We start from the raw sequence: 442902 nt of genomic DNA on the forward strand, positions 1-442902 counted from the left end.
ATATATATACCTACTGAAGATGAATCACAAATTTGTAGTCAAAACCTGAACCACAATGAGGTGCTACTTCATACTTATTAGGATGGCTATTTCAAAACAAAACAAAAACCCAGAAAATAACAAGTGTTAGTAAGGATATAGAAAAATTGGAAACTTGTGCTGGGAATGTAAAATGGTGCAGCGATTATGTAAAAGTTTTGGCAGTTCCTAAAAATACCTAAACAGAATTACCATCTGATCCAGCAATTCCACTTCTAGATATATACTCAAGAGAAAGCGGGGACTCAAACAGGTATTTGTACACCAATATTCATAACAGAATTACTATAGCCAAAAGGTGGAAACAGTACATGGTCATCCACAGATGAATGATCTATATTGATGAAACCTGGACAAATCACAGAACCTAATGGCCTCCTTGCTGCTCCTTGTTCACCAGCCTCCCACCCAGGGCCTCGCCCTTCCTGGAATGGCCTTCCGCCACATTCCCACAAGATTAGCTCCCTTCCTCCTCCTGGTCTCTGCTCAACTATCTCCTGCACAGGAGGCCTTTTCTGACCCTTCCTTTTAAAAAAGGGTATAGCCACTATTGAAAACAGTATGGCAGTTCCTCTAAAAATCAAAAATAGAACTACCTTGTGACCCAGCAATTCTATTTGTGGGTATTTATCCGAAGAAATCCAAAACACTAATTCGAGAAGATACATGCACACCTATACTCCAACTGTCAATTAAGTGTGAGGCTAAAATATGAGTTAAAAGCTGCAAGGAATTAAAACAAAAAAGCCCTCTTTTGGGTCAGTCACAAGAACTGAAATCAGATAAAATCTTTTCACAGTTTATCTCCCATGAATGTTGTTGTTTTTTGTTTGTTTGTTTTCAAAAAAAGTAGGTGATATGTTCCACCAAACTGAAGTACGGCATTATTTACAACAGCCAAGATATGCAAGCAACATAAGTGCTTATCAAGAGACGACTGGATAAAGATGTGGTACATATATACAATTTAATGTTACTCGGCCATAAAAAAGAATGATATCATTTGGGACAACATGGATGGACTTAGAGAGTATTATGCTAAGTGAAATAAGTAAGAAAGACAACTGCCATATGATTTCACGTATATGTGGGATCTAAGCAAAAATAAACAAACAAACAGAATAGGAACAGACTCATAGATGCAGAGAACAAGCTGATGGTTGCCAGATGGGAGAGGGGTTGAGGGGCTGGGTGAAAATGGTAAAGGGATTAAGAAGCACAAATTGGTAGTTACAAAATAGGAAGATGTAAAGTACAGCATAGGGAATGTAGTCAATACATTGTAGTAACTGTATGGTGTCAGGTGGGTACTAGATTTATTGGGGTCACCCCTGTGCTGTACACTTGAAACTAATATAACATTGGAGGTCACTATGATTGAAACAAATAAAATAAAAAGCCCCTTCCCAGCTTTATTATTCTGTACAGCATCCACGACTGACATCCTATGCATTTTACATCTTCGTTTGTTTTTGTTTGTCTACCCACACCAGAATGTCAGCTTTACTTTTGTCTCTATCCCCAGTATTCAGAACAGTGCCTCCGCTCACAATAAATATTTGTTGCATGAGTGAATGAATAGTTAAATAAGTCACTGTAGCTCAGTTTGTTCACTATTAAAATGGGATAAACAACACCTGTGAAATACAAATGTCAGTGGAAAACCCAGGCTCTCAATGCAGCCAGTCTAGCTCCAGAGTCCTCTGCTGCCTGAATACTGTTTTAGCACCAGGCATCAACCACACACCGCTGAGGCGGCAACAATGAACCAGACCAACTCCTGTCCTCACACATGGAACAAGAGATACAAGAGTACAGATACACAAATCCCACAGGAATTCACAGAGTAGTCCAGCTTGGGGGAATGTACCCTTCCCCTCTCCCTGCCCATCCTAAAGCTTCACCCTGCACCAGGGCAGGGCCCATGCCCCCTGTCACAACTGTTCTGAATGCTCCATGGTCTCCTATCCAATGACCTGCTCTTACATAATGCTAATGCTCCTGATTGGTGTGTATGGTGACATCTCTCCCTCCCTCTAGATTTTATCAAAGATGTCTAGAAATGAAGCCCCTTAAAACCAGTGTGTACGTTTTCAAGCCCAGAGAACCTTCTTCTTATGTCCTCCTGAACTGACCCCTAGAAGGTAGCTGCCATTGTGTCCACAGCCAGATGGGCAGCTGTTGTGTCCTCACGTCCTTGTCACCCAGGACGGGCCACCTTATCAGAGACTTGGAAAGGGTCTTCTCTGTGGCTGCGCTCAGCGACAGGCCCGGTGGGAAAAAACGAGTTGACTTTAAAGTGTTGTTTCTCTGATTGTTTTTGAAAAAAGGAAATGCATACTGTACACATGAGAGACTCCAAGGCTGAGAGACGCTCTGGCAGTTGAGGTGCACCTGGGAGCTCCTAACTGTTCCTGGCCTCTGCCTCAGGGGGCGGGCCTGGCAGCCACTGCACACAGCCCTTCACAGCCGACCAGAGCCAGCCGAGCATCGCCAGTCAGGTCCCTATGCCTCCAACCTCGTCCCCTCCCGACCACAGACTCCTCTTCCTCTCCAGGCAGAGGTTTTTCCTGCTCTCTGCTGTCACCTCTGGCCTTCCCACCCCAGGACTGGACTAGGCGTCCCTCCTTGGTGTTTGCTGTACTTCTACCTGAACGGCACACTTGTGTGTGGACCAGCCTCACAGCACCGAGCTGCCTCTTCCCCGCGGGTAAAAGAGACGACCTTTATTCCCCATTGTCCTGCATTGTCTCCTCTGTTTTACGTGTCTCAGGGTCCAGCCTCTGTCCTTGGGACCTTCACTGGAGCTCAGGACAGGGCCCACCGTGCTCCATTTACAAGAAGTTGTAAAACCTTTGGTGCATGAATAAATGTTCATCTCTGTAGCCTCGTGACTACCAGATAAGCGTCTGGTCAGGCTTAGGAGGCTCAGCCTGAAAGTCTCTGAGCCACATCCCTCTCCCCACCCTCCTGAGCCAGCCCAAGTCACTACCAGAACTGCAAAAGCAAACTGCCAGGTGAGAAAGTGGAAAACCAAACAACGGGGACTTGTGGTGTGAAGCATACATTTATAAATATACAAGAAAATGTCATGCATTTCCCCCACTTAAGTCAATTCAAAGACTAAGGCCAGGTCCAGCTCTGCCCCTTTCTGGCAAACTGCCTTGCGTTTGTGCTCTTTGGAGGGAGGTTCCTGGCAGGCAGCTCCCCTAGCCAGTGCTGGGATTTGAGTAATCACAGGCCCAAGTGGGGTGTGTGGGAAGGTGTGTTGTTTGGTCTGGCTCACAGCCCTTGACACACTGTAGCTATTTTAAATGTATCCCACAGCCTTTCATTTGCTTCACTAATTTCTCTAAAATAGAATTGTTTATTTGTGGGTCAAAACTGGAGAGGCTTCGTGTCCATTACCAAATCGCTCTTTGGCGAGACTGGAGACAATGCATGTACCAGAACCCAAAAGGGTTTGGCACGTAGCGAGTGCTCCATCAGTGTCAGCTAAGAGAGGGATCATGCACTGCATCTCTGACTCCCTGGAAGCAGTACAAGCCCCTCAGTAAACACTTACTGATTTGAATGTTCCTTCTGCCTTGACTTCTCATCTGCACTCTAATTCCTTATTTCCACTGTCTACATGGCATTTCCACAGAAATGGATTGTTTGCTGTGACGGCGCAACAGAATCTATTTCCTAATTTCTGCCAGTGGTAGCAATTATACTAGTTGTTGTTATTATCACGTAGTCTAAAATCTCAGTGGCCTATTACATCATTTCTCACTCACTCTACATGTCCATCAAAAGCTGGCTGCCGCTCTGCTCTACATTGTTTTTACTCTAGGAACCAGGCTGCTGAGCATAGCTGACTGTTACAGCAGATGGAAAAGGGATCTGCTGAACGACATGCTGTCTCCCAAAGCTGTTGCGAGGAACTAATATACATTACTTCCAGGCACATTTCATTGGCTAAGGGATGTCATATGACTAAGATTCCCCCAGGAAGAGGCAGCAAATACTTGGAAACATCGTACTCTGTGCCAATAACTATACTAAGGACATTTTTTAAATAACAGCTTTATTGTGGCATAATTCACACACCATAAAACTCAGCCTTTTAAAGTATACAATTACATCATTTTTAGTATATGTACAGAATTGTGCAACCATCACCACTAGTGGTAATGGTTCACACCAATTTCAGAATACATCAATATCAGAATATTTTCATCACCCCAGAAAAGAAATCCTATATCTATTAGTGGCCACTCTCCATTCTCTCCTCCCCTCAGTCCTGACTATTAGTAGGCAACTACTAATCTACTTTGTTTCTATGGATTTGCCCACTCAGGATGTCTTGTATAAATAGAATTATATAATATGTTACCCTTTGTGTGTGTTTCATTTAATATAATGTTTTTGAGATGCATTCATGTTGTGGCATGTTTTAGGACTCCATTCCTTTTTTTCTTTTCTGAATAATACCCCAGTGTATGGGTATACCACATTTTGTTTATTCATCAATTGCTAAACATTTGAGTTACTAGTTCTTTGCTATCATGAATGATACTGTTATGAACATATGTGTACACATTTCTGTGTGGACAAAGGTTTTCATTTCTCTTGGGTACATACCCTGTTTCCCCGAAAATAAGACCTAGCCCGACAGTCAGCTGTAATGTGTCTTTTGGAGCAAAAATTAATATAAGACCCAGTATTACATTATATATGATATTATATTTATTATACATATTATACTATATTATATTATATTACATTGTATTATATTGTATTGTATTAATTATATTATATTATACCCAGTCCTATATTATAGTAAAATAAGACCAGGTCTTATATTAGTTTTTGCTCCAAAAGATGCATTAGAGCTGACTGTCCGGCTAGGTCTTATTTTCAGGGTAACACGGTATATAGAAGCAGAACTTCTGGATCATACGGTAATTCTGTGCACCATTTTGAGGAGCTACAAAATTGTTTAAAGTGTCTACAGTAATTTACCATCCCACCAACAACGTATGAGGGTTCGGATTTTGCCACAGCCTCATCAACACTTACTGTTTTCTGTCCTGTTAATTGTAGGCCTCCTAGTGGGTGTGAAATGGCACCTCACTGTGGTTTTGAATCGCATTTCCATAATGGCTAAGGATACTGAGCATCTCTTAATATTCCTACTGACCCTTTGTATTCTTCTTTGGAAATGTCTATTTAAAATCCTTGTCCATTTTCCAATTGGGCTGTTTTTTATTGCTGAGTTATAAAAATTCTTCATACATTCTTTATACTTATAAGTCCTTTATCAGATATATAATTTGCAAATATTTTTTCTTATTCCATGAGTTATCTTTTCACTTAATGGTGTCCTTTGAAGCACGAAAGTGTTTAATTTTGATGAAGTCCACTTCATCTATTTTTTTCTTTGGTTCAACCTTGTGCATTTGATATTACATCTAAGAAATCATTGCCTAAGTCAAGGTCACTATGTTTCCTTCTAGGAGTTTTATAGTTTTAACTCTTACATTTAGGTTAATGATCCATTTTGCATATGGTAAGAGATAGAGACTAAGTACTTCCTAAATAAATCTTTTATTTTGGAATAATTTTAGATTTACAGAAAAGTTGCAAAAATGGTACAGAGAGTTTCCATATACCCTTTACCTAGCTTTCCTAATGTCTAACATAACTGTGGTACCCTTGTCAAAATAAGAAATTATTAATGGTACTATAGTTTTAACTAAACTACAGACTTTATTCAGATCCCACCAGTTTTTCCACTAATGTCCAAGATCTAATCCAGGATACCACATTGCATTTAGCTAAGTACTTTTTATATATTAAATCATTTAATCCTTACAATAATATAAATATCTTTACAGATGAGGAAATTAAGGCACTGGAGGTCTTAAGTAACTTGCCCAAAGTCATATAACTATTGAGTGATAGAATTTTTCTCATCTTCATCATCAGTCTCAAATTCTAGGTAAATTACACTATATCCTCTAGTTGCCTCCTAAGGAAAATACATGGGAGTTAAATGTGAGTTGTTGCGAGTCTGAAAATAGATGTTGCTACTCTATTTTATTGATAATTTGGACAGTATGGCAGAGACTGCCTGTTGTCCCCCAATATCTTTGGGTTCTGAGATTTCACAATAATATTCCTTGATATGGGGGCTTTTTTCACTCATTGTTTTGAACCCTTACTGGATCCTTTCAACAAGGAGACTTATGTCCTTTAGATTTAGAAATATTTTTTGTATATCTACAATAATTTCCTTTCTCATTTTATTATTCCTTAAATTGCTACTCTAATTTTTTGTCTTTTTCTCCTGTTTTTATTATTTGTTTATTTGTCTAGTTTATCAAAATTGGGAATATATGTACATGTTGTTATGTGACCTGACTTTTTTTAAACTTACCTTTTTCTGCATATTTTAATGGCTGTCATGTGAACATTCCTTAATATATTCAACCAGTATTCTACTGTGTTCCTTATTGTTGCCATGAACAACTTAAAGTAGGTTGTGACACACCATTTTATTTCCTTATGGCATATTATTGAAAGTAGAATTCCTAGATCACAGTATATGTATATTTTGAATACTTTTTTCTGATATATATTGCCAATTTACCCTCCACAAATCAACATTCCCATTAGTAATATAAATGAATTTTCATTTTCCTATAGAATATTCTTTTGGAAACAGATAAGCTAATTTAAACTGAGGACATATATTCATTATAAATGGTAACTTGTATTAAATACATTTGGGGGAAATTTTCCTCTCTAATCTGAGAGATAGTCTCAAATATTATCATATGCTTATACAGTATTCATATAATATTGCTGTTATGCTTCTAACCATCCTTAGAATGAACACTCTGGATAACATGTAGAGTTATCTTTTCTCTGGCTTAACTAAGAGCATCTGTCCTAGAGCCATACACGTAATACCTAGGAATTAGAGTAGGGTGGTCAGGGCACTGTGAAGACTTAAGGTGCTGAAAGCTTTCAAACACCTGGAGGTTTATCATTAGCTGAATCTAAAATAAACTGCTTTGGATGTAGAAAACTCATAACTAGTTTTCACTGAAAATGAAGATATCGCCTTCCTATACATGATTTGTCAAGGACTGCTGGGTAGCCAAGAAAATCTTAGTAGGATTAATCATGAAATACCAAAATTTGGAATGACCACCTAACCCTTATAAAATAAAAATCTTCTATCCATTTTCTTTGCCTAAAAGCTGTTGCTAAAAAGAGTCCTTAATCTTTATAGGGACATCCTAAAATATTTACAAAAGAAAGGATATTTGGGATTTACTTCAAAATAGTCAGGTGGAGGAGGAGAGCAATGAGTAGAGAGGTAAATGAAACAAGTTTACCCATTCATTTACTGTTGAAACTGGCCTTCGGTACAAGGGGTACAGTTTAGTATTTTATCTACATGGTTTGACATTTTCCAGGAAAACAAAATAAAAATAGTAAAACTTCTTTTGCTGTAAACTTGTCTGAGAAATTGAATCAGATCATTAGACCTGACAATTTAAATAGTCTCCAAGGCAAGATGATGGGATGGCATCCCAGGTACAAGTTGGCTCATGGGAGGCTCACTTTTCTTAACTCTACAAATCATGGTCTATGGCCTAGATTTTTGTGGCTCCCAAGCCAGTTTCTAACCGGAGCTCAGTAATTTCTCCCATGGTAAGCATTGAGTAAAAAATACAAATTCAATCAAGTGCCTGGGGTTTTGGAAAAAATATTCTAGATCTTGATTTGGGTGTGTATCTATGGAAAAAAAATAATCAAGCTATACTCTTAAGATTTATGCATTTTTACTATGTGTATATAAATTATACATAAACAAAAGTTTATAAAAGAGAAAAAAGCACCCAACACTATTTCTGGAGCTGTTTAAGAATTGCTGTGAATTACAAGCTCTGATTCTTATAAACAAGAGGCATTGCTGACATGTTCTCTCTGCAGGCCCAATCATGTCCAGCAGAAGAACAGCATTTATCTCATCTTTTAAAAAGCCAGCCTGAATAAAGGACCTTCTAGTTTGTTTTCTTATTACAGGGGGGCAGCATAACCAAGGAACTAAGAGTCTGGGCTTTAATGTCAAATTCACTTAGGTTTGAATCCCATTAAAAAACTGTGCCTTTGGGCAAAGTTACCTCTCTAAGCCTCAGTTTTCTCATCCATAAAATACTAATACTACTACTAATAAGAATAATACTGCGTATCTCATCGGATTATTGTACTCAATGAGATAATATGGGAAAAGAACATGGCAAATCTCATTGTCAGCAACCAATAACAATTAGTTATTAGCTTGATTGACAAATTTTAAGCCTGAGTTTTTCAGCTCATATTGTACATAGGAGATAGGCAGACTTAAGACATGACTTGTCTATTATATGCCAACGTTATGCTTTTTATTGCTTTGAACTTCCTCAACCTTTAAGGTCTGTCGGCAGGAACTGGTTACGGCCCAACCACACAAGTTCAACACAAATATTTGTGTTGCTACCCTGCTGCCTCATATTAATGCTTATATTAAATCTTAAAGAACCTGAGAGATAAAACAGTTTTCGTAGATGTGAGATAACTCCTTCATGTTGTAAGAACCAGAAAGGCAAGCACTGTCCTATATGCATATAACATGATTCTTATTATTTCAAGCTGAGATAATTTATTTTGCAAATATCCAACCTCTTGGCTAATAACTGCCAGAAAGGTTGGTATTTGCAAAACAAATTTACATTTGGTAAGTATTTTGTAGGTATTTCTCACCTTTCAATGGGTTTGTACTGTTATAACAATGTTATACAAGTAACTGTTTAATTACCTCTGTTTATCATGTAGATTATGACAGGAAGTAGCACTACTCAAAGTTATGACTTCTGGGGGTGCTTCATTAAGATTTTATTTTGGTCTTAATATTAAAATTTTTATGTTAAGTTTAGGTTGATGCTGAATCTAGTTGAAATTATTTAAATGTTAATTGTACTATCCTTTAAACTTTTCTGTATTAAAAATATAAAGTTGGAAAAACTAGTCTGGCGATGTTCTGTGGGTGTGACCTTTTAGGGTCCCATGTGTATGCTACGCAGACTCAAAAAATTTTCTCAAGTAAAGCTTACTTTGGTTTTCCATTGGAAAACTTTGGTTTTCCATTGGAAAACTTTGGTTTTCCATTGGAGGGACAAAAGCCTTTTATGTAGCCAGCTGTCCTTAGGTACCTCTGCTTTCATAAGAGGTTCAAACTCTACCATTGAATTGTCTATTAAGGCATATGGGTCTGAATTCAGACAATGCATTCCAGGATTTAGCTGGGAGTATAATGTCATCCTGACATCCAATATTTATTTAAAAACAAACAAACAAACAACAACAACAAAAACTCAGTAAGGAGAAGCAATTTTCAGGGAGGATTATTTGAAGCATACATCAGCTTATGCACTTTTTCAGTCTACTCTACAACATATCTGTGGATTAAACCAGATCAATAGATGGCTGGTACCTTGCTAGGTAGTGCCAGAGTTTCCCAAAGTGTAGTTTTTACCAAATTATACTTTTGTGTGATGTCAACAATATATATTGAGTGTTGTGAGAAACAGCAATTTTTGTTGCATCTATTTTAAGGATGTATGAGAACATTGTTCATTTCTATATCACAATAACCATTTTTTAGGATCCCAGAGAGAAATATATCTGATTTTAGAACCAAGAATAGTTAATAGTAATAGTTAATCTCAACTATGTGATAAGAAAGAAAGGGAGAAAGGGAAAGAGAAAGAAAGAGAGGAGGGAGGAAGGGAAGGAGGGAAAGAAGGAAAGGAAAGGAAGAAAGAAAACATTTCCACTTACCCTTTCTGACTCCTTCCTCAGAAAATCCTAAGCAAAAACAGAGAGGTTTTGGGCCGGCCTGGTGGCTCAGACTGTTAGAGCTCCGTGCTCCTAACTCCAAAGGCTGATCGTTCGATTCCCACATGGGCCAGTGGGCTCTCAACCACAAGGTTGCCAGTTCAATTCCTCCAGTGCCGCAAGGGATGATGGGCACTGCTCCCTGCAACTAAGATTGAACATGGCACCTTGAGCTGAGCTGCCTCCCAGATGGCTCGGTTGGAGCGCGTCCTCTCAACCACAAGGTTGCGGGTTCATCTCCCACAAGGGATGGTGGGCTGTGCCCCCTGCAACTAGAAAACGGCAGCTGGACCTCCACAACTAAGACTGAAAGGACAACAACTTGAAGCTGAACAGCACCCTCCACAACTAAGATTGAAGGACAACAACTTAACTTGGAAAAAAGTCCTGGAAGTACACACTGTTCCCCAATAAAGTCCTGTTCCCCTTCCCCAAAAAGAATCTTTAAAAAATAAATAAATAAAATAATCCTTCTCTTTAAAAGAAAAAAAAGACAGAGGGAGAGAGAGAGGTTTTCATTAGAGAAGCATAATGGAATATCCCCAAATCAAATGTCTTTCTTCAATCCAGACTGCAAAATGATTCCCAAAGAAGCAAAAGTGTCTTGGTGCAAAAAGTAGATCACATTCTTCTGGTACAATATCTCGATACTCCAAAAACCTAACCCCAGCCTCATATCACATGAGTTTCAGATCTGTAGCAGAAACTGTAATGTGCTGACTGGTTGTATTAGTCACGGTTCTCCAGAGAAACAGAACCAATAGGGTATAGATTTATGTAAAGGGGGCATTTATTATAGGAATTGGCTTATGCTATTATGGAGGCCACGATGCTATTATTAAAGTGCCACGATCTGCAACCTGGAGAACTAGGAAACCGGTGGTATAATTCAGTCTGTGGCAGACAAGGGCTGGGAGCCAAGGGTCCAAAGGCCCGAGAACCAGGAGTTCTGATGTCCAAGGGCAGGAGAGGTTGGACAGCTCAGATGAAGATATGGTGGAGGGGGAGTGTATTAATTCACCTCCCTCTACCTTTTATTCTATTACGGCCCTCAGTAGATTGAATGATGCTGGCCCACATTGGTGAGGGGGGATATGTTTTACTCATTCTACTGATTCAAATGTAAATCTCTTCTGGAAATACCCTCACACCACACCCAGAAGTGTTTTACCAGCTAGCTGGGCATCCCTTAGCCCAGTCAAGTTGACAGATAAAATTAACCATCACACTGGTCAAAAGAAAAGTCCCTGTATACCAGGCCAGATGGCATCTCAGTGACCTAGGGAAGGAGAAAAAAATATTCTTCATTCATTAATTTTCTCCTTTGTTTATCTTCCCTGGTATATTCACTTCTTGGTTGGTTGAAGGAGAGCAGAGACCCCCATATCCACCTCTATGCCCCACATATGGCCTGATGCAAGACATTCAACCAATGTTCAGTAAATATTTGTTGAATGAAATTGAACTGTACCATTGAGCCCACACGCTTCATCCTCCTGTGGGACCACTGTGCCAACACTGGGCTTTTCCATCCTTCATGCCTCCATGCTGCTTTGCCACTCAGCCACCAGGCTGGTCACCAGGTTACCATCTGAGGCAGAGTTCATTCCGGTGCTTGCTGTCCCTTGTTATCACCAGGACATTCTCTCTTCCAATACGGAACAAAGAGATAGTGAGGTACATGAGCAAATCCCTGGTTTGCACAGAAGCCCTGCTCATTCTTTAATCGGATAAGGAACGAGGGTTATGTGTAGGTGTGTGTGTGTGTGTGTGTGTGTGTGTGTGTGTGTGTGTGTGTGGTGTGTTTTAATTGAAGTGCAACTGAAAGCTCACTGTGGCCCCTACCACTGAATTGGCCCGTCCCTGACAACATGGACAGTTAAGAATATTTTAGGAAGAAGCAATGATCCCTTAGCACTCGTCTACCAGCCTCAGCCCCAATGAACTGCTTAATCTGATGGGGACACAGACTGTGAGAGTTGAAAATGATCTTGGAAAGCCCAGAACCCCAGGCTCCCTGTGGGAGATGAGGCCTGTGAGCCAGGGAAGAGAGCCTTAGTCTCTCAGGTCGTCAGGCTGATTGGGGATGTCAGAAATTTATATTAAAATCCTTCCTGGCAAGTCCTGGGCGTGGCTTGGAGTAGACGAGCAGTAGCTCCCACATCCCACATCACGGGGCCCTACCTCCTGTGGCCTGCCTAGGGTCTGCAGCCAGGCTGGTCTGGATTTGAATCTGCAGCCAGGCTGGCTTGGATTTGAATCTTCTCTGGCTGTGATTTGGGGAAAGCAAACTTCTCCAAGTCTATTTCCACAGCCTGTTTATTGGGATGGTTAGAGATAATGTGTGAAAGGGCTTTGAAGAGTGCCTGGTGTATCGTGATAATAACAGTAGAAGCCTACTCTATGCTTCATATCTATTGTTGAATCTGTGCAGTGCAACAACCTATAACGTAGGTGCTATTCTTGTAACCCAGTTTACAGAAAAAGAAACTGACATACACAGAGGTTAAGGAACTTGTCTAAGGATAATAAATGAAAGAGCCAGAATTTTCAAAAAAAATACATACATAAAAACCCAAATACACTTTTAAAAAAAAAATCATTTATAGTAGGGAAAAAGAGAAACAATCCAACTGTCCAATAAAAGGTGAATAAAAAAATCATAACACATCATCTAAATAGACAGTTATATAATATGATTATAGTAGGTAAAATATATATCTGGACTCTTTTTTTTTTAAATTGGAAAAAAACACTCCAAAATAATACTAGTGGTTAAGCTAAGGCGGTGGGATATGGAAGTGTGTTTTTATTTTTTCTTTCATCTACTTGCCAAATGTTCTATCATGTAACCATGCTGTGTTCAGCCATTTATTCATTGAATGCTGTTTTCTGGACTTGTGATGAGCCACCAGCCAGATAACACCACACTGCTGGGGTGATGGGTTAGAAGCTCGCAGCAGGAGGTGAGGGAATGTGCTCACCTGTCCGCCCAGGGACTGGCCTCTCAGGGACAGCCTGGGGGAGTTCATGTGGGCCTATTCTCAGAGCCTTGCAGCGGCCTGAGGTTTCTAGGAGCTTCAACGTCCACCTTAAATCTAGGTATGGGTGGGACATTCCCTCTAGGGGAGCTGTGTTTTGTAATTTTTAAAAGATACAATATACAGGCTTTACTTTTGTTAAAGTGAAGTGTTTCATCGGGGGTAGATTAAAATGATCGCCAAACATCCTGGAGGAAATGATGAAAAACTTAAAAGAAAAATAATTTCACATTTTCTCTGTCGTTACATTTTCCATTCACCAAGTAAAATCTACTCCTTTTTTTTTTTCCATAAAAGTTCATGGTGGGTATGTTTCTATGAAGAGTCATCTCATGCAGCCCACACATAAGATGACACTTTATTCAATCAATCTGTTCTTAGGAACTGTGTAAAAATAATATATGTGGTGAGGTTAACAATTTTCTTATTTGAACTCTGAACACCAAAGCTAACAGCTCCCTCCCTCGTCAGATGTTTGAAATCCTTTATGTAAAGTTTAAGTGAAATTTTTTATAGTAATAGAGTATATTTTATGTGTCAAGATTTAAATATATCGGTCCCAAATGTTTATTAAAAGAAAATAGGGTTTTTCTTCATGTTCGAAAAGGTTCAAAATATTAATACAAGATTGGGTCTTACTCATAGTGTAAGCCTTATGTTATCTACAAATTTCTCCTTTACCCCATTTCCCAATTTTTGCATGTGTTGGTAAAAAAAAAAGCATTACCCGCTTTCCATTAATGATGATACCATCAAATCTTATTCTGACTTACAGAGTCATTTGAATTTTATTTTGATAGCCTGTTACTTGTAAGAGCAGAAGGGAAACAATTATGTTACCTAACATTTGAATTAAGTCATACACAATTATCACTCTGCGTTTATGTAGAAAAAAATATATACCTCTTATTCCTGTCTGACTATACTCACAACGACAACTAATTCAAAGACAAAAATTAAATACTTTTTTAATACTATGAGGACAAAACCATGACAACATGACAGGGTGTGGTTACTGTTTAACAAATACTTCGTGTGCATAAAATGAAAAGCTGTTCCATGTCTGCTCTTGAATCAAAACCTAACTTTTCCATAATTGATTTTTATAATCTTTTAACTGTTTCTTAAGTGATATGAATTCTCTTGGCTTATGCATTACATAAACATGCTATCCAAAACACTTCTTCTGGTATGTATCAAAGGCCTTAACAATATTCATTGTTAGATCCAGAAATTTCACCCCTAAAAACAATCCTAAAGAAGCAATTTAAAATGTAGGCAAAGCTATCTCCGGAAAACTTTTCACTGAATTATTTAAAAATAGTAAAAATGAAAACAAGCTAAATACTAAAATAGGGGTGATTGAGGAAATTACAGTAATCTAGTTGATAGACTTCTTTTTAAAGCACTTGAGAATGATGAAAGGTAATATTAGAGGAAGATGATTTTCATGATTTTTATTTAAGTAATTTTTTTACTATAAAAGTTTTTTTGTTCAATTAAAGAAAATTTGAAAAATAAAGAGAATAGAAAGAAGAAATATTATAACATTCAGTGGAAAAAGTAGAATACACATTTATACCTACGATGTGGTTACAGTTATGTTTTTGTATTTTTAAAGAAGCAGAGCAAAAGCACCGTAAAGTTATTTTACTGGGGTGTCTTCTTTTCTGTTTTTAACAAATTATACCTAATTTATAATGAAAAAACATTTAAAAAATAAAGCACCATTTTCCTATAGACAAAATCTCTTGTCTGGCTTACAGAGTAGCCTGATGCCCAGTCCCATCCTGTGATTTGTTTTTTCTTTTTACTGTGTCTATTAAACACTGATTTCACTGTAAATGTGTCTCCCACAGCTACTCTTCAGCCAATAGCTCATGGTATTTGACCCATCGAAGGCATTTCTTGTTTTCAAAATGGGTAAACTAAGTCCTAAAACAAATCGGTTATTTAATTTCCCTGAAATAAATCCATAGAATACCTAAAAATGAAAATAGATCCTTGTTCATTTTCTGACTTCTGATTTTTTAAAAAAAGTCTAAGTTCCTGCAAGTTGCTGTAACAAAGTTTACGTATGCCAAGTTGAAGAAATTGAAGCAGGACATGGAACAAAGAGGTTAAACCTAGGACATCCTTACTGGAGCATTTTTCCATTCTTGGCACCCAGAGGAACCTGTGAAGAGTGGAAATCAAAGGACTGCTTCTCCGTGTTGCAAGGTAGGTAGGTATTCTGACTTTACAAGTGAGAAACTGAGGCTGGGAGAGTTGAGCTAACTTGCTCAAGGTCACAGGGGTAGTAACTGACAGAACCGAGATTGATACCCAAAATGACTGTCTACAAAACGCATGGACTCTTTCCCCTCCTGGCAGCATTGCTGTGAGGATCAAATGAGGCAAACAATACAGAAATGTATGCTGGAAATTGGGGCATCAGCCTTCTCTGGGGTTCCTGGATCACCCCCTCTTTCTATGCCTCCTTCAAGTATAACAGAGATAGTAATTGTAAAGCTTTGTGAAAAAAATAAACAAGAGACTGGTAATATCCTGTTACAATTGTCTTTTTTAAAATGTCTCAGATCTTTTACTGTAGGGAAATTCTGATCTATGAGAATTTGCTTGAAATAAATAGGCCACTGGCCAGAGCTTGGAAATGTTTGCCATATGGAGAAGGTCATTTGTTATTTGGCATCTACAGATACATTATGATTGCTATTTAATAACAATTAGTAAATTCAACATCTTTTGGGGGAGGCGGGGGGGGGGGGGGGGGGGAGGGTAAACCGGTATTTATAGACAATTATGTCCAGAGCCTACATTCTGTTTGCTATTAGATTTATTTCAATTCCAAAGGAACATACCAGAATAGGGATTCTTTCTAGCTTTTAAAAATTTGCACTTTGCTGGTGGGGGCTGTCATCCTCTTTACTCTCATGTTCCTAGTAAATGAGAGGTAGTTTGGAGGAATGGGAAGTCAGATTCATTCTAGCATTTCCAGTCCTGGCTTTTGGCTGCTCTTTGACAAGTTTCTTACCCTCTCCTAGTGCCCCTCTTCTTACTTTTCTCCTCTGCTCTCCCTAACTGTGGAAATCCCATTTCAACACTATACACCTGGGAAATGACCTGCTCTCCCTAGTTAACTATTATTAATGTGAATTTATTTGAATTGGTAATACAGCCACATGGTTCAAAACATAAAAGGGGGGATTTAGTGCCATCTTCCTCCCACACACTTCTCTCTGATGTTCCTGTCCCAGTCCCTAGTTTTATTTTGCAAACTCAGAGACTGTGAAGGGCAAACAAAGCAAGCTGACTAGATTTAATCTAAATGAAATGGTCTTATTCTAAGGTGATATGCAAGGTGATTATTTGTCCCCTTCAGACCCTTCCCATGTTTTCTTCAAACAGCAACACTCAACTAAACTACTAAAAATAGTCACATCGCCTTTTCAAGAAATTTTGACTTTGAACTTGCTAATGTGCAAAGGAAATGGTTTAGCCATATCTCTAGAACTTGACTGATAAGAAATTTTCTTTTGTCCCATTTATCATTTTCTTTTAAATTTTTGCCTTTTTTCTGCTTTGCATAGAATATAAGGGATAAGGAAAAGATTTGTTTTGGACTGCTTTAAGATTTTTGTATCTTGGGCCAGGCAAAGCACACAAGAAATAAAAAATTAACAAAATGTCCTTAATTTCCCTTCGGCTAATTCAATATTTGTAACCCTTCTGATTAAGATTGGTTACCTCTGCATTTATTTATAAAGGGTGTGTTGAGCAAACAAATAGTAGTGTACAGAGGACAGCCAGGCACATATTTAAGGTGTGTGTCTAGTCCTGCGCCTGGCACACAGTAGGTGTGCAGCAATTGCTGTATAAAACATAACTTATTAAAGCATGCTTGAAGCACTGCCATAGTAACCAAATATTTCCTGCAAATCTTGAGATTTACAGTGCAAATTAAAAATCACGTTAAAAAAACATTCTCTAGGAAAAGGGCTCTAAGGGACTTTTTAAATTCCATGACAGCTTTGGATTATCCTAATACGTGGTAGCTATTTTGCAAGAACTGAGGAGCACCACTGCCTTCTCCGGTTATCTGACACTGAAGACTCACTGTGCACGAAGTAGTAATCAAAATCTTAACTCAATGCATTTAGCAAAGAAATGTAATTACAACGATATCCACCCTCGTCAGAAAAGGGTTTAGGCTTAACGACTACACAACAGGCCACACTATGGGTCATGACACACAGGCTAGCGTCTATGGAGGTTGCTGCATTGTTTACCTTGGGTGAGATTTTAATTTTTTCCTGTCCTATTAATAGAAGTAATTAATTAATGCAATTCATTCACTTCCTCAGCCCACACACATTTGTTAAGAGACTACCAGGCACATAACGGTGTAGATCCAGTTGCCCACCCTCATGGAACTCACAATCCCCGCGAAGATTTACTTTTCAATAATCATAACACTTTTCAATAATCATCAATAATTGTGCTTTTATGGCGCTTTACTGCTCCCCTCCGGACCAGGTGCCTGGGCATGACCTCAGGCGGTGGCGGTGGCGGTGGCGGTGGCGGAGCCCGCGCCCGAGATACGGCGCCCCACGGCTGCCCCGGGCAGGGCGGGCTCAGCCGAGCAGCCGCCGTCGCCGCCCCCGCGCGCTCCCTCCCGCGCGGACTTTAATTTCTTAGCTCCGACCACCGGAAATTAGCCGCCGGCTGAGCGGACCGGCACCGTGCGGGGGAGCGCGGGGGAGCGCGGGGTGGGCCGGGCGCCCGCGGGACGCGCCGCCAGCGCCTTCTCCGCCGGGGGCTCGGCGCTCGCCCACCTCTTCCAAATTTAACCATTACCTAAATCCGAAGGGAAATGAGCAAACCTCTCGGATTGGGTGTCAAGGTATTTTCAGCCTCTTTGGGCGTATTTATCCCGAAGTGTTTCCACAACAAGCTATTTCGGGGACGCGAGGCAGGTTTCGCTGTGCGGACGCCGCGGCCACTCGCCGGGCTCCAGGCCGGCGGCACCGCGGGCGGGTGATTCACGGCCCCGACCCCGGGGCGGCGCAGCCCGAGCAGGCGTTGGGCTTGCGGGGTGGGTGTCCCGAGCCCGACGGGCGGGGAAGCCGCCGGGCGCTGTGCGCTCCCGCTCCCGAGGCTCCAGGCAATCTGTGTCCCGAATCTGACTTCTCCCTACGGAAGTCTCCCGGGAGCCCAGAATAGTTCGTTTTCTTTCGAGTCATTTCTAGTGTCTGGGACCTCTGGGTCTCCCCACCCCGCGCCGTCCCACGGAGAAAAAATTGGGAGGGCCGCCGCGGAGGGCGGCTTTGCCCGCTGTCAGCCTCCCACCCTTGGCGCGAGGGAGCGCGCGCCCCGCCGCCCCATTAGGGGGTGGGGAGCAGGTCTGAGCGGGCTAAGCGAGCGGCTCCTCAACGCTCAGGAAGTGAAGCTTGTGGTTTCGGGGGCTGAGCTCGGAAGGAGATTAAAAAAAAAAAACACACACACACAAGAGACAGAGCGGTCTGTCCTGAAAGCAACTCTGTTGAAAACTCTCGGAGCGCGGTGCCCGCGCCCTGACCCCGCAGGTAGGTCCGCCGCGCCTGTTCTGCGCCTTTCTCCCTGGCGGGGGCGACTGCGGAAACCGGCGGGCACAGGCACCGCGGGGGCGACCAGAGGACGCGGCCGGGTTCCCACTCGCTGCCCGCCGCCGTGCGGGAGCTTGGAGAGCTCTGTCCGCTGGGCCCCAGCGCGACTCGCCCGGCGGGGCTGGGGATCGGACGCAGGGGACGCGCGCCAGGACGTCTGATGGTTCTGCAGGGCAGCGGGATCCACTCTGGAAGGAAACATCTGGTGGAAAGGTGGCGGCGGCTGGGTTCGGGCGGCTGCCCCCTCCGCGCCTCCAGCCCCCGCTCTCCCAGGCCCTGACGGTGAATAGAGGCCCTGCGGGCCCGCGTGCTCGGAGCGGGCCGCCCCGCCCCCCGAGGCCGCCAGCTGCAGCGCGAGGTCGCCTTCCCACGCGCTCCGCGCTGGGCTCCGCCGCCCCCTCCCACTACATTCCCAGAAACCCGCAGAGCCAGCCAGGATGCAGGAGAGGCGCGGGGCTGTGGCCCGGGTGGGGAGGAGGCCACCATGCCCGCCCGATCCCGCGCGGTCCCAGCTGGCGCGGACAACTCCTCCCTTCCCGCGCCGACACGTACTCAAGGTGCAGCAGGGCCCTTGGGACCTTTTCACCCGTTTTCCTTTCCCGAGTTTCAGGGTCGTTTAAGGAATTTGGGGTTTGCGTTCGGAGTGTCTAATTTTACGGCCGAAGGGGCGGCTCAAGCGGGGGCGCCGGGAAAACTAGCGGCAGGACTAAGCCCTGGGGCAGCCCAGCGCTCCGAAGCCTGCTGAAGCCCCGACCCTAGGCACACACAGGCCCTTTGGAGCTTAGCACGCCAGCTTAGCGTTGCGAGGGGCTCCATTACATTTCCCAGCTTTTCTCCCAAGCCTGTCCCCACTCCTGTTCCGGGGAAAGGGACACAGTGGGGCGTGGAATGCTACCCAGGGAACGAGTCCCCTAGAGCTCGTTTTGAGCCCGGATCACCAAAGGGCAGCCTTAGCCGGAGTCCTGCATCCAGCCCTGGGAGCCGCGCGGCGCCTCGTCTGGCAGCCTACGCCGTGCGAAGCCCAAGGACGAGGCGTCCTGCCCTGCCCCAGGGTCCCCGGCGCCCTTGTGTCTTAACTAGCCAACGGCACCGAGAGCTGCGGTGCCCCAAGTGCCTGCAGTTCGCAAGTGAACCTGGCCCTCAGCGCCTTCCAAGCGGGGTGAAAGCAGATTCATTCTCCCTGGACCTCCTAGTCCTTGTGGTCCCGCCCCCCGCAGAGAGCCCCGAGCAGAGCGGGAGGCGCTGCCCCGCCTCCCCGCCAGGCTCAGGTTTCGACCCTGGGATTAGGTAAACTGATTGGGGGTTAATGAGAGCGGCACAGCAGGCAGCCAGCTTTCTCCCAGGCCGGCGCCGGAACCCCGGCTCTTGTCAACTGACAGAGCAGCCTGCGCTCTCCCGCGTCCGCTGCGCTGTTAGTGGTCGGTGACACCGCGCATTTCCCAGCCGGCGCGCGCGGATCCGGCTCAACTTCCCCAGGACAAGTGTTTTGGTGAGCAGAGCGGGAAGCGCTTTTTCCCGGGACTAGGTTTCCGAAGTTTGATTTTGGGTGTCTCGTCCCGGACCCTGTCTGCTCCCACCGCACCCCCGTCTCCTGGCTAACTTTTTTCCCCGCGTGGGGCACGAGGATGGGCCGAGCAAGATCACCGAGATGCGAGTTCCTCCTCGGGCCGTGGTCGGTCCTCTGCCACCACCCCCGCCTCACCTTCTCGTCCCTCTGCTCTCCCGACTTCTTTCTCCGGCTGTTTCGGCCCCAGTCCCCCGGCTGCTGTCCTCGTATCCCGCCCCGCCGCCTGCCTGGTGTTTTCCGCCCCTGCCCCCCTTTGTCCCCAGTCTGCAGCCGGCTCTTGGAGGGCTTGGCTCCTTGCCTCTTCCGGGTCGCGGACCACCGACACATCCCCCGGCCCTAAATGTATCCTCGCGTTCCCGATATCTTCCCCAGCCTGAAAGCAGAGCCAGGAAGGCAGTGAGGGGGCGAGTTGAAGTAACTGGCCCGTTGGGGCTCTGGCTCTTAGAGTTTGATTGCCGGAGCGAGTTTTTGCCAGGGAAGGGGAGGGGCCGAGGGGCGTGGGCAGGGCAGAAGGAAGAGGCCTGAGCCCAGGCCCTGGTACGGGTGTTACCGCTGAGCGGTGGCGGCGGCGGCGGGAGCGGCGGGCTCGTGCCACCTGTCCGAGTGCCACCTGGTGAGCGTGGCGCGGCGGGGCCAAGCCCCTCCTCCCGCGGGCCTGCCTTGCTCCTCCCCGGCCCGAACTCTCCTCCGCCCCGCGGCCCAGTCCCGGGCTCGGAGCGTGCTGACCCGCGTTTCCAACCCGGCTCTCCTCTCGCAGACCTCCACCTGGCTGAGGCTGAGCCAGAACTCAGGGAAACGGTGGGGTGACGACGGCTCCAGGGACCCTCGGAGCGGAGTGCGGAGCGCGCCCGACCATCATGCCGCGTTCGTTCCTTGTCAAGAGCAAGAAGGCTCACAGTTACCACCAGCCGCGCTCCCCGGGACCCGACTATTCCCTCCGCCTGGAGAATGTACTGGCGCCAGGCGGAGCAGGTGCGGGGCGCGCGCGGGCCGGGATAAGCTACTCCCGGGAACGTAGACTCTGTCCCCCCGCCCCCGCCACACCATCCCCCAGGAACCGGGAAAAGAGGCTCGACGCCCCCTTTGATGCCTGTTTTGTTTCCTACCGTCTGGGTTCCTTCTGGGTTTGTCGCCTAGGTGCCACAGCCTATCTGCTCTCGCCCTCGGATCATGGAGGGTTGACGGCCAGGTCTGGGAGAGGAGAAAGCCCGGGTGCCACGATTTGGGGGTCGCCACTTCAGAACCATCGGGCCCAAGTAGGCCCAGCCTGAGCCCCTATCCTACCTCCTCTCCGCAGACAGCACCTCGAGCGCAGGCGGGGCGAAGGCGGAGCCCCGGGGCCGTTTGTCCCCCGAGATGCAGCTCACCGAGGCTCCCGACAGAGCCTCTGCGTCCCCCGGCAGCTGTGAGGGCAGCGTCTGCGATCGGAGCTCGGAATTTGCGGACTTCTGGAGGCCTCCGTCGCCCTCTGTGTCTCCAGGTAGGGACCGTTTGAGAGTTCTGGGGCCCTGGCGGCAGGGATCCCTCCGTAAGCAATGAACCCGCGGCTTTGGGCGCAGAAATGCTAAATGGATGGCGGAAAGTCTTTCCGAGACGAGGTAGAGTTTTCATGGGGTAATGGGCCGGGTGGGGAGACATCCGGCTTCTCTGCGACTGTGACAGCCTGCTTTTCGGGTCTGCTGCCTGTATCCGAAGCGGCGGGATCCGGGCTGTTTATCCCTAATTAATTCGTTTGCGCAGAGCAGGTGGGTGAGAGTAAATAAATGAAACTCCTCGACCATCCGCAACGTCGACATTTCGTTTTCTGGCCAGAGCTGATTGTTAAGAAACAGCTGGGATCTCAGAATCCAGACCCCCGAGTTTCAAACGGAGACCTGGACAGTCAGAGAAACGTGCGGTTGCCTTTTAAAATCACGCGGCGTGGGGCCTGACAGAGCTGGGCGCCCAGCTGGAGGGATCTGTGCGGGACGAAAATCTCGGCCTCCCGCTGGGTCTTCGCAAACGCGAATTGAGGGCCTATTTCATTTTTCGTTCTGCCTAGTTGGCCCAGTTTTGGGGACCAGCCGTCTGGTTTCATTTCCAGTCTGTAGTCGAGTTTCGCGAAAATTGAGTGATTGCACTTTGGGGGGGGGCGATCTTGGGTTCGGGAGGGGGGGAGGAGAGCGCAGACCAGCCAGATCTGCCAAGAGTCAATTATTTCCAGATTGTATTTACTAGTTTTAAAAGACACTCCCAACCCCATCCCGCACTAAGTGCGCTGACTTGGCTAAAGCCACAGCTCCAGCCAGTGTGGCTATGCAGGCACCATCCCGCAAGGACTGGGCGCCACCCGCATCTCTCCAAGAGAAACTGGGGAGCAGACTCTCTCTGAAGCGGCTAGTCTGAACTGGAGGCTACCGTGTAGGTGAACAGATTTGTAAATAGGCATGCACTTAGAGAAAGTATGTGTTGAGCAAACTGGTTTTAGCAAAATTCCCATGGGTTGGGGGGTGCAGAAGGCTCGAATTCGGAAAGCTATTCCCCTTACAGTTGGTGGCTAAACCAAACCTTAATTGTAAATAATTCTCTAAGAAATTCGGGTGTTTTGTGTATTTTTTTTTCTCGTCAAACTATCATGGAATGAGGAGTGTTTGGCAGTCAGTTCAATCCCCAAACCCCCTTCCCGCTGCCCCTTTGCTCCCAGCACTGGGTGGGTACTTAAAGAACGCCTTCCTGTTTTGGTTTTTGGCTTTTTTCTTTTTTTTCAGGCAGATACGTCTCGAGGGGGCCGGGCCGCATTTTGGTGGTCCTCTCCCTCCCTCCTTATCGATCCGAGAAAAGAAAAGGGGTGGAGTGGGAACACCGGCCCGGAGAGCGCCGGCGCTGGGCGCTGGGCCCTCTGCCCATGAGCGCTGTCCAGGTCCGGAACAGTGGTTGCCTTCCACTCCCTCAAGCTCAGCTCAGAGCATTTATTAAAGCACAGTGTGGCGCGCCTTTCTCTGTGGGACCGCCACGTGCCCTGGTCCAGCCAGAAAAGACCCTGTTAACGTCGTGCGCTTCAGCCGCCCAGTCACAGAATTTACCCGTCTCGGCACCCGATGTCATTTTAATTATGTTTCCTGCCTTGCCGCTTCCAGTGGCCCTCGAGGCCCCAGGGATCGGGTATGCATTTTTACCCTGGGGGCGTCCCAGGCATCTCGCGCGGCGCCTGGCGCACGGAGAGCTCCACACGTGCTGGGCGCCTGGCAGTCCCCATCACGCGACTGGCAGGCGCAGCCGGGCGGCGTCCGCCCCTCGGTTTTCTGCCTGACCGGACTCCTTCTTGTGTCTCCGCAGCCTCAGAGAAGTCGGTGTGCCCGTCGCTGGACGAAGCTCAGCCCTTCCCCCTGCCCTTCAAGCCCTACTCGTGGAGCGGCTTGGCGGGGTCTGAGCTGCGGCACCTGATGCAGAGCTACCGGCCGTGCGCGGCCCTGGAGCGCGGCGCTGGCCTGGGCCTCTTCTGCGAGCGCACCCCGGAGCCAGGCCACCCCGCGGCGCTGTACGGCCCGGAGCGCGCGGCGGGCGGCGCAGGGGCCGGGGCGCCCGGGGCAGGCGGCGCAGGAGGCGGCGCTGCTAGCGGCGCGGGCCTGGGTCTCTACGGCGACTTTGGGCCCGCGGTGGCAGGGTTGTACGAGAGGCCGACGGCTGCGGCGGGCGGGCTGTACCCGGAGCGCAGCCACGGGCTGCACGCGGACAAGGGCGCCGGCGTCAAGGTGGAGTCCGAGCTGCTGTGCACCCGCCTGCTGCTGGGCGGCGGCTCCTACAAGTGCATCAAGTGCAGCAAGGTGAGGCTTCCGCGCTCCCAGCTTGGCCGGCCCAGCGCCCGCGCCCCCGGACCGCGCGGAGCCAGAGTCCGCGCCCGTTGGCTCCTCTCAGCCTCCTTCTTCCCGGTCCCATCCGCCTTAGGTGTTCTCCACGCCACACGGGCTCGAGGTGCACGTGCGCAGGTCCCACAGCGGCACGAGACCCTTTGCTTGCGAGATATGCGGCAAGACCTTCGGGCACGCGGTGAGCCTGGAGCAGCACAAAGCCGTGCACTCGCAGGTAGGAGCGGGGCGCACGGCCTCGCGCGGCCCTGCAGGGTTACGCATCCAGGGATGTTCTGTGTGCAGCACCCGCAGCTCTCCGCCTGGCAGCTTTCTCCTTGGTCTTCCTCCGACTGCCCCCAGTCTCCTCCACCATATCCCCTTGCCCAGATGTAGGCGCGCAGGGAAAGCCGGCTCAGGTCTCCAGGCCGCCCTAGAGTTTGGTGTCACATAGTTGTGAGACTCCAGTGTGATCCTGATCATTACTTTGGGTTTGAGAAGGGTTTGTATGCACTCTTGCTGCTGATATATCAGATTTATTAGCTCTGTTTCTTTTCCTCAGCTTCTTTTCACTAAATGGCTGTCGCTTCATCAGCAATGACCCCTCAAGACTGAAAAAGAGGGATCTCAGCTCACTTAAAGCACCGAGTGGCATATATACCCTGCTCTTCTTTCATTCATTCGCTTAAAATATTGCCCCACTTCCAGTTGCTAGGCCCATAAGAATCTTACAACACATCAGGTCCCTGACAGGATGCCCCCGAGATTAGTTTAGCTGAGAGACAGGGTAGATAAGCAAATGAGTGTCCAAATAACTATGACAGGAGAATGCTTACTCAGAGACATAGTTACTAAAAAGAATATTCTCCCATCTCCCTCAACACCGGCCCTGGCTGGAGGGAGGGGGCATCTCAAGTGACTGAGGTCTAAGCCTCCTGTTGAGGAGGGTGGAGAAGTGTTTGTAAATGGGTGTCAAAAAAGCAGGGTGGGGATACGTTTCAGACACGGGGTGTGGAGGGTTGTGGGTGAAAAGTGATTGGGTAGAAAAAGTGTTAAAGGGGAAGAAGATAAGGGTGGGGAGAGTGGAGGTTGGAAATAATAGGGAGAGAGAGAATAATGGGGCAGGCTATTTGGAAGGGGAGACTGAAGGAAGGGAGAGCCCTGGCTTTGGGGATTTTAGACTTAGGTTAACGGTGAGGAGAATGGAAGCCTAGATGATTGCAAGAGGATTGCCACATCTTTCCACAGGAACGGAGCTTCGACTGTAAGATCTGTGGCAAGAGCTTTAAGAGGTCATCAACATTGTCCACACACCTGCTCATCCATTCAGACACCCGGCCTTACCCCTGTCAATACTGCGGCAAGAGGTTCCATCAGAAGTCAGACATGAAGAAACACACCTTTATCCACACTGGTGAGCTGAGGGCCCTTGGCTTGTAGGAAACACCCAGTGAGGGGTAGGGGGCAGAAGGCATTGCTCTTCCCCCTGAGGCCAATATAATTCACCTTCTCTGTGATATTCTGGCCCCAGAATGAGTGATGAGTGAGGCCTTCCAGATGGAGTTAATCACTGCAGTGTGTTAAAGAAAACAAGGAGGCAGATTCTCTTAGGTTCATTTATATGCAGGGTTCTCCCCAGAGGGGCCTTGATTTGGGATTGTATCTGAAGAACCACTCAGCATGTCAGCTGCAGGTTCCCTATCCTTGCAAAGGATATTTTCCTCTAGTTTAGCAGCTGCTCCAACTGCTACCTGCTCTGGGTGAAATATGAAGCTCCAGGGTCCTCTCAGAGCGTTGTTCTAAATGTTTACCTAGAGATTGAGGACTTCTCTGGGGCTCCCACCCAGCCGTTTTGGGGAGGGACTTATGTGTGGCATCTTGCTGCATTTTTAGGAGTCTGAGAGCTTATTCAGATTGAGAAGAGGGAAAAAAAGCAATGCTAAATATTACTAAGCTCTCTGCTAAGCACTTTTTAAATGCTTTAGGGTCCCACAACAACTCTTGGAGGTAAAGACAATTCCTTATTACCATTTTAGATGATGAGAAAAGTGAGGCATGAAGTGTTAGGTAACCCGCCCCTGGGTCACATTGCTAGCAAGTGGCAGGGCCAGGACTTAAATTCAAGTCTGTCTGACCTCATGTGTCTATGCCCTTGACCACTGTTTATTATGTTCTGTTTTTAGAGTCATGGGGGTTGGTAGATATACAGAGCTTCTATTCACTTATTGCCCTTTTCAAAACATGAGCAAATTCATGCCATAATAATTATAATTCTTTACCTGTTATAGTGTTTTGTAATTTATAAAGTGCTTTCGAGTGTATCACTTCTTTTGATCCTTACTGCCATCCCATAAAGTAAAAGAAGCTGCAAGTACCATCCTAAAATTTCAAGAGATGGAATGATTTACCAAAGGTCAGACTGAGAGCAAATCATGGGAGCATGGAAAGCTCTGGCTTCCAATCCTGGATTCTTTCCCTAACATTTTGATTATATGTAGGTGGCAGTTTTAATGCCAGGAGCACTCTCTTTAATAGTCAACAAGACAGTTTATACGAGATGAGACCCAGAATTCTGTTTTATTTCAGAATATGAATACTGATTGAAAACAAGTTGCAGTATATACCAAACACTTACCGTTGATGTTTATAAATATGTTTGGGCAGTGTAGATGCCCCATCAGAAAACCCAGAAAAATATCCTACTTTAATCATGCTCTCTTGCCTGAAATTTCCATGTAACTCACTCCTTTTGAGTAAAGGTATTCCAGACGCTTATCAAAATGCAACTAGGATCTTGACTGAATGAAACATTAAGCCCTTATCAAACATTTACATTATAGCTAGAATTCGTTTCTCAGATTTGTTTAACCCTAAAGGGATAGGATAAGTTTTGATGGGTGGTTCCTTATCAAGGAAATCTGAAGACAGACAGAGGTGCAGCAAGAGGAACAGAAGGTTCCTCAAAAACAAACCATCGTTTTGCATTTTTTCCAAGGCCAAGCCCTGACTGTAATGCCATACTGAGGCTATTTTGAAGTCCATGCTATTCACCCAAATGTTAAACAGCTCATGAATTTCTATCTGTTATTTATTAATCTGTGGTGAAGAGTTGCTGGTATATAAAGAATCCCGTGATGAACCTCGTAAAGAGAAAGTAAAATCATGATAGAAAAGGATCAGCTACCTTAAGAAATACTTTGTGGCCCAAATGTGGATTTTTTAAAATAAGACTGAGAAATGTCCATGCTTCAGAGGCATTCTGTTGTCCTTCAAGAGCAAAAAAGACAACAGGCTCACTGGTCCATGCAAACCAACACCCACTTAGAAACTCAGATTTGAAAACTTCCTCTGAAGTAGAACAGAGTCACATGGTTTGAAGAACAGCCGGCACCCCCACCCCAACCCTCTCTGAACATCTGCTTCTGAAGTCAGTGGAGTCCTCCCAGGGTGGATTCAGCTGCCAGCCTGGGGAGGGCACGTGGCCTTTGCTCTGTTTCCGTTTAGCAGGAAACGGTTTGAGGCCCTATGGCTGGGAACCCCCACTCAGAAAGTCTCCCTTTCACCTGGGGCACCCATGGCTTCCCGGGACTTGTGTTAGAACACGTCACCCTCCCAATTGCTTGCAGGCCTTAGACTGTGGTGTAGCCAGCTGCCGCCAAGAGCATGTGGGTCACAGTGGGTCACAGTGAGTCCCCTCTAGTTTCATCACAGACTCACACTTCTTCCCCTCCCCCCTTCCATCCCTGCAGGTGAGAAGCCCCACAAGTGCCAGGTGTGCGGCAAGGCGTTCAGCCAGAGCTCCAACCTCATCACCCACAGCCGCAAGCACACAGGCTTCAAGCCCTTTGGCTGCGACCTGTGTGGGAAGGGATTCCAGAGGAAGGTGGACCTCAGGCGGCACCGGGAGACGCAGCATGGGCTCAAGTGAGCGCCCTGCCAGGCCGCAAGCAGCAGTTACACAACACAGGGAGGGCTGCCTCCCCACTTGCCACCAGCTACTTTGACTCCTCAGGCTCCCCAGTCCAGTCTGCAGATCCCAGGAGGGTGGTTCCCCCTTCACCTTACTTCCTGGAGCTGCCGGAGAGGATAACTTAACTTTTCAAAGTTCATCCTGGAGTGGGAACCAAATGACTCACTGGGCTTTGGACACACCGACTGGGCTCTACTCCTGAAGACTCAAAGTCAAGAGAGCATCGGACAGTGGGCCCCACGGTCTTCCCTCTCCCAGCCCGGCTCCAGGGACAGGAAGGTCCTGCAGGTTTCTTCCTCCTCCTCCTGACCCACCCCTGACACTTGTGTGGAACAGGAGGAATCACCACTTACAAGGTAGACACATGCTAATGTTTTTATCTAGAATGAAGAATGAGTGTTTTTATTGTTTTCCTTCTGGGGAATCTGTTGACCCCTTTCTGTTGGGTACTGCCTGTAAATCTTGGAGGAATCATTTCTCCCACTTGAAGAGTGGATCAGAAACTGATTTGGGGAAGTCCTTTCATGCTTTTGAAATTACAAGATACACTGTAGAGCCTGCCCCAAGAAGGAGCCGCAGAAAAGTGGACTTGGTGATGAGAGGAGATGAGAGGCATCTGGAGGCCTGCAACGGCATCATCAGAGGAGGCAAGCACAGAGCAAGCCTTGGGACAAAATATCCATTCACTCCGCAAATGTTTATTGACCGCCGGTTACCATGGCACCAGCCCAATGCTAGGTACCAGAGAGCCAGAGATTAAGGTCAGGGCCTCTGCCTTTCCCTTCAGGGGCTAATGGTCACACCTCCAAATGGCTGGGTCTGTTCTTTCCCTCCAAAGGAATTCCAAGAAGACAAAACAGTCTTGAACCTTCCCTTCTGACCTGTTTGGATTTTATCAAGCGTAAACAAAAAATAGCTGACCAGATACTTCAAAGATTTGTGTGTATATTCAGTTTTTTATTGTTAAGCTGAGTTTTAAAGACGTGTAAGCTAGCAGGTAGTGGGAGTGAAGGCTTCAACTCTTGGGCCCTTCATGCGTACCACAGAGAAAAACAACGTGGTACTTTCCTCTGATGAGGTTTGTAAATGTTTTTAGATCTTCTGGAGTGCGTTATGTTTGTTAATACATATTTATTAGAGTGATGTTTTAAGTTAATAAAGTGTTAAGACTCTTACATATTGGTTTTTCATTTAGGCAGGGAATTTGTGAAAGACCTTTATTTTAGTCTGTAGGGGGAGTTGGCACTGAAGGAAATTACAGAAGTAAAGCAGATGAGCCAACATCCAGGAGAGAATGAAATTCAAGTCCTCTGGTTTTCATGTGTTTTTTTCTTCTCTTCTGCTCCTCAGAGAGTCTTATTTCTTAACAGAAAATTTAGGTGTATAAAACTAAACTCCTACGTTGTAGAGTCCCTGGTGGTCCCACATGTCCATAGGCTCCTTCTTCTGAGAGTTTCAGGTCTTTTTTACAGGTCCAAAGGCTCCCAGATGTATAAAGAAATCACAAGCCTGAGGTCTAGAGATTGAGTCTTAGTCACAGCTCTATCACCAACACATCATGTGACTTGGGTAAATCCTTTGACGTGCCTAATACCGGATTTCTTGGCTATAAAATGTAGCTATGGTTCTATCATCCCAATATAACCCTGACTGCTTTGATTCTGTGGAGACTAGAGAGGAAAGAAAATACCTGAGATTGGTTTGCTGCCTCACCTAATGCAAGTTACAAATCTAAAGATGTATGAGTGGAAGTTAAATTGGGATCTGAGTTATTTCTGGCTCTATTCCACCTGTGGGAATTTCTTGCATAAATCAACCCCTTCAGAGAACGAAACCAGAATAAGGTCCTAACCAAAATCCTGACTATCTGTGCTGTTTCTCACATTTCCCAGCCAGGGTATTCAGGGCCCGTGGTGACCACCAGCAGATTGTCCATTTCTATTCAAATCCACTTCACACGTATTGACTGAACACCTATGATGTGCCTGGCATTGTGCTAAGGGCTGGGATACAGCAGTGAGCACAATATCTAGTGGAGCTTTGTTATTTGGTCACTGCTAAATCTTCAGCTCCCAGAACAGTGTCTGGCACACAGTAGAAGATCAATAAATACTTGCTAAGGTGCTAAGTTAATAAGCAGACAATCTCTTGCTTCATCCTGGCTTCGTGCTCTCTACAGCACGAAGGGAAGAGAACTTGCTTGAGGGCCTAGGAAAGAAACAACACATAGGACTCTCTCTGAGTTGGTGGGAAAGAGGGGCTTTGACATTGCTTTTCGCCAGTTTCTCCAAATCTCAGTCCTCACTTGGCTGTATTCACTTGGTTTTCAACACTATGTGTTTCCATGTCAGTCTACTCTCATTCAAAATTTAAATTTGTTTGCTCTATAATGCAAATTCAAGATAATTTTCCAGAACTGATGAGTAAAGAGTGGCAGCGTCCAGGAACCTCTTTTGAGTGTCCTGGGAAACAAAGTTCCCAGTAAATAAACATCACAGAACTTCCCACAGAATTCACCGTGCATACTGGTTGATAATTTCCAACCTGGTTTGAAAAGGAAAGAAATTGCATCAAGGGGTAAGTAGAAGTGATTGAAATCTAGTTGTCTGCCCCGTCCTGTTCTCCCCTTACGACATTTAGAACTTTTGTCCATTCTCATCATCCCTATTTATGCTATAAATGAGGAGTTTTCATTTTTATGTTAACAGTATGCCTTTTTTGTAAAAAAATACCTTAATGTCCCTGCTGCAGAATCAAAACAAATTACTGCGCCTGTTACCGTGTGAAATTTGAAGATTGCAAATATCTCTCTTAATGTTATTACTTGACTCCATTAAAAATAGATTGTGAATATTCCATGTCACATTATTCATGAGGCAGGGCCTATGCCTTTTGTCTGCCGGAGTAACAGTAGAAAGGGTAACGAGACACCAGAGCACACCTTTGTTTCTTTCACTAAATTTTTAATAACACCTCCAGCTAGCCAGTTGGTGAAGCTCAGCTCTTGCATAAAAGTGGAAAAGCACAGCTATCTCAGAGAAGACCAACTCTTTCAGTAGCTAATTTGAGTTTGCGTTCATCTACACCAGAGATGATTAAATTACCTATCGAGTGTGCCGAGCTATCAGGATTCAGGCCACGTAAAAGGTGAATTTCATCTGATTGATTTGAGACACGAATGGAACAATTGAGTTTTAAAAGCCCCACCTTAATTAAAGGCATAGCAAAGTATCACTCCCGGGCGAGTTCTTGACTGCCATTGCCTTTGAAAACTGGGTGGCGATAGTGATTTGACCCAAGTCATTTTGTTGTGTACCTGTTTGTTTAAACTGATTGTTTCACAGAAAGACACAAATTCAACGGAAGGCCTAAAAGGACTTGTCTGCTTTTTACTGTGTTTTTCTAGAGTTCTATTTGTTTAAATCTCTGCTGCTATATTATTTCTACAGTAAAAACTTTTCAGGAAGTACATAATGCGTTTATTTGAACAATATTTCATTCATTGAGTCAAATTTTAAAAATAAAAAGAAATAAGAAATTTTACCCCAAATCCTTCTAGCTTAAAAGTTTGTATTCTTTTTTTTTTTAAGTGTTCTTTTCCAATTTTTACATTTTATATTTTTTACCCTGTAATCAGGGTATTTACAATTTATGTCTAGATGGCTCTCTGTTTATAATATGGACACATACTTAAAACTGAAATATTTATATTTCACAAAGAGAATTTCAACATTTTTTATGGTTAAATTTTATTGAAATCTGAGTATTAGGAATTTTATCAGTCATTAAGATAAAGTCTTTTCAGAAGTTTTACTTTAAAGTTATTTTTTAAATAAAACATTTCAAGCATATCGGTAATTACAGAGACCAATATAATAAACATCAGTGTACCCATCATTCTACCATATTTACTTCTGATTTTGTTTTTGGAATAAAGCATTAAAAATATCTTCTGTAATATTCTGTTGGATATATTTTGGAAAATGTGCTTCCTTAACCCCATTCCTTTTCCTCTCTCCTCAGGGGCATCCACTTATACCAAAATTGATGTATATCATTGGCATGAATATTTTTATATCTTTACTTATACATATATCCCCATAAACAATATATAATACCACATTTTAACTTAATGGAAATGTTATCATAGTGTATATACCCTTTAGCACCTTGCACTTTTTATTTTTTTGCTCAACACTTTGTTTCTGAGATTTATCCATGATGGTATATACAGTTTTGTTCATTTATTTTAACTGCTGCATATAGAATTCTGTTTTATGAATACTTGGTGATTATTTATGTATTCTGTTGGGAGAGTTTTTGTTATTTCCAATTTTCCCTATTACAGACAATTCTGACGTGAGCAGCCTTTTGCATATTTGTTTGTGACAGAGATTCTTTAGGGTATATTCCTGGAAATAGAAATGCTGGATATTACCAAAGCTTTCCTTAAAGTGATTGTACCAATTTATATTCCCACTAATAGTATAGGAGAATTCCTGTTGCTCTACATCTTGCCAACCTTGGTATTATCAGACTTTTAAAATGTTTGTCAATCATATAGATATGAAATGTTACTTAATTTGCATTTTCTGATTCCTAGTGAGGTTGAATATCTTTTCATAAGTTTATAGGCCTGAAAGGTTTCGTTTCCTGTGAAATGCCTGTTCATGTACTTGGTCTATTTTTCCATCGGGTGCTTGCTTTTTTTTTTTTTTAATTAAAGTTTATTGGGGTGACAATTGTTAGTAAAGTTACGTAGGTCTCAGGTGTACAATTCTGTATTACATCATCTATATATATCACATTGTGTGTTCCCCACCCAGAGTCAGTTCTCTTTCCATCACCATATATTTGGGGTTGCTTGCTTTTTATCAATTTGTTTTTAAAAATATATTCTAAATGCTGGCTGTTTTGTTAGTTAAATGTACTGCAAACATCTTGCAGTCTATAGCTTATCTTTTCACTTTGGTTGAAGAGAGAATTTGTTTGTTTTGTTTTGTTTTGTTTTATTGTAGTCAAATGTATCAGTCTTTTCCTATGGGTTATGCTTTTTATAGCTTAGTTAAGAAACCTTCTCTAATTGGTTGTCATAAGCTCATCCCTTATATTTTCTTCTAAAAATGTTAAAATGCTTGCTTATAATATTAGCTTTTTGATGCACTTCTATGTGTATGGCATGAAATAGGATCTGATTTAAAATTTTTTCCCACATGGATAACAAACTAACATACTTATTGCAGATTATACCCCTTTCCCTCTGTGATGCTACCTCTGTCATGTCAAGTTTCTGTGTCTGTATGCTTTTGTCTCTGGCCTTCCTAAGCTATTCCACTGGTCATTTTGTCTACCTCTATAGCAAAAGCCGTAGTGTCTTAATTAAACTTATAAAAAAAACACTTAGTAGCTGGTACAGAAAACTTCCCTTTGACCTGTTTCAACCTCTTCAGCAATATTTTGGGTGCACTTGGCCCTTTGCTCTTGCTTGTGAAAAACTCCATTGGAATTTTTATTTGTACTACATTTATTATTTAATTCAGGAGAATTTAAATCATTTTGGTATTGATTCTTACCATCCATAAATGTAGTATATTATTCATTTATTTAGGCCTTCTTTTATGTCTTTCAATAACATCTTTAATTTTTAGCATAGTGTTTTTTACCTTTTCTTCATTGCTCTCATAGTTCTTTTTTAAAACTACCTTTTCTAACTGCCTGCTGCAATTATGGTGTATGAGAACAGTTGTTTTTTGTATGTTGATTTTCTATCCTGCAACTTTGCTGAACTTTTTTTTCAGTTTGTTGCAGATTATTTTAGATTTTCTATGTAAGATAATCATGAAATATGTAAATGATTACAACTTTGTTTTGCTCTTTCCAAAGTATTCTTCTTGGCACTAGCCACAACTCTATTGAAGAGGGACAGAATAGTAGACATTTTTGTCTTATTCATAACTTCCGGAGAAATGCTTTCAATTTTTCACAGTTTAATGTGATTTGGGAAGTAGGTTTGGATAGATAACCTTTAAAAAATAAGATTAAGAATTTATGTTTGTTTGGTAAAAATTTCTGTTTGTGTGCATGGGTATTTAATTTTATTGTGTAATTTTTGAGCATCAGTTGAGAAAAGAGTGTTGTTTAGTTTCTAAATCTTATGACCTTTATTTAATTTGTGAATGTCATGAATGACATTTATAGATTTCATAATGTTAAATTTATCCTTGTATTGCTGTGGGGAACAAACCCCAACTTGGTCATTTTGAAAAACTACATTGCTGATTTGTTTTGCTGAACTTTACTTGGGGTTTTTGTGTTTATGCTTATTCGTGAAATGGTTTATAATCTTTCTTATACTGTCCATATGTGGTTTTGATGTCAAGGTTTAACTCATCTCAAAATGAATAGGGCAGCATTTTCTTTTTTTCTGTTTCCTGGAACAGTTTGTGAATGATTGGGATTTTATGTTCTTGGAGTGTTGGATAGAACTCGTCTGGTCCTCTCTTTGGATGAGAAAAGGCAAAAGGGAGAGGGTATATTTTAAGCTTTAGTGACTATAGGTCTACTTAGGTTTTCACTTTCTCCACAAACCAAGTATAATAGATTATATATTTCAGGAAATGTTCTGTTTCTTCTAAGTTTTCAATTTAATTGCCACCATATTTAAAAATCAGTATGAAAAGAGAATGAAAAATTATATTCTCTGATTTAAAAAAAACTCTATGGTATCTATAATTATGTTCAATATTTTATTGTAATATTGTTTGTTTGTGCCTTTATCTTTTTCCTTGATTAATTTTGCTAACAGTTTGTTTTATGAGTTTTTGCAGCATTTTTACATTGTCATTTATTTCTATATCTTATTTAATAAGACTTCTTGCTTTACAGATGTATTATTTACAAGTGCATTTAAAATTTCTAATCATGTTTTCCACTAATTTCTTATTAATGAATTATACTTGAATTATATTTTGATTGGAGAACATGACCTGCATGATATTAGTTCTCTGATATTTGTTGAGATTTATTTTGAAGGCTTAAACATGGTCAATTTTCTTAGAGAATGTGTGCTTGAAAAGAATGTGTTTTCTAATTGCTGATAATAATATTGTTATACCAACTTTCCTTTGGTTGGTTTTTACATAGTATTTTTCCTATCCTTCCATTTTAAATCTTTCTATGTCCTTAGGCTCTAGGTGTGTATCTTTCTAAACAGCATCAACTGAATATTGTTTACCTTTTTAAAGTCTTCCAGACATAATTAAAATATAATTTCTAATCAAAACTTTTATTTCAAATCAAAACTACATGATTTGATTGTGTATGGGTGTGTGTGTGTGTTAAAGCACCTGACGTTTTGATCACACACACCAATTTCTCTGGCCAAAAGAATAGATACTGCTGTACTCAGCCAGTTCATTTTCTGGTATTCGAGGAAGGATCTTAATTTGCAAGGTTTTTTAAACCTACATTTGTTGTAATCGTACAGGAGAAACAAAAGCAGGAAGTTAGTTTTGCTTCTTGTTGCTAGTTTTACAAACTTCATTGAGATTTTTTTATATTTGGTAAATTAGGAAGTGTAGTTTCCATTCTGTCTTTTAACATGAAATAGACAATTTCCTAGGTTTTCCTTTCTGAGAAGTAGAACTGATTAGCACACTTCTATAAGATTTTTCTGCAGTAGCAATTTCCTAGTTGTTCTTAGGTAAGGAAGGCTGACTGGATATTTCCTATGACTTTTTGGATGAGTCAGGAACCATCCTTTCATTACCTTGTGATAGACTTGTCTGTATTTCACCTCTTGGACATACCTTCCCAGAGATTTCACACAAACTGCACTTCCTCTTTCCTTGTACTGAAACTACTTACTGTTCAAGTGACTCTAATTACAAGAGTAACAAGTTCTTAACTCAGCTGATCCCAGGGCACCCACAAACTTATGCTTTGTGCATCACTAAGGGTCCTCTGCCATCCACATGGAGATTTCTTATCCACTGATCACTGTTGGTCCAAGTTCCAGGTATGGGAAGTGGGTATGAAGTTTCCTAAGGAGTCTTCTTTTAGCTTGGAGAAACACAAGTACTTTCGTGAAAAAGAGCATTGAATCAGGAGTCAGGAGCTCTAACACAATCTCTGTATTCATCAGGTTCTCCAGAGAAACAGAACCAATATGATATATATATATATATATATATATATATATATATATATATATATATATATATATGTATGTATGTAAATATATAATGAATCTCTTTATGTATAAAGAGATTTATTATAAGGAATTGGCTTGTGTGATTATGGAGGCTGAGAAGTCCTAAGGTCAATCGTCAGCAAGCTGGAGACCGAGGAATGAGAGCCTGTTGTGTAGTTCCAGTCTAATTCTAAAGGCCTGAGAACCAAGAGAGCTGATGGTGTAAGTTCCAGTCTAAGAGCAGCGGAAGACCAATGTCCCATCTTATTAGGCAGACAAAGTTCCCTCTTAGCCTTTTGGTTCTATTCAGTGATTTGGTCTTTAATTGATTGGGTTGAAGCTCACGTATATTACGAAGGAAAATCTGCTTTACTCAGTCTACTGATTCAAATGTGTTAATCTCATCCATAAACACCCTCACAGACAATCCAGAATTATGTTTGACCAAATGTCTGGGCACCACATGGCCCTGTTAAGTTGACACATAAAATTAACCATCACAATCTCCAAAGTGCCAGTATATTTGTCAGGGTAAAAAACATTAGTTGTAACAAATAACTCCAAAATCTCAGTGGCTTACACAATAGAGTTTCTTTCTCTTACATGTCACAATTATCTTGCGTGTGTTCAGATTGCTGCCTTCACAGGTGATTGGGAGATAGCAGCTCCTTCTATCTTGTGGTTGTCTTATGGTGCTGCTATCTTCTACGGATTTCTTGGAGTCTTCTGCTGGATTATCTGCATTTAGCTGGCTGATGGATGAAAATAGAGTACATAGAGCATCATATAGGACCTTTAAAAAGACAGATTGGTTAATGGACAGATCACTTCTATTCACATTCCATTGGCCAGTACACCAACATGATCCCAATCTAACTGCGAAGGAGGCTGGGAAAGGCAATCTTTCGTTGTGCTAAGTAAGAGGAAATGGGACTGCTGAGCACATAGCCAGTCTTGCCAGAACCCTAACTAACTTTTAAACTTGGGCTTATCCCCTCTCTGAGCCTGTTTCCTTCTTTGGAAAGAGAAGAGGATGGACTAAATGCTCTCTAAGGGACTTTCCTCCTCTGACCATCTAAGTTCTATAATTCTGTCAAAACCCTGGCTAGGTCCTGGAAATACCCAGCTTGGACATGATCTCTCCCAGTCCAAGAGGGAAGAACAATGATCAGGGTTTCCCAGGATTTTCTAGGCTACACCTTCAGCCTTCGGGAAGTTTATTCATTTCCTGAAGTTCCTAGGAATCAGGAAGACTCACTCTCTCAAGGAGCAGTTTTACCCTATGTCAGGGTACCAGCCTCCTCACCCCTTACTTAATGTTGGCCATGAAACTTCCTCATCTCTTCTTCTCATGCTGTGAAAAGTGATGTGACCCCTTGGGCTCCTTCCCTAAGATTCTAGAGTACCAACAGAGGGGCCAAGGCTATATATACTCCAGGCCCAGGTAGCTTAGAAGAGGCCCTCACAAAAGGCTGGGCTGTGTCAGAGTGATTGTGTCTCAAGTTACCTTCTTTTCTGTAGTTGATGATTTGTAGTTTGTTTTCTTATTTGTTATCTGACTCCCCATTGGATTTTAGACCCTACAAAGTCAGAGATTATGTCTGCTTTAGTTATTACTGCATCCTCAAAGCCTATAACAGTACCTGGCATAAAGGAAATACTTTTTAATGAATAATTGTATAATTTAGTCTAAGTTCAAGGCAACAAGATTTCTTGGAGGGAAGTATGTTAGTAAATATATATGTGTATATATATGTGTACATATATATTTATGTATATATATATATTTTCTTGATTATGTTTTAATCTTATCTAAGTCTGTTGTTGACACTAGGAATTTCAGAATAACAAGCTAGAGGCCAATAACAGACTACCCCTCATGATTTAACCTAAGCTTGGGGACCCAGAAAAGTTAAAACTGAGAGTAAAAGTTTTACTGTTTGTCCAGGCCAGGAAGCATCTGCTGTCAGCATTCAGCTGAGCTGCACTTTCTCCACATTATCGTAATAGAGTATGTACCAAATTGTACTTTCATGGGACTGTGGCAGTTTAAGAGTATGAGCAGGCATTTCTAAACTAGAGAGTACAGTTGTCTTTGTAGTCCCATGGAGTATAGGAATTGGCTTTTCTCCTTATTTGTGTATCAAATAAAATCTGTGTGTCCTGAAGCTCTTCTTGTCCCTGAAAAAAAAAAAGGTGTGATTGATCTCTTCTTAGCTCATGCTTTCAGTTTCACTGTGATCACTGTTTCTTTGAAAAGTCTGATTTCCTTTACTTACCACTCCACCTTACAAATTAAACACAATTTGTAAGGTAAATATGCAGCAAAAAAAAGATAATACCATATCATATCACATATGTCAAGAGCCTGGTGCAGAGTAGGCACTCAATAAATAGCCCTACCATTGTTAATATTTTTATCATTATTGATGTCTTCTTATAGTAGTAACTGCCACTTACTAAGACTTTACTCTGTGCTAAGAACTGTGCTAAGGACTCTGCATACATTTTCTCATTTAATCCTGACAATATTCCTATGATGCATTGGTCAGGGCTTTCCAGAGAAACAGAACCAGACAGTCTGTCTCTCAAGGCTGATCTCAGCTTATCTGCAATGCTTCTTTGGGGCTAACTCATGTTGTTGGTTGGTTTTGTTTCTCAATTAGATCATGACAAATTTTTATTCTGGAAACTGGATAACCTTACTTTTAAATCACATATAGTCAATTAAGAGAAGTATATTTCTTTCACACAATTCACAAATATTTAAGAAATTAGCCATTCGTTGATGAGGGCTGCAATTTAAAGTCCACCTCTCCCAAGCCTGAGACCACACCACGCACTGCCTGGAGCTCTTTGATGCCTTCACCCAAGTTGTTTCCACCTGCCTGGTGGAGACCAGGCTTCACTGTGTCCCTGGATAAGTACAATTGTATGAGACACCTGATATAGCAATTCACTGATGTCCAGCGGTAAAGCTATACTCTTTTTGTTCCCTGCCTTACTGATTTGAAAATCAGAAATGCAAATATGTTTTCTGGCAGCCTTTGGGAAGTGGGATTACATATGCCATCTTTGACTGTATACATAATCTCCTCACAGATATTGATTATTTTATTTTTTTAATTGCTGTGGAACTCACTAAGCAATTTCTAATTCAATTAAAATGTTTATTATGTAACATTTGGTATATAAAGAAGAATATATGTAGTGAAGTTGTAAGTTGTGAGTATAATAAAACTGAGCAACCATGATTCTAGCCCAAGCTTAAAATCTACAATTTTATCAATACCATTGACATTTCCATATACTGCCCTAGCTCATTCCCCTCTGCATCACTCTTTATTACTTCTTTTATTTGTATACTTTTTTTTGATAAGACTAGAAAAACCTGAAATATTTTATGACTTAAAAAAAAATCAGTTCTAGTTCTCTCCACAAACTTTGAAATAATAAGCATGATCTCCATCGCAGGTACATCCCTCCCCAAACCCTCGCTTCCCGTACACTTAAATATAGGCTACAATTATTACTTCTCTATTTAGAGAATATTGTGGTTTCAGTTTTCATTGTGTCCTTGTGGGTTTTTTTCTGTTTTGGTTGCCATTATAAATGTCTCTTTATTCCCCCATGTGGTCACTTTCTTAAATACCTTCTTTACTAGGTCTTCAATGGAGTGTGGTTTGACTACGTATCTCCCAGCCTCCAGGATATTCAGATACTTTTTTTCCATTCCCAGTATAGAAAACATGTAATGATAATTTGGGCTGTGTTAACTGTGGGGGAAGGGAAGAGACCATACATCTCTTAAATGCCTATAATGTGTCAAGATTTTTACCTGTATTTACCCAGTTCAAAATTCCTATTAGGTAATTGTCATTATGTCTGGATTACAAGTGAGAAAACTGAAACTCAGAGAGGTAATTAAATGCCCTGCGTCCTACAGGTACTAAGTGGAGGAGCCAAGATTTGAACCCAGGTCTTGTGTGGGTGTGCTGGGTGGGGAGACAGTTCAGCCTAATGAGTCAGGCAGTTTCATTCTTACCCTGTTTCCCTGAAAATAAGACCTAGTCAGACAATCAGCTCTAATGCGTCTTTTGGAGCAAAAATTAATATTATATTATGTTATGTTATGTTATGTTATGTTATGTTATGTTATGTTATGTTATGTTATGTTATGTTAAAGACCTGGTCTTATAGTAAAATAAGACTGGGTGTATATTAATTTTTGCTCCAAAAGACGCAGTAGAGCTGATTATCTGACTAGGTCTTATTTTCGGGGAAACACAGTAGATAATTGACCCAACCCCTTTCTTATGGAAATGATAATACTAATCCTATTCACTTCACAGGGACTTTGCGGGGCTTAGTGAGGTAATACTGTTAGGGGACAGATACTGTAGCCATCAAAAGCACTGTGTTCTTTTCTGATGGTTAGGCAGTGAGTGGACATTTCGTTCTGGATCGTCATTATTTGTGGAGACCAACAAAATTGAACACCTCTAATTCAGACGTGATCCCAAACCTCAGTTCAGCCCTATGCTCACCCATTTACATTTCCCAAACTGCTCACACAGACTCTGGCTTGTGTATTCGCCCCTCTCCTACCCTCCAAGTCCTCTTACCAAAATGATACAAAAATAGGACCCGGGAAAGAAGGCCAGAATCAAGACTCCTAGCACACAAACTCAATAATAAGCTCATAAAATGGTGGGTTTTTTTTAAACTGAAATAAACTTGACATCTTGAGTACAATTAAGGAGTACAACATGTTAATTTGATACATTTATATATTGTAATGATTGCCATTGTCGTGATAATCAGCACCTCTATCAAGTTACATAATTATCCTTTCTTTATAGCAGTTGCAATAACTTTAATAGGATTTAAAAGTAGAATAAATTTTATATCAATGAATATAAAAATAGGTTAATTCATCACAGAGTCCTGAAGTGTAGCCAGCAAGGAAACAACTTTTAAACACAGAATGATGGTCACAGCTTTGGGAGTAATTTACAAATGAAAAAGCTTGTGTATGTAAGTAGTACCCATCAATGCCATTCCTAACTCTACTTCCGCCCCCAGCCCGTCAAAAGATCTGCATATCTAAAACTGATGATTCTTCTCCAACTTTTCTCTGCCTCTGGCATTAGGTTGGTTTTCTTCAACAACCTGCTGATTGGTCATGACAACAAGAAAGTGTGTGCATGTTAGTATTCTGAAGGTGGTTTGAAGACTTACTCCCAATGGTTGATAAACTTCCTCCTTCTTAACGGTTTTCTAGACTCCAATCCTAATCATCGCCTTCTTTCCAAATTCTCCATGTAGGTTGCTCAGGACTTACAAGTAATTGTAAACCACAGAGGTTCGTTCTCACCAACTGCTGGATTCAACCTGTAGAAAACTGGACAAAGCACAGCCAACCCTTTCAGGAGCCCAGAGCAACTCCAAAGTGAAGAAAGTGAACTCAATTTGTATTGTGTAAATTGTACCCCCGAACAGTCTCAGGAAGTATCACAGCTTCCTGATTACAAACCCAGATAGAGTCAAAGGCCACAGCTGCTAAGGACAAAAGCAACCAACCCAAAAAATGAAGAAAACCACATTGAAAGGCTGCAGTTGTGCAAAGTCCCATTAGGTACGTCAGGGTGTAAAAGAGAATTCAGATCAAGGAATTGGTTATGTGTCTCTCGCAAATAAAGATCACCTGGAGCTTTGGAAATAGGAATATCTGAGAGTTTTGACTGCTAATGTTATGAAGTCAGTTTCTGCGTGATCGCTTCCCTGCACAGCGTTTTAAATCTGATGAAGAATCATATCAGGGGTATGGGGTGAAATGATGGGAGCCTGGATGTTGGGACATTAAAGTGGAAAATCTTATCCCTTAAAATCTCTTCCCTGCTATTAAATATAAAAGCTACTGTGTATTCTCAAATTTAAAAAACAAGGTTGCACCTTGTAAGGGAGATCAGGATTGATTGCAAAGAGCAGAGTTCAAATTCCTTTGCTGACTAGTTGTGTGACGTTGGACAATTTAATCCTAGTTGCTTTATCTGTTAAATGGAAAGAATAATACCTATTTGTAGGGTTATTGTGAGGATCAGAGATTATATACATGTAAAATGCCTGAACCAGAGCATGCGTTCAATAATAGGTATTATGTTATTATTATTAACCAAATGGCTCTGATATTTATCATCTAGCATCCAATTTGAAACATAATAGGAATGAAAACTTCTATTCCTGGTAGTATTGTGGATTAGGTACCCTGAATAACACCCTAGGATGAAGCAAATAAAATTCTGGGTAAAATATTTTTAGATACTTGTAAACACATCTAAAGTAAGGAATTTGTTGATTTCAAAACCAGTAGTGAAAGTAGGAAATCTGGTCAGGAAACAAGTGCCAAGCCAGCTATCACCCTGAGGCTTTTTTCAAACTTCAGAGATTCCTTTCTCCTTGCCGACTTTATGAAGAAGTGCGTGGAGTCAGCAGTTAAAGCCTAGGCTGAGTAAGGTGAAGAATCTAATAGGAAACCCACCTTATTACACCCTCCGGGCAAGGGTGAGTAAAATCACACTGTGCAGAGAGAAATAAGGAAGCACCTTGGTGCTGGTGGAGGAGGCAGAAATCTCCCTTGAGAATTCATAAATGAGGTTGGTCCTCACTTGTGTTTTCTGTCAGAATTCATTTTAATTTACATGGGGAATTTGAAGCTAAAATTTTAATCTAACTATAGTCCCAGATTGGTAGCACCCCAGGCAAGTGAGATAGAGAGAGGGACATGTTATAAAGAAACTATAAAGTGAGATAGAAAGAGGGACATGTTATAAAGAAACTAAGGCTAGAGTGTGACGGTCCAACAGTTCCAGAAGGATATATAAGGAGAATATAAAAAAGCCAGTATTTCTTAGATCCAGGAAACCCAGTGAATCTCAAGCAGTATATATAAAACAGAAATTTTCCCTAGATAGATTAGACTGAAACAGGTTACAAATATATGAGAGAGAGAGAGAGAGAGAGAGAGAGAGAGAGAGAGAGAGAGATCTTAAATTAGTCAGAGAAAAGAAAAGTCACCTATAAAAAATGGGCAATTCGAGTGACAGTTCACTTCATAAGAGCAACTAAGGAAGAGAATACAGTGTAAGACTTTCTTAAGCATGCCGAGAGAAAATAGCTATCAATCTAGAATTCCACATCAAATGAAGCTATATTTCAATGAAGCATATATTTCAAAAGGGATTATATAAAGAATATTTTCAGGCAAACAAAACAGAGAAAAACAATAAAAACCCCTCCCCATCAATACCCAGAAAATGCATCACCCAAAGATACTCACTAAAGGAAAATCCTAAAGGATATACTTTAGCAGAATAAAAAATGAAAAGCCTGTGATGCAAAAAGGAATGCTGAACATTAATAAATATGACAGCATATCTCAGCAAACACTGACTATAAAACAACATACTATAACAATGCCTCATTTTTGGAAGGAAAATAGACTAGAATTAATACTGGGCTTATACTGGAATTAAAATTGTCCAAGATCCTTGATTATTTAAGAGCAAGGTAAAGATATTAACTTCAGACTTTATGTTAAGTCAGTGTGCTAAACTAGTTTGTTTAATTCCTGAAATAATAAACACAGTGCGTATACTTTCTACACAATTAGAGGGACACGAAATTAGAAAAAGGAAAAAAATCAGTTGAAGAGAAGGCAAAGCAAGAAAGAAAAATAAGTAACAGACAGTAGTAACAGGATTTAGAGCATTTAAAACAGTGCCTGGCATATTATCATTATATACTTATTAGATAATACAATTATTATAATTATTTTATTATTTATAATAATAATTATTATTATTTCTATTTTGATAAATCTCTGTAGTATTCACGACAGAGAAGGACCCTTTATCAAGGCAAGTTCTACTAGTTCTGATAGTTCCTTGATGCTGACAAGTTGATAATACTAATTAAAAGACAGGCAGTAATCTAGAGGAATTGAAGTTCTATTACTCACAACGTGTATAACCTTAGGCAAGTCACTTTATAATCTGGCCTTAGTTTCCTCATCTGTAAAATGAGGGAGTTGAAGGAGGATGGAGAAGTTCAGATTCAATGGTTCTGTATTTTAAATCCTCCTTAGCCAAAAGAAAGAGGAAATCTGCTGACTCAGGCCAAAAAAAAAAAGGTTCAGAAGTGGTTTGTTTGTGCGAGTGACCATCTCACCACAGGCAGTCACAACAAGTTCTGTCCCCACCAAGTAGGAAACAATGGCTCTTTTAACTCATACCAGAGCCTGGCAAGCTTGGAGGCCACTGAGCAGGGACAAAGCAAAGCCCCCCCTCAGAAGAGACTTGTCAAAGGCACACTTCCTAGCCAGGATGGAATTTAAATTACCCCAAACTTTGGCCCCTTAAAACAACCAGTTTATTCAATTCAGAGATTTCATGGATCACAAATTCAAACAGGTAAGAACAGAAATGGCCTGATTCTGCACCACGATGTGTGGGGCCTCAGCTAAGAACACTAAGCAGCTGGGAGAGACTCCATGGAGGCGGCTGGTATCATCTACAGGCATCTTTACTCCCATGGCTGGTGGTTGATGCTGGCTATTGGCTCAGACCTCAGGTGAAGACACTAACTCAAATCTAAACATGGCCTCTCCGTGTGGCCTGAGCTTCCTCACAGCATGGCGCTTCAAGATAGTTGAACTTCTTACATGGTGACTCAGGCTTCCAAATAAGAGTATCTTAGTAAACAAAGTTGAAGCTATGATGCCTTTCATGCCTTTCGGGGAATTCAGAGGCTCACATAAGGAGCAAGCAGGCTCAGAGCTCTGCATCAAAGCACTGGAGCTGGGCTGCCAGTGTGACACTATCAGACAAACCCACTCCCCTTTCCTCTAATTACATGAAGACTTTTTTTACATGTACCCCTTTCTGCTGAAAGTTTTATTTTGAATTTCTTGAATCCCTACCTGTCATCCCATTGTGATATGGTAATGCCTTCCAGATCTGGGTGTTGCAGCAGGCAACTAGCTCAGTTTCCAAAACATGGTCTGTGTTATGGCTGCTGAGGGAGGAAGGCAGAGAGCCTCTTGGGAAGTTCCCTTGAATTTGGGTCTGTGTGATTCCGTCTGTTCCCAAAGGTGGTTTTATCTAATCCGCCTTGAAACTGCTCTGCTGACCAACTGCTTTATCCCTACAAAATCTGTTGAACTAAAGTACCTCGTTTGCAGCTTTTGAAGATAGGGTCTGCCCTGTCTGAAAGCAGTGTCCTAAGCAAAAGGATATGTGTACAAGGACATTCACCAGAGCATTGTTTAAAACTGTGGATATCAGTAAAAATCCTTCGGCAGAATCATGGGCACATACCTTATATCATAATGCTAGGAATTTGACATGTCACAAAGCCGCTCACTGAGTGGTTTATAAAGTATGATCCCATTCTGGTAAAAATCAATGGTAACAATGATAATGTTAGGATATGCAGGGAGAAAAATTGGAGGAAAATGCACCAAAATGTTAACAATGATTACTTGGGGATGGGGTGAAGTGGGATGGTATTTGGAGAGAGTTCACTGTACCGTGTTTCCAAAATAAGACCTAGCATGATTTTTCAGGATGCTCGTAATATAAAATAAGCCCTACCATATTTCTCTGAAAATAAGACCGGGTCTTATATTAATTTTTGCTCCAGAAGACCCATTAGGGCTTATTTTATATTACGAGCATCCTGAAAAATCATGCTAGGGCTTATTTTCCAGTTAGGTCTTATTTTCGAGGAAACACAGTATGTATTGCTCCTGCAACGTTTCAATTTTATGTATCTTTGTATTGCTTTTGGATCAGAAGTAAGGGAAGAAGGGAGGAAGGAAGGAACAAAAGAAAGAAAAGCAGCATTAGAAACATTTCTCTATTCCTTGGCCCCTAATCTTGATGTTGTACCAACTCTTTAGCCAAGGTGAGGATTTGGTGGTGAGTTGGTTCATGGTCAAATGCTTTTTTCTCAAAACAGAGATACTTTCTTTCTATAGCTGCAGATTTTATCCCACAGCATACAACAGCAGTTTACTGCCTTCATTCATTTGTAATTGTTCTGTTTCTCATCAGGACATGTTGTACCTGTAGGCATTTATATATTATAATACTTGAGGTAACTCATTGCAGTATTTCACCACTGAATTTGACATTTATATATCATTTTCAGTTAAATTGGTAAAAAAAAATCATATTCTTCTATTTTAGTGTGTAATTTTTTTTTAAGTACTCAATATATGAGGGTATTTATTGCAACAGAAAGAATGGAGAATTTAAGTTGCTGAGATTAAAATCTGTCATAGGCTACTCATTCAAAACTGTAGGTTCCTATGGCTCTTTAAATTTTAAAAATGTCTGCACAAATACATCTGGAAATTTTCACACCTAATATTGCTTCAGTTTCCAGGAAGTGTATGTCTTTTTATGTTTAAAGACCCAGACTTAACAAAATTTGGCATATTTTAATAGGGTTTTTTTTTGTGTGTGTTTTTTTTTGTTTTGCAATTTATGTCATGAATTCACTCATTTAACAAACATCTACTATTATCATTAGTATTAAAAATAGTAACCCACATTTAGCAGGTATTTACTACTTACTGGTGGTTAACACCAGCTAACATTTAATTCCCATTTATGACCTGCTGCTCTTTAATTAAATGCCCCCTTTTTTTTGGCTTGGCATTGGGAACGATACAAAATGCACTGGACCCTGACAGTATATAAATAATCCAAATATGGCTCTGTGCTCAAAAGGAAGGTGAGACCGTAGGTTATGCAGTTCCTAGACTGAATAAATGACTTCCCTTCAAGGAAATCAAGGAAGCTTCATGAGAGATTTGCCATTACATTTGAGTCTTTTTTTAAAAAATTTGAGTCTTTAAGCAAAGGATTTGGTCATTTGGAGAAGAGGAGGGACATTCTAGATAAAGGCAGAGCTAGGCATGTGCAGGTCAAGTGCAGGGGCCTGGGTGGAGAATGTGGTACAGGAAGGGGAGACACAGGAAAGATGGCTACAGGGGCAGCTGGCAAGAATGTTCTAGTTATAATGGCCAGTGAATCATTTATCCCAATGCCCTCATTTTACAGAGGAAGGCATTAAGGCCCAAAGGGAAGTCCCCTTAGTTTTCAGTGGTGGGGATGTAATCAGACCTCAAGCTCCCCTGGCTCCCACATTTGAGCTTCCAATTAGGCTGGACAGATCAAGGAGGGCCTAGAATGCCAGGCTAGCACTGGGTGGTCATCTCAATACAGAGGGGAGCCCCTGAAAGTTCTGAGCAGGATGAGAGTAGTAAAGGTGAGGCAGGGGCTAAAATAATTTGAAGGTTTCTAGGCTAAGTGACTTGGAAGTTGGAAATTATGTTTTGGCAACTAATTCCAAATCTCACGGCTTCTGTTAACAGAATGGTATCTACAAAACAATAATGATTAGCGCAGTTCAAAACAATCAGTTCTTCTCAAAGTAATTATTTGACTGAATGTAACTTCTTTTAAAAAGTCATGCCTTTAAAAAAAAAAAAGTCATGCCTTTAGATACAGATTCTGGTTTAAGAGTGCATTAAGGAGGGTGGGAGAAAGTAGGCACTTTTTTTTCTTTTTTACTTTCTCATCCTTTCTTTTTTTAAAATTTATTGGGGTGACAATTGTTAGTGAAATTACATAGATTTCAGGTGTACAATTCTGTAATACATCATCTATAGATCACATTGTGTGTTCACCACCCAGAGTCAGTTCTCCTTTCATCACCATATATTTGGTCCCCCTTACCCTCATCTCCCTCCCCCCACCCCCCTTACCCTCTGGTAACCACTAAACTATTGTCTGTGTCTATGAGTTTTTGTTGGCACTTTCTGTAATGGGAATCAAGTGCTCGATTTGCCTATACTTTTGAGTCTTTGTTTCTGCCTTTAGGGATAGTCTGTCACTTGATTACACACCCCCATATACCTTGTATTTTCCTTACATTTGACAAAGATCAACTATTGACTCTTTTTTTCTTTTTCAGTTCTTTACTAGAGGCTTTAGTTACATTTATATTTAGTTTTAACTTTCCCCAAAAGTAGCATCTCCCAGTACCTCATATGATCGGAACAGTGATCAAGAAAGCAGTTGCCTTTGGCCAGCGACACACAGAGCCTCCCAATGGGGGAGCCTCAGCAGTATGAATCTCATTCCCCTCACCTCTAGAATTGCAGGCCAGAGTCACACCTTACAATCACCTGAGTTCTCAAGGGGAGGCAAAGTGCAGTCAAACTGTCTTGGGTTCCAATCCCAGCTGTGCCACTCATGAGTTGTTCAGGTCTTGGGCAAGTCATTTTACGTTTCTGAAGCTGATTCTCATCTGTAAAACTGAGCTAGCTAATAACTCATCTTGGGTTTGCGCTGGTTGCTAGACAATGGGCCAAGAGAGTTGACCAGGTGCCAGGTAAGCATCATTTTCTACATTAGGCTTTATGAATTGGCTCGCCCACAAACCTCAGGACTGACAAGCTGCTCACAGAACAGCAGCGTTTCTGAGAGGAGTTGTGGATTCCTAAGAAACTAGTGCCCTTATTTTAGATGAGTTCTGCAACTAAAGAAGTAACAAAGCCACTTCACAGTTTACTTCACCAGGGTCAATTAAAAAAAAATAGTTTTAGGTGTACAAAACAATGTAGTAGTTAGACACTTACACCCCTCACAAAGTGATAACTCCCTCCCCCAATCTACTAAGGGGTCAATTGTTTTGAGAGCATTACTAAGCCTTTAAGGAAGACATGTATTTCCATATCTCTGATTTATGTAAAATTATCCACCCTAAAGCAAAAGTCTCTCTCTCCCTCCCTTCCCTGCCACCTCCCCTGGCCTGCTTCCCAGCTGTTCACATTCCCTCCGGGATTGTTAGAAGCTCCACTTGCTCTGCAGGAGCCAGAGGAAAGTAAACAGCTCGGCCTGCCAGGCACCCCACCCACCATTTTATTTTCCTAAATCACTCCTTTAGCTAATATTTCAGGGACAGACACGCGACGCATCTGGCTCCAACCAAATATTTTCAGTCACCGGGATTCCAAGGTAAATATTTGCCAGTTTGATTGCAGTAACATGGGTAGCATGAAACAGGGAGCCATTTACTAACTTTCAATCAGAGCGGGCACGCTGGCTGGGGTGTCGTGGCCCCGCCCCCTTCCCCATGAGCCCCCGCGCAGTCCCGCCCCGCCCCCCCCCGCGGTCCCGCCCCCGCGCTTCCGGCCTCTGTGTTTTGTGTCGTGTGCTTGGGGTCTGAGCCTTTCTGAGGCTGATCCAGGTGAAGCCCAGGAAGGAGAAGACACGGGGCATGACTGAGTTGTTCCCTTCCCAGAAATCATTTCTTTTTCAACAGGTGTTGCCTTTCCTTACGTCCTGTGACTTGCCATAAGCGTTGGCTGTGGCCATTTGGAGGTGTGGAGACATACCAGACAAGGGTTAGCAAGTCTCCCAGGAGGACTCCTGGTGCCAGGCGTGTTTTGAAGTGGAAGAGCCAGGGAGATGCCTCCTAAGACCTGTTTCTATTACTTAAATTGCTACCTAAGAGATTCATAACGTTGGCCCAAGATTTTGAACTGCATGCAGTGAAGAAACGGCTCTGGGCTTTGTGTCTTAAGTCACTTGCACTTCAGTTAGAATGAATATATTAAGCCTTTCTCTTAGAGGCACATTTCATGTAGGAAGAATATTAAAGGGGGATGAGGATATAGGAAATGGAGGGGGGAGGTAGGGTGGGTGTGTGTTAGAAGCAAACTTCCTACTTCATTCTATGGCAGGGTTTCTTAACCTTTGGGGTTCCTTTTGAGACTCTACAGAAACAAAGGACTCTTTATTTCTCCAGGGAAAGATTTGTGGACACAGTATTCTGTCTATAATCTGAGGAGATTCATGGATTCCCCAGAACCCATCTACAGACTCCCCATGAGGGATCCATGGACCCCTGAATGGAAGAGGTTGGGTTTTAGGTGCAGCATGCCCTGTTGCAGGACCAGGACATTCCTCGTCTTACTCGGGCAGGACTAGGGTGAGGAGAGTGGGGCACTCACCTTGGGCACAAACTGTAAGGGGTCATCACAAAGTTTAGGAATCAAGATAAATAATGGTTTAATGCAATATTTTAAACAATCAAATCTGCAAACTATGGCTGTGGCTTGTTACCTCTTTTTGTAAACAAAACTTTATTCAAACCAGGCCTAGGATTAGGATGAGATGGATGAAGCAGGGTTGCACAAGTGCAGGATCCCATTCTGTCTTGATTTAAAATTTAGGTATTTTGTTCATCATGAATTTTTTATTTTTAAAATAGTGCATGAAGATATTGTTTTGATTACTGAGTCTTTTGAACTCCCCCCTTTAATTTTGCGGTGGACATTAGTACCTCGTTTGCCTTACCCTATCCCCAGCCCTGCTTGTGTCCTGGATGCTGTTCAACTGAAAAAACAAATGTAAGTGATCATTTGCTGTGTGTGAGGCCCTGAGCTCCCACATTTCCAGACAGCAAAGGTAGTGGGAAAAACTGATCTGTCAGGAGCATGGCAGTCTAGTCTTGGCTGTGCCGTGTCCTGCTGGATGACCTTGGCCTGGCCATTTAACTTTTCTGAGCCTCTTTTTACCTGCAGAATGAGAGTGTGAGAGTATGTACTTTTCCAGTTCTGACAATCTATGGTTCTGTGACTTTGAAAGAGGCAACTAAGCTATATTGTTCCCTGGTGCATACCCAAGCCCTCAGTGCATACCCAATTCTACATCCCAGCCTTCTAAGGATTTCCTTGATTTGCCTCCTTGGTGGAAGGGCTTTGCATATGACAGCCTACCATCTGTCTTACGGTGAAGGCCCTAACCCTCAAATATCTCCTGAGCTGGAATACTTATTGCTAGAATCAAAGATTTTGAGAACTGATAAGAGTAAAATGCATAGAGATGATTTTGTTTTAAGGAAAATGAGGCTCAAACAGGTGAAGTCAGTTGACCAAGGTGGCACAGTGCCAGATTTAGAATGAAAACCCCAGTCTCTGACTGCCATCCAGTTTTTTTCTGTCACACCATGATGAGATATGATGCTTGCCTTCCTATTTCCCAGTAGAGAATTTCTTAGAAGTACTTTGAATTCTCTCTTATAATGGTCTATCAAACTCCTGTTTTGCTAGCATTCTCATTATGATGCTGGTCCCCAAATAACTCTGGAATTCACTTAGTTTTGAGGGGTTGCGGTCCAAAATTCTTGGTCAGCATCTTACCCTCAAGGCTTTCTCTCTCCCAACCTCATCTTGGATGATTTAATTTCTCTGGAGATATTTTTTTAAACTGTGTGGACCTTGAGAAGGAATATATCTGCCAAGAAGGACTCCTCATAGTTAATAGGTCACAAATTCATAACTAAACTCTAGCAGCCATTGCCAACAGCGGCCTCTCACTTTGTACTTCAGGGATAAGACACACACTGAGCTGCCAGCCTCCTGCACTGTGCTCCTGTCTGAGTCAACTCTTATGAAGGAGTTCCTGGTATCATCCTTTGACAAGTGGGCTGAGACCTGCCGCATCCAATCTATGCAGTCATCCTCTCATTTGCATCTATATTGACCAATCAATGGCTCCATTACAACCAATTAGAATCATGAAGGCAATCAAATCAGTGATATTTGGACCAATGAGACTGCAAATTTGGATCCCTCATTTGCATAAAAATGGACCAATCAGGAACCAGGGCAGAAACTTTGTCTATAAAAAGTAGCCTTCCCTTTTAGGGGATGGAGGGTAGCATACTTTTGGTTTCAACCGGAGGCTAAGTTTCCCCGGTTTGCAAACTGTTCTCTTGAAGAAAGTTTCACCTCTTTCCGCACCCCTGATTTGGGGCTTTTGTTAGTATTATATTGGTGGCAAGGAACTCTCCTTGACAACTGCTACAAGGTACATAATCTTAGAAAGCTCATTTCCTCCTTGTTTCTTTTGAAAGGTATTTTTAAACGTGAAGAGAATAAATGATGCATAACTATTCTATGAGGTAGGTACTGTTATTTTTCCTATTTTACTGATGAAGAAACTGAGGAACAAAAAGTCTAACTTGCCCATGGTCTCTCAGCTAGTATCAGAACCAGGATTCAAATCCAAGCATCTGGACGGTGACTCCAGGGTCTGTGCTTTTAACCAGCACACTGGCCTCATTTGTAGGTCATTTCTCCTTAGCTTGAATAATTCCAGTAATGGGGAGCTGTCTCAGGAGATCCCTGTTCTATTGGTGGGCAACTTCATCAATTAGAATGTTTGCCTTTTATTTGTTGATATAGGCCATAGACAGTTGTCCAAAAATGGTTTTTTATTATCTAAATAAGAAGTAAGGTTTAAAAAAAAAGCAGAGTGAAGAACACAAAGAATAAATCTCTCAATCTGCCCTGTCTCCATCAAACATTCCTGACCCACTTCCAGTTCTGTGGGTTTCCTGAAAAGACACAAAGTTCCCTCTTTCAGTTTTGTCTTTTGAAAGTAAAATCACCACCTATGTGTTTATGCCTTGTTCCAGGAAAAATTTAAGGTGGCCCACATGTATTATAAAATGTGATTAAGAAGCATAAATTAAAAGTATATGAACATGATCCGGCAATTTTACCTTTAGGTATTTGTCTTTCAGAAATAATTACAGTAGTTTACAAGGATAAATATTCAAGGGTTTTTATTGTATCATTTTTGTAATTGTACAAAAAAGTGTAGGCAATTTGTACATCAATATGGAAATGGCTAAATAAATAATGGTGTAACTTTATTTTGAAATGCTCTATAACTGTTAAAAGGTAACTTTATGTACTAACATGGAAAGAAAACAACACAGTATGGAATTTAAAAAATAATTTTTAAAAATAATTTTACCTGGTGTGCATTGAAAAAGGTTTGGAAGCATATACTCCAAATTACTAACAACGGTTACCCCTGTGGGTGGAAGTGATGATAGGAAAGGGTGAGAGAACTTTCAGTAAGTAAGGATCACCCTATTACATTTTAAGCTCAAAAGGCATGGGTTTTATGAGCACGATGGCTCAGATCCAACACTTTCTTAATGTTCAACTGATGTTTGTTGAATTGATTAGGAAGCTGGATCATATCTTCACTATGTATTGGTAATTTAAAGTTTATTGCTGGTCAAGTAGATAATCATCTTTAAAAAAAGCTATTCCAAATCAGCCTCCGTCTAAAAAGGAGCAAAGTTGATTCTCTGCTCTTCAGACTACTTTTAACTGTTTTGAATGCATGCGTATTAAGATAAAGTCCTTATTTGCTCTGGAGAAAATCATTATTGACATTTTAAAAGTTGGTGCTCAATGACATTATATCACCTCTATTGTCATCCCAGTGGAGGTACAACAGTTTTTTTTAAAAAATAAGCACATTTTTTTTCTTATTTCAAAAGTTCATTGAAGAAATGTGGAAAAGAAGAGCGCAAAGAAGAAAAGAACCTGTAATCCCACACTAAAGAACCTTTAAATGTACTTTTTTCATCTGTTTCCTATGTACGGCACGGTATTTAGATTTTTGGGGGGGGTACATTGGGAAACAGTGTGTTTTTCCAGGACCCATCAGCTGCATGTCAAGTCGTTTTTTCAATCTAGTTGTGGGGGTGCAGCTCACTGACTCACGTGGTACTCAAACCAGCGACCTTGGTGTTATGAGCACCGCGCTCTAGTCACTGAGACAACTGGCCGCCCTTTTTAGTAGATTTTAAACTTTTGACAAATATACATAACATGACAAAATTGATCATTTTAACCATTTTCTCCTTTTAAATTGAGGTAAAATTGGTATATAACATTATATTAGTTTCAGGTGTACCACATAATTCAATCTTTATATATACTGTGCAGTGATCACCACAATATGTCTAGTTATCATCTGTCATCATACAATTGACCCCCTTCACCCATTTCTCCCACCCCTTCACCCCATTACCATCTAATAACCAACAATCTGTTCTCTGTCTCTGTGAATTTTTTTTGTTTGTTCTTTTGTTTTTCAGATTCTACATGTAAGTGAAATCATATGCTATTTGTCTTTCTCTGACTTATTTCACTTAGCATAATACTCTCAAAGTCCATCCATGTTGTTGCAAATGGCAAAATTTCCTTTTTTAGGGTTGAGTTATTCCCTTCTGTGTGTGTGTGTGTGTGTGTGTGTGTGTGTGTGTGTGAGCGTGTGTACGTACCACATCTTCTTTATCCATTCATCCATCGATGGACATTTAGGTTGTTTCCATATCTTGGCTATTGTAAATAGTGCTGGAATGAGCATAGAGGTGCATACATCTTTTTACTTAGTATTTTCATTTTCTTTGGATAAATACCCAGAAGTGGAATTGTTGGGTCACAAGGTAGTTCTATCTTTAATTTTTTGAGGAACCTCCGTACTGTTTTCCATAGTGGCTGCACCAACAGTGTACAAGGGTTCCCTTTTCTCCACATCCTCTCCAACACTTATTTATTGACTTTTTAATAATAGCCATTCTAACAGTTGTAGGGTGATATCTCATTGTGGTTTTGATTTGCATTTCCCTGATAATTAGTGATGTTGAACATCATTTTAAGTGCCTGTTAGCCATCTGTATGTCTTTTTTGGGAAAATGTCTATTTAGATCTTCTGCCCAATTTTAATCAGATTTATTTTCTATTGAGTTGTTTGAATTCTTCATATATTTTGGATATTAACTTCTTATCAAATACATGATTTGCAAATGCTTTCTCCCATTTGGTATGCTGCTTTTTCATTTTGTTGATGTTTCCTTTGCTGTGCAGAAGCTTTGTCGTTTGATGTAGTCCCACTTGTTTATTTCTGTTTTTGTTGCCTTTGCTTTTGGAGTCAGTTTTAAAAAATTCAATACCAAGACCGATGTTAGGGAGCTTACTGTCTATGTTTTCTTCTAGGAATTTTATGGTTTCAGATTTTACATTCAAGTCTTAAATCCTTTTTGCATTAATTTTTGTGTATGTGTATGATGTAAGACAGTGGTCTAGTTTCATTCTTTTTCATGTGGCTGTGCATTTTTCCCCAGCATCATTTATTGAAGAGACTTTTCCCCCCATTGTATATTCTTGGCTCTTTAGTCATAAATTGCTTGACCGTATATGTGTGAATTTATTTCTGGGCTCTCTATTCTGTTCCATTAATCTATGTGTCTTTTTATGCCAATACCATACCATTTTGATTACTATTGCTTCAATATAGTGTGAAATCAGGGAGCATGATAGCTTCAGCTTTGTTCTTTTTTCTCAAGATTGCTTTGGCTATTTGGGTTCTTTTGTGGTTCCATACACATTTTAGAATCATTTGTTCTATTTCTGTAAAAAATGCCATTAAAATTGGTTAGGGATTGCATTGAATCTGTAGATTACTTTGGACAGTATGGATATTTTAATTTTAATTTTTTTTTAAATTAGTGAATTTATTTTTCAACTATAGTTGACATACAATATTATATTAGTTTCAGGTGTATAATGTAGTGATTAGATATTTATATAACTTATAAAGTGACTGCCTCAGTCAATGTTAATTCTTTTTAATTAATATTGTTAACATTTTAACAATGTTAATTCACCATTTGTTGAAAAGGCTTTCCTTTCTCCATGCGTAGCGCTTTTTTGAAGCTAGATTTACTCGGGCTAGAACCCAGGCTCCTTCTCTGGGCTATCCTTACCCTCACTGGCATGTGCTCAAGGGATTGTAAAGTTATTTGACTGGGAACAAAGGGAATACACAACGAACTGGAACCTAGTGCAGGAGCATGGTGGCCCAGCAGAACCTAGTGAAAATGATTGTTGAATATTGACTATAAAATGCTTGCTGGAACCTCGGCTAAACTAGTTTCATTTGTCATGAAATGCAGATGATGAAAAGAAGACCTACTTCCTTTGTTTGCCAAACAATAGTATAAATGCTGGAATATTATTGTGGCTGGTGGACTTTATTGTGGTTAATGTTTATGGGGAGAGTACTGTGTGCTGCTGTGTTAAGTACTTCACATGTATCATCTCATTTAATACAGCCATGCCTCGTTTTATTGTGCTTCACTTTATTGCACTTCATAGATGTTGTGTTTCTTACAAATCGAAGGCAAGGCCCTCCATCAGCAAAAAGATTACGTACAACTTGCTGTATTGCAATACTCACCTTATTGCGGTGATCTGGAACTAAGCCCTCAATATTTCCAAAATACACCTGTACTCAAAACAGTCTTATGAAGTGGGTACTATCATTTTCACCATTTTACTGTGTCTAGGCTTCTTCTGTTGTCTGTATATCTATCTTGCAGAACTGTTGTGAGGATTAAATGAGACTAGGGAACATATGGGGCCTAGCCACGGACATGCACATGATAGAAGCTTAACAGTAATTCCTTTTCTTCAGTCCAGGAAGTGATTTCAATAAGCACAAACCACTTTATATGAGGATTCTGCTTGGTTTCTAACAGTCTTGAATTTCCTGATACTTCCCCTTCAAGGTGAATTATAATGATTATACCTGTCACATAGGAAAGTCTGATACTATTTATTTATGAGACTGGAATACCTTGTAACCAGCTACTTGCAAGGCCAAAGCCAAGAGACTGTTTATTATCAGACACTGGAAGACTTCTACGGTCACTCATTTAGGAAGTGAACAAGTACCAGCAACCCTGGAAACAGCAGTCTGTGTATTTTGGTCTAATATGTTTGCGATGTTTTAATACTCCATTGTTTGGGTTGATAAAAATGCCATTTCCCTTAACCCATTTTCATTATACTATATTTGCGCACCACCTTTATTGACATTTTTTAAAAAAAATAACGATTACAGTGAAGATGTACAACCAACTGCCTGAATCCAAACTAGAAGAGGCAAGCAGGGCTTAACTTAGTTAATACATTAGTATAGTCTTTGGTGGTTGCTCTTATTCTGGGTCACATTTTCTGCATATTATTTATACGCTCATTGAATGGATTCAGGCCACACATTTCCTCTTTGGCTGCAGCTAATAAATTAACTGGCAGTGGGATCAAGTCCTGGTCCTCAGTGGCAGCTGGGCCCTTCCTCTCTTGGAGCCTTTCTACAATCCCTTCATTTATTGCTAATTGACTTCCTAATTCCCCACAGCAGCTGTTGTAACCCTTTCCCACTTTCTTCCATCCCTTTAATTTTCTCCCTGCTTTCCACACTCCGAGCAGCAGGTGATCAGGCATCTGTGATCAGTTCTCTTTCCCATCTCTTCTGGGACGGCAATTTCTGTCAAATGAAAACATTACGGTGTGTCTTCATCCACCTTATTCAGGGGATCTGACACTGTGAGATTTCTGGATCTTCCCCAAAGTCGAAACGACCATGAAAGATAAACATTTTGAATAGATTCAGGACATCAAGGCAACCACAACAGCGCAACTGAAGACACTCATGAAAGAGGACATCCAGAACTGCTTCAGAAAGTGGCAAGAATGGTGGGATGTGTTCGAAGCGAGGGGGTGTATTTTGAGGGGGATTAACACAATGTGTCTTTTACTGAGATTTTTTAAAAAATTTAAACAGTCATCGTAGTTTTTGATCACACCTTGTATTTCTGATTATTTCTTTAGTAAAAATTTCTGAATGGAAGTTTCTCAATGCATATTTTAAGTATTTAGGTACCTTTTTGTTTTTTGCAAAATATAAACATTTTGGGAGAGTAGCCTCCTATTATCACTTCAATTTTAATCCCCATTCACTAAATTCCAAGCAGTCCTGCCCCTTCCAACCATCACTGAATTGACTCGGTAAAGGTTAAGGTCAACATCAGTCACTATCCACAAGCCTTCTCAGGCCTTATTCTGCCTAATCTCTTCGCAGCAACTACCACTTTCTTTCTCTTTTAAAAATGTTTTTTCCTTCTGTTTACCTGAGTCATTCTGCTTCTCTGGTAACACATTTTCAGGCCCTTGCTTGGTTCCTTGTCTTCTGCCTGATCTTTCCCTTATTTTCTACTCTACTCTACTCCCTTAATTTCTACTCCAGATTTTCAACTATTGAATTAATGGCAATGCCACACAGATCTCAGCATAAATCTGACCTGATTTGGGGTCTGCTGGCCTCTGCAGCTTCACATCTCACCATTCTTCTCTGACTGTTTCTCCCTCTCCCTACTCTTTATGCGTTAGTCGTTCTGAACTACTTGTGTTTTCTGTGCCTTTGGTCATGCAATGCTCTGTACTTGGAATTCCCTCCTGCCCTTCTTCACTTGATAAGCTTTACTTACCCTTCAAGATTCACCTCTTCTGGGAAGTTCCATGACAACCCTCTACTCCCACTCTTCTGCCTCTTTGTCCCTCAGCCTGGCTGGGTAGGGTGACCCTCCTCTATGCTCTCATGTTCATGCTTCTCTCCTTGTGCTGTGTGGTAGTGGTTTGTCTCCTCCTCTAGGCTGTGAGCTCCTGGAGGGCAGGAATTGTGACTTTGAAGATTATATCCCCAGAGTGTAGCATGGTGCTTGTCGTCTCATGGAGACTTGCCATGTACATTTTCCATCCCTCGGTCAAATCATACTCTGATCTTTCTCTGGGAACCTGTTCACTGCCTTCCTCTTGAGCCATAGGTTTGGGTGGAACTGACCAATCCCACCCTAATCCTGCAAGGGTAGGTCCTTACTAGCCATATTACTCGATTACAGGAAATGATATGAAGGAAGAAGAGGAGGAGGAGGAAGAGGAGGAGGAAGAGGAGGAGAAAGAGGAGGAGGAGGAGGAGGAGGAGAAAAATGTGCTAGCTATTAGAAGAGATGTGTTTCTCTTCAATTTAGGTTAGAATTGTTTATCCATTTTGCCAGCACGCAGGGGTGCCTGGAATTGCCTGAGAGCTGTGTGGGGAAGATGAAGTTGGTATCCTAGAAAACACAGAGTGAATCAGCCTCTGCATGTGCGTATGTATTATTATTTGATTTAATAATCACGTGTGTTATGTTTCTCATGTCCCAGGTGCTGCTCTACATGCTTTATAAATATTAACTGATTTAATCATCATATCAATTTTATGGAGTAGGTACTATTATTATCCCTATTGTATGGCAGACAAAAGCAGTGCAGAGAATGGCTAAATAATTTGCCCGAGGTCACACAGCTCAGATGCGAGGATTTGAAGCTGGGCTTAGTCACCAATCTTATGCTGTCATTGTACAGTGGCACCAAAGAAGAGCAGGGCTTTCTCTCAAGTCAAACATCTATTCAATGCGATATCCTTTCTTCATTGTGTTTGAAATCCAGCTGACTGTGTATGTCCTGCACCTGGATGCAGAATGAGGAGTCACTCAGGCAGGCCTTATGCTTTCTTGCCCCCGGCTAATTAACACACAGCCTATGATCTCTGAGCAAGCTTTTTACATCAGAAAGCCAGATTTTTAAATGCTCCCTGCTCAGAAGCTACCATGTTTCCCTGAAAATAAGACCTAGCCGGACAATCAGCTCTAATGCATCTTTTGGAGCAAAAATTAATATAAGACCCAGTATGTATTATATATTACATATTATGTTATGTTATATTGTATTATATTATATTATATTAATTATATTATATAATTACACTACACTACACTATATTATATTATAGACCCGGTCTTATATTATAGTAAAATAAGACCGGGTCTTACATTAATTTTTGCCCCAAAAGACGCATTAGAGCTGATTGTCCAGCTAGGTCTTATTTTCGGGGAAACATGGTAGGCAGAAGTCTGTCTCTTCCTGTGGTTTATTGGATCATGGAATATATAGGGTTGAAAGGGGTCCTTAAAGATGATCCCATCTGATCTTCTAAGTTACTGATGCGAAAACTGAGGCCCATGAGAAACTGTGTCTTGTTCAAGGTCAAAGAGAGAATATGGGATGCACTAGGACTGGTCCTTTTCCCAGTATGCCAAGGTATGTTGGTATGTTTTCTGTACCGGCCGTTTATAGCCCTTTCCATTTGAGACTTTCTAGAACTCAGAATGTACCAGGCCAGGCTGAGAGAGTGTGGTGACGACGTTTGGGTCCCGCACCACCAGGACTAGAAAGCAAAGGGCAAAGGTCAGCTCAGACACAGGTATAAGCAGGACAGGGGCTCCAGTGCCTGACCCTCCCACCTCCCAGGAACCCCGGAGACTTTGTTGGGCATGTCAAGGTCACTTTTGACTCTTTATCTTTCGTGACGTTTCAGAGGTGTTTGACACTGTTGCCCATTCTGTCTTCCAAACTGTTTTTCCTCCATGACACCACGACCTCTTGGCTTTCTCCCTCTTCCTCTGGCTGTTCCTTCTCTGACCCCTCTTATGAGTTCTTCTTTCTCCACCTGATGGCTGCTGTTCATCATGTACTCTCTCTTTTTCTCCCTTGCTGAGGGAGAAAAAGAGAGATAGATGTCATCTATCCCCATGGTTTTAATGATTTACACGCTGCTATTTTCTCAAATTCATACCTCCTGTCTCTCTCCAAATGTCAGTCCCATAACTTCATGTTACCTGCTGGGCAGCTCCACCTGGGTAACCTATGGGCATCTCAGTACCCACATAGACAAAACTGCTCTTGTTGTCTTTCCACCTCTCCTGCTCTCCTAACGCAGGTCTGTTTTTCCTTGTGGTCTCTGTCTCAGTAAAGATCCTCCCCAGCCCCCCAGCTCTGCAGTCTTGACACATGTGACGTTTCCTTCTCATCCCCACAGCCACCTGCCTGGTTTACGACTTCATCACATGGAGCAGCCTTGTAACTATCCTCCCTGCTTCAGACTAGTCCCACTTCAACCTGTTCTACACATTGTAGCCCAAATTAACTTTTTTTACATTTTCAAAAAGTGCATTTTAAAATTGTAAAATTGATACATATGTATAACAATTTCAAACAGTATTGTAGAACATAAAGTAAAACTGAAAGTCTCCCTTATCCCATATTTCCAACCGTAATGTAGGTAAACAGTTTGGTGTATTTCCTATCAGACTCTTCTCTATGCTTGCCAAACAAATATTAACTGGGCATCTACTATTGACTATGCCACTTTGTTTTCTAGCCATCAGAACTGTCATTTCTTTGCACATGCCAGCTCTAGATTCCCTCCTTGATTTTGCCCATGCTTTTTCCTCCACTCTTTCCTCACTATCCTTCTTGCAGCCAAAACCTACTTTTTTTTTTTTTTTTTTTTAAGACTCATGTCATGTGTCATCTCCTCTCTGAAACTCCCAGACGCAGTGAGTGGTAGGTCCCCCTGTACCACTTTCACTGCATTATCATGCTGCAGTATTATGAGTTCTTTTGTGCTGCTTTCTCCCACTAAGTTTGAGCTTCTTGAAGAGACTGTGCCTGATTCTCCATAGTATCCCCCACACTTAGTATAGACCTGGCACAGTGTTCAGTTCCCATGACTGAGTGCTATGGCTCTTATTACTGCCTGAGTAATAAGATAGTGCAAGTGCCTTAGGTCGGGGAGGGAGATGTTCCAAGTGGACAGGACCGTGAAGCTTCCAGACAGTTCACTGGAGACAAGATAGGGGCCGAAGGATGAGAGGAATCCTCCAAGAGTGGGGAAGGGAGCCTGGTGGCATCAAAGGAAGGAATTAATATTTACAAAGGCTTTATAAAGGATTTTCCCACTTAGTACCTTGCATGCATTATCTGATTGAATCCTCTCAACAGTACCACCCCCATTTTGTAGGTGAGAAAACAGAACATCAGGATGTGAAGTACCTTTCCCAGGATCACACGGAGTAGCAGAGCCAAGGTTCAAACCCAGCTCTGTATGAGTTCAGAGTCCAAGCTCTTATGCACTGTCCGGTTGGTGATCAGGTAGGTATGATGTAGTCAGCACCTACCATTTCCCATAACCCTTCAGGGGTATCTGGAAAAGGCTTGTGTCCAGCAGCTGCTGAACAGAGACACCTAAAGTCCTTCAGCCTCTGGGGAGATAGGGGGACAGACCCAACATCCTGATCAGACGCCATGAGCCTTTTCCCTTTCATATTTCCTGAAAGGGGTGCTAAGGCTCTAGTTTATGCTGAAGGGTGTTAGTCTCCCAGGCTTTGGGGGAGGCCATCAAAGGCGTTGGGAAATCTCATCCAGCCCAGCTTTCCAGGCCTGAGAGAGGCACTGATAGTAATAACAACAGCTACCTTTTATCCAGCTCATCTATGTGTCAGAGGCCATCCATATACCGTCATTTAGTCCTCCAGCAACTCTGTGAGAGAGTCATTAACAGTTGCATTTTATAGACAGTAAAAAACTACCCTGAATCTCAGAGAGGTTGCCCATAACCACTGAAGAAGTTGTGATTTGAACTCAGTCAATCCCAATTTGCCTCACACCTGCTAAGCGGCCTAGGAAATACAAATTCCATTCCCGCCGTCAGGGAGCTCACAATCCTTGTCATTGCCCGTCTCACTCTGTGCTCCAGGTGTCCTGAATACTAGCAGGTCCAGCATGCATGATCTTCTCTCCAGAGCTTCATACATGCTGTTTGCTCTGCCTGGAATGACTTCCACCCCTCCTTTCCTCTGCTTTCCTCTCCTTTCCTCTTCTTTTCATTCCGTCTGGTCTCAGCTTGCATGTCACCTGGCTCTCCAAGGCTGGGGACCTCACACTTCTGTTGGGGAGGGGGCATTTGCTGGTTAGCTCGGTACTTCCATTTCCCTTCTCTTGCAGGAAGTTCTTGCACTCCCCAGTTGGGGAAATTTCACTCCCCCATAGATAGCCTCAAGACTGACAGCCCTCCCCCCAGTTCCAGGCATGGGTCTGATTGTTTAAGCCAATCAGCATGCCTGTCACTGTGATCCGTTTAGGGATGGGGATATACTCAGAAACAATGAACCAAGGAGAAACTAAAGACTTTAAGAGTTACCATAAGAGTCACTTTTTCTATAAGACTGAATGAGGAAGGATGTGGGTATACAGCCTGGCTATGAGCAACCTAGAATTTAATAGAGGAGAGGCTTCTAGGGTGACGGTCTGGTGTGAATACAGGCTAGGGGACCTATCCTCCATCTTTAAAAATAGGATCTTTGGTCCTACATATTTACTCTTTGTTTACTTTCAACTTTTTCAGAACCTTGGGCAAGAAAGAGGGGTGCTATTCATGGAGGCTCCTTATAGCCCCAATATAATCTTTACGCGCAGCGCGCGCGCGCACACACACACACACAGAGTCACACAGTCTTGGTTCATTTAGTATAATAATACTCTTTGGATCATATTCACATACTTTTAATAAAAATTAACTAAAAATCTGCATTACAAAATATTTTCTTAGATATTTTATTTCTCTATGGCCTTTGTTTGTGGTAAAAAAGTTATACACATTTATGTAGTCAAATACACCTGTCATCTTTTTAGAGTCTCCAAGTTTCCAGTCTTTGTTTGGAAGGTCTTCCCTATTCTAAGCTTATAGTATAGTCTCCACAGGTTTCTTGCAATATTTTTGCACTGTTTTACTCTTTACTTGTATTATTTTTTTGTCCATTTGGAATTTTATTCATTTGCAGTTGTGTTCAGGGCACTGTGTTAGTAGGAGTCAGTGCCACTGTGAGCAGCTGTAACAGACCTAAAAACCAGTGGATTAAACAGAATAACATGTATTTCTCTTGTACATAAAAGAAGTCTATTGCAGGCACTGCAGTTGCGATAGTCCTCAGGAACCTACACTGCATTTAGCTCTACATTCTGCCATCCTTCAGAGGTGGCCCTCATCATTATGGTCCAAGATGAACTCCAGGCATCACATCCGCTTTCCAGGCAGGAGGAGGGAGGAAGGGGTAGAGGAAACAAAGGGCACATCCAGGTATATCTGAAAGAAATTTCCCAGAAGCTGCCACACACTAACTCTACTCATCTTATGGTCTGTAACTGAGTTATATGGTTATGACTAGCCCCAAGGGATGCTGGGAAATATTTTTATTTAAGACGAAAATTCTAAAGATTATAAAGATTTTTATTCCACGTCAAGATTCTAAGATGGTGATAGTAGACACGTTGGGATTAGCAACCAGCAGTCTCTGGGGCAGGCACATTTGTGGGGCAATGGCGACGTATGATGTTCTTCTGTGGCTCTCTGCTGTCAGGGCAAAGAGAATAAAGGAGAAGGTGAATGGCACAGCTGCAGAGGGTCGAGGGGCAGCAGAAGTATAGGGGTGCCAGGCATGGAGGGTATGGTAAGTGAGTAGTTTTTTGTTTCTTTTTTTCTTTCTTCCCCTCTGCCTCCATCCCCCAACCCCCTAACTCCGAGCTGTGTTCTCTGTCTAGTTGTGGAGTATGCAGCTCACTGGCCCATGTTGATGTTATGGGTATTGTGCTTTACCCGACTGAGGCATTCGGTAGCTGGCCTGGCCTTCAGCCGGCCACTCACACCAGCCCATGACCACTCACGCCAGCACACAGCAGCATATGGCCGCTCATGCCAGCCACAGCAGCACAGCTCTATGTCTAGCCATTCTTCACAATCTTAGCTATATAGGGCGCAGCTCACTGGCTCATGTGGGAATCGAATTGGCCACCTTGGTGTTAGGAGCACAGCTCTCCAACCACCTGAGCCACCCAGCAGCGCCTATGTGAGCCGTTTGATCTTGATTAGAAAGGAGAGAAGTCTGTTTGGGGGATGATGGACCGGGACAAAGAAAGAGGGGGGATCAAGGAATTAGGGATCTCAGAGAGATTGGAAAACAGCTAGAAGGCTGGGAGGCAGTGTGAAATAATGGCATATTTGACGGTGACAAGATGAATAGTGTGGCTGTGGAAGTGGGTGATGGACGTGGAGAGAGGTCAGGGTGACACATGTAAGTAAGGTAAGGCATGGCATGGAAGGGTTCTACCCCTGCACTCTGAGCTGTCCAGGAGGACGGCAGGAGTAGGGAGACAGGAGAATACAGGGAAGCTGGTAAGCTGGACAGTGTAAGCTCCAAAGGAGTTATGTGGGAGGAAAGTTCCTCCGTCTTGAGGAACACGGGGGTTTGAGAACACTGACCCCCGCTTCTGGCTTCATCTGCTGACTCAGGTAGATACACAGGTGTGAGAGAACAAAAAGTCATCTTGAGGACGGCTGTAGCAGATGCCTGTGACGGGATGACCAGGTCTCAGAGAGATCCAAGAAGAGGAGAGAACCTTCTGTGAGGAAGTGAAGGATGAAGGGGATTGATTTGCTGTGGAAAGGGGGGTCCTGTGGGCGTAGAGGAAAGCTTTGCAGGAAAGTGGAGCTACTGGCATTTAGGAGAAGAGACACAGAACAGTCTCTGTGGGGTTGAGAAAGAGTGAGAGAACAAATGAAAAGGCTTACATTTGGACAGTGACTTATGCCTACAAGATGTAACATATGGGGGCATAGAGGGTCCACACAGATCCCTGGGGTCAGGTTGTCTTGAGGGACCCAAGCTGTGGCTCCAAATCAGTTGGGCTGGTGCAGGGCTGCTGGCTATGGGCCAGGGCCAACCCAGAAATGGGCTCAGGGTGGCCAGGGCCCACACCAGGAATTTCCAAAGACCTAACTGTGGAGCAGTTACAAGCCAAAAAGTCTTTCCTTCCTTGGAAACCTCCCTTGCTTAGCTCCTCAGGCCTCCAGGATAAAGTCTGAGCCTAGAAACAACCATCACTCATCCTGTCAGCTGCTAAAGACAATCCTGGCTGCCCAGCAATGCCAGGTATCATGCCCTCTAACAGCCATTTTGATTTGAAATCTTTTATGTTTGAGATGGACTTTTCTCTGTTGACAATGGGCTGGGTTTCGCCTATTCATTAGGTGTGGAACTCCTGGCTTGTGGTAAATCCTGATTGGAAAACAATAGAAACACATTTCCTGGTAAATGTATATGGATATTGCTTGTTCCCCTCCCCAGCACCAGCACACACAGTAGAAGCAATTCGAAGCAATTTAGACATGCTCGGCATCTGGCCCTCGTAAAAGATCTTGAGTGAGTCATGATTTTGCACCAACAGAGAGGGCTTGTCTTGCTTGTGGAGAGAATTATATTTACCTCTCATTCTGCCTGTGACCCTCTCTATTGCTTTATGATGATCAGTCTGATTTGTATGCAAAGAGACTGGTGAGATAAGAATTTGGGGAAGGAGAGTAAGAAATGGAGGAGGACCCAGAAAACTATATATTCAAGGCCAAACCACCAGTTTTGGAGAGAAATATCTGTTTTTGCTTTTAAGGAGCTGGGGGTCGGGGGGAAGGCAATAGAAAGAGCCTCATCTTGTGAGTTAGGAGACGGTCTCTACTACTAGCTGCAGGCCACTCAGTCTCTTGGCTCCTCAGTTTGCTCGTTGGAGAAGTGGGACCAGTAATGGCTGCCCTATCAGGTGGAGAGAGGAAAGGAGAGCTCTTGCTTGGAGCACTGTTGGGTGTCAGTTGTGAAGTGAGCTTGTTAATGCCATCTCATTTAATGCCCAAAACAATCCATGGGGAACTGGCATCAAACCATTCTCAGCTGAAATAACTGAGATATGGATAGCCCAAGTGGCTTATCCAAGGTCACAAAGCTTATCAGGACTCAAATCCATATCTGTCTGGCTCCAAATCCTGTGTTCGTCCTATTACTGCATGCTGACATGAGATCAGACACCTTCCAGTCTTCCCCTGGGGAAGGGAAAAGCCCAGGTGTCTTCCCTGCCCCAAGGCCAAGGTGTCCCTGTGCCCTTGGACCCCACAGAAAGCCCAGCCAAGCCCACTTCTGTTTCCTCAGAGCCCTGCTCTCCGCTGTGAGAGCAGGTGGGTTGTTAATCTGATAAACGGCTTCCTGCTAAGGTGGGAGGGTGAACTAAAGAGCTGCTGAATTGCCCTCCAGAGTGGCAGGTGGGAGACTCCTGTGCTGTCACCCACGGAATCACTCTGGGACTATGATGTGAACAGGTGAGGGCTTTGGGGTCAGTCAGCCCTGGGTGGGAGTCCTGCCTCTGCCTTTTGCTCCATGTGATCTTAACTTGTCCAACGTTCAGGTTCCTTACCAGTAAAATGTGGAGAAAAATGCTCCTCTTAGTTGTTATGCATATTAAATGAGATAATGTGGGAAATGAGCCTAGCATCTTGTGTCATATGTACATTAAGCACAACCAAGAAAAAGCAGCTGTGGTTTCCTTGGGGCGGGGGTGGGGGGTGGACAGGAGAAGAACCTCCAGGGTAGCTAGTTAGGCACAGAGTAGTTTTTGTGTCCCATCCCCTAAATCCACATCCCAGTTGATCATTTATTCATTTTTTCAGAAAATGTGTTCTGAACATTCAATGTGTCAGCTTCCGGGGAAAAGCATGTATGAGACAGGCAGCGTCCTTGCCCTTGTGGAGCTCAGTTGGGCTGGAACCACGTGGTGCGGACGTGTCTGGTACAGTCACAGAGGGAGCAGGGGCTGGGAATCTAGGCCTGACTGCCCCAGGGGGTCTGTTAGAGAGTCTGGCATTTTAAAATCTAGGTCTTCTTTCCAGGTGTAACAGGGGTCAAATTGTGGAGCTGTGGGGCCCCCGTTCCTTAGTGGAGACACGAAAGGCTGGGCTGCCAGACTGCTGAGGAAAGAAGGCAGCGCTCTGGGATGCGTGGTCTCCAAGGCAGTCCTGGAGGTGCTTCCCACCTGGCGCTGACAATAAAACCACCACCTTTGATGGAGACAGACTGATGCCTCGAGCTCAGAGGTCATGGGGTGACTTACTTGTTGACTGAGGCATTTACAGTGTTAGGTGTTGTCATATCTGCCAGGGACGGTAAGTGTAGCCCCCGGCCCACTGACTCACGGGTCACCTTGATGCTGGACAGATCAGTGAGCTCTCCTGAGAGGCAGTAAGATGGGTGCCTGGGTCCAGGCATGGAACTTGGAGAAAGGGCTCATTGCCGGTCTGCTTGGTAGGAAGCCCAAGGTGTAGCTGAGCTGGGGATTGGGTCGGGTGAGGCACAGAGTTCACCCTTCTGGGTTTTTCCAAATCTTCCATGATCCAGCCCCTTCCCATTCCACTTTACCCTACTATCCTGCTTGTTCCCCTGCTTGTTCCTCAACAGCCAACACCTTCACCAAGGTAGCAGGCAGTTCCTATGAGCCCCCAAACACGTGGGAGCTCACTCAGACATCACTGATTTTGTTTGCAAATGGATCCCTACTGTTTTACTTTTTTAGCCATAATAGCTCATCTCTCAAGCCCAGCTCCCATTCTGCCACCTCCAGAAAGCTTTTCCTAACTTCTGTCAGCACCTTTCTCCTCTCGCATCTCCCCATGAATGTTTTCATTCATTCATTCATTCATTCATTCATTCATTCATTCAATGCATTGGCAAGTCTTACCTGTTCTATATGAAAACTACTTTGCAAATCCATCCATCTCTCTCCACCTCTACTGCTTCTGCCCTAGTCACCTTTTGCTTAGATTATTAAGTACTCTTGAAATGGGTCTTCTTGCTCTCATCCTACCTCTCTCCAGCCCCTCCATACTCTGTGGAGCATTCAGGGACCTTTTATAAAGATAAATGTTCTCCTGTCACTCCCCTGCTTACCAGCTTCCAGTAACTTCCCAAACTCCTCACTACAGCCCACGAGACTCTGTTATGTGGCACAGGGGGGCTTTCTGAGCCTCTTCTCATCCCATCATTCCTCTTGCTCATTTTGCTTCCGGCACCTCAGGCTTCTTTCTGTTCAGCCGAAAGGCCAAATTATTACCCTGCTCAAGGCCTTGGCCCTTACTGGGCCTTCTGCCTGGAATGGTCTCTGTTCCTTGGTGACTCCATCCTTTTTATCATCAGCATTCTGTTCAGCTGTAACCTCCTCAGTGAGCTCTTTCCTGACCACCTTAGCTAAAGAAGCTCCTGCCTTCCTCAAGTCACGTTTTATCTCATTACACCATTTCCTTTCTATCATTAACATTTTCTGAATGTTTTCTTTGTATAGTCTGCTTCTTTCCACTCGAGAGGAAGTGCCTCCAGAATAGAAATAGTATCTGCCTTGTTCACTGCTGTATCTTCAGAGTTTAGAAGAGTGGTTATCATGTATGAAACCAAAAAATATCACTTAATAGCTTATTACATGTGTATTAAATGTCTTCTATGTATGAAGCACCAAAAATCAGTAATTACTATCATTGATTAGAGACAGAAATGCCTATTGAAACAAGGGTTCTCAAAGGTGGTCCATGAGACTCTGGTTGTCTGTCAAGGGGTTTGCAAGTGGTTTGACGGTTTGAAAGGCAAAACGGATGAAACAGTTTTGTTCACATGTACGTAACTAATTTAAAATGTAAGATTAATTAAGATTTCCACAGAACTTCTATTACCATCTTAATAATTGTTTTATGAAATTCATTGCAAGGACTGTATTGGTAGGTTCATTATAGCTAATTTCAGTTATCAATTATAGATAATTTTGGATAATGTGTTCCACATCATGATAGTGTTAAAATTCTTAATTGTAAAAATCTACGTTTTTATTGTTACTCTTGAGTTACATTAAATCTCTCATGATTCCAAAGTAGTTCATTGAAAAGTAAAATTAATGATGAAGATAATATTATCAATAGTGTAATACAGAATAGTTCCATAAGTATAATACTGAATAGGGTTACGGTATGAATATACACCATAATCCGTATGAGGTAGGACAAAATAATCTAGAAAAGTGTTGATTTGGCACAGTAGCTGTAAAAAGAGAAGCTGCCGTTTAAATAGGAAATACGGTGCTGAATGTTTGAAAATTGGGCTTTGTTGAGTTTTAATGGTCTTTAAGGGCCTTGTTTCTGGTGACACTTTGTTCAATAGTGGTACAAAGCCATCAAAGTTTGACACAATTTTCAAAAAAAGTATGGTTACCTCTCTGGTAAATCAAGTGATATTTTCCAGAGTAAGTGTAGGAAACTGATTGATTTTGTCAGTAAAGGTAGAAAAGTGACCAAAACTACAAAGGTATTTATTGTTCAGTATTGTACTTCTTAGAGCAAAATCACATACAAGTCACATTGTGAAGACACTTGAATTATCAGCTGAAGCAACATTAATGATAAGTGTTGGGCTTGGAGAGAAAGCAGAACGAAAGCTTTTGGTACCATTTTTTAATTTTTAATCAAAATATCCTGCTGAAAGTAAGTAAAGAAAATAGATGTGGAACCTGAGTTACGGCTCAAGCCAATCCTCACTGGGCTGACTATAGTGTGACCTTGGGCAAGTCACTCAACCTCTCTGTGCCTCAGTTACATCATTTGTTGGAAATTGGTGTAATGATTTACTTACCTCAGAAGGTTGTTGTTAGGATGAACTAATTTAACCTACGGAGATACTTGGAATAGTGCCTGGTAAAAGGAAGCGCTATGCAAGTGTTACTGTTATATACAAGCTTACCTGTAAATAAAATAAATATTGTGCTGAATCTTAAAAAAATGTTTTAACCTCTTATTGGTGGTCTCTATATCTTTATGTCCCATGAAATAAATAACCCTGTAAGCAATATATCTTACTATTCTCCGTTTTCAATTAAAGAAGCTGAGGCTCAGAGAAGTTAACCACCTGCCCAGGATCAAGCAGCTAGGTTTGCCAATTACCACAATGTTAGCATTTCATTGGACCCATCTGACCACAACTCCCAGCCATTTATTATTTTGCCTCTCGCTCACAGTTTACCAAATGTTTTATAAGCCCAAGCTGGACCATAAGCTCCTGTGGGGAATGAGGAGGAGAGCGGGGTATGTGTCCCTCTCTCCATGCCTCCTAGAGAAACTGCACAGAGCACCGTGGAAGGCAGGCAGTGAGCGGTTGGGATGGGAAGGCCTGGCCCATGGTAAGTGCTCAGTAAATATGTGTTGAATGAATGAATAAGTGTGCACTTGTTCTGAAGCCCTGGGCAGATGTCACCATGCTCCCTAGGAATGTAGGATGTGTGTGCGGGAGGAGCAGTTTCAGGGAGATGCCAAGCGCTCCATGCTGCCTACACTCCATGTTGCCTAGACTCTTCAAAACTCAGGCTGCCCTGTCAGGCCTGCCCATCCCCATCTTTCCCCCAGCCCAGCCCTCCTTCCAGGACAAGGGTGAAAACTGAGTGTGACTGCGTTTATTTATCCAGTAAATTCCATATATATTCTTGAAAAGTAATCCAGAAACCTTCACAGACCCTCCTACTCCCACCCCCAAAATGGCTCAGAAGCCTACTTCTGTACATACATTTACTTCTCTCTCCAAAACGAGCAAGCTGGCTTTCTTGGTGTGTGGCACTTTCTACAAAAGACTCAAGGCTAATCACAGAGAGGACAAAGTTGTGATGGGTGTGCTTGCTGGTTTTATTGAATAGAACCTCACAGAAGTGGTTTAGAAAGGTCTTCAGTAATAGCTTCCTCTCCCACTTAGTAAATATTCCTTCTCTGTCCGGGAGGCTTTCCTGAGAAACTCCTAAAGAGATTGAGTTGTTTTCTAAAATGAAAAGCCCAGGGCTGCTCAGTGGCCTCATTGTTTTTCAAACTCTAACCAAGCCTGGAGGCTCCAGACAAAAATTTTCTGGGCCTTAAAACCAAGCTGTTCTCTGACTGAAACCAGAACCTCGTCCACAAGTTCAGCTCTCCCTGAGGCAGTGACCCTGGTTCTGCAACAGAAGTTGGGTGGAGGTGGGGGAATCTCAGTTTCGCTCACCCAGACAGGGTGGCTGCCCTAACTCCAGGTGGGTTTTGATTGAAACAGTTGTGTTTTGAGCTCCCTCTCTGTCTTCATAGCTCATTGGGCTTTTTTGTTGCCAGAGACCAGGAGTTTGAGACTTGGTTTCCAGCAGTTGCTCTGCTAAGTGACTGAACTTGTGTTGGGTAAACCTGTCTGGGTCTTAGCTTGTGGTGGTTTAAAGTGAGGGATTTAGACTAGCTCAGTGATTACTGAATGTGGCTCTAAAATTCTGTTCTAATTTTTTTCTCCAAAGATAGAGAATATGTGAATAGGACAATGGGAAAAGGACAAGAAAAAGGTAAGGATGTGAGAGGGAGCGAGTTAACAGATCATAGGCTATGCATGCTTCTCCGTATTGAAAATGAAGGTAAAATGTATTACATATTAGTAGTACAGAAAAGTCTTATAAACTATGACATGAAATTGTATTAAGTTGCCAACTTCAAAAGAATAACATTTTAGTACCTTACAGGGACACTGACCCTAGCAGGTAACGGGTCAGATGGGCATCCACTGATCTGGCTTTTCCTGCTCATCTAACTAATAAAAGCTTTCACTGCTGCAACTTCATTTTATTGCTATCTGATTTCTGTCACAGGCCCTGTGAGCTTGGTTGGGTCAAGGGTCACCCAGAAAATAACCAGCTTCCACTTTCTTTAATTATGCAAACTAGAGCTAGGTGATTGAGATCTTGCCTTTAGTCTACAAGACACAGGGAGTTTTGCAAGCCCTAGGGGAGTGCGGAATTTCCTGAAGAAGTTGCGAGGTGGCTGGCTGGCTTTGTTCTGGTCATACAATATTCTCCTTTGGTTTGGTTATGACTGAAGAGGTGCTAGAAAGCAAACTGAAAACTAGCACCTCGGAGTGGGCTTCTCTATTAGCCCCGGGGGTGAGGCCAGCTTATTGAGAGGGAAAGGCCTGGTGCTATTGCTTGTTCATCTAAAGCAGGAGTGTCCAAACTGTGGCCCGCGGGCCAACTGCGGCCCCCGATCCATTTTTTATTGGCCCGCAGCAAATTCCAAAAATATAGTTTACTTAAATAAACCAGGTGAGGCAATACGTACTTCACCTCGCGTGAGTGGCCCAGCTGTTTGTGTATTTTATCGCATATGGCCCTTGGTGAAAACCGTTGAAAAAAGTTTGGACACTCCTGATCTAAAGGTATTTTGATCCAATTCCACCTCTCAATTCCTTCACTGGTAACCGGCTTTTGCTGAGGGAAGGACACGCAAAGGCTTGAAAATTGAGAGAGCAGATAGCTGGATGAGCGAGATTTTATACAAGTTCCCATTTTGGTAGTTTGATTTGGAAAAGGACACATGAATTCCCCCCAAAAACGAGATTTATCGAGGAAGAAAAAATTTCATCCGTGGATTTTGTCAGCTGTCACACAGGCTATCCCTACGCGGTCACCGCCCCATACCTCTTAGCCGCCAGGTTGTGCTTCCAGAGGAGAGGCCCCAGTGGCCAGTCCCAAACTCACTCAGGCCCCTTGGCACATTTCAGGTGGAAGTCACTCCTGACCCCCCATCTCACCCTCAGCCTGGCAGAGGTGGGCTTCTAGACATCGTTCCCCTTTTTCTACCAGCGCTTGTAATGAGAGGCTATTAAAACATTTTCAGACCTCAGGATGGCATCACTTTCCTCGGGTCTAGGTAAATCTTTAGAGAATTGATCCTGTTCTCTAAGGAGTAGGAAAATCACTTTGGTTTTCGGACATGACTATAAGCACAAGGTGCTAAGTAATACTGTACAGACTCCACTAATATTAAGTCTAGCTGGGTTTTTAAGTGCTTGAGAATCTCATGGGAATGGAATTATTCAAAGGGCAATATTTAAAAGTCATTCTCTGAAAAAAAACAGTATATGAATTAGTTGTTCCTGAAGTATTTAAATGGAAAGTAAATTACAATGTTTACTTTTCATAGTAAAAGCTATTCAGAATTCAAGTCTTCTTCCCTGAAAGAGCAATATTTTCGTTAAATATATCTTCCCATTCTTTGAAATGTGGAGTTCACAAGAAAACCTGGGTGTTATGCTTTCCTGCAGGCGACCTTTACTTCAGTACTGAAGAATGCCACCTGGGGGTCAGGAGGTGGTGGTCTGGGGAGCAGACAGTGTAGGCTCTGAGTCAGCAGAGCACTTGACTGAACTCCATTGAGCAGATACCCAAGACCTAGGGAAGCAAGGATCTTTCTCAAGAAAACTGAATTCATAGTTTTCATTTGTTAGGGGAGTGTAGTCCCTTTCCCTCCTATTTGCTTGAAAATACATTATTGCTCCAGTAGTTCTAGTCCTTTTAGTCTATTCCAAATCCTAATTGACCCCATCTTAATTATGTTCACTGTTTTTCTCACTTTTCTCTAACTTCAGGCTTGTGTCTTAAAAAGAATATACCCTGGATCTTACCTGCTTCTGGGCCTTTCCTCTTGAGGCCGCCCCTGCCTGGGCCCTTCCTATCTCCCTATCTCCACTTCATAACCCCCCACCCATCCTTCCATGCCATCACTAATGTCCCCTCCCATCTCATCTGACCACCACAGCATATCTATCCTATGCCTCCTAGGTGAGGTGAGCATATAATTTAATGTCCAAATCAGAATACTTTTGAAAGTAAAAGCTGGTAATTAATGATGCTGAGCTAACTGGTATAAACTAGGGACTGTCCCAAGCAAAACAGGATGGATGTTTTTTTCAGGGCATTTACCCAGGTGTGCCTTCTTCCCATAGGCAGGCTGAGGTTCATGACTGTCTTGCCTTTGCGCCCCTTCTCATGTCCAGCCAGTATATTAAAACAAGCTTTTAATTTGGGGAAAAAAAAACACCTTTAGATTTACAAAGTTGCAAAGATAGTTGAGTTCCTGTACACCCCTCACCCAATTTCCTCCTCTGTTTACATTTTATATTTCCATGGAACATTTGTTAAAACTAAGAAACTGCACTGGTTTGTTACTATTAAACTCCAGATTTTATTTGGATTTCCCCCGTTTTCCCATTAATGTCCTCTTTTCTGATGCGGACCAGGACACCACACTGCATTTGGTTGCATGTCTCCCTTGGTCTGTGACAATTTTTCAGTCTGTTTTACATGACCTTGACAGTCTGGAGAGATCTCGGCCAAGTTACCTGTAGAAATGTCCCCCAAACTGGATTTCTGTTTTCTCATGATTTGACTGAGGTTATGGTTTGGGGGAGTGTCACACGGGTGACATGCCCATCTCATCACACATATCAAGGGGCACGATATACATGACATGACTGGGGATGTGAACCTTTGTCCCTTGGTGAAGATGTTTTCCCCTTCCCCATTCTTTGGGAGCCAGTCACTAAGTTTAACCCACTCTGAAAGGGTGGACTGAGCTCCACCTCCTAGAAGGGATAGTACATCTATTTACAGTATTATTCATTTATTTCAAAGCTGATATTTATTTTCTGACAACTTATTTCCATTTTCTCTTTAAGAGCCTATGGAAGAACAGCTTAAGACGATTCAGTGGTTTTTCCTACCCCTTCAGTGGCCTGAGCAGTGGGAGTGTCTTCAGCAGTAAGCACTTCCTTACCTTCTGATACTAACAGATGCTCCAGGCTTATCTTGTATTTTTGCTGCCCCAGCCTTAGAACCAGCCATTTCCGCAAGGAACCTTGGTCCCTTTTATTGGAAAACGAATTTCAGAAACCAAGATCTAGCACAGTTCTTTGACTTGAATTCTGCACCAGTCCTCCCAAGCTAACATAAACTTGGCAGGAGTGTGTGGGGGGCAGAAGCAGCCCCCAGAAAAGCTGCTGGTTCTGCAGTGAGCTGGTGGCAGAGGTGGTAGTGGTCCTTGTTTCTATAATAATAAGCCACTAGCTCCTTACCTGGGGACCCCAGACCTGTAGGGTGTGGGAAATAACTAAAGAGGTATTTCTGGGTACAGGGTAGGGGGGGATTCACGTGGGGGAGACTGTGATACAGCAGCTTCTTCCCTTTTTTACCCCAGAGAATTGTTACTAGTAAATCAGAAGGAGTCCTGTCATCATTTATGATATTTAAAAAATTTGTTTTTATTTTTTGAGGTATAATTTACATACAACATTGTATTCATTTCAAGTGTACAACACAATGGTTCAGTATTTATATACGTTGTGAAAAAATCACAGTAAGTCTAGTTAACTCGTCACCATACACAGCTACAAAATGTTTTGTGATGAGAACTTGAAAGATCTGCTCTTAGCAACTTTCAAATATGCAATACAGTATTATTAACTATACTCCCTATGCTGTACATTACATCCCTATGACTTATTTTATAAGAGAACGTTTGTACCTTTTGAGCACTTTCACCCATTTTTGCCTACTCCCTACCAATCTGTTCTGTAACCACCAATCTGTTCTGTTATCTATGAACTTGGGTTTTTTCATTAATATTTTTAGATTCCACATATAAGTGAGAGCATATGGTACTTGTCCTTCTCTGCCTGGCTTATGTCACTTAGCATATGCTCTCAAGGTCCATCCATGTTGTCACAAATGACAAGATTTCATTCCTTTTAATATTCTAATTATTTTTAAGGTTTACAAAGTTGTGTAAAAATCATAATTTAGTTTTAGAACATTTCATCACCCCAAAGACATCCCTTGTGTCCATTTGCAAACAATCCCTGTTCCCATCCCTGGCCCATGCAACCAGCAATCTAGTATCTGCTTTAGAGATTTTCTGACATTTTATAAGATGGAATACCTTATAAGGTTTATTGTGTCAGACTTATTTCACTTAGCATAATGTTTCTGAGGTTCATCTGTGTTATAGCATGTATCAGTACTCCACTATGGCTTATTTTTTCAATTACAGTTAACATTCAGTATTATTTTATATTAGTTTCAGGTGTACAGCACAGTGGTTAGACATTTATATAATTTATATATATTTATATATATATTGACAATTTATATATATATTGACTACTCTAGTAACCACCTGGCACTATACAGTTATTATACTTTTGACTGTATTGTTTGTGCTGTATTTTACATCTGTGACTATTTTGTAACTACCAATTTGTACTTCTTAATCCCTCATTGCAGCCCCTAACACCCCTCCTGGCAACCATCAGTTTGTCTTCTGTATCTGAGTCTGTTTTGTTGTTTCATTTTTGTTCTTTAGATTCCATGTATAAGTGAGGTCATATGGTATTTGTCTTTCTGTCTGACTTTATGTCACTTAGCATAACACCCTCTAGGTCCATTCTTGTCGCAAATTGTAAGATTTCATTCTTTTTTATGCCCAAGTAATATTCCATTGTGTATATATACACCACTTCTTTATCCACTCTATTGGACATTTAGGTTGCTCCCATATCAAGATATGGAAATAGTGTTGCATTGAACATAGGAGTGCATATATCTTTTCAAATTAGTGTTTTGGATTTCTTCAGATAAGTGCCCAGAAGTGGAACTGCTGCGTCATAAGGTAGTTCTCTTTTTAATTATTCGAGGAACCTCCAGACTGTTTTCCATAGTGGCTACACCAATTTACAATCCCACCAACAGTGCAAGAGGGTTCTCTTTTCTCCACATCCTCGCCAACACTTGTTTGTTGATTTATTGATGATAGCCATTTTGACTGGGGTGAGGTGGTATGTCATTATGGTTTTTATTTGCATTTCACTAACGATTAGTAAGATTGAGCATTTTTTTCATGTCTGTTTGCCATCTGTATTTTAGAAAAATGTCTCTTCATGTCCTCTTCCCATTTTTTAATTGGGTTGTTTGTTTTTTGGAGTTGAGTTGAATGAGTTTTTTAAATAAATTTGGGCTATTAACCCCTTATCAGATATATCATTGGCAAATATCTTCTTCCATTCAATAGGCTCCCTTTTTGTTTTATTGATGGTTTCCTGTGCTGTGAAAAAACTTTTTAGTTTGATGTAATCCCACGTTTATTTTTTTCTCTTACTTCCCTTGCCTGAGGGAAAGTAAAAATCTTACTCCGGGGAATGTCTGTAAAGCTTCTTCCTATATTTTCTTCTAGGAATTTTATGGTTTCAGATCTTACATTTAAGTCTTTAATGCATTTTGAATTTATTCTTGTGTATGGTGTAAGAAGGTGGTCCAGCTTCATTTTTTTGCATGTGTCTGTCCAGGTTTCCCAGCACCATTTATAATAGACTGTCTTTACCCCACTGTAAATTCTCGCTACCATTGTCGTAGATTAAATGACCATATAGGCATGGATTTATTTCTGGGCTTTCTGTTCTGTTTCATTGATCTATGTGTCTGTTTTTATGCCAGTACCATGTTGTTTTGATTACTGTAGACTTGTAGTATAATTTGATGTCAGATATCATTATACCTCCCACTTTGTTCTTATTTCTCAAGATTGTCAAGGCTATCTGGGGTCTTTTATGGTTCCATATAAATTTTAGGATTATATGTTCTATTTCTGTGAAAAATGTCCTTGTAGTTTAATAGGAATTGTGTTGAATCTGTATATTGCCTGAAGTAGTATGGAAATTTTAACGATATTAATTCTTCCTATCCTTGAGCATGGTATGTGTTTCCATCTATTTGTATCTTCTTTAATTTCTCTCTTCAGTGCCTTATAAAATTCAGTTTCATTTTTGAATGAGGTTGTTTTTTGGTGTTAAGTTGTATAATTTCTTTATATATTTTGGATATTGATACTTTAGAGGATGTATCATTGGTGAATATCCTCTCCCATTCAGTAGGTTGTCTTTTTGCTGTGTTGATGGTTCCTTTGCTGTGCAAAGACTTTTTAGTTTGACAGTCCCATTCTTTTTCTTTTGTTTCCCTTGCCTGAGGAGATATATCAGAAAAAATATTACTAAGAGCAATGTCAGAGAGTTTACTGCCTATACTTTCTTCTAGTTTTATGGTCTTTTAAGTCTTTAATCCATTTTGAGTTTATTCTTGTATATGGTGTAAGGTGGTCTAATTTCATTTTATTTTGCACGTATGTTGTTTTCCCAACAACACTTACTGAATAGACTCTCTTTACCCCGTTGCATAATTTCTTGCCTCCTTTGTCATAGATTAATTGACCATTCAGGTGTGGGTTTATTTCTGGGCTCTCTATTCCATTCCACTGATCTATGTGTCTGTTTTTATGCCAATGCCATGTTGTTTTGATTATTATAGTTTGATATCAGGTAGCTTGATACCTCCAACTTTGTTCTTCTCAAGATTGCTGTGGCTATTAGTGGTCTTTTGTGGTTCCACATAAATTTTAGGATTATTTGTTCTAGTTCTGTAAAAAATGCCATTGGTATTTTGACAGAGATTGCAGTGAATCTATACATTGTTTTGAGTGGTATGGACATTTTAACTATGTTAATTCTTCCTATCCATGTGCATCGTATATGCTTCCATTTATTTGTATCTTCTTCAATTTCTTTCTGCAATGTCTTATAATTTTCCAAGTTTGTCTTTTACCTTCTTAGTTAACTTTATTCCTAGGTATTTTTTTTGATGGAACTGTAAATGGGATTGTTTTCTTAATTTCTCTTTCTGATTGTTTGTTATTGGTGTATAAAAAAGCAACCAATTTATGAATATTAATTTTGTATCCATTACTTTACTGAATTCATTTATCAGTTCTGTTTGTTGGTGGAATCTTCAGGGTTCTCTATACATAGTAGCATGTCCTCTGCAAATAATGAATTTTACTTCTTCCTTTCCAATTTGGATGCCTTTTATTTCTTTTTCTTTTCTGATTACTGTGGCTAGGACTTCCAGTACTATGTTGAATAAAAGTGGTGAAAGTGGACATCCTTGTCTTTCTTGTTCCTGATCTTAAGGAAAATGCTTTTAGCTCTTCACCATTGAGTATATTAGCTGTGGGTTTGTCATATATGGTTTTTATTATGCCAAGGTATGTTCCCTCTATTCCCACTCTACTGAGCTTTTATTATAATTGGATGCTCGATTTTGTCAAATGCTTTTTCTGCATCTATTGATATGATCATATGATTTTTATCCTTCCTTTTGTTTATGTGGTGTATCACATTACTTGATTTGAGGATAATGAACCAACCTTGCACCCCAGGAGTAAATCTAACTTGATCCATGGTGTATGATTTTTTTAATGTATTCAGTTCAGTTTGCTAATATTTTGTTGAGGATTTCTGCATCTATGTTCATCAGGGACATATAATATTCTTTTTTGTAATGTCTTTGTCTGGTTTTGGAATCAGGGTAATGGTAGCCTCATAAAATAAGCGTGAGAGCCTTCCTGCCTCTTGAATTTTTAGAATACTTTGAGGACAGGTGTTAATTCTTCTTTGACTGGTAAAATTCACCTGTAAAGCCATCCAGTCCAGGACTTTTGTTTGTTGGAAGCTTGTGATTACTGATTCAATTATCATTAGTAGTAATCGGTCAGTTCGGATTTTCTGTTTCTCGTTGATTCAGGCTTGTAAGATTATATGCTTCTAGGAATTTATCAATTTATTCCAGATTGTCCAATTTGTTGGAACATAACTGTTCATAGTATTTTCTTAAAACTTTTTGTATTTCTGTGGTGTCTGTTGTCACTTCTTTCATTCCTGATTTTATTCGGGTCCTCTCTCTATTGTTCTTTTAGTCTCTATTTCATTTATTTCCTCTCTGATCTTTATTATTTCCTTCCTCCTACTCACTTTGGGCTTTGTTTGCTGTTCTTTTCCCAGTTTCCTTAAGTGTAAAGTTACATTGTTTTAAATTTTTCGTATTTCTTGAGATAGGCCTACATTGCCATGAATTTCCCTCCTAGAACTGCTTCTGCAGTCTATTTTAATTTTAAATGACAAGCTTGCTGGGTAGAGTAGTCTTGATTGTAGATCATTGCTTTTCATCACTTTGACTATTTTGTGCCAATCCCTTCTTGACTGAAGTTTCTGTTGAGAAATCAGCTGATAGTCTTACGGGAGCTACCCTTGTAGGTAACTGCCTTTGTCTTGCTGCTTTTAAGATTCTCTCTTCATTTTTAACCTTTGCCATTTTAATTATGAGGTGTCTTGGTGTGCGCCACTTTGGGTTCATCGTGTTTGGGCTTTGTACTTCCTGGACTTGTGTCTATTTTTTTCACCAGGTTATGTAAGTTTTCAGTTGTTATTTCTTCAAATAGGTTCTTAATCCCTTGATTTCTCTCTTCTCCTTTTGGTACCCCTTGGATTTTTTGTTTATCCATATATCAGTTGATAGTCATTTAGATGGTTTCCCTTATATGGATAATGCTGCTGTGAACACTGTAAGTCTTTGTGAACATGTCTTCATTTCTTTTGGGTTGGAACACCGAGTGTCATTTCTGGGTCATATGGTAAACTCATATTTAACTTAAGAAACCACCAGACTGTTTTCCAAAATGGCTGCACCATTTTACATTTCCAGCAGCAATGTATTATGGCTCCAGTTCCTCCATATCTCACCAACACTATGATATTCTTCTTCTGTTCATCTTAGTGTGAAGTGGTATCTAATTTTGGTTTCGATTTGCACTTCCCTAATGACTACTGATGGTGAGGATCTTTCATATGCTAAACGATTTGTGTATTTTCTTTGCTGAAATGTCTATTGAAAGTTTTGCCCATTTTAAAATTGAATTGTCTCATACTTGAGTTTTAAGAATTCCTTATATATTCTGGATATGTCCTTCATAAAATAAGACTTCAAAATACATTTTCAGTCTGTGGCTTGTCAATTTATTTTCTTAGTGATGCTTTTTTTTGAAGGGCAAAAGTTTTAAATTTTGAGAAAGTCCAACTTATTAATATTTTCCTTTAGAGATTGTGCTTTTCAGATCTTATCTAAGAATTTTTCTAAACCAACGCCATGCAGATTTTCTGTTTTCTTCTAAAATGGTAGGAGATAAGAGTCTAAATTCATCTTTTTTTTTTTTTTTTTTTGCATCTGATATCCAACCGTCTCAGCACCACTTGTTGAAAAGACTATTCTTTGTCCATGAAATGCCTTGTCAACTTAAGTCAAAAATCAACTGACCATAAATATGAGGGCTTATTTCTGGTCTCTCAAATTCTGTTCCATTGATCTTTATGTCTATCTTTATATCAGTACCACACTATCTTGATTACAGTAGCTTTGTAGTAAGTTTGAAATCAGGAAGTGTTCTTCATTTTTAGAATTGCTTTGGCTATTTTGGATCTTTTTCCCGAGAAAATTTAGGATCAGCTTTCCAGCTTAAAAAGAAAAAAAAAAAACTGTTGGGGTTTTGACAGAGATTGCATTAATCTATAGATCAATCTGGGAAAACTGCCATTTTAAGAATACTAAATATTCTCGCTCATGAACATGGAATATCTCTGTACTTATTCATGCCTTCTGTAATTTCTCACAATGTTTTACAGTTTTCACTGTCTGTCTTACACTTCCATTGTTAAATTTATTAAGTACTTAATTCTTTTGGTACTGAGGTGGATGGAATTGTGTTCTTAATTTCATTTTGGGGGTTTTCATTGCTAGCATATAAAAACACAATTGATGTTTATATATTGATATTGTAGCCTGTGATCTTGTAGAGCTTATAGATTCCTGTTTGTTGAGTGCCCACTCCAATAGGCTGCTTTCTGGCCCCTTTCCAAGGTTGGGCTTAGAGCAGCTGTCATTTCTTCCAGTGTCCAAGAGTATAGATCTCATTTTTTCCTTGGCCCTCCAGTAAAGCTGCCCAAATTGTCCATCTGAGGCATCCCCTTTAACTACCCTGTATGCCCTGCTAACTTGCATGCTTCACACACATTTTGAAAAAGCAGTATACATTCTAGAGATTGTCTCTTAAGAACAAACTACAGATTCAATGCTTTTTTTTTTTTTTTTTTTTTTAATTTCCTTGAGTCCAGAGGACTCTTGTTTTGGACTTGTGAGGTTAACCACATTACAGCACAGGCAGCTACTTTTAAAAGAATGATGACTAGACTTCTAAAGGGTTGCATCTTAGACTGCATTTATTTACCTCTTTACTGTTCTTCTGAATCTAGAGTTTAGACTATGAGGCAAAAATAGGACTTCTCTCAATTTTTTGGTCAAGTTGATGTGATGGCTGGAATTATCCAAAAAAAATAAAAAGTCATTGTATTTTTTTGAATAGTCATTTAAATTTCAATTTAAGACTTCAACTTTCATTTTCAAATAAATAAAAATAATGTCTTATAGCCAGGGATGCAAGGACTTGGTTATCCTTGTTGGAATAACGGTTCTCCTCTAACTGGGGAAGTCACTCTGTACATTTAGGGACTGGGAGGTAGGTGCTTGAAATGTAAGAAGGTGAAGGTTTTCCTGTGACCAAAACTAGTTATAAGTCACCACGAGACCTTCATTAGAGCTAGAATTCCAGAAATAGTGAGTAGAAGTTCATTTTCTATTCAGTCTTCATGGATTGTATCTGTGAAACAAAAAGCAAACAAACAAAAAATGTCTGAATAAAACACCTAAAATATTTTAACAGGTTTTTGGAACACTTTGTTTTCCCAATATACATTCCATTTGTGCTCATTAGGTAACAATAATGGTTTGGGTGGATTAGACCTAAGTTCATATTCAGCTCAAGGGGGTAGGCCTTGATGGGTCTGGCCAATAAGACAATTCCTCTTCTCCCCACCACCATCCCTTCCCAGAACAATTGGGTAAGCATATAGCATTTTTGTGGCCATGTGGACTGGGTGAACTCAATGTGAAGTTCATACCACACTTGGATAGTGTGGTATGCTATATATAAAGCTGGAAACTACTGAGCAATTTTGTCACCTATAGTAAACAGCTTCTAAGATGGCTCCAAATTATCTTTGCCTCCTGGTATTCATGCCCTTACACAATCCTCTAACCTTGAGTGTGGGCTAGACCTAGTGAACTTTTTAACTAGTCATGGAATGTAGCAAAAGTGATAGGATATCACTTCTGAGATTAGTTACAAAAATAGTGTGACTTCCATCTTGGGTACTGTCTTACTTGTTCACTCTGAGGGAAGTGAACTCCCCCTTGCTTTGAACACACTTATCCCACCATTGTTGCCACTTTTTGAAGTAGTTCTGGAAGTCCTCTTTTGTGTCTTTACGAGCATTTAATAAATTTTGTGCTTAGAAAACAGTCTGAGAAATGGGCATATGGTTTCATTCTCCATCATGACAACTCTCCGTGTCACACATGGCTTCTGGCATGGCAATTTCTGTCAAATAAAAACATTACGGGCAGCCGGATGGCTCAGTTGGTTAGAGTGTGAGCTCTGAACAACAGGGTTGCCGGTTCGATTCCCACATGGGCCAGTGAGCTGCGCCCTCCACAACTAGATTGAAGGACAACGACTTGGAGCTGATGGGCTCTGGAGAAACACAGTTCCTCAATATTCCCCAATAAAAAATAATTCTTATAAAAAAACTAAAAGAAAAAACATTACAGTGTGTTGTTCTTATCCACCTTATTTACCGGATCTGGCACCATGTGACTTCTAGCTCTTTCCCAAAGTCAAAATGACCATGAAAGATAAACGTTTTGAATTGATTCAGGACATCATGTCAGCCACGACAGCATGACTAAGGACACGCACGAGAGAGGACTTCCAGAACTTCTTCAGAAAGTGGCATGAACGATGGGATAAGTGTGTTCGAAGCGAGAGGGAGTATTTTGAGGGGGATTAATGGCAATGTGTCTTTTACTGTAATAAACTTTTTAAAATTTAAGCATTCACCGTATTGTTTGATCACACCTCATACTAGCTAGTAGTAATTTAATCTTGAAAAGGTTATTAGATATTAAAATTTTTATACTCAAATTAATTTACAGCTTCCCAAAATCATGCAAACAGAAAAGAAATCTATCCACGTAATCAAAACCATCTTCACTTCTCATACAGAAAATTAAGTAATAAGGCCTCATTCATTCAAAATTCCTTATTACACTGATAAAGTCTGGGAAAAGGTTTATCTTTGGTTATTTACACAAATAATGCAAATAAACAATGATCATAGGGGAACTGTTAATTGCACTTAAAATATCTTGGTGAGAGTCCTTAAAAGTACTTTTAACACCATTTGTTTACATATAAGTTTTAAATGTTCATTAAAACTGATATTGAACTGCTACCCATTCACTAAAGTAGGTCTGGAGGACCTTGTGTTAGGCATTCTTTGTTTTCAGTCTATCTGGAAAAAAAACCTTTCATCCAACGAAGACAGTGTGTCATGGTCTAAGGAGTATGATTAATTCAATTTTCTGTACCTGAAGTGCAATAAAACAAACTCCAACCTCACTACATTCTTAGAAAGGCCTCTGAATCGATGCTTATAAAGGCCAATTTGAGTTCACCCCCTCACCTCAAACCCTTTGTTTTACAGGATCCTTTGGGGAGTAGGATCATTTGAAAAGGTCATTGGGTATAGGTTGGGAGGGAGTTATAGTGCTGATTCCTTATATTCTAGTTTTTAACAGGTTCAATAAAAGGATATCAAAATAAATAAATAAATAAATAAATAAATAAATAAATAAATAAAAGGATATCGTTCTTTCTTGCTTGCCAAAATACCTCAGTCTCAAATATCTTTCTCATATATTGAAAGATTTATTTGAAGAGTTTTCTTATTTCTTTTTTTTTTACAAAAATTAAAATAAAATATGAAATGATATATATCAAATGTGCTTCTGGAAAAGAGACAGGATTGAAGGCAGGGTAAGGGGGAAATTTTCCTTTTTAAAATTATATATGCAATTCTGCATTGTTTAATTTTAACTTTTACTAAAAGCTTGCATATATATTTTTAACTTTCAATTATTTTTTAAATTATAAAAAGAAAATGCTCCCTGAGAGGATGCTCCCTGAGAGGGTCTCATTTGTAGTTTAGGATGAATTTTTTCAACCATAACATTAAATCACTACCTATCAGGCGGGTTTAAAATGGTGGCATAGGAGGAAGCTAAATCACCTCCTCCCATAAACACACCAAATACACACCTACATTTAAAGCAATGCCTCCAGAGAGACAACAGAGGGCCAACTGAATAGCTTCTGCACAACAAAGGGGAGAGGGAAGAAAAGAGAGGGGGAGGGAGAGAGAAAGAGGGGGGGAGAAAGACACCACATAAAGAATCTTGGGGAACTGTGAGAGCACTCTGGGATCTGAGGGAACTCTTTGGGATCATAAGTGCTGGTGAGCACCATTGTTGACGTAACCCTCCATCTGGATAGCGCAGGCAGGAGCTCTAGGCAGGTACAGACCTGCAAAGCTGCTGGTATGAGTGCACTGGGCTGCCCGGCCTGGGTCCCTGCTCTAGCTGCGGACAACTGGATCAATAGGGCACCACTCCACTTGGAACCCACCCCAGCAGGACCAACAAGGCGCCAAAGCAGGCACGCACTGGGCTGCCCTTGCAGGACCCCACTCCGGCCTCAACCAGACCAACAGGGAGCCAGTGCATGCACATGTGTGTGCTGGGCTGCCCCACCCGAAGCCCACTCCTCCTGGCCAGCTGGTGTGCCAGACATCCACCCTCACTCCGACCACTCTGCCAAAACCCAGAACACAGTCTACACAAAGGCTGCTTCTACACAGGCTACTTTTTCAAGATTGGGAGAGACAGGCATTGCATCTAATTCATAGGAACAAACACAACAAGTCAAACAAAATGAGAAGACAAGAACAAGTTCCAAATGAAGGAACAACAACAACAAAACAAGAAAATAACCCTAATGAAACAGTGTGGAGATTCCTCAAAAAATTAGAAATAGAACTACCATACAACCCAGCATTTCCTTCTCTAGGCATTTATCCAAAGAAAACAAAAACACTAACTCGAAAAGATATAATCATTTTTATGTTCATTATAGCATTATCTTCAATAGCCAAGATGTGGAAGCAATCTTGGTGTCCATCGATAGATGAATGGATAAAGAAGATGTGACACACACACACACACACACACACACACACACACACACACACACAGGAGTAATACTCTGCCATAGAAAAGAATGAAGTCTTGCCATTTGTGACAACATGGATGGATCTAGAGAGTACTGTGCTAAGTGAAATAAGTCAGAGAAAGACAAATACCACATAATTTCCTTTATATGTAGAATCTAGAAAAATAAAACAGACAAACAAGACAAAAATAGTTACAGAAATGGAGAATAAAGTGATGGTTGCCAGAGGGGAGGGAAAGTGGGGGATGGGTGAAAAAGATGAAGGGGAAGAAGAGGTCAAACTTCCAGTTATGGAATAATAAGCCATGGAAGTGAGCGTACAGCTACAGCACTGGGGAGACAGTCAGTAATACTGGAATAACCTGGCAGGGTGACAGATGACTACTAGACATCATGTGGTGGTCACATCATAAGGTATGTAAATGTTGAATCATGTTATATTCCTGAAACTAATATACTATTGGATGCCAATTATACTTTAATAAAAAATTAAAAAACAAACTACCTTAGCCCTTGAGATATGAAATGAGAAGCAAGGAGAGGATGAGATGAAGAATTATGATGAAGGCAGGACGAAGGATAGGACATTCTGACAGGCAGTTCTGCAAGAGGTAAGAACTCGGGCTAGAAGGGGAGGGCTATGTATTTGGAAGCAGGGTCAGAATTCAGCAAAGCCAGACTGTAAATTCACCTGCTTATATGCACATGTGATTACCAAGGTATTGGCTGGCTTGGGGGTGATTTCTCTGAAGAGGGAAGTAAGATGAGGGTATTCTCAATGGATACACTGCAGTAGTTGGATTGAAGTAATTGCTACTTCCTGGAAAGAAACTTACCAAATGGTACATTTGGGATGATCTAGGTTTGAGTATGAAGGTGACAGTGGGAGTTTCCTGGATTGCAAGAAACAGAATTAACTGTGGTAAGCCTATAAAAGAGGAATAATAACAAGGGTGGGGCACAAAGTTACAAGAGAAGACAGGAAGTGAGTGGGGCAGCTGAGAACTAAGGGATGTCATGTTCTTCCTTAGCAAGCTGAGGACATCTTGAGGTCTGTACTTGGTTTTTAAAATTCCCAACAAACCTAAGTAAATACAATCCAACTCACCACTCTGGTTAACAGCTGGTTCTAAATATAAAGGTCAAACTTTCAAGGTCTTCATTCTTTAAATGTAATTCTTCAAGCAGGATGGCTATAAACTGTGTAAACATCACATTTTCCTGAGAATGCTTCTGAACGCCAAGAATCGGGGTCAATCTGAAACAAACAAAAATATTAAATACATATCCATGAAATAGGAAAGACTAAGGGACTTTTGTCATGGCAGAGATGAAGTCTCTGATTCAACAACATTTCTAGAGAGAGAAGACTTGACTAATAAAAGCAGAAGAGAAATCTCAAGAAAAGACTGAAAGATCAAACATACTGTTAAGTAGAGAAAGAAGCCTAAAAGCCTGAATCTATAACATGTTGTTCATCATACCAGCAAAAACTACCAAAATTGTGCTCAGAAAAGAAAATAAAGTCTTTCCACTTGGGGAAAGAAGGTTGTGGAGAGATGCTTAGAGCTGGGAATTGCTTTAAAAACCTAATTTATATTGAATGTTTGGATTATGTCACCTGGAAAAGACAATATATAAAAAACAAGATTACCTTTTGGAGAAAACCTTAACATTTTTATTTTTAAAACACTAAATAGATGAATTACATCTTATAAGACACTTAACTACAAACTTCATAAGGAACACTTTGCTTTTTTCTCTAACCACTTCCAGTAAATACCCCACAAGATTGATTGCATGTAATAGATTCTTAAAAGTAATTTACATGGAAACATTAGTGAGCATGATTTTAAAAAGTGACGAATCTAATCACAAAGATTAAAACCATTACTTCCATAATTAAAAAAAAAAATCTCCAGAGATCATGCTTCATACAACCTTTGCAAGTTACATTCTTTGGGAGAAAATTCTTTTTTCCCCACAAAGCTCTTCCAGATGCTTATTTAATGTGCCCACTGGGAACATCAAGTATAAATAAAATAACTCTATGATTTAAATTAATAACGCTCAAGAAATCAGAGCACAGCAATTCTGGGGTAGTATGTGTGAAATGGAAAATGTTATTTTCTGAGAGACAGACTTCTTCCTTGCTTAGCCATTTCATATAGAAAGCAAGTGTAAAAGTAAAAGTTTGTCACAATTGTTCAGGGATGGCCAGGACTTTGAGTAGGTAATAAATTCTCTATCTCCCTGAAGGTGTCCTAGCAAGAACTGGAAACTAGGTGACTCCAACAGTTCAGTGAAATCCAGAGTTCTAAGTGGGAAAACCACTATAGTGTATTCATTCCTTCCTGATCTCTCCTGTATTTCTTTAGGGCTGGATTTCTTTAGGCGATGGAGTATCAGTTCTCACACTTCATGAGCTGTCTGGTGATATTCCTCAAAGGTAGTTCATACTGGGAAATAGGAGTACCCCAGCCTTTCAATTCCAAGCCCACCCTAGGCACTTGGGTGAATGTAGGTAGTTGTGGCCAGCTTTTCCTGCGGCACCTTCCTGCAGAGAAGGTGGAACCTAGAAGTCAACTCGGGCTTTTCTCATCCTTAGGTGATGCCAACATTTAAAATGTAATGTTGCTGCTTCCCCACAGTAAGACCAGATACTGGGGATGGGATAACACTGGCTAAATAAAACCAAGTCAGAGGAGGCATATCAGATAGGTCAACTCCATAGAAACCTAGCTTTTGTGTGCATTTAAAATATGACACATCCTAGAAAATTTCTCACTTTCAAGGAGACTAGTATTTGATTCATATATGAAAACAAAGTTTTCTAAATTACTTCTCAAAGTGCCATTAGTATGTTTCAAAACTTAACCCTCAATAACTACTAGATTTTTCAACGTGTGTGCTCATGAGAGCAGAAAATGAGAAGACTTATATAGAAACAGCTAGAAAGAGAATTGCTCCATCAATTGCCCTTGTTAGAAAATACTTTAGAAATAGTAATAGTTCTCTAGTAAATTTATAAGAATATATTTACTCTATAAATTAGTAACTTCATTATAAGATGTGTTCAAATTTACCTAAAAATTTCGTTCACACAGAAAACTAGGGTAATGGGAAACTTTAGCTAGGAGTAAAAAAACAAAAAAACAAAAAAAAAAGGAAAAGTAACAACACAAGCCTGCTCTAAGCTCCTGAGCCTATGGCAAATAATGCTAATCAATCAGGCAGTTTTCTTAATGAGTTTGGACCTGCTTTGAAAATCCTCAAAACAGGGCTCTTAGCAACCATTTCAACTGTTTAGAGCTGACTCCTGAAATGAAACCTATTCACTCCCCAATCTAACTGCAAGCCCTAGGAGAACTCTCTCTACATAACACTGTTCTAATCCTCGCTTTGCCAGAAATTTGTTATAATTTTGGGCAAGTTGAACATCAAAGCCTTAGGATTTATGTATAAAATGCGGCTAATAACACTTTATAAAGTTCCTTAAAAGTTATTGCAAAATTCAAGTAGGATACTATAGATGAATGAACAGGTTTTAAAAAAAATCAGTTATGATAATGATTATAACATCAACTAACATCTACCATGTGCTACCTTTAAATACTTACTATGTACATGTACTAAGCATGAACTATCTCCTTTAACTGTAGTGATGCTGAGGAAAGTAGTTATTGCTTCCATTTCATGGATGAGGAAATGAAGGCACAAAAAATTGAAGTACCTTCCCCAAGGTCACAGAGTAAGTAGCAGGTCAGGGCTTTTATCGTAGACAATTTATTTCACAAAGCCCTGGCTCTTGACTAGCATGCTAGCTTTCATTCTTTGTAGGCTCTATATCCAGCACTCTGTAAGTTTCATCTTTACCTCACTGATGTGTGCTGAGCCCTCAATGAATATGGAGAAGGAATAGAATGTTTTAAATTTGCTTTAGAGAACTGGAGGACTACAAATATAAAAATGGCAAGCAGCTGGCAGGCAGAAGGCAGTGCTGACAGAGAAATCATACAAGGTCTGATGTCTGTTGGGAGATAGAAATATCAACTTGGGGCCTGGAGATTTCTGCAGCTAGTCATCAAGTGCATAAATAGCAATCCTTAGGCACCTGGAGCTGGGATTTCCTGACTACTCTTAACACAGGAGCCCTAAGTGTTGTTGCATAATTATACTCCTGGAAAGTTAGCCAACAAGATTTCCTTTAACCTTATTTATTACCTCGCGTTTCCCCTTTAATCTTTAACTGAAAAGATTACTTCTTCCCCATCCCTCAGTCCCTAACACAGAATGTAAATGATCATAGAAATATACATTAATATTAACTTTCTAACAACTTTAAGTTGACAGAAATCCTTTTTGGAATAAGATGAAGTATAAATGAATAAATACTCTAATACTTCCTGTGCACCTCTAAACATTAATAATCCAGTGGATTACTTAGAGCCATGTAAAAATTGTTTTCTCTCTTTAAAATCATCCTCTCTAGAAACCAGGCTTATGATACAAAAAGTGAAGGATGGTTCTGACAAGTTATAAAGTCATAATGAATAACATATCAAGAAAGATGCTGAACCTTGAAAAAAATCTTAGTTATAGTATACTATAATGTTATGAATGATTCATTTGAAAGATCATGATTTGCCTCTATCTCCAAAGTAATTTACATTTAAAGTTGAATAAGGACTATATATAATCTTTATGTTTTCCAGATCCTGGGCTCATCTACTTTAATGTTTTATTACTTAACAGCAATTGACTATTTGCCTACTCTTCCAGCCTGCTGCTTACTGGGCATTTGCTGAATTTCCATGTCACCTCTGTAGCAAGAGGCTTCTGTGCCTACTTGCACAGATGAATCAGAGGCAAGATCATAATGTTTTATCAGTCTATTCGTCAACGATAGGAGTTGGTTGCAGCCACTGCCAAAGATGCTACTAAGAAACTGCTGGGATTGTTTTTTAGGGTATATGCTGCCCTAAAGATAGGTGCTGTTGGGCTGAGTGGAGTTTGAGGCCCTATTTGATGTAGAAGAGCATTGCACTGAGCTTGGAGACAGGGTTCCACAGAGTATGCTTTTGTTGGCAGTGACCATGGAAGAGGCTCTGGAAACCACAGAGCACTAGTAATACAGTCCCTACATGTGCTTAAAGCCAGGCCCAATGACATATGAACAAAGACTTATTACTGGAACTGTTCTTTTCATGGTCGTTAACGGTCTCTTAATTGCCACATCTAAAAGCCCCTTCTTAGTTCTCTTCCCAGTTGACTCTGCATATTTGAGGTCGCTGATCACTTCTCCCTTCCTAGGATTCTCCTCTGGCTCTGGAGGCACTCTCTGTCAGGTTCTCCTCCTACCCATGATCCTTTACAATCTCTCTTGTTGACATTTCGTTTTTCACCAACCGACAAATGACAGGTCTTAACTAAGGTTTTATATTGATCCTCTTCTTTTTGCACTACATCCCATCTTAAGACTGTGACTACCAAAGACCCAAATTTCTAACTTCTCTCCTGGGAGTTCTCTCCTTGGATGTCCAAAAGGTACCTCAAATACCTATGTTCAAACCTGAATTTCTGACCTCATGTTTTTGTCAAAACCTTCCGGTATTAGCAGTTTCAGTCATCTTTAACTGTTACCCATTAATGTCCTTTGTCCAATCAGTTGCCAAGTCCTGCTGCCTCTCCTCTGAGGTACCTCTTAAATTCCCTTCATCTTCTCCATTCTAACTGATCTATCCTAATTCAGATGAGTTACTTCTTGCCTGGACTACAGCTACAGCCTCCTAAGTGGTCTCCCACTCCCAGCCATTGTTCTACATTGCCATCACAATCCTCTCTCATGGATCTCATCACTTTGTTCTCTGGCTTTAACTACTTGTAGGAGAAATCCAATTTCTTTGGGCCTTTTTATTTCCTTTTATTTTCATTGTTTCAGTCACATGAATACATTCTTGTAAGTATTTCAAATAACATGAAAGTGTGTATTGTTAGTTGTATATATTTTTCTCACCCCCCCCAGACAGATGGAAGCCTGGGATCTCATTTTATTCATCCATCTTTGTATTCCCCTGTTCTCTTAATAACTTGGTGAATAACTAAAATTGCCGCTTCCCCATATTAGCATTTCTCACTGTACTGTGCATTTCTCAATGGGTCTGTGGGCCAAATCCACCTTGCTGCTTATTTTTGTATATAAAGTTTTGTACTGAAAAACAGCCACGCCCACTTATTTATATATTCTATGGCTGCTTTTGCGCTACAACAGCAGAGCTGAGTAGTTGGGACTATAGAGTGAGCAAAGCTGAAAATATTTACAATCTCGCCCTTTACAGAAAGTTTGTCAATCTTTATACTAGTATTAGGTTGGTGCAGAAGTAATTGCGGTTTAGGGGGCGGCCGGATGGCTCAGTTGGTTAGAGTGCAAGCTCTGAACAACAGGGTTGCAGGTTCAATTCCCACATGGGCCAGTGAGCTGCGCCCTCCACACCTAGATTGAAGGACAACGACTTGGAGCTGATGGGCCCTGGAGGAACACACTGTTCCCCAATATTCCCAATAAAAACAATTAAAAAACAAGTAATTGTGGTTTAAAAGGTTGAAAAAAGTTGCAAAAACCACAATTACTTTTGCACCAACCTAATAGAAGACTGTTATGCACCAATTTTCATTTAAAATAAACACTAATATAATGCTTTCTATACTAGAGCTCTGATGATGCAGCAATTAAAACAGGAGATGAAAGATACAAAGGAACTATTTGGTTCGAGAACATTCGAGGTCTGGTCTGTGACAGCATGGAAGATGCTTAAAGACACCAAAAATATCTCATAAAATCTTCTAGCTGCAGAGACAACTTTCCTTGGCTTACTCCACTCCAGCCAAACTGACCAACCCTGCCTCAGATATGCCGAGGTTTAGTAGGCGAGGTTCAGGCTGGCTGTTTTCTTTTCTGGGGATGCTCTTCCCCCAGATCTCTGCACAGTGGTTTCCTTCATGTGATTCAGTTTTGTTGAAATGTCACTTCTCCCATCCTCATCCTTACCCTCTACTTATTTTGCTTTTTTTGTCTCCATAATCCTCTTTTCTAATTCTATTACTAGTTTGCTTGTTACCTGTCTATCTCCCACCCAAAAGAAGGTGAATGTCATGAGCAATGACTCGTTCACTATATCCCTCATGCCTAACACACTGCAAATGATCAATATTTACTTGCTGAATGAAGAACCAGCTTAAAAATCTACTTATTTATTGTACTTACTGGTTTTTTCCTTCTTCATAAAATTCTTTCTTTTTGAGAGGAAGTAAGGGCGGAAATATTCTCTTGACTCCTCCTCCTGCTCACACATAGTGGCACCTTCCTGCCAGAATGTTTCAGAACATCTATCACTAAGGTGAGATGAGCTTCAAACTCATCAGGTACACCAAGCATTAATTCAAGACCTACCACTTATTCTTCCATTTCCCCTCCTCACTTCCACTTATCTGGAACTCAAGTGTTGTTGGGGAAGTGCTAAGATTGACCAAGAGTGAGTAGTGCTAAGTACCACTGAGCAGGGTTGACTTACAGCTTTAATTTCCTTCCAGTCCTGCAGAGAAACTGTGCAGTAAGGGGCAGGCCCTGGAGTGTGGGCTTGGTAATACCCTCCTCAGGAGCAAAGGTACTTCAGTCTCACAGCTAAAACATGAAAGGACAAGAAATTCTTTTCACTCTAAATGTGTTGAGATTTACTTGGCCAAAAGGAAGAGCAATTTAAGATAGCTACAATCCAACTAATATAGGTCTTTATTTCTGTGTATTTCTGGCTGTTATTACGGTTCCTGAATGGAATATATTCTTATTCTTTTTAGGTCAATGAAAGTAGCAGAATGTAGCCGCAAAACAAGAACTCAACTGTTTTTGGACTCTATACTTCCTTTCAGTCTCCTCCTATCAAAAGTTAAATGATGAAAGAAAAGAGACTCAAAATCCTTTTTGTAATGCAGTGATTTGGTCCCTTTACACAAGACTGCACATAAACTACCTCCACTGTCTTGAAGGAGGGGGATTCTACATGCTACCTCTGTCTGTAGCATGTAGCAATGGGTAACAAACTTTACATTCTAGACATTATTCCCCATATGTAGTCTAAATGTCTCTTGCAGAATTTTATTTTCTCGTCACAGAACTTTTTTTGGGGGGTGGGGGTGAGGTGAGCTCTTAAAAGTTACCCCTTCATATTCTTGAAAATGGTTCCCAATTAATTCCAAGTCCTTTTAATTTTTCTTGAGAGATGCTGACTGCTCCTTATTCAGATTGGTATTCTTCCCTACACACTTTTAGCGTCTCATTTTCCTAAAATATAGTGCCTAAATTTCCCAAAATATAGTGCCTAATATTTCCTAAAATATTATATATTGAAAAAGACTCAAGCTCTATTCCAGTATCAAAGAAAACCACAATAAACTGGGGCCAAATAATTACTTCTACTTAAGCAAAAAACAGCAATATACCACAGGTGGCATTTAACAATGTGTTTTTATGTAGGAAATACCTTTAAGAAAACAGAAAATGTGACTGGCCATGAGTAAAAACAAAAGATTTTTATGTTTCAATTTATTTCCTTCAAGTTCTTTTAAGTATGAATAAAAACCTGTAAAGGTAACACTGAAAGAATCGCTTACCACAAACAGTCTGTACGCTGGAGAATATAATTCTAAAAAAACGACATAACAACTTGCAAGGTATAAATCACAAACAAGAGAGGAAATTTCTCATGAAAACGCCACTGATTCAAATCTCTATTCTGAAAAGACAGTCAGCCTTCTATAACTAGTTTTTTACCATATGGTAAATGGCATGACAACAAAAGCAAAAAGCTAAGTGTCAAACTGTATCTTAATGATAAGACCTTTATTTAGCTGACTGCTCCACATATGCTGCACATCAAAAAGAGAGAGTGCAAGTCAAGTTAGGACAAGTACCCTCCATTTGTTATTACTGAGCTATCAAACAACATCTGGTTAACAGGAATTATTATACACAGTAGTAAGAGAAGTTTCAAGGTTTGACAACCGAAACAAGAGAGATTTTTAATTAACAAGTGGCATTTTTACAGATCCTCATATTCAAGGATTTAGAGCTGTATAAACTCTTGATTAACCCTTAGATCAAGTTACCTGTAATTCTGTGAGTCATTGGTTTGTATCTTACCAACGGAGAAAGCTATATAAAAAGTTCAAGTGGCAGTTTATTGAACAAGTGGAGCTAAATCCCTGAGGGAACTCTATTATCCATCTCTCACAGTGCACTGACCTAAAATGTCAGTAATGAACGTGGATATTTCAATGGCCTTCCTGATTGTGGTCCCCATTGCTTTACTCACTGTACTGATTCCCCCTGGGGAATACACAGTGCAGCTCCTGGAACACTGGAAATCACAGCACGGTCTGAATTATGCTTTCCTGAATAATCTGTGTGAAACGGGTGAAGATCACATCATGCATTGGCCTGAAATGACATAGCATGGACATCCCTTACCCTGACCCTCGACTCAAAACTAAGAGAAGCAAAAACTCTTGGAGTTTCCTGAGAGTTTATTATTGATTTCCAAACTCATAGAATCAAACCAGTAGGCATCGAACTGGTACACAGAATCAAACTGGTATGTAAAATTACACTGAACAACACTCCTCATACTCAACATAATCTTAAAGGAAGAAAGAGCTGTGAGAATATCTATATGAATAAATGTCACCAGAAAGCATGCTTCTTTATGGTTTGGGGTTGGAGGAAGGGACAGGAAGTGAAAAGCCACACACTTTCTGTACCTATCAGATTTGAGAAATTACGGGGTTCACACAGAGTTCTGTTGCAGTAGGGAAACCTGCTGATTACCATGCAGAAAGGTGATGAGCATGCAGAGACTGCTAAAAGTTAATGTTGGGCTTAAAATAATTTTTTCCATTCTCTTATCCCTCAGAAGGTAGGGCTGGGAAGGAGAAGGTAAAAGAAGGTAAAATTTCTGTTAAATAGAAATACTTTCAACATTTACATGTACAGGCCCTATGCTTGTCACTACACCAATCAGAAAACATATTATAATATCTGACACTTTGGGGGCTTGGAATCAAACAAAAACAAAAGTTTTCTGGGACAGATGGGGCATGTTTATTAATAACGGTCTGGGTAAGTGAAGAATCTATAAGATGAGGTTTAACCTCTTATTTTATGAGGCTATACCAGCACTTAAATTTCCTCAAGTGTGACTTAATCCCAACCTATACAGCTAGTTTCCTTTACACAGATTAAGTAACTGAGGCTTTGGCCAGAGTGAGGGATTTATCCAGGGTCCCACTGGCTAAGAACAGTGTTAAAAATGGACACCTTTATCACACAAAGGCAGCTTTCTTATCTATAAATCTTGTTATTCCTTTCTTCCTGCATGGCTGTAACAACTGTTACTTCACCCATATTTTGTGTTCTTGTAAAAACTGAGTTGGGATTTTCCCTCCTCCTCTACATGAACAAGTGCTAAATGACAAAGGATTAAACCAGAACACCTCTGTCTGCACAAACATACACTCAAAACTGAAACAGAGCTGTGACCAGTAAGTAACACAATGGGTCAAAATGTCATCTATTTTCAGAATTTTGAGGGCCCACACAAACCCAAGACATTTTACAAAAATGCCTCTCTATTAAAAAAAGCACACCAATTCTGGTATAAACTTTAAAAAGGAATTTCACTTGTATATTCAGGTCTCCTTACCACGTAAGATATTAGGATTTTGTATTTAACACAAAACTCTTTCCAACTTACTTGTTTCTTAAGGGGGAGAAGGCAGAAGAAAATTCAATTGTCAGCGATTCTCTAAAAACACTTGTCTAATCTGTGGCTCCTAGCTTCCTCCCAGTAGTAACACAGCAGCGATTGGGGCACAGGAAAGAAACAAAAAGGCACCGTGTGGAAGGAAGAGCTTTTCTTTTTCCTTAAAATAACATGGCTTGGGCCTTGTGCAGAGGTAACTACTTCATGGCACGGGTGATGTCGTTTATTAAGTAAACGATAAACATGGCTTTACAATTGACAAGGAAACAAATGTGCCAAGAGGTCAGAGCTGAGTTTAAAATTCAGATACTTTAAAATGGCTGGTGGGTGGCTTTCTAAATTGAAGAAGATGAATGTTTCCCTTGAAGAATGTCAGTTCTTCTTCCCAGTTCCCTTTGTGGCAGGATCTCAACCACTGATTCAAACATAAGAAGTATCAGTGATTTCCAAGTTTGTAAAAAGATTTTTTTCTTTATGAAACTAACTTGTTGGTTTTCAACCTTTCTGTGAAGTTGCTGCAAGTGTTAACTCCAAAATGAGGCTCAAGTGACTTTCTGAAGGTCACGTAGTCAGTAGAGATGAGGAAAAAAACCCCACAAGTACTCCCCACTAGTCTACACTTCTAACCACTACCATACAAGTTCACATGTCTGATTCATTTTAAGAACTGAGTATACCTTATGATTTCAAAGGCCCATTTATATGTGTTGTTTAAATACTTTTTGAAATCTGTCATTCAAAATAAAATGTGCTAAGGAAACTGACAATTCTATTGTTTCTAATTCATCCTTTCTCCAGACAGCCAAGAAGCACCTTCCAACACCATGAAGTAATGACGATTTTAGCAGACAGCTAAGAAGTACCTCTAAGCAAGCAAATCCTGGCAGACACAGCCACAGTAACTGATTTAACACACCTCTATCTAGCACACTAATAATTGCACTAGAATTATAGATGGTGGTTCTCAATGCTGTCTGTACTAATTACAATCACTTGGGGAACTTAAAAAAATACATTATGTTCAGGCCCCACCCTAGACCAATGCATAAAAATTTCTTAATCAGGTATTAGTACTTTTTAAAAGCTCCTATGTGATTCAAATGTACAACGAGTGTTGAGAACCACTGCTCAATTTTTTTTTAAACTTTTATTTTTAAGTGCATTTTTCCAGAAACCATCAGCTTCAAGTTAAGTAGTTGCTTCAATCCAGTTGTGGAGGGTGCAGCTCACTGGCCCATGAGGGGCTCAAACCGGCAACCTTGTTGTTAAGAGCACCGCGCTCTAACCAACTGAGCTAACTGGCAGCCCCACCGCTGCTCAATTTTTGAAGTGAATAAATTTGTACAGTTCTGATCATTTGTTATACTTGTTAACTACACTGTTGGAAAACTGAATAGTAAAGGATATGAGATCCTTACATAAATATCTATGTAATGAAGCAGAAGGTAATACGGTCCAAAAGAAATGTGATCTATAGGAATTTATACAAGGAAGATATTATAACTACCTCTGGAGGGTTAAGAAAGGCGTCTAAGGAAGTGATGACATTTGAACATTTGACATTTGAAGACCAGGAAAGACAGATACGAAAAATAAAGGCATTTTAAGCACAGTTCACAGTTATAACAAAAATGCTTATAGAGAGAAATAGGGAACACAATGTAAGGACACAAAAGACGAATAAGTTGGATAGGCAGGTTAGGGCCACTTTAGCAGGGCCTTGAATTTCAAGCAAAATTACATGAGAGAAACTGGGCGTCACTAGGTTTCTGAACAAAGGCCTACCCTGATCAGAATTAAGCTTTAGTGAGATTATTCTTATAACTGGAGGAAAGACGGACCAGTTGAGGAAAGAGACACATGGCAAGGAGACCTGTTTAAGAAGGCCAGAATTGCAGCAGTCTAGGCAAGAAATGAAAGCCTGAAGTGGGCTAGTAGCAGTAGAAAGGAGAAAAACAACTGGATAAGAGAAGTTACAAGGACAGGACTCAACAGTTGATTAGATATGGGAGATGGGAGCAAGAGAAACACTGAAGACAAACTAGATTTTAGTTCTGGGCAATTAGGAAGATGGAAATACCACCAGAGAAAAAGGAACACGTGAAAGAGAAGATAGAGCTCAGTCTCAGATTTGAGTTTGAATTGCCTGAGGAATATCTAAATGGAGATGCCCAGCAAACAATAGGTCTTCAACCTAGGAGAGAGGTCAGAGCTGAAGACACAACATTGGGGGGGAGGGCAGGAAATATTTGACTGGGAAGACCAACTTTCTTCCTAAGATAACTCCATTATCCTGTACCAATTATGTCTGTCCTGATTTCTTGAACTAAACGCTTTCACCAGCACTTCTGAATCTCTTACATCCTTGTCTTAGCTTTTTTATTCATCAAAACTACAACCTGAAATAATGCTACAATCTTTCTCCACACCTACAACAAGATAGCTGAAAACTAACGGGAAAAGGGGAATGGGAGGAAGAAGAGAAGTTTGGAGACCACAACACAGCCATGTTCTCTGGACTAATTTGCGTACTCAGTGTCATTTGTCAATTTTCTCTGGCCCTGGGTTAGTAGCTCCTTTTCCAGATCCTCTCTGTGACCACTATTAATATTTTCACTCTCTACCTAACCATCATCTCTTTACTCTTAGAAGACAACCTCATATCCTACTTCGTTGAAAAATGAAGTTGTCAGCCATGATTTTAAAATTTTTCCCTGTTATTTACAAACTTATCTATAACCACATAATCTTCACTTATTTTCTTCCTGTCTCAGAAGATGTAGTATTTCTCTCCTATTCAAGCTATTCCATCTGCCTGTTACCAGGATTCCAATGCTTCCTCTGGGATGTTGCTCCACCGTGTAATACCCCCACCCCCACCCCTCAGCTTCAGATTATTTTTCTTTACTGGCTCCTTCTCCATACCCTACCAACATGCTAAGGTCTCTTTCACCCAAAATAAAATATCACTGTTCAATCTCCTATCCTTATCAAGTTTCTCAAAAGAGAAATCTACATTCACTGACTCTACTTCCTCACCTTAATCTGGGATAGAGAGGTTCATATATTCCTTCAAATTATATTAGACATTTTTTTTCAAATATGCACTTTTTTCCTTGGGGAAAGAATACCTATTTTTAATCCTAGTTTGAATGTATAAGTATGTATCTCGATGTATAAACTTAACTGCAGAGAATTTGTTAGTGGCATATAATTTTATAGTTTTGGGAATTTGGGAGCTTCTGAAAGTTATATAAGTCTTACTGTTTCAGAGAAGTCACATTTTTCTCTGCACTGAAATCACAGGAATACTAGTTACAACCTCATGGTTACCTTATTTTTATGAGACATTTCGCAGTGCAGCTGATCTGTTACTCACTGCAATTAGATGGTGAACAGCATCATCATGTGGGGCCTGAAACACTCATCGGAAAGAAAATCAGTAAACACATGAAACAGAAATAGTGCAGGCGGTTCAGTTACTATAATGTGATTTCACCTCCATAGAAATTGCAGGTGTTCACCAAGCAGTTTGTGGCAGCTTCCCAAGTACTTCTGCTCCACTGACATTACTGGTACTAAGCCTTGTGTATTTTGATATACCCTGTCTTTTAAGGCAGAGTATACCTTACCTGTACTAAAATGATAAAAAGCCAATGCTTGAACTCCTCATTCAAAAAGGACAGTGGAACAACACCAAATAGTGAGAACAGCAATAGTGAGAACTAGATAATACCAAGCCTCAATTTTTTACTCTTTGGCCTTTATAATCTGCTCTAAACCTCTGTAAAAATATTTCAACATGGAGTAAAATGGAAGCATTTGAATTTTGCCTGTAAGAACCATATGATTTTATTATTAACTAGAACTATCAGAATGAGAAAAATCAGAGACAGGAAGAATATTAAAAAGGTGTTTAGTCTCTATAATACGCAATCTAAACCAGGGGTGTCAAACTTGCGGCCTGTGGGCCAACTGCGGTCCGCAATCCATTGTTAATTGGCATGCAGCAAATTCCAAAAATGTATTTAGTTTACTTAAGCCAGGTGAGGCAATATGTACTTCACCTCGAGTGAGTGGCCTGACTGTTTGTGTATTTTACCACATACGCCCTTGGCAAAAAACGTTGAAAAAAGTTTGGACACCCCTGATCTAAACGAAAGTGTTTAAACACAACAGAGAAAAAATACACTAGGTAATTAGGATCTTGAGTTTAATCAGTACTCAATATACCTGGGAATAATCATTTTTTTCTCTTTATAACTTTCGTTCAACTCTGCAAGACTAGTTAATGTAACAAATTCAGTAAAACTAGTTAAAGGAAGAGTTTGCCTCTAAAGTGAAATTTTCCATTAGGACCCATTAACATTTGATAAATGCTTCCAATTCAACGAACAAATACCAACAAGTAAACCATTTAAAGAATTCTCCAGAATTGTGTCTGTGATGCATCAGATAAAATAAAAGATTTAGCGCCACATTTACATACTTCGTGATTAACTGCTTTTTAACTGATTTTTCTATTTTGCCAGTAGACAGAAAAGAGGAAATCCATCGAAGATGAGAGCAGTACTTGAAATAAAGTTTTTAAATCAAAGAAACATTAAAAAAATTAAAATGATCATTAATTTTATAATTATGAGTTAAAAGATAAGCTCACATTTACAAAATCTATATTTTTTTATTAATTTTATTAAAGATTTTAGAAGAATATATTTGCAAAAAAGCAATGTTAGGTTTGGTTAAAAGTAGCAAATCTTTTTAGCTTAAATAGTCACATTCCTTCTCAGACTATATCCACCCTGAAAAATATGAATCATTACAGAGATACAGGGGCATTGTCCTTCCTTTCATTCCTAATACTAATCAACTATTTTTGTTTTTCCCTGGCAATGAAATTTTTTTTACCAGTGCTACCAATTTGGTGTTTAAGTTCATAACATCAACAATAATTTATCCATTGTCCCATCCATTTATTCATTTGATTTATTTTACAAATATTCACTGGGTGCTTATGAAATGAGATTGAGTGTTTGGAACTCGGGAGATAAAAGTAATCTAAGCAATGTCCGTGGCTGCATGAAGATTATGTTTTGGTAAGAAAACAGTTTCAAATTCACCTCACTTACTGCAGACATCCTTCCTGGTTTAGTACTGTTTACACATTGTCCAAACGCAATTAGTCGATGAATGGAAAGTATCTTATTGTCATGTAGAAATGTGTGTGTCTTTTTGTTTGGGGGGAGATGTGAAGTACATGTGTATGTCCCTAAAACTGATTTGAGGGCCATGAAAGAAGAGAAGACAGGGAAGGTAAAAATCATGAATATGAACGAAAAGTTAGTCACCAGAATTAAGTGTCATAGCTGTATAGATCAATCTTAGAAATGGTGTCCTAAACTAATTCTCCACTGACCTGTGATGGAGGGCGGGTAATAAGAATCAATCAGAGTAAGTAATGAAATAATAATACTAATACAGGTTTTTAGAAGGAGGAACATAAAAGATTTGGTTCAATTACTCTTGAAATTAAGTATAGGAGGCAAAATGTTACCAAATAACACTGACATTCAAGGCAAGGAGAGAGAAACATGTGCAGGAAACAGTGGGAAAGGAGGTGGTGGGTGACAGGTTAGGAAGAAAAAGCAAAAGCCAAGTACGCCTTTGATGCCATTCCCAGGTTCTTCATGGGCCACGTCCCATCAGTTACCCTGTCTTTTTAGTACTCCCAACCCTGCCTAACATCTCCTTTCCCTCTGCTACAAAGATGCTCAAGCGCCTCCACTATCCTGAGACGTCTTCTGAAGATTTGCCATATTATATTGGGTTATAGTCCCTCTCTCCTATCCTGTTCTGCCAACCATAGGAAAAGAGTGGTCAACATTTGCTACATCTTTACATTTGCTAGTATCTTTACAACTGTCTACTAGACCAGCCCCTGCAATCTGGTTTCCACTCCTATCATTCTTTGGAAACTGCTTTCTAGAAGGACACCTACAAACACCTAATTGCCAAAACCACAGCCTTTTTTCAGCCCTTCTCCTCATTCAGAAGATAACTACATGGTTCTCAGAAAGGTAGATACCACCTCTTTCTTGAACCTCAAACCCACTTTGGATTCCTCAACAGTGTTCTGGATGTATAAGGAACTTTCTGAGCTACACTGCCGTGGAAAGTGCACACATTTTGATGTCAGATAGGTCTGAGTTTGAATCCCAGCTGTGACCTTGGACAAAGTGCTTGTCATCCCAGAGTGTTACCTTCCTTTGGAAAGTGGGACACCGCCACTGAATCAAATGAAGTAATGTATGTAAAGAGTCAAGCACAGTATTTGCACACAGTTGATGTTCATAAAATGCCCATTTTCCCCCTTTCTGCTTTCTCGGTATTCCTCAGGCATCCTTGGCATGGATGTGGGTATTCCACAGGTTCCAACTGATGCTGACCCTGCATTTAACACCCTCTACTGCTGCCATCTCATCCCAATGCTGACTCCAAAATTCGCGTCTCTGATTTTCCTTACCATTTTTCAGCTCCAATTCCACATTTTTCAATTGCCTAGTAGGGAACCACCCAATTAGATAGTCTGCGTGAACCTTAAACTGTACAGGAATAGTCTCAATGTTTGCAGAACAGGTATTAAACCAAATGTTTCATCTCTTTCCATTAGTTCCTCTTACCCACTTCCCTAAAGTCACCAGTATTTTCCCAGGTATCTGTCCTCACATTATGAAATCATGTTTGACTCCCCTCCCCCTCCCACTGCTAAACCTTGTAGATTCCGGAGCTGTCATGTCTCTAAGCATTTGTCTTTCCCATTTCACTTTCATTGTAATAATTTTAGTTCACTGTCTCAGTGCTCTTTGGTTAAGTAGGCTGTTACTAGCTGAGGCTTTCAGAAAATCAATTTCATAAATGGTGTGGGCAAGAGCCAGAATGCAAGCGATTAATGAAAAGCACTAGAATCACTGACAGCAGACTAGCTTTTCAAAAGTTTGGTTAAGTGAATGGCTGATAGTCTGAGGGGTCATCAGTGAGATTAAGAACAAAGGATAGGTGAGTGGTTTTTTTTGTTTTCTTTTTTAAACTTTAAAGATGAATAAGTACTTGTAGGCAGGAGGGACGGAGTCAACAAAGAGCAAGAAAGGATAGCTTCCTAATTAATCTCATTCAGTCTTTCTCTGCCAGATATTTATTGTAAACCTATGTAGTTCTAGGCACAATGCTTAGTACTGAGTATATAATGGTGAGTAAAATCAGATATAGAACCAGCTCCTAAAGTCTCCAAGTTGAAGGAGGCAGACATTAATCAAGTAATCATACAATTACACATGAAACTGAACATAGGACAAGTGCTAGGAAAGGTAAGGGCATGGTGTTATGGAGGCCTATTTATAAATATATTTGATTTAATCAGGGAAGTCAGGAACAGATTCTTGAGGAAGAAACACTTCCTCTAGTTCTGAAAGATGAAGGGAAATTAACCAAAGAGGGGAGGGAACAACATTTTGGACAGAGCACAACCTTTGTTTCATGGTGAGAAAGAGAATGATGAGAAGGGCTGAAAGAAGGTCAGAGTGTTAGGAAGAGGGAGAATAAGGTAGGGTGACGTGAGATGAGGCTGGAGAAGGGGCTGGACCACACAGGGCCACGTAGGCCACATAAGAGGCTTTTCTTTAAGGGCAATGGAAGCCTTTGAAGGACTGGTACAAGGTGGAAGACAGGATCAGATCTCACACTCCAGATCTCTCCAAGACTGATCTTCCTAAAGCACAGGCTTCATGGTGGTACTTTCTGCTCAAAACTTAAATGATTTTCACTGTCCACTGAAATAAGATCTATCTCTACAAGAGACCCAACTTCCCAACCACTCTTCTCAGTTATCTTGTACTTTTAACTACATTTCTTCTTTTTACTTTCTGCATGCTATAGTTGCCCCCCCCATCCTTTTATTTCTATTTCTTAAAACTCCTTCTATCTTTTGGGCCCATCACAAATCCCACTTCTGTGCAACCTTTTTTTGATCTTCCTAGTCGAGATCTTTTGCTTCTTTGAATCCCTACAACATTTGTGCTTATTTTTGCCACTTAATACATTCAACTTTTTATTGTAGTAACCTTTGCACAGATTGATTCCCACCCCCCACCTCCAGCAGCCTGTAAAGTCTTTGAGGGCAGGGGCTTTGTTTAAAATTTGTATCCCCCACAGGGCCTCACACAGTCTTACCTATAGCAGCTGCTCAATAAATATTTATTGGCTATTTTTTGAGTCATATTTCTTTCTTTCTTTCTTTCTTTTTTTTTTTTTTTTTGTTGAGAGCCCACTGGCCCACGTGGGAATCGAACCGGCAGCCTTCAGAGTTAGGAGCATGAGCTCTAACCGCCTGCGCCACCGGGCCGGCCCTTGAGTCATATTTCTAAGTATTTTAAACTTTGCCATTATTGTGTGGATTCCAGCTTCTACACTGATTTATAGTTATGATACTACAGCAAAGTGTAGGTCTCATCTCTTTTTCTGGTATATATGGGCACTAATTATTGATGATTTTTAGGGCATGGTATTAAAGACAAAAAAATCCAAATAAAAATCCTGATTTAGAAGAAAAATCAGGGTTACAAGTAAGGTACTTTAGCTAACAATCAGATGGTACTATCTCAGAGAAAAAACTCAAGTTACCGTCCATACTTAATTCAAAGAAGATGTATCAATGAGCACTTGAGATCTTTTCATCTACGAAAGAAAAAAAGGTAGGAAGTATAAAAGAAAAACATTATTCTAGAACTACTTTAAAAATTTCCTTAAATGTGATCTGAACACAGAATCAGAAACTCTCACCTAACAGCTTCTAGACATCCCTATTCATTGCTAAGACTGACTCCCAGAATAAAATGTAAAGAAGTAAAGTGGAAGGGAGAAAATAAGGTCCACGGTTGTAGTGAGAATTCTGTAAACAAAATATTTTAAAATATATTTTTATTTTAAAATAATCAATTTACGCATTTTAGTTTGCTCTTTATCACCTTTAGTATAATGCTGAGGTACTAAACCACTATTTCATTTTGGATCCAGGGAAGGTTCCTCATCTTTGATGTGGAGAGCAATATAATGTCAGCTCATCTATAGAAGAGAGTAAAGGAATCTTGGGAGCGTTCCACTCCCATTTACTTAAATAAGTACTCTGTAATCTTCCCACAGAAAGAGTGACTAGCCATATCATTCAATGCATGTCTTTGCCAAGCTTAACGACTAAGACAGATACCTAACAAAGTAGTAATACTTGGGTAGTGTCACCATGACTCTCTATCAGCAAAATTAAAAGTGTTTCTTCTGCTACATATACTTATCTTCACTATCTCTTTCAGTAGCCTTTGACATATTGCATTATAATAGCTATTTACTTATAGTTGAATTCGCTCTGCCAGTTTGATTTAGTCCAACCCCTCATACGGCCAACAAGAAAAATAACGCACAATGAGATTAAAGAAATCTGTGCAAGGCTATACACTGCCAGTGCAAGGAAAATAAAAAAAGGGTATTCAGAATGCTGATGAAATTAAGGACCTTTGCACAGCTAAACGTGGTCTGTGAGGTAAGGGAATTACATTTAATAAAAATATTAAGCTTGATAAAAATTATTTACATAAAGTTAAGTTGCACTTAATTTTATCCTAGGCACAAAGCTAAAGTCCCCAAATTTGAAAACCAAGAGGCATATGAGGCTATTACTATTAAGGACTTCTAAGAAAAATAAAGAAAGTAGACAAGAACATACCATGAAGAAGTATGTCATTATGGAGTTTCTATTTCAGAACTATCTGGAAAATTGAGATAAAAACTTTGATTATAAAAGACTATGATAGCCAAATAAAATATAATGTTTTTCTTATAACAGATGGTTTATGCCCTGATAATGTTTGCATTTAATGCTTTAGGATTACCTATTAATAAGGAAGCAGGGATGCTTTCTACTGATATTTCTAATTCAAAAGAAACGTTCTCTGTAACTCACTTTGTTATTACACATAAGTTTGTTTAAAGGGCTGGGCTGACTTTAAAACTTTATATCTAAATCCTGTTTGTGACAGATCTACAGAGCAGCTTTGTAGATGAGTGTTGAAAAGCTTTTTTGTCAAATTGTTGCTATGCAGCAATTCTTCCAGAGTAGCAGCTCCAACTTTTTCCAGTGCTCTAAGATTGAACCGGAACCAACTAGTGGTGTGCACAGACAATGATTATCACACGCTTCCAGTGCAGAACCATGACGCTGGGGACAACAGCCCACAGGCCTCAGGGTCCCTTGCCTCCCTGGCCCTGTCCTCTCGGTGAGCTCAGTCAGAATGTGAAGATGTTACTGGTAGATATGGATACTGACTCCTCAAGTGGAGGCTGTGACTTCAAGGCCAAGTGCTACTTGCTACTTACTGTCACCACTATCACCACTGTTGCTGCCTGGGATGGAGAAAAATGGAGAACACATCTTTTTGCTGAGAATCCTTGGTGACTTAAATGTGCATTGTGGCCAGAGGTTGGGGATTCTCAGATACTTATGGATTAAAAAAACTAATATTATAAGACTGCCTCAGATATGGGGTATGCTGAGGGGGGCCGGGGTGGGGGGAATCACTGTAGAAAGCAGGCTTTGGTTAAAAATTTAAACAAGTATTATTTTTTCTTTAGAAAATATCTGGATTTCCAAATAGCCCTGCTGCCTGAGGGTAAAGTTACTTCCATTAAAAATATTACATATATATTTTATATAAACTCCCAACAACGATTATAGGGAGGTTAGAAATAATCTAATTATTGTTTAATCCTCAGTAAATAGGTAAATACTTAAATAGTGACAAAGGTACTGTGATAAAGATAAATCCAAGATTTATACAAGCAAAAGAAAAAACACAAAACAAAAAAGGAATTTTATGGATATAGAAGAATCCAAAATAAATACCACTAGTTATGGCTCAGACATTTAATTTATATGGTTTCACATTCAACACTATGATCTTTTTTTCAGTGGAGGGGAGCTCACAGGTACTCATTTGCATATGTAGTAGAAATTCCTTGAACATAAGAAATTGATATTACAAGTTCATGAAGGTCTAAAATCAATTAGAACAGGCATATTTAAGTTGAAAAAACTACAAATATAAGTCTCTAAAATAATTACTGTGTATGAGGCAAGAAGACATGAGCTTTGAAGTTCACTCTATAGAGCTCTCAGACATTGCCAGTAGAAATTTAAAGCAGTGCAGCCACTGTGGAAAATAGTCTAGCAGTTCCTCAAAAGGTTAAACACCTTTTGAGTTAGCATATAACCCAGTAATTCCACTCCTAGGTATATACTCCAGAGAACTGAAAACATGTTCACACAAAAGCTTGTACACAAATGTCTGTAATAGTCAAAAAGTTGAAACAACCCAAATAACCATTAACTGATGAATGAAAAACACAATGTTGTATTATCATAAAATAGAATATTACTCAGCCATGAAAAGGAATGAAGTATTGTTACATGCTGCATGTAACGTGAATGAACCTTGAAAACATTATGTCAAGAGAAAGAAGCCAAATACAAAACATCATATATTCTGTCTATATGAAATATTCAGAACAGGTAAATTCACAGACACAGAAAGTAGATTATTGGTTGCCAGGGGATGGAGGAAAGGGAAAATAGGACTAAATAGATCTAAGGTTTCTTTTTGGGGTAAGGAAAATGTTCTGGAATTAGGGGTGACATTTGTATAACATAGTGAATATAATAAATAAAAGTGAATTGTACACTTTAAGATGGTGAATTTTGTTATAATGAATTTTACCACAATAAAAAATTCACTTAAATATAAAAAGTTCCATAATTATAAGGAAACATTATAAAAAATTATTTCAATCATGTTCTATTATGGTCTCAAATATTCAGAGCTAAACTGGAAATGTTAAAAGAAAGGCTTTGGAATACTTCTGAGAACCAATTAATCTCTAAGGAACCATCTCTTCATTTTTCATTGTGTGCTCACACATTTCTCTAAGGAAATTAGTGATGGGTGGGCTATGAAAAAACAATATGTTGATGCAGAAAGCCTTAGTCACATCTTTCCATTCATGCCTGGTACCCTAGGGAAGTGGTTCTAATGAGTGTCTCTCTGTACGATGGTTACCTAAAGTGGCTGCCCATGTCCAGTGAAGGCTTTTGCTTAGTGATCATGGTTAAGTTGAACTTGTTTAAATACCATTTCCCAGAACTTACATGCTACTGCCTGAACGACGGGAATTCTCAAAGCTTTTAGGAGGGAATAAACTATTGCAATCTCTGCCTAGGAAGTGGGCCACAGTTCACTGGAAACAGTTCAGATAAATACAATGAAAGCAGACATTTTTGGAGATGATTTCGAAAGCTTTCTATTAGAAACATCAAGAGCATAAAACTAGGACTAGCGTGCATCCATGTCAGACTACCAGTCACTCTCTACCCTCTATTCTTTCTAAGTAATACAAAGTAAGTATTTATCTCCTTCATTAGATAACCAAATCATTCCCATGGTACACATACATACCTCTCTCCCTGGCTACCCACTAAGAGACATTTGACTCCTATCTATAATTTACCATAGATCATAACATGAAACAGTAGCTTACTTACAAAGGTTCCCTGTTAAACTTGGGTGAAAAGTTACATTTTAAACACAAGAAGTCTTAGAGGAAACTGATTCCCTTTTCTGGTGTGTGGGCCACACATGAAGAAAGCCAGGCTCAGCTAACCTGCTTCTCCATACCTTCTATATGGCTTCTCTTTGGCTGCTAGCCTTGGTCTGGACATTGCTCAGCTGTAGGTCCGTCAACATCTGCAGTTCCCTCTGGGTTACAGGCTCAAGTATAATGACAAAGGTCAAAGAAGACAGGGAAGACTTAAGAGCAAAGGGAAAAGGAAGAGGAGAAAAGGGACTAAGCTGAGGGAGGTGTCCCATGGCTATAACATTTTCTAAAAATACGAGTCAAAATTTTTTCAAAGAAACTATTCGGAATACAGTGAAGAATGATAAATGATTCTTTAGTTTTTATTTTGCTAAATTAAGGGTGAGATGAAAATTATGAGGACTATAAGAACAAATATATGATATACTATGAGGAGGTGTTATAAAATGCACTTTAATGTAATGAATTATTAACCTTTCTAATTTGGTATATAAACACATCAAAATATATAAATACATTAACGAGCTTTACACAATAAAGTATATAGGTACTAAAATATTTATAGCAGACTATATATATTTACACACATTTTTATGAAAAACCATGCATCAAGACAGTGAAAGCCTCGTATCTTATTAGAGCATTATTTATGAGGGAAAATCAGATTAAACTTTGTAATATTTCAACATACAGTATGTAAAAATAAAGTCTGATAAAGCTCAAAAGATATATAATTACTATAACCAAATGCTTAAGCAGTAACACCTATAACCAGGTTAGTTTATTGCATTTCTAATTAATTATTAAAAAACAAAAAAAACTGGGTCAATAATCACTATTATAGATGTCCTACGTATAAAGAGTTTTTGAGAATCTTTGTTAATTATAGCATTTATTAAATAAAAATGATAGAACTGGAGACATTAATTTCTTCACTGTTAAATAAATGTATACTGCTTAAGCTCTACTTTTAAAAGGTCTTTCCCTGTGCTCCTGGTATTTAGGGTCTGAATACGTAGTATAAATGTCAAAAAATGCTGCAGTTCCACTGGCCATTCAAGTCCTATGGAAGTAGTGAGAGATCTGAATGAAGTGGGAATGGGTCATGATGTATTTTTATATATAGATGCATTTCATTGAGTGTGCAAAGATCAAATGTACCCATTTGATTTGATGAATTTCTTTCTGAGATTATATGGCTATAACTTTCTCATCAGTATACACTGAAATTATATGTTGTGGTTCAAATTTTTTTAATGTTAATACGTCTTTGAAAGTACAAGGGAAGTTACCAGGAAAAGATGATTTGCTACACAAACACCTTATTTACTTTTAAGAATACAGATGTGAAATTTCAAGACCCAGCTTTCTTTCTTCTGGACTATCATGTTTTGCTCAAAATGTTGATTTCCCCCTTCCCCCCCAACAAGAGTTAAGACTTGAACCAGTATAGCAACATACTAATAAAATTATATATGTGTATATGTATCCTTAAGTTCTCATGAGGAATTTTGAAAACAGCTTTCATGTATTAAACAAATGCCAGTAATAATAAAACTTTGTTATATTCATATATGAAGAATGTTACTACTGTCATAATACTCGATATCATCTTATGATATTCATATTCAGTGACTAAAACTGCCATTCACAATCTTTTTTCCTAGCTATAAGGACTTTTAAGAAGTTCATTTTTAAAAATAAATTCCAGAAATGTCCACAAGTAATGATGACTAAAAAAATTCCATTGGAAATTTGATAGTAGATGCAAAGGTTTTCTGGATTATAAAGGAAGTATTTTTTAAAAAGAGATAATCCCATGTATGCCTATGTTCAATCTCAGAGGCAATAAACTAAAAGGCTGAATGGTTGGGTTACTATTCCACAAATACATATGAGTGTATTATCTCCTTTCTGTGTTCTCTTTGGGTATCTAAAATCTCCATATTTTTTCACTGTGTTTAAGATTCTTTATCCAATGCTGCCTGTCATGCCTGCTTTTTTCTTTCCCTAAAGACAAAGTACCTTCTCTAAAAAGTAATTGTGAACTGTGAGTGGGAGGAAAGAGGGGTGCAAATATAAAGTATAATTATATTTTACAGAAGTCAATTGGATTAGTTTTAACATGGTGGATATGTATTTTAATTTTATCCCCATCTCATATAGTAATATTTACTCTAAAAGGGTGATAAAAGGATACAGCTGAGAACGAAAGGGGCTATCAGTTGAGCCATGGATTCCCTGCGGGGTGGAGGAAGGGGGCAGAAAAGCCAACGGGGACTTTCTGAGAAAAGAGGAAATAAGAAATAAAATAATATGGGGGTAGGAGACAGAAAGTCTGATGACCAAAGAGTAAAGAGAGTCAGCTAGTGAAGACACAGAATGGCAAATGCAGAATGGAAAGGATCAATGACAACTTATAAGGAAGGCCTATGGCAAAAGTTAGAATTGTAAGAAAACAAGATTTGAAAGGCAAAACCAAGGAAGTACCAGCTGACTTTGTGTCTACAGTGACCCAGAATTTTTTAAAAAGCCAAAAGGGCACTAACTGGAAAGGATTTTAACTGTCCAGAGATAAAAGAAGACCAAGGACTAGGAGAAGGATGGGTAGATCTAGCTGAAGGGGTTAGGGATAATGAAAGGACTCAAGGCAAATGACAAAAGGAAACAGTATTTACTGCTACAACCTCAAGCCTGATTGCACAATGTGAAACAAGCAATACACCTAAGATATGTGCAGTTTGGTTCTTGAATTAAGTTACTATTTTTATGGGTCACTGACCTTTGAATAAGAGGTTCCCTACTCTACATCCAAAGTTAGGGAAGTCAAACAGTGCCTAAAAGGACTAGCAATGCTTTCAGTATTTTGTGCCACATGGGTGCCTCTATTAAAATCAAACACCAGAGGTTTGTATATTTATGGAAATATCATATGAAATTTTATGGTAGCTTTCATTACTTCATTTTCCATACATTTTTGTTTCTTGCTATACATTTGGAAGAAAATGTGGCACGTGTTTGATACTAAAAAAAGTAGGACCTACCATGTGTCATCAGTAAGCAGCTGCTCATTAAGATAGTACTTCAGTTACTGGCTTAGAAAGCGAGATTCTGAGATTACTGCTGGGCCTAGACCTCTGACTTATCAACCAAAAAACTTACTTCCTCTCTAGTACAATGAATTGCAGAAGTACAGTTAAACAGTTATCTATGAGGGTTTATTAGCAGGCATAGGATATGGTGGGTGAGCAGAGATACTGATTTTTTTTTTTTTTTGCACCAGTGACCAAAATATTTATGAGTTTCATAAAATGGGAAGATCTTTCTAAAAAATTAATAGATCTGTTTCACAAATAACCAATTCAACTGGAACACTGAATAGTAGAAATGATAAAAGATTTGTTCTTATGGTTGATAAAAAATTTATATCAGGGCATACAAGTAAAGTTATTTTCTGTGTTCTGATTTAATGAATCATGTGAGTTGTATCTGGTTGGGTGACATGAATGCTAGTTCACTGAAGCCTACTTTAATGCCTCCCATCACAGCCTTCCTTGGAACAGTAAATCCAGGATGACATGTCAAACTAAAGTAATATCAAAGAAAGAGAAAGCAGGGCTGGAGATGCTATGAGGTTGGCTCATGACACTTTTTTTTTTTTTTAACTATTTTTTTTTTAGTTTCAGGTGCACAAGACAAGGTAATACTTAAACGTTCATCATTTATATCCCTCACACTGTGAACCCCCCTCCCCAACCCCCCTTCCACTATCCCTCCGACATCGCACCGAGCCATCACATTATAAAATTATAGTTGGCATTCATCATTGTTCAGCTTCAGGTGTACAGTACATTGATCAAACATCTACATCTTCCCTGAGGTGGTCTCCCAAATGGGACCTGTGTCCATCAGATACCCTACAAAATCTTTACAACATTATTGATTACGTTCCCAAAATTATTTTTCAATAACCCTGAGGCCATTTTTTGGTTACCGACTGTTTTCTAATCCCCTCACCTTTCCCCTTATCCCCACCCCACCGCCCATCTAGAAATAAATTCTCCTCTTGCTGACAGCTTTGGCTATCAGGAATGGCAGCATTTTTTAAAGCAGCAGTTCTCAAATTTTTGGTATCAGGACTCCTTTATATATTAAAAATTATTAAAGACCTGTTGAGCATTTCTTCATATGTCTGTTTGCCATCTGTATGTCCTTTTTAGAAAAATGTCTCTTCATGTCTTCTGCCCATTTTTTAATTGGGTTGTTTGTTTTCTTGGAATTGAGTTGAGTTGAGTGAGTTTTTTTATAGATTTGTGATATTAACCCCTTATCAGAGATATCATTGGCAAATATCTCTTCCCATTCAGTAGGATCCTTTTTTGTTTTATTGATGGTTTCCTTTGCTGTGAAAAAACTTTTTAGTTCTTGACCTATGAGTGTCCAGTATGTACGTATTCAATGTCCTATGGGCTTCAATGACTTAACAAGCCAAGTAGCAACAGTAATGCAGTAATTAATGGTCTTCAAAAGAAGACTTTTGCAATTCAAGCTGAAAAACACTACGTTTACTAGATGGTTTTAACTCTATTGAAAACATCCTTAGAAACCACTAGTGATTTCTTAAAAGGTGAATGAGTATTAAATGTCTTATGTATGCTTGTGTAGTATCTACTTTAGTTCCTTTAAATCTGTTTGATTTTAAAGACATACATCAATTGGAAGATAAAACTTTTCTGATGCTAGTAATGATACAATATGTTGAAGAAAAATGAAATAATATTAGGTATGTTGGTAAAAATACAGATTTAAATAATGAAGCTCATTCAATATTAATAAAACATACTGTTAAAAGCGAAATTAAAGGACTATATATCCCACCTGGGAATGTTGTTCTCTTTCAAAAGATAAGTAATATTTGCAAAGAAAAAGGCCCTCAGAAAAAATGACAGAAAATATAGAGAATGATTACAGCTTATGAAAATATAGTATATCACTTTACGTAAGTTATTTTGTCATAAAGTTAAGAAAAATAAGGCACAAAATAGAGGTACAACGTTTTCCAAGGATGTTTACAAAATCAATCAACAAGTCTGTCTTTTCCTAATCAAAATTCTTCATATTTAGTAGAGTTAAAATCTGAAAGAGTACTTACAATGACAGCAATACCACAGCAATTAAAGTCCATTCTGCAGGCTTGTGTATAATATTTCTATTTGTTAATCTGGAAGATAGTTAAAGATAAAATTTACCAAAGGATTGTTACATTTAAATACATAAACCTTCTACTTTTAGAAAAGTCATTTATGACATCATGTGTCAAAGAGCACTACATTTTATTGTTATATTTGATAGGAGAGTATAATAATGTGATTTGATATTCATTATCTGATAATGACCATCTCAAAAGTACTCCAGCCTCACTTTCATATATTTGTAACACTACTATTAGACAAAATGAAAATATAGGAATAATATGGGAAACAAAATTGCAGTTTATTAAAATACACACATGTACACATCTCACTGTAACCATATACTCTATGTTTCCCCTTAATCAAACATTTTATTAAAGCTAACAAGGTATAAGCAATTTCTGATTTTAGTTTTATCTTTTGCACCTTTCTATCTAGTGCTAGGTTGGCAGCAGGCAATTAAGGAATGCCATAATACATAATTTACAGAAATGAGATTTTAATAAAATTTAAGACTAGGTTTTTATAAAGAAAACTTAAGTTTTTAAAAAAATCAGTAGTGGGGCAGCTCATTAGCTCAGTTGGTTAGAGTGCGGTGCTCTTAACAAGGTTGCAGGTTTGATCCCCACATGGGTCACTAAGAACTGCGCCTTCCACAACTAGATTGAAACAAGTACTTGACTTGGAGCTGATGGGTCCTGGAAAAACACACTTAAACTAAATTTAAAAAGTTAAAAAAAAATTATAAAAAATCAGTAGTAAATTCTACCACTTAGCAGTTGATGACAACAAAATACATTGTAATCAGAAAACATTTAGAAAAATTACTCTAAATAAAAAATGGTATCAATTAATAAGAAAAAACAACTAATATCTGATAAGGGCTGTTATACAAAATATACAAAGGACTTTTTAAAATTTAACAGGAAAACAAACAGCCTAATTTGAAAAATGGACCAAACACCTTAATAGCTATCTCAACAAAGATAAACAAATGAGAAATAAGCATATGAAAAGATGCTCCCCATTATATATCACCAGAAAAACACAATTTAAAACAATGAGGTACCACTACACACTTATTATAATAGAATGGCCCAAATCCTGAACACTGACAAAACCAAGTGCTGCCAAGGATATGGAGCAACAGGAACTCTCATTCATTGCTCATGGGAATGCAAAAGGGTACAGTCACTTTGGAAGACAGTTTGGCAGTTTTTCACAAAACTAAACATACTCCTACCATACAATCCAGCAATCATGCTCCTTGGTATTTACCCAAAGAATAAAAAACTTATGTCCACAGAAAAACCTGCACACAAATGTTTATAGCAGCTGTATTTATAATTGCCAAAACTTGGAAGCGACCAAGATGTCCTTCAGTAGGTGAATGAATAAATAAACTGTGGCACATCCAGACAATGGATTATTATTCAGCTGTAAAAGAAATGAACTATCACACCACAAAAAGACCTGGGGGTACTTTATATGCATATTACTAAAGTGAAAGAAGCCAGCCTAAAAAGGCTACATTCTGTATGAGTCCAACAATATGACATTCTTGAAAAGGTAAAACTATGAAGATAGTAAAAAGATCAGTGTTTGCCAGGGGTGGTGGTGTAGGGAGTAAGGGGGATGGTAGGGTAGATGAAAAGACGAGTAGAGAATCACTGATGCATAAGGAAACGTGCATGAAGATAGTGCAACAATGCTTGTAATATGGAAACAATAAATGTGGCACTTTTACAGAATGTTAAATAACTGTCAAAATGAATGAACTAGACTTACATATAATCTGAAAGACAAGTACAGTATCACATTTCTATCTAAATCAAGAACAGACAATTCTCGGTATTATTTATGGGCATATAAGTAAAATGTAGTAACAGTATTAAAAACAAAGACTAGAAAAATACACATCAAATTCGTGTATTGGTTGCTTCTGGGGAGGAAAGAATAGATTAGGAAATGGAACAAAGGGGACTTTCACATTGGTTATTCCATCTGCCAGAAACTATCTTTCCCCCCTTTGCATTAAGGCCCCATCTGGACAACCCTAGTAAAAAGTGAAAACTTCTCTCCACTTCCCAGGCCCAAATTTCTGACTTTCTTACCCTCTCTATATTTTTCTTTTTTTCCTGTACCACTTATCACCTTCTAATATGTAATGATTGTTTATTATTTGTTTTCCCTGAGGGCAGGAATCTTTGTGTTCTTCACTTATTTATCGTCAAGCACCTAGAACAAGTGCCTGACAGCAGGCATTATTTTTTCTAAATGAATGAATTAACTCAAAAATGCACATCTGAATTAAATATTACAAAATATGAAAATCTATTAATTCTGAGTGGAGAACATGTGTATCTTTGTTAATCTGATTTTTTTTCTGTAGTTACAACGTTTTACAAAGTTTTTATAACTCTAGATGATATAAAAAGGAAGTACAATATAGGTTAAAGTTTGACAGACACGGGTTCAGTACTCAGATCTGTCACTTAAGGGTTTTACTTTGGACATATTCAATGGCTATAAAACTGTTGTGTGTGTGTGTGTGTGTGTGTGTGTGTGTGTGTGTGTGAACTTAGTAAAACAGGAATAACAGTACTTACTACCTACCTTACAGAGTTCTTGTGAGGATTAAAAGTACAAAAGATGTCTGTGTTGCCTAATTCAACAGAAATTTCTCAGTCCTCATCTTAAGCTCTCAGCATTTGACACACACAGTTGATCACTCCCTTCTCCTCAGAAGACTTCTTTCACCTGGTTGCCATTTGCCTGATTTCTCACCCTCTCACTGGCATCCCTTCTCAGACATTTTTATTTTGGATTGCCCCAGAGCCTTTGCCCTTCAGTCTCTCATCTCCTCTACACGTGTTCATTCACTCGTGATGTCATCCAATCTCATAGCTTTAAATATAGATAGCTACGTGTTGACAACTCTCAAATTTATTGTCTCTAGACTGGACCTCTTTCATAAATTCCAGACTTCTATATCTAATGGTTTACCTGACATTTCCACTTGAATGTGTAATAGGCATCCCAAAACTTAGTCGACTGAAAATCGAGTGCCTCATCGTCCCCATCACAAACGGGTCCTCCTGCAGATAGCTCCATCTCAGTTAAATGGCTATCCACTTCTTCCAGAATCCAGTTGCTCAGGCCAAAAATCTGCAGTTAACCTTGACTGTCTACCTGTCCCATGTCCAACCAGTCATCAAATCTTGATGTTTCTATCTTCAAAAGAGAATCTGATTACTTCTCATTACCTCCACTGCTTTTACCTTGGTCTACATTTCTTGCCTAGGTTACCAAAACAGCATCCTAAATGTTCTTCCTGCCTCTACATCTATTATAATTCTCAAGTCATCAGCCAGAGTGATGTTAAAAATGTATGTCAGATCATGTCATTCCTCTGTTCAGAATCCACCAATTCCTCTCCATCTTAGTGCAAAAATCAAAGAAGGACCACAGCTACAAGGCCTATATAATCTGCACCATACCCACTCCCTGCCCTATACTTCTCTGACCATGCATCTTTGTACCTTTGCCTCTGCTCATTTCTCCAGCCTCACCAACATCCTAATGTTCTGTGACTTCATCAGGCCTACTCTGACTCCAGAGCCTTTACACCTGCTGTTCCCTGTCTATTTTCACAGAGAAGCATGGTTGGCTCCCTCACCAACTTTTAGATCTTTACATACATGGCATCTTCTCAGTGAGGTCTTCCCTGACCAGCCTATTTAAAATCACAACTTTCTCCCTCCTCAGTACCATCCCCTTTCCCTGCTTATGGAAAGAAAAGGAGGAGAATGAACTGGAAAATGGGAAAAGGCATATCACCACATAATAATAATAATAATAATAATAATAATACATATACTGTATTTTAAAACTTACATATTGTCTCTATGAGAATAGTTCCCTGAAAGGAATTCTGTTTCGTTCACTTTGTCTATAGCAACTAAAACAGTATCTAGCACATAACCAAAAAAATTAAAGGATGATGAGCATGTAAGGAAAAAAAAGGCAAATATGGTTAAGTAGAATTTCTTTTTCTATTTTAGTCAAATCCTCCAAAGTTAAGACAAATTTAAGATTTCATGAATTCATTTACTCATTCAGCAAAAATGTATTATGTGCTGTGCTTTATCTATACTACTGTTTCAGGCACTGGGGAAAACAACAAAATCTTTGCTTTCACTTCACAAAACTTCTAGTGGTAGACCAGCAAAATTCTACTTGCTTTCATATTTTTCCTTTTGCTGAGTCAAAATAATTTCAAGCACAGATGCTAAATGAATATATTTACTATTGTCTTGAGTGGTAATTCAAAAAGGAAAATAGAAATATTTGATAGAAAGCATTTAAAAAGTACAGTTTCAAAATACAATTAGAAATGAAATACAGAAAAAAATGCCTTGATTCAGCACTGATGAAATTTAAAAAAGACTTTTGTGTCAAAATATAACTTTAATTCAAATCAGATTTCGAAAAGTATCTTGATTCAACACTGAGGACAGTGAAATCATTACCAAGCAACTTCTGATGGAACTACTATGACAGGTAAATCAATGTAACATTCCGGATAAATGACTGTGATGCAAGTCAGTGGAAAGCGCAGCTCTATTCATTGGGGAAAGATTCTTCAAAGAGCTGAAAAGCTACTTTATGTTTAAGTTCTAACAGGCTTTCAACTCTGGCTGCACATAAGAATCACCTGGGGGGCTTCTAAAAAATATTAATGTCTGGGCCCAACCCTAACCAAATGAAACTCAATCTCTGGGGGTGGAGCCAGGCATCTGTAGTTGTTAAAAGCTCCCCAGGTAATTCTGATGCAAAACTGGCTTGAGAATCACTGTTCTACAAGTTCCGAATATTGATTATTATTTCAAAGAGAAGGACATGGTTATTTATGTCAACTCTTTCCCACTTCCAGTGTTGACTGAAAAGATCTCTCAACACTAGTTACTGTCCTCAATATGGCATTTTTTCATGCTTACTTAGAGGCCCTAGCCTACAAACAGTCACATGCTTATTGAAGTTGTCCTGCTAGGATCTGAAGACCCAAATGAGTTATCTTACCAGAGGTCATTCTGTACTTTACATAATCAATATTTTTCTAAAAAGCAGCAAAGCCATTTAAGCAATTTTTATTAAAGCTATATAGACTTTGACCTGCAGGTACTGAAGAGTATGGATTTCAAAAATAAATTAACATCATGGTTTTTATAATATCCCCTACACTACAATAATGCATAATTTTGGAGCTTACTTTCCTCAGACTTTTTATTAAATTTAAAACATATATAAAAGAGAGAATATAGAATATACTCCCATGTACTCATCAGAACTTTGACAATTATCAACTCCTGGCCAATCATGCTTTAGCTATACAATCCATATTCAATATCACCCTAACCTGAATAATTTTGAAGCAAATCCCAGACATCATATGGTTTCATCTAGGCTTTATTTTACTTTAATGTAAATAAGGCAGAATGGAAATAAGGCAGAAAGTAACTGGAAAGGTCTTACACAATAGAAACGATAGAAAAAGGTGATAAAACAATAGTATATAAATATAAAAGGAAAATGATATTTGAAAGTCTCCTTATATCTGTAATCTGTCAGCTACCTCTTATAGGACTGACGAATACTGCCTCTTGTTTTGGCTTACTTAGGTATCACAGAGGCTTTCAGTTTCATAGGTAAGAGAATCCTCTTAAGTAGAGTTCTTAGTTGGGGTCTAAAGAGGTTGATAACTAAAATGACATTTTTTTTTTTTTTACATCTTTGATACTAATGACTACTGAGACAACAAATGGTAGATTTTTTTCAGTTTTACTGAGGTAAACACATAGTAACATAGTTACTATGTGACACATAGTAACTACATATATTTAAGGTGTACATCTTGATATTTTGATACACGTATATTTTGTGAAATGATCACTACAGTCAAGTTAATTAACATATCCATCATGTTACATAGTTATGATTTTCTCTTTTTTATGGTGAGAACACTTAAGATCTATACTCTTGACTTATAATTAGGGTCTAAACCCAACTACCATAATAGTTGTGTGATTTGAGAGATTACTTAATCTCTCATCCCTCATCTGTAAAATAAGGATAATCCCATTGTTTTTGGATATTAAATGAGATAATATATGTAAAGTGCCAAGTACAACCTGGCACACAGTGAGTACTGTAATGACTGTATGTACTGACATGGATCAAACATTATTAGACAAAAAAACCAAAAACAAAACAAAAACAAAAAACAAAAACAGCCTAGACTGGTTTCCAACCTGGAATACCTAAATTCCTAGGGCATACAAAATTAATAAGGGGACAATCTTACAGTTAGTTGTAGCCTAACATTTCTTTCTAATAGTAAGTTCTGAGAACCTCAGAATAGTTTAAAAAAAATAAAAGATATCCAATTATATCTACAGAAAATATAGTCAAAGTAAATTAAATTGCTAATCTATTCTAAATGATTGGAATAAAAAATGAAGGACAAAATTCGTATTTGTAGTTCAAGATTAAAGGTCTTATTTTAATCTCTCTTCTGGTATGTCTTCAGTGACTTTACCAGTTTGCTCAGAATGATTAAAGGAACACTGTCTGCAACTGTATGGGAAGTTCTTTAAAAATCAGAGAAACGTGAGGGTAAGGGGGATCAAACATATGGTGATGGAAGGAGAACTGACTCTGGGTGGTGAACACACAATGGGATTTATAGATGATGTAACACAGAATTGTACACCTGAAATCTATGTAATTTCACTAACAACTGTCACCCCAATAAATTAAAAAAAAATAAATCAGAGAAACAGGGCAGCCCCTGGTCTTCATCTTCCCTCAGCTAACCTTTCTGTTAATATTATATTCACTTCCTGAAAACTCCTTAACAAACCCTAAACTTCAGTGCTTCCACTATTCAAACTGTTTCATCAATGTAGACAGTTGAAAAATACTTTTTTTTTTCTTTTGGATGCATGATTCTGTGATTGGTATAAGAGAGAACACCTGAAAAAAAAATCAAGTGTCTCTCTCTTCATCACTAATAGGAACTCAGAGTTCAACTTTGGTCTTGGTAATTGGCCCAAACTCTCTTTTTAGCAAAGCATTTAGTCAGTCTTCCAAAGGCGTACGCCAATCTGAGCATCACTTCTGGCATTCTTAAACTTGTATGTGATCAATGATCTTGTGATTGCACAGCTTCCATATCTAATGAGTGTAACAATCTCAGTAATTAGAACAATCATGTCATTCAGATTTACTGTTATTACCTGAACATGTACTTCCAAATATAAACATTCGAGATAAAATGAAGTGAAAATGTCTTTATGTGTTTATTTTATCAGTCATTAGAATAATAATATGCTACAGTAATTATGTTTGTGAAAACTTAATTTTATGTATAAAACAAATACATAAAATTTAGTAAATAGTAAAAATTTCCAATTATTTAGAAAAAAAGACTGACGTTAATACTAACTGTTGAATTTATTAAATAGATTACTTTCTCAAGAACATTATCTTAGAGAAAAATGTTTATAAAAATTCAAATAATGTAAGAATAATGATTAATTTCATAATTCAATTTTTGCAGAAGTGTATTATGTATTAGCATTTATAACATTAAAGAAAATAAACTTTGAGAGCAAATTTACATTTTACTTAATTCCATTTATATTGTAAGTCTTTCAAGGAAAAACTCCTTTTGGGGAATTCTTCACATCTTGTGATGATGAATTAAAAACAATGTCACCTCAAAATATCATGAATTGAAAAAATATCTAAATTATGTAAATAGATGTGCAATAATCCAAATATAATCTCTTATTAAAATAATAAAAAATGTTAAGACAAAACTATTAGAGAAATCTGAGGAACCCCAAACATATTTTGTTTAGTCAAATTTCACAACAAAGACTGTACAAGACGGTCTTAAGACAACTCCTATAGTCTCGAATCTATGAAGGCTAAATATTTAAACATAAAGGGTTATACGTGATTCTTTTCAGAATCTGAAGATGAAGAATTTTTGAGATTTGCTTAAACTATGAATCCTAGTTCCTTCTAGTAAATAACTTGCTGAAAAATGTTTTCCTCAACTACTCTGTGACACACACAAAAAAGGTTAGTGATGTTTTTAAATGTGCTGGTTGAAAGTTAATGTCTATTTGGTATTACCAATATACAGCGCAGAGACTGACTGCAAGAGAAATCTAACAACTGACAGTGCCAAGAAATTGTTCCTGTACTATAATTTTAAACTTTTAAACATCTTACTACTACTCTTGCAACAAAACCATAATGATAATTTTGTGGATGAAATTATTTTTCTACCCTAGAAGTTTAGTCTGTGTTGGGGCTATCTGGCTTTAGCCATAGGCAAATATTAATATTTGGTACACCTCTCTCTTGATAAGTATTTAGAGGCCTATTCCTATGCTTCTTGGTAGAGAATCTACTCTTTGCCTGGTTGAATATTTTTACCTTGATAGTTTTAGAAAAATCCCAACTGTTCCACTTCAATCGATATTCTCTATTCTTCCTTTCTTTGTACTTATCATTTCAAACCTGTTCCACATACTTCAATATTAAATTACCCACTGTTTTATACTATTCACTGTGTTCACCTTATCTTCTCACAGGAGAGTTCTTCCTCAACGGTGGGCATACTGCTTCTTGCCCATGGTGCCTGGCCCAGTGCTGGTCATCTGATACAGAGTTACTAATTCACTAAGATCCAAGATGCTCCTGGCTGACTACCTTTGTGTCTCAATATCATTTTCCTTGGTTTTAGGCTATTCTTTAAATAAACTACCCAAAGCTAAAATATATCAAGGTTTGAATAAACAAGGGATTGCATTTAACAAAAGACAGAAGTAACATTTAGTGGGGGAGAAAATAGAACACAGCATTTAGATCGACACTGAAAGTGACTTACTTTCAGTGTCGATCTAAATGCTGAAAGTCACTTACTTTCTTCATGCTTTAGTCTACTTATAGATTCTTCAAGACAATCACATTAAAGTTAAAATAACTGGGAAAGAAAATCATAATATTAACACCAACCTGAAAGTTCGGACAAGATTTTTAAGTTGTGTGTAAATATCTCCTAATGTAATCTGAAGAGGCCCCAAAAGTCCAGGCAATCTGAAAATAAAAAATATCTTTTAAAATATAATTTAATTATACAGATACATTTTTTGGCCTTGCCTAAGTCTGGATTTTCCATAGGAAATAATGGTACTTAGATGGAGACAGTTAAGCTAGGTTATGACTGGTGAGAAGTCATAAGGAAATATTACATGATAATCACACACTCTACTGTGTAGTGTATATTACAAAGGTACTGAAATATAAAACTATTATTTTGCTGCTATCTATATTCTTATCTCTAGTTTTTCCTACCTCTTTACTTTCAAATATTAGATCAAATGGAAAGAACACAAGACCAGAGGAGCTGCCCCCAAATGGTCAAATTGGGGAGTGTGGCATATTTCTCCTTATTAAATGCGTATGGTAGGAGTAAAAATTTTGGTTCACTTCTAGAGAACAAGTTGACAATTATATTAACATTCTGAATGTGTATACTCTTTGATCCAATAGTTTTACTATGAAAAAATTTATCCTATAGAAATCATCAGATAAACATAAAAAAGATGCTTGTTGCAAGAATGTTTTTAGTAGTGAAAAAATGGAAACGAATATTCATCAGTAGGGGGTTGGTTAAATAAATTATGATATACCCATATAATGGAACATAATAGAACTTTAAAAATGATAATGTGAATATATTTTTTTAATGTGGAAAGATATTCACGATGTTAAGTGAAAAATGCATATGTAGTATTATCCCATTTTTATAAAAACATATTATATAATGCTATTGTATATAATACATAGTGCATACAAATATGTTTCAGTCCTTCCAGAGGAAACCAAAGGGAATGAATACATATACACCATGTATATCACATACAGGTCAAGGATAAACATCAGAATATTAATTATAGTTATTGTTGAGTTGTAGGATTACAGGTGATTTTCACTTCCTTCTTTATACCATTTTGTATTGCCTAAATCTTCTGCAATAATCACATATTGCTTTTCTTTTTTAAAACTTATGGAAGTTTCAAACATGTTCCAAAATAGAGAATAGCAATAATCTCATACATCTATTCTCAGAGTCAACCTCCCAATATTTTCTTAAATATGCTTCATTTTTTCTTCCTTCCTTTTTTTTTTGAAGTAATATTTTAAAATAAATCCCTGACATTATGTCACTTACCCCTAAATATTTCCTTAGGGATCTCTAAATATAAGGGTATTTTCTTATATAACCACAATAAAATTATCATACCTAACCAAAGTAACAATAATTCCTTAATATCTCATATCCTGTACACATTTCATTTTCTTCAATTATCTAGAAAATGTCCTTTTACCATTGGTTTGTTCCAATCAGAAACCAAACTGCTTTAACTTTTATGAGAAAAACTCAATAGCTTTCATAAACAACTAACCAACTAAAAAAACCCCTATGTCATCATAATGATTTTGTCTTTAGTGTTCTTTCTGCTTCTTTTTAAGTTATTCCACTTCTCAAATTCAGTTCCTCCGTTAATATCAATAATTTCTAGCTGGGGTCCTTTTGGTATCTTCTGTTACAGCCAAAACCCAGAAGGAACAGAATTCCTTCAATGACATGTCTATGTGGTCTTAAATTTAAAATTGGGTACTTTTATTAGCTAAAAATTCTAGAAAACTATTTTCAGGTAAATCCCTATCTGCTGCTTACATACTACCCCCACTTTCAAATCCTAGGTAATTAAAGTCAAGGATTGATATCTTCCTGTCCTACGAATCATACAGATGGTGACTGTTAGAAAATAATAATAGATTATTTATTAATTATTCTGTAAATAATTAATATTTATTATTATTCTGTAAATAATATTTAACAGAAACAAATGTACAAATATGAGGAATGTATGTATAAAAGGTAAAACCAATAAATTTACTATATATGAAGAGCGTAATACACAACAGGCACTCAATAAATATTAATTTAAAGATTTATTTAAAATGTAAAACTTAAGAAGAGTAAGCTGCTCAAAATATTATGGCTTCCAAAAAATGTTTTTCTTATTTTTGAACTACTACAAAATGAAGGCCTCTCCATATGAATAACACCTTAAACAATGACTAAAAACTCTTTCCCATGTTTTCTGCTAAAGAAAGAAATGCAGGTTAAAAAGTTCAAGGCAGCTCATACACTGCTGGAAAAAAGATTTTTAAGCTTCTTTTGAAAGAAAAAGAAACCAAGATTGCAATTTTCAAATGTCATTTAAGACTGGGCTAATTACAAGAACTGTAATTTCCACCACGGGAAGCTTAAAACTGAAGTGCAAAGTTGAGTTGAACAAAAAACTCAAGTTTCTGAGTGTGAAATGGTTCTATGAATATGTATAGAGTGAGTTAATAGACCGTTAAAAATTTTATGATGTGTAATTCACATATGAAACCGAAGTGACACACTTACCACAAATCAGTATTTAAATGGGTCTAGCTTTGATATTTTTTCCCTGACTTCACCGGATTATTAAGTGGAAGTGAGGTAGTCTGGTTTTCTACTCCCATAATCTCAACCTTCCTCTTTATTATGTATCTCTGTGTCTTGTACACAAAACTTAATTTCAATATTTCCTTGGTAGGATATCTTAAAAATCTAAATTTTTCAAGTAAAGAACTCCATGTAAACTTTTCACAGTATTTTTCAAAGTGTTTAAAACTCAAGAAAACCTATAAATTATTAACCCACAAATACAAAATTAATGAAAAATATTGTAAAAGTAGAATGACAATTATATACTTACACTTTACTCAATTTTTCAAGTACGATGCGTTTTCTAATCTGATTCTGAGAACTTGAATCTATCAGTGGAAAGGTGGGATCATGCTGAAATCAGTTTTAAACAAAGCAAAACAAAATCATGAATTTACATTCTTTCTTTGATAAGAACAATTAACATTAAAATACAGAAGTTTACACCTGTGGTATGGCAGAATAAAAACTAGACTTGAGAATTAGAAGATTTAAATTTGAGTATCAGTTCAGTAATTAGGCTGATGTGAACTAGCTTGACTCATCTGCCCTCTTTTGAGTGTTTTCTCATCTGTATAAAAGGGATATTATTTATTTATTAAATGAGAACATGTATACAAAAGGACTGGAGACTACAAAATGATATGTAAATGTAGGAAATTAAAAGATTAAAATTAGCAAATATTTTAAATATATTATGGGGAATTCCACTTCTAGAAATGGCAGACAATTTAAACCACCCTTCTTGTTGAGAACTGAAAAAGTTGGGAAAAAACCCACCACATATGTTTGAAAGCATCAGAGAGCTAACAAGGTAGTAAAGAATTATGGTCTTAGATTCTGGAAAAGGTAATTCCAGAGAGGGCACTGACTAATTTCAGACAAGGTAACGTAGATACTGAGAACCTGAGCACTGCTTTTCTAAGAAATATTAGAGTTTGGGACATGCCAACCAGGGAGAGGCACTAGCAACCCTCCCCAAGCTTGAGACCAGAACTTGGATCACACTCTAGGAGTAGGAATGATTAGGAAACAGGCTGGCTCTTACAGGGTGTGAAGCCCAACTTCAAATTATCATAATTCCCGATTGGATTAAGGTGATTTGGGACTGCTACAAATCATCTGCCAGGAGCAAACATAAATTCATTTGAGAGGAAGATAACATCAACCGAGGTCTGAAGTTATCTCTGTAATTTTTAATATACAATGTTTGCCACATAATAAAACAATATGAAAACAAGACAATATGATAAAAATCTGAAACAGCCCGTAGAAATCAACTACCAAGAAATTGAGATAATGCAGTGGTCAGCTTTCTTTAAAATAACTCTGTTGCATATAATCAAAGAAAAATATAAGACCGCAAATTTCAACAGTGAACTGGAAACTATATAAAAGAACCAAATGAATACCCTACAACTGAAACATATAGTATTTAAAAGTAAGAACTCCATAGACAGAAACCTCATTGAATTACCACAAAGATTAAAATGTAAGATTTAAAATGTAGAGAGAACAACAATACACAATAAGAGCACATAAGAGAGGGTAAATGGAGTTAAAATTCTACAGTTCTAATTGTCAAGGAAGCAATAAAAGTATTAACTTACATTAGATTTTAATAAGACACAGATTTAGGTTTTAATCTTTAGAGTAAACACTTAACAATCAGCAAAAGAATGTATACAAACAAGATAACAAAGGATAAAAAAATGGAATATTTGATACAAAGAAGCAAAAAAGGAAAGAGGAACACAGAACAAGTGGAGTATGCAGAAAGCAACAAGATGTAAGATTTAAACCCAAATACATCAATTATGACATTAAATGTAAATGTACTAAATTCTCTACATAAAGGACAAAGATTATGAGCCTAGATTTAAAAAGATAGTCCTTGAAATTACTAATAAAAGAAGAGGTAATGATGAGGAGACATACTGGGGCTCTGGTTTACTCAAACTTCTTGGCCTGGGTGGTGTTCAATGAGGTATACACTTACTATTTGTGTTATACTTCAGTGAAAAAGTTTCAAAATGTTATGCAACAGGAACAGTTAAATTTCAGGGATTAATTTTTCCTTCTTACTGCTTATAGGTGCAAAAATGATAAAACAAGTGATATGCTAAGGTAGGTTTATGCAGGTGACTAGCAGAGATCAATGTTTCCCTAAGCTAAATATCAAAGTTATGGATGCCGTCTAATTAATACAATTGAAGTGATTTCAAATACAGTACTGAGCTAGGTAACATTCTGTAGAAACATAAGAAATTTCTAAATTTTTACTATATTTCCACTAAACCCTCTTTCTAAATCTCCAAATGAGTTATTAAATTTAGAGCTACTTTCACTAGAAATCTTTAGTAACAAAGTTTTGTGGTAAAAGCAAAGTTATCACCTACTCCTCTTCATGCCAAATGACTTCATTTCCCAAACTACACATAAACCAAAAATGTGTAATAGAAATACTAAAAAATCTCCCTCAATTTCAGTGACATACATTTAGTCTCTACAAATACCTCCTTTTGACTGAGTACCAATTATATGTCAGACACTGAGATAAACGCTTTGTATATATTTTCTTTAAAACTCGTAACAACTGAGCAAGGGAAGTATTTATAGTCAGTCCCATTTACAGATGAGCAACTAGACTCAAGAAACTAACATTTCTTACAGCTGGTAAATGACATATAAGATATTCAAATCTAGATCTACCTGAAAGTGCTCTTTCCATTTTCTCCTGTCCATCATTTCCTAATACGTCTTCTTTACTATATTATTTTCATTTAAATGACATGCTTGACAAATGTCAAAACAAATACTTTACCATTCAACTACTAAGTCTACTCCACTGCATACAGTCCCATTGGAAATAAAATACAAAGATACGCAACCCATATAGAAATCTGAAAGAATACATACCAATTAAAAAAAAAAAGCAAGTCTCTCTAGAGGTTCTACATATTAAATGCAGGACTAGGTTTAAAGAAAACTTTGTCCCACAATTCTAGGCTATTTCTACATTAGAGAAAAATGTACCACATTTATGAAAAATTTCAGGGGCAAACTTCAACTTATTTGGAAAAATAGTAATGCTAATACCGGAGATGGCATTTTAAACCAAAAGACAAACTGACTAAAGAAGTCTTCTAAAAATTTCACAATTTTCCAGTATTTTTCTTCCTGCTCCAAGATTTTCTATGGTGAGTATTCCATAAGTTAGAAGCATGGAAAACTCATCATCATGAAGACATACCTCTTCTGAGTCTTGTGATTTGGTGGTTTCTTCATTTAAAACATATCGTCCTCTATAAAACTCCCTGATCCTTAGGTTTAATGTTTCAGTTTCTTTTTTCAAGTTTTCATAACTTGGCAGTGGTTTAGTGGCTGTATCTAAGGACCTAAAAGGCAAAGACTCATCTAAGCTGTCCTGAGATTGCTGCAAGGCAGGAGAATGACTATCTGGATCAGAGTTTATGTCATCTTCATCAAGTTCTTCTTTAACCAGAGGGGCTGAAGACAGTTTCAGACACACAGACGCATAATTCTCACCATACAAAAACCTCAAAGTTTCTTCTGTCTTCCACTCAATCAAAGTCTCCTTCAGAACTTTAAGTAAGTTTGCCTTTGCAACTTCAGGACACACCTGCACTGAACTAGAAGATGACCTAGAAACTTGGTTTGATTTGGCAAATTTCCTCTTAAAATGCTCGGCACTTTTCTTACTTATGCCTACTAGAGTTATCTCTGAACTATGGTATTTATTTTCAGAAATTTCTGAAGCCTCTAATTTTTCTCGCAAAGAACTACTTGAAGAAATCTGAGTATTTACTTTCTGTAAAGGAGGTTCACAAGCAGCAGCTTTCTCCTGATTATCTAATCTGCAATGGCCTAACTGCTCAGTGACTTCTATTACTGTCTGTTCTTTGTCTTCTTGCTTGAAGTTAGCTTTTTGACCAGCTTTCTTTTTCATTATGCTTTTTTTGTGCAGCTGTGGCCTTACACCCGTTGCATTTGGTCTGTTTCCTGGTAGAATGGAGGAAACAAAGTCTTGCTCATTATCACTGCTACTATCACTATGAGTGCTAGAAGAACTAGATTCAGACTGCTTCTTAAAATCACCAGGATTGTCAATATCTGATGTTTTTATGGCCTCACTGCATAACTGTACTTCTTCGCCAGAATGGCCACTGTAGAAGGAAAGAAATAAAATAACTATAATAGAAAAGCAGACTATCCCAAAGTATTTATACTTTGTACCTTCCAAGGTAAAAATTTCCTTTGGAAATTTTTATTCCCTAGGCACAGCCTTATTTACAAGCTTATATTTATATAAGCATGTACACACACACACACACACACACACACACACTTCAGAAAGCTGTAATTCCACATTTTCTCTACATCTTACTTATATGATATAGTTCTCTTCTTTCCTTGTCTTCCCCCCCCATTATTTATTTTTTTTTATTTTTATTTTTTATTTATTTATTTATTTTTAAATTTATTGGGGTGACAATTGTTAGTAAATTTACATAGATTTCAGGTGTACAATTCTGTATTACATCGTCTATAAATCCCGTTGTGTGTTCACCACCCCCCAATTATTTAAAAAGTGTTAAAAGAATACAACAAAAAGGAAAAAAAAACCACTTGATAATTCCATCCTACTGAATTATTCTGATTTTGGCCTATTCCATTTCTGTGCCTGTTTTATATATCCTTTTTTAAAAATGTAAAATGGTTTTCTTTTGAAAACTTCATTAGTGGTTTCATATATATATATATATACACACACACATATATATGTATATATATAAATATACATATACATACCTATATATATGTACATATATATATATATATATATATATATATATATACATGTGTAAATAATAGGAACTCTTTAAGCTTTGAAAGATAAGAGATGTTTAAACATTTTCCAATTTGGGTAATATATAGAAAATTCCACAGAATGAAACATACAAGAAAGTCACAGCAGAAAATAAAGTTGGCAAATCAATGTTTATCAATGAAAGATATTTGTATTTGAAAATCGAGTTACAACATAATGCTAACAATAAAAGACAGCAGTTTTCCCCTTTGACTAGAGTTCTTCAATTTTCAGATTAGGTTTTAAACACACTAAGAATTATGGAAGAGTGAAGGCAGAATAGCTTTGTCTATACAAACTTGAGATAAAAAGGGATAGGGTGAGCAGTTACTATCAAGCAAATGCATGTATCAGAACTTTAAAAGAGAGACGGATTCTGAGCCAAGAAGCACATGTGCAGAGGGTAGTGACAGAGTGTGTGGGAACTCTCTACTTTTTACAGAATTTTTCTGCAAACCTAAAAATGCTCCCCCAAAAAGGCTATTAAATTTTTAAAATAAAATAATGCAGCAATAGAAAAAAAGAAGCATGCTGTGGGAGGAGACGTGTAAAAGTTGAAAGTAAGGTTGTGGACTGAAATGGAGAAATGATGACAAGTTTATTCAGTATTAGGTATTTTTTAGTTAGAATCTATCCCAGATAGTAATGGCGCTTGACTCTTGTAAGTATAATTTCAAAAACATTAGAACAATTAAACTTTCATATATTTCATACTTTCTCTTGGAATTTAAAGGTAATTATGTTTTTTATACAACTTTGAAAATTATAAATCACAGATATACATCAATAAATAAATATCTCTCACTTGTGCTTCAGTCTATGTAACTAAAGTAGTGACTAATAACCAGGGAAATTTATTCTGGGATATAAAAGGATGTGTTTTGAGACATGATTATAGTTGGGCAATCAACAGCACGAGGAGAATTTAGGAAAAAAACACAACTTAGAATTTCTATTAATGCTTCAGACACTCTTTCAAATAATTAAATAATTGATACAGTACTGTTTTGAAATCCAAAAAATTAAGAGTATAAAAACCTTTCAACAAATATAATTGGCACAATCTAGTTGACAAAGTAGCACAATATCTCGGATAGAAGCTGTGTTTGTGTCATATTTCAACAAGTTCAATTAGACTTCCTTGGTAGAAACAGCTGTACAATAAATCATACAGATCAAACACACCATCTTACCATCACAAAAGAAAAAGCTGTACAAGGCAAATATTTCTTTGTGTGGACTAAAATGGGCACTTACATAATGCATGAGCACAGGAAGTCCAAGGGCTCATATGACTTGGTTTACTCTTAATGTTTCTATTAACATGAATATATAGGAGGTAAGTGATACTGATTCAACCATACCTGTTTCCTTCCTGTAGCAGCAGAAAATTAGGATGCCTGTGACAAAAACACAGAAATAGAAAACTGAAGGCAACTGATATGTCAAACACTTTCAAGTGTTTATAATTACATTGGATATAAAAAATAATTAAAAGGAAATAGTTCATATAAAGATTTTAAGAAAAAAATTAAGAGACAAAGTATCGTGAAACTCACAAGAAATCTAGATTAATGTCTCTCTCTTATTTAGAATTTACTCATATTTCAGAACTAAGTTCAAATTCCATGAGACCAATAAAGTCTTCCCCGACTAACCTGCTAATATAAATCACTCCCTTCTAAATTCCAAAGTCATCAATTTATATTAATCCAAAGTCATCAGTTTATATTAATCGTGTATTCTTCTATGACCTAATACTAGAATCATTATCTAAATGTCATATTTTTTATATGTTTATTTTTGGGTTTTTAACTAGACTACAAGCCTTGAGGGCAGAGATTATGCACTATAATTCTCTTGTACATCTTTATATGATTAATAAGACTTTTTGCCCTAATTTCTGAGGAAGCAGTTGTATTGTAGTATGAATGTGAACTATGTAGATCAGGTGATTTAAGTTAACTGTATTTTGCTATGCAATACCAGAAATCACAATTGGCTGAGCATACGGATATTAAAAAGGAGGAGGAAAAAGCTCTTAGAAACCCAAATATAAAAAAGAACAACAGTAAATGAATCCAAGAGGACAGGAAAACTCTGTTAAACATTCTGAAGTGATTCAGAAAAAGTGCCTTCTAAAGACTACAAAAGTGATTAAATAAAAGTAAATATATAATGAAAAATAAATAGGAGTGATAGTCCACGTTCACTGATAGGAAGGCTCAATATTGTCATTATGTCAGTTCTTCTCAACTGGATCTATAGATTCAATGCAATCCAATCATAATCCCACTAAATTATTCTGTGGGTATTGACAAGTTGATTATAAAGTTTTTATGGAGAGGCAAAGACCCAGAATAGCTAACACAATATTGAAGGAGTAGAACAAAGCTGGAAAACTGATGCTATCTGACTTCAAGACTTACTATAAAGCTACAGTAACTAAGACAGTGTGGTACCGGAGAAAGAATAGATAATTGGAATAGAATAGAGAGCGCCAGATATAGACCCACATGAATATAATCAACTGATCTTTCACAAGGAGCAAAGACAACACAATGGAGAAAAGATAGTCTTTTCAACAAATGGTGCTGGAACAACTGGACATCCACATGTAAAAAAAATGAATCCTTTATAAAAATTAACTCCAAATGGGTCGCAGACCTAAGTGTAAAATGCAAAAGTATAAAAGTACTAGAAGATAACATAGGAGAAAACCTAGATGACTTTTTAGATATGACACCAAAGGCATGATCCATGAAAGGAAGCACTGACAGCTAGGCTTCATTAAAATTAAAAAGTTCTGTTCTGCAAAAGATACTAGCAATAAGATAAGTCACAGACGAGGAGAAAATATTTGCAAAAGATCTGATAAAGAACTGTTATCCAAGTATCAAAGAACTCTTAAAATGCAACAATAAAACAACAAACTCAATTAAAAAATAGGCCAAAGACCTTAACATACCTCACCTATGAATATATATATATATATATATATGTATATATGTATATATATATATATATATATATATATATATATATAAAGAAGATATACAGATGGCAAATAAGCATATGAAAAGATGCTCTAACTGATATGCCATCAAAGAAATCCAAATTAAGACAAAAATGAGATACCACTAACACACCTATTAGAATAGCCAAATCCAGAACACTGACATCAAATGCTTGTGAGGATGTGAGGATGAACTCTCATTCATTGCTGGTGGAAATGCAAAATGGTACAGCCATTTTGGAAGACAGTTCTCACAAAACTAAACATAGTTTTACCATACAATCCAGAAATCATGCTCCTTGGCATTTACCCACAGGAGTTGAAAACTTATGTCCACACAAAAACCTGCAGATGGATGTTTATAGCAGCTCTATTCACAACTGCCAAAATTTGGAAGCAACTAAAATGTCCTTCAGTAGGTGAATGAATGAACTGTGGTACATCAACAATAGAATATTATTCAGTGTTAAAAAGAAATGAGATAACAAGCCATGTAAAGACACGGAGGAAACTTAAATGCATATTACTAAGAAGCCAATCTGAAAGGCTACATACTGTAGGATTCCAACTATACGACATTCTGGAAAAGGTAAAACTATGGAAACAGTAAAAAGATCAGGGGGTAGGGAGGTGGGAAATGAGTAGGTGGAGCACAGAGGATTTTGAGGGCTACAAAACTACTCTGCATGGTATTGTAAATGGTGGATGCATGTCATTATACATTTGTCCAAACCCCAAAAATGTACAACACCAAGACTGGACCCTAATGCAAACCATGGACTTTGGATGATAATGACGTGTCGATGTAAGCTTATCAAATGTAATAAATGTACCATTTTAGTGGGGTGTTGATAATGGGGAGGCTATGATTTATGTGGGGGTAGGAGGCATATGGGAAATCTCTACCTCTCTCCCCATTTTGCTGTGAACCTAAAATTGCTCTAAAAAGTCAATTAATAGAAAAAAAGTAAACATAATGAACTAAATGTACTAAGGAGACGCTAAGGCACTGAGCATAAATCCCATTTAAAGGGCAAAACAGGGCTGCTGCAACAAAGGCCATGATAGTATAAAAATCTTTGATGAAAAAAGTCAAGCTAGGGTGGCTGGATGGCTCAGATGGTTAGAGCAAGAGCTCTGAACAATAGGGTTGCCGGTTCAATTCCCACATGGGATGGTGGGCTGCGCCCCCTGCAAGTAAAGATTGAAAATGGCAACTGGACTTGGAGCTGAGCTGCGCCCTCCACAACTAGGTTGAAGGACAACTTGGAGCTGATGGGCCTGGAGAAACACACTGTTCCCCAATATTCCCCAATAAAATTTAAAAAAAAAGTTGCAGTGACGTTAAAAACAAACAAAAACATTAAGCTAAATGGACAGATAGAACCAGAAGTCATTTGAGTTACGACATTTAAGGGCTGACAGTCACAAATGCCCGTTAGAAGTATTTTTATATATAAATATCACAGCATCAATCATATAACCACTTCCTAGATAATCCATTCATTTTTTGTTCAGTCTCAAGCGTAGAAGGCACTGCAGGGAACAGACTCTCTAGGCAATCCTCTTCTTAGCTATGGGAGGCACTGCTAACTGACCAAGGCATGCTTTCCCATTAAACTCCTCAGTACCACACATTAGGAGGCATACAGGATGTAACCAATATTTGCCATCCCAGCTCTAGAGACTCCCCTGCAGTTCAAAAATTTTCCAAGACCGATAATAAAAAATTTAGAAGGAAAAGGCAAAATAAGACAACGGTAGTGAGTTGCCTGGGAGTAAAAACGTAATTTATTTTTTTCCTTCTTTCTTAGGCCCTCTACCAATTGAGGCATATCTTTCCCAATTATCCAAATTATTCTGTTTACTCTACCTCTCCCCACTCATTAAAACTCTAGTCACAGAAGCTACCATGGCTTGGTGTTTCTCAAAGGAAACAACAGACACTACTTGGGTGGTGATTAGCCCTGACTGCTCCTGGGATATTTATAACTCCCATTAAGATTTTTTTTGGCCTAAATAACATGCTAACATTTACAATAGAGTGTTTTATTGCCGGTTGACTACTTCCTCCTACTTCCACTTGTAGTTCTCTCACTCTTTCTATCCCACATCCCCGCCCAAGTCTTCCTGCCTAAAATTATCAAGGTTCAGTATCATGCCGCTGTCCAGCATTTCGTCCTAAAAGGGGTCTGAGTATCCCTGTAGGGAAAAAAGTATGTGTAGACAGTGATTCTCAATTGGATTCATACACTAAATGGTTAACTGCAAATGCAGAGTATATTCCATCATTCAACAAATTCCTTCAAAAATAAAACTATGAACTATTATATGTATGGACCATGCTAGGTATGTTAAGTAATACAAACAGGTTCCTATCTGTAAAGACCTTACAATTTAGTAGAAGGGAAATGTGTGTTCTAATAGGTTTACAAATATTAACCCTCATAAGAATGATGTAGCTACTACTATCAACCCCATGTTACAGATAAAAAGACTGAGCCCTAAGATAAGTAATTTGTGGAAAGTCACACAGCTTCTAAGTGGTAAAGCCAGGAATCAAACCCCAATAGCATGGCTCTAACAATAACACTGTTGCATCATATAAATCAAGAGAATATGTGGTTAAGTACCAGAAGAGACGTATCAGTTGCCACAGGAAATTAGAGAAGAAAAACTTCCTGCTGAGCCAATGAAGAATAGCTTCAGATTCAGCTGGGTCTATAAAATATTAGATACAATTTGTGCATAAGGGCATTTGAAGCTAACCCTACAGATTTTACTCTGTTGTTTTAATTCCAGAAACCTCTCTTTTTTTCTTTCCTTTTAGCAAATCTATGCTCTCTATTAAACTCTGTCCTTCAATCATACAGCCCGTGCCCCTTTCATTGTAAGCCTTCTTTTAAAAAGTCTGCACTCAAAATAAATAAATAGTCTGCACTCATCATTTTCATTTCCTTATCTCCTATTCAGTCATCAACCCTCTTCCTCCTGGAATCTGTAGGCATTACTCTACTAAAATGGCTGTTGCTAACATCGCCAGTTACCATAGGACTGTTCAATTTAATGGATATTTTTCAGGATTTTTTTTTCCTTTTTAAAGTAGAGGAAAAGAATCAGTATGAAAGAGCTTGAAAGAGGAAGAAAATAGGAATAAATCATTAAGCAAAGCCTTGGTGATAGGAGAACGGAATCAGTAAGATAGAGGGTACTAAATCACCAACGAGTAGGCAGAGAAATGAGAGAGCATATAAAGAAAATAATGTTGAAGGAGGTTCTGTTGGATGCCCTCAAATCATTTCAGTTAAGCAGTAGGTTAAATTATCTACAAGTTGGGGGTTGGGTTCAAAGTTTAAGAAGAAGAGAAAAGGTATGAATGTATCAGATAGTAAGAAACAAAGGGAAAAAAACACCAGCACACATTTGTTGGAGACAGAATGAACTGGAACAGGGCCAAAGGAATGTAAAGAGAGCAGGATTTGGTGCCAAGTCTAGGTCTAAATCCTAAATCTATATACTTGTATATGAGCCAAGTGTTCTTGGGTGAGTCACTAAACCTAACCTGAGCCTCAGTTCCATCATCAATAAAATGGGAAGCAATACTTCCCCAGGCATGTTGTGAGGACTGAATTAAATAAGACAGTTTGTCTAAAGTGCTAATGGTCTTATTTGAGAACTTCACCCAATAATGTTCAGCAACCTAGGCATAGATATAAAGGATGATGCTTGCAAAGGTGGACATGGTAGATGGTTAATACTGTACATGCCGACTGTTGAGCTCAAGGAAACAAATTTAAAGAGGGTCTGCCAACCTAGAAGAATAGAGCCTCGGTAGAGACGGGAGGTCAAAATGAGGTCACAAAGCACATTTAGGAGTAATAGCTGTAGATGAGATAGAGGTTGTGGTCAGAGACAGAAAGCTCTTATTTCATCAAGATCTTGGAGGCAGAATAGTTCCAAATAATGAGGTCCAAAAAAAAGAGAATGAGGTCCAAGTATGGCTGAATCAAGGGGTAATCAAAATGTAAATATTCTATCTAAATCATGCATACAATTTGAGATAATTTTTATAAATCTCCAGGTACGTAACTTGATATTTTTTGAGAAAAACATTAAAAGAAAATTCAATCTCTAAAGAAAGAAAGGGGAAAATTAGACTATAAGTGACTACTATATGGTAGGTGGATTTTTAAAATTGTGATAAAATATATAAAATTTACCATTTTAACCATTTTTAAGTGTACAGTTTAGTGGTATTAAGTATATTCACATTGTTCTGCAACTATCACCACCATTCATCTCCAGAACTTTTTTCATCTCCCTACTTTCTGCTAGGTGGTTTTATGTATTTCATTTAATCCTCATAATTTACGTAACATTTTATAGTGTAGGAAAAAGCTTTGGAGGTTAATTGACTTCCTAAAGTCAATACAGCCAACAAGTAGTAAATCTAGGATTTGAATTTAGGTCTTTCAAAGTCTCAGCTCTTTCTACAACATGCTGCCTCTAACTAAAGCCGGAAAAAAAAAACAACTTGTGAGGATACTCTTTGCTTACGCCCTCTCATAGAAACTCAATATACGTTACAAGCTACTATTCTCTTCTCATTTCATTTTCTGACTACAGGTAAAGAAAACTACACTAAATGCTGTTTCTAGATATTTTATGAATGACCTTAATACTCTCCCTGATTCCCAATTTATAAAATAGAAAATGGTATTTGACACTAAAATAAACTGAATTTAAATTTAATGAGGTATTGGATAAAAAATTCAATATGAAACTTCAGTTTGTTTTTTCTATGAACTGTTTTAGACAGAATAAGGCACCAAGTTATGTTGCTCTTTCTTTTCTATCCTTTTTTAGATGAAATTTAAAGGTTTTTGTTAAAAGTATCACTTCTCTTTGCTCTAAGTATCTTCCATTCCTTTCAAAGTACATGTTACCCTGGAGATAATTCACAATTGTGATAAGCTCAATTTAAAAAACAAAAATAAGTAATAATATTAAAGAATACAATCAAGCTTGTTTTTCATGTTTTCATATTATTTTCATTAAAGTATAAATTAGATGAATAATTGTAAGTTTAGCAAAGTAAAACTAAAAGTAGAAACACCATGCCAAAAAACCCTGTGTGTGTATGTATGTATGTATGTATGTATATATGCATATGTGTGTATCACTTAGAATATGTGTACCACATAGAAACCAACAGAAGCAGCAGGCTATAGCCAATTGCCCCTGTAGTGGGAATTTTTCAAATACAATTTGAGACATGTTAAAATCTGTTTCAGAAAGTTTTTATTCTGTATACCAAGCAACAGAGGTGGCTATTCAGGAAGAGGTTACAGAAGTTGTTCTGCAGAGGTTTTTTGGCTTCCGCACCCTCTGAGATTACACTATGTTTATTGCCGAGAAGTATGTGTGAAAATCCCCTACTCTGAGCCACATGATGGCGCTTTTAGCTCTGTCAGCATTAACCATTCACCCCAATTTGATCTTTTAAATCATAACTTGCTACTCAACACTTGTCCTTCCTTCTTAGTTTTAACTCCTGATTTTTTAGGTTACAATTCAAGAAACTCCCCTTCTTCAAAGATTTGTCAGAACCTACAGTCAACCAAACAGAATTTAAAAATGCAACTATATGACTATCTAAATGAGCACACTGTCTCAGAGGAACAAAACTGTGTGGTCTGTTTCTGGCCACCAAGTGGGTAAAAAATTTCTAACTCATAACATGAGAAGCATCATACTGCGTCATGACCCAGGCCATCTAGGTCAATGTTCTATCTTTGACAGGGCATAGGAGACATTTTGTGAGAAGTACTGCTGCTCTCCATGACATTAGAAAGATGCTCCAGATAATTTTTCATACTTTAATAAAAAAACAAAGGCCTAGAAAACCTCTAAGGCCCTTTCTGACTTGAAAGCCGCAATAGAACTATGGAGCTAGAATTCATGAATTTGTCTAAATCTTTCTTAAATCTATTTATACAACTTCTTTTTTTTAACCAATGAGACAGTAAGCTTATTATGGTATAAAACAATATCTTAGAAATTTTGAGAGACACTACAGGTTTTAGTATTTTAGAATCTGGTGAATAAATTTATATTTGCTTTCACAATAATGTAAAAAACACCAACTGTGTCAAATTCAATATTCTATTTCAAATGGTGTGTAAAATCATGGTATCCCTACAGATGTCAACTTCAAGTAGTCCTGGACATAGTATAAAACATTCCTAGTTTTCTTACATAATTTAAAAACTTTGATTCAATCTTTTATCAGCCTTCATCTTTACAAACTGAAGAGTTCAAATTATTTAAGTAACTTTTATTCTATATTCTTAAATGAGACAGATTTCCCTACAAGGACAAGGGAGTATAAATTTCCCTAGTCTTATGCTAATAATTTTAATCACTTTTATAAGTAAAAACTTTCCTTATCTAGGAATCACCTTGATAAGTAAAAACTTTCACTGTAACAGCAGTGACTTAGAACTGTAAAAGATCAAAACTAAAGGGAACTAAGATTAAAAGTAACTTTCTACTTTACAAATGAGGAAACTGAGGCTTAGTGTTGATAACAGACTTTCCTATAATAAAACAACAAAACACCTAAGCTAGACCCAACAGAATAGTGCTCTGAAAACTGCAGATCAGCACCAACCCATTAAGTGGCTGGTTACCAGCATTTTTAAAAAGTAACAGTACAAAATATCAGAGGCTTTTCAACTAAATTGATTAGTTCAGGGAAACCAAGGCCATTTTCATCTTTCTTTTAGTAGTAAGGAAAGGTTCCTTAAAGCTTTTATTTCAGTTACAAGTATGTGTTCGATCATACATGTAAAACACATTTAAAATAAATTACATCATCGATGTAAAATACATTTACTATGTGGTCAAAAATTTTGGAAGTCATTGCAACAGGATATCTAATTCTTTGAGTGGATTTTAAGATTTATTCTTATTTTTAAATAATGATTATTAAATATTTAACAGTTAATACTAAAATAATCAATATTAATAAAATAACTACAGTTAAAACTAATGGGATGTAATTTTTATGATGACTCACTTTTAAGCTAATAAAAATCTCTGCATTAAGTACTAAACGCCTCCATTTAAGCCATTTTTCCCCTTTAAAATACATTGGTTCTGAATGTTATATCCCCTATCATATATGAAAAGGCTTTCTTTAAAATATCACATTCCTGTTGAGCTTATATTTGCAATAGCTAGATAAGCTTTTTAAAGGAATACTGAATTCTAGAATTCTGATTATTAACACACATTAAAAATGTCAAAAATTCTCTGTGAAAACACAGTGACCTCTAGTGGCTTCATTAAATAAATTGACATCTTTGCCTGTAAGAATTTAGAAATTAAGGTAACACTGATGCATCCAGATATAAAAGATACTGATATGGTTATATAATGACAAGTATTAAACATAAATAAGGGCTATAGTCACACTATGTGCAATGTGACCGTTGTATATTATAGATTACTCACTGGTTACTTCCAATCAAGTGGAATATGATGAATCCAGGCCTGGTTTAGAATCTATCATTAGCTTAAAAAATACACTTACTCTTTCTGAATTTGATAAAGAGGTCGGATTAAAAGATCTCTAAGGACCCTTTCAGATCTTTAATTATGGTCCCTTCTTCTTGAATTCATTTTGTAGACCAATGCCAGATTAAATTCTGTTCAAAAACACCCGATGGTTCCCCAGTACTTGAGGATATACTAAATTTCACATGGTCCTTTGTTACCTATCATTGTCTTCTATTTTTTTCACCAAAGATACCCTTTATTTCAAGTGAGCTAATGTTCTCACTATCTACTTCCAACACTTTTACCCATTCCTACAAGTTTATTTTCTCATCTGTGCTGCTTGTAGTTTCTCATTATGCAATGTTTTATTCTCACTAACTTACATTACAGGTCCCTATTAGAATAAGTACAAATTTGTTTTACTCACGTGTATCTGTTTTGCCATCCCATTGGGGCTTAAATTTAAACTTACAGGTTGGGCTTTATACTGTGTGCAGCCTGCCAGGTACTAAGCATACATAACATACACACTTTGAATGAAAATTAAATTGATTAGTTCAGGGAAACCAAGGCCATTTTCATCTTTCTTTTTTAGTGAGGAAGGGAAGGGCATATAGATAAGGTAGAATTTCAAGAACCACAAATAGAAAGTGACAGAGCTTCTCGTTTTAGGGAAAAAAATGGGCATTCTGAACATAGAATAGTAAGATTTTAGGAAAGGTTAGAGGGAAGAACTGTTTTAAATTAGCTAAAGGAAGTACCAATAACTATATTTGAAGAAAACAGAGATCACAGGAAACGTAGTTTGGTAAATGGTTTTGAAGCAGTTGAAGCAGTTCCGAGGATTGGCTAAACGAGAGGACTAAATTTAAGAAGTAAAGAAGATAACATGGGAAATGGAATATGCTGCTGACAGGGCGAAGGAGGCAATGGGCAGCTCTGGTGAAAGAAATATTAAGAGAAAAAGAGTGAGTTTAATAGCTGCTCTTAGCTTCTCAGTCAATTTGGACAATGCTACAATCTTTTATCCTCCAAACAAGAAAGTCACGCTGGTGGAGAAATGATGAACAATTTAGTCTTCATGATATTTTATTCAAGTAACAAAGGCCATAGAGTGGTATGTTTTACATATTCTAAACCACAGAGGATTGGACCATCAGATAAAGGTGTCTGCCAACGAAGATACTGTCATCAGTACAATCGATGCTAGTGGAACCTACGGGAACCTCATGTACATCTGATAAGACTAAGAGTTTTGTTTTGTTTAGGCAAAAATCTTTAGTGAACTTGCATCTTATCTCATTCATGTCATTGACTTTATTTAGCATAGATCCTAACTATTTACCACAAATAACACTTCCTTGTGTTATAAGTCTCTACCAGGCATGAATTACTTGAGACATTATCTCATTAAGTTTTTGAAATTTCTAGACAATATAGTTTAATTATATAACAATAATTTTTGTTACCTTTTTTATGTTATTATTCCATTTGCCCCACAATAATACATTTCCTCTCAAATTCAGTAACTACTAAATGTTGTAAATGTTTAAATATTTCCCAAGAGGCAAAATCCCAGGACTGTCCTTAAATGCTTTTTGCTAAAAATGACTCTCAATTGGGATTCTTTAAATTATAAAATATTATACTGATTTTTAATAAAGATTGAATGAATTAGTAACCTGAACTTTTTAACCATAGTACACAGTTTTCTAACGACAAAATGAGTTCAGTTGGATCCCAAGATCCAGTATCTTCCAAAAAAATTTAACATTCTTACTGCAGGACTATTAATAGAATTAAAATAAATAATTGGCATAGGGGGAAGCAAAGTTCAGGTTTTGTGATTAAAGCTAAAACAACAAATAACATTTGAATGCATTAATTTTCTGATTTTAATTGTAAAATCCTTAATAGCTATACTTAAAATATAACCATTTCCCCACAATTAAAATGGATACAATGGTAACATTCCAAAGAAAACTTGACCTATTCTCTGCATATCTCAAAAAGAAGAAATTTTTAGAACACATGAACAAATGTACACATAATGATTTAAATTACCTTTCTTCTTCTCGAATCCATACTGGAGTTTTAGGAATTTGTGCTCCAAAAAACTTAGATGCTCTATAACAAAAATTGCTGCAAAAACACTGAAAAGAAAAATATAAAACTAGCAATTTATTTCCTTACTGTGAAACACAACTTAGGTACAGAAGAGAGTATAAAACAAATATATAGTTCAAAAAAGCACACATGAAAACCCATGAATCTATTACCAAAGGAAAGAAAAAAGTATAGCACCTTTGACGGTCACTATGTGACCCTCCCTGATGGCATCACTCTCCACATTCCCCAGAGGTAGCCATTATCATTAATTAGATGTTACTCATTCTCTTGCTTTCCTTTAAGTTTTGCTACTTCTATACATATCCCTATGAAATCTATCATTCAGTTTTGCTTACTCTTAAAACTTTGCCTAAATGGAATCATGTTATATATTCTTATCTTTTTTTCCACATTATGTTTTTGAGATTCATTTACGTAGCTGTAGTTTATTCATTTACACTATTACATTCCACTGTGTAAGTACACTACCCTTTATTTGTTTATTTGTTTATGGATAATTGAGTTCTTTTTTTTTGTTATCGCTACAATGGCACTACGAAAATTTTTTTTAAATAATTTTTAAAATTTAAAAAATTGTGATAAAATACACAAAATTTACCAGCTTAACCATATTTAACTGTACAGGTCAAATCTCAAGTACCTCTCACTGTTGTGCAACCATCACCACCATCCCTCTGCAGAATTCTCTTTACCTTGAAAAACTGAAACTCTACACCCATTAAACAATAACTCCTCATTTCTACCTCTGACAACCACCATTCTACTTTCTGTCTCCATGAATTTTACTTTAGTTACCTCATATAAATGGAATCATATTATTTGTCCTTTTGTACTGGCTTATTTCATTTAGCATGTCTTTAAATTTCATCTATGTTGTAGCATGTGTCAAAATTTCTTTCCTTTTAATGGCTAAATAATACTCCATTCTATGTATATACCATATTTTGTTTATCCAGCTAGGAACATTCATATACATATATACCTGTGCACATGAGCAAGAATTTCCTTAGGCTATATACCAAAGAATGGAAAGGCTTGTTCATAAAGAATGTACAAATTTGACTTTATTAAATAATGCCAGTTTCTCAAATTTGTACCACTTTTTATTTCACCAGAAGTACACAGTTATTAATACTGTCAGATTTTTATAATTTTGCTAATTTGGGGGCTGTGAAAACGTAACACAATGTGTTTTTATTTGCTATTTTCCTGATTACTGGTAAGGTTGAGCACCTTTTCATGTTAATTAGTCATTCAATCTCCTATAAAATGTTTCTATTAGGTTGTTTGTTTTTTTCTTATAGATTATATATTTTGGTTATGAATTTGCAGTCAGATATGTGAGAAATATTAACTCTTGATTTGTAGCTTATGTCTTCACTTTTGTTTTGGAAACTTATTAGCAACATTTCAAATTTTAACGTAGGAAAGTTTATCGGTTTTTCCCCTACAGTCTATAATTTTCTATCTTATTTCAGAAATTCTCTCTAGTCCAAGTTTATAAAGATATTCTCCGATACTGTCTTTGAAAAGGTTTGTCTTTTACACTTAGGTCCTTAATTAACCTAAAATTGATCTTTGAATGGACATTGAGATAAAGGTCAATTTTCATTTCTTCCACATAGATAATTAATTGTGCCAGTACTATTTATTGGGTAATGCATCCTTTCTCCACTGATCTATTGTCATATACCAAGAGCCCACATATGTGGTGAATCTGCTCTTCTCTATTTTGTTCCGTGACTTACTTCCCTGAATTTGTTCCAATATACACTTTTAATTTTCAAATGTTCCAGTATTAATTAAATCATAAGCAAAGAGATTTTTAAACACCTTGTTTGAAATACTTATAAATGAAAATCTTTTAACATGACTATTTTCTAAAAGACAAGATTTTAAACAGATTTTATTTTTATTTAAAAAGATCTTATTTTTAGAGTTTCATTTAGTATAATATTAAAAATTAACTGCCGGGGGACGGCCTGGTGGCTCAAGTGGTTAGAGCTCCATGCTCCTAACTGCGAAGGCTGCCGGTTCGATTCCCACATGGGCCAATGGGCTCTCAACCACAAGGCTGCTGGTTCGGCTCCTCGAGTCCCGCAAGGAATGGTGGGCTCTGCCCCCTGCAACTAAGATTGAAAACTGCATCTTGAGCTGAGCTGCCACTGAGCTCCCAGATGGCTCGGTTGGTTGGAGGGCATCCTCTCAACCACAAGGTTGCCAGTTCGATTCCTTGACTCCTGCCAAGTGATAGTGGGCAGCGCCCCCTGCAACTAAAATTGAACACGGCACCTTGAACTGAGCTGCCGCCGAGCTCCCAGATGGCTCAGTTGGTTGGACCGCATCCTCTCAACCACAAGGTTGCCGGTTCAACTCCCGCAAGGGATGGTGGGCTGTGACTCCTGCAACTAGAAAACGGCAACTAAACCTGGAACTGAGCTGCGCACTCCACAACTAAGACTGAAAGGACAACAACTTGAAGCTGAACTGCACCCTCCACAACTAAGATTGAAAGGACAACAACATGACTTGGAAAAAAGGCCTGGAAGTGCACACTGTTGCCCAATAAAATCCTGTTCCCCTTCCCCAATAAAATCTTTAATTAAAAAAAAATTAACTGTCGAATTGAAAAAAGCCTTTAAACTTACCTTTCTTTCAGTGATATCATAGACTTTATTGGTTTTGGTAGAAATTTTGTATTTCTGTTTTGGTACCTAAAGAAAAGAAAGTAGGCTTACAAAAGAATTCAATAAACTTGAACTTATGTTACAAAATTAAGTTATCGCCATGTCATGTTTGGCTAACCCATGTCATCAGTTTATGACCTCAGTTTCACTTCTCATTCTTTCTACAAAGTATTTTGTTAAATATAAAAATTAAAAGCCTATATTTAAAAAATTACTTACAATTCCCAGCTTCTTTTGACATAAGGGGTAACCACAGAGCTTGATAATAGAACGCTCATCCACGACATCGCTGTAGTGAGCAGGTGTGATAAACTTTCCCTGTAATAAAATGAAAGGGGCATTCCCCCCACATTATTGGAAAAAAGCTCATTTATCAGCCCTCCAGGCCCCATAGATCTCATCTGAAAACACATGGATAACAACTGTACCTAGCTCATAGGTTTGATGTTAGAATCAGAGAAGCAAAAGAACTTAGAAAAGTGCTTGATACATAGTAAGTACTCAAAAAAAGTAGCAATTATTTTAAAAAGAACAATAAAAAAACTTCTGCCACAGTAGACTATGCATCTTATATAGTTCATGAAATAATTCTGAGGCAGGAGGAAGAAATGGTGCTTTTCTGATTGCTTTACCAAAGCAAAATACTGATAGCATATTTTATTTTTTTAAAAGTATTATTCAAAACACCACATAAAATAATAAGATATAATTTTACCTATTTTTAAAGCACAATCTTAAAACACAAAGTAAAATATGAAAGGTGTCACTGTGACTCCTGAACGAATTTTTGTGTAAAATCTTCTAGTTTCTGAAAAAACTACAGGAGAATGGTGAAGGGATAGTTACAAGCTAACACCAAATTTTTCCCATTGACATCTTCATGTTCAAATAATCTTAACTCTTTAAGATTTCTGAAAGTTTTCTGTTTGTGCAGGGGCTGAAAAACTTTTTATCGACAATAACACAAGGTACTTGTTTCAAATGAAGCATTTCAGGTTTTGTTTATCTTCTTTAGAGTCATCATGTAGGCAGATTCTGATGTAGTTACCTATATCAATTTAAGTATTGTCATATTTATTTTCCTCTTGTTTAGAACAATCTGAACCACAGTAAGAATTATTTTTGCAATAGAAGCTGAGTTTTAATTTTCCATTTCTCTTTTTTCTTAAGGATTATGGGATATAATAGAAATTTCCATTTTAAATTTTAATGTAATAAGGCCGTTAAAACAAAAAAATTAATGCAGATTATAATTCTCATGTTATATGTTAAATCACACAAAAAAATCTGTATTCCAGGTTTTTAAACTATCCAAATTAATGGAATTATATTTAAAAAATAATAATCTTCTGTTACTAAAAGAGGACAACATATAGAATATGGACAATAACACTGGGATCATTAGTGCAAATGATGAAAATCAAGTGATATTAGCGGACTGGTTAAAACAATTACAACAAAGGGGTAAAATATGCATGTTATTTTCCATTAGTGCATTTATAATCATTATACAAGGAATGCATAATTATTTTTAAAATGCATGAATGATAAAGCATGTTACATGCATGTGGTGACTAAGAACAGAATCAAAAATTTCAATAATGCAAGCTAATTTCATGTCGCACAGATTTAAAGATCTTATACTACAGAAGTAATCATTTGTCAACACATACACACTCCCTTAAGAAGTCTTCTGTAATATTCTCTTCTAAAAGCTGTTCAACAATATGTAGAGCTTTTCTCTCAAACTCAATCTTCTTTCTCACAGTCTCTTCTAGTTCTGCTTTCCTAAAATTAAGAGAATTATTTAAAATTTAAAAATTATCCTACTTATAAGTTTTACCATAGCCAATTTTCTGTTTGAAATACAACACTAACAATTTACTATTTTGCTATTTAAATTTATATTTTTTTGATGTTGTTACTTTTGATCCAATACTTTTCAAAAAGGAAACAAGCTACTTGTTGCAATGTACACAAAGAAAGTCTGCCATAGTAACTAGATTATTTGATTTCCAGAGCTCAGAGCACAAGGAAGAACTTAAGAAATTTCTACAGAAAAGAAAATATGGTGAAATCTTTTTGCCAGTAAAAATTTATACTCTGTTACTTCCGAGTGTACCTAAAAAGGGAGGCTTTTCTTCTGAATCCTTAGAAATAAGAAGAGATTAGAGAGGAAAAACACAACTTTATCTGTTCTTACAAGTGATAATTTGTGTCAAATCTCAAAAGTTAACAGACGGCTTGGTTTGACAGAACAGAGTCATATCTGCCAAGAAGTGTTTATTTCCTTTATTGTCAAGTCTTATTAAAAACTATACTGATATGACTGTGTGGTTTAGGAAAACAGCAATCTTCCTAGGAGGGTGGGTACTTGCCTGGCACCAATGGGACTTTGTCAGCCTTTGCTTGCCCCATACATTATAGAACACAGAAAGCACAGGCTATCAGATCAAACAATGGCCCTAGGACAGTGGTTCTCAATCCTAGCTGTATATTAGAACCATCTGATGAGATTTTTAAAAAAAGATACTATGCACAGGTCCCACTGCGGGCTCACTAAATCAGAATCTCTGAGTATGGGGCCTGGTTATTGGTGTTTTCTTAAAAGTTCTCCAGATAATCTTAGTGTGAAACAGGGTTGAAAATCACTGCCATAGGACCACAGATACCAACTATATTTCCACCTTTTCTGTACTGGTTTCTACTTGCCTACTAGAACGACCTTTGCTGGCCTCTTGCACCTTGACTTGGCACTCATATCTGGACCTAGAATGTACTCACCTTTTCTTCCTACCTTCACTGACTTCTAAAATCTTTGAGCCAATTCCTTGCCTGGAGCAATGTTTTACAAAAACAATTTGGAGGACTGACACAGGATTGCCAAATAGGAACAAATAGGGACATTAAAACAAGAATAAATTTGTAAGTAACACCTGTTCTCCCATAAAAGCCATGCTATATCAAAGAAGTACAAGGCATGAACACACTAAAAGGCAGTTCTTTATGTTGACTATATTTAACTTCATAGAAATTTTTCTCATTTAGCTGCTTACCAATAAAAGCTATGTCATATGCTAAGATCAGTACACAACCTGCATTAGGATTGCTGATTTAAGAGTTAAAACAGCCACACTCCTCTTAACTGATGGATACCTACAGCTGCTTCCTATGGATAGCCCTGTCTCACGGCTACCTTCTGTCTGAAATGATGTTTGAAATGAATACAGCAGTGATTCTCAAACTTTTTGGTCTCAGAATTCCTTTATATAAAATCTGGTAAGTTCGCGAACTCATCCTCGAAAAAGTGCTACATACCTCATTGCTGAATATCACTAGTCACCTTCAAAGGACTCCCTTTGGGAAGCTAGGCACCGACACCAGCTCCTAGTCCACCCTTCAAAGCAATTTTGGAACTCTTTTTCTGGAATGGCCATCAGAGCGGTTGTCATATTACCCTTGATGTCCTGTATGTCATAAAAATGTCTTCTTTCAATATTTCTTTTATCTTCAGGTAAAGAGAGAAATCACTGGGGGCCAGATCAGGTGAGTAGGGACAGTGTTCCAATACAGTTTTTTGTTTATTGGCTAAAAACTTCCTCACAGACAGTGCTGTGTGAGCTGATGCATTGTTGTGATGCAAGAGCCATGAATTGTTGGCGAAAAGTTCAGGTTGTTTTCATCTAACTTTTTCACACTGCCTTTTCAGCACTTCCAAATAGTAAACTTGATTAACTGTTTGTCCAGTTCGTACAAATTCATAATGAATAATCCCTCTGATACCAAAAAAGGTTCACAACATCATTTTGACTGTTAATTTAGACTGACGGAACTTTTTTGGTCATGGAGAATTGGCTGACTTTCATTGTGCACTTTGACGCTTTGTTTCAGGGTCGTATCGGTACACTCTTGTTTCATCACCAGTGATAACACGGCCTAAAGCATCGTCTTGCCTCTCCAAAAGGTCTTGGCAAACATCGACTCTCTTTTGCTTTTGTTCATTGGTGAGCTCCTTTGGGACCATTTTTACACACACCTTTCTCAGGCCAAGATTTTCAGTTAAGATTTTTCCTGTTTCTCTATCGATGTCTACTTGGTCTGTTATACTTCTCAGTCACTTGACAATTTTGATGCACAATTTGATGAATTTTTGCAATATTTTCATCAGTTCTGCTCGTTACTGGCCACCCTTGACCTCTCTTCATCAGTGACGCGTTCTCTCCCCTCAGAAAAACATTTAATCCATTTGTACACTGCCATTTTCTTCATAGCATTATCCCCATAAACTTAGACTAACATGTCCATGATTTCACTTCCACTCTTGCCAAATTTAACAAGAAATTTAATGTTTGTTCATTGCTTTAATTCAATCTCAGACATTCTCACAATGGCACAAAAAACATGCAACAATAATGAATGCCACTTAGCAAGACACCGCCACACGTCGACATGAACACAGCTGTGAGACACTGATATCCGAAGGTTATGAAACCTTACTGACCTCTTTGTACTATGTTGCCAATGTAAGTGCATAGTGGCAAGTTCACGAACTTAACTGGCAGACCTGGTACTTTTAAAATTAAAGCTTTTGCTTATGTACGTTATATTTGCTAATATTTACCATATTAGGATGAAAAGTGAGAAAATTTTAAACCATTCATTAATTTATTTAATAATAATATATGTATTACATGTTAACATTTTGAAATAAAAATTTAGTGTGGGGGCGGCCAGATGGCTCAGTTGGTTACAGTGCGAGCTCTGAACAACAGGGTTGCTGATTCGATTCCCACATGGGGCAGTGAGCTGCGCCCTCCACTAGATTGAAGGACAACGACTTGGAGCTGATGGGCCCTAGAGAAACACTGTTCCCCAATATTCCCCAATAAAAAATTAAAATAAAAAAATTTAGTGTGAATAGTGGATTTTATATTTTTGCAAAGTTCTTTAATTTCTGGCTTAAAACTATTCACTTGGATTGGATATAGAAGTATTTTGCAATTGGAATAAATTTATAAAGGATCACTTCCCTCAACAACTATTTGGTTACCCCCATGGATTTTTAATTGTTTCATCATCTTGAATGATCTGCTCAAAATAAAATATAATCTCCTCAGGTTTGTGGTCAGATCAGTGTTGAAGAAAGTTGCAAATTACCATCATTATCAATATTAACTAAACTTGCTCTATTGTGGTGGTCTGGAACTGAACATGCAATACCTCCCAGGTATGCCTGTACTTTCCAAAACAGATCTCAAAGTCATCCAATTTCTCCATTCCCAGATAATCACCTCCCCTAACACCTTAAAACTTTTTAAACTTAAATTCCATTACTTTGTTACTTAAAAATTTTTCCCATTTGCACTTAGAAAATCTAAATCTCTCACCATGGCCTACTAGGTCTGTATGAATGGAATCGTGCCTCTCTAACCTTTTCCTATGCTCCTTACTTCCCTTGCTCAGAATGCTGGCACATCATCGTGGGCATCTTTCCTTTCTTTAAATGACCATGCCTTTCTTGTCACATGTACTGCCACTTCTGACTATAGGTCTCTCCTTACTACTCTTTGATTAATGTCTACTTAGCCTTCAAGGCTCAGCTTATTCCTTTCTCAAAAGTCCTTCCCTGAAAACCCACCACTCTCCCTGCAAAACTCCAGCTAACCTGGACTCCTGTTACTCCTCCTCCTTTACAGAACTTACTACAATTTGTAATTATATACCTATTTTTGATAATTTAATTGGTATTTCTCTGTTCCACTAGTTAACTGTGTCTATTCTGTTCAAAACCATGTCCTTGGGGCCTAACACAAGTCTGGTATATCTTACACTCAGTAAATATTTTTGAAAGAATAAATGAATTAAGACAAAGCCAATACTTCATAAAATGATGTATCACAGGTATGCATTTTTTAATCATCTCATAGACTACTTCTACTCTAGAAACATTTTGTGAGAGAAGATAAATCTTGCCTTTTTAGAAGCCAAGAGACAATACAGCAGGACAACTTTTTGTTGAAAATATGGACATGATGTAAACAAGGGACAGAAAAGGCTTCCTGGAGACTCTAACATATAAAGCAAAAAAAGGAGAGCGTATACAAAGAGGTGGAAAAAGAGTACTTGGTTAATTCAGGAAGGTCTATTCCCATGTACACCTTTCTACAGATACTCATACACCTTCGCCAGCAACCTAAAAATGTCTGATTTGGTTTTCTTAAAGCATGGAGTCGGGAGATATAACTGTCTATGTGAGAACTTATAGTACTTTCCAGATCTTCCCCTTCTCATAATTTCTCTAAGGTAGAACCCATTATTGTTTTTTAAAATGGTTCAATTAATATGAGATAAACAGCTAAGTGAATGCAGTTGTCCAAGTAGTTTTCATACCTTTTAGAAGCATCTTGCTGTTTCAAGGCACCTGTCTGCTTAGTACCTAAAATTAAAAGACAAACAAAAAAAGTCAAGTCTACAAACACTAGGGTGTAGAACAGATTCCTGCCCAAATAAACTGTATACCATCTTTTCTTCTTTTCCACATGTTTAAAATAAAATGGGAAGGGAATCCAATTTGTTTTTGTAAATTAATTATCCCCCAAATTTTTCCTGGTTAACATGTATCTCCTACGGGATTCAATTTTCTCCTGCATCACAAATGCATACTTAAGCCCTCGTGAAAAATCTGAAATCTGGGTACTTTTAGGGGAAGCCTCTCTCCAGCCCTCAAATGTTCACTCCCTGGCAAGAAGGGAGGTGATCAGCCAATACCTCAGAGAACAGGGGCACCAGAGCCGCAGAACAAATGTTAGGACCAATGGTAGGTTCACCGGCAGCCGCACACCGCTGGCTGATGCCGCCCTGGTCACCTGCCTATTCTGGCGACTCCAGCTGTAGGCTCCCAGGAACTGTACTGTCCTTTCCCTCAGAGGCCATTTGGGGGGAATCTTGGAACGCTAGTGTAAAGAGTTAGGGGTTCGGCCGAAGGTCTTTCCCGGAGGGCGCGAGGACGGCGGCGCGAAGCTCTCGGCCTTCTCCGTCCCCGAAGACCTCCGCCTCCGGGAAAGCCTTTCGGGAGCATCCCGCGCGCCTTAGTCTAGAACCGTGTAGGGGCTCAGTTCGCGGGGTCAAATCGTGGAAAGAGGCTCTTTGGCCTACCTGCGGCGTCTCGGCGGGGGCGCGGGGCCCCGGCCTGGCGGCGGGCGGAGGGTTGCGGGGCCGACTCAGCCATGGAGAGCGTCGTCAGACGGTAGCGTCCGATCCTAGTTTCCCCCCGAGGCTCCGCCTCCCCTCGCGCAGCGCGGGGCGGGGCCGCCCGGAGTGGGGCGGGGCTCGGAGCGCGGCCTACGCGGCCAGAAGAGGAGGTGGAGGAGGACGCTGAAAGGGGCGAGAGTCCTGGCGGGTAAGTGGACACGTTGGGAGGTCCCGGACGGCGGGGGCTCACGGCGGGGCTTGAGGCGCGGAGAATGCGATGCCGCCGGCCGATTAGACCCGGCGAAGTGGTGAGGCCCGAACGCCGCGACTAGCAGGAATCAGGAGAAATGGCTTCCCTCGGATGCCGCCCGCACGCGCGCTGGGGTGTTGTCCGCCCTGGAGCGCGCTGCGGTGAGGACCCCCCGACCCGCGCCCTTACTGCGGAGCTGGTGCCGGGCCTTCCAGCTGGGAGAAACGATGGCCGGCGGGAACGGCACGGGGTTCTCCTGAGCGCCGCGGGTTGATCTCACTGACACGATTGATTATTTTGGGTACTTCATCTCTGAAGGGAAATGTCCTGGTCACACAGGGGCTGGAGGGCGTCTGAACTTTCACCCATTCTGGGTGAGTTGTGTTGACTTCAATTTTTGTCAAGTAGGACGTTAAAAAGTAAAAAAAATTCCCTGTTGATTAGAATTGATTTCAGGCCCATCTTTTGGAAATGTTTTCAGAAATGAAACACTTTGCCTTTTCAGTGCACTTTGTGTAGTCCATATTTGCCGTCCTTTTGGGAGTGCTCTAGAGGTTTTTATTTTCGGATGTAGCTTTCATAACTACACTAAGCAAAGCTGTGCTTAAGCAAACTTGAAAAGATGCAATAGTTTTTTTTTTTAAATAAACTTTTCTTAGGTTAACAGACTCCTTTCAGTAGAAGCATTTCAGCATTAAAACTGCATTTTCTTTATTGTATTTAATAATTCAACAGAATGAAATATCACTTATTAATACTTAAATGTAATATTTCTGATTGTTAACAGTGTGTTTTATATTAGTACATTTCAGTCTCAAAGCTAGGAAAAATAAGGAGGAATGGCTGTGGAGGAACTTCAATCCGTAATAAAGAGATGTGTAAGTAATTTTTATTTTTGTAAAGTTAAATATCTTTCAAAATATGAGAAGGGCATAGATTATTTTTAATTATATTTGTAGTCACTCAAATTGTTTATCTTCTTTAATCCTTGCTTTTTTTGACCTGCGTATAAATATTGATAGGGCAGGAAGGCAATTGGGTTATTTCTCCAAATGACATACTTTTCTAAATAACCTTTAAAATTTTTAATCTTGATCCTTATTAAAGTTATCTTTGATATAGTGGATTTCAAGATCATTCACTAAAGTATTTAATAGGCTAATCCTAATTTTCGTACATATGTTTATGTGCAACTTACCTACAGTTTAAACAGATTTCCTTTTTTTTCAGAGAGAAAATAAATCAAGTCATTATTGAATTTCTATTTGCCTAAACATGTTTGGTTTTTTGTTTTTTTGCCAGCAAATCCTAGAAGAGCAAGACTTCAAAGAAGAAGATTTTGGTCTATTTCAGTTAGCAGGACAAAGATGCGTAGATGAAGGGCACATAGACCAGCTATTAGAAATTATTCAGAATGAAAAGAATAAGGTAAGTATAATCTTTGTGCAAACTTTTCAGTCTTTACCTGGAACGAGAATATCCACATGATGCTGTTATTCATCCGTTCATTTATTCATCAAACATTTAAGAATCAACTAACTTAAATTTCCACAAGAGGAAACAAAAAAGGAATTAGGACTATGTACTTTAAGGTACTCACAGTCTGGTGGAAGAGACAAACCTGTAAACAACTAGCAATAAGGAGGCAGAATAAATAAAATAAGTGCTATAGTTGAAGTATAAGAAAAGTGCTTGAGGAGAGCAGGGATTACGTCTAGTTGAACCATCACAAGTAGCATTTGGGTCACTAATTTACCTTGAGAAATATAAGTATCAGGCACGCTAGGTATTAATTTTTGGTGATTGCACATTTTGTTCCTCCAGCCAGATGTATATAGAAAACCAAATATTAAGTAAGATAACATTTTGGGTATATAATATTTTGGGTAGCTAAAATCAGAACAGGAAAGCTGAATGACTTGGCCAATATGATCCAGCTACGATTGTCTGATAAATCATTCTCCACAATGGGAAAGGATCTTTTGAGGATCAGAAACAGCTTTTTCTCAGAAACATGTTGGCAGCACTGCCAAATACTGTGTCTTTGGACTCCACTTCTTGCACAAAGGAAGAGCATCTTCTTTTTTAGGACACACTTTTTTTTCATTTATGATGCTATTTATTTCTACAGACGTTTTCTTTCTTGTTATCACAATCTAGACATGCTGGTCTGTGATTATATCCAGGATACCTTTATTGTGTTTGGGAGATTACTTAAAACTTTTAAATCGCACATTGTTGTAAAATCTCCTAGTAGTTTAAAGGGCCAATCCCTTTTTTATTTAAGAAAATATTTTTAGAAAAATTAGGTCATTTATTTAATACATTTGTTCTTGGTGTGTTTATGGTATCTTTGTAGCCCAAAATAAAGTAAATTTAATGTTTTCTTTAACTCCTTGATTTTTTCCAATTGCATTCTCAGAGGATAACCTTTCAAAGTACCTTACTTTTAGCTAGTAATAATAAAATTAATAATAGCTAATGTTTATTGAGTATTTACTATGTGTCAGATACTGTCTTAAGTGCTTTATATCTGTTAACTCATGTAGCCTCTCCAGAATCCCATGATGTACTACTGTTAAATTCATTTTGTAGACAAGGAAACAGGCACTGAAAGACAAGTGACTTGCCCAAAAGTAACAGATTTTATGTGGCATCCAGGATTCAGACCTGTGCAGCTCGGTTTTAGAACTTTTATCCACTCTGCTCTGCCTCCAATGAGCACGATGTAGCACTTGCATGGAAGGTTTAGAGTAGAATAGAGGGAACTCATTGATTGTGGGGGTAAGAGAGAGTGAGACATCAAAGATGGCAGGGTTTCTAACCTCTGAGAGGGTAGAAACATCCCAAACAGAAAATGGCTACCTAAGAAGTTTCCTGAAGGAGGACAAATAAGTGTACTTTGGAAATAGTGAATTTAAGATGCAGCAGGCAGTTGAAAAATAGTGTGGAGCTTGGTAGAGAAGTAGGAGATTAAGATGTAGATTTGCGCATGACTGTTAGAGAATAGGTGATTGTGGTAGATTTAAGCATAGTGAGGCTTAGTCTTAATAGCTTGAGAATCATCTTTGTAACGTAAGGTCAGCTAAATTCAGAGGTTCAGATGTTGATAAGACAATGCTTAAAAACTGACTGCAACTTATTTTTTTTGCCAGTGACACAATCAAGATTGATCAAGATTTGCTATTAATCTATTTCATGTAAATGTTTTTTTTTTTTTTTAAAAGCCATATGAATAGTTTGTCATAAGATACTTATAGTGCGGGGTTTCTCAACACTGGCACTATTGATACTATAGCAATCCTCCCCCCCAGGAATGACAATCAAAAATGTCTCCAGACATTGCCAGATATGTCCTGGTAGATATCAAAATAGCCCCCATTGAAAGCCATTGGTATAGTGAGGAAAGCACGGGCTGTGGAGATGGAGAGACTTATATACAAATCCTGCTGTGCCATATTTTAGTTGTTGGACATTTGGCATGTCAGTAATCTCTAAACTTCAGCATTCTCATCTATCAATTGGGGATAATAATCTTACCCTGTAAGGTTGCTAAGATTAAACAGTCTAGCTTATAGATAGTCAATATTTGCCTTCCTCATAACTATTCACTATTTACATAATGACTGGATTCCTTGTAACTGAGATTATGTTTGTAAAATATTTTACCATAATTATTTTTTTCAGCTTAGATATGCAAAATCTTATTCAAATCTGGAATTTCTCTTATAGTTAATTTCTCTCAGAGAATCACTTATAGGGTAGAAAGGGAAAGAAGTGCTTAGTTGAAAAAGTAGAGTCTCACAGGAATTAGTTTTTAAAGTGAGTGTAGGCTTATTTAATAAGTAATGGTGGAATATTTAGTATTTGAAAAAAAATTGACCACATAACGTAAGTTCCTGATTAGTAAAGACCTAAATATTAAAATCCAAGCCACATATAAATAGAATAAAATGGAACAGAATATCAAATCTTTGGAGGGAGGGTAATTTTGTATGCTTAAAAGTAATAGACATCATTTAACTTATATTTATGGAACACCTATTTTATAATAGGTCCTACTCTAGATGTTGGAAATAGGTATAGCAGTGAACAAAAATCACTCTACATATGGATCTTAAATGTTAAGGAAGATAGATATATGCACAATAAATAAATTACATAGTATGTTAAAAAGTGATAAATACCGTAGAGAAAAATAAAGGATGGTTAAGGGGTTGGACTGTGTTGGGTGAAATTGCACAGAGGTTTGAAGGAAGCAGGGGTATAAACTCTGGGACTGTCTGGGAGAAGGGTGTGCCAGGCAGAAGAAATAACTAGTACAAAAAGAATGTTCAGAGATCCCATTAAGTTAAAAGCCCAATTGTTTTCCTGTTTGTTTGTTTTTTTTTTTTAAATAAATTTAAGTCTTCATTTTATGCCACATTTCCAACATAAATCTTATTGAATAAAAAGCATGGTGAAATATCTTTTTTTAAAAAAATTTAATGAATGTTTATAAATCTAAAGGAGGAAATCCATTTTAGACATAAAAGCAGTAGAAAAGGGACAAAATAAACAGTGTATTTTGCTATGTAAAATATAAAGACAACCAAAAAAACCAAATAATTATTTGTTATAAATACAGCTAAGTAAATATTAACGTATAAGGAAATCATGCAGATTAATAAGACGAACTAAATGACCAGTTAATAAAAGAGCAGAGATGTAAACAAATAGTATTTCCTCTTTTGTAAACTATGTGTTCATGTGCCCTAACATACTCTGCTGCTAGTTCTGTAGGACATGTTAAGTCGTCCACCTGTACACATTGCTGTTGCAGAGCCTTGAATGTATTTCCCTCCTATCTGTGTCTGACAGACTTCTCTATTTCTCTCACACGTCTTAGCTTAGCCATTGCCTCTTCTGGGAAATCTCTCTTGCCTTCCGCAGATGGAAGTAACTATTCTTTTACTATACCTTATACTCTACCTTTCTCAGTTTGTAAGACTGGGGTCATGGAGTGGGTATTGTACCTATTTATCTTCTTCTTAGATTTTTTTTTTTAAACAAATGAACCTATGATGTAAATTATGAGAATAGAGATCTTAACTGATGTGTTCCTTGCTTTATTGCTAGCCCCTAGAATATTCTAGGGACCTGACATAGTTTATGCTTGATAAATGTTTATGAGTTAAAGTAGAATACAGGCCAGAGAAGTGGAATATATTGTTGATAGTTTTGAAAATCAGTGGTTTTGTTAATGAATGTGAATCACTAATTGTAAAGATAAGTTTTTCCTTGTGTGGTAAGCATTCTGAAATATCTTTGAACATAGAAGCATCTTGTATTTGGGAGAGAAAACTAATGAAACGGCACCCTCTCCTTTTACATAGTTACATGATTATAATATATTTTGAGACTCCCCAAGGAACTTTTAAAAGGTTCATGAGCATTGACTAGATTTTCTTATGAATCAGAGGAGCAAAATTCTCCATGAAAATTAACTACTTGCTCATTGCAAGCAAATTAATTCTCTTGTTGGAAATAGAGGAACTATTTAAATCCTGGGAAAGACCAGCTTACGTGATTAAAAGTGAAGGCTCATTTGCCTTTCCTCAGTGAAAATATAAAAAACTATTTTAAAACGTTGGTATCTGTTTGCAGACACCCTGAGATATTGGCTCAGGGTGGTGAGATATTGCAGGACTTGCCTCATCTTTCCTGTTGAGAGGAAATTCTAAGCTCCTCCAAGTTAAGAAAGCTCACTGTGAGAGTCCCATAGATGGCAGCATTTGCTTTACTCTAAAAATGTTATTCAGGTCATCATCAAGAATATGGGCTGGAATCTTGTTGGTCCTGTTGTTCGATGCCTTTTATGGAATAATAAGGAAGATGATAAAAGAAAATATTTCCTGATGCTTGATTTATTGACAAAGGTAAGTTAACAAAACTTTTATCACAATATGCAGTAGTATTTTATAATTCCCTTTAATGTCTAATGCTTTTCTTTGGTGAGAAAGCTTTTAGTTCATGAAAATACAGGAGGGAACTCTTTGAAGAAAAGGCCCAACCTTATTGATTGGATGGGCAAGTCCATTTCTGTTTACCCAAATTTTCTGAATATAAGATTGTCTAACTTTATCTTAGACCCACTAATTCAGAAACTCCAAGGAGAGACCTAAAAGTCTCTATTTTTAATAAGTAGCTGATTGTATAGATGTGGAATTCAAGGTTTAGAGAGGTAGTTCAAAGCCACCCTGATCTTTTGGCAGCGTTAGAACTAGAATCAATCTCAGTGCTCTTTCCTCTGTGGTATGTTCCCTAAAAGAATATGATAAACCTAGAATGCAAGTGATCACAGTGAAAATAGGAATAGGAAGTAGATTGGTTGTGACTAACAACTTTAGAAAGGGACTCTTCGTATAAGGTTAATAGAGTTATAAGTCAAAAATGATGTTTAAGAAAGATAAGTTCTGAAAAACATGACATTACAAGAATCTACTTAGAGATAAGTGCAAATAAACACAAATACCTACTTGGAAAGAGGGAACTCCATCGACATGTTAGTTATTAACTATGAGGGCTTTTTTTAAAAACAAGTTAAGTGAGGTGATAACATGGCCATTCAGAAGGCAGTGCAAAGGTTTACCTGTTTAGGAAGGACAAGAGACTGCACTCATCTAAATACCCTGATGATGCGAGATAAGGTCCACCTGCTGGAAGCTCTGGGGATAGAGGTAGCCTTCAGAGCAGACAGGCAACGCTCAAAGGACACCTCAGCTCTGGTGATCAGGCTCTCCTTTCTCATTTCTCTAACTTTTCCTTTAGCCAGGAATTTAAGCCTCTAAAATGTAACTGTCCATTACAGACCTTTTGACTTTTGACTTCTTGCTTACTTTTAGTTTGACAGTGATTTGACAATCACAGATTGTTTTGCGGTTGTATTTTTTTTTAAGGTGTTTTACTGTTAAGCAAAAAAATAATTATATTTTCTCAGTATATGCCTTCTCTTAAAAATAGTAATCATGTGGCTTTAAATACAACTTGTATTAAACAGGTTCAATTGTGAATATTTTTATAGTTATGTAATCCAAAGGAATTATTGTTGGGTTTGCTTGAACTGATCGAAGAGCCCTCTGGAAAACAGATATCCCAAATTATTCTTCTTTTACTTCAGCCATTACAAACAGGTAATGAGTACTTCGATATATCTAAATTTTTATTTTATTTTATCTGTATAAGTGCTTTGATGTTACTCCAAAATGTCAACACTACACCAAAGTGAAGTTTATGACGAATTATTGAATACTCTGCTTAAACTGGTGATAGCAATGCCAATTTGAATCCTGCTGCTCATAGAAAGGTGATAACACCTAGCTCAGAGTGGGTGCCCAGTAAATATCTTATTGCTTGTTATTCTGTTTTTGTGTGCTATGTTGTAACCTATAGCTTTTTGTCTAACCTTCCTATGTGCAACTTATATCTAGAATTTTCCTTATAAACATATTTAAAAGATTGCCTCCATGGTATCTGCAGTACTCAGTCTGATTGTGGTAGTCCTGTATCCTAGTGAAAACCAGTATCAGGCAGGGCATTGCTCCTCCTCGGCCTTAGGAGGTTAAGGTTGCAAATAGTGAAAGTACTACTAAAAGAATGAACCAAGTGTGGAAAGAAAAGGCTCCATGGCTTAGTGCCGTAACAGTATTGGTAGGTAATGGACCTTAGCAACCAAGGAGGACGTGGGAAGAGACTACTTTTTAATTTAGGACCTGCATATAACTCAGAATCTGCTAGAAGAGCCCAAAATCAGAAATCAGAGTAGATTTGTTTTAAATGTGAATGCCCAGCAAGCAGCTTTGTACCATGTGAAATATTCAGTCTTCTAGAAAGAAAAATCTAACAATATTAACTCCCATTTCTACTGTACCTTTTAGTTTATAAAACACATTCTCTTATTTTATACTCACAACAACCAAAAAACATGGAAGAAAGTGTTTCTGTCTTAAGTATACAAACTGTTGTAAACATACCTAAACAAAATTTCATGGCGTCTATTGTAAATTGCCATGATTATAAGATGCTTTATTATTCACCTCTAAGAAAGAAAAAAACACTGCCAAATAAGCTATGATATGTCATCCTGATTTCAGAGTTCTTAAAATATGAAAAAAATGTGTTTTAATTCTATATTAACTGAACTTCTTGTCCCATGTTTAGTGCGTGTGATAGGCTACCTCAAGTAACAACTTGGTCTCTGTTTTAGTGATACAGAAACTTCATAGCAACAAGGCATATTCAGTTGGATTAGCATTGTCTACCATTTGGAGTCAGCTATCTCTCCTTCCTGTTCCATATTCAAAAGAACAGATACAAACAGATAACTACGGCCTGTGTCAGTGTTGCAAGGCCTTAATAGAGTTCACTAAGCCTTTTGTGGAAGAAGTCATTGGTGACAAAGAGAACTCGCTGGAAAATGAAAAGTTAAAGGATGAATTACTTAAATTGTAAGTATATTTTTAGAACATTTCACAGTGGACCTAAATGTTATAATTGTAGTTCAGTTATTTTGCTTTTTGTTTTGTTTGCAATGGTAATATAAGTCTAGTTTCAAATTTTGATTTTAGAAGGATATGGGGTTCAGTTGATAAAACATGGGCACTTAATGGGGCAATGATATTTGTTAAAATTTAAAACAAAAATCCATTTGTTTAATTTATACTCAATTGTGAATTGCCATTACTCATCAAAGTAAGTGAATAGAAGTGGGGGAAAAAGCATTTGGTCCTACTGTGGGAGAATTGTGTTTTTACTCTCCCGTTGAAAGTGAAAGCAGAAGCACAGAACAGAGTTGAACACCCAACTTGACTGCAAGAACAGTAGCAGAGTACCCAGTAGCATTCACTCCAGGGGCACTATAGTATAATAACATAATAACTAATTATGCACTGTTCAGTGTGATTTTCAAACACTTGACATATGGCTAGTCCAAATTAAGATGTGCTCTACGTGTAAATTGCATTGAGATTCTTGAAGACTTGTTCTTAAAAAAATACTAAGATACCATAATAATTTTTTATACTGATAGCATGTTAAAATGATAACATTTCAGATATATTGGGTTAATAAGATAAATTACTAAAATTAATTTCTCTTGTTTCTTACTACTTTTTTAATGTAACTACTAAATTTTTAATTGTACATGGAGCTTGCACTATATTTATATCGGACAGTGCTGGACTAGATTATTGAATTATATTGACCAATAATTTTATTTTAAAAATTTTGGAGACTAAAACTACTGTTAGCTTTCCACTCTGTCAGGTTAGGATGTTAAATTTTTTTTTTTACTGTTTATAAAACCCATTATTTCATGAAAGAAAAGATATTTTAACTAAAGAAGTAAAAAAAGCTTCATCATAGAATTGGTTTTCTCAATAAAGCAAATACAGCTTTATGAAAAAATTACTACATTGTCCCAATTTTTTCTTGAAATAATGAAAACTATATCATGGACTAGCACTGGTCCTCAGACTAACATTCGGCATCCACTGGTATAGTCCAGACATGAATTCGGCAAGGTGTTCTCATGCTCTCCCCATTCCTAATAAGAAGGATCAGACATCTCCAGTTGACAAGCCATTGATTTATTGGTGCTATGTTATTTTTCATGTAAAACTAACTTAGACATATTTATAGAACTAGGTATTTTATATTTAGAAAGTGCTGTATTCATAGTTACCCATTTCTTCTACTTTAGTTGTTTCAAAAACTTGAAATGCCCTTTGCTGACAGCACAATTCCTTGAGCAGTCTGAACAAGCTGGAAATGATCCCTTAAGGTGTTTTGCATCTGAAATAATAGTGAGTACAGCTCATTTAATCTGATAAAAAATCTGCTGTAATCTAAAATGTTACTCTGCTGTTTTCTCATGCACTGCACCTGGGCATGTAAATTGATACATTCATTAATAAAGCAATAGGTATTTTTTGTAGAACACAGATAAACAAAAAGAAAATAAACAGCAATAGTTTCATTATCCAAATATAAACAAATATTAGTACCTTCCACACTTTTTTATGCTTTTATAGTCATAAATAAACATTTACATATGTAAACGTAGTCAAAAAATATTATATACTCTTTTGTAATCTATTTTGTTTCTCTTAGCATACTATGAATATTTTTCCATTGGCTTAATAGTATTCCATAGTATGGATTTAGCATAATATATTTAACCAGTGCCGTGTAGTTCGACACGTAGATTTTTTTCAACATTTTCATTACTATACAAACTTCATTTTTTTTTAACTGTTAAAGTGTGTGATAAGTACCTCATTAACCAAATCTTTGCATATTTCTTTAATTGTTAAATTCCTAGAAGTGGAATTTTTGTGCCAAAGAAGAACCTAATTTTAAAGCTCATGATAAATATTCTCAAAATACTCTAGAAATAAGGAGATTTTATTTTAAAAGCAACTCGGCTTTATGCATCAAGAGTATTTTAAAATGTGCTGGGATTCTATATTAGGCAACTACTCTTAAATATAGAAAAATATGTACTTAGATTGATAGTCATGAATTTCAAATTAGCCATAATTGTGGCTGCGGGTTTTCTTTAGCCATGTTCATCTACACGAATGCAGGTGCAGCGTAGGAGGAAGTTGGTTAGGTCAGGCTTTTGAGAACTGTGAGTTCCGCAAAGCAAGGGAGGGGCAGGAGCATTGAGCATGTGTGCAGGGAATGACTTATGATGGACAGTGGAATTAAAGCTGAGTAAGGAGGGAAGGTAGGACACACTAAATGTGAGAGTGAAAAGATGATGGGATCACTAGCTTGTAGGTCCTGGTTTGGTTAATAAGTTGTTGGAATTAGGTTACTATAAGGAGTCAGCTGAAAACATCAGAGGTTAAAGAAAGGATGCTTGAAATTAATATGGGAAGGTAACAGTTACTAATAACAGTGTCAGAGTATGACCGTGGGACTGAATGTTTTAAGGAGAGGATGGAAGCCAAGATCATCGAACTAAACAAAGTGAGAGTACCTGAAATTCCAGGGTCTTAAAGGATCTTTGGTTGTACATTTAAATCACACAGAATTATGATAAGAGTGCTGTCAGAAAGCCAATTAGTTAGTGACCTTGGGGTCTGTTAATGACTGCAACAAAGAGGGGTCGAGTGGTATATTTACGTGAAATGAGTTTAAATCAGAGGGATTTTAGAGAGGAGTGGGTTGAATGGTCTAGAAGCAGCAAGGAGAACAGGTATTTTGCTTCCAGGCTTGGTGGTAAATGGATCTGGATGAAAAAATACCAACCCTTTGAGAGGGTTACAGAGAAAACAGTTGTTTTCAGAGGAGAATCAGATTTCATTTAGAGCAAAAGAAGTAAGAGACCATAGAGGAATTGATTTTGCTAATGACTGAGTTCCACAGGCCACGTTTGAAGGGTGTCTAAAATTTGAGGAGGGATAGGAGAAGAGGTTAGAAGAGGAGATGCCAGAATTTTAGGGTAACTACATTCTGGGGATGAGAGATGATTTGGTGACTGATATAAACAGGGATACCTAGTTAAATGAGATTAATGCTGAGATTCAAGATAGTGAAGAGGCTGAGTGATGAGGGAGGGGTGCACATAAGAGTCTGGGGCCTCTTCATTGTTGCCAATGCTACAGTATAATCCCCTGAATACAGGATAAACACCATCTTATATGATATATGTACCCTATTTTGAGAAGATGGCTATGAAAGTTGGAAATAGTTAAAGAATTTTAAGCCTGGGAGCGATGTGATGGAACTGTGTTTTGGATTCATCACTTTAATGGAGGATGTCCTTAACCGAGATAAGATTGGAAGTAGGGAGACCCGTTAGGTGTCTTTTGGTTAAATGATGAGAGGAGCCTGAATATGATATGGGGGTGGAGATGAAGAGAAGAGGGCAAATTTGAGAACTTGATAGTAGGTAAAATTAACAAAATTTGGTTATTGATTGAATTTAGAATAGTTACAAGGTCCAGTCATGGATAAGGTTTTTGCTTGGGTAACTGGGCAGATGAAGGCACCAGTAACTGAAATAGAGAATACAGCAAAGAACAAGGGAATTTTGTGCTTTAAAACATTTTTTTTTAATTAGGGAAATTTTTTAAAGCATTCAGAAAAGGAGAGAGAGCAGTATAATGCACCCTCATGTACCCATCACCCAGCTTTAACAATTATTAACATTTTGCCAGTCTTATTTGATCCTCTTTTTCTGCCGAAGTATTTTATAGCAAGTCCTAGATATTTCATTTCATCCATAAGTCTTTAAGTATGCTTCTCTAATTGGTAAGGACTTTTTAAAAAAACATAACCACATGCCATTATGACACCTAACAAGATTAACAATAATTTCTTAATACATTTCTAATACCCAGAGAGAGTAGGTTTTAAGGAGGAAATTTTGAATAAGAGTGGGTGATACCACCTAAAGAGGTAAATAAATGAGAAAAAGGCTCAGGACAGAAACCTACAGAGTACCAGCACTTAAGATGAGCCCACCAAAGGGACCAAGGAAGAACAGTCAGAGAGGTGGTAGAAATATCAGAGAAACAGGGTAGTAGAATTTCAGAAAGAAAGAAGTGATTGATACTGTTCAATCCTGTAGCAGGGGTTGAAAAGTATCCATTGGATATAGGAAGTAAGATGGCATTGGTAATCTTAGGAAGAACAGTTTGAGTGGAGTGTTAGAGACAAAAATCAGTGGAGTGGTTAAAGGAGTGCATGAAAAATGAGAAAACGGAGATGACTAGTATAAGCTATTCTTTAAAAGAGTTTGGAAGAGTAAGGAAGAAGAGAGGCTAGAAGACATGAGCTTAGGGTAGGAAGGTAATGAGGGAGATAGAGAGGCTTGGAATGTTTACAGGTTGAAGGAGTGGGAACCATTGGAGGAGAAAAGGGACATTTTCTGGGATAACTGAAATAATGTGGCTGGAGGAGCAGACAGCTGGGCAGAGGATCGAGGCCACCTGAGAGGAGGAGGTAAGAGTGGGTATGCACATAGAGAAATTTGTAGCAGGAATGGAATATAATTCAGGGGAATCAGACCCACTGGCCTCAGATTTCTAGGTGAAGGAGAGCTCTTCAGAATGAGGAGGTAGAAATGGGGATTGAATAAGGGGCTTTAGGAAATTGGTAGAGATTTGTAATACTGAGGGGAAAGGAAAGAGATGGTGGAAGACCAGGAAAGCATGAATCATTAGTGCTGGGCACTCAGGAGACTCCACTGTCGTGATAACAGTCTGTATTGTTGTGTGATTTTTCTACACTCTGCTACCTGTGTGTAGTAGAGAAGATGGAGTATAGCTGTCTTTCCAAAGCTGGCATTTTATTGGATAGATGCAGCTAGAGGAAATATAGGGTGCAGATAGTTCAAATGACCAATAGTGCATTGGTTGGTCAGGGAAAAAAGGGAAGTTGGGATGGCATAGATGGGTAGGTAAAAATGAAGAGATCACAGAACTAGAGAAGTCAGGGGAGAAAAGCAGGTTGGTAGGAGAGATAGGATAAAAGGTTGTAGTAAGAAAATGAGATATTGGAGTTTAGGTATCTAAAATGGCATAGCTCCAAATGCTGACAGAGATCCAGAGTGGAATTTGGTGTTGAAATGGATTAGAAGTTAAAGTCACTAGAATTTAGAAATCAAGAACCGTGAGGCAGGCCTGTAGAGGAGTTATCTACACCAACATCCAACTTTCCCAGAATTATAGCACGAGTTGGATAGAGGTAAAGATTGTGAACAGACACCAAAGTCTTCAGTGAATGTGGGGAAATTACCAGGAAGTCAGTATACGATAAAGAAAAAGGACAAATAAAGAGCATTATGGCATCTGCCTCAAGGGAAAAATGTGCTTTTCCTTGAAAATGCAGGAGGAACCAAAATAATCCTAAACCTTTACCCAGAACATCCTTACCCACGGAAAGAAGCTCCCACCAGAAATCAGTCAGGTTGAATTAAATCAGCGAGATAGAGCAAGCAAGCATCCAATACAGAGGCTGGGGTGTAGGGGAAAGTTCCTAAGATCTCAATGCAAGGAGCATTGTAAGTAGAAAGAGCCAGCAATGCGGAAGCGCAAAGCAGTAAAGAAGGAAAGGTGAAATCAGGTAGGAGATGAAGTGAGGAGGTGCTTTCTGTTCTATGTTCTATTCTGTACAGGTAAGAGTGGGGTGCTTGAGATTGATGGCCTCAGCCATCCCTCCTTTGGCACAAGTTGTTTTGGTGTAGAACTGCTGAATGCCTCAAGGGCTGCCACATAGGAACGTTTCTAAAAGGGCAGAGGTTGCCATGAGAAATTGTAGAGTGGCAGGTATGTCCTGGGTCTGAGCAAGACTGCTGGATGGTGTGTGGACAGACAGTGAAGGCCCTGATTTGAACACAGTGGACCCTAGATATCCAGAGCAGCACTGCAGAGTCTCGTTATACCTATATGGTGATTTTTAAAGACGCTAACCTTACTCTGGGAAAAAACACATAGCACTGGCTGAATGAAGAAACGGAGCTTCATGATTAAGAAGACATTTGGAGCCTGTATAAACTTTTTGTGTGATAGCTTTGAAAATCAGTACAGTCGTATATATTTAGCGTCCGGTAGCTGAATAACACTCTCTGGTGATGATTTTCCATGCTTCCTTTTGTGTGCTGAAATGACTAATGGAGCCATCTGGGATCAGCAGATTTTTAACTCCCTGAAGGCTGGCAAAGTTTTACTTGACTTTGTAATTCCCTACAATGTCACTTATTTATAGAATAAGTGAATATGTGGAAGTTATTCATTCTGATTAAGCTGTTTTTGTCATTCCCTTTTGACTTCTATATAGTAGTTTTTGTGCTTAACTTTCTTACACTTTTTTTGTGGAGCTTCTCAGTAAATATTTGACATAGGTATTGTGTCATTTTCTAGATAAGGAAACTGATGCGTTAGAGAGGTTAAGTAACTCATTCAGTGTCTCACAGCTAGTACGCGGTAGAACCAAAACTCCTATCAATTCCATTGGATTCTGAAGGTCAGATGCTTTCTCGTATACTAGTCTTAGAAATAGTGTAAGAGGCATAGGAGTGACCTTATATTTCCCGAGTCTCTCTCTCTCTCTCTTTCCCTCCTTAGTAAAAAGAGATAAAACTGTATTTCTGTCCACTCATGCAGGATGCTTCTCCCTCTTATGACACAAGAGCCCCTATGACCTGAGATACCAGCACTGTTTCCTCAACCTTCGCTGCCACTGACCAGTATTCCTCTTGCCCACTCTAGGCCGACAGTGGTCAGTGGAGAATTGTTCCTCGAGTACTCTTCATCTGAGTTGTTAACTATCATTTCATGATATTTTTATGTCTCACATTTTTGGATTGCTCTCAGATATCTCTGAAGCACTTTTTTTCTTTTTTCTTTTTTGCCCTTTTCTTCCTGAAGCACTTTTTTAAAAAATTGTGATAAAATATACACAACCTAAAGTGTACCATTTTAACCATTTTTAAGTATACAGTTCAGTGGCATTAAGTACATTCAGATTGCTGTGCAACCATTACCACCATCCATCTCCAGAACTTTTTCATCTTCCTATTCACTTCCTTCAGGTTGTTGGCAAAATTTATCTCCTTGAAATAGGATTGAGGTCCCCATTTTTTTGCTGGCTGTGGCTGGGCCCACTTTCAGCTCATGGAGGCTGCCTGTAGTTCTTTGCCACACAGCCTTCTCCATAGGCCCTCTCATAACATGGCGGTTCTTTAAAGCCAGCAGGAGTGAGTTTCTGACTGTCAAAGAAGGCCTGGACCCTCTTAAAACCTACCTGATTGAGACAGGTCCACCTAGTCTCCCTTCTCAATAACTCAGAATCAATTTGTTGGTACCTTAATTACATCTGCAGAAATTCCCTGGTCTCTGTGTATAATCTAATGTAATCGTGGGGTGGCATCTTACCATATTCTGTTGGTTAGAAGCAAGCCTCACAGGTTCCACCCACACTCAAAAGGAGGGGCTCATGCAGGATGTGAATACGGGGCGGGGGACAAACTAGTGTCTGTCTTCTAGAGCTTCCTTTTTTATCCATTTCACAGGGTATTTTATCAGCAATTGGACACCCTTTCCCCAAAATGATTTTTAATCATGGAAGGAAAAAGAGGACTTGGGATTATCTTGAATTTGAGGAAGAAGAAGACAAACAATTAGCAGACTCTATGGCTTCTCTGGCATATCTAGTATTTGTACAGGGCATCAATATTGATCAGCTTCCAATGGTCTTAAGGTAGGAGGTAGTGTTTGGTTTATTCATGTATTCTAAAAACAGTATCATCAAACTCATTTATCTAATGTCCAAATATATGTTTACTGGTGTACTAATATGTTTTGAATTAAGCATAAACAAAAGCTCTCTTTAAGTTATGCTGCCTATAATCTGTTAGAGTCAGTAGTAGTCAAGTAGAGAAAGAGGAGGAGGTGGTGTTAAAATAGAAATAAGGGAATGATTGGGTCAAGTGTCAGAAAGTGTTCAACTGGGCTTGGTTTTGAAGTTGTTGGGACCACCCTAGGTTATAAGGGAGGGAACCAGCCAGTTATACCCAAAGGGTAGTCTAAATTACCATCTTTTCAGTAGAGTACTGGTATAATTCTGAGTGGACATTTATCAATCCCTTTTGATGCAACTCATTCTCAACACACTAGAAAGTGAAACTTTAAGAGTAGTCCCTTAATGAAGACCCTTCAGTGGCTTCTTATTGCTCGAAGAATAAAGTCTGAATGTCTTCATGTGAGAGGCTTATGCATGATCTGGTCCTTGCTTGATTGTCCTGATTCACCTTCTGCCACCTTTTTTCTTGTTTACTAGGCTCTAATAACACAGACCTTCTTTTGGTTTCTTGTTCCAATGTGTCATGAACCTTTCTGCTGTAGGGCCTTTGCATGTGCTTAGAACCATCTTTATCCATAGATGTCACTTTCTGAGGAAAGTTTTCCATCACCATCCTGTTTAGGTTGAATCTTCCTATTATAATTAGCTTGACCATGTCCTTCTTTTCCCATAAAGTTTATCAAATTATTTTTAAAATAAATATATAATTTTATAATACAACACCTTTTTGGGACTTTGAGTCTATAATAAGGATTATGTATTTGCTTTGTAGGCTTTGAGTGTACTTCTTTGTATACATCTGTTTGTTTATGTATGAATATACATGGGATATATTTGTATGTAAATATTGCAATAATGGCTACCACTTGCATGTTAACCATGTATTAAATACTATGCTAACAGCTTTATATGCATTATCTAATCTTTATAATAACCCTGTGAAGCATTATCTCACTTTACAGATGAAAAGAACAGGCTTAGACAAATTAAGATACCACCCAAAATCATACAATTAATTAGTGGGATAGGTGGAATTCAAACAGTTCTGTCTTAAAAATCCCAGAGCCTGTACTGTTAATCACACTCTACCACCAAAATGCCTCAGGTATGTATATTACCCTATTTTGCTGTGTATAATATACACCCTTTTTGTCCAAATTTATGAGGGAAAAATAAGGATGTGCATTATACATGGGTAGTAATAATTCTGTATCTATATAAATGTTTTTGATTCTTTTATTTATGCTTATGAGTTAAAAGTGTAACTAGAAATTAATAGCAATATCTGCAAAATAATACCCTGGAATACTATAATTGCTTTTGTTGAACTTAACGCCAAAGTTGCAGCGACGAAGAGTTCTTGGCCTTCTATGCTAGGTAAATATCGTAAATTTGTGGCTGGTAATAAAACTTATTGTACCTTGTGTCTTCTCTTGTGTTTTGTAATTATTTGTTACATAAAATTTCTTGTACCACAATATGTTAAAAAAATAAATGCTGAAATTCCTTATAATATAAAAAACAAGTACCTAAATGTAAACATATCAAAATTTGAATTAAAAAATGGAAACGAAAGATTTTCCCCCCCTGCAAGTTTGGGCCTACTAAAATGTGGGTGTGCATTATACACGGGAGTGCATTATACACGGCAAAATACAGTAGTTTTGGGGCTATCATAACAAAGTACCACAAACTGGATAGCTTAAAATAACTGAAATGTATTGTCTCACAGTTCTGGAGGCTAGAAGTCTGAGGTCAGGGGCAGAATTGGTTTCTTCTGAGGGCTGTGAGGTAGAATCTATTCTACACTTCTCTAGCTTCTGGTGCTTTGCTGGCAACCCTTGATGTTCCTTGGCTTGTAGATGCGTCACTCCTATCTGCCTTCATGTTCATATGGCCCTCTCCCTGTATGCATGTCTCTGTCCACGTTTCCCTTTTTTATAAGGATGCCAATCATAGTGGATTAGGACTTACACTAATGACCTCACTTTAACTTGATTACTTACAGAGTGGGGGGGGGGGGTTCCTGTTCTGCTCCTGCCTATTCCTACTCCAATTAAAAACAAAAAAGACCCTATCTCCTAATAAGGTCATATGGTGAGGTACTGGAGGTTAGGATTCCAACGTATCTTTTTTGAGAGGTATACCATTCAACCTATAATAGTATGTATATAAAATTTGTAAAATTATATGTGTGTGTGTATACAAGTATATATAGTATATATTTTTTTTTTCTATTTTAGCCCATCGTACCTTTTGCAATTTAATATGGGGCATATTGAAGTCTTTTTGCAAAGGTAAGATCATTTAGATGGCATCTCAGAACTAAATAGTAGTACTAAAAAAAGTCCTTGTCAAGATAAGGGGAGACTCTTCTCTTTGCCATGCCCTAATTAATTAATTGGTTATTTTATAAAACAGTGAAGCAGATATTCACAAGAGAGACAGTGAGTCAAAAAGGTTTTATAACAATCTCTTATTTTAAACCCAAGATAATATAAAAATAATGTCTTATAAGGGAATTTCAAGTCATCTTTTTCTAAGATTTCATCCCTTATTTCAAAAGTTAGTAAATTAAAACACTTCTATCCCACTGTAGCCTCCTCCATCTAAGGAGAGGTGGTCAATAAAAGCAATTCATCCATGTTTTTGCTTCATGGATACAATCTGTGAGCTGCATCAAAAGGAAGGTGTCTTGACCCCTCCTTTTAAAACTTAGATTATTGATTGATCTCATTCAACAACTTTTCTCATTTGAGATGCTAAGAAGCAAGGCTTTCTCTTTTTAAAAAATTACAAAGTAACAGATATGCATAATTTTTCCAGACAAAAATTTAAGAATTTTGCAAAACTATATGCTTTGTTTCCTTGTCTTATAATATGTTTAATTTATCTCTTGAGATCAGTCAGAGCCTTCAGTACTATCCTATAGGAACACTAGTGACAGTTTATCAATCCCATCTCTTCCCAGGTGAAGGAAGACTTGTAACATGGCACATGTCCAAAGCCTCGGCCTATAAGGCGGGAATTTCCAAGGGTCTCCTGTCACAAGTAGTTACTAACTCTGTAAATTTACTGTATTATGTATGTCTTAATGATTTTTACATTTCTTTTTACTTAGTTTCTGTTATATTCATACAATGAGAACATGTATTGATATATTCTTAAGATTTCCAAGCTGTTTAGTCATTGAGCCAAAAACATAACATTTACATGGTTAGAATAAGAACCTGGAGCCTGAGATAGTTTTTGCCACAGATCCTAAATATTTACTTAACAATGATTATGAAACTTTTAAAAAATATTATCACAAATGGAAAGTACTTATTTTTTGTATAAAAATAATTGAAAAGATTTTACAGATTAATCAACTGGAATACAAAATATTATATGAGGTATAATTGATTTCTAAGCACTTGCTGTTTGAATATCTATTGAATTGATACTAGGAAACAAGCCCTGAGTGGGCTGATTTTGGTCAGATTTGATGTCAGTAGCCAAATTAAAAGATAAATGAAAGATGGATTAAGAATTTTGACTAAGTTCTTTTACGGAATTTCTCCTTAATGATACATATTTTTAAAGTCTTTAAATTTTAGTTTTTGGTCAAATGAATTTTTGGTATTTTTCCTAAAATGAAGAATCATTCTAAAGCAGTTTAGAAAATCATGTCAATAAATTCTGATATTCTCTTCCAGAACAGAAGAGTCTGTTTTCTCCAAAGGATTGGTAAGATTTGTTTGCACCCAACATAATTTAAATACACAGTAATGTCAACATATAACAACTGTTGACTTCACCATATATGTATCTCTGCATATATTTTAATCTGTAGGATCTGTTGGAAAATGGTTTATTGAGAATAGAAGATAATAGTCTACTTCACCACTACTTAGAAATCAAGAGTTTTCTTACCGTACCTCAGGTAAGTGAAATATGTATTCCAGTCCTAAAAATAACCTCTTTCCTATTCTGAACTTAAGTAAAGGTCTTTTCAAACTCCTCTCCCACTTTCTTCTCCATATTCTTTGAAAACTCTAGTCCCATGCTGTCCAATAGAACTTTGTGTGATGGTGGAAGTGTTTTATTATCTGTGCGGTACAGCATGAAAGCCACTAGCCACATTAAACACTTGAAATGTAGCTAGTATGACTAAGGAACTGAATTTAAAATTTAATTTAAATTAATTTAAACTTAATAGCTCTATGTGGCTGGTGGCTACCATAGTTTACAGCATAGCATCTAGTGGACAAACATAACTTTCTTCTTTAACACATTGTTTCTGTAGGGACCTTGGGAAATAAAGCTCTTTTTCTTTTATTATAACTCAAGTCCTCAAGGACTTCATCACAGCATACATTCACTCATTACTAGAAAGACATTTTGCTTTTCCCTCCTATGATATATTTTGCCTAGCACTGTTTGTTAGTTATCATAGTCAACTAGGTCCTTGGATGTCAATTGTGGAAACTTGTTTTTCCACTATTTAAATAGAAAAACATGGCAGTGTATTAAGCCTGAATATTTTAACGATGGATTATATTTCTACATGTTTGATTTTTTTGGCCACTCTAGACATAATTGAAAATTAGCATTCACTTCTAAATGTACACTTTGTAATGCCCCACTCAGTATCACTTATAAAATGGATTGTACTGTGTTTCACTGAAAATAAGAACTATCCGGACCATCAGCTGTAATGCATCTTTTGGAGCAAAAAAATATAAGACCCGGTATTGTATTGTATTGTGTTGTGTTGTGTTGTACTGTATTGTATTGTATTGATGACTGGGTCTTATAGTAAAATAAGACCCGGTATTATATTATATTACATATTGTATTATATTATTATATTTTATAAGACCAAGTCTTATAGTAAAATAAGACCGGGTTTTATATTAATTTTTGCTCCAAAAGATGCATTAGAGCCGATGGTCTGGCTAGATCTTATTTTCAGGGAAACACGGTACTTAGCTTCCTATAGACATAACAGTGGAATGAAGACTTAGGGAAAAATTTACTTCATTTTAAAATCTCTTACCCTCACTTCTCTGAATTTTTATTATCTACCATTAATGATATAGTTGTTTGTTTGCAGTCAATATAACCTATTAACATCTGAATTAAAAAATTGTTTTTATTTCTAGGGCTTAGTCAAAATAATGACACTTTGCCCTGTTGAGACATTGGTATGTAAGTTGTTTTTTTAAATTTCTCATTGTAACCCATTTTAATGAACAATTAATCTTTATTCAGTTTATGTAACAATATTATTTCTTCCATTTTAGAGGAAAAAGAGTTTAGCTATGCTTCAGCTGTATATTAACAAGTTGGATTGTCAAGGCAAATATACGTTATTTAGGTAGGTATCAAGAAATGGTTAATTGCAAAGTATGTGGTTGATTTAAAAAACAAATTAGTGCCATTGAATTATTCCAGGTTATAGTATTTCAGTATGTTTTCACATGTAATTCAACTCTACTTGGAATTCATATTATAATAAGTTCTCTTATTTGTGATGGATAGAGAAGGGTTAATCAAATATTATGGATACATATATATGCACATATAGATTACATGAATAATAGTATATATTTCATTCAATTAATTGAAATACTGTAAAATTAAAATAGACTGAAAAAATTAAACTGTGATTGTTAAGACTACTGCGAGAACTTTACATATGTCAATAATCTCCAGTATTCACAGTTGAAATTAATGGCTCTGGAGTTACAACTTTGATAGGCTATTCACTTTAGGTTAATAGTAGAGCTTATTAATAGTGCTGTTTAAGGGGAAAAGCAACTCTCTGAGTTAAAGAGCGAGCTTTCTGTAAAAGGCCAAATAGTAAGTATAGGCTTTATGGGCCAGTCTCTGTTGCAGCTGCTCAATTATCTTTATAGTGATTAGTGGGTGTAGTGATTCTGGGTGTTTCAATAAAACAGGCAGCAGGATGCATTTGGCCTGCAGATCTTAATTTTTTGACACCTAGCTAATAAAAATGAGTTAAAAAAGGTTACAAAGCCTTCTTTGGGATTGGCCAGAACTAGCACTCTTGATCCTGTCTTTTCTTCATTTCTATTGAAAGAGTCAGAGCAGGTTTATGAAATCTCAGTTTGATGCTTAGGTCTTATACCTGCTTTCCTGTTCTGATCTACCTGTAATCCTACCAAAAAATCACCCTTTTTTCTTAAGCTAGAAATGTTGAGTCTCCTTTTTTTTGCAACTAAGTTTGTTTAACCAGATTAGTATCCTTTCACAGAGAATAATTTGGGGAGTTTTTAGGCTTTTATAGTAGTGCCCATTCTGGCCATGTTAAATCATTGCAACAATATGCATAAAAATGTTTAAATTTAGTTTAATAGAAATTTCTGGTTGGAAAAATCCAGTTAAAATAGAATTTGCTAGTTAGTGATCAGTAACCGTAATAGGTGACTTTGTAATTGGTTGATTATCTTGCTAATTGTCTTCACTGGTTTTTGTATTCTTAGAAATAACTTATAGCCCATATGAATTTGTAAAACTTGCATCATCATTTAATTATAATACAGTTCAGAATATTTTCAAATGTATGTAATTTTGCTTTCAAGGTGCTTATTGAATACAAGTAACCACTCAGGTGTGGAGGCCTTTATTATTCAAAATATCAAAAATCAAATTGACATATCATTAAAGGTAAGACCATAGCTAAGGTATTAATTATCAATTTATTTGTAGGACATATTTATTCATTGCTGGAATACATTAATGTGGATTTTTGCCCTATAGATTTTTTCTGTCTCATATTAGAGTGTATTTTTTCCTCATTTCTACTGCTTTTTTAAAAATCTGAATTTTGAAATTTTGTTAACTATAGATTTGTTATATTCTTTGTGCTGATGATATGAGTTCTTTTCGTTTCATCATATCCTTTTGAAATATTAATGGAAACTGAGTCTAATCTGTTTGTGAATACTCAGTAATTCCATATAGAAAACAGAGAGAGAGAATGCCCCAGTGTTCACAACCTGGCAGTTTGTTCCAGTAATCTGGAAATAGTGAAAGATACAATGGAAATTAAAGTTAAAAAAATATATTTTAAATGTGTAGTATTTTTTTTTGTAGTATCAAGGTAATAGAAAACACATGAATTTATTAAGCTATTATTTAAAGCCTTTGTCAATTTTTCTTTTGCTTTTCAGAGAACATATAACAAATGGTTTACAGGACCACAGCTGATTTCCCTTCTAGATTTGGTACTCTTTCTCCCAGAGGGTGCTGAAACAGATCTACTGCAAAATTCAGATAGGTGAGGCAATCATTACTAACATTCACATAGTAAATTGACAATAAAATAGGGAAGTTAAAGTAATAAAATGTATGAGTATTTTCCTGTGATTTTATGATCTGTGGTTAATTCATAAAATTACATAAAGATTTTCATATTTAAGTAATTAGATGCTATGTAAAAACAAAATAAAAAATGCTTCTTTTCAGAACTATGACCAACAGTATGATTTGGTACCTTTGGCATGAGCAGCATTGCAGTGTAGCTTGTAGAGGTTTGCAACTACATCATTGGTGACTAAAAACTAAGAATTTCATGTGTATAACTTACAAAAAGCATGTATTTAGGTTTTATTGTTTTGTTTTCCAGAACATCATTTTTTTTTCACATAGAACATGTAATGTCACTTTCAGTATACTAAAATGGATGTTGAGAAATGGTTGTAAGCATTTATAAAAGGAATCTTAAAATTCAGGAAGCAAGAGATGATACTCTCAAATATTAAAGGTAACAAGGCTTCCTTGAAGAAAAAAAAATTTTCACAGTTGTATTTTTGAACTTTGAGAACAAGAGTGATAAGTTATTACTACTCCAAAAGATATGTTAAAGGGAATACATTAACACAGATTTTGAACTGCGCAGGGTTTGGCACCCCTAAACCCCACATTGTTCAAGGGTCAACTGTATATTAATGGTAAACATAATTACAAAAATACACCCTAGAGTGAACACACAATGTGATATATATAGGTGATGTGTTACAGAATTGTACACCTGAAATCTATGTAACTTTACTAACAATTGTCACCCCCATAAACTTTAATTAAAAAAAAATATATATATATATATATATCTCCTAGATTTTAGCTTACTTTTTCATTAAAATTGCTGTTGACTATAAAACTACTGTAAGTAACAAATTGTATATTTTTAATTAACAGGATAATGGCTTCATTAAATTTATTGAGGTATCTGGTTATCAAAGATAATGAAAATGACAGTCAAGTAAGTGAATTTTTTAAAAAAGAAACTGACTATTCAAAATGCATAAGGAATGTTTTGGATTTTCATATCAATATCTACTTAAGCCAGTAGTTCATCTTATCCAGCTACAAAGGCTGGAAGAAATGCCAACAATCATCCTGAAACCTGAAGTTAATTCCCAGGTGCCCTTACCATCCCACATCCCGCTTCTCTTTCCTTTTTCTGTTGTAGCTCTTCTCTCCTGCTATAAGCACTGCTTAGACCTGTTATGTAGGTAAGGTAGAGGTCCTAAGTTAACCATTTGGGGCTCAACATAAATTTGGGTGTCTTGTTCAGTTGCCTCCATCTTTAAGTCATGATTTCAGTCTGAGATGTATAAAATGCTGACAATTTGATGTCCCCTCAACAGACATGACAAACAAGCATTTTCAGCACTTAACAGAATCTGTTAACAGCACATTTTGGATAATGTGTGTGAAGTTGGATTTGTTTTTAATAGTGTATCATTAGAGGTATTCAATAAATAGAAAACTGAGGGAGATTTGTCATGCAGTAAAATTAGTTGCTTTTTAATCCTCTATTCTAATAGTTACTTTCCCTATGTGTCATCGGAATTAATTATAACTACCTGAATCACGTGTGATATTAATCTGTTACTTTTTTTAGAAAGTAATAAAAGAAATGAAATTGACTTTTATATAAGGATGCTGAAGAGCTTTTTCTTTTTAATTTAAGTAAATCATGATTTGGAATGAAAAGTTTATGAGAAAAGTAACAGTTTCCTTCCCTCTTGATAAGTTTGATAGATTCAGTGATTTGACCTCTTCAGCCAAAAATAGTTATTTGCTATCATTGACTAGTGCTTATTCTGTACCACGGTGCTTTTTTCTTGTCTAACATCTTATTGTGAAATTTTTCAAACATAACAGCCAAGTTGAAAGGCTTTTACAGTGATCATTGATTTACCTACCACCAAGATTCTACCATTAACATTTTACTCTACTTTTATCATGTGTCCATCCATTAATCTCTTAAAACTTTTTTGACGCATTTCAAGGTAAACTGCAAACATTCAGCATGCTGAAATGTATTTCAGCCTGTATTTCATTAAATAGAGTTAATATCTGTTTATAGTTTTTCTTTGAGTTAAAATTTAAATAAAATGAAATAAAGATTTTAAATGTACATTGACCAAGCTTTAACAAATACATAGAACTATATTATCCAAATCCTTATCAAATATAGAACATTACTATCACGAGAAATTTTCTGTTTCCTTTCCCAGTTAATTCTGACTCATTACTCCACACCCATTCCTACCCCCCTCTAATGGCAACCACTATTGTGGCCAGGTGCTATATGTCATTTATTCTTCATAATGCTGTCAGTACTCTTAACTTTTTACCTTTCATAAGTAATGTAGGTACAGAAAGGATCTTTAACTGGCATCAAGGACATACACCGAGTGGCCAAGACCTTTGAATCACAAACTAAATCCTGACTCCTAAAGGAGCCTCTGATAAAAGTAGAAAAGATAACAAGTAATATTCTGCACCAGTGGAGGCCCTTCTTCAGGAAAGTGTCCTTAGGTTAAGGGATGAGTTTTTCCTTTGTCAGTAATCTGGAAAGGCCATACTTAGAGATGATCTGATTTGCCTTACAGGAAGAAAAAGAATCTTCTTGACTAAGAGTTGATAGATTTATCAGGTATGAAACAGTGTACTACAGGCGAAGCCTCAACAGGGAAGACAGAAGTTTAACACTATACAATGTCAGCTATGATATTCACAGCTAATGCCTCACTTTTTTATTTGGTTTGAACATTATATGGTGAAGAAAAGGCTATAACCAGCTTATAAGATTGTTTTCTTATTTAATGGTTTTAAAATTTTTTCTTAAGGGTCAAATATTCCAAAGTATTATTGTCATGCAAGTTACCATAAGAATTATACAAGGAAATTAGCAAAAAAATCCTGTCCAAGATGGCAACCTGATATCTTTCAGGCAACTTAAGAGCCTGTTCATTTTGGAAGTATTTCTCCCAAGTACAGTTATAACAGGTTATGTGTATAAATGAGAAGCAAATCTGTTTGCTGTGGTTAATCAAAAAATGACAGCTTCTGAGTTCTAGAAATTTTGGTTGAAGGAAAAACTAAAAGGTAGTCTAGTGATGCTGAATTGTGGGTAGTTTTATTAAGAAGGACTCCTACCAGTACCTGTTTTTGAGCAGTTAAGTGTGCTAACAGGGTAGTCAGAGCAGGAGCTGAAAAGCAACCAGAAAGGTGTATATTTTTTCCCTCACCTTCTGTCCTATCCTTTCTCATCTGCCTGCTTACCCATTCGTTTTCTTAAATAAGTTGTGATTGTAATATATAGAATGAACATAGGGTTAAGGGAAGCATTGTGAGATTATAAAAGCCACAAAGTATCAGGAATTTAAAAATACTGAATTATGTAATATATGCATATATGCTTTTCATTTAGGAAAAAACTAAATATCTGGCATTCATACACATACATATAATTCTATATAATCCATATTTTTGGATTCTCATTTAAATTGTTTCTTTCTCCAAGATTAAAATATATCCCTTGGGTGTCATTTGCAGAGCCAAATGACTTCAGGTGATAAATGTTACTTAATATTACAAGTGACAAAAGTTCTGCAGTAGTACTTCCTAAATAAGAAGTCATATACAGATTAGGAGAAAGGGGAAAACTGGGTCTTACTCATTTCCTTCTTGGTTTTTTTTTTCATTATCATGGTTGACTCTCCTTTGCATGGTCCCTGTCTGTTTTGACAGTAAATTTCATTGCAGCATAGAACTGCCTAGTCTTCCTTTTGTGAGACAGGCTACAGAAATGTATAGTTAAGCTTTAGAACTGAAAAGATTTCAAAACTACTCCATCAGTGTGACTACTTGGGTATAAAATTAAAAGGAAGCATTTGTGAATATTTCAAAAAGTTACTTTTTCTAGACATTGGAGATGAAATGAATCTTAAAATGATTTTCTTTGTAATTTTTTTAAAGCTCCAGTAACCTTAATGTAAGAGAGAAAATAGTCTTATATATAGCTTCTTCACTCCTACATCCTTCTAAAAATATTACTGTTGTTCATCATATGAAAGATTTGTGGAATTATGCTGAACATAATGGGCAACAAATTTTCTTTAGCCTAGTTTCGGCACAGGTTTTTATTTAAGTTTTATGATTATGGGCTCTGTATTAAATTATTGCCATTAAAAACAACTAAGGTCTTAATAGAGACTTCCTAGATTTGCACTGTCCAGTGCAGTATAAGGTAACCACATGTAACTATTTAGATTTTAATTTTTTAAATTTTAATTAAAAATTCAGTTCCTCATTGGCATTGGACAGAGCCATTCTAGATCATTGTTTCTCAATATATGACCTTAATGAAAATCACCTGGGTTTTTTAAAATGTATTTATAAATGCAAATTACCGGGCGCAGCCCCAAACCTCACCAATGAAAGCCTCTGAGTAAAGGACAGAAATCTACATTTTTAACTTAGTGAAGTTTGAGAACTTCTATATATTATGAATTATGAATAAAATATTTTGAGATATTTATATATGATAAAAGAATAATAACTTTAGAACTGAATGATAATGAAATACTATATATTAAAACTTGTGGGATGTAGCTAAGTGGCTTTAAATGTTTGTATTAGAAAAGAATGTGAAATTAATGAGTTTCTGGCAAGATTGATATAAAAAATTTATGAAGACAATATGTTAATTAAAAGGGGAGTATAAGTATAAATACAGTGCAGCTTGAAAAATAGTATGAAAATTCCATTTAAACATACCAGTTAATTTGAAAACTTCAAAGAAATGGAATTTTGGGGAAAGTATAACTTAATAAGACTGCCATAAACAGTCTACGAGACATCACAAGGTCAGATTATTTTACCATAATTTCAAGAAACAGATACTCAAATTTTATATAAAATGTTGCGAAAACTAGAAAAAGAATAGTTGTAACTAATGTGAGGAGTCTATTTAGTAAGATATGACCTTAATACTGAAAGACACAAGAATAGTATGCTGAAGGAAGATTATATAGGCTAACTCACTTACCAATACAGACACTGGTATTACCAAGCCAAATCTAGCAAAAAAAATTTTTTTAAGTAATAGGACTAAGTTGGATTTCCAGTAATGGAAGGTTAATGTAATTCATACATTAAAGTAAATACTTGAGCTTCTCAATAGCTACAGAAAAAACATTTTATACATTCAAAATGTAATATGATAAAAATTCTTAGTCAACTAGAAAATCTAACTTATCATTTACAATTCAGAAATAAGAGATATACTTAGGAAAACATGTACAAATGTATAACACTTTATGGAGAAAATTATAACACTATAGAAAGATATAAAAAGGCATAAATAGAGAATTGATGTATGTAGATGGAAAGACTCGGTATCTTAAAGTTGTCAGTTCTTTTCAAATTAATTAAAAAATTAAATATAGGGGTGGTAGTTAGCTCAGTTGGTTAGAGCGCAGTGCTCTCTCTTAACAACAAGGTTGCCAGCTCGATCCCCACATGGGCCACTGTGAGCTGCCCCCTCCACAACTAGATAGAAACAACTACTTGATTTGGAGCTGATGGGTCCTGGAAAAACACACTTAAAGTTTTAAAAAATTCATATAATTCAAATGAAAATACTAATTGGTTTTTTAAAATAGAATTTGATGGGTTGATTGTTAAGTTTCACATGGAGCAAATAAGGGTCAAGAATAGCCACGACAATTTTGAAGAACAAGGTGTGTGGAGGGGAACTTGCCTTGCCAGATATCATAATATATTACAAAGCCACAGTAATTTAGTGTGGTATTATTACCACAGGGAGGGTTAGATTGGATAGATTGGCCAATGAAATATAATAGCCTAAAAAAAGACATATATGGAAACTTAATATATAATAATGATGATGATGCTAATGGTTAACATATTTATTGAGAGACATATGCCAAATTGTGCTTTAAGCATGTATTAATGCATTTAATCCTCCTACAAGATAAGTATTACTGTTTTCTTCATTTTACAGATGAGGAAATGGAGGCATAGTGAGGGAAGTATAAGTTGCTGAAAGTTACTTAGTTGAACAGCCAGTTTGTGAACTTGGGCAGTGTCCCAGAGTTCACATTCTTAATTCACTATTGCAATGTACCCTGTCTAAAATTAATATAGGACCTGGTATTATATTTTATATTATATTAATTATAATATATACCAGGTCTTATAATAAAATAAGACCGAGTCTTAAATTAACGTTTGCTCCAAAAGATGCATTAGAGCTGATTGTCCAGCTAGGTCTTATTTTGGGGGAAACACGGTAATTGTGAAGCTAAATTTCACTGCTTGTCTGTAAAATTGTCAAATTCTACAAGCAAATTATTTTCATAACCTTTTTGTTTATTTTAAATGTTCACTGAGTAGCCAAACTCTTGAAACTTTTTTTCAGTTGATCAGAGCTAAGCATGACCATTGTTATATCAAAGTTCATTTATTGTTCTTATGGAAAGTTCTAGGAATGGCATATGAACTCAGCAATAATATTAATCTTTTTCTAGTTAAAAAGCAATCTCATTTGACGTATTTCAAAGATAATATTTGAGTAGCAAAACTATCATGTCTGATTTTCTGGTATGCCTAAGAAAGGAAATTTGAAACTATAGAGGAAACATAATTTTATATTTCAATATGTTAAACTTGTCTGTGGGTTGCAAAAGACTATTTTTATATATAGAAGGAAAGCTTAAATGTAATCCCTTTAACTAATATATGATCCTGAAATTAATGACTAGAATGTTAATGAATATAGTCTAAATATAATAAAATTAGATATATTATTACATCTCTGTTATACATTTCTCTGTTATAAACTTTTAATCATTACTTTCTAAAGGAGAAATTTAAAACATTCAAGAAAAAATGTTTGATAAAATGTTTTTTAAAATCCTGTATCAGTAATTAGGTCAAACTCGTTGGCCGAAGAGAATTGGTGAAATTTAGTTCATTTACACCAAAGAGTGACTATAAAACTTTTATCATCATTTTAGGAATAAGATTTCAAAGAATTTCTATTACTAAGTAAAAGTGAAAAAGTGAAAGAAAAAATTTTCAGCTTAGAACAACTTTTTTAAAAGGAAACCTTTTCCTGTCCTTTATTAGGTATAAATATTTTCTTCCAAAGAGCAAAAATTTTTAATTTGATAAAGTCTGACTTACCAATTTTATTATTTTATATAATAATATGCTTTTGGGGTTCTAAGATATCTTTGCCTAACCCAAAGCCACAGAGATTTTCTCCTAGGTTTTCTTATAGAAAAGTTTTATGGTTTTAGATTTTATATTTAGGTCTATGATCCATTTCAAGTAAATTTTTTTTTAGATAGTGTGAACTGTGGATTAAGGGTTTTTGTTTTGATTCTAACAACTTGTTGAATTGCCTTGATACTTTTGTCAAAAATCAGTTTACCATACAATGGTAGGTCTATTTTTGGACTCTATTCTGTTGAGACCTATATCTGTTCTTTTACCGTGCTATCTCGATTACTGTAGCTTTATAGTAAGTCTTGAACTCAAGTAGTGTGAGTAGGCCAACTCTGTTCTTCAGAAAATTTTGGCTATTCTAGGTCCTTTTCTATACAAATTTAAGAATCATTTTGTCAGTCATTTGCTATAAAGGAAAAACACTCCTATATTTCTTCTCAACTCTCAATATTTCACTTTTTTTAAGTGAATGTGGTAAAATGTTTACATTTGACAAAATGAGGTGTTTGTAAAGGGTGTTTTCTCTGTAGTCTCATTTATGTTCGAGTGTGTTTTGATCTGCAGAGGGCCACTAGTAATCTTTGTAGTCTTGAAAGCCATCAGTGATATTGGGGAATAATAGTAGGTTCTACCTATAAACTTTGAAGTAAAGGGAAAAAAGGTTAAAAAAAAAAACGATAGAGAAAGGTAAAGAAAAGATTAGAGAGGGATCAACATAGAAATGAGAAGTAGGTGTATGTGGTAGAGTAACATGCTCAATGAAGAAGTTCCTCCTGCACTACTGCATAACCCACGTTTGCCATGAGAAGAAAACTTTATTATGGAAGTATAAGTTTAAAAACATAATTTAAAATGTTTTTTTAAAGTACACAACTTAAAATAGGTTCATTTTTAAAAATCAGGTTAAATCAGCAAAAAGAAATCAAAATTCCACCATCCATCATTGATATTATAGTGTATGCCCTAGGCTTTATGCCAGCACATCTGTATATTTAAAACAGAGAGAGAGAGAGATCACACTGTAGGAATCATACTGTTTGTAACCTTTTTTTCACTCACCAATATGTTCCGAAAAACAGTATTTTGATGGCCATGTAGTCTTCCATTGTGTAGATATACCACAATATACTAACCAATCTATTGTGAAATATTTTCATTACTTCTAATTTTTCACTCCTTAAACATTATTTTTGTAAACATCTCTGCAGTGGAATCATTACAACCATACATCTTTAATTATTTCCCTAGGATAAGTTCATAGATGCTGAGTGAAAAAATGCATATTTTTAGGTTTTAGATTTTTGATAGTTCCTCCCAAGAACTCCACTTTTCCTCGCATTATAAGAGTAATGAGAAAGGACAGATTTAAATTAAAAGGTTATGTTTGATACTCACTGAAGTTATCAATTATTCAACATTGACACTCAAGTGTAGATTTTATTTGGAGGGCTACATGTAAAAATGTCATAATACTTATAATACTTAGATCAGAATAAGTTCATTACAAAATGTTCTCAAATGGTAAGTTCTAGTTAAGGATAATCGGTTTCCTAACTTTCTCTTTTTTACCTAAGGTATTTTCCTTTGTAAAGAGTAGCTGAAAACTTAATATCAATGAACTTTCTTTTTATAAAAAAAAGACTTTATGACCTCACTCCTTTAGTACTATACAAAGAAATGCTCTTGGAATAAAAACCTCTAATATAGATGGCCAAATAACCCTAAGCTGTCTTTGGCAGGTAAAATCTCCATCTACATTTATCACCAAGAAAGACTGTATCAGCTTTGTGTTAGAAAAGTTTCTTTCAAGAGGGAAGGAAAAGAATCTCTAGAACTAGATCTGTGACAGGGATATCAATTGAAAGATCACGAGTTGAACGAATATATAAAGTAGTCATTGTGGGGATGGCTTATAGAGAAAGAAATGTCCTAGACCATGTGTATTATCCTCAAATAATTTTCTCATGGATAAAACTTGTAAGTCACAGATCTCAAAACCAGGAGCTGTCTAAATGGCACAGCAGTGAATGTACTGACCAAAATACATTTTTGTTTTGATTGGTATTTTTTTGATTGGTATTCACATAAAATAACACGATGTGGTAATGAATGCATTATTAAACAGGAAACTACCTTGAAAGGCAAGGATCATGTCTTATTCATTCTCATTTCTCCAGCTCTCAAACACATGTTTAATAGGCAGTCAGTAAATGTTGAACCAAATGACTAATTCTTTCATTAATTCTTCTAAACAGACTGGATTATGGACAGAACTTGGAAAGATTGAGAATAATTTCTTAAAGCCACTCCATACAGGACTTAATATGTCAAAAGCACATTATGAAGCAGAAATTAAAAATAGCCAAGAAAATAGCCAAGGTTGGTAATAATGCAGTTTCATTTTCGCTTAGGTCTAAAAATCAGTCAAAATTTAAAACTGCTATTTATATTCAAAATAACTTTTTAAAAATCTTGTACTTGTCTGATTTGTAGCAAACAAGGAATCATGACAGTGACGTCATTTTATTTATAATTAAAATGATTCTTAGATTTATAAGCCAGTTAACACTGAAATTGGGTTAACAAAGATTTAAACCAAACTGACACATATTCTGGTTTAAAATCTCAACTCCTAATTAGGAGTATAATTGTATTACAAGTATTTCTGTTTGGATATCATTGTCCTTCCTTTGGTATCACTTGGTCCACGCTCAACCCCACCCTCAAATAAATCTGTACATATTACGAAAAAGAATCTCAGATCCAAAATTACTTTTTAAAGTCAGCAATTCTATAATAATCTTAATGAACTTTTTTCATATAGCCATGGTGGTATTTCTATAAACATTAATAGAAATTTTGTCTTTTTTAGTGTAATGGGTATAATTCTGATTATATACTGAAGGAAAAAGTTTATAAATTTTAATTCATCCTGTATATGCCAAAATAATGCTAGTCACTTACAAAAACAGTTCACATGTTGGAGAATTTGGATATTTTTATTTTCTAATAGTTTGATTTAAGTATACCCTGAGTTATTAAACACTAAGACTTAACTTATACAAATCACTGATATAAGTAGATGAATGATGAAAGTAGCTTATAAATTTATTATTAAAATCTGAGAGTTGTTTTAATGGTTAAGTATAACACATAATTTTGTTTTCTTCTCTTACAGAAGTCCAGAAGTCTAAAGATCTTTGTTCTATAACTGTAGGTGGAGAAGACCTCCCTAATATGCCTCCTGAAATGCAGCTTAAGGTAGATCTGAAATTTTCCTAACCTACATCCAGCTGAAGTCTTTTCTTTTTCTGCTTTGTTTTGTTATAAATGCAGCCTTAACACTAAATTTTTTTGGCATTGCAGGTGCTGCATTCAGCTCTTTTCACATTTGATTTGATTGAAAGTGTTCTGGCTCGGGTAGAAGAACTCATTGAAATAAAAAGGTCTACCTCTGAAGAAAATACTGGGATAAAGTGAAAGCTCCGTCTTAAATAAAAAAACTAATAAAATACTGTATCTACTGATTTATTTAATACCTTTACAAATTTTTTTCTATAAAACACTTACTGATAGAAAAATAAATGTAGCTTTCCTCAATTATCAGTTTCTATAATAGCACATTATGGATCAGTAGTATTCTTTGGTTTTAAAAAGATTATCTCGATGTAAATAATGCCCATATGTGTATTCTAAGTACTACTGTTAAAATTCAATACATATTAGTAATTTTGTATTGTAATTTCATAAAATTATAATTCGAATTGCCCTTATTTATTCATGTAGTTGTAGTGAGTTTATAAAAATACTGATACACTTTATGTTCCAGTTAGATGTTTTGTTATATTTTAGAACTCCTAGTGTCAAACTGGATATCACACCACTGTGAGAGAGTAGAGAGAGAAGTTTTGAGTTCAGGCCAGTTGACTGCTTCTCCTAATTTCCTTCTTTTTCTCTGTCTCAGGAGTCTTAGGGAGAAAAGTCCCATTACCACCTCTCAAGCAGCAGTTACAGTATGAATGCTTCTAAGATTAATTTTGGAACTATTGGCTGCCCTTGTGGAAAAGGTGAAAAGTATATATGACTTTTCCTAGTCTAAGGAGCTGATTAGAAAAGGCTGTATTTTTATTTCCTAATAAATATTTGTCTATCCAACTTAATTTGTATCATTAAGAAACTGCATCTGAGTTTTATATGTATCAATTTTCCTAAACATTAAAGGAATTACTCAAAACTAAAAATAATCAGTTTTGTATATATTTTATTTTAAATTTTAAAAACTTTATATATTTGAACATTATAATTCAACATAATTATTTTAATATTCTTCCAAAAGAACATTTATAATTCATACTCTAATTTGGGTTAAATGAATCACTACTCAGTTTTATCTTTTGAAGTGTTTTCCAAACAGGACTTTGCTCAATGATGTATGCTTTAGTTGTTATCATTCTGCAGCAGATGCTATCTATGTGTGGTTTGGCCGTGATCTGGAAGAAGATACAAACATGCAACATTATTTATAGAAACAAGGTATTTTTACGGGGTTACATAAAAAAATATCTAACTTTCAATTACTCAACAAGTATCAATCACCTGTGTGCTAATAACTCATTTTATGAGTTATTAGAGTAATAGATACCTATCTGTCTTAAAGAATTTCAAACATGCATGTCAAAAAGTAGAATACTGTAAGAACTGCTTTAATGGAGATCTGTTCGAAGTGTAAGAATAAGGAACACCTAATGGCCTAGGCGAGTTGGGGGCACATTTCACAAAGGAGGATAAGCATGGAAAGAAAGGAGACAACTGGTGGGCAGCATTCTATAATACAATATGTTTGCACTCTGACAGTTCATGACTACAACCTGACCAATATTTATACTTTAGAATTTAAAGGAAGATTTAAGTAACCAATAGGGCCAACACAGTATATACATGGCCAAATGCTCTTTTGGCCCAAAATGAGTCATTCTAGTAGTGGCTACCAGAAATAGAGAAGACTTGAAGGCTGAGTTCAGGCTTGGGAAAGAGTGGCATACTGAGAATAGCAACTTCTCTGAAGGGAACAGAAGCAGAATATTTGTCAAGGCTCCAGAGGGTGTGCATTTTGAAGTCAAGAACCTTAAACTGTATGACTGTGTATGTATGTGTCATTTTCCTCAGGTGACTCACCTTAGCTATGGTGCACATAAGATTAACAGCATTTACTGTGTTGTGTACTGGAAGTATCCGTAAATTACTACCCAGGAATCTGAAAAAACAATTCGTAAGTTAAATACATCAAATGACTTACATCTGTTAAATACGTCTGTTATCTTAAGTGGAAAAAAGAGACAAATCCTTATTTGTGTTTTATTTATTCATTCCTGCTCTGCCTTATTGAATAGAGGAATTGACATGGCTTTGTAACCAGAACTTAAATGAAAAGTGTTCATTTTTGGTTTGTTCTTACAGGAGAATCCCGTAAATCAGCATGAACTTAGAAACTTGCCACCCTGATTCACAGAATAGCTATTTAACCTGCATTATATAAAATATGACAGGTTAACCTTAATAAAGTTTATCTTTTGGGAAAACATAACTCATCTGCCTAAAAGAATCAAGAACTGAAGTAAACACAATATAATTCATAAAGAAAAATAAGTCTGTAGTGCCATACCTCTGCTGAATCCTGAACATCAATTTCCATTCCTCGGGCCCGTGGAGGGCAGCAGACAGAACCAAAAAACTATTTCGGTGAATGTTAATAAACTTCTCAATTTTGGCTAGAACTATTTCTTCAGTTGACATAAAGCATTCTTTAGCATCCATCAATAAAAATGCAACTCCTAGGAAAGGTGAATGTAATATAAAAAATCTTTGCCATGCTAATCAAAATGTTTTTGTAAACTCAGTAAAATCAAAACAGCTATAAGTGTCCAGGCCCCGAACCCATAAAAAGTAGAAATTACTTAACAAAATTCTTACACAACAAAATAACAGGTAGTTCTTTGAAGTGCTCTATAAAAGGATGACTTTAAATATTTAAGGAAAACAAAATTTTGGGGACGGTAACCATTTTCTTTTTCAGACTAAGGCATTGTCCACAAATGAAGGTAGTACCTAATTTTACTTAAAAGTTAATTTTCCATGTTATAACGATTTTTAAATGCTGAAAATCAACTAAAGAAAGGTAGTCTTAAGCAAGCCTTCAATTCTTGGAGAACCTTTGTACCATAAACTTTTATATAAAATACACTCAGTAAACATATCATTCTAAAACAGTATCAGGCCTATAAGAATTGTCCAGAAGGGAAACTTGACCTAATTAGCTCTGTAAAAAATGATAAAATTAGTTCTTTAAAAGACATAATATAAGGAAATTGTGTTTATATGCTAACTGAGGAACTTGGGCAATTTAAATAACCTCTCTGAACCTAAATTGCTTCATCTGTAAGATTGGAGTAACAATTCTTTGATAAGTTTGTTGAAAGTATTAAAAATAATGTATAAAAAGTCAAACTACATGGTAGGTGTTTACCAAAAATATTTACTTCTCCCTAGAGGGCTCTCTATTCTACCAGGAATGATGAGTTTGAGGTTGGACCACTTTCAGCCTGGAGGTCTACTCGTATTTCTAGGAATTTTTGAAAGTGCCTGCCTTCCAAAACCACTGCTGAAGTACAGATCTATTTGCAACCCTCCTGATAAATTCCTTCATTTCCCCCTCTTTTCCCCCTTTTAACCACTTCTATCATTTCCCAAGCACAAGTGGAGCTGCCCCCTTCCCATGTCCCCAGCCTTCTCATATCCTAATCTAACTCCATCCCGTACTTTGCTCATGACTCAGTCATACAGTATTATGATTTCGGGAACATCTGTCCCCATTTGATTCTTTTAGTTAATATTTGTTTACATTACATTCAGCGAACTCTTGTACAAAGACATGAAAAACGTTCTATATTGTTTATGTAATGTGGATTTTGACCAATATTGTGATGTTAACTTCTTTGTTAATACAGGTAATACTTTAATACAGGTATTGATTATTGGGGAGGTGGCTTAGTTCTATTTTCATACCAGTTCCAAACCAAGTAGCTTTTAATGATCCCCTACCAGACTCCACTGGTTCAGCTTTAGTTCAACAATTGTAATCTTAAAAAGGAATATATTTTGTAATTGGCCTCATGTACTGCTTTTACAGCAGTAACAAAATTTTATACATTTACCTCTCCCAGAAGATAATACTTAAGCTTAATATGTGGTTAATGAACTACCAAATTATTAGAACTTATACTCACATAATTTATAGGAATCTTAAATCAAAGCAACTAGCAAATGTACTGTACCAGTAACAGAAAATACAATTGATCCATTTTCCACTGAATCTGAATATCGAATCTTGTGGCTTCGATTTTCTAGGGCGGTTGCAACTTCACAATTCTTTAAAAAAATGTTCAGAAATACAAACTTAAAGACACTTTTAGAATACTTTTTTTTTTAATTAAAGCTAATAAAATAAGTTTAATAGTTTCTTTTATAACTATACCACTTAAAGACTTGATCATCAAAAGAGACATTAAAAAAAAAAAAGACATTAAGCATGCTTTCTATGGAGGAAAAAAAAAAAGCAAAAAATTTTAGTTCTGCTCAAACACCAACTGTACGTTTGGAAATGAGTTGTGTACTAGTTAGTTATGTTACTTAGGAACAGAAATTAAGGACAGAATTAAAGAACTAAACTATAAATACTAGAGCAAATGCAAACTTCTTTTTAAAAAACAACTTGGAGACGGATTCTAACATGCATTAATGTGTAACTGGAAGGTAGGTGGTGATGTGTTTCTTAGATGGCTGACAGAGCCGTGAAGTGCCAGACAGTATACCACGAGGAGACACCAATTCTCCAGTTCTTCTGTTCACATTTCAGTTACTTTTAATGTTTTAAGCCTTAGGTAAGTCAGAAAACATGTATGAAGACAGCAACCAAACTTTTGGTTTAAATGCTAACCATTTCAAAAGTCATCTCATTTCCTATTCCACCAAGTAATTAGATCATAATACTCAAGACACTAAAATATAAGCGGTTAATAGTGTTTCCTGATTGGACAAAAACTCAAGCTTGTTATTCTCCAAGAGACAAAAAATTTTATATTTTTTCTCATCATGTATATTTTAAACACACAGGCTGGAATTAGGTATAAAATACACACTTCCTTTCCTTCCCAGTGGCACAGGATCTGTGCCATTCAAACAGATCCTGACCTAGAGTTCAATTATGACACTTCCCATGAGTTTCTCTTACTGTTTTAAAATTCTACATTGCTTCCAGCGACGGCAGACTAAGTAATTTAGGCCAACCCTCCTGCTGAAGGCAACTGGAAAAGCTGGACAATTTTTTAAATCTGCATGAATACATCAGAGAGCTAGCAGAATAGTGAAAAATTACAAGACCAAGATCTATACAGAAATTCGAAGACATCAGACCAGCATTTAGGCCATTTTTCCCCCGAGGGCATCTGCCAATTCAGAAAAAGATGAGAGGCGGAATAGAGCTTTTGACAAAAGTAGAACAGCTCTCAAGGGGACTGCAGCTTACCTTCAAATCACTTCAATCCCTGAAATTGTATGAAAGTGATACTGTATTACTAGTGCTCCATGGCACCTTGCAGAAGCACTCCCCTGAGCAACCTTTCTCAAGTAGGTCTCCTCATTTGAACTACAGAACCAAGAAAATGATTTGGGTAACTATTTTCTTAATTCTACAACGAGCACCATTCTAGATGCACAGGAGATAAGTTCATTTATTACATATAATAGACACCTTAAGGCTTGGGTTGCCAGGTGAACAAATAAAAATACAGAACACCCAGTTAAATTTGAATTTCAGATAAACATAATTTTTTAGCATAAGTATGTCCCATGCAACATTTGGGGTATACTTATACTAAATTCATTGTTTATGTAAAACTGAAAGTTGAGTGTCCTATATTTTATCTGGCAACCCTCTGGCATCCAGGGTTTAATTCTCTTGCAGAATAAGACTTCTCTAGAGTAATAGAACACTATTTTAGGCCTCAAATTATTTATAGAAACAATTTTTCAAATATAAATTGCAACACATAATAAAAAGTAATCAGACATACTAAGAGACAAGATTGCATGAAAGAAACATTAGGAAACAGAGGTAGACTCACAAGGGATACATAGAGTGCAGATGTCAGATACATACCTTAAAATAGCTGTTTACTATTTTTAAGAAGATAAAAGACAAGGTTGAGAATTCTGGCAAAGAACCAGAAACTATATAAAAAGATGTGACAGATGTGAAAGAAGAAAGCTTCATAAAATTTGAGTCAAATCTTTGAAGTGGAAAGCAGTTTATTAAGCAGACAAGTGAAGGAAAAAGACAAAGGTGAGAACAGCATGGACAGAAAGAACATAGGAAAAGGCATTCAGACCTGAAAGTGATTCTTATATGGTAAGTGTGTAAGGTGTATATGAGTCAATTTGGGGACAGAGTCAGGAGTAACTGCTGACAGATCGTGAGGATCTGTCAATCCTATCTTATCGGGGGAGCCAACTAAAAGAATTATGATAAAAAAAATAATGATAAAATTAGAAAGTATTGAATCAAGAGAAAATAGGTAAGTTGAAGAGTTAATTTTTCAAAATAACTAAGAGCTAAGACTAGATTTTCCAAAGTATGTGTCATGGAGTATTAGCCCCAAAAGATATTAAAATATGTTCCTTATTCAAATAAGATTGAGAAGCACTAAATACTGTTTCATCTCCTTTTGGGAAATAACAATGCATTTGATCCATTATAGGCTCTGAAGAGTAGTGCAGTAAAGAAACTTTTGTAACTTTTTTTATACCAGCACTCCAAATAAAATCCATTACAATATTTCCTTCTACATATGTAACATCTATTAATAATCTGTAAAACTAGTTCTCTACCTAGTGAATATATTCATTTGGAAGAAAATATAAATAAAAACAGAAATAAAAACGGGCACTTAATTGATACAGAGTTTATTAGAAAATTAAGAGTGCCAACATGAAATTTTAAATCACAGAAATGGCAATTTCACAAAGTTCAACTCCCTCCCTCCTCTTTTTTAACCTTTCTTTTTTTACAAGACTTTAAAAATGTGAAAACCATTCTTAACTCACTGGCTGGGCAAAAATAGGCCATGGGCCAGGCCACAGGCCATAGTTTGCTGATTCTCTGGCCAGAAGAATAAATATGTTTAAAAAAAAAACATAAGAATAGTATGGAAGGAATATTCCTTACCAAGTTTTAAGATATGTCACAAAACTACAATGAATTGAAAAGTGTGATAATGATTCAGTATGTAATACACAAATTGAACAGAACAGAATCAGACTCAAGACTATATGATTTGTAATGATGATTTGTATGTGATCATGTGCATATATGTGTAGCATATATTTATTTAAGCTGAGATATAAAAAATTTTATAAAAATAAGAGCTATTTCAAAAATCTTAAAAGAAAAAACATTGTTAAATTTGCTATATAATAAAAACAGCTGTCTTAATTCCTTAAGATTAACTGGAAATAATAATTTGCAACCTACATCATAAAATAATATTGAAAGGCAAAAAACTTGAGAAAATTTGTAATAAATATTGTAACACAAATGCATATTATTTTTAATATTTTGAAAGAATAAAAACTTAGTTTTTATGCCAACAGAAAAAAGGAAAGATACAATTATAGAACAAATTAAAATAATGAATATATATATGAAAAATGTTTACATCAAATGAATATAAAATATAATCTATCAAACTAGTAAAGGTTGTCATATAATACATGGAATTGGCAAGCTTGAGGGTAAGTTGACCCTCTTATGTATGTATTGCTGATAGAAGTATAAATAACAACATTCTGGAAGATAACGACAATACTTACCAAAAGTTTTAAAATGTGCATGCCTCTTTTTTCAATTCAACTATTCTACTTCTAAAATTTTTTCTAAAACAGTAATTCGCAAAAAAAAAAGATTTATGTGTACAAATAGCATATAAACCACCATTTAAATTATTAAATAGTAGGAACTATTGGAATAAAAGTGACGGTGTCCCCAAAGAAATGGAAAGACATTCCATGCTCATGGATTGGAAGAATCAACATAGTTAAAATGGCCATATTACCCAAAGTCATATACAGATTTAATGCAATCCCCATCAAAATCCCAATGGCATTTTTTAAAGAAATAGAACAAAAAATCATCAGATTTGTTTGGAACCACAAAAGACCCCGAATAGCCAAAGCAATATTAAAAAAAAAGAACAATACTAGAGGTATCACACTCCCTGATTTTTGCTTGTACTACAGGGCTACAATAATCAAAACAGCTTGGTATTGGCGGAAAAACAGACACATAGACCAATGGAATAGAATTGAGAACCCAGAAATAAAACCACATAAATATGGACAGATAATTGTTGACAAAGAAGCTAAAAACATACAATGGAGGAAAGACAGCCTCTTCAATAAATGGTGCTGGCAGAATTGGATAGCTACGTGCAAAAGAATGAAACTGGACTGCTATCTGTCACCATGTACCAAAATTAATTCAAAATGGATCAAAGACTTAAGCATAAGACCTGACACAATAAACTGCATTGAAGAAAACATAGGTACTAAACTTATGGACCTTGGGTTCAAAGAGCATTTTATGAATTTGACTCCAAAGGCAATGGAAGTAAAAACTAAAATAAACGAATGGGATTATATGAAACTGAAAAGCTTCTGCACAGCAAAAGAAACTATTGACAAAATAATGAGGCAACCAACTGAATGGGAGATTTTTGCAAACAGTGCCTCTGATAAGGGGCTAATATCCAAAATATACAAGGAACTCATGAAGCTCAACAACAAAAAAACAAACAACCCAATTGAAAAATGGGCAGAGGACCTGAAGAGACATTTCTCCAAAGAGGATATACAAATGGCAAATAGACATATGAAAAAATGCTCAACATCGCTAATCATCAGAGAAATGCAAATGAAAACCACAATGAGATATCACCTCACCCCAGTCAGATTGGCTTTCATCAACAAGACACATAGTAACAAGTGTTGGAGAGGCTGTGGAGAAAAAGGAACCCTCATACACTGTTGGTGGGAATGCAGACTGGTGCAGCTGCTATGGAAGGCAGCGTGGAGGTTCCTCAAGAAATTACGACCCAGCAATCGCTCTCCTGGGTATCTACCCCAAAAATATAAAAGCATTTCTCTATAGAGACACGTGTACTCCAATGTTCATTGCAGCTTTGTTTATGGTGGCCAAGACATGGAAACAACCAAAATGTCCTTCGATAGATGAATGGATAAAGAAGTTGTGGTATATATACACAATGGAATACTATTTGGCGTTAAGGAAAGATGATATAGGAGCATTTGTGACAATATGGATGGATCTTGAGAGTACAATGCTAAGTGAAATAAGTCAGACAGAAAAAGCAGAGAACCCTATGATTTCACTGATATGTGGTATATAAACCAAAAACAACAAAAGAACAAGACAAACAAAAGAGAAAGAAAAACTCATAGACACAGACAATAATTTTGTGGTTACCAGAGGGTAAGGGGGTGGGGGGTGGGTGATGAGAGTAAGGGGGATCAAACATATGGTGATGGAAGGAGAACTGACTCTGGGTGGTGAACACACAATGGGATTTATAGACGATGTAATACAGAATTGTACACCTGAAATCTATGTAAATTTACTAACAATTGTCACCCCAATAAATTTAATAAAATAAAAAAAAGTGACAGTGTCCCCTTCTTTCTTTGGAAAGTACACAAAGGCAGAGAGGAGAATGAGAAACAAAAGCAAATTTTATATTTGATGAAACTCTGAGACATGTGTAACCACAAACAAAGCACATGAAAAAGAATACAGTCTACATTTTTGAAAGCTATGTCTGATAATGTTGGCTCCTCCAGGGAAAGAACATTTCCTCTATGCCTGAGACTTGTCTGATGGATCATTAATAAAGTTAGGTGTTAGAAAGACCTATCTTTTGCATGAAAACTAGAAGTGAACACTGAATCTATTTAATTGTGTAACTAATATCAAAATAAATGTGGGAATTACGGTAATAGAAAAATTGTGGATTTTATACATATTTGATATAATTAAAGCTATAAATATCTAATATGATTAGTATTTTATCATTGATACAATTTAAAAAGTCCTGAAGGGAAAGGGAATTAGTAATGTCCTCTTTGTTGATCTGATAGGCTACATAGTATTCTCTCTATAATAAGTCTATTAAGTGGTTTATATATTTTTTATGTACTTTTCCCTATGTATATTTCATAATTTAAAAAAGTCAAACAAAACTGAAAAAAAACAAAAAGCAAAATACTCTCAATGGATAAGTTTAACACGACTAAAAACAGAAATACTGACACGTAAGACAGAACTCATGAAACTACCTAGATTGCAGCCCACAGACACAGAAATGGTGAAAGAGGTCAAAATGCATGGAAATATTATTAGACGATCTAACACACATATGATAGGAGTTAAGAGGAGAAGGAGCATGGGAATAGGACAGAGGTAATATTAAAGGAGATGCTGAATAAGAACTTGACAAATGACACCAGTTCACAGATTCACGAATCCTCAAAAGATAAAAAGAAGTTCATACTTTAAACTATCGAGTGCCAGAATCGGAAAAGCAGTCAGAAGAAACATAAGCCAAGGAGGTGACAATTAAATTGACTGCTCCTCCCTATGCCACTAAGACTAGACAGATCTGTTTCTCTTTTTCTCTCAAAAAACCTTAAGTAATGTTTATGTGCATATGCGATACTGTTTCTGGAATTCCTTAACAACTCTACTAGAACAGGCTTAGAGAGGAAAAAAAAGACTTTAGACAATTTCCAACCTTCAAATATTTAGAGAAGTAGGATGTTGAAAATAGCTGCAGTAAAGTTTACAACTTATTTTTAAAATACATTTAGCTTATGTAATTACTGATACACACAACTTTGGATAATCAAACTAAGGATCTTTAAAACTATTCCTCTACTGCTTTTAATTTTTAATTTAAATATTAATGGCCCAAATGCCTCTTTACCTTAAGAGATGAGCTAAGAATAATGGTGGTCATCCATTTTATATTTTCTTTTCCAGCACTTTCAGCCATCTGTCTGTCTTTGGATCAACTCAGCTTCTAATGCTGCCACAATCTGAGAAAAATAAGAACAAAAAGAACACATAGAAATGTTTGATAAATGTGTAAATTAAAGATAGAAATAAAACTAGGATAATGGAGACATTCTAAAGAATATTTGAAAGTCAAAATTTGACACTGAAAAAGTATCTGTCTTGTAAAGTAAGCTTATTCAATACTAAGCTTCCTATTAACAATTATTAAAAGCAATGGTTTCCATTTCAGAGCCTTAAAGTAACTTACTTTAAGGCTAGTAAACTAGCCTTTAAACTTTAAGCCTTAAACCTTTAAACTAGCCTAGTAAACTTTAACTTAAAGAAAAAAGATTTGTGTCAAGAACTATGAAAGGTCTACTTACAAGCTAGCCTAGCTCTCCTACTTGGAAAGCTAAATAGTTTGCCTGCCAAAGTTTCATGGATACAGCAAAAAACATAAGACTTGAATTAGACAGAAAGGACAGTTTTTTTACTCACAGCAATAAGAGTATCATCATTTACTTGTGGAAGTTTCCCAAGACCAATTCCCACAGAGTGATGGGACAAGGCTAGGTAACAGCCCACACAGTGGGTTGTATCAGAGGAAAGAAACCCTGAGCACAGGATTTTTATAATGGGTTGCAAAGAAATCTACCCTCTGCTCTAGATGGAAATTCTACCTCTAACTTATAAGTTTTTACTATATAAACATCCTTGAAAAGATAGTTTAGGAGGCGAGCCTTGATATTTGCATTTCTAACAAGTACTTTAATGATGCTATTGATGCTGGTCCAGGAACCATACTTGAAGACCCACTGTGCTAAGACAAGGAATAGCATTCTAGGCAACAATAACAATACAAGAAGCACTGTACATTGGCACCCAGATAATAAAAGAAAATGGTGTAATAAGAGAATTTCAAAAAGTTCGAGGCACTAAAGTGTAAGGTATACACGTCTGAGATTGGTGAGGAAAAGGTAAAAACTAATTACTATAAATCTAGTAGTATAAAATGGAATTTCATTGTGGTTTAAATAGGCCCTTTCCTGCTCTTTATTGAGACCGAACACCCTTAAGCCATGTTTCCACTTCTGTGAAATGCTTATGTCTTTTGTGCACTTTTTTTCTTTTCATCATTCATTTGTAGGATTTCATTATACGTTCTGGATATCAATCTTTATCAGCTATGTGTTTTTTTCTCCCAGTTTGGACTTGTCTTTTCCCCTTCTTTATAGTAATATTTGATAAACACAAGTTTAAATTTTCAATATTGTCAAATTTATCACTCTTTTCATTTATGGTTAGTGCTTTTTGCTTCTTATTCAAGAAATCCTTCCCTACCTCAAAGTCACAGATAGTCTTATTCTCTTCCATTGTCTTCTAAAGTTTTAGCTTGGCGTTTCAAACTTAAGTCTTTAATCCACCTGAATTTTTGTATAGTCTGAAATAGGGAACCAATTTCATTTTTTTAAGTATGGCTATCTAGTGCTCACTTCGGCAGCACACATACTAAAAATGTAGTTATCTAGTTGTCCCAACACTAATTATTCAGTATTTCTTCCTCCCCCTGGTCATTTGCAATGCCATCTTAGTCATACATTGTTTCCAAATGTGCATAGGTCTGTTTCTGGGTTCTCTATGCTTTTTGTTTTTGAATTTGGGGTTCTCTATTGTATTCCATTGTTCAGTTTAACTATTCTTACTGAATAATTACATTAAATGTGAATGGGTGAAATGTTCCAGTAAAAGCAAAATCTGACCATATGATGTCTTTAGATTCAAGGATATACATATATTGAAAGTAATAGAACAGAAAAAGATACACCATGCAAACAGTAACCATAAGAGAGCTGGAGTGGCTATATTAATTTAAAAAATAGACTTTAAGCTAAGAAATATCACTAGGGACAAAGATAGATACTTTATAATGATGAAAGGGTCAATATTTCAGAAATACACAACAATTAAAAATGTATATCCACCTAACAGATCCAAAATACATGAAACAAGTCATATAAACTATGTCCTCTAACCACACAGAATTAAATTAAAAATCAGTATGAAGAAAAAATTGGGGAAATTCCCAAATGCTTGGTTATATGTAACTCATGAATCAAACAAATCACAATGGAAATTAGACAATACTTTGAATTGAATGAAAACAAAAACACAACATTTATGGGACATAGGCAGTACTTTGAAATTTATAGCTTTAAAAGACTAAATTATAAAAGAAGAAGAAACTCCAATTAGTATCTTCTTCACTTTAAAAAAAACCCTAGTAGAACAAATTAAACCCAAAGCAATTAAAAAGAAGTAACAAAGATTTAAGCAGAAATCAATGAAATAAACAGAAAAAAATAGAGAAAATTCATGAAATAAAAAATTGGTTCTTTGAAAAGATCAACAAAATTGACACTTAACTACACTAAGAAAAAAAGAGGACATAAACTACCAAATCTGGACTGAAAGGATAATCTTTGCTGACCTTTCAGAAGTGAAAAAGATTATAAGGCAATACTATAAGCAACTTGGTGCCAACAAGATTTGATGACTTAGAAGAAATGGACACTTTTCTAAGAAAGACACAAAGTATTGGTAGTGAAGAAGTAGCAATAAGAAAATAGAAATCTAAACAGATCTATTAACAGGTAAAGAAATCAAATTAGTAGTTAAAAATCTTCCCACCAAGAAAAGCCAAGACCCAGATGGCTTCACTGGTGAATCCTATCAAATAATTATTTCAGAAAATAGAGGAGAAGGGAACAGTTTCCAATTCATTTTTTGAGGCTAATATTCCAAAGGTCATATACACCTACAGTGTCAAAGTGAATGGGCTCACTTTGGGCAATATAGACGTGTTAACTACATTGTCCTCCAACCCATGGACGCAAGATGTCTTTCCATTTATTTGTGTCTTCTATTTCTTTCATCAATGTTTTGTAGTTTTCAGTATACAAGTCTTTCATCTCCTTACTTAAGTTTATTCCTAAGTATTTTATTCTTTTTGATGCTATTGTAAATGGGATATTTTTCTAATTTCCTTTTCATATAGCTCATTGTTAGTATACAGAAATGCAACTAATTTTTGTATGTTGCTTTTGTATCTTGCAACTTTACTGAATTTGTTAGTTCTAAGTTTTGGGGTTGTTTTTTTTAAAGGCGTCTTTAGGGTTTTCATGTCTACAAATACGGACAATTTTACTTTCAATTTTGATGTCTTTTATTTTTTTTGTCTTGCCTAACTGATCTAGCTAGGACTTCCAATACTATGTTGAATAGAAATGGCCACTTAACTTAAAACACAAACACATTTTACAGCTCTATAAAAATACTTTCTTTCTTTACAGCCTCATTCTATAAGATTTTTATGTTTTAAAATGTTTTATTTTTATTTTACTTTTCAAACTTTTTTGTTAAAAAACGAAGACAAAAACTCACTGGAAGGAGTGTTCTGAGACCCAGTTTCCGACATCTGTATGTGTGTGGGGGGTAGTTTCTCAAATACCACCAAGCAATTCTTGGACCCAGCGCCAGCAGAGTCTGAGAATTCAACTCAATTCTGACACTCTCTACCCAGAGATAACATCAGAATCCACAGGTTAAGGGTCAGTCCTGTAAGACTGCGCACACCCTCTTCCTTCACCCCGTTCCTCATCTTTCAGGTTTTCACCTGTGAGTGTGACATTGTCTGGGGGCTTGTTTACATCACCTTTATTTTACAGTCATACACTGCATAACAACATTTTGGCCAACAACAGACTGCATATATGATGGTGGACCCATAAGATTATAATGGAGCTGAAAAACTCCTAGTGACATCATAACCATCCTACGGTCTTGCAGCCATAGCACAAAGGTTGCAAAAATCAACAAAGCTGTGGTTGCGAGGGCAAATAACTTTAGCGTGGGTGTCGGATGAGAATGACTTGAGCTCCTAGAGGTGGTTCCTGAGGAACTAACTTAATGAGAAGTTGTAAGAACAGGAACGCATAGCTAAAGAAAATGCAAGGGGAAAGGAACCTGCAAGAGAAGAAAAAGAAGAACCCCCAGAAAATCAGTGAAGCGTTTAGCAGCTTTTACAGACCTCAACAAGCCCCTTAAAAAGTTTGAAAACATGGACCCCCAACACAAAAGGGTTTTCACTGAGAGAAATGTTCATGGTTCATTATTTGCTTACAAGCAAATCCATGATGAAAAAAAAGAAGAAAATTAAGTAAACCACAATGGATGTATTTCTGAAAAGTGACATCTCAAGAAGAGCCTCAGGTCCTTCAGGAGGTATTCCAGAAAAGGGCATTGTTATTATAGGAGAGGACAGCTCCATGTGTGTAGTTGCCCTTGAAGACCTTCCAGTGGGACAAGATAGGACATGGAAGACAGTGATACTGATGATCCTGATTCTGTGTAGGCTGAGGCTAGTGTGTGCTTGTGATACTGTGGTTTATAATAAAAAATACATATTTGGTGTTAATACCATTTCTAGCATAAAGCTCCTAAAACTTCTGGAATTTCCTAAGTGTTGAGACTAATAAAGACAGGTGTCTTTTGTTATTGTTAATGAAATGACTTTTTAGAAAGCGTCTGAGGATGGGGGCTGGTCACCAGGAGACCAAACATGTGATTAGAAGGGTTGGAACTTTCAGTCCTATCCCCGAAACCTCTGAGGAGGGCTGGAGGTTGAATCAATTGCCAATGGCCAATGATGTAATCAATCATGCCTACGTAAGAAAGCCTCCATAAAAACCTTTTAAAAGGACAGCGTTCCGAGAGCTTCGTGGTTGGTAAATACTTGGAGGAGCTGGGAGAGTGGCACACCTGGAGAGGGCATGAAAGTGCCACAGCCTTTCCCACGTAACTTGCCCCATACATCTCTTCCATCTGGCTGTTCCTGAGTTATATCCTTTTGTAATAAACCAGTGAACTAGTAGGTAACATGTTTCTCTGAGTGAGCTGCCCTAGCAAATTAATCAAATCTCAGATCTACAGCCAGTTGGTCAGAAGTACAGAAAACAGCCTGGGCTTGTGACTGGCATCTGAAGGAGGCAGGGTGGGCAGTCTTACAGGACTGAACCCTTAACCTGTGAATTCTGATGCTATCTCCAGGTAGATATTGTCAGAATTGAGTTAAATTCTCAGACTCCTTGCTGGCGCTGGGTCTAAGAATTGCTTGGTGGTATGTGAGAAACTATCCCCTCCACTCCTCCCTACACACACATTAAAAACTGGGTCTCAGAACACCTTTTTCAGTGTGTTTTTGTCTTAGTTTTTTAACACAAAAGTTTAAAAACTAAAAGAAAACATATATATGTATGTAGACAGATAGATAATTTTAAAACATAAAAAGCTTATAGAATGAGGCTATAAAGAAAGAAAGTATTTTTGTGGAGCTGTAAAATGTGTTTGTGTTTTAAGCTAAGTGTTATTACAAAAGAGTCGAAAAGTTTTCAAAAATTAAAAAGTTTATACAGAATAGTGAAAAAGTTACAATAAGCTAAGGTTATTATTGAAGAAATATCTTTTTTACATATACAAATTTGGTGTAGCCTTAGTATGCAGTATTGTACAGTAATGTCCAAGGCTTCACATTCACTCCCCACCCAATCACTGACTCACCCAGAGAAACTTCCAGGCCTACAAGCTTCATTCATGGTAAGTATCCTATACAGGTGTGCCATTTTTAATCTTTTACATTGCATTTTTACATATTTATACCGTATTTATACCTTGTCATAGACTGAACATAGTTTAGTCTTCCACTCAGTGTTCCTCTCTGTGAACACGACCGGCTGTATGTGCATCCATTTAGGTCCACTTGTCTTATTCCCACACGTCTATCCCCTGTGGGATTTGAATGCCAGGGGAACCAACAGGAACCTGAAATTTTGGCTACTGTTCAGGTTTTGCCTGAATTTTTTTAAAAAAACCTCTGTTTCTAATTCAGGCATCTTGTATCTTCTACCAGCATCAATAAAACATTTAACAGGTTAGCTTGCAAGTGGGGTAAAATCTTAGACGTCTCACAGTTCTTGACAGGTATTATTTATTAAGTTGAAGATACACATAAACTATAAACCAGCAATTCCACTCCTAAGTTTATACTCAAAAGAAATACATGCAACATGTATTAGGAGACTTGTACAAGAATGTTCGTAACAGCATTCTTCTACTTTATTCCTCATACTTTTCTTTTTACAGTATGACATTTCTTTTTAAGTTTACATTTTCTTTTTAATCCTACCTCTCAAGGCTAGAATGTGCTGGCAGATTAGAGTTGGCAACATCAGTAGGAACTCATTGTTAGCTTAATATAGATACACATGAATACATATAGAAATAGTTATAGATATGTGTATATATATGGATTAGCATACATGCATTTACTTATTTGCTTTGTCAGCAGAGAACGGCCTAAAAGAAATGATCCCCTAGCCAGACTTTGATTTCTAATACCATTCTCCAATAAAAGGAACAATGGCTCCTTGGAGAAATAGTTGATTCTACAATTGGGGCAGGAAATATACACGATGAGCCTAGGGCATTTTGTAGTGTCAGAAAGTAAGGAAGTGATTAAAAACAAATAAAGAAAAACCACAGTGAGGGGGTATGTCAAAAGAGGAGAGGAACCAACTGAAAGAGATCCCAATAGCCAAAGCTGGAAAAATCTGAGTAGCAAAATAAAATACTATTATCTTATAATTTAAAGTATAAAAATCCGTAAGTCCATACTGATATAAATGATTGAATAAATTAATAAATGAGGGAGAAGAGATAAATCTCCTGAGATCGTCTCCAGAAACGTTGGAGAAACCTGACAAATAGTATCCCAGCCAGGTGGTCAAAGTCATCAAGAGACATAAATCATGTCAATAGTATGTACTCTTGATATGATGTAATCTTCCTTTCAGTTACCCATAGCCCCTGTCCCATCAAGAGAAATACTCCAAAAAAATTTCAATAATAGGGTATCCTACAAAATATCTAACAAGCACTCCACAAAGCTGTCAAGGTCATCAAAAACAAAGAAGGACTGAGAAATTGTCACAGCCAAAAGGAATCTAAGGAAACATTGCAATTAAATGTAACATTGTATACTGGTTGGAATCCTAGAACAGAAAAAAGAACATTAGGCAAAAAAAAACCTAAGGAAATATGAATAAACTATGGACTTTGGTTAATAACAATATAGTAATATTAGTTCGTTAACTGTAACAAACATACCACAGTAATGTAAGATGATAATAGGGCAAACTAGGTATACAGTATGTGGGAATACACTGTATTATCATCTCAATTTTTCTCTAAGCCTAAGACTGCTCTAAAAAATAAAGTCTATTAAAAAAAATCTTCCCTCTCCTTCAAGGCCCAGTAGAGAACCTGCCTCCTGCAAGAAACTATCCCTGATCCCCTCAAACTAAATGAGGCCTCTCCTTCCTCAGAATGCACCTTACAACACCTCTGTTGAGCAATTACCATATTTGGCCCAACAAAATTATTTATAAACATATTTCATTTCCCCTACATCACAAGCTTTTGAACATCAAATACATTTATATTCTCCGTGGTACTGAATACAAAATTAGTTCAAAGTAAAATTTAGAAATCAAATGATCCAAATGGAAGACCCTTTCAGTGATGGTGAGTTAATATCTCCTAAGGCGGTTTCATTCTCCTTTTGAACAACTCCAGTAATTAGAAAGTTCTTCCTGTTGGGTTGAAACCAGCTGCTCTATAATTTCCTCATTTATTGCATGAATGAATGAATGAATGACAAGTTAACGAGTTCTATGAGAGCAAGGACCCCTTCTGTTTTATCTAATAACTACTATATCTCCAACACCCGGTGCCCAGCAGACACTCAACAGATATATATTTGTTTTTGAATGTCTTGCTGGCTAGCTGGAAGAAGAGCTGCAATTTTTATTTCCCCCTATACAATTTAATACACTGTCTAGCTAACGACAACCCACCTGAAAATACATACAAAAACCCACATAATATATAGCCTTTTACATCTTCACCCTCTTATGTGTAGGTTTTATAAACACATTTAACGATTTTAACTGCAGTTAAGGGAGGTTAAGTAATTTTGTCCACTGATAATTGACAAAGTAATCGGGGGCAGGAGATCCCCAAGTGTGTGTCGCTAACTAAGAATGATTTGGAAAAATAGGGCTGAGGCATCCAGGCGGCCTCAGCATCTCCAGGGCAACGCGCCCAGACCAGCTCCCCAGGGCCGTGTGGCTTGGAGCACATCACTTCACCTCTAGCAGGCCTGCTCTCTCCTCTGAAAATAAAAAGCTTGGGCCCAATGGCCTCTTAAGCCGTTGCCAGTTCCAGGGCCCTACGTCGCATTCTGGGCTGTTACGGTTTTGTCTGTGTTTCCCAAGTTTTCAAGTTTACATAAATTGAACGGTGCACAATCTCCCGTAAATGGCTTCCTCCCACCCCCCAGCCCCGCTCAGTCTCCTCGGTGGTCAAACGAGATGGGTTAGCCTGCAGTGATCTTCACGGCCCCTTCCATTCTTTACTGGTTAAGCTTTATTTTTTCCTGGGGGAGGAGGAGTTACGAACACCACCGCAAGGTAAATAAGATATAAGTTCCCCGGATGGATGACCAGACTTCCGGAAAGGAAGCAGGGCTACAATCCCACAGGAGAAACCTAAGGAAACCCCTTCCAACACAACTCCTAAGGGAAGGAAAGCGTGGGGAGGATCCTCCCTCACCCCGCCCAAATCCTGAGGTAAAGATTTCATCTTGGCAAGTCTGAGGGAAAAACACATTGGCAGAAGAAGGAACAATGAAGAATGTGAAGAGTCTGGTCCTCGGCAGGACCATCCCCAAGGCCGCTGCAAACATACCTGGCGCCAACTTGGTTGCTCCCAAGCTTCCAGAACCTTCCCCGAGCAACGAGACGCGCTGCTGGCAGAGCAGAGAGGCCCAGGCGTGTTCTCCGGCCGCTCTAGCCGCCGAGAACCTCCTCCGCTCGCTGGGCTTCTGCGCAGCCGCAGACCCCGCTGTCACGGCCCCGCCCTGCATTTCCTGTTCCTCAAGATCCTAAATTTGCCGGAACCTGTAAGTGGTTAAAAAAAAAATCTAGGGTTTTTTTCGTATTAGATTTAGATGCCTGGAATTGTTTTTCCACCATTTTCTAAATTTTAAGCTCAATTCTTGTCCCGCTAATAGTAACAGTATAAAATCAAAGTGCTCTTATTATTCCTATATTCCCTTAAGCTTATCTGTCAATTGTATTATTGTCTGGCCAGTCCATTCGTTCTCCCACGCTCCGAGATAACTGTTTCGTAACTTCTCCTCTCTTCAAATCTCCAGCACCTCTTCCTCATCCTCACTTTCAGCGGAAGGCCTTGCTTATTGCTTAAATGAGATAAAAGCATCCAAAAGTGAACCTAGCTCACAAGGTCACCAATCCATCTACTGTCATTTGTACGTAGAGTGTGCTTTTCCTCCAAGTACTGTAGATGAATTGTGCGTGCTCTTACATGAGACCAACCTTGCAGGTGGGCACCCGATCCCATCTGTTCTTGTTTATTCTAGAATATAGTTCTAACAATTCTCTCCTGTCTCTTACAACATCCAATTTCTCCTCTCCACTGACCATTCTCAATAGCAAATAAATATGCCGTTATTTCTCCTGCTTCCCACTCCAGCTAACCAACGCATTTCTCTGTTCACCTTTACAGTAAAACTCAAAAGGATTGTCTACAACTTCTACTTCTAATGCTGTTTCTTCCGTTCGCTCTTAAACTTACTCCAGTCAGGCTTTTTCATTTCCATCATGACACAGAAATTGCTCTTGTCAAGGTCATTGCTAAACCCAGCAGACATTTTCAGTAATAATTTTACTTGGCTAATCAGCAGCATTTGTTGCAATTCATCACTTCCTCCTTTTGGAAACATTTTCCCTTGGCTTTCCCATACCATGCCTTCATGGTTTTCCTCTAACCTCACTGGATCCTTTTTAACATCCTTTGTTTTTTCCTCAATACCCAACCTCATGGGAGCACCCCAAGTGCAGTTCTTGGATCTCTTTTCTTCTCTGGCTATATTCACTCCCTTGGTGATCTCATGGCTTTAGATATAATCCATATGCTGACAAATCCCAAATTTCTATCTCCAGCCTTAGCCTTTCACCTGAACTCCAGATTGGTATAAGCAGCTGTCTAATATTTCCACTAGCAGACATCTCAAATTTCACATGTTCAAAACGGAACTTCCAATTTCCCCCTGAAAACCAGTACCACCCATAGTGTTCCCCATCTCAGTAATAACTCACACTTTTCCTCTTGTAAAATTTAAATACATTGCCCAGCTCTTTTAAGCCCCATCTCATCCATCAGAAAATCTTACTGCCTGCACCTTCAACATAAATCCAGAGCCTGACCACCTACCTGATCTGCCACCGTCGACTTTCACCTGCATTATTGCAATAGCCTCCTGACAGGTCTCCCTGTTTATGCCTTGCCCGCAAAAGTTCCTTTTCAACATAAGCAACGGGAGTAATCCTGTTAAAACAAAAGTCAAATTAAAGCTAAAGTCCTTATGATGACCTACCAGGGCCTACGTGATCCAGTTCCCCTATTACCTATCTAACTTCTGCTACTATCTCTCTCACTTGCTTCCTCTGTTCCAGCCACGTGGTCCTCCTCCCTGTCTCATTCCTACCAGGCATGCTCCTGTCTCAGGACTTTTGCACCATCTTTTCTGTTTAAATGGCTCTCCTCCCAGGTATAGTCATAGTTCACTCTCTCTCAAATCTTAGCTCAACTATCATCTTCCCAATAAAGCCCAGCTTGGCTTCCTCATTTAAAACTGGAACCACTGCTGATCTCTCTTAGCCTGCTCTACCTTATTTTCATAGCACTTGTCACCTTCTAACAAACTATATAATGTATATACTTACATTTATTGTGATATCTTTCTCCTCTCACTAGAATGTAAATTCCACAGGAGCAGGGACTTGTGTCTGATGAATCTCTAGCACCTAGAACAATATCTGGCACCTACTAAACACTAATAAATATAGTGAAATGTTGATGCTTTTTTTCACCCTCAAATATAAAGCCACTTCTGGTTTGTGCCTCAATAATAATATATTACACTTCATTGAATATTAGTAGCCATAAGATGAATAATAGCAATGGGGTCTTCTATTTTTATTAAACTCTTAGCCTTCTTACTTTTAGGCTTAACTAATTCATTTCAAGCTTTGGTATGCTGGGTCCAGGCTAACTAATTTGTCTGAGAGATACTTGCTGGAATATCTTAAAAACTGACTCTGCTAACGAGTTTTCATTCAGGAGGCTTATGTATTACCATGATTCACTCATTACCAGAACAAATAAACTGTTTGAATTGTGCTTTTAAAGGTGTCTGCGTGATTCAGGATCAAATATATTGAAATTGAATACACAAATGTGTTTGGCAACTCTATAACAGCCCAAACCTTGATTCACTACTCCCTAGAATTCCTGCACAGAAATATGTTCAATTTACATTCCTGCTTAGTGTCAGAACATTCCTAAAGCAGCAGCTGTGAGAAATTTATAATGAAAAATTAATTCCATACATTATTGATTCCTGGATTGAAAATGAAAACTTCAACTTGAAAGCATAGAATCAATAAAAAAATATGTACTTCGTAAACCTTGCAATGTCATATTTCCATGTGAGTTGCAGAATGACAAACTGTTATGGGACGATGTAAAGAATAACTTAATGCTTTTTGTGAGATGCTTCAGTTTCATAAGCAGCAGTAAACCCTCTAATCTACTTAGGACTTGAATACTTTAATAGAGCTATAATGAATGTACTTCAATATGTTTCCCTTTTAGTCAGCTGCAAATATTGAACAGTCATTTTCTTTTGAGGCTCCACTGCATGTTCTTTTTGTTATCTGCTTCATTCCTGATGTTCTGACCTTGATGTTGTAACCTGTCAAAAGGAAATACACACACACACACACACACACACACACATAACTAATTAGCCTTTCACCAGGTTTCTTGATATGGAACACTGACACAGTACAGTATACTATATTCTCAAACCCTGACCATGTATATAAATCCTTATTTTTAAATGTTTGGATTTAAGCAATTTATTGTTTTGAAAATGTGCTCAATTTAATTAAACCATAAGATGCTTTTAGAATAACTGGCTGTTTGGCTTCAAAAGCTTTTCTACTTCCAAATAGGCTTGAGTATATGTATATGGTTTAGATAATCAAAGCAAAACATATTAAATTCTCTACTCAGGCACTAAGAAAAAATTTTTGCACTCTCCCACCTCACTGGTCCTGTTTGTCCTCTTTGACTTAAATCTCTCAGAATTCTCAGCTGACTCTCAATGGTAATCCCTTGTGTTTTAGTTACTGTTGGTTTAATGTGCTATTAAGCATAGCTGTAATTCAACGGTGAATTCCTCAAAGTTTAGCTATTTTGACAGACTCATGTTTTGGGCAAGGAAAACTGCCTTCAGTCCTCAGTCATAATGTGAAAACAACTAAGATGAAAGAAAACTCAGCACACCAGCAAACACTAAGTCCAAGAACATAAAAATTCCTAAATTTAAGGCATATTGAACTACATAAAGAAATTCCCAGCTCCACTTCCCTTCAAAGCCTAGTCAAATTTTATCGTATGAATTAGATACTGTTTAAAAAAGGATAAAAGGATAAAAGGTATCTATCTCTTTGCCCCCTACCTCAGATCAAGGGTCTGCACCAACTAGAAATTTTGTGGTTATCACTTTACCAGATATGCCTTGCTTTTTGAGGGAGCCAGAGTTGTATTAATCACCTCTTCCTCCCTTTACCTTCATTATCCCTCCTCTGTTGTTCTACATCAACAAGGGAAGAGCTCCAAGAAAACATCAGGGCAGGAAGGAGGGAGCAGGCTAATGTCGATAAATACAGTGTTCTAATATATAGCACTGTAGATAGAGGCTGAGAGAGGATGAACCTAAGAGCAGTGCACACTAAGAATTTTGTAGTTCTTCATGTGCTCTATCATTTCAGAGTAACAAATGATCAGACAATGGGATAGGAAAAGCCAGCAGAGCAAAACTGCAGGAGGTCAATGCCTAGTAGACATGGAAGTTGAAATAAGAACTGACATACATACAAGTGCATGGGAAACAGGACTAAGAGAAATATGCCCATTGTCTGTTCATAAACACTAAGTCTGAGGACTCTTACTTATAGGAACATGAGAAAACAAGAAGAAAAGTCAACATGGAGCCTATGAATAAATATGTCAGAACAAGGAAAGGGAAACAGCAGTAAAAAGACTCAAAGGAAAAGCATAAGAATGAGCTACTGCAGGACCCAAAAGAAAATTTCGGAGACTACCTGCATCCTTAATAGAGTCCAAAAAGCCAGGCATGTTCTAGGAACATGCACCATAAAGTGTGAGACGAAATATAAGAGACCAGGCTGAAATGGAAAGTCAGTAGAATGTTATGAGTGAAATAAAGAAGGAAGAGAATGATACAAAAATGGTGCAACCACAGAATTGAAATCCACACTGACAATAAAGTAAGACTGGATTCTGGAGAAAGAGTGACTAAACAAAGAGGCTTGCTTGAGACACTTCAGGATGAAGACGTGGAGGTCAGAGGTAGGTGACAGAAGTAAAGGCAAGAAAAGAGAGAAATTGGTAATCATGAAGAAGAGACCAAAACAATTGGCAGAAAATCAAATATACTCGTAGAGCCATGTTTGGGGCAAGAATAAATGACAAAGACCTGCATCTAGACATGTCCTGACAATGTTTAAATTAGAAGACTACAGCCCTATAAATATCCATGAAAGAAATAAAAGATGTTACCTAGTTAGAATCAATAACTATACAGGGTGTCTGATGGGTACTGGACTTAACGGAGGAATCACTTCATAGATCATATAAATGCCTAACCACTGCACTGTACACCTGAAACTAATATAAAATAATACTGAATGTCAATTATAAATATATATACATATATATGTATGTATATTATAAATATATATGTGTGTATTTTATATATATATATATATATATATATATATATATATATATATATAGTCATGGGATGTAAAGTACAACATAGGGAATATAGTCAATAGTTTTGTAATAGCTCTGTATGATGCCAGAGGGGTAGTAGACTTGGTGGGGTTATCACTGTGTGAGGGGTGTAAAGGTCTAATCATTATGTTGTTTTGTACACCTGAAACTAACTAACTAACTAAATAAATAAGTAAATAAATAGCAACATTTTCTAGGAGAAAAAAATGATGTTACCTATAAAGAACAAAACTGATGTTAGTCTTGGACTTCTCTGTTTCAACACACTACATTACAGGAGATAATTACTCCAAGCTATTACATTTTCCTGCCAACTAAGAGATAAGAAGGACTGGCAGTAAGCACTAAACCAAGTTAAATGAAAACATAAATCTAAAGAAATATAAATATGGCTACACAAGTTAAACACACATTTAACGCACTAATTCATACACCTCTTCAGATCCTTTGAACCCCCTTTCCCCTTGATCTCAGCACTTGCTCTGCTTCCCAGTCCAAGCAACCCTGTCAAAGACTCTTGCCCTTCCTACAAACATAAATTCTGATTGCTTTAACTTCATTTTGTCTCCTGACACCACCAGCTGGCTCAGCCTTCCCAGATGGATGTTAAAGGCTAGCTTTGGCATGGACTCCATCGTACATGCTATAAGGGGAGCTCTATTGGCCCAGTGGGATCCACAGAGGCCCCGGCTTCCCTAGTAGCTGCCAGTAGGAGCCCATGTCACAATCTGGAAATGTGGGGGAGTTAAATCCTGTGAGGCACATTTTGTGCAACGAGAGGAAAGAAATAGGGAAGAGGGAGTGAATAGTTTATCCTTCTCGCTGATTGTTCCAAGATTCAAAGGTTCTTTTGACCTCTTCAAAGATGTCCTGTGTGACCAAACAAGGAGCTATTTCTCCTGAAGCTGAGGGCAACTTGCCACTTTGTGTTTGCTTCCCTGCTCCCTGTTTTACTTTTCTTTTTCCATCGCTGTTGCTTCCCTAGAATTGAACCTTCCAATAAAGCATTAGTTCCACAAGCTTTGCCTAAAGCTCTAGTTTCTGGGGGAGCTGGCCTAAAACAAAAGCCAAATTACTCTTAAAAGAGAAGACACAATGTAAAAATTCTGAATGAGTATCTGGATCTAAACATTCAAAATATCTTAATAATATCAGAGAAAGGAGTAAGAAAAGGACATAAGGCCAAAGGAGAGTGGTGGAGAGTGAGGTATGCTAATTCCTCATTTTAAATAGGAAAACCTCAAAAGATGAAATTACACATTTGATTTTTGTGGAGAAATATATGTTGAATGTTTTAGGGAAAATAGTATTACCTGTTTGGAGAATTAAAAATATAATATTGACTTTTGTAAACACTAGAGAAAAGCAAATAAAGTTTGATTTATTGAGAAAAAGATACACAAACAAGAAAGAAGCATAAAACATAAAAATCTAAAACAAAATGACAAAATTAATAAATTTAAATCTTGTAAATGGTATTGAAGATATTTAAAGAAAAATAAAAGTATGCACCAACAAAGACAAAAGAGATTGGCAGAGGAGATGGTAATTAAATTTTAGAAGCTGGCAGCCAGAGAGGGAGTGATAATTAACCTAATAAATCCAAGAAAGCTAAAACCTAATCCAGCGAAGGGAAATATCAAAAAGCAACCCAGAACTCCCAAAGGCTTAGGAATGTTCCAGAGGTATGTATTGTACCAGAGATGTAACTACAAGTCAAAAGAATTGTAGGAAGTCTGTTTAAGAAGCAATCAGAACCCAAGATGCCCTCCTCATCTTGGTGACTCCACCTTCTTCACCTCAGCATTACTGGAGGCTCTTTCTCTAGAGCGGGTAATCTGAGGTGCTGACTGGGGCACTGCAGCTGCAGTTGGAAATGGAGTTTACCAAAAACAGGAGGATAAGAGAACATTTCCACATTGGAAATAAGTGAGACCCTCAGACTTCTTCCCACAGTCTTCTCCTAGAATATTGGTCTCAAGGTCATTTCTTCCAAGCAGGAGATAGAAAGAATATTCTCTGAAGAATCTGACCAAGTCAGGTGAAAAGACCTCAAGATACTGACAAAGGTGTTTCACAACAAATGAACCAAACCAGATGACCCTGCAGAGAAGCCCACTGTCAACAAGCCTCACTCATTCACATATAGTTTCCAAAAAAGCTTTTGAGTCCCTAAAATATGAGCAAATAGCCAAGGAATGCCTCTAACCTAAAAAATAGAAACTGAAACACATAGAAAAAAAGTAAGTTGGAGGAAATTCATTGTCCAGAGAGTTTAAAACTTAAAAAGATTTTTCTTTATATCCTCAGACAAGAAAAACATTACATCCAAAAAACAAGAACAAAATACTATTAAGGAAGCTGTCAAAGAACAAAATAAAAACTATAATAGCAATTATAAAAATGAAAAGCTGAATGGAAAGGCTGGAAGATGAAGTTAATTCCCCAAGAAGTAAAACACAAAGAGATTAATGTAAAAAAAGAGGTATTAGTGGTCCCATGTCTAAATAACAAGAGTTCCAAAAAGACAGCAGAGAAAATATAGGAGGAAAAACCTGTCAAAGGAATCATTTAAGAAAACTTTCTAGAACTGAAGCACATAAATTTCCAAACTGAAGTGGTTGCCAAATGCTTAACACAGTGGCTGAAATTATATCCACATTAAACATATTATCATACTACCCTGTTTCCCCGAAAATAAGACCTAGCCGAACACTCAGCTCTAATGCGTCTTTTGGAGCAAAAATTAATATAAGACCTGGGCTTATATTATATAAGACCTGGTCTTATTTCACTATTTATAGTAAATAGTAAACTATTTATAGTAAAATCTACTATTCATCTACTATTTATAGTAAAATAAGACTGGGTCTTATATTAATTTTTGCTCCAAAAGACGCATTAGAGCTGATTGTCTGGTTAGGTCTTATTTTGGGGGGGAAACATGGTATTTTACAACATTGAGAACAGAGAAGAAATTCTAAACTTCTCCAGACTACTTACAAAGAATCAAGAACCAGAATAGCATCAACTTCTCAACAACTTGAAACATTCAAAATTTGGAGGTAAAATTGTAATTCAGAGGACCAGCTGAGTGGCTCAGGCAGTTGGAGCTCCGTGTTCCTAACTCCGAAGGCTCTCGGTTCGATTCCTACATGGGCCAGTGGGCTCTCAACCACAAGGTTGCCAGTTCAATTCCTTACCTCCCACAAGGGATGGTGGGCAGCGCCCCCTGCAACTAGCAATGGCAACTGGACCTGGAGCTGAGCTGCGCCCTCCACAACTAAGATTGAAAGGACAACTTGACTGGAGAAAAGTCCTGGAAGTACACACTGTTCCCCAATAAAGTCCTGTTCCCCTCCCCCCCCCAAAAAATTGTAACTCAGAAATGTTATATCCAGTTAAGCTATCATGTAAATGTGTGGTAAGAATAAAGATGTTTTCTGACTTTCAAGCCCTCAAAAATTGTGCCACCCATGCACCCCTTTGGAGGAAGTACTCCCCAAAATGACACTATAAAACAAAGAGGAAGATATGGCACCCAGGCAACAGGGAGTTTAATAAGGAGAGAAGTGAAGAAATCTTCATGTTGAAGGGAGATCTAGGGACGCAGCATTACAGTACTTCCAAAGAATAAACTATCCAGATTGGAATCAGGTTAGAAGTCTCCAGGAGAAGTATTTCCAGGAAGATAGATGGAAATGAATACTTGATGCGTTTGAACATACTGGAAGAATAATTAGATAATTGAGGTAGAGTTTAACTATGAATACATGATATTTACATAGAAAGCTAAGCAGACAAACAAAAAGTACAGCTGTAATGCCAGGGAGAAAAAAAACTGAATGGAAGAAAAAGTAATACGTTACTTACTGACTTAGCAGTAAGTAGTATTTTCATAATTACAATAACTGTAAATTAGGATACAACTAAAATTATAATTATGTTGGGTCATGGGGATTGGTGAATGAGAACCAAATTCTCATCTTCTAAAGGGAGATGACAATAAATAATGTCTAAAACTGAAAAGTTAATTTGTGACAGATTTTGTTATTTAGAAAAATAACAGTAAACAAGAAATAGCTAAGAGACTTCAAAGTATCTGCGTTAGGAAATGGGAATTGGGTGGGTAGAGCCAGGCAGGGAACTGAATTTCGTTCATTTTTTACAAAACCTGCAAAACAAGTTCACCCTTTAAACTTCATGCATACATAACTTTGATGAAAATAAAAACTGAAATAAATGGGTCCCTTTCATAGTTAGTTCTCTGCTTTTATGCTCACTTGACTTTCTTGGTGTGCAAAAGATTTTAATAATAGTATTAAAGACTATCATCTATCTTTTCAAGACACAATGTTTTAATTCCAATATCTACAATTATGATAAAAAACTGTTAGGAAAAATAATTCCCATTATTTTTCTTGAAAAATTTACTATACAATTAATACATGCTTAACATAAAAAAAACAGAAAGAATAGTATAACAACAACAAATCCCAACACCCAGAGCTAACTACTACCAATATGTTGGTATATTTATTTTTAGTTATTAGTTATTATTAGTTTAGTTATTCATATATCAATTAGAATTAGGTTTGGGTGCATGTAAGAGAAAATTCAAATCAACAGTAGTTTAAAATTCAATGTTTAACATACAAAGTTCTCTTCCCTCATTAATAACAGTCCAGAGATAGGTAGTCCAGGGTTGTTGGTACAGTACTTTCATGAGGTATTCAGGGATCCAGATTCCTGCTAGCTTTCCTCTTGGCCTTCCTCTCTGCCTTCCCTCACGCTGATGGTACAAAAGAGGGCTGATTGAGCACATTTGTGTTCCAGGAAGCTAGATAGGGAAAAGAAGGAAAGCCCATCCCCTTCAGAGAAACTTTTTGAAAGTACAGTAGTCTCCCCTTTTCTGCAGTGTCAGTTACCCATGGTCAACCGAAGTCTGAAAATAGTAAATGGAAGATTCCAGAAATAAACAATTCAAAGTTTTAAATCACACACTATTCTGAGTAGCGTGATGAAATTTTGTGCCCAGGTTGTGAATCAACCCTTTTTCCAGTGTATCCACACACTGTATACACTACCCACCACTTAGTAGCTGTCTAGTTAGTTGGTCATTGTCATAGTATCTCAGTGCTTGTGTTTAGGTAACCCTTATTTTACTTAATAATGCCACATTCACATAAGTTTTATTATAGTATATTGAAATAATTGTTCTCTTTTTAAATTAGTTATTGCTGTTAATCTCTTGCTTAGCTTATAAATTAAACTTTAGCATAAGTATGTATGTATAAAAAATCCCAGAATATATAGGGTTTGGCACTCTCCAAGGTTTCAAGTACCCACTGGTGGTCTTGGAACATATCCCTGGTGGATAAAGGGTGACAACTGTACCACTCAACACTTTTATATCTCATTGGTCAGAACCGAATCACATGGTTACAATTATCTGCAAGAAGGGTAGGGAAATGTAGTCTTATCTGAGTAGCCAAGTGCCCAGCTATGAAATTCAGGGTTCTATTACGAAGAAAAAGGAGAATAGATATTAGGATAGGATATTAGCAATTGTATCAGTCAGAGTTCTCCAGAGAAATAGTACCAGTAGTGTATGTATATATATGTGTGTGTGTGTGTGTGTATACAGAGGGTGCCAGAAATGTATGCATGTTTTAAGAAAGGCAAAAAACTATTAAAATTGTAATACTCAATATATACTGATATTTTCTTATTGGTGTATATTAAGTATTACAATTTTAATACAGTTTTACTTTCTTAAAATGTGTATACATATTTTTTGGCTCCTCTCTCTTCATATATATAAATAAAATACGGACGAGGTCTGACAGTTAAGTTTGCAAACTTGCCACCATGCGCTTACATTGGCAGCACTGTACAAACAGCTCGGTAAAGTTTCATAACCTTGATATATCAGTGTCTCACAGCTGTGTTCGTGTCGACATGTGGCGGTGTCTTGCTGAGTGGAATTGATTATTATTGTTGCGTGGTTTTGTGTGCTGGCATGAGAATGTCTGAGCTTGAATTAGAGCAACAAACAAACATTACATTTCTTGTTAAACTTGGCAAGAGTGGAAGTGAAATCAGGGACATGTTAGTCCAAGTTTATGGGAATAATGTCATGAAGAAAATGGCAGTGTACAAATGGTTTAAACATTCTGAGGGGAGAGAACACATCATTGATGAAGAGAGGTCGAGGCAGCCAGTAATGAGCAGAACTGACAAAAACATTGCAAAAATTTGTCAAATTTTGCATCAAAATCATTGGCTGACTGTGAGAAGCATAGCAGACCAAGTAAACATCGATAGAGAAACAGGAAAATCTTAACTGAAAATCTTGGCATGAAAAAGGTCTGTGCAAAGATGGTCCCAAAAGAGCTCTTGCATCACGACAATGCATCAGCTCACACGGCACTGTCTGTGAGGGAGTTTTTAGCCAGGAAACAAATAACTGTATTGGAACACCCTCCCTACTCACCTGATCTGCCCCGCAATGACTTCTTTCTTTATCCGAAGAGAAAGGAAATATTGAAAGGAAGACATATTCATGACATTCAGGACATCAAGGGAAATACGACAGCTCTGATGGCCATCCCAGAAAAAGTTCCAAAATTTCTTTGAAGGGTGAACTAGGTAGGTGCTGGCATTAGTGCATAGCTTCCCAAGGAGAGTCCTTAGAAGGTGACCGTAGTGATATTCAGCAATGAGGTATGTAGCACTTTTTCTAGGATGAGCTTGTGAACGTAATTGTCAGACCTTGTATATATATTATATATAATATATATATTCCCTAAAATAAATCTCATATTATATATGAGATCATATATATATTTTAATGAGATTTAAGGAATTGACTCACTGGCTTGTAGGCGTGTAGGGGCTGGCAAGTCAGAAATTCGTAGGGCAGTCTGGAAACAGGCAGGAGTTGATACTTCAGTTTTGAGGCAGAATATTCTTTTCTCTGGGAAGCCTCAGTTTGTACACGTAAAGCCTTCAACTGATTAGATGAGGCCTACTCACATTCTCAAGGATAATGTCCTTTTCTTAAAGTCAAGTGATTATAGAGGTTAAATACATCTACAAAATAACCTTCACAGCAACTCCTAGATTAGTGTTTGATTTCACCACTAAGTACTATGACCTAGCCAAACTGACACATAAGACTATCACAGCACTTTATTACAAATTGATCATACTACATATATGCATTAATATCTAGCTCCTTCATTTTGTGAGCATTCTCCAAATCATCGAATATTATTATCAGATATGATATTTATTCAAGTGGCTTAATATCCCAACATATCAAAATAAATAACTTATGTATCTATCCTATATTTCAGGACTTTGAAAATATAATATACATATATGCGCATATTTTTTACTATTTCTGTTTATTCATTAAATTTCTAAATTTCTAAATTTTCTTGAGATTACCAAGTTAATTATTATGATGAATTTGGTTATGTTAAAATTCTGGAATGTGGAGAGGGAATCATCCTCCTACAAGTCTTCACACTCAGTTGGCAACATTATTCCTATTGCCAAAGTGCTTTCCAGAAAGTTTGCACCAGTTTACATTTAACCCAATGATATAGCAATGACAATCTCACTGTATTCCAAACAACATTGTTTCATAATTTTATCTTTATCTATTAAATAAACATGTTTTATACCTCTTTACTAATGAGCATATAAAACATTTTATCATTCACTGTATTTTTGACCATTTTTATTTCTGCTTTTGTTAATTTTGTTTTTAATTTTTGCCTAGTTTTCTACTGGGTTGTTAGCATTCTTCTGATTGATACATGAGACATTTATAAGTTTTTGTCATATTTCTTGCAAATATGATTTCTAATTTTCTTTCCTACTTCTCTCTTATAAAGTTTTAAGGATATAAATTAAAGAAAGAAAGTATATATATTTCAACTTTTCACTTAGGGTAAACAATCAATCAAAATTAATAAAGATATAATCATATTGGTAACTAAAAAAAAGGGGAACTGAAACATGAAAATGAGACTATTTTTATACACAAATGAAGCATCACTCCCACAGATGACTTAGGTAACTGTCACATCTTTCAAAAAAAAGTACTTGGGAAAACTCAGATTTTTTTCCCTATGAATTCTTACATATGAGGTTGGACAGTTAAGTTTGCAAACTCATCCTAGAAAAAGTGCTATGTACCTCATTGCTGAATATCACTCCGGTCACCTTCAAAGTACTCCCCTTGGGAAGCTAGGCACAGACACCAGTGCCTAGTCCACCCTTTAAAGCAATTTTGGAACTCTTTTTCTGGAATTGCCATCTGAGCTGTTGTCAATATTTCCCTTGGTGTCCTGAATGTCATCAAAATGTCTTCCTTTCAGTATTTCCTTTATCTTCAAGTAAGGAAAGAAGTCATGGGAGGGGGGGCAAGATCAGGTGAATAGGGAGTGTTCTAATAGTTATTTGTTTACTGGCTAAAAACTCCCTCACAGACAGTGCCGTGTGAGCTGGTGTGTTGTCATGATGCAAGAGCCATCAATTGTTGGCGAAAAGTTCAGGTCGTTTTCGTCTAACTTTTTCACACAGCCTTTTCAGCACTTCCAAATAGTACTCTTGGTTAACTGTTTGTCCAGTTGGTACAAATTCATAATGAATAATACCTCTGATATCAAAAAAAAAAGGTTAACAATATCGTTGCAACAGGTTCACGAACGTAATTGTAATATTTTTCTGCATTTAGTAGGATTACTAAATTTCGAATCTACTGGCTGAATTGTTGTTTCTAACATGTTAAGTCAATATTATGTTCAAATAAATTTTAAGATGATTGGTAACTTTTAAGAAAAAAATTATGGAAGAATGAACTAAACAATGATTTTATAAGATGATTTCTATTCTGTTTCTAAAGAAATTAAAAATTAAAAAGCAACAACTAAGGTTGTTAAATCTGTGATGGCAATAATAGCTGCATTACACTGACAGGTTGCAAATAAATCTGTTTGGTAATATAATTTGGCTCAGGCATTTGTGCCACATATGACAGTCTAACATGTTTTCATTTCCTTCTTAGTAATTTTTAGATTTTCTCATCTCATTATGAAAAGCACAATAATCCCACACACTGCTTTTGGATTGACATTTAATGTAATCTGTCCAGAATTTTAACTCGATTTTCAAAATGGGAAGTGAAATTGAATTCCAAGCAAGTTATCTAATTTGACCAATAATTTAAATTTGTATAATACATAAATTTGTATAGTATAATACTTGGAATTGTTTTTCTACTTTATTTCAGTTGCTTAGTTGAGTCTGATTAGCTCCAATAATTTTTATAATGTTGGCAAACATCTAATTTTTCATTTGTTTTCCCTGAGTAATTAAAATGGATTAGTAGATATTCATTTATTTACTTATAACAATCCCACTTATCAAATTTATTATTACTTAGTGAATCTATATTTTTGAAAAACTTTCGAAAATATATGGTTCTTTTTCTAAAAGTAACTTGTGTAATATTAACATAAGAGAAACGTACACTTTCCATATATAGCCAAGCTGGATTCAAAGTAGTCTTGGATAAGAATTTGCAATGTGAATCCCCCACCCCTCCAAAAAAGAAACTAACAGAAGATGGAGTGAGGAGTGGAAAGATCATAATTTGGTAGATTTCTGAACTTTGAGAGACATTATATTGTGTACGTTGGTTGTCTCAATTGTATCCTAAACGCGACATGTCCAAAATGAAAATTATCTTTTTTCTAACCAGGAACCATCAGCTTTCCGATTTTCACCTGTAAGAATTCTGGAATATGGGGAGAGAATCATCTTTAGCCCTTGCTCCTTCTTCACACTCAGTTGGCAACCACATCTTGTTCATTCTGCCTCCTAATTATCTCCCAAATCCATCCTCTTATTTCTGTGCTATTATTTCCTTAGTTTGGGCCTGTTTTTTTTTGTTTTTTTTTTTTAATCGCAATGACCTCCTTACAGGTCTTCCTTCCTCTAGTCTCTTCTCTTTCCAAGATAGTTTTCACACTATACAGCTAGAATAATCTTAATAAAATGGTGTTTACATTTGATTAAAAATTTTTGTAAATATGTCTGCCTCAATGGCTTGCTCACAGTCCTCACGTTTTGGTCTGCCCGCACTTTCCCAGTTTTATCTTCCACTGCTGTCTCACATGCATTCAGTGCTGAAATTATATTAAATCTGAAGTTCCTTGACATGCCTGGTATCAGTTAGTACTCTCTGTGCTTGAGCCTGCCTCCCCCTGCCTTTTCCTTGATGCTCGCTTATTCTTTGACTATTTCCAACTTATTCTCAAACTTCTTATTTTTATCTTAAAAACCACAGTATTTTCAAACTACCACTGTCTCCTTTTCAGTCAGGCTCCTTGAAAGAATAAGTTCTACTTCTTTACTTCCTGCTCTCCTTTCAGTCCCCTGTAGTCTAGTTTCTGCCCTTACTACTTCTCTAAAAAGTAAAACAAAACAAAAAATCATTGACAAAAACTACCAATAAAATCCTAATGCCCAAATCCAATGGACTAGTTGTGCACTTTAAGTGACATCTCAGTTATTTGACACTGTTAACCGTTACTATTTACCAAAACAGAAATACACCAACCCACTTATTTTCTGTGCCTTGTAGTAAACATGAAAAATATGTTAAAAGATAAAAATAATAAGCACCACTTAACCATAACCATCATTAACATTTTTAGTTATTTCCTTCCAGTCTCTTTTTTGATGGGCCTATAAGTATAGAAAATTGGATATCATATTTATAAATACATATTCTGTTTTTCTTCTTAAAAGTATCTTCCCTTGGTATTAAACAGATATTTTGGAAATAATGTCAATCATTGCATAATGTGTTATGTAGATGTACCATAATATATTTAGCCTTTCTCTTGTTGACATTTAGTTTTCAATTTCCACTAATATATCTAGCTTTCTAATAAACATTTTGAAGACAAATCTTTATTTCAGATTCTTATTTCTTAATGGTAGAACCCAAGAGGGGAAAGAAATTAGGTTAAGGATATGAAGTTATAAGCATTCTTGATCTAGATTCTCTAATTACTTCCTGGAAAGGTAATTTATACTCCCACAGCAACATATGAAGGTCCCAAACTTATCGTTCTCTTCCTAACATTAAATTTCTTTAAAACCTTTTAAAATCCTTGCCAATTTAATAGGTGAAAGTAGAATGTCTTAGCTTTTCTTTGCCCGTTTGATTCATAGTGAGATTATACATTCATCACTCCTCCTTACTGTGGCCTCCTACTTCTCTTCTGAAATTTCCTTTTACGTCTCCTTCTCAGGCTTTTCTTTTTCTGACTATTCCACAGTATTTTGTCCTCAGCCCCTTGTTTGTCCCACAGGCATCAATATGTTTAAAATTAATCTCATCTTCACTCCCAGACTTGTTTCAATTTTTGGTTATTGACATCATCAACCCCCCAGACCCCCCAGTGAGAAACCTGAGTCTTTTAAGGACTCCCTCCTTTCATCCCCACATCAGTCACTAAGTTTTTCCAAGCCACGTCTTAAATCTCTCAAATATGTCCACTCTTCTCTATCTCCACAGCCATTGCCCTAGTTCAAGCCTTTATTATTGTAACACTCGTCAAGAGTCTCCCTGCCTTGTCACCCTGCTCCATTCCATCCTAGACTGCTTCCAGAGCGATCTTTCTAAAATGCAAACCTGATCGAGTTACTCTCTGGACTCAACCCTTGCCATCCATCCTTTTGTCCTCTCTAGCCATGTGGAACCACCAGAATTCTCCACTGCCTCTAAACTTATTATTCTGCCAACAGTATGCATCTTTTTCTTGTGAATTCCTACTAATCCTAAAATAGTGAGGGAGCCTATTCAAGTATCATTGCATCATTTTCCTCCCCTTTATCCACTGATTACACTTCATACAGAGCTTTAACATCACAGTTTTGTAATTTTTAACAATCTCTCTCCCTCACTAAATTGAGATGCTCAAGGACAGATACTATGCCATTCACCATTTAATCCCCAGCACTAGCATAGTTCTGGGAATATATGAAGCCCTCAAATATGTGTGGAATAAATGTTATTTTTGATAGCAATTTAAAACTTTCCATCTTCTCCCATCATCTAATCATCCACCAAGTCTATAATCTCTGTCTATCTAATGATTCTGCTACCAACTCCTCCTGCATTCCCCATTTCTAAGGTTGACAAAACTATTGTAATTGCATTCTTAGCTATGGGTGCTTCTACAAACAGGCCATCTTCGTTACAACTGACAGTTATCTTTCTAAAACACACCTAGTTATGTTACCTCACTGCTTACAAAACTAACTTTGATGACTACCCATTGTGAGTTGTAGGTGATTTTTTTCTCAAGAAAAATGAACAGCTTGTCAACTGAGAGTTAAAAACAAATAAATGAATGCATAATGGAAAAAGACATAATGCCTACCAAATCCAGGGCTTTGACTATTTAAACATAGTATTTAATAACTTTCACAATCCAATTCTTAGCTCTTTAGCCCTATGTCCAACACACCTCCTGGTCACCATTCTTTAATGTGCTGGTGTGGCTAAAATGCCCAATCAGCAAGCAAATGCCTCTTCTTCCTTGAGAGCTAGCATCAGATGTTACCTGGTTGCTCCAAAGGATGGTTTAAAGGGGCTTTAGACTCTCTTCATAATTTTCCTCAATCTTCCCTAAACAACCCAAATTAAAATATAAGATTGTGGGATTTTTTTTTAGCATGGATGATTAGGTTTTGCAAACTCATGTAAACTAATATGAAACCATCTTTTAAAAACATTTCTATTTTCATTGAGCTGTGACTTACAATCTAAGTAAAAGCAAAGTACTTTTTATACAAACAAGTGCACCTTAAGACAAGTCCCCTGGTCTACACATCCCACTAGATTGCAGCACTAAACCTCTTCAATATAAAAATTCACAAGCAGTCGCTTGCTCTAAGCAGCTTTCTCTAATCTCCTCTTCCTGACAAGCTGTTCATTCATAGTTCCTCTCTCTGGGCTCCCATGATTCTGACCATATATAGCTGTTATCTTACCAAACAATAGTATAGTGCTAGTTCTCTTTTAGTTTCTTTCACAAGGTAGCTCATCCAGCTTAAGGACACTACATCAGTTTTCTCATGTGTCAAAAATAAAGATTGTAAGAAGACATATCCTCATAGAACTGTTGTGAGCATTAAATATTTTGCATATTGAAAGCACTTAGCACCGTGTCTAACATATAATAAGTGCTAAGTAAATGTTAGCAATTATTTTTCAATATGTTTGTTGAATGATAAAGAACAAGCCCAGAGTCCCACAGCAGACTGGTGGATGTGTTGTTTACAAAAAGAGCATAATAAGAAAACACACATTCTGAAATTACCTAAGAGATCCTTCCTTAGGTAATTAGATAAAATAGGTAAAATAGATAAAATGCCTTCCCTGTTACCTATTTGCAGATGTAACATTAAATTGAATAGCTTTTTAATGTCTAGTAGCTAAAGAAGAAAGTTTTCAAGACCTTGATCCTGGGCAAGAAATGATGATTCAATTATAAATTTCTGAACTTCTGAGGTACTTTATTAAAAGTGCCACTTGAAACAGTTTCACATTTGGAGAAAAATACAGTGTCTTGGGAATTTGTGCTATTTCTGATACTATCATTTATTACTTCTTTGTACTACAAATGATCTTTAAATGTATTTATTCTCAGGTTTTATAAGAATCAAATGAAGTGTGTTGTGTTGTAGAAATAACATCAAACTGAAATTAAGCAATATTGGATTCCAGCCCACAAATTAGCTGTGGGACCTTGGGCAATCTTTTAATTCCTCTGGGCTTCAGAGTCCTCCTTTGAATTTGAAGGGATTAGATTAATGTCTAAATTCCCATCCAGCTCTAAAATACAAAGTTCTTATAATATTGTATTTTAACCTTCTTCTTATGTGGTTTTGTCCCTCACTAGAAACTAAACTCTGAGAGGGGAGGGGCAGGAATCAAATCTTTCTCATTTTGCAACTCAGTGCATAGAACCAATGCCTATTTCTTGACTGTCTGAATGAATGAGTGCCCCCTGCTGAGCTTCTAATTTAAAAAGGCATAGCAAATTTATGGTGTAACAGGTTAGTAGCTAATGTTAGCATAATTATATTATAAGAATAACAACTGATGTGCATTAATATGAATTTTGTTATTCAATATACAGATTCTATTATGGATCATCTGAAACTTTGTTCATTTAGAAAAGGAATTCTATACCATAAAGTTTCCTTCTGACATATTTTAGAGAAGTTACTTGCTACAAAGCTTTTGTGGGAGGCTAATTCTACTCTCGTCATCCTAAGGGCAATGCCCACCAATATTAAGTAGATATCTAAGTGTTTACTCCCCAGTAGCATTTTGCAGAAAAGATTTTTATCTTTGCCTTGCTACCAGTTACAGGCTGAAAGACAATCTGATCGATATCTTAAGGAAGTAGAGTGCCGTGTTTCCCCGAAAAGAAGACCTAGTCGGATAATCAGCCCTAATGCGTCTTTTGGAGCAAAAATTAATATAAGACCTGGTATTACATTATATTATATTATATTGTACTGTATTGTATTGTATTATATTGTATTATATTATATTTTATATAAGACCAGGTCTTATAGTAAAATAAGACTGGGTCTTATATTAATTTTTGCTGCAAAAGACACTGATTGTACGGCTAGGTCTTCTTTTCGGGGAAACACGGTATGTAGACACATGGAGAAAGCAAACATACATGTGTGCACGTACACACACACACACACACACACACACACACACAGTTTAACTCAGTAATTCATTGCCTCATGCCCCCATTTTCAAGTTAATATTTAGTGCAAGCTTATTGCAGTTGCAGTTCTAAAATATCTCTCATATGGAACAGAAAATGGGAGGTTATTCACTCTAAAGGGAGTCTACTTTGATAAAACAGATGGAGAGTCTTTCCACTTCTTTTGAACAAGGGTAGATATCTCTCTCTGGATATAGCACCAAAATTTAGAATTACAGGGGATTCCATTTCTCTGCAACAATATGATTAAAATTTGAGATGCATTTACTTCATAATTTCCTAGACCTGAATTGTTGAGAAAGGGAAGGTTTTTTCTAATATTCAGCTGTCAGCCTCAACCACACCAACCCACCAAACCAAGTTTGCAAGTTACTCACAGATTAACTCTACATAAATTGACACAAGCACAATAAGTTTTTTTTATTGTTAAATTGCCATGGTACCATACGCAGAACAAGAAGTACAGATCTACTTGTGCATTCACATTTTAAATTCCTGAATAAGTGAACAAATGATCAGATAGGAAAGGAAAACCGAAGGAAGAGCTTCCTCATAAGTCTTCTAATTTCTCTAATTAATCAAACATGCTCGGAAATTTTAGAAAAACTTGTTTTCTACATGTTATATCATATTAATAAACAAACTATGTTTACTTCAATAAATTGGAAAGATTTCCTCTGTATCAAGGGCAGTCTATCTCAGGCTAATAGAATTATCATTTGGATGTAATATAAACATCAAAAAATAAAGGGGTCGCATAGTTCAAAATTTTCCGAAGTGTTAGTACTCTTAATGCTGAGTTTCCAGTTCCAGAATTGTCCATTCCCCTTGGGGTGAACAATCTTCAGAAGAAAAACTAGCCATGGTGATACTTGCTGAGGAATCAAGTGGAGAGGTTAGTTCACTCCATCTGTTTAAAGTGTCAATATGTGCTTTACCCTGAGGTTTTGAGCTGTCTCGTGCTAGAAGTAGCGTCTGATTAATTAGATACTGTGCTAAATTTAAATCTTCAGGAACAGAATTTGTAATATTTAAGTTTGAATCCTGTTCAGAGAGCAGTTGCTTTAATAGTGTCCAATCTTGTTTTGCAAAGTGTTGATCATCTTCAAAATCCATGTCTGTAACGTGTGTTTCTGATTCCACTTTCTGCTCAAATGCTTCTGTTACATCCATCTCATATATTGGAGAGAGGGTTTTTGAAGGCCGATGGTCATACATGAAGGTTTGTGCCAATGTGTCACAATCATCTATGTCTCCTGAAATAATTCATAATACTACACAATGTAAAAATTGCACATGTTGGTACCCCTCAGAGTTCTGTAGAACAATATAACAGTTATAGTCCAAAAAAAACACAGAATGGGAAAAATGACATTTATACAAAATTGACAAGATTTTTGAGGCATTTCTTTTTCTATCTTAAAAAAACCCTCAAGAATAATGTTTAGCAGCAAAATCAACACTGGCAACTAACAGTAATTCTTCATACTTTAATTTGAAAACTTGTAATACAGAAAACAACAAATTATTTAAACATAAACATAGAATGTGCACATATATCTAATTCACTACAATAAAAACTTAAAAGAGAAAGAAAAGACATGGTTATTTGATGGTGACTTTTAAGGTAAGTCAGTTCCAAAAGAAGAATAAATACATTTTATCTAAAGCCTTATTTGTATATTGCACATGCAAGGAGGATGCAAGCAAGGACAAAAAAAAAATACAACTTTAAGGAGCTCCCTATTCTTGTGATTTTGCTGAACCGGGACTATTGATCGGTATTTTTCTTAGTTCTGATATACAACAGCAACTCAGTCAGTGACTATTGCATATTTTAAATGTGGGTTATTAGTTTAAAATACTATAATAAGGAAGACAAACACACAAAACAATTAGACAGGAAATCATCTATACATATGAAATAAACCTGGGCTTTTTCATATATTATCATTGTTTTCAAATATAATCTCTTTTAGGAAATTTATCTTTTTACTTGAAAATTTCAGAATAGAATTATAGTGATCCTTAAAGTCTTAATCTCTGTAAAATGTATATAAATTATAATAATTAATCTAGTTAAAATAGTTCAGTGCTTTTAGTTACATATTACTATAGTTATTGCACAGCCCTCTTAGATATATACTAGCATAGTCCTTAAATCATATCCAATATATAATAAAATTTCTAATAGTCAAGAATTCCTATGTTAAATTAGACATAAATAAATAATAGAATAGCAAACTAAGTTTTTCTCTTTCTTCTTTCATGTAAAATATCTTCGTAAGTTAGCTCTAACAAATAATCAAAATTTTTACTAGATATTGATTTTATACTAGGATTTTAAGTGAACAATAAAGAGTAGCTAATTTTAATATTATGAAGAGATTTAAGTTTTTATTTAAAATTTGAATCTGTTGCTTAAGCAATTACTCTAACTAAAATATAGCATTCAGGGCTACATACAACTTTAAAACTCTATAGACTAATTTTCATATGGATTTAACATTTCTATTTCTGTACATTACCTGCAGATAAAGCAATGTTAGCTTTTTCGGTAGCTGTAGAATGGCCCTCTTTCACTTGACCTTCCTGAGGCAGGAGTTGACTCCGACAGGAGTCCAGAAATTTTGTAGAGCTGTTCTTTGGTACGTCAGAATTGGGTTCTCTTTGATGAAGCTCCAAATGACATGGTCTTTCTTGAGATTTTATATCACTATCTAACAGCTTGCTGCGTTGTTGAAAGTCATTATCTGCATCGCTTCCACTGTTTACTTTTTTATCTTCTGGGAGAAGCTGTCTGCCTCCTTTGGACAGGACATCTATTGTGTACGTTTTTCCTGTGGCTGAAGCACTCTGTTTATCTTTTCTTGAAGAGTCAATGTTACTAAGACCCAAGAGAGAGCTTTCATTTTTACGAACACTACTGCCTTTATCTTGTTTACATTCTAAAACACTACCTTCGCTTCTTTGTGAATATCTGGAATAGCAGCAGGTCCTTCCATGATGTTGATGAGAAATGCCATCAAAAACATCAGAAGGTGAAAGAGAATCTATAGAAGGCTGAAAGGGAGTATGGACTTCCCCTTCATCTGATCCCAGTTCTTCACATTCATCTACTGAAAGTAAAACTGACCTTTTAAACTTTTTAGTTGCAGAAAACTCATGACTTTCATTTTCAGTTGCATCTTCAAAAGCTAGATTAACTATCCCCTGAAACTGCTGAGGAGCTGAGTTAGATGTAGAGAAATTCTCCGCAACATTTTCAGCTTCAGATCTTTCATCTTCTGTTTCATCGGCTGAGGAAGAAACTTGATCTACTTCCTGAGCAAACTGGACACTGCCTCGTAGAGTACTTTCTTTTTCCCTAGGGTGGAGTACTGTAGATCGAGACCAACTTTCTGGCCTTTTCCTAGGAATCTCATCATCACTTGTTGAATTAACTTGGAAAAGATCATTACTACTTTGCTTTTTCATTTTCACTTCAATTCTTAAGTTACTGTCATATATTTTTAATTCTTCAGGAGTACTGGTATCGCTGCTACTTCTTCCAAGGAAATCATGGCACAGCATAGTGCCACATTTAGAAATACCTCTGTCATTTGACCCATCATCATCCTGAGATCCTCCAGCATCATAGTCTTCAGACCTGGGCTTTATGTCATCTGAGGATGTGGTAGCACTGCCAGTGTCAGACTCAGGGCTCTCTCTCTGATGCAGAACACTGGTACTCAAATTCCACTGACTCGTGAATGGAGCTTCTGGAGTTTCTGTTGTTTCCATATCTTTAGGAGAATTTTTCCCTGATATTTGTTCCAAAAAACACTTGGAGGAACTCTCTGAGTCTACTGTGGCATATCTGTCTTCATTTATAGCAGAGTCCTCAGACAACTGACTAGGGATTGTCTGTTCCCCAGGTAATTTAGATTTTCCGTCATCTTGAATGGTATTTAAGGTACCATTTGTCCTTTCAGGAACACAAGGTAAAATGTCCTTCACACCTTTGATGCTTGACTTTTTGTTTGTGTCTCTTCTCCCTACTTGATTTTCTTTATCTGATACTGAATGGAGTTGTTCTACATTTGTGGAGTCTGAATCACAAACTAGGTTAGAGTTCAAGGAGTTTTCATTTGGATTTGAAATCATAGATTTTAGGGAAGTGGTGCTATAAAATTTTGGATCTACATTATTACTCCCATCAGAATGATAATGCAGTTTAGCCGTGTTGCAATGATCTGTTTCTTTGTGATTGGAAAATTGTGTTTCAGTTTTATCTGAACAAATCTGTCTTGATTCCAGTTCATGTTTTATTGATTTATCCAGATTTGAAATGCTTTGGCATTCTAATACCAATTTCTCTTTTTCTTGATTGTTTAATGGCTTTTGTAGGTCATGTGTGCATGATGACTGGACCGCTTCCATACTACTGATTTCAGTTGTGAGATTAATTAGAGGTTCGTGAGGTTTCTGTTCAGTAATACTGCCCTTATTATTATCACATACACCGTGAAGTATACTTTTTTGGACAATAGATGTTTCACTTTTTAAAGGTCTTTGAGAAGACTGAGTCTTCAATATGATCTGTCCAGGAAGCATTTTCTGTTTTGAATCTTTATTATTCAAAGTTTCACCTTTCTTAGATTGATTTGGGTTTTTAGGCATTGCCACTATTCTTGCATTAACCTTAGGCAAAGCTGTATGTCCCTGCTTGACAATTTTTCTCTTAGGTGTTTGCTTATCTGTCGTACTGTGGTCCAACTTTGTCACATTTCCATCAGACTGCCTTGAAGAGACTGAAGATTTTACTGAATTTGGTGACTCTCCTTGGGATCCTAAGAAAATTAAATTTAAAAATATAACATACCTTCTAATTTGTGCATGAAAGTCAATATTTGTCTTTAAATTACTTTAGAAGAAATAAAATAAATAGAACAATGAAATGGTAACACACTATGATCAAATGGACAATTACAGATTAGGAGTTAGTGGCATGATAAAATTAAAAAGAAAATATTTTTCTATTACAAATACAAAGGGAATATTCCAGAGTCTTAGTAAAATTATTAAAATCGTATCTCTCTTCTTCAAGTAAAGAGCCTTGATTCTTATGCCAGAATTGGATATGCATAAATATATGGAGGTGAAAAATTCTTATTTTCTTGTATCAAAAGAGCAGGAAAGGACTTCCCTTTCAAGTTTTGGGGGGATAAAAAGACTGTTCCACAGAGCTGAAAAGGTGTCAAGTTGAACGTAAAATAGAAATGTTGAAATTGCTGTAATGTTTTTCCTCAAACATGAACAAAACTAATTTATTTCTCATAACCAGATCATTAATATTATAACTCCTTAGAAATAACAACTTAGATATACAGTGGAAATTGAAACTGGTAACTGGAGGGGAAAGGGATTAATTTGGGGAATCTATTTGTTTACACTGATGAAAGTACTACAGATCATATATTGAGCACTGTCAAACAGAATTACCAAATATTTTTAAATATTTAATTTTAACTATAACTAGAACATAATTAATTTTTCTCTGCCTTATTTTTTATTTACTTCCAATATTTATTATTTAGCTCAAAAATTTTTAGAATTTTACAAACTGCTCTTAATGCATAAAGCAAATTAATTTTTAAAATCAGCTATTATGTTAGCAAAGTATGCAGTCTGATTAGTACTCTTTTCTTTCTTACAACATGGAAAAACAGGCACAGCACAGATTCCAGAGGGAAAATTCTTCCTCCTACTGTGTTTCCCCAAAAATAAGACCTAGCCAGACTATCAGCTCCAGTGTGTCTTTTGGAGCAAAAATTAATATAAGTTTCCCCGAAAATAAGACCTAGCCAGATCATCAGCTCTAAAGCGTCTTTTGGAGCAAAAACTAATATAAGACCCGGTCTTATTTTAATATAATGTAAGACCCAGTCTTATTTTAATACAATATAATATAAGACCAGGTATAATATAATATAATACCAGGTCTTATATAGTATTTGCTCCAAAAGACGCATTAGAGCTGATGGTTCAGCTACATCTTATTTTGGGGAAACACAGTATGTATTACAGCTCTCTACGCTATACTACTGCTTTTTAAAGAACTCTGTAGTGACAGTTTTGCAGATGGAATTCCTAGTTACCAATGAAACTTGAAAGAAACATGGACATAATATATTAAAGGACCAGAAATGCAAATAAACCAGTGACTCCCTTAATTATTTCTCTCACAAAGACAATAAAAACCAAACCAACACCCCAAAATCCTTGTCTACAAAGCAAAAGTATAAAATCTCATCTCTATAGTATGAAACGAAAGTGGTGAGTGAAACCATGTAATACATTGCTTAATTGCTGCTCAAGTGCCCAATCAGAGTTCTGCTTACTCAATTTAAATAAACAAGGAAGTAACATCAGGACTATTTCAGCTTACCTTGAGTTTTAGTAAGATTAGATGGGCTATTCTTTGTCCTCTGCTGAGCTGCAGCACATCCGTTGTCATTCCCTCTTTTCTTTAAAATTGCCTGTGGTGCTGGATCACTAGATCCTTTGCTAGTGACCTTCTTTAGCACACTAAGAAAAAGGACTTGCATTCAGTTTTACATTGAAATTCCAAAACAGGAGCTTTTAAAAGATCCATACGTGAAATACATTTTTCCTCAAAGAAATAAAAAAATACATCTTTTCTGAAAATAAAAAACCATACGTTCATAAGTCTTTAAGTTTATGAAATTGTAGATCAGGTATGATAAAGCAATGCATAATAAAGTAGCACAAGTGTAACTTATTGTTTTCAATTTTGCATCAATCATCAGTTTGCATATATATATATATATATATATATATATACTAACTTCCTTTAATAAATAAGAAGTTTTAAAATATTGTTGTGTAAATACATTACATTTTCTAACAAAAAAGAAATTTTTAAAATATTTACTTAGAAGTTAGTATGTAATTAACTTCCAGAAAGCTAATATATAGGGAAAACAATGAATGAAGACTTACCTGTTATTCATATTAGTTTCTTGTTCATGAATGCTTTTTTTATTGGAAGTTCCATTGGTAACTTTTGAAACAGGTCGAGATTTTACTGCTGTAAATTAAGAAAAAGTGAGTTACTAAATAGATCAGTAAATAGGTAACGATTATGTCTAGATTCACTGGTCAAACACTATAAACAAAATTAAATGTTAACGTGGGAAGAATTGTGTTTTCTTTGTTTGCATGAATACATGTAAATAATTATGTTTTTGTATTTGAAACTAAATGAAAGTCCAAACACAGGTCATTTTTTTCTAGGAACTATAACTGTCAGGAGCTATTAAAAATTAGAGTGCTAAAACCCACCTACAGTGGAAGTTTTCATATTTTCTACACTGTTTTTCACTGTCTGTCCTGGAGATTCACAAAAGGACAGTTTATGACCAGATGGCTTCTCTTCTCCTATTGATCCATTTTCTTTTGGTTCATTCAGACATTCAGTGGAAACCAGTAACTCCATACTTGAATTCACAGATCTGCTGGATGGTCCTGCGATGCCGAGGCCTAGAGAATCTTTTCCTGTCACTTTCTTCGCAGGTTTTGCTCTGGCTTGCACACTTAAGTTTCCAGTAAGTACCTTGGGTCTGGCACCTGCAATCTGTCCTTCCTGATTTCTCACTCCTTTTCCATTTAATGCATTTTTCTGTCCATTTGCTGCTGCTGCTGTTGCTGATGTTTCCACAACTTGTCCAGGTGACGTGTTTGCTGACTTTGCATTATCACTGTTTTCTGTTTTGGGTTTTATTATAGCTTTGGGCTTCCCAGAAACATTTCTTCCCCCAGATTTTAATTCTTTTGTAATCTTAGATACTGTTTTTGTACCATCCTTTTCCTTTAAATCATCACGCTTCCAAGTTTTAGTTATAGCATTTCTATTAGTACTTGATGAATGTCCAGATGCTCCTAATCCATCGGATTTCATCTTTTGATTAGTAGAGGGACAACTCCAACACTCTTTCTTGTTATTTTCTCTCAAAGATTTGATTTTTAGAACACTCGAATCAGAAACTTGTCTCCTTTGCTACAAAGAAAAAAACAAAACTTGTAACTTGACTGAAGTCTTTGACATATAATACTGTACATTTTAAAAAGCCAGTTTTTCAAAGGAAACCCCCTCCCCAAAGGAGTTTCAAATTATAAGATTTCAGGCCACTCAAAACTTGAATTATCTTTGGTCATTTTGAGCAATATTTTCAATGTGTCCTTAATCATATTACCTTAATGAAATCTAAAATGCAGCATAAAAAAATTCAAAGACTATACTTTTAAAAAGGTGTATTATTTAACTTTATGAAGTTATGATAGAAAATTAATACCTAACAGTGTCAGGAGGCCTTGAGTGAATAACAATTGTTTTGAGGATCTACTCCCAGATTCTGTGCTCAAACCCTTTTCATACATCATCTGGTTTAATCCTCAGAACAATCCTATGAGATACTCCTGTTGCTCTCTCAATTTCTTAGGCAGGATAACTGGGGATTAAAGCAGGTATGTGATTTACCCAAGATCATATGCTGACAAGGGGTGGAACTAGGACCTCATGATTTACTGCTTTAAGTAGGTAGTTATCTGTGTGGTATAATTGGAGGGACATTATCAAAATTTTCACCAAAAATTCTCTCTTCAACCCAAATACCAGAAGTTTTATCACCAAATGCCAGAAATTTTATCCTTTGTGGTAAGCACTGTGTACTTCTTGGAGTCCTTATTTAAAAACAAACAAACACTCCTGAGAAATATGACACAAAACACATTACATTTGAAAAGTTTAGTTTTTGAAAGAAACAAAATAGTAATATAAGGGGGAAAAAGATAGTAATGCAGTATTGGTTGTCTGGAGGAAGTAGAGAAAAAGGGGTCCTAAAAATAGGTAAAGTAGGTAAAAAGGGGAAAACAGAAGGGCACTGAAGACAAATGCACCTATTTCATCATTTTGTTCAGAACCAATCTTGATATGGAAGGGAACAAACTATTGTTTAAATTGGTAGAGAAATTTTAGAATACAAATGTAAGGTTCTATTGCCATTCTTTATATAAATACTTTCCCCTCTCTGAAAAGCTGTATGAGATTGTAGCGGTGAGAGGCAGAGCCTGGGTCATCATCTTTGTATCCCTTAGCACTGTGCCCATCGCATATCACATACTGGGCACGCAAAAAAATGTGATGAATGTTATCCAATGTGAGCATATATTGATATACAGTTCAGGGTCTAATTATTTCTAAATATAGAAAGCTTCTAATTTACACTAAAAATTTGTCTGAGATAAAAATAACATATATGTGTGTGTGGCTGTGTATATATACCCACATACATATATACATACATACATATATAATAAATAATCACCTGGCTAAGTTTAGGGAAAAGCAAGGTATGATAATAAAAGAATCAGCAGATTCTTATCCTAGCTTTCCCTCTGACTTAGGCTATCTAAAAAGTCATTAACATTTCTGGGCCTCAGAGTATACATGTCCAGAGGGTGGAGACTGGTTCTATTCAGGGCGGTGTTCTAGGATTCTGTATAATATTTATAAGTTCCAATAGGCTTGGTCCTCATTTTTTGTTTTCTGATCAAATCTTACCTCAAAAATATTTATTTTAACTTTTAAAATATATATGTATATCTTTTAGAAAGGGAACAGGACTTTATGGGGGAACAATGTGTACTTCCAGGCCTTTTTTTTCCCAAGTCAAGTTGTTGTCCATTCAATCCTAGTTGTGGAGGGCACAACCCAGCTCCAGGTCCGGCCGCCATTTCTAGTTGCAGGGGGTGCAGCCCACCATCCCTTGCGGGACTCGAGGAATTGAACTGGCAACCTTGTGGTTGAGAGCCGGTGCTCCAACCAACTGAACCATCCGGGAGGCAGCTCAGCTCAAGGTGCCGTGTTCAATCCTAGTTGCAGGGGGTGGAGCCCACCATCCCTTGCGGGACTCGAGGAATCGAACTGGCAACCTTGTGGTCGAGAGCCCACTGGCCCATATCGGAATCGAACCGGCAGCCTTCGGAGCCAGGAGCATGGAGCTCTAACCGCCTGAGCCCCGGGCTGGTCCCATATATTTATTTTTAATACCTAAAATCAGGTGGACCTCTTCCCACCCTTAAAACTGATCATGCTTAATTTATTCTCTAATTGAATCTATCTGTTTTAAAGCATCATTCTATGCGTGAGATTTCTGTAGTATATGGGGTAGCTACCCTCCTTTAGAAATTTCACATTAACATAGTACAGCACAATGAGGATTCAATCTACATGCATTTCTAGTTAGTCTGACATAACGTCTACAAAGTTCACATATATTTCCTATACACAAATGGCCAGCTGAGAATGGGCACCATATGCTATTGACAAAAATAAAGAAAAAAGAATAACCCTCTAAAACAATTCTCTTGGACATTCTTTTGATTCTACTACCATTCCCTCTTGCTTTGTTTTGTTTTTTTAACTTTTTAATATAGAAAAATTTAAACATCATCAAAAGAAGACAGAACAATATAATGAATCCTGATGTACCTATTACCTAGCTTTAACAATGATCAACTCTGGGCCAATTTTGTTTCATATTTTATTTTGAAGAAAATCCCAGACATCATATAATTTTTACCCTTAACTATTTCAGTACTAGCAGTCTTAAACTTTTCTCTGTCTTATCTTATTAACTTCCTCCCACCTCCAAAAAATCCCTTTTTGGAAAACACGTTTATTCATTCCACACTTATTGAGCACTTACTACACACTAGATATTACACATAAATTATTTCACTTAATTTTCACAATAATCTTGCTAGATTTTATCACTCTATTTTATAAATAAGCAAACTAGGACTCACAGATGATACAGATAATAAATGTGAAGTCAAGATTTGAACTCTTCTGATTCTATGTCCAGTACCCATTTCAGTATACCACTGCCTTTCTTAGGGAGACATATTACCCTGATTTTTCATTGTGTTTAAGAGTATAAAGCCTTGGACAATCTGAAAAAAGACACTTTGTTCTATTTTACTGTAAGGCAAGAAAGGAGGAAAAGCCTGGTTGATAACAGAACAAGGGAAAGGAAGGCAGGTAGGCTAATTCCTGGGGCCTTAAAAAAGAAAACCCACAGGGGATAAGAGGGAACTGGTACACAGAAAAAGAGGTCCTAAGGTGTCATTTCCTAGAGCATCTTCAGTGTAACTATATATTCTGACTTAAAAGGGCCTGAGGGGGAATCTACTGGTGTTCTGTGATTATAAAATTTGGGGAAATTTTGGGTAAAACAGAATTCATAAGTGTTCTTGACCATAGTGTTTCTCAGAGCTTTTAAGGTGCTAATGTATATCATCAGTCTAAAAGAAGCTATGGTGTGTAGCAATTCTCAAACTCAGTTGATGCTACATGTTCTTAGGTAGAATGTATGATGGAGTTGGTGTATTGTGGAATACACTTTGGGAAACAGTCCTAGGAAGTTTACTGGCAAAAAGCTCCAGTGTCCCACAGTTTTTTACCCAAGACAATTGGAGCTTGATCCCTGCCTCAAGTCTTGAAAGTTCTCAGTTGTAGCTGAGAGTTGTGTGAGTTCCTATCTGGTCGCTGATGAGGAAGAAAAGATTCCCTATTCCACTCTGGAAGGGCAGTATGTTCTTTGCATTCCCTCAATGTATGTCTCCGTATCATTGAAATGCATGTATTATGTTAGTATAATTTTGTACTTCAAATATATTATTGATTAAGTGACAATCTATTAGTTAGCTAGCTTGGAATTCTAATCATTATTAATAACGTTTTTTGGAGAAGAAAAAGTATTTCACATTATAATGAACACACCAATGTATGTATGTGGTAAAAAACCCAATAACACAAAAATTACCATCTTAACCATTTTTAAGTGGGCTGTATAGTAATGTTAACTATATGAACCTTATTGTGCAACAGATCACTAGAACTTTTTCATCTCACAGAACTGAAACTTTATACCCACTGAACAATACACCTTTTCCTTGTCCCTCCAAGCCCTGGCAACCACCATTCTACTTTCTGTTTCTAAGAGTTTGACTACTTTAGATACCTCATATAAGTACCCAAAGTAACTTTTAAAATAAAACACAACTATACTCTTGGTACTAATTGCCTTTTGCACATCAAATATTCATTACGTGAATTAAAATTTTAGTATAGAGAAAACTGGGACGATGAAATTTTTCTTTTGTAAGAAGTAGGTTAATTAGAAAAATAGATATTGAATTAGGTCTAGAATCCTAGACAATTTCTGATATACTGGAATAGCTCCAATATGTTACTTGCCAGAAAGGCTTTCAAGGAAATAAAAAAGGTAGACAATATTACACTTCCTATGCCAGCTGGATATCAAAAAGTCACGATTTAAAAATTTATGAAATGTTCACTTGATTAAAAAGACCCAAAGTTATTTCCATTAAGAAATAACTTTTTGGGCCAGCCTGGTGGCTCAGGAGGTTGGAGCTCCATGCTCCTAATGCCAAAGGCTGCCATTCGATTCCCACATGGGCCAGTGGGCTCTCAACCACAAGGCTGCAGGTTCGACTCCTTGACTCCTGCAAGGGATGGTGGGCTCTGCCCCTGCAACTAAGATTGAGCTAAGCTACCGCTGAGCTCCCGGATGGGTCAGTCGGTTGGAACGCATCCTCTCAACCACAAGGTTGCCAGTTCGATGCCTCGACTCCCGCAAGGGATGGTGGGCTGCACCCCCTGCAACTAACAATGGCAACTGGACCTGGAGCTGAATTGTACCCTCCACAATTACAATTGAAAGGACAACAACTTGACTTGAAAAAAAATCCTGGAAGTACACACTGTTCCCCAATAAAGTCCTGTTCCCCTTGCCCATTAAAAAAAAAAAAGTTAATTCTTTAAAAAAAATAACTTTTTTTCTGATCAGTTTATTCATTTATTCTATTCTTTAGATTCCACACATAAGTGAGATCATATGATATCTGTCTTTCTCCATCCGACTTATTTCACTTAGCATAATGTTCTGTAGGTCAATCCATATCGTTGCAGATAAAAAATAACTTTAATTAATGAAAGAATAGATTTTTTAAAAAATTATTCTGAAATATAAAATAATAAAATTTAAATTATTTGTACCTTTTTTCAATTGGACGTACAAAAATTTTAAAGTTTACCTGAGAGCTACTGAATATAGGCTTTTTGCCAAGTCTTCGATCATCACCTTTGTCAAATGCAGCTGTAAAAAGAAACAGCAATTTATTTTTATAGGAGGTACTATTATTAACATAGAATTAGAGGGAAAATAGTATACCTACCAAACAAAGGTTGTTTCGATGCAAAATAATTTTAAAATAGCTGAAATCAATCTAGTACACATAAAAAATTCCCTATTATATTTTAGAAGTTTTTTTTAAAGAACCATATTTTCAATCATATTTTCTAGTCCCTATAGATTTTATGATATTAAAATTAATGAGAAATGTACAATCTCACAGAGAAGATTCATACATTTATAAAAACCAAAATTTTCTCAAGCTGTAAAATTTTAGAGCTAACTGATTTCATTTAATTTGCTAAATTTCAAAAAATTAGATTGTAGCAAATGTCATATTTTATAAACTTACATATGAAAAAATGTTTATCCTAAAAAACATAAAAATACTCTGTTGAAATGAATTACAAATATTTTCTGGTTTTGCAGGTATATCATGAGGAGGAAAGAGAAAAAAATAAGATTCTGTTGAAAATGAAACAACAAACAATCCTCAAACTCATATTATTTTTAGAATTACATAAAAATTCATTTATAGATTAGATTTATTGGGAATTACTGGGGAACTCACGTTTATGTTCTTCAAATAAGAATTTGAATGACATCAGGAAAATGTATAGGAATAATGGTACAAGAGCTATACATACAGTTTAGCTAACGTATTTTTGCTTTTTGAAGGTTATGGGCTTTAAAATATATTTTGAAAAAATACACATAATTTCCAAAAATTATCTGATTTTTATTAAACCAGCTAATGTAAATACATTACATTATCTGTAACTCTACCATGCATCTCTATTATCTCTATTCTATAGGATCTGTGATATAAGACAAAGCAGAAATGGCATAATCAGGACTGATTTATAGTTAGCAAATGACTTTGCACAATAATATACAGGAAGAAATGAATACAAGGTTTCTCCCAGAGGTCAGTAACTCAAACTAGAATACAAGAAACGTTATAACAAAGACAACCTAGAATCACTGCTTTTTCTGGGATTTCCCGATGCAGTAATTGTCCATAAGTCAGGAATCATTATAATTCAATACACTTAAGATTAAAAAAACATTATTTTTACACTGATATGATGTAATAGATTGAAAAATTCTTTTTGACAATTAGTTGGATTACCAATAACTTGTTTTAGATATGTATATGTGTGTATGTGTGTGTGTGTGTACATGTAATTTCAATTAGCACTTTGAAGAATTAAGATAAAGAACATTGAGGCCCAACTTAACTATGTAATCCTCTAAAGTGGAGAAAAAAAAGTTTAGTGCTAATCAGAAGAGAGCTGACCTTACTTCTTCACATTGTATAGATTTTATAGTAAAGATTAAACTGTTATCTAAAAATCAATACAGAAATGGTCACAGGAAAAAAATTCCAATTTCTAAAGACCTTCTCATGATTTTTGTTGTTTCATGATTTTGGAATTTCCTTGAAAAGTGTTCTTGAAATCACATCTACCTACACTATTATTTTATGCTTAACGCAAGACAGAGCAGATCATATTCTGACTAAACCATTAAAGAATTTAACATGTCTATGTACTATCAAGAATATATCACATACAGCTTCCATGTTCTATAGTACAAAAATATTTGCTTCATAAAACATAGTCTCTTAACTTAAAATGTTTAAAAGTACACTTGCTGAATCTGCCAATATTTTTTCTAAGGCACCTGCTTTAACCCAAAAATAGTCATGAAGCCATTTTTAGTTCCATAGCCTCAAATTTTTATTCTAATATTTTTGAAACAAACACACATTCTGAGCAATATACATTTTTTGTTTAATGCTAATGTGTCAAATGGTGCCTATCAAATGTCAGAGACCACTGTGCGGCTCCTGAGGGACACTCCGCAATAGCACACACCGTATCACTGAACAAATCAATTATGAAATAAAGCCATCTAATCTAGGCAAAACCACTATCTTATGCAAAAGATGGAAAAGCTTTATGGAAAAATATAATTAAAAAGAGAGAGAAGGTACATTTAATAATCTGTTCTATATGGATTACATTTTCTTACATTTGTAATCTCTTTAAGTAAAACAAGAATGCTTTTAAACAAATTTGGCTAGTACATTGTTTCTAATATAAAGTAAGATTAAAAATTTATACATACATATAAAATGATTCATATATATATGAAATTATATATATTTCATCTTCTAGGAAGAGCAAAAAAGCACGATTTGTTAAAAATGCCTAAACATACTATCACTAGTTTCAATTAGCAAGCTATTATTGAACAGAAGCAAACAAACATTAATCCTACCACTTATTAGAATCCCCTCAAAGTATCTCTTGTCACAAAGATTATAAGAATAAAAAAATCTCAAGGCCAACATACCTGCTTGGATTTTCTGTTGATCATCTGTGCTCATCAGCTTCCAGCTTCCTGTGTGACGAACAGCATAGAAAGACTGAACCAGGAAGATCCACAGCTTATCACGCAGAGCCTGGATCTTGCACGTAAAACCCTGTGTTCAAGCAACAAATCAGCAGCTGGTGAGAGCCACATTGTCATAGCAACCAGTCATTATTCCTTTCCGAATCTACTTATTCCTAAACTAAATCAATGATGTCATCACTTAAGGTTTTTAAGATCATCGGGTACATGTTATTTATGAAGGCTTATTCTTCACAACAGAATTTTATAGTGAACGTGAAGCTAAATCTCATTCTGTCAACCAAACATTTTAAACCACCAATGGCCTTCACATGAATAGCTTCCCCAGCCTTTTAAAATCCACTATGACATTACAAGGTCAAATACTCTATGCAATAGTAATAAATATGATGAAATTATTTATCATTCTTGTTGAACAAATACAAATTGCAATTAGCTTATCAATTACCACTGATTATTGTATTTAAATAATATTTTAATTTTACTTTTTCCGTGTCAATCCTATTTTAAATGATTATTTAAAGACAAAAAGGAATTAAGAATTTATTATAAAAATAAGATACTGATGATAAAAAATTGTTTAAAATTCTATATAAGTTTTATATTTAGGCAATTTAATGTAGTGACCAAGGAGAAATTACTAGTTATGCTATACCAATTAATATTTTAAGCACCAAACTATGTCTAGAAATAGCCAGTAAAACTGCCAAATTCTAAACTTTTACAATAAGTCCATTTGGAAGTAAATGAAATTAAAAAATGTTTGTACTATAAAAAAAATTCTAAATATACACGAAAGTAGAGACTATAACCAACCTCCAGGTGTCCATTACAGAGTTTCAATGAACCAAGCAACATTTAAAATGTGCACATATTTTAAAATCTTAAAACAGTTCAAATGTTATACCATTTTAATGAACTTTATTACATTCAATACCATTTCTTTTGTACTGTCAGAGTTCAGTAACATGTCCAGAGCCATAAGAAGAGAGCAACTATTCTCAGTGGTAATGTTTTCTTCAATTGCTTTAAAAATTTTGTCCAACAGATCAGCTGTGCTGCTCATTGCTTGTGACTACAAAACACAGAAACTGGTATTTAATAGGAATACATGTAAAATGTGTAAAAAATGTGAAAGTCTGGCATAATAGCAGACCATCATAACTGGCTGAATGAAGCCAACCAGAAATCTTATTTCTTCTGTTAATAATATTATTAGAATTATATAATTATAATAACTTATAATCCCTTTCCTTTGTTAATGCTTATAATCCCTTTCCTTTGTTAAAAATATCTGCACACACATACATACATACACACACATTCTTAAGAGCCAAAATAGTCCTAAAAGCAGAATCTTTTAAAAATAAGTAATAGTTCTTTATTCAACTAGTAAATTTAAACAAAGTGGGTCCCTAGTAAAACAAAGGATTTCGCATGTACCATAATTATATTACTGACCAAAACAATATCTTTATGACTTTGGTTTCTAAAATATGGCTTATGCTGATAGAGCTAGAGTTGGCCAGAGTTAACATTGTGCCTTGCCAGGGTATGCAAACCTGTCCCCTCCTGCCTTCATTATCTTGTGAGCCAAAAATCCTTTTCATCACTGCTCTAAATCCTATGCAAACATGCCATCTGCTACGGAATTTATTTAAGCCATCCTAATTTAATCAAAGGCAACCTGCATTTAAAAACTCTTGCATAATTATAATCAGAACACAAAGATGGAACTAAATATGGGATATAATTTTACACATAGTACCTGTAAAAAAAGAGCAAAATTTTCACTTTGAATGACCTTGGAGAAGTTTTCTATAATAAATGCAATACATTCTTCTTGGAGTCGAGACGCCATAGTCAGTGCAGCTTCTGTCCACTTTACTCTCGGTAAACTCATGATTAGCCTGTCACTTTCCATCAGAAGAAAAGCAGCATTCTTATCATTCTTATAATTTAAAAAAATATATGGAAAAAAGTTAGATTACTACTCATAAAAAAATTTCCAAGCAAATCAAATATTTTTGTTTTCATGTGATGTTTCCTGCAAAAAACCCACAATTTCAGGTAGCTAATATCTTTGTCATTAGTTTTACACATAATACTTATTTATTCTATTCATTCATTCAAAATTACCCAAAAGGGCAAACTTTGAACTGAGAAGAAGTCACCTTTAAAAGATAGCTAAAACAAACCTGAGAGCAAAGTTATAACTACAAAGAAAAACTGGATTTTCCTGAGATTTTCACTGCTGAATTAATTTTTGTCCTTATAGATTATCATTTGTAACTACATGGCTACAATGACATAGCCTTAATTCTTTTATGACTCAAAAGTCATAAAACATGTTCTTTATTACAAATTTAGAAAGGCTAAAAATTACTTATGCTCCCCAGTAATTTTTTTTCCTCCTCTCTAATTAGGTATGACTCCTCTTTTTATATCATTCAATGATGATTCATTTTTATACCATAAAAAAAATGTTCATAAATACTGATATCTATTGAAAATTGAATGACAATACACAATTACCATGGGCTCCAAGGGAAAAAAAATAGCAACTTATAAATTACTATATTTTATTTATGTTTGATTTCTAGTTCTTAAGACAATGCTTGGTAAATAACTATTTATTGAATAGTTACCTGATACATTGTAGTAGGTTGAAAAACATGGCCACAAATTCTTTGTAGCTCTATCCACCAAAAGTTGGACTCTATTTTCTCATCCCTGTACCTAGACTGGCCTTTTCACTTGCTCGCACAAATAGTGGTATTGTACAAATTCCAGAGCCTAGGCCTCAAAAATCCTTGCCTCTTCTCTTTACCCTCTTGGAATTCTGAGAACACACGGCCATACAGACACGTGGTAAGAAAGACCACATGGGGTGGAAGGCCCAGACTCCAACTTAGAGAAGTTGAAAGCAGCCACAGGACTGTGTTCAGGCAAGATCAGCAGAAGAATCACCCAGTCAACCCACAAAATTGTGAGAAACAATTAACTGTAGTTTTAAGCCACTTAGTTTTGGTGTGGTTTTGTTACATGGCAATAGATAACTGATAAATCTAGAAATGAGAGCCTGAAATCCTTAACATAGGCTGCAAGATGTTAACTTTGCACACCCTTTCTATCTTTCAGATCTCACCTCAAGCACTACTTCTTCCGATTCCTGTACCTACATCAGATTCCCTTTACACATGTCATCAGAGAACCTGTCCCTTTTCTTTAGATCACTTAATTCATTTGTAATTATTCAATCATGAACATAACTATTTGACTAATATCCGTCTCTCTTAGTAGGCTGTATGTTTATTGAGTGCGAAAGCATGCCTATTTTGGCTCACCACTGTATCCCTGGGGTCTAGTATAAAAATGGGTCATGGTCGACACTCAAATAATTGCTGATCTTTTAGCATTATCAGAGACTTAGAGTTTCTAAGTGAATTCCTAAGCTAAATTAAGTTTAATTCTTGAACATCAAGACTTTAAAAATTGTACCCACTTAACAATAATTTTTTTTTTTTAAAAGAGGGCGCAGCTCACAGTGGCCCACGCAGTGATCGAACTGGTAACCTTGGGGTTATTAGCACCATGCTCTAACCAACTGAGCTAACTGGCCACCCAAGAATTATTTTAAAACATGTACTTCCTCTGCTTTATTTACTAGAGTAAAAACAAATCACACTTTTCCATAATTTGACTTTGTCTGTTTTTCGGTACCAGCATCCTTTCCTTTTCTGGTGACTTCCTGAGTAATGGTGCAATTACTAAGAGTTTTAGGCAATAAACCCAATTTGCTCTACTATAGGGATTTTTCTGATAGTAGAGCCAAATGTAGGGTATTCAAATAAACTTGACAGGTATCTACAAAGTGTTTAGTACATATATACATATGTTATGTGCTCAGACAGTAACATATTTTTCAAAATACAGATGTAGAGTATAGTTGTCATTTAGTTTGTAATCTATTGAAAAACTAAAATATGTACATAAATGATAACATTAAACGTCAGAGATATGTGATCTTATTTCATACTGATATGAATACTGACATTAAACGTCAGAGTAGCTTGACATTCAAAGAAGGAAGAAAACGTAATATACTTCTAGACCAAACACAAGAAATTTTAATTCAATAGTTAACATAATACATGGTTCAAACTTCAAAAATATACAAAGGACATTACTAAGAAACATCTCCCTCTTCTTTGTGTCCCAAACCACACATTTTCCATTGTCCCAATCAATGTTTATTTTCTGTATCTTTCTAGTTATTTTATGTACATACAAAATATATATATATATGTAATTTTCCCCTTATTTTACTCAACTGGAGGCATTAATATGCACAGTACTCTCTGTACTCTGCCTTTTACACTTAGCAAACATCTGGAATATTTTTCTTATCAGAATTTAAAGAGCCTTGTTATTGTTTAACAGCTATGTAACAGTCCATAATATGGATGTACCATTGTCATTCAACCAGTCCTCTTACATTAGTTGTTTCCAATTTTTTGCTATTGTTATAATGTAATAACCTTGTAGATAACATTATTTCACACATATGTGAATATATCTATAGGATAAATTCCAAAACACAGAATTGCTGGTCAATACTACTTGTCTTAGGCTGGGTTCTGCCTAATAACTGAGCCTGAGAAACAGGCTTCTTTGCAGGTAGTTTATTTTGAGATGTGATCCCAAGAGGATCTGAGGCACTGGGACAGAGAAACAGGGAAGGAGGGAAAGCCACAGAAGGGTATGTTTTCTAGCTGCTAGCTATAGAGTGTAGCAACAACACCTAAAGCTTGTTAGAAATATTGAATCTCAGGCTCCACTCCTGACTTTCTGAATTAGAATCTACATTTAACCAAGATCCTGAAGTGTTTTATATATACATTTAAGTTTGAGAAGCGCTGATATAGCACTCACTGTTGTAGGCAATGAGGGCTCAATCTTGTTGGGGACCCTCTGAAGAGCCACAGAGAATGCACTTTGATTATTCATCCAAGGGACAGAAAAGGGGAACATTTAACCACTGGCTCCCAATATCCCATTGGTCAAGATTTGTTCCCTGGGGATTTAATTCCCTTCTACTTCCAGGTTTGCATAGATGTCAGAATTGCAGAACTGCAGGTACCCTGTGTGAGTAGCAGTGAAGCCTCCAGGCAGAAAGGGAGAAAGTGTGCTGTGGCTGAGGGAAAGTGCTGCCAGTTGATATTCGTGTGCAGTTGGATGCTGCAGCGATGGCAAGAGTACACACATGGGCCAGGAGGATATGAGGTGGAGCAGCAGGAGTACCCCAAACATTGGCAGCGTACATTCAATGGAGCACTGCTTTCCAAACTGTAGATTCCTCTCCTAACAACCTAGATAAGTATTTTTAGTGATTCACAATCAGCATTACAAAACAAAACAAAATAGGAGAGAGAGGAGAGGAGAGGAAAGAAGAAGAGAGGAGAGGAGAGGACAGGAGAGGACAAGAGAGGACAGGAGGAGAAGAGAAGAGAAGGACAGAAACTATCAGTACGTATGTAATAACGGTAAGTATTCTTTTGTGAAACTTGTTTCGGTTCTATATGTGTGAGTATACTGGGTTACAAAACAAGAATTTCTTACTTTAGGGCACAGTCAAAAAAGTTTGAAAAAGTTATGCTAATTTATACCCTTCCCTACACCCTTATTAACAGTACAAATTTCCTTATTTTTTTCAGTCTAAAAGGTAGAAAATGGTCCAACAGTGCAATTTTATGTCCATTTCTCTTAAATAAATGAAGCTGAGAATTTGTTCATCAAATTAAGAGATGTCTGTATTTTCTTTGTGAACTGTCTAATCTTATCCTATGTTTAGCTGTTTTTCTCCTTTTCCTAAATCAACTTGTAGGAATTCCGTATTAGGAAAAATAGAATTATGAGTATGATATGAACTGCCTTTTGACTTTGCTTATGGTTGGTTTTTATAATACAGAAATTTTGCATTTTTATGTAATGAAATTTTTTTATGGCTTCTGAATTTTGTATCCCTATTCCCTGCCAAGGTTATAAAATAATTCTCCCAGAGTTTATTGCAGTATTTTAATGATGAAATTTTTCTTACATCCAAACCTTTGATCCATTTGGAATATATCCTGGCATATCAGGATGTAAAGTATAGATCAGACTTAATTTTTTTCCAGCTAGCTTCCTGGTTGTCTTAACACCATATATTGAAGAAACACAATGACTCATACTATTTCTTTTTTTTTCTTTTGACTCATACTATTTCTTAATCCTTATGATATAGTGTTGATCAAATAGGCCTTCAGCTACCCTTTTGCCTTAGGACTAATAGCATGAAATATATACAACTTTAGTTTTACTGTAGTGACCACCCATACAACTAGACTGTCTTAACTTTTCTAAATTTAAAAACACTTCATAATTTGTCTTTTTAAACAGCTTAGACAAAGCGTTTTGAAATAGAAAAATTTAATCATATTTTGAAATAATTCAAGTAATTACATTATGAAGTCCTAACTTTTCTAACACCTTTCTCTCTTCCACTCCTTCCCCCACCCTGCTCTCCCTTCCTCACAAAAGCAATGGTTTGTACTTGGGAGGAGGGAGCAACCGCATTTTACTTGAACGGCTGCATAGTGACCAAGAAAAAGAAAAACCTCAAAGTCCCACACATTAAAATTTTTTAAAAAATCTTCAAATATAGTCCAGCGCAGCACCTTCTTAGGATAAGACAGTGTGGGCATATCACTGATGGAGTAAAGTAACTACCATGGTACATGTGGTTGAACTGAATCAGAACTAAAAACAACTTAAGACTGCTTGCTCTTTCTTTCATTTTTTTGGATAACATATTTCTAATTTTAATTTAATATTAAATAGAATATTTTTAATATTCTATTTTTTAATTGAAAACTAAATACCGGGGGTGCCAAAAATACATATACACATGACTTGTATTCACCTTTTGTTATCGGCATATATTGAATATTACAGTTTTAACACAGTTTTTTTTTGTTTCTTAAAATGTGTATACATTTTTTGGGCACTCTCTGTATATTTTATTTATATAACAAAATATGAGGAATATATTAATGTTTCTTAAAACTTGAATATCCACAAAAAAAGACAAAATTTCAAATTTTCATTATAATCACCATGATGCCAAAAGACTACTGATCAAAGTGGGTGTTTGGCTTTTCTAATGTTCATCTTTTTATCTGTCTTAAAAGGAAAAAACAAGTGTTCACAAAGCTTACAAGGACCCGATTAGAACTATAAAATCAAAATAAAATATGGTAGGAGAGGAAAGGCATAATATGAAGGGCTTATTCTTCAGTTAAACCACTTGTAAAAAAAACACAAAACAACTTCTTAATAAGACACTCAGTTAAGATTCCTCCCAATCTGGCGTTAGCCTCTCCCCAGCCTTATCTTTTTTTCATTCCAGTTACAGCAGAATATTAGAACTGCCCAGTCTCCAGGATCCTGGACACACTTAAAAAATCTATCAGAAATGCCCTAATATACTTTATTTTGAAATTGTCCTCTATCTTCAGGTTCATCTTAAACTACCTCTCATCCTTCTAATCAAAATCAATTGTTTTAACCTCTGTGATCTCACGTACATACCTGAAATACAAATTATACTTATTCATTCATTTATTTACTTGACAATATATACCGCGTGCCTGCTAAGTGCTAGACACTGTTCCAAGGCTGAGGCTATGAAGGTAAATGAGACTGACGTGGAACTTGCTGTTAGCACTCATATTCTAACTTGTATTTTTACTTACCGTCTTTCCCCAAAAGTAAGACTGGGTCTTATATTAATTTTTGCTCCAAAAGATGCATTAGGGCTTATATTCAGGGGATGTCATCCTGAAAAATCATTTTCTGGTTAGGTCTTATTTTGGGGGAAGCACGGTGGTTAAACGCCGATTCTTCCATCAATCTGTGAGTTCCTTGAAGTCAAGGCCCACATTTCTTTAAAGAAAAATCTTTGCCCACGTTGAGCACCTATCATATTATCTTTAGAATGGGAGCAACTGGTTTTAAGACTTGGCTTTGTCATTTACTGACATTGTGAACTTGAATAAAGCACTTACCTCTCTGATTCTCTTTTCTCATGTTTAAAATAAAGATAAAAATACCTGTCTTATACCAAATTTCAAAAAATAAAAAGTATGTTTTGAACGGTAAAGGTCTTAAAAAGCCACCAAATACTCCTCCTCCTCCTCGTAGTAGTAGTAGACGTACTAGTAGTAAATGATGTTTTTATCTCTGTTGAACTGAATTATAGCTGGGCCATCTGTTTGCCTTGATGAGCAAGGAAGAACTTCACTGACCAAAGAAACTAATGCAAAATAGTAAGCAACAAAATTACAAAAGTCCTTGGAACTGGGCACTAGCAGATGACACAGCTGGCTCCCTGGCAGGCATGGCTGTCCCAACCTACTGGCCTCAGTCCTTAGGGGATGCTGACACTGCCATCATAGACACTTCCCTTCTCTCCTTTCCGCTGGAAAGCAGGGCCACAAAGGAAACCTAGAGTATCCTGGAGGCAGGATGTTGCTGAAGGAAGCATGGTGCTCAGCTCCTACCTAGCTCTGCCACTTCCTGGCTCTGTGACGTGGCCCAGTCCCCTGACCTCCTGTCCTAGTGAGGCACTCACCATTTCGCATTGATTCCCTACTTGTACAAAAACAACACAAAACTACAAAGTCCTTCATTAGCATAAACAAATTTACACTGATTTTTTTGCAATGGTATCTCACCAGTTGATGGCTTACTTATTCTCTCCGTTAGATTTAGATGTATCTTCTACATGATCCAATCTGACGTATCATTCAGGGTTCAACCAGAGAAACAGGACCACTAGGAGGCATTTATATACAGAAAGGAATTTGCTATAGGGATTTGACCTTATGCAATTGTGGGAGAAGGTTAAATACTCTCTGTATGTGAGGCTGTAGTTTGAAGTCCACAGGGCAGGCAATCAAGAAGGGAAGATGGACATAAGGTGCAGAAAAGCAAGGACAAGGTGACACCCACAAGAATGGACCCATTTCTGTTCTTACTGCCTCCAATCTGGATGAAATGGGTGTTCTTCAGGAGGGACCTTTCATCATGGAGGTAAACACATCCCTGGCTATAGGTAAGAGAAGCCAAAGGGAATACAGCACAAAGTGGAGGAGCTGCAGGCCTGGCTGCTGTTCCACGCCAACAAGGTGAGTCAGTAAATAAACAACATGTAGGAGCTAAAAGTGCTCGCTCCTATCTTCCCAGTGTTTAAAAAAAAGTGGCTGCTTTGCTTCTACCTTTCAAATCTCATGCCAAATGGTCTTTTAGGGCCACTCTAACTAGAAACATACAAAGAAGGAAATTCTGGGAAGCATTGTTTATTCTAGCCAAGCTGACCCATTACAAAGCCACTTCTTGTCAACCTGGCACCCATACACATCTCCTTAAACCATACTAAATTTCCAAATGGAGACAGTAACAAAGTCATGCTTCTGCCTAAGGTAACTATCTGCTATACAACTAACCCCTTCCTTAAAAGAAGACAAAAAATTCTCTTGTATCTTTGGGTGATTGTTCTTCAAACTGATTCACATTCCCCTTTGATATTCTGTAACTTAAATAGAAAGATATAAAGTTAACTATTGTTAGCATATCTTATATTAGATGGTAGGGGAATGAGACTAGAAAAAGTACTTGGTTTAATATGTACACAAACATTCATACAAAAAAGGGAAATGAATATGTTATATCATAACTAGTTATATCATAATTAGTAATAATTATAACTATTACAGTGCTCATGCCTATAACTGGTCACTTGGTCATAGCTGGTATTTACAACTACCTTTTTCCCACTTCCGCTGCATATTCCCTTTGTCCTCAGCGGGTACCTCTGCTATTTGTAGTTCTTTCTCTGGTAGCATGGCCCAAACTTTCATTCCTGAAGTATCTGGGCCATTGTCAGTGCTGCCTACATTGTTAATTTCCACTGATTTTAATCATAGGACATGGAAGTACTGCATTCCAAATACACTCCTTATTACCCACATTACATAGTATCAACCTGATTTCCCCTTGATAGTTGGGCTCAATCAACCAGTAATCCCCTTTCTTTGCTTGTTGATTTACCAAGTAGCCAGAAGGAGGCAGTCTCAACTTTCAATTCAGTAGAATAATTGTGTCCCCAGATAGAAGAATTCCGCTCTTTGGAACTAAGACCTCTAGGATCAGGAGAAACTAAAGTGCAGAAGCAAGAAGCAAAAATTTTGTTATTGGATCACCAGGAATGATTGTAGGTGGAGCCACTCTTCATTTCCTAGTTTCTGGACCCCTGAATCCTAGTAATAGGAGAAACAGAAACATACTCGTACATCAAAAACTAACTTAGAGCACAGACAGCCTCCTGGAGGGTACTGCTCCAATCCCAGAAGGCATTGCCACGGAGCTGGCACTGCGAGTGAGTCTTCGAAAGGCCATTCCTCCATCCTATCAAGCCAGCTGCTTCAAGATGACAGAAAACATGTAAGACCAATGAAACCGAGCATGGGCCCATTGCTGTTCTTCATTTGCTGTAAAGTGAGTTCCTTAGTAAAAAGCAATGCTGTCTGGAATACCATGGTAGAAAAGACATGCTGTAAGTCTGTGGATAGTGGTTTTAGCAAAAAAACTAGGAGCAAGGAAGGCAAATTCATACCCAGAGCAAATGTCTAGTCCACTGAGAACACAGCACTGCCTTCTCCATGATGAAGTGGTCCAATGTAATTAACCTGCCACCAGGAAGATAGCTGGTCCTCTTGGGGAATGTTGCCATACAGAAGTTTCAGTGTTAGACCCAAATCCACCTTAATGAGTGGAAGTCCATGTTGCTGAGCCAATGCATAACCCACACATTCCTGGCACCATATGCCTTTTGTTCATGAGCCAATATATACCTCCTAGTGGTTCTGCTTCTCTGATTGAACCCTAATGAATTTGGTATAAAGGAACAGAATCTTGGAGAAAGATTCTCAGAATTGGTTCTGAGTTATTTAAAATTGGTTCTCTCATCTTGCTTTTACAATATGAATAAAACATTTATATTTAAAACATAGAAAATACCTACATAAAACTGACTAAACTTTTTGAAGACAAACGCAAACAAGGGTACTCAGATTATACTTACTAAGGACTGAATTAACATATTAAGACAACTTTTCTGAATCTCAGGAGGTACATTTGCAAAGCTTCTCTCAGACCAAAACCTTGCAAAATGCTTTACAATCCACCTGTTAAAAATCAAAGAATTCCAAGTTAGAAAAATTAAAATATTTTTCATTATTATATTTAGTAATAGTTGCATTTTCAATTTGTACATATCTATGTTTTGACTAACACTTACAGTTAATTTTCTGAGCTCCATGATGGACTTAAGTATGCTCCCTTTTCAGTAAACATATATTTTAAATCCACTTTGGGTTAATGTGTATGGATTTTAACATAAGTAACAACGGTTGAGCTAAAATAAAAATTGATCACAAGCATTTTGAGTAATATCCATATCAATATTACTCCTCAACTGTCGCAATTAGTTAAGCATTAAGCTACATACATACTTTATGCCCAAGAAAATACGCCAAGTCTAAAAGTTCCCAGAAAATTAGAAGAATGGAAGAACAAAATCCCTAAATTAATAGTATCAGCATTGCTTCAGATCACTTACTTCATGCAGTCAGCAAAAAGACTTTCCACTCCAACTGAATGAGCAATAATCAGGCATTCTAGGATAGATGCCAACCTTCTGGGAACAGGCTAAAATTGATAGAAAACACTACATTTACTTTTTTCAGTTTACAGAAGCTAAAAGTATTTGATTCATAAAGACGATCTGATTTATGTACCGAAACTGCAGAATAAATATGTGTAATTCAATAGTCTGTTATTCTTTTAATACCAATAATCACTAATAACTTTTAGTTTTGTAGAGTAGCACTGGAGCTCTTTTAGCGGCCAGAATGCACACCATCTCTATTCTAATTTCATTTAGCTTAAATGTTTTTTTTAAAAGTAAAGTGGTACAATAATTTCTAGCACATAATGTAATATAACCATTTGGTGTCATCTGTTTCCTAAAGTATAAAAACAACTTTAAGTACTCGTGCAATGCGAGGTCCTGCACTGACCTCAGATAAAATGATAGAATTTAATTACATCACAATTATATATATATATATATATATATATATTTAAAAGCACATATACAGAAATAATAAACTAAAACAATAAACAAATAAAATGTAGATACAAATAGTGAAAACGCATTGCTCTCGGTGTTAAACCCCTGTGCTACATGTTGCCTGTGCCACAGTTTCAGTTTTTTGGAACCACGTTCTTAGCACATGTATCGCCCATCAGGGTGAACAGAGTTCAACTTCTCTTTGTACACATTCATTCATTGTGATTTGGGGTTTACACTCTTAAAAAAGACCGACAATCAGCCAATTTGTGTATACAGTCTCCAAATGTATACTTCTGAAGATCCCCTACTCTGAGAAGAGCGAAAGTTTCTTTTTTTTTCTTTTTCTTAAATTTTTATTGGGGAATATTGGGGAACAGTGTGTTTCTCCAGGGCCCATCAGCTCCAAGTTGTTGTCTTTCAATCTAGTTGTGGAGGGCGCAGCTCAGCTCCAAGTCCAGTCACCGTTTTCAATCTTAGTTGCAGGGGGCGCAGCCCACCATCCCATGCGGGAATTGAACCAGCAACCCTGTTGTTCAGAGCTCGCGCTCTAACCAACTGAGCCATCTGGCTGTCTGAGCAAAAGTTTCTTTAGAAATGTCTCCAGCAGAGTCCTTTCTATAAGCAAGGTCAGTGATTTCCAACTTTTAAAATTATGAATTGCTATTAATTTGTTTTTCTAATACCCTTCTCCTAAAAGTGTTATAGTAGTGTTTCAGAAATTTAATACAAGTATATTGCTTTGCACATTAATAATTTCGTTGTTCCTTTTAGATAATTGGAGGTACTTTAAGTTGTCCTAAAATCAGAAATGACTTTCTCTATGTAGATTATACAGTGATAATTCTATCAAGGTAAATAATTTGGTTGTCTGACCCACTTCAGATGAGAGTATCAAACTATTATGAGTGAAGAGAAGACTGGTATAGACATACTTGACAACCTACAAGCCACCAAACTATTATGAGTGAAGAGAAGACTGGTATAGACATACTTGACAACCTACAAGCCACCAAACTATTATGAGTGAAGAGAAGACTGGTATAGACATACTTGACAACCTACAAGCCACCAGAAGTCTGACAAATTATAAAGTAAACACAGGAGTTAAACAGCCCAGCAGTCTAATTTTATTTAGGAATGACCAGCTCTCTAGAACAAAGTCTACTAATTGATATATAACTTAAGAATAATATCCACAAAAATTATTAAAATACAAAATAATTTGCTGCTTAAAGCAGAGACTGGTAAACTACACCTTGTGGGCCAAATCTAGCCCACCATTGTTTTGGGTAAAGTTGTACTGGAATAGTGCCATACTGTCCCATTTACATCCCGTCTCTAGCTACTTTGGCTCTACGACAGCTGGGCTGAGTAGCTTGGTAGAGACCACATGACCTGTACCACAAAGCCTGGAATTCTACTATCTTGTCTTTCACAGAAAAAGTTTACTGACCCCTGGCTTAAAGGGTTAACTTCAGTTTTCTGAGAATTTTCCTTATATGGAAATGTTGATTCCCAAGTGTTTGTGAAATAGGATGACTGATATTTAGTTATTTTCAAAACCTGCTTATAGAATTTGGGAAGACATATTTAAATCATTACCTAAAATATATTTTTAAATCAGTGGCAAAAAATATGTTAAAGCCCACTATAATCCTATAAAGTCCAAAAATCAAGTAAAGGCAAGATTGTGAAGTTAATGAAGTGACTGAAGCCAGCTTGCCAGGAGTTCCAGGGCCAGTTACCCATCACATTATACCCAAATCTGTATTACAATGGAGTATGTTATTAAAGATTTACTATATTTAAGTCACTGCCAAGAAACTGCATAACTGAGATCTAGAAGTTAAAATTATATATTTAAAGATACGTTTACACAAATATATAGTATCAAAACATGTAAAGCAAATAAAGATAAGGTCAATAAAAACAGAAATTGTTCTCTCAAATATCTGTTACCATAGTAATACAGACTATATTAAAATAAGGGGGAAAAGTTTTCAACAAAATATCATATCAATAATTTTTTAAAATTTTCTGTTGTTTTGAAGGCAACAAGTATACCTTTGTGTTTTAAAAATTAAGTGGATTATTGAAAGTAAAATATAAGAGCTGGATATAACCCATGTATAGTCAAGAACATGCTAAAAACAGAGGCAGTGGTACAGACTATCCATAAAAGATATTATTTTAAAAATATTAGATATAATTGGTTTATTGAGAGGTCTCAGTTCACAGGAGATGCTAACATAATACTTCTTTTTCCCAACTAGTGTTATCAACCATGTTGTGTCAAATTCCCCCTTTGACCATCCCTTAATGCCATGATAGACAAATTTCAGTACTTTCTGGTTACTTTTGGTACTCAAATTCAGTATAGTACTGTTCAAACAGCTATCTCATATCTGATTTAAATCTTTCCCTCCCCCATTACTGACTACATTTATAGTTGGGAGATATGGAGTAGGGACTGGAGCATAGTCTGGTTTCTGTTCTCCATTTTCTGGTTCTAACTCCTGTGGAGAGGCTAGGGTTACCTTATGTAACTAACCAGAGACTACCATGGCAGTAGGCGGATGTCCTTGCCTTTGCTCTAATTCAGATGTTGGTGGCCCGTGCTGATGTGGTAGCTCTTTAGGGGCAGACTGGATTCACCCTGGCCTCTCAGTGGATAAAGACTCTTCTAGTGGTTCGTAAAGCACAAGGCCTCCCTAGGTGGGACACAGTGGCTTCCGGCTGTATCAGTCTCCTCTAATCTTCGTGGAATCACTAAGGTCCTCCTCCTTCCCTGTGTACTGTATGTAACAGCTGTGCGGTGAACTCCCCACATGTTTTCTATTTATGACAGTAAGTATTGTCCCTAATCACCAGGCTAGTACTGGCTTCCTCAGCAAACCTCCTTCCTTTAGAAATCTGCACATTCAAGGATACTCTCACTGGTTTCTGAGGCATATTCCAGGCTCCCCCAAGAAATCTCTTACCACTTTCTTTTTTTCTTTAATGGAAGCTCCAGAATGGGCTATATAATGGGATATATTAGATGACCCTCTGGGGATGAGAAGATATTATCTCCTCAATGCAGATACCCTCTATCTCTAATCTTTATTTGGGATATTCTTGGATTTCTCTCCCTTCACTTGGCTGAGAAGATGGGGGAAGCAGATGAAAGAAAAGGAATATCTTTCACCAGAATTCTTCACTTTCTACAAAACTGAGGACACCATAGACTGCCCTCCTTCTCCTAGTTCCCTTACTTATAGAGGCTGGACTTATGGTTGATTAAAAGTAGCTGAGGAGTTTGTTTTTCAGTAAACCTTGAGGGGGTGGTAGTGGTGGTGGTGCTGGACCCAGCTGTCAGTGGTTCTGTTTTAGTACATGGGGTGCTTTCTTAGCTACAGCTTATAGAGAGGTGGGAAAAGTCCTATCCAACACAAAAATATAAATTTAAATGTTATTGAAATTATTAAAATTACCTAATTACATTTTGTACAACGCATATTGTTGCCTCAAGTACCCAATAAGAGGGGAATATTGATGTAAACAATTCTTCTAAGATTTGTGCTTTTTTGTTGATTATAAAAGTAATACATGATCATTGCAGAAAATTTAGAAAAAGTAGAAAAGCATAAATAAGGAAAATAATCTAAGAACAATGTACTGAATTGCATCTATACAAATGCATAGATAGCGTGGGATCTTTCTTTAGACCATAAATTAATGTTTACATAAACTAAAATTTAAAAGTTAATATTTATACTCTACCTGGGGAGACAGACAGAAGAGAAATATATACCACCCCAAGCACATGCTACCGTATTACCCCGAAAATAAGACCAGGTCTTATATTAATTTTTTCTCCAAAAGACGCATTAGGGCTTATGTTCAGGGGATGTCATCCTGAAAAATCATGCTAGGGCTTATTTTCCAGTTAGGTCTTATTTTCGGGGCAACATGGTATAAAGAGAAGTAGAAGCAGGAGTAGAACTTCAAAGAAAAGAACCAACGAAGCACTGTGATAAATGCACTTTGATAAATGGAGAAGGTAACCTTGGTTCCTGATTTCTTTTCTCTTAGTTCCAAACCCTGAGTCCCAGCTGTATACTCCACCTTGGAATCATAGAGGATACTTCTAGATAAATTCATTAACCCCCCCCCCCACTTCAATTGTATTTTACTTAAAATTATCTTAATTAATTTTTGTTTTTTACAAGTACACCATATGAGTTATTTCTCAACTAAAGTTTCCATTAGTTAAAGTGACTTAATATATTTAAGATTTAAAGCACTATTTACTATCAGAGTTAAAAATCTAGTACGTAATAATGGGTGACTTTTAGATCTGGGTAAAAGATTTCTGAGACTCAATAATTACCTTCTGAAAGAAATTACAATAATCTCTTCTTAAAATATAGATGGCTACTTCTTTTAATCCTTGTAGTCCATACATATCAGCTATATTGAGTATCTGACTAAAATAAAAATAGATACAGTGTTAATTCTCCAGCATACAGGGATCACTGCATAAATTATATCAATGTCTAACTCCTATGGTGTACACCTGAAACAAATATAAAATAATATTGAATGTCAACTGTAACTGAAAACAAATAAATTAATTAAAAATAAAACCCAAGGCATAATACACAACAATTTCCTGATAATATACAATCTTTTTAGAAAAAAGAAAAATCTGAACTATTTTAATTCTAACTTTCTCTCCTACATAATAGATACTCTTCATGGATTATAAACTGGACATAAGCCAGCAGTTGAAAGCACTGTCACATGATTTGAATAATGGAAAATAACAAGAAGTAAATTTGGAGATGTTTCAATCGAATTCCCCTCAGAGACATACATCGAAGTCCAGGAAACTGCTTTGAAAGCTGTTCAAGTTACAAAACTCTTTTCAACCAATTTGTATGATAAAAATTTGGTTCGGGCAATTAATTGATGTTTATCATATTGAAAATGCTTACAAATGACCCGAAGATTGGAGTCAGCATCCAATGACTCAGAAGGGTTCCGCTGCTTCTTTCATTTGACAAGTACTTCTGAGCACCCACACATACGTTAGGTACTTAGGAAACCAATAAGCCTTGAGGGCGTGATGAAATTCAAATAGGTTTTCAGGAGGAAATCTTCAGTATTTAATCCTTGTGACTCATGATACTTTCTCCCCAAAATCATATTTATTCAGTTTGTAATTAAAGGAACCAATGTATATTTAAAATTAAAAGAGCAGCTTTCATTTGTCTGATTTTAGATAGCAATAAAAGGAGAGGACATGCAGAAAATTAGAAGAGTAAGGTAGATTTCACTCTCCAATAGGATTTCAGTAGCATAAATGACACTTCACTATAGAGCACTTAAGAATCATATCATGGTTGGTCTTTAGGATGTCTATGTTCTTAAATTAATTTTAATGTTTTTCTTTTGCTATTTAAAAGAGACATCCTAAAGATAAAGTTTCAATCAATCAATCTTATTTTATAAAAACCTGCCATTTATTTCCCACAAGTATAAGGTTTTTCTAGCATAATTTAAGTCTAATAAAGACTTTTAAAAATCTTATTACTGTGAATTGCTTTTCTTCTAAATACAGTGACTTTTCTTCTAAATACAGTGACTTACTGTTTTTAGATATTCCCAAACACACATAAAATATGGCAAAAGGGGTAATAAAAGTGAAGCTTCCACTTTATTGACACTTTGAAACATTATCTCAACAAAGCAGAAGCCAAAAAATATTAATACTTTTATATTTAAAATTATTAAAAAGTAATACATACCCAATGTTAGCTTTATCTGGAAAGTCCAAAGTTCCTCCATATATAAAATGCATCATAACATTCATTTCTACATGGTTTATACTGAAATATAAAAGAAAACTAAACTCAAATCCAGAAATAATTAAGGTTTAACTGATATCAATGATACATTCCACTTTCCCATAAACTTTTAGCCACGATAAAGTTTTAATCTCACTTTTATCTGAAGAATATATTCTTCAAATATCCAATGCCATTAATTTTATGTAAAGTATAACTGCAGCTATGGATTTTTATGTAAGTTGTAAAATGTTATTAGTCTATTATCAAATCATTGATTACTTGTTGAGCATCTTCTATAATAGACTTTAGGAGTTAGAAAGGACCAGTCCAACCTCAGGCTCATTAAGAAATCCCTTTGTCAGCATTTTTGACAAATGACCTCTGTTCTTGCTTACAGCCTAAAATGAACTCTATTCACTAGAAAGATTCTTATTATGCTAGTAAATGTCTCGTTATACAGGTAAAAAGTAAAGCTCTGAATTAAGTAATAGTCTGGAGTGATAATCTTCATGTCCCACTGACTACTGGATCTCATACTCTGAATTCGTAATCTCCTTCCTCTTCCAACACCCCACATTTGGTCTTCTTTCTGTTATTTGCTATTTTGTTCATAGCACTAGAATGGGACTTCTTGCATCTTGTCCTACCCTCTATTTCTGTGCCAAGGGGAGTGAATTTTCTGGTTCATGGATACCAGCACTGGTCGTTGGTCAGGAGGAACTTAAGACGAGAGGTAATTTGATTTCTTTTCTCCTTTCTTCTCTGACCCAGTGGGAATAGGAGATGGAGAAAAAGTGCAATTGCTATCCAAATTCAGACTTTCGGGTGGGTTGTCTTAGAAGAGACATAGTCAGGCAAGTTGATTTCAGCTCTTGCGTTAAAGCACATTTTATTCCTTTAACAGTTTTTATCAATAATAAAGGCAATGTTTTCTTCATCTGCTGATTTTTCTGTCTTATTCTGAACAAGAAAAAAGTACATTATTTATTGGGCCCCCCTCAAAACTCTAACAGCATCTAGATTATCATCTAGATACCTAAATCAGAGCCTGAGGTTCATCTTAATCCTCTCCCTCATTATATCCCATCATTTATACCTTCAAAAATTTCTACAATTCAGCCTCGGCTGTTATTTCCCCTCTCACTGGTTTAGCCTCTCATTTTCTCTCATCTGTATTATAACAGTATCCTCTCACACGTGTTTCCTGCCTGAAATAATCTCCTGTATTCCATTTCCCACATTTCTATTAGAGTGACTTTGCTAAAATGTAAATCTGATACAGTCCTCCACTTTGAAAACCCTTCAACAATTCTCCATAGTCCATAGAAAAAAGTCCAAATTCCTTAGCTTCGTGTACAACGTTCCTTATCATTTGACCTCTGGTTCTCCCTCTCTAGCAGCTGTTCCAAGGTCATGAACTACTCATTTCCTATACCTGACCTACTTGTAGTTCCTTATACATCCAACCCTTAGCACATACTGTTCACTTGGCTTAAAATGCTCTCCCTCTCCACTTATTTCATCTTTCAGACACATTATCTTTGTTTCCTTAATGCCAGTAGGCCGAAAAAAGAAAAAGAAAAAAGAAAAAAAGAAATCACTGAATGTTAAACATAGTAACTAACATCCATCGAGCACTTATTATGAACCAGTCACTGAGCTAATAAGCATTTTGAATACCATTAGCTCATTTCATAACAACTCAACAGTAGATATTTTATTAGTTTTCATTTTATAGATTAAAAAACTGATGTAACTTGCCCAAGGTCAAATGGCTAGTGATGCACTAGAATTTAAATCCAGACAGACTGACTCCAAAGCTTGGGCTCTTAAGAAGTATGCTACATATACTTTCATCACCACATTTATCAAATTGACTTATGATATCTTTGTTTACACATTTGTTTCTCCTTTTAGACTTAGTTCTGTGAGGGCAAGGTTTGTATCTTAGCTATTCTTTCATCTGCAGTAGCAGCAGAGTGTGAGCATTGATTCAATACTCCCAGGATGAGAAGAGTTTCTGTTCCCCACATAATACTAGAGCAATGCAATGGAATAAGGGTCGGGACAATGCTGATAAGACCCCCCCACCCCACCCCCAGTTTGTTAAGCATAGTATTTAATATCTGCCAAAGAAACAAAAGGAGGAAGGCAAGAAGAAAAGAAATGAAGTCCCGTAGGGTAGGGCTCAGAAAGGTGTTTGCTTTGATTTTTATGGCCTTAAATAATATATGCTCAATAAATGTTTGATGAATGTTTAATGAATGGCTTGTTAGGGCACTTATAGCATCTTCCCTAACCTTCAGAGGAACACTCAGTTGAAAACATATAAACACTTTTCAATTAATTTTATAAATATTTACTGAACCCTACTATGGCTAAGCACTGGTTTCTGCTGATTCAAAACTCTAAATTACTAGGATGTATACTATTCCATACACTTATCCTCTATCAAGAGCCATTCTTATCAATGTTAATGAAAATTATTCATTAATGTTGAAAGAATAGTTTCTTTTAAGACTTGACATATTTAAGCAAAAGATAACAATGACCAAATAAAAACAAAAGTATTTTTACTAAAATAAATAGCAAAATCTAGACATGTGAGCCTAGGCATACATCAGTATATATGATAGCTATAAAAACAGCAAGAAACCGTTTTCCTGCTGCCTTGACAGATGTTCTACTAAACTGCATTCTCATTACTGTGTTGTAAGTCATTTGTATTTTTACTAAAAGTGTTTATAAAGACATGATCAACTGACCTAGAAAAACAACAAATTATTCCAATAGCTCACAGCTTAAATGGAAAGACTTAAAGCACTATTCCCACTTAAATGGAATTAGAATAAAAGCTTGCAGATGAAAACTACATACATATACTCAGAGTTAGAAAAAAGAAAAATGTATAAGAGGACAGAACTCTAAGATCTGAGATTGAACACGTACCTAGTCTACTAAAATCTGTACTTTACGTGTGCTTCCTAGAGTTTCAAATTCCTATGTGTGTGGGCTAAAGTAACTCATTCATTCATTTGTTCATTTGTCCACTCATTCACATTCTATATTTATTGAATGACAGGCTCTATTCTAGACCGGGAGATACAGGAAGTTTGCATTCTAGAGGGAGGACATAGACAACAAATATGCAAACAAATGTATGAAGAAGATAACTTTAACAGTGAAAAGTGCCATGAAGACAATACACCAGGATAACAAAAGAGAGCTACTCGAGAGTTGGACTGTAGGTATTAATACTTTAGGTGGGGTGTTCTGGGAAAAGCCCAGGGGCCAGATCATACAGCGTCTTGTAGGTTATGGTCAAGATTTGGGTTTAATTCTAGTTGCAATGAGAAGGCACTGAAGGATTTTAGTCAGAAGAGAAATATAATCTGATTTATATTCCAAAAGATCATACTGAAGGTTCACAGCAGTCCCAGGAATCTCCCAAAGGAGATAAGAAAATCCAATTTTATGCTTCAGAGCCCCAAGCCACCACTGGAAGACTCCTATTTACATAAAATAGAAACATGTGGAACTTCTTTACAGAAATATTGGCTATGGTTCAATTTCCAGTATAGGATGTAAAAAATTTCCCCCTTTCTCCACCAGAACAGGAGAACTTCTAACTATGGCCTTCCACCTCCCAACTCTAGGGTATGGGTAGAACCAGGGTTGTCAGGCTTTACCATTCCTACCTCAACTTATTGAAGTCTGTCCCACTTAAAAAATATCACATGCATTACGTCTTTCAGTTACAAATTCATTTAAAAAACTGATAATTTTCTGTAAGGACAGACGGGATTTCATTCTAATTTACTGCAGAAAACATCCTGTAGACATGCAACTGTGGCATAGTTCCAAAAGAGGCTGCTGATCAAGCAAAGTAGGCATCGCTATCCTAGTATTGATAATGACCCTCATTTGAACCCATTTCTCTCTAGAAAATGAGAATTATCTAATTTAGGGAAAGAAAAAAAAGACAAATATTATCGAGCACTACATAACATGTACCAAGCATGATGCCAGCTTCTTTCCTTGTTTATCTCATTTAATCTTTTCAACAACCACAGGAAGCTCAGGGACTGTAAGCAATGTCCCTGAAGTCATATAACAAGATAGGACTGGATGTAAGACTGCCTATAAGGACATCAAAGTCCATTAACCTTCTACTATTCCACACTACCCATGGAAACATCTTTCTAGGATTACAATATAATATGAAAAGAATTTGTTTTGTAGATTGCTTTGCTACAATATAAAAATTCCTAAGAGATATAATTTTTAAAAATTAAAAAAAATTTTTCAATTACAGCTGACATTCAACATTATTTTAGTTTCAGATGTACAGCACAGTGGTTAGACATTTATATAACTTATGAAGTGTTCCCCCCAATAAGTCTAGTATCCACCTGGCACCATACATAATTTTATATTACTGACTATATTTCCTATGTTGTACTTTACATCTCCATGATTACTTTGTAATTGCCAATTTGTATTTCTTGATCCCTTCACCTTTTTCATCCAGCTCCCCCAAACCCCCTCACATCTGGCATTCATCAGTTTGTTCTCTGTATCTATGAGTCTGTTTGTTCATTTATTCTGATTTTTAGATTTCACATGTAAGTAAAATCATATGGTATTTGTCTTTCTCTGTCTGATTTATTTCACTCAGCATAATACCCTCTAGGTCCACCCATGTTGTTGCAAAGAGTGGGATTCCATTCTTTTTTATGGCCAAGTGATAGTCCATGGTGTATATATACCACCTCTTCTTTATCCAGCGTATACTGATGGACACTTAGACTGCTTCCATATCCTGGCTATTGTAAATCATGCTGTAATGAATATAGGGATGTATATATCTTTTTGAATTAATGTTATGGATTTCTTCAGATAAATACTCAAGAAGTACTCTTAGGATTACTGGGTCATATGGTAGTTCTATTTTTAATTTTTTCAGCAACCTCCATACTGTTTTTCATAGTGGCTGCACTTGTTTGCAATCCCACCAACAGTGCACGAGGGTTCCCTTTTCTCCACATCCGCGCCAGCACTTGTTTGTTGATTATTCATTGTTGTCATTCTGACAGGTCTGAGGTGATATCCCATTGTGGTTTTAATTTGCATTTCTCTGATGATTAATGACATTGAGCATCTTTTTTTTTCACATGTCTGTTGGCCATCTGTATGTCCTCTTTGGAGAAATGTCTATCAGGTCCTCTGCTCATTTTTAAATCAGATTGTTTGGGGGGGTTTTGGTGGTAAGTTGTATGACTTTTCTATATATATTATGGATATTAACCTCCTATTGGATATATCATTGTTGAATATCTTTTCCCATTTAATAGGTTCTCTTTTCGTTTTGTTGATGGTTTCCTTTTCTTTGCAAAAACTTTTTTAGTTTGATGTAGTCCCATTTGTTTATTTTTTTATTTTGTTTCCCTTGCCTGAGGAGACATATCCAAAAAAATACTACTAAGAGCAATGTTAATAAGTTTACTGCCAATGTTTTCTTTTAGGAGTTTTATGCTTTCGGGTCTTACATATAAGTCTTTAAGCTATTTTGAGCTTATTCTTATATATGGTGTAAGAAAGTAGTCTAATTTCATTTTTTTGCATGTAAGATGTGATTTTTTTAAAGTAAAATTCCTAAATCCCCTTCAGTCTTTCTATAGCTTTATATACCATGATATTAATTACATTTTAGGTGGTAATTTGAGACAGTCAATTTGATATGTGATACAAGAGAAAAAAGAAAAACATATTGTGGATAATAATAATAAAGGATGTAGATAAAACCCAGCTGTCAGGAGGTACTTTCTTCTTTCATGTTAGTGTTAGAAAACCTTGCTTTATCAGGCAAGAAAAAAGATACGTAACTCATCTCCAATGTGGTAGCATTAGAATAAGCCGATTAGAAGTGAGCCTCCGCTGCTAATAAAGCAGCTCTGGATAAGATGAACCAGTAAGGAGCAGAGCCTTGCTTATCACAACAGAAGTGAAGGGAAAATACTGTAAGATGTGTGAGCCTGGTCATTGATGGCTCTCTCATCTTACAGTATTTTCCCTTCACTTCTGTTGTGATGGCAAATTTGGTTATTTCTATTTGATTTTTCCTTGAACAGCTATTAAAGTTGGTCAGCAGTAGTCAAGCCATATTATAAGAGGAGATACTTATCCATTACCTCCATCATGATCAAAGATGGAAAATTACAGGTAAGAAAGTAGAGACCAATAGTTGACGTCACTCGTTTCTTGTCTATTGATCTCTTAATAAATAGACTTCATCTTTAAAAGCCTGTGTGTTTTGAATGTTTAATCTGATGGCTCATGAGGGCTGATTACGGATTGCCTTCATTCCTACAGCTAAACTCAGAGGTCATCTTGAACAATATAAACAGATAAAGGTAGTGCAGCTCTGTTTAAAGAGGGTCTTCCCAAAGGGCCTTCCCCTCAGATCCCAATCCCACACCATGTGTTCCCAGGACCTTTAGGGTCCTATGGGATTAAGTTTAAAAGTCACAGATTTATTTATTTGTTTGTTTGTTTTTGTTTAATTTTTTTAGTTAAAAATATTTTATTTATTTATTTTGTTGTTGAAAGTCACTGATTTAAATAGTGGAGGGCTGTTTAGCTAGCTCAAGAACATGTCAATAGGAAACTTTTAATGTCTTCAGTGACTGTGGTGGACTGGACTCTGAATTAGGAATCAACAAACATGTGATTTATACTAGCAGAAGCACTTATTATATTAACCAGGTGACCTCAGGAAGACATTTAACTTATCTGATCTTGTTTTTATTCACCTGTAATATGTGAATAGACCTACTCTCTCAAAGATTGATTTTAAAAATTAAAGGGCATAGCAAATGTGGAAGAAGTCTAGAAAATACACGGTATTATTGTAAGCTATTATTACTGCTGAGGACAGACTCTATTTGGAGAGAATGACAACGGTAAACAATAATAGATATCAGGTAGTAAAAACTGTTACTAAATGTACAAGGAAATAAAATTTCTTCCAGGAAAAAATTAGACATGTACTCTCTGTAAATTACTTTCCCATGCTGTAGAATAAGATCCCATGATCATATACTTCTTTTGACCTTTATCTCACTACAAAAAAAAAAATCACATGATTTTCAATGAATTCCAAAAAGGTTGCATTCTGAGTCAAACTAGTCCCTGGACAAATTTCCAAAATCACACCACAGTGATGATCCCTAGCATTGGCTTACTTAGAGAGATTGGCCTCTGCTAGCACTATCCTTCCTGTATTCAAGGGATCATTTTAAATTCATCATAAAAAGAGATCTTATCAGTAGGATACATATAACTTTCAGGTTGTTTATCTACAGTGATCTACAGTCACCAACTGATCCATCTACACATTCCTTTTACCCATAGGATAACAAACTTTTTAGCTTGGCATATAAAATTTTCCATAATCAGAAATCACTGGTCACCAGAGGCAGGGGGTAGAGTGTGGGTTAAATGGGTGAAGGTGGTCAAAAAGTACAAGCTTCCAGTTCTAAAATAAATAAATCCTAGGGATGTAATGTACAGCATGGTGACTATAGTTAATAACATTGTATGGTATACTTGCAAGTTGCTGAGGAGTAGATCTTAAAGGCTCTCATCACAAGAAAAAAAATTGTAACTGTATGTGGTGATGGATGTTAACTTCACTTATTGTAGCAATCATTTATATATATATACATATATATGGTCATATTACACACCTAAAACTAACAACGATATATGTCAATTATATCTTAATAAAAATAATTTTTAAATAATAAGAGAAACTCAGAAGGAAAGACAACAGGATTACTTAGACACAAATGTTACTTTCTTTTTTAACATCACCAAAGCAATTCATGTTACGTTTTGATGTTATATTAGTGGGAGACTGAAAAAAAAAGAAAAACCTTCCATGTGTAAATATTTTATGCATGTGGGGGACACATCAGTTGGATAGGAAGTTTACTTTAGTAGCCATATCAAATAAAAACTTGATGCTTATATGTGCAATTTTATATCCTCCATTACTTTTTCTTTATTATTCTTTCATTAGTCTAGTCTTTTTTCTTAAAAAAAAATACACTGAAATAAGGGAATCCATATCATTTCCATGGATACATAACTGAAATCATTAACAGTGGCAGTAGTTGACACTATACCCAAAAAACAGACTGCAAAATACGTTGTGATCTGTGTATTCAAACTGTGGTAGTATAATTAAAACGTAACCTTCTAAAGGCCCTGGTATGAAAGAAAAGGGGTTAGGTCATTTTGCATATGCGTTTCATTTCTATTAAAAGCATATAATATCAAAAAATAAAACACATTATATATTCTTACAAATAATGTTTCAAAATTCTGTTTTATAAAGAGAAATTACAAAGTGAGAGGCATTTGGGAATCTGTTTTAGTTAGAAAGAGAACCAGATCATTGTAACCTAGAAGGCTCAAGATTATAAGCCTGTGTGACAAATAAATGGTAAGAATTTATCAGTACTTTCCATGCATCCACTGCTATGGAATTTCCACCATCACCATTTCATATCTACGTAAGTCTCTGGCCAAGACTGACCCAGTGACGGAAACATCAATGGTGAGAATGACACAGAGTTGAGAGGCTCTGTCAGATCTCCCAGGCAATTTTCCTTCAGAGACAGCCCTCCCCCATAATGTATAGATTCTCACAGTGATCATCTATGTCCAAAAAATGTTCCACGTCATCATTTAAGGAAGTAGTTCACTATTAATAGCTGTATCGGTAGTTTGTATAAATTGCCACCAATTGTGCAGATTCACCATTGCATTATCATAGGTTGTTGAAATCTTTACCTATTCAATTTATTCTTTAAAAGAAAAAAAAAAGAAAAGAAAGAGAAAAGAAACTACCTGTTATAGACTGAGTATTTGTGTTCTCCCACCCACCCAAAGTCATTTATACAAAGGGTGCCAAAATGTATACACATTTTAAGAAAGGAAAAAACTGTATCAAAATTGTAATAATATATACTGATAACAAAAGATGAATACAAGTCATGTGTATGCATTTTTTTGGCACCCCCGGTATATATTGAACCCTAAACCCCCAGAGTGGCTACATTTGGAGATGGGGTTTCTAAGGAAGTAATGAAGGTTAAATGAGGTAATAAAGGTGGGGACCTGCACTGATGTGATAGGATTAGTGTCCCTATAAGAAGGACACTATAAGAGAGCACTATAAGAGAGATCTCTCTCTCTCTCTCTCTCTCTCTCTCTCTCTCTCTCTCTCTCTCTCTCCCTCCCTCTTTCTCTCTCTCCCTTAACCTTCTTTACACCTCCTCCACCCCACCCTCATGTATTAAAGAAAGGCCATTTGAGCACACAGCGAGAAGCGGCTGTCTGCAACCCAGGGACCCAGGGTAAGAGCTCTCACTAGACACCGACCTTGCTGGCATACTGATCTTGCAGAACTGTGAGAACATAAAATTTCTGTTGTTTAAATTTTTGTGGTACTTTGTTATAGCAGTCTAAGATGGCTAATATACTATCTCTACTACTAAATGTCCCCTACTACCTCATTTTCAGAAAATACACTTGGTTGAATTTTACCACATGAGAAATATTTCCTTGATTCATAAAAAGTGCTTTGTGTTATTTGCAATCATTTTCAGTCAAGCTGCCTTGTAAAAATTATGCTTACCCTTGAAGAGTAATGTACTCTTGAGAGCTTTCAGCCCAACAGCCACACAGCATCGCAGCAAAATAACTCGATCTGGCACTTAAAATGGCTCTAAAGGGAAGAGGGGGGAAAAACACAGGTAAAGATTTACATACTATGCAAAATGTAATTTTTCATGAAACTCTTCATCTTTACCTTTTAAAACATGATAATCTATTTGTCTTGTTTGTATTCACTGACAGATTATAATAAAAATTATAAACCTATATTTCCACCTAATTTGATTGCTTGATTATAACATTAATTCTAATGCCCTTATGTTTTCAGTTTTTTCTCTTAAAAAATCTCTTTAATTTTAATAATAATTGAAACTATTTCCATTAAGTAAGAAAGTAATAAATCACTTACAAATGTAAAAATAAAGACCAAAAGATGTTCCTTCAAATATCCATTGACTTCTATTCTGTGCTAGGCATTATTTTCTGTGCTGGAAATACAGTAGTAAATGAGATACTACAGAAAACAATGTTATGTTCTAGTTGAGGATAGGATGGAAGAATGGAGGGCAAGAAGGAGAAGAGAAAGCCACTTCTGGCAATGGCTGACTAGGTTGTCTAAGACCAACCCTCCTACTAAAAACAGCTAGAAAAAATGGGCATGTTATGTTAACATATATATATCTTTAAAAAAAATAAATACAGTGGTACCTTGGCCGAACATCTCCATTGATGAACTTTAAGGTTTACGAACACCATAAATTTTATAGATGTATGGTGTCATTAGATAGTAAAATTCATGCCAAATTTGCAGTTTTAGGGGTTGATTTTAAAGGTCTGTAAAGGATTAATCCATTTTGTGTTACTTTCTATGGGGAAACGGTGCCTCGGTTTTCTAACGTTTCAGAACTCGAATGGTCTTCTGGAACAGATTACGTTCGAAACTCGAGGTACCACTGTAAGCATGATTTGAAGGCATCATAAAGCTACTGTGGTGGTAGCTTTTGAGACAAACTATAAGAGAGAAGACAGAAGAGGTGATCAGGTATTTGAGGTAACTTTTTCCACTGAGGTAATTGCCAAATTTGAAAACAAAAGCAATAGCTGACAGGCTAAGAAGCTGAGCATAGCTTTTAGCAATCTTCATAGGCTTAGAGGCACACAAATTGGAATTTGGGGTCCATCAAAGAGGGGAGGCTTTCGTGGATACCACAGGATTACAGTTGGAGTCTGAAGGACTACACACTAGGAAGAAGAATGAATGGGAAATAGACAAGCCCTTATTAGAACTGAAGTCCAGCTTTGAATCAGCTCAATCCCTGAGTAGATTAAAGTGATCTGCATCTAGTCTAACAGCCAGCCAGAAGCAAAAGGAATTCCTGTCTTCATTAAAATAACTTCACCCAGAGTGTCAACTTATTTCTATAAATTTTCAGTAAAATGTCCAGCAATCACCCAAAGATAATCAAGCTTAATAATCAACAATTAGAAAATGAAGGAATTTCATCTACACTAGTATCAAAAAGGTGAAATACATGGGAACAAATAAAAGTGCAATACCTCTATATTAAAAGCTGTAAAACATTGTTGAGATAAATTTTAAAAGACCTAAGAAAGAGCTCAACTATGCTCATGGATTTAAAGACCCAAAGCTGTTAATACATCCATTCTGCCTAAATTAATTTCTAGATTCCACACAATCTTGATCAAGTATTTTTAGTGGCAATTGATAACTTCGTTCCTTTGCTATTGCAAAGGACCCACAATAGCCCAATAACCATCAAACAGAAGAAAAAAGTTGGAAGACATGATTTTAAAACTTATTATAAAGCGATAGTAAGAGTGCTTTAAAAATAACTGGGCAAAAGATTGGAATAGAAACATCATAAGATCTGCAAATGGCCAATAAGCACATGAGATGATACTCAACATTACTAATGATAAGAGAATGTAAATAAACACCACAGTGTGATACCACTACACACCTACTAGGCGAAAATTGAAAAGACTGATAATATCAAGCGGTGGTAAAGATGAGAAACAAATGGAACTCCTCATAGCATGTAGGTGGAAGTGAAAAATGACAGAGCCAGTTTGGAGAAATGTTTGTCAATTTCATAAAAAATTAACATCCAGTTATCACATAACCCAGCAATTCCACTCCTATGTATTTACTCAAAAGAAATGAAAATATATACTCACGCAAAGACTTGCACACAAATGTGCATGTTAGTTTTATTAATAATAGCTAAATACTGGAAATAACGTCTACCAACAAGAGAATGGATAAACAAATTCTGGTACATACATATAATGCAATTCTTCTCAGCAATAAAAATTGAATGAAATACTAATACATATATAATATCCAAAGATAAAGCTCAAAAACATTACGCTAAGCAAAAGAAGCCAAACACAATATAATATGTCAGAGTTCGTTTACATGAAATTTTAGAACAGTTAAAATAACCTATAATTTAGAAAACACGTAACAATAAGAAAACAACCCAATTAAAAATTAGGCAAAATACATGAACAGGAAACTCACCAAAGATATACAGATGGCAAATAAGCATACGAAACTCAGGTTTTGCCTGGGGCTACGGAGAGGGGAGGGGCTGATGGCAAATGAGCACAAGGGAACTTTTTAGGTGATAAAAATATTCTCTATCTTGATTGTGGTGGTATTATACAGGTTTATATATTAGTCAAAACTCATCAAATTGGACTTTTAATTGTGTACATTTGATTGTATATGAATCCCAACTCAATAAATTAAACTGTAAAAAAAAGGATGAAAATAAAACCTACATAATAAAGAACAGGCCAAGATGACTTTCCAGTGACTTCAAAGTAACATTTAAGGAAGAGGTAAAATCAATCTTACTTAAATAAATAAAAAAAATAAAATGGAAAAAAAAGAAATACTTCCCAACTCATTTTATGAAGTCAGTATGACCTTGAGACCTATTATAAAAAAAGAAAAATTATAGGCCAGTCTCTCTCATGAATATGGATGGAAAAATCTTAAATAAAATATTAGCAAACTGAATCCAGCAATAAATACAATGAATAAAAAAATCACAACGAACTTGAAATTATTGCATAAATGCAAGATTTACATTTCAAAATCGAGCAACTTGACATCAACAAAATAAAAGGAGAAAAATCATGTGACCATCAAAATATAGTAAAGCATTTGACAAAATTGAACACATATTTAGGATTTTAAAATTTAGGCAATTCCAGCAAAACAAAAAGAAAAAAATTTAGGCAATTCTAATAAAAGTCCTAGAAAGCTATTTTGTAGATACTGACAAAATGATTTTAAAATTTATATGGGAAGGCAAAAAAACCTAAAATAGCCAGCAAAATACTGAAAAAGAAGAACAAAGCTGGAGGATTCACACAAACTGATTCCAAGAGTTTCTATACAGTTACAGTATTCAAGACAGGAAGTATTGGTGAAAGAAGAGACACAGAGATCAATGGAATAGAATAGAGAGGCCAGAAATAGACTTACATAAATATAGTCAACTGAGTTTTAACAAAAGCACAGTGGCATTTCAATGGAGAAAGGATAGTCTTTTCAACAAATGGTGCTGGAAAAACTGGACATCCACATGTAAAAAAAATAAAATAAACCTACAGACCTCACACAAAAATTAACCCAAAATGGGTCATAGACCTAAATATAAAACACAAACCATAAAATTCTAGAAGGAAACTTAATTTCTTGGATTTGGTGATAAGTTTAGATACCACATCAAAAGTATAATCCATAAAAGAAAAAAATGGTAAGATAGACTCCACTAAAATTAAAAATTTTTGCTCTATAAAAGATATCGTTAAGAGAATGAAAAGACAAGGCACCAACTAGGAGAAAGTATTTGCAAATCATGTTAGAAAAAGGACTTCCATTCCAAATATGCTTAAACATAAGACCACAAACAACCCAATTATTATATGAGCAAAAGATCTGAACAAAAAACTCCCAAGGATCTATAAATGGCAAATAAGAATATGAAAAAACCTCAACATCATTTGTCATTAGGGAAATAAAATGTAAAACAACAATGAAATACCAGTATACACCTAATAGAAGACTAAAATTCCAAAACTGACAATATCAATTTCTCATGAGGACCAAAAGGAACTCTTATTCATTGCTGGTAGAAATGCAAGTTATACAGCAACTTTGAAAGACATTTTGGCAGTTTCTTACAAAGCTAAACATAGTCTTACCATATAATCTGGCAATTACACTCCCAACAGATCTGAAAACTTTTGTCCCCACAAAAACTTGCACTCAAATGTTCATAACAGTCAGAGGTATAAATGTCTAACTATTACATTGTTCCGTACAGCTGAAACTAATAATAAAAAAAAATGTTTATAACAGCTTTATTCACAATCACCAAAACTAAGGATAAACAAATCATGGTACGTTCATTACAATGAAATACTACTTGGTGATAAAAAAGGAATGAACTATCATTTAAAAAGGAATTAGCCACATAAAAACATGGATGAATCATAAATGCATGTTGCTAAGTGAAAAACTGCATCTGCAAAGGCTACATATTGTATTATTCTATTTATATGACATTCTGGAATAGGCAAAACTATGGAGACAGTACAAAAATTGCCAGAGGTTTGGGGAAGGGGAAAAGTTGAATAGGTCAATTACAGGAGATTTTTAGTTGAAATTATTCTGTATAATTCTGTAATAGTAGATGCAGGACAATATGCATTTATAAAAATCCACCAAACTTTATAGCATATGTGAACCTTACTATATATAAATTAAAACAAAAACACATAGGAGGAGGTCAGCGGATCTCATGATGAAATGCAGACTGTGACAAAAGAATCTAACTGTATTGCAAATGTATAGAATAACCTCACTCAAGGGAATGGGAGAGAAAGGTGCTGGCCTAAATAACTTTGGAAATGAACAGAGACTGTAAGAGTAAAAGCAAAGGAACAATACACAAGCCACTGTACTCTAGTTCGTGATTTCTCATGGAAGTACAGATTGACAATTCTGAAACGCTGTACTTGAACACTGGAACTGAACAATTAAGTACTAGATGTTGGTTAATGAAAGCCAGGTTTCTCACTGCTATAGTAGAAGACTATAGAGAAGCAAGGGGGCAAGACTAGGATGATTCATGTGGTAACAAATTAGTGTTGGAGACATCAGTGTGAAATCATGTTTAGCTTAACAGAAAGATGGATTCATACAGAAGTATTTGTAGATATGTTCAGATATGCAGGTTAATTTACACACATATATTTCCTTTCTCTGTCAACTAAAAGAATAGCAACAAGCACATCCAGTGTCCAGATATTCGTTTCTAATGTCACTAGAATAAAAGGAACCAGGGTTCAAGGACAGATGAGACTAGAGCATTTTTTAGTGCCAGAAAGTAAGAAAATGCTACACACACATACACACAATTGGGGTGGGTGTCAAAGGGACACAAGAATCAATTGAAATGAAAAAAAAAAAACACACATAAGATAAACTTCATTTAAGGGACATTTTACAAAATATTAGCCTCAACTGTCTAATTAGTCCTCAAACTGTCAAGGTCATCAAAAACAAGGCAAGTACGAGAAACTGTCACAGCTAAGAGAAGCTTAAAAAGACATAACCACTAAATGCAATATGGTACCCTGAATGGGAATCTTAGAACTGAAAAAAGGACATTAGGCAAAAACTAAGGAATTCTGAAAAAACAAGGGAAGAGTAGATGAACTTGGTGAGAACTTACACAAAGAGATAGAAACTATAAAAAAGAACCAATCAGAGATGAAGAATACATTACATGGAATGAACAGCAGATTAGGTGAAGCAGAAGATCAAATAAGAGATTTTGAAGAGAAGGTAATGGAAAACACCCAATTGGAAGAGCAAAAAGAATTACAAAATGAAGATAGTTTAGGGGACCTCTGGAACAACATCAAGCATAACAACATTTGCATCATAGGGGTACCAGAAGAAGAAAGAAGCAAGAAATTGAAAACCTATTTGAAGAAATAATGACTGAAAACTTCCATAACCTGGCAAACAAACATACAAGTCAAAAAAGCGCAAGAAGTCCCAAACAAGATGAACCCAAAAAGCCCCACATGAAGACACATCATAATTAAAATGTGAAAGGTTAAATACAGAGAATCTGGCATGAAATATTCAAAGTGATGAAAAGAAAGGACCTACAACCAAGATTACTCTATCCATCAAAGCTATGATTTAGAATTGAAGAACAGATAGTTTCCCAGAGAAGAAAAAGCTAAAGGAGTTTATCACCACCAAACCTCATCACAAGATTAACGAGACTTCATTAAGAAGAAGACTCAGGGCAGCCAGATGGTCAGTTGGTTAGAGCTGACGCTCTTGGCAACAAGGTTGCCGGTTTGATTCCTGCGTGGGATGGTGGGCTGCACCCCCTGCAACTGAGATTCAGAATGGCGATTGGACTTGGAACTGGGCTGCACCCTCCACAACTAGATTGAAGGACAATGACTTAGAGCTGATGGGCCCTAGAAAGGCACACAGCTCCCCAGTGTTCTCCAATTAAGAAAAAAACAAGATTAAAAAAATATTAATAAAATGGTAATCATTACATACTTACCAATAATTACTTTAAATGTAAATGGATTAAATGCTTCAATTAAAAGACACAGGGTGGCTGAGTGGATAAGGAAACAAGACCCATAATATATTGTCTGCAAGAGACTCACTTCAGATTGAAAGACACACAGAGGCTGAAAGTAAAGGGATAGAAAAAGATATTTCATGCAAATGGAAATGAAAAAAAGCTGGCGTGGCGTAGCAATACTTATATCAGAAAAAATAGACTTTAAAACAGGCCATAATGGGACAAAGAAGGACATTGCATAATGATAAAGGGATCAATCCGACAAGAGGATATAAACTTTGTAAACATTTACACACCAAACACAGGAGCTCCTAAATATATAAAGCAAATACTGATGAACATTAAGGGAGAGATTGACAGTAATACATCATAGTAGGTGACTTTAACACTCCATTGACACCAATGGATAGATCATCCAGACAGAAAGTCAGCAAGGAAACAGTGGCCTTAAATGACACATTAGACCAGATGGATTTAATCAATATTTTTAGAACATTTTACCCCAAAGCAGCAGAATATATACTTTTTAGGTGCACATAAAACATTTTCTAGGATAGACTACATGTTAGGCCACAAAACAAGTATGTATCAATAAATTTAAGATTAAAATTTTATCAAGCATCTTCTCCAATCACAATGGTATTAAATTACAAATCAGTTACAAGAAGAAAACTGAAAAACACACAAATACATGGAGGCTAAACAACATGCTACTAAACAAGGAATGGGTTAACAATGAGATTAAGGAAGAAATCAAAAATACCTGAGACAAATGCTAATGAAAACATAACCCCAAATCTATAGGACACAGCCAAAACAATTCTAAGAGGGAAATTCAATACAGGCCTACCTCAAGAAACAAGAAAAGCCTCAAATAAACAATCTAACTTTACACCTTAAAGAACTAGAAAAAGAAGAATAAAGCCCGAAGTGAGTAGAAGGAAGGAAGTAATAAAGATCAGAGTGGAAATAAACGAAATAGTCTAAAAAAGAAAAAAATGCAAAAGATCAATGAAACCCAGAGCTGTTTCTTTGAAAGATAAACAAAACTGATAAACCTTTAACCAGACTCATCAAGAAAAATAGAGGACCCAACTACATAAAATCAGAAACAATGCACATTGTAAATCCTAGAGTAACCACTAGAAAAAAAAAAAAATAACACACATGCGTGCACAACACACACACATACACACACACACACACACACACACACACACACTATAGCTATTATGCCAATAGTGAAAACAAACTAAAATTTAAAAAATTTTAACGCAGTTAATACAAAAGAAAGGAAGGAAAAGAGAAAAAAGAGAAGAAAAAAAAAAACTAACAGTAAAATGATAGACTTGAACCCCAACATACTAATAATTACATTATCAGAAATGCTATAATTCTTCAATTAAAAGGATTATAAGACCAGATAATAAAAGCAAGGCACAATTATATCCTGTCAACAATAAATTAATTTTAAACCCATTTCAAATATAAAGACATAGAGAATTAAAAATAAAAGGATGGAAAAAGATACAACGTATAAACACTACCATAAAAAAGCTGGAGTGGGATGATTACTGGAGTGGTGATTATTTTGCAATATATACAAATATCAAATCATTGTGTTGTACACTGAAACTAATACAATGTTATATGTCAATTTTACACTTTAATTAAAAAAAAAGTGAAACAGGAAAGCTGGAGTAGCTCTATTAACATCGGACAGCAGACTTCACAACAAGGAACATTACTTGAGGTAAAGAGTGATATTTCATAATATAAAAGGGGTAAATTCATCAAGAGGAAATAACAATACTAAATGTGTGTGTACCAAATAAGAAACCTTCAAAATACATGAAGCAAAAACTGATAGAACTGAAGGGAGAAACAGACAAATTCACAATTATACTTAGAGACTTCAAGTAATTCTTCTCCTTCTCAGTAAATAACAGAATAAGTCCACAAAAAGCCAGTTAAAGGTATGGAAGACTTGAACAACACTATCAACCAATGCGGCATTTATAGAACACTCCACCCCAGTATACCAAAACACAGTCTTTTCAAGTACATGTGGAACATTCACTAAGACAGATCATATTCTGAGCCATAAAACAAGTCTCAATAAATTGAAATGAACTAATACAGAATATGTTCTCTAACCACAATGGAATTACACCAGAAATCAATTATGGAAAAAAACCTGGAAAATTCTCAAATATTTGGAAGTTTAGCACACATCTAAATAATCCAGGGGTCAAAGAAGAAATCAAAAGGAAATTAGAAAATATGTTTACTCCAATGAAAATAAAAATACAATATACCAAAATTTATGAAATGCAGTTAAAGCAGTACCTAGAGGTAAAATTTTAGCTTTTAAATGCTTATCTTAGAAAAGGAAAAGGTTTCAAATCAATGACCTAAGATTCTACCTTAAGAGGTTATAAAAAGCATAAATCACACCTAAACAGAAGAGAAAAAGTAACAGAATCTAATATCAAGTGAAATATTTAATTCAGTAAATTTGCTATAGAATTTTTATTTTTCTATAAAAGAGGACAAAGATAGTAACCTTAAAGTATGATTAAGCCTATATAAACAGATAAAAAATATTAAGCAGTCTACAATTCTTTCCTCAAGCATGGAAAGCTAAAATTTTAAAATACATTTTTAAATTATAAGAATTTATACGTGTAATAAACTCCAATACAGAATCTTAAAAGTGAACATTTTAAGTCCTCTCCTTGTTTACTTCAATTCCACTCTACATAAATAACCACTGTTAATACTTTATTGGCTTTCTTAGCAGAAATTTGTCTATGGCTGACTTTTCTAATACACTGATCATGCTGAATTTTAAAATATACAATCGATTTGCTGCTCTGTACTTTATTCTTTATTTCTTATCTCAATCTCAGCACAAAACATAGTACCTGGCATATAACAAGTGCTCATTACATAATTCTTAATTAAGAATACTATTAGAATTCTATCCTTCCATCTATTTACTATGCCTAATGGTAAAGATATATAAGTATGTAGCATATCATGATTTACATGTGTGGCAAGTCACAGAATGCATCTCTCTGATCTTTAACTGTATAACTGACCTATGGCCCTAGCTACAGCACTCTTAAATCTATACCGCATTGGTCCCAAGGCCACCTTCTCACTGGCTGTTCCCTGCTAGTGAGTGAGCACATCAGTGATACTAAAGCAGGCCTATTCCTGGGAGAGAGGGCCTTTTCTGATGGATGACTGTGGCTTGGGAACTTTCCAGCAGCCTGTCAAACTTTCCTCAGAACTGCACTGCAGTCTAAGATGCTTCTAACCAAGCTTCCTTCCTTTCCGTTCTCCTTCACTCAGGGTCAAAAGAACACTGCAGTTTAACTGCTCTCCCAGTCATCTCTGGATTCCTTCCCATGTTCTTTTATATGCATTTGTCGCCACTCTGCAGCCTAACCGTCTGTCTCCTTGTACCTGCCCCCAAAGAAAGGAGAGTCTGTAAGACGGATCCTTTCAGGGACTTTGCTTCACTTTTGTGTTTGCACCTTATGTCTCCCTGTTTGGCCCCAAAGATGACTGGACAGTTAATGACGGGTACGACTTTCCACGTGGAAAGCAACCTAAGACAGGCGCAGTCGAATGGGGACCAACAGGAGAACCCATGAGGTTCACAGAGGTGGGCACAGCCCCCCACCTTCCCCAGGCTAAGGAAAGCTTCTACCTCTGTGGCTGCATTCCTTCCCACAACCTGCAGGGGAAGACATTCAATGGTGTGCTCTCCATCTATTCACATGCATATAGGTTTTGTCCCTTGGAGAAGTTGAGACTTGTGGTGCAGCTCCCTGCAGGCAAGGGGGATTGGCTTGAACCAGTTTCCTATTATGATGTATAGGATTCACAGATCTTCAGCTTGACAAGTTTTATCTCCTTAACTTCCCCACATAACTAATAAAAGCTAATGCGTAGGCCCGATTAGGCACCCACAGCCCAGACCTTGAGGCAGCCCGTCCCTTGCCCCCCCCCCACTTAAACTCTATTCATGGCTACTGTCTTTTCTTAACCCTGTGCCGCCCTCCTTGCTCCCCACAACCCTCGTCATGCTGGACGCGACATGTATTTACCCTAATACATTTCTTGCAAGTCTAATCCCATCTTTGTGTCTACTTCTCAGAAGACCTGAACTAGCACGCAAGCTATTTCCATCCAAGTAAGAATAAAAGCATCTGAGGCTTAAACAATTACCCTGAACTTAAGGCAGAAACTTGGGAAACATTCCTATTTAATTAGGATACAAGCCTCAGTTTAAAAAAATAATGTTGTAGATGGCATGGTGAATTAAAAATCTTTGCCAGATTTTCCATTTTCCAACAGTCCAAAAACCATTTTCCCCTTTTGATTAAATTTAATCTCAACTGACAAGGCTGCTCTAAAGGCTCTGTTGCGATGCCCTAATTTCCCCCTTGCTCTTGCTTTTAGTACATTGCTGTTCAGTACTTCCTGATGTTAGCTGAACTAGATTCACTACTCCAGGCAGAATAATGGCCTGAATTAGAGAAGCTCTAAAGAAGGAATGTTTTACTAAGACCAATTTTTAAACTACTCTTGCTCCAAAAATATATTTTCCCTTTTAGTCCACATAATTTAATAAGGGATAAATCCAGAGTAGTGACTCCAAACTTCTTGGAGCTGTCACTGTTACCCACTCCACTTCTTCACAAATATTTTAGAGAAAATAAACTTTAAAAAAGGAAAATTAGCTTTCTCTTGAGATATCCATTTTTGACATCCACTGACGATAGCTTTCATAGGATTAGCCTTTTCTGAGTTAAAAAATGATTTGTTAGGTATAGTGGATGCCCTATTATCTAACACAATTAGTTGCTTGGTTGATCAAAAAAAATCAGGAGATAATTTTAAAAAATAATTTGTATATATCATAACCATTTTATTCTAACTTAAAAATAAATATGCACTCATTCACAAATCTTTCATCACAAGCTCAATCTTTCTTTTTTTAAACATGGGTTCGTTGATTGGAGCCTCATATTTCTTGCAAAAACTATATCCATATATGCCGTCTATGATTTCTAGTTCAAGCTACTCTAAAGTGAAGAAAAATTTAAAACTTTTGGGAAGCAATCTAAAATATAAAATCATTTTGGATTTTTATAACTTCCCCTCAAACTTTTATATTGTTTCGTCTATACTGAATTCAATAGCAATTTTTAAAGTGACTCTCCTTTATTAAATCTTTCCAAAACAGTCACTTCAGTTTTCACTGGAATAGTAACTCTTTCTTTCCATACTTCATATACCATCGGTTTATATTTCATTAAGTTATACCATCAAAATAATAAATTCAAATGACATTAAAAAGATTTGGCAACAAACGCCAAGTGACTCTTGAAAGACACAAACCCAAAAACAGGAATAGAAACGTGTAGGTATACTAGAGAATGGCCTCTTAAACCTTGAGAATTCTGCCCAACATGTTAGCATATTCTGTAGAGAATATCTAAAGAGTAGGTTCAGTCAAGCTCAGCTAAGGAGCTTCTACTATAGGTGGTTTGTTTCCCTTCATGCACCCAGTGCCTTTTGCTTTGGTTCCCGATTGCAACCTCCCTCAAACACCTGTGGTACCAAGGAATTTCATCTCTTTTCCCTCTATTGTACCTATATCTAATTTACCACTACTCTAAACCTCTCAAGTGGACAGGGTTAACCACTTATCATTAATAAAGTAATTAATATTAAGATGTTAGTAATTCACTTTATTGTATGGTAATTTGGAATTTTATTATAATTATTTTATTAAAGTTTCCTGGCAAAAATAGTAAGACGCAACAGCAAACTTTTTCTGTAAAGGGACAGATAGTAAATATCAGACAAAAATACAGGTTCCTGTTGCATATCCTGTTTTATATAAAAAGAGGCCACTGATTAGAATTGGGCCAGGGGCCGGCCTGGTGGCTCAGGTGGTTGGAGCTCCGTGCTCCTAACTCCGAAGGTTGCCGGTTCGATTCCCACATGGGCCAGTGGGCTCTCAACCACAAGGTTCCAGTTCAATTCCTCAAATCTCACAAGGGATGGGAGGCTCTGCCCCCTGCAACTAAGATTGAACACGGTACCTTGAGCTGAGCTGCCGCTGAGCTCCCAGATTGCTCAGTTACCGGTTCGACTCCCGCAAGGGATGGTGGGCTGCGCCCCCTGCAACTAGCAGTGGCAACTGGACCTGGAGCTGATTGAAAGGACAACAACTTGACTTGGAAAAAAAGTCCTGTTCCCCTTCCCCAATAAAATCTTTAAAAAAAAAAAAAAAAAAAAAAAAGAATTGGGCCATAGTTTTCCAACCACCACCATAAAATATGGTAGAATAGGCAACAATGTGCCTCCCTTCCAGATATCTAATACATATTTATAGCAACTAACATTTACTGAAAGCTTACAATGTGCCAGGTATTGTGCTAAATGTTTTGTGTGCATTATCTGATTCAATCCTCACAGCCATTCTATAGTCTATTATAGTTATTCCTTTTATAGATAAAGACATTCAGACTTGGAGAGAGTAAATAACTTCCCAACCATTACACAAATGATAGAATCTAAACCCAGAAAGGCTGTCTTAATTATTAAACTACATGCTTCTGAAAAAGCTTGTAGCTGATTACCCCCAAAATATATAGCTAATTAGTGGCAGAGCCAAGACTAGAACATTGACCTTCTGAGTTAGTGCTGATTTACTAAATATTCAAAGAAATCTACATTTTAAGATAGATTCGACAATGTTTTACCCCAGCGAATGAATGTCTAATGGTATAATATCAGGTACTGAAAAGAAAGGTATTTGGAAGGGATATCAGATCAGGAATGTCGCAAAGCTAAAATGAGGAATCACTGCTCTGCTTTTTCAACAAAGCAGCACAAGAGAAATCTTAACTATGGAACACAGAAGTGAAACAAATAAATCATCTTTAAAATGTCACATTCCATTTTTCTCAGAAAACACTAAAATGATAAATAACATTATAAAATGGGAGATCAGTAATAGAGTGGGTCAGGTGGATACTCAGGGGCAGGCTGCAGAGGACAGGAGGCAATACAAGCAGGGAGAAAATGTACAATATCCAGATGATTTTCATCTGGTGATTGAGAGGATTCAGGTAGATAAGTAACGTTACAGAAGTCCACAACAAGGATAATGTTATAGTAGTGTCCCAGGAAGCAATACTCAGAAAAGCAATAACATAACAAAGGGGATCAACGAATTCTAATTGGTCCTCTTTTTATTATGACCTCCGTCTCTCCAAATAAAGAGTTCTATTTATTTCTCCTTTGAGCAGAAGTACTGGAATAAACATGGACAAAGATATGGGAAAGGGTGAAGTGTGCTTCAGAGAGGGAAAAGTCTGTGTAGATTTGAAAAAAATAATAAATGTGATTTTCCCTGGAGGCATAATGCTATGCTATTCCTCCGTGGGTTGAGGGAAAATGCAAGTGATTCAAACCACATTTCTCTGCTTGCCCCACACAAGTAAAGGGCATATAGGCTGTTGTACCAACTCACAAAAGCTTGTATTAAAGGCCTGTCACCTGGATGACGATAGCAAACACTTATGTAGTACTTACTATGTTCCCGGTACAGTTCAAAATGCTTAAATGTAATAAGTAATTTAGTCCTCACAATCACCCTGTGAAATGGGGACTTTTATAATCCCCATGTTTCATAAGAACACTGATGCAGAATGGTTAAATGTCCTGCCCAAATTCACACAGCTCAAAGATGGTGAAACTAGAATTCCAATCCAGGCAGACAAGGTCCATACACACTCTTAACTGCTCTGTTATAAATAACTTCTTTGGCTTAATTTTGCCATCACAAGCAAGTGACTGGTATAAAACTGTATTGTAGTGTATAAAGGGCTCCAGGCATTGGCTGGGGATCAAGATAAAGATTGGACAGAGCAACTGGCAACTGGAGAGATCATCTTGGAAGAACAGGGATGTTTTTGAGGAAGAAACTTGAGCATGCAAGTGAGACAGTCAAAGAAGAAACTACCTCATTACCACACCAATTTGGACATACTAAACTAGCAAACTAAACTGTTCTAAAATTTGAGACCTAAACTGAAGGTAATTCTGATCACAAATCCTGGTCATTGTGAGTACTTGCACTCATCTTTCAATATATGAGTACATATAATTTAAAAATTAAAGCAGCCATATTACAAATGGATTTTTAGCAGCACTATTAGGATAAATGCTGACATCGATCACCTAGAACAAGAAGTAATTCAGCAATTTCTTTTGTCGGGCTTTAGGCTACATTACATGAATGTGTTTTTGGAACTACTGACAGAATATTCCTTGAACTGAATAATAAAGTTAATATGTACTAAACAGAGAGATGTTCGAGTTTACTAGGAAAGTAATCTTGGGATTTAGAATTTGCCCTTGTGATTCACATCAGCGCACTAACAACAAAGGAGGAAAACTTAAACCAGATCTTCTTGAAACACACCCTCAGGAAATTGCCTTTCTAGTTATTATAAGCTTATTTTTTTGTTGCTAGACAGAGATGTCCCGGAATACCAACCTAATATTCTAAATCCAGCTCCTAAAACACAGTCGATTGTCAGGCAGCACACAGAGGGAGGCCAAACACACACTATTTGAGGACATATTGCAAATGGTCATAGGGTCTTGTTTCCCTGTATGACAATAGTAGCCTTAGGGCTCTACATGTAGAACTTTGGTAGGATGCCCACATGGTTTCCAGAAAAACCTGGACACAAAATAAAATCATTTTAAAAATAAAATTGTACTGCCCTCGACCCACCCCCAAAAGAAATACACACACACACACACACACACACACACACACACACAGAATAAATTGGGAAATATATAACCATGATATGGAAAACACTTTGATAAATCTGTATTATACTCTGTATTTTCTTATACATAATGCAGATTTTATAAATATTAGGAAAATGTGTATGTGTGTATACATATAATTAAAAATATATATCCCCAGAGTGAAAAGTTCAAATTCTGAATGGTAAATAGTCTGGTTGAAACTGGCAATCCTAGAGTTTAGCAGTATACTGCTGTCAATTATCTGGCAAAACCAGTATGATTTCTGAAAGCACAAACACCACTACAGTTTGGCTTGGTGGATTCCTGAAATCTAAACCAACTGCTAATATTTTTAAGGCTGTGCCCCGTGTACCCCGCAGACTCCTTCTTGCCATTGCAAATATCTGGGTTTTCCTTTTCAGGAGCACCAGCAGTAACTTATCAACATTCCATTTGAAACACAGAGAGGGAAGGAAGAGAACTGTCTGGGTTCCTCAGTTTTCTGGATCCAATTTTAGTCCATTGTGAGGCCCAGCTGTACTTCTTTCCCTTGAATTCCAACAGAAAATCTGTATTTCTTATTAAAATTTTTTCTTCTTTTAAGTTGATTTTAGTTACTTGCAAAAAAGAGCCTGACCAAACAGGCAGCAGGCTTTAATTTGAAATCTAAAAGCCTGGAATGTCTAAGCAACCCAATTGTAAAGCAGAATAATGATTTTTAAAAAGTACATTGAAATATTAAACCTCCTCCTAATCAATGCTATTCATGAGAATCACCCATTTTGAATCAAAGACTTTGAGCCAAAATGCATTCAGAGAAAATACATGCCATTCATGTAGAAATAATCATTTTCAATACTATAATGCTTGTGAAATTAAAAACTGCATTTAATTACATTTTCTGTGACAGTGGCTTTCAAACCTATTTTAGGCAACCGAATATTTTCTTCTAATGGAATCGTAGGTTCATACCCAATGCAAAGCATAGATCTGTTCTGGCTGAAACACGAGCACGTGCCTGGGTAGAGATGTGTGCATGTGTGCGCCTGCCTGATGGCCACCGGGTCCCCTGTCAGACACCCCTGAGGCATCACCATGGAACCCCTGGGGCCTGTGTGAATCAGAGATTGAAAGTCACTGTGCCAGAAAATGACAGCCACACTGTTACACTTTACTGTCACAAACAAGACACCAAATCAATCACATGCCTATTTACCTGTGAGTTTTAAAACTCTTTCCATCAACATAAATATCAATATCTGGGCAACAATGTTTCACGTAAAGTTGCAATAGATCTTCTCCTAATTCAGATGCAGGTTCGAAGTCATAAATATCTTTAAAAGAGAAAAACAAGACTAAAAAATAGTTTCTTTAACATTATACATATTTAAAATATTCATAGTCTAACATTAACAAAAGGTTATTCCGCATAGTTATCTTGATTAGCTACTGAAAGAGAGCAACTGTGACTGGAATATTTAAGTGGTAAATTAAAAATAAGACGTTTTAAAATCATCTATACTTTCTGCTTTGAAATATATATTTCCACTTACATTTAAATATAGATATGCCTTTAAACACAGATATACATTTAAATATAGGTAATATTATCACAAAATTATACAACACAATTGAAGCCACTGAATGTACAACTGACTTAGAAAATTTTCCCATTTTGGTATTTTTACTACTTTATTCCTTTCTGTTCCTAAATTTACGGCTAGAATGATCTGTGAACCAACAGAAATTCAAGTGAAATCAATGGGATTTATAGTATGAGTTTAGTACTATACACAGTATGGAGAGATATAGAAAATAAATACTTAAAAACTCTCAGCTTCAAAAGATTCACAATGTAGGTTGTGGGAAGTGAATATAAAACATGTGTATGGAAAGAGAAACAGCACCCAGTACCACAGCGCAGGCAGTCCTGGAAATTTCATCAGAACCTCTGAAGTAAATGGGACGCCATGGAGAAATTCCCATTAATCAAACTTACACATGTATTTGTTTGTAAACCAGAATGCCAATATCGGCTCTACTATCAAAAGAGATCCAGAATCCAACAACTACTGAGTATCTCCACGGCTACCACCCTAGCCCAAGCCATCATCACCTCTCATTTAAACTTTTGCAGGGATTTCTTAACAGGTCTCCCACTCCTGACCCCCACAATCTATTTTTAACAAAGCATTCAGAAGTGTGTTTTTAAAATGTAATTCAGATCACAGCCCATTCCAGTTCAAAACCATACGACTCTTTAATTTCTTTTAAATTAAAAGCCAAAGACTTACAGAGACTTATCAGGCCCCACAAGATCGGGCTCCTCATTCATTACCTCTCTAACCTCACTGCCTACTCTTTTGCTTACTTCCACATGAAACTCTTTCTCATTCCTTCAAATGGCAGGTTATGTTTCCATGTTAGGATATTTGCATTGCCATTTCTTCTGCCTTGAACGTTTTTATCCCAGATATCCACTTGACTAATTTTCTTCCTACTTTCAAATTTTGTCTAAATGTCACTTTTTCAATGAGGCTGACCCTGACCATCCATCCATCTATAATTGGAACTCCCATTGCTAGCACTATGTTGGGGAGAAAAAATTTTACTCTACCCTTCTAGGTTCTTTTGGCTGGTCTAATAATTAAATCGACACGAGACAGATTAACAAGAGAAAATAACCAAATTTAATTACATACATATGTATGGTAACTCCATATACATGAGAGAGTCAGAGACCCCATACACATGAGAGGTTCAGAGACAGAAAGGTAAAATCAGGTAAAAATAACATCCTGAGCTAAGGAATAAGGTAAAGTATCTGGAGCTTCAGAAGAGAGAACAGTAATTCACGGGAAGGTAAGAATAACAGACATATAGTAACTAGATGTTTGCCCTGCCATAGGGATAGGGCATAAAGTTATTCCTGATAAAAACTCTTATGGAAAAGGCCCCCAATTTAAATTATTTAAGAGAGAGGTACAAAGTTCTCTGAAGCCCATAGGGTCTCAACTGCCTTCAGCTCAAAATAAAGCACATGCCAAAGTGGCACATCTTGGGGAGACCTGTTCTGAAACTCTTCAACTCCCAACCCTCCCTTCTCTGATCTATTTTTATTATAGGATATCACTTTCTAACTTCTTTGCTATATTTATTATCTGTCTCCATCCCACCTTACCTTTTCTAACTAGAATGTAAGTTCCAAAAGGGCTGGAAGTCCACTGTAGTCATTGAAGTATCCCTTAAACCTAGAACTGTGCCTGAGATAGAGCAGATCCTCAATAAGTATTTGTTGAATAAATTAATGTATCAAATACTACATAATAAAGATTTTTGAAGGAAAAACATAAAACTGCAACCAGAATTAGGTAGGGAAGAAGAGAGATCCTATTATTTCTAGATATTCCTACAGAAAACTTAAAGCACATAAATTAATGAGAGATACCAAGGAGAAATGGTCTCCATTTTGATGATTCAAAGATCAGAGTCTGATTTTTGACACAGTGGGAAAATATACTTTTCAAAAGAAAACCAAGTAAATTTGATAAATGAGTCCCATTTATGTATTCAAATAACCTACTGAGCTTGAATGTATCACAGGGTAGTATAATAAAGATATATATTTGGTCTTTGTCCTTAGTTCCTGGCACAGCGCTCCTAAAACTCTTGGAATTTGCTAAGTTATAGGAGTGTCTTTATAAACCAGAAGTGAAATACAGTAACAAACCCCTTTCAACCACACCTGAATTTATGCTAAGGAGGTGATTCAGGATGGGGCTCCTAGACAGCCTCATGATGGGGACTGGTCGACCAGAAAGACCAAACATGTGATTAGAAAGTAGGACCTATCAGCCCCACAGCCCCCTCCATCCCTAACACGCACAGGAAGTGAAAGAGGACTGGAGATTAAGTTACAAAAATGCTTGAACAATGAGAATCAGAGAGCTACTGGGTCAGTCAACACATTGACATGTTGGCAAGGCGGTGTACCCTGACAGAGAATGGACATCTGTTCTGTATACTGTCCCTTCCCCCACCCCCATATCTCACTCTATGTGTCTATTCCATTTGGTTGTTCCTGAGTTGTATCTTTTATAATAAGCCAAATAGTATAAATGTAAATAAAACATTTTCCTGAGTTATATAATTCCAGCAAATTATTAAACCTTAAACGGGAAATCTCAAATATGTAGTTGCCGGGCACAAGTGTGAGTAGTAAAGGGACCATAATGTCACCCGAAAGCATATCCCTTCGGCATAAGTAGTTTGAGCTAAAGACAATTGAGAACCAGCAAATGTAGGAAAAGCTCTTTACCTCCCCTTAACTGCCAAAATAAAGTATAAATTTTCCATTTTGTAAAGAAAATTTACATTTATAAAGGAAATTTCCATTTGTAAAGATATCTCCTTACCTCAAAGAAACTACTTTCATCAGTTGACTCATCTACATAACAAGACAACCCTTATTTACCATACATTTTCTCCCCTCACCATCCCATAATTTGCCTCCACTACTCAGTAGCTCAAAACTCTTTTCTTTTGTTTAGCCTAAAATGATATATAAGCCTCAATCATTTGGCCACCTGCTCATTTATTTGTAAAACTCCTGATGCAAAAGTAAGTACGTAATCATAACCATTTCCCCCCACCCATTTATCTGTCTTATTTCAGTTTAATTCTTAGGCTAACCACAGAATATAAGAGGGTAAAAGGAACTCTTCCTTCTCCTACAGTAGCCTACGCACCCCATTTGTGGCTAGCATCTGACGTAGGGACAGTCTTGCAGGACTGTGTCTTTAAACTTTGGGCCTGTGCTAACTCTGGATAATTAGCGTCAGAATTGAATTTTTGGATACCTAGTTGGTGTCGGAGAATTGGTTGGTATGTGGGGAAAAAAATACACACATTTGGTGTCAGGAGTGGTACCAGAATCAAAAAACACAATCACAGAAACCCAAAATGTTCCTCAACCTTAAGTCACCATCCCACTCTACCCTAAACTTGGTCTGTTTATATTTTTTAAGTCTGACAAATAGTACCACCCAAAATCCTTAAAGTGGTTTATGAGTAAGGTGGCCACATGTCTTGGTTTGTTTGGGATAGTCCCAGTTGATGTCTGTTGCCATAAAATAATTATCAACAGCAATAATAATTTTTCGCCTTTCACTCTCTCAACAGGGTCCCAGTTTGTATAATAACATATAGGGTCATCCTTTATATAAGTCTCTTCGTGATCTGGCTTCTGCTCATCTCTTACTGTGACTGTTCCTGTCCCCTATTCCAACCCACTCTCACAACAAACCACTTCCAGTTTTCCAAATCTGCTATGTACCTGGCTCTCTCTGTCTCCAGGCAAATTGGTTCTTTTGCCTGGAACACTCCCTTATGCTCCTTTAGGTTGGTTAACTCCTACTTTTTCTTTGGGGATTCAATTCAAATGTCACTGCCTCCACATAGCTTTCTCTAGAAGCCTAAATCCAGGCTACATGTATCCTATTTGTGCCCTCATCACACTTTGTACATAACCCACCCATCTCCTACTAGACTGCAGGACAGGAACACTATCTGTTTTATTCAATCTTTTTTGTTTTTTAAAGAAGGACGCAGCTCACAGTGTCCCATGCGGGGATCGAACCAGCAACCTTGGTGTTATCAGCATCACACTCTAACCAACTGAGCTAATGGGCCACCCTGTGTTTTATGCATCTTCAATCCTCCAAACCAAGCACAAAGGTGATACTCAAATAATGTGATGATTAGAGTGGCATTCTAGGAACAAACAGCAAGTGCAAAAACACGGAGGTGACAAAATATAGTTCTTTGAAGGGAAATGCCAAGTAATTCATTAAGATAAGAGCTCAAGGGGTATGAGGAGGTTGTGAAGACAGAAGACAGCAAAGCTCTAGGCAGGAGGCAGTTCAAAAACTCCCTTTATACCACAGGAAAGAATTTGAGATTTGTATCAAGGATATGGGACACGACTGAAGAATTTCAATAAAGGGAGTGCCATGATCATACTTGCAATTAACAAACATTGTTCTATATGATATAAATGGAGGGTGGCACAATGAGAGGCTTGGCAACTAACTGGGATGCAAATTCTCAAGGAAGATACCAAAGTCCTGAAATAAAGAAATGGCAGGAGGGGGCTGACCCGGTGGCTGAGGCGGTTAGAGCTCCATGATCCTAACTCCGAAGGCTGCCGGTTCAATTCCCACATGCGCCAGTGGGCTCTCAACCACAAGGTTGCCAGTTCAATTCCTCAAGTCCTGCAAGGGATGGTGGGCAGCGCCCCCTGCAACTAAGATTGAACATGGCACCTTGAGCTGAGCTGCTGCTGAGCTCCCGGATGGGTCAGTTGGTTGGAGGACGTCCTCTCAACCACAAGGTTGCCGGTTTCGACTCCCGCAAGGGATGGTAGGCTGCTCCCCCTGCAACTAGCAACGGCAACTGGACCTGGAGCTGAGCTGCACCCTCCACAACTAAGACTGAAAGGGCAACAACTTGAAGCTGAATGGCACTCTCCACAACTAAGATTGAAGGACAACAACCTGACTTGGAAAAAAGTCCTGGAAGTACACACTGTTCTCTAGTAAAGTCCTGTTCCCCTTCCCCAATAAAATCTTTAAAAAAAAAGAAAAAGAAGAAAGAATATTTAGGATATAAATCAATAGACATGGTCATGAATCGAATAAGGGGTAAGAGAATAACTGAGTAGAAAGACAGTGATATCGTTCACAATGATAGAGTACTTAAAAAAAGAGCTGGTTAGGAGAGATGGGTGATTGGGTCAGTGTGGAACAAGTTAAATTTTGAGATTTAAGGTACATTTAAACAGATACATCTACTCAGTTGTTGGATATGAAACTCAAAGAAGTTGGAGAATACCAATTATTTAAAAAGCAGAAAGATGATGTGCCAGTGAAGAAGACAGAGGAATGGCCGAAGAGAAAAATCTAGAGAGTTCAGGGTCATAGAAGACAGACGGAGTTTCAAGGAGTGCGGCACAGACAGTATGAAAGCCTGCAAAGACGTGAATAAGATGTGGACGTCAAGCGCCTGTTAAACTGGTAAATACGGGGATTTTCCACTAAGTGATGGAAAAAGTAAGTTAAGAGGCAAGGGACTGAGGGGTAAAAGGGCTCTTTTTACTTATACTTTCAACTTGTTTGGCTACTTATATGGGTTGTAGTGGGGCCACAGACGAGCTTTAGACTAGAGGCAGGAAAAATGGGTATCAAATACCAGCTCTGCCAACTGCTCGATCTGTATGACCTTGGGAAAGCCCCTTATACTCTCTGAGTCTTAGAATCCTATCTATAAAATCAACCTATAACCACTTATATCTTAGGGTTATCTGAAACTAAAGGAGATAAAATATATAAATGGATCTATCTCAAGCCTAGAATAGACATTCATTCATTTACCATAATTAGGTATGGTGAATGTATATAAGAGGAATCTAACTGAGCTTAAATCACTTCGTTATTGTTGTTGCACTAAACATCAATAATAAAATCCTTTAGTTAACTGATACTTTTATATACATTCAATTCTGCTATAGTACTTGTTTTGAAAACGTAAGTTTGAGCCAACACAATTGATATTTTAGGGAACAATCTGAGCATAATGTGAAATTTTCATTTGCTTAGGTGCAATTTCATCCATGAGAAACACTAGGTCAATGTAGAAAACTTCACTAGCTGAACTGAGCCATGTAAGACTATACAAAACACACATAAATGCCTAAAATATCTACCAGAAACCTCAGTTCCCTGTATATGTTATGATCCACACCCATCCATATACGGTGTTACAAATTCCCATCTGATTTTAGACGGGTTTCAACCAACTGTGGAGAGACCATTTTCTCTGACTATATTTATATTTCTGTATGATCTGGCCTTTCTAAGCAGAGCACTGGAAAATCTGCATAAAGGATGAGTAAACAGCAAACATGCTTTGGTAACTAGAGATATTGTGATGCTCCAGAAACATTTAGAGACTCTCCTTCCCACCCCCACCAAACCATTCCCTTACACTCCAGGGTAGTGAAGCTACCTTGCCCTCCCCTCACGAGAGATTTATTTACCTTCCAAAGTAAAGGTCTGTCTGTCTGTCTGTCTGTCTGTCTGTCTGTCTGTCTCTCTCTCTCTCTCTCTCTCTCTCTCTCTCTCTCTCTGCTTAGGCGTATGGGCAAATCTGCCAGAATCCTATAAAATCCGATTTAGGTGTTCGTCTCCTACAGTACAATCCCACTGCATGTGAAGGGTAACATTAGGCCCTCACCACATAGCCTCATGGGAATCGGGGCTGGGAACTGACATTAAGATGCTCTGTGAGTAATAAAGTTTGTTCTCCTTAAAATCCTCCTTCTACCAATTCACAATAATTCACAAGCTGAAACCCCTGTGACACCAACTTCCACAAACAAACTAAAGGTCTTTGTCAAGGTCAAATGCCATATTTATTATAGTATTTATGTATTTCTTAACCATTTAACATGTTTAAAACAATGCTACCATTTTTATTGGGTGCCTATCTTTTTAAAATGTGTCATGACAAAATTTTCAGTAATTTTTTTGTGTCATGACAAGTAATGGTGATTTTCATGTTGAATGGTGCTTTTTAAGGAATACATATATTGTATTATAACACAACTGATTCTACAGTCTGCTAAAGCTTTTATTGGCATACATCTAAATAAGGATGATGACATGTGGAAGCTTAAAAGAAGAATTGTGAATTATGTGTGTATTTATTCATAATAACTCCATCTCAAATATTTGGGAAAACTGGGAGTTGACCATACTATTATTTTCATTTATCCATAAAAAATTTACTTTCATTATATTTACTTTCATTTACTTATTATAAAAAGAGCAGCAGAGCTGATTTTTGAAGTATGTTTTTCTCTAACTGTATCAGAATATAATTACTTTCATGATTATAAAAGTTTATATAAATCCACAAATAAAATGCCTCACCAGTAGAAATTAAACTGTCCTCCCGATTGCTGATAACATCTGGAATTTCGTGCTTCAGAAGAGAACAGTCAGGTGATTTTTTACCTAAGAACTCTATAGATGGTCTTCCATCATTGTCAGTATATTTTCCAAAACTGAAGTCATGTTTTGTTTGTGGTACCCCACTCTTTTTCCTAAGAATTTCCTCTTCATAGTTTTTTATGTTTTTGTTTGATGAGTATATAATCCTAAAAGACAAAATATAAAATATTAATAAAAATAATGGTGATTCTTTAAAACTAGTTTCCCAAATAGGCATCTTTCATCTAGTATAATTACATAATTTCAAAACCTTTTAAATCTGGAATAACTGTAGATAAGTCCATCTAAAATAGCAGCAAGTTTTAAAAGTACTCTATAAAATTTTTTAATGTTAAAAATATATAATGCCAACAAATCAGATAATCTAATAAAATGAAAAATTCCCAGAAAGACATGCACTGCCAAATCTGACCTAAGAAGAAACAGAATATCTGCATAGACCTATAATAAGTAGAGATTGAACTAGTAACCAAAAACGTCCCACGAAGGAAAACCTAGGACAAGATGGCTTCACTGGTGAATTCTACCAAGTGTTTAAAGAAGAATTAACACCAATCCTTCACAAACTTTTCCAAAGAATAAAAGAAAGCACTTTCCAACTCATTCTGTGAGGTATTAGCCTGATACAAAAGCAGATGCAGAAATCACAGGAAAAATAAACCATAGACCAATATTCCTTATTAATAATGATGAAAATATCCTTTACAAAATAATAGCAAACTGGATCCAGCAATATATAAAACGCACCATGACCAACTGGGGTTTATCTCAGGAAATCAAGGGTAGTTAAACATATGAAAATCAATGTTATACACCATGTTCTATAGTCTGAATGCTTGTGTCCTTCCAAAATTCAAATGTTGAGCCCTCATGAGTGGACTTAGTACCCTTATAAAAGAAGCTCCAAATAATAGATCCTCTGCCTCTTTCCACAATGTGAGGGCACATTGAGAAGTCAGCAGTCTGCAACCCAGAAGAAGACCTTCACCAGAATCCTACCACTTTGATCTTAGACCTCCAGCCTCCTGCATTGTGAGAAATAAATTTCTATTGTTTATAAGCCACCTAGTCTGTGGTATTTTATTATAGCAGCCTGAATGGACTAAGATACCATATCAATAGGACAAAAACCTACTTGATCATCTTGAAAAACACAAACAGTGCATTTGAAAAAAATCTAACACCCTGTATGATAAAACACTAAACAAACTAGGAATAGAAGGGAATGTGCTTAACCTAACAAAGGACATCTTAAAACACCATAGCTAACATCATACTTAATGGTAAAAGGTTGAAAGCTTTTCTTCTAGGATCAGCAAGGAAAGGATGTCTGCTCTCACTTCTAATCAACATGTAACTGGAGTAGTTCTAGCCAGGATAATTAGGCAAGAAAACAAAATAAAATGCATCTGGATTGGAAAGGAATAAATAAAGCTATCTCTATTTACAGATGCAAAACCTGTGTACAGAAAAATCCACTAAAAAAAAAATCTGTTAAGTTCTATAAGGTTATAGGATACAAGATCAACATGCAAAAATTAACTGTATTTGTATACACTAGCAATGAACAAACCAAAATTAAATTAGAAAGTAATTCCATCTATAATATATAGATGAAAAAAATAAAACACTTAGGAATATATTTAATAAAAAAAATGTAAGGCTTGTATGCTGAAAACTATAAAACAATGCTGAAAGCAATCAAATGGAAACATCCTATGTTCATGGATTGGAAGATTTAATATTGTTAAGATGGCAATACTCTGAACTGATCTACACATTCAATGCAATACCTATTAAAATTCCAGCTGCCTTTTTTTGCAGAAATTGACAGTTCAATCCTCAAATTCAAATAGAAATGCAAGGGACCCAGATAGCCAAAACAATCCTCACAAAGAACAAAGCTGGAGGATTCCCAAATTCTAAGTTTCCTACAAAGCCGTAATCACCACCACTGTGTGGTACTGGCATAAGGGTGAACATACAGATCGGTGGAATAGAATTGAGTGTCCAGAACATACATTTACAGGCAATTGATTTTCAACAAGGGTGTTGTGATATTGTGATTTACAATAAGAAACATGTATTTGGTCTTTGTCCACTGTTCCTAGCACATAGCTCCTAAAACCCTTGTAATTTCCTATACCAGTTCCTGAAACAGCTCCAGACAGATAAAGATGAAATAAATGTATTTTGTTATTCATAACAAGCTCCTTTTAACCACACCAGAGTTTACATTAAATGAGGTGATTTTTGGAAAGCCCTTAAGGAGGGGATAGTTTCCAGGAGAACCAACCATGTGATTAGAGTTGTCACTTTCAGTGCCCCCCACCTCTGGGGAGGGGAAAGGGTGAATTAATCACCAATGGTCAATGATTTAATCAATCGTGCCCATGTAATGAAGCCTCCATACAAACTCTAAAGGATGGGGTTCAGAGAGCCTCCAGGCTGGTGAACACATGAAGGTACACTCAATAGCAGAAGAAATGTACCATTTCATAGGTCATACTACTATGAATAACATTTATTAAAATATATTCAGTGCTTAACATATGCCAAGTCACTGTGCTAAGTGCTTTATAAGTATCTCATTTAACCCTCACAACAACACTTTGAGGTAAGTATTGTTATTATGTCCATTTTTCAGGTGAGGAAATTAATGGTAAGTATTAGTTCAAGTTTATACAGTTAGAAGTGGTGAACCCAGCTTGATGACAGAGCCTGCTCTTACAACAAAGCCACTATACCATCTACTAGGAAAAAAACAAGTATACATTTAAAGTTCATAGTTGGAACTCAATGATGAACCTATGATCTATACTGGAAAATAATAATGATTTTCTTCATTGCTCTTAAGGTATCTATTTAAATTATATATGTCATGCTGTTCTTACACACGAGAAGTTCAGGTTAGGCAATTTTCCATTTATGCTTAGAGGAGCTTCATATAAGAAACTCTGAAATAAAGAAAAATAGATCATTCAAGTTAGAGAACAAAATAAAGAAAAATAAGCCAAATCACACAAGTATACTTAAAATTTAATCACCCAAGAAAAATTTTCCATACTAAAGTCAACATGATTTTGATTATAGACAAAAAATATGTCAGCAAATAGCTACAAGACTAGCATCTAAAAAAACACCTAGGCTCCAGCACATAAAAACACAAAAATCCAACTGATGTATCATAAAAGTCAAACTGAAAACTGGCACTGGCATTAAGGACAGACATAGAGACAAATGGAATAGAACTAAGAGACTAGAAATAAACTCTAACGTTTATGTGTATTAGTCAGCTGAAGCTGCCATAACAAAATATCACAGACTGGTGGCTTAAGCAACAGAAATTTATTTCTCACAGTTCTGAAGTCTGAAAGTCCAAGATCAGGGTACTACAATGGTCAGGTTCTGGTGAGAACTCTCTTCGTGGCTTGTGTCCTTACCACTGTGTCCTCACATTGAAGAGAGAGAGAGCGAGCAAGCTCTCTGGTATCTCTTCTTTTTTTTATAAGGGCACTATTCCTCTTGTGAGGATCCAACCCTCATGACCTCATCTAGATCTAATTATCTTCCAAAGGTACAACCACCAAATATCACATTGGGGGTTAGGGCTTCGATATACGAATTTTGGAGTGAAACAATTGAGTCCATAACAATGGGTAACTGATTTGCAACAAATACGTACAGGCAATCCAATGGGGGAAAGAACAGTCTCCCAAAATGGTACTGGGATACCTAGATATCCACACACAAAAGAATGAAATTGTATCTCTTCTTTACACTATACAAAAAAATTAACTCAATACAAATTATAGACCTAAATGTAAGAGCTAACAGAATAAAACCAGGGACATATTGACTTTTCCACCTAGTGCTGCTGCTGGTGATTTAGACTTTATACCACAGAACCTGGTCCTTTTCTGGTTAGCATGTGGCTCAATAAACCCTGAAGAAGAAGAAGGAGAGGGGAAGAAGAAGAAGGAGGAGGAGAAGGAGGAGAAGGAGGAAAAGAAGGAAGGAAAGAAGGAAGGAAGGAAGAAAGGAAGGAAAGAAAGAAGGAAGGAAAAAAAGAAGGGAAAAGCAAGCAAGCATAGAACCATAAAATTCTTGGAAGAAAATATAAGAATAAATCTTTGTGATCCTGGATTAGACAACGGTTTCTTATCTATGGTATACACCAAGAGCACAAGTGACAAGAGCAAATTAGATTAAACTAGGCTACATTAAAATCTGAAATTGTTTTTTTTAAATAATTTTTTTAAACTTTTTATTTATTTTAAGTGTTTTTTTCCAGGACCCTGTTTTTTTCCAGGACCCATCAGCTCCAAGTCAAGTAGTTTCAGTCTAGTTGTGGAGGGCACAGCGCACAGTGGCGCATGTGGGGATTGAACCCCAACCTTGCGCTCTAACCAACTGAGCTAACCGGCCGCCCCCAAAATCTGAAATTTTTGTGTTGCAAATGACACCATCAAGAAAGCAAAAAGACATCTCCTAGAATGGGAGTAATGTTTGCAAATCATATGTCTGATAAGAATCTAATATTCAGAATATATAAAGAACTCTTATAACTTGATAACATAAAGACAAATAACCCAATTGAAAAATGAACAAAAAATGTCAGATGGGTACTAGATTTATCAGGATGATCACTTTATAAGTTATATAAATATCTAATTACTATGTCGTACACCTGAAACTAATATAACGTTGTATGTCAACTGTAGTTGAAAATTTGTTAATTATTTAAAAATTAAAAATAAAAGGACAGTAACAAGTGTTGGAGAGGCTGTGGAGAAAAAGGAACCCTCATACACTGTTGGTGGGAATGCAGACTGGTGCAGCCGCTATGGAAGGCAGTGTGGAGGTTCCTCAAGAAATTACAAATAGAATTACCATATGACCCAGCAATCCCTCTCCTGGGTATCTACCCAAATAATTTGAAATCATTTATACATAAAGACACGTGTGCTCCAATGTTCATTGCAGCTTTGTTTACGGTGGCTAAGACATGGAAACAACCAAAATGTCCTTCGACAGATGAATGGATAAAGAAGTTGTGGTATATATACACCATGGAATACCATTCGGCGGTAAGAAAAGATGATATAGGAACATTTGTGACAACATGGATGGATCTTGAAAGTATAATGCTAAGCGAAATAAGTCAGACAGAAAAAGCAGAGAACCCTATGATTTCACTGATATGTGGTATATAAACCAAAAACAAAACAAGAACAAGACAAACAAATGAGAAACAAAAACTCATAGACATAGACAATAGTTTAATGGTTACCAGAGGGTAAGGGCATGGGGGGAGGGAGATGAAGGTAAGGGGGATCAAATATATGGTGATGGAAGGAGAACTGACTCTGGGTGGTGAACATACAATGGGATTTATAGATGATGTAATACAGAATTGTACACCTGAAATTATGTAATTTCATTAACAATTGTCACCCCAATAAATTTAAAAAAAAAAAAGGAAAAATGGACAAAGGATGTAGCAAATAGGCAAATGAAAATCAGCCATGAGGGAAATACAAATGAAAATCGCAATGAGATACAACTTCCTGTTCACTAGGATGGCTATGATAAAAAAGAAGATAATAACGAGTGTTATACTGATGTGGTGAAACTAAAACCCTCATACACTGCTGGTAGAAATATGAAACGTATTGCCTCTTCAGAAAAAAAGTCTGGCAGTTCTTCAAAAAGTTAAACAGAGTTACCATATGACCCAACATTTCCACTCCTGCATGTATATACCAAAGAGAAATGAAAACACAGGTTCACATAAAATTTGCGTATGAAATGTCCATAGCAGCATTAGTCATACAGCCCAACAGTGGAAGCAACATAAATATCCATTAACTAATGAAGAAACAAAATGTGGCATAGCCATACAATGAAACATTATTTGGCAGTAAAAAGAAATAAAGAGATGATGCGTGGAACAGCATGGATGAACCTGGAAAACATTATGCTTAATAAAATAAGTCAGTCATAAAAGACCACAAGTCGTATGATTCCATTTATGTGAAAAGTCCAGAAAAGGCAAATCCATCGACACAGAAAGAAGATTAATATTGCCTAGGGCAGCAGGGTGAGGAAAGGAAGAGTGACAGATAATGAGTATGCAGTTTATTTTTGGGGTGCTAAAAATGTTCTAAAATTAAATTGCGGTTGTACAACTGTGGAAATACCAAAACCACTGAATTGTACACTGAATTATATCTATGATACGTGAATTATATTTCAGTATAGATGTTTCTGAAGTGCCCTTCTAGTTGCTAGATAGGAAACTTCCTGATTCACGAATGGCTTAATAAAGCCAGTTAAGTCTTCAAAAAAATAAAAAGATGTTTTAAAAACTGGTAGTTGACAAATTTGTAGCATTAGACAATGACATAATTGCCAGTATTGGCTTCATAACTTAGTTCCACATTTACTTACAGGGTGGTTCAGACCAAGCCACCCCAAGATGTGCCTCAATGGTATGCAGATTATTTTAGCTGAAGGAAATTTTAGCTTCAGGCTCAAGTGAAACCTCTGCCCCTCCCTTTAACTACCTAGAAAATCTTGAATTAGGGAGCCTTGGCCATTATAAGAAATTATAACCTTTTTGAGCCATCTATGGGGCAGAGCAAACTTCTATTTACTAAACATCTGCTCTTCTTATCATCCTGCAATGATACTTTGAAGCCCCCAAGGTGCATTACCTCATCCCCAGCTCAGAATGTCTTATATACCTCAAGCCCCCTTACTGTCTCTGATCCTCTCAGGTGTGGCGCTCTCACGTGCATGAGATTAAATTTGATCTTCCCTTGTCATTCTGCCTTGCCATTCTGATTTAATTATTCGGCCAGCAGAAAGAACCAGAAGAGAAAAAGAGGAATTTTTCCCTTTTCCTTACCATCATTAAGCACTGAAATCAAGAATCACCAGCCAGTGTACACCTAGCCATCCATACAGGGCCTTACTCAAAATAGGGCACAATAAATATCTGCTGAGTAAGTTAAGTGTATGTGAGGGATGATAGGACAGAAACCACCAGAATATTATTAGAACAATACTAACTTCCATATATTAGACAAAGGGAAGAAATTATGGGAGGACAGTATTTAAATTACTGAAATGAATTACAAATAAACACTTCAAAATTCACAAACATAAAAAACTTAGTTAATTTTTATGGTGCTTATTGTATGCCTGGCATTTTATACCTGAGGAAATTCCAGGCATACAGGGGTTAAGTTTGAGGTACACAGCTCTCCCCAAATGGCAGAGCAGGCAATTTGAACCCAAACATGCTTGCCCTAGAGTCCATGCTCTTAAACACTAAAGTATTTAAGACCTCTCTAAGGTCATTTAAAAAGGTATTCAAAAAAGAAATATATTTTTGAGGAACTACATTAGAAAATACTTGCCTTCTGAACACATTTATCAAAAATGAGTGTCAAATAATTACACGTATGTGCAGATAACAGCAAAGCATTACAACAGAATTCTATTCAATTAGAATGAAGACTAATTTAAACTAGTTTCTCCTATTATTTAGCCAATGACAATTCTCTAAGTTTACCAAATACATGGGTCTCCCAAACTACTAACAAGTTCAATGAAAGTTCTATTTTCAAAAATTTTGACCACACACAAGCCATGAAAATAAAGTTATGATCTCATATTTTTATAAACATACATAACTTATTTAAAGCTTTGCATATCAATAATATAGAAGTCAGTATATACAGCAATGTTCTCAACAGGATGCAATTTTACCCCCCAGAGGACTTTTGGCAATGTCTGGAGGCATTTTGGTTGTTACATCTTGCGGGTGGGGGGAGGCTTTAAGAAAGGAGGGAGGGGAAGTGCTATTGGCAGGTAGTGGCTAGAGGCCAGAGATGCTGCTAAACATTCTAAAATGCACAGCACAGCCCCCACAACAAAAAATTATTTATCTAACCCAAAATGTCAACAGTCCCACTGCTGAGAAACTCAAGCATAGAATAATTCATTCAAATTGCCACAGAGCACACTTTATTTCTTCTCTCTCAGGATCAGTCTCAAGTTAGCACTAGGCTTCTCCAATACTAGGCCTCTAATACTCCAATACTAATACTTACCCTCTACTAATACTAATTACTAAGATAATTTGGAATTTAAATGCATGGATTTTTCTTAGAAGGTTATAAATCAGATATGAAAATAAATGAAATAAAAAACACACACGTTTAAAAATAAATATATATTAGATTTAACTATAAAAGATTTTAAAAAGCACTTACTGTAAAAATGTTCTAAATTCTGAAGCTTCAAAGTTCTCCACAGCAACAGGCTCATGGTTTATTAAATTATTTGATGTCTGTCCAACAGTATGAATATAGAAGCCAGGAACCCTTGCTAAAAGGACCGCTCTGTGTGCTTTGAACAAAGTACAACCTACAGAGAAAGTAACATCTGTATGGATTTCTTCCCTTAGAAGTCTGTCAGGAATAAAAAGGAACCATAGTTTAGTGATGCTCAGAAATATACAATACACCCATTTTTATAAAATAAGTTTTAAAAATAACACATAAACTAAAAAAATACAGAGATAACATAAAATAAATAAAAGTTAATATAAAAATGAGTTTGTTCTCAGTTCATCCTAAAGAACACTGTTTAATATTGGCTTAGAATCTAAAAGTTACAGAGAAAACAAAAGTAATTTCACTAGAAAATTAAGACTTTTTCAAAAAATACCTTTTTTCAATTCCTTCTAATAATAATAAAATTTATCCTCTATTTGCTGATTTTCTATTTTAGACTTATTTTGAAAAAAGAACACAAATATGGTTGCTGACTATTACGAAGAATCGATTTTTTCAAATCTTACTAAAATTGAAGCAAAAAAAGTAAAGTTAACAACAGCAGCAAACCAGATATAACAATAGACAATACAGATTAAAAACTGGTGCACTTTGTTCTGACTATTGTTAAATACCAACTCTGAAATGCAGCCTTGGCTGTCAAGAATGTGACATTTAAGCCCTTTTCATTTTCCCCCCCACAAATAGAACTAACCATGTTCTAATCTATTATTAAAATGATGGACTCATGGGAGAAACCCACTCAAATCCCTTTACTAGTGTACAGACATAGTACATAAGCCCACTGATTACATGTACCGTAAAGTGAGGGAAGAACAAAAATCAGCATCATAACAGAAACCGTATAATATAAACTTTTATCTCTGTGGTAACTGTGTATTTTTACTCTCTAAATACTACATAACATTTCATATTACTAAAACATCATCAGCAAGGTATGTATTCTCAGAGGTCTTCTGTATTGCAGGATATAATTGGCAATCACACCAGTTCACTACAGGAGGTACAAGCAATGGATAAAGATATCCATTACAGTGAAAGCTTAGAGCGTTGCCATCGACACTCCCACTCCCCTAAGACCAAGTTAATGGCTCCTTCCTCTGATCCCTTCACACTCAGTATACATGCATACCTCTGTTGCAGCCCTTCTGTCATGGCACCATTATTTTTATGTGTCTTCCTCCCTACTAGACAATGAACTCCCCAAAGGCAAAAACTGTGTATCTTCAGTATATAGCAAGAACTCAAGATCTGCTTGTTAAATTTTATTGTATTTTATCCTAAACAAAATCAATGCTTTAGAGCACAGAGCTTTGAGAATCTTGGAAACAATAACCAAACAGATGCATTTTAATATTTTCATCAATAAGTTACTTTCATTAAGTGATTTTTAAAGTTATATAAATATGTATTGATCTCTCAAACATGAATAAAAACTCTAATTGTACAAATTTGTGCCTCCCTCCCACCTACCTTCTCCCCATATCCCACTCCTTCCCAAGTAAGGAAGGAACCATTGCAGCTGGTAGCCATATAGCCTTCACTAGGGAATCTGCCTTGTTCATAATAGATGCTCACGAGTATTTGTTAAATGAAAAAAAAGTTAACACGTTTAAAAAATTGTTAATGTGAAAATACAGTGCTTTTTATTTTATAAAACCACTTGTTTCCATTACAAGTAACAAAACATCTGACTCCGACCTCTTAAACATTAAGGGAGGGTTATTAGCTCATCTAATAGTAAGGTCTAGAGGAAGGATAGGTTGGAGCAAAGTCTCAGCCATGTAAAGGCCCACCTTCTTTCCATCTCATTTCCCTGCCAACCACTGTATTAACCTATCTAAAGCATTTTTGACTGCTGATTAAACCCAGTTATCACTAAAAATTTACTGAACATGTACTATGTACTAAGCACTGCGGACATAAAGATGACTAAATCCTAGTATCTACCATTGAGGAGTGTATAGAATAGCAGGGAGGCTAGGCCTGAAAGTTAGAGTGTGATAGATCACTAGCACAAATAAGTAATTTTTTTTCAGAGACCAACATAAGAGAAAACCTTATAGAGGACATAAAAACCAAATGGTATTTTAAAGATTGAATACGAGTTGGTCAGGGAAGCAAAGCAAGGTAGAAAGGAGTTCCTGGCTCTATGTTCATTACAAAGATAGGCGTCGAGTGTGGAGCTACAAATAGGTCAGCAGAGAGTACTGAGAAGTGGCAGATGAAGCTGTAGGAATAAAGACGAATAAGAGGCAAAGAGCTTAACTCTTATCTTACAGTTCAAGGGGAATCACCAAATGGTTTAAAACATGGGCAAATTTATTTTTTCAAAATACTACCTGCTAGTTTTGTAGAAGAAGGGAAAATGAGAATAAAGATGAGAAAACTACTGCACAGCACAGATGAATGATGTAAGGGGCTTAGGCCAGGAGAGGCTCAATGGTGACAGAGAATAGGGACGGAATTAAAATATATTAGGTAATAAAACTGGCAGTACTTGGTGACTGGATGTAGAAGGTGAAGGGAAAGAAATAACCTAGGATCTCTCTCATCTGTGGTTTGGACAACTGGGTGCTGGTGATGTCACCAACCTTTTATGTCTATCTGCTATTCAAATTTCCCTCCTAAACTCCAGACATATTTCCAGTTGTTTCCTTGATATGGCTTCCTGAACATTCACCATACGCCTCCCTTTCAAATGTCCTAAGATTTGGCGCCACCTTCCACGTTTCCCTTTCCCTGTTGCTCCACATGTAATTGGTCGCCAAGCCCATCAATTGCACACATGAATCCTTTTCACCTTTTCCAATCTCCTACCTGGTTTCCTGGTTTCCAAATACTCTTTCCTCAATTCAAGACCTAAATATGTTAATCCTCTATTTAAAAAACACCAATGGTTCTCCACTGCGTCCAGAATATATTCCAAACTCTTCACTGAAAAAAGATGGCCTTCGTGATCTAGTCTGTTTACCTACTCATCCTCATTTAGTGTCACTTTGATTGCCTGCCATATCCACAATCCTCTCCCAAATAAAGTTAACAAAAATTCATTTATTTATATATGGCCCTGCTTTGTACCACATGACCCTATGCCCTTAACTACATCTAAATGGACAATAGAGTGAGCCAAGGTTAGCTTATCACCCAATGTGGTCGTTAAACAAGGGAACTCTAGCACAGATGTCCTATAGTAAACGGGGACCAACTGATCGCACTCTAAAAATTACAAAGCAAATCCAAGGTTGAGTAACAAAAACAAATGTGTAATGAGAGAATCAGAGATGAAGGAACAAAGTTTCTGGAAAATCAGTTTGCATAACTACTGTAGAGAAGGCAGACTGACTGGAGTCATAGTCTGGTCATATGACCTTGGGCAAGTCATTTTAATGTTTCTGGAGCCAGACTGCCAAGGTTCTTATTCTGATTCCATCCTTTCGCTAATGCTCAGTTTCCTTATCTGTGAAATGGGAATAATAGTAAGACTTATCTCACAGGGGAGTAAACAAACCATTACATATCACCCCAGTGTCTAGCTAATAGCAGGATGGAAATAAGTATTAGGTATTTTTACTACAATTGTCCATTTCTCAATGAGGTCTTAGTGTACAATTGCTGTCATATCCCCAGCAAGTTTCTAATTGTACATCAGATCTGGCATTTTAACTGCTGAAACTGTTTCCTGTTTTTGTTCACTTCTCCATATATCCCACTACCTCAAGTAACCCAGAGGTGTCTCTGTTCCTTGCTGTTTTGAAGAATCTAAAATAACTTGCTTTCCCAAACGAATATCAAGCTCTTTTAAATCTGTGCCTTTATAAAAGCCATTCCCCTTGTTTAGATACCCTTGTTTAGATACCCTGACTTTTCTCTTCCTAATCTCTATCTAATCAATTTTTAATCAACTCCCCCAAGAGGTAAATAAAATGTCACCCTATAAAGCCTTCTCCAACTTATCTGGGTCCCCGTAACTTTTGTATGTCTATTATCTCTAACTAGAACGTAAGCACAAACACCAAAGCCATGTCTTATTAATCTTTGATTCTTCAGGACCTAGTACAGAGTTAGGTACATGGTAGGTGCTAGCTATTTCATTGATACTTGTATAATAAATCAATGATATTGCTGTGCTTGAAGAAGATTAATTTAGCATAGCATTTAAAGTGGTTGAGTGAAAAGTCTTTTTGTAGTTTAAAAAACACTACCCCTATTTTTCTTTACTTGTAATAAGAACTTGGGAGTTCAGGGTCCTATCCTTAATTGCTGCTAGGATGCAATTACAAATTAATTATAAATTAATTAAATTGTTCACCTGCTATATTTTGAACCTCATTTTCTCTATATAAGAAAATAGATGTGCTATCTTCCTGAAATTCATGACACTTTAATGTTCACAATACAGCCACAAGAATAAAGCCACCGAAGAGGAGTACCTCACCTCATCCCTAGATATTCACCCTAGAAACAGGAGAACTTCAGTCTTTTTTCCATCTTTTACAGCAATTCCCCCACTGGTGGAGACAAAGGAGCATCGCTAGTAGACAGCCCAAATTAAAAGAAAATATTTTTACTTTATAAAGTGCAGTTCATAGCTGCTGCCTTGTCAGTGTGAGCGACAGAAAATCCCTTTTAAATGTAGAAAGCTGAAGCACTGTTAGTTATTAATAGTAACTACATATAGTCTAGTTCTGTAGTTCAAGTAGGACCCAGGCCAGCAGTGTCAGGATCACTTCAGACCTTGCTAGAAATGCGAAAATCTCAGGTCCCACCCCAGATCAACTGAATCGGAACTCTGGCTGAGACCCAGTAAATCTAAGTTTTAACAAGCCCTCCAGGTGACTCCATTGCACACTCAAGTTCAAGAATCAATGTTTTGGTGGAAATGGAAATCAGCTAGGTAATATTTGTAAGCTTTATTTTCTTTATACACAGAGGAAATATTAGATGGATTCTCTATATCATGGGTTAAGCTTCACAACCCTCCATTTGCTTGGGTCTTTGTAGGAGCTGGGAGTTACTGGGAGTTACTGGGAGCTGTAGTGTGTTCTAGGTGGACAGGGGAAGCCAGGTTGCAATCAACAAGTATTCCTATGTAAACATTTTTTGCTAAACTGTTTAAAGGGAGCTCAGAAGAAAGAGACCTCCACGGCTCCAGCAGTTTGTTCTCTTTTCCTCATTCCAGATAAATATTCATTTTTTCCCCTGCCTAACTGTATCTTTTTTCTTAAAATTGTTTAAGCTTATAAAAAAAAATTGTGTACGTTTTCATGAAACCTGGAAGCACCCCAGCCTTAGATATACGTCTTCAAAGAACTAAGCTTGCCCGTGTTAGAGTATTCTGGCATAAACTGGTGCTGGACTATTCATTTTGGTTTTCTTTTTGAACCTGGTACGTGGTCTCCAAGGTGCTCGTGACTGGTTATTTAGGGATTGGGAACCCCTGTCGTGAGACCGGTGAACGACCCTCAGTAGCCTGAGGCGAGGAGAACAGGGTGGGGAGCAATCGAGACACCCAGAAGGAGCCACAGCTTCTGCAGCTGTGGGCGCCTGAAGAACTGAAGCAGCCAGAGTTCCCGCCTCCTCCTACCTGAGCAGATCCTGGCTGAGCTGCTCCGACACCATCGCCTTCAGCCTGCGCCGCTCACACAGCCCCTTCCTTTGCAACCCCTTACTGCAAACTCCAGGGGAGCCCAGAAGTACCACGGGGGTCGTGCTACCCTCCCCACAACGGGCCATGTCCCACGAAGGTACGGCGGCGCCCCGCAGGCCCTGTACACGGTCTCACTCCCCGCCCCTGGAAGAAAGGGGCGTTCCCGACCGAGCACCCGGCCCCTATCCGAGTCCTCCCGCGAAGGGAAAAGGTTGACGCCTCCAGTCAGTTTCTAAACGGTCCCTTACACGCAGCTGGACCGCTATCCCGGGAAACCCGGGAAACCCGGGAGGCCGAGGCCGCGCTGGCACGTGATCCACGGAGGCTGTGCGCAGGCGTTGTAGATCTGTTTACCTCTGCCAGCCGCACTCCGCCCCGCCTTGCGCACGGGTCGAACGGTCCCCGGGGTCAGCAATTCCTCCTGCTCGGTATACCTGTTAACCTTTCTTTGCTTTCTGGTTGGTGCTAACCACTCGTTTTATAGGTGTTTTAGAGAGCGCAGTTTAAATCAACCTGTGCCGCCTTTCTACACTGTCTTCCTGGGATGTCAGTGCTTTTTTTTCCCACTGGAAAAGACAGGTTCATAAGACCTTTCCTGCAGCGAGTCGCACTCCCTGATTCAACTGCTTTGGGCAAGAAAATTTGCTGGGCCGGAGGGCTCAGTTAGAGCAGGAGCTCTAAACAATAGGACTGCGGGTTCCCCTCCCACATGGTCCAGTGAGCTGCGCCCACCACAACTAGATTGAAGGGCAACTTGGAGCTGATAGGTCCTAGAGAAACACAATGTTCCCCAATATTCCCCAATAAAAAAAATTTTAAAAATATTAAACAAAAAAGTTATCAAATCTCCTTAAAAAAAAGGAAAAAGAAAACTTGGGAGTGTGAAGGAGTGGGGGAGAACGTCATAAAATCGTTCAGACTCAGAACTCCTGAGTCCCCTGCAAAGCATGTACACAGCCTTTAGAGTTGCGCATGTAACTGTTCTTGGACTTCAGTTGAGAAATGCCAGATTATATTACCGCACTTTACATATAAAGACAAAATTTATGACGAGGAGGAGAGAGAGGAGACTAAGTTGTAGGGCAGAGCCTTTGAGCAGGGAAGTGGGTGGATTGATGAGTTACAGAATTTTGAATATTTGGGCCTGAAGAAAATATCTGGAGTGGACTCATTTAAAAAGTCTTTTAGGGCTTTTCTTGTTTTGATTTTTTGTTTGTTTAATAGTTCCTCCAAAGGAAGAAGGCGCAATCATACTGTTTCATTCAGGTAACAAACAAATACTAATTGCTTGGAAAATATATGGACATTGTATCATAAGATTGGCCAAGAAGTAGTCATTTCTCCAAATAATGCCCTTCTCAGTTATTCAGACACCTTGATTCTGAAAAATGTAACTAGATAATTGATTATTAATTATTCCTGTAGAGAAGAAGAGTATCAGAGATAATATAATAGTTAATATTTATTGGGTGTTAGGCAAAAAAAACTGCTCTACCTGCTTTATATGAACTCAATTTTCACAACTACCATTTAAGCAGGTACTGCTATGTATGAGCCCAATTTACAGATCAGTATGTACATTTAAATGATAAGAATGTAAAAAAACACAGGAAGTGAAAATGTAAAAAATCAGGAAAGTAGTTTAATTTTAGGAGGAAGGAGGAGATTGTAATTATGATTAAGGTATAGAGGGGCTTGTGGGGTGACTGGAAAAGATTTATTTATTTATTTATTTATTTATTTATTTATTTATTTATTTATTTTTACCCTTTTCTTCTGGCCCCACCCCGACTCCGGTTCAAGCCATTGTTTCTCAGTCTAGTTGTGTAGGACACAACTCCCTGGCCCATGCTGGAATTATGGGCCTTGTGCTCCCCGGCTGCTCCTGGTAGGAGCTGGCAGTGCACTGCCTCCTAGCTCCAGGGAGAGCTGTTGTTCTCAATCTTAGCTGTAGAGGGCGCAGCTCGCTGGCCCAGGTGGGAATCCGGCAGCTCCAACCACCTGAGCCACTGGGCGGGCCCCAAATCTTATGTCTTGATCTGTTAGTTACAAGAGTGTCATCTTAAAATATATATATTTACTTAATATATATTATTTATTTATATAATAATTGTTAGCTACAGATTTGTTTCATGTGGTTTTATCTGTATTTGTTTTACAATAAAAAGATTTTTTAAGTGTTATGTATTAAAGGGTTTAAATAAAACTACATCAAACACAGGAAGTTAAAACGTAGGGTAAAATAATGACCCTGATTTTTTGTATAGCTCATTATCTTATTAGAAACAATTTTAAAGTTAAGCACATGTTTGAGTAAGAGAACAATTGTTTGAAAAAAGATATACCTTGATCGCTACTTTTAAGTGAAAAATCACTATTTACATGACTACATTCCAGTACATCTTAAAAATCACTGTATTTTAATTACATGTGTAGGCGTTATTATCATGGGAGTATCAAGCTGGGTGGGTGCTATTGACTAAATATTTGTGTCTCCCCAAAATTCATATGTGGAAACCTAATCCCCCATGTGATAGTATTTGGATATGGGGCCTTTGGGAGGTGATCAGGTCATGAGGCTGGAGCCCTCATGAATTGGATTAGTGCCCTTATGAATGACTGGAGAGGGCTCCCTTGCACCTTTTACCAGGTGAAGACACAGAAAAAAGCCACCTATGCACCAGGAAGCAGGCTCTCACCAGATACCAAATCTGCCAGTGCATTGATCTTGAACTTCCCAGCCTTCAGAACAGTGAGAAATAAATGTTGGTTGTTTAAGCCACCTAGTCATGGTATTTTTGTTGTAGCAGCCCGGACAGACTATGATAGTGGGGATTATGAAATATCCATCCATCTCCTTTGCTCAAGTGAGGACTACATGCAAATGATCTCAAAACAATATTTGATTTCTTTTTCTTTCCCTTTTGTTAAGCTTTCCCCATCTGTTCACCTTTCTCCCGTTCATGTCTTCTTTCTACTCAAAATACCAGGAAACTAATGAAGTTTAAGCTTTAGGGGCCCCACTTACATAAATACGTTCCAAGTCCCTGCTAGGGTTCCTAGAAATGTGTCTACTTGGGTACGTTTTTGTGAAGTTTGCAAAAGTAAGAGATTTTGACCACAAATGGTCAAGACTTTCTATCCTCTGAGTCAAATGTCTCCTCATACGTGGTGACACTGAGGGGCTGCAGTCATTTTTGGGATTTAGCCACAATGAAACTAAGTTGGTGATACACTAATTTGGGTTAGCAACGCATATTTTATTGGCTCACAATCACTTCCACATTTTGATAAGTTGTTGCTCCTTGTCCTGGTGTAGAAATGGCTTCTAGGAATATTTCACTGATTCATCCCACATGGTGTCATGAAGGGATAAAGCCCAAGGACACAGCACTATGTGAAGATGTCTTACAACAAAGGGTGCTGGAAGTACATGGGTAGTGCGAGAGGTACACAACAGTAAGTAGAGGCTTCAGTTGGTGCCTAGTCAGAACGAAAAGAATATTTTCAGTGATGCAGAACATGCAATTATGAACATAAATTTTCCCTTTTTGAGAACCATACAAAATAGAATTTGCCAAAATTCCTGTATTTATAACCGGTGTTTGTGATATTAGCTTTCCAGAAATTGTAGTCTATTGTGATTTCTCATTCTGTATAATCACTCTCATACCTAAAAATAATAATGATAAAGGCCAACCATAACATGTATTACTGTTTCAATGCTATTCCCAACACTATATCTTCCTCTTGTTATTTTTATTTTGTCTTGTAAAATAAGACCATTTGAGCTATTTTTAGAGAGGCATTTATCCAGCAAATCCTTTTTAGAAAGAATAAAAATGATTATTTATTGACAATGGAGCTCTTAATGAGATATTTTTTCTGCAAAAATGAGGGAGAGGTGATGGGCTGTAATGTTTTTCTGGCCTTACTTTAGCAAAATGAAGTCTAACTAGAACCATGCTGGATGAACAAGGTTTATGATTAGATCTTTTATTCTTCTACTGTTAGGTTATATTCAAACAAATATATTATCCTAAGAAAGAAAAAGGTAGTATAAAATCTAATTGAAATATATATTCTTCAAGCACATTTTAAATATCGTAATTAAGTGCCCAGGCCACTTAGATTAAAAACTATTGTGTTTTTCCTCAAAGAATAAATTTTATTTCAATCATAGTTTCTACCTGGAAGGTGCTTTCACCATTTTCAGGGCTGACTTTAACATTTGAATACAGAGATTAAACCTATTCTTGTGGTAACCCATATATGTAGGCTGCCTGGAGATCTAAGTATGAATTAAATAACTTGGCATATTCTGGATGCTTCAAGGCAAATTTCTTAAAGTTCTCGTATGAAATGATCTCTGAGTTCTGTCCAGCTATTTCCTGAAAGAGTCTGGAAACATCAAGATCTGGGACTCCGAAAGCTGCCTGAAGTATAGCAGCCAACTCTTGTTCTGTTATGAAACCATCCTCGTCAAGATCAAAAAGCTTAAACGACATTTGCAGAATCTTTTCAGTGTTGGCAGGATTACATAAAACAGTCAGAACTATCACATACTCTCTGAAGTCTATGCTGCCATCATTCTTCCTGTCAAAAAGAGCAAAAAGTTGTCTCAGGGTCTCGGAAATTGGGAGTTTTAAATAATTTGCAAATTCTTCAATTCCTATCTTCCCTCCTTTTGAAGCAACTGCAATTGCAGCATATTCATCCAAATGCTGGTGAAGGTTATCCCAATCTAACTTCAATTTCTGGCTGATTTTTGTAAATTCCACCAAACCAGTTTCCATGGGTAGTTGAAGGTTACCTGCAGTAATCATCAGTCTGCCATGTGCGTAAGTGTGATCTGTCACAGGCACCCCCAGAGCATTTGCCATGTTGATCCTTACTGTATTGGCAAAAAGGATGGGGTCTTTTTTTTCTTGATCGTTTGGGATGTAAACAGGCATAAACTCAATTTCTACCCTGGTGAAGAGTTGACTCAGGGTCAGCATGCAGGCCTGGAAGCCTGTAAACCCCTGCCAGGTCCAGGTCACTGTGTCCAGGGTGTTTGGGTACCTGAGCAGCACTGGCTGCACAGGAACACCGGGAGAGAAGGCCCCGAGTTTAAAAGTGACCAGACACGTGCGATTGGTACACACTCCTTCTGGGAAAATCAGGATCTGTGGCCACTTCCTTTTGGACGTCACTCGCTTCAGGATTTCATTCCGGGTAGTCTTCCTGGAATCAGGGTCCTCTCGGGTCACGAGCACGGGCTGCGTGGACAGTAGGAATTTCCCAGCCACTGGGATCTGTGCGTTTTGACTTGCAGAGACCACCGAGGGTAACCCAGCCACAACACAGGCGATTGCGTCAAAGAAAGTGGAGTGCGGCGCCGTAACGAAAATGGGGGCCTCGTCGCGCGTTGCCTTTTTCCCTTTCACTTTAACCAGAAACCCTGCTGAAAAGAAGGTCGCCTGAAACAAGAATTTGAGAGCTGGTTGCGCCAGTTTTCTTCTCCAACTCTTGGCGGGCTTGGTTGGGTGAGCAGAACGGCCTATGGTGCAAAGCACAGCCACCGGCCAGAGGAAGATGAAGAGGAAGGCGATGCAGGTCGCCCGCACCGGCACCAGCACAGCCCCCATGAGGATGATGTAGGCCCAGCGCCACGCGCTGAAGTGCGTCTGCTGCACGAAGGGGTTGGCCACCGCTGGCGAATACAAGGACTTGCTGGTTCTCAGGCTGAGGTCCGACTCACACGCCTCCAGCTCCCAGTCCGAGAATCGCTGGGACATGAGGCCGACTGTTGAAGTCTCAGGATACGAATAGCTTGGATCAGGGGGCGGCCCCCAGAGCGCATCCTGTCCCCATATTCAAGTGTGCTTTCTGTTCGCACATAATTAGAACTCTTACAGTCCATTGTGGGTTAATAGGAAATGATGCATTCATTACCTTTAAAATCCAAAAAATTAAAAATGGTAAATGATGTAACAGGAGAATGAGAGCCATATCAACAGTACAATCTTTTTTGCTTTTTGTAAACCCCTTCCTTTAGACGTATATGCTTAATAAATTATCTTCACATAACAATTTCTGACGTTTGTATTAAGCATGTATTATATACCTACAAGGGATATATTAATTTAAGTAGATGAATATTAATTAGCACTTCTTAGTTTAAATGTCATTAGTATTAATAGTATAGTGTAGTTACTGTGAGATGCTTTGGCAGCTGGTAAGTCAAATTCATTTTCTCTCCCTACAAATTGATTTCTACAGAGATAATAATATCTCTTTATGCTAAGAGGTTTAACTGATGGCACCCTGGGGCCTTTATATTTGTTACACTCTTCCACATCCATTGAAAGTTAGAATACATCCATTATCATAGGCCAGAATTAGCCATGGCATATTTGATTCATATTCTTAACCATAGTCAACATGAGCCAGTCAGCATTCCAAACTGACATAACTAACAGCCACAAACTCTAAAATCACTTTGTCAATAACAAGTTTTCATTAAAATAATCCAAGCTTACTTTATTGCATCAACACACAGAGTCAGTGAAGTCATGTCCCTTTGTTGCTGCCCTTTCGAACCGATCAAGAGGGAAGCATAATCAAAGTTGGCATGAACCAGGCTCTCCTCTATACCTTGTAGCATTTGCAACTCTGACAATGCCATATAGAATATTCCTGTATTTGCTGATTGCTAATTTAAAGTCCTTTTCTCAGGGTTAAACATCAAATTGAAGGTTTCTGAGTGATGTTTCTGTAACTAAGCACACCAAGTCACCAATAAACAGGGAGGTCAGTGTGGATACCAGAGTTTGTTAAATAGAACGTGATCTAAGTGCAGAGATTATGGGCTTTCCAACCAGATGGATCAAGGTCAGATCCTGGTTCTAACACTTACACTTTGGTCATTGGCCAACCTCATTTTCACATCTGTAAATTTGTGGTGCTCCCTACTTTGCAATGCTGTTATGAGGCACAAGTATAACGTGTATAAAAAATGGGGCTTTTATTAGTAAATACATGTTACTAGGATACAATGACGAGAACTCTCAGGGACATTCTACTTTGTTCTGTCACTGTCAGAACTAGTGAGGGAAACATTCTTTTCACTAACTTTGTCTTACTCGGGAGCACAGTTGTAATCTCTAAGGAGCCATGATTTAGCAATGTTACTGGTTGTTTCCCTTGCCAAGGAAAGCAACCCAAGAGAATGAGTAGTCCCTTGTGCTGGTATCATTCTCTATTCTGTAACTCTTCCCACTCTTTTTTGTATCTTCATTACTCTTCTTGAATCCATGTTTAATTTAACTGCATTCTGTGTATGCTTCTTAAGGGAAAGTTCCATATTACCATGTCATCTTTCTTTTCTATTTCCCCCACAGTGTCTAGCAGTGTGGCAGATACGTAATTTGTTCATCGTAATTTGTTCATTAAGCAAATACTAGAGTTCCAATGATGAGCCAGGCTCTAATTCTGGATGCTGCATATATGTCAGTTAATAAAGCAATAAAAAAATACATCTGCCCTGTGGAGTTTAGATTCCAGTGTTCATAGGAAGTACAGTATTCAATTATTGTTGCATTGAATGGGGCAAAAGGACATCTTGATCCTTTTTCTAAATCTCTCACCAATTTAGCCAGTTAAGACAAGTAACTGGCTTTAATAGATGTGCTTCTCTACTTGCAATGTTTAATAAATATATACGTGAGAATCTTCACATCATCTCATGTTAATCTTCCCATTTAAGTAACATTTATGGCCTGTTTTAAGAATGCATATTCATCCAGTCATATTTACCTTCAAATAATAAATACACTATAAATCCAAGAGATTTGATAATAGAATTTTTAATGGTTAAAAATAGTAAAAAGAACTTTTGAACAATAAAATGAAAATTTATACCACTGCAGGCTTACCTTTTAATATGGCTAATCTTTAATATACATACGTAAAAGGCACCATATGTTAACAGGGTAAAGAACACAAGAAATCAAAACTGAGCCACTTAACTTCTTTTTTGTACAAGTGTATACTTTTTAAGGCAGTGTAAAACAACGTAAGAAAATCAACATCATATTATAAGTTCACACATTCTCAGACATTTTTCAATACCATTTCTGAGGATATTTGTTCATGACAAAGAATGTTAAAACAAATTTTTCCTAATGAAGCTTAAAGAAGTTGATGAACAATTTAAAAATATTATTTAGAGATTTTACTACAGACCCCCTCACAGAAGATATAAAAAAGTCAATCTTTTTTTTTTGTTTCTTCTTTTAGAAATGTCCATATCACTTTGTTCACTATGTCAGGTTGTTCTTGCTGAAGCCAATGACTGGCTTCTGACAAAATAGTTAGCCTGAAATAGTTTTTAACATACATCTTTGTGACTTCAGCCATCTCAGCCTCCATGAATGCGTCTTTCTCTCCCCACAGTAGTAGTGTTGGCGTGGCCACCAGGTGATGTTTGAGAGGCAGGCAGCTATAAAAACAAAACACGTGGGCTTCAGACTCATTTTGAAAGATAAAAATAACATTTTTCCATAATGTTCCTTTAGGCCACACATTCTCAAAGGGGGCAGTATCACCACCAAAGGGGTGAAAATTGGTTCTTGGGAGAGTGAAAAAAATCTTACTCTTTATATGTATAAACCTGGATATACATACAGTACATAAGCAGATATTAAAATTTCATGGGGTGAGGGGCAATTAGGGGAAAAAAATGTTTACAAAGTCTCCTTAGGGAGGTGATGATGAAAAAATGGTTAAGAAATACTACTTTAGGCAATCAATCTGTACAATAAAAAATTTAAAAGGCTATTTAAGAAAGAACCCAATAAATATTTTAATTGGATGCGGTTAGCAAAATTTATAATGAAGGCTATAAATTAAATATGAAATTCATCACTATGAGGAATAATTTGCTTTAAAAGGATACCAGAATTTCTGAATGTTGTGATGAAGAGAGTTTAAAAGTGTTACTGTTTTAATATATATTAAATTATTTGTGAGATAACCTCATGCATTTAATGTGAAAATTGGAACTGGAAAGTCAGAAAATATATATGGACTGAGCTTTAATATTAGGTGATAGTATATTTTTTTGCAAGAAGATTGTTTTTAAAACAAGATTTTATTGTATATTCTCTTAAATACAGACAAGTATAAAAAATAAAATCATGCATAATTCCCTCATTGAAAGATAATCATTTGGTCATTTTCTATGCACATATTTGAAATTGTATAATACAGCAAATATACACAGTATACATATGCAAATTTCATATTAAATTATAACTTAAGAATGTTCTCATTTCATAAAGTTTTTCAAAAACAATTCTAAAAGATACTATTTTGTGGACTAATAACCCACAAATGACTATCTCTTATAATTGAATAATTAGATCACAGCATCACTTAAAACATGCCCTTGTTGTAAGTAATGCTATAATGAACATTTTGTGCCCAAATCTTTGTTGGCATTTCAGATAATTTCTTTGGGTAGAGACCTGAAAGTGGAATCCCTGAGGTAAAGAGTATAAATATTTTTAAAGCTTTTGACACCATCTGCTACATTGTTTTTCAGGAAGGTGGGATATTTTGGTGATCGTTTTGCAGTATATAGAAATATCTAGTCTTTATGTTGTACACCAGAAACTAATATAATTTTATATTTCCATTATACTTCAATAAAAATAAACAAATAATAAAGTAAAACTAAATATTTTAAGAGAGTGGGTTTTGTATGTTAAGCTGAAGAACTTATTGGGAAACACTTGATCAAATATTTCTGATGAAAAACCATTAATTTTAGAAAGTATAGGAACACTTTGAAAGATGTACAAAATTGAAACAAGTAGTAACAATTATTGCTTTATACTGGTAATCATTTAAGCTATCAAAATGCATTTTAGCATACCTATTTCAAATTAGTTGGAATTTAACATGTTACTCCTCTAAATTCTGAGTGATCGGCTAATTTGTAAGTATTAAAGCAGCAATTTCCAGAGTGTTATATACTCCAACATTGCTTTTGTATGTGGAACTATTTCATTACTTTGATTAAAAAGATAATATAGAAAACACTAGCACCCACGTACCCACTACTCAGTTCAGAAAATAAAACCCTGAAAATATAATTACATCTTTGTGCTTCCCTTTCCTTGACAGAATTTCTTTTCCTCGCCTCACCCTAAGGCAGTGGCTGTCAGCGGTCACCAGACTATCAGCATCAGCACCAACTGTGAACTTGTCAGAAATGCCAGTTTTTGGGCTCCATCCCTGTCAGACTGAAGCAGAAAATCTAGGGGTGGGGTCTAGCCCTCTGTGTTTTAACAAGCCCTCCAGCTGATTCATACACAAGCTAGAGTGAAGAACCACTGCCTTAGGCGTAATGACTAGGTTGAATCTAGTCCTTAACTATACTTCTATGTGTTAGGATACCTCTACCCATTCCTCTGTTTTCCTTGAGAAGGGATTTTCCTTAAACCCTCCTGGATCTGTGTCCCACTCTGGCCTGGTGTGTGACAATTATTCATAGTTCTGGGCTAGGTGGGTATATCAAATAATATGTCCTGAAGGTATGAGATATAAACTCTATCCTCTCCTCTACCTAGTTGGTGGGAGGTAGTGACCAGAGGGGCGGGGGAGGTCAAATTTGCTCTGCAAACTTTCCTACAGGTGAACTGCTCTAAATTCTGCACTGGCAGTAGGGGGTTAGCAGAACCTTTTCAGTTCTCAGATTAAGCCATAGCCTTTAACCTATCCCTTATCAGTAATGAAGGTGATATTTTGGTTTTCATCTGTTAACTCTTGTTTGATTTCTCAACTGGGTCAGAAATTGGGCAGGAAAAAAGGGGAGCTATTTGTCAGATTCCTGCAAATACAGTACATATATTTCTGTAGACAATATATAGAGGTGTTTCGCATTTTTGAAACTTTATTGCTCATAGCTTTCCGCAACTTGCTTTCATGCCTTACCATTATATTTTTAAGATTTATCCATTGATGATATATGTAGTTCTACTTCACTCATTTTCACTCTTGTGTAGAATTCCATCTATGAATATACCATAATTAATCCATTCTCCTGTTAATGGACACTTTAAAATTTCCAATTATTGTGATAATTCAAATAATATTGAACTCATTCTTGTACATGTCCACTTGTGCACATGTGAAAGAGTTTCCTTAAGAGTTTCTATTCCCAGAAACACAATTGCTTCCTCAGAGAATATACACATCTTCAGCCTATTCTCAAGTTGTTTTCCAAACCGATTGTGTGCTCCACAAACAGGATATAAGAATTCATTTTGCTCCACATCATTGCCAAAACTTGTTATCAAAAGTTTAATTTTTTACCAATCAAATGAGTATGAAATATGCTTCATTTACCTCATGTGGTAGAGACTGCTTCCCAATACTTCCTGCCTTCCACTATAGTGATAGAAAATCCAATTTTTAGATGGACAAAAGGTCACCCAGAATAAAGACTGACTCTATTTCCCAGGCTTCTTGCAGCAAAGTGAGGATACATGGTTTATGAGAAATAATGTGTGCAACTTCTCAGTGCAGTCCAGTATGCCACTCCCCTCCACCTTCCCTTTTTCCACGTTCCACTGACTGAAATGCAGACGTGGTGGTAAACCATCCTGGACCACATAGACAAGGGCAATATCCTTGGGATGGCAGATTAACATGACAGAAAGTGCCTTGGTCTTTGACCAAAGAGTCACATAACAACTTTGATGATTTCATGGAGCACAGCCACCCAGTAGCCTAGACTTTTACTTGTGAGAGAAATAAACTATCTTTTTTCACATCACTGTTATTTTAGGTTTCTATCATAAGCAGTAAAACATATGTTTTATATCTGACTACTGAATACTAGTAAGGTTAGGCATCTTGCATGTTGTGGACCATTAGAATCCTCTTCTGTAAATTGCCTTTTATTATCCTTCACCCATTTTTCAATTGGACTACCTTTTTCTTATTGATTTGAAGGCTTTCTTTATATACTCTAAATATTATTAATTCATGATTAATTGTGGTTTGCAAATAACTTCTTCCTACCCGAGGTTGCCTCATCATTTTATAATATCTTTTTATATAGAGAGGTTTTTAAATTTTAATGTAGTCATGTTCATGTCTTTTTTATAACTTGAGCTGTAGTGTTTTATTAACCTTTCCTACCTGAGGTCATAAACGTTTTCTTTTATATTATCTTCTAGACATTTTTAACTTTTGCTCATCACATTTAGGTTTTTTATTTCCCCAAGGTTTACTTTTTGTTTGGTAAAAGATAGGGATCTAATTTCATTTTATTCTATATGGATATCCAATTGCTCCAACAAAATGTATTCAATCTTTTCACCATTGGTTTAAAATGCTCTTTGTCATACCAAATTGCCATACGTGTGGTTCCATTTTTGGGCTTTCTTCTCTGTTTCATTAGTCGATTTATCCATCCAAGAGTCAACACCATGTTCTATTTATTTTATAGCTTCATTATAAGCCTTAACATCTAATAGAGTAGGTTACTCTCCTATTCTTTTCTTTAAAATTATCTTGGAAATTTTCAGCCTTATGCCCTCCCATACAAATTTTAGAATCAGCTTGTCAAGTTTCATGAAAAACTTTCTTATGGTTTTGATTGAAATTGAATTAAATTTATAGATTAACTTGGAACAAATCAAGAACTTTATGATATTGAAGTTTCCACTCATGAATATGATAAACCAGGGCTGATTTTCAGTAGTGTACACCAGCAAATCTGTAGTAATTGTTAAAGTATTAAAATATTTCTCCACTGTTGAGTATATAAATAGCCATTGCCCTAAGCCTGTATTCTTTACTGCTTCCAATAAATTTTGATATCCATAAAGGTCATCTTTCGTTAGAGTCATTACTACATACCTAATATTTTTTGTTGCTATGTAGGGGTATCTGGTTTAAAAATATATTTTCTAACTGTTGTTGGTGTATAAGATCATAATTTTTGTATGTTGAACCTATGTGCATCAACTTTATTGAACTATTTTTTTCTAATAATTTTCCTCTAGATTCCCTCTGTCCTTCTAGACATATAACCACATTATCTATGAATTTTCATGGTTTTGTTTATTCCCTTTCCAGTAGTTACATTTTTTTCAGTTTTTGATCTTGTCTATGTGCTGTTAAGACATTCAATACAGTGGTGAACAGAGGCAGTTATAGCAGCAAAGTTTATCTTTAGTCTTTATTTTTAGAGAGAATGCTTTTAGTGTTTCATCACAAAGTATGAGATTGCTATAGGTTTCTGGTACACAGAAGTTCCCTTCTGCATTGTTGTCATAATGGAACCATAGTACAATTAACAGAAAAAGACTAACAACACAGAGGGTGTCAAGTTTAATGGCAAAGGAAAAGGAAACTTACGAAGATGGTTTTATAAAGCAGGAGATAACATTATTCTCTCAAAATTAGGACTTCCCAGATCCCCCAACGTTTCCCATGGAAATACAGCTATGGACTGTCCATAAAGTAAGTTTTTTGCCCTTTCACTGGAAGGTTTTTTTGTCCTCTTGGACCTGACTCTTAGAATATCTTTTTATGCGCCGGCCAGATCTCCAGGTACAAATAAGCAGTATAAAATACCTTCAATACCTTTTTTTGCCCCTTGGACAATTAAGTAAAACAGAACAGTCTATTTTACAGAAATGTCCCTTCAGAAGCCCTTATCTGGCTTCTCTGAGGTCTACTCTATGCTTGAAATAAACAAATTTCTTTAATGGCTATGTCTATTCAGATTTTCCAATTATTCTTGAGTCAATTTTGGATGTTTGTTATGTTTTTCTTAAAACCTACCCATTTTGTCAAAGTTCTCAAATTTGTCAACCTTAATTTTACATTTTAATGTCTGTTATGTTTCTAGTTATGTCTACCTTTGGCTTCCTAATATTGTTTATTTGTGCATCCTTTTCTTTTTGACCAATCTTGCCAAAAATTTATCTCTATTAATAGTCTTCGAAGAATCTGCTTTTGTTTTTTTCATTCTCTCTATTGTATCTTTGTTTTTAATTGTATTAATTTCTGCTTTTTATCTAACTTAAATTATTTTCCTTCTAATTTATTTTTATTTACATAGTTTTTCTAACTTCTTGAATTGGACTGTTAGCTCGCTAATTTTTAATCTTCTTTCTCATATAAGTATGGACAACTACATATATTTCTTCCTAAATATTGTTTTAACCATGTTACACATTTTGATATTTTCACATTTTCTAAGTTTTTACTAATCCCATTATGATTTTTTTAAATCCATGAGTAATTTTGAAATGTTTTTCAAATTTCTGAATATATTGAGTTTTCTAAAAATTTGTTGTTGTTAATTTCTAACTGCATGGTGTTCGGAGAACATAATCTATATGATATTAATTCTTTGTTATTGGTTAAGACTTACTTTGTAGTCTAGTATTTAATCACTCTTTGTAAACATTCCTGTGTGTTTAAAAATATTGCGTATTTTCTAATTGTTAGATGCAGGACTCTAGAATTGTTCATCAGATGAAAGATCTAATTAGGTTGTTCAAATCTTCAATATCCTTATTACCTTTTTTCTGTTTCATTGATCAACTTCTGAGAGGCGGATTAACATTTCCAATAATAATTGTAGATTTGTCACTTTTCCTTCTAAGTCTGTCAGTTTTTGCTTTATTATTTTGATGCTTTGTGATAAGTCTAGACTTATTCATCTTTTTGCAGGCTAGGTCCTATTGTTAGTCTGATTCCTAGTTCATTACGTTTCCTTGGCTTCAAATTTTGAAAAGTCCTTGGACGAGGCTATGGTCCTGGGAGCCTTTGGGTGATAAATGAGGGTGATTTTTCATGCCTGAGTATAGCGTACTAGACTTTATTTATAGTCATTATATATTGTAGAACTGTTTTTAATGATGTACTTGGCCTTGATTACCCTACATAAAAAATGGTCAGAGGGGAGGTCAGTTGAGCTTTCAGAAGGTCTGATGTGACCTTCAGTCAGCTAGAATTAACTTACAACAATCTAGCCAAAAACTGTCTTTGCTTTTATATACAATTGTGAGTCTTGACCTTCACAGACCTGTTATTTTTTAAAAAAAATTTTCCTCTCCATGCTCATTAACAGGATTCTAGAGATTACTCTTGGGAATGCAGGTCCTCCTAATGAACAAATTGTTAGTAGAAGAACCTCAGCAAGATGAGAATAATTTTCCTCTTTCCTGATAGCTACTTAAAACATACTGTTTTGTATCCACAAAGCTAGCTCTGATAAAGGGATAAACAAAGAACATTTTGAAATTACCATTCCTTGTCTCCTGTCCAAAATTTAGACTTGTATAAAAAATGTGTCATTCTCTCTATTTTCTCTTATATTAATTGTCTTTACAAGTGTTATTTGTAAAAAACAAACAACAGAATATGGACTTCAGACAATGTTGTTATATCCTATAAAATGTAACTTGTAGCCTCTGCAATGTCTGTTTGCCTTTCTAATCATTGCCTTGCTTAATAATTACCTATAAATACCTTTTAAAGTAACATATCTATTAACCAAAGATATGTCTATATATCTAAACAGATATAGATATATAAGTCTTATTGTTGCTAGTCAAAAAAAAAGTTTGGATTTACCTCTTCTCCCTTTATTCACATCATCTCATGATTCCCCTTGGATTCCATATTCAAAGAGTTTGAGACATTTTATTTATTTAAAATAACACCCACTGTAACTTTTTTCCATACACTTTCAACCTTTTTATGTCCTTATGACTTAATTGTGACTAAATCCAAAGTGATACTTTCTGTTTTTTAACTGGCAAGTTTAATACATTAATATTTATTGTGCATATTGATATATTGAAATTGTTTTTGTCATCTTATTTTACTCTGCTTTGCTTCCTTTTTCTCCTTTACTGCCTTTTATAGAATTGATAGTTTTCTTGTCTGCCTGTACTAGTTTGAAAATAATACATTCTATTTCTATTATTTTATTTTACTAGAAAAAATTCTTAGCACATAAACAGCATTTATGTGAATGATTTCTAATTATCTATCTATGTTTCTATCCTCCATGGCAAATATAACTGGTCACTTATATTTTCACTTCTTTATCTCTCTAAGTTACTTTCTAGGTAATTGTTTTTATATCTATCTTCCAACTCATAGTTTCTCCTTAGCTTGTTTGATCTGCTACTTATCTCACTTATGAATTTTAGATTTCAATAACTGTATTTTTCATTTCTAGAAGTTCTTTTGGTTCTTTTTCACTTGTTTTAGTCTGTCTTGATATTATTCTTTTCTCATATTTTTTATTTTTAAAATATATTTAATGATTTAAACATGCTTTATAATCTCTGTTAGTTCTATTATTTGAAATTTGTACAAGTTCTACTGCAACTACATTCTGACTCATTAATGGTGGATTGGTATTTTGGGTAATTTGGATTATGAACTCATCTTCAGGGGACTTTATCTGTGGGAACAGTGTGAGTGTGAGTTGAGTTGTATCCTCTAAAGAGGTTTTTTCTTTGTTTCTTTGTTTTTGTTTTGTTTCTGTTTCATAGTTACCAGCCTAAGGTTATGTTAAAATGTATTTTTCCCCAAGAATTCCAATATTATGCAAGTAGCATAAATTAAAGCCCTTAAACCTTTTCAATCAGGCTGTAGTCTCAAGGAAAATTATTTTTCTCCTATCTAGAGTCCAAACCCAAACAAACAAACCTCCATGTCTTATCTTTTACTCTACATGTTATCCCCCAATAATATCTTCTGAAATGAAAACCTCAGTTGTCTTTCAGTGACTCCAAGAGTTTATATATCTTCATCCCAGATTCTCTCCTCTGAGTTCCAGGCCCTGGTATCCAAGTACCTATTTGTATATCTAAGGCACCCTCAAACTCAGCTAGTCTAGAATCAATAAAACTCATGACCTTCTTCTTAAAAGTAGTTCTCTTCTATTGTTTTCTATTTCAGTGAATGGTGTGACTATTTATATAGTTGTTCATGCCACAAATCCATGATCCATTTTTGACATCTTTCTTATCAACCCACTACCCAACCAACCATCACCAACCCCTGTCAATTTTACCTCTTAAACATCTCTTTAATCAACCCACTCTCCCGATCTCCACTGCTTTCAGATTAGTTTAAGCTATCATCATCTTAAACCTGCTGGTTTCCCACATTCATTTCTCTAGTAGATTCTCTACAATGAGTGAATTTATGCAAATACAAATTGGATCATTTTTCTTTTCTGCTTGAAACTCTCATTCACTGGCTTCACAATCATAGCTCTTAAGTCCTTATATGGTCTACTTGGCTTTGTATGACCAATGCTCTTAGACCCATTTGCACTCTATTCTCTTCTTCCCACTGTCATGTTCTATTATTCAGCTCATTGGCCCTCATTGTGTTACTTAAAACCATAACCCTCCATCTTCCCACACAACTTTGGTACATGCTGTTTCCTTTTTCTGGAATGCCAATTCTCCTACCCCCAACTTTGTCAATACTTAACTCATTTTTATTTCTTTGTTCAAACATCATTTCTTAAGTACTCCTCTCTTTCCTTCAAAATCTTTATGTTAGTTTATAACCACATATTCATCACTGTGAATATTTGCTTGATGTCTATTTTCCCCACTTGGCTATAACTTTTGTGAGATCAGGGACCGTGTCTAGTTCTGCTCATTATTATACTCTGAGGGCTGGCATCGCCTAGAACACAATAAGTGCTTAATAAATATTTCTTGAATGAATAAATGATTGTTAAAAATATAACTAAAAAATACATGTGTTCAAATAATCTAAAGGCAGAGTTGAAGTGAATAGAGTTATGGATAAAACTAGTGACAACTATAATGGGATCCATTATACTATTCTCTTTACTTTTCCATATGTTTGAAATTTACCATAAAACAAGATTATTCAACTTACTAAATCAAACTATTTTATTTGAGTTGAGTAAGTAATAAACTTAATATTAAAAATTGAGTGTTGGCTCTTTAGGGTATGAATATTTTATTTAACTAAAAAGAAATTATACTAACCTGAAGATATTTCGGTAATGGTTAATTGGACCACTTAATGCTCCAGGCTGGGAAAATACATAAATATAAGCTTCAAGATCTTCTGTTGTTAATTGACACCCTTTTCTTCCAATGCCAGTACTGTGACTGGTAAACAGATGTTTCAAAGCCTAATTTAAGTGAAAAGAGAATAATTAAAACTTGTAGTTACCTAGTAATAAACTAAATCTTTGGCTTTTGAAAGAGAAAGATGGTCAATATGCATTGACAATTCATTATTTCTAATCTAGAGTGTGGAGACCTCATTGTTTACAAACACATTTTATACTTCTCTGCTTTCCTGGCTTTACTTATGATATTCCCTTCTAATCCCGCATACACACTTCAACTTTATGAATAACATCTGTCTTCTTGGTGCCTATCACATTCTACAAGGCCAAGCTCAACTACTACCCTATCCTAAAGCCTTCCCCAATATTCCAGCAGACAGTAGTTTATTTGTTTACCGACAACCAGCCCACCCCCACAAAGTTGTTAGAACTTTTTTTGACCACAATCCAGAGTAACAAACACACTTTACATCATGATCCAGTATATATGGGGTGGGCAGGTGCGCACACACACACACACACACACACACACACACACACACACACACCAGGGGTGCCAAAAAAATGTGTACAAGTGGACACTTTGGTCAAGTTGCTCAAGCAGTAGTTCACCATAATCAAAAGTGTCTGGACGCTGATAGTAACCACTTTGAACACCTCTTGTAATTGCAGAAGTCAAATGTGACTTGTATTCATCTTTTGTTATCGGTATATATTGAGTATTACAATTTTAATAGTTTTCCTTTCTTAAAATGTGTATACATTTTTGTTACATTTTTTGGCACCATATATAAATATATATGTATATATATATATGTATACACACACACACACACACACACACACACACACACATATATATATCTGAAACAAAAATTTAAAGAAATGTTCCTTACTGTTATTATAGTGCGTACTGATATTTTCAATTCAATTCTGTTCTACTTTATTTTTAAAAATTCAAACTGCAAGCCAGTAAATTGATTTCATGATTCATTAATGGGTCCTCACCCACAACTTGAAAAACCATGCTCTATACCAGCATTTCTCAAAGCAAGGATCTAAACCACCTGCATCAGAATCATTCAGATTCTTGTTTTTAAATGCAGATCCCTCAAACCCAAAAACATACTTGCAACAATATGAAATGACATATATATGAAATGATTAACTGCAACATTATTTGTAATAAAAAAAGACTGGAAACAAATCAAATGTCCCTCAGCGGGAGATTGGTTGAATAAACTATGGTATGGCCACACAATGTATTATGTGTTCTTGGTACTTCAAGAAAAGATAATCTACTAATCAGAAACAGTTCTGGGGACAAAGAGGAAAACCTGAGGGTTGTTAGATGGGCGGGGGGGGGGGAATAAGGGGAAAGGTGAGGGGATTAGAAAACAGTCAGTAACCACAAAATGGCCTCAGGGTTTTTGAAAAATAATTTGGGGAACGTAATCAATAATGTTGTAAAGATTTTATAGGGTATCTGATGGACATGTGTCCCATTTGGGAGACCATCTCAGGGAAGATGTAGATGTTTGATCAATGTACTGTACACCTGAAGCTGAACAATAATGAATGCCAACTATAATTTTATATATATAATGTGATGGCTCAGTGTGATGTCGGAGGGATAGTGGAAGGGGGGATGGGGGAGCGGAGGTCCACAGTGTGAGAGATATAAATGATGAACGTCTAAGTATTACCTTGTCTTGTGCACCTCAAACTAAAAAAAAAAAAAAAAGAACGTGTATAACCTTTAACCTGTAATAACAACTGGATTGGGCATGGGTTACTTCCTTTTTTTCCCCTCTAAGACTTGCATAGACTTTGCTCCTTTATTCTAGCTTTGAATGTTGATGTGGAAAAGTTTAAAGCCAGACTACAATCTCCCTCTTTTGCAGTCTGAATACCTTATGAATTTCTTTTTTTCAATAAATTTTAAAAGCTTAAAAAAAAAAAGATAACCTATATTCTAAAATGAAGTGATTTCCAGGATATATTAAGTGAAAAAAAGCAAAGATGAGAAACAGTATTTATAGTATATTATCTTTTATGTAAGAAGGGGGAGACAAATATATACATATTTGTTTATATTTTTAAAAAGAAAGAATAAAAAGATGAAACAAAAACTAATCCAAATGGTTTTCTATTAGGTAAGTAGGAAAGAGGGTGGAGACAGAGAAACAGAGGAAACACAGAAATAAGCAACAATTCTCTGAATGTACCTTGTTTTAGACTTTTGACTTAAAACCATATAAATGTTTTATATAAAATCATAGAAGTTAATTAAAAACCCTGTAGTCTTAAATTTGCTTTGGAAATATGAGGAAGAACTCATGACTGTTTTTCTTGCTAAAATATATATATATTTGCAAGTCTAGTCTAATGGAAAGATCTAGAAGCAACGAAAACCCAGTAACAATAATTATGTTGACACCCAGACTGTGATCTCTAAATACCATTTCCTACTAATAGGAGCTAGAGTTCTTTTGATAAATGACTAATTCCAGATCTGGGGCAGGACATAAAAGATAAACCTAGGGTATTAAGTAAGCAAGCTATCACTGACTAAAAGGCTAATGTGAAAAGGACACAGGAGCCAAACTGAAGTGGTTTCCACTTTCCTAATATGGGATAATTTGGGCACCCAAAAGAATAACAACTGTAATTGATTGATACACGTCAAATTAAAACAAAAACTTCATGAGCTCATAATTATATGGGGGGGAAAAACCCTCATTGGTCATCCATTTGTTATCCTTGGAGGTTTCTAAGGTACCAACTCATCACTCTGGCAAGTTATTTGATAAAAGAAATGAAGAAGTATTTATCTTGCCATTGTTGTATGAACTGTATTTCAGAATAACCAAATAGTACATGTGGAAAATTCTTCTTTATAAAAGAATTCCAGTTAATAAAAGCAGAAAGAAACCTAGAATTAGAAAACCACTATTTTTCACACCCTAATGGACCTAGGCAATAGTGATCAAAAGTATGCTAAAATGGTATGGTGTAAGGTTGCTAGGAAATTTTGGATAGGCTGACAATTTGTAAGCCCACTGGTCAGTGTTAGCATTACTAAAACTGAGACAAATAGACATTATGTGCTTCTCTGATGTGATACATTAGAAAATACAGAGCACCACCTACAAAGCATTCTTGTCAAATTAAAACTCAATCTAATCAAGCCTCTAGATCAGTAGCCTCTATGACATAGGAAAAACAAGGCTTAGAGGAACAAGTTAAGGAACACCACGATGAAGCAGTCTGCCAAACTCAAAGTGCAGATCATTCTTTGCAACAAATGACCAAATTTCTTCAATAAGAAATGGTGTTTCAAAAAAAAAGAAAGAAAGAAATCCACTGTGGATACCCCTGGCATGTTACTCTTCCAGGCTCTGTCCAGGTGGAATAGGGGAGCATAACACTCTGCCCCATGAGGCACAATCCTTTTCCACAACATCAGAGGTTAAGCCTGTCCCTTGAGTCTATGTCTGCATATTCCTATTGCTTTTCAGAGTCCTATTGACAATGGCTGAGGAGAGAAGCCATGCAGGAAACATCTAGTATACTAAAATTTAAAATTTAAGTAAGATCTTAAATAGAATCTAATCTTCTGGGGTTTTGCTTGTTTTCAAAATTGAAAAAGAAAAGATGGAACTGTTATAATTTAAAAAGCCATAACAACCGCTTATGATGTATGGACCTTTTTTAGGTCCTGATTCAAGCAAATGAAGTGCATAAAAACAGTTGAGACAGTAAGGAAATTTAAATGAGTATTAAATGATATTACAGAGTTGCTTGTTTTGGTAGGTTTCATAATGGCATTGGGGTTATGTTAAAAAAAAGTCCTTATATGTCAGAGATATGTGCAGAAATATTTCCAGGTAAAATAATATTATGTCTTTTTTTCCTAACCTTCCTAAATATCTAATACCATATTGGACATACAAGAAGCATTCAATCAACTTCCAAGAAAAAGATACTACATATGACTCCTGGTGTCAGTGTGTATGGTACACCAATACCCGCATGCTTACTTTGTTTTAGAATTTTGTTTACCTCCAAGGGCTTCCACTTCTGCTGCTGTCAAACTCTCACCTGGCATTCATAGTCCCTCATCTCCCCATGGGATATTGTCTAAAAGGAGGTATGCCTATAGGGTACAGGCTCTCAAAAAAATTGAACAACAGCCAGACACACAAATATACAGAGACTTTAAAAATAAGTAAACCTATAGATGAGGACTTAAAGCATTTGTCTATTTTTCTTTCTTACGAATGGGCTTTAATTGAAAACGCTTCCTCTTTTTGCATAGGAGAAATGTCAGTGCACAGCATATAACAGATGTACAAGAAATGATTATTTAAATCAAAACAACATAAGCAGGACTGTTCTTTTCTTTTTTTAGTGCTTCAGCCTACCTTTATTTTATTTTTAAGTTTCTAATTTTGTTATCCTCTTGGGCACTAGTTTTTTTTTTTAATTGACTGATAACATTAGTATGAGTTTCAGGTGTCCAGCATAACGATTTGATATTGTATACATTGCAAAATGATCACCACAGTAAGTACTAGTTAACATTCATCACTATGTTTGACTTACCTTGAAATCATTTATTGAGAACATAAATTCTGGGAACCATGGTATTTGGAAGAAGTAATAATAGCTGGATTTAAACAGCTGGGCAGGGTGTCGTAAAATATATTCTGAAATTAAAATGGCATGTTAGACCTTATCCAAGCAGTATAAATTACTTACTATTGAAAGAACTTCTTTTTAAAGCAACTTCACCTTTGAGATGATCCCAACAAAGATTTCTGTATGTTTCTCTTCGGAAAAAAACTCTATGTTCTCATCTATTATTATGGATATTTCTGGTATTTAGAAAAATCATAGCACTTTAAATAAAAAGAAAGTTCCACTTTATCAAGTCTTGACTCATGAAGGAACTGGAAACCCAAACAACACTGCCTTTCTTCCAAGGTCATATCAGTGACCAAACACTTTTCCTGGGCATATGTGGGGAGGTAATTTTCTGATGTAAAAGATTTTCCTTATAGGCTGATTTGAATATCTTATTCATTTGGCCTCAACAGAAAGTAAAGTGTTTCCTATAAGTTCACTCATGTATGTATCTACAAAATTCATTCATTTGATGAATATTTGAATATCTACTGTGCGTGAGAGGATTTAGCAGTGAACAAAACAGAAAAGATTCCCATTAAGAAGGAACTTACACAATAAATAAGTAACAAACACTTAAAAGATCATTTTGATAGCAATAATACTATAAAGGAAAACAAAACAAGTTACTGTGATTAAGAGTGAGGGTTGTGTGGTGTGGAGAGACTATTATTTAGTGGGGGTGGTCAGAATAGGCTTCTCTGGGGATACGATGTGTGGGCTGAGTCCTGAAAGGTAAGAAGAAATTAGCCATGAAAAGATCTAGGAACAACAGCCAGGAACAGAAAGTAGATCCATGCTCCTAACTCCAAGGCTGCCAATTCGATTCCCACATGGGCCAGTAGGCTCTCAACCACAAGGTTGCCAGTTGAATTCCTCGAGTCCCGCAAGGGATGGTGGCTCTGCCCCCTGCAACTAAGATTGAACATGGCATCTTGAGCTGAGCTGCCGCTGAGCTCCCAGATGGCTCAGTTGGTTGGACCATATAGCAGCACCACAAAAACATTTACTCGAGGGTCCTGCTCAATTGAAAAAGCATGCAGCATGACTTCTGCTGCCGACTAATGAACCTGAGAAAAATATGATGTATCTTTGATATCTGAATCCTGTTACATCCTATTACCTCAACAGAGCTAGGTCAATTGGAAATGCATCTGAAATTCAACTCTGACACTTATAATATACAGTATTTAAGTAGTCATTGTTCCTTTTTTCCTCAACTGCTCAATTTTGAGAAAGACACAGAAATACATTGTTCTGAATTTTTTGTTCCTCAGAGGCTGCTGTAAGTTGTAGCAGTACCTGAACCTCAGAAAACTTGACAAGGGTAGTTGAAGAGGACAAAATTATAATTTTGGCAGAAACCAAATAAAAATGTTCCCAGCCATTGTTCAGAGATCTTGAATAAGGCTTAAGATGTTGCGAGTTCCCTTTATAGCACAGGTTCTCAAAATATAGTGCATGTGGACCTCTAGGGATCCCAAAGACCCTTTAAGGAATCCGGATGGTCAAAACTATTTCATAACAATACTAAGACATTACTAACTTTTCTCATTTGGTTGACATTTGCACTGATGGTACAAAAGCCATGATAGATAAAACCATTGCTGCATGAGCACAAATCAAGGCAGTGGCACTAAACGATACTAGCAGTCACATGCTTCACTGCCACAAACTTGACAGAAACAAATAAATTCATAAAACTAAATGCCGGTTTCATTTAAGAATGTCCTTCATGAAATAGCAAAAATTAGTAATTGTATTATATTTCAACCTTGAGTACATGTCTTTTTAACATTCTGATGAAATAGAAAATACACGTAAAGCAGTTCTATTGCACACCCAAATGCAATGGTTGTCTTGAAGAAAAGCACTTCTGCAACTGAGTTGATAAGTTGAATTAGCTGCATTTTTTTATGGACTAGTATTTTAACTTGGAAAGATGACTAACAAACTAGCATCAGTCAGGTCTGAGTATTTGGCAGACAGACTCTTGAAAATGAACAAAGAGAGCGTTTCACCTGAGGGAAAACAATCAACAGTATTTGTTGCCGATGATAAAATTGAAGGTTTCAAGTGAAAATTTGAATTTTGGAAACTTGTATCTGCTACTGTGAGCTTGACAGCTTTGTAATACTTAACGGCTTTTTAAAAATGAAATCAGGGTGATATTAATGAATGTGATTCTTTGATATCATATAATAAAATGCGTCAAATTGTGGAACATCTGCATAACTCAACCAATATCTTCTAATGCATGATGATGCAAAATCATGCATGGGTAAAAGAACCATTCACAGTATTAGAGATACCAATGGATTTTGATGTAACAAAGTTCAAAAGTTTCATTAATATGACACCAAATTCCACATTGTTACTAGCCTTTCAGGAACTACCAGTTTTTGAGTTTGTATAGTATTAAAGAAGAAAACCCACAGTTATCTGAAAAGGCTATTAAAATACTCCTCCCTTTTCCAATTACTGTTGTCACACAGCAGCCTAGCCGACTGTTCCCCCGTGTCTTTTCTTGAAAGAAGAGTCTGTGAGACTGTGCCTTTCTGGGACTTTGTTTTATCATGATGTTTATACCTCCTGTCTCTCTGTATGGTCCCCAAAAGATGGTTTGCAGCCAAGGACGGGTAAGATTTCTCACGTGAGGAACAACCTAAGACGGGCGAAACCGTGTGGGGACCCCCAATGAGCTGTCTTGGAAAAGCTGGGAAGGAACCTTGCCTTCTCTTCCCCATGTCTGGGAAAAGCCACGGCTGACTCTGCCTTTCCTCTCTCACCTGATTGTAAGAGAAGTCATGAGAGTGATAAAGAAAATCCACAGTTTTTCTTTAGAAGATCAGCTCTCTCTGCTTAGCTGAACGGAACAGTTTCAACATGAGAGACTTGTCCCCAGGAAGGTACATACCTTAATTAAGTCATGATAGGACTTTCTGCTCTGGCTGCTAGTGGACAAGGATAATTGGTTTGATTCACTTTTGTGATATGATGGATGGGTCTCACAGACCGTGTAAAAAAACAATACTACTACTTCCTTGTATGATTATCAATAAAAGCCACCAGTTGGTCTGATTTGGGGCTCCAGTTCTTAAATGACTGTGAGATCCTTGGCCCTCTGAGATTTAACTGCATTAAGTCTGTCTCTTTCTTTCTTAAAACTTAACCTAACGCCGCCCCTTCTCACTCCCTCACTGCCCATGTTGCGCTGGACGCGACAAATTACAAATCTGTGTGAAACCACATTTCTTCATATACTTCAATTCAAACAACATATTGCAACAGCTAGAATGCAGACGCAGATCTGAGAATCCAGCTGTCTTCTTTTAAGCCAAAAATTAAAGAGATTTGCAAATATGTAAAACAAGGACACTATTCTCACTAAAATTTTGCTGTGGAAGATATAGTTAGTTTTCATTAAAATCTTATTTATGTTAACATGCACTGGAGTTATAATTTTTAAAATAAATTTTAAGAAATTTTCTGATGTTTAATTTCTAATACAGTGAATATTTATAGATATAACCCATATAAACAAGAACTCAACAGGTCTTTAACAAATTTTAAGATATAAAGGAGTCCTGATACCAAAAATTTGAGAACTGCTGCTTTAAAAAATGCTGCCATTCCTGATAGCCAAAGCTGTCAGCAAGAGGAGAATTTATTTCTAGGCTCTCAAGATTCATTACCATCAAAGTAATGTTACTGCATTTTCCCCTTTATCCATCCCCAAGTTAGCAGTAAAATGTTTTCTAAAAAGAAATAAAATTATGAAAGCAAATATGAAACTACAGTTTCTTAGACTCTAAATATTAAACACCAAGATATCTGACATCGTCATATGCTAATTTCATATTTTAGTCATTTAATTTTAAAAAGGTTATGTTAATTAAATTTTGCTGTTTTTAATCCAAAGTGTCAGTGATAATAGTGAATTGTCATATTGGCAAAGATGCTTTAATGAAAATGTAAACTCACCTGTAAATACATTTGGATGAGGGAAGTTAATAACGATAAGCTTCATCACCATTTCGGGATAACAGATGGCAATTAGCCAAGCAATCATGCCCCCCCAGTCATGGCCAATAAGAACACATTTGCTATACCCTGTAATCAAGAAATAAATGTTGACATCATTGAAAAGGAACAGGTGGGTGCATCATTAGCTCATGAAATAGGCACGTTTCTGAAACCAATCTTTCCACTATTCTACCCTCATTATGCACTTTGTACAGATACTGAGTTTGGTGTTCCCCAAATCCGAATGTCTGAATCACCTAGATAGCTTTTTAAAAATTTAGATGCCCAGGACCCACTCTAGACCTACAAATTCAGAATCTCTCCCAGGAACAAATGAATATATATATATGAATATATATATATTTATATATATATAAATAGCCAGGACTCTCTCCCAGGAACAAATGAATATACATATATGAATATATATATATATATATATATATATATATATATATATATATATATATATATATATTTATTTATTTATATAAATAGCCAGCTCAGCTCAGATCTGGTTTCCTGTGGACCTGAGGACCTGAGTCTGGAAACTATGATGAAGACTTCACATAATTAGGTTATTTTAGTTATTTTTGAATGCTGAGAAATTTCTAGATCCAGTAAAATCATAAATGTCCTATGTGCAACTGGTAAATCTTTATTTCAAAGAAGCATCTATTTGCCCCCTAACTTTACAAGGTCAATGTTATAACTCAACACAGTAAAACATTACTAATCTGGAACTGTGAAGTCAAACTGGGATTAGTGGAAAGTTTTGATTATAGCACCAATTAATACACATTTCATTTCATGTAACCATTATAATAATTTAAGTTAGGTTAAAATACTGCTTCCTACAGGATTCCTTTGTATGGATGGACAAGATTAATTTGTAATTTATTCCTAGAGTATTTAAAATTTTTTCAAGTATTTTTCACCATCACCCACCACTATACTAAAACAGAGAGAGAGAGAGAGAGAGAGAGAGAGAGCGAGAGAGAGAGCGAGAGAGAGAGAGATCTTGTTTATATTATCCATTTGCCTAGAAAATTGCATGATGACAAATTTAGGCTAGGTCTGACTGAACTTCCACAAAATATGAATGAAATAAGGCTATTGGAAATCAGTGTCTCTGAGTCTATTTCATTGTAATTAGACTAAATGACAACACTGCATTGACACCCCCAGACTTCATCCATTTTTTTTTCTTCTAAGAATAGTGGCCTAATCCATTATTTAGATTATTTAGATCATTTAGATTATTGTAGAAAGGGCCTTCAATTTGGTTTCATGAGCTTCTCACTATATTGGCTAACTATATATTGATGGTAACAGCAGGTGTCAGTCAAAAGGGAACTAGTGCATTAGACTTGTTTAAAAATATTTACTCCCCTCTTTCCTTCCCCTCTACCATAGAAGGAGCATACTTTGCTGTCCCTTTGATGTTAGACTTGGCTGTGTGATTGTTTTGATCTTGTGATGAGTGCAGAACTTGACATTGGGCTCAGTCGTATGACTTGCTTTGGCTAACGGGCTGATAGTAAAGACCTGAAAATGTGCAGCTGGGCTTACGGTCTTGCCATTTCTGCCACTGTCAGGAAAAGAGCTTCACCCAGGGAGCTACTCCCCTTTAGCTTGGGCTCCAGCCCAACTCACCGTGAGAAGCCAGTCCCAACTGGGCTTGTAGTCTGAGGAAAAAACCTGGAGGAGTCCAACCTAGTTTATCTGCAGATCCACGAGTATAGGAATAAATACCTATGGCTAGATGCCATTGAATTTGGCGCAGTTTGTTACAAAATATTATAATGGCACTAGCTGGTCAATACAAGAAAGATAATGCAAATACTTCTGCATCTTATAACATTTTTAAGTGAATATTTAAGTGGGGGTTCTGAAGACATCAATTTTCTGAGTATAAGACTCAAATTTCCAATAATTGGTTCTGCAAGTAATAAACAATAACATCAGGTCTATTTTTAAAAACAAATTTTGAAAGTCATTCTTGGCTGGTGACTGAATAGTTATTTTGGATGCACTATTTTAAATTCCCTGTATAAATATTTCGTGCAACATACCCGAAACTATGGTGACAGGATCCAGGAGACAGCTCAGGTAGGCGGAAAATGCATTCTCCCAAGAAATGAGGTTATCAATTCACAATGTGTTGACTATTAGTCCCTTAAAAAGAATTAATAGTGTTTTTTTTTAAGTAACCCACCTAAAGAGTCTAAAATATCCTTTATATCTGTAATTAGACAGTCCAATTTATAATTCTCTCGCTGAATGGGAGCATCTGTTTCTCCATAGCCTCTCAAATCCAGGGCTACAACTCGATATTCACTTTTAAATTCCCTTAGTTGGTGACGCCAGGAATACCTGCAGTATATAAGAAACATCAAAAATATCACAGCAACTAATACAAATAGTAACATTACAGATTTTCTAAGTGAAAAACTGTAAGAAACTCCTTATTTTGAGAAAGATTATACAGCTGAGTATGAGCAGGAACTTAAAGACCTATTTGAGAAGGGAGCACTGACATTCTTCATTAAAATTATTTTACCAGCTCCAGTGGGGTGTAACAAAGGGCCATTTCTGTAGTTACTTACAGAAACTACAAAATATTGGATACTATAACCAATATACTTACATATGTACTAAATAAATCAATTTCTAAGCTTTTTACATAAAGCTTGCAACTATCAGGAAATCTGTACCTACAAATGCTTCTGTGTTGAGGAACAATTTGATGCCTTGAAAAAATTTCTAAGATGAAAATTTATTTCCCTAAAAAGTAGACTTCATTCACCTTATTCCACTGTCAAATAGGGCCCAGTGTTTTTAGTAAATAACAACAGTTTACTTATAAATGAAAAAGGCTAAAGGTTAAAAAAAGATTATTACTGATGTAATCCATTAAAATTTCTTAAAATAAATCTCTGCTTGCCAAAACAAAATTCTTCTGTGGAGAAGATCCTGCACCATGAGTACAAGCTAGCATGATATTAAACATTTAACAACCAAAAGGGCATTGGCACCGACCAATTAAAATGGCCATATTGCTACAGCCAAGTTCCAGAGACCTCTGCTGTGCTTATTCCCTCTGTATACCTCTGTGTATACCTCTGCTGGGGTATACTCCCTGTGCTTGATCATGGAATTGCTGAATTAATTGAAATACAGAGATCTGGGAAATTTTCTTCTTCAAATAAGCAAAATAATTTTGGATAACAAACAAAAAAAGACATGGGTTTTTCAAATTGACTCACTATGTTATAGAACTCAAAATATGCATAAACACATCTGCGTGCACATCTGTTCATGGAAATACAGTGTAAAATTATCTGATACAAGCCACATGGGAAATCATTGTCTGAAAAGATGTTTGGAGTTCAATAGGCAAGTGAACACAATGATTTGAGATTATAAACCAGTAGCGAGAGGGGGATTGCAATGTGAAATGACACAAAACAATAAGATCAATGAAACAAATCAACCACTTAACATCAACAGACATTATTAGGAAGGATGTAAGACACATATTTGGAATTATAAATGGATACAGAATCTATTACTAGGATATCTACGATTTGTGAAAATCTGCAAAAGCATTACCAATTAAGATGGATTTGAAAATGTTACTAAAAAGTGTCTTTTTAAACTAGGCCATAGCAATCTTATTAATCTAGTCTCTTGGTTGTAATAAACAAGTAAAGCAGTTTGTTTCCTTAAAGATGCTCACCCATCTGTCAACACATAGGATATTATTATTTTCTCATTAGCCTTACTTAAAATTTTGAATTGATTTTTTTTATGTCTTTGTAACCAAAGCCCAACTTTTCCCTCTTCATAATTCCTTTTACCTAATCAATAAAATTCTGCAGACTTAACTTCTTAAATATTTATTTAATCACTTTTCCTGTATGTGCATCTCTGCTATCATTGTCTTAATCCAGGCCTCCATTAACGCAGCAGCCTATTGATTGGTCTGTGCCATTTCATTCCCTTCAGTTCTACCTTCTACAAAAGCAGAGTGATGTAGCAAAAACACAAACTCTCTCATCTAATTTCCCTACTGAAAATCTTTTCTTGACTCCTATTACTCAGAACAACAGCCCACATTTGTTGTTCTGGCAGACAAAACCTCCGACATTCGACTATCGCCCAATCTTGCAACCTGATTACTTTACATTCTGTCATTCGCCATATAATAGAAAGAGCTAGCATGGATCTCATTCTTACTACCTGCCAGGCACAATTCTAAGTGCTTCACATATAATAATGTTGATCTTCAAAACAATACTATGAAGTAGGTATTATTATTATCCTTACTTGAGAGCTGAAGAAACAGAGGCAACAGAGAGGTTAACCCATGTGTCAAAGGGCACAGAATTAGCAAATAGCAGAGCCAGGATTCAAGCCCAGGTAGTCAGGCCCAAGTGGATGGTACACTATATGGGGTGCTAAGCTGCTTGTAGTGAATAAACATGGTGTTGTGTTTTGCTTTTATAACTTTGTTCATATGATTCCCTTTGTCTGAAACATCATTCCCAACCATTCTCCTACTCCCCACAATCTCTGATCTTCACCCCTCATTGAACTTTTTTTCACTGAACTCTTTTTTTATATAAATTCAAATTCTTTTTTTAGTTTAATTTTTTAATTGGGGAATATTGGGGAACAGTGTGTTTTTCCAGGACTCATCAGCTCCAAGTCAAGTCGTTATTTTCAATCTAGTTGTGCAGGGCCCAGCTCACTGGCCCATGTAGGAATCGAACCAGCGACCTTGGTGTTACAAGCGCTTTCACCAAGCACTGTGCTTTCACCAAGCACTGCGCTCTAACCAACTTCAGTCGGCCGCCCGACTGAACTCTTCCTTACCCTGGGCATATCGTCCTCTAGGAGACTTCTAGGCTCCCTCCTGGAGGGTGGGTTGGGTGCGCCTGCTTTTATACTCTCCCACTTGTACGTACACTCTTCAGTGTATTGGGCATGTGCTTTAAAATGATTTGTTGGTGTCTGGTAATTCCAATTTGATTGTGAACTTCCTGAGTTGTCTGGTACAATATCTAGACCATGTAGGTGCTCAGTAGAGATTTGTTGAATAAGTGAAACAAATGACAGCACTGAATCATGGTAGTGCTAGAAGTACCAGTTGTTCACTATAACTCTGTCCCAGTTCAAATCTTGAGACAATGGCAACTATAGTTCCCAAATTCCTGCTGGGGAATTTATATTTAATTTCTATTAAAATGTGCATTGTTTTAGTATCTTAAGTATCTGTGTCTTCATTTAGGATTCATTTAATTAGAGATTTCAAGGTAGAAATTTGATTCAAAATAATGTGTACAATCCAGCAATATTTTACATTCAAAATTGTATTAGAGACTATACAAACATTATACCTGCATATTTCATTATCTTATTAATAACTTAAATTGCCTTACAGATAAATTTAACTATTGTTGTTATCAATGAGTGGAACCAAATAATATCTTAAACATTTCTAAGAAATAGGGCAACTGCTATCTTGATAAATTGCAAAAGAATATTTTAAATGCAATCTTTCTGGAATTCATAAATAAAGCATATTTGATTTATACTTTAATTCTAAGCCAAAAAAGAAATCACACCGATAGCTGATGGGCATGTCATTCACATGAATAAAACCAAAACAGGAATGAAACACTGCAAAATCAGTAACTCCTGAAAATATTATAAACAAAACTAGCTATTTTTCATCCACATCCTTTTTTTTTCTCTGGTAGCTTTTAGTAAAGCAGAGAACTCTTTAAAAAAAAAAACCCCAACCTCTTTCCTGGTTATTTCTCTTAGTGTAAGGAGGGGTCCTGGTTTCCTGGGCTAGCCATTTTCCCATGTAAAACATCATTCTCCCCTTCACAACAGAGAAAAAGCCATCGTCATCAGCCTCTTGCACAGCTGTATGTATGAAGAACTGTCACTTGCCTCAGCACTTGAATAATGACAAATGCATTCTGTACAGCTGGTGGTGAGGACGACTCAAAGAAATTGCCTGCATCAGCTCAGAATATTTTTAAAAGCGATGCAAATTGAGTGGAGAGAGAGTGGGAGAAAAATCATCTTTGATAAACAGCTTTATTTGGGGCTAATTTAGCTAAAGTTCTCACAGATTTGTATTTTGTTTGGATGTTTTTTAAAAAGACCCAGGATTTTATTGTTTCTGGGTAACATCTAATAGTATATATTAAATGTCAGCAATTCTCAGGTAATGATAATAAATGCAGATAACACATGACATTTGTATTTTCTATTTAAAAAGCACTTTTAAACACAGTGCTAATTTATAATTATTTTGTTTTCATTGTGTCAAATATTCTGACTTACTTGATCTACAAATAAGCTTATAATTTCATGTGTATTTAGGCAAAACTTGGTTAATAGAACAGTAATATTTACATTTATAATGTAAATTGAAATTAGTCTCAAAGGCCAGGCAAAGTTTTTTTTTTTTTTTTGCTTTTAAAGAGAGAGAAATGCAAGAGAAGGGGCTTTGGAGAAAAAGAGAAAAGAAAGCCTGAGAGAGACTTGAGGTGGCTTAATTAAAACAACTTTATTCTAGACTCTGCTTTGAATCGACTTTTTCCTGAATGGAGCACCTGAATGGAATTGACTAGATTCCATAACGGATAATAGTGAAAATTTGATTGGTAGGAAAGACAAGTAAGTAAGCCTCAACATACAGGTCTTAGTTTGGGTATGACATAGTCAGAGGTTTTTTGATTACTAACAATCTCCATGAAGTTGTTTTTGGAATCTCCCTGAACAATCAGTGAGGTAGCTTAATGGCCAGCAAAGTTCAGTGAATTCAATATGGTCTATTTGAGTAACTGAGCTATAATTTGTTTTAAATTATAGTAAGTCTCTTGCTGGAGTAACAAATGGTAGATTTAGTGAATAGAAGGGACTTGTTCCTGTGATCTGCATATATTTTCTAATCTTCAGAGTGAAAATATCTCTACGAGTTTTTTCAAAACTAAACTATTCCTTACAATGACCAGATCCCTTTTGGACAACCCAAAACTTGACTTTGCTGGAACAAATGGGACTGCAATCCAAGGACCAGGCCTGAGCCCCTCAGAAGCTGTTCCATCCACTGAAGATTCTAGGACATGTGCAAGAATCACCAGGCATTTCTATTTTGCAAAAGGGCTGTCGTGAAAGTAAATAATGGGACAATGCTGTGACAATTGTGCAAAAGTGTAATTTCTTAAAATGTGACAGAGAGCTGTCCTGTATTAAATGGGTATCACTGCTATTTTCTGGGACTCCTTAAAACAATTACCAAGTGGTTGAAGTGGTTGTAGGTTGGTTTTTCTCTTCATGTAAATTGCTACACATGTAAAGTGAAGTCCCAGGAGGAAAAAGAACACAGACAAATATTGGGGTTGGTATGTGGTAGAAAGAATAACTTTTAAATATTTTCTTTCTAAAAAGTTAAATATCAAACCTCCTCATTCAGATAATGAATTTTATTTAGAAAAATGATATAAAATGCTAAGGTAAGGTATTCCTATATTGTTGGCTAACTTTTAACACACTCTTGAATGTTTGTATAAGGTATAAAATTTGACCATGTTAGTTTTCAGATCGTTATTATTCCTATATACTGAGGACAAGCAGCAGAGATCAGCTCTGAAGTTCAAGAACAAAGTGTGACTTACTTTCTGACACTGCGAACTTCTGAAGGGTAGCTATGAGGCTTAAATGAGATGAAACATGTAAAACATTTAGAAGAGTACCTGGCACATAGTAAATGTTAACTCTCATCATCATCATTATCATCACCATCATCGGCCAGAATCAGGAAATTATTTTTTAAAGGTCTGGGACAACAGCCTCTCTCCAAATTTCTCCTTTATTATTGCTCTTAACACCTAGAATCCCATTATTCCATATTCATCTGCTTTCGAGTTTTAAAGATTTTGTGTCATCCAATGTCCTGATTTAAAAATGCACCGACCTCTGAAAGAGGTATTACCTTAATACACTTTAGTTAATATTTTAAGAATAAAGGGACTTTATTAATAAATGCACTGATGAGTGTTGGTACACTAATCTCCACACTGAGTGAATGGGAATGAAGGAAGAAAATGAACATTAATTGAGCATTCACAGGGTCTATGTGAAAGGCCTTTCACATATTTTGACTCTTATCCTCACAACTTTGAAAGACTATTATAAATGATTGTGCAGGGTCAGCAGCAAGTAAGTGGCTGAGCCAGAATTCACTGCCGATGTTATTTTATGCAGATTTGACAACTGCTTCTGACTTAAATTTTACTTTGAGCCAATCATGTCAAGCACTCCATTGAATGAGTCTACATACATATGCTTGAATGGCACTGGGTTGTTTACTACCTAATTAAATTGTCTCCAGATGGAAGAAAATAAAAGTTTAACATTAAAATGACTTATGTTGATTTATGCAGGTAAATCCAGACTGTGTAAAAATCTTCATGTGGGGAAAATCTTCTCAGAAAGAGGCATCCATAGACTTTTTGCTCTGGAAAATTGATGAGGTAGATGGGTTTTGCCACCCTCCATTCTTTTCTTCAGTGTCTGATACTTCCTAGTGTCCTCAAAGCATTTATTAATAAAGTCCCTGTATGTATGACACTCTGATAAGCCAAGTCTTTAATGCAAAAGAAAAAGTTGTTAAGTTTTTGGTAAGTTTACCAGAATTCTGGAAATCCATGAAGCAGCAGCATAAGTGGTTTTCCTCTTTCTCCAGCGGCAACATAATGAAATCTTAACCCTGAATCCTGCAATAGAAAATAGAAGGCATGAAATTTTAGTGATGATTTGTGCTAATTATCAAAGTAGTACATTTAGTATTTCCATTTCATTAAAAAGTACACTTGCATTATTTTTAATATCAATAAATAAAATAAATACTCACATTATTAATTTTCAAAAAGAAAAACCCATTATTTATGAATGGGGTAAATTGATGGATTTACTTTAATCAATATTCCCTTTATAGTACATTCCCTTCCTCTTCCACTCATAAGGTCAATTTATAGATTATAAGCCTTTGAAATAATGTCACAATTTGCCATTATCGTCTTACTGCAGTGTCACATTTCATTTCATTCAAATTCTACAGGATGTGTAAACAATTCTGATCTGAATGTATATTGCTGCCATGTTAACCTCTTAGTCATGTACTTTACTCAGCATGTCTGTCAAGCGTTATGCCATCAGTTATATAATCCACACCTCCTTTCCTTATTTTTAGTTCTCTCCTTCCCACATTATTGAGAGTTGCATATACAGTTCCCTTCACCGCCTGCTCCTCATGTCTTGTCAGTTATTTCTATTAGCAGAACGCTGTAACTGCTTAAGATTTCACTCTACATGTGGAAGCAAGACTGCTCAAGGGAAATAAAAAGCATGGAATGAGACAGGTATACAGCAAATACAAAGCAAACTAAAGAGATGAAAGCAGAGGAAAAAAGCAAGAAACAAAAACAAAAACTCAGAAAGATGTGAGGAAAGAAACCAAGAACCAAAAGCTGAGCACGGAGACTGGGTTTTATATCAAGTTGCCCAAGCAACTGGGTGTTCAGATGTGAAAAAATTTTAAATGTCATGTAATCCAATCCCCACTAGTTTTTGTAGATTTAGAAACTGAGACCCAAAGATGTTAACACAGCTCAGAAAGGTGGTTGGGAGCAGGGGCGTGACTAGAACCCCATCATGTCCTACCTCCCAGGACAATGTTCTCTCCACTCCTTGGTTCTGTGTCTCTGCGGAAACTCTTTAGGTGGCCAGTCAGAAGAAAGGCATCATAAGGAATTCCAGGTGATTTTTACACTTGTTGGATAAAGATAATAAATCTGCACTCTATTGCAGGATGCCTTCCTAGTCAATAACTTCTTTTATTGGTGATGAGTCTGGGAAGATGAAATACTGTGGGGACTTGATTTGATTTAGTGAACAAATACTTTATTCCACTTACTATGTGCCAGGTACTACGTTTTTTGCTGTTTTTTCCCCACAAATATTAACTTATTTAATTCTCATATCAATTCCAGGCTGGATAAAGGTAAGCAAGACGTGCCCCTTGGTCTTCTGAACTCCAGTTGCTGGATAATCTAGCTCCTAATAGGAATCCCCCATTTGGTGACATCCCCTCATGGGAGGCTAGTTTTGAAAGGCCTGTTAGTCAGACTGTAGGGTGCATCACCACCCGCTATTCCTTTCACCACCTGGAGCCTCAGGAAATAGAATATCCGTGGGCTGTGAGGATGCTTGGGACAAGCATGGACAATTAAAGAGTCTGCATGCATGGGTGACATTTAGTTTTTATTCCATTCCTTGGGTCTCTGACTTCTTAAGTCCTCTTCCTTCACAAACATACACGATTTATGGTTTCATGCTGCTTAGGTCATCTGTGAATGCTCCATTCTGCAGATCTGAATGAACTCCTGGTTTCCAATGATTTATTCTATTTACTCTTTCCATCTCTAAAATTTAGGCAAGGGCAGCGTCCTGAGACAGTAGCGCTCCACCAGGAACAATTCCCTACAGCCGACCTGAGCTCTAAAGGGCAAAAAGGTGACAGGAGACAGCTTCCCTTTACAGTAGGCAAGGGAACAGAATTACTATGGGTTGTGGTGGAGGAGGAGTGGACACTAATATAACAGGACCCTGATTAAGGAAACTCCACATAACCCATCTTCCCTATTCATATTCTCTCTTTCTCTCTCTGTCTGTCTCTGTCTCTCTGTCTCTGTCTCTGTGTCTGTCTGTCTGTCTGTCTGTCTGTCTGTCTCTCTCTCTCTCTCTCTCACACACACACACACACACACACACACACACACACACACACACACAACATAAACACACACAGTCCCGACCCCTCTCCCGCCACTCTTCTCCCCTCCTGCCTCCCCTTGGCCTCTTCCTTTCCCCGCCGCGCGCCCTGCGAGCCCCGAGACACTAGGGGACGCTGGCCCAGGCGTCAGGGAAGGAGCAGCCCCGCGCCCGTGGCTCTCACGGCCGTCACGTTCCCTCCCGATACCGCCGGGCCCGCGCCGGCCTTCACCTTGATCCGCACGTAGCAGTGGGTACCCAGAGAGGGGTCGTTCAAGCACGCGGGAGGGTGCTCCCGGGCCGCCCGCCGGAAGGTCTGCGCGGGTCCCTTGCCGATGCTCCACAAAAGTTTGAGCAGGTAGATGGAGGCGCAGAGCCCGCAGTAGCAGTAGACCAGGGACCAGAAGAGCAGGGACCGGATCGTGACCATCAGGCGGGGCAGGCAATCCCGCAGCCGCGCCATCGGGCGGCGGCGGTGGCGGTGGCGGGGCCGACTGCCTTTCGGAGGCACCCAAGCGGGGGCGCTCACTGGCCCCGGAGCGAGACAGCGGGCGCCACGACGCGTCGGGCCCGCCCGCCGGTCCGCGGTCGCTGGCTCCGCGCGCGTCTCCCCGCGGGACCCCCGGCAGCCGCGCCCGGCAGGGGTCCCTTGTCACAGCCGCGGGCTCCCGCACTCACGGTGCGCGCCCCGAGGCCGCGGCGCTCAGGCTCCGGGCGCCGCAGGGCGGACCCCCAGCTCTGCGAGGTCCGCCCAGGACTAGGGTGGAGACCCGGTCTTCCTCCACCAGGTGACATCCCTTTCCCAAATTGCTTAACTGTAGAGAAATGAAGGTGAGACTCCCAAACCATCTCAGGTACCGCGGAAGGAAGCGCCTCTCTTGTTTTGACTAGTATTTAAATCCTCTCTTTCCCTAATTAACTGTTGGGCCCTTTTCTGGATCATAGGATCATGGGGCGCAGGGAGGGGAGGCAGTGACTGATTTTCATACTACGCGACAGACAGTATTACTTTATTCCTTCCTAACACTCTTCTGAAGGAGTTGCTGTTCTCCAACCAGGTGCAGAGCTGTTACCAGCCCAGGTAGGCCTCTCGGGTCCTGAAGTCAAGCCTCTGGAAACCCCTGGTTTGTTCTCTATCCCTGTCCTTTACCTTTGCAAGAATATTGTTTAAATGGAACCATATAGTATGTAATTTTGGTTTTTGGCTTCTTTCACCTAGCATAATGCATCTGAGATTCATGTACTCATTTTTATGGCTTATTCGTGTTCTACTGAGAGGATATACCATATTGTTTATCTCTTCTTCAAGTTAAGGGACAGTTGAGGTTTTTGCAGTTTGGGTGGTGATGAATAAAGTCACTATAAACATTCATGTCAAGTTTTTTGTGTGACTTCAGTTTTCATATCGCTTGGATAAATACTGAGAAGTAGGATTGCTGGGTCACGTGGCAAGTGTGCATTTAACTTTATGAGAAACTGCCAAACTGGTTTCCAAAGTGGCTGTACAATTTTGAATTCACATCAGCAATGTGTGAGAGTTAATAGTTGGGTCATATTCTTGCAATCACTTGGTATTGTCAAAAAAAAAATCTTTTTAGTTGTAGCCGTTCTAAGAGGTGTGGAGTGGTGTCACTGAAATTTTAATTTGCGTTTCCCTAATGACTAATGCTGAGCATCTTTATGTACTTTTGTGCCACTGGGATCTATTCTTCACAGCTTTTACTTGTTGCTGAACACTTATTACCCTGGTGGCAGGAAGTGCAGTGGGAGAGGGGCATTTTCTGTTGTTCTAATTCAGCCTCACAGGCAGGCACTATGTCCTTCGATATCAGGGTGGGACCTTCTCAATGATCTTTCTCTACCCCCAGTGACAGGGTACCTCTCATGGTACCTGCCATGATGTATTTGCTGCCCCCTCTCAGGAGTAGGAGGTTTGTTTCTGTTTCCTTACCCCAGCTGAAGTGGCTCTTCATCAGTGCTCTAAAGGTGATAGGGTTTGCTGTTCTTGCCCCAGAAGCTTGAGGTTTGTATTCCTTAGGAAAGATAGCGGAGAACGATGGGGAGGGGAGGCGCTGGGGGGCAGGGGGTGCTTCGTGCCTTTCCTATATCTGCTGCTGTTCTCTTCCAGGCCTGCATCAGGAGTATGGCTTTCTCAGAACCTTCATTCTGTCCCCCAAATCTTTCTTGTAAGTACTAATGAAGTCTGTGGAGAAGAGCAAGTGGTTGCAGATTTGTCTTGTGCTCCCAAGGGTTCTATATTATCAAGCTAGCCCATATCCACTCTTTAGCAATTTGTTAGAACTTTCACATGATTTGTTGTTACCAGATGACATAGCATTTGGTGGTATCTGCCTCTGGTAAGCCAGTGCTTAGGTCCTATCTTTTCTTAGATTTCAGGTTATTTGGTTACCCTGAATCTCAGCCCTCAGAGTGGCACTTAATTTAAGAAAAGATTTACTAGCTTTTTAACTTGTAATGGTGAGAGAAACGCTTTTTCCAGCTTTCTAGATCCCAAATGGAAGCCTGAATTCCCTGACTTTTAAAAATTGAGGTATAATTCACATATTGTATTAGTTCTAGGAATATATGGTTTGATGTGTGTATATATTGTAAAATAATAACCACAATAAGTTCAGAACACTTTTTTAGTTTTGAGTATTACCTTAATTGAAAATTTTAATGTGATAATTGTAAATTTATATGGTCATAAGAGAATAGAAAACCCGTGTACACTTTATCCAGTGTACTTTATACTTTATAACTGTCATATATGTAGCTTTGTGTACCCACCAACAAAGTCAAGAATACAGAACAGTTCTATAACCACGAGGATCCCTCCTGTTGCCTTCTTTTTTGCCCCCACCGCCACCCCAGTTTTTCAGCCATTGTTTCTCAGTTGAGTTGTAGGGCACAGCTCCTTGGCCCATGTGGTAATCGAACTGGTGGATTGTGGGGTTAGGAGCATGGCACTCCAACTGCCTGAGCCACAGGGCCCTTGTTGCCCTTTTATAACCACATCCACACTTTGTCCCTAATTCCTGGCAGCCACTGATCTGTTCTGTTTCCAATTATTTTGTTATTTCAAAAATGTTATATAAATGAAATTATATAGTATATAACCTTAGGGATTATTTTTCACTCAGCATAATTTCCTATAAATTCAAGTTATTTCATATATCAATAGTCCATTCCTTTTTATTGTTTAGTATTATGTAGTATGTATATTCTACAATTTGTTTAACCATTCACCTATTGAATGACATCTGGGTTTTTTCCGTTTGGGGCTATTTATTTGTAAAGCCGCTATGAATATTTGTGTACAGGTTTTTGTGTGAAAATAAATTTTCATTTTTCTGGGATAAATGCCCAAGAGTACAATTGCTGGGTCATATGGCTTTGAGTGTTTTGTTTATAAAAAAACTGCCAACTGGTTTCTAGAATGGTTGTACCATTTTAAATTACAACCAGGAATGTATGAGTGATCATTTCTCTGCATCCTTGTCAGCATTTTTGTGTTGTCACTATTTTTTAACCTTTCTAATAGGTGTGCAGTGATAGCTCATCATGGTTTAAATTTACATGTCACTGATAGTGAACATGCTTTCATATCTATTGAAATATCTAATAGATATTTCATATCTATTTTGGTGAAATGTTGTTCATGTCTTTTGCCTATTTTCTAGTTAAATTGTTTGAGTTTTTATGTTGACATTTTGAGAATTCTTTATGTATTGTATATGCTATTTGTCAGATATTTGGTTTGTAAATATTTTGTCCTAACCTGTATGTTATGTTTTCACAGAGCAAAAGTTTTGGTTTTGATGAGAAATTCAGCATTTATTCCTTAAAGCTAAATTAATTCAGAAATTGCTTCAACATCAGTTACCCAAAAACCTTATGCTGTGGTGAAATGCTGTAACCATTTACTTTGGAATTAGAAATAAGAATGACGTCTAGTGCTTCCATTATTTAACATTATTTTGGGAAATTGTGGATAATGAAATAAAAATCACCCAAAACAAAAAATAGTTTTATTCATTTCCAATCTGTATGATTTTTGTTTTTCTTGCTTTATTACATTGCCTAGAATTTCTAGTACTATGTTGAATAAGAGTGGACATCCTTGCCTTGTTTTCAAATGCAGGGGGACAGCATTGAATCTTTCACCATCATGAATTCCCATAGATTGACTATATTAAAAAACCATTGAATTGTACTTTGGAGGATAAGTTGTATTTTAATAAATCTTAAATTCTTATAAAGAAAACTTTTTTTTAATGAGCTAAAGATTTCGGGAGCTAATTTAAAGAAGAAAACCAAGTTTCATTCTCTAGAAAAACAAGTTTTTATGCTGATAACTGTCTAGAGGAGGGATCGTTAATGGCGGAAACCAGAATTGCTAAAGCTACGTCCTTGGGGAAGAAAGAGTAGTAACAGATTTGCCTTAACTGAAAGCATGGATAATTCATCTGTAGTAATAGAGCAGTGAGCAGAGCATATGAATAGTGATGTTTGTAGATATGGTAGTGAAAGATGGGGGAAGTTCTCCTCAGATGGCTTGTTATCTTAGTGAAAAAGAAATAGATTTATTGATGATGGGGGATGTGGTATGTTACAAGTCTGAGCACAATGGAGATATAAAAGAACTGACTGCCTAGGGAGAGTGAATGGACCATGGAAATGTAAGATTTCTGGGCAGCATTAAGACTAACTTGAGTTTATGCTCATGAATTTAAAGTTATCATGGTTGCATGTCTTTCTCTAACCGGTTAGCTTCATGGGTACAGAGTAGGCAGTCAGATATTTTAAGGATTTGAGTTTTGCCAAGCAACTGCAACAAAGAAAGGAGCAATGGAGTTGAGAGTGTGTGCAAAGGAATGATGATAAATATTAATGTGCTATACACTTTAGATAAGGAGATGTGAGGGCATGAAGGGAAAGGAATTGTAAAAAGGCATTAGAATTAATGTATTGTAGGTCCTGGTGAGGTCTAGTAATTGCTGAAGTCAAGGGAGTATACTAGAAAAAGATAGGCGGTAGCAGTGAAAGACTCGGGGGTCCTTGAAATTGAGACCAAGGAAGGGTTTTAATTATTGGTAATGATAAAGCAGTAGCTAAGGTTGATTAGACATTAAGATCATTAGCAGAGAGGTCAAGAGACTGAGAAGTATCAATTAGAGAGAGACAGTGAGACAGACTAAAATCCTGGGAACAACGAGTGAACTAAGGATGGTAAATGACTATGGGTAGTATAGTCTGATGATCATGGAAAACATAAAGCTGGGGTATTTAGGGAGGAGGGAGAATGGTCTGCAAGTGGCACTCCAAAGGTAAGAAAACATTAGTAACATTATTTAAAAAACACGCATTAAATGAGAGCCTGCAGGAGAGATCCAGAGTTTAGTTAGAGCAGTGGCTCTCAATCTGTAGCATGTATTCGAGTCACTTGGAGGGCTTGTTCAGCTATAGACTGTTGGACCTCATACCCAGAGTTCCTGACTTAGTAAGTCTGAAATCTGAGAATTTGCATTTCTAAAACATTCCCACAATGCTGATGTGGGTGGTCCCACATCTATACTTCCAGAACTAATGGCCAAAAAAAGAAACAAGCAAACAGGATTGGTTATATAGGGAATGTTGTTGATAACTGATCATGACTCCCAGAAAACACAATGAAAAAGTCTTAGAATTTGGAGAGGAGAGACAGGACAGAAAAAGGGTTCTCATGAAGCCAGGGTTTAATTCGAGGCTAATAAGTTATGTGGTAACATCTCATGCATGAAGTCAACAGAAATAAACTCCACGCAAGTTAAGAGAAGCCAATCTTTTACTAAAAAAAATAACAATAATGCATAATATAGGAAGTATCAGTTGTAAACTGATTTTTCTCTGCTAAACTGACTTCAACCAATGTACCAAAAGTTTGTTGGGCATCTACAATGTGCTGAGCCCCTTACAGACTGAGCAAAGGTTAAAGTTTAAGTTGGTGAAACTAAAACTAAACACTGATAGCCGTATCATAGCTCTCTAAGAGCGGCTCCAAATGTTTATAGGAAAAACCTCAAGAATGCCATTACTCTTTAATATAAAAGATGTTAATAAAGCTGAATTTTCTTTTTTTAGATATAGAGAAAGATCATTGATTAATCAGTTTTATTAAAGGCAGTTAAAAGACTGAATATGTATATTTGACCGAAGTAAATTCTTATTTACTGTTATCACTCTTTGTCTTCAAAGTGGAAAATTTCCCACAGACCTTAAAAGTATTACATAATTAATATCAAAAAGAATACCAAAAGTGGAAAGAAAATGAAAAAAACAATACCTGTAATCCCATCACCTGGAGGTAACCACTATGTATTTAGATGTATCTTTCTAAAATGCATACTGTTTAGTATATACATATGAATTTCTTCGTTAAAAATAGGTATAGTTGAATAGGTATGACTATCACTTTAATTCTGGCTATGTTTCATAAAGGTATCACCACCATTTTAGCCACTAGTTAATCATGTTTTTTAAATGGCTGATAGTTTAAAGATGTTTCAAAAATAATGTTGATCATAAAAATAAATGAAGTCAAGAAAACTTTTTTCCTTTCTCTCAATATATACACACTTTGAATTTTTACCTTAGCTGATATCAGAATAGTGCTTGAATTATGTTACACTTGAAGAGTCCAAAAATTTTAAATACATGAAGCTGATACATGTGATTTATACATAACAACTTGAGAATGATGAAACAAAAATATTTTACAGATTTAAATTTAAAAAACACTGACTATAATTAAGTAAAGATTTAAACATTCATTGCTATCACGTATGTATGTTAAGAAATGCTGTATAAGTTCCTATAGAAACTTACATATATAATTAATATTTACTGTTAGTTACTGTTTTGCCTCAAATTCAACATCGTGCAAGCCATGGGTAATATTTTCTTTAAATTTCAATATAAATTTTGGATATTAAACCAGCAGAAAATCATACGTAACCTGACACTCAAGAAACTAAAGTATTTTGTTAGATATTCTAAATATTTTTGAAGGCAGATAAATATTTTAAAAATTAAAAACACAACAGGAACTATGTTTTTGATACACCTTTATATATTCTTAATTTTTAAACAAGAAGGGACTATCTCTTGGATTTTCATTGCTAAGACAGGGCCTATATACATAGCATTTATTTATAAAATGAATAACATCTGGGAAATTAATTCAATTTCTAGAGAACCAATATTATAAAATTTCCTGCAAATTATGCCATTTAAAAAATGAACGTATACCTGTTAAGAAATGTAAGTGAAAACTGTTTAATCATTTTAGAGCAGTCAAAATACAGCATAAGATGGTATCTTGGTATCTGAAAGCAGTAATTTTGCCATATGCATTTTATCTTTTATATCATTCATTTTAAGTTGATGGTTAATTTAAAAACTGAGTTTTAATCAAAGTTGTTTTCAAACATTGTCATAATGTCACTTTGCAGAGTCATATCAATGGTACCGGCCATCTGTAGGAAAGAATAGAAAATTTAAATGTTACTTAAAAAATGTTTGCCTGCGTTACATCTATATAAACACGATTATGCAACATTTGGAACAGATCACATACAATATGAATGCAATTTAACATAATGAGTTTGTATGTAATTTTTTTTTATTTCTGTTAATATACTAATCTGATGTTTGTTAAAGTATTATGTGATAAATAAAAATTAAAGATTATAAGAACACTAAGAACAAATTTAACCTTTCTCTCCAAATGAAGAGAAAACTCTCAGTGTGTTGACAGAGTGGCTATTAATAAGAAGGTGAACTGAGATTACATTGTTTCATGTATCTCTGTAACCAACATAGCGCTAGACATATAAAATTATTTTCTACATGAACCAATGTCTTACCTATGTGTGAACTATATGTAATGTTAAAACTATGGGCTTTCCTTGATTCTTCCACTTACTGTGTAGCCTAAGGCAAATTATTTAACCAAATTTACTTATATGCAGATATTTATGAAGATCAAACCACACTGCCTGTATAACACTCAGCACAATGCTGTTTATTAAATGCTAAGAAGTCATTAAAAATAAGCTAAAGTATATTGTGCTAAGTGAAGTCAGACCGAGAAAGACAAATGTCATGTAATTTCACTTATATGTGGAATCTAAAAAACAAAATATATGAACAAACAAAGCAAACAAACTCATATAGATACAGAGAACATTTTGATGGTTGCCAGATGGGAGGGGGGTTGGGAGAAATAGGTGAAAAGGGGGAAGAAATTAAGTACAGATTGGTAGTTACAAAATAGTCATGGGAATATAAAGTATAGCATTGGGAATATAGTCAATAATATTGTAATAACTATGGATGGTGTCAGGTGGGTACTAGATTTATTGGGGTGATCATTTTGTCAGTTGTATAAATGTCTGATTACTATGTTGTACACCTGAAACTAATGTAATAATCTATGTCAGCTATAACTGAAAAATAAAAAAAATATTTAAAAATAAAGATTAAGATAAAAGAAATAAATGTTTACTGTATTTTGAAAGCTCCTCGAAATGCCCTTGTGATATAGATTAGATATTCTCTGGCATCTGAAGTGACATCAACTATGAAAGTTCAACAAATTGTTTTATCGGTGAGCTGTAATACCCCAGAGTGGTAGGTTAAAAGCACCAATTTGTAACCAGTTTGTTGACTGCCCAGATGGGAATCAGTGTTCTCACTGACTATCTGGGAAAATATTTGTAATTATAACTTATCTATCAAAAGGATATTAAAGTTATGTGTGACTCTTATAAACTACAAAAATGTCCTTAAATAGAGTTCCGATTAAGATGGTGGAATAGGTAAATTCTGTGTTTGCTTCCTCTCATGACCACATCAAAATTACAACTAAACTACAGAACAACGATCCTTGAGAATCGCCTGAAGTCTAGCTGAACAGAAGTCTACAACTGAGGATATGCTGAAGAGGCCATGTTTACACTGGTAAGAGGATCAGGGATGCAGAACTGGCTGGTCCCACGCCTGCATAGCAGTTAAAAATTGAGAGGGTTTTCTCAGCTGTGGAGGTCCCTCTTGAGGAGCCATAGGTCACAGCCCCACACTAGGCTATCCAGCCCAGGGCTCCAGAGCCAACAGAGAAGTCCCCACAACTTCTGGACATGAATACCAGCAGAGACTGTGGCTGAGTGAGACAGAGGGCAGCTGGAGTCCCAGGAGCTCCTCTTAAAGGGCCCAAGCATGGATGTACTCGCTGACAGACTCACTACTCGCTCTGAGCTCCAGCACTGGGAAAGCAGTTTGAAAAGTGCCAGGGACATACAGGAAGGAAGTGAATTGTCTGGCCTCAGGGTGAGGGCTAGAGGACCGCTTTCTCCAGGGAGGAGTGCTGGCAGGCTCCATTGTTCTTTTGTTAAACCCTCCCCTCACCCAGGTGCAGACTGAGTCTCCATCAACTTGGCTAACATTGTTCGCCCCACTCTGGTGACTCCCTGAGACCCTGGCCCACCAACTTGTGGGCCCACTCAAGCTGCTCCCAGTGGCTTTTCCATGCAAACGGCCTGTCTTGGCTCATGCTGTAGACCTTTCCAAAAATCTCTCAAAGGTTTGCAGACCCCAAACAAGCAGCATCTGGCCTCAGTTCACAGTTTAGCCTCTCCTAGGCACCTCCAGGCTCAGCACAAATGGCAACCATCTGCAGATCAATTTGTAGCTCATACCAAGTGGCCCTGGGCAGGGCACAGGTAGCGGTTGATCTTGACCTGCAACAGAGCCCCTCCCCCAAGAGGCCGCAGAACCAACACACCCGGTGGCCATCTTTAGACCATACCAGAACACCAACCAATCACCTCCACAAAAGATACACCCAAAGGGCAGACTGGGCAGGCGCCAGAACCTTGCTAAAGTAAATCCTGCTCTGTAGGGTGAAGACCTGCACAACAGCTCCTCTACTGTAGTCATAGCCAATCCACACAACCAATCAGCCTGATGTTCAATCCTTCTCATTGATGTGCAAACAGCAACCAAGGCTCAACTACAACAGGAGGGCGCACACAACCCACACTAGGGACACACCTGGAGCACCCAACTCAGGTGACTAGGGAGCCTGCATCACTGGACCCCAAAGGACACCTACTACATAAATCCACTCTACTAAGACCAGGAGACATAGCAGCTCTACCTAATACATAGAAACAAACGGGGAGGCAGCCAAAATGGAGACACAAAGAAACGTCCCAAATAAAAGAACAGAACAAAGCTCCAGACAAAGAACTAAACAAAATGGAGACAAGCAATCTACCAGATGAAGAATTCAAACCACATTCAAAACACTGGTTATAAGGATGCTCAATGATCTTAGTAAGAACTTCAACAAAATTGAAAACATAAAAAGGGAGATAGAAAAACATAAAAAAGAACCAGTCGAAATGAAGAATACAACAACTGAAATAAAGAATACATTAGAGGGAATCAATAGTAGATTAGATGAAGCAGAGAATTGAATTACTCTACTCAGCAAAGCTATCATTTGGAATTGAAAGACAGGATAAAGAGCTTCCCAGGCAAGAAAAGCTAAAGGAGTTCGTCACCACCAAACCAGTATTACAAAAATGTTAAAGGGACTTCATTAAGAAGAAAAAAAAGATAAAAAATATGAATAAAACGGCAACAACTACATATCCTTCAACAATTACTTTCAATGTATATGGATTAAATTCTCCAGTCAAAAGATAAGTGAATGGATAACAAAAACAAGACTCTTACATATGCTGCCTACAACAGATTCAATTCAAATTGAAAGACACACACAGACTGAAAGTAAAGAGATGGAGAAAGGTATTTCACGAAAATAGAAATGAAATAAAAAACTGGGGTAGCAATCCTTATACCAGCCAAAATAGACTTTAAAACAAAGGCTAAAACAAGAGACAAAGAAGGACCCAGTAATTCTGGGTATTTGTCTGAAAAAAAACAAAACACTTCTTTGAAGGGACATGTGCATCCCTATATTCATTGCAGCATAATTTACAATAGCCACGATATGAAGGCAACCTAGGTGTCCATAGATAGACAACTGGATAAAGAAGATGTGGTACACATATACAATGGAATACTACTCAGCCATAAAAAAATGAAATCTTACCATTTGTGACATGTGCATGAACCTAAAGGATATCATAAGAAATAAGCCAAAGACAGATACCATATGATTTTACTTATATGTGGAATCCAAAAAAGCCAAATAAACAAACAAGCAAAACAGAAGCAAACTCGTAGATACACAGAGCATTTTGCTGAATTGGGGGGTGGGGTTGTGAGGATGAGTGAAGTGGGAGACGGGATAAAGAGGTACAAATTGGTAGTTAGAAAATAATCACTGATCTAGAGTATATCATGGGGAATATAGTCAGTAGTATTGTAATTATGTATGTTGTCAGATGGGTACTGGATTTATTGGGGTGATTACTTCGTAAATTATATAAATATCTAATCACTGTGTTATACACCTGAAACTAATATATTGTATGTCAACTGTTAACTTAAAAATAAAAAAAACATTTTTAAAAATTTCCTTAAATATGCCTTAAGAGACAAAAAGGATAAATTCTTAATCTTAACGCAGACTACTTTCCCAATGCCAGCTCTTAGGATGCTAAATGTCTTGCCCAGATAGTTCCCTAAAAATTCTACTTTAACCTTCCAATATGAGAGGATATATTGTCTTACTTGAAATAGCATGTGATACTCCTGTAAGTATCTAAACATAGTGCAAAATTCCAAGAATAAGTAATGAAATTTGTTTTTATTTAAAGGTAATTTATTTTAAATTCTCTTCTATGCTGACTAAAATCTGCACTTGTAGAATAATTATTGATATGTAACTGGTTATTCTCTACACCAATTAACCTCAGATACCACAATTTATATACTAATGTTCTCTGCAGCTGACACCATAACCTGGATATTCCTTTTTCAGTGGTCCTAATATATTAAGTTGGTACAAAAGTAATTGTGGTTTTTGCAATTATTTTTAACCTTTTAAACTGCCATTACTTTTGCACCAACCTAATACACTTCAACCATTCAAATTTAAGATAAGAAACTTGGTAAAAGGAACTGGCATGAAGTGAACTTTTGGGAGCTCTGCTAGGTTTTTGCAGATTTTTAGGGTATGGATCTGTCAAGTAGTAAGTAGCAACATAACAGTTCAGGTTGTCAAGGATGATAGTTATCAAGCTGCTAGACGTGGCATTATTAGTCAAGTTTCAGTGGATTCTGGGTCTAGTCAAGTTCCAGAAAAGTGCTTGGGGTATTAGAAATTGTAACAGGTTCCATAGGTGGGTTGTTAGGTGGCAAGTGGGTTGCTGAGAAATCACGTGTGACTGAAATCAGACCCTTTTGAGTACCAACAGGAAAATTCCTAGACCATTAGAGAAAGACTTAAGTAAAATTTATTAGACTCATTTCGATTGCTCAATCACCATATGTGACAAATTGTTATTTTTGATTGCATAAAGAACATTTCTATCTTTGTAGAAAGTTCTATAAGACCACAGTGCTTTAAAGAAAGCTCCACCATATGTTGTAATACTGCTAAATTTGTTTCTACCTTAGTATTATAAAATGAGAAGCTGACAAAACTTTTTCCTAGGAAATTCAGTTTTATTAAGTTTTATGTTATATAAGACCGGGTCTTACATTATAGTAAAATAAGACCGGTTCTTATATTAATTTTTGCTCCAAAAGATGCGTTAGAGCTGATTGTCGGGCTAGGTCTTATTTTGGGGGAAACATGGTACAGCTCCAATATGATCAACACAGGACAAGAAACATAAAGAAAATAATTGCTAAAAACAGTGATTATACATGTCAGAGGAAAGGCATGTTTTATACAGAGAAACAAAGATATCAAAGTTTTCATTGGAAACAAAGCAAGCAACACAGTGAAAGAACACCTTTAAAGTACTGGGAAAAAAACTAACAATCTAGAATCCTATATTAGGCAAAAACATTTTTAAAAAATGAAGGCAAGTTAAAAATATGTCCACACAAAAACCTGCATGCCAATCTTCAAAGCAGCTTTATTATAATTGTTATAAGCAAACAAGCCTATAGCATCTTGGAAGCAATCAAGATGTCTGTTAATAGGTGAATGGATCAACTGTGGCACATCCATGCAATGGATTTTCATCACTGAAAGGAAATGAAATGTCACTCTACAAAAAGACAGAGGAACCTTAAATGTAAATTATTAAGTGAAAGAAGTCAATCTGAAAAGGCTATATTTTGTAGGATCCCAAGTATCCAACCTTCTAGAAAAGGCATAACTATGGAGATAGTAAAAAAGATCAGTAGTTGTCGGCAGGAGTTCCGGAGAAATAGGAGGCGCACAGGGAGCTTTTAGGAAAGGGAAATTATTCTGATGGTAGTATAATCGTTAGTGTATGCCACTGTATCTTTATACATTTATCAAAATCCATAAAATGTATCAACACAAAGAATGAACCCTAATGTAAACTATGGACTTTGTTTCATAAACTAAGATTAGCAATAATGTGTTAATGTTGGCTCATGGATTTCATTAACTCATGTGGGATGTTGATGGCAGCGGAGGTTGTATGTTGATGGGGGGAGGAGACTAATATGTGAGAACTCTTTGTACTTTTGGTTCAGTTTTACTGTGAATATAAAATGTTCTAAAAAATAAAGTCTATTAATTTTAAAAAATGGCCAAATAAAGATATTCTCAGATATACAAAAGCTGAAAGAATCCACCACCAGCTGACTCACACTATAAGAAATGTTAAAAGGAAGTCCTTTGGGGAAAAGGAAAATTATACCATTTGGAAATCTTGATCTAAACAAATGAATGAAAAGCACTGGAAATGGTAACTACATAGGTAAATTTCTTATCATTAAGGTTTTTAGGGACAATTGAACTGCTTAAACAATAGCATAAAGGCTGGGAGGGAAAAAAATGGAAGTACATTATTAGAAAGCTATTATACTAAACATGAAGTGGTATAACAACTGAAAGGAAGACTGTGATAAGCTAAAGTATATACTAAAACCCTAACGCAATCACTAAAATAACAAAGTTACTGATAATAAATCAATGAAGAAAATAAAATGGAATCATTAAAACTAATCTAAAAGAATGCAGAAAAGAAGAAAAAAGATAACAAGAACAAACGAGACAAAAGAAATAGCAAGATGATGGATTCAAACTCAACCATTTTCATAATCGTTTTGAATGTAATTGTCTAAATACTCCTATAAAAGGCAGATACTGGATTTTTTAGAGGACATGACAATCCAAATGTTTAGGCACTTAATAACAGAACTGAAAAATACATGAAATAAAACTGAAAGAATTACAATGATAAAAAGACGTCTACAATTATATAATCATAGATGCCAATGCCCTTCTCTCGATATTTGATAGAACAAGTAGGCAGAAAACCAGCAAGAATATAGTAAACTTGAACACTATCAACCAACTTGGCCTGTTTAATACTCTACACATTCTTCTCAAGTGCACTCAGAGTATTTACCAAGATAGACCACAGTCTGGGCCATAAAACAAGTCTCAATGAATTTAAAAGAATTCAAGACAGACATTATATGTTGTCTGACCACAATGGAATTCTATTAGAAATCACTCGCTGGCCAGAAAATTCCCCAATTTTTGGTAACTATTTAAATAACACACTGCTAAATAATCCATGGATAAGAGAAGGAATCAATTCTAGTTTTTGAAACATCATTTTCTGTATACTAGGTCTCCTAAACATAAGTCAATTTATTTTTTTCTTTCCAGACTTATTAAAATATAATTGACATACTACATGTCAACTTATTCATCGAGTGTTCAACTGAAGAAATGCTGACCTGGCAGGTCTTTTTAACCACAATTCATAGGTGGTTTATAAATTTTTCAAGAGTAATTAACAGTAAGTGATAAATCACTTTACCTATGTGCCGGGCATTTTCCTATGTGTTTAATTAATACATATGAATTCATTTCATCTTCACAATAGGCATTATTATTCCCCCTTTATAAAGAAATTCAGGCACAGAGAGGTTAAGTCTAGTAAATGACAGAACCAGGATTTGAACCCATGTACTCTAGTAGCTCCAGGATGTCTTTTGTCTGTTTGTGTCTTTTGACTATGTGTCTTTTGACTACGAAAAGTTTATTTTAGGCCCTGACTTTAGAACTTGATCTTCACTAAAGAGGTAATTCCACTGTCACTGAAAACTACCTTGAATACATTTTTGAACATGTGAAGACAATCTTTGCTTTGTCACGTTTAGTAAACTAAAATTCACTTACTGCTTCTCTCCTCCTCCGCTCTTGCTCTTTCTCCCTTGCTAAATTACGGTCTTTGAGAAGCCAGAGGTTACATTTATCTTGAGCTTCCAATGCTTGTTGATGTTCTTTCTGCTCCTCTCCAAGGCACTTGTTTTGCATCTTATTTGAAAAAGATTCTAGAGTGAAGCCAGGGTCTCTGAAATAAACAGTAGAGCTCAAAGTAGGTTTCAAGTTCCTTAAAAGTTATTACAAAGATATGTTATTAAATGACAAATATAAAGCAATGTTCTAGATACCCCTTTTCATATGTTATGATATCATTTTTTTTAAAGATTTTATTGGGGAACAGTGTGTACTTCCAGGACTTTTTTCCAAGTCAAGTTGTTGTCCTTTCAATCTTAGTTGTGGAGGGTGCTGTTCAGCTTCAAGTTGTCCTTTCAGTCTTAGTTGTGGAGGGCGCAGCTCAGCTCCAGGTCCAGTTGCCGTTGCTAGTTGCAGGGGGCACAGCCCACCATCCCTTGCAGGACTTGAGGAATTGAACTGGCAACCTTGTGGTTGAGAGCCCACTGGCCCATGTGGGAATCGAACAGGCAGCCTTAGCCTTCGGAGTTAGGAGCATGGAGCTTTAACCGCCTAAGCCACCGGGCCGGCCCTGATATCATTTTTAAACTTTGTATTTGATGTCAAATTTTACATAGGGCAATTGATACAAAGAGAAGGTTTTGGTAAACTGACCAGGGTATACCACTGTCTTCTTATATATACAATGTAAACAATATTAAGACATTTCTGGAAAATTATGATGTTTATAACTTAGTTATATTAATATCTTTAATAGCTTAATCAATAACTTATTTCTGTCCTTTCCAAAGCAGACTACTACTTATCAATAAAATTATCAATAAAATTTATTCTTATTAGTTATAATTTGCTGTTTTCTACTAATAGCTGAATCATAGTTACTTGACAAAACAGAAATTTAATATATTTTAAATACATGTCTAGATCTCTCCCATGGTCTCCTTAACCCAGTAAATTACAGACCTCTGATTTTCTTGAAATACTTTTGGTTCCTTTGTATTCTGTTCCAGATGTTTCCGTGTTAGTTCCTGTGTTCGAGCTTTTACTTCTTTTTCTATTGCTGCTTTTCTAAATTGGTTGAAGAGCTCATCTGAGGATTTAAGTACACTTGCAGTTTTGACTGGTTTGCCTAAACTTTTCCAAGAGTCTGCATTCTTGATCTTTATATCCTAAAACAAAAATTTGATTCAGTCTGTGTCTACAGATGTCAACCAAATTTTGGAAGGAAAACAATTTTTGATACAGTAATAGATCAAATTAAAACTCCAAAGGCTTCATGTAATTTTACTAAGCTTATAAAGTTAAAGTTTACTGAAGTCAGAAAAAAATATGAAAATATAAAAAACAGGTAAGCTAAATTCAATTATTCACCTAAGACCAAATTAAAACAACATGATTGACAATTATTTCAATTCAATGTAAAACATGTATTAAGGGTATGACAACCTGCAAGCAATATAAAAATAAATAAAACTGTCAATGTAATGAAGATATATATGATCTTATAGGGAAATAAAAAAGCAAAAATACAATGATTAAATAAGAGGCAAAGTAAGATTCCATAAGAATGGCACCGTATTTTTTTGAGCACTCAATAACATAGCTATTTTTTCTTTCTTTGTTATCTAGAATAAATTAACTGATTGTGACCACTGTTCTTAAATGAGATATGCCATGGTCTAGATGAGTGCTGCCCAATAGAAATATATGTAGTTTAAGATCATCTAGTACCACATTAAAAAGTTTTTTGTAAAGTAAAATCTTAATGATATCTTTTAGTTAACAAAATACCCAAAGCATTATTATTGATATGCAATCAACATGAAAGACTAAAGATGATTTTTTTCAAAACAAGTCTTCCAAATTGGTATTTATTTACATTATGTTGTCAATAAAACTTATTTTGTTCTTACCCACAGAATAGGCTAAAATACCAATTCCAGAGTTCATTTGACTACTCAGGTCAGTTAAAGAACCTCACCTTCAGATAGAAATTTGAAACAGAATAAGTAATACCTGTTCTGCACAATCCTTCCTATTTAATAGGAAATAAACGGAGGATTTTTGGCTTTGTGCCCAAAATTTGTTTAATTGGAATGAAATTTTGGCAAACCCTAAAACAGAAAAGCTCTTAAGTAGGTTTGGAGTACAGGGCAGTTTTTCAGGTATCAGAGAGTAAGAAGACTTTTGAAAGGCAGAGATAAGGATGGAAAACATTCCTTATTGAAGAAAGAACATAATTAAATGTATTACTAGATGTAGCTAAGAAGAAATGAGTAGTTCAGTTTCAGTGAATTACAAGGCATATAGTTAAGACTGAAACGCTAGATTGGGTTCATAATGCAACAGTGTTTAATCTTCATTCTGGAGAAAAGTTAGAACCCACTGAAGATTTCATACAGATGACTAATTTGATCATAGTAATCCATGAAGAGGAACAATGTGATAATGTTAAAAGCGGTATGAATTAGAACACCTAGGAGGGTTTCAAGTTAGTCGGAACAGGTATGAATGTGAAAAAGAGCTCAGATTGGAGGCAATAAGGCCGGCTTTATGAAGTGGAAGTGGAAAAGGAGACATCTTGAAAGTAAAACCCAAAGAATTTAGCACCTCCTTGGCTGTAGGGGACTGCGAGTCATCAAAAATGATGAAAACTTACAGGAGGTGAGGTCTGGAGGTGTATATTTGAGACTATAACTGAAATCTCCATAGTGGATGTTCAGAGAGAAGTAGCAAAGACCCTCGTTTCTCTCTCACCCTTTGGAATTTTGAGGAGGGAGTAAGCAATTTTAGAGATCATTGGTTCCTCTGATAGGGCAACTTACAAGGATAGGAGAGTGGCTAGAAGATAAGTAAAATTAAGGCATTGGTTCTCAACTGGGTGTGATTCCCCTCTGCCCAGGGAAGACATCTGACAGTGTCAACACCCATTTTTGGTTGTCATATGGGGTGGGGGAAAGGGTATTACTAGCATCTAATAGGTAGAAGTTAGGGTTCCTGTTAAGCATCCTACAATGCACAGGCCTACCCCCAACAAATACTTATCCAGCCCAAAATGTCAATAATGCTACAGTTGCTACCCTGGTTTAAGATGTAGATAGGCAGTGGGAAAATAAGACACAAGGAATAATAGCTAGAAACTATAGACATGGCAGGAGAGCTCCACAAACTGTTGAATGAAAGAAAAACTGAGAACAGTACAGATGAGTTGGTCTCAGCAAAAAGGGATGCCTTTTCTTGAGGCGGAAGTAAGTAAGAGAAGAACGGCAAAGCTAGGACTTCTGAGTAAAAAGATAAAAGGTTGAGAGTTTGATGAAATGTTTGGTTTTAATCTCAGCTCTTATTTGGGCAAGATGCTTGAACTGTCTCAGCCAATTTATTCATAAAGACTAATTCTCAAACATCTCTTCTGGCACCAAAATTCTGGATCCTCTCTTTTCAAAAAGTGAATGTGCTGTGATAGTGACGGAGTAAGGGTGGGAAATAATGTCAAGAATGGAAACAGTTTGTTGTGAAGAGAACACGCCACACAATCCTATTCCACCTTCAGCTTTCATTTCAACATTTTAGTTCCTACTCCGTGCTAAGCATTGGGAATAGCTGGCAAATACCAGCATTGTAGAATGTATAGTTAAATACAATCATGGGGAAAGATGGTAGAGGAGGGGGGGACATTTTATTCTTTTAAAAAATAAATAGGCAAAAATTAGGCTTTGAGATCCAAAAATCTCATTCAAGTTAGGGCTTAAAATACCTCTTGTGCGTGCCACTTCCATATTTTAAATCCCTTCAAGATTTGTGGAGAAAAACAAAAAAATATGACTCTTACCTTCTGCACAGGAGCTTGGCATTCAGAATCTAACACCACTGTATCACCACCAGACTGATGCAGCACAGTTAGGTCATTCAAGCGTTCTTCAGAATCACCTAAATGCACATTTTTAGAATAGTATAAAGATATTTCATCTTGCTTATCCAGAATGACTTTCCCCGCCCCTAGGTCAGAAACTATGGAAACAGAATGACTAATTTTTTGATGCTTCCTAACTTTGCAGTATTCTTCAGTTAGAAACCATTATACTGTAAAATACTTTTCACTTGAAATTTACCTCTTCTATTTCTTTTTCTTTTATTTGTCTTCCCCCCACCCCCATTTTTTTTGGTCGGCCAGATTGTGTCTCACCCACTAAAATCTGTTTTATTTGTGCCCATGGTACAGCAGTCTTCCAGTGTCCAGACTAACCTCAGCTCCAGAGATGGGTCTTTATTTTTATTAGGCCAAGCCAATCATTGCAACCCCACCCTCCTACCAGTCAGTCAGTCCTTTAGGAAAAAGAAGGCCTAAGCCAATGTAGGGCCTCCAGGGAAAGATGCATCCTGGTGGCCAAATTGAAAATAGAAAACACAAAGAATAAAAGAAGACACCAGACACCTATAATAGCTACTGAGGGGATAGGAGTAAGAAATGCAAAGGTTGGTTTAGCTCTGAGGTAAAGAGAACGATGCAATCCTGTTAACTAAGTTTCATATATTTCATTTATTATGGGTGAAGATAACTACAGAAAAAGAGCTTACACCTTGGTCAAACCATGTCTAAACAACCCACCTACCCTGGGACTACTAGTTATGTATGCTAACAAAATTCCTTATTGTCTAAGCCAGTTTGAATTGAGTTTTCTGTCATTTTTGACCAAGAGCATCCTGATACGTAAAACTTAATTTGGTCGTTTTTGTTTCAGTTTTCTCTAATTTTTGACTATAAGTCCTAACTGGTGGCAAAAAGACAGAAGCAATAAATAAAAATTGAATTGCTAATTTTGTTAATTGACTCAAGCTCACAAAATCCTGGCCACTTATATACTGTATTTAAACTTCTACCACCCATCAATCCTTTGAGTGATACTCTGGGTAAATTACACTAGTTGAAGTTGAGGCTTGAAGAGGGGGACATTAAGGGATAGGAGTGAGCATGGAGGGTGAGACCACACCCTGCCAAAGGATGTATGAATGAAAGAACAAAGTTTAAATTTACATGTCCCTATGAGGCCCAATGTATCTGTTTCCTCAGTTCAACAAGGAATGGAAAAACAGGGAGGAAAGCTGTAAGTACAGAACTACATTCCTTCTCTGTTTGGGGCCAACTATTATTTATGAAGTAGAAAGTATATATGTCCAGAGAAATAAACTCTAAATGACTCTCAGCTTGCTGACTCTAAGTTGGTAGGTGAGGGCAAGTGCTATTATCAAGAATTAAAGAGGAAAGATTTAAACGTGGGGATTAAAAGGGGGAAAATTCAGTTTTGACATGCTATGTTTGACATGCTTGTGTGACGTTTAAAAACAGATGTTTAGTAGAGTTGTATAAATATGCCTGGGGCATGGATGCTTGAGTTGTAAAAATGAGACTAGAAGTCATAGACACCAAGGAGATCACGCAGGAGGACTGCCTTCCAATCTTTTTACATGTCATGTTAAGCAGGAAATGATCAAAGTATGGGACACCCGAGTAAATGGGAAGTTGGCTCCAAGCCTATTGCTCTGAGAGCTGAGAGAATCACTAGCTTAGTAAACCTATGCTTTGGAACTAGGCTGGAAAGCCCTGGAGTAAAGTAAAAAGATAAGGTGCTTAAGGGTGTATTATAACTTTTAAGGGAGGTAGATAAGAAATATCTGTAAGGAACATCCAGAAATGGGATGGTCGAGAGAATAGTGTCACAGAAGTTGAGGCGGTATGTCAAGAGTCCAACTCTGAAAAACATTTTCATGTGGATGATGACCCTCTGGTACTCAAAACACTCCAATACTCATCTTTCCTCAGACATCTGTGTTCCAGGTCTAGCAACCTGGACCAGTATCAGGCTAGTATCCTGAGCCACCAAAGCGATATTCCTTTGCTATTAAAACTTAACATATATTCATCTATTGCAGACCTGCTCATTCTACCCTTGTAATTCTTTCAACTTTCCCTTTTTCTTTCATCACTTTACTTCATTTCCCCCCCTACCTTTGCAACAGCCCAGTTGGTCTCCTTTTCTGTTCTTTATGCCCCATTCCTCTAAGTGACCTACATAATAATGGCTGATTACTTACCTTGAGGCACACCATTTGCTCAAAAAACCTTCATTGGCTCCCTACTAACTATACCATTACCATTATGTCCAAAGTCTCTAGATATCAAGGTTCTTTATGATCTGAACCTAGTATACTTTTCCAAATTAATTTCCTTGTATTCCTGTTTATCCAACCAAAGCTGTAATCACATCGAATGATTGGTTGCCTAAATACCTTTATTCATGTTACTTTCACCATACAAAATGCCTTCCAATCCTAGATATACATAGGTAAGTCTTACTTTTCTTCAGTATCCAGCACAAATGATACTTATTCTGTAAAAGACACATCTGCTAAAGAGATCAGTAATTGCCTTCCTCACCTCCTGAAATTTCACTTTTGCTTTTTTTAGGGCATATTATTTTTAGTTTCTACTCCGGTTGTTTATTTCTCTTACTAGATGGCAAACTCCTTGATTTACCTTTTCATTTGCCATGCTACTTCACATTGATATGTCAGCGTAAGTATTTGTTTTTTACAAAATCTTGGTACAATTAAGTGAAGATTTTTATGAGCTGGGAAAGGTTAAGTTGTAAGGATAAAGTAGTAATCCTTTGTGACTAAAAACATTAAGTTATTTTAAGGAAGAAAATCAGACATCTTTCAGTTCATGGAGAGATAAAGGCACGGGTTTTGAAGAAAACTGGTAAACTTAATTCGATTTTTAAAATCTTTAATATTTTGTCGTTATTTTTTTGTTTAAAAACTTTAGTAAAAATTTTCTTACTTTCATTATTTAAGGGTTTAACCAAAATAAATGTATTTCCATAAAGACTAAACTCCAAAAAAGAAAAATCTATATATATTTTATAGCTTACATGCACTTGAGTTTCCCTTGGGGATAGTGCCACCTGCAGTTGGCAAATGCAAACTACTTTGCTTCTGGGAAATTTGCTAAGTGCAGAAGAGACAGCCAGTCTAGCAAGATCATACAAACCTTCCCTCTACACATTGTTACTCACAATCACATGTAAACAGAAATGGAACTAATACAATAAACTGATGCTGACTGAAGACTTAGATATTTAAAGCCTGACTTTTCATAGGACGTTTTCTTAAACAAAAGACTATCTTGACTGCATTCTTTCTATTGTTTTCCATTATCTTTATTCTTCAAGGCTATCCCTACCATTCTTCTTTGAACTCACTATAATGAAAAGAGAAATTCTCCCTATCCTTGTTCTTCTAATCAACCTTCAAACATGTTCAAATCTCTCCGATTCAAAAACTCAAAACAAATGCTCTCAGTCTTATTAAAAAAAATGTCACCAACAAACTTCTTGAAAGACTGGTTTATATTCAGATTCCATTACTTCTCAATTTACAACAATCTGGCTTCTGCCCCAGATTTTTGCAAAATGCTTTTTGCAAAAGCAAAAAAAATCTCACATTCTCAATTTTAACCCTCTCTCCTCATTTTTTATCCTACTTTAATGCTTTGTAGTATGTGATACTCTTGATGATTTTCTCCTAAAAGCCCCTATTTCTAGATTTCCATTGTACCAATTTTCCTTCTTTTACCTTTGGTTACATCTTTTAACATATTTATTTTTTTTCTAGTTTTACTGAGGAAGTTTTTGTTTCCTAGAATTTTGTCCTTGACCTTTCTCTTCCTGCTCTACACATTCTCCTGGGTGTTTTCATTCATTCATTCATTCACTCACTCATGGCTTCAAGTAGCTTCTACATACTGGTAATTCCTAAATTATAGTTCTTTTTATACCGTTAGTTCTAACCTATTTCTAGTTGTATATTTCCAATTAGATATTCTGCAGCACCTCACATGTCCAAAATAAGCACTGCTTCTTTTTTTCAACCCAACAATTGTATAATAAATGCCTTGGTAAGACATTCATTCTAACAAAGCCCATCAATTCTGCCACAAAAATATCTTTCTAATTTATCCACATTTTTTCTATACTACTATTTTAGTTTTGGTCCTCATAATTTCTTTCTTAGGCTATGGAACTCAACTTCCCTACTTGACCCAACTATATCAGAGCATTTTTATCTTAACCCACACCCCATATAGTAAACAGCAATCTCTTCCTAAGTATAAAATCCGATTTTGTTATGCTCTTGAAGTTACTTTTTGTGCACAAAATAAAAGACCCACATTTAGCACTGGCAATTCCCATTTGATTCATGACCTAGAATCAGTACATCTTCAGTTATTTTCCTGAGTATCTTGAAAATCTTTTTCCAAAAAAGGATATAAATATTTTACACTTTGGATCTTTGTTTATTCTTCTTCCTGGGATTCCCTCCAGTGTTGCCTTCGATATTTTCTCTCTTGATCTCCACTCCCTTCTCCACAATGAAGAGCTATAACTCAAGTTAAATACAAAATGGAATACTCAAACACAGAATAGTAGGGAGCTTTTACTGGAAGCAATAAAAGGAGGATCAAAACCTCTCTGTTCCTCCTACTCTATGCTTCAGTAAAACAGCTTAGAAATTTCTTCTGCTTTGAAGAAACCCTTGCCCTTGGAAGGCCAAGTGAAAACCAGAGAGCAGCCTAGAGGGAAGGAAACATGGATAAGGAGTATCCGCATGTCTTCTAGTTAGGCCTGAGTGCATTAGAGCAGGGGTGTCCAAACAGTGGCCCGCGGGTCAACTGCGGTCCGCAATCCATTTTTTTATTGGCTCGCAGCAAATTCCAAAAAATATATTTAGTTTACTTAAATAAACCAGGTGAGGCAATACTCACTCGAGTGAGTGGCCCGGCTGTTTGTGTATTTTACCGCATATGGCCCTTGGTGAAAACCGTTTAAAAAAGTTTGGACACCCCTGCATTAGAGTCTCAAGCACTCCCTAGGGCGCGCTCATCACTACCAGAAGTCTCTTTTGTTCCATGTATCCCCAGGAGAGCCATGTTGAGACAGACAGTGACTTCACTTCTGACAAGACTAACAGAAGATATTTATAAAGTCAAATGAATTTCACAATATAAAAAGTTAACAAGCTTTGGAAGATATTTTTAGTAAATAGGAACCATTAGACAAGCATTTCTGGCCCAAGTTTCCTTAACTGTAAACTGTTTTTAATGTATATAACTTTATTCCTCCATCTATGGAATCTCTAAATATCTTTTCCTTATTCCATGCCACCTTTCCAACCCATATAGACATAGGTGTCATAAAAATTAGAGCAACATTTCCCAAGTCTGCTCAGAACTTAGTAGTATGGCCTCTGGCAGTGACATGTTTTAATGTATGGCCCACATGTCAATATATGTAATGTAAATGAAAGTTGCATGAAAACCGTACATATAATTTTTCATTCAAATATAAAGAGTACCTTTGGGTATAAATTTCTAACAGTGTGCTTCAGTGATTATTTTAACCGGGAATTTACTAGTTATGATTTTCAGTATACTAGATACATAACAATTAAGATAAACTTAGCATTTTCATATACAGATTTAGAAGTCAGTTTCTCAATTGCGGTCATTTACTTATTAATTTCTTACCTGAGTGAGGCAAGATTTGTATGGGTGAAATATTTTTCACACTCTGTAAATGTTCTAATTCTTGATGAATAAATGCTAACTGGTATTGATTTGGTAGAGTACCATTTGAATGTACAGTTTGATGATCAAGGGTAGTAGAACAAGAGATTGTATCTTGCATAGGAGATTGTATCTGTTAAGACAAAGTTGAATAAAATTATCTTTCAGAGTTTTAACTACACAATATAACTAAGAAAACAGAAACACAAGAGGAAAGAATATAATTTAATACCATCCTTGAATATATTATTTAAGTCACACAAACTTAAACGGTATAAGTATTTCTATGTTATAGTTGAGAAAACTAAGGTTTAGAAAGATTAAATATCTTGGCCATCATATTGCTTAAAAGTGGAGTTAGTCAAAGCCTATTATCTTAGTTATTATTAGTACATATAAACGTACACATTATTAAACAGTGCTGCTTATTTTCAAATGCTTTCCTGTGATCTACTGAAAATAAAAACTTAGCTTTTATAGCAAATCTAGAGACACATCCACTTTTACTCCTTTTTCCTTACTGAATTAGGCATAAATGGGGGAAGGAGTCAAAATCACATGATGGTCAACCCATACGAATGTCAACAAATTCTGATTCAGCACTCAGTTAACTATTAAGTAAAAGCTGTATTATAATATAACAGCTAACATTTATTTAATGCTTACGATGTGTAAGGCACCAGGCTAAGCCCTTTAGTTTTTTAAATTTTCACAATAATCCTTTGAGTTCAGTGTAATTATTATCCTCACAGTTTATAATAGGACTTAAGATATAATGAAAGCAACTTAATCAAAATCTCACATCTATTCAGTGGCAAGCAAAGTTATGGTACCAAAGCCCAGGTACCTTATCCTACACTAAGCTTTGAGTTGTAGATGGTAGAGGTGAATAAGACAGTCTTTCTCTTCTGTTTAATGAAGGGGTTCGAGTACTGAATAGATAAGGAAAGTGTTTGAATACTTATGCTAACTTGAATAAAATTAATGCCATAGGAATGTTTATCCTAACAGTAATGTAGATCCAAGCCCAAAGCTTCAAGTCAAATGCTGAGGTTTAAATCAGCAAAAACATCACTTTCTGAAACACAGAAATATATATGTATATATACATATACACACACACATCTGTATTGATTCATGATCCTATAAATATATTCCCTCTTTTATCATAAATGGGCATTCTGTTCCTCAGTGAGCAACACTGAAAAATTTTTGGCCACGAACAGATCACAAAAGTAGCATTCTACATGCTATGTATTGAGAATGCTTCCAAAGTTCGTTCACAACTTGACACAATTTTCTGATTCTACTAGTACCTATGGCAAGACAGGGCTTGAGCTCTTGCTCTTAACAACGTGGTTGCCAGTTTAATTCCTACATGGGATGGTGGGCTGGGCCCCCTGCAACTAAAGATTGAGAATGGCAACTGGACTTGGAGGTGAGCTGTGCCCTCCACAACTATATTGAAGGACAATAAATTGGAGCTGATGGGCCCTGGAGAAACACACTGTTCCGCAATATTCCCCAAATAAAAAAAAAAAGTATTTAAAATAAATTAAATAAATAAATAAATAAAATTAAGTCCCTCATCTGTATGTCAATATAATAACCACTTCTTCTCTTTCTCTGTAAGATAAAAACCATTTTAAGCATTCCCTCCTTCAGGTAGTGTGTGTGTATTTCTTTTTCATTTTCAACAAATTATGAGATAGATTATTATAGTACTAATCATACAATCTCTTAACCATTTGTCTCTTCTTGCAACTTGGAGCTCCTTCAAGACAATGTTATTTATGTTGTATTCCCCTAACCTAGTTAGATGTTGTTAAATAAGTTTGTAATTTAACAAAAGTATATGCCTGTAATTTTGTTATTTGGGATGGATACAAAGAATTAAAAGTTTTATGAGAATGACAGCCTGAATTAGTAAAAGATAAAATAAAATCATTTCTATCCTTTTCAAAGCACATCAAACACTAATCAATCAAACAGAGATGTGCTAAAATAGCGGGTAATTACAAGCTGTATCATTTGAAATCCTAAATACCATTTGCCTCCTATCTTTTTTTGAGAAATTCCACCCTACTGTACATAAAGCTACTATACTAGCGAGTTACAACATACTACATAATTTTTAAATTCTAAGGTAAAAATAATGAATTAACTTACCTTCACTTTCTCTTTAGAAGGAGAATCATTCTGTTTTACTCCAGTAAATTTAGATAACATTTCTGCAAATGTATATAAATAAGTATTTCAATGCTTGCCAGCTTAAAATTACATCTAAATTATTTTTTCCATATTAGAAATAAAATGATGATTAAGAAAATGCCTTTAACACCAACCTCTTAAATCAAGAGGATCTTATAGTTACCAGGTTTTTGCCCTCTTTGAATCAGTCAGAATTTCCAAAGGGATACTTGCTTTGAAAAGGGATATTTTCTTTACATAATGGAATAAATATCCACTCACATATTTCAATTTGTTTTATTTAGGCAAAAAAAAAGTGTTATTTCACAGTAAAGAGCTTGAAATGTGATGCTTTAAAAGGAACAAGTCACAACAGAGAGATTTTAAACAAACAGTATCAATTATAGTAAAATCATCTTTACCAAGTAGTCAGAAATATATAATCATAAGGTGTTTGATTAAAATAAGAATTTGCTATAAGAGAAGGGTGTGTTATTTATCTAAGAAGATATAATCTTTTATTATAAGTGAAGCTATTTGATTTCAATGCTCTGCTTCCCAAGTATTATAATAAAGATCCCATCTAATTAATACTCTAGTTGCTTCTCAGCTATTTGGGAGACTCAGCTATATCGCAAGAAATGGGTTTTACAGTGAACTCCTTTATCTTTACAAATACCTTTAAAGCCAACACTGGCAGTAGAGTAGGTATATCAAGAGATCTCTCTGACATGGTGCTCATAGGTACTTTTTCCTAAAATTGATTATTTTTCTATCCTCCCCAGTCGCAAGCTTAGGTCAATGTGGTAAAGCACCAAACTGGTAGTTGATGCCTTGACCCATCTCCCCAGGCCACCTTTCGTGAGTACCCTAAGCATTATTTGCTTCAGGCTCCAAGGCACCAAGGCTGGTCAATGCGAAATCTTATTCAAACTTAAAACATTCTAATTTTAATAATTACCTTCTGCTTCCTGAAATGCCATCAGTTTCCACTGGATGTGTTACTGTTCTTTCCTCTCCTAAAATGTTTGATGCTGGACATTGTTAAAATTGCTAAATGCCACTCAATAACGTGCTTTAAAGAATTCAAGTATTTAAAATGACATGAACCATATTAATGTCACTCCACTAAGTATATTTAAGTGTTGGAGGGTTAGTAAAAGGAGAAGGGGAAAGGACAGACTGCAAAGATTGAGGTAGCTTTCACATATAGGGGAAAAAATTATGGTTTCATCTTTAAACAAAAACAGACTTCATTAATATAATCACATAATATATATATTTTTTCACATCTAACTTAGTTATTCAAATATGTGCCTAAACTACATTATTCTATGATTTAAACTCTAAAGTATAATAAAAATATGACATACCATCAGTGTCCTGCTAAAAAAATCCAAAGGGCATTCATTATCTTGAGTTTCTGACATATAAAACTAAAGCTCCAAAATATTATAAAAATTAGCACCTCAAAATCTGAAGACACTAGCAAAAGACATCAAAGAATTTTAATCATAAAAAAAATCAAAACCACCTAATATAGTATGTCTCATAAAAGTCTTGCAGACTGTAGATAGATGAGTAAAGATAGCCTAAACCATAGCATTGTGCTTCTCATTCTACTCTTACATCACTGATTTTACAGGACCATAGTAAGTAAACTCCATATTTCTGTTTATGAGTTCCCGGCCTTTGGAATGAAAACGCAAAACACATTTTCGCTATCCAGCTTAAGATCACATTTCAATTAGCAAAGAAGCCCTACCAGGTCTTGCAAACATAAATGAAATTGACTGCTATAGTGACAACATATACACTGTCAACTAATTTCTCTAGGGAAGTGTGATAGCATGCATACCTACCTTATGAGGATCAAACTGCATAATATACACAACCTACTAAACAAATGCATACTGTACACATTATGTAATGTGTCTTATTTTCACGTCTCCCCAAAACCCCAATATAAAAGTTTAATTGGAAAGTTTTCATTCTAAACTAAGGCAAAAATCACAGAATGAAAAAGAGAGAGCTGAAATCATATATTTGATGAAAGCGCTTGTTTAATACCCATCACCTATCAAAGCATTGAAATAAATGTTCCAGAGATATCAAATATTATCAGCAAGCCTTAAAACTAGACAAGTTGAATACAAATATAACACTAAAATTCAACACCAGAATGTAATGCCATATGTAGTAGGAAAAAAATTACAGAAGCTTTTTAAATTAGAAAAATCATACTTCCGTTATGTAGGGCAGGGTATAGAAAAGTGATTGGAAGTCACTACCTGGTTCTGCTACCTTATTTTATAGGAAAGAAAGCATGTCGAGAGACGTGAAAAGATTTGCCCAAACAAGCTTATTACCTAAGCCATGTTCTACTGATAAAAATCAAATAATTTGTTTTTGAGCTGAAAAAAATTGCTCTCTTTAAAGAATGTTTTTACAACTTTCATTGAACTGTTTGGTGCTTATTTTAATAAAGAACAAACTGATTATAAACTGCCCATTCCTTTTACCAAAGTAATTTTAACTAGGATTAGAAAGTGGAAACAAAAGGAGAAAACTTAGATTGATGGTTCTTAAACATGGCAGCACATTAGAGTCACTTGGGATACTGTTAGCACTGCATATACCTGCCCTCTTCTCCAATCGATTCAGATCTGGACACTTAAAAGTTTTACAAGTGTTTCTAATATACTGCCAAGATCGACAAACACTGTTCTACACAGCCTGTTTATTCAAGAAGATCCAGTTTGAACAGAAAATTTTTCAATACACAAGACAAAATGTATCACTATTTATAAACCTCAAGGCTCAAGTATGGACATCAATACCTGCAAATTTTTAATCAAGGCTGAGTCCTTGAATTTGTCCTTTTGGTGCTTTGAAAACACTTTGATGAGAACCTAATAAAAGTTTTAAAAATTTATATGAACTCTATCATTTCTCTTAAACTTTCTAGCTTGAAAGGCAAAGATTACTCCAAAACTGTCGTTTTGTATTTCCTACATTACTAAACCATCCTCTCCCTAAAAAGTTAAACATTTAGACTCAAACTCTGTCCATTTCCCCTTGTATGACAAAAAAAATCACATCCTTGTCACTTCTACAGAAGATCTAGGTTGTGGTACTAAAAAAAAAAAAAAAAAAATGTTTTCTTTCTTTTATTCTCTCACCCATAACTAAAAAGTCATTTTAAAAACCTATTGTTAAAGAAATTCTTAAATTTCATTCTCTGAACATTACACCAAAACAAAAAAAAAAAAGCAAAAAACATAAAGTATGAGGTGACAAATTCACTTTGTCTTTACCAAATAAAGAATTGATGCCGTAACCATTGAGTTGCTTTGTGTGTTACTGTTTAGCAATTGAAATTAAACATTCCTGAAAAATATTCTATTCCACACTAATCAAGTAGCTGAGCTTACATTTAAACAGTACCTGAAGTTATCTCCTGCAAGATTTCAATCAAAAGCACTACTACCAACGAGCTGCTTCGTTTGATTGTTCTCAGTAATATTATTAGTCACAGGATTAAATCTAATAATTACATTCCTATTACATCACTCAAGATAGCTATTATTGAGCATTTAAAACTCTTAATAGCTTATGCGTACATACTAGCACAGCCTAGCTTACATAGGATGTACACATCTGGAATTCATTTTGTCAAGCCTCATTTACATCTTTGATCTGACATTTAATGAGATTTTGATGGTTATAAAAAATAGTTTAGAAAAGTTTTATATTTATACCAATGTTTAATAAATTTTCTTGACTTATCTATCTGCACATGACAAATTACATATGCTGATGTCAGTCAGGAATATAATTTAAATAAGATCAGATCACCCTGAAGTTTGCAATTAAGTACTGCTTTTAGCCCACAAACTTCTCATTTATGTTTTTCAAAGATATGGGATTTCTTTATTACTCTATCTTGGAACTGACTTAATATCTTGTTTGAAATGATAATTAATTTTTTAAATAAAACTGTCCTTGGAAATCACTGCTCTGCCACTAATTTATCCTATTTAACAAAGAAGAATTAAGTCCATATTTTTAAAATAAGGTCTGAGAATACCTAGAAGATAATTATTTAATTAATGTGGAGTAAACAGCTCCAACTCTGTTTACAACTGTTAAGTGTTTTTCACAGATGTTACCCTTAAAACATTTTGGTACACCTAAACAGAACGATATTGCAGCAAAGAGACACCAACTATAATACAAGATAACTGTGAGAAGAACCTTAAGAGTCAGTAATGTTAAGAAATTTAGGAAAGTTCATTTAGAGCCCTGTTTCTGATAACCAAAATTATAGTAAATTTTAAAGCTATAAAATCTTGTATTTTCAGTTAATTTTTACTTATGCAACATAGTTTTTTGCTAATGTATCTAATTTTCAAAAATTCTATTTTCTCAGTAAATAGTCCTGTTTTCCCACACCTTGATACTGAGATTTGGGGATTGGTCATCTCCTTGAGAATTTCATGTGCATAATTAAGAATGGTAGATTGGTAGATGTTTTACTCATTTTTACAACAGTTATTATTGATATGGTCTGACAATTATTTTTCATAACCTACAATCCCTTTATTTGTAGTTTTTGTTGTTCTCAGGAAAGTAAAATGTTCTTAGCTTACACTAGAAATGAAGTCTAACAGTATTTTAATGGGTACATGTGAAGCTAATATTTAGGACAAAAGGTCCTAGTGTTTCATTTACTAATTTATTAAGCAAAAATATAATTGTTTTTCCTCATTAAGTTAGGCATTATGTTTATAATGTATAACTTATGTATATAGTGTTTTTTCCAATGAAGTACAGTTTGAATGTTCATAAAACAATGAAAATTTCAAAGATAAATGATAACTCAGACTATATCATGTTAGAAGATAAACTGACTTTAGTGTCACAAACCTGTATACTATTGTAATGCAGGCTGAAATATAAAAATTTGCTACTTGGATTTTAACAATGTTTTTGAAACTAGCCCGTTACTTGAAAAAAAAGACATTAAACAAGAATGTCAGTCATAAAATAAAAATTCAACACAGTATTTTAAAATTAGAATTCCAAGACTGAAAGTTAGGAAAACATATAATAAATAGCACATCATTTTAAGAAAACATAGTGCATGATAAACATTCTTTCCTTTAAGCAGTATACTGGAAGCTTCTATCAGAAACTGATCATTCTAATTAAAATTAAGGTACTTTATTGAAGCAGTTTGTATATAGTACTCTTCCTCTAATACTCAAAGCATTTATTGATCAGTAGTCATACAAATTAGATAATTCAAACTAAGTTTCAATAAGTTTTATCCTACAAATAAAAGACAAAGTGCTCTAACTTATTAGGCCACAAATGCTTTATTAGATGAAATTACAAATGCTAATTACAATTTAAAATACTAAATGCAACTTAGAGTTTTCCCAGCATTGTTTTATGCTTAAAAGTCAAATGTAAGGAAATAATGTATAATAATGGCCCTAAATTAAAATTTTTTCTAATGAGAAATTCCAATAAAGTTAAAAGTTCTGTTTATTCTAACAAAAATGTTTACCACTATATACTTTAGAAATGTAAAAACAAAATGCCACAGTCAGCACCACATAAATGCAAACTAAACAGAACCAAAAGTGAAAACAGAATGTACGAGCCAGCAGACCCTTACTACCAGACCGAAATAAGATAGTCTTACAAACTGTAAGAATTCTTGATGTAACAATATTCTCTATGAGATATGTGTTTTGATTTGTTTAAAAAAAAAAACAACAACAACAGAATTTCATGACAAACAAGAAACATCTCATTAAAAATAAAGTAAAATTTTAGGCATAAAAGTGCTCTAAATTTTGAATTTGCCTTTTGGGAAATTGGTGGAATGCCACGCCAAGTCAGTGTCCTTGGGGCAGTGATTACCTGTCAACTACATAACCATCAATGAAAGAGCACGAAGAAACATGAATGAGTTTGATACACATGACAATAAACTACACAAGGTGTATGTTATGTCAGCATAACTGAGAATCTGAATTCAATACATTTTTCTATAAATGGAAGATAATATTCTAAAGTGAAGAAAACAGAGGTGAAAAAAATCTGCTTTACACAGCTTCCAGGATGACTGGTCTCTTAATTCAAGACGATTATTCAATTCAGAATATATTGTCACAACAGGAGGTGCTTTGCAACATTAGCATGATCTGCTATATCATGAAGTGAAAGATGTCCTCCAATAACCTTATATTTTATAAAAAGCAGATCAGTGTTGTGTTATTTGATATTTTCTGGTATTAAGATCTGGTATTATATTAAGAGACTATCCCACCTTTAGTAAAATTATTTTTAACATTACAAGCCAACAAGTCACATACATATAATAGGAAGTTTTATTTTACACAGTCTCTCTTTTAAGGAAAATAGTGAGATCATCAACATTGAATTAAATAAGTGTGGCGTCCAAGCCATAGATTAGGGATAAATAACAAACATTTCTTCAAAATGTAAGTCTCAATATTACAAGAAAATATTTCCCCACAACCAGAGGTACCCTTAAGGGGACAGCTAACCTGATTCGGAATCACTGCTGTCTGAAGAACTTGAATCACTACTACTGCTTTCAGACTCCGATGAGCTGCTGCTGCTGCTGCTGGTTTCACTCAATCGGGAACCACTTCCAAGAGACTTGGCTGGTTGAGTTTTCTCAGCTACAAAACACGGAAACACATTAAAATGCCAATAGAAATAAAGTCACAGAAACATTTGAAAACTGCCACCTACATTTTGCTTGAGGTTTTCTGGAATTTAACTGATTGTTGACATCCAGTAACCGCTTTTCCAACTCCTGTTTTTTCTGTAACTGAAGTTCTTCTTTGGACTTCATTATTTTCTTACCTGTGTGATTTAGGACAAAAAAGAGTGAGTATAATAATTCAGAACGAATGAATACCAGACTAATTTCTACTAATATACAGAAACATACCACGAGGTTTTAATGGTCTTTTTCTTAGACATGAAGCAACGTATTTTTCTAGTTCTCTCAGTGTTGTTGTTTTCAGCGTTTCAAAGTCTATCTCTATCTCATCAGGGTTGGAATTTCTCAGTGAAGATTCTCTTGATTGTATTATATGTACAACTTTCCCAAGTTTATCTCCAGGGAGTTTGTTTATATCCAAACTTAACTGCCTTTTCTCATCATAGTTCATAGGTTTAACATTATCTTCATCCTCCGATTTCGCAGCTAAGACCTGTTGTTTCCTCTTCTTTGGCTGACTATAACAAAAATGAAATTTAGTCACATTTGTTTTAGATAATATTATTGTTTTAATAAGGCCCCATGAAAGATACTTACTTGCTCTTGGGCTTTAATTTCATTTGCTTAATTCTTGGATTTTCATCCCTGTTATTAAACTTTTCTTTTTTATTTTCCTTTTTAGATTTCTCATTCTTTTTCTTTTGCTTATGAAAAGGTACTTGGGACAGAACCTGCAGTTGTTGATGAACAGCTTTAAGCTGATAAAGGAAAAAACATCATGGCTCTAAATAACTAAAGACACCAGAAAAACATGATGCACTCAAAAGTCAAGAGTGTCCTTCATGAAATTCATTTCATATTACATTGCCTTCAGGTTCTTATTTCATTTCACAAATTCATTATCTTGAAGGGCATACATTAAATTACAAACACTATCATGTGCTCAAACCATAAACTTAAATGTTCATCTAAAACCAGACCAAGAATAATTAACATTTTCAGGTAGTTTTAAGTTTTTAATCTTTGATATTTCAGGCCTAAGCTTAGAGGAGGTTAACATTTTATCACAAAAGGTAGCAAATGTTAAACAAAGATCTTATCCATAATTATCTCCAACTACGTCATATAAATCGTTTCAATGCTAATCAACTCATTGTGGTTAGGAATATAAATAACAGAATTTTAAATAGATTTTTTTTGGTAGGAAGGACTATTAAGGAGTACAAATATGCCAATCCATAGAGCTACAGTTGCTAAGTGATCTAAATATAAGAGCTTTTAATCTATAAAAAGGATTTTATAAAAGATCAGCAACAACAGCTCATAGAAAGAATATAGACACTTGTATCAATACAATCAGCTACCTGCTCCTGAAGCTTTGCAAGGCGCTGGACTCGTTCATCTTCAGAATCACCAGAATTACCTTCAGAGGAAGCCTCACTACTGCTTTCTCTACCAACGGTTTTAGTGGTATCTGTGCTGATGTAACATACAGGCATAGTCTCAACAGGTTCATCTGGGATCTTTGCAAAATGCATTTCAAAAACATCCTATAATGGTGGCGTATGAAAAGAGAACAGGTTAGCACTCTCCTTGACAAAAACACCCTAAAATGGAAAATTAAGACTTTCAGTTTTCTGCATTCTTTATTTAACGCAGCAATATCACCTTTAACAAAAGGTAAATTTTAGTGTCATATTTTGACAATTCTATTTTTCCTTGTGGTAATCATTTTGTAATATACGCATATATCAAATCATTATGTTGTACACCTTAAACTTATACAATGTTATATATCAATTATATCTCTATAACTACAAATAAGATTTACCAGAAGACATATAAGACTCATGCTTCCCTGCCTGCCAATCTTAGCAACTTTTCTCCCCTTTTCCACGTAAGATAGCCCTCTCAAGTTACACAGGGGACCTTCTCAAGGATCTGCTGCCCTGTGGTTGGTGCATGATTCCACTACCTCCCAATGGCTCAGCCTCAAAAACCCGGGCCTTCCCTTCAGCGGGTCATGGAATCCAGTCGACCTTATCTCGGATATCTACTTGTCCCCTTTTCACTAATATTTCCTCCAATATCCTCTATATGCAGGCAGCTTTATTAAAAGATTTGCTACTAAAGGATACTATATCTCAAAAAAAAAAAAAAGACCCTTACCCTTCCCAAGTTTTAAGAATATAATTTACAAATTGTGTTTTACTACTTGCGGGGGGAGAAGTGAGAGTGTGGTTACTCTTTATCTCTTGAGTTATAGTTGTAAAATTTCTAAACTGTGTTCAGAGGAAATGCAGGTTCAGAGTACATGTAACAAGTCACCTGGAGCATTTTGGCCATTGTCACTACTTCGTGATCTGGAGCATTGTATTTGTAGCAATTCATGAACATTAATCTAACATCTGCAGCAAAGTCATACGCATCCTTATATTCTTGCTTATCCATTTTTCTCTAAATTAAGGAAAAATTACAGAGTTCATAACATAGCTCAATAATTATTTCGGCACATGTATTAAGTGTTCATATTATGAATTCAAACATACAGATAATGCCAAAACAGATACCCGTCATCTATATCTGACAAATGTTAAAATTCTGTTCTACTTTTTTCATATTTTTAGAATTTGAAAAATGCAATAAATTCTGACAAGTAGAGATAAGTCATTCAAAGTAAGGAAAAGAACAGTAATAACACCACAAACGCAGGAAAACAGGATATTTCCAGATAATCTTGGATAGACAAGTCTGATTGTAGGAAAGCAGTGAAAAGATAACTTAAACCAACCTTTAACATTCTAAATGTAAGATTTATCTTAAAATTATCCTGGGAATTAAAAAACATTAAAAATTGAACAGAGGAGAAGTATCAGCACAGGTTACATTTTTAGGTAACTGCATATAAAGTAGATAGAAGAATGGGGACGTAGAAGAGCCAGTTAGGCAGACACACTAAAAAGAAAAACAAGCAAACATATAACAAAATCCTATAGACTACTGGGCAAAATATGTGTATATTAATGGGTAATTCAAAAACAAATACAAAAAGCCAACAAATAAATATAACATACCAGACCACTCGTTTGTAATTAAAGAAATGCAAAACTAAAACATGAAATGATTTTCTACCAATCAAATCACTGGTGATTGGGAATGATTTCAGAGCACTAAATTAAAAGTCACCATCTCCTTACCCTTGGAATCCTATAATAGCCTCCTAACCAGTCTCCACATTGCTGCTTGAGAAATCATTCTAAGAGTCAAATACGAGGACATAATTCTCAAGTTTAATGGCAGCTCTTGGCCTCTTTACAATGAGGGTCTTTCATATTCAGGCCTGTTTCCTTCCAGTCTCATCCTCCTCTAGTCACTGCTTCATATTTTCCACGTTCCACGTTAGACTAAATGATGATTCTGGATATGCTTTCCTCACCTCAAGGTCTTCCAAGTTGCTCCCCCTGCCTGGAATGTCCTATACTTAAGTGCTATTTATCCTTTAAGATTCAGTTCAGGTTTACCTAGTGCAGGTAATGTTTCATGACCTCTCAATCTGTTGATATACAGGGAAAAGCATAAAAGCATGTTTTGAAGAGAAAAATGGTTAAGTGTTTTTTCAAAACTTAGAACATGAGCTTCAGATTGAAAGTGCTAATTTCCAATCAAGATTAATAAAATTAAATGCACAACTAGAAAGAATAAAGACATATTACCTACAAAGGCACAAGTAGACTGACAGCAGATTTCATATCAGCAATAATGGATGCCAGAAATATCTTTCTAATGCTGAGGGAAAACAACTGTCATTCTAGAATTTCATAGTCAAAGAATCATTCAAGAATAAAGACAAAATATAGACACATAAGTACTTGGGGATGAGCCACAAAAAGTTTGCACTTTAGCAAAAGGAAAAACAAACCAAGATGAAAAGAGTAAGATGAAAGAAATAAGGTTGAACACAAAAATTAGTGACCTGTTAATAAACTTAAATGTTGATGACGAAAAAATAAAACTGTTTAAAAGAACCAAACTTCTAGACAATAAATAGAGTACAATGAGTAGTCATTCATGAGGAAGGTTGATAATAATTTTGTAAATGGTACAGTTCTGTGTTTTAGATAGCTTCCTTTAAAATTAATATAAATATTGCCAATAATTTAAAGCTTCCAAATCAACAATAAAGAAAACTTACCAATCCAGCAAAAAAAAAAAAAAAAAAAAAAAAAATGGAGAGAGGGTTAGAAGCTACATAAATGCCTTACCTCAAAAAAGTTTTTGAATTAGAAATATGCATTTATTATAAATATTCCTGAATATAATGAGAAAACGTTCACAATATAGTAAGTGAAAATTCAGGGTACAGAGGTACATACTGTAACTCAAATATTGTGATAAAGAACCATGGATGTGTTTGAATAGAAAATAAAAGGATACATTTTTAAATGTACCCATGATTCACTCTAGGTGGTATGACTACTGGTGATTTTATTTTCTTCTTTATCATTTTCTGAATTTTAAATTTTTTTACAAGGACAAATTACTTTTCTAATCAGGAAAAGAAGTCTTTCCTATTAAGACAATATTTACCTTGATAGTTCCAAGATCCATTGGATTTTTCACAATATCATAGTAGTTATGGAGTCCCAATGCATTAACATCAACAGGATTATAAAAGGGCCATGCATAGGAAAAGTGTTTCTTTGCAAGCATTTCTTTAAGAATCTCACTACAGTGCCTTAATTGTTCTGTTACGTTAACACTCTTTACAATGTTATATTGTTGCTGAGACTCTGGCAAACCATTCTTTAGCACAGTTTCTTTTATAGGTGGCATTTTCGCTGATTTTTTTTCTGTAAGTGCTGGGGGATAGTCATCACTTGCTTTAACTACTGAAGTTGTAGGAGTTGTTGTATCTGCTTTCCTCTTCACACCCCTTGTAACCTAAAACAAAACAATTCCACAACAAACAAACTATAATTAAGGTGACATTCAGAGCAATTTTCAAACTCTTTTTTGATCATTACCCCTATCGGTTAAAAAAACAAACAAAGGAAAAAACAAAGAAAGGAAAGGATTACTAACACCAAGTCTTCCATATACTAAATATTAGTATAAGTTAATTTCTCTTTCATAGGCAAAATAAATAGTTCAAATATTTTCTTCCCACACCCCAAAAAACAATCTTGTGTAAACCTTTGAGACCAATGAAATACAGAAAAAAAGTCATGATTATACCAAAAAGCTTTCTGAATATCTGAAATCAGCTAGGGTATACAAATTTAAAGACAGTTATCAACCCACCAAACTGTGAGTTAATAGAAGTTACATCACACACACCAAAAAATCTACAGAATTTGGTTCACATCCTCGGTCCCTGTTCACAAACCACATACAGACAAAGGGATTGATTGCTGCATGCTGAAGACCAATTATCAACTTAAAAAAGGTACAGATATCACAACAACCAAATTTACACTGAAATCTTTTAAAGCTACAGTAAACTTACCTGGGTAACTGTTTGTGAGGTAGAGTTGGGTGGAGCACCTTGTGCCGTATCTAAAGGAGAAACAGATGTTTCAGGAAATACAGGGGGAGTCACTTGCCTCTTAAATACTTTTTCCGATGCTTTAGGGGACTGTTTTTCTTTAACAGAAGAAACTGCTACATTCTGTTGGGTGCCTAGAAAGTGTGAATCAGAGTCAATATTTGAGTAAAATATAAAACTAACACATTTTTCTCTAAGTAGTCTATTTTAAATTCACTTAGTTCCGCTTTTGAGCAATATAAACATGTTAGACTCCCATTCTCCTTTGAAAACTTTCCCCACATGCTGATAGTGTTAGACCAATTTAGGTATATGGAAGACTTCAAAACCTGTTACTAATGTAATGGTAGGCTGATCAATTTTACTCAAAAAGATATCCGAGTTAAATTCAGACTAAAAGACAGGTAGCTGTAAACATCAGCAAAAATTTCATACATCCCAGGAGTACTTGAGATCCTGCTCCTAGACATATGTCAGTTTGGCTCAAAGAAACTTATAAAACTTCAAAATTTGTTTTCCATTTCTTGGAGACAAACTATATAGTATTACGTGAGGTCTTCAGAATGCTCGGCATAAATATCCAAGGATTTCAATATTGTTACAGTCTATCACTGCACCAATATAGCCTTTAGACGATTCTGTCAAAGGAACAATTGTGCATGTTCTGCCCTGTATGTTCCCAGAGAATGCTATGACATTTGGATCACATCATTCTGAAGTTTATTTAACAAATCTATTCTCTCAAGGCAACTGCATTCTTCTAACTGCTCAGTGCAAAATCCTTGGAGTCATCTTTTATTCCACTTTCTCTCAAACCCAGTAATATCCAATCCATCAGTAAACTCTTTGGCTCTACGTTCCTATCCAAAATCCAGCCATATATTTCTCACAAGTGGTAATTACCCTGATCCAGGGCATCATCTGTTCTCAACTGGATTATTGCAATAGCATCCTAAGAGGCTTTTACATCCTGTAATCTATTCTCAAAATAGCAATCAAAGTGAACTTTTAAAATTCAAATATTATACTTGTACTCAATGCCCAGTGACTACTAATCTTCTCTCCAAGTGAAAGCCAAAGTCCTCACGATGGCTTGTAACCACCTGTATGATCTCTCAGCCTTCTTCCCACAACATCTGCCCTCATTCCAACCTCACTTCCTATCACTCCTCCCCCTCACTTATTTCACTCCAACTCACTGGTCTTGCTGTCTTCAAATTTGGTTAAGCATAAGCAGACTATTTGGTCTGCCTGGAAACACATATCCTCATGGCTCACTATAGCTATTATCATTCCCTTCAGGCCTTTACTCAAATGTCACCTTCTCAGGCCAACCTATATAAAACAACCCCTTTCTACCCACCACTCTCTAGTTTGTTCTCTTATTCTTATTTTTACCACACCTTTATCACATTTGACATACAATATATACGTATCCCTGACTCTCCATATTCTTGCTAAACAAACTCAGGAACCAAATAGATTTGATGTATTTTAAGACAGGGTTAATATTACTCAATCACTGAGTTCTTACTACTCATTAACTAAATCTTAGGAATCAAAAAGATTTAGACATCCTTATATGCTTTGATATTCTCCCAACCGTTGCTCTTTGAAATCAGACATGTGTAACAAGGAATACTTACAATTACTTAATCTTATCTATTTCCTCAACTAGGACAAAAAACTCTGTGAGGGGAAGGGGACTACAGGCAACCCACTGAATGGGAGAAAATAATTGCACATCATATTATCTGATAAAGGGCTAATATCTGAAATACAGAGGATGCCAAAAAAATGTATACACATTTTAAGAAAGAAAAACTGTATTAAAATTGTAATACTCAATAGATACCGATAACATAAAATGAATACTAGTCACATTTGACTTCTGCAATTATAAGAGGTGCTCAAAGTGGTTACCATCAGCGTCCAGACACTTTTGATTACAGCAAACTACTGCTTGAGCAACATTGACCAAAGTATCCACTTGTATACATTTTTTGGCACCCCCGGTATACATAAAGAACTCATAGAACTTAATAGCAAAAAATCTACAATCCAATTAAAAAATGGCCGGAAGATCTAATAGACATTTTTCCAAAGAAGATATACAGATGGCCAACAGGCACATAAAAAGGAACTAATCATCAGAGAAATACAAATCAAAAACCACTTTGAGATATCACCTCACACCAGTCACAATGGCTATTATCAAAAAGACCAGAAACAATAAGTTTTGGTGAAAATGTGAAGGAAAGGGAACAGTACACTGTTTGTTGGTAGGAATGAAAATTGGTACAACCAGGGAAAACAGTATGGAGGTTTCTCAAAAAATTAAAAATAGAACTACCATATGATACAGCAATTCCACTTCTGGGTATTTATCCAAAGAAAAAGAAAACACTAATTTGAAAAGATATCTGCACCTCCACATTCACTGCAGCATTACTTACGATAGCCAAGATATGGAAACAACCTAGGTCTCCAGTGATAGATGAATGGATAAAGAAACTGTGCCACATAGATACAATGGAATATTATTCAGCCACAAAAAATCTTGCCATGTGACAACATGGATGGACCTTAAGGGCATTATGGTAAATGAAATAAATCAGAGAGAGAAAGACAAATACTGTATGATCTCTCTTATATATGAAATCTAAAAACAAACAAACAAATGAAGCTCGTAGATAAGAAAACAGAGTGGTGATTGCAAATGGGTGAGCTTTTTGTTTTAATTTAGATAAACTGAATGAAAATTTTAAAAGGCAAAAAAACCCCAAAAACCAACCTCTGCATCACCCCACACTAGAAGTCTGTATCTCAGCCACTTAAATGTATACTTTATACTTACAACCACAAAAGCTAAGTCTTTCCCTGACATTATAGGTGAGAAAATTAACATGGAATGATAAAGGAACTTAACAAAGGTTATACAGCTTGAGTGAACCAAAGATAAAGCAACATTTGATCTATGACAATCTGTTTAACCTGTACAATAAATCCATTTGACTAATTTAGAATAATTTTGTAATTTCATATTTAAATATTATGATTATTAGCTGTAAACGGTTTCCCTCTAAAGTTTGAGTTAATAAAAAGAGATATGTCAGACGGTAACATTTCATTCATATGGGATCTTCTGTTACAGAGAACACTGGCAATTTTGACCCTCTTATTAATATAGCAGATACAAGATCCGCTAAAAATAGTAATAGTGGCGATGATTTATTGGGTTTGGATGCTTGCTATGTGAATGCACTATGCTGTCAGAAACCTGGCTCCCAGGTCATAATCAATGCAATCTTCCCTCATCTCATATGACAGCTATCCGTGTGCTCAAAGTTTAGCAGACTGTTTAAACCAACATTTTATACCAGTAGAATAGGATGTAGAGACTTCTGGATGTCTCCTTGAGGATTTATTATTAAGTTCTAGCCATTATATTTACACACACACACACACTCATATATATATATGAAAGAGAAAGAAAGAGAACATAAACCTTTTACTGGCTTACCTTTCTTTATTCTTTCCTTACCACCCACAACTTGCTCTTCTTGTGGCATATGAAATAATTTCTGCTTAAACAACTTCTCTAGAGCTTGTGCCATAAGAACAATGTCATCTCCAGGCTAGAAAAAATATAAAACATGCCATAAGTTTATACAGTATGGTCACTACACCAAGTTTCTATAATTCAGGCTCTTATAGAAAGGCAATAACACAGTTCTGTTAGATAGTATGTATTAAACAGTATTTATCACTTCTAAATTAAGTTTATTTACACACACACACACACACACACACACAGAGGGTGCCAAAAAAATGTATACAATTTTTAAGATAACATCTCTTAAAATGTGTATACAGGAGCAGCCGGCTGGCTCAGTTGGTTAAAGCATGAGCTCTGAACAACAGGGTTGCTGGTTCGATTCCCACATGGGTCAGTGAGCTGCTCCCTCCACAACTAGACTGAAGACAATGAGCTTCCGGAGCTGGATGGCTCAGTTGGTTAGAGCATGAGCTCTCACCAGGTTGCCGGTTCAATTCCCACAAACGGCAACTGGACTTGTAGCTGAGGTCCGCCCTCCACAACTAGAATGAAGGACGATGACTTGGAGCTGATGGGCCCTGGAGAAACACACTGTTCCCCAATATTCCCCAATTAAAAAAAAGAGATAAGAAAAGATTTTTTAAAAGTGTATATACATTTTTTGGCATGTTGGGTATATGTACACACCAAGGGTGCCAAAAAATGCATGCACAATTTAAGAAAGGAAAACTGTATTAAAATTGTAATACTCAATATATACCAATAACAAAATATGAAAACAAGTCACGTTTGACTTCCGCAACTACAAGAGGTGCTCGAAGTGGTTACCATCAGCGTCCAGACACTTCTGATGATGGCAAACTACTGCTTGAGCAACATTGACTAAAGTGTCCATGTGGCATCTGAGTGTGTATACAAACACACACACACACACACACACACACACACACACACACACAGAGTAACACTGATAATTATCTTGGAAGCAAATCAAAATCTATTATATTATAGTTCAATGTCACAAGTGATTCTGAATAAATGTGGTATGTTTTAAAATGTTTAGATATCATAGAAGAGCTTGAAAAGGATGTTGTGTTCCTGGGAACAGGAATACTATATGGAAGAAAAATTGAATACAAAAATCCAATTTTATAGAGGAAAGCAAATGTGAAGATTATATTCAAAATGTCCACATACATTATCATACACGCTAATGCATTAACATAAGTGCAAATACTACTACTGGGATATTACAGAGAATATGTCTGATCTTTAAATCAACTTATTATGAAGTTTAGAAGTATGTAATTTGTTTGGTTTCTTAGGTTATGGCTGAGATCCATAACGTGAAAATCCAAGCAAAATTAGTGTATAATCTTACAAGTAAAATGGCAGTAGTACAGTGGGGAACACTGAAATAATACTTTACTAACACAAAACAACTATCATTGGTATTTCATTTTCTAAAATATGTTATTACAGCTATTCAGGCGGAAATATAGCTAATAGATTGCATAAATATTGACATGAAAATTATGAAATCTGGTGAAAAAAACATTATCCTTAAAAGTATGTAAAATTCCTCAAGTTAAGACTTGAAATCTGAAATCAGCATGTTTGTTTAAACACATTTGTTTAAACACATCTCCTATATGTAACAGTAAAGAATTAGCAAATATAGCGTAAGGCTTACATACCTTGTTATATAAATAACAATTTGAGAACATTTTGTTGAAGTCTTCTATACATTCTGAAGCTTGCACATAATATTTATGTTCCAAGCGCTTCTTAATTGTACTTAAATCCATTGGGTTTTTTATAATGGTATAATAATCCTGTGGTTTCAAAGAAGACATTATAAATGTATTAAGAATGAATGCACTACAACTATTGGCACACAGAGAAATTTAAGAAACTACACACCTGTAACTAGAGAGAACAATTGACTACCTTTAAAAAGCTGTAATCTGGACACCAAAACCATGAGTAATGAGAAACAAAGCTGATTGCCATGACATTATTTTTCAGAGAAAAAAAGAGCCAATAAACAGAGAATAACTAACACAAGAAAGTAAGAATGGAAACCATGCTGGAAAATTAAAAAATGAAAGGCATGAAGAAAAATAAACTAGTATTTGTGGAATGTGACAGATCCAGAGGACAATCCCGGCACCATGGGTGCTAGCTGTATTACAGATTACTTAGCGATTCTGTTAGCAGATGGCTGCAAATGCCTAACCTAAGACCTAAAGTTGAATTCTGTGCATGATGCAACTAAGCCTGACAGGAAGTGTCAAGAGCGACTTCATGGAGAAGGCAATATTCGTGATAACCCTGCATTAACAAGAACAGTATGTACTATAATTTACCACAAACTGTTAAAATAAGAATTTCAGTGCTCAGGGGCTGGCCCAGTGGCTCAGACTGTTAGAGCTTCGTGCTCCTAACTCCGAAGGCTGCCGGTTCGATTCCCACATGGGCCAGTGGGCTCTCAACAACAAGGTTGTTGGTTCAACTCCTCGAGTACTGCAAGGGATGGTGGTCTCCGCCCCCTGCAACTAAGATTGAACACGGCACCTTGAGCTGAGCTGCCGCTGAGCTTCCAAATGGCTCAGTTGGTTGGAGTGTGTCCTCTCAACCACAAGGTTGCTGATTCCACTCCCACAAGGGATGGTGGGCTGCACCCGTGCAACTAGTAATGGCAACTGGACCTGGAGCTGAGCTGCGCCCTCCACAACTAAGACTGAAAGGACAACAACTTGAAGCTGAATGGCACCCTCCACAACTAAGATTGAAAGGACAACAACTTGACTTGGAAAAAAGTCCTGGAAGTACACACTGTTCCCCAATAAAGTCCTGTTCCCCTTCCCCAATTAAAAAAAAAAAAAAGATAGTGCAATTGGGTGTCCATAGAAACAAATGAAACGTGACCTAGGTCTTACACTTTATACAAAAAGTTAAGTCAAAATGGATTATGGACATAAATGTAAAACTATTAAAAAAAAAAAAAATTTTCAGTGCTCAAAAAAAGGAGCTTTGGTTAGGTAAAAATACTCATTGGGATATTCTTCAGTGGCGTTGAAAAAATACATGAAATATATTTTATAATATTATTAAATACATTTCATTAAATATATTTTATAATATTAAGGACCAGTTTATTTCTTTCAGAATTTTACAAGGTTTTCTTTTTCTGTCTTTAACTAGCATAATTTTAAGACACACTTACAGGCAACTTGAGTTTCACGGCATCCACAGGCTGCTGAAAAGGCCAGGAAAAGCTATGCTTCCATAAAGCCTTCAGGACAACTTTTTGTAGATACTGTAGTTTATTTGTCAATCGTCCATTTTTCTTAGTGTTTACATACTCTGGTGGTGGAGGGTTAACAATAGCTATTTGTCTACTTGACAGAGACATTCTTAACTGGTTCAAATCCGGATATTCTAATGTTTTCTATAAGTACATGTCCTAAAAAAAAACACACACACATACAAACTGAGTTACCGTCAAAGTACTTTTTAAATGGTTTCTATAGAAACTGAAGTGTTATTCAACAGTAACAGATAGCATATTTTTAAAGCATATAATTTTTAAAAAGCCAAATGATAAGTGAATTCATTTTTAAACAAATACAAACCTTTTTCTATATGAGTAATAAAAGTTGTTTCATTCTATACACCTTAGTTTTGGATGATTTAAGTTATTTCAATCTTTCACAGTATTTCTGCCTTTCTAAAACAAATAGGTCTTAATAGGAAAAGTCTGTACGTTCCTGGTTAGAAAAAATAACAGGGAATGTTAAAGGTAATATTAGTATGTAGTGTACAATTATTAATTCAATGAAGGGAGAAAGGCTTTTTCTGGCCAATTTGAATAAAACGATTTATTTTAAAACAATAGGAAAAATGACAAGTGTTAAAATACTACTCTTGAGTGCGTATTACTACACTTAAAATAAAATACTTCAAAACTTCACGAGTATTTTAAAAAGACAGCATCTAACATAACTAGACAGCATTATTATTTTAAGGATAAAATAGCAAAGGTGCTACCAAGTTAGTCAGCAAAATGAAAAGTATGATTATCAAATAAATTATCCATTTTTTGAGATCAGTGTTACATTTAAACAATATATCTGTTTGCATTAAAGCAGTGTTAGTTCTCAACTCTTTCTGCGTATTAATCGCTTGTGGATCTTTTTAAAAATTTATGAAATTTTTTGAGTGACACTAGTTAATAAAATTATACAGGTTTCAAGTGTACACTTCTATAATACACCAATATATTGCCTTGTGTTCACCAAAGTTTTAAGCCTCCTTCAGTCACCATATATCTGACCCCCTTTACTATCTTCTACCTTTCCTCCTCCCCCCTTAACTTCTGATGACTACTTATCTCGTTTTTGTTTATCTTGTTTGTTTGCTGCTTTATTTTATATGTCACATGTGTGAAATCATATGGTTCTTGACTTTTTCTGTCTTATTTCGCTCAGCATGATAATCTCAAGATCCATCCATGTTGTCGCAAATGGTAGATCTTTTAATTGTGGTAAAATACATATAGCATAAAATTTACCATCTGAACCATTGTTAAGTGGTGTTAAGTACATATATTTTTGAGCAACTAATCTCCAGAACTTTTTCATCTTGCAAAACTGAAACTATTTACCTATTAAAAAACTCATTCTCCCTCCTCCCCAGCCCCTGGCACCCAACATTCTATTTGCTGTCTCTATGAATTTGACTACTCCAGATATCTCTTGTAAGTGGAACTATACAGTATTTGTCTTTTTGTGACTGCCATACTTACCTTAGCATAATGCTCAAGGTTCATCTGTATTATAGCACATGTCAAAACTTCCTTCATTTTATAAAATTTTAGATATATATATATATATATATATATATATATATATATATATATATGCTATATTTTGTTTATACATTCATCAGTGGACACTTTGGTCCTCCTCTTGGCTATTGCGAATAATGTTGTGAACATGAGCATATAAATATTTAAGATCTTTCTTTCAATTCTTATGGCTATATCCCCATAAGTGCATAATTGTTGGATCACATGGTAGTTCTATTTTTAATTTTTTGAGGAGTCCCACACTGTTTTCCATAGTGGTGGCACTGTTTTATACTACCATCAACAGTCTACAGGTCTCATTTCTCCACATCTGCACAACACTTGGTATTTATTACGTTTGTTTAAAAGTAGTCCTGATTGGTGTGAGGTGTGGATCATTTTTAAAACAGCAATCAATGCCCAGGCCCCGACTTCTAGTTCGAGTTAGGCCCTAACTTCGAGTTAGGGCTTGGGAATCAGTTACGTTTGCTTTTTCAGTTCCTTGGTGCTGCTGATCGGTAGCCAGAATTAGGAACTACTGCATTAAAATGAACTAACTTGGGGGTGATTATCAATCTTATAATTTACTTCATCTCATGATTTCACTTTTCTTCTCATGTTATACATGAACTGGAACTCGTACAATCATTGAGAACAAAGGGGATATTCTAGAGTGTTTCAACTGAAATTGGCTCTTATCGTGGTTTTCTATTTAAAGCCAGTCTATTTTTTGAGTGTTCCAATCAATACATTCTCCCTCCTCCATCCAGATAAGCACTATAATGATTTCTATCATCATATATTAAGTTTAGTGACTGCTTTTGAACTTTACATATAGTAGTTTTACTATGTATTATGTTGTATGTCTTTCATCACCATTATGTTTGAGATTTAGCCATGTTATTTATTCCCCATGTTGTTTCTTCATTTTCATTGCTGTATAGTATTCTACTACAGAATTATACCATAATTTATCCATTCCAACAGGGACTTTTGTGTTGTTTTCAGCTTTTGACCATGACAAATAATGCTGTTATGAACATGGTTGTAGTGTACATGCATTATGTTGGTTATAAACAAACCCAGAAGTGAAATTGTTGTCACAGATGTTAATGTTCGTCTAAGGAGAAACTGCTCTAAATTAAGACATAATAACCAAACTCAACTTATTCTATATCAAATCTTAGAGATAGGCTACTAAATACATTTTTGGGATTAGGGAATTGTTCTTTTTGTTAGGTGTGAGAATATGGTGATTGTGTAGGAAAAATGTTTAAATGTATTCTCAAAAACATTGGTGTTGAATAGTCACATCTGTAAAGTACGTTTAAATGGCTTTGGGGGAAAAAACCTATAAAGACAAGCAAACATGGCAAAATGTTGACAATAGTTGGTAGATATCTAGTACTCTTAGTACTGTTTTATGTTTTCCTATGTTAGAATTTTTAAATAATAAACTTAAAATGCTCTGTGATTGAAGGCTGCAGATGGACTGACCATGAACAAGGGCTTTGATAATTATCACTGGGCAAAAGAATAGATAATGTTGATAATCTAATGATCTCAGGAGTAAACAATCTTCATTACTTGGCTGGAGGCCCCTGTTTCTAGTAAAGTGAAGCTCTCCAACCAGCAGTAAAGGACTATAGATCGTCCTCTTTACAAAATATTCTTCGAAATTACCCCAGTCTTACTTTTCAAAGTATTTTAGTTTTGTTTACTTAAAAAATTTTTTACAGAAGCTTATGTGGCTTTTTATGACACGTGGCAAATTTCTGTGTTAACTACCAATTTCACTAGTTTTCACTTTCACTAAAGACTTTCTTTATTAATTTTAATTATTAAAACAAAAAATGCCTGCATAATAGCCCAGCATCACACCCCAAGAGATTTTCACCTCATCTTGACCTTATGATGAGTCACAAACAGTAAGGTGACTGACAAATTATCAGAAATAATGTCATTCATTTAAATAGATTGGTTATTTCAAGGTTTTCTCTAAAATCACTTATGAAGTTACAAGTACACTAGTAACTACCATATTTTGCTGTGTATAATGTACTTTTTGGCCCTAATTTGTCAGGGAAAATAAGGATAAGCATTAAACTCATAGATGGGTGGTACTAATTCCGTATCTATATAAATGTTTTTAATTCTTTCATTTATGCTTATAAGTTAAAAGGAACTCTAGAAATCAATAACAATATCCGTAAGCAAAATAATACCCTGGAATATGATCATCGGTTTTATTGAACTTACTACAAACTCACAATGATGCAGAGTTCTTAGCGTTCTATGATGTGTAAATACCGTAAATTTGTTATGGTACATAAAATTTCTTGTACCTTGTATCTGTTCTTGTGTAATTATTTCTTACATAAAATTTCTTGTACCATAATATGTTAAAAAATAAATGCTACAATTCCTTTATAATACAAAAAATAAGTACCTAAATGTAAACAAAAATTTGAATTAAAATGAAACATTTTTTTCCCCCTGAAAGTTTGGGCCAAAAACACGGGTGCGCTTTATACACAGGAGTGCATTATACATGGCAAAATACGGTAGATATAACCTGTCTATGTGAAAGTCCACTGTTGTTTCTAATGTTTATGGTGAGTTGTCATTTTATTGTTATTTCTGCTTTCAAAACAGTTTTTATGCATGGGTACATTTCTAAAAAGATGGCAGGGGCCGGTGAAATATAATATCAACAAGAACTAAATGCTATATAACAATCATCAGTTACAATTGCTCAAACTATGAATAATAAATGCTTATGAAAAGTTCTGGTTTACTTTGATGAAGACAATCACAATAATGTAGCATCACCTTGTCAAATCATTCCATGGTTCCATGAGCAAGTTGCCTGAAAATCAGATCCTTTTTGCCTACTCAATAGCTCACCATAAATATCTGGGAAATTCTGGAAAATTCTTAAAAATAAATGAATTTATTTGAATTATAACATCCATGTAGTATAAAATTTTGATGAAAATGGTATAACAGTTTCCGTTCCCATTCTTGTCCCCCAAACAACCAGTCTTCCTCCTTACTCTTAACAGTTTCATGTGTATCATTTTCAAAAATAATCTTTTTACAGAACAAGAGCTCTGCTAACTATCAGAGCTTAATTCATCTCAGAAAATGTCCCAGAGCAGAACCCTCCCTTTAATGGCTGCCTAATGTCATATAATGTGGACATATGGATATTATATATAACATTGGAACTAATATCCTCATAAATACATCATTGCATATATTTGCCAATACCTGTTAGATACATTTCGTTTTTCCTTTTTTTTGCCTGGCCTATTGGATATATTTGTATTAACAATTTCTGGGCCAATGTTTTTAAATTTTGCTAGATGTTCAGTTGTTCTCTTGAGGTTATTTATTCCAACTTCTATTCCTATCAACAATGTACAAGAATAAAATGTTAAACTTCTAAGAAAAAGAGAGCCTTTGAGGTGGTTGTGAATATTTCAAAGTTATCCCTGACAAATACATACAGACCAAAGATATCCCAAAATACATACAATAAGCTAAAAATTGTTTCCAAAATGTTACAAGAAACAAAAGTTCACCGCTAATTCAAAGGACGTACAGAGTCTAATCTCTTTGGCAAAAGCTTCCCCCTTTCAAAACCACCAGGACCAACTTCTTGGGTTTGCCAAGAAAAAAGTGTTTAATTCCTCAATTATTACTACCTCGGTAGTGCAGGTATTAAATTGTGTTCCCCTATATGCATACTGAAGTCTCAAGGAATCGAGCTGATTAAAAAACAAAAATAAGTTAGCCTATCTTAAGCCTGGAAGCCTCAATTTTAGATATATTTGAACTTTTTGAGGCTTTGACTAAAGATTGTTTAAAAAATATTTTCCATCCATTTCAATAAATGTCAGAGAATAAGTTATTCTGCTGGGTGGTGTCACTTCTGGTTGGACTTCAGAGTAGCTCATACACATGAAGGGAAGCAGTACAGCATGAAACCAAAGAGTTTGGATTGTGGATATCAGATGGCACTAGGACTTAGAAAGGTCAAAAGTCATCTACCCTGTGATGAGCTCAAATATTCTACCTCCTGCATCATCAAATGAGCTGTCTCCAGTTCAAGAGAGAAAATGGTTTCTTCAAAATAAAATCAGGCTTCAAAACCTGGAAATGGAACTACCTTATGACCCAGTAATTCCAGTCTTTGGTATCTGTCCACAGAAATCCAAAACGCTAATTCAGAAAAATGTATACACCCCTGTTTATTGCAGTGCTATTCACAATAGCCAAGACATGGAAATAACTGAAATGCCCATTGGTAGATGACTAGATTAAGAAACTGGTACATTTACACAATGGAGTAATAGTCAGCTATAAAGAAGAAAATTTTACCATTTGGAACAATAGGGATGGACCTAGAGAACATTATGCTAAGTAAAATAAGTCAGACAGAGAAAGACAAATACCATATGATCTCACTTATATGTGGAATCTAAAGAACTGAATAAATGAGCAAACTAAACAGCAATACTCTCAGAAATAGAGGAAAACCTGATGGTTGTTAGATGGGAGGGAGGTGGGGATGAGGGAGAAGGTGAAGGGATTAGAAAGCACAAATTTGTAGTCACAATGTTGCCACCAGGATATGAAAGAGTTTGGGGAATATAATCAGTAACACTGTAAAGATTTTGTAGGGTGTCAGATGAGCACTTGTTTTATTAGGGAGACCACTTAATGGACGGTATAAATGCCTGACCACTGTGCTGTACACCTGAAGCTGAGTAATACTGAATATCAACTATAATTTAATATATGTATAGTCACAGGATATGGAGTACAGCATAGGGAATAGTCAATGGAATTGTAACAGCTATATACAATGATGTCAGAGGGGTAATAGATTGAGGGAAGGGATTATCACTTTGTGAGGGGTATAAATGTCTATTACATTGTTTCATACACCTGAAACTAATTTAAATAAGTAAATAAATAAAAATTAAAAAATAAAATAAAATCAAGCCAAACAGGTAATGTGTAAAAAATGTATGTTCTTCACATTGATTCAATCTTCTCATCTGTTCCTCTGTTCAGTCTAAGAATGAGGTAACCCTTCCCATCTAGAACTCTTCTCAGTTACTCTGGATAATGACACCCCCTCCCGAAGGTCCTTGTTCTCTCGACTGTATCTTCAACATTTCCGTACTAACTTACCTTCCATATAAACTTTCTTAAGTCGCCTTAAAATTCTTCTATTAATACTATTGTCTCCTTGTAGCCTTAATCTTCTCTTCTATACTTCACACCAGAGCATCCTAAAAATGACATTGTCTTTTCACCCCACCTCACACTTGACTTTTCCCTGCCATTCCTCTAAAATTCCTTTTATTCTAAGATTAATACTTACCATACTTAACTGTTACATCCAATGGATTCTTTTTGAATCCTCTCTTACTTGACCTCTCAGCAACATCTGTTACTGGGCTATTGTGACCCTCTTGAAACTCTTTTCTGGTTTCCAGGATACATTTTCCCCCAGATTCTATTTGTTCATTTATTAAATATTTATAAAGCACCTACAATGGTGCTAAGCACCCAGCTAGAAATTGGGGATATAGACTCTTTACAGAGACATATAAAACAGGCAATTACAAGATGACACATATAATTACTGCTATGCCAGAGGTAAGAACAGGGTGCTAAGGGAACAAATAGGAGTGTTAGAGTGGAATTCCAGGTCATCTCCTTCATAATCTTATCTTCTGTTAATCCATTAATCTTACCGTTCTTTCTTTGCCCTCTTTTTTACTCCATCTACTAACTCCCTTAATGCACATCTCAGCCACTGCAAGATTATCAAATACCTCTGCACAAATGACTATGGAATATAACTTGACATATTCCGAATACTGTGTTCCTAGCCTTCATCCTCCAAACCACTTCTTTTGTTCAGTCATTTGTTACTTCCCATCTGAATTAATGCAATAGTGATATTTTGATTTTTGTTCATCAATTTAAGATCATACTGTTCAACTCACTGCCTGTCACGATGTACAAATATATAAACCCTTTTATGGCCCCTTGTGTATCTCACTAGACTCATCCCTTGCTACACAATAGCCAACATTGGGCCAGCCACAATGAACAACCTGCAGCTCTTTACTGTCTCTCTACTGTGCTCCCACATGCCCAAGCCTTTGAATATTTTCTCCTGACTAGAGCCTCTCTCATCACTCTTGAATCTAACTTCTATTTGTCTCCCAAAACACATCTGTTAACGCCGTTACCCAGAAGCCTCCCTCATTCCCTTCCATCCACCCATGCCCTTCCCACAGGTCCCAAAGCACCCTGTACATACCTCATTTTAATTTGAGACACAAGCTAGTGCCTTGAGGTCAGGCCCACCTCCAGAGATTCTGTAACACCCAACAAAAAGTTAAGCGTGTTCCAAGGACTTGTTTAATTGAACGGATAAATGAATCAAGGACGGGAATCTCCTTGTCCCAAAAGATGACGCCCAGAATAAACACAACAAAAATGCCAGCTACAGCCAAAGCTCTACTCTCTCCTGCATTCCCAAACTACAACAGTACAAGCTGAGATCCAGCAATCCGAGACCTAAGAGAACTACAAAGACTGTGGGTGTTTTTCGAGATGGAAAGGAGGTTGGCTGCACAACTGGAACTCCCCAACCTCTAGCTCCCACCCCCCTTCTTTCCACCCCTTCCTTACAAAAAACAAACAAAATAATCCATACATTTAAGAGAAAAGCCCCTCAAATTTTAAAGGGTCCATTGAGGCAACGAGCTTGCAGTTGGTAAGGCCAAAGGAAAGCAACTGGCAGCTCGCCTGGGCTGCTGGCAGGCCTAACTGCCTGCCCTTCGCACGATGTTGATGGGGGAGGGGAGGAGAGGGAAAAACGGTTGTTCCTTCCCCACCCAGGGACTCCCGCCCAAGAGCCCGGACCCCAGGATGGTGCTCTCCAAAGGAGCCGTTACCTCTCGCGAAAAAGGACCCTGGTCAATCGCCCCCTTCCGCTTGCACAAGATGAAGTGGTGTAGGGCAACGGTTCTCCACTGTCCGTCGCCACCAGCTCTCGCCCTAATGGCCGCAGCTCACCAACAGTGACAGGCGCCTTTATAGGAGATCCGCTGCTGGTGGGCCGCCCATTGGCCTGAGCGTGTCACGTGGCCCCCAGAACCCTGTGTGAGGTCGGAGCTCAGCGGCAGGGTCTTGAGCGTGGGTTGGAGGTCGTTCACTCCCTGAGTTCACGGCTGTTGAGCACTTACTGAATGCCAAGTATGGTGTAGAGCTTAGGGGATTAGTAGGAGCGCCACGCTGGAAACATTGAACATTGACACAATTCTTTCATGTAATCATCAGCCCTATGTTGTTATTTTGGAGGTTGGTGAGTTTTGGTTTGCAGTGTTTTCGTCATTTCATACTTTTCTCCAGCCCTCCCCAAAGCTCCAGTCTTTTGCATGTAGTGAGAGCTTAATATTAGGTAGCAGCTGAGATTGGAGCTGACATGAGCTCATTGGGTTTAAACGGGCACTTAAGAGCTGTTTCACAACAGCTGCCTGAGGAGAGTGATTTAAGATTTTGAGAGTCCTGGTGACTACCTTCTCATACTTTGTATACGTGTAGTAGAAAGATGTATTTAGCACAGTAGTTGCCATTTGGGTCCAATTGCAAACGGTGTTTCTAAATTCTCAATCTATTCATTCCTAGGTGGATGAATGCATGGAAGGATAAGTGGGGGAAGGGAGGACAAAAACAGCTGAGGAGCTGCGAGATAAACCTGTCAAAACCAATCAATCGCTAGTTTCCCTAAGCGCAGATTTGGGCGTCATTACAGCACGTAGTATGTCTTACTCAGTTGCTTTTATGGAAGAGTGAAGGTCCTCAGGAATGTGTTCACACTACCAGAAAAGCAACACACTACTAGAGGTCATAATTAACTGGAGATGCAGGTATTTTTCCAGAAGAAAGCCTCTTCTTACGCAAAACACTGAAAATGACCTACTTTAGTCAAAGAAAGTGTTAGAAGGCCTTTATTTCCAAGTAACCCAATGAGCAAGAAATATCAAATCTAAACAAAATAGAGGCTATGGGAGAGTCAATACCATACCGGTCCACTTTGTTTAGATTCAATATTTGTTCTTATTTTGTTGTTTAAAATCTTATTATGTAGGGGAAAGACAGGACTTAGGGTGTGTCCTAGGTACAGACCTAGGTGTGGCCATCACACCACGAAGGGTCTAAGCAAGGTCAAAGAAAATCAAAGCCAATAATGACTCAGGGCAAATTTTGTTCAATTGTCAACTTTTTGGCTCCTGACAACCAATGGAAAGGAGAAGTGCACAGACCACAGAGAAGCCTGAGTGATCTTTTAAAAAGCTAAATCTCATCTTGTTAACACCTGTAAAACCGTTCAATTACTTTCATTACTTTTAAGATTACGATCAAAACCCTTAAGATGAGTTACAAGATCTAATAAGATTTACTTTCAACTCCCATAACCCCACCAGCAGTGCCCCTATCTCCAGCCACACTGACCTTTCAGCTCTTCCCAATGTCCTGTGTTCTCCCTTTCTCAAGGGCTTTTATAATGAACTCTTCTCTCTTTTGTCCCATCATATACTCAGGTATCAGCCTAAAGTAGTTTGAAGGAGGCCTCCACTAGATTCCGTCTTCCTGTTACTCTCATTATGATTGTAGCACTTACTACGATTGTAATTATATAGCTAGGGGTACATTTAACATCTATTTTCCCCCATTAGACAGTAAGTACCACAAGTGCAAAGCATCAAAATCGTACAAAGTGTGTTCTATCATTAAGTACCGTTATTCTATTCTTCGTGCTGACAGGTTTTAAGCCCTGTGATGAATCAGATTTGAATTATGGGTGTGGGTGGGTGGGGAGAAGGAGATTGACTAAACAGGATTTAAGTTAAAACAAAACAAAACAAAACAAACCTTAGAATGGTTGCAAAATAAAGAATATGGAGAATGGATTTATTTGGTGTTAGGGTGGATGTGAAGATGATTTGGGGCTTATGGCTTGAGCACTGAAGGAAAGCACCATTTCCTGGGAAGAGAACTGTAGGAGGGAAGCAAGTTTGAGGGAAAGGGAAGATCATTAGTTCAATTTTGAACATAATGAATTCAGGGTGCCTGTGAGATATCTGGATAGAGTATTTGAAAAGAGTTTATGACACAGTTCTAAATAGTCTAAGCAGGAAAGAGGGTAGGAGACTGGAAAAGGTTTAGAATAATTGTTATGGAGATTGGGCATATGTGTTGATAAAACACATATCTGAGACAGTAAAGACACAGAAATTGGTGAATACTCATGGAGAAGTAAAATAGTTGCTTTTATACAATATTGAGATTTGCCAGGGATGTGTGACAAAGACAATAGAGAAAAGTAACATAATATATTGAAAAGGAAGTGGCTGAAGATTAATATAATGACTAGGATATCACAGGGCTATTATATGTCATATGGAAATAGTTGTAATTAGTTTTTTTTAAAGCATCAAACATAGTTACATGAAGTGTACATTTTCATTTAAGTCAAAATAGCACATGAGCACAGCTAAAACACATTTAAAATTTTTCATTTTCATTTCTAGCATCAGACTCAACAAGAGGAAGCCCATCTTTCTTATCTCCTATGGATTCATAAGTGTCCTCAGAACTTGCAGTTAAAGAATTTAAATTTACAAATAGTTTTATATAGGAACTAGGAGGCAACATAATATATTTAGACATAGGGGATGATTTATTACTAAAAATAAAAATATTTGTTACCTCTGTGTTGCTAAATCCAAAAGTCAATTCTTGCTAATTTCTTCTTAATCTTCCATTGTCCAAGTTGGAATGCTCTAGTGCTCAGTCCTTGGACCTTTTCCCTATTGATAAAGCCTTAGGAGCACATCCAGTCTCAAGACTTATTTGCTCTTAGCTTCCAAATGTATATGCTTATCCTGACCTTTTTCCTCAACCCCAGACTCACACATCCAACTGCCTACTGCGTATGTCCATGTGGAAAGTCTCAGAGGCATCTTAAATTTAGTATGTCCAAACCTGAACTCCTGTTATCCCCCTTCAAACTGCTCCACCCACAGTCTTCCCCATCTTAGTGAATGGCAACTCCAATCTTAAAGTTACTCAGGCCAAAGATTTTGGTCACTCTCTTGTCTACTTGTAGCGTCTAGCGCAACATGGGCAGTGAGAGAACAAGAAGGGGCGGTGAAGGGTTAAGAAAGAAACAGAAGTTAAGAAATTTATGCACTAGGGGCCAAGGGTCTCATGGCCTAAAAGGACCGAGAGCCCCGAATCAGGCCACCTTGTGGCTTTTATTGATGTACACACAAGGAAGTAACATTGTTTTCTCCACGGTCTGTGAATTTCATACATTATACTAGGAAACTGATTCAAACCAATCACCCTTGCCTGCAAGCAGCCAGAACCAAAAGTCCCAGGATGTCTTAGTAATTGTTGTATATACCTCCCCAAGGGACAAAACCTTTATGCTGAAACTTACTGATATGAACAGATGGAGAACTGATGTTATCACATCATTGAAACACTTCCCAAGCAGGTTGTGAGAAGGAATATAGCCACAGAGGCAGAAGCTCTCCTTAGCTGGGGAAATGTAGGGGTCTATGCCCACCTCTATCAACCCTGTGAGTTCACCAGATGGTCCCTATGTGACTGTGCCTGGCTTAGGTTGTTCCTTCCTTGAGGAATCTTACCCATCATTGACTAACCAGCCATCCTTTGGGGCCAAACAGGGAGACATGAGGTATAAGCACAAAGGTGAAGCAAAGTCCCTGAAAGGATCAGTCTCACAGACTCTCCTCTCTTTAGGGTTAGGTACGAGGGGACAGATGAGTAGGCTGCCGCATGACAACATCTACTGTCTTACAGCCCATCAATTCTAAAGGGATTTGATTCATCAGCAAATCTTTACAGCTACATTTTCAAAACCTATCCAGAATCCAGCTAGAACAAGTCAACATAATTTTCCATCTACTTGATTGCAATGGACTTCTAACTGACCTCCAGTGCTGTTGCTACTGCCATCATCCCTCATTCAGCCTAGCCTCGACTCAGCAATGGAATGATTTTGGTAATCAATTCATGTCATTCCACCACTCCTCAGAACTTTGCAGTGGCTCCTCATTTCCCGCATAGTAAACACAAAAGTCCTTGCAGTGGTCTTCAAGGCTCTACAGCATCTGCTCCTACTCTCCTGGTTATTATTTGATCTTATCGCCTGCTACTCTCTCCTCCCCATCAGGTTCACTCCACTGCAGCCAAACTAGCCTCCTCCCCGATCCTAGAACACTCTCTAGGGGTGCTTCTGATAAAGAACCTTTGCTTTAGCTGTTCCCTTTGCCTGAAAGGCTTTTCCTTAAAGTAAACAGCTCACTCCCTCATTTTTTCAGGTCTTGCCTCAACCATCAGCTTCTCAGTGAGATTTTTCAAAGTTAACTTATCTAAATTAAACATCACATACATACACACGTACACATATTTATTGCCATTCCTGCTTTACTTTTCTCCTTAATTCTAATCACTAATATACTATGTATTTATTTATCTTACTCTACTAGATTGTAAGCACCACAAGGATTTTTATTAGTTTTGTTTGTGATCTGTCCCAAATACCTAAACCAGTACCTGGCATATAACAGATACTCAATAATTATTTGATGAATGAATTAGTTAACACATACTTGGATTGTTCTACTGTATCACAGAAATAAGCCATATACTTATGACCATTTAATATGAAAAAAGACAGTTGAAATAAAGAGCTGGCATAATCCATGTTTTTACGTATCATCATAGGCCAGTTTACCTGGGAAAACTTCCTTAGTGAATCATATAGTAAGAATGAGTCAATTTTGGGATGCAAGACACTCAAAAGAAATACAAATATGATTTTGAGAAAAGAGAATGATACTAGTGACAGACTGTCTGCTCCATAATTGTTTGAAGAAACAAGGCCTGTTAGTTGACAAAGCATAAGAAAAGGTTTTGAGTCAGGTAACACATAAATTAACTTCAAAAGAATCATAACTTGTAGTCTTCATCTTATTTCCTTCCTACTCAATTTCATAGTTTAAAATTTTGACCTCTTATTTGCATTTGACATCAGTATTTTTCTTAGCAGCTTTTCAGCTCTGATGTTTTTATTTCTTAAAAGAAAGAGAAATTAAATGAGTTTTTAAATTATTTTGACAATAAAATATACATTTACCACTAGGTATAATCTTATAATTTCCTTTAACATATTTATCTTAGAAGGAGTATTAAATATAATTAAATAAAGTGTTCCTCATCTATAGCTTAAAGCACAGAAGATTCAAATTTGGATGTGAATGAACATGTACAGGAAATAATGAATTATCTTAATATAATCATCTCAAATCAATAAGGATTACAAATATTTTTGCAAAGTGGGCAGTAAACATGGATCTCATCTGTAAGGACAGAAGCCATAAATTTTATATGGTACTGCCACAAAGCTTAAGAATTCAGGGGGCGGATGGATGGCTCAGTTGATTAGAGTGCCAGCTCTGGGCAACGGGGCTGCGGGTTCGATTCCCACATGGGCCAGTGAGCTGCGCCCTCTGCAACTAGAATGAAGTCAATGAGCTGCTGCTGAGCTCCTGGGTGGCCAGATGGCTCAGTTGGTTGGAGCACAGGTTCTCAACCAAGGGATGGTGGGCTGCGGCCCCTGCAACTAACAGGGCGACTGGACCTGGAGCTGAGCTATGCCCTCCACAGCTAAGATGGAAAGGACAACAACTTGACTTGGATGGAGCTGATGAGTCCTGAGAAAAACACGCTACTGTTCCCCAATAAAGTCCTGTTCCCCTTCCCCAATAAAATCTTCAAAAAAAAAAAAAGAATTTAGTTCATCAGCTTAAGAAAATTTGTAAGATTCTGTCCCATTAACCCTATAAATCAAGATTTTTGTAAATAGCAAAATAACACTGGAAAACATTAAAAGAAAGTTAATTTTGCATCTAGAATTCTGAAACCATATGACACAAAGAATTTCTGTGAGCAATAAAAGATATAAATCAGGTACAGTAGGAATTTGCAGAGAATGTGTGGGGACAGAGCCAGGAGTGCAGTTTCCAGGCTCTCGCCCTCACGTGGAAAGGTTTTCACTCGGGTAGTAAATGGCCATCAACTGTGATTGGATGGCCATCAGCTATGGCTAGTTGGCCATCAGCTGTAACCATTGAGCCACTGGCCACTAATATAACTGCCATGGCTACGCCAGCAGCAAACGGGGTCTAGCAAGAAGATGGTGGCTGAGCTAGCAAGCAGCGGAGTGTGGATTGCAGATTGCAGAGAGGTGGATTGCAGTTAGCAAGTGAGGTTGGTTGGCAGAGAGGGGATGGCGGGTTGCGGATCGTGCGCCTCCTGCTTCCTGTGTCTCCAACCCAGCTGCCAGCGAGACTATAGCAGTATGACTCCCCTATCTATAGCTCCATGGATGTTCCTTTTTGGCCTCACCATGTCCTGCGTTCTTGTGTGGGGAGCAGGAGCTGAGACCCCACCTGACATCCTGCATGACAGAATGTCTCTGTGAAATAGCTGTGATCTAATCTGTAAATTCTCAGAAATTCCTGAGTCAAAAGGATGACTGTTATTTGGCCTTGATTGCATTTTTAGGCTCCTCCTGAGAAGAGGAACCATCATGGAGGAGTACATGTTTGCCCAAGCCTGTATTTCTAAAGAGCTGAAGAGAGTTTTTGGTGATCCCCATCCTCCACAATAAACCCCAATAGGGCTTCTGATTTCCATCCCAGAAAGAAATTAGGAACCTATGGACTCCAACAATTTTTCACTTCCACTGGGATCATTAATCCATTAACCCTATCACCTTTTCACTATTGGTCACTTCTCCTCTCTTCCCTTCTGACTCAGCTTTAATGCTATGCTCAATCATGATAATCCCTTCTTGCAATCACCCTCAACTCCTCTGCCTCCCCTTGCTTTCTCCTCATTTCATGCTTGGCAAGATCACAACCTTTATTAAATCCTTTTTAAACCTTAAATTAAATCCTTATTAAGTCTGCATCTACTCTGTGCCCTTGTAGCTCAGTGTGACTAAAGGAAAAGTCACAACTGTGCTGTTAGGTCTTCCTTTAAATTTATCACCATGAACCTTAAATGGGCAATTATACTATCTTTCTTAATTCATCACTTTTTGAATCACCTTACTGAGACCTTCTCTCACCATTCTATTTAAAAGAACAACCACCACTGCTACTCCCACACTCCCTATCCATTTTCCCTGCTTTATTTCTCTCCATAGCAATATAACCACCTGACATATATATATATATATATATATATATATATATATATATATATAATGTTTATATATATAAATGTTTGTTTAATACCTCTCTGTCCCTATATATATATAAATGTTTGTTTAATACCTCTCTGTCCATATATATATATATATATATATATATAAATGTTTAATACCTCTCTGTCCTTATATACATATAAATGTTTGTTTAATACCTCTCTGTCCTTATATATATATAAATGTTTGTTTAATACCTCTCTGTCCCTATATATATAATGTTTGTATATATATATATAAATGTTTGTTTAATACCTCTCTGTCCCTTGAATGGAAGCTCAGAGAAGAGATTTTTATTTTGTTCACTCCTTATCCTCAGTACCTAATAGAGTATGTATCTGGCACACAGCAGGTGTTCAATTAATAGTGGTCTAATAATGAATAAATGATTTATGCCTAAAGAACCAATCTTCACCAAAGGTGAGAATGGAGGGGACAAAGAGGTAAAGGGAACAGAGAAATCCCTTTGCCAAAGTAAAATTAGAAGATGGTGCCCTAAATTGGGCCTGAGAAGAGGCTTCAAATTCCCTGACATAGGTCTATATTTACTGTAGAAGAGACTATCTTGTACTGAAGAATGGATCAGGAAACTGGTCAAGAGGTGTAAACTGCCAGTTCCAAGATAAGTAAGTCCCAGGGTGTAACATACACCATGGTGCCGATAGTTAACAATACTGCATAGGATATGTGAGCATTGGTGAGTAAAACTTACAAGTTCCCATCACATGAAAAAACAATGTGTAACTGTGTAGTGATAAATATTAACTACACTTATTGTGGTGATCATTTTGCAGTATAAATATGTACCAAATCGTTAGGTTGTACACCTAAAATAAATACAATGATATATGTCAATTATATCTCAAAACAATAGTTGATCCTTGAACAATACTGTTTATATTGCATGGGTCCACTTATATGCAGATTATTTCAATAAATGTACAGTCAGCCCTTTATATCCCTGGGTTTCACATCCAAGGATTCAACCAACCGCAGATGGAAAACAGTATTTTTGATCTGCAGTTGGGGATCTGCAGATGCAGAGGGCGACTGTATGCATTATTCTACACTATTTTATGTAAGGGACTTGAGCATCCATCCTTGGATTTGGGGATAAACGAGGGGTTCTGGAACTAATCTCCCAGGGATACCAAGGCATGACTGGAGTTATGTTTTGGAGGAGTCAAAAGTCATACTCAGATTTTCAACCGTATAGGGAGTCAGCACACATAACCCCCAGTTGTTCAAGGGTCAACTATATTAATAAAAAAAGAACAAATGACAGAGTTCCTAAATAGTTGCTGGGATTATCCAGCAATTTAAGCAAACTACCAGCATTCAAATATTGTTGAAATTATCAAAACCCCTACTAATTGGCTGGAAATTGGCAAGTACATTATCTATTGTATTAGAAAAGCAAATACACCAAAGGAAAAATGTATGCATGGAACAATGACCTGGTCTTTTGGCTAGTTTTGTCAATTACGATCCATGTCAAGGGACTGAAGAAGATACCTTCAGTGATTTAGTGGGTCTTTCTCACTAAGTTCTTTGATCAGAACTAAAATAAGCAGTTCATAAAGGGGAAAAATCCCCTCTGACAGAAACAGAGGAAAGAGCCATGATAGAAAAATTAGTTATAGCACTTAAAATAAATTTAAAGAAAAATAAACCAATTTGTTAAAAAAATTTTTTATTGCTTATTCATTTCTTAGGAGTCTATTATTTAGTGAATTCTGACCCCTCATCCAGACCTAATAAATTCTAAAGATGCATTTCTCTTAGAAATTTGCAATTGTAACTCACCCACTTCTCCCCCCGCCCCCCTTTTCCCTCACCCCAGTTCTACTTGTGGGAAGCATTTCACCAGTGACTTAAGATGCTTCACAGACAACAGCATTAAATAACAGGGAATCACATGATAATAAAATTATTCCATGTTTGATTCTCTTTCAATTCCTCTTATTAAACTTAGAAGAATATCTCAGTTTAGTGCTGGTATGTCTTGAACACAAAGCTCAGGCAATCGTATTTAGAGGGTACTCTGAGGGATTCTGATGTAGAGGTCTACAAACAACACTTTGGAAAATCCTGGCCTAGACCAATCCAAAATTTTGATCAAGTAACCCATTAGTAAAAACTTTTAGCATACACCTACAATATTTAATGTAATGAGTGATAATGGTGAAAGCAATGCATTTACACATATTTGCTATTTTAAAAAAGTCTTGGTCAACACTTGTGATACGACAATTTAAAGATCTAGTTCAGGGGCAGCCGGATGGCTCATTTGGATAAAGCGGGAGCTCTCAACAACTCAATACCAATTCAATACCCCCATGGGATGGTGGGCTGTGCCCCCTGCAACTAAAGATTGAAAATGGCAACTGGACTTGGAGCTGAGCTGCGCCCTCCACAACTAGATTGAAGGACAACGACTTGGAGCTGATGGGCCTGGAGAAACACACTGTTCCCCAATATTCCCAAATAAATAAATAAATAAATAAATAAATAAAGATCTAGTTCAGTTTATTTTGGTATTTGGTTTTAATAAAGTCCTAGCTGATAAAGAAATCTTATTAAGATACAGATTCAAATGGAAATACACTATTGTCTGTAGTACTAAAGTCTTGATACTCATTCTGCATTTTAATCCACCAGTTTTGCAAAGTTTTTGTTCAAATCTGGCTAATAAATTTCTTTACTTCCTGCTGTGTCAATCAATGTTTTTGTGAACTAACTGGGAGATTTTGTGTTTTTAATGTTTTTAACAAATAGTTTCAAAACCCATTGAAATTTCTAAACAAATGATAAATATGTCTCACTATGTAGATGAGACTTTAGAAGTAACACGTTATATTGTTTTAGGGAACAAAATTACCAAACAATAAAAATAATTTCACACATCAGTTTTAAAAATATTCTTTTCATAACATGAGTTTCTTTTTAAAAAGTAGATAATTTCTTATTCATTAGGTGACTGCTTGTAATATACTATTAAATTGTCACACTGTTTTTACCTAGCTGATAGAAACCTTTTTCACTTTTGTCATTTTCTTATTAGCTTCCATTTGCATTCTTCTTCTTTTTTTTTTTTTTTAAGATTTTATTGGGGACGGGGAACAGGACTTTATTGGGGAACAGTGTGTATTTCTAGGACTTTTTTCCAAGTCAAGTTGTTGTCCTTTCAATCTTAGTTGTGGAGGGTGCCGTTCAGCTTCTAGTTGTTGTCCTTTCAGTCTTAGTTGTGGAGGGCGCAGCTCAGCTCCAGGTCCAATTGCCGTTGCTAGTTGGAGGGGGCGCAGCCCACCATCCCTTGGGGGGGTCGAGGAATTGAACCAGCAACCTTGTGATTGAGAGGACTCACTCCAACCAACTGAACCATCCGGGAGCTCAGCGGCAGCTCAGCTCAAGGTGCCGTGTTTAATCTTAGTTGCAGGGGGCGGAACCCACCATCCCTTGTGCGACTCAAAGAATCAAACTGGCAACCTTGTGGTTGAGAGCCCACTGGCCCATGTGGGAATCGAACCGGCAGCCTTTGGAGTTAGGAGCACGGAGCTCTAATTGCCTGAGCCACCGGGCCAGCCCGCATTATTATTATTTTCAATATGAGGTCTGACAACTAAGTTCTCGAACTTGCCACCATGCACTTACATTGGCAGCACTGTACAGACAGCTCGGTAAGGTGTCATAACCTTGATATATCAGTCTCTCACAGCTGTGTTCATGTTGACATGTGGCAGTGTGTTGCTGAGTGGCGTTCATTATTGTTGTTATGTGTTTTTGTGTGCCGTCGCGAGAATGTCTGAGCTTGAATTAGAGCAACAAACAAACATTAAATTTCTTGCTAAACTTGGCAAGAGTGGAAGTGAAATCAGGGACATGTTAGTCCATGTGGGATTATGCCATGAAGAAAATGGCAGTGTACAAATGGATTAAACATTCTTCTGAGGGGAGAGAACACGTCACTGATGAAGAGAGGTCAGAGCAGCCAGTAACGAACAGAACTGATGAAAACATTGCAAAAATTCATCGAATTGTGAGTCAAAATCATTGGCTGACTATGAGAAGCATAGCAGACCAAGTAAACATCAATAGAGAAACAGTTAGGAAAATCTTCACTGAAAATCTTGGCATGAGAAAGGTGTGTGCAAAAATGATCCAGAAGGTGCTCACCAATGAACCAAAGCAAAGGGAAGTCCAAGTTTGCCAAGACCTTTTGGAGAGGCAAGACGATGTTTCGGGCTGTGTTATCACTGGTGATGGATACACCAGTGGTAACCAGTGATCTGAATACACCAGTGATCATTGGTACATGAGTGTATCAATACGACCCTGAAACAAAGCGTCAAAGTGCACAATGGAAGTCAGCCAATTCTTCACGACCAAAAAAGTTCCGTCAGTCCAAATCAAGAGTCAAAACAATATTGCTAATCTTTTCGATATCAGAGGGATTATTCATTATGACTTTGTACCAACTGGACAAACAGTTAACCAAGTTTACTATTTGGAAGTGCGGAAAAGGCTGCATGAAAAAGTTAGACGAAAACAACCTGAACTTTTTGCCAACAATTTATGACTTGCATCATGACAATGCACCAGCTCACACAGCACTGTCTGTGAGGGAGTTTTTAGCCAGTAAACAAATAACTATATTGGAACACCCTCCCTACTCATCTGATCTGGCCCCCAATGACTTCTTTCTTTACCCAAAGATAAAAGAAACATTGAAAGGAAGGGATTTTGATGACAGTCTTGACATCAAGGGTAATTCAATGACTGTTCTGATGTCCATTCCAGAAAAAGAGTTCCAAAATTGCTTTGAAGGGTGGACTAGGTGCTGGCATTGGTGCATAGCTTCCCAAGGGGAGTACACTGAAGGTGACCATAGTGATATTCAGAAATGAGCTATGTAGCACTTTTTCTAGGATGAGTTCATGAACTTAATTGTCAGAGCTCATATGTGTCTTCTTGGCAAGAAACTTTTAAAATCAAACTAGATAATATTCTGTGTGGTTTTGCTGAAACCAACAACCAATTCTTCAACATCAATTTGATTTCCAATAATTTAATGAAATTCTGACACTAGCTGTCAGGAGTCAGCACAGACCTCACAGGTTAAAAGTCTCAGTCCCACATGAATGCCCTGACTTTATTTCTTTTTCCTTTGTGTTTTGTTTTGTTTGTTTGTTTGTTTGTTTTTGTCTTCCTTTTTAGGACTGCCCCTACTTTAGATGCTAGCTGCAAATTTGGAGCCCAGGCTACCCACATTTCTACCTTGCAGACTAAAAATTTTGGGGTTCCCATGACTCCCTCCTTAGGTTAGTAATTTGCCACAATAATTCACAGAACTAAAAACAAAACACTTTACTTACGTATCAAGATTTATTATAAAGGATACAACTCAGGAGCAGCCAAATGGAAGAGATGCCTAGGGTAAGACGTGGGGAGTGGTGAGGGGGGCTCATAGCTTCCATGTCCTCTCTTGGCAGACACCATTTAAGCACCTCCATGTTTTGACCAACTGGGAAACTCTCTGGATCTCCTTTAAGAGATTTTATGAAATTTAGTCTCTAGTCGCCCTTCCCTCCCTAGAGGTCTGGGTAGGGGCTGAAAGTTCCAATCCTCTAATCAAGTGTTTGGTCTTTCTTGTGACAAGCTCCCAATCTGAAGCTATCTATCTAAGGGGCCTCACCCTCAGCTGCCTTGTTAGCATCCACTCAGGTGTGGTTGCAAGGGGCTTGTGATTAACAAGAAGCCACTCCCATCACCCCTGTCATTCAGGAAATTCCAAGGGTTTTAGGAACTCTGTGCCAGGAACAGGAAAAAGACCATATAAATATATATTTATTATACCACATAATACTTGATAAGACTCTTAACCATGCCCCATGTAAACTGCAACTGTGATGTGCTTACAATGAACAACTGAGTGTGGGGGCCACTGTTAGCTTCCACTTACCACCAAGACACCTGACTGCATCAGTTAGGTTTCTAATTGCAAAGAACAGACTCCACCCTAGTTAATTTAAGCAGTAAAAGGGTTTATTAAAGGCTACCAGGGAGCTGACACAGTTGTTGAGAAGTTTGGAGAAATCGACTCAGAGTCTGCTTTAAAAGTTCGAATCACAAGAAAAAATTTTGTAACCATGTGAGGTGATGGATTTTAACTAAGTTTATTGTGGTAATCATTTTGAGATATGTATATATATATATATGTATATATATATATATATATATATATATATATATATATATATATATTTCCCAAATCATTATGTGATACTCCTTAAACTTACAAAATCTTATGTCAATAAAATTGGCACTTATATCTTAAAATTGATAGTTATATCTCAATAAAACTGGAAAAAATAAAAACAATTTGTTTCTCGAACAAAAGTGACAGGTATATCTTATTAAGCATGTGAAGAAGATGGCATATCTCTATATCCTCAAATAGTTTAGTTGCATCTTTTATTTGCCAGACTACCCATGTATGTGTTGTATCTGATAAAAAACAAAGAGTATCCTTTAAAGAGTAAAAACAAAGTCCAAAACATACCAATTTATACCCCTCCCCTTCTCCCAAAAGACCTTCCCATTATGCTCCGCTATGATTTCTCACTAGATGTCTCTTTCTGTGCTCCTCTTGAAATGGTCTGAATTCCCAAACTGTGTGAGCCTCCAGCTCAGGTTTGCAGGGTCCTGCTCAGGTTTGCAAGGATTTCTCATCCTTGTCCAGCATTGGGCCCACTTTATTATTGCCTCAAACTACTGGTTAGTTACTCTCCTTAGGCCTACTGAAAGGGTTCTTACCCAATTCTACTGTGGGGGACACGGGGTTCCCTAAACCTGTAAATAATTCTTGGACACCAGCTGGGTATCCAAGAATTTAACTCAATTCTGGACACTATCCATGCAGAGATAGCATCAGATTCCACAGGTGGAGGGCTCAGTCCTATAAGACTGCCCCCACCCAACCCCTCACTTCAGATGCCGGTCAGAAGCCCAGATTGTGGCTTGTGCTTTTGACCAACTGACTATTAATCGGCTTCCCATACTCCCTCCATAGGTTCGATTAATTTGCTAGACTGGCTCACAGAACTCAGGGAAACAGTTTACTTACATTTACTGGATTATTATAACAGGTAAAGGGTACAGATGAACATCCAGATGAAAGAGATGTGGGAAGGGACACAGAGCTTCCACGCCCTATGGGGGCATGCCAGTCTTCCAACACCTCCATGTGTTCACCAACCTGGAAGATCCCAAAGCCCAATACTTACGGGATTTTAACAGAGAAGGCTTCATCCACAGGCATGATTGATCATTAACTTCATCTAACTCCATTTTCAGCCCTTCTCAAGAGAATGGAGGGCGGGGCTGAAAATTCCAAGCTTCTAATCATGGCTTTGTTCTGCTCAATCCCGTCAGACCTCATCCTGGAGCCCACAGTGAAGTTGCCTCATTAGAACAAAAGACACTCCTCTCACCCAGGAAATTACAAGGATTTCAGGAGCCCTCTGTCAGGAACTGGGGTTCAAGACTAAATATGACAACAAAAGATGCCCCTAGTGCTCTTATCACTTAGGAAATTACAAGGGTTTCAGGAGCTCTGTTCCAAAAACTGTGAGCAGGGACCTATACATATCTTCCATTATTTCGTACCTATTTACTTCTTTCCACCTTGCTGACCACCTAGTAGCTCCTAGGCCTACATCCTTCTTCCAACCATGAGGCTCCAATCCAACCTGGTTAGTCATTTTAAGAGTTCCATAGGCTCACTTTCTTTTCTTGCTGGTGATGTGCCAAAGCAATGGGCCGAAACTCAGGAGTCTTTGTTCTGGGTCCAACTCTGTCACTAACCAGTGGGATCTTGACAGATCTGGTTTTCCTCTTTTGTAAAACAACATGCTGGATTTAACCATTTCCAATTTTCCTTCCAGTTCTTTTCTTCCTTTTTTAAAAATTGAGGTATAATTGACATATAACACTATATTAGTTTCAGGCATACAATATAATGATTCAATATTTGTATATATTGCGGGCCGGCCCAGTGGCTCAGGCAGTTGGAGCTCCGTGCTCCTAACTCCAAAGGCTGCCAGTTCGATTCCCACATGGGCCAGTGGGCTCTCAACCACAACGTCACCAGTTCAATTCCTCAACTCCCGCAAGGGATGGTGGGCAGCGCCCCTTGCAACTAGCAATGGCAACTGGACCTGAAACTGAGCTGCGCCCTCTACAATTAAGAGTGAAAGGACAATAACTTGAAGCTGAACAGCATCCTCCACAACTAAGACTGAAAGGACAACAACTTGACTTGGAATAAAGAAAAAAAAAAGAAGTCCTGGAAGTACACACTGTTCCCCAATAAAGCCCTGTTCCTCTTCCCCAATAAAATCTTTAAAAAAAATTTGTATATATTGCAAAATAATCACCACAATGTCTGTTTAGCATCCATCACCATACCTAGTTACAATTTCTTTTTCTTGTGATGAGTTCCTTCCAGTTCTAGAATTCGGTGAGTCTATAATCCCAGCACAGCCTCTTGACTTTCTTGGGGTTTGCCCTAGATGCAGGCCACCTCTCCTGGACCCTGCCCCTGCCCTGTTTTCCCTGCCTCGGTTCCTGCTTGGTGTGAGTCTCTCTGTGTCTCATACATTAGCACAGTCCCTTCTCCTAAATGCTTTGGTCTTGGCGCTAGCTCTCCCTCAGCATTTATATATTGCCTTATATTATCATTTCATATGCATGTTTTTTATTTCCTAGTTGTATTTTAAATGTTTTTTAAGATTAGAGCCCTGTCTTGTAACCCAAACCAACCTTTCCAGATCACCTGGACATTTAGTAAAAATTAATTTCTTCATTGAAGAGTCTTGAAGAGTCTTATGAAAGCATTTAAAAAAAAAAATCTTGCGTAAAAGAAGCTTTGACTTGCCTGACTTAACTTGTTTCAGTGTAAAGATGCTATGCATTCTTCCTCTATAACACTCCCTGTGAGTTCCCTTCAAAGAGCTGTTTTCATAAACCTTTTGAAAAATTTGTGTTCTTATGGGAACCATTTCTCCCTAGGCATTCCATTAAACTTGTCTGTCAGGTTATTTGGTATTTTATTTTGTTTGTCAGAGAGTCACTCAGAATTATTGGTCATTTCACTACTCAAAACCGTCCAGTGTCTTCTCATTTCACTCAGAGATTCCCAATGCCAAGTGTGAATTCTTAACCATGACCTATACTGAGCTGATATCCCCACCACCTCTCTGACCTTGCCACCCCCTTACCTTCTGTTCCACTGGCCTCCTTGCTGTACTTTAATCATGTCAACCATCTTCCTCCAGGATTGTGTACCTTCTGTTCTCTTGGCCTGAAGTACTCTTGCCCTCAAATGTCAGCGGGGTTTATCCCTTCATTTCCTTCAGATCTTTTATTGAGAAAAGCCTTTCCTGACAAGCCTATCTAAAGTGGGACACACAAGGCCTTGTCAGTCACTCTCAAGTCTCTCTATTCTGCTTTGTTTCTCTTCACAGAATATCATCATCAACTAACATATTTCATATTTATCCATTGATTGTCTCCCCCCCCTACAATGTAAGCTCCACTGAAAACAGGAACTGTGGTTAGTTCTCTGCTTCTTTGGCACAAGGTAGCACACAATAATTACTCTCCTGTTAAATGACTATATGCTGGAAAAAAAAATTGACTTGAAAAAACTGTAGTGGTAAGAAAGGTCATTCATTTTAGTTCAAGTAAATTACACTTATGTAATTATGTTTCTGCCACTAGTTTTTCTGATGAATTAGTTATATAATATTGATAGAGTCAGTAAAGGTTAATTAAAATTGGATAAATTGAGAGGATTGGCTCAAAAGTTCTAAAAATATTAACAAGGTACCTTTCATTTATTTTAATACCAAGAGCATAGTTAAAAATTTCTTCATGTGGCCACTGGGTGGCAGGATATGCACACATACTTCACAAATGGAAGCGTTTGTCCCAGGTTCACCTTTAGCTGGCAGTAATACTAATTCCCTCATATTTGACAGAATAGTTTCACAAGCAATATCTCCTGATGCCCCTGTGAAGTAGCGAAGACAGTATCTTTTTATTGTTAATGTTTTCTTTTTAAACAGGTTAAACTGCAGCTCAGAGTTTAAGGGGTTTGTCCAAGGCAGTGAACAGCAGAGCTAGAACTAGAACCCATGTCTGGGCCTCTTAGTCCAGGGCTGTTTTCACAATTCACTCAAAGAGGGGAAGGTAACCTTCCAGGAAATTTGATGTTGGTTCTAAACTTGCCCTGATGAAATAGTCTGGAAAATATAAATCCTTTTTAGCTTAAAAAAAAAAAACAAAACCATAAAAATTTCTAACCCCTCTCTTTTTGTTTTGGGGTGGATCCTGAAATGCATCTCCTTTTCGGTCTCCCCAAACTTCAAAATATGTTGAGAGGGGAAAAGTAGTTCGTTATGAAGCTTCTGCACTATGTCAGCAGACAGGCTCAGTGGGTAGCAGAGTGTCTAGTCATGTGACAACAAAAGTTTCTGCCTCTTAAACAGTTGAGTGCTTCAGTTATGTTTTGTGTGAAGAACTGGGGTGTGCGATTCCCATTAGTATTAATGGGATCTGCCCTGAGCCCTGGATGAATCTGGAAGAATGCTAAAGTGGAATAGCAAAAAAGTCACCTATATGTAAAAAAATATATACCATTTAAATCTGTTAAACATTACTCTTAGGTTTTCTATATTTACCATAAGCAACCTATTAGTGTATTTTTAGCACAAGTTTCCATTAGCAGAAATGTGATTTAACAAAGTTCCTTCATTCACTGTCCTTGCTATAGTGTCTTGTGGCATATTAGAAATAACTTAGGCTTTGAGGCTAAATTCTGTGGTGTGGTCCTAGTTTAGCTACTTGCTGACTGTGTGATCTTCAGTACACAATTTAATCCCTCTGATCCTCTCCTTCCTCGTGTGTAAAATGGGTATAATACTACCTGCTTTACAGAGTTGGTTTGAAGATGAAATAATTATTATGAAAATGGTTTCTAAACTAAAATCCCTATATGTATGGTGATATTATCAGAGAGGCAGGGTGAAAGCATGGGATTTTTAACTTGGAGGACTTGGGCTTTGTCAATACTCGCTGTTGACCTTGGGTTACTTTGTTCGAATTGCTGAACCTCAGTTTTCTTGCTGGGGAAAAAACTTAAATAATCAGCAACTCATTTATTATTTCCTAAGTACCAGAGATTTAATTCTTTACATCTAAGTTCATGTAATAGCTAGTTTAAATCTCTACACTCATTTATGAAATGGATTTGCTAAAATTGATTATTAAAATCTTGGCATTTTAGAACTAGGAGAACCTTAAAAATATGTTCTAACCATTTTATCTTACAAATGAAAAGAATAAACTACAGAGGTGAGACAGTGCTTGAGATCACATGGCTTGTTGTGGGCAAAACTGAGACTAGAAAATAACCACTGGCTGGTGTAAAGGACATTTCATTGTCTCAATTCCTATAATGGTCAGTTCAAAGAAGTATAAAACAGAGAGTTACTCTTATACCTTTTAGTCCAGTTGGAGGGATAAGTGAGAATCCCCTGAGGCAGTGAAATTGTGGTTACAGCAGCTTACGTAGGAAACAGCAGAGAGGTGGGAAAGAATAATGTAGGTGGAGTGATGACATTGGGCTTCCTGGAGAACGAGAGATTTCAACTGGGCATAAAAAAACAACTAAGATGTGGTAAGAAAAAGAGAGAATAGACATTTCAGAAAGAGAAAATGGCATAAGTTAAAGAGGAAATCTACCATGTGCTGTGCTCAGCTGGGCACTAGATATATAATGCTGAACAAAAGGGGTTTGGTCCCTGCTTCTGGGGGTTCAATGTAGTGTGGAGAGATGGATGAGAAACTGGTAAATGAATTGCAGGTTGAGAAATGCTATAGAAGTCATGGGGTGCTGTGTAAAGAGTAGCAGAGAACGCCTCCTTACATAGGGCAGCCAGAGGCAGCCTCTCTGAGCAGTGAGGAGGGGGTGCATGTAACTAGAGCGCTGTTAGCATGAGGGGCTGGAGGAGTGGCTGGGGCAGGGAACTGAAGCTGGATAATGCCGGACTTCGTTCTAAGAGAGCTGGAGGTTTAGAAGCAGGTGAGTGATAGGTTCCAATACATATTTTTAAAAAGTCACTCTTGGCTATCATATAGGGGATGAACTGTGGAGAGAGGGTGCCAAGAGTGGCAGCGGGGAGACCACTGCTGCTAGGGGCTTGTGGCAGAAATTCTCAAGAGAGATAAAGGTACCTAGAATCGAGGTCATAGCAATGCAGTAATGAAGCATAGCATCTCATAGCAATGAAGATGGGGGACTTGTCTGAGAGATACAATTTAAAGGTGAGTTCTTCAGGACTTACAGATAAATTGGCTGTGAGGGATAATGGAGAGTGTAGTGGGTTGAATCATGGCTCTCAAAAAAAGGCATCCGTGTCTTAATCCCTGGAGCCTGAGAACATGACCTGATATGGACAAAAGGTCTTTGTAGATAGAATTAAGTTAAGGATCTCCAAATGAGATCATCCTGGATTTTCCACATGAGCCCTAAATCCAATGACAAGTGGTCTTACAGGAGACACTGGAGAGACACAGACAAGGGTGGACAAGGCCATGTGAGGACAGTTGCAGTGGTTTTAGTGGTGCAGCCATAAGGAATACCTGCAGTCTCCAGAAGCTCCAGAGTAGGCAGGAAGAATCCTCTAGAGCCTCCAGAGAGAGCACGGCCCTGCTCAGACCTTGTTATCTGGTTTCTGGTCTCTAGGACAATGAGCAAATAAACTTCCGTTGTTTTAAGCCATCGATTTTGGGGTAGTTTGTTACAGCAGCCACAGGAAACTGCTACAGGAAGTGGGGAGTCCAGGATGGATCCCCAGGTTTCTGGGTATTTGGTGTTGTCATTTACTGAGTTGTGGAATTCTGGTTTGGGGGGGAGGTGGGGTTGGTGCAGGGATCAAGAATTCTGGTTTGGACATGTTAAGTTTGAAATGCTTGTGAGATGTCCAAGCAGAGAAGGTCGGTAAGTAGCTGGGTGGAGGAGTCTGGAAATAGAGGAGGGTCAGGAGGAAAGATATAAACTTGGCATCATCAGTACACAGATTACATTTAAATCACAGAAATCGATGCACTCTCTGAGAAAGTGTATAGAGTTGTGAAAGATCTGTGAACAGTGGCATGTGTTTTTTGGTCCACCCGTGGGAAATCGGTCAATCCTTTGCCTTCTGTTATTTTCTTTTTCTCACTTCTGCTGCCCACCTGTGGTAAGAAAGGCAAATAATAGGAAGAGCGTGGCTACCTGGGAAGGTAGTGTCATTTCAGAACAAAACAATGTCCTTCTGCCTTCCCAAATACGATCTCTGGCTGCTGACTGATGCCCGACCTTACATGAATTGAGATTCATTTCTTTAGGTATTAAAACAATTATTCGGGGGCAGCTGGTTGGCTCAGTTGGTTAGAACATGGAGCTCTTAGCAACAAGGTTTCCGGTTCGATCCCCACATGGGCCCCTGTGAGCTGTGCCCTCCACAACTAGATTGAAACAACTACTTGACTTGGAGCTGATAGGTCCTGGAGAAAAACACTTACAATAAATGAAACAGTTTAAAAGAACAACACATAATTATTCTTTGGGAGAAGACATTCATAACCTTTTCCTTTGCATCTTAGTGAGAATTTGTCCGATACTTTCCTCAGAGCAGGTGATGATGTGGGAGAACAAAAGCATGAAGTTTGGGACATAAATTAGGGAGGTTGAGTAGGAAAAGGCAATCAAGAGAATGTGGGGACCCTGAAGTTTGACCACGTCTGCTCTCCAGCTTTGCGTGTGAGGGGAAAAGCAGCTATAGAAAGATTCCTCCCTTCCCTGCCATAGCCTGAAAACTCACTAGCAAACTTCTTTCCTCACCCCCTGGTATAGCACTGATGGAACCTGAGCTCGACATGCCCATCTCCAGAACGAGAAGAAAAGTGAAAGAAACACCAGTGACACACAACAGGTGGCTTTAGAATATTATGAGAGTAAATCTGGTGCTTAAACTTCGCGGCAGTTTAAGGGCTGTTCTGAAGTTTCTGCTTTCTCCGAGGTGATGGTTATTTTCCCTGGACTGTCAATAGTACCTCCTTTTGTCTCCATTGCTACCATCATCAGTGTAGCAGCAGCCCCACTGGGACTCCCCCATTGGGACTTAATGTATGTCAACAGATCCCCACACCTAGCTAGGCTCCCTGAATTGCCTGTACCTGCTCCCAGATCATTCTGCTAGCTCTGTTGTCAGAATGAGGGTTTCAAAATGCAAATACACGTCTCACCCTTCAGTATCTTCTCGTTGCTCCTTGGATAAAATGAAAACAAAAACAAAAAAAAAAGCAGTAAAGTTTTTCTTGATCTAACTAGTGCCTATATTTCTGGCTCCATCTCATGCCCCCTTCCTGCTCACTTTGCTCTCTGACATCTAGTTGCACTGGCATTCATTTAGTTTCTCCAACTCCACAAGTCCTCTCCTGCTGCTCCCTGGGTCTGGAGTGCTCTCTCTGCCTCCACCCCACCCCATCCTCCCTCATCCCCACCCCCTACCCCTCAGTACAAAGAATCACACACTTCATTAGGGAAGTTGTCCTGACTTCTCCCCCTCCCCACTATATCAAATCCCCCTATTTTCAGCCTGATGGCACTGTATACCTTGTCTGCTTAGTCCTTATGATGGTTGTAAATGTGTGTGTGGGAGTACACATTTAAACAGAATTATTTGATCATTGTCTTTCCCTACTAGACTTTATTCTTCATGAGGGTAGGTATCTTGTTCGTGGTGACATCTGTAGTATTTAGCCACCCTTGGCCTGTTACAGGGTCTCATTATACGTTGGATGAATGGACATATATTGCCACTAACTATTGAGTTACCAGGTAAATTCTCAGAATTCTTCGGATGGGTCACTTCCATGTAGCTCTTTAGGGTTTGAAAAGTGATTAGAAATAATATTGAATCTGATTCTCCCCTCCTGGAGAGTGCTCATTCCTGGAGCACAGGTAGGAGAATAATGCTGCCTATCAGTTTCCACTTACGAGGATCAATTTCCACCCCCAAAGAAAAGGAGACAAATTCTCAAAGGCCCCAGGAGAAATGGTGTCACTTTTGTGATAACAACCAGCAGGACGGATTTTTCTGGCTATTAGTTATGAATGAAGAGAAAGACCAGTGAAGGGTGATGTTCCCCTCAGCATACAGAGATACCCCCCCAATCCCCCACTCACACCTAATAATGTGCACTGGATACTTGAGGATGTGTTTGGCCTCCCTGAAATAACAAAGATGATACCCAAATATAATAGCTTTAAATAAAAAGGGAAACATAGGGGCTAAGCATGATAAAAATTACCAAAGAAACATTAATTTAGGAAAAAAGTCAGCAGCATGTCTCCAATGTAGTTCAAATGTTGTTTCTTTTGAATGTGAAGTCTCCAATCCATGACCCTAGTCCTCAGAGTGATGAAAATATGGTGTACATCTGTACATTTGTTTTCTCGTGGTTTGTGTTTAATTATCCACACACAAAAAAAATTCACAAAATGTTTCATGTTCTTCTCTTTTAACTGCCAAAACAGGAACTTCTGAGGCTTTCACAGAATTGGTTACAATCCCTTTGAAAGTTTTATTAACGTAGGCAGAGTATGTTTTTAATCTTTTGTATTTTGATCACTAAAATGTATTTTCTATGATTCGTTTATGTTTGCTTCTATCATGTTTTAAGTAAATAAGGAGTCAGCAGCTTTTACCTTACAAAATATGCTGGGCTTTTAAAATTTCAGATGATGATTAATGAACAAACTAAATATTAAATCAGGATTCTTCCTTGTCTAGGATGGAAAGGAAGTCTTGAGACCTTTTGAGAGATTAGGATCTACATTCATTTTAATGTAAACATCAGAGAAATTCCACTCTGAACATATTTCTTTCCTCTAAAAAATTCTGTATATGGATGTTATATGTTCTGTATATTCGTGGATATAGAAATATAAATAAAGTGATTACTTTTTTGTCTCAATTGATATTTTGACTCAGCAGTTGAAACTTAAAGCAAGAAGTATTTTTGTAAAGTACTCTTAAAAACAACAGTGTGCCTGAGAAAATGTTGAATTCTTAGTATAGCTCACCTAATATCATAATTGTCTTTGTTATTCATATTTTTCAAAGCTGCATTCCAGTTTCACAGACCTCATTGTCAGGGTCTATGTAAAGTGCTTGGAACACAAATAACTGGCTACCTATCAGTAGTTGCCTGAACAGGTGTCTTCTAGATAAATCTGTAAGAAGAGTTTAGCTCAAACAAAATACACTTCTTAGGTTAAGTCTCAAAATAGACATAATTAAGGTAGTTTTAATGTAATGCCCAAGCAAGAAGGTACTTTAGTAAAAATGAAGGTCAAAACATTTGATTCAAATAAGGTAATACCATCTTTTTCTTTTAACTAAAAGTTTATTATTTTTTAATTTTTTTTATTGGGGAATATTGGGGAACAGTGTGTTTCGCCAGAGCCCATCAGCTCCAAGTCATTGTCCTTCAATCTAGTTGTGGAGGGCGCAGCTCAGCTCCAAGTCCAGTTGCCATTTTCAATCTTTAGTTGCAGGGGTCACAGCCCACCATCCCATGCGGGAATTGAACCAGCAACCTTGTTGTTGAGACCTCATGCTCTAACCAACTGAGCCATCTGACCACCCCTAAAAGTTTAGTTTTAGTTAACCATTTTGACCTTGTAGAGTCAAAGCCTCAGATCTTTGTTTCTTTTTTATTGTTGTTAAAATTTCACTATAATCTGTATCTACGTAAATTTATAAAACAAACAAACAAAAACAGTACTTGAACAGATCTTACCTGTATTACTAGGTTTTACAGAGATGTGGATTTTCTAGCCTCACAGACCATCGAAGGACTGAAGAGCATGCCGAGAAATGGAAAATCAGCAAGTTCTAAACATAAGGTTACCTGAGATAGGAGTTCTGACAGCATGTCACCAAGAACCATTTTCTAACCATTCTTTTACTTACCAGTTGAGCAAATATTTAAGTGCCTCCCACATACAAGGCACTGTTCAAGGTGTTGAGGACACATAAATGAACTAAAGAGATGAAATCTGGCCTCTGAGAGCTTCTCTTTGGTAGGTAGAAGTGAAATGGTTAACATTTAACCGCATCTTTTTCTTAATCTAAGAACAATTTACATGCTGTTAAAATAATCTCTAGATATTCATCATAGATTGAGTTCAAGAACACCAATGGGATAAATAATATACCACCATATATTATTTTTCTTGATTTAAAAAAGTGTGACATTTCGCCCTATTAGCTCATTTGACATTAATCATATTTGTGGTCACTTTCTTTATGATTCAATTTTATACAACTCCTTAGGAAATTATGCTTTTCTTTGTATTTTGCAAAGGAGAGCCAAAAACTTTAAGGTTATCCAACTAGTTGGTGGCAGAGCTGGTAATAGATTCTGATGTTTTATCTGCTACCCTTTGATCTTATTAGTCACTTTATTTTAAATTTAGAAAGTTGTTAGCGTGATCAGTTCTGAATTGGAGAGTGGGAACTGCCATTTGTTAAATACCTACTGTGAGCCCAGTACTTGACATATTTGAGGAGTCAGGTATGATCAGACATAATTCACTTTTCTGAATGCAAGTAAGACCGAAGTTGGGACATTGGTCTTCAGTTTCCTACTGTGCCAAACCACAGCTAAATGAAAACAGAACATCTGTTTTAAATTTAGATTGCCTTTTAGATCCCAAATAGAGATATAATTAACATCTAAATTAATGTCTAACAACAGATTCTAATGATAACTAACATTTTTTTTAAAGATTTTATTGGGGAAGGGGAACAGGACTTTATTGGGGAACAGTGTGTACTTCCAGGCCTTTTTTCCAAGTCAAGTTGTTGTCCTTTCAGTCTTAGTTGTGGAGGGCGCAGCTCAGCTCCAGGTTCAGTTGCCGTTGCTAGTTGCAGGGGGCGCAGCTCACCATCCCTTGTGGTACTTGAGGAATCGAACTGGCAACCTTGTGGTTGAGAGCCCACTGGACCATGTGGGAATCGAACCGGCAGCCTTCGGAGTTAGGAGCACAGAGCTCCAACTGCCTGAGCCACCGGGCTGGCCCCTATAACTAACATTTAATAAACATTTGCTGTGCTAGGTACTTTGTATGGAGTATATCATTTAATCTTCACAGCAACGATTATCAACCCTAATTTATGGATGAGAAAATTGAAGTTTACAGAAGTTAAGTGGCCCTTGCTCTCACACTGTTATTAGAGACAGGATTCAAACATGAGATTCTTGCATGCTCGAGCCCAGACTTCTAACCCATTTCTTTAATAAATGTCACCAAAAGGAAATGGTAAGAGGGGTCAACTAACTGAGGGAGGACTGCTACCTCTGGGACAACATTGCATGTGCTAGGACAACCTCTTTCCTGGGAGGAAGGTCCCTAGCACGATGCACACTGAGCTGGGCTGTCCTTCTCTTTCCAAACCTAGGTTCACCAATCTAACTCAAAGGGACCTATAGAAAGGAAACTTCGACTCGAGACTTGATGTTGTAAACTGGGGTGGGTGGGGTGAAGATCTACAATGGGTTTATTGGAAGATAACGGAAAGGTGTAGTTCTCTGCTTGAGTCATGAGCATTTCCTAAATGCTCTCGTGAAAGAACAAAATCATACTTTCCTCACATTGGCACAGCAAAATGGGAGTTGACAGCAGTGGAAATGCTGGCTACAAATACGTACGGGGGACAGTATCTTCTATGTTTTGTAACTTTTCAGGGATTTTAGACATTCATTTAAGGACTACTTTCTGAACACCTAGTGTATAAGTGGCTCTGTGCTCGACAAAGTGAGGACACAATGGCACACTTCGCAGGAAATTGGATGTGCAAAGAGAAGGCTACAACACATTTCATCTTAATCCAAATCTAAATGGATTTAAAAATCTAAATAAAAAACGAAAGAGGGAGTTTACAATGAAATTGGAATGTTTAGCGAAGAAACTTGATCATTCAACATAGCTCTAACACGGAATTATCCAGAATAGAATAAATAATCTATCTTAATTATATTTACTGAATAAATTGCCCAGTCTATCTTTCACACTTAGTTGTGTGGATACCATCAGTAAAGGGCGGTGTGGTTACATTTTATACTCCATTTAGGTAAATTGGGATGGTATAGGTAAGGTACTGAAACTCTTATGATAGAATTTAGTAAATATTTTGAGAATGTTAGAGGAAAAACTAGATTTTTATAAAGTGATTTTAGTTACTTACCATATATAGTAAGGCATACAGTATCCATTCTCCTTCAAAAGGGCTCTGGAAATACACCAAAAAAGTCTTGGTGTTCAACTCACTAGTTGCAAAAGCTTTCATCATTGAAATATTTCAGCTCTAGGATACCAGTTTATTACATATTCATTAATTAGTTAATGTTTGAATTTGATGCCTTCCAGATGAGATTTTTACGCAGTATCCTGGTTTAGGAAGACCCTCTGACATTATCAGTAATAAAGTTTCAAATTTTGGATATGTCACTCTTGGGAAGATATCTTCAGATGGTTCATCTCATTCTTTTTTGTGTTTCCATTGAAAAGGGTGACTGCTTTTTTCTAACTTCTTCCTTATATTCTTTCTGTTCCCCATTTTCAGATAATCCAACTCAAACTGCTTGCTGTGGGCATCTATTGTTTTTACCTGCTCACTCTACCATCCTCCTTTGTCAGGACTAGTCCTTATTTGGATTGTGTACCCCCATATACTAAGTTCAGAGAGTTTATATATATAGCATGGATTTCTTTTTGTTTTTTTTTAAAAAGTTGTATTATGGAGCTTATGTAAATATTTCCCTTTTTTCCCTCCCCGATCATAAACTTTCCCTCACTCCTGGATTTGGAACATAACCAAGCTGAAAGATGAGATCATGTTTGCAGAGCACAGTGAGGTCTCAGCAAGACTCTTCTAATTTGAGAGGCATCAGTATTTTATGCACTCATGTGCTAAAATGCTGAAGAATGAAATCAGAACTTTAAAAGTTATTTTCAGCATTGGGGCTAAATAGAGGAGATAGGGTTTTCTTTTTTGTAGTTTTTTTATAATCAAAATTACTTATTTTGCCTTGCAAATATAATTCTGTTTCACTTACAAAAATTGACTCATTAGTCATTTATTAATGCAAATAATGCTAACGTCTTCCTTTTATTTTATTCTGGTAGTATGTATAATGTTAACTCTTTTGTTCATATTTTGAAATTGGCAATATTTTAGACTATTATTTGTTAATTGCCTGATTTGCTTTTTTAATGTGGAGACATTTTTCCCTGTTTCTTTTCATGTAGTTGTACATGATATTATTTATTAATAGTCTTATTTGTTTATTCAATGTGGAAAGATGATTTTCCCTTTTTACGTGTAATTACACATATGCTGTACTTAGGATACAGAACAGATGAAGGTAACTATACTTTTTTTTTTTTGCAGCTGTTTACACACGTGGAGCTTAGCATGAAGAATAAGCATCAGTCAAGAATGTGCCACCCCGATGCCCTTTTGGAACATTTTTATGTGCATATTTTAATAGATAGCATGACATGATGGCCATGCTGAGGTCTTTGTTTTCAAACAATCCAGCTCAAACTACATGCTGTGGATGTCTGTTGTTTTTACCTGCTCACTCAACCATCCTCCTTTGTGAGGAATCAGATCTTGATTTTCTTTTCAGAATCATCTGTCCCCAGGCCATGTCATTCTAGTGAGATGACCATAGTGCCCACTTACTCTGAACTAATAAGAATCTTCTCTACAATTTGTTTCTCTAAGATTTATAGCTACTAGGAGGGAGAGGAGCCTCCTTTCTCTGGGCTCTCAAGCTAAAACCACATAAGCCTAAAGCTTATGGTCCTAACCCCAGGCTTCATGGAAGAAGCCCTCTGATAATGATGCCAACACATGGAGGGAACCAGAACTTTGGCAACATTTAGCACCCTCTGAAGCTACATCAACCCTTAAAGTTCCCAGTTATTAGAGCCAATGCATTCCATGTTGCTTAAATTAATTTGAGTTGTGTTTCTATCACTTTCAACCCAGAGAGCTTTGCATGTTGCTTTCCATCTAGATGTGAGAAGATCAACTAGGTGCCAGCGAAAATAACTCGTCAACAGTTCCGAGTAAGAGAAAATCTTATCGAAATCTCTTTTGGATAAGTAGTCAGTTTTTGTTGGTTTGGAATCCTAAATTTAGAAAGCTCAAATAACTAACATTTTTATGTACCCTAGAGACAAGTGTTAAATAAACTAACTGATCCCAAGGATTATTCAAAGATATAATTCCAGGTTATGTCAGAATGTCATTATAGATTCAACTTAATCACCTACACTTTCAACATTAATGGGATTAAACTACAGGAATTGATGCCAGGAGAAATGATCCCAAGGCTCTGTGCTAATAATAAGCTTCAACATATTGACACATTCTATGTGCCAGAAAGTGTGAAAAGCCTGTCATTATTTTACATTTAATTCTCACAGAAATCCTAAAAGGTAGGTGTTATTGTTCCCCTTTTACAGATAAGAATTTTAGAGAGGTTCAGCAATGTGCTCAAGTTCACACAGCTGACAAACACTAGTAGAACCGAAATCTAAGTCCAGGTGTTTCTAATTTTAGAACCGAAATCTAAGTCCAGGCTTTTAATCACTGTTCTCTCTTTAAGTTTCCAAAGTTCATATGAATCTGTTCAATTATCAATTTTTGTACGTATTTTGGAGGCATACCTGGCTCGTCATAGACATATCTTTATCAATGTAAATATAGATGTATAGGTATAGATATAATAAATATAGTATAGATAATATATAATAAACATAAGTTCTTATAAACTTATAAACATACATAAATATACATTAATATGAATACATAGAAATATATATTTATATCAACTATGAGCTAGGTATAAGAATTTCTAATTCACATGGCATGAATCTTATTTCAAAACTTTTATGGATAAATCAGAATCTGCCATCAAAAATTCAATATCTGCATTGTAAATTTTTTCTCTTATGAGAGAAAGAGGCCTAGGCTGACATTAAAAACAAACAAACAAAAAGCAACCAGTCCAGCAGACTGCCAGCAGAACCTAGGATTGCTGCTTTTTCCAAAAATGCACAAACCCTTGGTGGTTTTGGAAGACTTAGAAGGCATCTCAGCCAATCGAATGAGATGCTAGGCATAGTAGGCAGGAAGAGGGGAGTGGAGAGTCTGGCACTGGCCCACATCCACAACCTTCTCCTTTCAGAAGCCAAATCTCTTGTGCGGATGTGTGCTTCTGACCCCCATCATCTGGATGTGTGGCAATGCCTTGTTTTCATGTTGACTTTTCACAGCTGGGAGCTCTATTGGCATTGCATGTTTGTTTTAACTTTCCGCAGAGGGACCAATTCCAAAATGTCATTAATTGAGCCTCTATTTGGAAAAAAAAATGTGTTCTGTGCATCTGGAGACCCCAAAAAAATGTGTAAAAAAATATCTTCAAAACTAAACTAATTCAAATAGAATTATGTTTTCTAATGGAGGAGTGAAAAGAAGTAGGGATTTGGAGAGAGAGTACCTTGCTTTGACTTTTGGCTAACCACTTCTTAAATATATATCTTTGGGCAGATTGCTTGCATCTCAGTTTTTCAATAATAATGTCATAGAGCTCAGTTGGGACCCCCACAAAAGAGGCCTTGCAATGTCCCTTGCCTCGCCTCTCCCTGCCCTAGAAATTAACAATTGTTCAACCCCCTCCCTGCGATTTGAGCTTGGAATGGCCTCTGTCCCGGTTCCTGAGTTTGGAATATCCCCTGTCCCAGTTCCTTGCTTTGGATAATTACCCTGAAACTTATGCTTGCTTATGATCACAATACCCCATGCTTACTGATCACAATCTCTATAACCTAGCATTCCTTCCAGGTTACTGTCGTCACTGCTCCTAGTTGATGAGCAAGTTGGAGAGCCACATAGCCAGAGGGAAGCCTCCATGTAGGCCCCCGGAGGAATGCCCAGATTTTCCCTTAAATATCCCTGGCTGGTTCTGAGAATGTTAAGGCAGTTTTTGGAGGTGTTAACCTACTGCCTGCTCACACCAGCGGTGCTCTGATAATATGACCCAACTCCTGTGTCGGGCTTATTCTATGACCCAACTCCTGTGTCAGTCTGTTGGCTGAGCGGCGCAGGCAGCATGAGCCCTGGACTCGTTTGGCCTCCAGTTTCAATAATATTCAGCTCTTAAGGATGTTGGGAAGATTAACTAAAATAACACGCATGCTAGTACTTTGTAAGTTTAAAGCACTAATGTTATTATAAATTAATAAACCCTTCTAACATTAATAGGAAAACTTCCTAGAAATCCCTTGAGTATCGGGGAACATATACCATTCATTCTGGTATGTTTGTTTTAATAAAATTTCAAGAACAGTTGAAAACGTCAGCTTAATATCTTTAAACATTATAATGCAGTATACGATAGTGTTTATAATGTTTAAATGTACAATGCCATTATTTAAACAAATAGTTGAGTAAAAACAGATTTGAATCCTTGTCATCTTGATCATATAAAAGATCGAGCAGTTGCAAAAAAATTAAATTGTTTTATTTTGATTTTGGGATATAGTTTCCCTTAATTGTGTATTTGTAGATATTGTTTCTTACTGTGCTTTTCTTTTATGCTGGAGAAACCACTTATTTTTCTTTAGAGACCATTTGTATATGTTCCATATAATCAAGTACGTGGATTAATGAAGAGTTATTACATATTTTCCATAGAATTAGAACCAATAAAAACACACTTAATAAAAACTACATATGACTATCCAAAAAACAAAAACACAACTCAAAAAAGAAATGTAAGGATGTGGAGTAATTGGAACCCTTGTGCACTGTCGGTGGGAATGTAAAATGGTGCAGTTCCTATAGAAAACAGTATAAATATTTTTTACTGAATCAAAAAACGAAAAATAGAAATACCATATGATCCAGCAATCCCACTTCCGGGTATGTATCCAAAAGAATTGAAAGTAGGATCTCAAAGAGGTAGTTGCACACCCATGTTAATGCAATATTATTCACAATAGCCAAGAGGTGGAAGCAATTCAAATGTTCATCAGTAAATGAATGACTAAACAAAATGTGGTATATACAAACAAGTGGAATCTTATTTGGCCTTAAAAAAAAAGGAAATCTTGTCACATACTTAGGTCACATAAATGGACCTAAGGACATTATGCTAAGTGAAATAAGCTCCAGTCACTGGAGCTGAGGATAAACAGCTCAGATATTTGACTCAGACTGCAAGTGTCAAAAGTATGGTGGTCTTCATATCCAGTGCTTGACTCAAGGTAGAGATGGCGGTGAGGTTTCAGGTCAGAGAGTTTCTTATCACTTTGTAAGGACTAAATCCAAGGCCATTTGTAGGGGGAAAGGGTGACATATGCGGAGAAAAGGGCCTGAAATTTGGTCCAGAACTCTTTCTCTGAACATGTGTCAGGGACACCATTTTGAAACCTCATTTTAGTAGATATCAGTCATCAGCAAAGGAAATATTTGTTGATGAAATACACTGATGAAATTCACTGTTTAAATCAAATAATAAATCATATTTTTATCCTATATCATAGTTTCCCAAAGTGTGTTCTGTAGAACATTAGTCCTATGGGTATTATTACATTTTTAAAAAGGGTTCTGGGGTCAAAAAGTGTTTGGAAAAGGTAGGGTTAAAAAGCCTTTTCAAAGGCTTTACTATGTTAATATTAATGTTACTATGCCAATATTAAATATTAGATGTTATTATTTAATGTTTAATATGTTGATTTTCATGTTAATGTACAGCAGGTCCTCGAATAACATCATTTCGTTCAATGTCATTTTGTTATAATGTTGATGAAATGTCCTAGGAATTCAATTCAAGCCTATGGTAAAATTGGTTTCCTTATACGCTGTTTTGCTTCCATTCCCAAACTGAGGACGACATTGAGGATTTACTGTATTAATTCATATTCATGTTATATATTAATATGTTAATCCCATTTGACCAAGGAAGCAGTCCTTGGCACACCAGTGTGAGAATGCTGCCCTATATCATAAAAGGCATGATATTTCTGTCAGCGGCTTTCCTTAAGACAGTAACTTTCTTTCATGTCTTCTGAGTTTGCTGTGAAGCCCAATCCTTTCACCGTAAGTACCACTGGGGAACTAACCAGAGAGTAGGGCAGTAGCAGTTTTAGTATTTGTTATTTTGAGATTCTGTAATGCCATATGACTCGGCTTATCTGTAACCCCCAACAATTTTCCAAACAGAGAGCTCCTGTTTCCAAACATGGACCACCTTATTGATTTTACATGGGTGTAACAGAAGAGTGAGTCAAGAATACATATTGCAAGGTGAAAATGGTCAAGGTGTGGAGTTTCTTATGTGGGATACTTTTCTGTTTTGTTTTATAAGAAAAAGCTAGGTAGTGCATTAGGACATTACAGTTGGCATATTTTGAATTCTCCTTACTAGAGATTTTAAATGCTACTGTTACTAAAATGATGATAGTCAGCTTACAAAAGGCCCATTTAATAGCTAAAAAATTAGATTTGAATAATTAAGCTTAATATGAATGGAGAGTAATCTCTAGGAATATATTTTGGAATCTGAAAAGAAAAACTACAACAAGTATCTGCACACAAAATTCAACCAACCCAGCAATAAGAGAGTCGAAGCAGTTTCTTGACATTTTAAGATGTCTTGCCATGTGTTCATTTTTCAGCTAAAAACTCAGGGTTGCTACAGTTACATTCAGTTAATCATCTTTGTTTTATTTAAAGTAAAAACCAGGACACAACAATACAGGGAGGGAGGGAAGCCTTGTTATAGACCTTTGAGGTAAGTCCCTGATAAAAGTCACCTTTGGTTAACACATTAGCGCTAGAGGCATTTGATTTTGAACCTGAAAAGTAGAATTATCATCTAAGTCATTACAAGAGATGATGTGATTAGGAGAAAAAAGTATTGACTGTATTTTTAACTCTTTTTTACTGTATAGATTAATCTTTAGTAGAGCACTATTTCTGAAATTCCCCTTCTGAAATCACCTCTTACCTTGCTTTTTTTATTTATTCCTTCAGCAGGTATTTATTGAGTACTTATTATTTGCCAAACGTTGGGTCGAGCACTGAAGATATTTGTTTTGCTATCATATTTAGGAAGCATATTATTGTTTGTAGTAAGAAAAATTAAAACAGCTTATTCCTCATGGTGCACAAAAAAGAAAAAATGAAATTTAAGATACCAGTTTAAATATTAACTATATGTCAAAGTTTTAGTATGATTGTTTTTTTGATAATTGTTTTAAAATTTCTTTTAAGATTTTCTCTGTCTAGGAACTGAACATGCATCACCGAGGAGGAAAACTGAGTGCTTAACAAACATGAAATCATGTTCCACTTTCGGAGGAGTCAAGGCAAAGCAAATCACTCTTCAGATTAAAAAAACCTGGAAAGTCTACAAGTATCAATTTGGTGAAGATTTGGACAAGTAGATGGCTCGTTCCATTGGAGGGAATCTAAATTAATAAGACCCCTATGGAGTACATATTGACAATATCTGTAAAATTTTAATTGTTTATACCCTTTAACCCAACAATTCCACTTCTAGTCATACATCATAGAATAGATATGGGGACAGAGTCCCAGAGAGCAGTTTCCAGGCTCTCAGCCTCACATGGAAAGGTGCTGGCTCGGTTATTAGATGGCCATCAGTTCTAATCAGATGGCCATCTGCTGTGGCTGGTTGGCCATCAGCTGTTACCGGTTAGCCATTAGCCACTAATATAACTGCCGTGGCTACGTTGGTTGGTCGGTTGGTCGGTTGGTCGGTTGGTTGGTTGGTTGGCAGAGAAGTGGACTGCAGATGGTGGATCGTGTGGATCCTGCTTCTTGTATCTCCAACCCAGCTGCTAACAAGAATATAGTGGTATGACTCCCATATCTATGACTCCGTTGGTGTTCCTTTTTGGCCTCACCATTTCTGCTTCCTTGTGTGGGGAGTGGGAGCTGAGTCCCTGCATTATGATAGAGAAATTGTTGCACATGTGAACTGGGAGACTGTACAAGTCTCTTGGTCATTGAAACATTGTTTGTAATAATAGAAAGTAGTGTCATTCAGGGACTCTAGTCCTGCTCCCTGCACAAGAACACAGGACATGGTGAGGCCAAAAAGGAACACCAATGGAGCCATAGATAGGGGATTCACACCATTATATTCTCGCTGGCAGCTATGTTGGAGACACAGGAAGCAGGAGCCACACGATCCGCAATCTTCCTTCCGCTTCTCTGCCAACCAACCAACCCCCCCACCCCTGCCCAGCGTAGCCACGGCAGTTATATCAGTGGCTAATGGCTAACTCGTAACAGTTGATGGCCAACTAATCACAGCTGATGGCCACCTACTACCCGAGACAGTACCTTTCCATGTGAGGCTGAGAGCCTGGAAACTGCTCTCTGGGGCCCTGTCCCCACACTCCACCCCTCAGGGTCTGGCCTCACAATCTACACAAATGTCTTCCACGAGGAGCCTTGTGCCATATTAGCCTACAGGCCCCTATGGGCAGAAAGAAATAGTAGTCTTAGGAACCAACAATGGCAAATCCCTTCCACCTGGGAGGATACATGCCAGCTTTTTGTCCTGGGAAAGGAGGGTCACTGACACTGGCACCTTTCCTGGTTTGTGGTACCAGACTTTTATGGCAGTGCTTGGGATCCCTTGCGTAGTTTCAACATGTAATAGAACAAGGGATACCATAATAGGCCATAGCGAGAGCACATAGGTTCCTTGCAAAGTCGTCCCGGCATCAGGACCTCCGTATTCCAAAGTCATTTGCGGTGGCCACTCAGCCACCACCCCTGGTGTCACTTGCAAATCATGGGTCAAACCAGCCCCCCATGGAGCTATCAGGCCCAACCACCAACAGTGGGGCTTTTGATCCGCCAGGGCCAAGTCCATTGCTGCCGTTCCCCTGCTTTCAAGCATGTGGGTGCTGGCAGCAAAATGTTTCTATTTCTGCCACATCCTGTGTTCTTGTGAGGGGAGTGGGAGCTGAGACCCTGCATGACAGTAAAAACAATTGAAATGGGAACTGATTAATTTTAAATGTTATATTAATATTGTGGAATATTGTCTAGCAGCTAAGAGAAATGAACTAACTCCATACGCATATATAACACAGATGGATTAAAAATCATAATGTTGAATGAAAAAAGCAAGTTGTAGATTATGTGCTACTTATGTAACATTTTAAAATGAACACATACATTCACATTATAAAGCATTACTCTCTCTCTATATACATATATGTGTATATATATATATACATACACACACATATATATATAGTGTATGTACAAACACACACACACATATGTATTTGTAAAAGTATAACAAAACACCTTGGAAAGATATACAATAAATTCATGAAAGTGGTTTCTTCTCAAGAGTCTGAGAGGGTAATTGGTCTGGACTGGAGTTGAGGAGGAGGTCATGTGGGCTTTAGTTTTCTATCTGTAATGTTTTATTTCTTATATAGAAAGACAAAGAATTTGTCAAAACATTAACAATTATCAGTTCTGGGTGTTGCCACATGGGTGTTTGTTAGATTCTTTGCATTTTTCTGTATTTTGAAAATTTCTTGTAAACAAGACCTCTTCTTTTTTTGGGGGGGAAATCAATCTTCTCCTTTGGACCTAGGTTTGGAAAGTTGAGCACATTTCAGCACACACAATATTGATAAACAGGTCTTGGAGCAAAACATACATAATCCTCTGCTTTGCTGCATGGGCACAGTCTCTTCAAGCCAGACTAAAAATAACTGAGGAGTAAAAGTATTATTGGGTAGAGGCCCCTCAGATGACCTTCAGGACTTTTGGGTTGTCAATTCAGTTAATCTTGTCACAATCATGTAATTATGAGGTTGGTTTGAGCTTAATGAACCCAATATATACAAAGAAAATATGCTGTAACCAGAACTGTGCCACATCAAAGCCCTTGGGACATGATGCTTTTCTAGTGTTTCTACATGAGGTTTTCCTAAAAATAACAAAGCCTTTTAAAATATGCTTTTCAGGCATATCGCTCTTTCCAACAAATATACCTCTTTCCCAAGTCAAGTTGGATATTCCCCCCAAATTTGCTGATGTCGCACATCACCACATAAATACCTAAATGCCGTTATCCTAGTGGGCTAGTTTGACAGTACATATAAGACCTATAAAAACAGTGGAGCTGCAAACTTCTATTGAAAAGACCATTCTCTGAAAGAGAATCTCAAAGCTGAAATACCAGTTAGTAAAATATACAGGAAAAAGAAAAGCAACCAGGCAAGGATACAAGTGCACTCAGGCGACACTCAAAATTCCAGCTGAGTTGAACTTGGAGTTATTTTAAAAAAAGTCAAATATCTGAAGAAACACTTTGGGAGCTTCAGTCTGTCTTTTTTTTTTTTTTTAAAGATACATACCACTTAGCTCTTTGGAAAAAAAAATGCTGAAAGAGATTTCTATCCAACATAATGAAACCTGAGACTATCCCAGGTCAAATGTGAAGTTACCGTGCAGCATTCTCAGTGAAGTTTTCTTCCCTCCTGTGGGGACAAAGCCCCAGAGAGCAGTTTCCAGGCTTTCGGCCTCACATAGAAAGGTGCTGGCTCGGGTAGTAGATGGCCATCAGCTGTGGCTAGTTGGCCGTCAGCTGTAACCAGTGAGCCACTGGCCACTAATATAACTGCTGTGGCTACGCTAGCAGGAATGGAATGGGGGCTAGCAAGAAGATGGTGGCTGAGCCTGCAAGCGGCGCAGTGAGGGTTGCTGTCATGCAGGGTGTGATACCGGGTCTCAGCTCCCGCTCTCCACATAAGAATGCAGGTCATGGTGAGGCCAAACAGGAACACCCACGGAGCCATAGATAGGGGAGTCATACCACTATAGTCTTGCTGGTGGCTGGGTTGGGGACACAGGAAGCAGGAGCCACATGATCTGCAAGCTGCCGTCCACTTTTCTACCAGCCAACCACCCCCACTTGCTAACTGCAATCCACGCTTGCCAGCTCAGCCACCATCTTCTTGCTAGCCCCCATTTTTTTGCTTGCGTAGCCACGGCAGTTATATTAGTGGCCAGTGGCTCACTTCTTACAGCTGACGGCCAACTAGCCACAGCTGACGGCCAACCAATCACAGTTGATGGCCATTTACTACCCGAGCCAGCACCTTTCTATGTGAGGCCGAGAGCCTGGAAACTGCTTTCTGGAGCTCTGTTCCCACAGTTGCGAACAGTGTGGCTCCTGCATCCTGTGTCTCCAGCCCAGCCGCCAGCAAGAATATAGTGGTATGACTCCCCTATCTATGGCTCCATGGGTGTTCCTTTTTGGCCTCACCATGTCCTGCATTCTTATGAGAGGAGTGGGAGCTGAGACCCTGCAAGCCGCCCTGCACGACACCTCTAAACTTTGTATTTTGAAAAATTTTAGCCTTGAGAAAAGTTGAAGGAATACCCAGTGAAGTTTTGAAGCTATGTGGCACAATGAAAGACTAGAAAATAACTTATATAAAGAATAAAAATCTATAAAATGTACTAATGCATATGTTTATTTTTACTTATGTGCACAGACTCTACAAATGTATATCTTTTGCTTATGCACTTAAATTTAGTAAAATTTCATTTAAGCAAAAACACTGGAAAATTTGGTGAAGAGAAAAGAGAAGTGAAAGAAATGAGAAATAAAATGCCATGTAGAGTGCTTATGAAGCTTTTGGTTTTTAAATAGGCCTGAAAAATTGGTTTGCTTGATGTTTAAAACAGGGTTGAAGTTATTTTCACATTCTATCGAGAAAACTGAAGGTAATGCTAGTGAGGACCAGAGGCAAAAAAGGAACTATGCTGTCCTTTCTCAAAGGGAAAAGGTGAGTGGGAAGGGAGGAGACTGCTTAAGTTAATGAATACTTCCTTCCTTTTTCTCACACTTGGGGAGTAGCCAAAAACTTTTTAAGATCTATTTCTTTTTCGTTTAGTATCAGTGCCTTTAGCATTTCAAGATGGCCAGCATTTTCCAGCAATAGTAGTAGTTTGGATATGATTTTTGTTTTTATCAACGTAGTACAAAATAAGGGTGATATCTAAGACATTACACATTATTCCCGCTCTTAGTGTTACATGACTCTCTCTTTTCAGCTAACTTTAGTCAGCATGTTGATTTGCTCCAGCCTGGGTCTTGATTTATTTACTCTATTTTAACTGGATGAGATAAGGGAGCCCCTTCCTCATGCTAGAAGTTCTGGCTTCCAGGTCAGGCTTCATTCATGCTGCCTGGACCAATTGGTGCCAATTCTTCCAGGTCCCATGTATTCTGCTGCCTCCCAAGTCCTGGCCTGCATAACGTCCAAAGCCTGTGGGTCAGTCTCCTGCTGAGCCGCCAGAAGTGCGTCTCTTTCTATTGTTGTTGCAAAACCACTATTCTCTTCAGTCTCTCAACTGTGAGTATCATCTCTGGAATGAAGCCATCCATTAATTCAATGTTTATGGGATACCTGTTAGATGCAAGACATTCTGCTAGGAGCCTGGAATACAGTGTTGATTAAGATAGCCATGGTCCCTGCCCTATAATACTTGTAGTCTAATATAAACATATAAACTTACATAGGAAGCTTGCTCTAAGGAGGGTTCACTAATGTGCACTGAGCATAGAAATTACTGAATACGTTTAAATGCATGCGTATGTTCACGTTGGTGGGTGGGAAGCCAGATTAGAAGCAGAAGAGAAGTAAAAT

The 442902-nt window shown here is 36.9% G+C and overlaps 8 protein-coding genes across 15 annotated transcripts; 2 read left to right on the forward strand and 6 right to left on the reverse strand.

Annotated features, from left to right (window-relative positions):
* Positions 1–21085: 21085 nt before the first annotated feature.
* On the forward strand, positions 21086–27980 carry GFI1 (growth factor independent 1 transcriptional repressor; the record flags this gene model as incomplete). Its single annotated transcript, XM_081056370.1, has 6 exons — positions 21086–21200; positions 21526–21708; positions 23544–24031; positions 24153–24290; positions 25301–25466; positions 27802–27980. The coding sequence occupies 6 exons, from the start codon at positions 21086–21088 to the stop codon at positions 27978–27980; spliced, it is 1269 nt and encodes a 422-aa protein (XP_080912496.1).
* Positions 27981–81717: 53737 nt separating this feature from the next.
* RPAP2 (RNA polymerase II associated protein 2) lies at positions 81718–154641 on the reverse strand. Its single transcript, XM_081056159.1, has 13 exons — positions 154506–154641; positions 153741–153786; positions 149024–149138; positions 147570–147668; positions 147312–147377; positions 144598–144686; positions 133319–133354; positions 130317–131250; positions 127335–127417; positions 124528–124608; positions 115395–115463; positions 87844–87993; positions 81718–83207 (listed from the first exon to the last, which is right to left on the reverse strand). The coding sequence occupies exons 1-12, from the start codon at positions 154576–154578 to the stop codon at positions 87852–87854; spliced, it is 1833 nt and encodes a 610-aa protein (XP_080912285.1). The 5' UTR covers positions 154579–154641; the 3' UTR covers positions 81718–83207; positions 87844–87851.
* On the forward strand, positions 154641–189943 carry GLMN (glomulin, FKBP associated protein). Of its 7 annotated transcripts, none has more exons than XR_013993785.1 (20): positions 154665–154749; positions 155579–155669; positions 156094–156219; positions 160593–160709; positions 161855–161963; positions 163037–163277; positions 164531–164633; positions 170855–171042; positions 173388–173441; positions 174843–174873; positions 174980–175069; positions 176292–176333; positions 176433–176506; positions 177735–177819; positions 178326–178432; positions 178781–178918; positions 179353–179416; positions 187962–188085; positions 188885–188967; positions 189073–189936. XR_013993785.1 is itself a non-coding variant. In XM_081056161.1 (19 exons), the coding sequence occupies exons 2-19, from the start codon at positions 155631–155633 to the stop codon at positions 189184–189186; spliced, it is 1791 nt and encodes a 596-aa protein (XP_080912287.1). In that variant the 5' UTR covers positions 154653–154749; positions 155594–155630; the 3' UTR covers positions 189187–189942. The 7 variants fall into 7 exon arrangements, 5 of the variants coding, with proteins under 5 accessions (XP_080912289.1, XP_080912287.1, XP_080912286.1 ...); XR_013993786.1 differs by having other exon boundaries at positions 155594–155669; XM_081056161.1 differs by lacking the exon at positions 178781–178918 and having other exon boundaries at positions 154653–154749; positions 155594–155669; positions 189073–189942.
* A 31-nt stretch (positions 189944–189974) lies between these two features.
* LOC308500807 (protein SPO16 homolog) lies at positions 189975–199883 on the reverse strand (the record flags this gene model as incomplete). Its single annotated transcript, XM_081056167.1, has 5 exons — positions 189975–190196; positions 190882–190960; positions 191369–191537; positions 193038–193131; positions 199815–199883. The coding sequence occupies 5 exons, from the start codon at positions 199881–199883 to the stop codon at positions 190062–190064; spliced, it is 546 nt and encodes a 181-aa protein (XP_080912293.1). The 3' UTR covers positions 189975–190061.
* Positions 199884–208825: 8942 nt separating this feature from the next.
* Positions 208826–311139, reverse strand: BTBD8 (BTB domain containing 8). Of its 2 annotated transcripts, XM_081056166.1 has the most exons (19): positions 310831–311139; positions 305160–305357; positions 296794–297020; positions 289020–289137; positions 272302–272391; positions 262554–262634; positions 261134–261230; positions 256246–256334; positions 255709–255811; positions 246292–246474; positions 245461–245598; positions 244464–244593; positions 242005–242066; positions 236167–236881; positions 235825–235912; positions 235250–235389; positions 231348–233651; positions 210296–210409; positions 208826–208959 (listed from the first exon to the last, which is right to left on the reverse strand). In XM_081056166.1, exons 1-19 carry the CDS (start codon positions 310977–310979, stop codon positions 208907–208909), a joined length of 5079 nt encoding a protein of 1692 aa, XP_080912292.1. In that variant the 5' UTR covers positions 310980–311139; the 3' UTR covers positions 208826–208906. The 2 variants fall into 2 exon arrangements, with proteins under 2 accessions (XP_080912292.1, XP_080912291.1); XM_081056165.1 differs by lacking the exons at positions 208826–208959; positions 210296–210409 and adding an exon at positions 229215–230075.
* Positions 311140–315143: 4004 nt separating this feature from the next.
* On the reverse strand, positions 315144–316673 carry LOC308501489 (lysophosphatidylcholine acyltransferase 2B-like; the record flags this gene model as incomplete). Its single annotated transcript, XM_081058030.1, has 1 exon — positions 315144–316673. One exon carries the CDS (start codon positions 316671–316673, stop codon positions 315144–315146), a length of 1530 nt encoding a protein of 509 aa, XP_080914156.1.
* Positions 316674–318733: 2060 nt separating this feature from the next.
* EPHX4 (epoxide hydrolase 4) lies at positions 318734–349307 on the reverse strand. Its single transcript, XM_081054664.1, has 7 exons — positions 348858–349307; positions 346484–346569; positions 339984–340141; positions 337724–337852; positions 333659–333762; positions 328962–329110; positions 318734–319378 (listed from the first exon to the last, which is right to left on the reverse strand). Exons 1-7 carry the CDS (start codon positions 349086–349088, stop codon positions 319147–319149), a joined length of 1089 nt encoding a protein of 362 aa, XP_080910790.1. The 5' UTR covers positions 349089–349307; the 3' UTR covers positions 318734–319146.
* Positions 349308–354983: 5676 nt separating this feature from the next.
* Positions 354984–395143, reverse strand: BRDT (bromodomain testis associated; the record flags this gene model as incomplete). The annotated part of the gene is made up of 17 exons (XM_081054652.1): positions 354984–356142; positions 363981–364155; positions 365004–365209; positions 367870–367967; positions 373624–373795; positions 375832–375893; positions 382437–382574; positions 382648–382761; positions 382850–383139; positions 383219–383379; positions 383986–384171; positions 384950–385078; positions 387209–387562; positions 388128–388300; positions 391690–391804; positions 393423–393560; positions 394955–395143. 17 exons carry the CDS (start codon positions 395141–395143, stop codon positions 356074–356076), a joined length of 2769 nt encoding a protein of 922 aa, XP_080910778.1. The 3' UTR covers positions 354984–356073.
* Positions 395144–442902: the final 47759 nt, after the last annotated feature.

The sequence above is a fragment of the Rhinolophus hipposideros genome (assembly GCF_964194185.1).
Source record: "Rhinolophus hipposideros genome assembly, chromosome: 8".
Taxonomy (NCBI): domain Eukaryota; kingdom Metazoa; phylum Chordata; class Mammalia; order Chiroptera; family Rhinolophidae; genus Rhinolophus; species Rhinolophus hipposideros.

Coding starts and splice junctions, on each gene's coding strand:
- EPHX4 (XM_081054664.1), bottom strand. CDS start 349,088: ATGGCGCGGCTGCGGGATTGCCTGCCCCGCCTGATGGTCACGATCCGG. Junction 340,142..346,483: donor CATGGATTTCCAGAATTCTG/GTAAACTTACCA, acceptor TATATACTGCAG/GTATTCCTGGCGTCACCAAC. Junction 337,853..339,983: donor GGATATTTTAGACTCTTTAG/GTGGGTTACTTA, acceptor TCTTGATTACAG/GGTATAGCAAATGTGTTCTT.
- BTBD8 (XM_081056165.1), bottom strand. CDS start 310,979: ATGGCCCGTTGTGGGGAGGGTAGCACGACCCCCGTGGTACTTCTGGGC. Junction 297,021..305,159: donor GAATTTAGAACATTTTTACA/GTAAGTGCTTTT, acceptor TTTGTCTTTTAG/GATTATATACTCATCAAACA. Junction 233,652..235,249: donor TAATCTTACTAAAACTCAAG/GTAAGCTGAAAT, acceptor TAATTTTCTTAG/GATCCCAAGGAGAGTCACCA.
- GLMN (XM_081056161.1), top strand. CDS start 155,631: ATGGCTGTGGAGGAACTTCAATCCGTAATAAAGAGATGT. Junction 176,334..176,432: donor TTTGCCCTGTTGAGACATTG/GTATGTAAGTTG, acceptor CTTCCATTTTAG/AGGAAAAAGAGTTTAGCTAT. Junction 188,968..189,072: donor CTCCTGAAATGCAGCTTAAG/GTAGATCTGAAA, acceptor TTGGCATTGCAG/GTGCTGCATTCAGCTCTTTT.
- RPAP2 (XM_081056159.1), bottom strand. CDS start 154,578: ATGGCTGAGTCGGCCCCGCAACCCTCCGCCCGCCGCCAGGCCGGGGCC. Junction 144,687..147,311: donor ATGATATCACTGAAAGAAAG/GTAAGTTTAAAG, acceptor TTTTCTTTTCAG/TGTTTTTGCAGCAATTTTTG. Junction 87,994..115,394: donor GCTGTGGTATTGCTGTCATT/GTAAGTACTCTT, acceptor TGTTTGTTTCAG/ATTGACCCCGATTCTTGGCG.